The 576,716-nt window shown below is 37.0% G+C and overlaps 10 protein-coding genes across 57 annotated transcripts in view; 4 read left to right on the top strand and 6 right to left on the bottom strand.

The window, feature by feature from the left end:
- The window catches only part of LOC117418020 (protein bicaudal C homolog 1-like), a 103,824-nt gene extending 2,329 nt beyond the window's left edge, over positions 1 to 101,495 (top strand). Inside the window, exons 2-21 of one of the 2 annotated variants that reach the window (XM_034030528.3) lie at positions 40,916 to 40,962; positions 58,160 to 58,229; positions 73,017 to 73,096; positions 74,143 to 74,301; positions 75,853 to 75,906; positions 79,395 to 79,583; positions 81,332 to 81,583; positions 83,061 to 83,192; positions 84,994 to 85,168; positions 85,338 to 85,499; positions 85,970 to 86,157; positions 86,265 to 86,406; positions 87,088 to 87,244; positions 88,064 to 88,220; positions 90,883 to 90,922; positions 91,777 to 91,931; positions 92,702 to 92,858; positions 94,002 to 94,162; positions 94,596 to 94,695; positions 96,422 to 101,495. In XM_034030528.3, coding sequence (XP_033886419.1) covers positions 40,916 to 40,962; positions 58,160 to 58,229; positions 73,017 to 73,096; positions 74,143 to 74,301; positions 75,853 to 75,906; positions 79,395 to 79,583; positions 81,332 to 81,583; positions 83,061 to 83,192; positions 84,994 to 85,168; positions 85,338 to 85,499; positions 85,970 to 86,157; positions 86,265 to 86,406; positions 87,088 to 87,244; positions 88,064 to 88,220; positions 90,883 to 90,922; positions 91,777 to 91,931; positions 92,702 to 92,858; positions 94,002 to 94,162; positions 94,596 to 94,695; positions 96,422 to 96,552 — 2,708 coding nt within the window. In that variant the 3' untranslated portion in view covers positions 96,553 to 101,495. Of the gene's footprint in view, positions 1 to 40,915; positions 40,963 to 58,159; positions 58,230 to 73,016; positions 73,097 to 74,142; positions 74,302 to 75,852; positions 75,907 to 79,394; positions 79,584 to 81,331; positions 81,584 to 83,060; positions 83,193 to 84,993; positions 85,169 to 85,337; positions 85,500 to 85,969; positions 86,158 to 86,264; positions 86,407 to 87,087; positions 87,245 to 88,063; positions 88,230 to 90,882; positions 90,923 to 91,776; positions 91,932 to 92,701; positions 92,859 to 94,001; positions 94,163 to 94,595; positions 94,696 to 96,421 lie in introns of both variants that reach the window. The other variant, XM_034030527.3, reaches the window with a different exon arrangement.
- An 18,181-nt stretch (positions 101,496 to 119,676) lies between these two features.
- LOC117418393 (phytanoyl-CoA hydroxylase-interacting protein-like) lies at positions 119,677 to 140,814 on the top strand. Of its 2 annotated transcripts, none has more exons than XM_034031383.3 (5): positions 119,677 to 119,907; positions 135,758 to 135,954; positions 137,368 to 137,542; positions 138,064 to 138,181; positions 139,694 to 140,814. In XM_034031383.3, exons 1-5 carry the CDS (start codon positions 119,802 to 119,804, stop codon positions 140,226 to 140,228), a joined length of 1,131 nt encoding a protein of 376 aa, XP_033887274.3. In that variant the 5' UTR covers positions 119,677 to 119,801; the 3' UTR covers positions 140,229 to 140,814. The 2 variants fall into 2 exon arrangements, with proteins under 2 accessions (XP_033887274.3, XP_033887275.3); XM_034031384.3 differs by lacking the exon at positions 119,677 to 119,907 and adding an exon at positions 131,493 to 131,583.
- On the bottom strand, positions 140,248 to 188,226 carry LOC117417857 (protein FAM13C-like). Of its 4 annotated transcripts, none has more exons than XM_059035853.1 (23): positions 187,984 to 188,225; positions 185,710 to 185,887; positions 184,100 to 184,309; positions 183,329 to 183,509; positions 182,321 to 182,462; positions 175,347 to 175,448; positions 174,764 to 174,930; positions 167,632 to 167,664; positions 165,933 to 166,115; positions 165,479 to 165,683; positions 159,376 to 159,494; positions 158,170 to 158,221; positions 153,500 to 153,613; positions 152,876 to 152,960; positions 150,637 to 150,847; positions 149,234 to 149,375; positions 147,131 to 147,212; positions 146,625 to 146,818; positions 145,060 to 145,143; positions 144,869 to 144,964; positions 143,895 to 144,088; positions 143,420 to 143,521; positions 140,248 to 142,184 (listed from the first exon to the last, which is right to left on the bottom strand). In XM_059035853.1, exons 1-23 carry the CDS (start codon positions 188,011 to 188,013, stop codon positions 142,061 to 142,063), a joined length of 3,030 nt encoding a protein of 1,009 aa, XP_058891836.1. In that variant the 5' UTR covers positions 188,014 to 188,225; the 3' UTR covers positions 140,248 to 142,060. The 4 variants fall into 4 exon arrangements, with proteins under 4 accessions (XP_058891836.1, XP_033886138.3, XP_058891837.1 ...); XM_034030247.3 differs by having other exon boundaries at positions 152,876 to 153,023; positions 187,984 to 188,224; XM_059035854.1 differs by lacking the exon at positions 144,869 to 144,964 and having other exon boundaries at positions 152,876 to 153,023; positions 187,984 to 188,226.
- A 9,133-nt stretch (positions 188,227 to 197,359) lies between these two features.
- On the bottom strand, positions 197,360 to 206,472 carry LOC117417771 (monocarboxylate transporter 9-like). Of its 2 annotated transcripts, XM_034030066.3 has the most exons (7): positions 206,151 to 206,472; positions 205,436 to 205,576; positions 205,015 to 205,255; positions 202,614 to 202,757; positions 200,512 to 200,607; positions 199,304 to 200,164; positions 197,360 to 198,387 (listed from the first exon to the last, which is right to left on the bottom strand). In XM_034030066.3, exons 3-7 carry the CDS (start codon positions 205,217 to 205,219, stop codon positions 198,203 to 198,205), a joined length of 1,491 nt encoding a protein of 496 aa, XP_033885957.1. In that variant the 5' UTR covers positions 205,220 to 205,255; positions 205,436 to 205,576; positions 206,151 to 206,472; the 3' UTR covers positions 197,360 to 198,202. The 2 variants fall into 2 exon arrangements, with proteins under 2 accessions (XP_033885957.1, XP_033885956.1); XM_034030065.3 differs by lacking the exon at positions 205,436 to 205,576 and having other exon boundaries at positions 206,151 to 206,471.
- A 10,450-nt stretch (positions 206,473 to 216,922) lies between these two features.
- Positions 216,923 to 243,689, bottom strand: LOC117418463 (coiled-coil domain-containing protein 6-like). The gene is made up of 9 exons (XM_034031549.3): positions 243,319 to 243,689; positions 236,875 to 237,024; positions 232,252 to 232,380; positions 231,470 to 231,573; positions 230,081 to 230,241; positions 228,280 to 228,436; positions 225,821 to 225,921; positions 224,377 to 224,483; positions 216,923 to 220,041 (listed from the first exon to the last, which is right to left on the bottom strand). The coding sequence occupies exons 1-9, from the start codon at positions 243,559 to 243,561 to the stop codon at positions 219,871 to 219,873; spliced, it is 1,323 nt and encodes a 440-aa protein (XP_033887440.1). The 5' UTR covers positions 243,562 to 243,689; the 3' UTR covers positions 216,923 to 219,870.
- A 4,025-nt stretch (positions 243,690 to 247,714) lies between these two features.
- LOC117418032 (ankyrin-3-like) lies at positions 247,715 to 464,988 on the bottom strand. 37 transcript variants are annotated; one of them, XM_059035813.1, is made up of 50 exons: positions 373,257 to 373,703; positions 339,294 to 339,395; positions 338,231 to 338,329; positions 337,089 to 337,187; positions 333,652 to 333,750; positions 332,142 to 332,327; positions 330,681 to 330,704; positions 328,011 to 328,109; positions 324,079 to 324,177; positions 322,914 to 323,012; positions 321,934 to 322,131; positions 318,512 to 318,610; positions 317,998 to 318,096; positions 317,041 to 317,139; positions 316,226 to 316,423; positions 314,708 to 314,806; positions 312,803 to 312,901; positions 308,109 to 308,306; positions 307,357 to 307,455; positions 306,572 to 306,670; positions 305,843 to 305,941; positions 303,894 to 303,989; positions 302,568 to 302,640; positions 302,272 to 302,334; positions 298,545 to 298,668; positions 297,084 to 297,095; positions 295,314 to 295,401; positions 294,448 to 294,554; positions 290,908 to 290,940; positions 288,518 to 288,742; positions 282,407 to 282,561; positions 281,054 to 281,265; positions 280,389 to 280,596; positions 279,261 to 279,357; positions 278,493 to 278,721; positions 277,033 to 277,158; positions 275,103 to 275,225; positions 274,639 to 274,665; positions 273,281 to 273,362; positions 264,653 to 272,155; positions 263,708 to 263,782; positions 262,518 to 262,649; positions 259,785 to 259,928; positions 257,371 to 258,109; positions 256,623 to 257,004; positions 255,150 to 255,230; positions 252,889 to 252,972; positions 252,636 to 252,782; positions 251,513 to 251,602; positions 247,715 to 249,131 (listed from the first exon to the last, which is right to left on the bottom strand). In XM_059035813.1, the coding sequence occupies exons 1-49, from the start codon at positions 373,359 to 373,361 to the stop codon at positions 251,534 to 251,536; spliced, it is 13,833 nt and encodes a 4,610-aa protein (XP_058891796.1). In that variant the 5' UTR covers positions 373,362 to 373,703; the 3' UTR covers positions 247,715 to 249,131; positions 251,513 to 251,533. The 37 variants fall into 37 exon arrangements, with proteins under 37 accessions (XP_058891796.1, XP_058891810.1, XP_058891803.1 ...); XM_059035827.1 differs by lacking the exon at positions 297,084 to 297,095 and having other exon boundaries at positions 257,371 to 257,461; positions 257,543 to 258,109; positions 295,314 to 295,416; XM_059035820.1 differs by lacking the exons at positions 297,084 to 297,095; positions 373,257 to 373,703 and adding an exon at positions 464,665 to 464,988 and having other exon boundaries at positions 295,314 to 295,416.
- A 3,806-nt stretch (positions 464,989 to 468,794) lies between these two features.
- On the top strand, positions 468,795 to 473,830 carry LOC117418033 (cyclin-dependent kinase 1-B-like). Of its 2 annotated transcripts, none has more exons than XM_034030554.3 (8): positions 468,795 to 468,907; positions 470,113 to 470,157; positions 470,620 to 470,776; positions 471,097 to 471,220; positions 471,542 to 471,712; positions 471,885 to 472,048; positions 472,980 to 473,121; positions 473,402 to 473,830. In XM_034030554.3, exons 2-8 carry the CDS (start codon positions 470,121 to 470,123, stop codon positions 473,516 to 473,518), a joined length of 912 nt encoding a protein of 303 aa, XP_033886445.1. In that variant the 5' UTR covers positions 468,795 to 468,907; positions 470,113 to 470,120; the 3' UTR covers positions 473,519 to 473,830. The 2 variants fall into 2 exon arrangements, with proteins under 2 accessions (XP_033886445.1, XP_058891834.1); XM_059035851.1 differs by lacking the exon at positions 468,795 to 468,907 and adding an exon at positions 468,958 to 469,073.
- Positions 473,831 to 482,726: 8,896 nt separating this feature from the next.
- On the bottom strand, positions 482,727 to 520,861 carry LOC117418389 (rho-related BTB domain-containing protein 1-like). 5 transcript variants are annotated; one of them, XM_034031377.3, is made up of 10 exons: positions 520,746 to 520,861; positions 504,960 to 505,162; positions 504,010 to 504,113; positions 495,069 to 495,254; positions 493,687 to 494,651; positions 492,909 to 493,027; positions 489,429 to 489,579; positions 487,906 to 487,994; positions 487,183 to 487,288; positions 482,727 to 484,997 (listed from the first exon to the last, which is right to left on the bottom strand). In XM_034031377.3, exons 2-10 carry the CDS (start codon positions 505,149 to 505,151, stop codon positions 484,828 to 484,830), a joined length of 2,082 nt encoding a protein of 693 aa, XP_033887268.3. In that variant the 5' UTR covers positions 505,152 to 505,162; positions 520,746 to 520,861; the 3' UTR covers positions 482,727 to 484,827. The 5 variants fall into 5 exon arrangements, with proteins under 5 accessions (XP_033887268.3, XP_058891794.1, XP_033887269.3 ...); XM_059035811.1 differs by lacking the exon at positions 504,960 to 505,162 and adding an exon at positions 496,453 to 496,496 and having other exon boundaries at positions 520,746 to 520,846; XM_034031378.3 differs by lacking the exon at positions 520,746 to 520,861 and adding an exon at positions 507,914 to 508,298.
- Positions 520,862 to 542,647: 21,786 nt separating this feature from the next.
- Positions 542,648 to 554,704, bottom strand: LOC117418569 (transmembrane protein 26-like). The gene is made up of 6 exons (XM_034031744.3): positions 554,208 to 554,704; positions 548,150 to 548,258; positions 546,477 to 546,554; positions 545,277 to 545,488; positions 544,490 to 544,566; positions 542,648 to 543,390 (listed from the first exon to the last, which is right to left on the bottom strand). Exons 1-6 carry the CDS (start codon positions 554,393 to 554,395, stop codon positions 543,128 to 543,130), a joined length of 927 nt encoding a protein of 308 aa, XP_033887635.1. The 5' UTR covers positions 554,396 to 554,704; the 3' UTR covers positions 542,648 to 543,127.
- A 10,643-nt stretch (positions 554,705 to 565,347) lies between these two features.
- On the top strand, positions 565,348 to 574,481 carry LOC131740136 (ciliary-associated calcium-binding coiled-coil protein 1-like). Its single transcript, XM_059035260.1, has 5 exons — positions 565,348 to 565,367; positions 566,910 to 566,982; positions 568,431 to 568,568; positions 571,162 to 571,287; positions 574,410 to 574,481. Exons 1-5 carry the CDS (start codon positions 565,348 to 565,350, stop codon positions 574,479 to 574,481), a joined length of 429 nt encoding a protein of 142 aa, XP_058891243.1.
- Positions 574,482 to 576,716: the final 2,235 nt, after the last annotated feature.

Here is a 576,716-nt window from a genome sequence, read left to right as displayed (position 1 = left end):
AATAACGAGTCAACAATATAATAGTTTAATGATCATGTTTGTAAACAAAGACAGTATTCATGCAGGTTAAACAGATCTGTATAAATGAGAAGAACATGTGTAATGTATTTAGTGCTGTGTCTTTCCTTAGGAGGGAGCAGTCATATTAGTATTAGGTGGTCAGTTGTGAGCTTATCTTGTGAATGCCAGTCAATGATAGTCATTTGCAGCCTATAAAGTATCCTTTACGAAACTAAATATTTATACCTGTCAACACTAGCAAGTTGCTGTTTCCTGCGTCCTAAATACCTTTGTGTTCTTGAGAGAATAATGAGATTGTGGGTGGGTGGTAAGCTCGGACCGTCACCCCGTTATGCACCATAACATTAAGTCAAAATAGTCAGTAATATTTTTTTTTTAATATATAAAATTGCTACTTTGCTGCATTGAAAAATATACATCTGCTACAAATCAAGGATTACTGTATATCCCGGTAGCTCTTGCATTCTGAGTGCAGGCTGTTGTTCCATAAAAAAATTAACAAAAAAAAAAAAAAAAAAAAGCAATTCGCCACATTTTAGGCCTGCTTTTTGATCACATATGTGAACACGCAAAGGCACCTTAAACCGTAAATGTGAACAGGGTTGCAGACCAAAATCTGAGGCTGCCCCTGAGACCGCCCTGGGCCAGCACAGTAGTGTGAATGGGGTCATATTCACATTACTTTAATACATTAATGAATACCCGTTAAACACGTGGTTGTCACTTATTTCATTCACATCATGTTTTCAGTACATGATGATTGTGCATTATTAGGTAGGCTCAAAAAGGTAATGTATGTAGGCAATGTGATCTTTCTGATTTTAACCCCCATAAATACCTGAAAGGTTAAAGTGTAGTTTGTCTGTGCATTTCTCATGTGCAGTGGAGTGTAATATTGCTAATCTACATAATTTACATATTTATTGTTGGCTTCAATATAACTGAGCTTTAAAAACAAATCAGCAAAGTCAAATTTTTCGGGAATTGAATATCCTCAGTCACTGCTATGTCTGAAATACAGAGCTGACATAAGCCCCTTTCAAACTGGCATGCTCCACCCATTTCGGACTCTACTGGGGTCATGACCCGGTGTCGTGTGTTGGCTATGCGATTTCACACTGCTTTTTGAAGAAGCCGAGTCGACCTGGAGGAGACAGAAGCAAGTAAGCAGTGTGCATACGCAATGCCCCGGAAGCAGTAACATTCACATGACCACCATTTCATCTGTTCAGGCTTTCAAGATGGTATGCTTGTTACGGACGCTTCCATCCAGGCTTCTCTGGATTGAATCGTCAGCCCAAATGTTTATAAGAGCAAATGTTTTTTCATGGCGCCACACCGTCCCTGCAGCAATCTGGCTCATGGTGTGTTCCAGTCAACAAATCTGGCTAACCAGAAATAGCTCACAGGTTCCTTGCGTAAGTGAAACCTTCACGCAGGTGTGGCTGTTCGTTACTTCTGCTTACAAACACCCATCATGCATTTTCTCTCACTTGACCCAGGTCAAAGCATGTCAACCCACATCCTGAGATTTGTTACTGCTAACCTGGTTTGAGCTAGGGTCGACCTGGGTATGTGGTTTCACACTATGCAGGATTGTGACTGGTATTCAGAACCTAGGTCTGAGCGCAAAAGGGGCTATAGTTACTTTGGGTTATAATGACACAATAATAAAAAGCCCATAGGGGGTGCAGTTGAAGCCCATATAATTTGGTTAACTAAAGCCCCTTTCACACTGGAATGCTCCACCCGGGTCAGAACCCGGTGTTATGCGGGTTGGGTACACTATTCCACACTGCGTTTGATATAGCAGGGTTGACCTGGGTGACAGACGCAAGTGCACAATGCGTGTATCAGTGGCCCGGAAGCAGCTTGTTACTGACGCTTCCATCCAAGATTCTCTAGAATGAAACGTCGGCCCAAATGTTGATTAGAGCAAATGTTTCTACATCCCTGCTGCAGTCTGGCCCATGGTGTCTCCAACAAAAATATGGCTAAACAGAAATGTTCCTTGCGGAAGTGAAACCTTCACACAGGCATGGCTGTTTGCTATTGCGTCGGCTCACAAGCGGCCGTCATTGTCTTGCATTATATTGTGTTTAGGAAATGAGAAACGTTTAAATGGTATCCTTTGTTTTGTTAATCACTAACTATTCTGTTATAATGGGAAACCTTCAGGTAAATCCTGTTCAGACTACCTCCAATTATGTGTGATTATTTTGAAAAAACAACTGTGAATGAAGTAAAAAGAAATTATGCGGTTTCAACGCATGTAAATTGTGCATTATTTAGGTAGTCTTAACCCTTTTACATTGGCCTGGCTTAGACCATTGAATAACACCAGGAGACCTGTAACTATATGGTCACAATATTATTAGAGGGTCACCAGCTGTTAGTGATAATTAGTAATTTTGAAGGGTGCTAAAAAAGGGTTAATCTTGACTTTTGTAAACCATCTGCTAGTTCCCCAGACCCTGATTAGCACTTATCTTGGACTATCTAATCTTACCTTAGCTATGGTGAATCCATCTGCTTATGTTTCTGGTGAAACAAATTAAATATATTTGTCTGATGTGTAGGATTGCATACCACAGTTTCAATCATTACCATCAGGCAATGATTCACTGCAGATAAGGATTATGCAGCAACTGGTGCCTGTGTGACATGGTCCTGTTGCTTTGTTTTAAAACAAGTACATCTATTCTATTTTTGACGATAATGGACTGGATGATACCAGTCTGTCTTTCTCTATTATTATTATTATTATTATTATTATTATTATTATTATTATTTATTTCTTAGCTGACGCCCTTATCCAGTGTGACTTACAATTGTTACAAGATATCACATTATTTTTACATACAATTACCCATTTATACAGTTGGGTTTTTACTGGAGCAATCTAGGTAAAGTACCTTGCTCAAGGGTATAGCAGCAGTGTCCCCACCGGGATTTGAACCCACGACCCTCCGGTCAAGAGTCCAGAGCCCTAACCACTACTCCACACTACTGTCTCTATGCATGTGAATGGTATTGTTTTTCCATGAATCAGAATTTCAGACACCAAAGTGGAGCATCCAGTTTGACCATTTTTGTAGCTCATCAGAAATATGTTAATATTATTTTTAAATCGTAGTATGACGGCAACTTGCTTAAGCAAACACAGTTGTCAATCTGATTTATGTATCCATGTTTTTTTATTTTTTTATTAATTGTATTTCTCACAGCAGTTAATGGAAGCACCATCTTCTAACACAACATAGCAGAGTTTTTCTCAGAGACATGCAGTACTGTTGAATTGGTTGTCATTTTGGGAATTGTTTTGCTTACATATTTTACTTCATGAGATGGGGATGGGGATGGGGATGGGAAAGGGGCTTCTCCTTTGTTCTATTGAGCTTTTTGTGTTTCGTTATTCATACATTTGACATTTAAACTTTCCACTAATGAGTAGAACAGTCCAATCGCCTAGTATTGGATTCAAGGCCTAAAACCCTTAGGTCAAAGCTGAGACCTAGGCTGGGATCCTCAGACTTATTCAGAGGCCCTTTTAGATCATGGCCAGTGTCAATGTATAGGCTGAGATTGATTACTTATATAGGACAAAGTCAGTCACACATAAAGTTCTGTTTACATTTTTTTTTTTCTTAAAAAAGAAAATAAACTAAGCTTGAGTGATGCATAAGAAATCACACTCTGATTTGAAAGAACAGTCTGGCCTTGAACTTCTTAGCTTAATTGCCCTGAAATGTCACAATGCCATTGACCTCTAGAAGCCCTTCATACCTGTACTTCTCAGGTAGGAAGGTGAAAAACTAAAATGTACTGACATTGGTTTTCACTTTTGTAACCTCAAGGGATGATTATTGCTTTTCCTTGTTTCCTGGCCTCCCCGATGCCTCATTGAATATGTTGCAACTGGTTTAAAATGCAACAGCCAGTCTACCTTTCAAATTTTCCTGCTTTTAAGGTCACTACATTGGCTTCCAGTGAAGCATTGTTTTGATTAAGACATTGCTGCCTACTTAAAAGGCTAACATGCTTTTGGTCCTGCCTATTTGCATATCAGGCCTGTACTTTAAGATCTGCCAAAAATCTGTTGGTAATGCCCGAAACTCGGCTTAAAAAGCTATGGTGCGCTAAAGCTCCTTTACTTAGGAACTCGCTCGCCACATTCTATTCCAATTTCTGAGTCAGTCAATATCTTTTAAATCTAAGCTTTTGTCGATTTGGCCTTTTGCAAGCAAGCAGTTTAGAGATCTTTTTAGTTATCCCAAGTGCCCTGGGATGCTTGTACACGAAGGACTCTGTCAAAATTAAATAGGTGTGGTATTGATGTAAGCTGTAAGCATTTTTCATTTTCAGTTTTGACAAGTTCATTTTGAGTTGTTGCCACGCAAGTGAAACAATTAATGGGCCATGTTAGTCCAGCTTTAACTCGGGTAAGTAATCATGAAACTGTTCTAGACTTGGTGTCTTCTTTAAGCATTATGAATATAACCCAATGCACATCAAGGTGAAGCAGCAATGCTGTCAGTTGTTCAAGGGCAAGTCTGCAAGGTGTTTTAAGTTATTCTGGAGGAATATTTGACCATTCCTCAGTGATTTTACCTCCAGTATTCCTGCAGGGAAGTTGGGTCTGGGAATCTGCAGCTAAAGCCTGTTCTCCAGGATGTTTTGGATATAGCAGCACCTGTAAGCTGCTTTAAACTATGAGAGTAAATGTTCAAGTTCTTTGTTGTGGAGAAGCATCATTACTGGACAGTTTCCAGAAGGCATGTTTGTTTAAAGGCTACAAAGCTTGTCGTAAATTAACTAGCCAACAGCACCTTTAAAATGCCTAATTTGTTCTCCCGCTTAAATAGTTACAAAACCTGTCACTATTACATTTAGTTGATGCCTTTATCCTCTGCCAAACATGTCATATTATGTGAGGCGATACTGTCTGCTGGGCTTATGTCCATCTACTTAGTGTATTCACATCCATTGCAGCATCTGGTACACTGTGTGTGTTTGCATTAAACTATGCACACAACTTGTCAAACTAAAAGGAACACTTGACTGCATTGTGTTAACTAAGCTGTTTTGGCAAATGCCTGCCATTCTGTCATGTGGGTTATTTTGAGGGCAAATAAATCAGATATGCAATGTTAAGTGATTATTACTAATATAGCTTTTATGATCAGTATTTGCAGTGCGGTTGTTTAAGCAAAATGGACAGTAGCACAACTTGTTCTATATCATCTAAAGCCTATAACTTCAGTTGTATTACAAACTTTGTTTAGCATAGTCTATAACTGTAAATGGGCTTTTGTCGAAATTTTATTCATTCAAAAACCTTTAACAAACTAATGTGTTGAAACCTATGTGAATGGGGCCCACAATGTCACTTTTAAAAGAAGACTATTTGAATGGCAGACTACAAGTATAGTTTTTAAAGAAAAGGAATGGGGTTGAAGCCTTCGGTTGGCTATTTAGTTAAAATATCAATATACTGTTTTAAACATAATATAAAGCAATGTCCTCATACTTGTTGGGTTGTTATTGTGGTCAAAAGGTTTGGGAGGTTACGGTAGGTTTACTGCATACTGTTTGTTTTTTGACGAGTGTACCTTCAAATAAAGGAGAAAAATTTAATAATAAGGTTATCGGGACGTGGCTACTGCCAAAGTATGTCCCATAGTCTGACTCTCTCTCCTATAGTCTGGCTGGCTGCTTGAAGTGGGTTTTCTCTGCTGGGGGTAGGTTAATCTTTAACAGTCCAACATTCTCATTATAAAAACTTCTTAACACACTGGAGCTTGAGCTTGGCATTTCTCTGGGCATATATTTTGTTTAGCAGTTGTAAAATGTGAAATATCATCAAATACAAGTGGCAACAAATTATAACAAAAGCATTTGGCAGTTTTAGAAAAAAAAAATCTGTCCATTCCCCTAGTGCTGTTATAAAAAAAAAAGTCCTATATATTGGTACCCAAAAAACAAGCAGGAACACCTTGAGAATATTGACCAGTAAGCTGTGATTGGGGTTATGTACCTCCAATTACCTCAGAAAAGGCAGTTTACATGCATGAAGATCTTTCTGAAATGGTACCTGTTTGTGACGAGTCTAATTGCTTGCTCAAGGGAGAAAAAAAAAAGATTATTGCAACCTGTTAAATGTGTCAAACAGCACCGATACAGGAAGGCTCTTCAACATTTTAGTTTCGTTTGATTTATGACCTGTCTTTTCGTATAGAAGCAAATGAAACAGGTCTCTGTATCTGTCTGCTAAAAACACTTGCATTATACTGGTCAGCATGGTGCATTGTTAGGGTCTTGGGCAAGGCCCTGGCAGACTGCTAGTTCAGTAGCTGTGGCATTTGTCTTTTCAAGGTCCTTTGAGTCTTCTAACCACATGTTTTAATGCAATGCCAGTGTTCCTGTCAGGCCCTGAAAAATATCCTCTTAATCATTCTCTAGAGAATGTTTGTCTTTTATCTGCTCCACTCGTTGAGTCTCGGTGGCCCTTAAGCAAAGAAAAAAGAACTTTTTATTACTCGACAGATTCCATGAAAAATTGAACTGGTTATTTATTACCACTATAGATAGCTACAGGAACCTTAAGTGACTGAAAGCGAGATTGCTTTTGAAAAATGAACGTTTTGCTAATGGAAAATGGTTATAAGCTGGTCACTTGGTTATACACTATGCCAATGTATTTCAACTATATAATTTTACTAGTTGTATGATTACCTTACACATTTCTTTATCTGGTAAGGGTATTAAATAAATTACTTTGATAGAAAAACAGGATGTACGCCTACTTATAATGAAAGTTTAAGTTCTTTAGATTTTAGTCATTTTAATGTACTGTGTTTTCGTACATAAAATGTAACTTAAAAGTTAGAAGTGTACATTTTTAGTAAATGTTTTTAGGAACAGAAATTAACTGGAATTATCATACCAGTTTCAGTGGGTTGATGTGCACAGTTTTATAAGTTCATGTGTAGGGTGTCACTGAAAATTGTAAAGCAAAGCTGAATGGTTCTGGTTACTAAAAACTGTTAAATGGTGTATCTATAGAAGAGGTAACAACACACACATGATTCAATGTACTACAATACTAAAAAGAAATGAATGACATACTCTGATTCGTAATACAATTCAGGGGGTGGGATGGAAACTTCTTAGATTTTACAGAGGAATTCACAAAACCCTGAGCTACAATTGAGTATCACTGTTCTAAACAGCTTGTAATGGGGCATGGGTGGTACTTTTATGACTGCAGTGAATATATATATATTTTTTTCAGAAAGGATTTTAAGCCAACCATCTCCACACATTCGTAGAAGGCACTGCAGCTATGAACAAGCGGAAGTGTTTTTTTTTTTTTTATGACTTTTTTAAAGATGTTTTCAATTACTTGCATGTCATCTGGCAAAGTAATTTGTATGGTGTTCATGCATTTCACATAGCCTTGTCAGGCAGCTATGTAGTTCTTGCATCAGATTGTTTTGAGTCCCATAGTTTATTTGTCTTGGTTTTTAGTAATACCTTTATATTTTACCTCTGAGTACCAGGTTTCAGGTGTGACTCAGCTTGGGGTTCCTGCATTGGTTTTGATTGGCTTATGAATTACTTTCCTTAGGCCTTTTACAGTTTCAATAGTATTTCAACCTCTCCTGGTTTTGGCTTAAACAGTGCTGCTGTGCACATTCCTCAAAGCTACATGTCATCTCAGCCTTTCCTGGAAAATACACTTCAACTATAAGCGATGATCCATGCTACCAATCTTCTTCTATGAATCTTAAATGTAGCTATTGAGTTTTGTCAAAAATAAGATGCTTATAATTGGCAGAGAAATTGTTCACAATTGTAAGCAGATCTAGAAACATCTGGCTTAACCCTGTCAGGACACTATGTTTTTATATTGTTCTGGATGGATAAAAGACCATTCTGTAGTGTTTACATGGTTTCTGTCATGTACATTTGTGAAAGGAAATCTACAGAAGAGCTTCCAGAATGGATCTTAAGTCACCACTTTTTAGAGTTTCCCTCATGAAACATCAATCATTTGTGAGACTGTTCCTTGCACAAAAAAAAGAAACATTCATTTGTGCAGTCTTGGATTTGGAAACACCTTCCAAAGGTACAGGTGTATGTACTGTTATTGGTCTGTCAAATCTGCTCTCTTATCTATCGTCACGGAAACAGACGTATTTCTTATTACTACATTTCATTGTATATCTGCTGCAGATGTCCTGGGAGGAATTCACTGATTAGGGGAAATTCATTTTCTGTATTCTACAGCTGGGTCACTGCAATTTATATCAAGTCTCCTAAATGCAATGTGCTTAGTTGAAAATTTGATTCACACATAATTTAAACAAAATGTGATCTCAACATCTGTCTTGCCATTGATGCCAGGATGAACTTGAACTAGTGTTTGTGTAGCGAGTGTATCTCTTGACGACACATTTTTCTTCATGTCCGTTGAGCTAGCATTGGATTTAGTTTCTGTTTCAATTAATGTGATCTGCTGTTGCTGTGTTGCAAAGGCCTCCACTTTCAAATGGTTGTCATGCTGACTGCATCAGTAACTCCGCTCTCAAATTGTTAATAGTGCAATAATCCAAAATTAAGACTGTAATTAATAAGGTCTTAGTTGGGATTCTTTCTAATGTGTGTTGAGACATATTTCGTTATTCAGTTCACTTCAATCTGCCCTCTAAATAATGAGACCATTCTGCAAGTAATCACACATTTTGTATATAATGCTTATTAGATTGCATTAGTCCTATTTGGTGGAGTTTAGGGGGTGGTTCTTAGTCATTTATTCTCAGAGAGACCTTGTGTTTTGCCCTGAATAAATGGCACATTTTCACTTCACTTTATGGGAGAGGCCTCAAAATATAAGAGGTGCTTTAATAGATTTAAAAAAAAAAAAAAACCTTACAGTAATGCAACACCACTAATTCAGTCCTTAGCCAAATGTAAAAAGGGGACCCCATTGTTTTGAGTGTTCTTTCTGGCTTGGTGGTGCACATTCTAAACTGGGTAAACTACAGTAGGAACTTGGTTACTAAATGTCATAGGTGGAGAATAGATATTGGAAATGTAGTATGCACACTAGCCACATGATAAGAGTCACTTGGGGATACTTAGGGATAGCCTATGTAATTCATAGGCTATTTAATTCAGTTACTACATCCATTCCTGGCAGGGTGCTGTAAACAGTGTAGCCAGAGCATCATAACTACAAGGGTGTGGTGAAAGAAGTATGTAGGTTTTTGGGGAATAGGAGATAGATTAGATTAGATTAGATTAGATTAGATTAGATTCAGACCCACCCATTTTATAACAAGACTGGGATCCATCTGGACATTGAAGCTATTGCTGTCATAGTTTTGCTGTGTAGTTAGCAATAAAAATAAAATAATAAAAACAACTGTTTTCCCCTGTGTACTTGGGAGACACAATTTGTGTTGACCATCAGACTTTTTAGTTGTACATGAAGAGAAAGTATTTGACCCAAATGGAGGAATCCCATAAAGAATGTCGCTCCAGCTGGATGTTGAAGATGATTTTCCCACATGACCAAGTTTTCCACCACAGGCCAGGCTTGGTGTTCATTGCAATTTGGCAGTTTCACTTTGCTCAGCACAATTAGTTTCAGAGACATATGGATGTGATTTTTATCAAAAAAGTCTTCAAAATAAATTGCTTGTTTTTATGTTTTGGCTTGGACTTACTCGTATTTGACCATTGAAAAAAATAAATAAATAAATAAATATAATATTATATATGTATGTATATAATGTTACACATACATACAGTGCACCGTCGCTATAACACGGGTCTCGGGGGGGACACACATTATGTTAGCCGAAGAGCGTTATAAACGGGGGAGGGGGTGGGGTGCACCGCGAGACACATAACACACATCTAACTAAAATACAAAATAAAATAACTTCCTCTATAATGCACATATAGTGAAGCAAAAATGTAACTTTCTGTGAATTAACCATGCATAAAGCACCATGTAATCAACATTATATTTTTTACACAAAAAATAGGTAACAGCAAGTTAGCAGATTTTAAACTATAAATAGCCTGGCTAAACGGCAGTTGGGAGTTCAGTTCGAAGTGACAGACAAGCAACCCAAGTCTAGAAGGACAGCGGGTCAGGTGAGGGGAAGAGAGAATGGGCTCGCCCCAGGTTCAGCTGCCAGAGCGGGGCTGAAGTGAAGCTGAAGCGTCTCGTCTTCCGGAGAAAGCTGCAGCTCCTCTCGCAGCAAAAAACTAAAATACATTAGGAAAGATAACCACGTAATATGCCTGATATTTATTTAGTTATAAAACGAATGCTGAATAAGATGTCTGTGTTATAAAGTGCCAACGCAGCTTTTCTTCAGATACTGTATCAAAAGGGAGAGACAGAAACGGAAATTAGACTGAGAAGTTGTTAATAGTTTGAACAACACCGGTGTATGTATGTATGTATGTATGTATGTAGATATCATCATCTTTAGCCTTTTTCAATCCACTGCTGGATGAGCCTCCCCAGAAGTGTGCCAAATTTTTTGGAAATTTTTGGAGTTATATAAACCAAGAGGCATATGATAAGACATGGCTAACCTAAGAGAACATAGCATTGAAGTATCAAGCATTAAGCAATGCAAGGATTAGGGAGGATTTTAAAAAGGGTATTTGTACGGTGTTGGAAAAGAGCGATGTTTATATTTCGATAAGCATCTTTCTGTGACCTATTATGTTCTGTCCTTGTGTTCTTTTCAATAATTTCTGATGTACAATGCTTACAGACATTGTGGGCATCTCAATCTCAAAGCAGAGAATGAGCATCTGCTTGTTTTTGCTCAGAAAACGCAAGCAGTGAATTAGTAGAAGCATTGGGACCGTATTATACTGCCTGACAGTATTGTATATTGATCTCTACGGTGTATGCAATTGATCTCTACTGTACATGTTATGATAAGCTTTGTCATAAAAGGTTTTTTTTTTTTTTGGTGCTGTCTAATATGTGTTTTATAACCTTTTAATATTTTAGGATAAGAAACAAATGCATATTCATTGATGTTTTACAGACAGACGACTTGCTTCTTCCTTCTGTACCAGGTGTATAACTTCCTGATCAATACCAAAAGCTCATTTTGTGTGCAACTCTGGGTTGTTAAGTTTTGCTTGGAAATATTTATTCTGGAAGCAATTGCTGTTAGCAGTATTCCACTTGCAGTACCAGATAGACATTACAAATATAGACTGTTTAAAGCTGAGCGATATTAATGGTGTCTAGGTGAGATGTAAGATGTATGAAGGAGGCTGTGTGGTCCAGTGGTTAAAGAAAAGAGCTTGTAACCAGGAGGTCCCCGGTTCAAATCCCACCTCAGCCACTGACTCATTGTGTGACCCTGAGCAAGTCACTTAACCTCCTTGTGCTCTGTCTTTCGGGTGAGACGTAATTGTAAGTGACTCTGCAGCTGATGCATAGTTCACACACCCTAGTCTCTGTAAGTCGCCTTGGATAAAGGCGTCTGCTAAATAAACTAATAATAATAATGATGTGGAGGTCCACTGCTGTGGGTAGTCAGCACAGCAGTGATTCTACTTGATGAGTCAGCAAAGTGTTGTTCTGGAGGGTTGTGACCATTCCTCAACCATACTGTCTTACTGCTTTATGGGAAGGACTCCTCTTGAAATCAGCCATAGGCTGTTTTGGGTAACACTTCTAATCCAATTATGTGCTGCTGGTATGTTCTGTATAATGTTGAATAAAAGCTTTTGGAGGAAGTGAATGCAGTTTGGAATGTGCTTAGCGCTTGCAGTGTTCTGGAATGGGGCCTACGAAAACAGGACTCGGTTGGTTGAAGAGTTAAGCATAGCATGTCTATTGGGTTACTCAGTTAAAAGCACTCCTACAGTATACACCTTTCCATAACTAGTTACAGATATTCTTTTCAGCCATGTCTGCTTGAAGCTAACAAAACAGTTTTAGTTAACCCTGTTAAATAGTTGTAGCCCTTTTGATGAAGGCTGCAAATCCATAATATATCAGTTATTAGTCATTTAGCACCAATTTGAAATAACAATAAAAGCTACATAGAAAGGTAAAAACATCTGTCCATCCCGCAATTCTGTTCAGTTTTACTAGATCTGTTTACTACATTCTTCCATAGTTTACCCTTCTGTGCACTCCAGAAACCAGACCTTACTTAAGGCTTTGCTGTCTGTTTACATTCCCTAAATGTAGTTTCAGCTGCAGCCACACAAGCTTCATCCCTCCTTCACAATGCAGCTTTCCTGACACTTTGTCGTCTGGTATCTAAACTGGCATGCCCCCTACTACTACTTGCAGCAGCAGGAGCTCATGGATATCATGAACACATACAGGCTCTGCTGAAATCGCAAGGGGGAAACGAAACAAAAATATTAACAAATGTTGGATTGGATGTCAATCATACAGTATTTTCCCTATCTGCACAATTCTCCCATGGAGATTCCTTTTTAAAAGAAAGACATACAGGACTAGATCACAGGTCTTTATGATTCGTTATACATTTTATGTGAGCCTCTTGCTATACAATAGGTCCTTATTGGAGAAGTGTGCTTACAAGGGGAGTCGTAACATAAGATTGACATACAGCTTGCATCCTCTCCACATTGTTCTCCGCCCACTCAGTCTGGCTGTGTTGAACAGCACATCCCAAATAAAGAACACATTTAAGTGGCTCTGAAACATGGAGGCTACAGGATTTTTTCAATGAAGAACCCGAGTTTGCTCAAAACAAATACGTTTTGAGTGATTTATGACAGTATTTAGGTAAAAAATAAACATTGAAAAGTTCAAGCTCTAAATTAATTTTACATTAGCCTTTTACACTCCAGCTTGCATGCTGTAGCACTCCATCATTTCCTTGGCAGTGTAGCTGTATTGTTCTGGCCTAAGACACGTGGTCATTTCAGTTGATCTAAATACCATTTAAATGCTGCATTTTACTTATGTTAAGACAAAAGATCATAAAGATAAAATAACAATACAGTAAAGATACTTTCAGAAACGTAGTAGCGTTGTTTTCAACACTGGCAGTATTTATATCTGCTTCTGCTGTGAATAGACCTTACAGTGTAGTGACCATTCCCATGCACTAATGTAGAGTTTGGCTCTGTTCATCAGTGCAGTTTAGTAATCTGAGATGCACCATCAAATGCTATCCATCAGTGCAAACATGTGATAATACCCACTGTTTTAAATTTGAGCTTTGATTGTAAAAGGAGTTAACTACGAATTGACCAGTGCTTGGAAGTGTTTGATGGATTCACACACACGCATGAAGCTTCTCTTTATACTGTTTAGGGCACTTCTTTGCTTTGACAATCAAGCTCAGAAGATGTAATTGCATTGATGTCTTCAGTTTTTCTGTCTAAGAAAAATATTGAAGTTTGAACCCTCGTTCGATTTTTAAAGCACTTTTTTGTATAGATCTTAGCTGGACTAGCTAACCTCTGCACCTTTCCACTCAGCTGCAGTATGTTTATATATGCCTTTTCTTTTTATGTAAGTTCGATGTCATAAATCCCCCTCAAGATGATACAAACTTTCCCGCTCAGTCAGAGCAAGGAACTCCCATTCAGCACTTTGACATGCATTTTAAATTCCATTTAGTATTCTGCATACCGAGTAAAATATAAAATCCATATAAATTGAATGTTCTGAAGGTGATTGGCCATATTTAATATACAAGCATGCCTCATTTTCTAGGTGATAGATGCCAGTTATATGCAGAATACTTATAGTTCCCTTTGCAGTATGTACCTGTAGTATGTACCTGCAGTATGTACCTGCAGTATGTACCTGTGGTATACTGCTGAGATTCTTGCAAAAGTTTTAATTGTTTAATTAATTGCTGTTAAACGCATATTGTTAAGCATTGTTTGTTTTCAATACAATCTTAATCGCATAATATGTAAATATTATGTTTGATCAAGTAGTGTGGCTATTTTTTTATTTATGAAAACCAGTACAAAAGTTAAATGTAACCACAATATGCGAAATACATATTCCTCTTACTTTCTGAATGATTGGCTGAAATCTCTTGGAGGAACCAATTGGAAGGTTCCCATTGCACACAATGGTTATAATGTTTACCAGCTGTTACAAAGATTGTGTTCTTTCTTTCTTTCTGTTATTGGCTCCAAATGGCTACTTTTGTTATGACAAGAGCTGGAGTAGACTGGAACAATCTGGGGAACCAGTCTGTTGCTGTGTGATGTGTTTTCCATTGACCACTTTACAAAAATATAACTGAGTGGATTCTGAGTTTGTCAGTAATGAACTGTGAGATTCAAAAGTATTGCTTGCTCATGATTTTACAATGTGTGTGCTCCTGTGGACACATTTTAAAATCTCTCCCTTCTCTTGGGACTTACTGTAACTATGCTGTGTTCAAGGGCACACATTTGTGCAGCTTCTAAAGCTCTCTTCCTGCTGCAAAGACTTAGTGTAACTATTTCATTGGAATGCTGTGGTCATCGCCACCCCAGCACATTCAGTGGTTGATGGATTGGTACAAACCCTGAAACATGACACTACACCAGTAGTAATTGTGCATAATCTGTACATCAAATGATTTTTGTTTATATGATGATAGTGTAATCTATACTCTGAATACAAGTAATAAACCTACATAACTGTGAAAGAAGGAAAAAACTAATAAAAGCCCATATTTTACAATATTATATCTGTCACTGGTGGCCAAAACTTATGCACTGGCATAAACATCTAAAACAAATGAGTAATTTATAAGGTTTTGTTTCAATGATCTTATAAACCTGCTGTATAGGAGACTTCTTAACATTGGTTCTAGGTCTCACTTGTGCATCTAAATCATTTATAATGTAGTGTGATTGGGTGGCACCAGGCTGTGCAAACTTCTGTACTGACAATCTGAATCTAATGATGTGGGTAGAGGTTCATTTGTTGTGCTAACACCTCCACTTGTACCTAGATGAGGGTAGTAAAACAAAAATGGGGGAAAAAATTGATTTACTTCAGATGTTAGACTGGTAACATTTTACAGGAAATGGCTAAACAGTCCATATTTTGAACATGGGATTTTAAGGGAAAAACATTCCTTAACAAGTAAAACTTGTTTCTTATAACCGTAAGGTACACTCCACCTTTAAGTAGGGCTTGCTACTTAGTCAAAGTGGATTATTTCCACACAACTAGGAATTTGCTGAAATGAAGCAGCTGCATTATTTGGAGCTCTATAGTTAAATACTGTTTAATTGTGGTTCAGGTCACTCAGATGCATGAGATTAAATAGTGACGCTAGTACTGTTCTGTAGTAAAGACAGCGGGGAGTGATAGAAGGGGGGGGGGGGGGGGGCTCGACCAAATCCTGTGGCGCACATTGTGCATGTGTGTGCAACTATTCTGCAGCCCTGTATACAACTGTATGTACTGAGGCCCTGAATGCCTCACCTAGTCGTTATTGTGATCTCATTGGTTTGAATTCCAGTAGTGCAGAGTTGGGGATATTGGGACCTACAGTGTAAAATGCAATGACGTTTGTGCTCCCGCCAGGTAAGGGAGGAAAATCGGATGGGGATAGTTCATCTCAGGCATATGAATAGCCAGGCTGGGCCTCGCCTCCAAGGTTCAGCAAGACCCATCTGTGGCAAAGTGGTTTGCAGTGCACAGGTGTAGGGGCGATGCAGTGCTCATGGCAATGACAAACAACAAAGTACTGGTGAAATGGAGCTTTATTTGTAATTCCAATGCCACTTGACAACAGTAAAATAACGGAGGGCTGGCAATATACAACGATGTGTATTGCGCAGTTAAATAAACACAGGGTTCAGTCCCGAAATAATAGACACAGTATTTAAACACACACAGACCACAAACACGATCACAAGTCCAGAGTGAGTGCTGAAATACAATTTATTCAGTGAGTACGAGTGCAGTGAAGTCCGGGTTGGGTGCTGGCCTTAAGCAACAGCTCCCGTATGTGTTAGCCATCTATAAAAGACAAACAGTACAATTAAACAAAACTAAACAAAACTAACACTAAACACTCACGGTACATATACGGCCCTTCAGCGGTTCGTCCATAACCATAACAAAGGAACAGTTCACATTGTCACATCCCCTTTTGTACAGTCAGCCATGCGCGATCGCCACATCGCTTCCCATCTGGGGCGATGACTTGTTGTACTGTGACTCCACCCCTTTCTAGATGTCAGACTTCCACCTTTCCCTGGAATGAACTGCTAACCCATCCAGTCCGGGGCACACTGTTCCCTTTACACAGCGCCCTCACAGGTCGGGTGGGAGATTTGTAACTCTGTGTAAATCTGTGTCACACCATCTTAGTATAAACTTCCCTTTTTTCTCTATGAAACTCTGTTGCTGGATAGGTGCTGTGCGACACACTTTAGCAATTAAGTAATTCTAAAATCGTGCACACCAATCCTGATGAAGTCATCACTGGCAAAATGCACCATGAAGGGGCCTGATCATTGTCAATGTCTATTCTTCTATTCAGAATACCAGAAACCTAATGAAATTAGTGATGTCCATCAGTTGCACTGCATTTTGACTCCAGTGCTCTTATGTTTCTTGAAAGAGTAGCCCAATGTCATGCATTCAAACATATGTTACCACAGGCTTTGGGTATTATTTCCCAGAGTTGGTATTATTAATCCCGAGTGGAACTGTTACCACTATTAGGTGAAAACTGCAGCCAATGTTTTTATTCTGTTAATCTACCTATGATGTCAAAGGGCAATTGTGTTTTTAACTTTTGACTGCTGAGTGATGTGAGAGGGCAATAGTTATTTGACTATTGACCGCTAGAGGTGACTTGGATTTTGAAATGACAGTTTGAAAGCAACGGAATTTATGAATTCCATTAAATTCCACCCATTTTTGTATAGAAGCATTTCATTGAATTGATTGAAAAAAAAAAACATCAGTAAATCAATATCACTATTGATTGTGCTGAATTAGATAAATGTCTAATTTATTGGCTATATATTCATGTCATGACTGTTAGATTTGTAAAGCTTTGTGCATTTTGATAATAAAAAGTTTAAGAGCTATAGTATTCCTCAAGTTAACACATTTGCATGTCCATAACACAATCACCAGAAACAACAGTTGTCATGACTGATATGCAGATTTCAGCTTGAGTTGCCACTAAGAAGATGAGCTTCAGATTAATGGATCACTTATAGCCATTTCATGACATGTGAGTCAATTAGTATGACACTATATAAGTGTAAACCTTAGTCATGGCATTTTGGCCAATATCTTTATTATCTGCCAATGTGACGACTGCTTGCAAGTACATCTGAGTTAAATCATGTGGTAAAACTTGAGGCATGGTCCTGGTTCTTGACCAGTCCTATATAAAGAACAGCTCAGAGCCTCTCAGTGAAAGGGAGTAGAAGGAGTTTGGTGCTGTTGGGGGAGAGGTTTATTTAGTGCTTTTGATTATTTTGATTGCTTTATTGTGCATGACCTTTGACAGTTTTGAGAACTCTATTGCCTGCCCTGACACTGCTTTGGATGACTACCTGATTCTTGTGTATGAACTCTGGACTGACATAACCACTGATTATTGGACAGCCCCTTAAAAAAAAAAAATACAACATCAAAATAAAGGTACAGGTACAATGTCTAGGAAGACTTCAGTCCTTGATCACTTTGAGCCAAGTGCAAATGGTACAGTGGGAAACCATCGTTCTGCATATAAGCACTGCTGTATATCTGTCTCTAGTTCAACAAGAGCAACCTCCAACTTCAAAAGACACCTTCAAGTAAGTACATGATGTCATAATTCATGTCATGTTTTGTGACAAATTAATTTTACATTAATAAAGAATGTTTACTATATATAATACAGTCTTCTATTTTGCATTTTCAGAGAAAGCACCCTGAGGTCCCGAAGGAGCTTGAGGCCACCATCAGTGCTGTCCAATCTGAGGAGACCTCAGTGGGTAGCCTCATGCCTGACCCTCAAACCATGAAGTGGAAGGCCACCGACACTCACCAAGTTAAGCTGACTGACAGCATTGTTTGTTTCATAGCTAATGATCTTCTGCCCCTTCACCATGCCTAGTAGGAAACACATCAGCCAGACACTTATTCCTCAGCGCACTGCCAACATCCAAAGATCACCTGAGGAGTCAAATGCAGCAAGCCCAAGACATCTGCCTAACCATAGATCTGTGGTTGAGCAGGGACATGAGGTAATTTTTCGGGATCACAGGCCACTTCATTCAGGATTATGTATTACAAAGTGTCATGTTGGCCTGTCAGCGTTTTAAGGGCAAACACACTGCAGAAAACTTCAGAATGTATGAGGAGACAATGACATGTCACAACGTAACAAACAAGATGTCTGGCATAGTAACTGATAATGCTACCAACATGGTGAAGGCGTTCACCTTGTTCCCACCATCGGATGTCCAGGACAGTGACACAGATCAGGATGTGTCAACCGATGTTGTTGATTTGGTCGATGTAAGTGAGGAGCTGGATTACTTTCCACCTGAACGGAGCCCCAGCTTTGCACACGTTCTACAACTTGTTGTCCATGTTGCCCTGGAGCAGGCTGGCCCTATAAACGCATAGCAAAAGTTTCCAAACTCATATCATTTTGCCACAAATCCACCAAAGCCACAAGGTCCTAGAAGGACATTTCAAACTGCAGATTGCAAATGCCACTAGGTGGAATAGCCATTTGAAGATGATGAGGTCCATCCTGCGAGTCCCTGCAAAAGTTATGTCTGAGCTTCATGCCATGTGTAAGTTAACACCTTATGAACTGAAACATAGGGGAACTATGTGAAATACTATGTGAATTTGAAGAACTTATGATTATCCGGTGTAACCATGATAATGTTCATGTTTGAGTACAAATGCTGAATGAAAAAATAAGATTTGTAAGATAAACTGTTATGTTGATGCTGTATTTTGTATGGTAATGTGACGATTTGGACAGTATTATACATCTGTAGAGAACATTGTCTTTTTTCCTCATATTACTTGGATGTACACACGTACATTATAATGTATACAATAACCTGCACTACTAACACAACTTCAAAAACCAATATTTCTTTGTTATGAACAGTTGTAATAAAATAATAAAGATGTACACATCAAATGAATGTGACTTATTATGCTTAACTACACAATTCTAGTATTTCATGGACTGGAATTTGAATTGAATTGGAATTGATTAAATGTAGTTGGAATTGGAATTTGAATTGAGTATTAATGGGTGGAATTGGAATTGAAAAACGGAATTGACCCCAACGCTGATACATACATACATACATACATACATACATACAGTAATCGTCTCCAGCCCCGCACCACCCCTTGTTCGCTGTATTTTTTACATACCTCTTCATAGTCGTATATACTGATAAATCATCTCCTGATCACTCGTTTTATCACCAAACTCAATAATGCAAATGTCCGTGATATTCTTTGAGCGCTGGATGTGGAAGCAGCTATCTTGTTTGTTTATGGCCGTGTTATCTCTGTGGTGCTGGGGCTATGTGTATTGCTCAGATCTTTTTTTTTTATGGCTTCTCTCCACAATTGAATGGTTTTCTAGGGTTTTTTCTGGAGAAAAAATGACTTGAGACCTGTGTTTTATGTCTTTTTGATGGACCGCAAAGGGAAAATGGTAATGTCGGACCTGGTCCAACATAGGACCGCAAATGCTTTTGACAGGGTAGCCATCTGCCACGTTAATGCGTGCATTCGCTGCTGAGTGAAGTAAAGTTGATACACCCTGCAGGCGAACAGGATTTATTTACATATCAACACACTGAACAGCTGGCTGTCACAGCTGACCGTGACCGAGAGTTCCTAGGGGGCGGCGCACAATTGGCTGAGCGCTGCCCGGGTAGGGAGGGCTTAGGTCGGCAGGGGAATCCACGGCTCACCGCGCATCAGCGACCCCTGTGGCCGATAGGGCGCCTGTGGCTCTGCAGCGGAGCCGCCAGATCTGTGTTGTCCTCCGGCACTATAGGTCTGGTGGCATTGCTGTGGACCTGCAGTGCAAAAAATGACGGCTTGGAAGGAGCACGTTTCGGAGGACGCGTGTTCAAGCCTCCGTTTCCCTAGTCGGCGGGGGGGTTGCGAGCGGTGAGCCGGGGATACAGATAATAATTAGGCATGCTAAATTTGGGTGAAAACCGGGGTAAAAATAATTGGCGATGACTAAATTTATTAAAAGAAAAAAAAACAAAAAAAAAAAACACACTGAACAGCTCACGTGACACTACCAGCAATGGCAATGCACGGAGTACATACAACGCAGTGTACAGAAACTTTGGTTCAGTAATAAACAACGTATTACTGTGTGTGTGTGTGTGTGTGTGTGTGTGTCTATATATATATATATATATATATATATATATATATATATATATATATATATATATATATATAATAAATATATAAATATATAAATAGATAGATAGATATTATGACTGTGAAACATGTTGACCTACTTTAAGATACCGATAGCTATGACTTATATTCTTACAGCTATTCTCAACTACTAAATTGTTACGCACCCTTTCATGAAATTATTGTTGGCAAAGTTGTAAGTAAGTTGCTCCAGAAGGATTGCGGGAATGTTAGAATTTTAAAACTGATCTGTTTTAATTGTTTATTTAACAGGGTTGTGTGGGAGTATGCGAACACACTCACCAGGCCTCAATAGCTGTGGGGTAAATTCCCTCAGCACCATCAACCATATATTATAGCATGTTCCCAATGATTTCACAACATGCTACAAATTGAATAATGGGTGTTTGAGCTTTCTAAATGGGCAGCCTGCTGGACCATTGTACCGTTGAGTGCTGGAAAATGAGTGGGCTGCAGTGCAGCAGACTGCCTTTTTTTTCTTTTCTGTAATTAGAATGCTTAATGAACCATTAATTGTGACTCTAAGGAATTTTAAGATCTGTATTTCATCTTATCTAACTGGGAAAAGTACTAGAAATAAAGAATAATACATTCAGGCTATTTTGAATTGAAATTGGATTTTTATCTACTTTTAAATATTTCTTTAGCATTTATTTGTTTTAAAGAAACGCGTGTGACCTCACAGGAAGCTGAAAACATGAGCTCTATAGATGTCTGTAAAGTCTAATAACCAAAAGAGTACAGTAGACTCAATTGTAACCTTGGTATTCTAAATGTATCTATAATCTGACCCCACTGCCACTGTAAAATTTTTAAGTGTGTGTCATTCATGATAAGTATGTAAACATTTATACTTGGTATTACTGAGTTTTTTTTGATGAAAGTCAGGTATAAAATAAATTACAACAAAGACTAGGCATTGTTTTAGTATGTTACAGATTGAGATCAGTGTGAACAAATAACTAACCTCAACAGGGTTCAGTCCCAACTGTTTCAGATTAGTGAGTGTCGGAGGTATAGTCTGTTAGCGTGGGTGTGATGTGTATTCATAACTGTATGATAGAATTGGAAAAAGGCTTAAAGCAAGTTAGCGTGCATGTCTACAGAAGACATTGTATGCCAGCAAAAAAAGTGTCATGTGATGATGTAAAGTATGTAAAATAGGCGCATCTATGGAAGCATGTACGTAGTAAGCAGTTCTCCAAAAATCACATTTAAAATTAAAACATTGTTGTGGTACTGTTAGAGGTTTTGAATTAGTTATTTGTTGCTGCCCTTCAATGTACTGAATCTGTTGAATGTTACGCTCTTAAAATGATTGGCTGTTGCAAAGTACATATTTCTAAATCTATTGTGTATGTCTGTGCATACAGGTGATGCGAGACAATATTTACATTACAACTTGCGTAAAGTTTGTGACATATCTTCCAGTGAGCAAATATCATTTTGGATCTGAGCTTTGCTGTTAAATGTGGAGCAAAAGTACAGAGCTGCATATTTGTTTTAATGTTGCCTAGCGCAGTAAACTGAGCTCTCTGTGGGGACCTCTAGGTTCAGCTAAACTGCCAGCTGTTAGCAGCATCCTCCAGCACAGGGTAAACTCTTAATATCATGGGTCAAAGGTCATCACAAGTATTTAATCTACTAGGAAAAAAAAAACCATAACACAGCTATGGCCAAAAGTTTTGCATCCCCTAGAATTTTAGGATTGAGACATAATAAAAAAACAAAATTAACATAATTTAGGTCTTTTATTTAACATCATGTAATCAAGGAAACTATAATATGATATCGCAAAGTCTTCAGAAGCCATAATAGTAGTACAGTATTTCATGTTAGATTTCGAAAGGTCACAGTTTTCAATTTTTTTTCAGTACAGTAGTCTCTGGCTAAGAGAACACCCCTCGGGGAAGCAAGCAAAGTGTTCTTCTAGCCAAAGTGTTCTCTACGACGGGGTTAGCCACCAGACACAATATGAATGAATGAATGAATGAATCAATAAATAAATAAATACAGATGTATTACTTCGTGACGCACGTGCATCAACATATGAAATGAACTGTAAATAACTAAAAGTTAAACAATAAGGATGTTTGTTAATAAACTATTATAATAATAAAGTAACAGACAAACTAACATTTAATAAAACTAAAGCAAAACAGTCAAAAACCTTAAATCACTATGAAATCATTTGGCGGGTGTGTTTCGATCTATCGCAATGGCAGAGGCAAAAGTAGTGGCCATTACTGAGGGTTAACTTAACGTTCATAAACTAACTGTCAAACTAAATTAACACAGCACCCCTACACACATTACAAAATGCAGCAGTAATATACAAGACATGCACATTATTTAACAGAATGGTGAAGCAACCCACCAGAACAGAAAACTCAAAATTGCTTGGCAACTTGTGTCTGATTTCAGGTTTTTTCAAGTGCTCAAACAATTTCCAACTTTCCAACAGCAAGAGAAACAGCTGCACATTTTGTCGTTTATTTACATGCCATGAGGTGCACTCGTGGATATCGGATTACAAAATAATTCAATGATATGACGCCGGTTCTGGAAATATTTAATAAACCAATCAGTGTCCCTCAAGACACTCTCGCGATGACAAGTCGCTTTTTTACAAAACAGTACTGTATCCATTGTGAACGAATCGCTATCAGTGCCAAGAAGGTGCTCTTTTAAGTGAAGTTCCTGTTCCTTTAGCCGGAGCATTTACAATGGGAAAAATCTGTTTCACCACAAGGGTGTTCCCTTAGACAAAGTGTTCTTAGACAGAGTGTTCCCTTAGGAGGTGTTCCTATATGTGGAGACTACTGTACTGTATACGGAAAACAACTATAAAGCGGTGTGTAATTAAATACATTAGCGTAAAATTATTCAGCAGGTTTCATTCGACATTATGAAGCAAAATGAGTTAATTCAATAGGGTGATGCAAAACTTTTGGCCACAGCTGTAGGTTGGTTACTTTTCGGGTTCGAGGTCAATCTAGTCAATTGAAACAGAAGCTATTGACCTTCTATTAACTCCTTATTCAACATAGTTATAGACATTAGTGCTTGGTTACTGGTATTCCGGCTTCCTCGCCTTTTTTCCAATTTGTATTTGCAGGCTGGAATACAGAATCTCTGACTTGTCTTCCATCCACTATCATGCCACTTTCTCCCAACTTTTAATCCTTGCTTCTAACTATTTTGTCCTACTAATATACCGTTAATATTTTGTAGCTGATTATATTGCGCAGCTGAATCATTTTAAAATCTAGCTCCTTCAAGTTAAGACTTTTTTGGTCAGTGAGGGTACCGTTTTGTAACTAGTGTCATTTGGTAACTGTTCCTTTCAGTCAACAATGAAAAATGATTTTTAGGTGTAACATTTTAAAAGGTGTGCATTTTTTTTTTCTCTACCATGTAGAATTCTGACCTGTTCTGTCGTAATAAATCAGAACTACGATGGCACAATGAGGTATGCAGGTGATCTACAGTTCCTGAGATAATTGCATGAAATTTCGAGTCATTTCTCTTGTTGAATCAGCTGAAAAGCTCCTAAGGGCATTGCATGCATGAAAAGTGAAGCTGGTGGGATGTAAATGTAGAAGTATAACAGCAATTTTCTTGGAATTATAATTAAGTATGTTTAAAGAAAATAGTTGTATAATTATGCAGGCTAACGTGAAGTTCACACAAATCCCCAAAAATGAAAACCTTTCATTGCAGATAATTCTTGTGATGTGGTTAATTTTAAGTAGCCAAACCCTCCGTTCAGTCGAACCCTTATAAAATAAGAAAAATACCGAGCACATTCATCTTTTGAAGTGGATGATACCACAACCCTCCCCCATTTACATACTGTATGTACATACATGTATGCATATCTACACACACAGGCCACTTTATTAGGACCTGTCTACCCGACTGAATTTGACATTGCCCTGAATTGTTGGCAGTTTCAAAGCAAGTCCACCCAACATTATATGTCAATGACCTGCACATTCTCAACTTGGAGGGCTAGCAAACAGTCCACAATCTGTAGTAGTCCACTATCTGTTAGACTAAGTTCTTGATCACTCATAGGATCAGAGAGCTATTTCAGCATTTGATTGGTTCACTGAAATGCCACTGTGCCATCTTTACTACACCCAGATAACCACTAGGCACATGCAGAGTATGGCACAGATCCTGGCAATGACAGTTGATAGGATTGACTAGTCAATATGCAGAAAATCCCATGAGACTGCTTCACCACAGGTACAAAACCTACGCCACATAACCACATATAGGAAGCTGTGTGGTCCAGTGGTTAAAGAAATGGGTCTGTAACCAGGAGATCCCTGGTTCAAATCCAGGCTCACTCACTCACTGACCCTGAGCAAGTCTCTTAAGCTCCTTGTGCTCCGTCTTTCAGGTGAGACATTGTTGTAAGTGACTCTGCAGCGGATGCATAGTTCACACACCCTAGTCTCTGTAAGTCACCTTGGATAAAGGCATCTGCTAAATAAACAAATACTAGTAACAATAACCAACACTGAAGTGCTAAATGCAGGACAGAGAAATGGCAGTGATTTTACCTGGGTTCAGTATTAATGCATTATTAAAAGAAAAATAATCAACATAAATGTGTGTGGTGGCTCAAAAGCAAGACATTGAGGGTGTATTTAATTAATCTAAACATTGGAAGATTTTTCTACTGTTTTTAGATGTAACTTTCTTGATCTCATCTCTGTTTTTCCTTTGGCAACGAAAGATGTTATTGAAGCGCTGGTTTTCTAAGGGTTGCTGGCTTTTTGATGTTTTTGTGATCTCGTGTGCTTACCACACACATTGTCATTATTGCTTCCATGTTCCACTGTTAAAATCACTGCATAGTTTACAGAAAGTATGTCTTTTTCCAGTGTTGTTTAGGATTATGTAAGAATGTTGTGGCCCCAGAAGCTTGACATTTGGATCAATATAATATATATATATATATATATATATATATATATATATATATATATATATATATATATATATATATATATATATATATATATATATATATATATATATATATATATATATATATATATATATATACACACATTTTTTTTTTACTGAACCAGAAGGGCTTATTGCATGCCTGCTTGCCACAGGGCTCCCCTGGGTCCTAAATCCTGCTATGTACAGACGGGGATTGTAGTAACCACAGACATATATGGGGTTTAACAGTAGAGTTTTGAGCAAAATACTGGAGAAAATCTGTCCCGGGAGTTGTCTGGGAGACGTGTCCAAAACACGGGAGAGTCTCGGCAAGTAAGGGAGAGGTGACAGGTCAGTGAAGTACAGTGTGTTTATAAAATGATAATTTATGGCATTGAGATCAATGGATCTGTCAGTCATAAGTAAGAAACGTGGATGAGAAGAACTGATGCTATTCCAGATTTGAAATTGACCTGTCCTAAGTTGACTACTTGTGTGAGCTTTGTTGATAGAATTGCTTTGTTTAATGATTTCAGCATATGTTGGAGCTTAATAGTTTTGCCACAAACCCTAGTTTGTAGAACAAATACATTTAAATAAAACTGACTTAAAATATTCTTCCCTGACCTGGCTAGAGAATACAGCTTTGTAGAAGTCTTGAGTGTGACAGAACAAATAATTCATATTGGGGTTTTGCTGTAGGAAAGAATGTTTTCCAGATGTTCTTTTTATTTATTTATTTATTTTTAAAAATGTAGTCATCGCCAATTTTTTACCCCGGTTTTCTCCCCAATTTAGTATGCCCAATTATTATCTGTATCCTCGGCTCACCGCTCGCAACCCCCCCGCCGACTCGGGAAACAGCGGCTTGAACACGCGTCCTCCGAAACGTGCTCCTGCCAAGCCGTCATTTTTCGCACTGCAGATCCACAGCAATGCCACCAGACCTATAGTGCCGGAGGACAACACAGATCTGGCGGCTCCACTGCAGAACCACAGGCACCCTATCGGCCACAGGGGTCACTGATGCGCGGTGAGCCGTGGATTCCCCTGCCGACCTAAGCCCTCTCTACCCGGGCAGTGCTCGGCCAATTGTGCGCCGCCCCCTAGGAACTCCCTGGTCACGGTCGGCTGTGACAGCCTGGATTCAAACCTGCGATCTCCAGGCTAAAGAGCACATCCTGCGCGGAGCGCCTTTACTGGATGCGCCACTCAGGAGCCCTTCCAGATGTTCTTAATTTTAGCCACAATCATTTCAGTGTTTGACAAACATTTCTGACCATTTCAAACTTCAGTAAAAAGGCAGCTGTTGCAAAAATGGAACGTTGCATTACTGGAAATGTAAGCAAACGTTCAACTTCCTGTTCCAACGATTGAGTTCTCTTCTTTTTTTTTCTGTACGGTCTGTGGCAGAAAAAAAAGAAGCTGTGATGTATAAAGCCCAGAACACACTGCCCGATGCGACCATCGCATCTCCATGGAGGAGGTCACATCGCAAAAACATCTTTGCGAGCAGACATCACACACTGCCTGATTTTGAAATTGTTAGGCCATCTAGTCCAGGGCACTCTGTTCCCTTTACACTGCAACCTCAAAGGTCGGGAGGGAGATTTATCACCAAGAATCATTCTGTTTCTGTCACAATCAGCCAGTTATTTAGTTTTAGTAAACTAAACTTACTTCATGTCACAGTCTCTCCCCCCCCCCCCCCCCCACCTAGTTGACGAGCTCAGATCTTAACCATATCAGATCTCCGTACTGGTTACAGTGAGTCTATATGTAATAATTTTAACAATAGGGCTTTGCAGCACAAGGGCACATACAAGCATTGTATGTTTAAAAGTCTTGAGTACTTGAGGAAATATGTGCGGTAGCCAGAGCTATATGTAACCATGCAGTTTCTTTAAATAGAGAGCCACTTACAATGAACTTAGTTCTGTATTAACCAAGTTTACTAAATGGCACTACTGGATTGCTCTGAAACATTGGCTTAGATCCATATGTCATAGATAAATAGTTCAGTTTACCCGTACATGAAAGGAATGCTGTTTTTATCTGTCTTTATAGCCAAATTGTACATGACGTTATCTGGAAAGGTTCAATAAAATGGCATTTCCCTTAGTTATTCATTTCAGGTTGTTGAATAAACATTAATAAGATCACAAAAGTTGCAACTTTTAATAAATTCCAGTGTTATCTGCAGTTAGTTCCAGCTTCAGCAGTTCTAAGCTTCAAGGTCTAAAGCGTAACATGTCAGAGGAAGTTAAGGACTCGGGCGCGAGAGGTAATGCGTGATATATTTTAAAAGTACAGTAGTTACGTCTCTAGTTGATTTGTGTGTGTCTGTGGCTCAAATGAGCACTTGATGGAGTGACATCTCCAAGCTGATGTCTAAAGTCATTAAATGGTTACCAGTAGTAAAAATGTGGATTGCAACAAGTGTTTTGTATTGTTTAGTACCCATGTCCTGTTATCTGTACACACAGCTGTTGCAAAATCTGTATTGATAAATAGCTGCAAGTTTAAAAAAAGTTTAGAAAAATCTTTCCGGTTGGACCCCAACAAAAGACATTTTATATATGTTTTAATATACAGAATGTATTTAACTAATAATATTTTTAGACCTTGCCGTACTCTTGTTATGATAACAGCTTGTTAAGATAAGAGAATGTAAACAATACCATCTCGAGATAAAACACTTGCCCAGGCCACACCGCTCCTTATTTGTGGCACGGTGCCTTTTCATCCGCAGGCAAATACTCTGTGCACCAATGCTTCCAGCGCACAGAAGTCTCATCTTTTTAAATCCCAATTTTACCCCAGACATTAACCTAATCCTAACATTAGTCATTATTAGATTGCAAAACTGCTCTGCAGTGCTCCCGAGTGTTGTGTGTAGTAAGACAATCTGGGGAACATTATTGTTTAATCCAGTGTTCACAAGCAAAGTTGGGGTGCTGGTACATCTTTCTGTATTTCATGGATTTTGTTGTTCAAAGGAAAGCAACAGCAAGGTTTGCTTTATGGTTTTGAAGTTAGGCACCATCTGCCTATTTTTTTATATAGCATTTTTACAACCTGAAGAGAAATAGGGTTGCTTACTAGGTTGTTGATTTAGTTTAACTGTTCTTCATACACAGGCAATGAAAAGTCAGATACCTTCTAAAACAAGTGTACAGTGGGCCTTCTTGTGTGTGGTGAAAACAAGCTTGTATCTAACATATATTTCCATCTATTTTATAGATGGAAATTACATCACAGTATCTACATAATGTAGATAATGTGATGTAATTTCTATCTAATACATTTCAGATGGCTGTATTACAATAATATCATGGTCTTCTATATATACTGCAGTTACAGATGTGTAGAAGTTCCAGTACATACTGTCCTGTGTACAGCAGTTGACAAGTGCAGAGAGCATACAGCACCATGTATGTATATACACTTGTGATTTATAATTGGTTAATTATACAGTGCGTTGTGTGGGGTGTCTCTTATTAAAAGATGCATCATTTCTGCACAGTTCTTTAGGCCATACTCCATGAGAGACACCCTACATGCAATGTATTAACTTTTCTCCTTCTGAAACTTTGTCATTTCCCTTTTAACTTTTTCAAATTTAAAAGTGGACGTTCCATCTAGCGGGTTAGTTTCCCTGGTGATGTGAGTCTTGAATGCACTGGCAATATAGTCCTCCTGGGTGTTAATGCGGTGGTGTGATTACATGGTTAATCCGTTTATTTACTCATATTTTTGTTCACTGAATTAACGTGGGACACATGCAAGGGATTATATATTACATGCAATATTATATGCCCCCAAGTGGAAAGAGCTGGTGCATTTATAGCAGGGGTCTTTTGGTTCTTAGGCATGGCAGCAGTGTGCTCTCTCAGCTTTTCAACACAGTTTCACTCCCAAAGACATCCTGAGAATATTTAGTACAAGAAATGTGCTTGGGACATTTACCACACAGAGTGTGTAGTCTGTAGTGCTGGGGAGAACATGGTTATAGTAAAAAAGCCCATGCCTTTTGTATTTCCTTTGCAAGTGATGTATTAATTATTTTCTCAGAACGAAAATGCCCTCCGAATACATTTCAAGCAGCATTTATTTGAATATTAAAATATATGTCCTAGCATTAGTAGTGTGTGTTGTTTTTTTTTTGTGTGTGTGTTTGTGAGACTGAACAATGCAATGAATAGTCTTGCTCATGTAACACAATGCCACGTTTAAAACTAAATCGGTATGAATTATGCATCAGGACGCACATTTAAAAAAACAAACTATTAAGCTGTCTTCATATCTGTCTTTCTCACTAAACAGTTCTTGTGTTTTCTCCTGTCCTCAAGTTAAGCACCTGGAATATGTATTGTGTGTAATACTTACTGGTATTGAAGGTTTCCAGGGTTTCATGTTTTTATTTTTTTTTCACTTTTGGCAGGGATAACGCAGAATATTTTAACCCTCCCCGGAAATGTTTTGGCAAATGTAATCCTTTTACCTTGATCTATTGCATGAGAAGGAAACTCCTATTGTAAAAAAGGTTCTTTTCCATGCTGCGAGTTCTTTTCCAACAGCGAGTACAAATACCTGTAAATCATTGAAAATTTAGCAGTCTGATTGAGAGGCAAAATAATTTATTAACAGATGAAATGGCAACAGAAGGATAGTTCATTGTTTGTAAGGAATGCAGCTTATTTAAAGGTCAAATTTATCTACTGTACTGTTACACTTCTAAACAAAATCTTAGCAACATTTCTTTGCATATGCATGGTTTTGATAAACGACAGTTGTGTAAACTTATGTCCTCAGTCTGTGCTAACTTATTTTATATGATATAAATGTGCTATACATATGAATGCCTATTTCTACCTGTGTTGCTGCAAACTTTCAATTTAAATATAATTGTTAATACTTTCATTGGCAGCGTTGAACAAAAAATGATTGGTGTATGTGTGTGTATATACGTGTGTGTGTGTGTGTGTGTGTGTGTGTATATGTGTGTGTGTGTGTATATATATATATATATATATATATATATATATATATATATATATATATATATATATATATATATATACAGTGCTCCCCCTTTATAAGGCATCCCTTTATACTGCGGAACAGGTTATAAGGCGGAGCATCTTTCTTTCTTTCTTTCTTTCTTTCTTTCTTTCTTTCTTTCTTTCTTTCTTTCTTTCTGCTGTTTGGCAACTTTTATTAGGACCCATCTTCCGGTTTGGAATTGGCATCACCCTGAATTTGTTTAAATTAGGTTGATCATGTGATCTGACAGTATTCCCTGCAGCACTAAAAGCTAGTAATCGGTCTACCAAAAATGGGTAAAGACAAAGACCCAACAGCATTTGAAAGAGGCATGATAGTGGGTGCACATGGTAGTAAGGACAGCTATGTTGGTACTGTAAGCTGCCCAATGAGTAATCAGCAAGCGGTTAGTGACTGACAGAGGAAACAGACAATTTTTAGGTACAATCATTCTATACAGGTAAATTATGAAGGTATCTTTTCTAAGAGCAGGTGTTGCACCTTTTTCCCTCACTGATAATTACACAGTCATAATGGTTTTACCTCAGAAAATGGAAATCAAGGGAGTTTCTTGAAAACGTGCATGACCTCAACTTCCTGTCTGGGAAGCAAGTACAAAACTAAATACGCATATTTTTGAGCTTCTTCGATGCAAGTGCCAAGAACCCCCCCTTTTTATTTTTATAAATTTGTCCTCCTCTGACCAATTTAGATATGCAATGGTACAAACATTTTTTTTGTTTGTTTTATTTCTAATTTGTTAAACTAGATTTTATAAAGTTTTATAATTGAAGGAGCATTTTTTCTTTACTTTTAATTTCCTTTCATGCAGAGGCAGTAGACTAAAGATTTAAATTAATGGGGCAGATAGTAAGTGAAGATTTAGAAAGAGGGGTGTTTTTGGGAAGGCTATTTCTTTATCGCTGGTACAATTCTGTGTTCAACTCGGCCCACCACGCTAAACCTCCCACACAAGAACTTACTGTTCAAGCACCAGATAGACAAGACGGCCAGGAATTTATCTTGCATCTTTCTTTTTCAGTACATTTGTTTTTAATAGGAATTTGGCAGGAAGCAAACCTTCTTGAATTAAATATGTTTTATTTAAAATGTACTCCGGCTGTATCACTGATGAGAGTGCTGAGTATAACGTTTTTGTTTTTAAGGAGGACTTTTCTAAAGGAGGAACTCCTGAAAGGGATACATTTTGTATTGAGTGTTTTGTGTTCAGAATTGATTACTTGCCTGTTTCATATCCCACTATGGTGCTTATTCAGTTGATATAAAGAGTGGTAGACCTAAATACTGCTGCTGTTGTTGTTGTTGTTGTTGTTGTTATTATTATTATTATTATTATTATTATTATTATTATTATTATTTATTTAGCAGACACCTTTATCCAAGGTGACTTACAAAGATGGAGCAAAAGGAGGTTAAGTGACTTGCTCAGGGTCACACAATGAGTTAGTGGCTGAGGTAGGATTTGAACCGGGGACCTCCTGGTTACAAGCCCTTTTCTTTAACCACTGGACCACACATATATCATTAAAGAGGAAGTAGCTTAAAATAGATTTTTTGGTAATACCGTCCCCTTACCTTTGCAATAATTAAGGGTCTATAACTATTGGTGTAATCTGGGCTAGATACTGTAGGAGAAAGTGACTTTTATATTAGTAAGTGATTTTGTGCACAGCAGTGTATTGCCAGCAAAAAAAAAAAAAAAAAAAAAAAAAAGCAAACTTGGTCCAAAGTGACAGATCAGTAGATGGCACTGGCTCTGGCTCATATTGTGCTTCTACAAAAGAAACTAATTAGTTGTTTAAATGTGTCCAAGTTCATCCCATACATGCTTAATTGGATTGAGTTCTGCAGATTGTGGAGGCCATGAAAAATTCCTGAAGTCTCTGTCAGGCCATTAATGCACAATTGGGTGCTTTGCCATCTTGAAAGTAGCCATCACCATCAGGTACAAGTGTAGCATTGCTGGTTGGACATGATGATCCACAGCTATGCTTAATTCAATGATGGTATTCATTCGGCCCTCCAGAGTAATCAGGGGTCCCCGGGTATACCAGGAGAACATGCTCCACACCATGGCTGGATGAATAATCCAATTGAGTAGACTAGTTCTAATAAAGTAGCCAGGCAGTGTATAGCCATAGGGAATGTACAGTCTTTAAATGAAGGTTTTAAAATATTTCTTCCATCTGGGTCTTAAAAACAGCTAGTCTTTAAAAACAGTGCTTTTGATTTTTGGCTTTGCAGTGAAGAAATTTAAAATGGATCATTCCACACAATAGCACCAGTAATCTTTTCAAACTGAAGCTTGCTTGAGCTTTTTACCACAATAAGCACTGTTTTAAAAATGGGTTGTAATTTGGAGGTTATATTTTATTAGTGCTAAATTGTTTACTCAATGAATTAAAAGTAATAATACTGTAAAATTACTTTCTCTCAAATCCATGAAGAAACCAAACATGTTTGACATTGTGAAGGTTGATTTAATGTGGTGAATCTTAAGGGGGGGTACACTACCGTGCATGAAAGGTTTTCAGTGTGTGGGATGTACTCATGATAACACTGTTCCCCAAGATACCTCAAGATTTACACAAAAACACAGATCCCGTCACTGCAAGAGTAATGTCTTTTTAACTGCTTAACAGCATTCAACTGTTTTGGTACCTTGTTATAGATTCCTGGATCTGATGGATTTACTTCTAAAACTGCTTGTGTCTGCGTGCTTGACATTAAGACTAGAAATGAAATTAACACCTAGAATGTTTTCCATAGAAATTCTAGAAATGTGGTTGCCATGGTTTTGTAAAATTTATATATATATATATATATATATATATATATATATATATATATATATATATATATATATATATATATATATATATATAAATAAATATAAATAATTCTAGCTTTTCTAGCAGCTACTTGGCAGAAATAGTGTCCTTGATTTTTCTCCTTTCAAGATGTTGACCTCTCACCCGCCACCTTATATTTTGCATAATACTTTAACAGCATGTCTCTGTCTTTTAATAGATATTTAAATAATAGTAAAAAAAAAATGTACTGCATGAGAACATTCTTTCAACTGCCTTGTCTATGAGAATATGGTGCGCCAATGTTGTGACAGATACATCATTTATACTACAAACCGTTCCAGTATCGGTGCTTTAGATATTGAGAAATACATATGCTCTAAAACTTGGATAGGCTGTACCTGCAACCGGCAGATTTAATGATCTTTGAACTGATAGATAAATAGCGAAGATGTTGCAAGGAGGCAGAGATTGTGTTTGCTGATATTCTATGTTGAGTAGCAGATTGGTGGCTTGGGAGATATTTAGGGACTTGTTTTCTTTTTAATTATTTTTTCTGGTGTACAAAATAAGTATACTATTTATTTTCAACCTCAAGGATGGTCTTAGCCAATCAGTTTCTGAGTACAGCTGTCATTTATCCTATGGAAGCTGCCCTCCTAAAGTTAACAGGACATTAGCATATTGAGACTTGCTTGAAATGGGCTACATACAAGCTTGAGCGACCCAGTCCAAAATATAACAAAAACACATTTTATTAATGAGTTCACACACAAAAAAACATTTGTTAATTTCATATAATAGCATCAATATCCTCTGCAGTGATTATTACTTGTATATAATTGACCTTTGGTTAAGTGCTCTTACCGTTGGCTTGGGACAGTCTCTGCGGTCAACTATTTAAAAAGGGAACCAATCTACTTGGAAAAAGAATACTAAAGGAGGTTCAGAAGCATTTAAACTAGAAAGGAAGGGGGGAGAAATCAACAAAAAAACAGAAGGGAGTCTACATCCAAATAAGGGCAACAACTCAGGTAAGACAGCCATTAAATGTATTTATCTAAATGCTAGGTCTCAAAAACAAAATGTTAGAACTGGAAGCTACTGCACTAACAAGTAACTACGATGTGAAACTTGGTTATCGGAGAGTGATGTAGACAAATATAATATTGGTATACACTGTATAGGAAAGACAGGCAAGACAGAAGAGGTGGAGAGGTAGCGCTATACATCATAAATAGTCTTGAAGCCCAGGTGTTAAATCTGGAAGAAAAAAACAACACAGAATCAATATGGTTCAGAATAATGGACAAAAAAAACGCAAAGGGCATAATAGGGGTATGCTGTAGACCGCCAAATTCACTGAGCAAAGTAATGTGTTATACAATGACATTAGAAATGCGTACAGCAAATGAGAAGCCATACAAATGGGGAATTTCAACTTCCTCCATATAAAATGGGAAAACCCGATAGGGAGCACAACAGATGACATTGAAATGGTAGAAATGACAAGTATCTGCATCCTAACGCAATTTGTCAATGCACCGATTAGAGGGGTGGGGGGTGGAGTGGATGCCTTGATTTAGTCTTTTCAAATAACGAAGACCGAATAACTAAAACAGAGGTTAGGGAACCATTGGTAAACTCGGATCACAATATGGTCTCATTTGAAGTGCTAGTTAAAACCCCAAAAGTAACAACTAAAACTAAGGTTTACAATTTTAAAAAGGCAAACTATCAAGGAATGAAACACAGACTAACAGAAGTAGATAGGAGTAAAATAGAAAAAACATCCACAGAAAAAGGATGGCTATTTTTCAAAAATGTGGTACTACAGATGCAAAACAATTTTATCCCAAAAGTAGACAAATCAAAATCTAAAACAAAATGGTTTAATAGATCAGTAAAACATATTCAGAGCAAAAAGGCACTTTACAGAGCATTTAAAAGGGACCAAGAACAAAGTACGCAGAGAGAGTACTTGGAACTGCAAACGCAAGTCAAAAAGGAAGTTAGAAAGGCCAAGAGAGAAATCGAAATGAGCATTGCCAAGGGGGCTAAAACCAATTCCAAAAAGTTTTTCCAATATTATAACACCAAAAGAACATTCAAGGAGGAAGTAAAATGTTTAAGATACAAATGGGAAAAATCCTAGACGAAGAGAAAAAAAATAGCAAATATATTACATGATTACTTTTCACAAGTTTTTACAAAGGAGGATACGGACAACATGCTCATATGTCGACCTATTCCTATCCAGTTTTAAATAACTTTAGCATAACAGAGACAGAAGTGTTAAAGGGACTAGGAGCTTTTAAAATAAACATCCCCTGGGCTGGATGAGAGCTTCCCAATAGTACTCAAAGAAATGATAGAAGTTATTTACAAACCGCTAACCAAGATCATGCAACAGTCTCTTGACACAGGGGTTGTACAGACAGACTGGAAAATAGCAAACGTAATACCGATCCACAAAAAGGGAGACAAAACCAAAGCAGGTAACTACAGACCAATAAGCCTGACTTCTCTTATATGTAAATTTATGGAAACTATAATAAGATCCAAAATGGAAAATTACCTATATGGTAACAGTATCCTGGGAGACAGTCAGCACGGTTTTAGGAAAGGGAGATCGTGTCTAACTAACCTGCTTGATTTTTTTGAGGATGGAACATCAACAGTGGATAATTGCAAAGCATATGACATGGTTTATTTAGATTTCTAGAAAGTTTTTGACAAAGTCCTGCATAAAAGATTAATTCTCAAACTGAACACAGTAGGGATTCAAGGAAATACATGTACATGGATTAGGGGTGGTTAACATTTTAGAAAATAAAGTACTGATTAGAGGAGAAACCTCAAAATGGAGTGAGGTAACCAGTGGAGTACCACAGTATTAGTCCCTCTGCTCTTCCTAATCTTCATTAGTAACTTAGATTATGATATAGTAAGCAAACTTGTTAAATTTGCAGATGACACAAAAATAGGAGGAGTGGCAAACACCGTTGCAGCAGCAAAGGTCATTTCAAAATCATCTAGACAGCATTCAGAACTGGGCAGACACATTGCAAGTGACATTTAATATAGAAAAGTGTAAGGTACTGCATGCAAGCAATAAAAATGTGCATTATAAATACCATATGGGAGATACTGAAATTGAAGAAGGAACCTATGAAAAAGATCTAGGAGTTTATGTTGACTCAGAAATGTCTTCATCTAGACAATGTGGGGAAGCTATAAAGAAGGCCAACAAAATGCTTGGATATATAGTGAAAAGTGTTGAATTTAAATCAAGGGAAGTAATGTTAAAACTGTATAATGCATTAGTAAGACCTCATCTAGAATATTTTGTTCAGTTCTGGTCACCTCACTACACAAAGGATATTGCTCCTCTAGAAAGAGTGCAAAGAAGAGTGATCAGTCTTGAACAAAGAAGACTAGGCGGTGATCTGATTCAAGCATTCAAAATTCTAAAAGGTATTGACAATGTTGACCCAGGGGACTTTTTCGACCTGAAAAAAAGAACCAAGCACCAGGGGTCACAAATGGAGATTAGATAAAGGTGCATTCAGAACAGAAAATAGGAAGCACTTTTTCCCACAGAGAATTGTGGGAGTCTGGAACCAACTCCCCAGTAATGTTATTGAAGAAGTTGCTTGATGAGATTCTGCGATCAATAAGTTACTAACGACCAAACGAGCAAGATGGGCTGAATGGCCTCTTCTCGTTTTGTATTATTATTGCTTGATTTCATCTTTAGTACCTTCCTTCATAGAGAAGTATGGCTTGTCTATATGATCTATTAGGGATATCATATTACACATGGTCTGTCTGATATCATTTACACACATACACTCTGACATGACATATAGATGAAATGTGGTCTGTTACCATAGGCATGCTCATATGTGGAAAGTTGTTATGGTTACATTGTATTCGTATGTGGTTCTAGTTATGCCTGCATTTAAACTGAGTGTGTATTTTTGGCCTGCATTTCAGCCCTACTGCCAGAGGCTCTGTCTTCACGTAAGGATACGTTTGTTTTTGCTGTTAAGTTTCTGTTTTAAAGTAGGTTCTTCATGAATTAGTTTCAAAGCCTGTTGACATTTTGACAACTCGAGCTCCATTCCCATCATCTGTCTATTTGCAGAAGAGGTGGGAGCTGTAAACGTACTACTTTCATATCAATCAGAAAGCATGTGCTTCAGAAACACATACTTTCTAACTGTTTCGTTAGCATGTGCTTTCAGTGAAACCAGCTGCAGATATTTCTGTGGGGGAGTAATTACAAGCATATGTGTCAGGTGTAATTGATATTGTGTACAGTGCCTTGCGAAAGTATTCGGCCCCCTTGAACTTTGCGACCTTTTGCCACATTTCAGGCTTCAAACATAAAGATATGAAACTGTAATTTTTTGTGAAGAATCAACAACAAGTGGGACACAATCATGAAGTGGAACAAAATTTATTGGATATTTCAAACTTTTTTAACAAATAAAAAACTGAAAAATTGGGCGTGCAAAATTATTCAGCCCCCTTAAGTTAATACTTTGTAGCGCCACCTTTTGCTGCGATTACAGCTGTAAGTCGCTTGGGGTATGTCTCTATCAGTTTTGCACATCGAGAGACTGAAATTTTTGCCCATTCCTCCTTGCAAAACAGCTCGAGCTCAGTGAGGTTGGATGGAGAGCATTTGTGAACAGCAGTTTTCAGTTCTTTCCACAGATTCTCGATTGGATTCAGGTCTGGACTTTGACTTGGCCATTCTAACACCTGGATATGTTTATTTGTGAACCATTCCATTGTAGATTTTGCTTTATGTTTTGGATCATTGTCTTGTTGGAAGACAAATCTCCGTCCCAGTCTCAGGTCTTTTGCAGACTCCATCAGGTTTTCTTCCAGAATGGTCCTGTATTTGGCTCCATCCATCTTCCCATCAATTTTAACCATCTTCCCTGTCCCTGCTGAAGAAAAGCAGGCCCAAACCATGATGCTGCCACCACCATGTTTGACAGTGGGGATGGTGTGTTCAGGGTGATGAGCTGTGTTGCTTTTACGCCAAACATAACGTTTTGCATTGTTGCCAAAAAGTTCGATTTTGGTTTCATCTGACCAGAGCACCTTCTTCCACATGTTTGGTGTGTCTCCCAGGTGGCTTGTGGCAAACTGTAAACGACACTTTTTATGGGTATCTTTAAGAAATGGCTTTCTTCTTGCCACTCTTCCATAAAGGCCAGATTTGTGCAGTATACGACTGATTGTTGTCCTATGGACAGAGTCTCCCACCTCAGCTGTAGATCTCTGCAGTTCATCCAGAGTGATCATGGGCCTCTTGGCTGCATCTCTGATCAGTCTTCTCCTTGTATGAGCTGAAAGTTTAGAGGGACGGCCAGGTCTTGGTAGATTTGCAGTGGTCTGATACTCCTTCCATTTCAATATTATCGCTTGCACAGTGCTCCTTGGGATGTTTAAAGCTTGGGAAATCTTTTTGTATCCAAATCCGGCTTTAAACTTCTCCACAACAGTATCTCGGACCTGCCTGGTGTGTTCCTTGTTCTTCATGATGCTCTCTGCGCTTTAAACGGACCTCTGAGACTATCACAGTGCAGGTGCATTTATACGGAGACTTGATTACACACAGGTGGATTCTATTTATCATCATTAGTCATTTAGGTCAACATTGGATCATTCAGAGATCCTCACTGAACTTCTGGAGAGAGTTTGCTGCACTGAAAGTAAAGGGGCTGAATAATTTTGCACGCCCAATTTTTCAGTTTTTTATTTGTTAAAAAAGTTTGAAATATCCAATAAATTTCGTTCCACTTCATGATTGTGTCCCACTTGTTGTTGATTCTTCACAAAAAATTACAGTTTCATATCTTTATGTTTGAAGCCTGAAATGTGGCAAAAGGTCGCAAAGTTCAAGGGGGCCGAATACTTTCGCAAGGCACTGTATGTAAGCTCAATCTTCAACCAACCATCGTCTCCATTATTAGGACAAAAATAGTTCATGAACATACTGTAGATGACACTGACATTGTAACATACTTTACACTAGGCTTCAGTTCTACTGTGTTTACTCCAGTTATTAGGTAACTCATTTCTTTTCAGTGTAAACGTTACAGATTAAGGAACAGTCTTTAAGAGTGCTCGTGAGACCTTGAAATACTTTTGTTGTAGGTGTAAAGCATATGCTACTGTACATCTGACAGACATTTGTCTTTCACATGAATGGCACAAACTTCACCCTTTTGTATGGCTCTGTGTCCATCTCACAGGCCAGTGTGTGTGGGTGTATGATCTTGAGCATAGCTGCACACACACGCACACACACACACACACATATATATATCTGTGTGTGTTCTGAATATTGCAGATGAGCAGAATGAGTGACTGTCCTAGAAATTCATTCAAACATTGACATATTACATTTATAAATGCAATTACAAATGCAATGTGTATGAGCAAATAATTGTTATTGTTTGTTTGGTAACCACTGCAGTTTTGAGTTTTAAAGTCATCTCGAGTGGCTGTCGTAGTTCGGTTAACGTGTGTGCTGGAATTGTGAGTCCCGGTACATCATGCAATATATACCACAGAATATGTTCTTAACAAAGTCAACGCTCCTGTGTGTAAATGGAAGGTATTTGTTGTTTGCAATTTTACACATCATCAATTTAATACTGAGCTAGAGTATTGCTTCTTAATTTAATAAGCACATGTGCTGTTAACATTGTTGATAAGCCATTTTTCATGAAGGGGGCATTCATAATGGAACTAAGAGGAGCGCTTGACCTGCCATTAAACTGTACATCTATCAAACCAGCAGGGAGCCACATTTAATTTCTGTGTACAGTATATCATACTTACCTGAGGGGTGCCAAGCTGGCTGTGGGAACTGAATCCGCTATCTCTAGCACAAAAACAATAACTCTTACTGCTTGAGACTAATCAGCATTTAACTTTTAATTTGTATATTCTGAAATCCTAATTGAAATTTATGGGAACCCAAATACATGTAGCTAAAAGGTAATCAAGCTATTATAATATAACCAATGGAAGTACCTGCAAAATGTTGGTTACATAGTGTTATAACTTTAAAAAAAAAAAAACTTTTAAAATATTACTTGACACTTTCAACACTGCATATCTTTACACATCTTTACATGGTTTTACGTCCCGTCCTTCGGATGAGACATTCTGTTGCAAGTAACTCTGCAGCTCAGTTGTGATGCTGCATAGTTTGATCCCAAGTCTCTGTAATTCGCTTTAGATAAATGTGTCTGCTAAATGACTAAATAATTTGAATAATTCACAGGTCGAGGAAAGATCCATTCAATACTGCTGACCACTGTAGTATTATTGGGAAAAATACTGAAACTGTGTAATCAGGGCAGTCTTTTTTTAAAGTAATATAATTGCTGCAGACATAGCTGGAAAGTAATATGCCTTCTGTGGCCCATTATCAGAACATCTGAAATCGCTGCCATTTAAAGAGGCTTCACAAATATTCTAATTACATTTTTAACTGTGGACATCGGTGTAACCTAACATTGGAAAGTAAATGTATCTTTTATTTTCATCTTTACAGCTGCCACAGAGGGGAAGGTCAACGGTGGAGAGGATTTCTTTCAGAAGGTATTTGCAAAATAAATAGAATTGTGCTGTCTGGTCTGAATACACAGCTGGAAAATGTATTCAATTACAAGCTTTCCTCTGGTGTGATCTGTGTGTATTTAATCCATTGTTCCTTTGTTGTTTTTATACCACACGAATGGCGTTTTTGTTTAAAAAAAATAAATAATAATTTCATTTTTTTTGCTATGTGTGTGTGTGTTGTGCTGTAGCAATGTGATTGTCTGTGTTTCAAATCCATATTTTAATTTTTAGTAAGTACCACTCAATGTTCATTATTTGACTAGAAAAGAATACAAAATGGTACAAAATAAAATATAAAGCCTAGGTGTAGCTAGTATTATGGTGTGGTAGCTGGCCATGTTGGAATAGTAAGTCTAAAATAGAGCATTCCAAAAAGGTAACGTAGAACTGCATTAAACAATAATTTGATAGATGACCTTGTTTGTTCTGTAATCTCTTTCCAGACGTGCTGAAATTACCAACTAACTAGGTTCCAATCTATGGTCTTGTGTATACTGTAGTATGGTTAAATGATGAAGTAATACACAGTATATTGAAGATATGTAGGAAACGGACTTGGTTCTAATGGAACACTGTCAAAACATATATGTTCTTTATTAGAAACAGTTTCCTGTTTTGAGGCTGTTGTTCCAAAATTAAGAATACAAATTAAAAAAAAAAAATTTCCCCGAAAAATCTTAAAATGGCGAGTAATATTGAAACCACACGATTTGTCATTCACTCCATTCACAGGTTTGAAAATGTGATGACTGTATATTGTTTAGGTTGTGTGTAAAGGGTGATGCTGTAGCAAAGCGACATAAATTGGATGCATATCATGTGATACCAATATACCAATTTTTATTAACCTGCATTAATAGGCTCAGCACTACTAACACCACCACGACTCAAAATGATTCTAATTAAAATTAAGCATTGTTAAATTACTGGAGTTTTTTGGGGCGATTTTTTTATAATTACATTTTAGGAGAATTGATATGGTTCAGATATACAAATATGAACTGCAGCTATACGCAAATAATTCCTGCTTCCTGCGTCTCTGACTCTGACACCTAAAAGTAAAAGGAAAGTGTATCCTTGTATCTGAATAGCTCCAAATTTATTCCTGGTTGTAGATTTATTTTTCTAACCTATCAAAATAATCTGTGTGTGCCCAATCATAATGCACTTTTGACATTTGTTTTATTAAGTAATGCAGAGACTGTGCTTTTTGACTTCCGGACTACCTGTTCAAATTCTATATTGATGCATCTCTTCCTGCATTTAGCAGTTGATTATGTGTTTATTTTTACACCGTCCATTGGGTGGAGGGCCATATTTCAGGCTAAATGCTCCAGACCCAGACAAGAGAAAGACAAAGAATTTGAAACACATTCCCGTATTTTACTTTATTTATTTTGACCAGAACAGATTATATGAGACAAAAAAAAAACCCACCCTTTGCCAGAGGTCGGTTATGGTTTATATTGGCTTATAATTAGGGTTCCCCAGTTATCCATGTTTATATTTCTTTGTAATTTTGCTCATTTGGGTGGTTTTTTTTAATGTATTGTTTTTAATGTAATTATTATTATACAATAGACAAGTTTTCAACAGATGATCAGGAAATAAAAAGTACCAGCATAAGTGCCTTTTCACCTGGACAGATATCTTTGATCCACTACTTTGTTCAAGTTTTTAACCACAAAACTTTTCTTTCGTATTTGTTGACCATTTTCTAAGCGCAGTAAGACTCTTTAGGATGGGCGGTATTGGGAAAGTACGTCTGTGGGCGTTATTATTATTATTATTATTATTATTATTATTATTATTATTATTATTTATTATTATTATTATTATTTATTAGTAGACACCCTTATCCAGGGCAACTTACAATTGTTACAAAAGATCACATTACAGAATATCATATTACAAATAACAGCAGTTAAAAAGTACAATAAAATCAGTAGAAAATAAGATCAAATTCAAATAAGAGCAAAATAAAGCATACAGTAAATAATTAGATTTAAGAGCGAGTTCGACGAAGAGCAGTTAGCTTATTGTAAAAATATTTGCTTATACGAGTAAAGTCCAGTATGAGCACGTGGTAAGTATGATAAATGGATGAGAATGATTTCAAATAAGAGCAATTACAAATAAATGTGAATACGGATACCTATAAGAATAAAATCAAAATACAAGATACAGGAAGTAGTTATAGTTAAGAGTAGCAGTAGAAGGTATGGAGCAGTTCAGTGCAAGTACAAGCTGATGCAAGTACTGGTACAATTGGGTGCCATATAGTCCAGTGTAGTCGAGAGTTACATAAGAACATAAGAAAGTTTACAAACGAGAGGAGGCCATTTGGCCCATCTTGCTTGTTTGGTTGTTAGTAGCTTATTGGTCCCAGAATCTCATCAAGCAGGGTGTCAGGTTTACAGATGCTGTCTGAACAGGTGTGTCTTGAGGAGGTGCCGGAAGGTGATCAGGGACTGAGCAGTCCTGATATCTGATACATACACAAGCTTTGTTTTTCCCCATCAGCACATGCACAATGTTGCTAGTATAGTTTGTTTATTAAAATTATTTCTCAGTCTAGGGAGAAATCATTTAATTTCCAAGAGAATCTGTGGTATTAGCTGCAACAGGAACTCTTAAATGAAAAACATATGCAGTGAAAGTTCATGTGCCATTATTATTCTCTTCATACAGAACTAAAAAAAAACATTTTTAATGCAGCATGGATTTATTTCTACCAGCTTTTGGGATAGAAAGCTGTAGATGCTTTTTTGGAGAATTAATCTTTTCACTTGCTACTTTTAATAAATTCCTGTATGTAAGTTTAAATTCACTCTGTGATTAACTGCAACCAGACTACCTATCCAGTACAGATATTAATTGGATATCAGGAATCATCAGTCTAAACTTCGTATCTATAACCTGATTTATCCATTCACTGCCCCATTGGCCTCCCTCCTAAACCCTCCCCTCCCTCCTCCTCCCTCCTCTATCTCCCCTGACGACTTTGCCTCCTTCTTCTCTTCTAAAATCTCAGATATCCGCAAACTCTTTAACACCTCTCCCTCCCCCGCACCCCCTCCTGCTCCAACCCCTACACCCACTACATCCCCTACTAACTCGCCCTCCCTCTCCACCTTCTTGCCCCTCTCAGACTCTGACCTCTCCTCCCTGCTCCAGGGTCACAAACCCACCACGTGTGCCTTGGACCCCCTCCCCACTCACCTCTTTCAAGCTGCTGCTCCTGCTCTACTCCCCTTCATCTCCTCCCTCCTCAACACCTCTCTACTTTCTGGCATCTTCCCCTCTGCCTTCAAAAAAGCCTCTATCACTCCCCTCCTCAAAAAACCTACCCTCGACCCCACCTCCCTCCAGAGCTACCGTCCTGTCTCCCTCCTACCCTTCCTCTCCAAAACCCTCGAGCGGACTGTACACCGCCAGCTCTCTGCTTTCCTGTCCAACCACTCTCTGCTTGACCCTCTCCAATCTGGCTTCCGCTCTGCTCACTCCACTGAAACCGCCCTTCTCTCTGTCACCAACTCACTTAAGTGTGCCCGAGCTGCCTCTCTCTCCTCTGTCCTAATTCTCCTCGACCTCTCTGCTGCCTTTGACACTGTTGATCACTCTATTCTACTATCATCTCTTGCTGACCTGGGGATCTCTGGCACTGCTCTGGCCTGGTTCTCCTCCTACCTCTCCAACCGCACTTACCAGGTAACCTGGCGTGGAGCAACCTCCACACCTCACCCTCTCTTGACTGGAGTCCCCCAAGGGTCAGTCTTGGGTCCTCTCCTGTTCTCTCTCTACACCCGCTCCCTGGGCCCCCTCATCGCATCCTATGGTTTCTCATACCATTTCTATGCTGATGATGCTCAGATTTTCCTCTCCTTCCCCACCTCTGACTCCACCATCTCCTCCCGTATCTCTACCTGTCTGTCTGCTATTTCCTCCTGGATGCACTCGCATCACCTCACACTCAACCTCTCTAAATCTGACCTCCTTTTCTTTCCCTCCTCCTCCCCCTCCTCTGATCTCTCTATCTCTGTTCCTCTGGAATCTACCACACTCTCTCCCTCTTCCTCAGCTAAAAACCTTGGAGTCACCCTGGACCCCTGCCTCTCTTATTCCCAGCACATCTCCACTCTGGCACGCACTTGCAGATTCTTCCTGAGCAACATCCGAAGAATCCGACCCTTCCTCACCAACTATGCTACCCAGCTCCTGGTCCAGGCCCTGGTACTCTCCCGCCTAGACTACTGCAACTCCCTCCTGGCTGGCCTCCCTGCGTCCGCCACCCGTCCGCTCCAGCTCATCCAGAACTCTGCTGCTCGCCTGGTTTTCTCTCTACCTCGCTTCGCCCACGCTACTCCACTACTCCGCTCGCTCCACTGGCTCCCGATCACCGCTCGCATCCAGTTCAAGACTCTTGTACTAGCCTACAGATGCCTTGATCAGACTGCACCCAGCTACCTCCAGACCCTCATCTCTCCCTACACCCCCACTCGACCTCTCCGCTCCGCCTGCACTAGAAGACTGGCTCTACCTCCGCTACGCTCCCCTGCCTCCCGAGCCCGCTCCTTCTCCACCCTTGCTCCGCAGTGGTGGAATGACCTTCCTACAGATGTCAGGACTGCCCAGTCCCTGACCACATTCCGGCGCCTCCTTAAGACTCACCTCTTCAAACAGCACCTGTAGAACTCCTCTGTTGTATCCTGGGACACTATCACCCTTCATTTAAATATGCTTTATTTTGCTCTTATCTGCCCCCTATTTTACTGCATTTAATCCTGTACCTCAGAATATTGTAATCTCCCAAGTGTTTAATCTGTAGTATTTTGTACTTAATCATATCCTGATGTAACTATCACTACTTAATCATATCCTGATGTAACTTTCACTATTATCTGCTGTATTATTGAATTGTGGTTTGTCACACTTGAGAATTATTGTATTTCTTGTTCTTATTGTATGACTTATATTGTAACACTTGAATGTATTTGTATTTGCTTGCGATTGTAAGTCGCCCTGGATAAGGGCGTCTGCTAAGAAATAAATAATAATAATAATAATAATAATAATAGTTTTAAACAACCATTTTTAAAAGGAGATTCTGTCTAAAATAACAAAACAGTACATTTTAAGGTGACTTTACCAGGCACCCGACTTCCCTGCCAAGAAACTATTGGCTCTTGTTTGACTTCAAATACACTATAAAAAATAAATAAATAAATAAATAAAAAGTTTCTTAAATACAAGTGACATTGCCAGCATGCATCCATGACTAGGTTTAACTTTGTCATCTTCATTTAGGATTTTACATTTTTTAATTTAGTCTCCTTTAGCCCTTCTTTATTCTAGGCTAAACAGGTCCAGTTCCCTTATCTCCCCTGGCTGCAATGTCATTTTTGTAGTGCAGAGACCGCAATTGAACAGTTTATTCGAAGTGCACACCACCTCCTTTTAATTTGCACTCTACACTTTGTATAGCCAAACATTCTGTTAGTCTTTTTAATTTGCAAACCACACTGCCTTGCTGCTGGCAGTAATGAGTCTAATACAAAACCAAGGTGTTTTTTCATAATCAGCAAGTTCTAGTGCCACCCATTTATTATTTGAATCCTTACTTTTTGGGTCTGAGATGCAACACTTTACATTATTTAACATTTGTGTTTAATTTCCCATGTTTCAGCACCGTTCTGTACACAGTCTAAATCCATTTGGTTTTCCCTGGCTGCAGAATTCATGGCGTATGCACAGTTTGTCATTTACGTAAACAGGAAAGAGCAGGGGTCCTAGCTGCAATCCATGTGACACCCTACTGAACACATGACCTTAAAAAGAAGTTACGTCCCTAGCAAATACACTCTGCCTCCTTTTTAACCAGTTTAGTAACTAAAAAAGCTCTTATCAGCAGAATAGACTTCATAGACCTGTTACGAACAATCACTGTTTGGTTAATTTTTCAGTCTAGATTTGTTCCATCTAAGTAGCCTACAGCCTTGCATTAACTAGCTATTGCTAAAGGCCTGTGCATACATTTTATATGAAAGGGCCTACACACTGCACAATTTGATCGTATTCCTCATAAATCAATTTGAATAGCTTTGTCATTTATTGCTGTAATCCAGACCTTTTTAATGTGTATCAGCTATTCGGTTTTGGTGAATTTCTGACCGTTAATGCATTCGCTGTTTTAGAAATCAGTTTGTCAGAGGTCTTACTTCCATTAATTTACATTCAATTGAGAGTTACACTTATATGAAATGTGAGATTTGTGAATACTTTGGAACTAGTGTCCAGTCTATAATTTAACTCAGAGTGGTTTTCTTCCAAAAATACTGATTTAGTAATCTTACACTTTTTTTTATTTTTTTTTTATACATAATAACTCCTTGTTGGTGACAGTAAGCTTTTTATTTTCAGTTTTGCCTGCCTGGATTCAATTCTGCTGCGTAGTTCTAGATAGCAGGAGCTCCTCATGAGCTAGATCCCAGACAGAAAAAAACCCTCAGAATCTGGCTTCAGATCAATATTTTACATTAGAGTACAGGTTCAGCAAATGGAAGTGACCTGTAAAAACACAGCCCATTTTATAGGAAAAATGAAAAATGTTATGCCTCTTAGTCGGCATGACATGATTCTGCTGTTGAGGTTTTCTGTTTTTTTGAAGTTTTATAATGGCTAATAATTTGTCCCCAGAGGTAAATTATTTTCTATAATGCAAAATCGAGTATGCATTATTGTTTTTATTTAAAATATGTAACTTACTCAAAATGCAAACAGTTGAATATCTTAATACTAAAAAAAATAATAATAATAATAAGTTTATTCAGTTGCTGGCTTTAACACTGAATTTCTCATTGGAAACACTAAGGTAAAAGTGGTCCAACAAGGACACTATTAAAGCATATGGATAATGTTCTTCCTGACTGGGTGGGGGTGGTGTACAGTATATGTGTTGTGTCATTTGAGCAATAACTTTTGTTTTCAGCTGTTTTAGAAACCAATTGAATGCACACAAGTTCTGCTTTTCTTTATATTAATGTAGTTTTAAGTGGTGATGTCTCTTATGTTGTGAGTTTAGCTTGGTTAAAAAAAAAAAAAAATACATAAAAAAAAAAAGTGGATTGGACGCAGCACATACAGACACTGACTAACAAACTAATCCATTAATGGACATGAGCACTGCTAGTGGTTGTGCAGGGTTAAAGTATTTCCAATTTAACACTTGCTACCTTGATGCCAGTTCTATCATTTTATATTCCTCATTTCCAATGCCCACATTAACAGTATGTATCATTATACATTAAAATGGGATATTAAATGGGGGGCATTGCGCCAAGAAAGAAATTGACTGTAAATATTTAACAGTAGAAATAAACACTCGGAGAGCCATCGTGCGACTGTGTCATTGTTGTAGTATACTATAATGACTGCTTCAGCAAACCAGAGATCAAAATATAGGATTAGTTTTAAATAAGAAAAACAAGTCATTTTTTAGTTTGTTGTTTTTCCACTTTGACAATGACAAAGTTCATATATCCTCCCACACGTGGCAACAGTAAGACTAGATTATTTTATTTTAATTAATAGCGCTCTGTCTAGTTCTGGCGCTCCTGAATAAAGGTTGAAAAAACACAGTGGCACTCCTAGTGTGAGATATTTTAACACTGAAATATTTGGATTGATAAAGACCTGTCGGTTGTCTGTCTGTCTGTGTCTGGTAATTGTGACAAGGTTATGGTTTAGTAATTAAGAAAATGCCATGCAATTAAATTGCAATGCCTGAAACCTAAATGGTAGCCAAAATATTTGGTTATTCTCCATGTGATTATTGCATGAAAAATAGAGCTACACATGTTACAAACAAACTTGTACTGCCTTATTAATAATAATAATAATAATAATAATAATAATAATAATAATAATAACTAGAGTTGCAAGCAACTTTACGGCTTCCAAGCAGTTATCGTGAAATTTAAGCGCACTATGTACAACATATTTCAGAGCTGTGGTATTTACCGTTCATGAGAAGACTTTTGAAAATTGCTCAATTTTCATTAAATCCAAGATGGCTGCCACACCATGTGACCAACGGCCGCCATTTTGACCATGGCACAACATCCCATAGTGCTCTACATCCGTGTCAAATTTTGTGCATTTTGGTGCAACGGATAAAAAGTTATAGGCAGTTTTATAGCGAGTTGCGTATGTTGACGATGTTGTGCATCACGTTTGACCTTTGAGAGGTCAGAGGTCACGGGCGATGACATTTTTAGAGCACATATAACTTCCTATACGTGTTCCATTATAACTATGACCCTGTCGGCACACCCTAGGAGTTAAAATTTCAACGTAAATTCCAATATGGCCTCCGCGCCGTGTGAGCAATCTGTTTCAAACTTCAGCAGTTATTACTTTCCAATGGTCTGTGCAATTGTGTTGACATTGAATAGCATAAGTGCAATGGTGTTCGTGTTATGGGTTGCAAAAGTTTTTTTACAATTATCAATATGGCCGCCAAACCATGTGACCAAAATGTGTCATTTTCATATCACCAGTACTTCACGTGAGTCTCTCTGGTCAAATAAAGTTTCATGACTGTAGTGTATTGCACCTTGGATTTATGCACGAATGTATGAAAATAGAGCCACCGTGAAACGGTTATTTGCGCGCCGCGGCCATGTTTTGTAACGAAAAAGCATGGATTTTACAAACGGTAGAAAGGACCTGGTCATGAACATGCATGCCAATTTAGGTGTCGATTTCACGTTGCGGTTTAAGACAAGAAGATTGTTGAATATTTGGCGCCAATCCAGCGTAGCGGGCAAAGTAATTGTTCAATCGACCTCGATTGAACATATGTTTTTTATAGGCCATTGCTGCACTATCTGCTGCCATTGTCATAGTTCCACCTTAAGTTGTTTTTAACGGCAAGAGTTTTGAAAAATTCCCCAAATTTCCACGAGATCCAATATGGTGGTCGTACCATGTGACTTTTTCATTTGGGGACATCAGTCTGGTTGTCCAGCCATAGGCATCTACTTACATATGCGTTTTCATAACTCGGCGATGTTGTTTGTGTGGAAAAATAATAATAATAATAAACACAGCAATAACAACAGGCTTCCCCAGCCTTTGGCTTGGAAGCCTAATAGTATAAAAAAATAAAGATAATAGCAGACTGAATATTTTAGCAGTTAAGGGAGTATACCATTGGAGTTTGTTTGGATTACAATTGCTCATCTGTGCACTCTGATTGTAGGTTTTCACCACCTTTTATCTGTTCAAGAGGAAACCGCAAATATGCTTCAGTTCTTAATTTTTGAATTAAGAACTTGCAGAAAAGCAGTGAAAAAGCATTTGCTTACATGCAGACTACAATATTAGACAGTGTATTAAATGTTTTTTATTCAAATACCAGACACCAAGCAACATGCCCTAGATGTTAATATGGGATATAAGAGTCAAGTGTGTGCAATGTAGAAACTGCTTTGCAGTACCTTCTCTCTCTCACACACACACACACACACACACACACACACACACACACATGCTTCTTTTTTAAAAAGTTTTATTTATAAGGTATCCAAACTACCACTGGTATAAGAGTAGTGAATTGAAGAGAGATTGGAAAGTTTTGTTCTGATTAAAACTCTGTGCCTGGCATCTATTCTCTTTCCATTTGTTCAATATGAGTTAGTGATTGGCACCAGGCTGACCTAACTAGAATTCAGACATTCATAGATAGAAAAGCATCCATTGGAAATTCAACATTTTGAAGTTACTTGACCCCCTCAAAGCAGCAGGTAAAGAAGTGAAATTGTGCTTGTGTGCTGTGTAGGCTATAGACTGGAGGCAGTCTTTTTTTTTTTTCTTATTGGGCATGATTTTTTTTTATTATTTATTTATTTATTTATTTATTTATTTATTTATTTATTTTAAGTCTCAAGACTTCAGTCTTCAATCTCGGGAGACATTTGGCTGACGGTATCCCTTCTTGAGTCGAAAAAAATTCAAGTCTGGCAACCAGTGAGACTCTACTAGAGAGACTAGAAATTACAATTGAAGTATGAGCCAGTCTGAGTGTGGCTGGAAATCTACATTTAATAGATTAAATGTTTAAGCCTTGTGAAGATGTTCATTTACCGGTTAAACTATCATTCACATTTTCAATGAAAAATGGTTTTGTATTTATTGTCATTTTATATTTTCCTTTTGTATTTAGTTAAAATGTTACATTGATTTTCACATACCGTATTCAGTTGCAGCAGGTATCAAGACCAGACAAAATAATATATTTTCAGTTTAGTAAAATATGAGTCTGTTTAGGATTTAAAACGTAGTTTACTGTAATACTTTAAAGCCTTACTTGCCGCATGGGGTCACATTTTACATCATTATCCTATCCAGAATTTCAGCCTATAAACATTCTTCTATTTTTCAGGCCAGATTTTGTTAGGTTTACATAGCACCTTAAAGAGTAAGTAGTGGGGGTTCCGAAAAATATAGCATTATACGTCCCCACGTGTTGCTACAACCGTTTCAATTTCTTTTAATTGTTAACATCTGGGCAACGTTTTGCACTTATAACGTTAAGTCTGTTTCAAAGCTCTTTTCAAAATGGCCACCAGTGCACTAGAGCACCCATTTTGAAAAAAGCTTTGAACCAGACTAACGTTTTATAAGTGCAAAAAGTTGTCGGATGTTAACAATGAAAATAAAAATTACAGGTACGTTATTTATTATTATTATTTGTTTATTTAGCAGACGCCTTTATCCAAGGCGACTTACAGAGACTAGGGTGTGTGAACTATGCATCAGCTGCAGTGTCACTTACAACTATGTCTCACCCGAAAGACGGAGCACAAGGATGTTAAGTGACTTGCTCAGCGTCACACAATGAGTCAGTGGCTGAGGTGGGATTTGAACCAGAGACCTCCTGGTTCCAAGCCCTTTTCTTTAACCACTGGACCACACAGCCTCCTATTTAAACGGTTGTAGCAACACGTGGGGATGTGGAATGTTTTTCGGAAACCCTGCTACTTGCTCTTTCAAAGTGTGTATGTGTGTGCATAAAAACAAAGTAATTCTAACAATCGCACACACTTTCATACTTTTAAGTTGCTGTATGGATGTGTCATGGCAAGATGTACTTAGAAGTTGGCCATAAAAAAGCCTTATGTCATGTGTTTCAAGTTCACACACAAAAAAAACCTTTAGCCATTGAAGAACATATGGGATTCTGTTTCGGAGTTCCTGGATGTTGTCTCTTGAGTTTTACAGATAGTCGCTCATTCTCTTACTCACTGTCTCTGGCTCTTCCGGTTTGTGCAGTAATAAGCTGGTCTGTCTCTGCAAGCTATTTTTGACCCGTAGAAATGCATGGAGTTGTTTCCTAAGTAATTGGTAGGGTTTTTCCAGAACTGGAATTGAAGCAGCATGGTATTGGCACCTATTCTAGTTTTTTTTTTTTTTTGTAAAATTTACTGAAAAGTTTGTTTTTAAGTTAGCAACATGTAACTTTTGATGCTGTGCTATCCAGTCTGTTTTTGTGCAGAGGTTTGAAAAAATATTTAGTCTTCATACTGTAACTCCATCTTGCATCTGCACTTTGTTGTAAAATATGAGTGCAGATGTGCCCATAATGAAAGCCAGTAATTCTAATTCCAGTAAATTATCTAACCAGCCAAATAAACAATTTTTTTTTTTTTTTTTTTTTTTTTTAAAAGCTCTAATGAGGACCTCCATGTATTGTTTTGAAATGAGCATTTCTTTGTCATAACCTGGATCACTGGTCTGAAACTTGGCAGTATTTAAGTATGGCAAACACAAAACGCTTTGGACAAAAGCCTGCATTCTGGAGGTAGACCTTTTATTTTCATTAAAGATCTAAGGCTTATTGCTGACATTAAGTTGAGATAATGCTTATTTTAGAGTTTCAATATTAATTCATCAGTAAAAATAGCATCCATTTTTGACAGCAAATAGTTTTGCTGTAAAAAGGTTGACACATACGATTTATAATTATAGTAATTTAATATATTAATCCCCAAGACCCTCCTTGCTATAAAATAGTATAAGAGAACAACCCCCATCAGAAATGCTTTTTTTCTTTTGAGTAGATCCCTTCAAAATAAAACAATCATCTGGTGACTACTATAAAATGGAAACATGGGTAAGTTGGCCAGACACCAGATTCAGTTTGATTTGGAAGCAAGAATCCACAGCCGCAAATTAATCGTTTAGAGTCTTTAGATAAAGTTAATCATATTATGTTTGCTTTTTGCCATAATCCAGTTTTAAATACCAGTCCATGTATTGTAACTGATTCTCTTAATCGCAATACCATATGTCTTAAGTTTAATTTGATATTCATGAAACTGTTAAGTTAAGTCTTCATTAATGTCAAACCTTATTTTATTCATGTCAGGACTTTAAAAAAGCATTGTTTAAATAACTCGTGACTTTTAACTTTGTGAATTAGTAAGTATAGTGAATAATTAACAATATTCAAATTGAGAAATGCCTTCTTTTTGTTTTGTTTGTTTTGTTTAACTGACTCGCCCATCCTATTAAAAAAAACACTATGATTTCTTTATCTCTTAACTCAAAACATATGGTTTACATTTTGGTAGTCAACGCTGAACTATGTGGTCCCCCGGTGGACTTACAGGAAGTTAGGATGACGAGCCAACGGTTTTGACTGTTGACTCTTGAACTGTAGAATAGTCACCTAGCCACAGTAAAACACACATTTTAACATTACAAAGCAACATGCTTAAAACTCATAACTGTTGTTTTTTTTTTTGCTGAATTAATTCAGTCATATGTTCATTTATGATGTGATGTAGCATTCTCAGACCATTGAAGTCTAATTGCAGTAGACTTTTTCAGATGTTTGGAAATAAATGACGCAGATCTTAAAATATTAGATGTTTGGGCCACGAGGGAGCGTTAACTTGGAAAGCAGACTTTTCTTGTAATCAACAGGCATAGTTTTTGAGTTAACAGAGCAGATTAGACGGCCCGAAAGGAAGATATTTTCCATCCTGAATTTGGTTTTGGAGTGCTGACTAACTTAAGAAAGCTGAAATGAAACACTCTGCACATGTTGAGTTAATGTGTGCCGTGTGCTTGCTTGAGTTAACAAAGTCTTTAAAAATGTCCACAGGAAGAGAAGGTACTTTATTATGATGTAAACCATACTGTCCAAAATCAACATTAAGGACTAAAGCATTTGTGTTTTGTGTCATCAACCACACCCAATTTAATAGTCCAGATTTTTGCTGGTTTCACAATACCCTCATAAATTCCTAACGACTAGATTCACATTTTTTTTATTTTTCCCATTTTTCCTGCCTAGTATAAGTTCCAAGTAGCTAGATTCACATTTTCTGTTTTAATATATCCTGTTTTCAATGTCTAATTTACACTGGGCCTAACAGCATGGTTTTTCCAAATAAACCCCTTGTCTCTCTCTCTGACCACAGTTCACTTTTTTTATGAACATGGTCTGGATGATATGATTTATAGCAAATACACTATGGGAATTACGTTGGATGTGACTTAAAAGGGTATGGAATATATTTGGTTTGGCTATTCTGCTGTTGAATTGCTGGTGCTGTTTAATTCTAGTTCTTATTTTTTTTCTGCTCCCTTACCTTTTTATGATGATTCAGGTCATTCTGAGGGGTTCTTTTTTGCAGTAACTCGAATACTGTGTTTGTTTATTTAGTTATTTATTTATTTTCAAATAAGTCTATGATAAAATGAGCAGTTCCAGTTTATCATATGTAACACAGGCTAGATGTAGAAGTGACTTCAGATTCCACTGACTTGAGCAGAGTAATAATAAGGCCTCCCTGTGAAGGGAGCTTGTATGGGTTTGTAAAGCTGCTGCTACCACTACAAATATGAATATATCATAAGCCATTTTAGCTAGCAACATTTTTGTAATTGTTGTAGTAGTTCCATGTGACTATTCGCTTTCTGGAGGATGAAGACCTCACACTTCCAGATACACAGCTGTATTCTCGGATTTATCTCAGTCAAGGTGATTGTGGACATTTTGCAATAAAAATTAATGTGCCAGTTATTTTATAAAGCTGCTATCGCCACAGTGTCCTAAGCAGTGGAGGCTCCTTAGAGAAGGCAAGGGAGGCAAAGCCTCCTCAACTTTTCCAAGGGAAAAAAAAAAATAATAATAATATAGCTTTACAATATAATAATGTTCAATAAAATAGAATTATTGGGTAAAATGTAAGAAAATATTTTAATTCAATTCTGGCTGCTGAGAGACATGCATTTACAGTACTAGCAGTGGCAGATGGTGTTCTGTTTATTTTTTATTTTTTTGCAAAGGGAGGCTAGCCTCCCTTCTCCCATTAAAACCAGTGTTAGCAGAGGCAGATCGCATAATCTGAGCACAGGTTTTAATTGGAGGAGACCAGAGTTTTTTTTTTTTTTTCCACCAGAGGAGGCTTTGCCTCCGATGACTAACTCCTGTCTGTCTGAAACACTAGTAGTTCGAGTGATCTGACCCTTCTAAAGCGCTGCTGTATTGCAGTTGTATGTGTAGTTACTGTATAAGTGAGGATTGAAATTGCTTCGTTTTGCATCTCATCAGTGGTAAGAAACCCAATATATGTTGTTGTTTTATTTTGGTGCTTGTCTTGTGAAGGGGTCAAATGTGAAATGCAGGATAACACAGTTGATCAGCTGATTTAAGACTCCATTTAACACGATAGATTATACTGAACAACTCAAGGTAAAATCTGAAGGGAAGCCATAACCAAAAATTGAAATTGCTAATAAGAATAGGTAATTTCATTTGGAAATAGAGCATTACATTTGATATTACATATTTGAAGTGAAAATGTGAAACTTTAATTGTCAGGCATACTAGAGTACAGGGCAGGGAGTCTTAGCTTTTTTTTTACTAAGCAAAGTTACTTCACTAATGCAGTAACAGCCTTTCAGAATGTCAAAATGGACTTTTACAACTGGAAAATCCTCAGCTAAAAGGCTTAGAAAATAAAAAAACTAACTCTAAAGTTGGAAGTAAGTCAGTTAGTTCCCTGTTGTAGGTGTTTTTTTTTTTTTTACTGTAATGACTGATGACTAATACAGAGAATTACTTGTACAACCCGTTTTTAAAGTTAACAATACTAGTTTTTCAATAAAATTTAATTAAAAATGACTTACTGTACTTCAAATGCACACAAACTCAAACCGAATGGAACAAATTGAAGCCTGTAGATTTACTTTTTTGTGTTGTTTGCTGTCCTGCAGTGTACGTAAGTTCAATTAAATCAACCTAATTACATTTTTTAAAACGGTAAAAACTGAAATCACAAGATTCTGATATAGTGCCCTAACTGTTATTTAGTAACCTGTTTTTGCTTTAATTCACTGTCAGTGTTAATGTGTGATGTTAAAGCTGAGAATCGTGTTAGAAATCATGTTAAAAATCTCAATTTCTGTAATGGTAATAATACTGAAAATGTTTTTGTTTGTTTAAATGTTCAATATTATTGCAAATGTTATTCCATTACAGGAGATTACTGATCACCTTAAAATGCTATGGGTAAGGCAAAAAAAATAGATATTGCACATTCTGTGAAAAAAGGTTTTAAACAAATTAGAAATCCACCCCCCCCCCCCCCCCCCAAGTCTCATATCTCAGAATTCATTTGAGGTGGTGAATTCTTAATATTGCTGACATCGACCTCATAGCTGCCATATTGAGGCTGTGAGTGTATCACAGTTTTATTCCTACATTTGTTTAGTTTTTTTGTTTTGTTTTTTTGTATACCTTTTTAAAATATCAGGTTCATCCTTTTTCAGAAACATTCAGTTGTACCAAAAGTCTGCTCCTTGCTTGGAAAGTACTGTATAGATCCCATGCTAATGCCTTTCCAGACCTAAAACAAACAAAAATCAAGAAATATATTGCTGATTGGGTGCATTTCTAAAGAAGTTAGTGGGCTGGACTAATCTGAAACATAATCTGAACCCCCACGGTTCAGTGCCTTTAGTTTTCACCTGCAACAAACTGCACATTTTTATATGTTCATCTGACAAATTAAAATTAAGGGCAATTGGACTCCCTCAACATGCACACTTGATCAGCTAATGGCTTATTTAAATGGCAATTAATAAAACCACAAATCCTTGTACTCTGCACCAGAGTAACATGCTGTATTTGAGCTGCTATGATTATAAAGGTGTATTACTAATTGCTACGAAACAAATACCACTCAAATACACATTTACCACAAATTGGGTGTCTTATTTAGGAAATTTATTTAGGACAGAGGAATATCAATTTCTGAGTTTGCATTGGCAATAGATATTTTGTTGCTTGTAATTACACATGGTTGTTCATGTAATTTGAAGTCCATGTAATATGTATTAAGATAAATGCATAACAATGCATGTTAGGTAACCTCAAGCAAATATCTGAAAATTCTGAAGACCTGGAATATACTGTTTATCAGAGCCATAAATCATATTGCTTACACATAGCTGCCTGCCTTTTCTCACGTTCTCCTCTGGTGACTTTATGTAATGTCTTTGCCAGTTCAAGCTACTTGACATTGTCAAGAGAAAACGTGGATTTCCTGACATAACTGTGATAGTAATTTAGTCTCTTTTCAAATATTTTATAACTTTGTTGCATCAAACTGCAGAATTTCTTGTGCGGTGTCAAAAACTACAATATTCATTTTCAAAACTGTTGTTTGTTTGGAGGTCTACAAAATAAATTGAATTTGATACTGTACTTTTTGTGCTAAAACAATGTATCAAATTCTAAATGGCACATGATACTTATTAAAAGTATCATGTGAAAATTCACTAAACAGGTAATATAAGTGGCAACTCCTGTAGCTTGTTCTTAGTATGCAATGCCCCATTTATGCATGCATGTATGTCAAATATTTTGGGAGCTCTTGTAGTGCTTGTTGCTGTTAAGTGATAAAATGTATTTAGCAGATTAGGAATTGAAATGTACTGTTTCTGCATTATAGGAATTAAATACATATCTAAATATAGATAAATATTTCTAAAGTAACTGAACTTGTGTTGTAGGTCGTAATTGTATACATAAGATGTACAGTATGATAACAACAATAGTAAGTTAATTCCAAATCATTTTCGATGACTGTTTTTCCAGGTTATGGAGGAAACTAAAACCCAGATTGCGTGGCCTTCTAAACTGAAGATAGGTGCCAAGTCTAAGAAAGGTAAGCATTTTACTATACTTGGATAGTTAATAGCAAGGGGCAATCTGCAAACGGTATACTGTAATTTGGAATATGCAAGTATTTTAAAACAATGATATTGATTCTTCTTTCTGGTACCTAATCACTCTCTCTAATGGTCCAGCTGTCTGACCCACAGTATAGGTTACAGTGACAGGATGCAGTGAATCTAGAGAGTTGTATTTCAAATATTTGCAAATACTGAATTAACAAAAAAAAAAAAAAAAAAGTAAAATAAAGTGGAACCAGTAATGATCATAAATCTAATAAGCTGGAATTATTATTTTTTAGAATCTTTTTTTTTTTTTTTTTAGAATCTTTCAGTGCCAATATTCATGGAGTTATGAGTTCTAATCTGTAACTCGTTATTGTTAGAGACAAATTACTAACATTTGGTTTGTAGCCAACCACAATATTTTTTTATTTTATTTTTAATTTTTTTTTTTTATGGAAAGTAATAAGTTGATCTAGCAGACAGTGTGAATGGGAGAAACTGTGAGTCTGTGTGCAGTTGCACGTCTGAGTGGTTTTGTTGTGAGAATTCTAGACAGTTGAACCTAATTTATATAACCTATAGATAGTGAAACATGGGTTACCTGTCTGAATAATTTTGTGGTGCCACTGTTTGTTGGGCTGGTTATCCATTCATGGGGCCTTATTCCACTGAATAAGGCCCCATGAAGATCCGCAATTCTAGGAGTACACAGATACGTATCACTAAGGGGTGAAACTCCTAACTTTTAGACTGTGCGACTGTTTCATTATTGCTGCAAGCCTCTGAATGGCAGATATATAGCATCCTTGGTTGGGAATATGCCGATTAGAAGTTTGTCTAGGCTTTCACTGATTAACATGAAGCAATTGAAATGTATATATGTGTTTGGCCTTAAATCTAGAAAAGGGAAAGAGTAGTTATATTAACATTTTCATAACATTAAGATAATCTTTAAAGCAAAGCTATTCCAGGAGCATCCTGGGAAAAGAGTGAGTAGAGGCACAGTGAATGTGTTTAGCTTTTGGAGTCTTTTTCCGTGGACAAATGGGCAATTTGACAAATGTACCATAGTAGTCACAATATCTTCATTCTAATCCCATATTAAAAAGAGAAACACTCAAACATATTAATTTATGCAAGGAATATGTAATATAGGAGATGAAAAACAACAAAGACACAGGACGTTCACTTCAATAATGTTCTCAGTGTATTGCAGTTACACCATGAAAGCAACAGGTAGCTTGTAATTTAAATGTAGGCCTTTCAAAAAGGGAGTTAACTTTCTACATGTAAGCAGCCTTTCCTTTCATTTAGCTGCTTTAAGACCTAATGCTTTTTTGTTCAAGCGTAACCCAAAAACAGAGTTGTGTTGTGAATTGCTGTAAATCTGGGAAGGAATGATGATAACCTTCAGTTTTTAGATGTAACTTTTAGATGTAAATATAAAATATTGATCCGCAACAGTGGTGTCTGGCTTAATAGCAAATGTTGTTCTGGGTGAAGGAAAGAAACACACATAAATTGTGCTTTTTCATCTTGAAAGGTTTTGGTGCATTGCTGTTTTCCATATTGTTCAATAATGTTCAGGATTTCAGTGTGGCAGAGGAAACAACAACATGCTCTCGAGGTTAGATACTGTGCAGACATCTCTGAATAACACCAGCTAAAGTGTAAGTTCAATTGAGCGAATTGTTCAGAACAAATCAAAGAAAAAGGACAAAACGCATGTTGTGTCTGACCATTATTTCAGAGGAATAACATACAGGGGTTCAAGTTGATGCCTTGATGTTTGCAAAGATTACTGTTGTAGAAGATCAAAAAAGACAAAAAAAATAAAACCCTGCCCTTAATTTGCCTTGTGGGGGTGCTAGTGTACTGATACTGTAGAAACCCTTCTATCCCAGCTGAAGTGTTTTTATATTGGTAAATGCACAGGAATGTATTGCCAGCAATACAAAAGGATACTTGATCCAAAGTAGCTCCTTACTAGACTGTGCCAACACTTTTGCTGATCTAGCCTGTGTTACATCTATTATGACAGGCAAATTAAACGGAAGTGAAAGACATAACAAGGTAAGGGGCAGTGTACAAAAACTAAATTAAATCTGAAGCTACTTACTCTTCTAATGTATGTGCCACTTAGGATTATCAGGAATGACATTCAATTACAGAACTTTAACTGTATCCATGGCTATTGGTTTTACTTCCTTTGAGAATGCAGATCATTTATGTAGTTCACATGTTGTAACAGTAATTGCCGTTCAGTGTCAGGTTTTTGTTAGTGTTGGGATATTTCATGCGTCAGAGGTTATATAAATATTGGTACATTGATGCCTGGTATATTGTTTGGCAGACAGACCTTAATTCTCTTCTCAAATAGAAAATGACCCCGTGAAGAGTTTGGTCATAATAATTATAAAGCAATTGCAATAATCTTTCTACTACTTGTAATTGCAGTTAATCACTTAATGATATTAGTTTCCTCATTCTCTGGAATACAGGCTTGGGATACTTAGGGCTTGAGGTCACAAGGCTGTTCTGCTTGTTGTTTACCGTGTTCACCTATTTTAAGAAAAATTAAACTCTTCATCTTTTAAAACTAGTGACAGCAAACTCAGATACGCTTCAGAGTCATTAAATTAACTTCCTCCTTTGCATTTTACTTGTTTTGTAACATTAACAGTTGTGTTTTTATTTCACAAAAATTGTACTAATTGCATGTTGGCGTAAAGACCTTGATAAAACTGTTCCTTTGGGTCTTGCATGAAGAGCCTGCAGTATACACAAGCCCCTAAGTTGTAGTTTGATGGGAGAGAAAATGGTTCAAAGTCATTTCAGCCAATGTGGACATCTCGTCAAAGGAACTGAACAGTTAAAAGGTGTGATAAGCAAGCATCCTCTAGTTTTTCTATTTCATCTTTTACATTTCCAGACAGTTTAATAGTACTCCCCTCTGTGCCTTAAACTTGGTCAATGCTTCACATAGGAAACTGTCCTGTAATCTGTAACAGAGGAAACAGTTAGTTAGTATACTGTCTTCATGCATTCTACACAAGAGTATTATGTTTTATTATTTGTAATTTTACAAACAGTGGCCACAATACTATCAAACACTCCTATCTGATTTGATGTACTGTATGCTAGATGTTTTGATAACTGTGAGCTTTACCAAAAAGATGGCTTACACATTGATAGGGGAGCAGATATTCTGGCATGGAGCAAAGAAAGAACCCTTTGGTTTTAACTAGGCAAGGGGGTGGGTGGGAACCAAAAAACAGGTTCTAGGCTAAAGGTGCAAGTCATATACAATACAAAATGAAATGCCTGTGTCTGAATGCCAGAAGCATCAGAAAGAAATCGTTCGAGCTAGAAGCACACATGTCAGCTGAAAAGTATGACGTTGTTGGAATAACAAACTTGGTTTGGACCTGCAGATGGAGCATAATTCCACATACAGGGGTATAAACTATTCCAAAAAGATTGACCTAGATAGGAGAGGAGGAAGTGTAACTAATGTTAGGGATGGGCTAGAAGTAAAAAAACATTTATTTGCCTCTGTCTACAAACCAAAGTAACAATTGTAAGTCGCCCTAGATAAGGGCGTCTGCTAAGAAATAAATAAATAATAATAATAATAATAATATGTTACAGACCACCAGGTCAGAATAGAAATAAGTGGAAATTATTATACCAAGCAATTGAAGCATCAATGTTCCCAATATAAACAGGGAAAATCCAGTGAGATGTGGTGATGTAGAAACTGAAATGATTGATGCAGTAAATGACAGCTGTTCACAAACAACCAGAACATGTTCTGTTCTGTAGTAGTAGTAGTAGTAGTAATAGTAGTAGTAGTAGTCGTCGTAGTAGTAGTAGTAGTAACAACAACACTGGGGTCAAGTGATCATTTATAAAAATGACTTGGACCAAGATACACATTGCAAGATTGTTAAAGATGATACCAAACTTGAAGGAGTAGTGGACTCTGCAGCCCAGCTAATTCAAAGGATTTGGACCATCTCTGTAACTGGGCAAACTTGTGGCAAATTCATTTTAATGTTAAGAAATGTAAAGTATATTGGGCATAAAAACCCATGTATGAAATGAACAGGATGGAAATAGGGAACGAGGACTTCTATAAAAAGATCTCGGGTTATAGTGGAGTCATCATTAAAAGCATCTCGCCAATGTGATGAGGCCGTTAAAAAGGCAGATGTAATGTTCGGCTATAATGCAAAAAAGTGTGAAATACAAGTCTAGAGAGTTATGTTCAGATTATACAATGCCCAAGTTAGACCCCCACCTAGAAGTCTGTGTACAGTTTGGTCACCACACTACAAAAAAAGACATCATTGCACTTGAGAAGGACGACTGGTCTGATCCCAGGACTAATATCATGAGCTATGAGGACAGGTTAAAATAATTTAAAACTCTTCAGCCTGGAAAAAAGAAGGGAAAGAGGGGACTTGATTTGAAGTTTTTAAAATCATAAATGGTATAGATAAAGTTGACCCAAGACACTACTTTAAATTTAGCACAAAGAACAAGAGGACATAAGTGGAAGCTGCATAAAAGTACGTTTAGAACAGAAGGGAAGCTCTTTTTTATACAAAGTTATAAATGTATGGAATAGCCTTCCACTGGGAAGATTTAAAAAGACTAGATTCTGTGCTATTAAATTAGTTGTTGTCCCCCCCCCCCCAGAAGAAGGATAATAATGTTTGTAAATGTACATTTGTACATTTTGAAGACATGTCATCATTAGCAACTTCTGCAAAGAGCTGATAAGACGGCTCATCGTTGGCTTGGACTGAAAGAACATTAATACTCAGGGATATCTCTGAAATATGTTAAAACAGGCTGCTTCTCTTGACTCAAGGATATCTCAGAAATACAGGTTGCAGTTGGATAGTTGGATTTAAAAATATATATATACAGCACTAATAGTGACCCAACATAAACCAAACGTCGCTGTATTTTTATTGTATCTTTTATAAATACACAAAACAGTTTAATACATAACCAGACAGCATGGTGCCATAATACTGATGCCTCAGAACAAAGCATAATCTCACAAACATAGTGTTATAGGTTAGTCTATACTTTTTATACTGATATTTTGTACTTGGATGCCATCCACAGCTTTTGAATGTTTTCTACTCTGTCTTGAAGTGCAGAACCCCACATATATTCTTGCGTGTTCCAAACTTTCAGAATAGTTTATTATCCCCCACTGGGGATGCATATTGCACACTTCAGAGTCTTGCATAAATGTGGAGCAGGTAAGTCTGGATAAATAGTAGATGTTTTGCATTGAAGTTGGAGTGAAATGTGTTGTATTATTACTTGTACTTTAATTATTATTGCTTCAATATTTCTCCTACTTTACAAATCTGAAAATGCACAAGATCATTAATGTTATATTGAACATCAGTTTTAGTTGTACTTTGTATAAAGGAGATTGTCCATGCAGCAAACAGTAAGCCACTTCCGTGTCCTAATTGAGTCAATATTGAAATGGGCACTTGACAGGTGTTACTGTATTGAGACAAGTATCAGACCTGAAACTGGTACTGTAACTATGATTTACCAAGATGGAAAATGGTTGGCAAAGTGGTGTAATAAATAGTGTTACTTTTAAACATTCATTAATGGTACGGCAACATTGTAAAAAGGCGATAACAGTGCATGCTAACATTTGTTCCCCAGTTACTGTTGCCAAACCAATTTACTGTCTGCAATAAATCTACACCTATGCACCAAAATTTACAAGAAGACCAGAGTGGAAAACTGTCATTATGACTGCTTTACCCGAAGTGAAGTAAAACATGAAGGCTGCAGCAGCAGCAGCTGTGAAAACAGGCCCGTCTGTGCCGCTGTGGCCTTATCTCACTTTCTTTACTGCATGCTTAATGTGTGTGCTTTGGGTTCCATGGTTACCTGCTAGGCAGCTGAATCATGCAGCTTGGTATGCTCTTCTGTCAAAACCCACTGGTGGAGGGGGGATTTTAAGCCTCCATACTTTTTTCTTTTATTGAGGCCTGTGTTCTTTTGTCAGCAGAATTTTTGGAAAAGACTTTCAGACTTTTTGGTTCCCAAGGCTATAAATTGCAAGGACTGACTTTGTTACAGTGCAGCATAGGCCTTTAAAAAAGTTGGCAGTTTTCACATTATTTTTTCTTAGCTATCCCCATGACAACAGAACGATTGGTGCAGGTATTCTGTGCCTGCTCAGCTGTGGATACGAAATTATTTTATAGCTCCCTCTGGACCTTTGTGGATAAACCATGGAGGGAATTATTTTGTCTGTTTTTTATGACATCACCTAAAGCTGTTGGAGACTTTCACTTTAAAAAAAAAAAAAAAAAAGACAAGTCGTGCGCACAATCTGCAGTGTCCAACAGAGAGAGTTGTCCTTGCATAACAAAACTATGCATAGGTATGACATGGAAAATACATTTCAAGTGCAGTCTTGTTAGGATATGGCTTAAATAGTAAACATATAATTGTTTCATGTGTTAAGCTATTGCTATGGCACCTACTGTACACAAGGCAGACCAAGAACCAGTAGCCTTCCATTACAAACCCAACTTGTCCAAAACCCAACATGTTTTTTCTTGAGTTCAGGTATGTGTCTCATTTTATGTACAACATATAGCAAGGTACAATAAAACACTTTGATTCTCAAAGCTTTTTTTGTCTTAAAAGAAAAAACACCACATGCAATTCTAAAACAAATTGCAAACAACTTGAGACTACTCCAAAGCCCCTACATTAAATCTCCTGAGTTTTTTTTGTTTTGTTTGTTCCTGTTTTGTGTCTATATTGGGTGCATTTTTACTTAACACATTGTGATAATGATGATTTAGAGTAACTAGCTTTGAGAACCTAGGCCTAGATGGTGTAATGTGTTGTAGAATTAAAAGAAACTTAGTAAAACTGTTTTTGACAAACATTTCAAAGTCTTTCTCAATGTCTTCAATGGTGAAAGGAATTCTGGGGAACGTTCTTATACCAGAGAGCAGGGGAGGTCTGCGCTGGTCCATTAGAGCTGCAGGGTATTCAGGTTTGTGTTCCAAATTCTCCAAATTACTTCATTGAACGAGTTACTACTTAAATTGAAAGCATTACTGCTTAACTAGTCAAAATGAAATTGTTCCAAGTCTTTAGAAGTGGATGATTTAAGGGTTACATATACAACCTGCTGGACTGTGGCTCTCCAGGACCAGGGTTGGCCAGCTCTGCCATAGAGTTTGGTTGGGTCTGCACCCCCAGGTGGCAAGATGAGAAACTCTCTTATGTAATCCTTAAGAAAAATAAGTGCATGCTGCTCACTTCACTAAAAAAGAGTTTTAAGTTGGAACTTTTTTCAAAACTTAAAAAAATAAAAGTAATGACAATGTACATTTTTCATCTAATACTAATTAATGTTTTAAGTTTAAACAGTTTAGTAATTTTTATGTGTAATAAATATCTAGTTGTTTAATGACATGGCAATGAGGTCATTTATCTTTGGAAATGATTTAACAGGAGCACTGTTCTGTATGACTGGTCAGTAGGCTGGATTTAACCCATGACTTCACATTGAGGATAATATGAGTCAGAGTGCAATGCTGTTCATCAACGTTTTTTATGCTTCAGACCAGGGGTGTCAAACTCCAGTCCTTGAGGGCCGCAAAACAGGGTCTTATGGTTTTCATTCCAACTGAAGCTCTCAATTAGCTTAATTGATCTAATCGTTTGTTCAATTGGACATGTTTAACATTTTTTCTTGGTCTTCTATGGTAGATGATTTAAAAAATACACTTGATTCAAGTGTACACTACCTATAAAACATGTTGAGGCCTGGAGAGAAGTGTTAAATTTGTCCAGTTAATCAAATAATTAGATTAGAACTGAGAGCTTGGGTCGAACGAAAGCCAGAAGACACTGCGGTTTGACACCCCTGCTTTAGACATATGTCACAACTTAATTTACACTGTAGCTGTGGTGTTAAATGCCAGTTTTGCATAGCTCCTTTACAGTTCTATTTGCAGTTGTTTTAAAGTGCTTGTTTTCTTTTTTGTGTGTAATTGTTGCAGCATGATCCCTATACAATAATATGCATTTCTTGTAAATCTTCTATCTATGTATGTGTGAAGCAGAAAAGAAATAAAAGGCAAACAATTAAAAGACAAACTGCTTGTTTTACAGACCCCGATTAGCGATTAATGGATACCCAAGGAAACATTATGAATACAGCATTGAAATCTGCTACATACCGGAAATCTATAAAAATGTCTCTTTAAAAAAAAAAAAAAAAAAAAAATGTAAAACACACTTTGTGTCTCTAGTTTGTAACTGTCCTTGGCACTGGTTTAAGCCATTAACCTGAAGGGTTGGAAAATATTCCTGCCATTCTGAGTCTGTTCGCTCATCCAGATTTCCCAGACTCTGACTGTTCAGAGTCTACCTCATGGCTTTAACCAGTACAATTGATTGAACTAAACAAAACATAGGAACAACTACTGAAGGAACTGCTAATACAAAGCCATGGATAACAGGGTTATTTTCTACTGTGTACTGTTCTCTGTTCCAAAAATGATCACCTTTTTCAAACCCTTCTGAAGATGCAACGATTAAGTGTGGAAAGGTATGTGTGTGCGTGTGTGACTTAAAGGCTTTTGTTGACCAAATTTAGGGTGATGGTGATGACTAAGAAATATGTATAAAAATGCAATACATCGGATTAAAGGAACACTAACGTAACTGTTCCGAGTTTTGAACAAATAAATCCCTGAGGCCAACGCAAGAGTATATAAACCACTTTGTCAGAAATTTGATTGTCAGAAATGCTGCACAGATGATGGCACCTTAATGATATGTAGAGGAAAAGTGACTTGGTCATGTTTTTACAGCTACAGTACAGTATCTACTGTATGCTCACAATAGTTTGTATTGATGTCTTGGCTCCTGAACAAGGAAAGAAGTCTCTTGTACTGTAGATTCATTTAGTTTTAGTTTTTTTCTAGTCGGTTGTGGAACTCTATTCCGAATACAATTTGGCAGGCTGAAACACTGGATTCTTTTAAATCTAAATTGAAAACATACTTTTTTTTAATGTGTTTTTAAATAGTTGGTTATAACTGGAGTGTATTTTATATTGTATACATGAGCTATTTTATTTTGTTTTTAACTTTACGCTCGGGGATGCCTTGGCATGAAGGGCGCTATATAAAAATACCATGCCATCAGCACTGGTTCTTTTTGAGACCGCACATGGCTGTGCAACGATTTCAAGTATGTGATACAATAACAGATTAATTTCCTGCTTTGTAAAGCGTGCAGCCAGAGTGTGACCTAGTGCACCAAAGCATTTGGGTTAATTGAGGGTGAAATAAAAAAAAAATCACATTATTTTGTTTTTTTTTGTTATTTTCTACTAAATTATCACCACAAATATTTGGCCCATAGTGACTTGATTCGTAACATTCTCTGTTGATTTACCTGGGTCATTAATTGAGAGTCATTAATTGCCTCTTAAAGATTAAGTAGCAGGGTTCCGAAAAATAGTGTTACACGTCCCCACTATTTAAATAGCGTCACGCGTCCCCACTATTTAAATAGCGTCACGCGTCCCCACTATTTAAATAGCGTCACGCGTCCCCACTATTTAAATAGCGGCACGCGTCCCCACTATTTAAATAGCGGCACGCGTCCCCACTATTTAAATAGCGTCACGCGTCCCCACTATTTTAAATAGCGTCACGCGTCCCCACTATTTTAAATAGCGTCACTCGCCCCCACTATTTAAATAGCGTCACGCGTCCCCACTATTTTAAATAGCGTCACTCGTCCCCACTATTTAAATAGCGTCACTCGCCCCCACTATTTAAATAGCGTTACACGTCCCCACTATTTAAATAGCGTTACACGTCCCTACTATTTAAATAGCGTCACACGTCCCCACTATTTTAAATAGCGTCACGCGTCCCCACTATTTAAATAGCGTCACGCGTCCCCACTATTTAAATAGCGTCACGCGTCCCCACTATTTTAAATAGCGTCACACGTCCCCACTATTTAAATAGCGTCACACGTCCCCACTATTTAAATAGCGTCACGCGTCCCCACTATTTAAATAGCGTCACGCGTCCCCACTATTTAAATAGCGTCACAGGTCCCTACTATTTAAATAGCGTCACGCGTCCCCACTATTTTAAATAGCGTCACGCGTCCCCACTATTTAAATAGCGTCACGCGTCCCCACTATTTAAATAGCGGCACGCGTCCCCACTATTTAAATAGCGGCACGCGTCCCCACTATTTAAATAGCGGCACGCGTCCCCACTATTTAAATAGCACCCTCTGTTTGGCATTAAGATTCTCACTGTCCACCTACTCCCATTTCCTCCAGTGCCATCTCATGTTTATACAAACTTTGTTCATGTCCCTTTCCGGTGTAGTTTGAATATAAATTCAGCTGGTTTCATAGACGCTGATAAATTAACTACTATCCTTACGTAAGCTTAAGTGCCCACCGCCCTGTAAAACATCCTGCATGTGAATCAAGTGGTAGATTTTTGCTAATTATCTGGACTAATGGTTTCACTATTGCTAATATGTTGGCTGTAGGACTACATTACAGTTCTCTTGCAATTTCCTACAGCTTTACATACTGTATGATGTAAGGTGTCTACCATACCATGGTCCACTGTTGCTACCTGCTGAGTTTTATTGCTTAGCCTCATTTTTATGGATCAGGGAAGTCCCAATGGTGGCCATAAGGTTTCATGGCCGGGTTCATGGTTTCACAGCTGTGTCTTAATAACAGCATCTTGGACACAAGCAACTATCCAGACACCTTGCTATCCAAGAAAGTCTGGTTTGTGTTTTTAAAAGAATCAGTCAGTATGTTTTCGATGCATTTTAGAGTTTGATTAGGATCCTAGATACCGAGTCTTTGCCTTTCAGCACAGACAGGAAAGCTTTTTGCAGTATTAGAGAAATCCCCAAGATGGATTGACCGTTTTAAACAAGTTGAACAAATTCCCTTAGTTTTCTTGCCAGTTAGTGGGAGGTTTGCAAAATGTATGTTGCTTAGTAGATATAAAGCAACAGCTTAATGCTTTTGTATACCGTTTGGTAGCATATCTTGTAAACATAATTTATAGTTTTGAGGTTAAACTATAAAAGGTCAAGTAGAAAAATGTTTTAGTTAATGCTTCTGTCAGTGTTACGAGTGAAAAATTGAAGAAATGGAAGTATTATTTTTTAGTAAAGTATAGGAGCTTGGGAACCAGTTCATACCTATCGTTAAGATGGAGTGGCCAAATATACCAGTGCTTGAAACACCACCTAAACACAACTGTACACATTAATAGACCTCCGCACCCGATGCATAGCCCTGGCTAGTGGGATATAGTGAAGGTAGCCGTGATGAAACTTGCTAAGGGAAATCTTTGTCACAGATTATTTAATAGTATCATGAACTGCGGATATATGCCAACTATCAGTCTGTCTGTAAGTCAGGCTTATAATTGTATCTAGGGAACAGATTGTCCAAATGTGATGAAACCTGCTGAGGACATTCTTTAGAAAACATTATTGAGAATATGATGATCGGGGAATAAATGGAGGGGTTGTCGGTCTGTATAACGACATTTTTTGTGTGCATAGGATGTAGGTTATGATAATTTACTTTATACCATTCCATTAAAGTGACCACAGGCTTGTTAATTAGTGGTTCAAACATCAACGGGCTCTAACATATTTGAATGAAATACTTGACATTCTATTAGCATTGATATAATGGTGTGTGTGTGTGTGTGTGTGTGTCATTTTTACCAGTATTATCCTAAAGCAGTTTAAAGGTGCAATTTTAAAATATCTTTTACATAATAGATATGTAGTCCTGGCTATTGGTCCATGTTGAAAATAGCTGCTGTGTTATGTCCTGTAACAAGTTATCAGAATCCATTTTGTTTCTTTTAAATCTGGTTCCTAACTATGGACTGGGGAGACCTAGTGGGTGGTAACATAACTGTTATAAATGAAATGACTGATTAGTCAAAACTAATAGCACTATTGTGCAGTACAGTAGATTTATTTGTATAAGAATAACATTTATATAATGCAAACATTCATTATAATTCTTCTGTTTGCAGAATGCCATCCCCTCCATTAGAACAATTATAAGGTTAAACCTTTTTTTGTTTTATTTTATAGTAGTTTCTGAGTATGATCTTTGTTCTTGGGATTTGTAAGTTTAATATGTTGTGTATAAAGTGTCTCATATATAATTGCAGCCAGCAAAATTAAACATGATTGCAAGACACCCCAGGATTTAGTACAAATGCACAGTATTATCTTGACTTTCAGTCTTACCAATTCATGTTTTTTTATTATTATTATTGTGACATTGTAATTGCATAACCTGGATTCTTAAGTGGCCAGAAAAAAAAACCTCTATTTTTATACAATGTACTTGTAACACATGACATTAACTAGAAGGTCTTGCTCATGAACTGAGGAGTAACGGCAGCAGATTGAGTGTGTTTAATGTGCATCACAGTAAGTGCTCTAAAGAAAAACTCCAATAGGGTATTCCCATTTGTCTGACAGGGCATGCAGTTGTTCAATTGTATACCTACATGTGGCACATGGAGTCAGCAAGAAAGGTCGGTTGCACTAGAAAAAATGTACTGTTGCAGACTAATACATCTGTACTGTAGTTTACGCTACTGCACAGAATGTACCTGAAAACATATGCAGTAGAGATTCCTACCTAAATTCTAGTCCTTGAAGGCAAACATGTATGTGATATTGGTTGCATTTTATTATTGTTTATACCGCGAGGTGGAATAAATAAAAAAAAAAACGCTGCATGTTTTAACTTTTGTTAGAGTATTTCTTCAGTATCTTCTGCATGATAATCCTATGGGTGCTTTTATCAAGCTGGAGTAAGACATTTCGCATAGTGTTTAAATTACCGTTTTTAAAGAAATATTTGAATATTCTTTTTGGAACAAATATTGGTACTTTGATAAAAGGATTTAGGTCCACAGCCACCACAAGTAACTGGAAGGGCAATTTACACACAGGGGTTGGTATAATTCTATATGTTGGAGGAAAGGCTGTGGTAGGCCCTTGGAACATAGTGAAAGAGGGAGTTTCATCCAAATTTCAAATACAGTCAGCACTCACATATCCGACCCTATAAAATTTTGACTTAATTTATGGCTAAACGCGTGTGACGCATATCTGATTTATTTAATTTTGGCCCATTCCAACGCTTGTATCTTTTTTGCGTTCCCTGAAAAACTGACAAAATCAAAAATACATACCTGAAAGGGCTGTGTTTTAAAATAAGTAGGCTTCCATTTAGAAGTACTTTATTTAACAGAAGTAGTATTTTAATTCAGAACAATATGATTCTGAAAATATCACTTACCAAAACTAATGAGACAACACGTTAACTGTAATACAGTACTTTTAAATCCGGTACGTATTGTAGTGGAATGTAAAATTTCCCATTAACGACCTAACAGCAAAATTCAATCTAAATGTTATCTATGCACAGAACAGCGTAAAATGTAAAAGGCAATGTAATTTAGCAAAATCAAAAGATGAAGAAAAAGTTTCCATAATTAAAGCAGTATCCAAAGTCAGTATTCAAAATTGCAGAATATACTGCTCGATAAGGCCTTAATGTCACAGTTCACTTGCAAATGAAAATGCACACAAATTAAAGATCACAGATAGGTGAAACTGGAGGAAGCGCTGTGTAACTGCACAATATAAGACAGATTGATACGCGGGCTGTGACGTATATTCAGATACATTGTAACATTGAAGAGATGGGCTTTGTATCAGAACACTGGTGACGGAGTCGGAAATCGTGTGTGACGAGTAAGTGCATTAATTTGTTACATAGATATAATGGGGATTGATTTTATTATTAATACAAGGGCGGTAAAACACGACTGACGCGTATCTGGGTAACGGATATCCGAGTGCTGACTGTATTGTTTTTCTTATGTGGCACAGAGTAAGAGGAGTTATCATGACTGACCCCTGCAGCTTTAATGAGGTAATACATGCAAAAGGAAATGTACCAGGTCTGTAACACAGGAGAACCCTGGCTCCTTAGCAGAGGATAAGATCTGGCACTTGAGAGTGTGAGATATGGGGTTCATGCCCAGCCTCTACTTGTGTATTGGGTTCCTTGCCTAACTCTGTCAATTCTCTTCTGAGTCTGCAAATAAAGAACCGCCAACATCCACCAGAAACCCCTGCTACCCTTTGGTCTAGGATGTAGGATATGAATCACTGTACAATATGCATCACAATACCTGTGATGGTCCTGATCGTGCTACTTTGTATGATCTGCAATAAGATTAAATTATATTTAGTTATGGAGTTGTTCTCCCCTTAAATCAAGTTGGGGAGAATTTATTAATACTAGTTATTAACGTTTATTCAGCATTCAAGAAGTGTTTGGTGGATAGAATTGGCTATCTCTAATGCTTTTGGTCTTGTATTGCTTTAAACCACCTATATTGTGTAGGGAAGTATCACAATGACCACTTCACCCATCTGCTTTTGTTGGCTGGTTATTTTTTGTTTAACAAACACTGCAGCTGTCAGAGAGAGCTTCAGGAGGTTCTGCTGGGAGTCATTCAGGAAAGTGGGGAGGATTTCTAGGCCTGCATGATAAAATGTACTAATTTTTGGATGGTTTCTGCATTACCACATATTTATTGTGTTAATTTTGTGTTGATTTTTTTTTTCAGATCCTCATATCAAAGTCTCTGGAAAGAAGGACAATGTGAAGGAAGCAAAGGAAAAGATAATGTCTGTTCTTGACACAAAAGTGAGTTTTTGGTTGTTTTTTTTAGCCTTGCTGAAAACAAAAACGGACATTTACAGTGGTCCCCGAGGAGCTTGTACTCACTGACTTAGCAAGATGTTAAATGAGTTGCCTGAGAGAACCTACGACTCAAAATCACATGTGATGAGGGAGCTGCGCCTTGTGATTAGGTGAACGATCTTCCTCATGGGAGGGGAAGTCTGAGGAGTCCTTGGTCTAGGTCTTCTTGTACAGCATAGCTAACAGCTTGCTGCAGAAAGGAATAGGCTATAGCCAGAGATTGTACAGTAGTCTGGACCTTTTCAGACCTCGATGCTTTTAGTACAAGCTGCTATTTCTTCAGCTGAGGAATAGTTCTGCTGGACACAAGGAGCCTATTCAAAACATTCAATTATGTTAAAATGCAAGCCCCACATGTTATAAACTCCCCTTAGGGAAAAATGTAAAAATATATTACGAGAGTGTCGAAAGTGTCATTTAAATGCCAGCATGTCCAAGAAATAAGCTGTTCATTACAACTAAAGTAAATGAAGAAGGAGATTTCAGCCAGTCAGAGCGTAATTTCCCACTGTACCATGTTGAGTTTCCACTGTGCTTTATATTCGATATTGTTTTGATTTTGTTTTGTTTTGAAGACTTTCCTTCAAAACATAAACACGTGTACATATGGCACAATGATGTTTAAGCCAATTGGCTAAAGCAAAATGTCTTCTGATCTATAAACATGTTTTTGGTTTTTAGTAAATTCTGTAATAAATTTTGCTTAATTTCTTCTGCATAATAAGGCAACTTGTGGTCACAAGGGATTGTTTTTACAGTTTATTGATATGTGACATACTGAATTTGTCAGATAACAGATTGAGATTATCGGATCTAATCGTTTTAAGTGTGTTGTCATTAAAAAAATAATTATATATATCAAACCAATCAATTATTGCACACATTTAGTGCATGTTGATGCAGAGTGTCTGATCTCTAAGTTTATTTGATCGATCAGACAATACAATCCTTGGCACAAATCTCAGTTTCACTGCATTTCGTTTGAACAGAGTAACCGGGTCACGCTGAAAATGGATGTGTCGCATACAGAACATTCCCATGTGATCGGCAAAGGGGGCAACAACATCAAGAAAGTGATGGAGGAAACTGGGTGCCACATACATTTCCCAGACTCCAACAGGAATAACCAGGCAGAGAAAAGCAACCAAGTAAGTGTTTATTTTATTTATTTTATTCATTATCAAGTGATATACAGTACAGTGTCAACTTTTTCATCATACTGCCATGGCAGGGGATGTATATAGTTAACATACTTATATACCTATAGAATTATTCCTGTTGAAATTTCTTAGATATGTGTCTTCCAGGTGACTAACCTAGTAAAAGCACTGCTGAGCTTGGCTGGGGACCCATTGGGAGTGTGCATTGGTATTTGCATGCTGCAGTATTAGGGAGGTAAATTGGTATGGTTTGCCTCGTTGCACTTAACAATCACTACTGGTCAGGCACCCAACGAGTCCAGGCAGTGACTTCCCAGACATCTGTTTAGGATTGCTAGGTGAAGAGATGATGTGCTTGAAAACAGTAATGAAAGTCCACCAATGATCTTCTGTGATTTTCATCGGTAAGTGGTTTGCAATGGTGAGGTGGAAATAGAATTGGGCGTTTTCAGATATTTTGTTTAAGTGTGTTGTGGTGACACGCTGGTGTAACTTAATTTTGTCTTATTTTTTCACAAACATACATTAATTTTTTTTTAAAGGACTATAAAGATATTTATTTTTTATTTTAAAACAAGTAACCTAAGCCCTCCCCACCCGGACGGCGCTCGGCCAGTTGTGCGCCGCCCCCTGGGAACTCCCATCCACGGTCAGCAGTGGAATAGCCTGGACTCGAACCGGCGACCTCCAGGCTATAGGGCGCATCCTGCACTCCACACGGAGTAACACAAGATGTGGTTTGACTTGATTTAAAGTGAATGGAGCTTTACGCCCAACAGCCTGGTGGCATTCAATTTCAGAAGCCTGTTGTGTCAGAGGTGCAGTTAATGTAACTTTTTGAAGGAGTGTTGCTGTAACCACAAACAGCTGGGTATCACTCAGTGCTACTTAGGAAAAAAGAATTGCATCTTAATTCATGGGAGGGTGAAACAAACATACTATTCTATCCTGCTCTGTGATGTCCGAGAGTTGAGTTGACTTTATGAAGTGATGAAAGGGAACATTGATACGAAGCTGCCCGGAATGCCAAGACTGGCACGTATACTCTTTGTCTTCATCAATACAGGCTTATGTTGATGTTAAGGAGGTTTGGTGTTGAATGAAAAAGATAGAAATGCAATTTCGGTACCATTTAGTCCACAACAGATTATATTTTATCATAAAAAAGGGAACATTTATATCTAGAACATGTGTATTTGTTTTGAAAATATACTGAAGAACTCAAATGATTATAGTACAGCTGAAACAAAAAAATTAATTTCTCCTTTAGATAAAAAAATATATATTGATAACCTGAAGCGCAAGAACAAAGGAGATGGAATAATTGAGGGTTTGCTATAATGTATGTGTACAGTGTGGTACACAGTGGTCTTCTCAAGTAGAAACTCTTACACCATCTTTCATTCAAGGAGCTTTTATACAATAAAAAGTATAGATTTTTAAAAGAAAATAAGCTCATCAATTGTATGGTGTATCTGCTGTAGTGTACTAGGATTTTAATACTGTTTTTAAACACTGGATTGCTTCTACCCTTCCCAGGTATCAATTGCAGGACAGCCCGCTGGTGTGGAGGCAGCCAGAGCCAAAATCAGGGTAAATATACTCCTAAGTTGGGAGTTTACTGTACATTTAAAAATGTGTGTGTTCAGTCAGTGCTTACTGTCTTAACACTGTTCCCCTTGCTTAAATCCTACGTCTCCATAGTAACACTAACACTGCTCAGCCCTGGTGTTTATTTTCCCTGATGTAAATGATGGAGGCGTCAACGCTGGCAGTAAGTCTTGTCAGATCTGTTGCTGGCTTGACAGTTCCACAGGCAGAGCCAGACCTCTCGCTGGTTCAGTCTGATGCATCTTAGAAACTGTTTTTATGCAGCACTACGTTTTTAAAAGCAACCATCTAACAGTTTATGGAATACTGGTAGTTGATAATTTTACTGTATGTTTCTTTGAAACGTGTGATCCATCACTGACTACCCAGCATTATTTACAGATAAAAACACGATTGTGTTATTTTAACACAATCCATATACCTCTTAAGTAAAAGTAAAATAGACTAATGTTTTTGGCTAATCAGTGTTGTGATTATGTAGTGTGGTGATTTCCCCTCCCTGTGAGAGAAAATAATGAAAAAATAATAATACAAGCGGTGGTATAGTAGTGGTGGTCTTGAGTATTTCATTTTTTATAGTAAGGAGAAGGAGAAATGATGATGTAGTAGAATTGTATGTGAAGGGCATCAATTTTGTGGGTTGAAGAACTAAAATGGTTGCATGTTCCAGTGTTTTAATGTGTGGCTGGATGGCTATTGTATTGTTTTTACTGTTTAAATGATTGTAGGTTTTAGGTTTTTTTTTGTGTGCAGATGCCAACAGGATATCTGTCTCCTTGGCAATCCTGAATGCACGTTGTGAATTTCATCCTGGTGAAAAATGTTCCTAAAACAAGTTCACAAAAGCTTTACATTATTAAGGGGATGGTGGACTTTTTTTCTTTGCTCCTGTAAAACTGAATATAACGGTTAGCAGTGTCCTGGTCTTCCACAGTGTCGAATATGGTTGCTTCCGGATTGGGACTAGGCTATTTTTTGGGGGGGTTGTTATTGGAGTGGACATGAGGCGGTCATTTTGTGTAGAAGAGCTCTTTGTGCTCTCAGAGCAGGTAGTTTTAAATACTGACATGGAGCATTGCTCACTGGATGAATTGACAAAGTGCGTCCTGAATAAATCATTTTTTTAAATACATGTTGTTTGCAGCAGTGACCATATTGCCTTAAAAGATGTGAGGCTTTAGTAATCTAGAAGTAAATTGATCAATCCCTCTGAAAAGTATTACTTCTCAACAGTTGGTGATGAGAAAATCCAAACTTTTTACAACAAAAACCTTAAGCAGTTTGATTTCCAACATATGGTGCTGATTGATCAATGGAACAGTTTAAACAATGTAAGCTGCAGACCTGTGGTTTCCTTGTTTCTGTGGGTGTAGCTGTTCCACTTGTGTGATTTGGTAGTGTCCAGACTCTCTCCTTATATTTCACCATCATCAACATTCCTAACACACGCTTCCTCTCTGAGGAACCAAGAAAAATAAGTTAAAGTGCAGAAAGGTTCTGAACATGTGCAAAGCCAGCGGAATGCAATTTAAAGATTTGAACAAAAAAAGTAATCCGTTTGATTGTTTACAGAACAATTTTGAAAATCTGCTCCAAAAATCTGCTTTCTGCTCCAGAGTACATAAACCTGCCAAATATTAAAAAAGAAAAGAAACCTTGCCCTATGACATCTGGCCTACCCTGTTCATACTGAATCGCACGTAACATCTTGAGGCAGTTTACCACTCTAGTGCTTTTGCACTGGGGAGTTATTGCTGCACATTCCAAGAAATTAGAATCCTGACCGTTTTTTCCATGTCGTCCCCTTGCAACTTTGAGGTTCTTGGATCTCCTTTCACTGGCACCTGCTGGGTGAAATAGGTGGTGCAGTAATTGTTGTAAACACACCCTCACAATAAACACTAGGCAGCACCAGCCAGTTATTTAATATTTGTTTTTATTTTTTCTTCGAGTCAGTTCTTGTATTCAGGCTTAGTACTTTCTGATGCCAGAAATCAGCACACATTCCTGTAAGTTGTTGAGACCTATTTAGAATGAAACCATTTTTAATTATGTATTTAACTTGATATTTAATTGAACAGTAAAACCTCACTTGAAGTCAACCTTGGTGTAAAGATCACATCACTTGTTTTATAGTCTTGATTGGCTCACATTGACAGCAGGGTCACCCTCAATATTAAGGCCACCATCTGCAGTCCCAAACTTTATTAATTACTTAACTCTCTAATTAGATGAACATGCCATAAACCTTTATGGCCAACTTCTGTTATTAGCAAAGTTTTACAGGGGTTTTGTAATTGGTATAAATTGAAAGCCACTTTCAAAGTAAGCAAGCTAAAGAGCTAGGCATTCATTGTCTGGTTAAATAAACTGTACTGGTACATTAAAAAAAAAAAAAAGAAAATCACTTTTTATGTTATGATAGTTCATGGGATCTGCAGATGTTCAAAAAACAAATGTGGAATGGTAATCCAAAACTAAACTTGAGCTGTGTATATTAGTGGTTAGTCTGGGAATGTTTAATTGTTTTTTTTTCTATTTTCTACTGATTTGGCATTTCATGCTTTAATAACTAAAGAATTACTGAATAAACAGCTGGCATGGTGCATAAACCCAGCTACTTAACCCAAACCTGAGGAACCCACTACTGCTTCAAATGTACAATTAAGAGAAGTGTTTTATGACACCACGGTTACTCATTCTCCCATTGAAATTTATTGCAAGCCCGTCTTTACCACATTACAGTGTATGTGGGATTTGGGACATCTGGGACTGATCATAGTTACATTTTTCTGGTTAATGTTATTTGTTCCACTTGCTATATTTTTTTTTCCCTTTTGAGGCCTGTGTCACCTGATAATAAGAATCTGTGATTTGATAAAAAAAGAGCTTTCTGCTACTGAATAGAACAGTAGACTGATCAGACTTTCACTTCATTTAGAACAAAAGTCTTTCTGAACACTTATTTTTTGGCATGCATGCACCATATTTATCCCCATTATCATGACCAAGCCCATAACAAAAGATTCGTAAGAGGGTTTGGTAACGTTTTATTTTGAGTGGCATAAATAAGTATTTCATTACTATGCAATTAACCATTTGCTGAAGTTTAGTTACATGTTAATAACCAGTCAATAGATATGCCTTGCATGTGTGTATCTATCATTTAGATTAGAGCTCATATTTCATATGTATGTTGAGTGTGTATTTTTGAGACTTGGTGGTTTCCTACTCCAGTAAAAAAAGATATACAAAGACTGGTATGTAGCATTACCGATATTATTCTAGAAGCTATCCACACTATCTATACTGTTTGTTAACATGTACTAAGCTTCAGAAAATGGTTAATTGCATATTAATTACATACATACTTATTTATGCCCCTCAAAATAAAGTGTTACCAATGTTTTTTTTGTTTTTTAAATGTGCAGACACATCTGTGATTGTCATTTTATCCTGAATATTTGCAGGAACTGCTTCCCTTGGTACTGATGTTTGAACTGCCTGTGATTATTCAGCCCAACCCAGACCCCAACTCCCCAGCAGTCCAGCACATATCCCAGACCTATAACATTTCAGTGTCCTTCAAGCAGCGTTCCAGAATGTATGGTGCTACTGGCATTGTCAGAGGGTCCCAGAACAACACCACAGCTGTCAAGGTACTGACTTCATATCTGGAGGATTTTAATGTGAGTTAATGAGAACATGATCTTATACCGGGGTCAGCTATATGTGGAATAATTAAGTACAGTAGAAGCAGCTGGTTACCAAGGGGATGTGTATCATCACTTTAGTAAGGTAATCAAGATTTGCTGTGTTTGAACTGAACCATGGCGCATAAGTTGTGTGTGATTCACTGTGATGCAAGTTTCATCTGGGGCTGTAATATAACTGCATGGCTATAATTTATCAACAGAATGGCACAGTGAGAGTATATTTACATACAAACAAAAATGGCTACATCAGAACATCTCTCATTGCTAAAACGTTTGGAATTTTTAATTTAACAGTCATGCTGTTGGCAGTGATTATATTCCATTAAAATTACTGCAAAACACATATACACATACACTTTTTTATCTCCATGTTCTCCCCAATGGTGATATAAGAAGCCTGGTGTGGGGAGGGATATAACTGTCCCTAGCCCTCTCTGTGGATGTAATCGCACTAACTACGTTACAAGAGAAGTTTAATATGGATAATGAAGCAGAAAAATGTAGGATTATACATCTTTGGGTTCAATATTGTTTTTAATTAAGTAATATACTGGGCAATATATGCTTCAATGCATGTGATATCAATAAACGCATGACTTTAATAAATTAAATGCTGTAAACTTACGAATTGCAGTGTCCTGAAATGATATGAAGTGGGTTGGAAATCAGTTGAATGACTGATAAAGACAAGAGTCTATAAGATGGGAACTTCTCCAACAAGCGATGGCCAACAGTTAACTGTTTACTATGAAAGTTGTTACACCTTTAATTGGGACTACCGCAGGTGATCGTTCAAAAAATGAACTTGTGTATAGCGACATTCTTCCTTTATACTCGTGCATTGAATCCTCGTGCATCGAATCCTTTGTACGCACACTTGGGCAATTTTGCTCATCCGTTGCATCCATTTTTTTAATGTGAGCGCTATCTTCAAACAGCTTCAGTCCACAGTATGTTATTTAGCATCATGAGATGTGATAAAGATGATACTGTTTATAGATTTCTGCAAATATGCCTGTGACAAGGATGACAGAGGTTGAGGCTCAGAGACAGTTTAAAGTTCAAAATAAAGTTTTTAATTCACAAAAATAATCAAATAAACAGGCACAAGGGCCAAACAAAAAGATTTCAATCACAAAATAAACACAAAACAAAACTTACAAAATAAAGGTTTCCAGGCTGGGCGATGCCTTCACTGGATGAGAAAATCCACAAAAACCAAAACCAACAAACACCAACTTGCTTCCTCAGCTCCCTCCTCCTAATGGGAAGCTGAGGCCTCCTTTTATGTCAGGTGGCTGGGTGCTGATTGATCGTTAATTACTGTAATTAACTAATCAACCCCAGCCACCTGAACACAATAAACTCAGGCAGGTAGGGGAATTTAACCCCATAACTGCCAATTTCTAAAGGGCAGAGCTCTGCTCTGCCACAATGCCCCATGGTAGTTCCATGAAAGGTGAAACAGCTTTCCTAGCTATATTTCATTTTTTACATCTCTTTTCCTTTGATTGATGTTAACCAAGGCGATATTATCGGGAGCTTTTTTTTACTTTTGTTTACAGCATGTTTGACTCCCATTATGCCAGGACACTTCAGTTTGATGATAAGCGGAGGGTGACATCTACAAAGGTTTTTTTTGTTTGTTTTATATACTAAATCTGCGTCTCACTGTTTTGTATGTAATTTAGAGAGGGACTGCTTTGCTGTTGGATCACCTGGCTGGCAGCATGGCCAATGCAATCTCTGTGAGCACCCAGCTCGATATAGCACCACAACACCATCTCTTCATGATGGGCCGCAACGGCAGCAATATCAAACACATCATGCAGAGAACAGGGGCCCAGATCCACTTCCCCGACCCCAACAACCCACAGAAGAAATCCACCGTCTACCTCCAGGGCACCATCGACTCAGTCTGCTTGGCCAGGCATTATCTCATGGTAAGGATAAACAAGTCGACATTCCTATCAAACCCGGAACTGAGCGCAGTAATTCGGGCATGGTCTGTATGTGTTACCAGCATGCTGCATTTTAAAAATGTTACTTGTTTTTATGGAAACTGTGAACAGTAGATGTCTCAGACTTTAACCCTTTACGTGCTACATACCTCAATATGGGCAGCAGTGTTGTAGTGGTTAGGGCTCTGGACTCTTGACCGGAGGGTTGTGGGTTCAATCCCTGGTAGGGGACACTGCTGCTGTACCCTTGAGCAAGGTACTTTACCTAAATTGCTCCAGTAAAAACCCAACTGTATAAATGGGTAATTGTATATTAAAATAATGTGATATCTTGTAACAATTGTAAGTCGCCCTGGATAAGGGCGTCTGCTAAGAAATAAATAATAATAATAATAATAATATATGCTTTTATTTTATCATGAGTCATGAAATTAAACGTGTTCTGAAATTATCAAGAACTATGTATTGTTAGAAGCAGAAACACCAAATAGTAGGAATACTAGAAGAAACTAGTAATTATTTGGAAAACCTTTCAAATTCTTTACTAATATCTTGAAATACTTCTTGTCGAAACATTTCTTGAAGCAGCAGTTGCTGTTTAAGTGAACTAAATTCTTGCTCTCTTTGCAGTTTTATCTTGGCAAAATTCCTTTTGAAACATGTAACAAAGGAAGCAATATTGTAAACATCCTTTCATAATACATAGTTGAGTTCATTCCAACATACATTGTCCATTTGTGACTTGTACTTGCTATTAAGCCTTTGAATAAATGTTTTTTGTATGCATGGTTTGTTTAATCCATTATTCTTTAAAGGATTATGGTATTGCTAAACCATGTATTGATTGGTAAATGATATTTTTTGACAAATGTGTATTTTTACTACTTTATTTCCACAAAAAAATATTTTGTTGGATGTCAGGTCTAAATACTATCAAAAATGTTTGAAGTAATTTGTATTCTGCTCATTGCTACAAGAGACCTGAGAATGAGTTTGGCGCAGGTGCGTTATCAGTACCTGCAGTTAAATGGCATTTGAAAAGAAACTCTGAAATACTGTCTAGTCATAATGCAAATGCATTCTTGTGAGTCTTTAATTTTGGCAGCTGCTACAGTATTGGCTTTTTGAATCTCACTGAATACTCTAGAAAAGCTTTTAAGAACCCTTTAGAGTGTAAAAAGTGTTTTACTTTCTTGTTTTTATCTAGGAATGGATATCTTAGTGAGGAGCCTGTGCCTTTTTTATATGGTGCAATTTAGATTTGAAAAAAATATTGGCATAAAAAACCCAAAAACATTTATAATAAGAGAGCAAAGGCATACTAAAATCATATTTCAAACATATTACAGTCAACCCCCTGCCCCCTGCCCCCCAGGTAAAGAATAGTTAAAATTATCGAGAGAAAAAGCATGAATTATTCAACTGTAGTTACTGCAGTGTTTTGTGAAATGTGTTTCAGGGTTGCCTTCCTCTTGTGTTGATGTTTGATATCAAAGAAGACATTGAAGTGGAACCACCCTTTATTACCCAGCTGATGGAGCAGTTAGATGTCTTCATTAGCATCAAACCAAAGCCCAAGCAGCCAAGCAAGGTATACCACAATGTAAATATATAAACATTTTAGACTGCACAGGCACAGTATGAACTTTCTAGTTCTGGGAAAGAGACTCGTTTTCAGGATATAATTCCCTTGGCAAATTCACTACATTGCCACTGGTCCCTGAGTGGCTCACTTGATGCCCACCGTGTGGTATGCAGAGTGAATGATATGGTCAGAGGAGGTTCACGCAGCTCCTCTCCTGAGCTGTTGTGGGGAGTTGCTGTGTTAAAGAACCATACTTGTTCCCTCACCACAAAAAAATCTTATGCACACAAGGACTGAAGATACCAACCATATCCTCATATTCACAAGCTTCTGTTGTTGCTGCCTGCAGTCTTTGAGGGTTAAGTCAAGAGACATTTAAATCTCCATGTACTGTAATCTACAAAAAAATTTAAATGAATAAAGGCTTGTGAATCCACTATATATGTTTACATTGGACGTACTAGCCCAAAACTATCTGTGTGGGCTACTTTGTTGGGCTGTCCGAAGCTGTAATTGCTTTTTTGTTTTGTGTTGTCTAAACGTGTTAGTAATTGGTGGCTGGATTCCCAGTAGATCTGCAGTCAGTGCATATAAAACATTTCCTGTGTGCTATTTATTCACAAAACTAGACAAATTTGAACTGGGCTTCACTTTTACTCCTCGGATTTGAAAACCTTTTTTTTTTTCTAATTTGGAATCGGCAATTCTTTTTTCTCATTTACTCCCAAATTTGGAAAGCCCAATTATTATTATTTTTTTTCAACTTGGCTCACCACTGCCACCCCCACGCTGACTCGGGAGAGACGAAGACGGACACACATGTCCTCCAAAACGTGTGCCGTCCATGCAGCCACCTCAGAGCTACAGCATCGGAGGACCACACAGCTCTGGGCAACTTACAGCCAGGCCTGCAGGCGCTCGGCCAGTCTACAGGGGTCGCTGGTGCGCGGTGAGCCAAGGACACTCTGGCTGACCTAAGCCCTCCCCACCTGGGCGGCTCTACGCCAATTGTGCAGATTTCACTTCAGGTTGATGAACCTGTATTTTTTCATTTTTCCAACCTTAGTGGATTTGGCAAGTCTTCAATAACAAGAAGTTGCCGTTAGCTACGGTAACTTGAAATGTATACTGCATGCCCTGAAGGAATTCACACCCCTAATAAATGATGTATCAAAGATGATACCTGATCTCGGACTAACCAAGTTTCCATTTCACACTTAAAGGTCATATGCTCAATAAAAATCCCCTTTTTTTAAATATATTTGTTGCGTGGTTGAAACAAAACTTGAATTTGACTTAACATAACACAATGTATCAGGATAACACCTAATTTGCTCACAGGGTATCAGCAGGGTTTCACTGGGCTGGGTGTGACTTCAGTCATAGATTGGTAACAACATTGTTTTGGTAAACCTCTAGTATATAAATATCACTTAGCATTAGTTAACAAAGGATTCGAATAATTAATAAAAAGGGTATTTTATGGTATTTTTTTCTTCTTCTTTTTGTCTTTTCAGACTTGTTGTTTTAATAATTGAATTACTTGCACTCCTTGTATGACTTGCTTCCCTTGTTGACCTGGCACAGCAGAGTGCGCAAGGAGATATGTAAATCTAATTAGAGATCCTTTACATATTTCTCCAGTCCAGTATAATTAATATAAAATATAATCTTCATGTTCTTATTTTATATGATGTTATATGTTAATGGTGTTAATAATAATAATAATAATAATAATAATATATTTTATATATTTTATATTTTATAATGTTGGTAATAAATGTCTCAAATTTGTTGCGTCTTTCAGTCTGTGATTGTAAAGAGTGTGGAAAGGAATGCCTTAAACATGTATGAAGCGAGGAAGTGCCTCCTGGGCCTAGAAAGCAGTGGGGTAACGATACAAACAAGCAGCTCCTCCTCTGTCATCTGCCCTGTGGGCCTGGATATCCTGGCTTCAGCTGGACTCGGTCTCACCAGCCTAGGTAGGAAACTCAGTTCCTTTATGAAAGCCAAGTCTAATGGCATAAAGATTCAAGAACCTCTGAATTTTACCCAGTATAGGATATAATGTATTACAATTAATATAATGCATCTGTATATACATTATATGGTCTCTTTTGACATGCTTTTTTTTTTTTTAACATATTCTAGGCCTCTTGGGCCCCACGTCGTCATCATTAAATAGTTCTACTGCTGCCAACTCGCTCCTGAATGCTCTCAACAGTTCAGTCAGTCCCCTGCAGAACTCCAGCTCAGGCACGCCCAGCCCCACGCTTTGGGCAACCTCACTTGCTAGTCCGACAACTGCCCCAGGTATATCACAAAGCAGCTTGTATTAGCGGTGTCAGCAGTTTAAACATATATATATATATATATATATATATATATATATATATATGTGTGTGTGTCAAATATAGGCGTTCTTGTTTGGTTTTTTTTTTTAGCACAGTGTAAGGCACATTTTAGTAATGTTGTAACAAATGTTTATTTGTATTATTTATCCATAAACACATAAATGCTGTACAAGTTCAGTAATTTTATTGAAAAGGAATAGTTTTAACAGGTTTATTCTAAAAGTATGAACACTCCTATCTTTTACTGGATGGTTATTGGTGGAATTGTCCATGTAGAGTAGCCTCAGGTAGGTATGAAGGTTGTAGTGATTTACTGTGATGTGGCTCAAATTGTGTAATTTCTGTCATGGCAGGGGATATGTAATTTACAGACGTCCTTGCTGGTATTGTGAACCAATTTTATTTATATATTTTGTATTTGTATTTTAGGCTTCTCTTCACCCCTCATGATGCACCCATCAACACAGGCCACCTTGACCAATATTTTCCTGTCAGGTGTCCAGGGTTATGCACAGAACACCCCCTCTCCTCCCCCCGGTCTGGCCCCAATCGACAGCCAGGTCAACGGCTTATCAGAAACCAGCAAGAATCTGTCATCTCTCAATGGACATGTCAAGGTAACCGTCTCCTCCTAAAAATGTGATTATTCGCTGGTTGTGTTGTGTTACTATAACTTCCAGTAATAGAAACGGCAATATAGAGTATTTTTTTTTTTTTATTGCAGCATTCCAATTCAGTATACAGGAGGTTGTCCGGGCCTTGTCTAGCTGATAAAGTCCTTGGTGGGAATCACACAGACTCTTCAAATGAGAGCAGTGGCCACAGTCCCACAGAGCAACTAACTACCAAATCCAGCCCTGACGAAGGTAAAATACCAGCTCTGGTTTTAATATGGAACACGAATACTAAAATATACTACATCTTTCACAGTGAATATTGCTAAATACTGTTTTTGCAAAGACTTTACCTCCTGGAGGCCTAGGTAGCTTCACATCTGGCTCAGGTCAAATGTGAAACACAACCTGGTTCCCCTGAGCAATATTTGGGTCAGCATTTGCACCTCGACGAGTTACCTATGAACCCTGATTGTAACACAAGTGTTTCCATGTTCTGTTGCTTAGATTGGGGGAGACCAGGGAATGGTAGTTATTCTTGGTCATACTCAAAAAGTGAGTAGCATTGACAGCTCATGAGCATCCTAAGTTAAAGGCTAAAAAATATATCTGTGTTTTGTATGTGTCAAACCCCCCCAAATTTTAATTAAAGACAGAACTTTATTCCAAGCTATGTGCTTATTATATAATCACCACTGAAATTCACGCTGCTGAATTCAGGCAAGGTACTGTAAGGGTTTGGAGCCATTTGAGTCCAATACTCCTTGGAGCTTAAATCCAAATGGGGTTGAGCTCTAGTTTAGTGGAACATGGATACAAGGTAAGAGTAGCCTGATCTGCTTCACCCTGCTAGCGAGTGCTCCCTCCAGGGATAACTCAATGCATAAGCACTGGTCAATGTGTGGGAAGCTTAAGTGGCTGCTTATTTTTCAGGTTCGAATGATGCCTTTGTAGAAGTAGGCATGCCAAGAAGTCCATCGCACTCCGCAAACAGTAATGAGCTGAAACAGATGCTGGGTTCTTCAAAATCATCGGCTGGCAAGAGGCATGCAGTGGAGCTTCTACAAGGCACCAAGAATTCACACCTGCAGTATGTATTGGCAGTCCTATTATTATATACTGTTGAAAACACTGTTTATAAAATGAGTCAGGCTGATATATCTTTAGAGTGTGTATTAAAGAAGTCTAATTAGTCAATGTATTTGATAACAGCGCTGGAAAACAACCAAAGAAACGAAGCATGGAGTTGGTGTGGTTAGCTGGCACCTTTCACTTATTCTGTGAGGTCTGTGATCAATCTGTTCCTGTCACAAGTGAAAGGAGTTTCAGTGGTCTCAATCCAGTGGACAGGTCACCTCATAAAACCATGGCACAATGGTCAGGATTGAGGTTGCAGAGCTACAGTGGGAATCCTTGCCAGTTTCAAGGTTACCATTCAGCCTGGTTCTGGCGTGCATTCCTGTGTATTATAATCTGTGTAGAGGACACTAGCCACTCTTCAAAGAGCATTCAAATAAAATAGCTGAACTAGGTCACTCTTAATTAGGCTTGATTGCAACTCAGTTCCTCGGGCCAAAGTGCCTTTTGCCTTTCAATTGTTTATTGATTTGAAGATAACTAAAGGTGATTATATTGACAAAGACAAATGTAAACTTGGTTAAAGGCCCTAACCAACAACGGGAACTAGATGTTAAATCTCAACTGGGCTATCCTGAGGCTCAAAAAAAGATTTGATCTATGAGTGTTAGGTATGTTGAGCAGGGGCTACTCTCCTAAACTCGCTTATCCTCTGGAGGCCTGGGATCATATCTGGCCTTGTGCCCAATGAACAAAACCAGAACTGAATGGCAAAGCTAGTTCTAGCCTACTATTTGGTTCTCATTGTCTAATACCTGAAATGTTGTTTCAGCACATCGGACCACTTGCTTTCAGATTCGGATTCCAGTGCTTCAGAAAGCCCACTGGCTGATAAGAAGGCTCCAGGGAGCGAGAGAGCTGCAGAGAGGGCAGCCCAGCAGAATTCCGAGAGAATTCGCCTGGCGTCGCCCTCTTTTGCCAACATGCAGGTACTCACTGTAAGCGAAAACCACTCCTTATTTTACTTTTAACATTGCCTCCTTTCAGAGGACAGAGCTCTAAGCTTGGGTCATAGGGATTTGCTTAGACACTGTGAAAATGAAGTGTGTCTTCTGTAACACAACATGTTTCAATATACAGTTGTAGGCAAATGGCATACCCCAATGGAAATCTATAATTTCTAGAAATTTCTTGACAACAAAGAATTTTAAGAAAAATCTTTTGTAGCAAAAAAAGTTAAGAAATTTTTCCGAAAAACTCCAAAAATGCTAATTCAAAAGCATTCATACCCTTTGATGCTATGACAGTATTGTCTACAAGGTGCTAGAAATTTCAATATGATAATGCAGAACCGAATTCTAGAAAAGTAGGTGAACATTCTTAGAGAGTATAAAAGGGTTAGGCATCGGATGATTGCTGTCATTACCAATAAGTCAATATGGGAAAAAGTAAAGCGCTATCTGAAGACCTTAGGCAGAAAATTATTTACTTTCATAAAGCCAGAGAAGATTTCCAAGCATTTGAGTATCCCAATTTCGACTATTGTTTCTATTGTCAAGAAGTACTCACAGTACTGTCACAAAGCTCCTTCGGCCTGGGAAAAAAGGTTGTTTCACCAAGAACAAGTAGAAGAATTGTGAGATTGACTGCCAAAGATATTCAAAGTGAATTAGCTGCGAGTGGAACTGGGGTTTCCATTTCAACCATGGGTTGAGTATTGCATGGAGAATGTCTCAATGGTCGCAGGCTAAGGAAAAAGACACTCTTAGGAAAACATCACAAGGATAATCACTTTAAGTTTGCAAAACGGTATTTGAATGATGGATACGAGTTCTGGTAAAAGGTTTTGTGGAGTGATGAAAAAATCAAGCTATTTGGTCACGCTGATGGTCGTTGAGTTTGGAGAAAGTCTGGTGAGGCTTACAAAGAAAAGAACACCACACCTACTGTCAAGCATGGAGGTGGTAATATCATTCCATGGGGCTGTTTTTCCTCTAATGGCACAGGACATTTTGTTCCAATACATGGTAAAATGGATTCCACAGCATACCAAAATATACTGGCCAATCATCTGAAACCCTCCGCTACAAAACGTGTTTTAAAGCGCAACTGGACGTTCCAACACGACAATGACCCAAAGCGCAAGTCAAAATCTGCTTCAGAATGGTTAAAGAAGAATGAAATCAAGGATCTGAAATGGCCTAGTCAAAGTCCTGATCTAAATCCGATTGAGAATCTTTGGTATGAGTTAAAGAAGGCTTGTGCACAAGACAAGTTCTCAAAATATGAATGAATTGGAACAATTTTGCGTTGAAGAATAGTCAAAAATCCCTTAAAGCATCATGCCAAAAGCTCATTGACAAAAGGTGCCTCAACTAGCTATTAATTGAATTTTCCTTGTCAGGGTATGGATACTTTTTAATTAGCATTTTTGGAGTTTTGCAAAACAAATTGCTGAAATAAATAATTTTAGACATTATTTCATGTAACTTTTTTTCCTCATCCACAAAAGCAAAACATAGCTATAAAAGGTTTTTCCTGTAATTTATTTGTTTTCAAGAAATTTCTAGAAATTATAAATTTCCATTGGGGTATGTAAACTTGAACTGTATACCCCCCCCCCCCCACACACACACACACACACACAATCAAATTGCAATATACACAGGAAATGTAATGAAATCCTGCACACTCTTGTTTTTGGTTATTACGTCTCATCCAACAAAAAAACACGCACGATAGGTAACAGTGCTAAAAGAAACTAGTTCCATTCTTCAACAAACATTTTGACCTAGAAGCCTTTTTAAAAAAAAAAACATTGAGAAATCATTGTACAAGTTTTTCATTGAGTAATTGTTACATTGAACATGCCTGTTGGATGTTTAGCTGTATTGTACTACACTGTAGGCTGTTTAGATAAAGGGATGATTCATGTAGGGATTTGGGGGGCTGAATATATACACACAATATGAAACAATGTTTAGAGTTGGCAGCTGTGCTGCCCGTATCTTTTCTCAAGGACACCAACCACAATTTGAATGTCGCTATTTTTTAAGCAAATCCTGTATGGAACAACTTGATCAGGAATGTCTCCCAAAGTATATTAATTATTGAATCTATATCTATCCCGTACACACACACGTAAAACAAAATGAACAAAATTTGAGTAATAGCTCCTTTGTACAGTACTCCAAGTGTTTCAAAGTCTTGTGTTGGTTTAACCTAAATTGCTACATAAGATAGAGATAAAGGTGTGAAATTGGATGGAAAGAGATGAGTCTGAGGCGTTTATTAAACACAATGTGAAAGTGGAGTGGTATAAATAAATTGGTGAAAGGTTATTCAACCAGAATTTATTTGAATGTTTAGCTGTTGACTATACTTACTGCATGTCTGCCCATCTTTCTGTTGTTTTAACCTAATTAGGTGGTGTTGAAGACTGCTGTAATTTAAATCCGGCCCTCCATTTTGCTGTTGTCACATTATTGAACAGTGCTTAGTTTCTGCCTAGGCAGGCCCATGGACTCAGCTAAGCATATCCATTGTGCTGAGAGAAATAATAAATTATAAATAAACAGAAAGCAGCATGCTGCACTGGCATTTAGTCAGGGCCCAACTAAAGACGCCTGCCTTTATTGATTCTTTTTTCAGGCATTTGACTACGAACAGAAGAAGCTGTTAGCAACCAAAGGTATGTGGAGATATATTGCACTGCACTATTTGTCAACATCCCAAAGAGACCTTGTTCTAATTCCTTTTTTTTCTGATGGCAGCATGGTCGTGGTTTGAAAAACCCAATACAGTCATTTTGTTTCTGGAAGATATTTTAGTTCTACAGTTCTTTTTAATTTACTTGACAAGTTCACTGATATTCAGGGGTATACACCATACTGTAGATTAATATACCTCTGCATGTAGTAACGGTAGACTGTGAGGAAGAGGAGGGTATGGTTGGGACCTTTCCATATCATCTGTATAGTTGCTGTTTACGGACTGTGGCAAATGATAGTCATCTGCAGATGTTTCGTAGCATCCAGATCAATCTGCTGTTGATTTGTTTGCTATGACAGGGCCCCCATGACTCAAGCCTGGTGTCGACCATACTATTACCCCTGTGGCCAATTGTTGCTGCCTGCAAGGTTTCATGCATTGTGAGTGTAACGCTCATGCGAGGTTCTAATACTTGCAGGAAGTGAACAAGGAAAGGACATTGAGTACTACCAACAAACTTATAGTTGATTCCACAGATCATGATTATTATTAATCTTGGGCTACCTTACCTTTTATATAGATGTATTTGTTTATGTGCATGTGACAGGATTTCAAGATTTCTTTATTTAATTTGTAGAATATCAGAGATGGCTCATTCAATTTTAAAGGCTAATGTTTGGCTCTTCCGCTGTGCCATTGGGATCCATGCTAATCTAATATTTTCTAGGTTGACAGCGCACCTGAAATAACCACCTCTGTGGATAGAGTTTATTTCATGACAGGAAACCTTGTGTCTCATCCTCTGGTTGATAAGTATGGTTTGTGTTTTTTTAGCAATGCTGAAGAAGCCTGTGGTAACAGAAGTACGAACGCCCACAAACACATGGAGTGGGCTGGGATTCTCCAAGTCAATGCCGGCAGAAACCATCAAGGAACTCAGAAGAGCTAACCATGTGCCCTACAAACCCACCATGTCAACCACTTATGAGGTGAACTTCCAAAGCAACTTTCCCATTAGCAGATATTGTAGAACCCTGACTGCAAAGAAGCCTTAGATCCATAACACGTGACAAAAAAAAAAAAACTGTACAAATTTAAAGAAAGTGAAATAGATGTATTCAGTAGTATAGGGCAGCAGTGTGGAGTAGTGGTTGGGGCTCTGGACTCTTGACCGGAGTTTCGTGGGTTTAGTCCCAGGTGGGAGACACTGCTGTTGTACCCTTGAGCAAGGTACTTTACCTAGATTGCTCCAGTAAAACCCCAACTGTATAAATGGGTAATTTGTATGTAAAAAAAATAATGTGATATCTGTATAATGTGAAATAATGTATAATGTGATATCTTGTAACAGTTGTAAGTCGCCCTGGATAAGGGCGTCTGCTAAGAAATAAAATAATAATAATAATAATAAATATAATTCTCCTAGGTGGTCAATACCATAGTATATGCCTTGGCTTTCTTAAGTGGATAAACTGTTGCCATGGTTAACTAGTGTATCTACTACTGGGCTTGGCAACAGATGGTTTATGAGCCACATTGGGGGCGGGGGGGAAGCTGTGTAGTCTGTGAAAATAGTAATTTACCAAAAAAGTTGGATAGCCCTGATGCAGTAGTTAATGCCCGCTGTGGAGAATATTTATTATTGCTCAATTAGAAACATGGCATCAATCTGATTCACCGCGCTGTTCTGCACGCATATGAAAATGTATGAAAGTCTATGTTTATGAACAGACAGTTTTGTGTGTATTGGTTCCTGCAGGTTTCTCCCCTGCCTCTCTCACGGTCGGACAGTCAGGAGGGTTTGGGGAGCGGCAGTGATTCTGATAATTGGAGGGAGAGGAACATGAACGGCACCTTGGCTCACTCAGAATTCCCATCAGCCATTGGCAGCCCTAAAAGAAAACAAAACAAATCAAGTAAGCGTTCAGGCCTGCACTGAATTGAAAGTCGGGCTCTAAACCAGCACTGACCTAGTTCAATAGTGCTTATTACTAACTTTACACTGTAAGGAACTTGCAACCATTCCAGATCAGTTAACACAAGACAGACTTTAACTGCCATTGTGGGGAAAAAATATATATTACCACCAAGAGTAAGCCTTGGGCGCTTTATCTGATGCACTATCTAAAGCAGATTCCTTGATTTTTGATTCCAGGTCATTTGTTAAAGAAAACAAAAGGCTATGTTGTAGTCTGTGTTTTAACACAGCTGCAGTGTCCCAAAGTTTTGTTCAGTTTTACCTGAAGATATACCTCATTACTGATCACAATAGATACTCTTTTGGAATACAGACTTGCTGATGGTCTAGTTTGTTTATTTTCCAAAGCCGGTTGAAGCTGTGTACAGAAGCTTGCCTTGCATCACTCTTCAAGTTAAATAGGCATGCTCTTCATACTACTTAGAGCAGAACTGGAAATCAGGATAAAGATTTTATAAGGAAACTCCCATCAAAATGATATTTTCAAAAGTAATAGTTAAAACTGTATGAGGTACTACACCTCTCCCTTTTGTTTCCCAAATGGCTTAATATACTATTGCATAGACACATAATATAGAATAGACACTTTTGCTCTGACAGCTAATAGCCAAAGTGAGATTCATTTTCTCTTGTCTCCTGGATTTTAATTTGTTTAATGAATGCCTATTAATCCCACTGACATTAATCAAGCTTCTGAAATCCATTTTCTGGCCTCTTATGAGTGCTCACGATATTATTACAAGCCCCCTTCTGTTGAAGCTATTTTGGTTATGTGTTTGCATTTTATACTTCAATTTGGAATAGGCAGATATTTTCAAAATCAAGGCTTCATGTGTTATACTCTTTACGCACGCCAATGGTCTGTCTACAATCGGACCATGTGACCTACAGCAGTGGTACCAGGATTCAGTAGTTCATTTGAAATATTTGCATATCCTAAATAAAAATAAATTAAATAAATAAAGCTCATCACTATTAAATGGGGTTGAGTAATAATGATTAATAAAGATTCGAAAGTGTTGGTTAGCAATCCTTAATGTGCAGATGTAACCAAACTATTGAAAACCTATTTGCTTTGCAGCGGAACACTACCTAAGCTGCAGTAACTACATGGACTGCATCTCCTCAATGACTGGCAGCAACAGCTGCAACCTGAATGGTTCTTTCAAGGGATCGGATCTGCCTGAGCTCTTCAGCAAGCTGGGGCTGGGGAAATACACAGACGTATTTCAACAGCAAGAGGTCTGTCTGTCTGTCATGCCTTTGTTTCAAAAATTAAATCGGGGCATCATCGATTACCATGAAGGATACTACATTTAGTTTAACCAAGAATTCCACATAAGCTTATTCAGTGTTCGGGACAGGTACCCATCCCTTTTATTGTGAGCAGGTGCCCATCCATACTGAACGTATATCAGGGTTACATTTTTACAAAGAAATAGAGAACCATTTGTCTTGTTGTGAAGGAACCCCTTTCCATTCATCTGCCCATACAGTGCCTACTACACATACAGTGACTGGCGATCTACCCAGTGTTAACAGAACCATACATTTTTACCTGCATCTACAGAACATTTAAGGATAAGAAGTTGCCTGCACATTTTTGGATCACATTGTTTTATAGACAGGTGCTCTTTCCCTAACTGTAACTTCTCCTTTGTGTTTTAATGTGTAGATTGATCTCCAGACATTCCTAACGCTGACAGATCAAGATTTCAAGGAGCTTGGCATTACTACATTTGGTGCTAGAAGGAAAATGCTGCTTGCAATCTCAGGTGTGGATGGCGGTAGATGTTTTATTATATTATGATTAAATGTCGGAAATCTTGTTTAATTCAGATTAAGTATTTTTAGATTCCTTTGTCAAAACTTCTATTGGAATATGTGTAGTGATTTACTGTGCATTAACCTGTATTGTCAACAGGGGGCAGCATTGGGTATTTTGCTTGGTCTCCAGTCGCATAAACTGGTGTTTCTCAACCCTGGTTTCAACAGTCCAAGTGGTTTTAAACGTGCACAACAGACAATCTCTGAGATTTTAAACGGTGTTGATCACCAGAATGCAATACAAATAAATAAAAAAAAAGTTTAAAAAAATAAATAATAAATAAAAACTGTATCATAGAGTGTATTGAGGTATGTTAAACAAAATAAAAATAAATAAAATAAAACATAATTTTGTGAATAGCGGACTGCCCAAATGGAGATTCTCCAGTATATATCTATCTCAGTTTATTCAATCTATTTATTTTTATATAGCGCCTTTCATGGCAACCCATCCCAAAGCGCCTTACAAAACAAGCAAAACTTAAAACATTAAATTACAACAATTAAAATACTAACAATTAAAGTATAAAATGTCTATTTTCCATAAGCTTGGAAAAAAAACATACGTTTTTAATAAAGACTTAAGTTCCTCCAGAGTGTCAGTTTCTGACAACTGGAGGCAGGGAATTCCAGGGGGAAGGATCACAAGTAGAAAAACTCTGACCTCCCAGAGTGACTCGACTGAAATAAGGGAATGGTCAGCAACTTATAACTTGTAGAGCGTAGTTGACATCTAGGGATCTAGGGATGCAGCAAATCAGATCAATATGTAGGCCCTATTCCCCGAACAGCCTTATAAGCCAAGAGTAAGATCTTAAATGTAATACAAAACTTGATGGGCAGCCAGTGCAAATTTTCCAAAACAGGTGTAATATGCTCAGTCTTTTTTTGTACCAGTCAATATTCGTGCAGCTGAGATATTTAGTAAGTAAGGTAAAGAATAGTGGGCAATAAAATCCCCAGCCCCAGGCCTTCTTTAAATCTGTTGCATAGATAGATACAGCAGATAGATGATTTAAAAAAAAAAAAAATCATTAAATCCTGTCCAATAATAATATTGAAATGTTATTCAATAAATGCACGCTACTTCTTGGCAAAAAAAACAATTGCCAATAGTTTTCTGTCAGACGACATCAATTCAGGTCCTCGCTGCCAAGGAACCAGTTACAGAACAATGAGCAGAAATCTTGCCAACACCATTGTTGTGTAGGAGACAAGGAGACATATTTCATTCCGATTGCCAAAATAATCAAATTGATGTTGCACTTCCTCCACTTACAGTCCTTCGTTGTCTTTGTAATTTGGATGTCTGATGTTTGGATAATACCTACTTTAAAACGTATATATTTCTTGTTGTTGTTCAAACTAAATCTGTGTATAAACTAAATAATTTATCGGAAGTTAATGGATATTGCATGGCACAGATCTTGCTACTCTTTGGTGTGATTAATAACCATGTTGCTGTATTAAAATCTGCTATCAGTATTAAAGGATCAGGTAAAATGTACTGTACTTTTGTTTTAGGTGCTTAACTTATTACAAAAGTGTGTGCTACTTTTCACAGGTGTTTCAACAACTAGTCTCCCTATTATGTGGCTGTTTTGTCGGAGTAACATGTAAAAACAAGAAAAAGAGATCTGAATAATTCTCTTTTACTGTTTCCTTTGTATTCAGAACTGAACAAAAACAGAAGAAAACTTTTCGAGCCTCCAAGTATCCGCACCTCGTTCCTGGACGGCGGGGCCAGCGGGCGGCTGCCTCGTCAGTTTCCCTCAGACATTGCCAGCGTCAGCGGCAGATGGTAGTAAACTTTGTTTTTCCCATCGAGTAGGACAGATCTTGCAGAATTGATGTCAACTCAAGTGCATCTTAATCCTGTGGACAGCTTTCACTGCACAGATCCATCCGCACAGAGAGTTTGGGCATCGTGGACCAAAGCCTGCCTCACGTACAAGTGCTTGTGCCAAAAAACAAACAAGAAAGCACCGGCTAATCAACATTTTTGTAAATGCCAAATGTGGTACGATGTTCTTTATATGTAGATCAGAGAAGATTCTGAGTATTCAAATTTTTATGAGAGAACGCAATCCAATGCACTGTGGGATCAAAAGAGGAAATATCAGAATGGCTAGGAAAATATCTGCGGATATTATTTATAAAAAGTGCCTAGTGTATTGCTAGGTGAAGTTTTAAAGCCCCTCTGCACTTTACAAATCCTAGATTCATGGCCTGTGGAAATATATTTCTCTGATCTCCATATAATAAGTGTGTTTTGTTAGCTCTAGTGATGCTTAATCTTTCTAGATTATGTGACCAAATGTAAGCAGATGAAGTTCTTTTTTTGTTTTCTTATAAGTAGTTAATTGCTTATAACAACAGTAATCATCTATCTATGGCTGGAGTACACCTAAATGATGTTGGTACAACATAATGCAGCAGCAGCCCACTAAACATTTTTATTATTATTTATTTTATCCTGAATAATTTTACATAATTTCTTTTTTTTTTTATTTAATGTATTTTCTTTCTTGATTCTTTTCCTCCTTTAGTTTTACAATTTTTAAATGTATTTCTATAAAGATTCCTGTTTTTTTCTTTGCATTCTCATTTTTAATTTTCATTATTTTTAAATTTTATATTTTTTAACATGAGGTATTACTTGACAGTTTTGCCCCTTTTTTCCCTTAATCTTTTCAAATCAAACCTTCTAATACCAGACTGGCTGCGTTAGTTCCTGGAACAATAGCCTTTGCTGGTTTTAAGTGTATTCGCGTATCACCTCTCTCTTTCCCTAAGTCCATTCTTAAAATAGACAGCCTTGGCCCACGAATGTTTGTGGAGTACTGTAGTTATTCCACAAATGAGGATGGCTTCATGAAATAAACACAACACCCCATGAATATTTGTTCTGTTGAGTTGAATACCAGAAAAAATCATTCAAAATGGAACTCTCAACAAACACTTGTTGTATAAAGGTCTGTAAAGAATTGTATTCTCTGTATTCACATCTTATATATTTTTTTCTTTTAGTTGCTGCTAAACACATCCTGTAGGTCAGTAATGTTGACAGTACTGCAGCATGCTGGATTAATTCAGCCTCTTGCCTTATCCTGGGAATTATTTTCCCTCTCTTGTCAGAATTTGCTGCCTCTGTGCTGTTGGTCTCCCTCTGGTTTAATTTAATGGCTGTCACTTGAGCCAGTACACACTACAGGGGCAATGCAACAGCATGGATGAAAACTGTTTGGTTTGGAAGTGTCAATCACACATCTACATATAATCTACATGCTGTAGTTATCCCTAGTTATAGATTTGTATTATTATTTTCTGTCAGCAACATTATTATATAAAAAAATGAATGTTTGCTTGTTGTAATACAGGAAAGGAAGATGTATATTGTTACCGGTCAATGTAAGAAGTGTGTTTTATCTTATACTGTGAATTTCAAAGTATTGAGATGTGTTTTTTTTTTTTTTTGTGCCAGTTTTACACATGAAGGGGTTCTTTTGTAAATGAAGTATAACCATCAAGTGCTCCTTTCTTCACTCTAATCATTCGAATCCCTTGATTGTCTGTCCGAATACCTTTTCTTCAGGAAGGGCTATGAAGTATCTGTACTGTATTATTAATAAGGTACAAACATTTTGAATCGGATGTTAACCACTGAAGATTTGTTCCCGTAACTAGCTTTGTATATAAAATATGCTTAGATGTTAATGTTGAATAACAGTTTCCTTTTTTATAATAGATCGTACATTTTCAAAGGAAAGTGTTGCACACAACAGGCGAAGAAACACTTTCACACATTTAGTGGTAGGGTTATTTGCCAGAGGAAATGCATTAATGGTATTTCTTAGATCATATTGTCTTGTATAGTTAATCATTTTCTCTGTTTTACATTGCTGGTTATACAGACTACAGTATAGCTAACTGCATTACTTTTATGATTAATGGGAACTAAAACTATAATCACAGCTCTCCCCATGTTTTCACATGTTTTTTTAACTAGTTTTGTAGGCATTGGCTTTACAATGCCTAATCTTTACTAAAACGTGCACTCTTTCAATTGCCATGTTTTCTAATAGCCTGTGTGAGGTTTGAGCTTGTTGGCTGATTTTATTTTTTATAAAAGCATCTGGTTTTTTGGGGGGTTTTTTGGACATAGTAATTGGGTCTTGTATTCATTCATTTCCGTTTAAAGAGTGACTGATAACCAAAGCTATTAAACACGTTTGATTGAACTTGTATTGAGATTAACAACATCCCCACTAGTCCTTGTTTTTTCATCGCTTGTGTTTTTTTGGTTTTTTTTTAAATTGGTGGTATCTAATTAAACAAGAAATCTTACAACTTGTACATTATGTACTGTAAGTCTCAAATGTGCATTTCTGAAAGAAGCACATGTTATAACAAACTTCTATTTTCCAGGTTAAGTAAAAATAAAATCTGTTTGTAAGCTTTACGTTTCGATAGTCTTGCATTTCCTTGATCATTTCACTTGGTCAGTGAAATAGTCCTTTTACTGTCTTGTCCTGTCATTTTAATAACCAGTTGCTTTACCGATTGACTGACATGTATTGCAGCCAGTAACATGCTTTGACCCCAAAGACATTGCTGATGTGAAATGACCCAGGAAGTGAAACAGTAGCAGACTACCTGAAAGAAAGGCAAGAATATTGAGTTCATTATTTTCAATCTCATGTGCTTCTTTCAAAACTATATTACAAAGTGCACAACAGGAAAGATTTTATGAAATTGTTGTGTTGCCTAGAACCACTGTAATTAGGCATATACAGATCTAACAGCTTTAGAAAACTTGTAATTCTCTTCATGGTACTGGATAATTTCCTCTATCAGACTCAAACAATATATGGTCTCCCAGGCACTTGGAATTGACCTTTTCCACCAGAGGTGATCTGGTATGGGGAAGAAGGAAGGGTAAAGAAAAACACAACGAATTTCAGCAGAACATTAAGAATACCAGTAATGAATTGCTAAAGCTAATACAAGTTAACTGCATTCTAATGCCATGGTTATCACTCTTTTTTAAATGGTCTCGATTACAATGTGTATTGTTTTGTTTATCCTCCTTTTTGATTGCAAACGTTCACAGCGGCTCCTCGTTTTGGAGTTTGCTTGGTCTTGAGTCTCCATGGTCTGTGTTTCTTCTGTATCGAGAGGAACAAGTACAAGTCAAACAAACAAGATTTCTGAGCAGTTTTGTAGGAACGTTTATTATTATTATTATTATTATTATTATTATTATTATTATTATTATTATTATTATTATTTGTTTATTTAGCAGACGCCTTTATCCAAGGCGACTTACAGAGACTAGGGTGTGTGGACTGTGCATCAGCTGCAGAGTCACTTGCAACTGTGTCTCACCCGAAAGACGGAGCACAAGGAGGTTAAGTGACTTGCTCAGGGTCACACAATGAGTCAGTGGCTGAGGTGGGATTTGAACCAGGGACCTCCTGGTTACAAGCCCTTTTCTTTTCACTGTCACACAATATTCTGCCACTTTAAAACTGGAACTCGTTTTTTATTTAAAACAAAACATTGTACCACCAAATGCAGAGCAGTCAGTGTTGTCGGAAGCCGTAGTTAAGAGACAGTGCTATTTGTGTTCTGCCTTAAAAAGAGAATGCAAGTGTAATGGCATCACTGGTGCAATAGAAGCCACGAACACACTCATTATAACCAGTTCCACAGTATAAAGGGTATCCTTATAATGAAGGAGCACTATAGCGTTCAAGTACAAATCTAATCTAAAAAGCCACATCGGTACAGTGAAAAACCTTTGGAAAGGACATCAGAAATAATATCTGAGTTATCCTCATTTTTAGAAACTTACAAGACTACAAGTACTGAATTGGGGTGTGTGTGTATATGTGTATATATATATATATATATATATATATATATATATATATATATATATATATATTAATGTTTAATAAGATACAGTAATACAAGATCCATTTATTTTTTCGAAATAACGAATTCAATGCAAATGCATTAAAACAACATTTAAAGCTATAAATATCAAGATGAAGATAATAACATCAGTTTGGAAATCTCTGATTTGGTCTCTGATAGCAGAGACTAGTCAATTTCACAGAAATGTGTACATTTGCAAAAACAAAATAAAAATAAATAAAATAAAACCTCATTTTGTGAATGGCAGAATTGCCAAAGGAAGGTGGAAAATCACAGGCTTTAGTTCCCAAATCCTTACAAATCGGAATATGGGGTTCTCTTAGTATAATTAAGCTTTTCACTAATGGGAGAGGTCATAGGAACTAAAACTTTGACATGGCCTTATGACATGGATGAGCAATATTTGTAGTTTGAATTAAGCACCAAAGTGAAGGATCTCTAGCAAATGGAGGCTGTCATTTCAGATCAATGGGGCTGCACAAAAGGAAACACTGGAAATGACTCACTTTCTTGCACTAGATAAAGGGAATATATGACAATGTTATTGTAAAATATTGTCTAAACAGCATTTTGTATTATGCACAACGCTTTCAAATCAATAGCTTCAAATGAAGGTTAGTAATAAGTCAGTGCCTTATGAATAATCTTTTTTTTCATCTGTAAATGTAGCACAGATAAAGTTGTATTTTTGTGTGGTTTGTGTTCTTTAAATAAAAATCTTTAAGAATGTCTTGTAAATGTAATCTGTTAAAGCATTAATTAGCTGCTTCATTGCAAAAAAAATAAAAAATGTATATAAACCCTGTTTTGTTGTATATTAAGCTTGACTAATTTTACTGTGTGTGTTTTTTGTTGCTGCTGGTGCTGCCCAACTACTGTACAATGGTACCCCTGTTGGAGGTCAGTACAGGGTGATTCAAAAGTCACTTGACCAGCTGACAAACTGACTTAATTTTTTGACTTACAAATCATTCATCAAGTGGTCATTTACCATGAAGGACTTGCAATTCCTATAGATGTTGTTTTCCACTGTAGGGAGCCCATTGGGGAACCAAATGATGGTCACAAAGAGAACCGACAGACATTCTGTGCCAGCACTCACAGCACAATTGTTCCCCAGTATATCTGGTGACATCTTCCATTCTAGCTGCATTGCAAACTAATTGTTCTGACCCATATGATGATAAACATTCAGTATAATATATATTACTAGCCTAACAGAATTGTCCACATTGAAGAACGTTGCCTAGCAACCAATCCTGCTGCAGTTCAGGTAAGTTTCTTTTGCGTTTGAGTGCTCTGTATGTCTTACCTGAGCTGTGTCTGCTTTAATTCCACTATAAACTGTTGTGTAACAGCTGTATTACATTTGGACAGATACTTATAACACTTCCTTGTTTCCAATTAACTTAAAAAAGGGTTTTAGGCTTAAATAAAATAGGCTGTTGGCTGGTATTCCAGCAAACAGCTAAAAAATAAACCTGAAAGCCTTGTTTTTGCATGCTGTGTTCACCTTCCATTCATAGAATCCGTATTGCAGAAACAATACTTTATAGTCCTATGTAATACCAATTACCGTAATAAACACACCGCTTTACTAAAGCTTGATTATGTTGGCTAGCTTATTAAGAAAACCATCTTGTAGAAAATTCATTCTAATTGTTTACCTCAAACTACAGAATTGGTTTCCACTGTTTTCGCGCCGTAGTAACAAAAGTTAACAATTCCTTACTTCTGACCTATAACTTTTTAATAAATTGCACTTTAGAAAGTGGTTAGTGTAATGACTAAAGTTAATGGTAATAACTTAAGACATGAAAGCATCACATTTCTGATTACTTTATTTAACTTTTAACAGGATGGTATTTAGTCCTCCCCTAAACTCCACCCACTCAAGGTAGGTACTGTGCCTATGTTTTATTTATTTATTTAAACTGACAACAATGCAATGAAGGAATAAGCGTGTGTTTTTTAGTTTGATTATGTCCTCCCGCCCCCCCCCGCTTTTAATCCTGCTTTCCAAAAGACCTAATCCTGCTACTATGTAAAATAGTACTTGTTACTGAAAGCATTTAACAAAAAACATGTCAATATCGAGCTGATATTTAACATGGGCTTTTCAGGAAAACCTATTTAAAAAAAAAAAAAAAAAAAAAAAAAAAAAAAGTGAAAATGTTTTTCAAAACATAACAAATCCTTTTATAACATTATGACATTTATTATTTTTTTTGGTTCTGTCCTTTTATTATTCAGATATCCATATCTCAGGGTTACCCTAATAAATGTCATATTAGTCCACACGGTAATATCAGATTCAGTACAGTGTGTGCTGCCAGTCAGAAGACTTGTTAGGGTTAGCTGGTTATATATTCATTATTTATGTGGTGTCATGTTAGAATATTTTGTTTGTTTGTTTTTTTTTTAGATGAAGCTTTGTTGCTCCTTGAAAATAGATGGTGTGCCATCACCATCTATTTAAATATCTGGTATTAATCCAGTAAGTGTATGTCTTGAGGTGGCTTTTCTTTCAAGGTCAGATACTCTCTATTTCTCTAAATTGATTTTTTGGCATGCATTTTTTTCTATAATCCTCTCTGGTATCTTGCTTTCAACTTCACTGTTAAGGACAGTTTCCCTGCATTTGAGGACGGCTCTAAATGTAAAAGGCAGGATGCCAAGATTGCAATTGCCTTTTAAAACAATAACATAACAAGAACTGCTCCCAAGTAGGATTCTATTCAGGACTGGTTTATGCTAGGATTGTATAAAATGTTGTGCTAATGGATGTATCAGCACCTTGGCTAATGGCACAGTCTGTGTTAACATGAATAGAGATTGACATATAGGGGGTAAGAAGGAAATACCTGTATAGGATTCAAGAACACTTCAATGTCCTTTTTTGTTGCTGTTTTCCTGTTCGGCTTTGACTGTTGCAAACATGAATACTTTGTCACGCTTTTATTTTTGCATACATACATACATTATAGATAGATAGATAGATAGATAGATAACCACCTATCTAATTGTCATGGAATTTGGTATTCACATTATCTTGCCTAAGTTGATGAGAATTTAAGATTCTGGGGATAAAGGGGGCTGTCTGTCCCTAGATCTGTCCATATGTGTGCCCACACTTACATGTTTGCATATATTTGGAGAATTGCATATCAAACTGTGATTAAACATTACATACTGTTGTATGTCATGATCACCCATTTGTTCATCATACTGATAACATTTACAGCCGTGGCAGGGGATTTATGTAACTGACATCATTGTTACAATTATTCTAGCAAAGCCAGTTACGGTAATGACAGAATCAGTTTTGAAGCAAGATATCTGGAGGAGATGTGCTCTATGCATAGTCATTGCATTGTGTTATTTAGTAGTTACCTGAGAAGATCATTATTGTAAGGCAAGGAGGGCAGCCCCTGACACTTCTGCTTTTAAAAGAGTTTTTCCATTTCCTTACCACTGATTAGCACGAGGAATACACTTCCGCTGGTCCACTTTCATTGTGATGACAGAATGGTTCTTTGCTTGTTACTTTAATTCAGGATAATTCACGATATGCTTCTTTGTGGCTCATAATCTTGTGTGCTGTAGCCTATGTAGAGTCATTTTTTAAATATCTACTCTCTCATTTAGGGCAAGCAAATATCCACAAGCTTCAACACAAAACATTTCAGTGTTAGAAAAAAAAAATGTAAAACCTTGGGCAGCAGTAGCACTCCTTTTAAGGTATGTCTTTACTCCACACACTAAGCCCTGCTTTATACATTCTGATAGTTGTAAAAAAAAGAATAAAATAAGCTTTGAGCTTTTCGTTCTGTCCAAGTTGCATTCCTCAGAACCTATGGAGACTGAGGAGGAAGGAGGTGGGAAGAGAATCAAACGCATAGTTTTGTAAAGGGAGAGGATGTCACTGTAAAGGAAGGGTGGATTTAAGTTGTGCTATTTATTTCATTCCAATTTTAAGTCTGCTTATAGGATGACAAGCATTTCTCCTTTTCAAGCATGTGTTATACAAAGATGCACGATTGAAACCCTACTGGTAAAAAATAAAACTGTAGCGAAGAAGCAGTTCAGTGGAGTACATAATCCAGTTTAACCCATTCTTATGCAGCCTTATTTACACACCTTGGTGACTTTTTCCTACTCGCCTAACTATGTCAATATGGATGTACAACCACTGTGATCAGCCAGGATGTTGAAGTGTATTCAATGATGAGCCTGCAAAGTTTTTACATTTTTCCTTCGCTTTTCTTCAGAATGGCCAGTTGTGTTTTGGGACTGTTCCTGGCAGCCCTCCACTTACATGGTAGCTTGTGCTAGAAAAATGAATTTAATACAGTATGTAAGCCATTCACTTTACTGCACATGTCAGCTTGGAGCAAAAGCCTATACTTCCACTGATCCAGAGATGCTGGATTTCAGTAATCCATTGCCATGAATCTTCTACTAGGTCATTATTATTAGCTAATGTAATTAGCTTTCATTTGTGAGATCAGCGTCATTGAGGACAAGGTTTTCAAGTCTTTGTGCTTCACATGCCACTATTACTGGCACATTTTAAGCATCAGTACAGAATATAGAGTTCAAGGCTTTAGTCTATTTTAGTGGACACTGATGAAGGCACTAGCCAAATGGTTTGCACGTCTAAGTTTTACCTTATAATTTTGATAGTGTTTTGAAGTTGAGGATAATTTAGTCTGTGCAAGTTAATGAATGAATGAATGAATGAATGAATGAATAACTTCTATTTCTGTGGTAGCAGCCCTTTGGAATATACAGTAATATAGCCACTCAGCAGCTGCTCAAGGTCATTGCATTTACACCTACCTGTACTCAAAGAAACGAGAAACCAGAGGAATGTGAGCAGAGGCATACTGCTGGACTAATCAATAGCATTTAGCTTGTTCTAGTAGGTTTAAGGTGTGTTCACTGTGTGCAGTTTATGACTAAATAATCCAACATATGTAAAACTTTTTTGCTTGGATACGTTCCTCACATTTTCAACTTGCAGCATTTTTATTATTCAGTGTGGGAGTGGGTTGAGGATGTACTTTTCTTAAAATTCCACTAGAGGTCACTAAAGCTCAAAACTGACTTCAATGTACTGTACCTTCCGATTATTGGCCACCATGTCTTATGACTAAGTGTTTTTGGGTTTATTGAACAGCAGCATATTTTGCTGAGTTTGAGCATTGTTGTTAGTTTTTAAATACCAGTGCCCTCTTTTAAACAATTTTGTAGTATGTTCTGTATCTTCGTGATTTATGTTGTAGATTTATATATAAAGTTGCTTTAAAGGAGCCATAAAATATCTGCCAAAAATATGTATTAAACAAGTACAATGCATTTTAATTTTGCCCAGGGTCTGATTTTGAAGTGAATGCAAATACATACTAGCAAAGGTCATTGCTGGTATTTAAGCAGCTTTCTGATAATGTTCTACGTCAGTGGTCTCCAACCCTGGTCCTGGAGAGCTACAGGGTATTCTGTTTTCTGTTTCAACCGAGCTCCGTTACTTAATTGCACCAATTTTTGGCTTAATTAGTCAAGATTAACAGGTGTTCCAGATCTTTAGCCATTGATGATGTAAAGACAGTTATAAAACCTGCAGGATTGGGGCTCTCCAGGAGCAGGGTTGGAGATCCCTGTTCTACATGTTTTGGTTAGAGCCCTGTGCGGTGAGTGGTGCACCTGTATATGCCTGGTACGGTCCGTGCAGGGAGAGAACTGTGTTCCGCTGTTCCTCCTGCCATGAAAAGTAGGCTCTTTAATGACCTTGAGGGCAGGACAGAAAATACTGAAGTTAGGAAAACAAATATTATTTAGACATTTCTTTTTAAATTAAGAAAAAAATGTTCACTTTTCTTCAATAATTTTAACAGCATTTACAATATTTTTTTAATGATAATTTCCTTATTTTAGTTGAGCAAAATGTGACAATTATGACATACTAGTCTTTTAAAAAAACAAAAAACTAAAGTTGCTTAATTTGCATGCAAAAATCAGATTTGAACCCAGGCCTCCAGACATTAAAAGGCTAGTGTTAACCAATTGTGCCTCTAGGCCCACTTCCATTGTGTAACCCTGTCTCTAAAGATCTCACCTGAAATGGGTTGATGCAAGTACAACATAGAAAAACAATTATTTCCCTAACTAGGTTGAGTTTACTTAGCATGCATAATGCAATTACAGCAGTAACTATACACTTTTCTGTGCAAGAAATAAATACAAAGAGAGTTCAAGCTATGCATATTACATTTGCAGCAGCTCAGCCAAGACGTTAGGATGGGGTGAAGCGAGTCTAGTAACCTTGCGAGAGATTGTACAGTAGCATTTCACAGAACTGTCTGGAGAGTGTAATTGGGAACCACTGATGCATTCAGCCTATTAGGCCTGGCAAAGTACAGTCCGTACCATTAAACTGGTGAAGACACTAGGGAGAGTAGAGAAATGATCAAATATTTCTTAGTAAATGGCATGACATGTTTCCATCTATGTTGCAAACTATTTTACATCCGCACATACAACCATTTGTTTCTAATATAGTCTGTTTAGGTGCTTTGGGCTAACTCCTGGGGTGGGGCTGGGGGGTAAGTTATAACTGCTGTTCTCTGGTAATGTTTTTGTATAACAAGAGGAACTGGGAATTATAGAGGCTTGCACTTCTAATATTTTTGTTCAAATAAACCCTTGCCCACGCCCATTGCCAAGTAATTGGGGTGAAAAGGATATTTTACAAAAATCAAAATATTACTTTTTTTCCCACCGATCTCTTCAGGAGGTAATTTATTTCAGTAAGTAACTGTGTTAATCTCAGAACTATCTAACTCTGCAGTCTGTGAAATGCTGTTACAAATTGACTTTTGATTCTGAGTTTATTAGGGAGTGTAGCAAAACAATGATTTACTGGAGGGTTGAGAAAACAGAAATCTCATTTCCTATTTCCTTGTAACGCTGTTTAGATACAAGTCTGTTTTAGTCGCAAAGGGCAACTTTGACAGAAGGCGGATAGTAGGAGTTCTGTTGGCGGTTATTTAGATTTACAGGGTCCAGGGTTTTCAGTGATGAATCCCTCTTCTCCTCGAGATTGCCTGTGGACCATGAAAAAAGACAGCTTGTCGTTCTGTTTCTAGTCTCTGTCGATATTATTGTCAGTTGCCATTACACAATAATGTGTGCTACAGATGGTCTTTTTTAAGAAGAGAAAAGTACATGGCTTCTTGGCCTGTTTTGCTTCTGTCTGTCGAACACCTGTGCCATTCCCACAGCAGAAGTATTTTACATATAAATGGACTTTTCTCCAAAATTAGTTATTTGGAGTATGTAGGTGTCCATAAATAAAGAGCCATGTTATTGATTATATGATGGCAGTCCTGTAGCTGTTTCAAAACACTGTATTAGACTATGTGCAAGGTATTTTTTCTAATGTTAGTTCTAGAGGGGGGAAGTCACTTCAGGTAAGGGACAATGGGAGCGCTAAGATGGGTATGGTGTTGGTTTGTCAGGCACCATGAGAGCTGCTGCACCTCTCGCACCTCAAGCATGACAAGAACACACTCAGCCATTCAAGCAGAGCTATCATTTGTACTGTAGTGTGCAGTGGTTTTGTGATGTGAAAGTAAAACCAAACTTTTATTTAGTGTCAAATAGTTATTGGTAAATATATGATTTAGTCAGGACACTTGCGATTTAAGAGAAGAAACCATAAGCATGTATCACAGCATTTTGACTTGCTTGGTTTTGGTGCTCACTCACCTTTTTTAGGACACTTGGTGCTGCCTTGAAATTTTGACAGATCGGTAGGGAGGCAGTTTACCAATACACAAATGTAGAAGTTAGAAATAATAAGGTCACTAAAAGAACTTTTTTCTCTAATGTGACTATCTGGGCTTGTTCACATGGACAAGGGTTTGCTACAAAATGTGTTCCTGTTTTCATTCTGCTGTTGGCATTTAGCTAATTACATCTGCAGCACTTAGCCGGCCAAGAAGCACTCTCCAGAGCCTACTCGATGGAGATTAACATAATTCACTTTATTGATGATGCAAAGGGGAGAATCTGCTCTTGCATCAATAAACACCCGCATCAATTGGTCATTTTGCTTTTTCTCAAGACTGACAAGCTTTGTAGCCACTGAGATGTATTGATCCTGAAGACATTGGCAAGGTAAAATGACCAGGGAAGTATAAATATTACACGACCTGAAGGTTCAAGATACAAAATCTAAAAACTCATTTCAGCAACAGGGTGAAAAAATTGCATGAAAATATCTCCAATCTTCTTGGGTCTATTTTGAGTAAAAGTTGCCAGGAAGCTTTGGGGGACTTTAATTTCTGCAAACCAACATGTTATATTGTGTTACTGCAAGAGATGTTTCAAAGTTAAGGAAATTCAATGGAATGGAAATTTTGAACTCCTAATAAGTGGGGAATGGGGTAGAAATTTAATGGTGAATAACCTGGTGAAGATAAAATAGTGCTAATATGCATTATACAGCCTCTAGGAGGCAGCACAACAAATAACACAACACTCTCCTAGTTTGCTAGAGAGGCCATGGACAAACAAGCAATTATATTTTCTTGGCAATACAGATTGTGCGTCCTCGGCTTTGCAAGCCGTATTCAGTTCCATTTATACATATTTCAATGTATACTTTAATAAAATCTTGACAGGGTGTTGGAAAGTAAAACCATCAATCCCATTGGTTACTGCACAGGTGGTTCCATTTTTTTGTCTATGATAGAACAAACAATTCAAAGTGTGAACTCATGGCTGATTGCCCACCATTTCTTAAAGTAAGTCTTGTTCGCTTATATTAATTTATTTCATCTAGGAAAAGGCTGTAGATTTTTTTAAACTCTGTTTTCTTTGACAAATGTACAGTTTTCTGACTTATTGAGCAGTTTTAACATGTTTTTAAATTGTACTGTAGCACAGGGACACATACAATAGAGGGGGATACCAATGGTACCACAGCTGTAACTTTTCTTTATATTTTGACAAACGAATGGTGTCTCAACTGTATGAATAAATATACTCTGGTAATCTAATGCATTGCCTATGCTGGTAATGCTGTGGTCTATAAATGGTAGTGTCGTCGTCAATGGCATTTTATGGTGAAATCCTTTCTTCTTGCTCCTAAGTCTTTTTTTTGAGGTGTGTCACTAAAATGATCAGATGCCAATGATAAACTGATTAGACTAATTACTCAACCAGTAATACATCTCACCTGAGTCTCTAGTTTTTTGATTACCTTACTTGTTTTATGAAGCAGGGGTCAGATCTGAAGTCGAACTGTGACGCTCAAAGCTGCTAGAATCAGAAACCGTGTGTCAGTTCTTGATGATTATTTAATGTGTGGGCCAGTTCTACTGAAAATACAGAAGATTCTTTAGGATGACGCCAACTCTACAAGCCACAAACATTCAGGTGATCAAATGCAACAGACTTGTGTATCTCAGCACAGGAACAAATGATTTAAACTCAAACCAACTGTGTTACATTGAGAAATAGTTCAGATATACTCTTTTTCTGTCTACATTATTTTGCCTTTACTTACCCATAGTTGCAGAACATTGAAGTTGGTTCAGACTTGTGTTTTGTATTTTCCTTTGTGACTATATTAAGGCCATATATACATAATTTAACAAAACAACTTCACACTGTAAATGTATAATTCAGCTATATATGTTGTTTGTATTTTTATGTTGCATGTGCTGGCAAAAGTTCATCTCATTTTAACTTCTCAAGAGACACTGCGTTACTCATGCAGTATTGGCACGATGCATATTAGAAGGCTCTATTTAAAAGCAGTATAGATTCACTTTGCATGAATAAACATAACAACTATTACAGGAGTTTATTTATGATGGTGCCGGTACAGTATCACATTCTTTCAGATTTATTTATTATTATTATTTATTTCAATGTCTGCAGGAGATGGGTATTCCTCTGGCTGAGCATATAGGAGAGATGGTCCATCACCAAAGAAACGCAAAGGTATTTCAGTGTCAATATGGTCTGGTTGAATTTCATACTTTCCTACATGCTGTACGTGCAGGTTATTATTAATTAGTGTTCAGTACAATGTTCTGAATAACAAATTACAGGTGAAAAAGTAGGTCACAGAATCTCATAAATAATGCTGCAAGCTTACAAAAGCAACAGCAGTTCAGTCAAACAGACTTTAAAGTTTCTTGATGCAAACATTCATGCAAATTTCATTCAAATTCTGGAGGGTGCTCTGAAGTCCCATCCAGGTCCACCAGATTTCCTGGAACACCTGCATTTTGTAACACACACACACAAACTGTATTTTGCTCAAATGTAACCGGCAGTGTTGTGTGACACACTGTCGTTGCACATTCTGACCCCTTTCTGTGAGATATGGTTAAAAGCTCTGTAACCATACCTGCAGGCGCACCTTTTGCATAGTGGTTAAGTCTCTTGCTTGTGCTCACCAGTTCATACCCAGTTACACTTGCGTGACAGAGGAAGACTGGTGTATTCCTTGTATTCTGTAAAACTGTCAGTTTGTCACAGTGGTCGAAAAAAGTTCCTGTGTCCAAAATTGCACAAAAGAGTTTTCCTGCGAAACTGTCTCAAGTTACAACATCCATATGCCTCCACTCCATCACATTTCTGTTAATCTGAATCCCTGCAAGAATAAGAATTGTTTTTCAATCTACTGTGCGTACCCCACAGCAAGGTCATCACACTTCACAATCTCCACCGCCACGACTGTTATTTGTAATCAGTTCGAATCAGCATCCTTCCTAGAAACATCCACAGAGGCCTTCATACATAAGTGAACAAATACCACTGGAAAATGTTGCAGCTGAGTCCCAGTGTCTTTTGTTGATCTGCTCCTGTTGTTTGCTCATGCAATTTTTAGCACACCTGCCAACTAAAAGTAAAGTTCAAAAGCAGGTAAAAGCAAAACAACAACTTGGCTCTACCAATAATACAAACAGATGTATATGTGAAAAAGAGTTCAGTACTGGGAAATGTTGGTAGTGATTTTTTTTTATTTTAATATTTTGCTCTTTTGTGGCAAAACATCATTACTATAACTGGATTAAAATGAAGAAATGTATCACTTTGGTCAATACCCTTGTGTTTTACACTGAGTATTTGGAAGTCATTTTTACAATTTTAGTATTAAGTGTTGAATAAGTTTGTCTAGCACTATTGTAATCTCAATAACAATTGCTTTTCATGTTACATATTGTGTTACCAAATGATCACCTCATTCTGACTCTCATTAGACACGATTTTACTTATACAATATATACAAGGCGCATATTATTATTATTATTATTATTATTTATTTCTTAGCAGACGCCCTTATCCAGGGCGACTTACAATCGCAAGCAAATACAAATACATTCAAGTGTTACAATATAAGTCATACAATAAGAACAAGAAATACAATAATTCTCAAGTGTGACAAACCACAATTCAATAATACAGCAGATAATAGTGAAAGTTACATCAGGATATGATTAAGTAGTGATAGTTACATCAGGATATGATTAAGTACAAAATACAACAGATTAAACACTTGGGAGATTACAATATTCTGAGGTACAGGATTAAATGCAGTAAAATAGGGGGCAGATAAGAGCAAAATAAAGCATATTTAAATGAAGGGTGATAGTGTCCCAGGATACAACAGAGGAGTTCTACAGGTGCTGTTTGAAGAGGTGAGTCTTAAGGAGGCGCCGGAATGTGGTCAGGGACTGGGCAGTCCTGACATCTGCATAGTAATGGAAGGCTTTGAACAAAAATATTTTATGAATAAAATGTCAAAAAAAACAAATAGGATAAAATATTGTCTTTTTTTATTGTAAATTCAAACTTGTGTTGCCAGTATGAATTTTATTCTTGTATAAAAGATTAATAAAGTGTTTATCTACTGTATAATCTCGCTTCTTTCATGTGCTGTAAATACTGTTACAAAAAAAGAAAAATTAAATACTGTAGTAATACTTACTTCACACACAGTTATGTGATTGTAAGGATAGAACTCCATACATTAACAACTAACATTGTAAGTACAAATAATAAATAATGAAGCAAAGTGTAAGTGCCTATGTGAAAAATTACAAAGGATTTGTAACTCAAATGGTAATTTCCATATATAGCTTAACTTATATCTTCATTATACGTGCTTTACTGTATGTTGGTGGTTTGATTTGGATAATATTTTACTATACCATATATTGTAGATGAACAATCTGTCTATAGTACCGCTATTTCAATTTGTAATTTTATATCTGGGTTGCGCACACACACACACAAAAAATAACCTCTTCAGGATGGCTCAGCAGGGTCAAGGACACGGATTAGCATATCAAATCAAATCCACTCACTGGCACAAATCTGAAGAGTGCACTTTTACCCCATTAATGTAGAGATCTGTAACGCGTTACAAGCTCTGCTGCAGAACCACAGTGCACTACCCTTTAGTAAAGACATTTGATTAGTTGTTCATTTTAGGACTTTGCACAGGTAAGATGCTACAATTTAAACCTGTCTGAGAATGTAATTACAAGTCTTGAAATGTTTATCCCTCTTGCCAAAAGTAATGTAATAAATGAGACACTATACTGTCCTGAAGAAAAGTACTGTTATAAACTGCAAAAAAAAAATCATTAACTAAAATGCCTTTCCCTTTAAAGGAATGCTAACCTAGGTATTAAAATAAATGACCTTATTAGCACTAGTTACATTATCATGGATCTCCCTTTTCCTCTGTTGAATTATTTATTTATTTTTGCTTCTACTTTCATACTTCAATTTAAGATATTTCAAAGACCACGCTGTAGATTAAATTTGCTGCTACCTCATCACATCCCTAGTTCAAACTCACTCAAATGGTGTGACTGCAATTACTGTACACCCACAGCAACTGTACCAGAATGCAGTGTTTATCTATAGTGGTGCAGTTGAAATATTTGCATATTCTGATTTGGCCAAAAAACAAAGATTCTCAGCACAATATAAGGGGAACCAGTAATCATGTAACAGGCAAAAAATTGATGATTAGCTCCTATTTGATATGCTAAAGTAGGAATGAGTTAACAGGACATACTGTACACTATACAGTAAATGCTACAACAAAATTCTGCACAGATCATTGCTAATGCTATCACAGTCTACCAGGCTCCTTATTGAAAAGCAAAGTGTAGTACTGTACATAAGCTGATCGGTAAATTGTACATTTAAGAACAAAATAGTACAGAAATAGTGATTTATATGCATAGATATTGTGCCCTTGTCGTCCTAGTTTGAATCTCAACATCCAGCTGCTGTAAGTTACACCAGCAGCAGACCAACATATTTCACAGCCAGCCACTATAGTTCTTTAAAAGCATTTCAAATCATTCAAATCTGCTCTTCATGATTTCCCTCTGGAACCTGGATATTCATTTTACATATCACACTGATAAATAGCTGATTCATCATTTTCCGAATAAATTTAAAGTAATACATATATTTTAAGTTACTTAATAATTCTTTGACACACACACTTTGTACTTTTTTAAAAAGATCTTCCTCCTCTGATATGCCCCTATACATTCCTGTTTGAAGATAAGACTTTTGTCAAGTCCTGATATTTTGCTTTCACAGGCCTTTCCATCTCTAATATTTACAGTATCCCCCACAAATATTAAATAATCTCAGCTGGTCGCTAACTTTTTTTTCTCAATCTAATATTTAGTTGAGTTTTGTCCAATGTCAAATTCAATCATACTGTATACTAAGCTGTAGTCTAAATGTTTACTACATTCTTCCACAGTTTACACTTAGGAGCACTCTTTAGCAGAAATCTTTATTGATTTTCCAGTTTGTTTATACCCCACTAACAAGGGTGTCGGCTTCAAATCCATTTTTGCGTATTAAAAAAAAACAACACCTTTTTTTCATTTATGGCATGGTGAAAATAACTGCCTTCAACTCTCATTTAAGTAATATTTATCATAATAGAAATTATTGTGTTTAATTTCTTGACTGTTTCCAATAAGTTTCCCCATGAATCAGAAATTACAGTACCATAGTCAGAAACCCATATCCAGTTTTGACAGGGGTTGATAATGCCAGTAAGCGCATTTGAATTGATATAAACAGTCTACAAAACGGGAGACTGTATTAAAAAACTATACAGCTTCTGCTGATCTCTGTTAGCAAACTGTAGTATAAACTAATTCCTAAATTGAGCAATTCTTTTTTCACTGTCACTGACATTTAATCTCATGAGAATATGTTAGTGTCCTATAAACAAGCTTCCTTTCTGCCATCACTTTTGCTTTATGAAGCTATCTTCTTTTCTAATCTGCTACTCTTTTGCACCTCAGTGTCTGTCATGTTTCCTCTCCGAGTTCATTTCTTCTGCTGTGTAATCTCATCATGACCCTGAATAGCCTTGGTTCTGATCCTCTGGAATCGTATCCACTCCTGCTGTGAACTCACTGCTACTATTTTACCAAACTTTCATTTTGTATATTTGTGTGGCAACTTAAGTACTTTGGTTCATTGTTTGTTTAAAGGTAGAATTGAAAAGCTTTAAGAAATTGAAAAATTCTCTTACCCATGAGTCTTTCGTGCAATTTGGTCTCAAAAAGGTTTATGCTCCGCATGGTTCATAGCAACATGCCATGCTACTATAGACCATTTCAAAAAGCCTTTGGTTCAATATCACTCAAGGGCTTTTTGCGTCATCAACATTAAACAAAAATGAGATAATTTCATGATCATTGTGATGGAGTGAAACCAAAAGAGAAACACACTCCATCGCTACGGTTGTACATCATTGTATAATGGAAGGACATTATCCTAAACACTGTCTTTTTAAAACTGGTTGTTTGTGATTAACATTGTAAATGTAAAATAACAACAAATTGCTATGAAAAGATACAGTAGGAGTTAGCTCTGAGACCACCACATCTTTTTTGTGTTTGGTAATGAAAAGGTGCACATATGACTTACAAGGATACAATGTGTTACTATCGAGTTGCTTAAGTTTATTTTAAAGCTCAGACTTTTAGTTAAAGAAGAGAAGTGAAAGCGCTTGTTAATATTTTTAAAATGCATTTCATGTTTTGAATAAATGTGAGCATACCAGCAAGCTGCTGTAACTCTGGGTGCAGCCATCTTGGGGAGCGGGCTTTATTATAGCTGTGACTGTGCTTAATAATAGTTAATGTGTGGGGGGGGGGGGGATTTATCCTTTAGCTGGGTTTTAACTATAGTATGCTTAACTGGTGAGATGATGGGTATATAATGTTTAAACAGAGAAATTACCTTAACTGTGAATCAGTTAAATGCAGATACTGTAACATTTTTAAAACCATGAAGGTGTAGTGGATTAGTCCTGGGGAGAGGCTAGTGATAAAGGAGGGTATAAAGTACCTGTGTAGAGCTCATTTTAGGGGCACTAGATTTGAGACTCCAGTGAGGCTGGAGTGACCTGAGTAGCTGTGTACTTGGTAAATAATATCTGTGTTAAATACCTTCTTGTGGATTTGTTTTGTTAAATGTATTAGTATTTTGTACTGCCAATGTTCACCTGTGACCTCAATAAAAGCTCACTTTTGGCATCTCGACTTGTGACTCTTTCCTGCCACCTGCACTAGCCAGTTGACCATGATACTTTACAATTATCTTCAACACTTATACAAGTTTCCCTGCTGACAATTGCTTTGTCATGCACTGGTTCAATGAAACTGCTGCTGTTAACTAAATACATTGAGTATGATGCTTTGTTTTGTTTGTTTGTTTGCTTGTTTTACTCTTACAGTGGTGGGATAGTGAAGTTGCTTTGGGAGAAACCCAGGATATATGGTTACATAGATTATAATGAAGTACACTTAAAGATGTTGCCCCGGATGAGAAACTGCATACATGTTGTTTAAACAGGATTGGCAAACTATCTGAACAATTCTCTGTATGAATGGAGTCACTCGGTTGTTGTTGTAATGCTAGTGGTATTTCAAAGTGTTCTCCACAGTAAAACCCTATACCTCCCTTACAGGAGACTTTTAAACCACAGGTTACCAAACTGTCTTTGCTCAGGGCCCCCAGGCATCCTGACTGAGGACCCTCACCCAATGAATCCATAGAAATGGAGTTCTTACTTTCATTGCAAACAGCTTTTTTGAAAGGGTTTAAGAAAATACATTATAAAAAGTAATATTCTGCATCATTTTAAAAATATAGATTATGAATACATTTAGTGAGAGTTTTTCTTTTTAATTTGTACCAGTAGAAGTAATACAGCTTGCATTGTGTTCAGTGTCATTTCTCGGACATTTGAGAAACTGCTCTGGGCAGTGTAATCGGAGTACACTGCCTGATGGCTAATGTAACAGAAACCTGCTTGTAAAGGTAAGCGGGAGTGGTATGGTTTATTTTATTTATGTAGGAGGAAGAAAATATATAAAGATCTTCAACCGAAAAGACATGCATTGGCCAAAATCCTTTATTTATGTTTTTATAAAGTGCATCGTTATAGTTGCCTATTATGTTCTCCCTATAATCGCCACCTTTTGTTGTAGAACGATACATACCGTTGGCGCAAGTACAAGCTCATGTTGCATTTAAAATAACCCCAAGCGTATTAAATGAATTGATCCCCCGGTCTGGTGAACATTGCTTTGTCAGGGTAATTTAAGAGACATTTTTTGTCTGTGGTAAGGCCTGCTGAAAACATATGTGGCCCCCAGTTTGGGAACCCCTGTTTTAGACCTTTGATCGTACAGTAAATCTTGACATACTGACACTGCAGTAGGTTTGGTTTAAGTGGCTTATTGTTCCCCACAATGGGCAAATTGCCCACTCCATAATAAATGCATGAAACGGGCAATTTGCCCACAGTAGAAAAGCGTGCCTGTGTCTTTAGAAATAGTTGCTTGATAATTCATGGAAAATCTCTTTTTTTACAAATTTTCAGAATAAGAATATCTCTATTCCTCTGTGTACAGCGTAATATGCAAGCCTTCAGCAATTATTAAATAAGTTCTCAAGCAGGCCTGGCATTTGTGAATGAATGAATGATTTTAATTAACCTTGATTTTAATTAACCTTGAAATGTTAAGGTTGAATACTGTTGGATCCAGTAACGGCAGTTCTGGGCTCTGATGGGAAACCTGTGAACATCACAGCAGCAGAAACACTGAGACTAGTGGTAAATAAATTGCAGTTGCAAAGGCAAGGTATCTACGTATTGCAACATAAACTGCTGTTACTGCCTGTGTCTTTTACACAGTTGCATAACCGGGAAGGAGAACAGCATTCAGGGATATACACAAATAATCCACCATGACCCTTCCTGGGGTGCAAGGGGTTAGATTTTTGCAGAGAGAAAAGAATGGAACTAAACTGAAGGTTAAACACTGGTCACAGTGAAATTGTGAGGCCTAGAAAAAAAAAGACTGGATAGAAGGATTTCATTAAAAATAAACAAATAAATGTTTTTGAAATAATGTCTGCTATTTCCTTTGAATTCTAGTGGAATACATGTTATACCTTAGCTATACTAGAGAATAACTAGATACACACACACACACACACACACACACACATATATATATATTACACAGATAACATTTACAATAATAATACATTATTTAAGCAACCTTGCCTCAAGCCTGCCAAGGAGAAAACACCTTCTATGGGATGTGGAGACTGTCTGTGTTTGTCTGTGTTTTCTCAGAGCTAACATGAGACCGCCATACTAATGTCATTCTAACACAGATTTGAACCTGGGCCTTGATAAGTGAAAGGTTAGTGAATTGTGAAGCTGCCAGTGTTTGTTAGGGTGAGAGGTGTTTCCGACTGCATCATTTTAACACAATTAGCATTTTTTTTTCTCTCAGTATCCGTTGTGCAGCAGGCTGAGACTCCCCTTGCACTATTACAAAACAGATTCTGACAGCTGTTGCATTCTTACAGTGCTGTTTGATTGATACCCAGAGGAGGATATAAATGTCTACATAAATAAATTAATTCAAAAGAAAAGGAAACAGTTAAAGTAAAAGCAGAAAAAGCTACTGGACAAAAAATAATTAGAAATGAGACTGAAACATGGGCTGTATGTACTTAACAAGACATGGATATGTATGTAAATTGTATTCTATAAATATGTAAAAGCTGCATATCCCTGGTGCAGGTCAGTTTCAGTAAGGATGGTCAAGACAGCAGAAATGCAAATTAGGAGTGATTTGGCAGGTAATTCTGCACAGAATACTGATGTTTCAAAAAGAACAGTGTCAAAGGTGTTTTTTTTTTCTTCTGGGGATTGGCCACATTTTTCATTCAAAGTGAATAAACAAGAAACCAATAAACAATAAATCAAATATGTAAAACATGAAATTAACCGGAATTAAAACGAGAAGAAAACAATTTCTATCACATCAAGGCCTATATGAACACGCGCTGATGACTGCAAAATAAGACTGGTCACATGAAGTGGGGGTTAATTTTCTGCATTGTTTTCACCTAAATGTGTTAGCAATGTAAATGCAAAACAAGGCGGTGTATGTCATTTTTTTTTTTTTTTCACAAATGTATACCGGAAATGAATACGACAACTGAAAATAACTTTGACATAAGTCCAGTGATGGAGGGAAAAAAAAAACTGCGAGTTTTAATTAAGATTTAAATAGAAAGCGGGATACTCTCATTACATAAAACAAACAAACAAAAAAAACACTGTTCATTAGATGTTAATAATCCCCCTGCATGTAAAGTGCAGTATAAATACTTGCAGGGTAAAGTTGTAATGGTATAAATAAGAATAATAAATAACGGTATTTAAGTAACAAAATCAGAGACTAGAAATGCTAGTAAACTACAGTACTTCCAAATCAAGAGACACAGATTATTCTTTTTTGCTGTTTCTGTCTCTCATGTTGCAGTGACAAATCAGCAGCGTGTTGTTCGTGACGAGACGCTGACGCTGCTTCAACCAAACCAGTGAAAGAGAACCCGAAAAAAGCGCATAGTGGACTCTGTATTCAAGGTGAAGGCTAACCTTTCAGTGCAGCACACTGACATAGACCGGAAGAAAGCGACAAACCTATTCCTAAAGAAAATGGAGGTTCCACGTCTGGGACACAGCATAAGCAGCCCGACGAGTCCTTGTGAGAACATGATCAAGAATCTCAGCTTGGAGGCGATTCAGCTTTGTGACAGAGAAGGTAAGGTCGACCTCAGCATAGAACAGGGCTCTAAATTACGGCTTTACATTTGAATTCCGTGCATATTAATCTTTATTTTAATGCACAGACGACGATTGGAAAACAAGAATAAAAATATGACGTGTCTACTCTTTTTTTCCCCTTGATGCAATTGTTTTAAAAATATATAAAGTGTAGCAATTATATATATATATATATATATATATATATATATATATATATAATATATATACAAATCATGTAATGGCTTCAGTGCAATCAATTAATACTCGACAGTTCCATAATGTGCGGTTGATAGGGCAGTGTGGGTCCGTTTTGTTTGTACGTCGATTGTATTGTGCCGGGGTAATACTTTTTTATTTTATTTTTTCCTCATTACATTAATCTCAGTTTTTACTTGGGTGCTTTTGGTATTTTTTGTGCAAATTGTGCATTGTATATCAATGCCACTGACATACTAAATAACAGTAACTTGCTGTTGTCTGTTTATATTATAATACGTGGAGCAAAACGTATTGGCTTTCTTTATATTAACGATATTTTAAATACAAAATCAGCCACTCATTTTGTATACACAAAGGCTGTGTGTTTCAGCACCATGGACACATACCCAGACATAATTATGGGCATTCTTTTTTTTTCCTTTTTTTAAACCCTCAACATTTATTCTGTGATAAAACTGGTTTTATGAAGAGCTGTTTCAGAGCACATTTTATAATTATTTGATAGTTCTTGTGTATGCAGGTGAGGTTACAGAGGTCTAAAAAGGAATGTTCGAGAATGCCTGACAATGATTGTAATTTTTTTTTTTTTTGGTGGGGGGGATTCTGCTGGAACGATATTGTGATAAATAAGCATATCATTAAACAGTTATGTCGTGGCATACTTAATTGCTGATTCAGCGATGAGACTAGTTTGTCGTGTGAAGTGTGATACAAAAGAGAACTTTTAAATCCTAAAATAACAAAGGAATTCTGCGTTGTTTGTGTGCTTTTTTTTTTTTACATTAACTTTGTTGTGTAATTTATAATAGGTGATGCAAGGGTGGTTGCATTGTTTTGAAGGCTCTCCACTTACAAAAAAAGCAATTAGACGATATGCACGTTTATTCATCAATATGGTAGTTTTTACAGTGCTCGACACCACACCTGGATTTTCAAATATAAATATGTATATTTTCGTAAAAAAATGTAACGCGAATAAATAGAAACGAAAATGAACTAACATTGTATATTGGTTATTGGCTATTTCAAGCGCCTGAGAAGGGTACATTTTATTTAATATAAAGGCCCATACTAAAGATGGCTGCACCCATGAATGGAAAACGTGCAGGCAGGCTCCACACCCAACACAGTTCTCCATAATAAGGTATTTATTTTATTGGGGCAAAAAGAACAAAGCCGATTACTTAAACAATCTCCTTCTCTTTCATTTGCATTTATCGTTTAATTTATCAAGGAACGTACCCTTGGGACTACAAATATATTTGTCTTATTTCAGTAGGGTCCCATCCTGGCAAGGCAGAACTAGCACCATGATCAATTGCACTTCATAAAGTAATCAATAATAAGATTTATAAAATACACAAAAATAGATCAATACAAAATATATTACTGTGGTATAGCAGTATTGAATGGAGGGACAGATTTACAGATTGTATCTGGTCCTTGTATTGGTACTATATTTCAGAATATGGCATGAGCTTGGATTCCCCCCAATTATAGGTTTGTTATATATGTATGTATGACTTATAATTAGAACTACACTTGGTTTCTTTTTTTTTTTTTTTTTTGCAAGTCTCAGCTATCACAGCTTTTTGCAAAAAGCACATGACCACTGCAGTACAGTCAGGGACTGCAACAGGTTCAGGTTTTTGCCTGGTCTAATCAATTAACACATACATGGTTACAATCAGAAAGGGGTGGGGCAATTTTCTAACCAGTGCTTCAGCATCCCTACCCATTGTGAAATCCCAACTCTTTCAGATCTTAAAATAGACATATATATTTTTTAGCATAGGCAAAAGTGTAAATATAGCTACTATTCCTGTTTATATTTATATATATGGCTTGATATTATATATATATATATATATATATAAGGCTTGATATTATATATCTATATATAAGGCTTGATATTCACACTGATCTCAGACAAACTGGTCAGCCTAAAGCTATCTAACTTAAGATGCTTTTGCTCACTACCCCTATTGCTGAACTGTCTTCCAAGAATCCCTATTCATCTAAACCAATGGTCCCTGAGTAAAGGTCCCTGAAAAAAATCCTAATTGCAGCATCTACCCAATTCCACACACGCAAAGCATGAATCTGCTGCACTGCGCCCAGCACAGGATCTCACCAAACAAGTTCTGAGCTCCCTAACCTCCCCCAAAATCTATTCTGCATAATGTGCAATATTCTCATGTTAGAATAAATCTAGCAATCTAGCATAATATGTAACCATGTATTACCATTTGCAATTACTGTGGATGCATGCTTTGATTGTTGCTTTTTTATGAGTCTAATACTGTGAACAATATCTACAGTAGCAGAGCATCAGTCATTGTGTGTCATATTCGTATTTCAAGAGACGTACTGTAGGTACTCAATGCACAACGCTCAAGTTTTGTATCGCTTGCTCGATGGTGTGTTTTACTGTTTTATGCATTTTGGTGCAGATTGATGGTGCTGAAGAGCCAAGAATGGAGCTGAAGGTCGGGTACCATGTGTGGGCGGTGGCTCTGCAGAACTGCTTCAGTGTTCTGCCTTTGCATCTGTTCCAACATTTCCATTAAAAAAAAAAAAAAAAAGCCTGCGATACAGCAGTCTCTTGTGCTCTCAATACTCTTCTGCTGGGACCTCTAAAATGTACGAATCATTGCCTCTAATGGTGGTGGTTTTTGGGATACAGTTTCTAGTAACACTGGTGCTCATTTTCTGCTCTTGCTAATCGTGTGAACAATATTTGTGGGTCTGGTCACAGTTAAATCCTTGGAGATTTCACTGACTGTGGTACACACCCTTTGTACTACCCCGTGCCGGCAGACATGTCTTTCTAATGTGAAAATGCCCTTAGACTCCATTCTAGTCAAGCACTTTATTTTCAGTACAAAAAAAAAAAAAGTTCATTTGTTAAACAAGTGACTGACCCTTGATCTGGATTTGCATACTGAATTTGAATAACATTTTCCATCTGTCTGAAGTATTTCATTCCATTTGTGAATCTCATTTGTTTGTTTTAGTTTAGTTTCTTTTTACAAAGATTATTATTATCTTTTACAGTTTATAGAACTTATCTAATAAAGGGGGAACAGCTGTGCTTCAGTAATAAATTGGGTGCAAGCAGTCAGTGTTTAATAAACAGCAAACAGTTCATGGTACCAAGAGCTGTTCATAAGCCCTCACTTTCTCTTCCTCATTGTAATTGGTGACTTTCTCTTCTGTTATGTTCTTGGCTGACAACCCTTGCGTGATGAATGCTGTATAGGTCTCTGAGTCCAGCTGTGGCTGGGGTTGTGGCCGGGGTAGAGATTGCCATCTGCCATGACTGCTGCAGGGAAGCACAACGAATGAATACAAGGACGACTTAACACAAACGACTTAACACAAACCAACAACTTAGAAATTAACCTAACCCATACTAACTTTTTTTTGCCAATGGGTTCTAACATTTAAAGCTTTAGTGTCCCACAGTTTGAAAATTAGGTTTTACACATAGTTAAGATGTCATCCATAACCTCCAGCTGCTGTAGGTACAAAGAGGATGCCTGTTTAGTTCAGCGTGACATGGTGGAAGATTGTGTTAGGGATGTAAACAAACTGGAAAGCCAACATATTCTGGTTTCTGATGAAGCATAGTGCACAGAACGAAAAATTGTAGAAGAATATAATAAACATACAGCAAGGAATTATTGTGGGAGACTATCATTAATACAAACTAGAGTTGAAATAGACAATAGTTTCAACATTTTGTTTTTATTTATTTCTTATACAAAATGGACAAGTCTTTTATAAATACTTAGTGATTAAGTCTATACTGCTGAGAGGTCTAGTACATTTTGTTATAAATTGAACTATTCCAGTCAGGTAGATAAATGAAAGTTTCAGTCTCAAAATACATCATAACTTTTTTTTAATCTTTTTATTGAGCTCTTGATTCTTTAGAGAAAAGCTGGTACTCAACAAAGCTATCATTCTGCTATCAAGTTATCTCTGTTCTTGAGTAGGCTACACATCCTAAATACATTTTACATTAGCTTCTCAAAAAAAAAAAAACTAGTTTCACAGGTAATAAATTATGTAATAAACTTAAGCAAATAAGGATTTTGAAAAATGTTTTATCTGTATACCAATACTTGCAGGGGTTATGCAAACCAATAGAAATATCTGTGATATGTGGCACGCACTTCTGTATAATGAATTTAAACACTCGTCATGTTGAATCCATCTCCGCTGACTGCACATGGTGGACCCACACCCTATTGCCTGTGTTTTGGCAGGTGATTTTATTTTTATTCATTTACCTTGTCACACAATTTAAAAACATTGAATAAATCATGTATGCCCAGCTTGGCTTTAAGTTGTACGAATTCAAAACAGAAATTGTAACCTTCTTTGTATTAAAGCATTAGACTTCTTTCTTTTTTATCTAGCTTACATAACGCAGCATTTAAAATCCCATCCGGCTGCAACTGAATTAATCTGCAGCTGGCTGGAAAAACCGGCACTGAAATGGGAATACACTACTTCAATGGGGGAGCCTATTTACCTCACACCACCTGAAAACATTCAGATTAGTTAGTAACTCACAACATGTTCTAACAAGGCTTTATTCTGCTTTTGAAATCTTTTGGTAGTTTGCAGAAATTCGAAAAAAAGTAGTGTTAGATCTAGGTTGCATACTTTTGAGTACCTGTATTTTGAAGAATGATGTCATAAATAATGGTGCTGGCCTTGTGTCAGAAAGAATAGGGTGTCATTTATTTCTTGTAATTGTAGTATAATACTCAGTACATTCAGTACGCCACTAAAGGTGGATCATATTAAAACATTGCATTTTACCGTATTTGCAACTCCTAATTAGAATTTGCCTGCAATCCTCCAGCATATTGCTTTTGGGATGCTAATTCTGACAGCATCATTTTACACACAGCATGTGTTTCTCACGCCTGTCTAATCAAACAAAGCCATGCTTCTCAGAGCTCTGTAGCCCACTGGGTTAGTATTGTCTATGACGTGATTCTTTTCCTTTGGGCGTGTGGGGTTAAACATGTCTACTGTTTCAGATATTTTTGGAACACTAGTGGATTTATATCTTGTACTGTGATGTGTTAATATTAAAGAATTGCAAGCCGTTTTAAAAGAAAACCAGACTGTTAAAACCAGAATGTAACCAAACTAGTAACGAGCAACTGGTTTGTATATGTGTGCATGTAAGCAACTCTTTCTTGCTCATTAACAGGCATTGTGACGGTTTTGCCTTTTGGAAAATTTTAAAACAATGGTCACAGCTTCCCTTTAGACATGCAGGTGAGGACCGGTGCTTTTTTGAACAGTAACATATATTTGGAATCATTGGGGATTTTGAATTGGAATATTGGAATTACAAATTTGGAATATTACAGGAAAATGAGACAGTTAATATGGGAAACCAGGTGCCAGTATAGAAAATAATATTTTAATCCTTCTATTACAACCACCAAAATGTAGATTGACTCAGTACTGAAACAGACAGAGACTGTTTTCTGGAAGCATTTTTCCTAGAAAAATCTTGTGACGCTTGATACACCTCACATAATGATTGGTGTACAAAAAGCATTCCCCAAAACTGATAATAGATCTACACATGAGAGAAATGCATTGCTAGTGCACATTGTCATGTTTTCTGTGGTAGGCAAAAGCCCTTCGAGTCGATATTCCTTCCTTGACAAAGGCATTGGCAAAAACATAACTGGCTTGGAGTGGAGGTTGTAAGGACAGAGATAGGGTTCAAAAGGTTAATAAATGTACTTCTGTTGACAAAACAGAAAAAAAAGAAACTCCTTCACAAATGTATTTCATTTGATTTTCTTTTTTTGTTTTAAAATATTTGATGCAAGTTGCTGGTTTAATGGTAAATGAAAAAGCGGGGGAGTTCTGACTTCTCAGTGCAAGCTGATTTGATCTGTTGTTCTGTTAATAAGGCTGTGTGTATAATAGTTCAGTGTGTGTGTGTGTGTATAATAGTTCAGAATGCTATTGCTACTTCTAGCGTTTGGTAAGTAGTGCTGTGTGATCTGATGACCCCACACCTGAGCGGAGGCAGTGATTTGAATTAGATCAAATAAATTCCAGTGTGGGTTGTTTAGTCATTCATCACTGGGGCTGGGGTGACTAACGCACTTATAAAGGGGAATTGCTTCACTGTAGTGGCAGGGTTATTTAAAGATTCTCGATAATAGAATGCCTTCTCGTAAGACGCCTTTTGAGGGTTTAAATATGCATGATTAGGGCAAGATTAGTGCTGTTTCATGTTTTAAATATTTTATGTTTAAATAGCTGAAATAATTGTATAATATTGCATTGTATTACAGTGGATGCATTTCAGAAGTAAAAATAACTCTAAATCTAGAGAAGTACTTGAATCAGAATATTGCCCAGGGATATATAGCTTCTATATATATATATATATATATATAAAATATATATATATATATATATATATATATATATATATATATATATATATATATATACCAGTATATTATATATATATATATATATATATATATATATATATATATATATATATGTCAAGGGGTGGCCTTTTTGACAAATAGTTAGAAAAAATCATATCAATTAATGGATTTTGTTATTATTGTTAAGGATTACCTGGAATTGTATAATTATTTGCCTACACAATTTATAATAGGGGTCGTATGACAACGGTTTGTTAAAGTACAGTACCACTTAAAAAGTTCAGGAACATTCATAATTTGCAGCTCTATGATTCACTTGAATATTGCTTTGCCACTTGCTGAATATGTTTCCATAATGAACATCAGATTATGTAATTGTTTCTTCCAATTAATTACCAACAAAAACAAATTGTTCTAAATACATATTTGATGTGAAGCATTTAATATCCAGTGTAGCAATATAATTGTGTGTGGGGTTTGTTCTAACTAATGTTAATATTCGGATCAGTTAATTTAATGTTTTGCATCTTTTGTCTGACTTTGGAAAGGAGGAGGTTCTGTGTTTTGTTATTTGAGTTTTTGTTACAGTCTGAAAGATGCAGGTTGCTTCTCTGTTGGTTATCACAACATGATTCTCCAGAAAGTACAGTATAATAATAAGACTGAAGCCTCCTGCTGAAAAGACCAGTGGTAAACTCATTCACGCGGATTTTTTTTTTAATGGACAATGCAGAAACACAGACACAGTGTTAGGTGTTGTTTTCTTTTGTTTTATATGTCACATTGCTATAATAGTGTTATAAATATTAAAGAGTCTGCATATTATTATTATTATTATTATTATTATTATTATTATTATTATTATTATTATTATTATTATTATTATTATTATTATTACTGAATCTTGTCATTAATGTCAGCACTGCAATGTTATTAAGTTGGCTACAGAATAATAATAATTTGTTTATTTAGCAGACTACAGAATAATAATTATTTGTTTATTTAGTTTATTTTACACCTGCAACAAAGTAATTCTGAATTGACATTCATCCACACGCTAGACCATATCAGTGAGTATTTTAAATTGTGAATTTGGTTTAACTGGGCTTAAATAATGTCTGCTGTTAAAATAATTTAAAGCTGATTTCTGTTTGTTAGAACATTCAAATATTTGTCCCAGCTGTAGTTATCTAATGCTTGTCCAATGTAAATACATATTTGTTTATCTAGACACAAAAACTGTGACATCACGTCAGACTGATGTTGTTATTTGGACTCCACTGTAGCTTTCTATATTCTTTTTACAATCTAACCAAAATTAGTGTTCCGTATTGCATTTAAAAACAACGATCATTTTTTAGGAAACTACTGTAAATTTGTAGGAAGGTGTCACACAGTTGTAATATGCAGTTTTCAATTTTTGGGTGTGCCTAGAAAATAACTGCAAAATGTTGATCACACAAGCTTGTTTTGCACTCTTAAAGACACTAAACCAAATTCTTGGTGAAGAACTATGTTTTGGTTTTCCCTGCTGGGATTTTATTTTCATAAATTGCTCTGAACTCAGCTGACATATCATCTTTTAATAATGTGATGGGATTTTACATTTGGGATTACGGTAGCACAAGACGCATTTGAAAATGTAATCGCTTTCTCTGTAATGTTAGACTATTAATTAAAGCAGGTGGTCTTGATTACTACATTCCTCAATATTCTGGGGATGGACATGTTTTGTCCAATGTGCTTGTCATTCCAGATTGTGTATTTAAAGATGTATGCATTTCTTGATCTGACTTGATGTGCAAGTGTACATTTCACTGTACTTCAATATGCTTTCTGACATATTCATATTGCCCCCAGCAAGGAGGAACGAGAGTTCGTTCACTTACTGGCACCGTTTTGTTGGTGTTCCTAAGCCCTTTCGTTGGCCCTCCAGCCAATGGGATAATAATTAAATCGCAACAAGCACAGCTGTGCTATTTTTTTTAGTGGGTGTAGGTCAACTTAAGATAAATAGTGCTTCAGGCATCATAGAGTTCAGTGAAGCAGTAAGGATGATCCTTCCAATATCAGAGTAAAGATTGTATTGTATAGTTTAGTCAACCAATACGTTATTTGCATTGCAAGGAAAATTGTGTATTATATAAGATGTCATTACTTTTATATAAATTACCTTAAATCCTTATTGCAAAAAAATTGTAAGGAATATTATGCAATAATGCCATAACCAAACTGTTAAAAAAAAGTTATGTTCTCAAAGTTCAAATTGTTGTAGTAAAAAACACAAACAGTGATGAATCAGCCAGTTAATATGTTTTATTTATGGAATCAAAAATAATATTGGCATTGTTGAAATTCTGTGGTTTGTGGGGCTTATGAACAGTATGCAAAGTCCAGATTTCCAAAGGGTTTTGTCTGCTTTAGCCAAAGTGCAACCTTCAAACAAAACATCTGTCCATCTCCACATTTGCCTTGCAAATTATATTCAGTCTGACTAGAGGGAACACTTGGATTTGGTTGTGGTTTTGCCTCATTCAATCAAGGGCTGATGTGACACATTTGTCAAAGTTTGGTGCAACTGGCCCCTTTTCTCTCCTCTAAATCCAACATTTTAAAATACAGTACCACATACATTGCATATGGATAGAGTGTTAGACCAATAGTTCTAGCTCTTGGGGAAAGGGCAGGGCGGGTTCATACAGAAATGAATTATGACACATAAACTGCAGACATTGTGATATTATAGCAAGCAGTGACCCAGCTCACAATTTGTAAGTACGGTGATCTGATTTGATTGCTGTGACAACAGGGATATAGTTGCAAATGCCAGAGCACAGGAAGCCCAGTGTATTAGTTTGTATTGAAGCAGGACCACTAGGAAACCTGTCAAGCACAACTAATAGTGATTCTGTGCAGGAAATTTTAGTTCGAAGTTGAGTTTTTGCTCTGTACAACACTAGGAATATGAGACTTAATGTTGGATTTATATATAACATTTATCTGAGTATTAAAACAATACCTTTCCATCATCAGCAATGCAAAATAAAATGGGGGGGGTTTGTAGGACTGAAGCAAAAATCGAAATAAACAAGTACTGCAGTAGTTATTTTGTTAGAAAGACAGGGTTCCTAATACCACACTCTATTTAACATTGCACAGAATAGTTAGGTCTGTGTCAAGGTAAAATGCTTGCTGGTGAATAGTTCATTGTTCTGTCTTCAGAGCTTGATTGATGGATGGAGCTTGCAGGCTGCAGGATATTCATGCTAGCACAATACAGCTTGCAGCAGCGCTGCTGCTGTGGGAGGTGGCAGGAGCCTTACAGCTGAGGTGGTACCATTAGAGATTTGATTTACAGACAAGTGAAAACATGACCAGATTTTTAATGGAGGTCGTCCAAGCCAAGTATATAAAAAAAAAATAATAATAAAAAATTTGGTAGTCCATCTGCAGTGCCAACTTATTTCTTTTTACCTGGTGAAGTGTCAGTTAGCATGTGCATCTCCTGTAGTTTTATTTGTGTGTGTGTTTCGTCTGTAAAATGTTTATTCAAGTACAAAGAAACTCAGTTTGTTTCTGTACTGTCGAATGTTCTGTTTCAAAGTGTAATTGTACAGAAAGCACTGCATGTAGCAAATGTCCTAGTGAGCCCTTACATTTCTTTAATTATTAAGTGTTGGTTAGCCTTTCCAATGCTGCAGGATTTCATTCAAGGCTGGATTTGTCTGGCTGTGTTGTCTGGCATATAGTTCAGAGAATTAAACAGTTCTATTATGCTGGCTGGATGTTATATAATAGATTCATCTGAAACACAGTACACTAGACCTTTTTAGAGATGTTGGCTGTCACTGCAGTTTTGATTGTGCTGGTAAGAACTGCGCTTTAATATTGTACCAAAGATAATTCTCTCTTGCATAATATTAAGATCTTTAAAAGATCTTGATGTTATGCATTTTTTAGGGTAGATGTTTAGCATTCTGGAATTTTTTAAATAGGATCCTTGTTGAGTCTCTGAATGTGCTCTTCTGTGTTGCTCAGTGTTTCATTCTACAGATGTCCTTGTGTTGCATGGTATTGTAAGGATTTTGCCTTTGCATTAGGATTTTTTAAAGATGACATCATTGTTTTGTGTTTTGAAGAGACTGTTATGCTCATTGTAAGGGAGGCCCCCTTCTTTTGATGTGTTTAGATCTTGTCTGAAGACGTACTTTTATACTAAAGCTTTTTTTTTTTTTTTTAATTTCTTATTGTATTGGTGTTGATTTTATTTCTTTTGCAGGGTTTGTTGTATTGTTACTGTTGCACAGTGCCTTAAGATCTCTTGAAAGGCGCTTTATACATTCAATACATTATTATTATTATTATTATTATTATTATTATTATTATTATTATTATATTTGTATTTCTTTTGATTGTAAGAAAATTGACTTACAATTAAGTAGGGCCTACTCCTTGGTATGTTACTGAAACAGAAAGGAATGGACTCTGATCAATCAATGGGTGTGGCCTTAAAGATGAAAGTTAGATTCCCACACTATAAAAAGCATCTTTTTTGAAGATCTTAAAATGTTTTTAAAATAAATTAACATTCTGTTTCCTTTCATGTTGCAGTTAAAAGTAATTGCTAATGGTTTATAAGATTGCAGTTCTCTGGAAATGTAAACACATCTTGTTTAAGAAAGAACAAGTAACGAGGTGTATAGTAAATTAACATTGCAGTGGGTAACATGCATTTTTCTTTTAAAACTGTGTTTTTAACAATACTGACTGTTTACAGCTTTGGCTGATGAGATAAGCACAGCTGTGCATGTGAACTTCTACTGGGGTTGTCAAACAAAAGCTAAGCATGTGTTAGAATTTGAAAGTATGCAGCCAGAGAACAATGCTACAGTACTGTATACTGTTAGGCGAGGGCGGTGCGGGTTATAAATACAGAAGCAACCGGGAATACCTCTCTTCTGCATGGACCACTGCTTGGGTCTCGCTATGCTTCAAATAAGGTTGGCTTCTCTCCTCTGCTAGATCAGTCAATTTCTGAAAAGCAGATTTTCACCAAATTGGCATTCCTGCTTTTTAAATCCAATTTTTTTATCCTCAGGCTTTGGTGTGTCATCTCACTGCAGTCAATGCTGTGTTGCTTGTTTAAGACAAAGGTACATGATAAATAAATTGCAATGGTACTGTAGCAGGTTGTTGAATTAGTTAGTAATGGGACATGCTGCCTGGAGTTTAGCAGTTCACATGTGTTTATCTCACATGATTAAGGCTCCTGTTCAGCAAAAAGGCAAAGCTACAGTAATGGGGAATATATAAGCACTCAAGTGTGCTGAGACAAATGGTCAGACAATTTTATCTGTTAACTGGGCTAGGAAAAGGACATGCAAAAGTCGCATGAGCTGTTTTCTAACTTTGTCAACGTATTTAAAAATGACCCTGTGACATTTTCTTACAATTGATTTTCATCCTAGTAGTATTTCTGCAGAATTAGCTACTGCAGCTTTGAAATAATTCACAGTAGAAGAAAATAGACACTTTTAAAGTTAATGTTTTGACAGTGTATATTTGAGTCTGTTCTTTTTATATGTTGTATGTTTAGTTGGGGCAGGAAATGTAGCTTTCTAATTGGTGATGACGGTATTATTTCCTTTTATTGCTTTTTGAATGATCTTGTATTTAAAAGTATCCAGTATTGTATAAAGTACTAAACTGCTCTTTTCTTTTGAACAAAGACATTTTGTTGCATGTGCACTGCAAGGATTTGTGCAGTATTCATCGGCTGCTTGAGGTGGCCTCAGTTCTTCAGGATCCTGTAATTTATGAATGCATGTGCTGTGTCCTGCCAGTGTACCACATTCTGTTTTTACGGAACACTAATGTAGAAAAATAACATTAGAATTGTAACTGTCAATCAGTCTTAGAAAACCTTAATTTTGTCCAATGGATTAAGTTTACTGGGGTTCCAGAAATTAAAGTGACCTGAGGGTGTTTGTTTATTTACAAAGCAAATCTAGATTCAGTCCTGTTAATGTCTTTCAGATCAGGGATTTTGATTAAAAATGATAGACTTCCATGTTGTCATGTGCAACTATTGTGAATATTGAACGTCATTGCCACTAAGCAATTTAAAATAACAAACCCATGCGGGCAAAACTAAATGTGACAATCTGTGATTTGTACCTCCTTTTAATTGATGATTCACAATATAGTATAATATTTTCAAATTGACAAAAAGGATTGTAGGCTATGCCTAATGTCTACGACAAGCATTCTTTAGTTTAGATGTCTTTATGCAGCTAAACACGTTTGTGTTATGTACTGTAATGCCTCCTTTAGAGCTATGACATGTCAATTTCTTATTGGTATACTGTACTCCAGATTTTTTGATTAAGTTATGGATGATGAAAAAAAGTATAGGTATTCAGTGTGTTCTGTATTGCTGTTGCTTCTAAACACCAGTGAGCCATAAAGCTTATCCTCAGGCTGCGTGGCATTAGTGCTGGCATTAAGGAGTATTATGCAAGGCATTTCATTGTTGTTCTTGAGATACAGTACAGCATTGCCTGAGCAATTACTGGAATCTGAAAGCTTTCCACTTGGTGTAGGTATGCAGTAGTTTAACCTGGCAAACCAAACTCTGCACTTCAACTAATATATGATGAGTTATTGTTTTTTTAAAAGATAAAATGAATGAAAGAAATAAATGGACATTAAAATGGATGACTGCTAGATTTATGTCATAGGCATGTGGATATCTGAGAAATCGATCTGACCTTGGACGCAGTATAGTGCAGTAGATCCAGTGAGGTATGCCTGAAATGAGAAAGGCAGCGAGGCTAAGCTTGCACTGGCATCAGCAAAAACAATGTCTTTCAAAGATTTAATTTGTACTGCATGCCTTTATCAAATTGCACTTCTGTGCTGAAAACTGTTTTTATATTAGAAACTCAATGGGCAATGCACTGTATGTCATGCATACAGTATGTGCTTGTGCAAGAAAATGATACACTGTCTTGATTTCTGACAGATGTCATTGGCACAGTGGATAGGTAACTTACCCCTGATCCCTGAGAACACAACAATCGAATCCTGCTCTCATATTTTTTATTTTGTTTGTTTTTCTTTTTAAAAATATTACTCATGCAGTGTAGTAGTGTCAGTCTTTCTTTACAAATTGCATTTGTGTAGGGTGAAGAATCATACATCTTGTTATGGATGAATTGCTCCAAGATGTCTAAGTATAGCCTACTTTTAGATTATAGACCAGAAACCTCACGTTGGCAGATATCTTGCATCTAAAGTGCTACTTTTTATATGAGCAAAACATGTCCAGAATCTATTTGCATGTGCATGTGTTGATACATTTGGTAATATATAATTCTGACTTCTATTTCGTGTGTGACTTGCAGTGACAGTTCTGTTTAAGGTTTGTGCGAGTCCTGTTCATAACGCACTCAAATACAATTTCTTCCCTATTAATATACAGAGCCTAGCTGCATAAACTTTTACTGCAGAAATAGAGGTGGTATCAATAACATATTCCATATTCCTGCCATCTGGTTTACTTATGTAAGGTAATTGTTCAAATACTTGTGAAATGTCCTGTCCGCAACAGTTAGGCCTACATTATTGTGTTTTCACCTTGTATTGTAAAAAGTAACAAAAACACCTGCTTTTCTGTTTTGTTCATTTTGTAATGACAAACATGTTGTTTTGTAAAATGATAGTTTCCTTGTTATGCTGCATTTTTAAAAGCAAGTATTTGCCCACATTTTGTGGTGTTCATCTATTATTCAAGATGTGACTATACAAAATTGGAAAAATGAGTATTAGATGTTGTATAGATTAGATTTCACCTTTAGTACTGCTAAATATTAACCAAAATAGCCTTTTTTGTAATAGAGAATTTTAATAAATGGACAAGCACCGTTTGTTAAAACTACAATTTCTAGAGACATACAGTACAGGATGCCTCCTGTTTAGAATTAGTATCACACACACCATGCTGCCCTACAAAACAGTAGACCATATGTGTTGCCTTCTGGAACAGGGTAATATTCTGACGATACTATAATTAGCCACAATACAAATCTGTAACTGGAAAGTGCTTTTAAAATGGCAGATACAATAGACCTGTGGTTTGTTGCTATGGAGACTATTCCGTTATCATTTCCACACATTATTTTGTGCTTTGCCTTGGAGTGCAAGCTTGAGGTTTTTCCATGTATAAAAAAACAAATTGCAAGGGTTAGTTTTTTTTTATTATTATTACATTGTCTTGGATTTTACAGTATCATACAGTGCCATATGTAGAAACTGTTTTAAGGGGAATCTTCATAATCTGTTTCTGGTGCAATACCCTCTACTGTTTTTAAATTGCCAGGCTTTACATTGTTTTAATAAAGTGTAATAATAAATGTGTAGAGATTCCACCTTTTCTGACTTGCTGTACTGTAATGATTTTATTCAATAACAGTGACTTCACTTTCTACACTGGTGATGGCAATGGGGCAGCTAGTGAGAAGACAATGCTATTGTGGAGATTCTGGTTTCTACTCTATTCAGCAGTGGTATACCCAGTCTTGTGAAGCTGGAGTAATGGAATTATTTTAATTTGAACCAGGAAGAAAGTGAACCAAATCAAATAGGCTAATAAAACAGTCACTGTCTTGCTGCCTCAAGCCAAGGTTAAAACAAAAAAAGCAAGACACTAAGAAAACCCTTGACGTTTTTCGCATCTTCTGGTCACTGCTCTACTGCCTTTTGGTGGGTTTGCCTGTCAAAACTGTTTTGCATTTTTCTGTGAAAAAACACAGCCTAAAGTTAGATCCACCCATACAGTCGGTGCAGTGTTACAGGTGTCGGAGGCCTGTGGTCGTGGCCTAATTTTGAATGCTTTGGTATTCTCTGTTCTTTTTTGAAGTCAAATGCATGTGGTGCTGTAAAATATAAAACAATGAGTTTGTTTTTGTTGCTTTGTAAATTCCCCAGTGATTTGTGTTTTATATTAGTAAAATTATTCTCTATCTTTAATTTATTCAATTTAGAATAATGAAATGCATTAAATTGTTTCAGCCATAGTACTGTAGATGTTGCCATATTTACAGCATCATCCGTTCGTAAATGTAATGTTGTATTTGTCATTATAATAACCAAAAAAACGTTTGTTTTTTACAGGCCATAAATCTCAAAATAGTGGGATTGCTGAGATGGAGGAGCTTCCCGTTCCGCAAAACATCAAGATAAACAACATCACATGCGACTCCTTTAAAATCTCCTGGGACATGGACCCAAAGTCCAAGGAGCGGATCACACACTACTTCATTGACCTTAACAAGAAAGAGAACAAGAATTCAAACAAGTTTAAACATAAGGTATCTTTCATTATGTATTAAAATGTAATATAAAATGTACTCAACATGTGGCATTGATTTATATCATAATTATATGAGTATATTGCTTGGTGGACAGTTAACTTAATTGCACATAACTTGAACATAAAACTTTTTATAATTCTGGCCTGTATTATATTGCCATGTGTCACATCTGACACAAATGTTTATTTATACCCCAAAGTAAGAGGTTTCCTCCACTGCTTTGCATCCTTAAAAGCCATCCTAGGGTTAGAATAAATGGTTGCCCACAACATATACTTCTAGTCATTGTACACCCTTTTTAAAAGCAGATTCAACCTTTTTTATATATATATATATAGATAGATAGAGATATCTATATATATCTATATATATCTATATATATATATATATATATATCGAGAGAGAGAGAGAGAGAGAGAGAGAGAGAGAGAGAGAGAGAGAGAGAGAGATATTATTAAAAGAAAGACAGCTACAGGGCTTTAGTGCACAAAGCAACACTCCTATATTGCCTCACAGTTGGCCAGGAAAAGTATTTTCAGCTCTGAATAGATATTGCTGCCAGTAAAATCTCTTAAGAAATTAGATTGAACCAGGGAGGGCAATTATATTTCCTTTAATAGAAGAATGGATAGGAAGATCACAGTAAAAAACTGCAATCGAGGAATATTACACTATATATAATATAATTTCAGCAGCAATAGCCTAAAAAATGAAAGAGAAAATATTAACTGTCAGCACAAGACTACACTTTTAGAAATATATTAAGGAGAAGAATTCTGCTTTCTAAAGGAGTGGCATCTTCTAGAATTGTATGTAACAATCCAAGATGAATGCACATTTCATTCCTGGCTTTGAAGATGTATGACTGGAGTGGTAATCCCCAGAACAATGGATTAGTTTTTACACGTTAGTCGAGCAGCCACCCTTTGGGAATCGAAAGACGACATGAGCTAAAGGTTAGAAGCACCTCACATAACACTGAGTAGGTTGCAGGACCACCATGAGCAGAAAGAATGGTATTGGGTCAATCTGACTAGTCCGCAAGGTGTTTAAATTGTTTTGAAAAAATAATTACGTTTGAGACCGTTAAATCATCATCAGTTTGTGCAGTTTTGGATATGGGTCAATTTACCGTCTTGCCCTAAATACATAATGTCTATTTATTTAAATGGAGATGTGGCGTTTATATGTTACATAACAGAGTACCTGGTATGCAGTTTGCATAACACTTAATGTAAGGGACAGTCCATTTACACAGAAATATGTACTGCATGTAACACACTTTAATACAACATGGTCTTTCAGATAATACAGATATAATGTAAATAATTTCAAGCAGAAGAACAAATGGGACACCTTGCTTAAATATTGTATTGATTTTAAACTAAGACGGAGATTCTGTATTTCTAGGATGTTCCTACAAAACTGGTGGCCAAAGCAGTGCCTCTACCCATGACTGTGCGGGGCCACTGGTTCCTGAGCCCTCGAACAGAATACACAGTCGCTGTTCAGACTGCCTCGAAGCAGAGCGATGGGGATTACGCTGTGTCTGAATGGAGTGAAATTATTGAGTTTTGCACTGCTGGTGAGGTTAAAACATCTACATTAAATTACTCATTTTTACACTGTTTCAATAGAAATCAATGCAAAATAAAATGTTTTCTTTTGTGAGGAGTGAATTATATGAATTGCTATAAAAAAATCAACACCATAAAACCATTAATTCAATCATGCAAATTTCATCTGAACCAGTCATCAAATGGTTCAAGCGGATAAGTCTCCTGAATGGCAAACGGCTAACAATCAAGTTGTGAACTATAACTCGCAATACTCTCACTGCTGTGATGGAGATATATTTAACTGCCTGCTAAGTAGGTTTCACTGTGACAGAACACTGCTCCAAACAGCACATTTGCCAAATTTAAGTTTTTTTTAAGCCTACTGCTGAGGTATACCAATAGGTTTCTAATAGACTTTAGTCTATGGTGATGTTTTGCTGTGCAGCTCACAATGTCAATATTCTATTTAATCCTACATTATTTCATAATCCTTCAGTGACAAATGCTGTATTTTTTCTAAAAGCTTTACTAAAATGCTGTTTTTCAGACTACTCTCCAGTGCATCTGACACAGTTGTTAGAGAAAGCTGAAGTGATTGCAGGGCGAATGTTGAAGTTTTCACTGTTTTATCGAAACCAGCATAAAGAATATTTTGATGAAGCCAGGTAAGTACCGGTATTTATATTGGAGTGAGTGTCAAACTTATTCCATAATGTGTGGTTTTAAACTATGACATGTTATGCATTAAGGCTTTCTCAGTATTTTAGTCTTTTCTTACAAAACGAGTATTGAATTCATTTTTTAAAAAATTTTGTAAATGCACTTATACAACTTCACTTAATTGAGCAAAAAACAGAATATCTGGCTTTTAGAAAGCAATTCAAAAAATGAATGACATCACTCCACTAATATTGCCTTAGAAAATGTAGAGAAAGGTTTTGCACTGATCAGATTAAATGGATTATAAAAATGTAAAGACTGATCAAGTGCATGATTTTAAATGACAGATCCTTTTGAAACCTATATCCGCAGATGTATCTCTTCATTCAGGTCACAAAAAAAAGGCCTGCAAAAACTGCTGTGACATATCATCTAGTGAGACTAGCATCCCTATGTACTGTATTATTTACATCAATATCCTCACTGGCACTCTACTCAGTATAAAATTTAGGAAAAGTGAAAAGGCAGCAAAATAAAAATTTCAAAACAGAATTAAAGTATTATTTAGATACCAAGACATCAAAAGTTAGCAAGATGTACTTCAAGGCCCGCACAATGCTGAATGAATAATGCCGGACTAAAAATTCAGTTAATATTTATAGAATACATCTAATGGTTTAAAGCAATTGTCTCATGGCTCTGTTCTTACATTTTACAGTCTAAATATACAATAACCATTGATCGGAAGTGACACAGATAAAATAAAGTGATCAACCAATTATACATGTATTGGCACTGTGTTGTCCCGCCTTCGAGTGGCAGGAACATTTATTTGGCATTCAATACACAATAATTAGGGCTTCTGATTTTAGGTTTTAACTGATAAACTGTAACACCCCTGATACAAGCTCTATTATTGATTCATTCTGAATACTTTAAACCCACCCTAACTACTGAGTGGCAGCAAATTCCTACATTTCTATTGGAGACTTCGCTTGCGAGATTTAAAACAAGATTACAATTAGAAACTGAGGCTTGTTCACGGGATTTAAAGCTATATTACAGTTAGATAGTGAGAACTTAAAACAAAATTGCAAATTGAAGAATGTGCCTGTGATCATAGGATTTCGTTGTGGAAGACAGCAAAGGAAAGAAGGTACAACTTAAGTGTGCAAGTACTGTCGAGTTACTATACATATTGGCGACAGGCAAGAAAAACGCCCAAGCGTTTTGTAAAGTAACCGAAAACAATCATTTTATACAGTATATAAAAAGCAAAAGCCCCAAAAAAGAAAAAAAGATTTCGGGTTATCTACATAAAACTAAAAATAAATACCGAAAACCAGACGCCCTAACAATAATACACAACTCACAGATTTTATTTGGCTAAAAACAAGAATTTGATATACCTGTATTTTATTTATGTTTATATAACGGATCAAAACTAGACATTTAAAATACTGTATGTTTTAAAAATGATACTTGTACTGGAATACTGAAATGTATTTGTGTTTCAGAGTGCAACAGGGGAATAAAATGATGCCCTCAGTAAAGGATAACAGTGGGAGCCACGGCTCTCCAATCAGTGGCAAACTGGAAGGCATCTTCTTCAGCTGCAACACTGAGTTTAACACCGGGAAGGCACCGCAAGACTCGCCATACGGAAGATACCGATTTGAGGTCCAGGCTGAAGTACTTTTTAACCAAAAGACTAACCTTTACTTCGGTGACTTGTACTGTATGTACACAGCCTACCACTATGTCATCCTTGTGCTCGCCCCCTCTGGTTCGCCAGGTGATGAGTTTTGCAAACAGCGCCTCCCACAGTTAAATATTGCAGACAACAAGTTTCTGACCTGCACCGAGGAGGATGGCAGGCTGGTATTTCATCACGCCCAGGATGTCATTTTGGAGGTGATCTACACTGATCCCCTCGATCTTTCCCTTGGGACAGTGGCTGAGATTAGTGGTCACCAGCTAAGGAGCTTGTCCACAGTGAATGCAAAGAAAGACCCGAGCTGCAAGATCTGCAACATCAGTGTTGGACGTTAATTTGTACATACTGTTCATGTGAAAAAAAAAAAAAAAAAAAAAAACACTCAGATTGTCTTACCCCTTAAATGTTCCATTTCCCATTCTGCAGACTCTCTCAGAAGCATGCATATGCAGCTTTACCAAGCAGCAGAGTGTTTTTTTTCTTTTCTTAAAAAGGTTTATTTTTCTGTCCTGAAATAGATTTGTTCGTGTTCCTTGTTCTTTTCTGGGGTATTCGTGAAGTCGCTGCCAAGTCAAACAATAACAATGCTTTTTCTCCCCCCTGGCTGTGATGCTTAACACAATTTATTTTTAGAACTGCAATGTATTGATTTGCCAAAAGTAACACAAACCGATTTGAAACTGCTGTAGAAAAGCAACGGTAACAGCTTCTAAATGCATATCCATTTTATCTTGTGATAAAATAAAATGACTGGATAATTTAAAAGAGCATGATACGTTGTACTTGCAGCATGAATTTAATATTGAAAAAACTAGAAATGTCAGCACTTCCAACTTGTTGTTCAACAGTGTTACATGTTATTTATTCTAGCTAACCAAATCCATATACTGTGTTTAACATAATAAATGTGATAGAAAAATATTTATTTTCTTACTGTTGTATAAAAATCTTAGTACACAATATCAAGGATGTAAGATCATAGCACTGTATGCCATTAATGGAATCAATACTTTCTCAAGCTGATGACAAAGCATATACAAAATGTGCAGGGATCACTTCCACAAAGCTAACATTGACAAGCTAGCTTGAAATCAATTTATCAAAAATGTGAGAGACAGATTTTAAATGATAATCTAGGTAATTAAGTAAAAAACAAACAAACCAAAAAAAGCACTACATTCTACATAGCATATATCCAATCATTAAAGCACCATAGTTTAGAGTGTTGAATTTACTGACGTGCATATACTGTACTCTGAACAATATAGTAACAGATGCAACTGTGGTTTCTCAATATTTTAACAGATGATTTCATGGTGACTATTTTTTTTTTTAATTAAAGCTTGTAATTAGAGTTGCAAACGGAGAACAATTATTTAATGAAACTATCTTCAGTAGTAGACTCACTATAGTAGGCATATTGCTGTATTTAACTCAGCATACCATTGAAGATTGTCATTTAGTAATCTGAAAAAAGCTTTTTGAAAATAATTTGAAGCTCTGCATTTATGCTGTTTGCCATGCGTTTCACAAAGAGGTATATCCCGAATCTTAGGGTTTTAAGTTAACCATGGGGCTATACAGCAATTTGCCAGTGAAGACGGTTTTATGAACAAAGTATCACAAAGAGGTTTCTGATTACAGGAAGATAGCCTTTCAAATATCCATTTGCCACTGTGCACTAATCTTTTTTTTGGAGAGAGGGTTTCAAAACAGGATGCAAATCACCTGAAACCCTCCATCGCTGGACATTAAGATTACAAAACATGTTAACAGCTAAAGACACAGTAACGAGGAAACTGTATATTTCTTAAAATACTTTGTTTTTCCCCTTAAGTAAAAATAAAGTGCTGTATATATACGTATATGAATGAAGACCACTATTGTAAAAACACGTACCAGTTCTGTTTCTACCATTTTGTTTTTATATAATTGCACAACAAAGAACTAGCTACATAAATTAGTACTGCGAGTATCAGTTTGAAACAACTTAAGTGTAATCTCTGTTGCTTGGCAACCGTTGAATTTCTTGCTGTCTTTTTATTCTCAACCAGTGTTTAAAGTGCATCGCAGTGTCTGTATGGCACAATCACTTTATATATAAAACATTTGTCAATGCATCTCAACCGTTCCAAAAATGTTCAATTAACGAAGCAGGAAATTCTTCTCACGTAGTCTGTGCAGCTCCCCTTTTGCTGACGAGGACTTCCAGTAATTTAAGTTTTGCTTTAATTTGTTTGAACTCGCAGTATTCTTCAGCCATGGGAATTCGGTCCTCTTTCTGTGCAGTCCTTTGAGAGGAAGAAAAAATATATACAAGCTGTAGGGAAAATTGGTACAGCTTTTTGCTTTAAACCTATAAATCTATCCACATTTACCCCAAAGGAATACTGGTATAATGAAGAGTCTGTCGCAATGTAATTGTAAATTGCAAGGTATGAGAAAGGATTAGTTAATACAAATTGAATTTTTAAATTGAAATGGAATGTAACGTGCATAGTATTCAAAAAATGATATGTCCAATTACACTATAATATTCCACGTAAAACAAACTGGTGTCTGTGAAGCTTCAGTGCCAAATGAAGTAATATATTCTAGGACAGCCACCATTGGTTGTTGAGAGCCCTCTAGTGGGCATCATTGCATTAACTGCCTAATTTTGAGGAATGAATCCATTGTGCATATACAGTAACCTTTCAGAGGGACACGCCCTACCTCTAGATCAGTGGCAGAATTACTTTAGTGTCCTACTAGTAGGGCGTCTGATTTTCAGTTTAAACCGATAAAACACCCAATACAAAAACATCTGAAAATCGGTGGATAGCCAATAAAACACTGGAAAAACTGTGGAAATGGTTAATCAATTCACGTTGACTTTACCCTTTTCCCATTAAAAAATAAAACTTACTATAAAAATAATATTTAATACATTTCCCAGTGCTGCTGGGCAATGTCCCGCCTTCCTGACTTGTATCCATCATTGATTCGTTTCTGAATACTTTAAACCTGCCCCAACTACTGACTGACAGCACATTCCTACATTTCTATTGGAGACTCCGCTTACTCGGGAATGGAGGCTTGTTAGCTGGATTTAAAGCTGTATTACAGTTAAGATACAGAGGATTTCAAACAGAATTGTGGCAAAATATAAAAAATGCGTACACACAAAAAACCCAGAAGAATGTGCCCGTGACCATGGGGATTTCGTTGTGGAAGACAGCAAAGGAAAGAAGGTACAACTTAAGTGTGCAAGTACTGTCGAGTTACTACTATACATATTTTGACAGAAAAAAAAAAAACGCTCAAGCATTTTGGAAAGTAACCGAAAACACTATTTTTCATACAGTATATAAAAAACCGATTTACATAAAACTCAAAAATAGATCAAAATAAGCACCGAAAAATACAATTAATAAAAACCGAAAAACAGAAGCCCTACCTATAAGCCAATAATGTGGCCAAAAAACGATATTTAGATGTTACATCATCATAAGCTATTAAAAGACAATACCAGCTGCTGCCATACCTCCCCATTTGTCTTAAAAACTGGTCTTCGTAATCCCTCAAAGCTTTTCGAAGTCTCTTCTTTTCAGCTCTGGTTTCTCGAAGGTGCTCCAGCAACTCAGGCCTGAGATTAATACATCAATATGTTAACATTGTTAAGACGAGTATTTACTCAAAATAAAATTAAACATAAAACAGGAAACCTAACAGATTTGCAATCCAATAAAATAAGTGCTAAAAATGATTGACACCTATTCAGGGGATCTACTGGCATTTAAATTTAGGATGAATTATGTACAACAGTTTTGCAAATGTAAGGGGAACTTGCCTGCTTTTCACCAACCAAAACTGAATACATCCTGGGCTCTACACCACTAATATTGATGCTTCCTCCCAAGTGTTAAAACATTTCATCAAAATTACATTTTTTTGCATCCTATGCAGGTAAAGTGTATCAACACTTAAGGGCCCTACTGTGTGTGTGAAATGAAACTTACACAGAGGCCTCATGTAAATTGGGCATGGTAACTGTCTGTCTGACAGCTTTCATCTCATCTAAAGGGGATACAAAAGTGGGCTCGTTGTCTTCCTCATAGGGACACAAAGACTCGTCTGAAGAATTCTGGGATATTATTCTGGAAGGTGGTAGTGGGTTGTGCTGCATATTCTCTTCATCAGATCCCTCTTCTTCCTGTATACAGTAAAGATATCATTATCAAACAGCTCTCTTTTAAACTATTCCCTTTTAATGGTTGTAATAGTACTGTATTTCATAATTACCATCACTTTTCTTTGATTGATATGGGGAATTAAATACATGTACTGCAGTTACAAATTAGTCTAATATGATGCTAGAACCCATATGGTCACAAAGTAGGGCTTTGGTAGTTGAAGCATGTGTTTAAATCAAAAGGTATGAAACACCTTTACTTGTTTATTACTTTCTATTAATAGTCAGTAATGTGAGAAACATGGTCTTTTTACTGCAACCATTTCTTTATGGAAAAATACGGTAAGGTATGACTGCATAGTCACCACCCCTTTACTGTAAGTGTTATACAGGAGGCTTGATGGAATAGTGGAAAAAGCATTAATCTTGGACATTATCTCTATTAGGAGATCCTAATTCATCAGTGCAAGTCAGTTAGATAAAAAAAATATATATCTAAAAACATATACTGCATGTTACCAAATGTTATGCAGGATCTGAACATTGTAATTTGATTATCTCTTGTTCATACATATAATTATATCAATGGATTAAGATGCGATGAAATTACATGAGGAGAAGAAAATTTAGTTTTTATTCTTCATTGTGTAGCAACCAGGTACACACTCGTGGGGACAAGAAGCAACAATTCCTAACGCAAAAGTAAACTGAACCTTGACCTGGCAAAGCCACCTCGGAAAGTTCACTAATAGCCCCTTTCCCTATTCCCTAAATGATTAAAAAGGTTGTGGTATGACGTACAATGGTAGTAATTGAAGACGTTGCACACAGAAACTGCTTGATCATTCTGTATCGGTCATAAAGTGGTTTCATAAGATTCCGTTCCTGTTTGGTTCCCTAAAGACAGAAAATACATGCTTTTAGTACCAGCATCACCGATGTGGTAAATCATTTCAGAGATACATATATTACAAAACATAACCGGTCCATACCGGGCGTCCGTGAAGGCTCTCGAAATATAACAGGCATTTTTGCAGAGTAACTTTTTCCAAAGCCATTTGCTTTTGGGTCATTTCCTGTATTAAAAAAAAAAAAAAAAAAAAATTACAATGTAACTTACATACCAATCATAAGTTATTGGAATGTGTGGTCATATTGTAGGGTGATTTTTTATAATTGTTTTCTAAAATATTATTGTCAGAATAAATTGCCATCATGCTCTTATGAACCTGATAAATAAAAAAACATACAGTTGTAGTCAAAAGTCTACATACCCCAATGGAAATGTATAATTTCTAGAAATTTCTCAAACAAAGAATGTTAGGGAAAATCTTCTGTACCAAAAGTTGAGCAATTTTATTGCAAAACTCAAAAAATGCTAAATCAAAAGTATTTGTACCCTTTGATGCTATGAAAGTATCGTCTACAAGGTGCTAGAAATGTCAATGTGATAATGCAGAGCCTAATTCTAGAAAAGTCTAGAAAATGCTGGATTGTAGGTGAACATTCTTGAGAGTATAAAAGGGTTAGGCATAGGATGATTGCTGTCATTACCTATACGTCAATATGGGAAAGTAAAGAGCTATCTGAAGACTTTAGGTAGAAAATGATTAATTGTCAAAGCTGGAGAATGATACAAGAAGATTTCCGAGCATCTGAGTATCCCAATTTCAACTATTGTTTCTATTATAAAGAAGTACAAGACTCATGATACTGTCACAACGCTCCCTCGGTCTGGAAGAACCAAGAACAAGTAGGAGAATTGTGAGGAAGGTTAATAACAATCCGAGATTGACTGCCAAAGATATTCAAAGTGAACTGGCTGCAAGTGGGACTGGGGTTTCCATTTCAACCATAGGTTGAGTATTGTCTGGTGAAGGTCTTAATGGTCACAGCCAAAGGAAAAAGCCACTCTTAGGAAAACGTCACAAGGACAAATCACTTAAAGTTTGCAAAACGGTATTTAAATGATGGACATGAGTTCTGGTAAAAGGTTTTGTGGAGATGAAAGAAAACAAAACAAAAAAAAATAGCAATTTGGTCACGCTGATAGTCGTTACGTTTGGAGAAAGTCTGGTGAGGCGCACAAAGAAAAGAACACCATACCTACTGTCAAGCATGGGGGTGGTAATATCCTTCAATGGGGCTGTTTTTCCTCTAATGGCACAAAGTTTAGTTCCAATACATACCAAAAGATATTGGACAATCATCTGAAACCCTCCGCTACAAAACTTGGTTTAAAGCGCAACTGGATGTTCCAACACGACAACAATCCAAAGCACACATCAAAATCTACTTCAGAATGGTTAAAGAAGAATACAATCAAGGTTCTGGAATCGCCTAGTCAAAGTCCTGATCTAAATCCGGTTGAGAATCTTTGGTATGGGTTGAAAAAGGCTGTGCACAAGGGACGTCCTCGGAATTTGAATGAACTGGAACAATTTTGTGTTGAAGAATGGTCAAAAATCACTAAAGAATCATGCCAAAAGCTCATTGACAAATATCCTAATCGCTTCAAGTAGGTTATCATTGCTAATTAGTATGTAACTATAACTACCTTCATGTTCTCTGGCAGGCCAAGTGCTGTGCGTTTCTCCCTCAGTCTCATTATCAAAGACTCCACAGTTTCCTCCAGGCAAGGTTTCTGCTGTAGCTCTACTGCCCCCTGTTGGCCAGAGTTCACTCTGCACAGCTCTCGCTGTTGGCTCCCCTGTTCACGAAGTTCTTTCACAGACATTTTCAGTTTGAGGTCTGCTTGGTCAAAAAGGGGGAGGAGGAGGGGGAGGGGGGGAATTATATTTATGATACTAGTAGAATATTTTTTTTTTCTCTGAATTTACAGGTATTTGTTTAATGTTCTTAAGTATATCAGAATGTAGCATTAGATTTTTTTCAAGACAGTCAATTAAGCTCAATTTTACAGCAACGGTAAACCAAATATAATCACATTTCTACCAATCCATTTCTGAAGAGCTGACTGCCAATACGGGTACATCATGACATTTGTGGAGGTGAATCAACATGTTAGCAAACAACAAATAGATACGAATAGTGTAGATTTACCTTTGAGTTGTTTGCGAGATTTGGCCAGGTCGTTCATCAGTTTGAAGATTTCAGGGTTTGCTGTTTTATCATTATGTGAAGGCTGAAGAGGAAAGGGACATACCCATATTGTTAGCAGAATATAATGCCCTCTATTTGAGTATGCAAATAATATTTTACAGGAAACGCCTACAGGTCTCACAACAACCTTTTGAATACTGTATAAAGAATACCTCTTACTCTTCAGGGGTGTAAATCACTACATGCAACAATCAATAACCTTCTGATGTCAGACTGTGGCACTACTGTATTGACTTGTGGTTCTACATCACGAAGTACCTCAGCTGGGCTGCAAGGGGGGGCCAACACATACAATCTGAATTCGTGTCTTTGTTGCTTTCAGAAATCAAGGATGCTTAAAGGTCGGTTGATTTCTGATGGCTGAGAGGTCGGAATCAAGATACCCACTACCTTTATTCATGAGTTTACCTTTTAAAAACATTTAACACAAAAGGCGTCTAATAGTATTGCATAGAGTGGCACCAAAAGACCACACATTTAAATAAATCACACTTCTGTACAATATTGTCTTTTGTTTCAGAGATGAACTAGTAATGCAAAATAAAAAGTGATATTATAAAGCAAGAGGTAGTAACACGATGCAGAATAAAGAAAACAGTTTGAGGAGGAATGTTTAGTTTTTTTTGTTTTAAGATTGTTTTATACTGATGCACAAAAGAAAAATGCAACACTCAGGTCTAATGGATTTAATCAAATATTTTAAACATAGATATCAAACAAAAATTCACAGAAAATGTGAACAAAAATTCAGATAAGTATGAAATGTGACACACACTGTCAAAATGAAAACATTACAAAGTTAGTATCGGGTATGACCTCCCTGAGCATTAACACAATCCTGGCAGCGTTGACGCATAGACCTGATTATCTGGATAGACTGCTGTGGGATGTTCTGTCACTCTTCCTGTGCAGCTGCAGCCAGCTGGCGTAGGTTGGTTGGTCACAGTTTTCTCCTGTGGATGGCACTGGCGATTTGGTCACACAGATGTTCTATTGGAAACAGGTCAGGAGAAAAAGCTGGCCACGGCAAGACTTGAAGTCGTGCAATTGTAATCCTAGCACAGTGTGGTCTTGCATTGTCCTGCTGGAAAATCAACACTTCCGGATTGGCTTGCAGGAACGGAAAAACTGTTACCTCAAGGACTTCGTCAATGTATCGCTGAGCAGTAAGGTTTCCCTCAATCTGCACCAAAGGCGTTCTTGTGTTAAAGGAGATCCCCCCCCACATCATCACACTTTCACTGCCCCACCGGTTGGCTTGAACAATGCAGCAGTCAGCATAATGCTCGCCATGACGTGGTGGGCCGATGTTGTGACCCTCTGCCTTCCAGGACGTGGCCTGTCCCTCACAGAGCCGGTTTCCTGGTTTCTCTCGAATAGTCTGCTGATTGTTGAAGCAGAACATCTCATTCTCCGGGCAACTTCTCTCAAAGACAGGCCACCTTCAATCATGCCAATAGCAACCAGGCAATCTTCATTACTTAAGTGGGGCATGGTTGTATCTTTCGCTGTTCTGGCATTAATTAAAATCATGTATTTTTGAATGGCTATTTATACAGATTCTTAAATCAACTTATTTTGGCAATTTTAACTCAAATACCAAACACTGAGCACCTGGTGTTTTTATGAAATCACATGACTTGAGCTTAGGATTTTGTTATCCCAAGGAACAATACTTTTCAAATAATCAGCAAACCTATTCGCTCACTATTTACAATGTAAATAGCATTATGTATGTGCCCAATGAGCTACTGATGTAAGACTGTTGCGTTTTCATTGTGCATCAGTATACACTAAAGGAAAATGAGAAGCACTTAGTTTAATAGTGTTCAGGCTGCCTAAGTATATATAACTTACACAGCCTCAACACTATTAAACTAAATGCTTCTCATTTTCCTTTTGCAGTATAACACAGCTCTGCCGTACATTAACACAGCCTGTGTTATTCTCGGTCCACCCACTCGCACTGTTGGAGTTGGCTGTTGCACTGAAGAAAAATGTGGCACTGCCAAGTAACTTCATCTCTTAATGTTGAATGCATACCCTGTATTTCCTTTCTTGCTCAAACGTCTCTTCATATTTCCTGATTGTCTTCTTCACGTTCTGAATGTGTTTTGTCAGCAGTGTCACCGACACAGGCTCTTTCACAGTCTCTGGGGGATCTCCCCTGACAATGCCCCGTGACCTGTGAGAGGAAAGACAGACAAGGTCTTAAATTACTTTTAGTACTTCTATGCAAACCAGTTTATGGGAGGTTTTCATAAAACACCTATTTTTAGTGGTAATCCCCAGTGCTATAAAATGACACTGATAAAATACATCTTATCCTGCAGTACTTAATACTGTACATTAAATAGAGAGTGAAAAATCACAGGTATTGCGATTCAAATCATGTTTAAGAGAAGCCAACCTTTTATTAAAAACAATTTTAGAAATACCAATTATACTGTAGTAATTTTGTGACAGTACAATCGACCACTGTACTCAGTCAGTGTTCACAAAAATGTGTTTCTTTAAGTCGTGAATGTATCTTACAGTTTTTTTTGTTGGATTTTACATCTTCTATACAGCATACGTTTCCCCCTCCTCCCCCAGCCTTACATACTAACACCATGATGCGATACAGGAGAAACATTAATGCAGAGTTGCCTGAATACAACTGCTATGAATCTAAATCGGGGAAAAAAACAGCCAAGTGGCCATTATGAATCAAGTACAGCTGCAGCCTGCACAGTACCGCTGAACAGAAGCCACGGCAGATCTCTGCCAGAGATTTACACACACATCTGAATAGCTGTGTTAAGGCAGTTACAGTAACTATCAACTATGCGGTTAGGTGGTGCTGCAGGTTAATCCAGTTTTTCATGCTTATTTTGGCACTTTATATCTGCTAACTTGCATAAGAACAGTCACCCCATCTGATTTAATGGGGAATGTTTAAACTTTACAAAAAAATAAAAAGCTAAGGAACTCTTTTAAGCTTGGCCCATGCTTGGTATGTGAAGAGACACAAAGGGCAAGTGATTTCCAAAAGGTTGCAGGGAAACAATCTCTCAGTAGCAGCAGACACTTTGTTGGCAACATCTCAACCAACAAGCCATTCTTTGCACATAAACAAGTACATCACAGTGATTTAATAAGCAATATAATTTTTTTCCAGTATGTGAGCAATTCATTTGACATTGTCAGTGCAGTAATAACCAAGACAAGAAAATGAACTAAAGTATACTTAAAGCACAGAGGGAAAGGGGACCAGTGATAATGTTGCAATAAATGTTATCACTCCAAAATGGTTTCTGTATCCTAGCTGTGTAGTAATACTAAAAAGACTGCAAAAAAAACCAAAACAAAGTTTCTCAAAGAATTCGACGTTTCTTTTCATATTACCACATATCTTCTGTTGTATAGCTGTGGATCATAGTCTAACCCAAAAGTGTTGTCCTTACATTCTGAATTGCTGAGAGCAGGGTGGAGAGGGGGCGGACTCTGGGTCAGTGTTGAATCGCTGGCTCTGGCTGAAGCTGGGGCAGCGAGGTGAGGGCTGGGGATTGTCTCCGTCAGTGATGTGGTGGAGGAGCCGGCTGGTCCCGGGGCACTGTTGTGCTTCAGCTTGGATGTCAGCTTCATTCTGACAGTTTCTGAAGGCTGGCTGGGCCTCTGCAAAAAGATCAACTCTCCATTGTAATTAAAGTGGCCCGCAGATACAGTATGTTCAATATGACACAACAACATAGTGTATGCTTTTAACAACATTCCCAAGTTTATCTCATTCTTCATTCTCACACACTCAATCTCATCTTTGTTTCCAAGTTCTGGCTACAAAGAAATTTAATCATGTTGCTTTATAAGTCGATGCAGGTGCCAACAATAAGCCTGGATATTTTATTCAACCCATCTGACCCACTTAAATCCAGCAAAGCGCCTAGGTGGTTGTGAATATAAGCTATATACCTTTAGTATGCAGCAACTAGGAGAGATAAAAAGTGAGCCAGCAAATATATTGTATGGGATAATAAACTATTAAGAGAATACAGAATAAACTACATACTGTAAACAACACAGTTAAAAATCCAGGCTTTTTAAAATGATTTGTAATAGATGACAGTCAAATGAGATTTCGAATTGATGTACCATATTTATTTATTTTTTTAATTAGTATGGAAAGGTTATTGGTCAAAAGCAGACAGAAAATGTGTGGCTTTTCAAAACCTCAGCAATAACAGTTGCAAACTTTCGAAATGGGAGGTAAGAGAGAAAGCAATGTAACACATACTTTGAAATAGTACACATATTACAAGTAAGAGGCGTGTACTGTAGTCTGGTGTATAGCAGCTAGAGATGCAACAATGAAATTGATTATTGATCGCCATGGCATTGAACAATTAAAAATCGCCCTGGGATCCTACCAGGAGCCTCACTCGTATTACTTTCAGATTTCAGTTGTTTTTGTGAAGCATCTAGTCAACATATTTTTATGCTAATTGCTTTTGAATAATACAGTGTTATCAATGCATCATCTATCAGTACCTGTCTGGTATTTGATTAGGAAATTGGTGGTTGATTGCCCTCTGATAGTACTATTACAACAATAATAATAAGAACTTCAACAGATAAAGCAAATAAAAATAGATATCCATTTAATTTGTTTTGCAATGTCCTATTTCTAGCCTCTTTGACTGATCTAAGATCAAGTCTCTTAAAATCATAAAAAAACATGTTATAGCATCCTTTCAACTGCATTGAAGCCACAGCCCCAAGAATAAAGAAATACCTCTGCAAGCAACATAGCTGCAGTCACTAGCTTCCAGAACAAGTGCATCTATTAAGCATCCTAGAATTCATAATTTCCTTTGCTGTGCTATAAAATGAACCATTTAAAAGCATAAAACAATTAGTATTAATGATAGCCTTTCTTCATTTCTTCTGTACATCTTAAGCTAGCTAGCAAGCAAGGCTGTGCAATGTGTGCAGGTGTAAGGGCAGTTTAGACAACTCTGCCATGCATGTGCATATAATATCACATGAGAAATAGGACATGCCTTTAGGGACAGAAAAGTGTGTGGGTGGTGGAGAGTGGGGGGGGCAGCGTGGAATCCGAAAGGTCAGAGCACCGAATGTACTCAGCCTTGCTACCTTTTTGCCGATGCATTAATTTGAAATCAATAATAGGGAGAATGGACTCCTCTGAAAAAACAAATAATGATAAGAAATGAAGAAACTACTCAAAGTTCAAGCTTATGCAATGATTTGAATACATTCCTAAAAGCACACGGCTATGAAAAGGCAGCTAAATACATACTATGTATCTACTGCACACTCATTAGCAAATTCTACTTAAACTGGGAAGGACTATAAATGATATCCTTAAAATATTCTTAACATTTACCCTGCTTTTAGTACACTTCACTTTGCTATGTCTTTTCCATGGTATGCTGCAGTTAATGTTTCTACAGGTTTATTTAAAAAAAGAAATAATCAAATCATTTTTATTTTTGCAGTGCTAGTCAAAAAAATAACCTAGCAACTGAAATAAAACATAAGGATGGTTTAGGGTGTCAGTGATAGATGTTTACTATTCCTACCACAAGAATTCAACCATGTGCTCCTTCAATAGTCATTACTTCTAATTGACAGGTGCTCCTGATAAACATGCAAGGTAAAGAAAATAATCCTTGGCTCTCTTACCTCTAGTGTTAGCATCCTCTCCCTGTGCAGCATGTCCCGCTTGCAAGCTGTGCTCCTTGGGGTGCTGTAGCTGGGCATCGTCTTCCTGCGCTGGCAGAAACGAGGAGCACAGATCAACTTCCAAGGCCTGTAGTTTCAGTAAAGAGCTCTGGAGGCAAAAGCAGAACATACCGGCTAACAACAGTGAATACGTCCTCTGTGCACTTGGCTGGCTGTGTGTATGTTCTGCAATGCTCTCTGATATAGTTCAAGCGCTTCTCTCAGCCACAGTGCACTCCATTCCTGTGAGTCACCAGCTACACACGTCTTCCATTCATCATCAACGCTATGTTATTGGCTCTGCAGCTATACAACTTGTAGTTTGTATGGGTTATTCATGGCACACTTGTAGTGGTGATGGAAGGGGGGAGGGGGGGTTCAAATCAGCAAGCCTGTGATAATTTGTTCAGTTGGAAGTGGGGGGAATGGGGCACGGGGTCTGTGCTCAGTACAGATTTCCTCCGTGGGTGTATTTCATTCAGTCCATGACATCATGATCTGGTGACAATCTGGCTCCTCCCAGCTGAGTCCATTCATAAAATAGAAAAAAATATATATTGAATGTGGTTGAGCTGGAGCACTTACGTCGTCCTGAATGGTGCCCTTGCTTGAAGCATTGCTTTCTTCAGTAGCAGCGGGGGTGGTGTTGTCTGCAATTGGTTGCAGCTGGGTGCTCCCCGTAGGATCGTCTTCCACCAGCTGAGAATAAAAATGAATAAATCGTATTAACTGTTGTCTTGCTGCTGTCAAGTCTGTGCTGTAGCTGACTGAGTCACTTCCAAGTTGGTCGTTAGTGCTCACTCCGCCTCCGCTCCCCCAGGAGCTTACAGATTGCGTGGTAATACGCATGAAAATGCAGGCTGCTGCTCGTCTCCTACCTCACACAGCAGCTGACACAGGCAAAAAATAAATAAATCTACTTCATTCAAATGCAGAATCCTGCTGTTATTTTTCTAAAAATAAATGCCAGTGTACACCTGCTTGACCTAGCCAGAACAGAGAATGCTTACCTGAACAAATAACAATTATTATTTATTATTATTATTATTATAACTAGAATGTGCAGTTATTTCAAAGGCAATGTTATAGATGAAAAGCTGCATTTTCTTCCTGGCACCTAATCACTTAATGTGTTAATAAATCTAATAGCGTAATGAGGTAAGAGCATAGAGTGTAAAGCAGTACTACTTTAATAGGATGTTAAAAGGCACTGCACCATAGTCTCCAAAACAGTTTCACATACAGTAATGAATCGCCCTTTCTAGGTCCTCATTCACAAAATCAGGACCCTTATTCGGTAATCATGTCCTACTGTCATACCCAACATGGTGAACGTGATAACTGTCTTTTGCATCAGTCTTCAGCAGACTTATCATACGCTCTGAGCCTTCTATAGATGTTTCAGATTGGCTATAATCCAAATAGTTCACACGTTTCCTCTGAGCTACACTGGAGTTTCCACATGGCATTGCAGTTTGTAAAAGACAAAAAGGTAGAGATGTCAAGTAGGAAGATGCAGCATAAGGGTTTGTCCCAAGCAGTCAATCACTCAAGCAAGCAAGCAAGCAAGTAAACTCCTTGTTCTTCAAAGGCTTTTGCTACACAGTTTTTAGGATAACCAATCAATCCTGAACACATTGTACTACAGCCAACTCCAAAACATGCAATTCACTGTAAGTAAACCAAGATTGAGATAGACTTCAATATATCTATCCAATCCTGTTACGTAAAGAAGTAACATATGTTACTGTGACACACATATTGGTCACCCGGAGGGAATAATGTGTTCACAGGCTTTGTCCGGTAATGAATGTGGTCCTGACAACTGTAGTGGCAAGTGTACAATACATCAGTGCTATTATATAATTGCAGACGCCGACAAACAAGTGTGCTACAAGGACCAATATATGAAACCAAAGAAGTAACATGTTATAAGTTAATATGTCATGTATAGGGTGTCCCTTGTTATTAGGAGATGGTGCCCATGACGAGGTCTATATAATCCTAAATGGCAGAGATAGTTAACCCAAGACACTGCTACAGCAGAACAAAAGGGCATACATGGAAGAAGTTTAGAACGGAAGTAGGGTTGTGAAATTCCCAGGAATTTTAAGAGCGGTAAATTTCCACCAGCAATTTGGGGAATTTTGTGGGAATATTGGGAATTGTTGGAAATATTCTGGAACTTTAATTTTGTAATATTGAACAGTTAAGTGATCTTCAATCAGGGTACTCAGGGTAACAATTGTTTCAGAAGAAAGTAAAAACATGCTCTAAACACTTTTAAACATTAGTTTCAAATGATTTGAACACTTTCATTATCTTAATTTTAGAAAACAATCACAACTCAATTTTGTTCAACATATTGGTAGTTATTTAAAAGATACTGGATATGTCCAGCACAAAAGACTATAGGTTACCCATACGGAAAATAAATATATTAATATATGGAATTATATATTTTTTAAACCTGAAATGTATTTATAATATATTTTCTTAAACATGACATGTTGCTTAAATATATTTATAATATACTATAAATGCATTTTGTAAATCAACATATTCACATTTATACATTTTATTTTTCTAAATTATATTCAAAATACATTGTAAAATATGTTGTAAATAAATATATTTATCTTAATATATTTAAAAAGTATATGCAGTGTTTTCAAACAATATATTTATATATTGCAGATAATGGGAGACTGCGACGGTCAGGCAGCATTAAATTTAAAACAAGAAGGCTTCATAAGTTTATCCATGTACGGCAGATAAAAACACAGACACTGTGATTTTAATTTGGTAAATAAGTTTATTCTTGACGGAACAAATATGGTCGTTAATCAATCTTTCTGCAGATACCGAAGTGTTACTGATACCTCATAAAAAATAACTGGGCTAAGCCTAGTATTTAGAAGAAAAAAAAAAGAGAGGTCAATAACAATCAAGGACACAATAGGCTGTTCATATTTTAAGGCACCTTATATTTAAACTGTATGCCCACCAATATGAAAAAAAGAATGAAATTGTAAAAATGTATTTCCAGTTTATTAGTGTTTTTTTTTTTACTTTCATAGCTCTATTTTCAGCAACAATTCCATAGCTATTAATGCATTTTTAATTGGAAGCAGCAGTTTTTTGTAACGTTTCATAGTTTCAGAAGAACAATGTTAGCAGGTCTACAGAGAAGCAGCCCAAACATCCGTTGTAATGCAAACAGCCTTTTAGCATATGTTGAAAGCTTTTCATTTTTGTACTTGAGTGTTTTATATACACTGAATTCTTACAAAATGTTGATATATTCCGTTATGTTTAAAGATAGTAGTCATTTTTAAGTGAAATTGCGGAATTCCATTCCTTTCTTATTTATTTGCTTCATATCTGTTTGGTGGAACACATGCAAAATATGGTGTGTGTCCAGGCAATATACATTATGTAATATATTGTGAATACATTATATAATACATGTTTAGTAAATATATTGAATAATACATTTCTAAAAAATACATGGACAATATAATTGATATATTGTTACCTGAAATTATATTTTAAATATATTTAAAAAATGTTTAAGCAAATACATTGTAAATATATTTTCCATATGATGAAAATGGGCCAATTTTGTAATATGTTAAATATATTTTATATAACGTTATATACATAATACATATATTTTTCCATATATTTTATCATTCCCAAAGACTGAGTTTTATATGAATAATATGTTTACAAAAATATATTTAAAATATATATTTTTTTAGTATGGGTACTAATATGTTGCAAGTACTGGTCAGTAATATACCATGCTCTAAACCATAACATTTGTTACAAATGATTTGAACTCTTATCCTTTTAATTTTAGAACAGTCAACTGGGCCCAATACAATATAGCACAAGTGTATAGGGTTAATATCCAAAATAAAATGTTAAATTATGTGGGGCTTTTTTTTTTTCTAATATAGCATTACAAAACTGAACACATCTCAACTTGACAAGAGCACTTCATCACCAAAACTGTAGCACAGGTACCGTGCGGTCAGATTCCGATGCAATGTTTTATGATTAAACTATAGACCGCATTTCAGGCTGCATAGCGATACCTACCATTTTTCATGGCCGTTATATTACGTTATACCTAGAAGCTCTGGAGCCAAGTAGAAAGCAATTGTATTTTGATTATATACAGCACGGTGTTCCACTTGATTATTTGTATTTACCAGTCCGCAGTGTGTTTAGCTGTGATCTGTCTATCGTCATTCAATCAGCCTTTTGGAATGCTTTTTAAATTGGTAAAATGTTGTTGTTAACTGACGAAAATATATATTTTTAAGTTTATAATAAGGAATCAAAAGTTATTTATATGCACATCCATGAAATCGAAAAAGGTGCAGGGTACGAAGTAATCCAAACAAGAATAAAGATATAGCATACCTGCACACTAAATAAACTCCCAAATAAACAGTTTTATTTTTCAAAACACCATGCCAACAGGTCAGATCAATGTTTCTGACCTGTTGGCATGATGTTATGAAACATAAAACTATTTGGGAGTTTATTTAGTGTGCCTGACATTCTATATCTTTGTTAAAGTTTATAATAACCTAAAATTGAAAATTTCCAAAATGCCTGACCCATTCAAAATTCCCAAAACTTTCACTGGAAAGTTTCCACCCCTTTACAACCCTAAACGGAAGACAGGAAGCACTTTTTTTTGTTACACAGTGTTATAAATGCATGGAATAGTCTAGCAGTGGGATCTAAAACACTGGGAACCTTTACAAAAAACGACTGGATTCTGCTATATTAGGGGCAAATGGTGTGCTATCAAGGAACGAGCCTTGATGGGCCAAACGGCCTCTTCTCATTCTCAACTGTTCTTTTGTTTTTGTGTTGTTAGGAGGGCTTCCAAGAGAAGTGGTTCTGGCTGCTCACACTGTGTGAAATGCTGTCTCATAATAATAATAATAATAATAATAATAATAATAATAATAATAATAATAATAATAATAATAATAATAATACAAAAGATGGGGGGAATCACCGATTCAGAAATTTTCAATTTAAAATTAGTGATGGTGTTTTTGCACCACATGTGATATTCTGACCAAAGCTTTCCACTGCAGTGTGGAACCAAGAATAGTACAATATATCATAGCAGAAATCACCTAATGGATTTCAAATCATTTCTCAAGGTTTTAAATATAAAATGACATTTTCTTAGCACTAGCATTATCAATGCACAAAACACATACCTCATTGGAATCCTGAAGTTCCACTTTGTCTTCATTCAGTGAGTGCGCCGTGCTGCAGATTTAAAAATGTGTATATATTGTTTAGACTGAATACAATTTCAGCATTTAAATATTACATTCATAGCTGCATGAAGACGCTGATATATACTGCAAGGACAGGTGTTCTTGGACAAGAGCTGTGTCTTCAAGTTCCTGAAAAGGTTCTCCAACAATTCACCACAGATTCACCTTTATACAGAATAAAAGTGCATTTGTTGTAGTTCTTACCAAAAAGTACAACTAAATGACTGGGCAACAGAGCGGTTTTCAAACAATTGGTTTATTTTCAAACCAGACACTTAACAGCTGTTTTGCTCTAATCACCTGTCTAATTAGAACTTTACTTTAATTCTTCACAGCCAACTCATAGGCAAATATGGGTTACTTGTCTGTTACCTGGCAACAGATGAGCCGTACAGACAGACTTATCTCTCTGAACTGAAAGAGGTAGTTAGTTTACATGCAAGCATATGCAGTGTCGCTACTACATTTACCTGCACCTCAATTTGAAAACAAGAAAGGGGGGCTTGTTGTGTTACACCACAGTCTGTGTGTATTGAACACTGGCCAGATTTAACAAGTAGTATCAGACATACATTCTACCCAACAAGTACAGAAACAACACATTGTAGGCATTACAGTGATTGTATAGTTTTGTGAAAACTCCAGGCTACTGTAGATATAGCCTCCATTAGCTCAGTTAATGATTCTCATTGCAGGACATGCACACCATGCCCCTGCAAAGTTGCTTCAAATCTGGGTTCCCTAGTATACTGTGATAATCAATATTTCAAACCGTGAGTCACCATGACCTAGATTCTCATTCCGTGGAAACATTTATACAATGAAAAGATGCTAAAAACACCAATAAAAAGATTCTTAAAAAACATGCCATACTTATTAGCCAAACCAGTAAGAGGACAGAATTTATCCAAAAATCACTATTACCTAAACAATAGACATGTTGTACTATCAGTACCAGGAAATGTTTTTTCTTGGCTTACATTAGATAGTACTTAACATGTTGCTTAATTGTGGCTGTATCATAAACGGTCAACTATATTAGCACATTCTTGGTTAGATGGTTTTATATATGATATCAAAATATACAATTATAATACGAAAGCTTTCAAATGTGTGAGTGACAGCCTATACCAGACAGCATACCTGTTCTGAAAATCCAATATTTCTTTGGACTGGAATGAAGCATTTTGAACGTGCCTGGATTCTGACAGCCCAGCGTTCATTTGACATGCTGACAAGCTTTCCATTTTATTCTCCATGTCCTGCCGCCACAACAACAACAAAAAAGAAAGACACTTCTGTCAGTGGATCAAAATGCCTGTGTCTGGAAAACATCAAATTGATGTATTATATCTGGAACCAGACAGACAGAACTCAAAAATCAAACTATAGGTTTGTAATGAACAAACTGAATAGCTTTTCATACACTAATATAATTATCCAGGTCACTCTTTGTTCTGCAGCGACATATTATTTAGGATACCAGAAGCCCCATAGGAATGTTCTAGTTTGAAGCATTCTTCCACACAGACAAAACGTTTGCAGTAGCTTAATGTGGACTTGCACTTACTTTGAGCTTGATTTCATGGCAAAATAAACCCCAATGAAACACTTATTAACTCTTCCATTGCTGCAGAGCTGTATACAGGGCTTGGAAAGATAGATCCACTCAAAACATAGCACAGTATGGAAAGATCCCATTAAATATGACATACCTGTAAACCAGTTTTATATATTATACATAGTAAAGCTGATACTGTTTATTGTTCATCTGTTTCTTTAAATACACCTGAAGAAGAGACCTTTGAGGTCTTGAAAGCAATATTGTAGTTAATCTAATAAAAACAGTATCAAATATTCAAAGCTATTATCAGGATTACCTTGATCAACACAGCAAAACATATTCAACAATGTAACACATATGTTGTAACTGCGGTTACGATGAGATCCATTGCACCTTTTCAATAAGTTTCTATCAATTTATTGACTTTTTTTTTTTTTTATACTGAGAAAAAAAAAAAAGTCTAGACTGTTCTAACCAATTCTCTGCCTGGTCTCAAAGCATCCAAATAAACAGCAAGTAACCCAAAGGAAGACTTGTTTTTTTGATTCAATACAAGCAAATCACCTTGAACAAGCAGCCAAACACATATTCAGTCCTCTTTGCACACAGAAATTAGGCTTAAACTGCCAGGACACCAGTGTTTCTCATTTCCTAATGAGCATTTACTAATGAGCATTTTCTCATTTACTAATGAGCAACTATTTAAGATAAGAATATTAAAAATGGTGCCTTACCGGTTTTTTTTTTTATATATATATATAAATGTTGCTGCAGCCAAAGTCGCAGACAGTCACGGATGCCAGTCTCATTTTTTGGTTTTGTTTTTAGGTCTTGTTTAATAAGTCTTTACTGAAAGTAATTTCCTCCAGCTGTTCCAGTTTCCCCATCAGTAAAAATACTGGACTTTCCCTTGGGTATCAAATAGTGGCTCTGCTCCCAGGCTTTGGCAGAGTTTGAGATCTCAGATACAAACTGTCATTCTTGTAAATGTGAGAGTGCCAGAGAACAGCTGGCAATTATGTTATATAAAAATGCATGTCCAGTTGCTGTTTGTACCAGAATTTTCAGCCAGCCAGTTCTGTCAACTTTGTCAGGTTGTCCCAATGCCACCCTTTTCAGTGCAGGTTTGTGGGGTACAAACCTTCACAGTAAATGGTGTGACCTCAAAGTATTTATAAAATATAAATATGCTCTATAACACATTATTAGTGTATTCTTAAGTATATATTAAATGCTGGAAACCTACATTAATAAGCCACCTAAGGAACAAAAAATCTGCATGTATGCTCATATATGATATTGCACCACCTTCATATGAACTATATGAAAATATTTGTAGTCAAATATGTTCATATATAAATTGCCATATATATGCCAATAAAATGTTGTATACAGTAGTCTCCGCATATAGGAACACCTCCTGAGAGAACACCCTTGTGGCGAGATTTTTCCTTATTGTAAATGCTCCGCCTAAAGGAACAGGAACTTCACGTAAAAAGAACACAGAACTGATACAGTACAGTTTTCTAACCTGATAACTCATCATCATCATCAAACTTAAATTCAAATGGTTTATTCAATCTTTTCAAATGTGACTTGTCATCGGGAGAGTATCTTGGGGCACACTGATTGGTTTATTGAATCTTTCCAGAACCGAAGTCATATCATTGCCTTGTTTTGTATTCTGATTTCCACAAGTGCACCTCATCACTACAAAATGGCATGTAAACAAACAGCGAAAATGCGCCGCGGTTTCTTTTGCTACAAAAAGTTGGAAATTATTCGTGCTCCTGAAAAAAACCTGAATCAGACACAAGTCACCAAGCAATTTTGTGTTTTCCGTTCTGGTGAGTTGCTTCACCATTCTGTGAAATAATTTTGTGTATGTCTTGAATATTGCTCCTGTACAGTTATTGGTGCTGTGTTAATTTAGTTTGACAGTAAGCACTGGACACGATGCGATTTGTCCTGCGATAAAATGGTACTTTCGTTGCAACACTAACACTCACACCAGTGGCGACAGGAGCGCGCGATGTGATAGGCGACTCTTCTCCGATTGTATACCAGCTGGAAAAAAAAATCACATGTACGATAGTCTTGTTATACAGCTAATAAAAATGTAGAATACATAATAGCTTTTCAGAATACGTATTTCAGTATATCCAGTTCCCTGGAAATGGACTGCCAGATGTTCTCCCTCATTGCTGTGTTTTTATAAATTGTGTGTCCTGAATTGTACAGCTCTGGGTATTTTGATACTGCAAGAATTATCTTTTCTCTGCTGTTGTTTACTAAAAGTGCACAAGGGAAGCTGGAAATACAGGTTTTATTTTTTTTCTCGTAGTGTGCTGTGCCATACGATACATTTGCTTGTTGCATCGCGTCCGGTGTGTAGAGGCCTTTAGTTTATTGATGTTAATTTGTCTGTTACTTTATTACCTTATAGTTTATTAACATACACTTGCCTGTTCCTTTTCTCCTTCTTATTCTGTTAATTTCATATGTTGAAAAGTCATGACAAGTAAATATTTCTTTATTTATTTATCGATTGATTCATATTGTGTTTGGTGGTCAACTCCGGCTAAGAGAACACTCCGCTTGCTTCCCAAGGTATGTTCTCTTAGCCAAAGACTACTGCATATTATATATGTGTGTCATGTACTGTTGCTATTTTTAATACATGTATTTGCACAATACCAACATGCATATGATTTCTCTTATCTTATTTAAAACCCAAATATTTATTACTGTACATCCGTCAGCTCCCTTCATAACTTTTACCCCCCATAAAGGTCACCAAATCACTGCAGTGTGATTTGTGCAGGTCTGCCTGAATCTGCTGATGTGTGGCTAATATTTTTTAATTATTACTCTTTGTTATACCTGTGCACTTCATCGTATGTATTTATGTGGCACTTCATTCAGAGACCACATTACTGGTTTATATACAGACGTGCTCAAATTTGTTGGTACCCTTACAGCTCATTGAAATAATGCTTCATTCCTCCTGAAAAGTGATGAAATTAAAAGCTATTTTATCATGTATACTTGCATGCCTTTGGTATGTCATAGAATAAAGCAAAGAAGCTGTGAAAAGAGATGAATTATTGCTTATTCTACAAAGATATTCTAAAATGGCCTGGACACATTTGTTGGTACCCCTTAGAAAAGATAATAAATAATTGGATTATAGTGATATTTCAAACTAATTAGTTTCTTTAATTAGTATCACACATGTCTCCAATCTTGTAATCAGTCATTCAGCCTATTTAAATGGAGAAAAGTAGTCACTGTGCTGTTTGGTATCATTGTGTGCATCACACTGAACATGGACCAGAGAAAGCAAAGGAGAGAGTTGTCTGAGGAGATCAGAAAGAAAATAATAGACAAGCATGGTAAAGGTAAAGGCTACAAGACCATCTCCAAGCAGCTTGATGTTCCTGTGACAACAGTTGCAAATATTATTAAGAAGTTTAAGGTCCATGGAACTGTAGCCAACCTCCCTGGGCGCGGCCGCAAGAGGAAAATCGACCACAGATTGAACAGAAGGATAGTGCGAATGATAGAAAAAGAACCAAGGATAACTGACAAAGAGATACAAGCTGAACTCCAAGGTGAAGGTACATTCGTTTCTGATCGCACCATCCGTCGCTTTTTGAGTGAAAGTGGGCTCCATGGAAGAAGACCCAGGAGGACTCCACTTTTGAAAGAAAAACATAAAAAAGCCAGACTGGAATTTGCTAAAATGCATATTGACAAGCCACAATCCTTCTGGGAGAATGTCCTTTGGACAGATGAGTCAAAACTGGAGCTTTTTGGCAAGTCACATCAGCTCTACGTTCACAGATGAAAAAATGAAGCTTTCAAAGAAAAGAACACCATACCTACAGTGAAACATGGAGGAGGCTCGGTTATGTTTTGGGGCTGCTTTGCTGCGCCTGGCACAGGGTGCCTTGAATCTGTGCAGGGCATTCTGGAGCGAAACGTCCTGCCCAGTGTCAGAAAGCTCTGTCTCAGTCGCAGGTCATGGGTCCTCCAACAGGATAATGACCCAAAACACACAGCTAAAAGCACCCAAGAATGGATAAGAACAAAACATTGGACTATTCTGAAGTGGCCTTCTATGAGTCCTGATCTGAATCCTATCGAACATCTATGGAAAGAGCTGAAACTTGCAGTCTGGAGAAGGCACCCATCAAACCTGAGACAGCTGGAGCAGTTTGCTCAGGAAGAGTGGGCCAAACTACCTGTTACCAGGTGCAGAAGTCTCATTGAGAGCTACAGAAAACGTTTGATTGCAGTGATTGCCTCTAAAGGTTGTGCAACAAAATATTAGGTTAGCGGTCCCATCATTTTTGTCCATGCCATTTTCATTTGTTTATTATTTACAATATTATGTTGAATAAAAAATCAAAAGCAAAGTCTGATTTCTATTAAATATGGAATAAACAATGGTGGATGCCAATTACTTTTGTCAGTTTCAAGTTATTTCAGAGAAAATTGTGCATTTTTCGTTTTTTGTGGAGGGGTACCAACAAATTTGAGCACGTCTGTATATATAGACACACACACACACACACACGCTTGTATGTATTTTGTCTAAAACTAAATGACTCACTCAATAGATGGTTTGTTTCCAAGTAAAAATGTTTTAGTCACATCCAGGATAGCACTGACTATTTCACAACAAGTGACCTTCAGTGGCAATTGTATATCATTGGATATCTATTCTGCACTTGCTTCCAGTTAATCTTATCTGACACAGTATAACTACAGTGCAAATACTTACTGTTCACTAGAACAACAGTAATGAAATGCTGGTAATCTATCAATACTGCCTGTCAAAGCAGTTCTTACAAACTGTATTTTTTGTAGGGGTTGAATTATTCCTGTATCAAGCAACATACATACTGCTAAACTATTTATACTTATGCATGCTTAACTTTGAAAAACGAGCATTAATCCTAATTATAAATTGCAGCAAAAGCATATCAGCTCCTTAATATACAGTATAATTAGCTCTATTAAAATCCCTTGTTCATAATTGTATGACCTTATACTGTAAAATCAGTAAGGTACAATTATCCCAGTTTGAAAACTGCACATTTTAAAAATAGCAAAGTTACCAGAAAAATAAATTTAATCTGCATCTGTGTGTTTTTGGAGGGTTTCCAATATGTAACATTTCATATTCTCTTAGCCAGCAACACCTAAGTCATTATGTGCACTCATCAGAAAACATGCTTGTCCAAAACTTAGCTTTTTTTTTTTTTTTTTTAGTTAACCATGGTGTCTACATTATTTTTTTTATTTATTTATTTATTTTTTACATTTTTTGTACACACTGTAGGCAGGTGTCTACAATGAGACAATTTAGGTTAGAGAGACACAGTGACCTACAGGCATCACCATCAACGTCATGGAAAACTGACTTGTTAAAAGATGGCTGAATGTCTTTAAAATGACCAAGCTGAAACCATGACAACTCATAAAGTTCCCAAAAAGTGCTGACAGGCCCTTACAATAAAAATGTTAAGGATCCAAGTACAGTAGGTTTTGAACAATTCACAGAAACAATGTTATTTTCCCTGGGCTACTGGACATTTTGTCCTTGTAGTTACCACCCCCATCCCACATAGCTGAAAGCAATTGAAATGGGTTGTACAGATATTGACCATTTACCTTGCTGTAATCTTGGTCCTGGTCATGCTCTGTACTTGTCTCAGAGCTTGATTTGGATCTTTTAGGCTTGAAACTGTCTTCAATGATTTTCTCCAAGTCCTCCAAAGCTTTTTTCTCAGCGTGTGGCATGGTTTCTTTCAATCGTAGCTGACCCTCCTCACCAAACACTGCATGGCAAGGGAGTTTTTCCTTATTCTTGCCATCCCTAAAAACATAAAACATTAAAACTAGTGTTGTTGTTGTCATTGTTGTTATTTTAAGAGTATTTCAAATAAGTGTTTCCCAGGGCCTCATGAGGTGGTCCTACACTCATTTTTGTACATGAATAAGCTCAATGTGGTTCCTGTTTTCTGTGCCACCCAGTCTTGCTATTTCTTCAGTTGTTAGCAAAACAGCACACAAAAAGAACAGTCAGTGCAGTTTGTTTTGACAGAATTGGCACAAAGAGACTTACATTTCCTTAAGACGGCAAGCATCCTCCTGCTGTCTTAGTAGACGTCTGCGCTCCCTTGCAGATAAGGCTGTCAGACTGAGGCCCCGGTGGATGTCATGTTTTTCTATAATGTGTCGTATGAAGTGCTGCTTGGAAATGGTTAGACTATCCTCCTGCACTAACTCACCTTCTTCTGGAGAGCTTCTGTAGGTAACAGGTGAGTTAAACAAAGATATGTTTATATGTGTCTGCGGGTCTATTTACTGTACAACAAACTGGTTCAACCAGTTTCATAGGGCCTTACCCAAACCTTTACTGTACAAAACTCATTGAAACACCTGCCCATATAAATAATTGCATAATACACATGTCTATACAGCAAAGCTACAATTTAAATTGCTATAATGCCTCTTTTAAAGAAAAACAGCAAGTCAAAATGTGTCACGGTAGTTAGTTTTCAGGATCATTTTAGCTGTTGAGACACAAGCGTCTCTCCCCTTGAAGCCAGCTTGGCCCCTGTGTCACTCAATCCAAACAGAGATGCTCCTATTACTATTTCCAGCAACATGTGGTTCCAAGTATATACAGTAAATCAAGCCCTGATATAATGTAGTAAAGGAAGCAAAACAAAAATGGCAACAGAAGTAATTCATAACTTAGTCATACATACAATACCTAATCCATTATGTTATTTAATTCACAATAATTAACAGTGATTACAAATTGTTTTATAGCAAGCTATTTTTTGTATTACCAAAACACTACCTTGTACAGAGAGACAAGATAATTGTCTTATTAATTTGTTTCCTCTGTTACCCATTAACTTTGCAATTCTAATTAGTTTGTTAGGTACTGTGAAGGCAGGACTACAACATAACACTTTAAACAAGGATTTTACATAAATGTTAGACCATAGATCTGAGCGGAAAGATAAAATCAGTAGAAGAAAAATAAATGAAATGCACTCACAGCATTTCAAACACCTTGACCATCTTAAATGACCGACTTAAAAATATTGCCATCCAATTCTTGTTATGTTGTGTGTAGATACCCAGGACATTACCAGCTACTTATGCCAGTCAAACATTATTTGAAATACCCTCACTTCAGAAGGATGTGACAGCACTGTGAACATCTGATCAGTGCATGAATTTAAACACAGCTGAGCTTGTTTTTGCAGATACTTTGGCACGTGATTTTGCATTTTAAACCGTGAGCACATCTCTGCCAACATGTGCCAGAGATCAATATAGACTTCTTGACCCAATTTGTAGTTACTAAATTAATTTAGAAGTGCATGCCATAAAAACTGTACATGTTATAATCTACTGAGAGCCAGACACAATGCACCCCACACAAAAACAAATATGAAGCCTACCATTTTAAACTGTTTCTCCACTACTATAAATACGTATTTAACAAAGTCACTTTTTTTAAAGCCATATTTCTTTTCTTATTATACAATGTAATATTCTCACGTCCCACAATTATGTTCAATTTTACAACATCCTTCCAAAGAAACCAGACACTTGTAGACAGTCCAGTTAGTTTACATTTGTAACTTCAATTTACAGAGTTTAAAAATTGGCTTGAAAATACCAGTTCTGTCAGTGCATTAGCATGCTCAGATATTTTTAAAATTAACATGATGGGTTGTCAAAACTGAATGTCACTAGCACATTTCAGAATTGTATTTTATTTTTAAAAAGCTGTTACTTACTCCATTATTGCTGCACTGCCTTTGGCTTGGATGCTGAAACAAAACACACAAAAAAACATTAGATAAAGCAGCACAAACAGCATTAGTTATACTTCATAATGGTCTCACTGCAGTAGAAGCCGGAGTGTCTGCCACTCACACATACCACATGTTCATAGTGGAAGCAGCCTATAAAGCTAGTCTTGGTGCACTCCCCCAAAGCCATACGGCTGCTGAAGAGTGTTTAAAGAGAGACGATGGTTGCTCCTTTAATGTAGGTCAATAACAGTAATGTCGGTCAATAATGTGAGCTTCAATAACCACTGCTAAGTGCAGCCCCCTTTTCAAATTTTGCAGGACTTTGGTTGAACACAACTAACCACAAGCTATATTGGGGAAGGCACTGTAATTGTATATTATATATATATATATATATATATATATATATATATATATATATATATATATATATATATATATATATATATATATATATATATTCATTCACAAATGACCAAAAGAATGTGCTTTTAAATCTTTCAGCGGGTCTAGAAAAATATATCTTCACTCAAAATGAGAGATGATGGTCAAAGTTATTTTTAGAATACTTTAAAACAATACCACAGGGTTATATTTCTGTCTACTGCAGTATACTATAACATTCTGGAAATATTAAAGAATTTAGTGAGAAAAATTGATGTTGTTAAAATGTATTTCATGCAAATACATTAACCTTTAATTTTCATCGATTTCCAGCATGTCAGGGTTCAGCAGCCTAAATGGTTTCTTTCATTCAAATATACCACGACCAAAAAATTGAACTACTGTTAACATTCACTGAGAGCCTGAGAAATCAATTGATCAGTCACCATTTAAATGGAAATATTAGTTTATTTTGCATGCAACAAATGATATGTTGAACTACATGCAGAGCAACAGGAATTTGTCCTTTGGAGATCAATGCTGGCTATACTGATGGGATCAGTGGGTCAATTTCCACTCTGCAGCATGGCTTTCAATCACTGCTCTCAGTGTAAAAAGGATTCTTGGCAACACAATCAACTAATGTTATATGAGAGACAAAGAAAGAAAACCCACAATGTAGCCATTCACTGGCAACTATTTTTACAAATAGCTAACAAAAAACACCATGCACAGAATTGGTACAAAACCTACAAACACCAGCTGTCACGCGGTCACTGTCCGTGGGCAGCTAGGACATACAGTATGTGACTAGTCTGAAAGATGTTTAACATTGTCCTGTTCTCCTGAATGACCCTTTTAAAACTGTCCCACATACAGCAGCATCTGTCAACAGAACAATATGATTCAGTCATGTGAAAGACAGACCGTACATACGTTTGGCTGTTTGTCCAACCTTTTTAGTGCCACCAAGGTAAGAATAACTGTACCGACTCTTCTGGTGCGTTTCTCCAATTTCCTCTAGTGATTACAAGTCCACCTGTTCTTGTTTCCTGATGTTTCAGCTATCCCCCTTTCAGTCCCAAGTCCAAAGGAACAAAAATACAACAGAAAGATGGCATAATCCCTGGCTTTAGCAAGCACATGCTTTACCACATTAGTATGTAAGCATGCAAACAATCTTAACAAACAGGACTTCATTTATTTCAGAGCAATCAGCAAACATGGCAAATAATGATCTAATCATAAAACAGACTAATATGATATTAGACAGGTAAGAAATTAGATATCAGAAAAATTGAGATTATATCCGTTTAAATAATGTGTTTTCATGGTCTATTTTTATGAAGAAAATAAGGTTTGGTATTCATGAAACTGGAATGTCAGTAACATATTTGCTTGTGTTTTTTCTTTAAAACAAATTCTAGGGGACAAGTTTGCTTCGGCAAAGACATCAAATTGATCTGCAGATTTCCAAAAATATACATAATACTAAATTCTGAGTGGCACAAAGGCTTAAGTGAAAACCGATTCATTACACAGCGATACTGAGCAGACTTATCTGTGAGACTGAGCAAACTTATCTGTGATGTGGTTAATTAAAAAAATCATTTGTTTCCTTTTTGCTTCACCAAGATAATCTAAAATTAAATCCAATGTTGATTAAATGGTTGGGTCTGTTTTTAACATTTAACAGTTAACATTTTATCTGGATTTTAAAAATACAATTCCTATTCAATCAGGGAACATTGTCACTTTACATCAAACATCTGAATTTTGTTTTCAGTATAATAAACAAGACAATACAATCTGTTTCACACTATTTTGTTTTGTGAAACATCAGTTTATGACTCAATGACAAGCATATTGCAGTGATACGACTTAATTGGAGGAACTTGAACAGAAAACTAAAGTGAAAAGCTAAGATTAAGGTAACTGTTTAAACTGTTATGCAATATGATATTGTAAAAAAAACACTGCAATAAAACCAGACTGACAAACATTATATATATATATATATATATAACAGTAATACAGTTGATTAAATGCATTTTAGTAAGTTTTATTGACATCACTGCTGAAGAAATACATTTATTGAAAGAAACCTTATTTGTCCATTTTTTATTTCATTACATATTTATAAATGTATTGGTATACCAAAGCAGAACATCCAGTGTCAAATTTAATAAAAAGGTACTCCATTAAAAAATGAATTGCATAATAAATGCTGCTACTGTATTGTGTAAAAGGGGCTTCCATCAAGTTTTGACATAAGCTTACATAAACAAGCTTTATTTTTAAAAATCGTATTTCTAAGCAAAGAAAAAACGTAAAATGTGAAAATTTTGAATTACCTCCAAGCTGGCAGAACATGGCAATGCATTCGAGTGATGTCTCCCCCAACCGGCAGCACTTTAAACCAAGTAACTGAAGCTGGGAAGTCTAACTTCAGATCTCTCTATGGGACCTTGAGACTGGCCCCTTAAATAGCTACGGGTGTTAGTCCTGGTGCAAGCAACCATTAGCCACTCTTTCACCGTAATCCTATTATTAAGATTTTTGTTTTATACAATTTATTAAAAAAAAGTTCTGCACACCAGGAAACCCTCATTAAGCTGTCTCAGCCAGTTTTCAGGAGGGACCCAGAAAAAAAAATAAAACACCTAGACAAATACACATTTGTCAATGACTGCAGATACTGAATTATAAAATCAAATATTTAACATGTACACCTGTTATATAAAGGCTGATTTAGGTGTTCAGAGCAGCCACATGGATAAAGTTCAGTTAATTTCATCAATGCGCTTGTGAGCTATAGTGACATAAAATTGATTTTCTCCACTTGGATGTGGTAGACATAACAAAGGGTGGTACAATGCCAGCAAGGAGTCTGTATCTTAACTCAGAGCAAAGTAAATCACTGGACACTATTGATTCAATTTGAATTATGTTCCATATTCCACAAATCGAAATACATCACATTTACTGAAAAGAACACAGCACTGTTACTGGAGGTAATAAGGATAGACTTAATACTCAAATAACAGAGTCTGCTCTAGTTTAAGTAAATGTGTTACAGTTCCTGTTTATTTAGGCTTCAGAAATGCATAATGTATTGTAACTCTTTTCTACATCAAATGAGCTGTGTGAAAACGGCCTCCATGTGACAGGACCAGGAAAAATGGCAAGGTTAAATAGAAGATTGTAGCATTTGTTCTACGGAAACCACGTGGAAAAGAATCAAATGCTCAAGTCCACAGAAGCAACAACTAGGTAGCAGTTCTTAAGATATACAGACGTGCTCAAATTTGCTGGTACCCTTACAGCTCATTGAAATAATGCTTCATTCCTCCTGAAAAGTGATGAAATTAAAAGCTATTTTATCATGTATACTTGCATACCTTTGGTATGTCATAGAATAAAGCAAAGAAGCTGTGAAAAGAGATGAATTATTGCTTATTCTACAAAGATATTCTAAAATGGCCTGGACACATTTGTTGGTACCCCTTAGAAAAGATAATAAATAATTGGATTATAGTGATATTTCAAACTAATTAGTTTCTTTAATTAGTATCACACATGTCTCCAATCTTGTAATCAGTCATTCAGCCTATTTAAATGGAGAAAAGTAGTCACTGTGCTGTTTGGTATCATTGTGTGCACCACACTGAACATGGACCAGAGAAAGCAAAGGAGAGAGTTGTCTGAGGAGATCAGAAAGAAAATAATAGACAAGCATGGTAAAGGTAAAGGCTACAAGACCATCTCCAAGCAGCTTGATGTTCCTGTGACAACAGTTGTAAATATTATTAAGAAGTTTAAGGTCCATGGAACTGTAGCCAACCTCCCTGGGCGCGGCCGCAAGAGGAAAATCGACCCCAGATTGAACAGAAGGATAGTGCGAATGGTAGAAAAAGAACCAAGGATAACTGACAAAGAGATACAAGCTGAACTCCAAGGTGAAGGTACGTCAGTTTCTGATCGCACCATCCGTCGCTTTTTGAGCGAAAGTGGGCTCCATGGAAGAAGACCCAGGAGGACTCCACTTTTGAAAGAAACATAAAAAAGCCAGACTGGAATTTGCTAAAATGCATATTGACAAGCCACAATCCTTCTGGGAGAATGTCCTTTGGACAGATGAGTCAAAACTGGAGCTTTTTGGCAAGTCACATCAGCTCTATTTTCACAGACGAAAAAATGAAGCTTTCAAAGAAAAGAACACCATACCTACTGTGAAACATGGAGGAGGCTCGGTTATGTTTTGGGGCTGCTTTGCTGCGCCTGGCACAGGGTGCCTTGAATTTGTGCAGGGCACAATGAAATCTCAAGACTATCAAGGCATTCTGGAGCGAAACGTACTGCCCAGTGTCAGAAAGCTCTGTCTCAGTCGCAGGTCATGGGTCCTCCAACAGGATAATGACCCAAAACACACAGCTAAAAGCACCCAAGAATGGATAAGAACAAAACATTGGACTATTCTGAAGTGGCCTTCTATGAGTCCTGATCTGAATCCTATCGAACATCTATGGAAAGAGCTGAAACTTGCAGTCTGGAGAAGGCACCCATCAAACCTGAGACAGCTGGAGCAGTTTGCTCAGGAAGAGTGGGCCAAACTACCTGTTAACAGGTGCAGAAGTCTCATGGAGAGCTACAGAAAACGTTTGATTGCAGTGATTGCCTCTAAAGGTTGTGCAACAAAATATTAGGTTAGCGGTCCCATCATTTTTGTCCATGCCATTTTCATTTGTTTTATTATTTACAATATTATGTTGAATAAAAAATCAAAAGCAAAGTCTGATTTCTATTAAATATGGAATAAATAATGGTGGATGCCAATTACTTGTCAGTTATTTCAGAGAAAATTGTGCATTCTTCGTTTTTTGTGGAGGGGTACCAACAAATTTGAGCATGTCTAACTTATAACATTCTTCTTTGTTTGTATCAAATATTGCCCCCTGTCCAAATGGCAGTACATACACACTACTCCTTTTACAACTGAAAGCCAACTTTTATAATTTGTGAAACACAATTAATATACGAACAACGTGCTTATTATTGGGAAAAAGTACAAGCTATTTATTCTGAAAAAAAATAAATCTAATTATTTACAGTACATTCTGTTCCTGTTTGGGCTCAGTTCTAAGCCAAACATCTTTTAAATGTTTACATTTGTGAGAAGAATGAAGCAGAGGCTTTCTGCCAAGAGTAATAAACCACAATTCTACCTAGAACCATCCGAGGGTATTCTTAGTTCTGGAACTGTTCAATGACCATACAAAGTTTACCCACAACTACAGTAGATGAATGGGTCAGTTCAATAGGACGTGTTCAGATTGTGTGTAGATGCTCCTGGAGCATTTTTTACACAAGATTCACAACCACACTTCTGCTAAAATTCACATTCTTCACGATTTAAAAAATGAAGGTTCCCCTTTTCCTTTCCGTCTGTTCCTAATGAATTTACTGTTTATTTTGTACTAATTCATACCCACTTAATCGCTCACCAGGGGATTGTGAGAAGTGTTCATTCATGCATGAATGCGTGCCTTAGATACGTGATCAACATCGTGTTACAAAGGAACATGGAATAAATACAGGGAATTAAATCCACATGAATTAACAAGGCTAACTCCAAAATGAATTACTTCAGAACTCAGAGGAAAGCCATAAGATATTCAGGTGCTGTTGTATTCAGTCGGAATTCATTATGAATTTGCAGCAATTATTTTCAAGTGTTACCGAACATATTAACACTGTATATAAGGATAAATCACACTCCCAGAGCCTTATTAGTCTGCTAGAGCATGCAGTGCGAGTGGAAATATTTTCAAGGTGCAGTCTTAATCTTTTACAGGTCGGGCGGGGTGTGGGGAAATCTGGTCCGATCTGATGCACAGAATGCCTATTAATTCACTTTGCATTTGATAATCTCCTAAACTGTAAAAGTGTTTGGTTGTGATGCGGTGTCTTGTAATTTTCCATGAAAGAAAATTAAATCCTGTAACTTTGAAAGAAGCAGCTGTGGAAAATTTGAACTGGGCAACGAACCAGTTCGTCCCCACAGACATAAACATTTTAAGCGCATTTTCAAAGGGCTTAACCAATTTCTATTAATGGTACCACTTTATTAGTTCAATTAAATAAATACTTAATATCCTCTGAATTTGCATAATACTTATATATTTTTTAAATCTTCATTTAATACTGTGTTTTGTGCTCATTTAGCATGTTTAACAAAGTAATATGGTATTTTACCTTTGAGACTGTCTCTAAGCAAGCCTGACCAAGGATTGTAATGAGGCCAGAATAAAAATTACCACTAGGGATGCAGTGGGGGTTACTTAATTGATCGAAAACAGCATTGGACCGAAATACAGCCATTGTTTCAATAAATAATAAAGACCAACATTACAAAAAAATAAAATTAAAACAACCAAAAGTGCTTGTTAAACTATTTTGCTTATTAGTGACTGTAAACATGAAACAATTCAGAAAAGTTCTCTAGATACTATATGTAAAAACATACAGTAAGTGTGACAGACCACCAGACTAAATAACTTGAGCTAAAGAAAAAAGTTTAAATTGTAAATGGATAGGCGTATCTCTAGACACAGTATATGGAAATATGTACTTGTGATGTACTAATAAATCATACTAACATTTCATGTTTCTGGTGCCTGGCTTATTAAGCACAGTAATGAACTGCTACAAGGAAAATAGTTTGCTTTACTTTGTAAATCCTGTTGTGCTCATTATAGGAGGAGACATTGCCATGCTGTTTTCTGGCACCTCAGCCACATGAATTTCCCAAGATGTGGGGGAGCCTTGGTCTGCTGTTCCCAGACTGCTGACAGGAACCCTGGTACGGGGCGTTGGGACCGGCGTCCTCCGTTTTACCTGCCATAGAAAAGAGACCATCATACATTAACCTCTGCAGTCTATTCAACTAATCTAAACAGTGGCAACCACTGTGAATGGAGGAAAAGGACAAGGGTCTAAACACTACAAACGAGAACAAAAACGGTATATTTACTATGGCTGTTGTCCACTCACTGTACTGAATATAGACATATGACCACAAGCAACAACACACTTCACAGATTGCCTCCAGTTATTCTTGCCCACTACTCTTAATTTGACAAATTCAAAAAGAAAAAGAAATAGCTCCTGGCAACTGAGTATAGGTCAGGTTGACATTTTCATGAAACTATGAAAGAAGTTTGCTAAGATTATATTAATATAACCACTACTATGAAGGGCAAAAAAAAAAAAAAGAATAACAACAATGACAGAGTTGTACGTCCATTACCTACCAATTGAGCACAAGGATATGAAGCAGGAGCATTAGGGGTCACTGTATTCTCCTCTGTGGCAGACATGTCCTTATTTACATTTGACATTTCAGTGCAGCTACCCTGTTACAGAAATGAAAAGTCAAATTGAGATTTAACAGATACTTTGGATGTAGGTCATGTAGGTATTCTTTTTCATCATCATAATTAATAGTTATTATCTAATATTGTATTACCAGCCGTGGTAGGGGAGGTGCATGCTAATCAAGTAAATTCACAGAACCACCAGATGCCCCCTGGAAAAAAAAAAAGTAAAAAAAAAACCAGAATGTGAGGCTGGGGTTTACTTGATCTGTACACCATTCCATTCAAGGTTCTAATAAGTTTGAAAAGACTACAAGAGCAACCTGGAGTCTTTGGTAGAAGCAAGTACAGCCAAAGCAGGTTGCTGTGGTTAAACGTTACCTATTGTTTTTGTTTTGTTTTGTTTTTTTAAATGTCTTTTCTGTACTTTGCAGTGATTTTTGTAATCCAAAGAAATTCTTACAATACTTTAAAAAGACCCCCCCCCCAAAAAAAAAAAAGAATACAAGCCAGTATGTGTAACTATTTGTTTTATATTTAATATAATTTTGTTGGTATCTTCCTGCGCCAACCAACAGACAGTAGCTTTTTTTAATGTCATCAGTGACAAAAAAAAAGCTTTCAAATCCCACATGATCTGGAAAGCCCGTTCAAGCATAATCATAGGCAAACGAAGTTTCCATGGAAACCAAGGCAGCACTTGAGTTCTCTTTAGATTCCTTCCCAGCCAGCAGGTATCATCTTCATTTAATCAAGGAATGTGTAATCCGCAGTGAAATGTCTTGATATATTCTAATATAGTACAATACATGATCCTACTGTGTCTGGAAACGTGTTATAGAGTCATCAAGTAAAAGGAACATGGTTATCCTATGATACATCATCGTGACACAAAGTCAAATTAGGCACAGTGCTAATCTCTGTGAAACGAGCCAAATGTCAAACCCGAGATCAAAAATCCTAAAGACTTGGTCATCTTACAAATGATTTTCCAAATAGATTACACCAATAATACTGCTCTCATGTAAGAATCTATTTCTGATTCTCTGTCCCACAGGAGCCTCCCTGCTTGCATGCTCTCATTATTGTTTCTTTCTGCCAACTCAAGTAGGCACAGTTGTAGACGGCTGTAATGCAGATGGATCAGAATTTGACAGTTTTCACGTGGAGTGGTAAAGCCTCTGAAACTTCCTGCACAGGTTTAGTGCTGATTCAATTAAAAACCTTAGTTAGAGCAAACCAAATATGTGCCTCAAAGTTTTAAAAAATAAATAAATAAAGTTTATTAATGTAGACACCAAAAAAATTCAAGCCAGATGTATAGCCAATCCACAACAGTAGTGCATGACATGAAAAGTAGCGATTTTAGGTGATCCTCTTCCAGAAATATATAAATTATGAGCCTGTTTTTGATTTTATTCCTATTTACTAATGTTAACTTCAAGGGTTTCTGCCACTAATGTATAATGGATAATATATGTGCAGTAAGACTATATTATAATATGTCTGTGTGAACATTTCTAGACATGTGGGTGTCTAGTTAGGAACCAAAAATTGTTTTAGAGTATGTGTTTTTTAATTACATTTTGGAGTAGATGCTTTAGGTTGTTGTTTCAGCTTCAGAGGGCATCTACCGTACAAACCAGATTGGCTAAGACAATCCACTAAAATGTTTACTTTCAGTCCAGAAACAAAAATAGCATTAAAAGATTATTGCTTTTCCCATTACTATACATGAATGTATAGTTGGCCGATTGGTTTTACTCATCAAGATCCTTCAACCAAAACAAGGTAGCCAAACAGCTCTCAATAAGCAACTCCAGATGAAACCAGAGAAGGTGGTAGAAGAAACAAAATGAGGCGACATGAGGATTATTCACACAACCACCGATTTCTCAACAACATATGGAAATGAGATACTGAATCAACCATTACTTCAGGACTCCTGCCCAGTAAAGCATTAGAACAGAGAAAGAGCAATAATGAAAAAGCATTTCATGGCTAGAGGTTATTAATTACTTAATGTGCAGCATTGAAGAGTCATTCAGGTTTATTTGTAGACGCAGCAAATTCTATTACAGTACATTCAACAACCAATGCTTATTACATTCCAAATGTTTTAACTTTATTAATACACACCCAATCAGGACACAGCGAAAGCACATCATTGGAAAGAGCTTCTCAGTCTCAGTAAAAACAAAATTGTAATTAAATTGGCAATATCTTTATTGTTAGTGTTATAGGTTTCTGGAGCTAAATAGTTCCTTTATAAGGATATAACTATTTATTCTTAACAGTTCCTTTATAAGGAACTGTTAAGAAAGTAAAGCAGACATATAAGATCTGTAGACCTTAGCTGTTAGGTACAGCAGTTTGCAGTAAAATGGGAAGAACATGTATGCTTGTGGGTTCCGGGTTTAATGGAGGCAGATCCACAAGGTAACTGCAATGGTTTAACTGAGAATCTACTCAGGAAAAACCTCAAACAGTAAGCATAACCCTCAAATGTATAAAACACACATTATAAATCCTTCCTTGCAGTGTCATTTGTTACAGGATTTGACAGGACCCTTTCTGAAAATAACAAAACATGCAGTCATAAACTCCCCACTTGCTACAGATTATATTATAAGCTTTTTAAAAGCTTTAATAATTGTATTGAAACTATGTAAACGTGACATTTTTACAGCGGCACAGTAGGAACACAAACATTCTATTTGCCCAAGAGGACAAAAGGCTAAGGCATGCCAACTATAAATAGGGCCTACGTGCTGGAAGGGTGCAAGCTACTGATGTATTCATGTGTTCAGTCTTTTTTGTGATTTATAAGCTACAATCGTCATCGGTATGGTGTTTCTTATTATAAAAGCTTTTCTTTATGGTCTTCTCATCCAGACTGCACAAGTTATTACAAGAAGAGACACCCTTTACACCTTTCAAGTATTAACTTGTAGAACAGTCTACAGTGTTATGGTGGTTTAGATTTAATATTTCCTAAAAACTGGAACAACAAATATACTCCCCCACCCTCCGGACAATAAACCTACATTAACTAAGTAACTTTTCAAAAAGATAACCCAACTATAAGTGATTAAATAGTTATATTGTTCTACATGAAAACAAGTCAAGCAAAAACGATAAAGGAACTAAAAACAGAGTTTGAGGAATAAAATAGTTTAGTTTGACTAAACCTTGGGAAAGCTGTACCCTACACGGCACAGCATCAGTGGAAAAATGTGCACTAAGAAGATTAACCTGTTGGCAATGTGACACACAGAGGGATGCCAGCTGCAGGAATGCTGGAGGTAATAGGAGAACAGCCCTAGATATAACGAGTGAGTTTGTCTTGTAAAATCCAGGCAAAACGATGCAGGTTTACAAATATTTAAGCAACTTTTATGGCAGTAGGACAGTGGGTCTCTTTTTTTTATTTGGTTACAGACACATTTGTGTATTCTCGTAAGGTCAAAGGCAGGATCCTTTTTCTTTCTCTTGACATTTACTAAATGGCACAAAAGCTGAGTAAGTCTGATTAAACGTCACCATTGAACAAGGATGTATTATAGGTGTGATACAACTTTTACATTTTTTAACAGTTTAGGTTGCCACCATTCATGGGGCGGAGCTAGGTCACCTGCTGTAATGTTTAGGACATAAAGTTAGTAACAAATAGAACACATAAAGAGAGGCTCCGTCCTTCAAAGGCCCTATGCATATAAAGGGGGATTCCGTCATTGAGGAGACCTGACAAACAGGAGGGGCGGTCACCGTCTCTGAGATGACCCGACATACGAAGAAGCTCGCAAATCAGAAAGAAAACACATTGATTAGTAATATTAACACATAAGAGGTACCAGCTCTTCAATGGCCCAACATATGCAGTAGGGGGGTTCCGTCGCCGAGGAGGCCCGACCCGAGAAATTGCAGTGGCTAAACAGATTGTTTCCATCAATAGAAAATGGCAAACAAGGAGAGGTAGATGATGGCTCTTAAAGGCACAGGCGAAGACGAACACCTGGAATGGAGTGTAGTGGTGAAGAGCGGATATCACATAATACTGATGTTGGATTCCAGTTAAGTAGACTTTGATAGTGAAAGAGTCCTTGGCGTGAACAATAAGAAGCGAGAATCCAATCTGGATTGAAAGGGGTTGAGGAAATCCATTTTAGTTTAGAAATTGTTGAGTAAAGTACTCCAACCGGTGGTGTAGGATGATCTAGTTGAAGGGTGAGAGTAGATGCCATGTATCCTGGGCTGAATCCAGGAGATTACTAAGGAGAGATTTAGTTGAATAGATGATTTGATTGCTAAGCTTCCAGAGGCGTTGGATAAGCTGCAGACTTTATGATGTAATCTGGATATCTGTATCTGAGCTAACGCACCGGCCATGTTATTATGAGTACCGGGAGAGTGGTGTCTTGAATAAAAAGGATTGGAAACTGAAATCCATATTAGACGACAGAGAAGTTGCATGACCAGTGACAAAGAGGACCATGAAGAGGGCTGAAGAGAGATAAATTATACAAAATGTTGGGGCAGATTTAAGCAGATTGATACAAAGTGGGCGGTGGATCATATCCCTGCAGGCGTTTGCTCCGAGGTTGCTGCAAGTCTATAAATGCATTATTCATCGTGAGGCAAGAGGATGCTTTCAGTTATATTAACAGTTCTTCAATGTCTGCTGGCAGCTCCACACATTAATTATTAGCCTTTTAAAGAAAACATTTCAAACCAAGCTCCAGGTAATAATTATTTGATTAGAAAATACAGGGCTTTCTTACACAAGGATATAGATACCTTAGCTTAAACACACAATTTGTGGTATTATACTATCCTCTAGTGGTTATGATTAAACACGCATGAGTCCACTTCATGAAAGAAAGAAGGTCAACTACAAGAATATGTTGTAAAACATGAAACCAAGACAATTTAGCCACGAGTACCTTTTTTTTTTTCCCCCGAAAACAAGCTGGGGATCCTGAGTTGAATGAGAATTGAATCAAATTAATGTCCTACCCATTATGATTCTGTGTCTCAGTTACTGAAAGAAAGTAGCAATGGATCACTGCAGCTGGGAGATTGTATGGAAATAGTGCAGCGTGATGATTGAGAGATCTACTGCCGATATGGGCGTGCAGAGACGAGGCTGTACTGGCATCTGCAATGGTGAGAAAGTGAACAGAATTGGTAATCCTGATAATGAGTGATTCCAGGCGATTGTGAGCTGAATTAAAGCTTGCTGTCTTTAGATATTATAAAAGGGGAGAAAGATTATCTGCACTACTGGCTCTTGTAATGCAGACAGAGTGAAATGTCGGCAGCTTGAACCAGCTGGGGGACCGGCACTGCTGCTGCTTGAGTACTGGATTGCAACAGAAAATAAAATACCTTTACGAACAGAGCTTTCAGGATTCTGTGAACGTGTCAATCTTTACAAAGACGCGCTGGAAATGCAGACTTCCAGAAAGGAAGATTTCTCTATCAGTCAGAATACTACATACAGTTGCTGTATGATCGTTTACTGTACCGCTGCAGCTGATATGGAAGGTTGGCGTTGTGTGGAGTCGAAGAGTCGCTATGTTGGTAGGATAAAACAGGATACCAGGCAGATTTCTTTAGCCATTTCATCTGCTGGATTTGGATAGAGGGACACCATCAGAGATATGCTGATTCTAGAAAGAAAATTGCTGCTGGTTAGTTTTCTTCTTTATTCCAAATAATCGATTTAAATGTGGGTCTGTAGCGATACATCCAACGAGAAAAAGGCAGGACAACAATGTGTAGGTGGCTAAGCATTAAATAGAGTAGATTTAATTGATGGAAAAATATGATGGGGCGCAGGGGGTCTAGCTCCACCCCAGAACCAAACTTAATAGGTTAACATTTGCAGAAACGTGTTTTGGGGTCAAATCAAGAATAATTGTCTTACGCAGTCATTCTCATTGGTTGTAAATGAATAATATTCAGGAGTACCACTGCAGATGGTCTGGATTTTTAACCCAAGTAGGCCCCACCACTAATCATTCTACATTCCTAAAAATTTCCAGGAATTGGCGATGGATTGAGCATTAAATATTTTGCATTTGGCCCCTTTTTTACCTGACAAACCTAAGCAATAGATGTAACTAAGCTACTGGACCGTGACAATGAACCAGACTGGCTTTCAGGGGTTACTAAAGCGCAATGAGGAACTATCACCATCGGATTTTCCTCCCTAACCTGCAGGAGAGTAAATGTCATAACAGTGCTTCCTGTATGATCCTAGCCAAGCAACTGCATTAACAGGATTGAAACCAGCAAGCAACAAATCGCTTGACTCCCCCTCGACACTGATTTTATTAGGTGACCAAATGGGGATAGTGTATAACATTTGACTTTTTAAAAGACAATGAAACAATGCAATACATTGTTGAATGAATGAACTTGTTGTGTACTTAAGTCAATTAGTTTTGAAAGGACTAACACAGAAGGCTTGTTTGACTAACAATGCCACTAGTGTTCTTCAGTGAAAGAAACCCAAAAAGGTAACAATTCCAGACTTTTTAATGCAACCATGGACATTCTCTGGAAAATAACCTCTTATTTGGATTTTATATTAAAAACTGAGGAACAATTAAATACTGACCTGAATTAAATAGTGACTTCAATATCTTATTTCATTAATATGAATGACTTTTCCTAAAAAGGTGTAGCATATACAGGTATATAAAAAATAAATAAATAAATATAAAAAAAAAATAAAAAAAAATAAATAAATGGCATTATAAATAGATTTACAGGATTAAATGAAAATATTATGCATTTTTATTTCAAACAATTGCAACTAAACACTGTGTGCTATATAAACACCCCCCACCCCGCTCTCTGGTGCCCCTGACCCAGCTGTATTACTGATTGAATTGTAGCCCTACCTCTGTGTCAGTCGGTTCTGGTCCTTCCTCAGTTCTGTTACCAACTGCATCTTCCATGAGGACAGTAAAGTTCTTCAGTATATGCAGCAACAGGGAGTTACAGAGAGACTGCTCTTCCTGCATACTGGAGCCAAAGGGAACACTGTGGAGAGAAAGCAAACACTTTGTGTCTGAATGGGAAGTATATATCATTTTTAATGATATCTCCAATCAAAATTAAAGGTAGTTTTCATGTAATAACAGTTCTTGACTTGAAGAATATACTAGGAACAGATAACCACCAGTCCAAAGATATTTTATGTCATCTTAACCGTGCTTTATTTATTTGCCATTCCGTTATTGAGTATTAACAGAATATCTGAACTTCATAGAAACCAATGGAAGAGCAGTGTTGTATAATTAATAATAGTGGAGGCTCCATGCTAATAAGAATTGCCCCTGACTATTATGGTGTAACTCTGCTCAAAACTGCCTAATTTCGATTTACTTGTACCTGTAAACTACCTCAACAGCTCCCTCTGGTGATTCTAAACTAAAAAGCAATATAAAAACAGCTAGAAACTGAATTGGAATAAAAGACTTGATTCTGTTGTATGTTTTCTTATGTGAGGGAAGTACAGGAAAAAAACGTGATCACACAATTTGATATTCAACCATTTTGCTTGATATTACTATCAAAAACTATTTTGTGGACATTATGAAATAGATGTGGTTTAAAAAACTTTATACCAGTTTTCATAAAATTGTATTTGGATAGGAAGCAATGAACATGCAATTGTAGGTTATCACAAGTCAGCGTTTAGAAATTATTATTTTTTTGGTTAATTGTAGTTTAGAATGCTAACCTTATTTTTTAAGCATATGTAATATAATCTCCACGTTCCCTAAGTGGTATGCTAATTCAAGTGGTAATAACAGCAACATGAATGGGAGCTTTTTGCATTGAAAGGATAGATGGGTCAGTATGTCTGGGCACATTAAAATGCAAGTGTTAATGGAAACACTTACTGAAAGAAACAGGGCCCAAACACTACTGCCAAATTCTCCATGGTCATCTGATTGGACTGGCTGTGGGACGCCACCCTCTGCAGAAAGTTACAGAGGTATCGGAGCACACTGTAATGTTCCTGAGGTAGATCACCCAACAGCTTCTTCAGGTGCTGGTTTAACTCAGTCTTGTCCTTGTTACCTGCAAACAAGTGGAGGAACAAGATTATATCCATTTAAAAAATGATTTGATCTTCTTATACCCATTTTGAAAAATGTGACATATGCTCACTGGTCAAAGAAACCCATCACTTGAAACAGGAAGCAAGGTTCCTGGTTACAATAAAGACATGGAAAGTAGATGCTGGGAATTTTACCAGTAAAACACAGCTCTCATGAATACCCTCCACTCCAAATGTATTTGTAACGTTAGTTAATAAACTACTTACTATATAGAGTATATCCCATTAACAAAAACAAATACTAAGTAACACAGTAGTAAATGTCCCACCTAAGTAAAGCATGAGCAAAAATACTCACCTTTTGCAGCATCATTCTTAAAGTAATGCAGTACTTTGTGTGTAGGCTCTCACTGTATAAGATGGCATCTCGCACTGTGAAGCAACACCTTACACATGGCTTAACTTATAAGAAATCAGAAAAACTTGTGTTTATATGCATGGGATGATATGTGTACACAGAACAATATGTACTGTGATTTTGACAAATCTGTAACAGTGATTGGTTGCTTTATTACATGCGAGTGATAATGCACGGTACATGGTATTGTACCTTTGAAGGCCCCCATAAAGCAGACATGGAGTGGATCTGGGATGACAGACTTCGGCAATTCTCTTAGGAAGAGTTTCAGCACCCCGGCTGCAGACTCAATGTCTCCCTCTTCAGTGAGATTCACTTTCTCACCTCCATCATATTTCGCCTTCAGGTCCTTCAGTTTATTAACCGAGCTGCTGACCCGGAAAAGCCCTTTCTGCTCCAGACCTGCAGGAAACACGCCTCAGTAATAGCTACGACCTTTGGGCTTACATCAACTGTGCAGAATTGTTTGACAGACCATGAACTGGTTGAAGTCTTTCAGAATGGTTTTCAACAAGTTTTAGTATAAACTCTAAAGTCAAGATCATCATCATAGAGCTTATATATTAAAACAGTTTAAATGCATTGATTTTGCTATAATGATCTAAAAAAACATCTCACATTTTGTTATGTGAATTAGACACCCCATACATTGTTATATCTACAAAAAGTTGAAAAAAAAGGTGTCTGCCCTATAAATATACTGAACATCAAAAGAAACTTATCACTATTATAACACATTTATTTTCGAAAAAAATAAGGTATATAAATGATGGACATTGACGAAATGTTTTTGGTTTCTTTTTAATCACTTGATCATTCATCCTTGACCATGACATGCTTGAGTGACTATGACTGAAGCATATGCACTTAATCACCTAATTGGTGAGACAGTTGATTGGACACTTTATATGGAGTGATTTCAGCTGTTGAATTACAAGCTTGAAAAAAAGCAATAAATCACAGAAAAAAAACAATATGCCACGTCTGTCAAGAGAGCAGTGCCTTCGTGCCATCGGCATGTTGAAGGCTGGACTAGGGCAGCATACTGTGGCTCGTCATCTTGGGTGCTCACAGCCAGCAATTTCAAACCTGACGAGACGGTATAACCAGACACACTCTGTCAATGACAGGCCACGTACTGGGAGACCAAGAGTCACAACACCTGCCCAAGATCGACAGATCACTTTGCAGCATCTTCGTGATGTCAATTGTTAATCAGCACAATAAAAAAGTCACTGCACCTGTTCTAAAACAGTTTGTCATTTTTTGATCACATCAAGTGAATTTTATCCAAATATGAGTGATAAGTTTCTTTTGATGCTCAGTGTATGTGGTATATGAATTGACAAGTTAAACACAATACAACTGGGCTGACTTGGCTTCCTTTTTGGGAACTTGGGTGCAAGTACTTCACTGACATAGAATACAGGAGAACAATCTGACCCAAATGTGTCTATTTCATTTGTGCTTAATATGTCATTCCAAAGCTTTTCTTGCTATTTTTACAGTGCTTTAAATCAACCAGTCTTTCCCTGGCTTTGAGCTTGTCTGGAGAATTCTAAGTTCCGGAATAAAGTCTTCCACATTCCATTCAACGACAATAACCGAATATTTGGTGGAAAAAACAGAACCACTGCAAATGATGCCAAACACCATAAAATAGTAAGGGAAATGTAAAAGAAATGGTTCCAAAATTCTCTGCATCGACTAGATAAGCAACAGTCAAGCAACTCTGTGCCAGAACTGTACATAAAATAATGATGTATTACAATGGTTGTTACATTGTGAACGTACACACTTACCGTACTTGTCTAAGTACTCCACTATGCTGTGTACAATCCCTGGAACTCCACACACAGTCTGTCCATTCTCCCGAAGGGTCTCCAGGGAAACATTGAAGATCTTTGTATTTTTCTGAGGTAAAGACTCTGGGATGATTTTTTTATTGCACTTTTTAATCTTCACAGAAGATACCGACTGCTGAATGGAGAGAAAACCAAACGAAAACCTAGTAGCAGTCAAGGGTCAGGGTTATTACAGCACTGCACTACAGTAATTTGTTACATGTAACCATACTTTTTTGAATAATTTATTACACCAAGGTATAACTTAAAAAATAAAAAGAAAAAGAAATAACCAATGACCCTCACCTGTGGTGAGCTTATTCAAATAATCGGCTTGTACAGCTCTACCCCTTACGCAAATGTATTGCACTACATTGTCTATTGGACTCCTGACTACAGTATTTACTGCAACATTTACTATTTACTCACAAACAATATTCTCTAGGAAGCCATATAAAGAATGTGAAACCTGTTCTATGAAATCTCACAGCAATGTATTTGAACCCTTTTTCACAAAGATGAAATGTAACTGCAGTTCATTAGGGCTCTGGTGTTGTTCTTGGGGAGTCTAGGCCCAATGCTCTTCATGAATATATACAGGTTGAATTGCTATATATTACACACACACACACACAACAAGAAAATGATTTAAGAAGATATATATTGTATTGGTATGGACTGTTAATACACATTAATGCTCAGGACGAGTCTTTCAATCTGAAATTCTTGTGATAGAGCTTTTGTAAGAGAGATGCGTGTTCAGAATCAAATAAGGCCTTTTTTTTTTTTTTTTTACAGTTGGTAAGGCTTTAATCTTAATTACTGAAAGAATTTGAAAAGGCACAAAAATTGTGAAACCTTAATATTAAAAAAAAAAAAAAAACCTAATGGTGCTTTTTGACAATGTATGAGGTGACATTAACATTTAAAAGCCTTTTGTTATTATTACCATTTAAAAAACTTACACAAAGGTCAATACCAAAATATCGATGAGCTCTATGTCCCCGTTCTATAGCTTAATAACAATAAAATAGTGATGCCATTACCTAAATGCAAGCATGCTTTATGACAGGAAACAAGTGCTTTCATCTGTTACATTATTATTATTATTTTTTTTTTAAAAGCCAATAAGCCTTGATTTATTGTAAAAGTGATCGATGATTGCTAACGGTGCAAGGAGCACGGCTGCCTAGCAACCAGCTAAAGACACCATACAGTAGCTCTCCTGAATTGAGGGGTAAAAGGTGGTGGTGGGGATTTACGATGCTACTTAAAAGCATTTTTAATCTTTAAAGATATCACTTGCCAGTAACAAAACAGATACGTACACAAATACTAATGTAATTACTCTTAAAAGTATGTGTATCTTTATATGAAATCTTAATATAATTTCTTATAAATCACGTAGAAGAAATCAACCAATCACCTTTGAGGGTTTGCCACAGTTCCTGTACATTTGATCTAATCTGTAGTTGTCTTACCATGCATAGAACACACAGTAAAACAGAATAATAAAAAAACACAATACCCTTTATGTTCAACAGTAGTTCCCGAGTACAGAAATCATTTCACACACTTTGAACAAACATGGAAAAGTCCAGGAAGTCCTATTACAATATTTATCACGGGAGGGGGTGTAATGTAAAAGAATTACTGTACAAGGTTTGATTTATTAAAAAAAAAAAAAGAAGGTTTCCTTAGTAAGATTATAATTTCACTTTGAGTCACAACAAACCACTCTTCTTCGGCTCCCTCACTATTTAGCCACAGAGTAACACATCACTTAAGCTGCAATGACTTGTTGGATACTGTTGCCATAATCAACAGATAGCATTTGTTCCCTTACAGCACTTAAAATTAAAGAATATCTGAAGACCTAGCACAGTTGTATGGGTCAACAGGGCCATTTCTCCAGGCTGCGTACATTCTGTACTTCCTGTTGTTTTTTTTGTACAACCCATGCTAGTTGATCAGACACCAATAAGCACTAATCTTGGACAACAATACCCCAAGAAGCGCTAATCATGGCATGAGAAATCAGACATAACTGTTTTATTTTCCTTTAACAAAAAAAGGGGTACACAATTGCACATTCCCCTTGTTTCTTGCAGACAAGTAACCAAAGGGATGTTGCGTGTACCGACTACCCACTGTAATGATTATTGTGTTCATATGAAACATTTTAAAAGCAAACCAAATACCATATATTTGCAAAAAAAAGTATAAACTTACACATAGAGAAAAAGAAGCACTTGTTCCCATGTTAGGCCTGCGAAAAGCAGTATTCCATTTCCAAGTATGATGAGTGTGACTTCCCTTTGGCAAAATATTAAGACATAGATTTCATAATAATACTAATAATTTCTATACTTCTGTGGTAATGCATTGCATCTTGCTTCACCAGTTTTTCATTCTCCTTTTCTACTTTTGTTTTGGTAATCCTTTTTGTTGTAGTAATAAGAAAGCATGCCAGCAGAACAAGATTTTAAATAGTATCTTCTTACATATGTTGCTAGTCAGGTGACCAAAGCTCCTTATGCCAGGTAAGCTTAGTAACGGTCTCCATGGCGCTGTGTGGAGCTGGATGTAAACACACAGTGGTGTGTGACTGTCTAGTTTACTGATTGGTATCTTGGTAAGATTCACAAATATTTTTGCACATCTCCATTTGCACATGGGACTCCCAGTGTGCACTTTTGAAAGAAACATATATTATAGCACACACATACTTCCATTTTAAAACATATCTGGAACTACATTAGGATGAGGAAATGCATTACACTTGCACCTCCTAGGACATGTGAACTCAGCAGTGTCTAGGGGTCAAAGCATGGTAATGGCTGAAAGCATGTCAGTCAATAGGCAAAGCAGCAGGTTGGTTACTGACAGGAATGAATGCCCTAAGGAGTAGTGCCACTTTCACTCTCCAAGTGAATACCAGATATCATGTTTTAAAATGAAAATAAATGTTAACTCAAACATAGTCTTTCAAAAACTATACATGCCAGACCTGTATCGTGAATGGATGTGCATGACGTTGAAATGTTTGAAATGTATGGATTCATTTTGATAGCTATAATTGCTTAACGTGTAGTGCACCATAAAAATATATATAGTGTTTGTAATATTCAAATATATTTCCCCAGCATTAATGTGTATACTGTACCAATATGTGTATTAATTTCATTTACAATGCAACAGGGCTGCTTGTGTTCCTACTCCTACACACAAATAAATAAATAAATAATATTTAAAAAAAATTAAACCTACATTTGGAGTTGAAATGTCAACAAACGTTAATGTAGACCTTCCTTCTGACTGCACAGAAGACTATCCTAAATATTGTAAACAGACATAAAGGTGTTTTATTTTTGAGAGAAATTGCACATGATTTTGGGATAGCGCAGCTTCAAACAAGAGTAGTTTTAAGCATACAAATATAAAAAGGAGCTTAAGAGTGATTTTAAACTTAATAGGACTATATATAAAAAATAAAAGTAGAGAAATCCTTTTATGTTTGCATCTGGTATAATGTTTATCAACCCGGGTAGAGTTCACTATACTTACTTAAAACACATCATTTCTGTATTTTCCTCAATTTATGTCTTAAAATGACATAATGACGACCAATAATGTGGCAGATTTTCTACTTTTGCGCGTGTGAGTTAAGTGTACCGTAATCATCAAGCATACTTTTGCTTTCCCAGTCATAAAACTAAGGGTGTGCATAACAAATAGCCATTGACGGTATTTTCCGGTTGAACGGGCGTGTACATTACTTTGTTTTATATATATATATATATATATATATATATATATATATATATATATATATATATGCACATTATGTAATAATTATTGTTTAATAATTATAAATGAAATTACTTACACTACTTTAATACATTACGTACCTTGTCAAATGTTTAGAAATCCGCTCCCGTAAAATTATTAATAATCTGTCATTATTCTATACAAATATGCTTTACACTCCTTAAAAACAATGTTTTAGTAACTTAATACTTTTAAAAAACAACTGCAGAACCATGTTCTTAAGTTTCATTGTTCACAACACTATCCCCTTACGTAAACAACCAAAAAAAAAAATCTACACCTGAACATACTTCACATAACAAATTAACCAAGATAGCATGTCCTGGCGGTTAGGCACACCCAGGTCATTTGAAATGTCCCCGTGACCCTAGTCCCAAGCCTAACCTCCACACAATATCTTATCATTAAACCTTTTTCTATTGTCTTTTTTTTTTTTATCACCAGTGAATATAATTCAGAAATGTCAAGCACCTGTCACCGCTCAACTCAAACCTGTTGTACTTGTGTGCAGTTTGTAATTTAGACGGCAACGTCACGTGAATAAATAAAAAAAAAATTAACGATGATAAAGATGTCAACTAGATTGCTACTGTTATCAACACCACAACCCTAAAATATAAAACAGAATACCAAACTATGATCATTTTTATAATTTATGTAACCAATTATTTCTCAGAAGCTTTGCAAGGACAATTGGTTTGCATCATAAAAGTACAAAATGTACCTAAATAATAATAATAATAAAAATACAGTTAACATTTCCATTTGTTTTTAAATTCAATGCATTGCTTTAAGATGATAGAGTAGTAATACACATGCATATTACATTCAACTGTATTTAAAAACTGCAACATGCAGCAGATGGCAGTGTCACTTAACCATTGGCAGTGTTGTTTTTGTGCTGACAAGTGACAGCAAATGGGAGTTTGATGCTGTGGTGCAGGGGGCATCACTGATTCACATTCAAGTTAAATTCATACTCTTGATTTACTATGAGGGATGTGTGTGTCCCGACACCTACACATACCACTTCCTTTTGAGCTGTAATATAAGCAAACTGGAATGTAAATGTTTTGTATGCTGGTGCTGAGCGCACAGAAGACACTAAACTATGGAGGAATGTTGTATAAACACACACACAAAGACATTACCAGTATGTAGTGTTTAGATCTGACAGTGTTCAGATCACTTGAATAGTCCCCCAATCCAGAACAAAACTTAAAGATAACAACATTTGTATTCTGCCACACAAACAAGCATACCCAATACACAATCAGCTTCTACAAGAAAGATTTACAAAACAAAAACATTCACATTGGCTGATGTAGGCATTGTAGTCAAGAAAGAAAATCTCCTTCATACAGGACTGTAACTGAGTTTTTGATTTTCAGCATTTTCACATTCTAAATTTGACCTATTTTGACTGGGAAGATGATGCGTGCAGAGAGAGCCACTTCGAAGTGTTCCCATCACAGACAGAGACTACTTGACCTTAATAAAAATCATCAATACAATAATGAACTTCTTCTCAGTCAATAGGCTTTCACTTGAATTTAATAACACTGGTAACTTTTTTCAGTGCCCATGATGAGTCTTGTAACCATCCTGAGAAACTTTGGTATGCCCTTTATTTTAAGAAATATAGGTTGTAGCAATGCAAGTAGGCTTTTTTCTAAGCATAACAAATTATTGACAGTTTTGACAGTAACGTTTTAGTATTCAATGCTACAGAGTGAATAACTTATTTACTAGATCTCATTTTGAAATCTTGCATTCATTCAAATCCAATAATATGACTAACGTCCATTGCATTGCTAAACAAATGCAAAGCTCAATCTAAAGAAAGCAACACCCTAAATTGAAATTTTTAATTACATTTCTTACATAGGGTGTGCAGATGCGCCCTTTTCCCCCCCCCCCCCGAGTAATTACCTTTAAGAAATCTCAAGTTGTTAGGTATTCAATGTAATTATTTACTCGACACAAAACAATGTGGTCCCTCTGTTTCCCTTGTTTGCACAATTATTGAGTCTCAATTAATAACAATCTGACCGGGTTTGTCTTACCTTTTTTTTTTTAATACTTTTGATATGAAATAATTTTTATTTCACTTTTGGGGTTGTAGTCCTGGACAAGATATAATCTCTGACTGAATCTGAGAAAGAAATACAAAGCACAGTTTCCACAGCGGTCGCTCTCTCTTGAGTTAGGTTTAAGGAACGTCACATTTACGTGACAAATCAGTTGCTTTTGTTTTGCAACATTTTATTTTGAGTTTACGGCTCCAGTACAGCAGTATGGCAGTACAGCCCCGTATACAAGAGAAGAATGTGCTTCCAATGGTCTTTGAAAACACTTAATGCGGACATTGATTGTCATGGAGTGGTACCCAATTGTAAAGGTGATGGAAGGTCAGCTTTTCTTGTATTTAAATCTACACATTAATGAATGGCTTTATTTAATGCCTGTCGACATATACTTCAAGGTAATTAGTCAGAAATACAAGTATCGGCACACCCCTACTTTCTACATGGACGTATATAGAGTGCTGTGTATAATTCCTTATTAGCCTAATAACCACAACACTCCATCAGTGTCCATGTGGCAGCCTGTATTAATACTATTATGCTCAGCCACATACTTTCCTATCGTTGCATATTGAACGTTCAAGTCAGCCAGGTTATATATCAGCAGTGACTGCTTATTTCTAACATGCGAAATAATGTTCAGAACAGATGGACAAATAGCTGCAAGGGGATGTTGTCTAGAGGCACAGTGCCGGGTTACGTTTGGACTACAGTAGACAGTGCAGCAGATTACCAGGTTGGGTGTATTGAAATGGGTTCATGTTTGGGGAACTCCTATTTTACAGGATCAGTTACTGGAAGCACAAGGGTCAAAGCTGCCACCTCTGCCTTGCAGCTAAAGAGGGTGGCTTTGGGCAACGTTCTCAAACACTGTCTGGAGCTTGCTGCCTCCCATGCACACAAAGGTTCTAAGTTAGAAGAGACCAAGAAAGTGCAAGACTAACTGAATGCAAGGCTTGCAAACAGATACTATATTAGCCTAGCGTAGTACCAGATGAAAATTCATGTTTGCTGTAACATGTGTTTCTTTTGAAGCTGCACATTTGAGACCCATAAAGTGACTCTAAGTGCATGACATGTAGGATTAATGGAACTATTGTTAGTGGCAACTAACTACTAAAAGGATGTTTACAAACAACAAAAAGCAAAGGGATACAGCTGCAATTTAGTTATATTACAAAATTTCCTTATACAAAATATGTGATACACAGACTGTGAGATACTGCCCTCCTTTGAGGTAAGACCTCTCAGCTATCGGAGGTCAAAAAGAACAGATGATAGGATCCATCTAGGCTCGAAAGAGAGATGCAGCTGCATAGGAGGTAGTGGGGAGGAAAGAGGTAAAACAGCTTTTAAGCCAAATGATTAAACCACCGAGGAAGAAATAGGGGTTCTTGTCTCCCCTCCAAAATAGCCTCAAGCCTTTAAGAATGGAAATTTGTCAGTTGAACTCAAAGGTTGTAACAAAAGACAGGGGATTAAGCCGAGTGTCAAGGATGTTCCAGGATTTTTATGTATTGTTCCATCACTCAGTGGAGGGCATCGTTTTTTTATGAAAAGAGAAAAACATCCTTTTGTGTTACAAAGCTAGAAATAAGCAACCTGATACACAAGAGCCCTTCAAGGAGAGCTGATCAACGTTTTAAAATGTACTTTCTTACCTATGATTACTTTTGTTAAGTCAGTAGTATTACTGGTCCCCCATTTATTGTGCTGATAATCTGCATATAACGTTACACACAGCTGCAGCCTGAAACCTTTGTTGTACGTCTCTGTGACAGCGATGACGAGTGGTCTGACGTCAGGCAGAAGCAGGAACAAAAATACTGACACCGGGGAAGTACTGCAGTTCAAAAAGGCTTGCGCCGTTTTTATTAAGCAAACAAAAAATAAAAATAAATATTTAAACAGAAAACACTTTGCTCAAAGAGCGAAAATAAAAGGTTTCAACAAAACAAAATCACGAACACAAAAATACATAAACAAAGGTCAGGCTGGGCAGACTGCCTTCACTGTGCCTATGTTTCTTTTATTTAAAAAGTTTCGTTTTCGGTTTTTACTCGCCGTCTCTCTGCTCTCTCGTTCCTCCTCTGAACTCCCACCTCGAGCTAGAGCTCTGCAGGCTTTTTATAACAGGTGACCATCTCCCGATTAGCAACAAATTAAATCACCTAATTAATTCGGGAGATGGCCACCTTCTGCAGGAGTTCACTAAAATCCTGTGTGGATGGGGCTTCCCATCCACGCTACTAAATAATAACACATCTATACATAAAACAATAACTAAATATACGGCGCTCGCCGACATATATACAATAATAAATCATAATAATAATACAAAATAACACAGGGGCGGAGGGGGACCCCGATCTAATAGTAAACAAACAAAACAAATGTACAGGGCACCTCGCCCTGTTACAGTCACATGATCTGATTGGAGCTAGACCATTGGAGTATGAACCACAACATATAGGGGTCTATTTAACTAATAACAGACTGGGAGTTAGTTGTATATACTGGCATCATTTAAATCATTAAAATAGATGGTTAGTGACATAAATCCACTAAAGAGACTCACGCGGACTTAGTGTAGTGGAGCTGAGCTTTGTTTTATGGTGAGGCGCCACTCCGCCACTTTTTTATTACTTAAAGTCAACATTTCATTTTGGTATTGCTATTTAATTGACAGACTCTTTTCCAGGATCTTGGTCGTAACTCAGATTCGTCAAGGGTGCCTCAGTCCCACAGCACTGGTATCTCGGAGTGATTTATTAAATGAATGCCAGTCAAACAGTAACGTCAAGTGGCCCTCTCTGTTTATAATGCACCACTGTTGATTTTAGGACAGCTTGGGTACTTTTTGTTTTTGCCAGTACACCCCTGATGTTTGATGTCCCAAACACTGGTATCCAAAGAACCGTGCAGTGTAGTTCAATTACTCTTGCAGAGGATCCAGGAGCACTAATTAGGTTATTGACAACATTTCCATGTCACTACACTGTAGTGAATATTCCCTGCAGTAGTTTGTAATGAATGTAATACATTAATAAAGATTTAGCTTAAGGCTAATTAACACTGTGATTTTAGTCATTATATAGACTTACTTACCTTCACCTTGTGAACAAACCACATAGGCACACCAAGGCCCAGGGCTGTTAACCATACTATTGCTGAATAACAGAAAACAACAGTAAAGTTTTACACACCATGTGTGCTGAAATACTCACTTTGCTAAAAGAAAAACAATAATAATTGTGAAACTTGGTAGCTTGGTTGTTTATAAAGGTCATCTTGCATTGAAGTCTTTCCCAGTTAAAAAAAAAACAACTACAATGATCTGGTCCACTGGTGGTTATAATGAACTGAAATCCCAAGATTCCTTCCCTGCAGTGGGTTTAAAACACTTGCCTGAGGTATATTGATGTTGTGCCAATCCTGTGCTCCAACTTTGAGCAGGGGGTGGGGGTGGGGGTGGGGGTTACAAAAGTTAGATTTGGTTGTTTCTTCAAGAAATTAACATACCTGATCATTTGATCTTTTTAAACCAGAGAATGAAAAACACTTCAGAGCTGATTTTCAATGCCTTTTTTTCAAAAGGAGAAAAAGTTTGACTAGAAATATACACAGCAGATATTTAATTTGAAGAGTAGGAACAGTGAACACACATGTAAACAATGTTTACAATTTACTGAGATTTTAGGCTTATAATGAGTCCAACAGTTCCTAGTAATGGGTTTTCACAGTTGTATTTACAGTATTGATAAGTTGCTAAGCTTCTTACCTGCTATGCAGTTTGATGAGAAATGATGAATTAGTGTGACTGGGATGCAAAATAAAGCAATCAGCAAGTCGCTGACAGCCAAAGATTCAATGAAGATATTTATAACGGTCCTCTGACATTTTTTCCTGAGTAGGCCTACAAATTAGCACCGAATTCCCTGTCCGCGCTAACAAAAATATCAGCACGTAAATAACTGAGAAAACAGCAACCAAACTAACTGGTTAGGAGGTACATTTATCAGATTGAATGTTTCTACAAACTCCTGTTTCGTAATGTAAAACATTAAGCCAGTACTCCAGAACAATTTGTGCTATATTCATGTTTCACCAAACTGCTAAGAATGCGCAAATGTGTAATGTTTTTTTTATATTGTTATATTTTCATCCAGTTCATTCAAAAACATAAAACATTTGAGCTTTTCTCGAAAGTTTAGTACGTTTCAAAAATGTACACTGTCACTGTTACCTGTAAAGCTTTTTTATTTCGTTTTCTGGGGGAAAATGCATGTTAAACAATGAAGTCATTTACAATAAACAATTTTTTTGTCGAACAAAAGGGTGTAATTCCAAACCTGAAGACAGTTCAGCTAATAGGCTATCCTATTTATGTATTTGTTTATTTTTTTTAATTTAGTCATTGCCAATTATTTTTATTATTTTCTCCTAATTTAGAATGTCCAATTATTTTTAGGCTCAGCTCACCGATACCACACTCAGGTGCAGAATCTGAAGCTGTGCAGAAATAATTCCACTTCTAGCAGGGTTGACTTTTTCATACCTCCTACCACTGTACTACCCACCACCTTTAATGAATTATTACTGATGAAACAAAATGAGTGACAATCCTTTCTGAATTGGAAAAGTTAGCAGTGCTGTTTAGGTGTTGACATGCTTTAGCCTTACCAGCAACCACTAGGGCATTGGTGACCAAAGCAGAAAAATAACCTTGATCTGGCTTTGCGTGAGTGAAGTGAGCTCTATTAACTTTCCTTTTCTTTCTGCAGAAGTGGAGTCAAAGTGGATTGAGAAAGGGGTCTCAAGACTCAGGGAAGGAAAAGATAGATTATCATGGAAAGCTACCTCTTTAGAGGAAGGACAGCCGTTATGATCAAGGACAGGAGGAGGACCTGTAAATTTACGGGCAGTCAGTAAAAAAAATGTCACCTCTTAAAGACTGTCCGTACACCCGTAAATAACAAAAAAATGTCTGCGATTTTGATATATTTGCATTGCTTTGCAGCATTCCCAATCGCCTCAAATGGCATATGCCTACACTTTATGTAATAAATTGTTTCAGTTTCTCAGAGGTTATTCATAGTTGTTCTTTTATTTAGTAGAGGTCCAAACTTTTTATAAGAGGAGGATGTGGGAAATATGGGCCTAAATACTGTTACGTTTAAACTCTATATTAATACATCCAGTGTTTCCCCCCAGGGAATACAAATATAATAGATATGCAGTATGCATTACAACAGACATGTGGGGTTAACCCTTTACTGCCCAGGGTATGTACCCATACCTGTTTAATGCCTATTTTCTCAATGTCAAATATATTGGACACTGGTCAGCAAAGGGACAGTATTTAGGTCTGCCACTATTTATATCCATTTACTGTATTATTGGTCGCTGTTTATAAATGGTTCTAAATCTAAGTTTTTATTGTATTTGTTTAACTGTGGTAAACAAAAATACATTAAAAAAATATTCGAATACAATTTCTGCAGTGCTTACATATGCCCCCCCCAAATAGCTCTTCTGAACGTTAGAGTATCACTCCCTCCTACTCAAAAACCTGTGTCCACAGCAACCCTGCTTCCAGAGAAAAGATATAGCATTCTCTCCACCCCGGGGTTAACGGTTAATAGACTGATTGGGTGAGTTTCAGATGACATCGTGAGACAACACGCAACTGATTTAGGATTTTTACTTTTATTTGGCACATTTTGTTTTGAAAAAAAAGAAAGAAAAGATAATAGAACATGCTAAATAAAAAAAGTACAGGTTTAAACACATCTAGAATGGGCAAATACAATCTAAATGCTACACAGCTACAAAAGCAATAAACGTTTTTTTTCTGGGCTTTTTTTTGGAACATAAGCTTTTTATCAAACAAACAAAAAACATAGTCTTTCATAATGCACGCACAGCCACAAGAATTTCTGAATGTGCATAGTTACATTCCACAGTACGAGAAGACATACTCTTGTTATTCTTTAACAGTCGCATAACTGCAGCAATGGCAGTCAATAAAAATATCACCAATTAAAGGCTGTTCTGGTGTTTTGTATTATTCTGCAAAAATCACTTAAAACACTTAGTTGACAGTAAAGGATTACTTAGCCAATATTCCTGTTTTAAAAAAATGTATACAGCTTCAGTTTAATTATATATATATACATACATACTTCTCCCTCTGGGCCAGACTGACATATACATATAACAGCAAACAGTCATTGCAGTAAACAGAATCTACTACATGTTGTCATCTCTTAATAGATACATGACTACAGAAAAGCCTCTTATAACGAGACAAATAGATCATAAACATCTTCCCCTTATGGAAAAAATATTTCAAATTTAAAATCTAAAGTCCAATAGGACCATGCTTGTTTCTGTTTTAAATGACACATGTGTAGAATCTAGTGTTTTTCTATATTAAAAAAAAAAAAAATCTGAAACCAGTACTAAATTGGCTCCAATGTTCTTGGCATAAAAAAAAAATCATCTTTCCTGAAATGTATATCAAATGTTATCTAAGCTACAGACGCAACTTTGTCACAGTTGCTAGTGTATTTGATATCAGGTCTGGGATGGTCCTTCTTGGGTTTGTCCCAGCAAGGCAGTGCTGCCAGCAGCAAGCTAAATCCAGCTAGCAGCACACAGGCTCCGCTGAAGAAGAATGCCAGGTCGTACGATTCTGTACAGTCATAGATCCAGCCTGCAAACACACACACACACACACACAAAAACAAAGCATTTAGACTATATTGTTATACTGTTTAACCCCACAGCTTTACGAGCAATCACACTTCAATTCTGAACTGAGCACCCATCAAACTTGTTTCCCTGGATTTAAATGGCAAAAGGCATGAGAGATTCGGAATTGCACACCAAGGGAAAAACAATCTTGTAAATCCATTACTGTGTGCTCAATAAGTAATTATATTACAGGGTTAGGTCATTCAGGGTTACACTGGATAGTCACACAGAAAATATGACCCTTGTCCCAATGAAAAAGAATTTGGTACTGGAAAATGCCTTTAGTGGTGTCCTTGTACTGTAAATTAATGAATAAAGTAGGTTAATAGTTGTTTTATTGTTGTCTTTTAAAAGTAATTTAACAATTTTATCAAAGTGTTTTCACTTCACTTGTATTTTTTGAAATGAGAAAAACACATTTTTTTTTCTTTTAAAAAAATCTAGGTATTTAAAAAACATGAGTAAACGGTTTCAGAATGGGCAGCAGTGTGGAGTAGTGGTTAGGGCTCTGGACTCCTAACCAGAGGGTCGTGGGTTCAATCCCCGGTGAGGGACACTGCTGTTGTACCCTTGAGCAAGGTACTTTACCTAGATTGCTCCAGTAAAAACCCAACTGTTTAAATGGGTAACTGTATGTAAAAATAATGTGATATCTGTATAATGTGATATCTTGTAACAATTGTAAGTCGCCCTGGATAAGGGTGTCTGCTAAGAAATAAATAATAATAATAATGTACCCCTTTTTGCTTATGCAAGAGACCTTGAGCAATGGGGTTGGGGATATAAATTCACTTCCAGTGTTACATCTCTTGACTTATTCAAACACCAAACACTTCCTAATAAAAAATGGAGAAGTCAAAATAGGAATGCCTTACCTACGACTGGGGGCCCTAGTACAATTCCAAATCCACCGAAGAACATAAGAATTCCATAGGCATGTGTTAGTCTGTCCATCCCCACGATTTTGGTGGTCACATAAGGGAAAATTGACCAGTTGCCAGAAAAAAACCCTAACACCCCAGAAAGTACTGCAAGTGCAGCGTAGTTGTTTGCAATCGGAGTTATAAGCAGTGCAATTCCACTTCCAAGTATTGTGAAAGTGTACAGGTACAAACTGTTCACAAACTTCAAATCTGTCAGGACACCTAGCACCAGCTTGCCCACTCCTGTCATGATAGAAACGATAGAAACCAGAGGTACAAGGTAAGTTCCGTCACTGTGGCCTGAGCTCCTGGCAACATCTTCCATGAACAGCACAGGTGGGAACGCGCCAATATCAAACAGAAAAATAGCTATGCAAAGGGCCACAAACACCCTGTCCTCCAACAGCTCAGCAGTCGTGTCTATGTACTTTGAGTAAGTGTGCTTATTGTTCTTGATCATTTTTACAAGAGAAGAACGTCCCTGGAAGCTATTTTCGTAAGATAAAGGGTCTTTAGTGTCACTCATCAGCACTGTTAACCCTTTTTCCACACTCGATAAAGTATTTTTGTTGATGGATTCTTCTTTGATAGGAGGCTTCTCATGGTGTGTATCTTTTTTGAGCTCTGTCGTGCGTTCTAGTGCTGCTTTCTGCTTCAGGAAGTATTCTGGAAAATTCAAAGGCCTCATTGGACCCCCGCATGCCATAATATTGAGTGCCAGCGCTCCCATTATTAGCAAGCATCCCTCAAGTCCATACAGTTCCACAAGCACTTGCTGAAAAGTTGCACAAATAAAACCTCCGACACTTGTACCTAAGGAGGAAGGACAGCAGGGTTACACCTCATGGTCTATACAAGCAGAACAAAATTGTCAGTTCTGATCTCAGTTCCCTGTGTTTTTGAACTCCTTTGACACAACCCAGCACACATATCCTTTAAAGAGAGCCATCGCCTGAGACATTCTTAATGATAGATGTGCAGAACAGTGCTGTGCTGAAATTAAAACAGGATTAGCTGAACAAAAATGACCTCATTTGACTTACCTATGTTACACAGTTAAAGAGTAATAGCAAAATTAATTCAAACAGGTCATAAAGAAGCAGACATTTGGCACAAGGATGGTTGACACACACGTTATATAAATATTTAAAATTGGGTACCTGTTGTTATTATTCCAAGGGCAAGACCTCGGTGCTTGTCAAAATACTGGCAAGTGATGGTCACTGTAGCAGCATATACCAAACCACATCCCATACCTGTTTTTGACCAAAAAAAATTATTATACAACAAATTGACATAATACTGTTTTTGTTTTTAAAGCATATGTGACAACTTTTCCATAAACATTCATGTACTGTGTAAATATACATAGATACTTGATGTTTGAACTCATTTTTAAAGTAATTTCCTTATTATCCAAGTTGCTACTGCGTATCAGTCAATCGTGCTAAACCAGCACAGTAACCCTGTAGCTGTATTTAGAAAGCACAACCAAAGGTTATGAAAGTGCTACTTCAATACAAGGTTGTAAACACTAAAGAGTAATCGAGACATGCAGACAACTCTGCAGCAGAAGCAGCCAGCAGGAACTGGACACCAGAAAGAATTCTGGACTGGGATATTACACAAGTGGTATCTATTACTTGACGTAATATTTGGCCTCTTCGTTCCTGAGCATTGATGCAAGTTTGTTGAAAAGATGCATAACCTATTTTGCTCTGTATATCCCAATATTATGAAGGTCACAATTTTATTTTATTTTTATTTGGTTTTAAATATGGCCCAAGTCCAATTTTGCTACTGCTTTTGTAACAAAAAACATATCCTTATGTATCTCAGTATGTTCCTATACAGGATGTCTTATCAGTCAAATCTTATCAGTGTACACAAAACTAAAAACTTCAGTACAAAACAAAAAGTAGATTTTTACATCTGGTCATATTCTTTTCCAAAACACCTCTACAAATGTACATTCTGACATGTGAGCACTCCCAGTCTGTCACTAATCAAACTTGATACAGGCAATATCTCCCTAAAATAAGCAGTGCCTGTTCCCTGGCTCAATGCAGTGTCAGCACTGTTTGAAGCACTTTTATTGCCCTGTTTTGCACAGCTGTTCTAGTTAAGTGCTATAACAACCAGTACTATATTCAATATACTATATTGTTAGAGCACACAGATATCAAGATCCATAGCCTGTGACCTTATGTCAAAATTTAAAAAGAAGATTAGAGCTTATTAACACTATATAATATTGATAATATTGAGTGTGAGTGAGTGTCACCTTGAAAGGTGATGTTGCTAATCCTGAAGGATTGTGAGCTACATGAAAAATCCATAAACCATCCTAACAGTTATTCCCAAGACTCGGCTTTAATTGATTTTTAAAAAAATATTATATTGACCTTAATACTTCTCCTTGTATATTAGGGGAATTTGGGTTTTTCGGTTAAGTTTGCATTCCTGAGATAAAGTATGAACACACTGGATAGATCCTCTTTTTCTTTTTTTATCCAAACTGTTGTTAACATGTATTTTAAAACAAAATAAAACAGCAATTATACAAATGTAATTATTAGCCCTTAAAAGTATATATATCATAATTCTGTGTTCTTTTAACTAAAACAATTATGTATTTAATTACCATAAGTGTTTCGCTAAAATGGAGACGTGTGTTTTAAATACAGTTTACACCCATTTTGAAAATACTGTCTTAATATAATATTCTGTGATGTTTTCATTATAACACCATCTGAAAAAATCAATCCACATTTTAAATGGGGGTTTATTTCTTTAGCAAAGCACTTTATAATGTGGGACTACAGTAAAAAAAAAAAGATATCAGAGGAATTATAGTTATAGAGTAAAATTGCACTTTTGTCACAGTATAAATCATTTCAAAGGTATGTGTCCTTATGAACCTATACTATTGTTCTAAGAGAATGCCATAAAGAACAAGTGTTGCTCACCTAAAATGGCACTACTGACACCTTATGTTAAATAAGTGTAATTCAATTGTGTAGGTGATGCAACTCAGCTTTCATATTTCATTAGTCATTTTTATGAGGTTTTCAGCACGTTTCTGAAAAAAGTATTGGTATATACTATTGCCACTCTTTTTAAAAGTATTGGTATATACTACTGCCACTCTTTTTAAAAGTATTGGTATATACTATTGCCACTCTTTTTAAAATGTAACATAAAACAGGTACAAATTTAGAATATAAATAAATGTATAACAAAAAGAGCAATGGTCACTTACCAACAATTATTCCATAGGAGAAAATCAGAAATTGGACATTGGGAGCAAATGCACTTAGCATCAGGCCGCCAGACACCACAACCCCACTGAAAACTGTGACTGGTCTGACTCCAAAATTTGTCACGCAGGCACTGCAAATAGGACCTGGAAATGGAAAAAATTGATTAATTAATTAACAGTGATTAATTCAATTCTAAAATCAGTCTAATATTTTTTTAAATGCTTTACCATACTTATGTGTTTTTTCAACATTAGGTTTTTTCCCCCCCATGTCAATCCATTTTACTGATTTACATCAACTTATTTCAATTTGTTTTATTATCATTGTTTTCCCCTATCCAATGATTTACTGTACTTATATGGGACCATATACGTTTCTGCAAATTATTACCATCTGCAAACTGTTTCTGTTTTTAACATTAAGAATCAGAGTCTGTATTCAAAATAAGCTGCATGTAAACCCAATTATAACAAGGACAGAAATCATGTGAAACCAATTATAACAAGGAAGAAATCATGTAAAACCTATTTAAAAAAAGGATAGTAAAAAGGTTACAAACTGCTTGGTAAACAGAATCTAAAGTTCAGATGTATATGTGTCAATAGATGAATACATTTTATGTGTCTAAAAATATCTGCATGTTTCCATTAGCAAGAAGGCACAGGCTGACATTGTGCCAGACTTCAAACAAGAATAAAATAGCAACACAGATCTTATCCGGGCGTCTGAACTTTGGTCCTAATGACTTAAACAGATCATGTTGTTAAACAAAAATTTAAAACATTTAAAAATAAAGTTGACAGGGACCCAAACCAAACAGGAACATTAAATGTTTGTCTTTCCAAATGATCTGATTATCACTTTACTTCAGAGTGCCACTTCAAGGAAGAGCTATAGTTTTATTTGTGTTTGTTTTTACAAGAGAAGTTCTTTAAATATGTTAATAAAATAAAATAAAATAAAATAAAATAAAAAAGCCACTAAATCGTGGGGGAATCATAGGAGACACAGTGATTGCTTGTTGCTTGCAAAGACTGCAAAGAGACGGTTTCCAAGATATTTAAAAATACTGGGAATGCATTTCTAAGTAATTTAAAAGGGACTTTCACTAAGTCTAGAATTTTGCTCCCCTGTACCAATGCTGGAAAGGGAAGAATGGAATGCAGAATAGCAGGATAGATGGGATTGATACACTGTTTATATGGAAAATAAACACAATGCTGGGGTCAACAACTACATTACCAAAGCAACACAGCAAGTTTGGAAAAAATGTCTCATACGACATTAAAAAAGGGTTATGGAAGCAATAAAAAGTGTAAAATTACAGATGTGGAATGAGAGGCTAGAGACCATAACTGACACCAAAAAAATGTATATACCAGCAGCCGAGTCCATACCACCAAGGGCTGATGAACCATGGCAAAGGTGGCAATGTCTCAACCACATACACAACGGATATGGACGCTCGAAGGAAGCAATGAGGCTGGGGCTATACTGCCGGCGATTGCGACACTGAGCCTCAGACTACACAACATCTGCTGCAGTGACCGCTGCTCGAAGACACATGCACAATCAATGACATTGCAAATAACAACAGGCAAAAGCATGTGTAGGAAAGTGGTGTGGGGCTCCTGAGTGGCGTATCTGGTAAAAGCGCTCCGAGTGGAGCGCAGGATGCACCCTATAGCCTGGAGGTCGCCGCTCCCGAGTCAGCGCAGGGGTGGTAGCTGTGAGCTGAGCCTAAAAATAATAGATTGGCTATTTCAAAAAGGGGGAAAAATACGGTAAAAATCAATTGGCGACTACTAAATTAAAAAAAAAAAAACATGGTGTCAAGACGCGAAAAGAAGTTGCTATTTATATATGCAAATAGTAGTGTAGCATACAATTAAAAGTTCCAAGTTTACAAAGGTTTCTGGAAGCCTGGGGAGATTGGACAGAGGTTAATTCACTGGGTTAAATGGATAAAAAAAGTATATCACACAAATGGGGAACCAGCTTCAGTTTTTATAGCAAATGTTGCATAGTTTGACGTATATGATACAGTGCAACCAGTTCAAAGTGCATGATTGCTTACCATTAGCATATAAATATAAAACAATTGTGTATCTTTCAGATTAGGTGAGGCACAGTATAGATTGTTTAACAGCATACTAGTATTAAATGTCAAAAATGTCAAAAATGTATGTTTGGTAGAATGTCAAAAATGTGTGTTGAAATTCAACGCTTCATTTAAAACACATACACTACCCCTTAGTGAAGTGTGGCAGAACGTTACCATGCAACAGGCATGCAATTGAGATTGACTCCTCCGCACCAACGTTGTTAAATTATCTTTACAATAAAAGCACACCAGCCAGTGCTGTGTGTATTTCTGAGAGCCACTTGAACCAAACTTACTTGCAATCAACCCGATCCCAGATACCAGAGAACCAACCCACGCAGTCATGCCTTTGCCTTGTCTGAAAGTGTCCAGCCATTCTGGGTACAGCACGCCAACAGACATTGGGGATCCATAGGCCAGAAACTGGCAGAAGAAAGATGCCACCACGATGACCCAGCCCCAGCCACCGTCCAATGCCTTTGCGGAGCTCTGATTTGTCATCTTTGGGGTTAGGCTGTAAGGTCTCTCTTATAGTTCCTTGAAGAAAACACCATTGCACACACACACTTTAAAAACTTAAGCCTGACCACTGTGTAAAAAAACAGACAAACAAAAAAATGCATTTCCGAATGTCACACTAAAAACAGGTCACTGTATGACTTTTTCAAACATTTAATAGAAACAAAAAACGTATTGCTTCTACTGCATAATATTTACCATAAATCAGAAGCTATGCTTCTCAGTCTCCTGGGTAGAAGACCCTGATCAATCCAGGCAGGTAACCTGCCTCACTTCCTAATCTGCACCCCTAGCTGGCTCCTTCAATTTGTTCCCTTCCTGATGAAAAGGCCACTCCCACTAAGGATATAAAGCCATTTAAGTGTCAGCCTAATGCAATGTTACAACAGATTTGTACTAATGTATAAAAATAATTCACAATATCAAGTAAAAAACGAAAATGAAAAAGATCTCGACAGGGGCAAATAGTTTTTTTTCAAGTACATTACGTGCAGGCTAGGCAACTGCCTTGGTCAGTATGAGTAGGGGTTATTTTATTGGAGGATCAAAACCCACAGATGCAAACACGTTCTTACAGTTTTCTGTTACATTTAAGGATTTTGTTCTAATCTTCATTTCCGTTATTTGCCAATGCAAGTTTAGCTAGTCTGCATTTGTTGCCACCGAGTAAGGAACCGGTTCAAAGCTGTTTCCACTGGTTTGTGCTATGCTTTCTAAAAACTCGCATTTACAATAGTGCAGAAAGCAGTATTGCAAATAAACGAAACTGTATAAACATCCTGCATACCCGTGCCCCTCCTGAATAGAACTGTAATAAATGATTTCTAACCTGCATAAATAAAATAGCGTATACTTACTAACCCATATTACATGTCCCCAATAAAGATATCAATAATAAAAACAATAACTTTACCTGTTTGCTGTTAGGTCCTAGTATTTTACTTTGTACCTTAATGCCAGTTAGTCTTGATTAGCAAAGTGCACTTTAAGATGTATTGGACAGATCTTATAATATATGCCATTAAGAAGAAAATTGAACGGCATATGTGTCATAATTTTTAGATAGATATTCTTATTTTGAGCGATGTGAATCTATTGTCGCACAACCAACCTGTCTATAGCTTTGCACTGAATTTCCGCTAAAGATAAAAACAGCACGAGCGCTTTAACATTATTTATATGCTCCAGCTCCAGTCAAAACCGGTTTAATGACAACAGAAACAGATGATGTACGTCTATTCTTGCTGTGCAAGGGGCGCTCTAAGTGGCAGAAAATGATATAACTGTTCTTTTATGTCGTTTTTTTTTTAATTTCACGACATTTGCAAATCATATGCATTTAATTTACAATAATGACAACAATAACACAATTTTAGTTTCCTGCATAAGGCGTAGATCACGTTTCGCCCGTATTCTAACTGTTTTACGTTGAATTCACGAAAATGGAACTGTGGCAGAATAAGCTACCCACAACAATGTACTCACCGCGGCGTTCTGCTGCCGGAACATGTGACAAAGTATAAATGGGATTTAATGTATCGTTTTCGTTGGCTTTATAAATGCCTCCGAATACTGTATATAAAATCTAAGTGATAATTTTTGATTTCCTAATTTTAAAATAGGTAACATTGGTTTTGTTATATAAATTATTGCATAGCCTGGCTTTAACGATGAGGCACCAATTCTGTAATAGGAGTAAAGTGGGGGAGACAAGAAATCACTTCGAGTGGTAACAACTTCATACCTTCATATAATAATAATAATAATAATAATAATAATAATAATAATAATAATAATAATAATAATAATAATAATAATACATAAATAAATAAATAAAACACAGCTAAGCTACTTGAGTGAGTTTCATATAGTTAGAAGATTCGTAATATAATTGTACAACATTATATTGCAGGTGACTGAATATATTGTTCAGTATCTGTGTGGAAGTATGTTGTATGCCAATATATTACGAAATATATTAAAACATATATTATCTTTAAAAAAACCATAAATATTGGGTTATTGTTCCATATGTCTCACAAAGTACAAAACATAATAAATCTATATGTTGTAATATAATCATTATGACTTGGGAATTAGAAAAAATAAAATAACAGCAAAACTGCATTCAGTGTTTGCCTTATATAACATGAATACACTATGCAAGGTTAAAAGCACAGCCAGTGTAGTATCAATATGGAATCATTGTAAAGCACAACCAAGCATTTACATACAAGTATGGTACATCACAGGTAATTCCTATTATATTATACAGGGTAAACTGCCAGATTACCATGCAAACACAGTATACAATGCAAACCAAATTACCAAACATTCAGTCCTAGAGGTGCATGATAATGATCCACAACGTCTCTCTATTGCATGACATGCCCCTTGATTGACTACAAACGTCCCAATCCATTCTAATAAAGTGACCACATCCTTTAACTGTCCAGGAGGGTAGCAGCCATTATCTCTTTGTTGGAAAATTGTAAATTGAGAGTTAAATTCTGTTTCTTCTGTGGGCATTCCTATGTTCCCTTTTCAGTAATGGTTGGACAACATATAAGTTATACCTAGCACAACATTGCCAGTAGGGTGACGGACCACCACAGGCATCCAGGATTCAATACGCTTGTACTGTTTCAGAGGAAATGTAACCATTCCTCAATAATTATCCCTTCTAATTCCTTAGAAATAGACCAGAGAGTCGGTATTTTTAAGACATTGTAAAAAATCAACACACCTGCCAACCTAAATCTATTACATTATCAGTCTGTCAGACCCACTCACCCATATTGACTGAAACTGACCTGCAGCAGGGAAAGTAGATTTGCTATATTATACATTGCCGTTTCCATAGGTAATTTGTCAGTTATGTGAGTGACAGTGCATTTACACAAACGTATGTGCCACATGTAACAACAAGTGCCATGTGTTTTTCCATCTATTGAATGCAGTTTGAAATGATTCTTAAAGGGGATTGTTAAAGCAACCTTTGCAGTAGATAGAGGATAGACCTGGACGCAAGAGCCTTGCTAATGATCCTAAGTGTTGCCATTCGCCACTATGGGTAAGGGCGTCATTGTGGAAAACCAATGGGGGTCTTACTGAGCGCCTGTGGACAGGTTCTGAAAGGTTATGGTTACTGCTGTTAGATGCTAAGTATCATTGCTCTACAGTACTTTTCACCCAGCAAATCCATAGACTGCTCAAATGAGCACCACCATGTATTTAAACAAGGAGTGGCACAAATAGGATGGATGATGACAGGATATTCGATATAATTGGAAGATTATGATAACAATTTCAAAAGTCAGACTAAACTTATGCAACATACTTAACAGTAAACACAAGGCTATCCACCACAATGTTCTGCATGCGGGGCTCCAGAATTCAAAATATTGCCTAAGGTTTACCTATAGTTTATTTAAGAATCCTATTCAAAAGAGCTGGTATAGATAGAATTGCAATTATTACCTAAATATTGCAATTGTTACCTAATTAAGAAACTCGTTTCCACGTGGATAGAGGGCTTGGTGCTCTGCACAACTATCGATTTCAGAAGCTCAATAGATGGGTAGACAAATACAATTTCTAGCTGTAGTTGGAATGAATTGGAAGCCAAAGTGTCAAAACAATACCAAGTAACAACAAGCCTTTCAATGAATCCAGCTTTTGATAAGCATCCGCCCTTCGTATTACTGAATTTCTATTACGTAACCGAATATGTGTGCAAGCAAACAGTTTATACATAAAGAGAAAGGAAACCAGGAAATGTTTGCAGCCTTTAGTATTTCTTTGTCATCATCCCTTGTGTAAATAAGAAGCGTTGAGACTCACAAAAGGAGAGTTTATGTGCTGGTTAAATCCAGGGTGAACTTGGAGCATACTTGCAAATCACAAGATTGGGAGGGAAAGATTGTGTTTCTCTCTTTTTATCTGGTAATCATATACTGTAAGTTATGGGATTTTACAGGTCAGTAAACACCATAAACAATTTGATACCATTAAAGGCCTAAAGACCAAATCCAGCTCAAGTCACAAGTGAAATGATTTTGGTTGTTCTTCTAACCAAGTCACAGCTAAACATAACAATCTTGATACACAATGAGACAAACCCAATTCAATAAGCTTTTAACTGGGGGTAAACCAGTTTTAGAAAAGTGTGCATTTATGCAAGACAGTGGTTTCTAAGATGGGAATATTGACTACAGGTAACAGCCAAAAAAATAATATTTATTATGCAAGTTGTTTTTTCTTTAATGGGACTGACATATTTGAACCCCCTGAAGCAGCAGCAGACTCGGCTCCAAACAGCAGGAAAGCTCTGGGCTCTCACAGGCCTGCAATCCACTCCTTGCAGTAGCAGGAAACTGACAGCATCACTTTGATATACTTTTTGGGCATGGATAGGCAGTTTGAGCTATTCTGGGACAAATTGCTTGGACTATTGAGTTACAGAGTGAGTTCAAACAATCATGACTTTTGTCAATACTGCTGGGAAAGCTATGGGATGCATATCGTGTAATATGTTTATAGTTGTCAGTATTGATTATCTGAGCGATTTGATGTCTAAAATGCAAGATCAACAAAGAGTTGACAGATAAAATATATATGCTGAAAGAACAAATTTCCAACCTTAGAGACATCACTGAGTCTGAGAAATGCATTGATTGCAGATTTAATAATACTTTCTCCATCGGGCCCTTGGATACTTTATTTATTTATTTATTTAACCCTTTATTTAACCAGGTAGGTCAGTCAAGAACAAATTCTTATTTGCAATGGCGACCTGGCCAAGAGGCGAACAATGTTACAGCATGACAGAAAGTGCACAAAACATGAAAGAAAACAGACAAATAATTAAACAAATGCATGTACATCATAGATAAAATCAGTACCAGCAGACACTATGCTGAATTTGGTGGTTCCTCTCCAACCCCACGCCCACTCCCACCCCCACCCCCACCCCCACCCCCACCCCAAGTCAGAAGGGGATCAATAATACCTAGGATTAATAATACCACTTTAAATATTATTAATAGCTCACTTGCACCTGGTCCTGTTCCCAACTCCTTCAATGTTGCTGTAGTACAACCATTGCTTAAAAAAACCACTCTGGATCCCCAAATCCTTAACAACTTTAGACTTATTTCTAATCTCCCCTTTCTATCTAAAGTTTTAGAGAGAGTGGTAGCTAACCAACTTAATACCTTCCTAGCAGTACATGATATACATTAGAAATTTGTCAGGTTTGGTCAGATACTTTATCTTCAAATATTCTGACTACCTGCCTCACTGATATTAAACTATGGATGTCGGAACATCTTTTTATTGTTAAATTCAGATAAAACAGAGGTAATGCTGTTGGGATGAAAGAGTCAACTAAATGAGGAACTTGGGTGTAATTTTTGACCCGCATATTAGGAATGTAACCAAAGTGTCATTTATTCACGTTTGTACACAATGCTGCTGCCAGGTCCCACTCTTTAACCTATAATGCCCTGAATGGTCTGGCCCCATCATACTTAAGGGATCTTTTAGTCCCAAGGACTTTTAAGAAAAACACAGGTGGTAGAGTGTACAGTTGTAGGACCCCTGTACTGTGGAACACTCAATTTTTAAGTCAAGATTGAAAACCTATTTTTATAATCTATCGTTTCCATTTTAATGCGACTGTCATTTTTATTTTACTGTTTTGCTGTTTATTTCTGTTTTTATGGTTGTTGCAGTTTTATTGTTGATGTTTCGAACTGTTGTTTTCTGTTAAGTGCCTTGAGATGGCTCTGCCATGAAAGGCACTATATAAATAAAGCTTGATTTGATATTTGCATAATTTAACATGTCTTCCCCCCCCCCCCCCCCATGTGTATCAAATCCTATGTAGGCCCACTTGTGTCACTTTGTAAAAACGTCCTACTTTCGATCTACTGTTTAACGTGAGTTTGACAGGTTGAAAGATATCCTGACCTCCTGATGCAAAGCGGTGTTGAAGCTAGTTGAGGTCTTTCTCTTATCAAGATCTAGAGGACTGGGATTCTATCACCCTTTAGTGGCTGCCATCTTGGTGAGGGAGGACCTGTTCTGTGGGGCTTGGTGAGGTTGCTTTGGGTTGGTGAGCTTTGGGTACTAAAGGGATTGTGCGGTCTCATAGCTCTCAGTTAGACCAGAGGAGACTGGAGAGAAGGGATGATGCTACAAGCAAACAGCGGCTGCCATGCTGTGGTGAGGAATAACAGAGAAACATGGAAAGAGGGACCTGGAAATGGACACATGTGGACCTTTGCACAGAACTTTTAAGTAACGTTCCCCAAAGACATTGGTTGTATCAGCACCGAATGCCTACTTTGCAGTCTCCCCATTGTAAATAACTCACTGTAAATAAACAACCTCCCACAGTGAGCAGCACACAAAACTACAAATATAGCAACTTCATCATTTGTGGAATTGTTTTCCTTATAACCGGCCTCCCTGTGTCTATTTAGTGTTCACATTACTAACCATTTATCCTTTCTAAAAGTACTGCTGACCTTACTTGTACAAAGCACCGTTTGCTGTTTTTTCTTTCTTCTTGAACAGATGCCAATGTCCTTTCCAAACAGCCTTGGCTCCGTGTTGCACTTACCTTGGCCTGATATAAACCTCACAGTCCATCCCTGTTTTTATTTTTAGGCTTTGCTTTCGCAGAATTACAGCCTCTGTCTGTATTTCCAGTCAGCCATGGGTCAGGGTTTTTTTCTGTATATCTGTGTTTTTGTAATACAAGGTCATTCAAGCATATGGAAAGCCTACGTTAAACAAGGATACCCTTTTCGGTCTACAGCTTGTTAAATGTTTACCAGTAGCTATAGTCGACAAGCTGGTCCTGACCCTGATAGTCTGAACTGACCTATAATCCACACCACACTATCATGACAATATGCTTGCTGATAGCAACTGGAGAAACAACAGCTATGGCCAAAAGTGTTGCATCACTTAGAATTTTAGGATTGACAGCTGCAAAATGCATGGCTATATCTTGGAGTCATAATGGTTTTATTTATGCAATGACAGCCTCCTGTCCTAAATGCCAGTTGTTTTTTTTGGCTCAATAAATATTTCCATATTTTCACTAAACCTGCCAAATAGATTTCCTTTGTATACGATTGGGTTTATCAGATTTTTACTAATAGTACCGATTTAGTCTCTCATGTAATCGATAGAAATACAGCCCCACAGTAAATGTTGGTAAATGGGGGCACTGTGGTACGGAGTGGTAGTAGACAGAGTGTACGTGTGATCCGTTTTGATTGCTGTGACTGACAGAAAGGTTAAATGTCATTTAAGTTCACAGAAACTAGTTGCTAGTTTAATAAGTTGCTTTAGTCTATGCATATTTTCCAACAAGCACGGTATAGAATTCACACTTTTCTTTACTCCATTGTTTTAATACTTACCAGAACTGGAATACAATCAAAAAACAAAATCTTGTTATTCTTTGGTTGACTGCGTTGGTTCCATCATAATGTTTTAAGAGGCACTGACTAATTCCTAGGTTATAGAAAGTAAACACAACACAGAGGTGGTATTTTACACATCCAGAAGGCATTTGTTTCCCCACAGTTAAGATTGGAAAAACTAATTGAACTACTGTACTGGAAAGCCTTAATCAGATTTTACTTAAGGAAAGCTTACATAAGACTGTAGTTAATAAAATTCTCTCACGGTGTTTCATTAAATGTAATTTAAATCCCAAAGTCAAATCTGATAAAATGAGAACTAAATCAAAGAATGTGTTATTAAGAAAGAATATCTCTACATAAAAGGCTGAAGTCAAAAGATATTGCTGCCTTGCTAACTTCTCCACGTTTTAATATCCAAAAAAAGAAATATTCTGCAAATTCCAATTTAGGTGAAAACTGAACCAGATGACAAAAGGCCTTTAGAGGTGTCCTTAAATAACCTTACAAACTGTAAATAGCTCATCAGTTTAATTGATAAGTCACATCATGCACCTATTGTATGTCACCAGTGTTCAGTGAAATATACAAGACCTTGAGTAATTAGCTGCTAGTAAACTAGCAGTAAAAATCAGTAGAAGCAAAGCTTATTTTATATATAATACTGCAAACTTGTGCATCAAAGCGTTTTATGCTAGTCGTGTAAAACCATATTCAATTTTTATTTTGTGCCAGAATATTTTCTCCCGTATTAAAAATGTCCAATTGTGCTCTCTCACCACAGCAATTCCCTTCAACAGCTCAGAAGAATTGAAGGTCAGTGGGCATCCTCTGATCAGCTGGATACCGTCAGTGAACTACCGCCTCCTGGAGGACAAAGGCCAACCCTGCATGTGTCTGCTCAAGTTGGCCAGTAAGGTCTGCTGTAACCAATGAGGGGAAACAGCCCCTGACAATTTTGCATTAACATTGGACAGCAGTTTGTTTCTAATGCAGGTTTTACTATTAGTTTAGCCTGGGATTATATTTAACAAACTAAATTGTGTCTAATTAACAGAATTAAAAGATGGAATGAACCAAATTTGTGGCACACCAGGAGAATCTGGTAAAAATCAAGGAAAATTAACCCTTTTTTCTGTCTTGACCAACTTGCAAAGATAACAGCCTTTTCAGCAAAGACAGCTGGCCTTTCCAGCACCTTCAATTTCACTGGCCTTTAACTTGTGAAAGGGTGGTAGGTAAATGCCTGAGCTCCACCTGAATAAATAAATGATTTAAAATGACAGGTTCCTACAGTGTTGTTCTGCTGCCAGCTGGGTTACTGGAAGAATAGAAATAATAATAAAAAAGCCTGAACAGTGATTTTGTCACTCCTGAAGAGGATATGGTGAACACATGCCAAGTCTATAATGTTCTTTTTCACACATTTAAAAAAATCAACTGCAAACGGCACTATAAAGAGTCATCAGCAAGAGCTATAGAATACCCAGACAGACCATAATTCCATAAATGAAGTCGCAATGCCGAATATGCTTTCCTGCTCATATCACTTTAAGTGAACGGCCTACATTCATAACAGCCAACGTGTTTAAAAGTAGGAAGCACACCTTTTATATAGTTTACCAGGAGAATGTCTACCAGCCAAAAAACTAGGGGAAAAGTGTGTTAACAAACTACAAGCTTGACAAATGGTCTGTTTCACCATATACCGTATAGATACTCGTATTTATGTTGTTACCTGACAGCAAGTTGATTATAGTTCTATGTACTGTCGTATCAGCTCTTTTGGATAATGTGAATGTTCCAATCAATTAAAGACAAAGTCCAGAAAAACTGGATTAACAATAACCTTCTGACTTACCATGGCATGTACTTTATCTGACCTTCAACATGCTTGTCTCTGGACTAAAAGGTTTCTTGCTGGATAAATAATTAATTTTAGAAGTGGTCATTTGCAACCTTAAAAAAGGTTCTGCTTTGTTACTACTAAATATACCAGTAGCCAGAGACAAACAGTTAGTTGCCCCAAGTATATTCACCCTAACCTACTGGGGTAAAATGATCTAAATAACATCAAGAAATATACAATTTAATTTGAAAGCTACTTTCATGTCAAGTTTGGACATCAAAGGTCCTAGAACCTGCAAAGAACTTTGGCCTTCATAAATGCTAAAGAAAACAAACATTTTTAAACTCTAACATGGGTCACGACCTACTCCAGCACTTAAGGGTTGATTACTTGCGTGGAACTTGCAATTACTACACTTACTGATTGTTAAACTAACTGAAAACAAGTTCTGTAGAAAACAATTCATTAACAGTGGTTTACAGTACACCAGTGGTCATTCAGTCAAATCAAAGTAGGTTAAGTAGCACTCAGGAAGCATACACTCCACTAACACCGCTATGTTCTGCTATTAGTGTACTTCTACGATTTACTGCAATTTACATAAACCTTACAGCAAACGTGCTTACAAATGTGCACCATATATACTTATGTATAGCACATTTAATGAACATTGAAATAACTTAAAAAGTGGGAGTATTTGCAAAAGGCCAGGTTTTTACATTTAGAGCAAATGTACTTATTTTATAACACATGATACTTCTGTTCACAGAAGTGTCAAATGTACCTCACACAAGACAACAGCATCATCAAGCAGCTCAGCTTCCTCTAATGGATTTGAACTCAGTCTCTGACAAATAAATGCTAAAGAAAATAAAATGATTTTAAACTAGTGGGTTAAGTACAGAAGTACCGTGTGGTACTTTCAAGTATTACATTTACTAATTGAGGTTGTTGGAAACCTGAGGATAGCACTTTAGTAAGCTATTTGTTAACAGAACGCCAGTAGTTATTAATTAATTCAAACTAGGTTAAGCACCACCAATACTTCTGGACACTAATATATATGACTCTGCTTAATATTGCAAATAGTGTTTTTCTGGAGTGGCAGTGAAATGTATGTAGCACACACAGGGTTTACATCCAAAACTGTAAAGCCCTCAGGGGTGGTATATGTAGTAATAATAAAATAAAACATCTATAAAAGACATTGAGAAAGTAAAAACATTTGTCATTGATTTTAGTACTTTCCTTTTAGTATTATCAAAGTACATACAGATAAGTTTGCATTAATATTGAAAATAAAAATAAGCCAGGTCAAGGTTCTGCAATTGTCTTAATCAGAATCATGAGCCTAGTTGTTTGTGAATTAGGGTGTTTGGCTCTTTACCACAAAAAAAAAAAATGTGCATGATGTTTGAAAAAACAAAAAATGTGTTGATGCTGGTGTTACTAAAGTTGTTTACAAAACACAGAAAACATGGTCAGCAAAATCCAAGTAAACAAAACTGGCATATCTGTCAAGTCTACTTTTTTTCATATTGCATATAAGTATGAAATGCCTTTATAATAATCAAATGCATATTGTTCATAAAATAACAAATGTTCCTAAACTTAGGTCAAAGTGTGAAAGAACATTAAATTCACTGTACTGGACTTTTAAATATGCCCCATATTATTATTACTACTATAATGAACTTTGGGACAGTTGTCCTGTTTATAGCCACAATTTAACTGGATCCTGGCTACCTACTTGAGGAATCTATTCTCAAATCCTCTATATACTGTATTCTGAATGGAAACTAGTTTTGGTAATCAGGTTGGAGGTTTAATTGCATTTAAGTGAAGTGGTTCAGAAGAATTCCTCCCAATTAAGTTGTCTGTCATGTAAATGCTGCACATTTGTTTTTAAAAAAAAATCAATTACACAAGGATCGGTTCCTTGTGCATGTAAATGTTGTAATTGTTTCAAGCAAATCAAATTTAAAAGAAAAAAAAAATACTTGAACATGTGTGGCATCTGTGCTATATAAATAGCAGCTCTTGGCTCACAAACAGCCAAGTGTTCAGCATTGACAATTACATGTGGACTTTATTACGTCACCAAGAGCAATGCTACTAAAGCACATCATGTGGCAACAGCACCTAATAAATATCTGTGATGAATAACTCCTCATGGTTACAGAGATTAGTCCTCAAATGACTTTATAACTTGTAAAAAACTGAACAGACACAAATGTGATTGAGTCTCTTTGTTGTCTGTATAAAGGCTGAGCTGTAACTAGGCTCACTAGTCATATTGGTCTAATTTTGTACATGTAAATCCATCCTTGAAGAGTACGGACTTGCTTAGTGAAATAAAATGATTTTAGGCACATTTTAAAATGAAAAGACTGATTAGAACACATTATGGCTTTAATTGTTTGAAGTGGGAAAGCTAGACAGTGCTTACATGTTTGCCATACCACAGCAAGTTAAGGCTCAATGGTGTTCCAGAAATGATAGCAGTTAAACACAAGCAAACCTTTTACATTCATTGTCAACAGTCTATTTAGCAGTTTGCAAAAAGTAAAAAAAAAAAAATACAACAGATAACTCCCAAAGCATATTCCTGTGGTGCACGCCAATTATAAATGCATATTGTTGTCATACTAGGAATTAGGTAACAATTTTACTTTAAAAAAAAAAAAAAAAAAAGATCAATATTAAGATACCAACAGGAAGATCAAAAACTTGCGGTTTTCAGATTTTCTCTAAAACTATGAAAAGATGTAACAGTTTTCACAAAGACACCCAATCAACATGCTCAATCTTGAAAAAACAAAAGTTAAAACAAATGTACTTTTTTTTGTATAATCTTCAGACTAACATTAAAAGTATTGTTCATATCTAAACCCTGTAGTTACCTCACTTTGATAATAATAAAGCGAAACAAAAAAAGGTTCTGCTTATTTGAAGATAGCTTTAGCTTTTGATCAGCTGTCAATTTCATACCATTCTCCCATATGTCGGATGCATTGTGGAAACCATATAGAAGATATCTAAACAGTGCGATACAGGTTGTGTGCATCATGCAGAATCTAATTATTCAGAGTTTTTTTTATTGTGTTTGAACTGGCTGAATATCAATCTCAGTAAGACAAACTATCGAGCTAAGCTGTTTATTGAGTTGATGAGGCAGCCACCTCTCTTTAGCATCCACCAATGTTCTTATGACCTTTCTGGCCACAAATTTTCTATATAGCTAATCAAATCATTAAAACCACAATACTGATCTCTCCTAGTTTACCAAATATTTGGGGGGGGGGGGGGGGCATGATTTAATATATTCAATCATACAAACACAAAGGGGCTACCACACCAAATAATTAGAAGAATAACAGAAAACTAATTGTATATTAATTTTACTTTAAAGATGCCGGATGTGTACAATACCATTTCGCCACCTTGTTCTTTGTTTGGAAAAATGACTCCTAACCTAGCAGTAGGATGATGTTCAGAATGTGAAAATCCTGCTTTCTGTTGTATATAACCTCTCGTTTACAGTAGATGAATGGTGGCCATAGCAAGTATTTAATGCAATAACACAGGTTATTATTACAGAACCCTCTAACCCAATGGTTCTCAATCCTGGTCCTGGGGGACCACTGCCCTGCTGGTTTCTGAGCTCCCAATTACTTAACTGAAGTAATTAAACTGAAAATGTGCCTAATCTGAGCTCTTAGATGATTTTAAAAAGATGGAGATTTCAAGTTAAGTATAAAATGGTATAAGGAACTTGAAATCTCCAACTTTTTATAAGCTACACAATTTAAAAAGTAAAATTAAGCAAATTATTAGCTAAATTAGGATTCAATTAAGTAATTGGCAGCTCGGTTAGAACAAAAACCAGCAGAACAGTTGTCCCCCAGGACCAGGATTGAGATCCACTGCTCTAACCTGTGTTTGTAGTCCGACACTTCTTGATACTCACTGATATAGCAATGTAATGGAATATAATGTTAGATGGTATTTAACATTATATTCCATTACAAGATGGATATGAAGGGTGAAGACTCAAAAAATAGCAGCACTACAATAAGACAGACTTCCTCCAATTAAAAAGACACCTATCATCTATTCCACTGCAAAGTATAACCAAATGATTTATTGTATCAATGAAATGGAAATGATGTATTTGAACACTGTACCAGGTTGATACTGCTGCATGAGTTGCCAGGTTTTGCTTCTCTCACACAAACAATAAAACGTCTCGCTACGAAGTCACATACATCTGTAAACCATAAACATGTACATTTTCTTGTTAACGGTCTATCCAGGACACACTTTTGTTGGTTAAGTTTCAATATTGTTAACTCTTGGATGTGAAAGCATGAAACATCTTTGTAAAGATAAACACCCATTATTAAACTATCTTCATCTACTGCCTTCTGAAGCAATAATTATGGAGCACATTACAGTTATATATAGCCAACGAAAGCACTCAGAACTGTGTATTCATTGTACTTCCAAGTATTGTGAACCCCCCGCAAGAGATCGTTGCTTTCTAAATAAAAATCCGAAGGGGTTACAAGTTAATAAATTATGTTACAGAATCCCCTAAACCCTCAAAATAAATCAAATTTAAAAATAAGCTCCATGTTATACATGCTCTTTAACTATATATAACATCTCTTGTATTTATTTCTACACAGTACCTTCCATTTATGTGTGATATTTAGATATATTTTTTTTCTTGAAAAGGACAGACCATCAAGATATGTCACTGAACATCTCCAAAAGCTCGTTTTGCACATCAAACAGATTACAATTATCCGGCGCTGATTGATGTGTCAGTGACTTCTGTACCAGAAACTATTACATACTTAAAATGTAGTGCTGATTCTAAATAGCGCTTGGCAAATCCACATTAAAACACCGAGGCATTTTGCTTACCGATTATATATTTTTTTTATGCCCGTTAGTTCTGTACGGAGGAGAAAAATATCATAAAAGGGTTCCCTTTTTCTTAAACAAGCCTCAAAAGCCATTGAAGTTGAGTGACATGACATTAAACAATGCAGTACTTTCAAAAGATTTGAGTGGCAAAAGTTTCAGCCAGAGAATGGTCCAACACATTGTTCCAGTAAACACTGACAATAATATATGTTGTTAAGTTTAGTGTTGTAGGGCCACAACACCGGCTGCATTCTAAACAAAGCATTTACAACACAGTTAACAGTGAAGCCTATATAATCTCAGTGCAAGTAAGTCAAATCCAAATATGCCGGTTAAGCCTTTGGCTTTTAGTAAAGCGCTCGGTGTCACAAGTCCACTCTGGATGAAGCTGCTGCAGAGTACATGAACTACGGCTGTGAGGAGGGATGCACCGAGTGCTGGGAAGTAGCTGCCTGTGACGATGTCGACTGGACAGGAGGCAGTGGTGGTGGCTGGACTGCTGTTTGCGTGTTTGGAGAAGGTGGGGGAGTTGGACGTTTAAATTTGTCAGGGCTGTTGCTTCTTCTGGGGGAAGGCCTCTGGAAGAAAACACAATTAAAATCAATTATAAGTCATAAAATAATAAAAGAAAGAAAAGCAAGCTGTTTATTAAACTCGACAGATAGGATTACATCTGTTAGGTTTAAGGTTGGCTATATTCCATTTGGTTTCTAAGTTTTTACACAAAAAACGAGGAGTTATATTTGATACTGCGTCTCGCAATGTAAAATGCTTCGAAGTCTCCTAATTGAAAAGGTCATTGTGAAGCTGCTTTACTTATTCAACAGTGCTGATCTGTGTAGAGGTCATGGAAAGATACTCAAACCAGCTGTTCAACTGTTATAAGGAAGACAATTCCAGTAAAATCTGCAGATCGCTCGTATAGTAAAGGGAATACAACAGCACTCAAACAGCAGACGCATAAACGTAATCTCTAAACGTAAATCAAATGTTACGGAAATAGAACTATTTTATGTTATCTAAGGGTAGTCTTTCTGAAAAGTCACTTAGTGCTGAAAGAGTCAAGTAGCCTTGTACAGTGTATTTATACCTTAAAAAAATTACCATTATAGACATTATCTATATATTAACTTTTGAAAGCTGCCAAATCACTTTTGACAAAACAAGACACCCAAATTCCACTGGCAGCTTTGTCTCCACCCAGCACGCCACCTCTTCAATTTTATTTTATAATAATTTTGTTTGTGGGGAAAAAACAAAGGCCAGCACTACCTTGCACTTACAACACTAAACTCATTTAGTTTTCTGAGCATGTGTTATTTATCACAGTGCACATGGGTGGCTGGCTTAATTACATTACCAGAGACTGAATTTTGATGAATATTACATTTTTTGGGCTTAAACACAAGTTTTCATTTATTCAAATGAATACTTTAAGGGATAAAGGCACTTGCCAAAAAGAAAAACAAAGACATGCAAATCCTCTGGAACATTTCCTCGTTCCTATAGTAAAGAGTTGAAAGCACAACTCCTTTAACTGCTGTGAAAAACAAACCTAGCCAATAACCTAATAGCTTAGGTTAATCTCTTCAAATTGCAACTGTTTGTAAAATGAAGTTGGTTCCAACTATTATAAAAGCACAGCAAATCATAGAAAATATTTGCATATGCCTTTGTTCAAGCACCGTACTAATACAGCATGTGAAGTCATTATTGTAAGTCATTATTTTTTTTGTTTGTTTGTTTTATTTTTTAAATCACAATGTATGCAGTCTAGATAAGTAGAAAAAGGTGGCAGGCATTTCATTATACAGTATTCTCAATTATTTTCAATAAGTTGTACCAAAAAATGTCCTAACCAAGTTCAATCACAATAGAAGTAGTTCTGAACATAACTAAACATGCAAGAGGGGCTTGCAGATTCCTATACTATAAAGGTGTGCTAAAGAGTGAACTGTATGAGTATAACTGTATACATTACGCAGCACAAAAAACTATATCCCTGCCCATACAAACGTGTAGAAGTGACACACATGAATCCCTAATGTGCTAAATCCAATGAAAATCCAATATTAACTTCACACTGTTTGTTATTGTGCTAATACCACCTGGGATTTGACCTTAAGATATGGTGAATATATACAAGTGTATGATCTTGGGTGGCCCTGTGCTTAATCTTGCTCAATAAGGAAGATAAACCTTAAGATTAGGAACAAAACAGCTTTGTGTACGGTACAGTAAATGATTGAACAGCAGGAAAGAGACAAACGAGGGGAAACAAAGAAATACTGTACTATAAGGATAACAGACTATTATGCAACTTGAGTTCACAGGTTGAGCTTTGAAATTTAAAGATGCCCGTTTCCAGTGAAATGTGTAGGTGGAGTATCCACATCCCCAAACTACTACAGGACTGAGTGGCAGGATGTGTTCAGATCAGGAAGGTGCTTTGGTTTGTGATAAGATGGGATTTCATTATTTTTCATTTAAAGTAGAAATAAAAAACAGTGATGAATCTTGTTTAGGAATAAAAAAAATAAATACATTAAAAAAAACTGACTCTCTTAATTATGTACATAACATTTAATCATAATGTGATGTGATTTAAAAAGTGACTAATGTCTCAAATGCCGCTCATTCAGGATATTTTTACTTCTCCTGAGGTGTCCCAATAAAGAGTCTCTCTCTAGTTCAGACATACTGGAAATCTCTATTCCCATGGGTTGTCTATGATGCAGAAAATATTCTAATGAACTGTACTTATTTAAAACAAAACAAAAAAAAAAGATAATTTAACAAAGCACATCTGTGCAAAAGACCACGTTGCTGCTACTGAAGCAAGTGCAACGCAGCCATATATAGAGTGCCATCGTCAATACCTTCAGTAATGAAAAGGAAGCCATTAGGTCAGCTATGCCAACTGTAAGTTACCTTGCCTTAACAGGCCGAATTCAGACTTTGGGGATTTCATTATTTTCCTGCCAAGTCAGATAAGAAACATTCAACTGAATTACACAAAGTAGAATTTCACTTAACAGCTACACCAGTAGTTACCATGAAAATAAGAGCCAAATTATTAGCCCCAATTTGCTTTCACTGACTTCATAGAGCTCAAATAAAGTCACCATTATTTGCAGTCCCAAACAAAAACACCTGTTAATTACCACTGGTACCTCACTAGTACCACCTAAAATAACCTCCATTTGAAATTTTTGTTTTATCAATGGAAAAGTCTCATTTCTAGATTTTTTATGTTTTTATTATTATTTATTATAAATGAGTATTTTGTCAATAAGTAAGTACATGTATGACAACGTTAGAAAGGGATGGAATTCTACTCTATACCATACACTTATTTTGAATAAGATTTTAGTTAATGCCTTGTAACAGCTGTAATATATTGCACTATACCTTTTATTTAGAGAAGGAAAACCTGAAATTAATAGGATTTAGTTTTTATATGAAAAGCACTTGGTAGGACTGATATGGGAATCTTTCTGTTTAAGTGCAATGTCATGTGTTTTTATTGCCATGCTACACTGCAAAACAATTGCATTCTGTTATGATGCATGAGTAATTTATTACACAACAGGGTATATACACTATATCTGTCTATCTATCTATATTATAGTAATTTAAAATACAGGTGGAATAAAAATGGGATGCATAACACCCCTTGAGGACTGTGGAGTTTTGTACCAGTAGTGACTACTGAATTTCTCCCGTGACTAAAGTTTATTGAAAGGATTAGTCACAAATGACTACAAAAACAGAAAATTCAGGGAATACTCTGCTGGTAGCCCATGGGCTCATGTTATAGCTCTGCCTAATAACTTACACACTCTCTCCATTACCCTGCTCCCTGCCTCAGGCAGTTATATGCAGTCTCTCAAAAACAAACTTCTTCAGTTGTATATAAAACAAATATATTTTGCATACTACATATTTCTTTGATGGTAACACAGCCTAATCCGCTAATAACAATGTTGAAACACTTAAGCCAACTAACTGAACCCAGCATAATACTTTATTTTTGACAACTTGAATAACACAAGTGAAGAAATGTATTTGGGTTAGTAATCGGATATAAAAGCTGTACTATGGAATATGTCCTATAGGTCCTGCCCAGAGAATCAAGAACATTAATTTTGCTAGATGCAAAAAGAAACCTGGTGGATTTTTCAGTCAACACACAGAAATGAACAGTTGGTTTGCTGAGAAAGAGGAAGTAGCTTCACTTGACTCTTCCTTCCCTTTCTGTGATGTTTGCAATCATTATGTGTGCTTCTTATTGCAATTACTGAAATTCTGTAAACATCATAACAATGTAGAACAGGACACTGGAAAGCAACTTGCAATTCTTTATTTCAGCATAATTGAACAGAATTCAGTCAGTGCCGCCTAATCGAGATTGCTGCTAAAATGGGGATACAACTCTGGCAGACTGTTCTTCCCAATGCTATTTGTGTTGCTGAATTGGGACGTCACTTAGTTTAATTGGGATACAGTATTTTCAAATGATGAACGATGATCGCTTTTCAGAGCAAGACAGGTTGCGTAACACAGTGCAGCGAGTGCGTGATTACGCTGTGACTTGCATAAATTGCGTAAACCACGTTGAACTCTTGAAGGAGCTGGAGTCTCCTGTGGTTTCTCCAGCTGCTGTTGCAAAGGAGCGATTCATTTTGTTTAGGAATAAACAAAACATGGACTCGTATTTTAATGATGTATTTAACATTTAATCATAATGTGATGCGATTTCTTTTTTTTTTCATTAAGAATCAAAAAAGTGTGACTAAGGTCATCTCAACTGCCTCTCGTTTAATTGGGACAGCCGCTTATTCAGGATATTTTTCCTTCTCTCGAGGTGTCCCGTTAAAGCACCGCTGACTGTACAAGAAACAAATACTCACGGCAACACCATGCGCAAGAAGGCCTGGGGGGTTGTAGTAAGACATTCCGGCTCTTGTCAATGAAGTAGGTGGTGTAAAACCAACTGGGTGACTTGCATACGATAGACCTACCAAAAAAATAAATAAATAAAATTGTACACACATACAATACAGAAACTGTGAATCCTCTGTTCAAACAGGAGTAACACTGTAAGTATTTCCTTAACAGTAAGCGAAACACCTCAGGAGAAGTTAAATATCAAACTAATTCATAAAACTCTAAATTTCGCTATGGCCATAGTTTACTTAAGTCTCACTTGTAAACTGAAGTAAATACAAAACGAACTACGGCAATCCAGTAATAGAAAACTAAGGGAGTTAGTTTTCTATTACATGAGGTTGCACAAATATTCAATGTATGCAATGCCTTGGATATTAACACTTATGGTTCCTTCTAATTGTTTAGTTTTAAAGAGGTTGTACGGTCCAGCACAGGTACAGTAGCCTAGTCAATCTAAAGTAGGTGGCGCAGTGGCAGGGGTGGAATTCAGCATTTGAACTGAATCTGGGGCAGGAGTATAACTAGAATTGCTATATTTACATGGTTGGGGTTGGATTTTTGCTGTTTCTGCATACTCAATGAATAGATGAATAGTATGTTCTTTAATTGGATGAAATGACCTTGATATAGCCTACTACTATACTTACTACTACTATACTATACAAAAGGGCTCAGACAAAGACTCTGGTTAAGCCAAGTCTGACCTCAAAATATTGATCTCTGCAGTGTCTAAAGGTGGAAAAACATAATATGAAAAAAAATCATCATTGGCGATCACTACTGATGTACAGGGTGGGGCTTCAGTTCCAAGTGTAGCACAAGGCATCTAAAATATAAGGCTAAAAATGACCAGTCAGTGTGTGCATGATAACAATCTTAAAGAACTGATGTTATAAAAATGCTTCGCATAGGTGAATTAACATGAATTCTTAAAATGCACATCTGAACTGTAGTTCAAATGTTTCCCTCCTTATCACAGCTAAAATCAGCACAGGATTCTTGGCTTTACCTCTTGGTACATCATTAAATTGTGATTATCACAGCCTGTCATAATCCACATTTAACACAATCCTGTATTTTGTACACCATTATTGAATGTAGAGTGTATTCCTGTGGCTATAGCTTCTACACTAAGGCTTTGTTGTCTGTTTAGAGGCCACCATTACTAGCATATTGCTGAATTAAATAAAATTACGTATTTGAAGTACAGCCACGTGATTTGTGACAATAATTAGCAATACAATTGAGCTTGTTCTCATTATATAACTGTTGGGTGGCAAAGGTATTCTTTATGGGAGGATGTTCCAGTACATAGTATTAAACAATCCCTACTCTGAATGGATGAAAGCAGATACCTGGTTATTCACAAGTACAATCTATTGTAGTAAATATTATCGTTCATACCAGGTGATATTGGTCGACTAGAGCTTGGAGACGGTGTATAAGGTATTGGACTGGACACCGTGCGAGGACGAAGTCCTTGTGCAGACATCTCGTTAAAATACCTAATGAGACAAAATAAAAAAAATACAATTAAAAAAAAAAAGGTTATTGGGGTCCATTTTAATGCTCTAAACACTAGCAGATATAAATACCAGTATGCTAACAAAACTGCCATTGATCACAATGGAGTGGAGTAGTGGTTAGGGCTCTGGACTCTTGACCAGAGGGTCGTGGGTTCAATCCCAGGTGGGGGACACTGCTGCTGTACCCTTGAGCAAGGTACTTTACTTAGATTGCTCCAGTAAAAACCCAACTGTATAAATGGGTAATTGTATACAAAAATAATGTGATATCTTGTAACAATTGTAAGTCGCCTGGATAAGGGTGTCTGCTAAGAAATAAATAATAATAATAATTCAACAATGTTTTTATTGTATGTACCTATGTTAATAACTGGACCAATACACAAGAGCTTTTGTTGTGGGTACCATGTTCCTATGGGCCTTAATGTTTGAAAGTATTCCGTATGTACATGACCTAGTACATGCTTCTTCAAATACATTCTTGGTTGATGTATTACAGTTCAAAAGATGGCCAAGCAAGAACATGTTTCAATAGCAGAACTGTTTGATTTGCCATTGATTAGGCAAGCCAATGGAAAGCTGCCAGACTGACAATCTAAATACAATTGTTTGATCTGTATGATTTAAATGCATTGAGAAATTCTGTATAGATAACTTCTCATTAAACGTCTACCTCATTTTAGTACCGACATATCATATGATTGAGTGTTTAAAGCTACTTCCTGTACGGTACCATTGTATAAAGCACATATGTTGTATCTGTTCATACTGATATTTCATATATATTAACTATTCTTTTTAAATACTTTTTTTTGTATTACATGCAAAACAATTAAGAACCTGGATCAAAAAGGTTATCTGAAACAAACTCCTGTATGTTTCAATAGGGTAATTCCAGCTCAAGTGGACCAACAGGGGTTACCTGACATAAGGATTTTATTTTATTTTTTATTTTGCATGCTATACAAATACAATATAAACAGTGTTAGAGAAATGTTTAATGCTAATACAAATCCTACTAGCAATGTTTACCCCTTGTTAGTTCATCAGCTAAACCCCCTTGATAATTTCTGGATCACAGACTCATATTTCCTGGGTAATATTCAGGGCTGTAAATTATATGGGATCGACCACCTTTTTGAACATACTTAAATCGCAGAAAAAAACGGCCTATTATAAGAAGAGTACCAGAGCAGGGAGAGTACTAATCTTGCAGTACCTGAACAGGTTTTTTTAGGATAATTAATTGTATTAAAAGTGTAATACAGTCAGCACTCGCATATCCGACCCTATCAAATGTTGCCTTCAGTGACGGTTAAACGCGTGTGACGCATATCTGATTATTTCATTTTGGCCCATTCCAACCCTGAAAAACAGACAATATCAAAAATACATATCTGAAAGGACTGTGTTTTAAAATAAGTTCCATTTAGAATTTAGATGTACTGTGTTGGTTTTGTTGGTACAGCACTATTTTTAACAGAAGTAATATTTCAATTCAGAACGATATGATTCTGAAAATATCACTTGCAAAAACTAAAGAGACAACACATTAACTGTAATACAGTACATACTTTTAAATCCGGTACATATTGTACCGGTATGTAAAATTTTCCATTAACAACCTAACAAAGTTAAATCTAAATGTTATCCATGCACAGAACTGCATAAAACGTAAAAGGGGATGCAATTTAGCAAAGCCAAAAAATTAAAAAAAAAAAAAAAACACAGTTTCCAGAATTAAAACAGTATCCAAAGTCAGTATTCAAAATTGCAGAATACAGTGCTTGATAAGGCCCTAATGTCACAGTTCACTTGCAAATGAAAATGCACAAAACAAAATATCACAGATTTAAAAAAATAAATAAATAAATAAAAAAAACAAGGGGTGTGACGAATATTCAGATAACTAACATTGAAGAGATGGGCTTTGTATCAGAAAATTGGTGACGGAGTCGGAAATTGCGTGTGATGGTTAAGTGCATTAATTTGCTACACACACATACATACATATGTGTATATGTATATATATATATATATATATATATACATATGTGTATATGTATATATATATATATATACATATGTGTATATATATATATATATATATATATATATATATATATATATATATATATATATATATATATATATATATATATATATATATATACACACACACACACACACACACATACATAAAGCCTGAAACATTTGAAATTCAAAGTTCTCTTAATGAGAAATGTTTGGTTTAAACTGTAGGGACAGATCCTATAAAATGGTAATGTTTAGAAGAGGAAAACCATGCATGTCAAATAATGACTTATTTGTACACACCTTTCATCATCCATTTCAAGGCTGGATTCACTTTCAGACAATTGCCTGCAGAGGGCTTCTCTCCGCTCCATTTCCCTTTGCAGCTTTCTCTGGAGCCGAATGTTCTCTTCCCTCATGTGTCGTTCCTCTTCTATATACTGTGCCCTGTTCTCCGTATCTGGAACAGGATCAAAAGCTTCACTTAGAACAGTAAAAAGGAATTACAAGTACTTATAAAGCCCGACGAATCATCTCAAGACACTTATGCTAATTATCTGCCCAACTTGAAAAGCACTTGAACATTAATTTATGAAAAAGGTCCAAGCAGCTAAGGGGTTAATTACTTTGCGCAACCTTTCCCCCCCTGCAGGGATAATCCACAGCTGAATTTTATTGAAGTATTTTACAGCAGTGGAAATCACCCTGGATTGCATCAGCTACCTATCTGTGGTTATCCCTGAATTACTGCTAAAAAATACAATCCAAGGCAATTCTCCAGTGTTGTAAACGCACTGTGGAGTACAGGACCTCTTGGCGAAGTATAAAGTTTCTATAATTCTGAAATACCTAAAAGCTGCACAGCTGTTACAAGTCAGTTTCATACATTATGGGTAAGACAGAAGATGGACCGACTTGGATAAGAAGATCAAGTGCTTAGGTGACAGGTGCTTCTGTTGCCAAGACTGCATACATTTGGTCTTAAAAGTGATATGACATGGGCCATTCTACATAATACACAGTACCTACCAATTTTACACCAAGATAATAAAACTGCCTTCTGTGTAGTAGGACACAAGCTTCCTACCCCAGAACAGTCTGGGAATTCGGGGAGATTCTAAATGTAGCCTTAAATAAGGCACTTGTGTATCCGCCAATACTATACTTAACACCTTTTCATGTACTCTAAGGCTTGTTTCCAAATTGCACACATAACTAAACCAAGAACTCAGTTACTTTAATTCAACTAACAGAAACTGTAATAATAATAATAATAATAATAATAATAATAATAATAATAATAATAATAATAATAATACTTCAAGAAACTTAGTAAAATTCAATGACAGTGACTTAGTTAATTTAGTTGTGGATAAAATCCTTATGAAATCACATCACACTTCACTGCAAAAGGACCAAGTTCACTTGAATGCAAACTCAGCTTGTACGAAAATGTAGGTGTGCAAGCAGCAAATAGCTTCAAAAAGACAATTACTGATGTTAATAACCATGGACACTCTGAAGTTACTCATTTCCGTTGAGTGGTGAAAGATTTACATTTTAAAAGTAGTTAAATATTTTACAGATAAACAAATACATTATGATAGGAGGCAAAGCTGACATTCATATACATTTATAAAGCATGTGGAGCCCTCTTGGGGTTGGTATTATTATTATTATTATTTATTTCTTAGCAGACGCCCTTATCCAGGGCGACTTACAATTGTTACAAGATATCACATATAAATTATTTCACATCATACAGATATCACATTATTTTACATACAATTACCCATTTATACAGATGGGTTTTTTCTGGAGCAATCTAGGTAAAGTACCTTGCTCAAGGGTACAACAGCAGTGTCCCCCACTGGGGACTGAACCCACAACCCTCCGGTCAAGAGTCCAGAGCCCTAACCACTACTCCACACTGCTGCCCACAGGTATTCATGTAACAACATGTAAAACAAACAAAAAACACTCAATAGAAAAAGGCTCATACAGAATTTCCATGTGTACTAACCTATCTACTGCTGGAGAAAAAAAATGAGTTAGTTGAAATGAAATACATCTCCACTTAATGGATAGAAGTGCTTTCACGTACGTTGTAACTGAGCAGTTCGGAGCTGTTTCTTTAGCCTCTCCGTTTCGTTCTTTAAAAATCTGATATGCCGCATCATGTTTTCTGGGGAGTCAATTTCCATTGATATGTCTCTGGGTGACGGTGGGGCAGACACTGGCTGATCTAGTTTCTCCTGCAGAATTCTGTAAAGAAACCAAAAAGATTTCTCAAAATACACACACACTCAACAAACCATGTTTTCCATGGCCATTTTCTATGGATTTCCAGGACTGCATTTTATAAAAGTCCCTATAATGGAGTGGAGTGTCTTCAAAACTACCTCTGTTGTCAGTGTAATAGGAATGAGCTTGATTATATTGGGTATCTTTCATATTTTACCAAAAAAAATGTAAACAAAAGTATAACACTAAAATATATAAAAAGGATACTCCATCAACATACATGGAATATTACACAAACAAGGATGCCCAAATGGATTGTTTATAGCCTCAACAGTGTAACAAAACAGCATTCAATGTATCAGGTAATACTCTACAAAATAAATGAAAAAAAAAAACAGTATTGAGTGAATGCAAGCTAGATCCCCAAATAATATCTAGTAAAAAGTGTTGAATATGAAAAATGTATTCAACACAAGATGAATTGTAAACAGCCTACAATAGGACTGCTTTTAAAAACAAACTGCACACATACGACTCTGGATTTCCATTGATCAGATAACACAGGCAGAAGTTAAACCAGGTCTGTGGATGTATGAACACCCACGGGTCCATAACCCAAACAAACCAGAAATGGGAGCTTTTGTGAACACACATAGCATCCCCAGGGGGTAATGTCACATCAGATCGAATGGTTTGTAAAACAGATACGTGAAGAACATTTGAATGGCCAGAGGTTGAAACAATGTGACAGTGAAATGGTAAATATCTACTGGATACCACCTTTAATGGAAATGTATTGAGTCTATATTAGAATACAGCAGTCTATCAACTATTAAGACACTATGTCAAAGAGTGAGTTCAACATAATTGATATGGCAATGCAGCAGTGAAGGGGTTCATTTTTACTTAAACACCAAAAATGCAACTTTTGTAAGTAAAGGAAATCAGAAGTAGATACCATGGTCAGAAACACATTTAGCATGCAGGGTTAATATAACCCAGCAAATATGAAGTCACTACCGCAAATGATTTCGAATACAAGGCTCTGACACTGACAACGGCATCTTTGCAAAAAAAAAAAAAAAACAGCTGTGTACTAAGTATGAAGGCAATACCTAGAAGTATTGGGTCTTTATTATATAGAAACTAAAATGCCACAATGGCAGCTATCTTAGGTTTCAATTAAAATAATTGAAACTCATCCAAGCTCCCCCTCACAGGGATGATTAATGATCTGAAATAAACCAACCTTTTCTCTGCCTCTAGCTTGTCCATCCGTTTCCAGAGGCGATTAACTAGTGCTTCTTGTTCTTGCTCCAATGTATTTTCAAGGTCAATCTTCTCACGTCTTAGCTGCAGAAACAAATCAAGTAAGGGTTTTACTACAGCCCAAACCAGGTTTGTTTTTCAGAAAACAAATAAAAAATAGAGCACAGTAATGAACTAAATGACAATACGTTATTTATAGCTTATCAATTTTAGCCAAATCCACAAGGGGAAGACAAACAGCAATATTTTTTCACTCACTTATTGCAATACAAAAGGTTGATCTGAACGGACAGTTTGTATTTAAGGATGATCAATCTGTTGATAGGTTAAATAAAATAAATGCATGATTTAATCTGAATATGGAGAGCCTATTTCACTCAAACATCAGTTACATGGTTAACTGTCATGGTTAAATGTGATCATTTAATAATTAACACATTAGATCTGTGTAAAGTTCTGTAAAGGAAAGATAACACCACTAAAAACTGCAGACCACTGTAGTAGTAAAGGAAAGATAGCTCCACTCAGAACTGCAGACCAGTAAACTAATCTAGTATACAGAGATATTTCACTGCCAGTAAGATAATGTTTAGTAAGACACTGAAACTATTTATTTAGTTAAACATTTGAGAAACTTCTTGGTGCAACTCTGGAAGCCAAATACCAAATCAACAAACAAAAAAAGTTAATGATTAAAAAAAGAGCTGTCTGTGCTGCTGCAGCAGACAGTCTGGCTTACTATTAAACAATGTGAGGTGTTACCTGCTCCAGTGTGAGCTGCTTGGATATAGTGTCATTCTCCAGTTTCTTTATTTTCTTCATCAGTTTGTTCACTTGGAACTCTTGTTCCTGCTCTAAATGCTGTTCAAGTTCTGCCTTCTCATGTTGCAACTAAACAAAACAAAAAAAAAAACAATAATAAAAAATACATTTAAATGAAGACATTCTTTAAAAGTGTTTTGATTTTGAAACATTGCACACCGTTGAGGAAGGTCTCAGTTGAATAATGACTAACATATACAACTCAACATCAATTTAATCTGACATAATGTAAACGGTATATACAGTAGGATGCTAGGAGTGTGTGGTAAAAGTTTGGAGACAATTTAAAATAGTTAAGTAGTCACTTAGCAGATGCTTTTATCCAAAGCGACTTAGAGACCAAGTGGTGAGCTGTGGATTTGAACCGGGAACCTCCTGGTATCAAGCCCTTTCCTTTAACCACTGCACCACCAATAGCCTTCTTTGCTATTCTATTTTTGTTCCTATGTGGTCACCAGAGAGACATGTTCATATGTTCTGCACAGATAACGTGGGCAGGAAAGAAGCAGGGAAACCTGTTTTACAGTACATGACTCTTATAAACACTGTGTAACCGCTGTATAAAACCACAAGGTATTTTTTTCAAACATAGATGTGTTACTGTACACAACTTCAGTTCTTCCAAGACACACGAGACAAACAACTTATGCACCAGCACTCAAAAGACATTTCTAGGGCTGTGTTCGAAGGTTCGTTCGCTAGCCAGAAATTCGAAGGTAGTCCTGAACCTTTGAAAGTTCGTCAGGTGACATTCACACGCTGTCAGATTTATTTTTTTTTCTCTGTTAACAGAAACAGTTTGACAATGTGTGAATACTAAAATGGCACATTAAATGTCACTGCAAAATTTGATCTTTTGATTTGTATAATGCCTACTACTTAATAAACAAAAATTGCTGTATTAAAATCCACTAACAGATCGTTATACGTAGCACCTCTTTATAAATGACGACATTGCCGTGCATTGGGGCAAGCATATAATTCAAAGCACTGGGAGAGTACCTATAGCAGCAATATTGCTTCAATAAAATAAGTATTGAATACCTAGTGTACAAGGCAAAGAGAAGTGTTATGGTAGAATAAGTATGAAACATAAAAAACATGTACCTTAAAAAACGTTGCATAAGTCGATTTTCTAGGCATTTTTGTGGGGCCCTTAAAAGGGGGGAGCAACTAATATACCGGTGCGACGTATGCGCCGCTGTGTCTAATATTAAACTACTGTACCAGCGCCACAATGGGATTACTACAGCCATGGTTATGTCTCACACAAACTTAACTGTCAACCCGATTTATTTTTTCAGGATCTACGGCATTCAGGTCGTGTTGCTAGGTAGAAACACAAAACCCTGTTCTAACATTTTGAATGTTAAACGTAAGCTTTCAGACTCTTGACTGATCTCCTCTCGAGACGCATGTACATGGAGGAAAAAATAGTGATTAAAGTTACCAATCTTTGTCACAAATGTGACAGTTATACTGCTACACTGTTAACCCATTAGCTGTCAGTCTCTATGAATTTCCTTATTCCCACCCTCTCAAACCATTGATTTGTCAACATTCAGACTGAACCCACCCCTGGGATCCGTAGCAAACAGCTATTGGTTAGAAAGCTGAGTAAACTTAGTCTTCCATTCGTTGTAACTTCAATGCTATAATAATACATGTGTCTGTCTGAGACTGGATACAGAAGGACAGTCAGCCAAAAACAAAGCAGCTACGCAACAGGCTTGACATTGCGCGTTATTGAATTTGACGAAATGCACGGAAATCGCAATGCTGAAAAAACAGTATGTGAATGGAGACGAAACAAAGAAACGTAAATATGGTTTAAGAAAAACGAGCTGACAGGAGGAACGTGTTTATGGCCCTATGTAGAAACATTTGGTTTGAATGGAGTACCCTGAGTGACTAATACATACTGTAACTTGTTCAACATGTCAGTGCAACACAGTGGTACACTTATAGTATGTGTATGGTTATGGTTCTGATTAACAAAAAAAAAGAATGTATTTGTACAGCTGGAAATCTAATGCAATTGTATTGCATCGTATGCAACACTAAGATGGTGCACGGTTTATTGTTCTTTTGCTTTTTTAATTGATGCAAGAAGCACTTTAATACTTTTCTTTTAAATGTATATTAATACAACAAATTTGTCCAATGCAGCTGGAACTATTGTCTAAGTTTAGTTTAATTAAAAAAATAACACTGTAAAACTATTAATGGAATAAAATGTTGCAAAGAAGGGTTATTTTTTAAACTAAACCTGTGTATCTTTCTTTATCGGTGTTGAGCTTGTAAGAAAAAAAATCAATTGTAAAAATAGTATTTAACACAAGTGTTTCCCTAAAATTGATGTCTCAAATGGAGCGACTTTTACGCAAATGCGTCCTATAAAAGGATTTTTACTGTATACGCTAACACTAATCATTTTTATTTTGAAATCTGAGCATCGAGTAGGCAAAAGCACCGCCCCTTTATAAAAAAAAACAAAAAAAACAAAACAAAACAGAAACAAGTTTCAGAAAGAGACAAAAAAACAGACAAAAAATTCATCTACGGTTTGCAAAAAGATGTTCACCCAGTCTGAAGTACTTCGTTGAGCTATGTTACGTTTTGGAGAATATTAACATTTATTTTCAACAGACTAGGGTGGGACCAGGGGAATAAATGTTGTGCAAAAAAAGTTGCAAGTCATAAAGTATTAATTAATCATTATCTTATGAAGGTTGCAACACCACTTTTTGGGAGCTGTATATGAAGATCCCAGCTGGGGGTTACAGTACCATAAAATCTGTCTGGAATGTGAAACATTTCAACAGCTGAGAACGGGAACATTTTTTTCTAAATACTGTTTTATTTTGTAAACAAGTTAGCAATAAGACACTTTATAAGAAATGTTTTATATATTATTCAGCCGATAATCACGATTGTGATAATTTATAGCCGATAATCAATAAAAGAAAATCGTCCAAAACACTACTGTATATGTAAGAGTATCACAAGCAGCATCAATTACGTGTATATAAATGTGTATTTCTATTTGTATTTAAATGATAAAAATATGTATTACTGTTGTATATAATGTATTTTTTAAACATGTTAACCTATAATAGGATTTTCAATCAAATATAAACTAGGAGGAGGCTGTGTGGTCTGGTAGTTAAAGAAAAGGGCTTGTAACCAGGAGGTCCCTGGTTCAAATCCCGACTCAATCACTGACTCACTGTGTGACCTTGAGCAAGTTACTTAACCTCCTTGTGCTCCGTCTTTTGGGTGAGATGTTGTAAGTGACTCTGCAGCTGATGCATAGTTCACACACCCTAGTCTCTGTAAGTCGCCTTGGATAAAGGCGTCAGCTAAATAATAATAATAGTAGTAGCTATGGTGACGTCGCCAGTAAATTATGCAAATTAGTACCTTCAGTAATGTATTCCGAACCTTTAAAGGTCAAAATGTACCCTTTGTTATAGCCCTAGACATTTTCAGCAAATTTCTTTAAAATATGAATGGGTGTTTTGTACTCTATGCAGGACATATTGTACAATGAACAAAAAAGCAAGGCCGTTAAAATAATGCATTAAAGAGACATGTCTTTCTCGGCACCAGAGTTTAGAATTTGATACTGTGGAATTATACAAACAGTTAAACATACAGGCACGCACAGGCTTTTAAAGACACCATGGGTTAATTTCAGTGTACATTTGGTTTCATTCACTTCAAGCAGGCCAGCTATAGAGACTAGAAAATCCCACAGAATGGGACTAAAATAATTGAAATTGCAACTGATCTAAATAACTGAAACAAGTAAAACTGATAATGGCACCCCTAAACATATAAATCAGGATCTTGGACAATTTAGGAATCATTTATTGCATCGTCTTGTATGCTACATGCCTAGCTTAGAAAATGACACACCTTATATGGTTTTAATTACTTTAAAAATGGTTGAAAAAAAAAAACAAAACAGTTATTATAGATTGAATAAGAGATATACTACATATAAACACAATTCCTGCAGACCTTTTGTGTATAATTCAATTCAAATGTGGGATGGAGGCATTTCTCATTCTTATTGTTTTCATGTGAAAATGACTAGGTGTTTTGCACATTGGTGTTCTAACGTTTAGGCAGGTGATAAGATACTGTTGTCTACTGACAACAAGGAAAAATTAAATATTAACATACAAACACATTTTAGCGAAGAAAACTGCTTTAATTCATTTATACCTGCATGTGTATGAACTTAAAACACTCAAGTAAATAAACAGTATGATGCAAATGACTCTAGGTTTTTTCAGGTTTAATACAAATTTGGTGACTCATACTACTGTAACATGATATAACATTGGAAAGCTGTGCCGTTCATGTGTTTAACTGCTTCCAATATTTTAAAATGCGTAACTCGCTAGCTGCCACTAACTCCTATGAGCAAAAAGGCGTAGCCGTGTGAGAAGTCTGCATGCAGCTTTGGAAACAGACATGTTGCAAATCGAACATGAGTGCAGGGTAGCTCGGTGCTGGTGCTCTCCCCACTTTAATCTGAGCAGGCAATTTTACCTGCATAAGTTTGCGGGACAGTTCGTTTGTAAGGAACTCTTCTTCCTTCTCATAATTCACAGCAAGAGTTTCCTTTTCTTTCTGCAAGGCTTGGATCTTCTTAAACAGTGTGTTGCTGATGAATTCCTCTTCCTGCTCTGCTCTGGCTTGCTGGAAAATACAAAACACACAAATTAATTCAAACAAGCAGCTGTTAAAATGGAGCACGAGAGAGAGAGACGACTAGATTTCCATTCACCCTCATGGGTTCCAGCAATAGACCGACAAGCATTTTGGCAAAAAGTTATGAAGGTCTGTAACCCAGTTCTTGGAATGACAGTTTAATGATGAAAAACAACTGCCATTTTTAACAATTGTATGAAAATGCTGTACATTAAGTATATTTACTTATCAAACAGTACTTCGGTTTGAATAAAACTATTTCAAATGTATATCTATATATTTCAGCACAGTGTAGGTTTGTGAGAAATGTGTTTCGGAATAATTTAAGAATCTTGCATAGCAATTTGAAGTGATGTCCATGCACTTCAATGTAATCTTAATTCAAACCACTGGCTTCTGCATTCAGCACTGCATCTGTCGTTTGCAGATTTCAACCAAGCTCTGCAGGAGGGATAGGGATATTAGTTTACCTGAGATGAAAGAAAAGGTTGTTATTCCAGCCCCCTTTCTCCCACTGGAGCTAAACTTATTGAATAGGGACAAACGAGAACTAGACAGATATTCACATTCAGTAAAGAAATGTTTTACATTATTCTATACAATTCACACCAAAACGTACAATAGGTTACCATACACATTACTTAACTGATAAACTAAAACACTACAGTCAAAAGCAGTATGAAGAAAGGTTCTCTTGCGAAACATACATTCAATTTAGGTCATAAAATACAAAAAAGATAGATAGGCAGCAGTGTGGAGTAGTGGTTAGGGCTCTGGACTCTTGACCGGAGGGTTGTGGGTTCAATCCCAGGTGGGGGACACTGCTGCGGTACCCTTGAGCAAGGTACTTTATCTAGATTGCTCCAGTAAAAAACAAACTGTATAAATGGGTAATTGTAGGTAAAAATAAAGTGTAAAAAAATAATGTAATTGTATGTAAAAATAATATGATATCTTGTAACAATTGTAAGTCGCCCTGGATAAGGGTGTCTGCTAAGAAATAAATAATAATAATAATAAAATATTGTAACGACCCCTGGTCTTGAGTGGCAGAGCAAGGGCATCTAGATGACATGGTCCGCACCCTACAGTGGCTCACACACACACACATACACTACCGGAACTAGTGGTATGGTCCCACCCCGGAACTATACAGATAATGTGAATGCACAGGACCAGATGAAACAAAAGTATGCCAAACTGAACTGACTGGGTTGCTATAATATATTGAACTTACATTCATGAAGAGATATTATTTGAATTCAAGTACTCTAACCCATCCCTAATAAAAATACAATGCATATAAATCCCTTGCCACCGCTACAATATAGCCTGCAGAATAATAAATGGCCATGCAAAGTTTCATTAAAAAGTAGTTCGCTTTCCATACTGTAGTTCTGAACTGTGAAAATGCAGCCTACTTTACATTCACAGCATATGTAACAGCATGAATATCAGAATATATGACAATGAAAACCAGCACTTAAAACTAAATCAGGAGACAAAATGGAATGTGGTAGCGAGATAGTATATCTAGGTATCTATTTTAAGCAAGTAGCCTAAAGTATATGAACATATGTAATGCTGACAAATGAGCACCTCCACTTTCCATGTTTCCTGCAAGACAGACCTGCCCAGTGTTGTGAATTCTGGTAAGTTTTTCAGCTGCTTCACTAAAATGAGATCTCTCCAACTAATTATAAAAATAAAATAAAAACATATAGCTTCATGCAATGAGCAAAAAGAGTGAGCCCATTGTTTGACAGTTTATCTCGGTGTCACTCAAATTAACAAGCTGAAATCCTATTAACAAAAGTCTTTTTGAACTTAGAGCCAAAATGCTGAACTGAGCACCACCTATTTATACAAAACATTTTCCAAATACTGCAGCGCTTATCTTGACAAACTGGGCATGGTATAGTTACCACTGCCAAGGACTCTGACCTCAAGGCCAAGTTGGAATATGTTTTGACAGTGCCATATGCTGCTGCTTTTTGGATGAGCAGTTTCAATTCAAATACATGCTGCCCTCTACTGTAAATCAATAACCCCCTTCCTTTGAAACCAATACAGACAACACAAAAAGTTAAAAATGCTGATGAACTACTAGAAACTGCTTCTTGCTAAAATAAAGCCCTCTCCTACTCTGGATTCTGCCAGCTCCATTTACCTTTTAATCTAAAAACTGAGCACTACTTTTATTTACCCAATTAAGCATAGAGTGGAATAATTCTGCTGAGCACAGGCTGGCTCGCTTGCACTAATTCAGACATTGTAAACACTTTCAAATGTAATCTAAGTGACTAGGACATTTTTTTTCTGAACTGAGCAACTTAACATCTTTCTTATCCCGATACAACTTGAATATAAGCTATCACCCACCACAATGGGCACTGTTTATACTATATAATACAAATATCTGTATTTTTGCTGTTAAACCTTCCTCAGTTTTATGAGTGATTGAGAGTCATGGATAGGAAAGTATTTACCACAGCAGTAAATTTAAATGCTTTTTTAAAAAATATCTGTTATTTAATACTGGCATAATCATCACTTCTCACTGTCACACAAGTTTGCTGGGTTAAACAAATCCAGTTTCCTGTAACATTAGATGACAGGTGTCTGCAAAGAGGAAGGTTACCGCTGCATATGAGTTACCCAGCTGCTAGTCACAACAAGCAGATGAGGAGCTGAAACCGGAAGTGTCACTCACATATGGGGAAAAAAATATCCTGGTTTGATAGTTAGAGGCTGAAGGTTAGACCAGGTGTTGACAAACATGGAACATGGAGACTACGCATGAGATGCAGGCTGGCATTCCAGGCATTGTCATGCAGCATATAGAAAAGCCCTTAAAGTTAGGATTACCATACGTGTATTTTAGGTGAACACTCAGGGAGTAATTATCCCATTTTAACTGAATAAAGTAAACACATGCTAACATATTAATGACATGTGTTTCAATTAGGGATGTTAACAGTTTAGTGTTTAAACATTTTTCAAATGTTAAACGTTAAGAATTTTTACTTAACGATATGCATGTCAAATACAGACAGCTTTGTTTTCACAGTAGCATGTGTAAGTGTAAGCTAATTTATTCAATGCTTATTCCAAGTCTTTACACAGAAATGCTGTACACATGCAGTCTCATCAACAATAATGTTGTAGTAGATCATAAAGTAACAGCATTTGGATAGCTTCCCTGCTGATGTATTTGTATTTCTGCAATAAAAAACTGTGTGTGTTACTGCATCGACATTTTATACAGTAAAAAGGTTGTTACCAGTCATTATACAAGTAAGGATACTTTATTTTAACTCATACTTGCCATCAGGAATATAAAAAAAATAGCTTGATGGCAAAAAATGTATTGGAGAAATATAGCTGCAGATGTAGAAAGTAGGTAGCTACCTAAACAAAAATAAATACAGTGGACTCTAATTGGAAAGTAATTTAAAGTGCAACTATTTCAATAACAAGAAACAAACAGTGGTGACCAAAGCCTCACAAAAAAATGAATAAAATAAACATGTAGGCCCAATTATTTTTTAAATTTAGCACAAATTGAATGACCTACTCCTACAATCAAGAACATGCCACAGGAAATGACTATCAATGTGCATGACAGGCACATTCACAATACAAATTCCTCAAAGGGAATCCAAGAGGCAAACAACCCTCCATCTATAATACAGTACTTTATTTGTGGACCAGTGCTGAGTAACTGGTCCACAAATGTATTTCCTGTCATATTAATAAGTTAATTGGCTCATTCGAAAATGAAAAAATCTGAATGTAACAGCATATTAAGCTTTGTACTGTACTGTAGTTCTTGAATGTATACAAACAAGCAGAAATTTGTTTATTTTGCTTTCACAAAATATACCACTGACTTATTGATCAAAATACTTGGTCTTCTTCAATTACATTTGTTCAAGTTTATTGCAGGTGGCACATATAACCAGCTGCTGTAGGTAGTGGAAAGTTCACAGAGACGCAGCAGCTTCAAAGAGGAAGGCAGCGCTTGCTCCAGCAGCTGAAACTACCATTAGGGAATGTAAACAAAGGGGAAAGAGAACAAGGCATGTTCATGGAAGCATGTAGTACAGCCAGGATTCATACTGCTCTAACATTAAAGGAAACAAATATACAGCTGATATTTTCAACATGGCCATTCAAGATAACATCTATTATTAACATAGAAAAAAACCTTGGACTCTTTAAACATAATGAAGGGAAACCTGATGATGGGAGTCAGGCAGTCAGGAAATTGGACTTCTTTGTGTTCACTCCCATTATAAACTATGTGTCCTTACCATATGGTATATTGTCAAGCTGACCAGAAAACACAAAGGTGTTTGTTCCCTACTTCCCCTCCTAACACCAACATTAAATAAAAGCTAAAATAATCCACCCTGTGCTTGACCTGCTATGTACAGTAGGAGCAAAAATTGAGAATAGTAAGGTAAGAATTTATTTGGATGTCTCAAAGATATTATTTATATATATATATATATATATATATATATATATATATATATATATATATATGTGTCCAAATATATTCTTAAGAGGTAACCAATGCATTTAAAATATAAATGAATGTGATCCTATTTTACAGTAAACTCTTGACTTGGGCTATATGTGGAATTCTGTCTCCACATGCACAATTTTGGCTAATGTTGAACCCCACTATATCTGTATACAATACCATTATTCAGTTAGTGGTCTCAGTATTTTTCTATGGAACGACAGAAACATGTTAGTGCTTGCACCATTCTAACCTCTTCAAAATTCAAAATTGGGAATTCCGTGCCAGTAAGTTACATTGCAAATCCAATCATGTTTTATGTTTAATTAAATTTCTAATTGAGTTATTTGCTGTTGTATGTACACCCCAGTTAAAGCCAAAATGATTCAATTATACTAAACTATGATTCCCAAGTGGTTATTTACTTACATTCTTCCAGTTTACCCTTCTGTACATGCTACTTCATCAGATGCTAGGCCTTGTTGTTTGGCCAGTTTGTTTACATTCCCTAATGGTTGTCAGCTGCCAGCAGACAATTTTCCTCCCTCTTTGAAATAAACAGACATGATCTTTCTACTACAGGAATAGTACATATAGTATTTATGTAAATATACTAAACTATTTTCAATGCATTAAGCTGACAGTCGAAGTAATTAATCCATTCCAAAAAACAACAAAATTAACAAAAACAGTGTAACAAGTACAGACCAGTCGAAACCATAATGTTGATGTTATTTTATAGTACATAGCTGTCAAACAACCATGTTACTCCATGGTGAATCCCCCGTTTTGTTTTGTTTTTTCATGAAACTGAGCCAACATTGCAGTAAAGGCTTGGATTTGAGCCTCAACCACAACAACAGTGTTTCATGCGAGTCCAAAAAAAAAAAAAAAAATCTAAAAAACGATTAAGGTTAAAAAACGAACTCCTATGAAAACAAGTTAGCTTGGTCATAATGCCTGAAGCAAGGCACAACAACCTAGGCCAAAATCTGACAACAAAACATAACTTAATTGTAAAAAATAACTAATTAAACAAATAAAATAAACAAACATACAAACAAAAATCTAATGCAATGCTTCCACCAAAATAAACGTATCTATGCTTTCAAGCAAAAACCATGAATTATGATTTTACTAAAGCTATTCCAATGGCTATAATGGATTAACTTGTGTGTACTGGTAGTACGACTAGTCGCAGTAAACGGTAACTATATCCGTTAGCAACGTGATCAAGTACTAAAAATGGGAGCCGAGGCTATGAATGTGTGTTATTTGAATATCACATCGTAATATGTATCACATAATTGTAAATAAGCCGCAGCGTCCACCCTTTTGACATACAGTAAACCATTCAACTGAAATTAATAAACTCCAGATCATATGGAAACCGTTTTCTGAACAAGTACAAACTATAGACGTTTGATTCAAAAGAAAATATATCAAAACTGCTGTTTTACAGTTTAACAATCACTACCCACTGCTACCGAAGCTGCAGCCTGCTCATGATGTAGAACCACAGCAGCAGCAGAACACCGTACTGCACTACTGAGAATGGGCCCGAGACGAGTTGTCCCAAGAAGGAAGACATTATAAACATTGACAAAAACAAAACTACGGTTTTTTGTACATGCTTCATGCAACATTTTGATTAGCGGCTGTGCTCTATGCGCTAAAGTGACAGGGGTATTGCTGATTCGTGTTTTGATCACACACTCTGCTTTGCTGTGCTGTGACAATCGCATACTCACAATGGTGACGCTGGCTTTACGCAGTTCCCGGTTCTCCTCCTGCAGAGCTTTGCACTTCAGTTTGTACGTTTCCAGCTCGATTTTCAGCACTTTATTCTCCTGCTGCAGCGAAGCCAGTCGGTTTGTAAGCTCTTCCAGTCGGAATGGGGAGATTACAATCCCCGCTTTGCTGGAAGAGGGTGTCAGGGCGGCCGAGCCACTCCCGGCTCCATCAGTTTCGCTCTCGCTTGCACTATCCGCCATGTTTGCCGAGCGAGTCTGAGGGGCAGCAGCGTTACTAGCTGGGCTGAGTGGTATGGTGGGAGAAACAGTGGACAACTCCCGTAGCGACCTCTATTGCTGAAAACTAGAAACGGCAACAAGGAACACCAACCCCGAACGATAAAAAAATGTGATTGAAAGAGCGCACAGCCACTCATGGTAATACAGTGAAATGTGTAAACATTTGTTTCATTACATGTATTTTATTGTATTTTAGTTTATTGGGATAGCATTATAATTCCAATGTATTACATACCATTATGAAAAAAAAATATTGCACACACATATAGTACTGTTGTACTGCAATGGGTTATTATTGTATATTGGTTCATACCGTTTTGATATTGGTTACCACTGTGATACCATTCACACATGGCATATACCATTGTACCAACCTGCCCTTATGCTACAGAACCACGTTTTATTGATGTGTAAACATTTCCTGTAAAATATAATTAACATAAAAAAACACATGCATTGCATCCTGAATTGGTACTGTATATAACAAATAATGTAGATGATAACCTTCTACAGCTGCAGTACAGCAGGGTTTTAACTGCCTGTCTTCTGGAATGACAAAGTTGAAAAGAGGTTTTAAGGGACAGCTTGGGAAAGTTAACCAGAGTTGCCTTATCATGGCCATTCCTAATTGAACACTTCCTCTGATTTCATCAGGGAAGAATGGGATTGCAATCTCAGAGTCGGTTCACTTGAGACAGCAGTCATTTCTGCAGTCTTGGATAAGGAAGGACCTGCCTCCCAAGCACCTACTATCAGCCCTCCCTGAAAGTGTGTCAGAGTTGTTGTCTTGCCAATCGTGATAGAGATTAACTTGTGACAGGGAGATACAGCTTTTACATATTGCAGATGTTGCTACTTTCAAGTGCTGCTAAGAACAAGCACATATACAAGAGAGAAATGGCACAACATGGTGCAGGCAATTGCTCAAGGTCAGAACATACAGACAGACTGTCTAGCTTTAAAAAACAAACTGAAAAGGTAAATACGTTTGTCATTTAAATATTTAAAATGACTATAATAATAATATTAATAATGCCGTTTAATATATTGCTAATTACAAATCCTGGTTATTGGGTTTTACCATGGTAGTTGACACTGCTTTTTTTTCTGAAGTTCTGACCTACCATGGGGTAATCAGGGTTAACTAACGACTGTAACATAATCATTAGTCCCACTTTTCTTGTGTTGAAGATCCTTTGTTGCTTGCTGCTATTTTCTAATTCAATCTGTAATATGCAGATATTTCAAAGACAATGCTATAGAAGTTAAAGTTGTATCTGTTTCCTGGTACTCATCCTGCGTTGTGGTTCAGTTTCATGTCAATAGTCAAACTGCATAATATTAAATTAAAGCATGAAAAGAAACCCACCAAAATATCTTCAGCACGAGAAAATGAGGACATGTGATACTGCTACTAATGCTAATAAGAGGTAAGAAATAGATTGTATCACTGCTTGTCACTCCTGTTAAATTTTCTCCTGTTAAATTATGTTTTTTCTTTTTGTTGAAAAACTTGAAAAAGTAATAAACAAAGTTAAAAAAAAAATGGATGGCATGGGGAAGATATGGAGAAAGTGGAATGGGAATCTAAATTAAATAAAGTGAAGCAGCCCTCTTACTGTGCTAAAGACAGTTGTACACAAGCCAAAACGAACTGGTGGCTGCAACTGAGTAAAACTTATTATCAAATTTTTTAATATTATTACTGTTCCCCATTTTATTGTGCTGAAAATATTCAGGTGTCACTCTTTTTTTATGCTTACGCAAATATTTCAAATACAACGCTATAGATACACAGCTACATCCTGGTACGTGTGCTGCTGGTCTCATGGTCTGATTACAGCTAGATCATTGCAGTTTGAACTACATCACACATGAAGTCATTCTGTACCAGCTATTGATATTTATATACATGCAAAAAACCATAAATATATCTATGGTGCTAATATAAAGTAAGAATATGGATTATGGTCCGTGGTTACCACTCCTTCAGTGTGTCATTAATGCATTTAGCACGTTTTACATTATCTGTAGACCATGTGCTTCTGCCATACCTTGGCTTGTATTATATAACATTAATGGCGTCACCTGTGTGTCTTCTTTGTGTTGCATAATGCAACCTCATGGACAGGTAACCCTTGTGACTGATTCATTTGTCATGCAAATCTATGACATGGAAAAGCTGAATATCCCTGTTGCAAAGCCTGTTTCAGTCATCCTGGCCTAACACCAGGAACTTGGATAGCAGGTGTTTCCACATCCAAAACAACTCAGAGACACAAGGCTGATGTTTCATGTGGTACAGTCTTAACAGTTTAGAGTTCCTGCCCCCCTACGCTGAAGAAATCAGAGGCAGTAATCACTGAGGAATAGTCACAGATCCTTCCAGAACAATTGAAAATGTATTCCACCCTGGCTGATTCACCCTATTGACAGGGATTTCTAATATTCTGTCCCACCCTGTATATGTATCTGCTAATTAGATCTGACACACCCTAAGCTGTTATTTTCTAATCAGTAAGCTTCATGAATCATCAAGGTTTTCATCATACCAATAGCTCTATTTCTAAATTTACTACATGGCAGGGATGTATACTACTGACATACATTACTTGGGTTGAGTGCTTGAACCTCCTTGTACCTTCTTGTTTCAGTAATAGTCATTATCAATCTTGTTTAATTCCCAAAGATTTCAGGTTATTTAAAAAATATGAATATATATATATATATATATATATATATATATATATATATATATATATATATATATATATATATATATATATATATATATAAGTTATATATATTTGCTCAAAGAGCCAGCTGCCCATATATATATATATATATATATATATATATATATATATATATATGTATATATTACATTTTCATGTTTTTTGTATAAAATGACTGATCCTGGAGAACTTATTTTGTGTTTTATTTTTTGTAACTGGAACATTTGACTCATTACTTAACAGAGTGTGATTAAGCTCTTATGTTACTTGATGTTGATGAAAACTGATAAATGAGAATAATTATGATTGGGATGAAGTTCATTAGCAATCCTAATTGCTTTACTGCAGAAAAGGTTCCACTTTGCTATCTGTCTATCTATCTATCTATCTATATAATATATAGTGCACTTAAATTCTTCAGTAGGAGCTTTACAAACATCAAGTTAAAGCATAGTAAGTAAAGCAGGTTATAAATTTGTGTAAAATGAATTTCTTTTTAGAAATAAATTCTCTTGCCACCCCAGTGGCCTGTGAAATACATTTCATATTGTATTGTCTACTTGGGATATATTTTTAGCAGTAAATTAAACTAGCTGACCTGCAAAGTCCTGTGGTGATCTACTGTTCAATTTAATAAAGTAGTCTTGGTTCTCATGTGAATGACTATGAATAACCAAAGGAAAAATTGAAAATGTAATGGAAAAAACTCAGATGTCTCTTTATTCAAGTACTGTAGTTTTACAGCTTCAGTGCAGCAGAATATCCACATCCAGGAAAGGGGAACCAGGCTGTTAAAGAGAACATTTCCTCTGTATAGACTAGGATTGGAAAGACTGCCCTATTAAAGGCATGGAAGCCTATTTTTGGTATGTATTTTCATGTTATATATTTTTTATGTTATATTGTTATTATTTAATGTACAATTAATACTTCTGATGGATCCAAAACAGGGGTGTGTAACCTGTCTTGTGGGTTGCATGCAGCTCCCCAAGGGTCAATCTGCAATCCCTACATACATACCCGCCCTACTGGGATGCTTCATTAGGTAATGAAAGAAAGCAGGCAGACTTATTATTCAAAATTACAAATGAAATCCAAGAATTCAACTTCTTAGAACTGAGCCGTGTGGTAAGAGGATCGTGCGGCCCCAAGGGTGTGTAAAGGCCACACTCCTGGATCTTACTGTACAGTAGGTAAGCTCACTTTTCTCACCCTGATCAAACTGCGTATGCTGATCAAAGGTGTATCATGTTGTGTTTTCTTCAGGAATAAGACATGAACAATGCTTTCATGACGTTAGTAAAGTGATATACATCATAAAACAAGGCAAGATTCACATTTTGTATACAGTGTCTTACATCTAAAAGAACACACAATCCCAGAGTTTAAAGACAATTTATTTTATGCTTAAATAATCAACTAGATCATCCAGTGTTTGATGTTTTTTTTATTTTCCAATACATATGTTATTAGCGCTACTATCAACAAATGCCTTAGGTGTCCTCATATGAACAGAATCAACAAAAGGAAATATTTCACCAAAACCCAAATAAAAATGCCCCCTTTTTAACCACAGCAGCCTTTAAAACCTATTATTACACTGCTAGAATGATAACTAATGATCGGCTTATAGAAAGATTCTACACCTTATAGCCAATACACATGATACAATTATAATTTTACAGCGTGCCAGTCTACTCACATATACATTCGGATCATTTTTCTTTCATAGATTTCAAGCCTGTGCCTGCCAAAGCAGCACTTCGTTTTATTCATTTGCAAGCAGTTATCCTTTCTTTAAGCAAGTAAAATTAAGTGCCCCTAGCCACCTCCTTGTTTTGCGTGTTGGATAATCAATGTCTAGGGTATTTTTCTTAAAAAAACTGCAGACAGTGACACATGTTAGGGCTATTTGTTTACACTGATAAAATGTGTTGTTATTCCTATTTATTATTATAGAGTTTTCAAACTTAGAAAAATTGTAATTAAAATAAGGTGAATCGCATGCATCAAAATATTAGTACTCTGAAGAAAAGTTTTCACAGAACTACAGGTATTCCCATTTGGGGAATTATTGAAAGTTGCTGCAGATTGTAAAGAAAACATTTTCTTCTGTTAAAATCAAGCCTATTTTTTCATTTTTTTCATTTACAAACATTATACCTGCTAATAATTATACAAGAATCTGTAAAGTTACACTCAAACCTTTTTTTTTCTGTAAAAGTGGACCCACTACAACATTGCCATTTCATTTCAAAGCACTTGTAATGTTCTTTTAAGTCAGTGCCTTCGTAATATGTGAGCTACTTATTGTAGAATTTACACAGTGTAATTTATATACAGCAAAATCACTGATCATTTTTGTTAAAAAGAAACAAACTGAATTTTTCACCCTGACATTATGGGTCCAAGAAAGATATAAGGCGAGTGCAGTAGTTGTAGTTGGTGATTCAAAAAAGAGTCCCTCCTATATCACCCATCTGTTTTCTTTTGTGCCATCTTTTGGTCACAGTAAATGTTCTTGTTTTATTTTGTTGTTTTCATTTTTGATTGACACCATTTCAACTGAAAAGAGAGTATTTTTAACACCATGGCACATCATGTTATTAATTATAATGCTCCAGTTCATTGAAAGAAAGTGAGTTTCCATGCTCATGCTAAATCAAAATGTCCTCTTGCGAAAAACCATGCGTTAATGTGTGGAAGCAGCAGACACACTGTATTGTGGTGATTTCTTAGATCATCAGGTTTTATTTCCAGTATTCTCTGCCCAGGATTCTGATACAGTATGTGTACCTAAAATAAAAAATAAGAGAATAGAGAATATAGATGAAAATATATTGTAGTAGCATACCAACCACCCCCCCCCCCCCCCACTCCCGCTTCAATTACAAAATTAGGGGTCATTAAAAGATAGACCAACATGACCTACATCCACAGCATGCACATATAAAAATGTATGTGACATACGTTCAAGTACCATCATACACTATATATCCAGACACTTACTCACATGTACTCAGCATATGGGTGGATATGTATCCCCAGTTGGTAATGATAAACACTTTAACAAATTTTTTGATCTCCCAAACGGAAATGTATTTTGCAACATAGTGATGTGAATATTGTGGTTAATGCAGCAGTTTCTCTCCCCATTGGGAGAAGCTGAGAGATGAAGGAGAAAGCAGCAGTACGATTAACGACAGCACAAGTAAATGAGTATTGAAGGACCATACCATTAGTAACTGGGGGCGGGGGAGGTCCCTGTTTTTAACATCAACATAGTCACAATGCACCAATGTGTGCATATATTACAGATCTTAACTCCCCCCCCCCCCCAAATGACAAATGAGCCAACTGCCTAAATGTTTTCTTCATCTTGGTTATATACTGTTACTTACATACAAGCCTGTTGATTTATATGCCAGCTTTTAGCCACCAGTGTAGTTGTGTTTACTGAATTGCAAGCTGTTTACTGGATGTTGTGTTCTCATAGTAGCACAGCTGTTAAGTGGTCAGAAATCAGCTCAGCTCGGGGTCAGCCATCTATCTTTTGTATGAATCATTTATTTATCTTCTAGCCTTTTCCAAAAGGGTTTAATGCTCTGAGCTAACTAGCCAACACATTTAAAGTAATGCAAGTCCATGACAATAGCTCTGACTAAACAGGTCATTAAAAGGATTAGCAGTACAATGGGAAAGAATATCTAATCTTCTTTACGTATGTTGTTTTTAGCTGTGTTTGCATGTTGCTGCATTATGAAACAAGGCTCTGTGCTTAAAATAGTTAGCAGAATAGAAGGCAGATACTGACATTTGGTCTAGCAATGCACAACATCAATTCCTTTATTGTGCCCCATAGGGCATAGGGGATGCTGTGCAATGGGTACTTCTCACTTTAGATTTGCATTTACCTAGAGAACCACTCATCCACTTGTGATGGTACTGGCTAAGGACTTTCTTTAGCACAAGTTACTGAGTGAATCATAATATGGGGGTGTATAGAGGTGCCCTGCCTGTTTGATGTGCTTTCAGTCGTGAAGACACTTGGTTTCATTTTTACCGGTGCATACAGTGGACATGATCTACTTTTTCATGTTACGGATAAATCTAATTTTGAATTCATGCATGTTTAAAGTACATAGAGGTAAATATATATGCAGCTTTGAAATATCTGACAGGAGGAATCGGTACTTTGTTCTTTAATAGCTTAAAAAAATACCATTAAAAAATCAAATACACATTTATCATAATGTGTGTATTTTACACAGGAAAATGTGAGACCTACGAAGAGATGGCAATCCAGATTAGATCAGATTTACTGGAACTGTTTTGTTAGCTCTGTGTACTTTAACAGGTGGGAACCGTTGTGAATATAATTAATACAAATAAAAGTGACAGAATAATAAAGCCTATTGAGGGGGTTCCCCATAGCCACCTTTACATCAAGGGCGTTTAATGCATTATGAAAGAAATTCATTCAGCCGTTTTGGAGATATCTCTACCATGAGCAAAGTGTATGTTACATACGGTATGGACTGATTAGTGTTTGGCAGACAAACAGCCCCAGAGATAGTATACGCACTTCACAGGACGTCAGTGGACATATGAACAGGAGCAATCCTTGTAACTGTGGTGCTGCAGAACGTACTCAGCTCTTCATTCACTCGCACCGAGCAAGAAATGAGATCTGTTTGAATAGCTGTGACTGCAGGATGTCAGCAGTTGACAAAAAATAGGAAGCTTAATAGAAGGATTTTCTATTTGCTGATGTTTTTGAAGAAAGCTTGAACTGCCTGGTGCTCAGAATTCAAACGAATGTCCGCCTAAAGCAGGCCTTATACTAGGGAAACCAGCTGTTATTTTATAAGCAACAGATGTTACTGAGCTACAGAGCCATCCTGGGAAGTCCTAAGCTGTACAGGTCGCTTGAGCATGGTGAGGTGAACTATACCCAACCTTCACTCCTGCTTAACCCGACGGAAGTGCAAAGGCTATTGCAGCGCTTGCTGTGGGGAGGCAACTTGGCACCAACAGTATTCAAACCATGCTTGAATGACATACACTGAACTCCAATTCCTAATGCCACTTGATTTAGGCAATTTTAATGAACAGTTCGGTTTGGTGTTTCATGGAAAAGGTTATAGAACAGTTTGTAAGGTATACTGTGAACCTACCTTTAGGGAGCACAGTGAACATTATGAATGGATCTTTTTCTCTACATGTCGGACTTCTTTTTTCACTTTAATCTTGTGTCCTTCACCCTGCTGTAAAAGAGACATACAAACGTTAGATACGTCTGTCTCGTGGTTCCTCTTTTCTGTGATGTAAATTACATTGAAGGACAGGGATGCAACAGCCACCTGAGGGAAGTAGAAGAGTGTTGTAGGGTAAGTGTGCAATAATTCAACCTGCTTTTGTAAATACCAAAGCAGAACCAGAAGTTAAAATTGACATTACAAAAGAGCACCACAACAAGCACTTAAGTACAACAGAAGAAGTCCTTTAATGAGCAGTGCAAGTTAGCAATACACACGGCAGGAGATACAAGATTAGACTTCATGTGGAACTTCAGACCTTATTGGCACATCAAATAAATACTGTGCTCCAATCATATACCTGGGGAATAAAATATGGGCCTAAATGCCCAACGAACAGTCACCCCTAAAAAAGTCACCCAAAGCAGACAATATATGCTGTGCAATGGTTTCAGAATTAAATTTGCTGAATAACTTTTCAATTGGGAGTGACAACTAAAAAATAGCACCCTCAACAAATAATAGCCAGTTTTTTTTTGTTTTTTTTTATTATTCTTATTGTTTAAAATATATTTTTTGTCAATGTCAGTTTCATGACAGATGCGGGACAGTGGCTCTAACTACGAGCAGACCTGAATCCTGACCAGAACGCCCAGTGTCATTCTGGCCTGGGCCTCTCTCAAGATGCTAAACTGCAGAGAAGGTAGTGGTAACTTGTTGGCATGAGACCACAAAACTCAGGATTCAAGGCATGATAGTTTAGTGAATACGTCTCCTGTATCACTTATCCCCATCAATGTTTTATATAATATAAGTCTTATCTTCCCTAATGTTTGAAGCCTTGATGGAATTGGATTAGCAGTTGAATCTCTAAAGAGATCAGAAGGCAGTGCTTGCATCAGCATATATTTTCTTATTGTGCAAAGTGAGGATAACCACAGCAAACTCGAAATGGCACAAAGATTCTGATAAAAAGAGAACAAGTCAGAATCCTCTAGCCTAAATGCAGACACTGTTGTCTGTTTGCTGAATAGCTGCCAACCTCCGGCTGTGTAGTTTGGGTTTCTGAGTATTTAGAATAGTCCTCCTCCTCTATGTTTAGCGTTTCTTTGTAGTCTCGTTCCTTTCTCCCTTTTTCAAGTTCTCTGTCCTCTGCAGTAACCACACGTCTGATTACTTTCCTGATGATCTATTAAAAGGGATACATTCACAAGTGGACAGTGCTTTGTATTTTTACAAAAGAAGAAGTAAATAATATGAACACAAAACAGAAAACGTCTTTGGCCAAGCATTACTTTTCTCGTTATGATGTTGCCGTCTTCATCTGTGAACTGTTCTTCTGTGACTGATTCACCAGGAATGTTTTTTGCTTGCTCTCCCTAAAGAACATAGTGATGAAGATGTGTAAAGCAATACTCTTTGAGATAAAAATAGGTTTGGCTACTTCATATATGACTTGAATGTCCATCATCATGCCCAGTTATCCTTATTAGGCTCACCACCTGTCTGTTTTTGTTAAACATGCAGTTTGCACAGTTGTAATTAGAAAATGAATACCTGAAAAAACTGAATTGAAATGGAAGTTCCAAATACAACTGCTGTTACACCCCAGTAGTTTACCTTTTCTAATCGGTATCTAAACTACACAGAAAGTTAGTTCTGTATGGTTCTCTTTTCTGCCTGTTTTTTTGGTGCTGGCATCTTCTCATGAAAGTTTTTTGAGTAAAATTAGTTTTTGTTTTAAAAGTCAAATGACTTGTATTCAATGTCTTTTTTCTTTCTTTCTTTTTTCAGGTCCTGACATTGAAGGGGTACAACTTTGTTTTCAAATAAATATGGCAATACCTGAAAAATGAAAGAAAACAGACTCTTGACTGCTGCAGTCTACAACTCATGCTAATCACACGTGACACATCTTCACAATATAATACAATACCCTGACTTGGTCTTTGCAGAAGGTGGCAATCCTACATTTATTCAAGCAACATTCCTATCATTTAACATACAAGGTGGTTATAAAGACAAAACAATGGGGCAAATGAACCTGGTGGAATAATCAAATGATTCTCAGACCTCCACTGCTACTCACAGAAGGGTTCCATTGTCATTGACAATAGATGGCATCCTACAGTTTGATTAGAGATTCATTTTTCCACCAGCACACAGTTGCTAAGTGTCTTTATAATTTCCTTGTAAATTTCACAGACTTAAAAAAAAAAACAAGGGCCATGAAGAAAACATTTACGATACTTTGAGTTGTTATTTTTAAGTAATCCATGGATTAATAACCAAACCCACTTTCTTACCTCTCATCAGCATAGTAGTATTATCTCAAGTTCTCCAGTATTCCAGAGGTTATTTGAACTTTGACAGTAGCCCATTTAACTTGCCACCCCACTTTGCTTTCCCTTACTGTGCTGCTGGTATTATGATAACAGATACTCCTTTCACTGTAATATATGGGGACAGGTAGTGTGCAAATAGTTGGACAGGAAGTGGATTTTCAGTGAGGTGGCAGGATACATGCGCTAAATAAAGTCTGTAAAACTAAAAATAATATCTACAGCAAACTTGTGAACTTGCGAAATTTTCTTAGTGAGGAAAAAAAGGTTAGATTATTAAACCATTAAGTTACTGTTTACCTTTGAATTAAAGGCAATTGAAAGCATCATAAAAAGCGATGCCAACCACAGCACTTCTGCACATCCCTAGTATGAACATGACATGCAAAGCTCCTGGACACATTATATAGTCACATTTTCGAAGACTGTACAACTGACAGAAACTGTCGAAATAACCTAAAACAAAAGGGCTGAAGCATTTGTTTCCTTTTCAGTATGCAACAGAAACAAGAAAACATATATAAAAAGCATGCTTTATTAACCAAAGAGGATGATAATAGTAATAAAAACATAACAAGGGGATGCAGAAAGCTATACTTTTGTCAGATACTGAGGAACACAATTGAATGTGTGAAACTATTAAATCAATTTTCTTACCTCTTATTATTACATTAAAATGTTATACTACTGGTACCTAATAATCTCCTGTGCTGTAGGTCACAGTCTGATTGCAGCTAGACATGTAGCACAGTTATTGTGTACAAGTGAAAAGCAGCAACTTTGAATCTATAGTGTTATAGTTGTAAAATCTGCATATCCCAAATAAAATAGAAAAGCAGCTAACCAAAATCTCTTGAGCTAAAATGATAGGCGTGCTATATATTATGTTACTAATGCTAGTAAGAGGTATGAAAATGGGTAAACCAGCAAATCACTGGGTTGTATGAAATTGATTTAGCACGGCTTTGTTTTCATCATCAGAATATTGAAGAAAAAATAAATAAATCGTCCTGAAAGCAAGATGCATCATAGCTGAAAAGTACAATGGATATACATCAAACTAATTAGAATCAAAAACATGCCAGAGGTCACAACCAGCCAAAACCACAGCAATGAGAGCACTACTTGAGAGCAATAAACACAACAGCACAGCAGAACGCAAAGGAGTCCACACCAAGGCAAGGGGCACCACGCTCGCTAGAGCCACTGGATACCTTTAAAATCACCCGTCTCCGGATAACTCTGGTGGTGACAGTCTGTTCTTCATCCGAGCTCGATTCACTATCCCTATGCGCCTGATAAATGTATTGCAGCATATTTTATTACCAAATGAATATACATCTTGACAGGGGGGAGGAGATGCTCTTTGTTACATGGAATATGAATGAAGTTTGATATGTTTGTCCCAGGGTTGTATATCTCTTACCTTGTTACTGAGATAAACAAAAATAATATGAGGAAATTCATGTTGAGTTGACCTGCTTGATTATTTGTGCCTACCTTTAATATCATTATTCAGTTGAAAATAAAGAAAACAAGATTAAAATGAAATGAAAATACACATTTTAGACACAAATCCTTAGCAACCTGCACAAAATCGACAGCTGTATATTGTATACCCATATCAAACACAAGAATACAAACTTTAAACCCGGCAATAATAATGTATTAAGAAAGTAAGCTAGAGCCACTATGCAAATTTGCAGTTGATTTTAATGCAATGTATTTTTCATCCTCTGAGTCACCTCTTTCAAAGCCAGTGAGGAAATCAGTGGCTCCATGACTTTCAAACCTGACACACTATCAGAAATTGAATGAACCCATTTTAAATGTTTTATCGCAACACATGAATAAAACGTGTTTAAGGCACTCTCTGTGCTTACTGTACAATGATAGACATCAGCACTAAATGTAAGGTGGTTCACAGGGGAAAAGAACTGCATAGAAAAACTAATGACTCATTTACTCCTCTTTGAATGCTGCAATCCCATCATTACATGGTGGAAAATATCTTGCATTTCTTTGCTACCTGGTTCTAACAAATATGTATATACTGCATTTATTTCAAACACATACAAATATGAGTTAATAAAATGATCTTACTATCCACAATTCTTTATTTTTTTGTTGTTGTGTCATTTTACCTGGCCAATTTTAATAGCAAAAATGTCCCTCTTTAGCCAAGTGCTCTGCTACTAAAAGCTTCTGAGGTGAGGTGGTTTAAAAACTGATCCGTACTTTCTGTTCCCAATGACACAGTTATTTTTTATAGAGATCTTCCATTTACTAACTTGTAGAGAGGGCACACATGATAGTTGCACACCCCTAGTAATCATTTCTAAAAAAACATGTCACTTCAGCAATTCAGTAAGGAGTATTTTCAGAAGCTGAATAGGACAATAGTTAGTTAGCCTAGAAAATAGTGATCAAAGCAGAAACTGCAATAAATAATTACACAAAACACAAATAATAAGATATTAAACACAAATAATAGGATATTAAATTGGTAAGAAATGGAATGTTCCAGAAATGTAGATAGAAGTACCTGTTATGTTATACAAGAAAAAGAAAAAAGGACTGGATGCAAAACCGGTGGATTTCTAGACAGTCTAGGTAATATTTGTGATCATCTTAAGTTCAAATATATTTAAAATATCAGATTAGAATATGTTAACACAAAGCATTACCTGCACTTTGTGCTTGGATATCAGAGTGACTTCCTCCTTTGTGCTTGGTCCTGGTTTGTCATCTTCTGGTGAGTCCCAGCTTGTTCGTTTACCACTGACAGACGAGGGTGTCACTGGCTCTTCCACAATAGGCTTTGTCGTCTCTTCTTGGCATCTGGGGTAGCTCAGCCCCGTGTGCTCTTCAATTCGCACTGAACCCTTCGGCACTTTCTGCTTCTGTGCTTCTCTCTGGATCGGACCTTTCACTCCATTAGCAGGTTCCTGCACCACAGGTGTAGTCACTGACAGTGGGGAGGACAGGTCCGCACGCTCGCCATTCTGCTTGAGCTTCCCTGTGTGTCCATTAGAGGATGAGGTCATGGAGTCACTGGACTGCTCTTGGCTGTGAAATTGAATAGAAATTTATCACACAGGTTATTACTCGGGGGTGTACAAATATTGAATCTATAAAATTGACTAAAACTGTTCTACACTACAAAATGTTGGTCAAAAAAACAACACGTGTAAGAAAAGACTGGGAGGGTATTCTTATTCTATAGTGTTATGGTTGGTTGTCTAATGTTTCTGGATGAAAAAAACTTTAAATGTGTCTTTATATTTCTCGATGGCTTATCTCTGAGACCAATGAACAGTCTGCTGTTTTAAATAAGCTCACTCAACTACAACCAATAGGTTTCAACAACCAGCAAGTGTGCTTTATGAATAAAAAACAATAAAAACCCACTTAATTCAGAAAAGGAGTTTCTACCTGCTTTCCTGTCGATCTAGCAAGTCAGAGCTTAAACTGCGACCCGGAGTTGGGGGCTCCACATGTACACTTGACGACTCGTTGTTCCAACCTGGAATTGAAGACATTTCTTTTTCTGATTGTTGCACTGGTTTTAAAATAGACTGCACTTTCTCCTCTGTCATCTCCTCACCCTCTTCACCTTCCTCCAGTCTCAGGTCTTGCAGAAGAGACTTCATTTTTGTTTCTATCATCTCCATCTCCTCCTCCTCCTCCTCCTCCTCCTCCTCAGAACCAGACCCACTGCCTTCTTCCTCCGAGTAAACTAGAACGGGTCGAGCCATGTCCGATTCCACTGATTGGGGCTCGTCATCCTCTTGCTGCAGTCTCTCCAAAAATGTGCTGTGCATTTTGGCGACTCCTGGATCTTCATTGTCCTCTTCGTGATCATCTGATCTGTCTTTATGGTCCTCATCCTGATCAGTGACAGATTTGTCTCTTTCTTGACAAGGCACGTCTGAGCCATCAAACCGCCGATCTCCCAAGGAAGTATCTTCTGCAGCAACTACGGGCGGCTTACCAGCAGTAGAGCAGCTTTGTGATTCCAGAGACAATGAAAGATTGCTGGGTCTACTGGGAGTTCTAAAAGGAGAGTCTACGCTACACATATCTCTAAAAAAATCATCTTTCCGGAGAGGGGTGGGGGGCACATAATTCAGCTCAGTGGGAGTCTGAAGTTCCCTTTGGATGTCGCAGTAACCTGGGTAAGATAACATAGTTGGACTGACATGGAGCATTAAATCACAGGAACCACATGTGAAATGAATATAATCAGATGGAATGGATAATGTTAGGTTGCTTAATCTTGTACACAATATGAGCAGGACATAACTTTGGTATCTTTTAAATATTTCTTTTATATTTGACATATTAGCAATAGTAATACAATTTACTAGAATCTAGAAGTGTCCAGCATTAGAAATGTCTACTTTTTAAAATTCAAATACATTACAGTCACTAACTATTGGGCACATGATAAATTGATGATTAAATGGCCATATCTTTTTTATTTTTAAGTTCTGACATGTCTATGTACATTTTTTGGAAATGCCAAACTGCACTGCAGCAAGCAGAAACTATGGCAAAAATGTACTTGAGAGGACAGTAAAAATGGTGTTAACTGTCATCTGACATTAAATCTAGTAATGATTTTCACAAATATTCAGTTTATTTGGTGACCAGTTAATTCATGTTTCACAGTATATATCTGTTAACCCGTTGAGGTTTAGTGACAAATTCTAAAATGTAAGTAAATAAAAGTGAATGGGAAAGGAATGGAGAGACAGAAAAAAGAAGGTCTAAATGTAAACCTCACAAACAAAAGACTGATTGGAATGCTGTGACTGAGGTGAACAAGGTGGGGATTTGGGAGATCTAGGGGTAGTGGGTGAAAAGGGAACAAATAAACACACTGGAGAAAGAAAAAGGAAAAAATGCAAAAGAAAATACTTAAAATGATTGAGATGACATCCTTAACTATGGGTTTGGGTCAATTTGTGATGAGTAAGACTGCAAGTTGAGTCATACTGAAGAACAGTATGTAGCGCAGAGGAGAGAAGCTGGATCCTTAGGCAGGAAGAAGGGAGTATTGGGAAAGTTTACAGCGTGAGAGGAAGGTGGAGGTGGTCTGGTTTTGCAGAGGAAGTACTAGGAGGGTTCAGAGAAAAAGGAGAAAGGCAGTACAAGACAATACCAAAGCTACATAACTAGCAGACTTTCCCTCTTTACCAAGCTAGAGGAAAAAAAAAGCATTGAACAGGTTTCTGTGAAGTAAGGAAGGAAAAATCTGCTGAAAGCAATGAAGCAACATCATGCCAATGAAGCGTTTAGAAAGCATTTTGGTTTTCATAATCAATGTTTCTATGTATATATGCAGGGTTCAATTTATTAACTTTATCCAAAACAGATCAAAAACTACTGTTTACATTTATTTACAAAAAAAAACCCTTAAAAGGTTGTTTGCCAGGTTATAAAGATATGCATTCAGAAACAAATACATATAAACATAACTATTATGGAACCAAACCATAAAAAAGCATCATGCTCTGATGGTGTCTTATCTGCTATCAAAACAAACCTGTATTCTGAAAATAGACTTGACAGGTTTTTATTTATTTATTTTTTTTACTATAAAAAGGATCCTGTCAAAGAATGTGAATAATTGGTCCTGGAAGAATCAGGGATTTTGATTGTGTTCAAGTAAGATACTACTTCTTGTGACATTTTGAGGGGGGAGGAGAGTGCCCTTTTCACCTCGAGGTCAAAATGACAGATTAGCTGTAAAGTTGACTACATTCTACAATTCTACAAGGTAGATTAGTTTTAGAGGTTTAGAAGGATAGATAAGAGTTCAGCTAGATGGGGCTAAACTTTACCATCAGCCTGATCCAGGAAAACAGCGCTATCATCTGCAAAACTTCTTGTGCCTGAAATGTTACCATAATCAAATATTGGGCCTTCCAGCAAGGTCACAATATCCATCCGATTGATCTTTGTCAGCACAGCAGTTAAGGCATCAGCTAAAACAGAGAAAAGAGAGTTTGCATTTCAATTCTATGAAAGCTTTAAAAGGCTCTTCTACAGAAGCTCACTGGACTTCAGTTAAAAGTGAGTGTGTATTTAATATAATATCATCCCTAACACTCAATAGGAATTCTAAAGTAAAACAGTGAGAAACTAGGTTGACTTGACTTAGTTTCTTATATTTAACATGATACCTGAAGGGAAAAAAAAAACCTGTTGCTGGGTTATGTCCTCTGATATATGGAACTTTGACTGAATTGGGCCATGGGTTATACAATGGTTCCATATGTTGTGATTGAATTATTTCTTTTTCGTCAAGTAAACAAATCTTTTAACAGGTGTATTGAGCCTGTAACATAGTATAGTGCTTCAAGGGGTCTGTCAGCAGGTAGATACCAGATACAAACCTTGGCACACCTGCATAATTGTAATCATAATTATACCATATAATTGATTGATTTAAGTTAAATTACGCATGCATTATTTTTGTATTCTCAACCACTTCTGGTGACCCTATTTTTTGAAAAACTAAAAACAAAAGTAATATATTACTTGGTTATTTAGAATAAATAGAGTAAACATGTTAATGTGTGGAGTTGTTTGTTTCTTTTTAGTGCATAATTGTAACTGTAAATAAATCTGCTGTAATTGTAATTAGAATCAGAATTGACCTCGGTCTGGTAGATACCAAGTACCCCTATTACAGCCTATGCACTATAGTTTTGAAGCAAATTAGTCAATCTGGACCTATGCAATATCAATGCATTAAGCTTTTAGGGTGTAAAGTTTGAAGTAAAGTTGTTAACTTCATGTTGACCTGTGCAATTGCTTAAATTTGTGAATGCATGTGTGTCATTTTTGTCTGCCGTAATAGTGGCCAATTTAATCTCATTTGGAATTAAAGACTAAGTAGCGGGGTTCCGAAAAATATAGCATTACACGTCCCCACATGTTGTTACAACTGTTTAAATAACGTACCTGTAATTTTTTCTTTTCATTGTTAACATCCCGACAACTTTTTACACTTATAACTTTAAAGTCTGTTTCAAGCTCTTTTCAAAATGTCCGCTCTAGTGCACTGATAGTGGAAGCATTATTGCCCACATTATCAAACGGGTAACACAGCAATAACGATCCATGATGTGGTACGGAACAGAAAAGCACTTTTTTTTTTCTTTTTTTTTACTTCCTGCAGTGATTTAGAGGACAGATCTCAAACCCCAGTGCACTACAGCATACATTTTAAAAAGAGCTATGAAACATACTTTTAAGTGTAAAAAGTCAGGATGTTAACAATGAAAAGAAGTACAGGTACGTTATTTAAACAGTTGTAGCAACCAGTGGGGAAGTATAACGCCATATTTTTCAGAACCCCGCTACTTACTCTTTAATAAAGGTTAATAAATACAATTTTGAAATAACGTCTATTAATTTGATTTACATGGCAATGTATACTGCTGTATATGCATCTCACTAAAGACAGAAATAGAATCACATAGAGTACACTGTTAGATGACCGATGTTCATAACCTTTGTATACAAAGGACCCTAAAATAAATATTTAACAAAAGAGTGGCAGTATTTAGATCCACCACTGCTTAGCTCAAATGCATTGACCCTATTATGTTTAAAACAAGTTCATCTGATCCATAAGAACAGATACATACCTGAGAACATTGAACAGTTAAAATGATGCACAGGAAAGAGGACTTTGGATTACAGCCACAACACAGATGGGGAAGTCATTTTTCCTCCCATTTACCATTTTACCTTAAGGTAGGCAATTAGCTGCTTATTTTTTGTGGCTAGGCAAAGGGTACGATTCTTACATAATGTAACAAAAGTGTAATTACAGACTGTGACTCATAAAATACTCATAGTGTGTGGTAACATTTTAACAGCAGTCACTTGCATGTCTCTGCATTTATGTTTTTTCTTTTTACAGAATGCTCCCCTTCCCAATGATGATAATTTTAGCCTTTAGACATGTAAACATCTGCTAGGCATGAGTGGTCTTGTGCTCCTAAGCCTGCTTTAGAAATCCTTTAGTGTTATAGGTACTGAATCAACTTATTGACCTAAGATGGTTCCACTTTTCTCCTTGTGCAAGCGTGTTCATTAAACTGAACCATACAGCTTAACAAGAACATCATCCTCTAGCAGGCTGCGTGATTTGACCAATAAAGACATGAAGCTAATATTAAAAGCTTTATGCATGTTCTCAATACCTGTCATAACCGATTTAATTAGTTCCTGGGTCCACTGGGTATATGAAAATATTGTGTGTAATATAGAAGTGTGTAAGTTACTTTAAAATGTAAAAACAGAGTGCTAATTTTAGGTACATATCTAAAACGATCACTCTGATTGGAAAGTCAAGTTGCTAACCAAGTAAGCAGGTCACTTTGTAATGTTTAAGTAGAAAAATCCACTCACCCAAAGAAATGCAAAGCAGTGGCACCAAATTATGACTAACAAGATTCTAGCCCCACCTCCATGAGTCACAAAGGCCTTGTAGCCAAATCACCTTGAAAGAAAAATCCTTTTAGGCCTGATAATTTGTATACTTAAACAGAGGCACTTACTTGTAGCATTTTTTCCATCTCTGCTAACCCATTTTTTTAATAGCATGAAACTTTGTGCAATCAATGAGTTGGGGTTCTCCACTCGAATGTGGTTTATTTCATCGACTGAGAAATCCATTTCTCTCGCCAGCTCTGCAACACATTAAAAATAGATTAGAAATCCCTCCCTGGAAAATGTGTGTGGCACTGCAGCAGGGCTGCAGATGAAACACTCCCCGTTGTTTTAGCTTCAGCTTCAACTGTCAAGCAAATGTCTTAAGCATACACCACCAATAAAACACTACACAGCTTCCTAAAAATGCAGTGTGTGTATATTTATACAAACAATTTTTTTTTTTTTTACCTCATAAGCTTATTTTTACACTGTTAAGCTGAAAAGTCAGACACCATTTGGGAAAAGAACCTCCCCTCCCACTTTTTTTAGCTTTACATTTTCGTTTTGCTTCCCAGAACAACAGTGGAGTTGGCAAATGAAATATATAGCTACAGGTAGTAGAGGACCATGCAAGTTTAGTTCACAGGGTGACAGGGTGTCACAAAGGCTTTAAGGGGAAAGAAAGCTTGTACAGTTCATTTCAGAATTATAAACAAACTGGCAATCCAACAAGGTCTGGCAGAATGTGCAGATGGGTAAATTACGGATGGACTTAGTAAACCATCCACCAGGAATCACATTGTAACATAAAATGGAAAAAAGATTGTGGGACACTGCAGCTTTAAAAAATACATTGTTATTTGTTGCCAAAACTTCCTTTAAATATACAGTACTAGAATATCTTGGTTAGTTTGCATACACTCGCACTGTCTTTTTCAAAAATGATTTTAAGCACAGCTGACTAATGCAGTCAGCCAGTCTATAAATGTTCTTTAGATGGCAGCCTTTCACTTTTTTTTGACAAACCTTTCAGTCCACAAGAGGCTATGTGGCGATGGGGGGTAATTCAGTACCTTTATACCCTTCGACTCTCAGTTTTTATCCGACTGAGGTCAATGAGGTGAAATGAGTTTATTCTACTTGTCAAAATTACAAAACCACCACAGAATTTTGCCAAATTTGGCAGAGTGGAGTCTCAGCTTGGCAGAAGTATGGAGTGAATGGCAGGCAGGGCAGTGGGTGTTCAGGACAGAACCATGAGGGGAAGCTCTCACCGCAAACTGTGTTCAGTGACAATGAAAGAACAATGACTTACCAGTCCAGCTCAGACCCAGGTGATCGGCTACAATTGCCATTCTTAGATCAGTCCTCTCACAGGGACTCTGTGGACCTGCGATGCATAAATACTAAATTAAAAATACTTTCGGTAATTTAATGGTGCATATCTAAAACAACAGAAACCCTTTTCTGGTCAAATAATTAAACATTTCAAACTGTAATAAAATACTTATTAAAATGAACAACAGGTACTGTACATGTAATAACCTGAAATTTGGAGAACCAGTATGTACAGTATATGCCATTTTTAATATTAGATTTTAACCAAATACAATTAATTCTCAATTCTAACTGTATGACTGCTGACTTTTTCCAGGAGTATCTGTCATTTGCTTGAATTGAACAAAAACTACTTCATTAACAAGCTTATACTTAACCTTATATATACATTTTGTTTCATATGATTTTGTTAAACAATGACAAGAAAAGGGGTCACAGTTGCTAATACAAACTAATAAATTGTTAACTATTCACTGGTGCTTTGGTTAGATTAGTGATTATGTACCCTATTGATCCATACAGGCAATGCCTTTTTAAAAAAAAAATATTGAAGAGTATGTTTTCAAGTCTACGGGACTTCATTTAAAATCTAATGGTTTCACAGTGTAATGGAACTAGTCATGCTGACAACCTGTGTGCTCTGCAAATTGCTGTGTGGTTTGTGATGCAACTCTAGAGTCATAACTGCACTCTCTAAGCCGACAGACACAGACTCAGTAGCACTGCACAGGAGATTTCAATGTTGGCTTTTATTTCGGTGCACCACTCACTCCGGCATGCTGCGGTAACTGACTACTTTGTAGAACCTTATAGGACAGCACACACAAATGACAATGACAGAATGACAGCTACAGTTAAGTCACAGCACAGGCAATCACAACGGTTCATGCACTAAGATTAACAAGTTTAAAATTTTACAAACTAGGCTTGATCTCCACGATGTGAGCCACGTGAGGCCCAGAAACCTGACTGCCTTCATTTCCACCCGTCCTCCTACTTCTCCTTCTCTCACTGTCGGCCTTTTGAACCTTTGATTTTATAGGCGCTGCCTCAGTTTTCAAGTCTCTAGCAGACCTCGAGGGAATGGAGGGTTGGCATACTTGAGCAGCTTCTGACATTGTCGTGCTTCTTGACGTGCTGTCTTCATCATCAGACATTTCTGACTGCATCTTTTTCTCTTCATCAGAAAGGCGGTCCACGAGTTTTAATGTCTCGCCACTAATTTCCTTAAAATATTCAATTGAACGCTTACACACCTCACTCAGCTGATCTCTGCTTGTTTCAATAACTGTGCTGGCACTGCAGCTAGTTCTGTCTTTAACTGGTAGCCTGGAAGGTAACTGCCTAGCTTTTTCTTTCTCTGTCTTTGCTGGTCTGGATAAGATCTGCACTGTTATAGGAGTGCTCATGTTACTCCTAGTAATATCTTTGATTGGGATTCTCGATCTGGGTTCCAAACATGCACTGGTGTCTACTCTTTTTCTTGCATCGGTCTTGGCTGGCTGTTTCAACCTATTCTTCACTGTCTTCTGAGTATTTTGGGAGCGAGAGGCCTTGACTGGTAGCCTTGATTTGGGCTGTTTCACTTCTGGTTTGTGTTGCTCTCTATGTTCACATTGGTCATTGCTGTCCTTTATTTTCCCTGACTCCCTACCAAGCAAGCTTTCTCCAAGATTAATGTTTAACACTGAAGGCTCAGGTGTGGATTGCAAATTAAACACTACACTGTCAAACTGGTTGAAGTTTGCAAAAAAAATTAATGAATCAATGTTGTTGTTATTGTTACAGTTATCTTTCAGAAACTCTTTCCTTTCTGGTTGCTGTTTTATTTCCTCACTATAATCTGTTTTAGTATATGTATGTGTTTCTAAGTCTGTGCTGTCTAAAATGTGATAATCTGGTGTAACAGCCTCAGCATTATAGTCATCTGAAGAACCAGCATCTTTTTTTATAGTCATAGAAGCAGTGATTCCCATTTTAATAGGAGTACGTAATTTAGAATCAACTTTAGAGGTAGTTACAGTACAGGAGGAATTCTCCACTATGTGGCTGCCTGACGATGTGTCCAGGCACTCAGTGCTAGTCTGGATAAGCACAACCTCAGTTGTTATAATTTTTTTGGGGGCTTCTACCTTTATTTCTTTAGTTGTTTCCCATGACTGTGGTTGTGTAGTGGCTACACCTGTCGTTTTAACCCCATCCCCTTTGTCCCCCTTTGACTTCCCTTCAGAAGTATGCTCACCAATCTGAAAAAACTGAAGCCTTTCTTCAACAAAATCCCTCTTGCTCATGTCAATTGCACCACTGCGAGTCATCTCAAACATCTTCCCTTCGTGAAATGGGAAGGGATTAGGCTCGCTAGTTGGAGTACTTTCATCAGTTGGGGTTCTGGCAGGGGTTGAGTCTGGTGTTGTTACTTGAGACTTGTCCTCTACAGCTAAACCAAAAGGCTTGGAATCATCTTTAATCCTAGCATCAAAGACTTCATCCTCGCCTCCTTTGCTTGACCATGGATCAAAATCTAGGCTTTTTGTTGCAACGGTTTTAAACGGGGTTGCAAACTCTTCCTCCAACTTGTAACTAAAGTAGGTATCAGCAAAGCCATGTCTTTCAGGGGGCCTTCCTTCCAAGGTGAAATCCTGGCCATTGGTGTATGTTGCATCTTCAGATTTCTTGTCCGAAGAAATACCTTTTGTCCCTTTTTTGACATCCTCGTTTGCTACCTTACCTTCTTCTTCAATGACTTCAAGCTTACTTTGGCTAAAGGAGCGGTCACTTGACTTCAGCATCCCTTCTGAGGCCCAGACACCTATTTTACCCTCTTTTGCAGGTTTCAGGTCTTGTTCACTCAAGCCATCATCTTCATCTTGTAGGTCATAGCCATCCAGAGAGTCAATTTCTGTGGCATCTGTGTCATGTGAAAACTCTGCTGTGGTTGCGATTGAACAGTCGGTTATCGATTGGTCATTCCCATTTTGTTCACACTCAACATCATCTCCTTTCCCACCCCTGTTGGCATTAGATTCTTTATAGTTTCCATTTTGCTCTATTTTCTTAGCTTTAGCTATAGCTTGATGCTCCTCTTCGTCCTCCTTGATCTTGAAGGTGTACTTCCTAAATGGAATTGGTTGAAAGACAGATTCATCATCACTTGAGTCACTATCATCAGCTCCCGGAGGTAGAGGAGATGGCGGCTGAACTCTTATAATTGGTTCAGCTAAAAGGTGCTTGTCATGTTCTTCTTGGAGGTTGACTTCTATCATTTCTGTCTCAGTGTCAGTGGAATGGTGGGACCCCTTCTTTTCTGCATCTGATAGTTCCGAATCTAATGGAGGAGGTGGAGGAAACTCAATGTAAGCAATTCGCTTATCTTTTGTTGTTTTTCCACATTCCTTACTTCCATTTGTGGGCACTGAGGTAGAAGATTTAGTCCTTTCTGGTGGAGATTCCTTAAATGAAAAAGCCTTGCAAGGTTCTTCCTCCTCTGATTCTTCAGACACTTCTGGAATAGGACTAGGTTTACCTGGTATAAAACCTATAAGCGAATCAGGAGTTCTGGAGGTGAGATCATAGCTCACCTCCTCAGAACTAGGTGTTTCAGGTGTCAGGGGACTCTTTCCAGAACTGTCCAAAAAAGAGACTTGCTCCAAAGTATCATCTTCTGGACTACCTTGAGGAGACGGAAGCTGTTTTTGTTTTACTGTATGAAATCCCCCCCTCTCTTGCACAGTCCTGCTTTCTTGACTAACTATTTTTAGTTGCCCATTTGTAGTTTCCTTTTCATACTGTTTTCCTACTTGGACAATACTAACATAAACAGGTAAAGTCTTAATCTCTTTGAAGCTTTCAGCAGTTACTAAAGGAGCTACTTTTTCTATGCATTCTACCGAGCAGGGACAACAGTCTAAAGAATCTGGAGATCTGCTTGCAGATGATTCCATCTCATCCTTAGATGGACTCCTTTCTTTGCTAGTTTGAAACCTGTTTTTCACTAGAGCTGGTATTTGCGAACCACTTCTGTCTGAGGGCTTGATTAATGATTCTGGCTTTGGCCTTTTGGTTTGATTTCCATTGCTTTCCGACATTCTAACTGGGATCTGCGATGGACTTGATTCAGTCTTTTTCTTTAAAGTTCTGGTGTTGTCATCTTCTTCCTGAATGACAAGCTCTTTGTAGTTTATTTTTTTTGAAGGAGACGTTACTACAGCCTCCTTAATTGGAGACCCGTTTTTTGAAAATTGTCTCACTTTTTCTGTGACTGAAACCACTTGGTGTTTTTCAGGTTCCTTACTATCATTGTCACTGCTATCTTGTAATGTATCCTGTACAAGGGTATGTGTAAGTTTTTCATTCTGTGACTTACGGTTCAAATTTCCAGGGCTTTCCCAAGTCCTGAAAATCTTTTTTTCCCTATCTGCATTTGTTTGTGAATCAGAGTCTTTGCCATTAACACCTTGTGTATGTTTCACAGAAGTAGTTTCAGACATGGCTTTCTGAGGCAGGTTCTCTCTTGTTAGTTTCTGAGCAACTGGAGAAGAAATATCTAACTTAAAGCCATCACAACCTCGGGCAGGGGCAGGTGTTTCTTTTGAACTGTCTATTTCTTTATTTCGAGTAGCCTTTTCATGATACACTGGAAGTTTGCTCTCCTGCAGCTTTTTCACTGGGGGTTTTGACTGACCCAACTGTGGACCCTTTTCTTGATGTGGCTGCTGAAACTGATCTGGTTCAAATTTTAGTCTTACCGAGCTCACTTTTGATTGTTTGAGTTGAAAAGGCTGGGAAGCCTCACCTGGTTTACTTTGCGAAACACTGTCTGCCTCCTGTTTCTTTTTCTCTTCCGTAAACCGTGAAAATACTCGCCTTTCAGGACTGTTTGGCAAGCTAGTGCATTTCCTTTCATCAGAGCTGCTACCAAACAATTTCCCCACAGACTGCTCTCTTAGCCTGGCCTTACCCCACTCCTCACTGGCTCCTGCATCATTAAGCTGCATCTTTTCAGGGCTACCGCTGGTAGAGCTGGGGCCCGACCTGGTTTCTCTGGCTTCTCTTTTTTTTGACTTCTTCTCTGGAGACTGGAGCTCATCATTCAGTTTCTCTGTTTTGTCACGAAAAAACTGAGAAACCTCAGTCAGCTTCTCTTCTGCTTCTTTAACAGTCTGGTCTACTCTGTCTTCATACATGAGTTTTTCTCTACCTCTGTCAAGTCTATCTTCAGTGAAACGCATCCACAGTGCATGCTTTGGACTACCTGGCTCTGCAGTACAGTGCAAGACTGTGAGCTTGTCGTATTGGTCATCTTGGTTAGTCATTTTCCCTGCTCCATTCTCTGATGTGTCTTTTGAGGACTTTAATAGGAATTCCTTCTTGGAAGCTGAGGGCATTTTTTCACTGTATTGCCTCCCAGCCCCCTGCAACTCTGAACTACGAGCATGTGTCTGGTCAGTCATAGAGTCCTCTGTGTCGGAACGAGATATATCTAACTTTTCAGAGAGAAGCATTTTTTCGGCAAAACTGTACGACTCTCCCCTTAACTCTGACAGCTCATCGTCGTGGTATTCTACAGAGTTTTGGCTTAATAGCTTTAACGTTTTATAAGAATCGTCAGACATGAGCTGTGCTGAACTAGGTCGACTGTCTTCTTCCTGGGAGACAGGCGTGTTTACTCTAGAAGATTCTAAATAAGAAGGAATTGATTCCTCTGCTGTAAGCTCCTCCTCTTCCTGTTGAGCTTCTTCATCTGCATCTAGTTTGTCTGTCGGCTCTTTTAACCCTTGATCTCCCTGCAATGGATCTCTCTGATAAACATACCGTTCTTTCTCAGGGTGCTTTTTTGTTTCCCTTATGATGACTTCAGTTGGTTCGGCCTTGTTACCTTTTTCAATATGAACCTCGATTAGTCTTTCTATCTTGGGTTTTGCTGATGTGTCTTTTTCAGCACACCTCTGTATTGTTTCAGCACCCTTGGGGGATTCAGTACCAGCCCTGTGCTCGAATAGACCAGCTAGCTCTTTGGAGGGGTCTCTCCCTGACTGAAATGCTTTCATAATGTCCCTGACAGACATGGTTTCCTCAATCCTTTCAGAAGTATTTTCTTTGCAGGGGGGCTTATGGTAAACCATTCGGGTGGTGGTTGTAATATGAGTCTCTTCTTTAACACACATGCCCTTGCTTACAACACATTTGTGGTCATCCTCCTCAGAATTAACTTTCATCTGAAAAGCCTTAACTTTGTCTTTTATAGATCCAATTTGCTTTTGTTCAGATTCTGCAAACATAGAAGGTGTTGTCGATGGCCCCATTACCTCTGTTTGGGGTTCCTGAGTTTCATCTGAGGAGTGCTCATAACTTCTTACAACACGGACCACCTCAGTTCGTGTTTCTGTAATAACAGGGGGAATGGGCACGTCATGAAATAATGGTTTGGGTCCAGTGCTCTCGGCACTTTGTGGTGCTGATGGGGTCTTTTCACTTCTTGTTTCAAAGCCACTGTCAGACAGCGGGCTCTTATCTTGGTCGTGTTGCGAAAAGTCATCAGGAGACTCTAATATTGCATCTATTCCATAGATGGCATCTGCAAGTTTGCATAATTCTTTCTCAGAAGCAGAAGAACGCATACTTGAGGGTGGCATTTTAAGCTTGTGTTCTTGCAAAGCCATAGCAGGTTTTAGAATACGTTTCTGCTTTTCTTCCCCCTCTTTCTTTACTTCATCGTATCTGTATTTAATGTCTGATATTTTTGAGAGAGAGCTAGCACCAATGTCATTTGTCAAATAATCAACTACCTTTGATAAGTTAAAGTCTTTTTCGGAAATGGATTTGGTTTTTGCTTGAGCGCTTTCTGTCTCATAGCTTGGAAGAAACTGCCTTGCATTCTGTTGGGCTTCCTCTATTTCATCTTTAGAAAACTCAACCCAGTCTTCTTCTGGCGAGTTCTCTTTAGAGGAGTCTTTATTATCAACAAACGTCACATCCTTCTTAAGGATTTCGCTGACTTTAACAAGGTCTTCCTTGACCTTTTCAACAATTCTAAATGGCTCCTCATCTTCCATTTTAGGTTCCTTAGGCACGTCAGGGTGGATGGTTTTACTAGCCGTGGAGGAATCTGTCTGCAATATAGCAGTCATTCTTATTAGATCCTCCTTCATATCAGCGACATCCTTCAGTATTTCCTGACTTGACGATAAAGTGGATGCAGCGGTTGATTTAGGTGCTGCGGTGGAAACGAATAAGGAGGATTTAATTGGGGACAAAGTCCTTGAAAACGAAGACTGGGCCTGTGTTCGTGTCTCTGTGGGCAATGTCTTAATAGGTGACAATAGTGCAGCTGCTGATTTTGTAACAGATGTCTCTGGCAGTTTTTTGAGTTGGGGTTCCGATAGAACATTCACAACCGAATATACCGGTACAGTAATCGTTGCAGATGTCACAGATGCTGTTGAAGAAGAAGTAGATCGCAAAGAAGCATATAAGGAACTTGTTGCAGGAGCTCTGGCAGACTGGAAAGCTGAGGAAGTGGAAGAGGACATGCATTTCAGAGGAGCAGTGGCAGAAGTGAACGTTTTTTCTACTTCATCAATAGCAGCGCTGACACTTGTGGTTGCGGCTTGTGTTGTTGCGTGTATTTTTTCTTGCAAACTAGAAGTAACTCCAGAGATTAAAATAGTCGCTGAGGATGACGGGTATTTAATTGGTGAAACTGATCCGTTAAGCAGCATTGTTCCAGTAGATGCTACAGCACACTTAGCTGGAGAGGACATCGAGGAAGTCGGCGTTCCTTTAGATGCACCAGAGGTATCTGCTGTGGATTTAATTGAAGATAAGGCAGATATTGACTTTACAGCAGAAGACGTGATAGGTGCTGCAGAAGTCATAACTGATTTAAATGGCAATGTTGAAGCAAACATGTTAACTGTGGATTTAGGGGAAGCTGGTGGGGTCATAGTGATTGAGGATCTTTCTAGTAAAGACCCTGCTGTAGAGATTGGGGAAGTCCTTGAAGAAAGGGAAGCAGCAAGTCCTTTTACAGAGGCAGCTTCTGACACTAATGAGGATTTGCCAGGCGAAGACATTAAAGTTGTAGACATCTGAACAGGGTATTGGGCTTGCTGCGCTACAGTCTTTATTGGTGAGGAAATTGATCTAAATGACCTGATTGGAGATGCTATATCTGAAGATGCAGTAGAAGCTCCGAATGTGGACTTGATTGGAGATGCTGAAGAAATAGACCAGACCGACTTTAATGGCGAAGCAGATGGAGTGTTTGAAGAGGAGCTGGATAAGGATGTGAATCCAGATTTCGCTTGCCCAGGTACGGTAATTGGAGCAGTTGACCATGCCTGGTAAGATCGTGTTGAAAAGACAGGTTTGTAAGCGTAAGCAGCAGGCAGTGTTCTTGCTGTTCCTGCACTTCGGTCAACTGTTTCTTTATAATCAAATTAAAATCCAACAGAAAATCAACAGAAATGATTGAAAAACAGAGAGACCAGAGAAAAAAAAAGTTGGTCAGTGAACTTTGTATCATCAAGAGAGGAAGAACAATACATTTACATGAGATTTTTGAAATGGAAACATCATGAGATAAAATGGGAAGGAGAAACTAAAAGCGACGATCCTTGCGGTCCATGGTCCAGCGTAAAAATACAACAAACAGAAACCATAAGAACAACGAAGCGGACGCAACTGACGCAATGGGCAAGACAATGAGAGACAAAACTGAAAAATGGCAAGACACACAAAACCCAAATGCTCAGAACAACAACAACAACAACAAAACTCTACTCTATTGACTTTTGATGTGCTGTTTTACTAAATCTCATACGGCCTCATTTTATGAACGTGTCTTTTATATGCTTGGCTGTCGGTTTATCGTTGTTTTTAATTTTGTTGTTCTGACAAAAGAAAAAAAAAACTATAAAAAAACACACCTGTACCTGTATTAAAGCAAAGTATATTATGGCAAAACACAGGTTCAAATAACTAGGTTTTAAATCCATATTAGCTGTTTCATGCAAGATCGAATACCTCTTAGTGACAGGCATTTGATGTGCAAAATGTGAAGCAATAGGAAGAAAGGCAAATCTCAATCTTCCATGCACTTTTTTGTAAAAAAATAAAATAAAATAAAATAAAATAACGCTGCACAATCACAAAGCCAATAAGAGCAAGGAGTTTTGTAACATAAGGTAAAATATATAATAACAAAAAAATGAATTTTACTTTGACTTTTAGTATTTTATTATTAACGCTGTTGTTAATTCCATCAAAGTAAAATATATGCTATGGATGTTGCATTAGCACTTAGGACGATTCCTTCACAAATGGAATAACAGAAATATAAAAAAAGTGTGCAAGCACAGCAACTTGAAAAAACAACAACCCAGAAAAGCATGCAGTATCATGTCAGGCATGTGAACTTACATATTATGGATGGTAAATTTATGCATAAAACATACAGTATATAAATATTTATATATTTTTTAACAGATTTAATTTTATCAGGCATTTATTGTAAACAATTAGTGATGGTTAGTTAACATTTTACACTCACTCATTCCAGGCTCAGCCAGATAGCTGTAGCGCTTACGTAAGGCTAAAGATGCAAAGGCATGGCGTCTTTCTGGTTTTTCAGTCTGCAAAACAATAAAAATGAAAAATATGTAGGGGTTTTATTAACCATAAATGGATATAAATCCTAAATGCATGTTACAAGCTGTGATTACTGGTCGTTAAGACTGGAGACTGGAGACTGGCCACTGGAATCTGGCCACTCAACACCTGTCTTTGAGTTTTACAAAGTTTATTTTGTAATTTCTAAATTAACGTAACCTTTTTCTGCTGCTTCTAAGGAAACATAGTTAAGCTACTTAATTACCGTTTTTTGGAGTAAAGGTCTTGATAAATAATGTCCAGGGAGAAATAATAATTTTATTTGAGCATTTTACAGTAAAAGGGAATTTCCATGTGTTGCAATCCTGGGATAACCACGGATAGGTGACTGATGCAATCCTACTGTCGTTGATTCCTCAGTGTTATACAATGCTTATCCCAGTGGTGAATAGCTAGACCAAGTCAAGCCCTTGGACTTGCAGCATTAACTATTTACATTAAGACAGATGAAGAAGCATGATGCTAATTTTAAGGTGCAAGGAATGAAAATATGAAAACTAGATGGCGGGTGGCATTATCCATGTAATATTTTTCAAGCATAGAAATAATGGGCTCTTATTTACAAACCTTTAAATGTGTTTTTGTTCATATACTGGACTTTTATTGGATAAGCCGAGAACATTCAAGAGCAGTTTTTCTGACTTCTAATAACTTTATAATTTTTTATTCCCCTCAGGAAATCCTCTGTTCTGAACCTAGGAATGAATTAAATCTATTGCAAAGTAACCTGGATAAATAGCAGAATTGTTGTTAGCCAGGCAGTTGTTAGCCATGCACAAGCAGTTATAGTGCTTGAAACCTTATCTCACCTGCAGGGGGCAGGGTAATAACTAGTAATCCTTTATTTCAAATTACACAGAAGTTACAGAACTTAATGACTTTAAGAAAGTAGTAACCATAATCCCTTATGATTTTCCTAAAGGCCTTTCCCTTTGACTTGAGTAAAGATCATTTAATCTGCCTCTACACTTAAAATACCCTTTCTTCCAGTACAGCAGATATTAGGACCCCGCCTGAGCTTCTTAGCCGCAATCTAGGACTAGAAACACAGGAAGTAAATTTATGGTGTGGTCGATACCTGAATAAACCACAGCAAAATGATAAGGCACTTGAGAAGATGTTGTTGTACGAAAGAGTTCATTTTAGAAGCCATAGCTATTTCCCTAGTATGTACCACACTTTAAAAAGAAAAAAAGAAAACCCACATAGCAAACCATGAATGCAATATTTACAAATTACCTCATCGTCTTGATCTGACTCGGTTTCCTTTTGGTTCCCCAAGATGCATTGCAGAGACAGGGCATAACATAATGGACAGCAGGGAAAAGAAGTATCAGGATATGAAAAAGGCCAAGTTGAAAGCACGCAATGCATAAGCTTGTTAAACAAACCCACAGCCAGCAACGAAAGAAAAAAAAGAACCAAACATTTATCGCAAAGTAAATACAGGAATTAAAATAAAAAAATTAAAAAATCACTACGGTGCAATAAGCCTATGGACCATCAGCCAAAGCAAGAGCTACAGGACCAAAAGACCCAGTAAGAAAGAAAATGCTTTAGACGGAACAAGAAAACAGGAACCGACGCTACAAACAGATAAAAGTCACGTTCATTTAACTGACTTATTTTAAATTCCTTTTTCTGGGATGACAAGACAATGTACAGTATGAGATGAGACTTGGATAAATAACATTTCAACATACCTTCTTGTGGGTTGGCAGTGTAATGTTTAAGTTGCAGACCGCTGCCTGGGGTACTCCTTTTGTGATTTTCGTCTCTTTTAGGAACGATAATCGCCCACATGGCTCTTGACTATTGTCTCGTACCTGAGAAAGTAAAATGGAAGGGCTTAGTAGACAGGAAGCTTGGATTGTTCTGACTAGTAAATAATCAAGGTATAGTAACTTACAGAAAAGTAAAAAACATTTTTTTTTACCATTCCATTATAGTGCTGATATGATACCATGGTGATGGGCATTTTGGTTTATACCATTGTGAAATCAAATGTGACCACAGTGGTACCATTCTAACAATAGGCTAATACTACTGTAGCTGACTTTGTGCTATCATTTCTTCTTATTATAGAAATGGCACTGCCATTGAAACAAGGGGTCATGTCCACTCCACAGGAATTATGTAAAGTAGGTCTTTATCACCTTACAAACCTTTTAAAGCTGTGAGTGGAAATTTGGATTTGACAAAGACGAAGGTGCACTTTCTGAGAAGAATAAAGGCTACAATAAGCCTGAATGTGTCATTTACAACTTAGGCCCTGTCCACACTACATAACCGATCTCGAGAACCATACTGAAAAACTTTTAAATGAATCCAGCTCAAAGCGTCCACACTAAAGTTTCATGTTTAGTCGGGCTTAATGAGTACAAACCCTATTAACATAGTCCAGTTACAGTTCCTAGCAGCGCAATGGACTGTGGGTCTGCATATGATATTATCCCACCATGCACTGTATTTTATGTTTACAACCAAATATGGAGCCCGTGCCCACGGAAGACATATTACTTCTTAGCATGAACATTAAGGCTTTGTTTCTTAAAAACACAAGGTAATGTAGTTCATATTACAGTGTCCACATTTCTGACAAACAGCACTAGCTGATGTAATCTAATTTAGAACTGTATTTAGCACTTTGAAGCCGGTTTAAAGGCAACTAATACGGTTTAAAGGCAGAGTGTGGATTATATTGTTGCAGGAATGTCTAATTATATCTCAGAGTGACAAAGCTGGAAGCTGGCTTCAAGCATGTGTCCCTACAGCTAAAACACGGTCTGTTTCCTGTGCACAGAAGATAAAATTATGAAAGCATGTAGCAGACACCGAGGAGTTATGTTTCAGAGTCAAACTGAACGGAACTGTGACACAACTGTCACAAAAACAACAGTGCAATGGCAGCATGTGCCCATAGAATACAAAGGGCTGCCACAATGAAGCAACAGTATATGGAATTTCTGCATATGCCCCAAAATTTGGAAGGTATTCAGAAGATTGTCTGTTATATTTATTTATTTATTTATTTATTTTTAATTGTTATAATTTCACATATGGATAATTCATTATTATTATTATTATTATTATTATTATTAGTAGTAGTAGTAGTAGTAATAATAGGATTACTGTTTTTAAATGGCATAGGATACATGGGGATTGTAAATAATGGGGACGAGAGTCAGGGACATATCTTAGCTACTAAGTTAATCAAAATTGTAAAGCTAATTAGTTGTACAAGGGGGTTAGCAGCCCTTCTGCATCAATGTTAATATAGCATCTCTAGCAAGCTCATTAAAAGGATACAGACCATTGCTACACCTAAAACTGGCAATCTTTTCATTGACTGCCTCTATTCATATTAACAGTATTATCATGCACAAAATGTTTGATGAATGTTTTAACACAGCGATGGAAATATTAATGGTCATATCCATGACTATTTCTGGTTCTGAACCGAGCACTGGTGGATGAAGATGCTGACAAAAAGAAGTCATCAAGAAGCTGTGATAAATCCAAATGTTGTAATAAAGACGAGTATTTAAATTACCTAGTAACAATGCATTCAGACAGAGAAACGATGGATTGAACATATGAAACCACACTGTTTCAATGCACCCCCTGCTTTACCTTCACGCAGAAAGGCAGTCTGTTCTCCTTGAATGCATAAAAATTAAACACCAGCTGCTGTCCTGCTTTAGTCAAAGGAGCCAGATTGCCATAGCAATCGACGTAGATTGGTTTTCCTTCCAGAACCTGCAAATATATAATTAAACACCTATTAAAACGAATCACCTCATTCAAAATCACTTTTAATGATATGGTTAGGAATTAAACTATAGGTATGTATTAATGTACAAGACAGTAATAAAGTCATTCGGCCATTTTGCACTTACACAAACTTAGAAGGTGCACCAAAAGTTGGACAACAAGATTCTATTACTATCACAATGGACTACCTATACAGGTAAGTGGTATTTCATTAACTCAATATAGTCACCAATTGACTTAAAGAGGGCTTTCATCATGAGATAACTAAACAAAATGTTTAATAACAACAAATCAAGTGCTTTGAAAATATCTGTTATTCGAATATGTGTAGCTTGGCAAAAACCTTGCCATGTTACCAAATATTTACTATAGCAACTTATCTTGAGATGAGTCATTAGCAGATAATTACGTGTTTGTGCTTGTTAAAACCCCATTGGCGTTTTTGATTTGGACTGCGCCAAATTGCAATATGACCTTCATTATATTAATTTCATTCAAACAAAAAACATGTGTTATAAACTGCATGTTCTAGAAATACAATTTGGAAGCTATTAAAAATATCTAGTTAAATTAAAGGTTCGGAGGGTTAACTTTTGCATTCTCAGACACTTTTACAAAGACCCTACTGCCATTGGAGACAATATTGGCACAGTACATCCTACATAATCAAACTAGGAAAAAACTCTGATACACTTCCCAGGGCTTAAAGTTCATCAGGGCTGTGTTAAGGAATGTGTTTTGAAGAGCGTTCATAAACATACTCAGAGCTTAGAAAGTTCACTGAAAAATTGGCATAAACTAACAAACCCTCTCTAAAACAGTTTCATGAATAGCAAACTTCATTTAATTAATCAAAATGGGCTTTAAAAAACAGCCCTTAATACAACATTCTTTCAAACAGCCCTGAAAGTTAAGAATAGGGGCTGAATTTTTTTTGATCCTGTCTGCTTGTGTAGTTTACAGTGGTATAAGCAATGATATAATTTGTATATGCTTCTGCTGCCTATATGCACCTGGAAGCTCCTTGTATTGTGATATGGTGCAATTTATGCTTCTATAACATGGTTGAACAGAACTCAGATTTTACTGAACATGGTTCAATTATACTGAACCAACAGGTCTGTAGAGGAGTATTAAAGCACGTTGCTGACTTCTCATGTCAAATACTACAAAAGATGGCATCAGATGCCTCAGATCTCTGTTGACACTGTTATGGCGTGTTTCTAATTGTCCAGCCCTTGTGTTCAATCTTGAACAATTGTTTGGTTCAATAATGTATCATGTTAGTAATCTCTACTTCTGCTCACACCTAAACACACCTCAATGTCTTTGCTTCTGGCAACTTCTTCAAAGTTCTCCTGCTGTTCCAATGTCTTGTCCACTTTGTCATCCGTCATGCAAAAGCATCGCAGGCGGGATTCTACAGGATCATTCATTTTGGCAAATACAACAAACTTGGCCATGTAGGGAACACAGATTAACTCTCTGTAAAGTTGCGTCGCTAGCCCAACAGTTTCTGGGACTTGGTGGCAGTCTGCGAGCCAAAATCTACAAGAAACAAAACAAGAAATACTTGTTTTCCCTTCGGTTTTACACTGCATGGTTCAAACTTTATTCATATCAACAAAATGCTGTAGCCTAGCAACAGCAAGACTTACAAATTAAATCATATCAGATGTTTCTGGCATGGACACTGGCGTAAAGTCAGAAAGCATATGACAACATTTTTTTTTTTTTAATTTTTCCAGACACAAAACCTAAACCCTATATAGAGACATGCCATGGAATTAACCCTTTGAAGAAATAACCCTAAACGCTCTCCTTTCTATATAAATGTACTGTATTTAAATAGCTCAGAATTTGTATACTACATTGCTCAAAAGGTCAATTCCAGGTCTTTGCTGAATGATATTGGTCTGAAAATATGTACTAAATGCAGCTGCCTTGTGAATTAATTTCCTAATTTATTTTCTTACAATTCTCAGTTTAAAAGACAAACTGTGGGCAGTGGTGGCGACTGCCTGCATTGGGCACTATTTGAAGACCAGAAAAACACAACTACATTGTTTTTACTACAGCTTCCTTACCGGGCAGAAACATTCGTTGTAAAAGAAACGCTTTCGTTCACAAACGTCAGTGGGGTGGTTCCAGTAATATCCTCCCACTGGGCTGGTGAGGTGCCCCCTGATAACAAAAACAAACAAAAAAAGATTTACTAAACAAGTACTGACATCATCCCTTTCTTTATATCAAATGGATGATTTCTATCTGGACCAAGTTGCGCAGTATTTGAAATCATGTCTATTAGTTTCCACCCAGCAGACAAAGATCAAACTAGTGTCCCTGACTGGGTGCTGTAGAAGAATGGTGGGGAACAGATCCTTCCTAAATAAAGAAACTACCTTTACGTCACTGGCCACTCTCCAGAATTCTAGTTAATTACAAAATAGCGCTTCTGCTAAAGGTAATACAACTGCAAATGTTCTTCTTTGTCTCTGTTAACGTGCTTTGACTATAAGTTCAGGAGTTGCTCTTCAGTTCTAGTTGCCTGCCATAGAGACATATGTAATGTAGACTAGATCACATCAATTATTAAGCACCAGCACTCTCTAGTGCACAGCAAGGTATTGCTAGAAGAAAACAAAACTAAGAAACTAGCAGGTCATTTGGATGGAAATGGCTCTTACCTCTATAAAAACACTCTGGCTGATCTAGCCTATGTTACAATAATCAATGGCAGGCAAATGGAACTGGATAGCAGCTCCTGAGTTCAGGTGAATGCACCTTAACAAAATCTTTGCTTCAAAGCAGGTAAGGGATATTTAGGATGTATATCTCAAAGGCTCTATCCTGGTTACATTTTTACACAGTTTTCAACCCAAAAGGATAAACAGTGAAACTGTAGTTCTATGCAGAACATAGCACATTGCCTAATTAGCAATTATTATTATTATTATTATTATTATTATTATTATTATTATTATTATTATTATTATTATTATTATTATTATTATTATTATTTTGTTTACTGTTTTTGGGACAGTAGAGTCTAACTGACCTATTATAATACCTTTATCTACTCACAAGTCTAATTTATTATTATTATTATTATTAGTATTTATTTATTTCTTAGCAGACGCCCTTACCCAGGGCGACTTACAGTTGTATACAAAAAATACATATCAAGAATTACAGTACAATTAAACTGTCCTTACCCGTTATACTGCACAGGAGTCTCAGACAAGGAGTGGTGTCTCCTTTGTATCCATTGGTTACGCCTTCTCCAGAGGCAGGAGGCACAGGAATCGTCATGGTGATGGGTTTATGAAACTTCCTCCTCCTGGGTTCCACGGTTACAATCGGGCTGAACGTGGCTTTATTTCCAATAATCTTTTTGACAATTTCATCCGGGGCTGGCTGAGCCTGCAAAGTAATATTGAGAGTCTTCAGGAGAACTACATAAAAGTTAATAGGTTTGCATCAGTCTCATGATGTGGAACCTGGCAGCAATGCTGACTCTCTCTAATAGCCCAATCTAAAGAAATTCACCCAAGGCATCCCATCACGTCTTCTTGACTGTTCAATTTCCTCCATAATAATGAAATGGAATCCCAGATTGATTTTTAATGGGCCAAAGTCTCATTCTGGTTTATTTTACCAGAGATTGGGGTGGTTGACTAGATTAAACTTGTTAGTTTGAACTCCATTGCAGTACCCTTTCAGCTGTGGCATACAGTGTCCATGAGTGCATGGATATACACATACAAGGGGATATTAAACAGATAGAAAATCGAATATTATTGTAATTCAGAGGGTATTATTTAATGATGCTTCTACAAAGCTTTAATCGATAGAGATGCTGGTGCCAGCACCACATTACCTGAAGACCAACACGGATTTTCTTGGTCAAGGCCCCTTCTGGGAAAGACGCCCGCACCATTGGCACAGTAATGCTGTGGAGGACACCCCCCTCAGGGCCCATCTGATTGCTCTCCTGTTTAATGCGAGAGACCACGGCAAAGTACTGGGGGAAATCCTTAGTGAAGATTCGACAAATGCGTTTCTTCTCCAGGTCATCCGAGCTGTCAAGTTCTGCAAGGCAAACATTTTTTTTTTTCACAAACCTGACTAATCACAGTAGACTTGTGTACATAGTACTTCCCATCCTGGACCTCAGTGCAATGTGAAACCTTGCAAGACAGCAGAGAAGTCTTTTTTTTTGGAGGAAATCCCTGAGTCGAATTCAGTTGGTTTGTCTGAAGTATAGCTCTTGTTAACTGAGCAAAACAATTGTTTTGCATCATGTGGGAGTGTCAGAGGTTGACTTCCTAAATAAGGATGATGTATTAATAATTATATTAATTATTTAATTAGAACACCATATAAATAACTACTATTTTATTGGAATGTATGTGAATTTATTACAATTTCATTATTTTAAACGATTACCTGAATTGGTATCCCTCACAATACTAATGGGGTTTACCTGGACATGAGCTGGAAACAATTTGACATCTGCACAATGAATTCATACATCTGTTTTCACTAATACACGACTTAGACTTTTTCAACACCCTCACGTCTCTGTAAACTAAATTCAAATAAGGTATTCAAATCTGGAAATTATGGTTTGCTGTAAATATTTTATATACGCATACAAACAAACCATTGTTATCTTTCTGAGAGTGTCACATTAACTCCCTATTATAATAAGCAATTATACCCTGCTTCACATTGTTTACCAGCTGTTAAATTGTCCATTAAAATGCCCTGAAGAAACCGTATAATATCACAGCATTGCCAGCAATGGCAACACAATGGTTTTGGCAGAGATATTCCCAGAGTTCCTGTTACAATAGCACTGATAGTACCGAAAGACTTGTCTGATATTGTAACATTGTACAGCAATGGATTACCAGTGTTGTTATTTCATAAAATGTCCGCATATAAAAATGTCATTGTACCAAAGGTTTGAATCACTGCAGAATCCCTTGTGTTGCTACTGTATTGTCAAACTAATAGAAGAACATGCCTCAGGCAAAGCAATTAACCCTTATATATACTTATAAAATTAGGAAGAGCAATTTGGCTCTACTGTAACTTAACTGTTCCATGGATCTAGTGAGAAATAACCCACCGAAGCATATGTTGTGCCTATCAACTAAGGAATCTGCTATTTACAAGTCCTAATTAAAAATACCCCCATCCCATTCCTTTAATATTGGACACCTACCTTCATCCATTCCGTTCAGAACCTCATTCAAGTCTTCTGACTTGCAGTCGTACTGGTGCTCCTTCCAAGTCTCTCCGTTCTCACTCCTGAGTATAATCAGTTCTCTCTCTTTGCCTCGCATTGATCCAAAATGGGGGATTTCCACTATCACAGGGCTGGAAGAAATACACGCTTTTAACAATGCTATCTTAAACAAGAAGAAAGAAACTGAGGGGGTGGATTCAATAAAAAATACAGTGCTGCTTATTGTTTGTTTCTTTCTTGTTCTATAGCGGTATTCAATCAAACTCCCAGATGTAGGTGGACAAGGCCCGAACACAAATACAAAAAACTGGTAACTTTTTACAGCTAAAAACACTTACATAACTATATAGACAGAGTAGGAAAATCACACAGACACTGTCTTTTTGATTGAACCCACCACCCCCCAGACAAATAACGAGATGCTTATTTGCATTTTCCTCTTTCGGGGGATGGGGTCCACATCACCATTTGTTTCAGTCTCCTTAGGATACAGTTTAAATGAAGACAGAAGAATAAATAATGGTGGTGCAAACCCTGAATTTAAAAAAGCAGGTGCTATGGAGATCAGAAATTGTGGTCAACAGTTAACACAATGTTACTGTAAATAAACAAAGAGTGGTAGCATTTACATTTGATATGAGACTTAAGCACCAGTAAAGCTGCATAATCCCTTTTGTTGTTCATATAATTTGGCATAGTGACAAGGGTTTCCACACAGTATCTGTAAAAAAAAATATATAAGAAGCTGAAGGAAAGAGATTGGGGAATGTTAGGCTTATAGTACACAGTTAACCTTACCAGCACCAGGCACCCACAATGCACCTTTATATAGCGCTATATAAATATGAATAGTATCTTGTCACCATCTATAAAAGGTTTTTAAATCAATGTTCCTTTTATCAAGGGCTTTAACCTCATTTTCTTTGCTCTCATTAGTCTTTTCCAAGCCTTATTTTCACTCAAACTATATTATACATTCACTTCATGGACAGCCAGTATTCATATTCCACCTGAGCCTGACGCTCTCAAGGACTCTATATGTGGTCATGAAGTACATGTCGCACAGGAAGTGAATTAATAGTGTGGGGCAGGTTAAATTGTCTTCACCTGAGTCAATGTGAAAAAAAAGACACAATGATGAGGGATAAATATTGATGTCTTAACAAGAGATTAAAATTAAGTTATTACCCCTGCAATAAGCTTCAGAACCCCTTTAACTACCCCTATTCGCCATTGTTAAGTTCAACTTTTTCTTAAACTCGAATTCCCCATAACCTTAAACACTTCTAAGTAACTTTCTACATCAGCACCCTTAACATTATTTAGATGTAGCTACCAGGTCTCCAGGTTCATACACCAGAGTGCTGCCCACTGTGACAATAAATAGAAGCTCCTCTTTGCAAACAGATGCGACTATCCACTCAGTGATACATCTCTCAAGGTACAGTGTTGAGCTTCCAACTTCTCCATGCTCATGCAGGTATTGCAGTTCCCATGCACTCAAAGGAAATATTTAACTGTGTCCATCAAAAAATGGGTGCAGACCTAGACTTTTTGTACCTTCAGATGCAACTAAAAGTAAAGAAAACTAATGATAAATCAAACAATTAGAGGGGACAGTGAAAAGGGTTCTATGGAGTAAAATTCATTTTTAAACCTTACTTAATAGACCTTTAAGGTTACAAACGGTCATTCTCAAACTGCATAACTGCCCAAGACCAGGAAGTAGAGATAATTGTGAAGTATGTTACATACAGTGTGAATGGTTTGCGGCTCTTTGCTGTCATTTTTTGGAGACCACTCACTCACTGCGTAAACCCTTGTATCTGATGATTTTTGAAAAAAAAAATTTGTTGGAAAGAAGCTTAAGCCATTGGGATGCATTTATAAAAAAATATATATTTTTTCATTTGAAAAAAACAATTTAAGTGGACTCTGCAGCTTCTTAAGAAGAATACCAAGACAATATCCTTGTTTTCCTACACAGGCTGTAACTGGACATATTGCTCAAATTTGGACATTTCACCTAACGTCACTTACAAATGGATTTAAAGATGTATATACAATCGCTCAAAGCCCAATAAGACGACTATACATTAACAAAAGCTGTCATACAACAGAACCAGTTATAGGAGAAGGTTAATGTTCTTACAGGGTAGAATGTGCTTCATATATTTTACTCGGAATCCAATTCATTGTTAATTATGATTATATTTTTTGAAATTCTTGTTTTGTCAAATAACACATTATCCATGTTATATGGGGCTCTTAACAAAATATTGTGTGACACAATCTGTGTAGTTAAACCAGAATGATACTGTCTACACCAACATTAAATACCAAAGTGATTTCAAAATTTAGTGCAAGACATTTAATGTGAAGAAAAATAAATATATAAATAAATACAAATGATACAGAGAAGGTACCAAAGATGGAACTCAATTACAAATGCTGAAATTTCTTATTCCACAAAACTTTATGCAGCACAAATGATCAAATTGTATGGATTTATTACAAATATGTAATACAATGCAGATGTAAATGATCTATAGCTGAATAAAACAATTAATTGAAGTTACAGAGACCAAAAAGATTTAATCTGAAACAAGGTTTGCTATTTCTGAAGAACTGTTCAGTATCGCGGTATTATACTGGATCAGCCTATTCCAGTGCTTCAGTGTTTCAAATCTGCAGATACCTTCTCCATAATTGAAAAAAACCAAACTCTTCCACTTCATAGTACAATGTGTTTGATGCAGCCGTGGGAGATTAAGATATGAAAGTACAGAAAAGTAAAGCAGTCATGAAAGCAGAATGCTTGCGGTGAGACTCACATGCCCATAAAGCGAGAAAGACTTAGCAGAGTTTTGAAAAGTCAAGCCACCATGATTGTCTTTCAGTGACAGGAATCAACTGAAAGCTTCAGAGAAACAGAAAAAATATATATATGGGAGTGACCAAAAAAATAACCAATAGAAAAAAAATATAGAATTTGCTTGGACAGTTTATGTCTTTTCTAAACATGTTTATCCTACCCAATAAATTTTGTTCCTCGCGGCCCGAGCTGCAGGATTCGGTTAACCAAGCTCTCACCCTCATTTAGAGGGGGGAGATTGGTGGGAAGGTGGAGTTTACTGAATTACATCCATGCAGCGATAAGAGAAACAACAAAGGGAAAATAAGAAACAAACTGTCAGTCCCGAAGGACCCTGTCATTTCCATTAAGGAACCAGTTCAGGAAAAGTCACACCACGTCCTAGTGCAGTGATTCCCAACCTGTGCTCCGTGAGTCAACTCCAGGTCAACTCCCAAAATTCGGTTACACAGTTCTTGCAAAAACCAATTTCTACACAATCACATGTTGTGCTACTACAATATGTATTACTAAGCAACACAACAAACAGCTTTAACCAGATTATATATAATTACAAGACATGTATGTAGTCTGCATTTTCCCCCCTTTATCTGTTTTTTTATTACGGGTGTGTTTATAAATTAATATATATTATAGCTCCCTTTGATGCAATACCAAGCACCGCACTGAAAGCCACCATTAACTGAAACAGCTTCCTAATGTGAAATAAATACTTATGAAGCCACATCTTGTCAATATTACAGACTACTTTTTTAAACAGATTTATTAAAAAAAAAAAGTATATATATATATATATATATATATACACACATACAGGTAGTGGACAAAAAAATTGAAACACCTGGGTAAATGAGGGACACCAAGTATATTGAAAGCAAGGTCTTCCACACAGATGTGGCTCATGCGTTAATTAAGCAAATAACATCCCAGCATGCTTAGGGTCATGTATAAAAATGCTGGACAGGCCTGGTTGCCTATAATTATGACTAGCATGGCTGCAAGAGGAGACCTCAGTGACTTTGAAAGAGGGGTGATTTTTGGGGCGCGTTTGGCAGGAGCTTCAGTGACCAAGACAGCTCAACTTGCTGATGTTTCACGAGCAACGGTGTCTAAGGTGATGTGGGTGGAAGCGCACACTCCAGGATCGTGATATCCGTGCATTAATTTGAAGTGCAAGGCAAAACAGGTGAGCAACTGCAGCTCAATTGACTGCAAATTTCAACCTGGGGCGCGAGCAGCCAGTTTCATCAAAAACGGTCCGCCGAGAACTCCACAGAGCGGGATACCATAGTGGCCCAACGCCCTATTAAGTGACTTTACATTGGTGTTTCCATTTTTTTGTCCACTACCTGTATAAATATACACACACACACACACACACACACATACACACACACACACACACACACACTACTGTGCAAAAGTCATTTTTCTACTCTGATGCATTATGAGCATCAACAATTTACTCAAAGCCTCCACTAGTGTTTCTACTATTATAACAACCTTGACTTGCATAAAGAAGGAAAAACATTGAGTGAAATAGCTCGCATCACTTGATTTTCAAGGTGTGGTATCTGAAGCATAATCAACAAGTACAGAGAAACATCATCTGTAATTGACAAACCCAGGACTGGAAGACCCAAAAAGCTGTCTAACAAGGACGAGCAATACTTGAAGACAATATCCTTAAGAAATAGAAAGAAGACAAGCGTTGAATTGACAACAGAGCTGGCAGAAGGCACAGGTGTCGTTGTCCATCAAATCAACAGCACGAAGGTCACTCTTGAAATCAGGATTTAAAGGATGTGTTGCAGTAAGAATACCTCTGTTAAGAAAGGGGAACAAGACTAAAAGGCTAAAATTTGCACAAGAACACAGAAATTGGACTATGGAGCAATGGTCAAAGGTGCTTTGGACTGTTGATGGATGGACAATGACAATATACATACACACATACACACACACACACACACACACACACACAAGCATTCTGTGATGATTCTACTGCTTGTTTTCACTGCTCAGGAAAAAAAACAAAAACATAATCTGGCTGTCTCAGTAGCACACTGCATTGAATAGTCCTAACTCGGTTGGAATGACTAAATTAAAACAAACATAAACAAACAAACAACAAAAGGTTAGCTGCATATGGTAATAGAAGTTAATGTGAAACAAAAAGAGGCTATATTTTTTACTTGACTTTGTGAACTGTACCGTATGTGAATGATCTACTTCAGCTCCATGTTATTATATGGGTTTATTCAGCCAGGTTTAATATCTCACAAGACTATATGCCAAAAAGAAATTCTCTTAACACTACTTCTGGAAACACTCTCCAATCATTTTCTATATTTTTCAGATTGCTTCTCACCCACCTTGTCTTCGTATTCCGGTGTGTTTTTTATATATAGATTGACTGAGGCTGGTGACTCAGTGAGTGTAATAAGTTGTGTTAGAAATGTTACGGGGACTAGCACTGGTATTTACATGTACTGGATCCAAGGACGACCCAAAGCCCCAGTGCATTATTTTTCAGGAGCTTTTGTCAAACGAAACTTAAACCTGCAAAATTGAGATGCCATTCATCTACAAAGCATTCAGAATGTGAAAAAAATAACCTTTTTAAACAGAAGAAACAGGAACTTTGCCTTCAGCAACTTTCAATGCACAAAATGACAACATTCCTTGATGAACTGATACGAAGATTCAAGCCCAGGGATGTCGTTAAGTTAGGTACGTTATATAAATACTTTACCTTCTATATGTATTTATACATGTAAGCCTACACATTAGTTTCAAAATGCTGTTGTGAAAAAAAGCATGGCAAGTGGTCCGTGGGAAAAATCCAAACACCAAGGTGGTCCCTACATTGAAAAAGGTTAGGTTGGAAACCACTGTCCTAGTGGATTGTTTCTCCTTCAATCCGATACACACTTTAGGCTTTTTGATTTATTTATTTTGTTAAGCAGTCCTCTTTTTCTGTTCTTTAGACAGATGGAAGGAAAAAAAAGTACTGGCAATGAAGGAAAATGTAGTTTCGTTTAAACAACTAAATGAACTTGCAATACCTTTTCAGTGCGAGTATTTGTGCTGGTGAAAAACTGGTGTCCATCTTTATTTGTATTACCCATTGAAACTACAAAATAAAAAAGATATATGATGGGTGGCCATGGCATGGGAAACAAAAGTATGAATCGACCAACCAAACTTACCCCAAAAACTGTGCCCCTGCAGGCCCAACTTCCACAAGCCGACTGGTAAGTCCCTCTCCCTCAACCATGGGCGGGGGGCTGGCAAGCTTGTGTCTCTTAACCAGTCGGCAGGTGATGCGTGTGGGTGCCGTGCACTTCCGAGGAGGGATAATGATCCGCATGCCATTGTGGCGACTGCCCCTCATCGAACCACCACGGGCGTCAACCATGAAGCTGACCAGAAACCTGTGGAGAAACACACAGGGGGTACCCTTCAATAACGGTATGGCAAGTCTTTCATTATATTTGACATGTGTATTCATTCTATACTGCTCTTATTTAAGAAAAAATAAAAAAAGGTTCTTCTGAGTTTTCAACCCTGGCAGTTGCACCACTGATCATGTTTCAGATATACAGAGTATGTTCTATTCAAATGAAAGTCCCTTAAAGAGTAGGCCTCAATTTGTCAGTGTATGCGTTTTTCCTAAATATGCATTTATTGTCTTTTTTTAGTTTGTTGAAGGCTGCTCAAAGATGCTTTGTAGTACATTTGCTCTCTCTGGCTGGGGTGACATTTTAGTTATGCTGCTGCTTTAAAGAAGCACTAAATTAAGAATTGTGAAGATGACCATTGAAATGAAAACTACAACAATTTCCTTAAACAATTTACCGTCATTGCATGTTTTGTTTGTTTTGTTATTTGGTACTGCTTTAAGGGTATAAACACCAAAATAAAAATGTAATCCCAGCTTCTGTCACAAGCTCTGATGATGCTCAATCCCTTGAGAAACAGGAATTAAAATGTTTTGCAGGGATTTATAAGGGACCTTCACCTTAAAACTATCCAGTAAATCAAACATTTACATCAGATGTCAGTCACCATTACTTTAGCACTGTGTGAAGTAAATCTCTACTGAAAAACATGAATATACTGTATTGTCCTGGGAAACTGCCAAGGTAAAATACCCCAAAACCTTTAATTGGGTGATACAGATTGAATCACTTGTACGTACATTAGACAAACACTGTGTTGATGTTAAGGTTTAACTCTAAACTAAACAAAACCATCTAAGGAGGTGTAAAACTGCTAAAACTAGTCAAGAACACACATTACCTCACGGTGTAGTAAAACTAGTAAAACTAAATCTTATCAGCGTGCTTGATATTAAACGTCAACACGATTAAATGGTTAGCTCTCCTGGCTTCGGTCTGACAGAGATAGTTAGAAGGTGACTGAATTTGTTGCCTGAAAATGCTTTCTCCTGTTAAGATCAGTTTAGAGTGCATTACATTTCAATACTGTCCACCAAGTAAGTTACAATGTACCTCTTATCTCCCCTGAATCCCCTAACATAATTTAACCGATGCAAACATTGGACCATTTCCAGTATTTTGTTTTCAAAATAGCTAATATATTTGATAATAGCTAAGACTTAATTGTTTAACAAAAACAAACATTTTAGGTACATCTTGTTGTGAAACACTTTAATCTCAAATATTTAATATCTACGGGAAATATGGGATGTACATATCACTGAACGTTTACACTGAAACTACATGCTTTATACATGTAGAGGATAAATCTTTAACATTACACTACATGTTGAGTGCAACTGATTCAGTTCTCCACACTGTTGCCCATGAAATATAATTTGTGCAGTTTTGAATACAGAAGCGCCTGCCAACATTTTGCCCACCTGTGATTTTGCCCATTGCGACAGGAAGCCACAGTAGATGTAGCTCTTACTCATTATATAATGTGTCAGAGAAACCATTTGCTTAACAAATGAATCAGCCATGTAATGGTGACAGACCACTTAAGGTGGAAGTATCATGAAGCTAAGGAGTTGATTTGATTAACCTATACTCTGATTTGAATAACCTATACTCTGATTTTTATTTTTTTTTACATTTTACAGTAACAGGAATTGCATTAACAAGCCATTTTTAGTGGTAATCAACCAAGAACATATGGTTGATGCAATCCATGGAACAATTCTCTAAAGATTCACCATCCACTTTTCCTGTCAGGGTCTAGGTTACCCAAAAATCTAATTAATGTCTGATTTTACATGATTCAATAATGATACGTTAGGTCCCAAATCAGTGCTAATGATGTTTTTTAAATAGACTATTTTAACAAATGTGTCAATGTTCCTTATTACAATGCCATGTAAGTACCTATGAAGTTCAGCTTGAAAAAAGTGTGATTGTTTACATGTACAGTACGTCTGTACATATCACTTCTTACAAATATTCTCAGTGTGAGCATATGCTAAACAGGGAACTTACATTCATGTCTTCAACACAGCTACCATGGGTAACTAATCTACATGAAAAGACTGTACGGATGGTACAAACAACCAAGACAAGAGTAAAGCAACAGTTTGATTACAGGACAGAATTATCACCTTGAGTCATACTGGGGAAGTGGAGAGGAAAGGCTGCAAAATAAAATCAAACAATGTAGACAGCAAAGTAAAGAGAGGCATTACTGTTATTATGAAAGCAAATAAGAAGCAAGCAAAAGAAACCGTTCTCAACAGAAGGGAATGCAAAATGTAGGGTACAGAGAAAGCAAAAGAACAGTGCTGCTGTACCGCGCCTGTTATCCATGAAAACAAAACAAAAAAAGTGTTAAACAGGCATATTTTTCGAAAACACATTAAATAGTTTTGCACACATACTGTATGCAAAGCGGTAAAAACCAAAGTTGCTAATAATATTATATATGACTAAAAATAATATGTATGACACAATTTTGGGGGGATTTAAATCAACAGATACAGCAGCCACATATTACCCTGTTCATCTTTTGATTACATTGAATGCAGTTGTATGTTCCTGAAGAGTCCTCAGTGTAGACTGAATAACCCAATAGAACATGATAACATTATGGGTCATAAAATGGTACAGTATTTATGAACGGAATCCTTTCTTAAAGAGGTAAACCCTGCTGCTAAAATACATCACCCAGACACAGCCATAAAAACTACATTAGCGCTATCAGTATCATTAAAAAAACTGACAGCCTAGACCTACATCCACAGTATATACATGTTAACATTTATGGTTTGACACAGATAAGATTGGACTGACAGAAAAGTCGGTCCATATTTTCTTTTCTTGCAGTGTCTAAATGCTTTGTCAGTTTACGCATTCCACTTTATTTATTTTTTATTTTTTTATTTTTTTATAAAAATGTAGCAGTCGGCACTTATTTTTTATATTTTCTCCCAATTTAGAATATCCAATTATTTTTAGGCTCAGCTCACTGCTACCACCCTGCGCTGACTCGGGAGAGGTGAAGATGAACACACGCTGTCCTCCGAAGCATGTGCCGAGAGCCGACCACTTCTTTTCAAACTGCAGACTCACCATGCAGCCACCTCAGAGCTACAGCATCGGAGGACAACGCAGCTCTGGGCAGCTTACAGGCAAGCCCGCAGGCGTCCAGCCAGACTACTGGGGTCACTGGTGCGCTGTGAGCCAAGCACACCCTGGCCAACCGAAGCCTTCCCCCAACGGGCGGCGCTCGGACAATTGTGCGCCACCCCCTGGGAGCTCCCATCCACGGTCGGCAGTGGAATAGCCTGGACTCGAACTGGCGATATGTCTAGTTGACATATTCCATAATCTCTTACCCAACAAACATCATGGGTTCAGTCTTGCATGACTACATAGGTATGAGGAAAACTTGGGACAAGTTTGGATTTTCATTATAAAATGATTTACTAACTAAAGTAGCAGCAATGTTTTAACAGGATAGATTTAGCACTAAGGTGCATAACCTTCTTCATGATTTCTTCTGTAGCTTTTCTTTCACACTGCTTTACACACAGAACCACAGGCAAGAGAAGAAAGAAAGCAGGGATCTTAATCTAGTTCTAGCACACAATGGAAAGAGTATCTTTGCAGCAGACACTGTTTTGTTCAGGATTTCAATATAGTGCTGTGCACTAGGTGGCACTGACTCTGTAAAGACACATTGGCTGATCTAGCCTATGATACACATATACAGCTGTAGTCAAAAGTTTACATACCCCAATGGAAATGTGTAATTTCTAGAAATTTATCGAAAAAACAAATAATTGTAGGAAAAATCTTTTGTAGCAAAAGTTTTGCTTTTGTGGATGAGGAAAAAAAGTCACAAGAAATAGATACAATTATTTAGTCTACAATAATTTATTTCACCAATTTTTTTGCAAAACTCAAAAAATGCTAATTCAAAAGTATTCATACCCTGACAAGGAAAATTTAATTAATAGCTAGTTGAGGCACCTTTAGCAATAATAACCTCTTTTAAACAATTAGGATATTTGTCAATGAGCTTTTGGCATGATTCTTTAGTGATTTTTGACCATTCTTCAATACAAAATTGTTCCAGTTCATTAAAATTCTGAGGACTTCTCTTGTGCACAGCCTTCTTCAACTCATACCAAAGATTCTCAAGTGGATTTAGATCAGGACTTTGACTAGGCCATTCCAGAACCTTCTTCTTTAACCATTCTGAAGTAGATTTTGATTTGTGTTTTGGATCGTTGTTGTGTTGGAACGTCCAGTTGCACTTTAAACTAAGTTTTGTAATGGAGGGTTTCAGATGATTGGCCAGTATCTTTTGGTATGCTATGGAATCCATTTTACCATGTATTGGAACTAAATTTACTGTGCCATTGGAGTAAAAACAGTCCCATAGAAGGATATTACCACCCCTATGCTTGACAGTAGGTATGGTGTTCTTTTCTTGGCACGCCTCACCAGACTTTCTCCAAAAGTAACGACTATCAGCGTGACCAAATAGCTCAATTTTTCATTCATCACTCCATAAAACCTTTGACCAGAACTCATATCCATCATTCAAATGACGTTTTGCAAACTTTAAGCGATTATCCTTGTGGTGTTTTCCTAAGAGTGGCTTTTTCCTTGGCCTGCGACCATTGAGACCTTCACCATGCAATATTCGACCTATGGTTGAAAAAGAAACTCCAGTCCCACTTGCAGCCAATTCACTTTGAATATCTTTGGCAGTCAATCTCAGATTGTTATTAACCTTCCTCACAATTCTTCTACTTGTTCTTGGTGAAAGAACCTTCTTTCTTCCAGACCGATGGAGCGTTGTGACAGTACCATGAGTCTTGTACTTCTTGATAATAGAAACAATAGTTGAAATTGGGATACTCAGATGCTTGGAAATCTTCTTGCATCCTTCTCCAGCTTTATGACAATAAATAATTTTCTTCAGATAGCTATTTACTTTTTCCCACATTGACTTATTGGTAATGACAGCAATCATCCTATGCCTAACCCTTTTATACTCTCTAAGAATGTTCATCTACAATCCAGCATTTTCTAGACTTTTCTAGAATTAGGTTCTGCATTATCATATTGAAATTCTAGCACCTTGTAGACAATACTATCATAACATCAAAGGGTATGAATACTCTTGAATTAGCATTTTTGGAGTTTTGCAAAAAAAAATTAAAAAATAAATTGCTGAAATAAAAATAATAATCTATTTCTTGTAACTTTTTTTCCTCATCCACAAAAGCAAAACTTTTTCTACATTTTCCCTATAATTCCATGTTTTCAAGAAATTTCCATTGGTGTATGTATACTTTTGACTACAACTGTATATGCCAGGGAATTAGAACTGAATACCAGCTCCTTATCTCAGGTGTAAGCTCCTTACACAAAAACACACAAAAATAAAAAAGCACAGTATTTGAGTAATTACAATAAGAGCCAAACATCACCAAAAGGTAAGAGGCCATTAAAATGAAATCTTATGCAACTTAAAAATAAGAAGACACATTTGTCCCAAAGACTGAATGCAAGAGTAAATTGTGTATGCACTTAATTTTAAAGCTTAGTAACTTAAACAGTTAAACAGACCAATGGTGTACTGTAAACTGACACAACATTTTCCACTAACATAATAACTTGGCACTTACCCAGAATGAATAGGGCTGGAAACAAGGTTCACATTGTCAAGGGCATCTGCTGCCCAGCTATAGCGTCTCAGCGAATCTGAGTCACACCCCTTGGTCACTGTCAGGTGCTATAAAAACAGCCAAGGATTAGTGTTTTCCCAGAGAGTAAGTGTCTCTATCTGCACCACGAAACTGGGTTGTAAAAATATATGCCTTTTGATTTAATGAACAGGACCAATTTTAAATCACTTTTAACTCAGTACCAGCACTGGCAGATGAAAACAAAATATATAGGATTTTTTTATTTATTTATTTTTTTTAAAGCTGAAGAACAAATCTCATATAAATTACAGTTAACAGATTTTTGAGTAACAGTTGGCTTCAAATTTGGTTGTATAATAAAATACATTGGCCCATATTCACAAGGGATTATTATTTAGATATATTTTAAAAAGGTGTGGTTTGATGATACTCAATAAACAGTTCCAGACTGTTGCCTGCCTTCTTTAATCTAAAAAGTATGGGGAACTTGGATGTAAATATTGACAATTCTCATTTGACTTGTCAATATGGACTTTATTAGCAGACAGCACCACATGTGCTTATGACAACGTAAAAATGCCCCATCTTATTTAACCCATTATTGATTTAGGGACCATACCAGCTCATTTGTGCTTAATGTCTTGAGTACTGGAGCACCCATATATTATTTTTTTCTCCTTTCTGTGTTTAATAAAGGGGCCAATTAGATTCAACCTTTATAGGATGCATTAATATAAATGTGTAATTTACAAAAGTGAGTAATAACCTGCAGTGATCTTACCGGAACATACCACACACATTATGAATGGACCCTTAAACTCTTATGCTTTGAAATGGAGACATACCGTATCCTTCGGTGGGGCTAGGATCTCTTCAATCATGATGCTGTCCCTGGCGAATGAGCTTCTGTTCAGGGTGTTAGACCTATCCGAACTGAAGGAGCGGAGGCTGTTGTATTTACAAGTTACCATACAATAGGGGGGTGATGATGATGAGATGAACAGAAAGAAAAAAAATCGGTTAATGCATGCAACTTCCAGGGAATTGTTGCATATTTCAAAAATCAAAATCAAAACACTGTATTGGAGATATTGAAGGATGAAACAGATAATGGAAAGAGATTTTTAGAAGTTAAAGCTTGACAGTCGATTCCTACATTATTTTACCAAAACTGAAATGGAGGCTATATGGGTGCCTTTGTTGTTTTGTTTAAGACAACCTTGCTTCACAATTATTTCATATCGTTCTGATACTGTTGAGATGTAGAGCTAACTTCCTTTTCTAAATGTATTACATTATTGTCTTTAAAAGATCACCACTTATTATTGCATGATTAAAGTAACCTGTAACTTTATAATAGAATGAAAATCATATAATAACAGTAGGGTATTTTATTGAAAATGAGTTTAGCAATTGCAGTCTGAAAAATGTCTTACTAAACAACCATATATCTCAAAGCTCAGTCACAACCTAGGCCTGTTAAACCCTTTAACATGAATTGTAAGTATCTCACGGCACTGACAGACTAAGAATATCCATTCATGTCCTGTGCCAGTTTGTAACACAGATTCTAGGCCTTTTTACAAGTTGGAAAGGTTTACTCTGGTTCAAATTATGCAACAATAACAGATTGTTTAGGTTAGTAAGATGATACTATCCTCTGGTTTTACTAAACGTTTGCTGCAGTGCAAAGTAATGCACCACATTTCCTAAATGCCAGCGTTTCAAAACTAGATTTTTGTTTTTAAACTATTAAAAATAGGATATAAATGGCTACATTCTTACCAGATTTGTAACAGCAGTAGTTTTAGTATAAAATAAAAATAGTGTAATAGAAATTAATTTCAATGCTAGAAACACTAAAAAAAAAAATCTTATAATTCCGAATCCTCACAAGACTTGTTCAGCCTGATACAGGATATTTATGTCCATTGTATTGTACTTTATTTTTCGGGGGGGAGGGTGAGGGGGGGGGGGGCATTAAACTGAACTAATAGGAAATTAAGCCGATTCCAAAAGCAAACCACTCCAAATTGAAAAGAGCCACTAGTAGCCTTTACTGAATTAAATACATTTAAGGTCAAAATTAATCTACGTATTTTAAGAAAGATCTACATATTTCTCTTTAGAATGGTCTCTGAAAGTTTAATACATTTAGGGTATTAAAAATAGCACAGGTTGGGGTGGGGGTGTTGTATTTTACTTTCTGCCAATTGTTCCCTGGAAGGTGCACATAGTGAGATATGGGGCCCATGCTATGGTATGCATCACCTTTAAGGTCTAATCAAACCAGATCAAGAATAGTACTGGCTATAAGTCATGTATCCATAGGCATGGATATTTTTTATTGTGAATTTACAATTATTGTTTAAACTAAACTGTAAGTAAGGTGCACTAAAATTGAAATGATGAGCAAAAAGGTGACTCTGCAAAAACAAAAAAGCTATAAATTGATCCATGTAAAAGCAACAGCGAAAAAAAACAAACATCTACTGTAATTCCTACTTAAATGAATAGCAATGAAAGAACATCACAGGACAACGCTTAATGAAACTGTAAGGAGACAAGGATGATAGATAGCACAGCACTAAGGGGAATGTGTCATGCCCTCTTACCTGATCTTAGGGCTATGTTTAGAAATTTAGAGGGGGGAAAAAGAAAACACAAGAAATTGAAAGCAAAGCATCAGAAGACGGAAAAAGCAGAAATGTTGAGGTTTAATGACTTGTACTTGTTTTGCATTTCCACATGTTATACTCAGGGTCCTTGATATGCTCTGATCCACCACATGATGCCTATACATATCTGACTTTAGAAAGTATACCATTTTATATGAGAACATATTTCTGTCCGAGAGTATAACATACAAGAAGACTTGGCTGATGCAAAAAATGAGTTGCTTAGCAACGCAGAATTCATGAACCCTAACTCTGCTAACCCACAAGAGAAAAAGTTTGGGCTAAAACTGCTTGGTGTTTTAAAAATACATGAACACTAAGCACATTGTATCAATAGGAATGATCTGGTTTGTGCCTATGGCTTAGAGCACAGCTGACTGTACAGTTATTAGTGACATCAATACTAATGTGCCAGTGGTTGCCTAAGGCATGCACTACAGTATTGAGCACTGCAGAGACCCCATCTGAATGATAAATGTATATGGTATGGCTGGAGATGGCGAAACTTTCAGAATAAATCGTTAAATTAAAGGAAAATGCCCTTAGGGTGTCAGACATGTTGGTTAAATATTAGCCTAAGTTAACTTTTTTTTCTTTTTCTAAAGTCGCAAGCTAGCAAACCAAAGTCAGGGCTGACATGTGACAAACACATAGACAACACCTTTACAACAAATATATAGATTAGTTTAGCCTGTAGCACAGCAGCGCTAGTTTTATATTGACTTATAAGCAACCAGCTCTTGTTCTGTTTATCTTTTCAAATCAACTTTGTTTTTGCTGTATTGACAGTATTCAATAGCCGATACGAATTGGACACAACAGTAAACAAAATGGTACATCTCTCTGGATTTCACAGGTTAACATAATGTAATTAATGTAAACATGTAGTTTAGTGGGACAGATTTACTAACGTTTGCACCAGGTACAACGTTTTCTCTCCTTTTTAAAGGGATTTAAAACATGTTTATGTTTCAGAACTAGGTATACACAATTTATACAGATCTACAGTAATACAAAATGTGCAGTAGCTAGTTTTGAAACACAAGCAAAAATCCACCAAACAGTGAAACTTTGCACTTGTTGCTTTTTTTTATTGAATTGTCTTGCTTTGTACTAACACGATACATAGTGGCAAGCCATGATTTGAAAACTCTAAAAAAAATAATAAAAAAAATAATACAAATTAAATACTGCTATCTGGCAGACACGTATAAATCCCTATAACCAAAAGGGTGTTTATTTCACTAGAATCAACATTTTCCGTTATCCAAATGGTTAAAATAAACAATAAAATAAAACAATACCCAGTACAAAGAATCAAATTACAAGACCATAAACTCATCTGAAAAAGTACAAGTACTGCTTTGAACCATAACGAAAGTGTTCAGACTACGTTACCTGGCAGAGCGACCTCCAATGCTGAAGCCCATATACCCTTCCTGAGGAAGAGAGTCGTCGCCCAGCTCTCTCAGGTCTTGGGGTCCCAGGTATTTGTCAGTATCTCCAGTTATTGCATCCTCACCTGTCAAAAAAACGCAATATTACAACTCTAGCACAATAACAAAAACCAGTTACTGAGACCAAGCATGGCTTTTTATGCTTTCCATACAACTCCCTACATCTGTATGCAGCAGATAACTAATCAATGTGGTCAGAACACAGACACAAACACACCCCATGTGCCTGTGTCAAACACCAACAAAACAGCATTAAACACTACACTACAACAAGAAATATCCCAACATATTAATCAATCAATTAAATTCTCAAAGAAAACACACAGTCACAATTACAAATGAAGAGCTATATAATAGGTTGTAATTCAAATTTATTTGCAATTCTGTTTCAAGGTCCTGTGTAAAAAAACAAACAAAATCAGATCGGATTGGTTTAAAAAGAAAAAAGCCAGTACCCACTGCAAGTGCACATCAGCGCTCTGCAAACCCAGCATTCCAGCAGCGACAAAGCCGGCACTCACTCCCCGTCCCCCTGCTGTTACAATTTGCTCTAACCCATCCCCCCAAAACAAGCTTCACTGACCTAAAACAGAATGAGAAAACTTTCTCTCTTCTTGTTTTAAATTAGAAGACGTTGTTTCACCCAACAAACAACTGGCAATTCATCTTACCTAATGTCCCAAAACTTCTTCAGCATTTGTAAAAACGTGCTTCAAATATTAACAAGTTATGCAACCTTTTAAAAGCTCAAGCACAAGCTGATTATTTTAGGCAGCTATTCCGCAGCTGCACTACTCAGAACACCCAGCAATAATTTATGACAAGATTGCAGCTTCCTGAAATGTTCCAGTTATGCTAAGAAACCTTACACAGTTGGGAAGCCATTTCCATCCACCAGCTTTAGCTAGGTTTTTCTTCTTCTTCTTCTTCTTCTTCTTCTGAGAACTCTGATTAGTCCAAAGGCAGGTTTTTTTTCAGTTAATCCAATCAAGCACGGGCATATTAATCCCAGAGGTCACGTTCATGCTTTCAAGATGCTCAGCTCTCCTTTCCACCTGCACCTGAATGCCTGCTGCAGATTCTACTGCCACTGTCGTGCTCACAAAGTTCAAACTCTGTAGGGTGCTTTCAGGCAAAAAATGAAATAAAAAATACAATTCTGAAGAACAACCGCAGCAGGCGTTTGAGGTCAGGATTGGCCGAGGTAATACTTTAGGCAGGCCCTCTAAATCTGCTCCTGATTGGATTTCAGACTGCCTCAGCACTGCAGCCTGTGTAGCAGTGCTGAATGGCAACTACAAATGCAAACCCTGGGGTTATTTGTATGCAAAGTTAGGTTCTTTTTACTAGGTGTAGTAGCTACACTGTAATTTGACACTTAACTCTAAGTTGTTGGCAAGAAGGTGCTCTGAAGTAACTGAAAGAAAACCTTTTTATATTTCAAATAAAAGGGACAACTTATAATTTGAACAAGTGAAGCAAAATAAGACGTGCATGTTTGGAATTGCCTGCAATGTTGTCATACATCTGAACAAATTGGTGTGATAAGGTAATATTACACGATTTTAGGCTAGTGTGCTGTGTCAATGCCAAATGTATTGAACTGCTTACCAAAAAGCACTTAATTACAGCCTCAAGATATATTTCTACTGTTAATACATCACTGTTCCCTCAGTAGATATCTGAATGATTACTCTTTACAAATAACCAACTTTTGTGCACCTGCAAGCAGTTTAACATTCCTCATTGTAAACTTTGCACATTGAATGACACAGCTAGTAAACCACTTTTCCAACAGGATTTTAGTTCAGTCAGGATGTGATGTCAGGAATGAAAGTCGGTCTTTGCACTGCACTGTAATTGGCTTTTGTGATGAGCAATTGAAATGGAAATGACATGTATATTTAGGTGACGCTTAACCTATAATGTGGTACCACAAAATATATATAAAACCAAACATTTTTTATATTATTTTCTGCAAATGTATTATATGCAACTCCATACAGGTTGCATTCTGTAAAAAAGGGTCACTCCCTATCTTTAAAAGGGCATAGGCATCAAAGAATATATTCATTATATGTTGAAAAAACATTTAAATCTAGAGAGGAAATGAAAAGCTCCTTTGAAATTAGTATAATCCTGTTTCCAAAATCTTCTGTGTACTCCAAAGCAGTAACTAATGCTGAAAGGGCAACTCTCCCTTATAATGTTAGGAACATCTCAGGCCTCATATTTGAAAACTGTATACTATCTACCTAATGATCTCAGTGATGCTCTACATAAAAGTATATGCTTAGAGGTGTTGCTTGCAAGCAACAACAGTCCAAGAGTTAGGGATTTGAATTAGAACACAAATATTAGACCCTAGTTTTTATTTTACTTGCAAGCTTCAGTATAAAGCGTACAAGTTTTAATGTAAAGCTTACAAGTACCAATGTAAAGCTTACAAGCTGCAGTGTAAAGCTGTTTACACAACAGTATTTGATACACGTTAACTAATCTATTATTCAGGAATGTTATCTGCCATAAATACTTAAATACAGTAATCCTGAACTTCTGTAGTGTTGGCTACACAAGGAAAGAGAGAATATCTAGTATACACTACCCTGGTATTTGGAGATAAATATTTGTCTAACCAGATATCTATGTTACAAGTGCATTGCTTTCCTAAAATGTTATACATTTTCTGGGAATGCAAAATGACTGGGGAGGACTGCAAAGACTGTTAAAATATTTAAAGAGGGATCCGTTTTGGAAGTCATGTCCCACCATATAGTTCTGCATTGGTAGTTAATGAATAATAATGGGGGTATAACAGACTACTACTGCTGACTATTTCTGCCCCCAGAAAATCATTATTTTAAATAGTGCTAGGACAAATATTTGAACAAACACTGCTAGTCTATACAAAAAGTTGTCATTTCCAAAACCTCAGCTTTAAGGATTATTTTCTGAAGCAGACCCCTGTGGTTGAACATAACAATCTAACCAGAATAATAGGACATCAAGCAGGTTAGAAATGAAATATTCTGCAAACGCTGGAAAGTGTAAAGTGTCTCTTCAAAATCTGTTGAATATCACAGTTGCATACTTTCATAGAAATGAACGCTTTCAGATTTGTTTAATTTGATTTTAGATTAACTATTTATCATGTTCCATTTCCGATACTGTCATCAAAAATGGTAGGTTTCAATATACCGTAGCAGCAAATTATGGCACTAGATTTTGTGGTTTATGGTCTGTTATTAAGCTGTTTAACAGCCATAGTCATTACCGTACTGCTAGAATATGGATGAGCTCTTAAGCAAAATTATGCATTCTAAAAAAGTAAAAGCAAAGCTGTTAAGATTCTGTGCAGGTTTTCAGATACTTGCCAAAAGGCTTTCTGTAGGTGGCATGGGAAAGAGAAATAACATTTGACTGTACCGGTAAGCGTGTAAAATTACAATAATTGTTTTACATTATTTTAAAGGTTATTTGGTTATTTGGATATTTATCAGCCAAGGAGAAAGCATATTACTAAGATACCAAGGCAGGAAATAAAAGCTCCATGGCACCAAAGCAAGTGACAAACAGAAAGGAAGGTTAGTTACATCTGCGCTAAGGAGAAACAGGTTATTATGTCTCCACAAAGGGGCACCAAACAAAAACAAATTGAAAAAAAATACCTTCTTCAACATCTGAAATATATTCAGCTTCATTGAGAATTTCAGGAACATTGGCTTTACGAACTGTATAATTTAAATAAATGAAATGATAAGTTGTTAACAGAAATACAGTTAAAATATAATGACTAAAAAAACTATATAAAGATAAATTAACACTTAAATTAAGCAAATTATATTAAAAAAGCTAGTTAAAAGCAATATATATATATATATATATATATATATATATATATATATATATATATATATATATATAATGTGTAGGAGTGAAATTTGAAAAAAAGTGTTTTTCATACCTTCATCATCTGACATATCAAGGACCTCGTTCATTGTTTCAGGAACATTCATTTTATGCTTTTCTGTCACAGTCTGTTAAAACAAAACAAATGTAAAACAGAAATGATGAATGGTTTTCTCCTTAAGCATCTTTCATATGCCCACCAGCTACATGGGTTGGACAAAAAAAACAACACGGTGTGCCACCATGGCCAGACATTCTGCAAGGTTTTTGAAATAGTTCTGGAGAAATATGTGACTATTCCTCGATGATTACAGCCTTTAGAGAATTTAGGGGCTGAAGTCTGTTTTCTAAGTAGTGCACAGTAGAGTCATACCTTCTGAGACCACGCCAATCACTTGTACAGTATTTGATGAAAAAGCACTGCACACAATGTGCTATCTTGCCCATTGTGACTGAAAATGATGAAACTATATTTTGCAGAATATGTCAGGGATTCCATTTACATACAAAGAATGAATCAAAATGAATACAAAAACTTTGTACTATAGTCCACCAAGGACACACTTTTGCTCCCACTTTGTACATTATGGTGTTAGAGGCGTCTTGTCTATCAGGAGGTCGGTATATAGCCTAGAGACAGGACTATAGAAAGACAATTACGCCCCTAGGTGGGTGGACATCCTCTTGACAGTGGAAGACAATAGGACTATGAAGAGAGTTCATAGGTCACAATATATGGGTGTGGGCTTATATTGCAAAGGTGTTGATCGAGGGAGGAGGGGAGATGGGTCCCACAATTGCCTAAGCTTCCTTAACAAAACTACTGGTGAGGTTTTGGTTGGTACTATATACTATTGGTATAGTATGTTTACTGTTTTTAGATAATCCATTAAAATGAAGTTTTTTTTTTGTTTATTAGCCACAGTACCTCACAATGCACAGATATTCATTCTGTTTAATAATACATCTCAGAGTGCACCATGCATGCCATCTCTGCTTATGACTGTTTTTCATTGTATCTGCTCAGTCAAACAGCAAACTCTCAAACATGCCTGTGCGGTCAAGTAGCCCAATCAAAACATTTCTGCTCAATCACATGGGTCAATAATTGCTGCTTGATTATTGGGAGACTCCGACACCAATGTAAAGGCTACAGTACACATGCACTACTGTAGGGAGATCAAAGCTGTCTTATTACAGTCTGTCATATTAAGAATAACACAACTGTTTGTTTTTTCATGTCTGTGTCTTTGTTAAAAAAACAAAAATGACATCAGATGAATTTCTATACTGTATTAGTAAACGCTTTTTTTTGCACAGTAATGGTCAAGCACACCCACCACCCCCTCACTATTGAAGGAATAGTGAAAGTGCTTCTTACCGTAGTGGTCAGTGTTTCTTCTGTTACCACCTTCAGTGTGTCCACCACAGAGATGTAGCCAAGTCTCCTGGCGATGGACAGTGCAGTGTTGCCATTCTGGAAACAATACAAAGAAGTTACCAGATCTGCAATTTTTCCAAAACCAGATTCAGCACCTTGAGATGACCCACATGGAACAGAGATGTACCTCATACTGTATACAAAATCTAGGGCCTTATTCTATCTACCTAATTAAGATTGCTTTGATATCTTTTATTCAGTAAAGTTTATAAGAAACTGTTGATATATTTGAAATTATATATATATATATATATATATATATATATATATATATATATATATATATATATACAGCTCTGGAAAAAATGGCTTGATTCATGCCAAAGCTGCCCGATTCCAGCCTTGCTGAAGCACCCCCAGATCATCACCGATCCTCCACCACATGTCACAGTGGGTGCGAGACACTGTGGCTTGTAGGCCTCTCCAGGTCTCCGTCTAACCATTAGACAATCAGGTGTTGGGCAAAGCTGAAAACTGGACTCATCTGGGGGTGCTTCAGCAAGGCTGGAATCGGGCAGATTTGTCTTTGTGAAGGACGCATGAATCAAGCCAAGTACAAGGTTGTCCTGGAAGAAAACTTGCTTCCTTCTGCTCTGACAATGTTCCCTAACTCTGAGGATTGGTTTTTCCAGCAGGACAATGCTCCATGCCACACAGCCAGGTCAATCAAGGTGTGGATGGAGGACCACCAGATCAAGACCCTGTCATGGCCAGCCCAATCTCCAGACCTGAACCCCTTTGAAAACCTCTGGAATGTGATCAAGAGGAAGATGGGTGGTCACAAGCCATCATACAAAGCCGAGCTGCTTGAATTTTTGCGCCAGGAGTGGCGTAAAGTCACCCAACATCAATGTGAAAGACTGGTGGAGAGCATGCCAAGACGCATGAAAGCTGTGCTTGAAAATCAGGGTTATTCCACCAAATATTGATTTCTGAACTCTTCCTAAGTTAAAACATTAGTATTGTGTTGTTTAAAAATGAATATGAACTTATTTTCTTTGCATTATTCAAGGTCTGACAACACTGCATCTTTTTTGTTATTTTGACCAGTTGTCATTTTCTGCAAATAAATGCTCTAAATGACAATATTTTTATTTGGAATTTGGGAGAAATGTTGTCAGTAGTTTATAGAATAAAACAAAAATGTTCATTTTACCCAAACACCTACCTATAAATAGTAAAACCAGAGAAACTCAAAATTTGGAATGGTCTCTTAATTTTTTCCAGAGCTGTATATATATATATATATATATATATATATATATATATATATATATATATATATAATCATTAGATCCCCATTAATCCACTGGTTACCTTATTAACTTAAATAAAACACAGTGATTATTTCCTGTGTTTAGAGCATTAAAATATTCCCAAATGTGTTATACCATTATTGTGTCTGTTCAAAGATCATATGAAATTGTTTTACTGAAAGGAAAGTCATTATTCAAAAAATATTAATAAGACACATTAATAAGAAAATGTAAATGTCAGGTTTTCTATTTTTTTATTTCAGTGGTTTGGTAACTTTATGGCATGTGTTGACTATTCAAGGTAAAGAGCTTAGAGAATCCAACCCATTCAGTATATACTCATCATGCAGCACAATAATCATAATAAAAACAGCAAGAGATACAAAACTAAACAAGCCAAGCAGAATAGGTCCTGCTGGTTATTTATCTCTTTAATCCTTTATATTTGGTTATTGAATGTCCTGGAATTAAACACAGCCTCTACTCAACCAGCAGTAAACTGTAACTGTAAACAGTAGACAGTCCTGCGTTTTTACGCTTCGTTGACTGAACTGTTTTAACCAGAATGTAGTAGCTCAGCAGATTTCTGGACAAAAAAAAAATGGCATGAATTCATCTCCTCCAGTTACTCACCACAGTCAGCTCATTAGGGGAAGCGCCATGTTGCAGCAGGACATTAATGATATGGGTGTGTCCTTGCTGGGCAGCTTGATGGAGGGGAGTGTACCCATTCTGCAGAAGAAATAAAACAAGTGAAAAATGTATTGGTTTTATTTTCTTTGCGTGTGAAATAAGTGCTTGTGAAAGATGAAGCCCCAGGCACGGTGCCAGCAGCTTCCCCCACACAGCTCTGCAAGCGAGAAAAACACACTTCAATCCTGGCCTGTACACCCACTTGACATTAAATCCTGGGGCTCTCTCTCTCTCAAACCTGACAATTTTGTACAGAATCGTGCAGAATTTTGTGGCATGTTGCATTTGTCATAAATTCTCTCCTTTGACATTTAACTAATCACCAATTCCAAAATGTAAAATACAAAGAAAATGAAAATACCAATTTTGAGAACTACTAAAAGAAAATGAATGAATTCCATGACAAATGTTTATAGTGCCTTCAAAAGCAAAGAGCACAGAGGAGTAATAGATGGTATTGGCTTTGGTTTCCCTACTCGTACAGTACTGCAGTATTTCAGATTATGTCAGCTATTGTCACAGACACAACACTCAGTCTTGAAGGCAGAGATTTGCCTCGGATACAGCTTAGCACTAAGCACTAAGACCAACCCAGACCCAGCTACTGAATTAGCCTGCTGTACCGCTTAGCCCCCCAAAAACTTTATTGAAACAAGAAATGAAGAGTACCTTGGTTTTGGCGTTGACTTTAGAGCGCTGTTGCAAAAGGAAGTTTACCATCTTCACATTCCCATAGTGACATGCGACATGTAATGGAGTGTAACACATCTAGATGTAGAGAATTGCAAATGCAGTTATTTTTATGTTATACATCTATTATATTAGGAATCTACAGTACAGGGGGAAAAAAACTACTATAATTCTAACTTTATTTTCTTGTTAAAAATGAACTGGAATCTCATTGCGCTTCACTAAATGTCTTTTCACTTGCCTTGCCAACAAAAATACCTGAATGGATCATGTTTGGAAGGAGAGGTTGATTTGCTGTATAATGACGGTATTATTAACTTTGAACTTGCTATAATACATGGTATAATACATCTAGATTTCTTGTGGAGCATGTTACAGCACTGGGGAATCACCCTAGATTTAACCCAAGGATTACCTACAATAATAGGAAGTCAATGAAATTCAGGGGGATTCTCCAGTGCTGTAAAATACTCTATTATAATGAAGGGTTGTCTTACAGGGTATAATTGATCAAATCAACCCCTTAACTGTTTCAATGTCAAAATGTCAAATGTAACAACTGTAAAGCCAAAGGTCTGTTTTTTTTTTATTTTTATGCAAAGGTAAACAAAAAAATAACTTTTGTGAATACTAAAATTAAGTAAAAACAGGAATCACATTTTAGTGCAAAACAGAACAGGAATGTGGCACAAAACTTCATCATATGCTATTTTAAAGTACAGACGGTCACCTAGGCATTGCAAAAAGCCAGTTAAAGCTTGTACCTTTGTCTGCGGATCAACTGTCGCCCCTTGGTTGACAAGAACCTCTGCAACATTTACTCTGTCTTCTTGAGCAGCTAAATGGAGAGGCGTCAAACCACTCTGAAAGGAGCAAAATACACAAGTTTGGTTATTCGGTGTAATGTTAAACAACTCACATACACACACACACACACACACAAGCACATCCTTGATCACTGAGCTACCAAAATTATACAATACTTTAACATGAAGGCTTCATATATAATGTTGTACCAGAATATGTATATTTTATTAACTTAAAAATAAATATATATATAGTCTTGGGTATGTAACCACCTGCCAGCTGAGAATCTGCCATCACTACCTTCTGATGTCTTACCCATCTGTACTAGTCCAATTACATAACAAAGGAGAATGTGTCACACAAGTGACATTCACAAAAAAGTGTGTGCTACATAATGAATGTGTTTCTTTTTAAATTATTTGTATTATCATTTTGTAAACAATTCAATTCATAGATAATATTCATAAGCACATAACAATTAGGAATGGCATATCACTTTCTAAACAGAATTTAAGGGAATTTACCTTTATATACAAATCATTAAAATAAAAAAAGGAGAAGAAAAAATGTAGGTGTTTCTAGTGTTGACGCACTGTACATACAGTATTTTATATTAAATCCCAAATACTGCTAGGGACCTACATTGATAGACTGATAAAACTCCTGAGTTTATAGATACATATGTTTTGTTTCATAATAACGTACGCACCTTGTTGCCAAGATTGACGTTGGCATTCCTGGCAAGCAGCAAAGAGACCATGTCCACATTCCCTTCCTGTGCTGCCAGGTGTACAGGGCTGATGCCTTGCCGGGTAACTGCATTTGTATCAGCCCCATATTCCAGCAGGGTTGTGGCAATATCCATTTGATTCTTTTTTGCAGCAATATGCAATGGAGTGTAGCCATTCTGAGGGTGCACACACAATAACAACAACGTTAGCATCATAGATTTTTACTAACTGCCTTAGAAATAGTTATTCCTAGCTAACATATTTCATAATCTCTCTAAACCGATCAATAACATCAGTTCAGTTGTTATGAGGATTTGGAACAAATGTACAGAATTTACAGGCCTTGCAAAACACTGTAGCAAAGATTCTTGAGCCTTGGTTTGTACCTATCCACCAGCGATTACATAAGCAGCTTCATTTTTTTTCCCTCCTAGCTTTTATGATTGCCATCATTTTGAACAGTTCTTATTTCAATTTCTTAAATACTGTGTTTTTTCTGTTTAGTTTTTAAAGTCTGTTTTGACTATGAGACCAGCAGCTCCTCTTCAGTTCTAGTTGCTTGCCACAGGCACATGTTATGCCGAATGGATCAGCCAAAGTGTCTTTGTAGCATATTAGTATACGTCATCACCATCTGGTGTACTGCAGTGTATTGCCAGACAAGCAAAGGGAAACTTGATCATTAGATGGCACAGGCTACTACTTGATGTTTGGCTGATGGTACATACGGTATCTATGGCTGGCAAGTGAAACTGAAACAAAACAATGCTCCTGGTGAAAGCACCTTCACACAGACCTGAAGGCACTTACTTTTAAACAAGAGCATGGGTGTTTCCTATATCGCAGTCCACTTTGAAGGATAATAGAAGAAACCAGGAACCTGTTCTAGATAACATGGAAGAAGCCTAGCCTCAGGAAGCTTTGCTGCCACTTTAGTTCTTTAGTACCACTTGCTCTTATTGTATTACTCTTGCTCTTATTGTATTACTTGTATTGTAACACTTGAAATGTATTTGCTTACGATTGTAAGTCGCCCTGGATAAGGGCGTCTGCTAAGAAATAAATAATAATAATAGTTCGTACATAATTGTATAATCAAAATAAACATCCCTTTTTCATATATGGAAATGTAAGACCGGGCCCACGTCTTTGATCAGGTTTGAGAATATAAAACAAGCGTAACAGAATAAATACCTGAATGCACTGCTTTGTGGATTTCATTCAAGCATTTGAATGAGATGCTGGGTGGTATTATGAAACACATACATGTATGTCTTTATCCTTTACCATGGACTGATACATTTGTTAAATGAAAGATGCAAAGGCCTAGTCTTTGAGCAGTCCTGCCATGTTGATTAATATATTTGAATAATTAACTAAACTGCTCATCTCATTGATTTCCTGCTTCTAAAAATCTGATTTATTTTCTGTTTTACTGGAAATGCATTAAAGTACATTATGGCTTTTATTTTTTTTGCTTACCAAAATAAATTACACATTTTGCCATCAAGGCTGTGTTTCTTTTAATAGACAGATTTTACTTTGCTTTTAAAGTCATCCATCTCAGATATCGGAAATCTTTTCTAGCAGCAAAGCGGCTGTACTTCATCAGTGTAGTACGTTTTTGAAGATGGATGTTTTGTTGTGAGACAACAGTCAGAATTATTATGTTTTGTTCTACTAACAACTGAGTTTTTGTACCATATTTATTCACTCATTCATATGAATAAAAATTTAGAAATATTCAGTTCATTGCAAAATGACATAATATAGCCATGCTACAGTAGAGTAAAACACCACCATGTAAAATATTTCTCCAAGCAGTTTTTTTTTTCATACTCTGTACAAATATGCACTATTTAGATTAATATGCATTAAAAAAATAGAAATCCAAACTGAAAATGCATTCACCAGCAGAATGACTCATGACCATAGCTTGATATCTAGCAGCAATGCCATACTCTCAAGATTTATTTGTTTTCCAAAACACTAACATGAACACATTGGCTGAGAAAGATAACATTTTGAAATGGAGCAACAAAAAAAAAAAAAAAAAAGAAAAACATTTGATTTGGAAATGTCTTAAAGGACCAGTTTCCAACTTCAGTTGCCCGAGGGACCAGCTAAATAATGATTTCACAGCCTGGAACGAGTCCTGTGCTAACAGCACGTGACCAGCCCGGTTCATATTAGCTCAGTAATTGCTTGACATGGGGAAACAAAGACAGTAACTAGGTCACCGTGATCACTTTAGGATAACACAGAGCCCCTAAGCACAAGAATGTGAAACAGCTCTGTACAACTGTCAATAGCTGCACAAAACCTAAAATAATCTGAGCTGCAGAGAATTTCAGAATTTGCATGTAGTACTGTTACTGTACTGTGGCCTCATCAGTTTCTCCCTACAAGCCGTGCATAAGATCAACATACAGTAATGTACAGTAGTTATATCAACTTCTGTTCTAATTCATGTTTGGAAATATATATAATTGTGCTGTTTTATAGAGAATATTGAAGTTCAAATTGGTTAAGACTCTTTCAAGTCTTTTAATTTTTAATTCACCGTGTGGCAGTGTGGCACACGTGTATGTGTTGGTGTGGGGAATATTGGGTTGGCTGGGAGGGGGTTACATTTCTTTGTCAAAATAATTAAGGCTCCAGCCACAGGTGTATACATAGGGTGATCACAGGTGTTAGAGAGAATGGTTAAGGTAAATGTTGGTGAAGGAGAAGGTCTGTGCTGTATTAACGTCCGTGTCCGTGTTTATTGATGTGTCTTGAGTTTTTGTAGAACCTTTTGTTTTGGCCCTTGTGTCTTTTTATTTTGTTAATGTGTTCTGTCTAGTGTTTGTCCGTGCTATTTTTTTATTAAGAGCGTATTAGCGTTTAAACCTACAGCTTCCTTGTGTCTGAGTCTCCATCCTGGTGGAAACAGTTTGCCAGGGACGCTGTCCTGTCACACAGCCCTTACATCTTCATAAATATATTTTATTTAACTAGCCCCGTATGTTTGCACAATGTATTCTGTAACACCTGTCACAATCTACTTTTTTTCCCCAGTTAAAGTTATGTAATAGGATATAAAAAAAATAATAATAAAAAATACATATATAGAATTGAGGATATGAAACACAGGATCTGAATAACTGATATGTTGATAATGTTTTTGCTGTACTAATGTATGTTCACTTCCTGGCGAACACGGATACTATTGTCTGTACCAATTTTACTATTCAAATATGTATGCCATATCTCATAAAAACTAATGTTTAATACCACAATGTGCAGACATTCACTGACACCTGTTTCATGTATTTGCATGTGTTTCTATGGGCAGTAGTAACTGGAAATTTTAATTAAATTGAAACACCTGCTACAATGCTGTCAATAGAGTGTGTAGGGCCTCCACCATGGGCAGCCATTGTGACCCTGATCTAGGGGTACCGTATATAAGCATTCCTCAATAATTAGAACCTGGAATTCCTTCAGTGGCGGACATTTTAATTTACACTTTGTGTTTTGTAATAATGCAGGTGTTTCTACATTTTTGTCAATTTCGCAATTTCAGTACACTGAATTACTTAATCACTCAAAAAACAACAGACATGCCTAAGAACTGTTTTAAAAAAAAAAAAGCCAAACATTTCTATATAAAAATTTAAAAAAGAAAACACAACAAATCGAAAAGAGAAATCACTCCAATTCTGGTTGCCTGGATACGGCAAAATCAGTCAAAAGCAACATGAGCAAATGTTGATGCGTCCTATAAAGAACCCCATGCACTATGAATGTGAATTGGAACAGCAGCTGCAGAATTAAGCCTTGCTGCCACAGACTAGCAAACAAACAACAAAATCACTTACTGTACAGTGGCACCGAACATCACTCAGTCAGTCTCCATAACCAGTTCTCAATAACTGTTCAATCGTGCAATACAAGTTTCAGGGCTATATTAGTAATGGAAAATACTGTATACTGCCACAAGAAGGCAAAAAGCATTAAAGTGATTATAGCTAACAGGATAATTGCACTTCCATTAGCTTTATAGGTAGCATTATTGCTACATTAAAGTAAACATCTTTTTTTTATTTAAAAACTACAATAGATTAAAGAAAGGTCTCCATTTCGATGACTTTCTCTAAGGAAATCTGTAACGCTTGATAGTCCTAGATCATTTCACAGTGTTTTCTGGGTCAAATAATGCTACTGGCTGAAAGCATGTCAGTCAATAGATCAAAGTAATGACAAGAATGAAGTCGATAAAGATGAAATGAGCAAGGCAATGCAACACTATCTAAAAGCACAGCTTACAAATTCAGATGTATTTACAATGTTTACTATAACATGTGTTTCTTTCAAAACTCCACATTTGGGACCTACATAACAAATGGAAGTGCACAATAGGGAAGATGTATGGAATCACTTTGTTAGCAACAATCACTTAACAATGCAGAAAGCTGCTGCTTTTTTATAGTTGAACTATAATAGTCTGTAGAAATCTATAGCTATTAAAAACACATCAGTTGGATTCATTTGTATTGCCCCATATGTTCCACAAACATGAATGTGTTATAGCAGATGGCACCATGCCAAAACACCAAATCAATGCAGGCACAATGGGGACACAATGCTGATTCTAGTTTAGCACATTGTTCTACTCAGTATGTAGTACCTTTGCTGCTGCGTGTGGGGAGGCTCCCTGGTCCAGGAGAAGAAGTGCCACTTTCTGGTTATCGTAGTGTGCTGCTACATGCAGTGGAGTTAAACCACTCTAAAATACATGCATACAGACCTCGTTAGTAGATAGAAAACATGAGACAAATACAAAAGGAGTGACAGTGTGTTACATCACCTTCTTTAGCATTTATCTTGTAACAAAGTGGCTGAATAAAATAGAATACCTTAGAATACCTTAGACAAGTCTAAAATCTAAAATCTTTAAAACGTTATTTCATCCAATCCATAACCTGTGGTTTCACAGACTAATCTTGGAATATCTTTGTAATTTATATTTTTATATTTTTGTGCTTACTGTTCAACTTTGAACTGTATGGTTTGCAGTTTGCATCCAGTCCTTTGAATTTAATGGAGAGGCAAGGACTGGACGCAAACTGCAAACCATACGGTTCAAAGACGAACGACTTACTATTCAACCAAAGAGCAAGCTCTGTAGTCGAGAGGTAAGCACAGGTCTTATGCTGTATTATGATGTATTATTATTAATATGTCAGTATTATTAACTCATCAGCTGCTAGGAGGAGATCTAGTACACCTTGCTAAAGGTAATATTAATTTGTTTAAGATTAGTGCTAAATCAGGGTCTGTTGATCCAGCTGTACCTATTACAGGTGAATACCAACAAATCAAACAAAACCAAATCATTTTCATGTCAAAAATAGCTAGATATGTTGTTTCAGGTTGTCCGTGTGTGATGGCTGAACAATACATGTAAAAAAGATGCTCATCTCGCACAAAGCTTCCACTTTTGAAATTGGGATATATTCCTTTAAGAGGGGGCGTGGGGGCAGACTCAACCGCTTGGAAGCACTGTAGCTACATCCTAACTGGATGAGGGGGAGGGGAGCCAGTGAGTAACAGCTGACACAGTTGTAGGTCAGACTCTTGTCTTATAAGATGGGAGAAGCCTTCTCAATGCATTTAAAGCAAGCCCCAATATTTTTCCGTAAGTGGAATGCTGGGTGCAAAAACCCCACAGTAAATATAAAACCCCACAAAAATATCGCTATAGTATTTATGAAGCCTTTTTAAAGGCCTTACTGTGTATAGTTAGCTCTGTAGTGTCTACTTGCAGTGATGGGATTATTGTTTAGAGCTGCACAGTCTGTTTCCCTGGAAATTAAAGGGATGCTGCTCTGATCAGGCACCAGACTTTCCAGGATAACTCGTTTTGGTTTTAAACTGGAGTATGAGTTAATTAGAAGCTTGGGGACCAATTAAAACCCTTTTTTACAATTAGGCCGTTAACATGATACCTGAAGAATCAAAACCAATTCAACACCGGTACTATGAAAGCAACATAATTCTGGGAAATGGGAGACGTCTCAAGTGATTGTTATTCTCAAAACTCAACTAGGTTTTAAACTGTCCTGTCATTTTAGCAGACTGTAAAAAAGAGTCAGTTAGCTTTTTAAGAAAAACAGGGAGCCACGGTTCCATTACACAGAGGTGTTTGATGACAACTTATGACATATTCTTTCAGCAATTCATTACATCGCTCCCATATGTCTGCTATATGGACCTCCCTGTAGTTTGAAAATACCCCTAGGATACTACCACTATAATATCAGTATATTACCCTATCAGAATTGACAAGACACAAATGTCAGTACTCCTGACACAATAGCACACTGTACTATTGTTGTATTGGATTTATACAACTGTGACATCATTGGTATATCAAAATATGAAAATGTTACCACTGTGGTACCGTTGTACTAATATCATTGTAGAGGCCATAGTTTGGGGTTTTCTATTCTCTTCAGTTTTTTTAAACTTCTGTTTCAGGATCATGCAGACAACATTGTGTTATTAACACTTCCATCCTCAGGGCACCTACCTTCCCTGCTGCATCAGGAGACGCGGATTTTTGAAGTAGAAGGTTGGCAACTTCAATTTTCCCGTATTTTGCTGCCACGTGTAAAGGAGTAAATCCTTTCTGTTGACAGAGGGAAAATAAAAACATTCATTGCTCCTGTTCATTGCTGAAGGGAACTGCTGTCATGGGTAGCTATTTGATTCAGGTCCCCAAAAGCCTTTTGAATGACAGGACTTTAATTTAAAAAAACAAAGCCCAGCAGTAATATATCACTGCTGTTGCTACAGACCTAGAGATTGCTCTGTTTTTAAAGAAATACTAAAATAAACTTCAAATAGCAAAGTTTCAACACAAGGTATTTTTCATTTGAAGTCAAAACCCTTGTCATTGAATTCCTTAGATTTATTCTAGTATTCCTAAATTGAGTGTTTTATGGTTATGGGTGAAACATCCAGGCATAGCTCAGCTGGCTAATTTGTGGCTAACCTACTTGTTCTTGTGTTTATATACCCAGCTACTGATTTGACATACCAGTTGCTCAAACTGACTAACAGACTTGATTCCTGGCTATAAGCGCTTACAGCTCCTGCAGGACTGCTCTTGTTGGCACAATATGATGTGCAAGGCTTATTCACTATTCCAGGGTTTTTATACAGAGCAGATACCAGGACATGTATGGAAATAGGGACCCAAAGCCCACACTACAGTTGTGCCAGCGGAACAAAGTGGATCTCTGTACCAGGATATGGTACAGTACTGGGAACTTCTATATTTATACAGGGGTCATTCCATATGAAATCAATCATCAAAAACATCAACCTCCTTTGATTTGGATAAAAATGTCCATGCATGTTTGTCTTTGGGAGAAGTGGTTACAATGTAAATTTGAGTGACCTCCCATTCATGAGATACAGGTCATCAAAGCTTGACTTGATTTGGACCCACCCTACCTTTACATGGTCATAACTTCGTCCATAATTGACATACGATTGACATACTATATACATCATATCAAAATTGATGTGAAATACAAGATAAAAAAGTTGTGTGAATCTGTGACCTTTGACATCATCCAGGTCAAATCGTGTAATCTTTTTCTTTGTCAGTTTTTGATAGATTGTAACCTAGACCCTGCATTTCCTGCAAGTTTCATTTTGTGCCTGCCATAGAGGCACATCACAGAGTTGATTGCAGAGTGTCAGGTGAATCTTCTAAGTGAAACCATTACACACCTAATACAATTAAACAAACATATTTAGTTGTAATCGAGTATACTCACCTGTTAAATTGAAGCTGCAATGAACTGGTGCAGCTGTAACACAATTTCTGTGTGTTTTACACCAAGACATTACATTTATGAATTTGTCAAAGGTCCATCTTATCAATGTCAACCGGTGTCTTCTTTTTCACGTTGCGATGGGTGTAGAGTCTTTTATTACATGTTCAAGCTGTCAGAACCACACTTCTCTCGCCCAAACCACTAATGACTATAAGAGGCACCCTACACCCAACATATTAAAGTACATGAATGCCACTCACCTTTGTGTTGATGGCCAGGGAGGCTCCCTGCTCCAGCAGGACCGAGGCCACGTCTTCATGCCCCTCACGGACGGCCAGGTGTAGTGGAGTGTAACCCGAAGTCGTGGAAGCGTTGGGAGATGCTCCGTGGTGTAACAACTGCTGAACAATATCAGCCTTTCCCAGGCGAGCAGAGATGTGCAGTGGAGTCTGGTCATCCTGTTACATTAGAAATTCACAAGAAAGACAGAAAGCAAATGTGCAGTCAGAGTAAAACTAAAATGAAAACCAAATAATTCATTAGTATCTTATTGGTTACCCTGCTAGTTTACACAAAACAGTATAGGGTTATACAGCTAGTTAACTTTCTACTTCTTTATTATTATCAGCAAACTTTATTTGTATGTATATCTAGACAATCACTAATCCAATTGTGATGAAACCTGCTTAGGGCATGGTTATAAAACTATTTATTGAGAGTATGTCAGACTCTGTCTTTACGTTTATTTTTTTGTTAAATCCCATTAACTTTAAAAAGGAAACACATTAAGCTAAATGTGAAGGAGCTTTCTGCTAGTTTATTCTTTCAGCTGGAGATCTCGAAGGAGAGCAGACAAGAATGTCTAACCTGATATAATTTCTTAAAAAAAAAAAAAAAGACATATCTTGATTATACTACTTTTAACTCTGCTATTCTCCTTGCTATGTTATAAGCAGTACAGAGTACATGACACTATTGGTAGAAGCGTACTTGGTAGTAAGCTTATGGTTCTTTCCTAAGTTCTAATTCTTAGAAAAAAAAACTAAAAACTACAAAGCAATGAAAGTAAACTCACCTTAGCCTTCGCCTCAACCTGAGCTCCGTTCTTCACAAGGTATTTAACAACCTCAGCTTGTCCTGCCCTGGCAGCCATGTGGAGTGCTGTTTCTCCTCTCTACAACACAAAATACAAAGTTTAGGGAAAGATATGTGCTATAAGACAGTGCTCCAAGGCATAACGTGTTTTTCCATTGCTCATTCACATATATGCCAAGCAGTAGCTGCTGAACTGAATAGGCAGACGTAAACATTCACTGCAGGCCAGTTAACAACATGTTACTACGGTAACAAAGATATAGAATAAGCTGGGAAATGTTTTGAGTATTACTTTGAACCCTTTACAAGCTCTTGTATAAAATACTTTTATAGTTCTGGTTTTCTATGTAGCCTGTCATGAAAACAGTTTATGTAGTTAAATGGGTGGATTTAAAACCTTAAGCTTAAAATGAGAAAAGCAGGTGGGTTTGAGTATAGGTTCAAGTGGTTTTGTGGAAAGTGGCCTCCAGACAGTAATTTGAGCTGTACCTATCAATTACTGAATATGGTTTTACAGTCACAAAATTAAATTCTATTTTGATGTTTGCCAAGACAACAATTAAACAATGTAAACACGTGTCCTTTAAAAACATTTCATTACCGTAGCAACATGCAAGTGTTGTATTATTTATCGATTAGAATTTCCATTGTGAAGCGGGTGAAGTCATGCACTAAGTTTGATGGAAGTACTGTACTAGGTCTCTCCATTCACTTCCTGTGTTACAAGTAATAAGACCCCACCTGACGCCACATGGAACATGAGTGTAAGGCTAAGGTGTGGTCCTGTAACAAAGGAAGTAAACTTACAGGGTTGTGGGTCTGAGTGAAAATAAAGTCAGACAAAACATCAACAACAAACTGTGGGAATTGTTTTGCTGACAAGACAAAATATTTAAATCTTCACACTACACACAGAAGCTGCAGGCACACCACTCACCACGTTGGTTGCATTTGGAGATGCTCCGTGGTGTGTTAACTGTGCCACAATATTTTCATGTCCCATAAAGGCAGCAACATGAATTGGTGTTAGCCCTGACTGCAAAAGTACAAAACACAGCACAGATTATATTTCTGCATTTGACAGCATGAAGTTATTATGTTTACATTAAATATTAAACAATACATCAGGGTATTATTATTATAAAGAATGAAATCTAACGAAAAAGTCACTGATAATTGATTTACTGTGAGTCCTTTTATGAGCCTTGTGTATTGCAGATTTTTATTGCACAACTGTATGACAAAAAATAGAAACAGGCTTGCGAATGACATGTAATAAATCACAAGAGTAGCCTTGACTGTGACATTTTAGCAACTCACTGGATTTCCAATTACATTAAATTCCTATCAATAACAGATTCACACTGTGTTTAGTCACATTTTAAATATGTGAGATTTAAAATCATAATATCAACAGTAAAAAGGGGTATTCAGTTATTGTTTCCACCTACCTCAGTAACAGCTTGGATCGATGCTCCAAGCTTCAGCAAAAGTTCCATCACTTTAACACGGTTCTTCTTGCAGGCGATATGGAGTGGTGTGAAACCATTCTAAAAATAAGACAAGCAATAATCTTTAGCCCTTTTGGCACAGCAAACACTGCAGTGTTCCAGTTGTGTGTTTACCAGTTAAGATAAGTACATTACCATGTGTGTAATTAATACCTTTTGCTTATTAGAAGTTTATTTTTATCTGAAGCTTTAGGCAATCCGCTGTTATTCTATTTCCGTTTTTTTTATATATTCTTTTTATTAAAATCCAATGACACACCCACTTGTTACTAAAGTGCATGACTGCATACTCACTGTCTCGTGCCAATTCAGAAATTGTGATTAACTCTTCAGGTACTACAATGCTTTAAAGCTGCATGTGCGGAATTTGTACTCATTATTATTTGTTTATTTAGCAGACGCCTTTATCCAAGGCGACTTACAGACTCGGGTGTGTGAACTATGCATCAGCTGCAGAGTCACTTACAACTACGTCTCACCCGAAAGACGGAGCACAAGGAGGTTAAGTGACTTGCTCAGGGTCACACAATGAGTCAGTGGCAGAGGTGGGATTTGAACCGGGGACCTTCTGGTTACAAGCCCCTTTCTTTAACCACTGGACCACACAGAATTGTAATTCCCTGGTTTACTGCCGTACTTTACATTATCATATATTGTTGACAGCCCCGTTTGTTTACATTCCAGAAAGAAGTTAAGGCTGTAGCAACACAAGCGTCCTCCTTCCTTGAAACATCACACTGTGGACCATATTCAAAAGCATCTACCACCAACTTTTCAGCTTTTGTTTTTGTTTGCTTTTTTTTGTTTGTCAACAGACAACCAACTAGCAAGAAACAATTAGTGTGTGTGTGTGTGTGTGTGTGTGTGTGTGTGTAGGAGCTTGTAATTGAGTTATTTATTTGAAACAAGTTGTTTGAGCCATTCCTGGTTTTAGTATGAACTTGTTACACTGTCGCTAATCACGGTATATTAAAATGTGGAATGGGGGAAACTGAACTGCAATTGTCTTATTTCCATCCCTGCTATTTAACATCAACTTTTTTTTTTTTTTAAATAATTGCTAACTTCATAATGGGCACTAGGGCAAATGTTTTGTGAATATGGACCTTTGTCTCTCAAGATTGCCAATTTGCTTCAATTTGCAGCAGCAGCAAGCTCTGTTACAAGAACACTGGCAGTAGCTGAAATGGTTGTCTACTTGATTCTTAGTGGTTACAGATCATGCTTTGTAATACCTTTGAAAGCAAAATGTAAAAGAAATGCAAAAGGGGAATATATATTTTTAAATGAACTGTTATATTGAAAACATTTACCAGAAAACGGTGGTATTAGTGTTGTCTTATAATGTAATAACTTTCCTAGCTATATATATATATACAGTGCCTTGCATAAGTATCCCCCCCTACCCCCCCCCCCCCCCCCCCCCCCCCTTGGACTTTTCCACATTTTGTAGTGTTACAACCTGAAATTAAAATGGATTTAATTGGGATTTTTACCATTTGAGTTACACAACATACTTAACACTTTGAAGGTGCAAAATATTTTTTATTGTGACACAAAACTTAATTAAACAAAAAAAAAGACATTTGTTGGTTGCATAAGTATTCACCCCCCTGAGTCAATACGTAGAAGCACCTTTGGCAGCAATTACAGCTGTGAGTCTTTTTGGGTAAGTCTCTACCAGCTTTGCACATCTGGATCCTGCAATTTTTGCCCATTCTTCTTGGCAAAATTGTTCAAGCTCTGTCAAGTTGGATGGGGACCGTTGGTGAACAGCAATTTTCAAGTCTTGCCACAGATTCTCAATCGGATTGAGGTCTGGGCTTTGACTGGGCCATTCTAAGACATTCAGGTTCTTGTTTTTAAACCACTCCAGTGTAGCTTTGGTTGTGTGTTTAGGGTCATTGTCCTGCTGGAAGGTGAACCTCCGTCCCAGTCCCAGGTCTCTTGCAGACTGAAACAGGTTTTCCTCTAGAATTTCCCTGTATTTGGCTCCATACATCTTGCCCTCAGTCCTGACCAGTTTCCCAGTCCCTGCCGATGAAAAGCATCCCTATAACATGATGCTGCCACCACCATGCTTCACCGTGGGGATGGTGTTCTCAGGGTGATGAGCAGTGTTGGCTTTGCGCCACACATAGCGTTTTGCGCTAAGGCCAAAAGGTTCAATTTTGGTCTCATCAGACCAGAGAACCTTTTTTCCACATGTTTGCTGTGTCTCCCACATGCCTTTTGGGAAAATCCAAACAGGATTTGATATGGGTTTTTTTCAGCAATGGCTTTCTTCTCGCCACTCTTCCATAATGCCCAGCTTTGTGGAGCGTTCGGGTTATAGTTGTCCCATGGATGGTTTCTCCCATCTCAGCTGTGGATCTCTCCAGCTCCTTCAGAGTTACCATTGGCCTCTTGGTTGCTTCTCTGACTAATGCCCTCCTTACCTGGTCACTGAGTTTTGGTGGACGGCCTTCTCTAGGCAGAGTCGCGGTTGTGCCATATTCATTCCATTTTTTAATAATGGATTTAACGGTGCTCCGGGGGATGTTCAAAGTTTGGGATATTTTTTTATAACCCAACCCTGATTGGTGCTTCTCCAGAACTTTATCCCAGACTTGTTTTGATAGCTCCTTGGTCTTCATGATGCTGTTTGTTTAGATATGCTCTCTAACAAATTCGGGGGCCTTCCGGAAACAGGTGTATTTAATCTGAGATCATGTGACACTTTAATTGCACACAGGTGGACTCCATTCAACTAATTATGTGACTTCTGAAGGCAATTGGTTGCACCAGAGCTTATTTAGGGGTGTCACAGCAAAGGGAATGAATACTTATGCAATCACGACTTTTCAGTTTTTTATTTGTAAATAATTTTGAAAAATATGTAGATTTTTTTTCCCACTTCGACATTATGGACTATTTTGTGTAGATCAGTGACAAAAAATCCTAATTAAATCCATTTTAATTCCAGGTTGTAACACTACAAAATGTGGAAAAGTCCAAGGGGGGTGAATACTTATGCAAGGCACTGTGTATATATATATATATATATATATATATATATATATACACACCTAAAACATATGGACAAAGAGTAGACCTTGAAATAATATCTAAATCAGTTATTATTTTGTTTAAAAGAGACAATGTTTGAAGCAGCCAGTTTAAAAAAATGAGAACAGTGTGCAGCCTGTGTAAGTCACCTTATACATTAAGTTAGACTTTAACCGTTCTTAGCAGTTAGATTTTCTAAGGAAAAAGGGCTATTTTTAGTAAGTGAGTAATGAAAAGAACTGAAGCGATCCACTCTCAATACCCGTAGAAACTGGCTCAGACTAAGATGGTAACTGCCTTCACACTCTACTCACCAGTGCTTTGGCATTCGGGTTGGCCTTTTTGTCTAAGAGGACCTTGGCAACCTTATAGTGACCACAGTGTGCGGCAACATGCAGTGCTGTCAAGTAGTCGTTTGTGACATCATCAACAGGCACGTCATGCTGAAGCAGAAGCTGAACGCAGTTGAGATGATCCCCTTGTGTCGCCATGTGTAGTGGAGACAGTCCATTCTGTGAACAGTGATTACACATTTACACAGCTACATACTACTAGCATTCACTAGTCTAAAGCAGGTTTCTTGCAAGGTTTTCCTGGAAACAGTACATTTGTATTATACATTACCCTTTGGAAAACCCGGACAGCAGCAATGGCAACACAATGTAACACATATTGCACAGTGGTCCTAATACGGTAGCACACTGACAACAATAACAAATGTATTGGTTCATATCGTCGTCATAAAATGGAAATTTGATCACTGTGCTAGAAAATTTGATCACATTGTACTGATTGCTCGTACCATGGTAGCTGCCCTAGTGCAACCATTGACAATGCACTGCCACTGTATTGCCAGAGGGATGATAAAAAAAATAAATAATAATAATTATGTATATCCTGTAATGTGATGCAATTGAGCTTGGTTATGGAAGCGACATCCCTAAATGAAGAGGGTTGAGAAGTATTTAAAGGCTATGGAACTGCTTTAAAGGGGTTTGCCAATCTACATCTATATCATGTGATGTTACTTATCAATATCATGTTGAAGTGTTGCTACTACTACAAACACCCCTTCTATTGTAAGACAATACTGAAATAGCACTGAAAAGGGAGGTTGAAGATAGGTCTCCTGTATTAAATGACAACAGTATTGAGTAATTTTATTAGTCCAATGTCACAGAAAGGAATAATTGCTCAATGCAGAAAGGAATTTCTGGTAACCACTGATGTGCCATTGCACTATCAATGAGGGTATATTCACCCACACCCACTCTCTGTGTACTTGCTGGTATACCTTTGTTTTGGATAGAATGGGGGCCCCACGATCAAGCAGCATTTCTACAACTTGTTCATGGCCACTTCGTGCTCCACAGTGTAAGGGGGTCAGTCCGTCCTGTTGGAGAATATAAACAGTTGAAGTGCTGGCTTTCCAAAAAAAAAACAATGTTTAGAATTAAAACTGGGGACAGAACAACGCTCTTTTTTCCTATTTATATTCTCTTCAAAACTGAAAAGCGGAGCAGTGTTCGAATAAATCGCTCCCCCTTTTAGGTGTTATTGTTTACCTTCCATCCTGATGGTGCTGTTTATTTCCCTTATTGTAATGCATCTTTTTTTATAATGAGAATTTGATTATCTTAAAGCCCCATCTGAACTAATGAGTGTCTATGTGAGATTTACTTTACCAGAAAACAACCTATTTCTGTTAATAATTACTTGAGTGCTTAGCAGTGCCAGACAAAGTACAGAAATGAAGATGAAGGGAATCAGTGAAAGCATGCCCTGTAGGAATGTGCATTCCCTATCTGTTTTATTTTAGCTCAGTAAACCATCAGAAGTGTCAATTTTTTTTAACATATCTGCTTGCTGTTGCTTAACAACTAAAAACAAAAACTAAACAGATCCGCCTGGTGTATAATTTAACATGGCAATTTGTTGCTGGTTAAGAATATATTTTTGATCAGGCTGTTGCGCAGTGTAAGGCATTAAGCTGCTTAAAATAAGCACTGTCATGCAATTATGTCTTAATTTTCTCTGACACTGCCCTAGTAAGCACTCCTAGTGTGAGATAAACTGTAGGAGAGATGCCCCAGTGAGGTCACACCAGCCTGTACCTGTCAATGTCTGTCTGAGCTTTCCACACAAAGCCTTTAAATCTGAAATCTGTCTGGATTACAGTGTTACCCCTCATCCAGGCTACAGGCAAAAAACACCATCCATTTGATGAGAGACAACTGTGAAACGTCAAATTTAAAAGAAAAAATGAAAAGTGAAATATACGACATGTGAAGGTGAAGTTCAGAACGAACCACAGTTATATCTTATTTTGCTGATTCTATAAACAATGCTTAAAGCAACTCTTTTAATCGGAAATGGAAATGGACATTGCAAATACTAAATGTCTACACCATCTAACTATCCACACAAAACAGCAAACTTTAAACTGTTTGCAGTTTTACCTTTGTTTTGGCATCAATTTTGGATCCTCGCTCCAACAACAGCTTGAGCATGTTGCCATTGCCTCTCTTTGAAGCAACATGCAGAGGTGTGATGTCATTCTGTGAGTTCAAATAGCAACAATGTCATATTAGAACAGTGTTTATTTCCCAGCATGCATCTTTGCATCATACTATTACCTTTTCTAAAACAAAAGTAAAAAGTAAATGGGCTATATTTTTAAGTGATAATATATATGGGGCAGCAGTGTGGAGTAGTGGTTAGGGCTTTGGACTCTTGACTGGAGGGTCGTGGGTTCAATCCCTGGTAGGGGACACTGCTGCTGTACCCTTGAGCAAGGTACTTTACCTAGATTGCTCCAGTAAAAACCCAACTGTATAAATGGGTAATTGTATGTAAAATAATGTGATATCTTGTAAAAATTGTAAGTCGCCCTGGATAAGGGCGTCTGCTAAGAAATAAATAATAATAATAATATATATTTTTTTTCTGACAGGAATATAACTATTTTAATTAAGCCTAGAAATATCTTGCCTCTACTGACTTATCAAGAAGCAGCACATTTCTGTACAATGAAAATTACATTCCTTTACACAGAACTTTGTGTTTTAAAAAGCACCACATTATTTTGGTAACTAGAGGCACTTCAGTCCAGCTTTTGCATAACCCAGTGTTAGCAATGAAAATAAATAACATTAATACAATTGTTATGGTATGCTAGTCAGTGTTTATGATGTGGTTTTCATTCTCTTTTACTATATATGATTTTTAGATAATAAGTTATCAAGTGGTATAAGGAACACACATTGCTTATTGGTTATGGTAGCTGGAGTTTCCACCTGTCCCTGTTTTCCCTGGATCGTCCTGATTTTGAGGAACGTATCCCGAGATTTCAATATGCCTTCCCTGGATATTGGTTTTTAATATTATCCCTTTTTAATCTTATGATTACACATCCATGAAGATTACTACAACCAACACCGCAATGCCATTATCATAAGTGGAGCACAAGTTAGATAAACCAAGATCTGATATTACTGCAATAGACTCACAATATTAATCGGTTGTCATACTATAATAGTGATATTATCAATGTTACCTATTGGATGACAATACGATTTCTAGAGAGCTTAAACGCTTAACTAAAAACGTTTTTGAACCTCAGAGGTAAACAACCCTAATGTAGCACACTGATACAGTAGAACCCCAAATGTATTGAATGAACACAGGGAATGAAGGATGTGTCTGTAACTGGAACTAATGATTTAATGTATGTGTACTGTTTTAATAAAAGGTGTACATCTTTAACAAAGTGAACAATAAATTAGAAAATAAAATAAAATTCACAGCATCTGGTTTTAATATTCGTAAATGTGGTGTTCAGAACTTTGTAGTTCAACTGCATTAAAATGCTACCATGATACTTAGATGGAATACTGACTTGTATTGGTTTTTACATTCTACTGGTATGCCAATAAATTAAAATGTTACAACTGAGGTACTTTTCTATAAATGACACATCTCACTGAATTGGATTTGTATTACCTTTGCCTCTCAGAACCATTGCACAAACATTGACAATCATCTGGGTTGCTTGTTACCTCAACAGCTTTATAAAACATGGTGTGAGTCGTACTCTGAAATAAAGAGCTTGCTGAATCTCACTATTTCTGCTATACCCTTTAATGGCAGTATGTTCAAGTAAGTACTCAATTTTGGACAGAGCAAAGGTGGTCTTATGCAACGCCGCCCTCTAGTGTTAATTCTCCATATTCTTCTGCCCTCTACATCCAGTTCAGATAATTGCATATAGTAATTAAAAGCTTTTCCATTTGGAAAGCTTTTAGCGGCGGCTGCCTGTAGTTTTCTTTGGCAAAAATGAAGCACCCCAATACAAATCTAAAATGCAAAAATAAAACTGTTACGTGATTAGGGTTCTTATGTACTGGGAGAGGCTGACCTCTGTGTACATTTGTTCTATAATGCAGATAACCGACTGTCTGGCTGGCAGGATAGGAACATAATTAATTGGCCAAGATTGGATCAATGGCCATGGAATCAGTTAGCTACGCATTGTTACAGATCCCTGTCAGTTCTCACTCACTCAATCAAACCTAGTAGTGACACATAAGACGCTTTTGTCCTGGGCTCTTCTTGCTGCAGTACCCCGGGTTAAACCTGTGAATTTCAGCTCTTTCTTGATTGTTCTTCACCACATTGTTTTGATTTTCCTCTTCTACTATGTTCTTCTAGGGTTCATTTCAGAGCTGTTGAAGCTGGGATGTAGTCTTCCATGTGCATCGAGAGGATGGTGATGTCTTCTTGCTTTGTGGTTTGGTGGAGTCTGGAATTGGAAATGCAGTTTGGCCAGAATATTATTCTTAGGCAGGTGTTAGGGAAACTAGAAAGTTTATTCAGATCATACCGAGTTGTGTGTCAGCACTCTGATCCAAATAGAAGAAAAGAGGGTACATTGCTTTGATAAATCTTCACTTTCGCTTCCCTGCTGTACTTCAGTGATTCAATGACCGGTCTCAATTTTGCAAAGACATCTCTGGCCTTGATGTCACCTTCAGTTCCATTTTGTTGGCTGATGATGCTTCCAAGGTAAGTGAATTTGAATAGGAGCGTCGACATGACACAGCCCTGTCCGACACCAGACTTCTCTGGGAAATCAGAGTTGAGGTGCCTACTGTGCAGGAGAAATCCTTACAGAACAGCTTAATAAGTGCTACTACTTTTGCCAGGATTCCATAATGTCTGATGATTTTCTAGAGGCTGCCCCTGTGCACACTGTCAAAGGCTATTTCAAAATCCACAAAATGAATGTTTGTCATTCATTGCACTGCTCTAGGATGTTTGGCAGTGTGAAGATGTGTTCTCTTGTTCTTCTGCCTCTTCAGAAGCCAGCTTGTTCTTGTCTTAACTGTTTATAAATAGCTGAATATATCCAGGCCATAATAATCGTACTAAACATTTTACTTGGATAGCAGAGTATTGTCACCAATTGTTGCAATTGGTGAGATTGCCTTTCTTGGGTATTTTGATAATCTTTCCTTGGATCCAATCTTCCGAGAGCTCTTCTTTTTCCCATACTTCTATGAAAAGAGGCCCCAGGACCTCTTTTCCAGGTGCTTTACTGTTTTTCAAACTTGCAGTAGCTGATTTCTTGCTTTGTTGGTAGTGAGATATCAGCCGTAATGTCTCTTTCTGCCAGTTGCATGTCAGCTGTTCTATCTGGGTCAGGTCGTCTTAACATTTCCTGAAAATGTTCTATCCATCTCCTGCCCTCGAGTTCCCTGTTCTTGTCACGGGTTGGGCTGTTGGGGTGGTTCTTACTTCCACAAATCTGATTCTATAAACAGTGTGCATCTCATACTTTGCAGCAGCTGTTTCTGCTTCATTTGCAAGATTTTCTTTTGTCATTTCTCACAGATTTCTTCACCAGCGTATTGGCTTCAACACACTGAATACATAGTTGATCTTTTTAACATTCTGTTTGCTTTATCTGGGTTTTTTTTAGAAGCTTTCTCTGATTTATGTAGGTCCATATGTTTGTGCTAAACCACTCCTTATGTTGTTTTGTTTTGAAGCCTAGGATTATTTCATTCTTGCTGTAGGCATTTGTTATGTTGTTCCATTTTGAATGCATGAGTGGATCTTGTACAGTATGTTGTTTTCTTCTTCTTGGAGGTTCAGTACAACCTGTATGTAAACTACATTTTAAATACACCACACTTGTTATATAATTACAGAAGCACCTGTCATTTGTGCCAGGCAGTCATAAATGGGGTAGCACATTTACACAATGGTAGCATTGCATGTGTCTGTAGTTTTTTTTTGGTTAGCAACACTAGATGGATACTGTACTTGAAGATAGTCAATACATTCCCCCATCCTTAAAACATCATAGAGGATTTGGTACATATCTTACCCTCGCTGTGAAATCTACAGCAGCACCTCGGTTGAGCAACAGTGTGGCAACATTGATATTTCCATAGTGAGCAGCTATATGAAGCGGGGTAAAGCCACTCTGGGAGAAAAATGAAATACAGTGGTTATGAATTGTGGCTGACAATCACAGCTGCCTCTTCATTAACTGAGTCTAGCCTTTTTGTGAAAGTCAAACTGGTTGCTTAGGTTATGCTGACTTTCTGTTTACAATTTAACATATTAACTATTCGCCACAAACCAGTTATATTCTGAAGAATAAGCCAGTTTGACACTCAATTTCACTGGTTAGATATATTTTGTATCCCTTAAAGAAAGTGTGGCTTACTTGAGCTTGAGGATTAGATAAAACCTCCTGAGGTATAATTTAAAGTTATTTATAGTGTCTGGTGAAATCACAAATGACACACAAATTACATTTCATTTAAATATATGTCGTTGTATGTGTGGAAAATTAACCTAGCAACGTAAATTAACGTGTCAAGGCTTAACAATTAAACCACGAATAAGCTTTTTTTGTTTCTTATAAACTACAGCACTATCGTTTAAGTCATAGGAAAGCTCAGCCTCAATATGTATTACACTGAGGGCTGTCTTTATGCAAGGTGAATTAAAATTAAGTGTCAGTACAAAACAAGACAGTTCGGGTGTGAGCTGTTTAATTATAAAGATTTTAGTATCACTTGTCCAATAATCCACAACAAAGCAGGTGGTTACCAGAGGTTAATGTCAGTCTTGTTAGATATTTTCACCTCATGCTGTTAAAGCTCTGACAGGAAGTGCATTAAATGTAGTAAACACCGGCTCTGGGGGAGATTATCATTATTATAAACCATAGGAACATTTTATAAAATAAAGAAACTGTTTGTTTATAAAAAAGAAAAATAACATCAGAAATGCGGGACTTTCTTGTGAGGTTACATTTGTCCACATTTACTGTGGCATTAACCAAAGCTTTATTCTCACAAGTTTTTGTTATACTTTGACTGAGTCTTTTTATCCTGACTAAACGCTACACATTTGGTAGAATTGCTCTCTCCATTCGCTCCATTTCTTAGTTAAAGGTAATAAGACCCCACCTAGAGTATAACAACTAACACAAGTGTAAGTGGCAGGTCCTATTACCCGAGTACAGGGAGTTAATTTACTGTATAGCATTGTGGCAGGATACACTGGCTACACAAGTCAAATAAAGAAAAACAACAAAACAGCAAAATGTATTTGTAAGAATTGTGTTTGGATAATTATTTTTTTAATCCTTGTTTAGTGTACATTAAAAGGCCAATTAACAAAAATGGGGAAAGAAATACTGCTCTAAACGTTTTGCAGATTTTCAGACAATATAATTTTTTTTAAAAATTCTTTTTAAACTATTATTTAAAATATATATCCACTGTAAAGGTATATTACAACCTTTGTCCTGGATGTCAATGGCAGAGGACATTCTTTGGCTGCATTCACCAGTATAAGTAGAATTCAGCTAGGAGTTCCATTAGGTTTATAATATTTTATAATCTTATATTTGCTCTTCACAACTTTCTTTTTTTCAATCCATGAGACTGATTTTGAACATGCAGTAAAATTAGTTCCCCAACTACCAGACTCTAGTAGGAAGTGCATTTGTAAATGTTGTAGCGAGCCTTGTAGCCATGCTGACTGTAGGAAAAACCATGTTAGGAAGTTTGCAAACTCTGGAGTCATTGGGACCTGTTCATTCGCTGGCACCTGCAAGGGTAAGTGTCATGCAGAAGCCTGTGGATTAAATCTGAGATGCACAGTTGAGACAGGGTTATCTGCAGCTGCACCACTGAGTGGTTCACAATATGAACCCTGCCCCCCCACCCCCAAAACAGCTATTTCACTGCTTTGGTTATTTCAGTTTCTTTTCTTTTTTTGCTAAAAGTGAAACTTCCTTTTACATCTCAGCCTGGCACCAGTTAAAAGTTGTACAGGTAATAATCAACACTTTAAAAACATATTTACATACCTCTCATTAGCATGGTGAAGTACGTGTATCCTGTCACAACACTATAGATTCACTTCCTGTGCAACAGATATTAGGAGTCTCATTTTATGTTCACAAAAAATTAACGAGTAAGTCTTAAAACCCACTGCACAGGTAGTTCATCTTTTATGTGCTGGCAAGTGGACTTCACTAGAAAAAAAGTACAAATAAAGTCTGGGGAATGTTATTAAGCTAATGAAAGGAGAAAATATTCTTGAAGCCTTGATAATTACCCCTCTAACAGGTACCTGACTACCCCTGAAAACTCCACACAGAAGAGCCTTCTCATTTTTTTATTTATAAATATTAATATAAGATGAGTGTTAAGGTAAACACCACAGGGGAGGATCGTCAAGATTCTCACAGTATAGATTGCAAAACGAAATCGAAATTTTGGCAGAAATTAAATATGTTTTATTTTGAGAATAATACATTTGTAAGGCAGTTTCACTTTAATAAAAAACACTTCAGCTGCATACATCCCTGCTGTTTGTCCCAGTTACCATGACATGCTACTTTTTATATCTAAAGCAAAAATCTACTGAAAAAAAACAATACAGAGAGAAGGAAAGAGATGATGCAGCAGCAGCACTAAGGAATGGGATGTGGTGCAGTCAGTGGATACAGTATATATATATATATGTATACCTCCGTCGTTCTATTCACCACCATCTACGATACCAGCAGTCAAGAAAAGACAAAATGAACTGTTAGTGTACAGTCGGGTGACAATGGGTACACAAAGCTACATGATGACTACGTGACAAAAAAGTCATGATAACAAGCACAGAAGGAACGGTACATATACTAAATGGAAAGGATCCCTGGTGTAACTGCCTTGAGACATGCAGATTTCTAAACAGGGCAGTCTAGCTCAAGTAGACCAAGGACGGTGGTTTGATCTCCTCAGAAAATGATGAGATATATTTCCGATTTCAGGAGTGTAGCCCTGACTGTTACCTCAGGTCACACTTGTGAGCCTGTGAGCCGAGGTTGAGACAAACATGGCTAACTTCGATATACGTGTTTGTAGTGGAAAGCCTGTGAAATTTGTTGTGGAACCCCAACATGGAGAAAACAATGTCCTGAAAATGTGAATTTTCACTAAATGTTGGGCATGTGTTGTGTGTTTGATTTGCTGCTGTACGCACACATCACTGACACTGTGACGTATGAAATGCCATATACATATATTTTTTAAATTTCAGTAACAGACCTTACTGTAAATTTAAAATGTATAAGTTTTACAGTGGAGTAATTATCAATGAACTTTATCTGAAATTACTGATTGGGTCGAGCAACCACCTACCCATAAGTGGGTCTACTTGGAGCTGGAATGACCAGCATGATACAGTACCGTTTTAATGTATGGGTTTCAATTACTTAAAAGTTATTTTTCATCAATTTAAACACATAGGCATAATGAATGTATTAATATGTAAATGCTATGTATACTTACATAGTACTTCATGTCTAATATACTGTATATTACATATTACACTTCAATCTGGCCCAATAAAATTTACCAAAAGTACAAATTTGGTCAATTTTAGACGGCAAACCAGACAGAAACTGATACATCCAGAAGTACTTACATGTCATTAGCACAATAATAATGCCTGTACACTTATACTGGTACTTTACTCAAAGGTACACTTTATTCAAAGATACATTTTATCCAAATTTCACATCGGCTTAACCATGATGGAATAACTTCTTATTCTAAACTCATGTAATGTATAAAAATATTGTTTATTGGACTAACAAAACTAAAACACAAGATGACACTGGGCCCTATTCACAATTTTTAAGTTTTTTTTTTAGTCTGTATTTATGAATGAAATACAGTGAGATATCCAGAAAACTGGTTTGGACTGTTTCTTCTTTAACAGCAACAGCAATTGTTATATTAAACCGTATTTTCTTCATAAAAACAGACTTTATAAAAACATTACCTTGACCACTTAAAGCGACTGAAAATGTTTTGCTAGTCCATTTGAAATATCTATTTATTTATAAGGAACATCATGTCTAACAAATACTTGAAGTGCAATATTTCCTATTCTAGAATTCCACAGGAAACTGCATGACACAGAAACTCAAACCGACCTTGGACTCCACGTCTGCGTTGTGATCGCTCTGTAAAAGCAGTGCGGCCGCCTTGGTGTCGTCTTTGCGGGCTGCGATGTGAAGAGCGGGGAGCCGGACCTTCCCTTTGGTGTCATTCTCCAGCAAGAGAGACACCACCTGGTCATGGCCTTGCTGCAGAGCAACTGCCAGAGGTGTAAAACCATCCTGAAAGGGAGACAATAAACGCCAACATTATTCTAACTGGGAAGACGTAATCTAAACAATAACTCTGATTATCACTTTTTTAAAAGTTGTTCATGTCACACAATTGCATACAATTTATATGGTATGGGGAATACAATAATTAATTTAAATACACAACAGAACCATTACTTACTGTACATAATCTATCATATCGTATGTTTAATCCCTTTGGCTGCTTATTAGGAAAGTTTCTGCATGTGGCATTTCCATGCCGACATTATCTTTTGATCTTTCCAATGTCACAAGATCACATTTTTCTTAAAAGCATTGCTGATGAATATGAATTATTAACCACAGCCATACATAATTCAGGAATTCTAGCTGTGGCAGTGCTACAGTCATGTATTTTAAAGGATGGTACTTGTGCTTTTTTTCTCACTTCACTTCAAATAATTTGCGGGCTGGGCAGGGGTCCTCGAGATTAAGCCAAAAGTAAGCCTCAGAGCTTTGTTTAAGCTTATGTTTCTGCATCTTACAATTACAACATAGAAGACACAGTGGTTGCTTGTTGCTTGCAAAGGCTACTGGGAGACACAGTTGCCAAGTTTGGAACTTGGCAACTGTGTCCTATGAGTGTGTCCTATGAGTGATGTGATTAACTTCATGTTCCTATGGGTTCAAGGTAAAAACAGTTCCACATTGAAAGCAACACATTTTTTAAAACATTTTTTATATTAAAAAAACAAATATACGTTCACAAAAACTAAACCAGCTTTACTGCTGGTGAATGCAACTAAATATCTGGTTTATATTTTTGGGTTTGTTGTTAGTTGAGGCTAAATAGCATCATTGGACAAAACAGTACAGCTTTCTAAACAAATACACAATCCTGTAAGATCACCAACAATGATTCTATGTTACCATAGAATGGCACTTTACCGTGCAATTATACTGTACATGCTTAACAAGCACTGCACCCATGCCAGCTGGCTGGGCTACAGGTATGTGCTTCCAGTTACACCAGCAACAGATATTAACATCACTTGGGTTCCTACTGTCCTCTGTTCTTAAATTAGCATGGATCTCCAGAACAGTTTTGTGTTGCAAAACTGTATCATGGTGCTATTCATTTAATTTCTTCATATTTTACATATTTCATTTTGTATCTGTTCATTGTGTCCTGATAGGGGTTTTTAAATCACCACTTATTAAACTTTCTGCACTCATGGATATTTGTGTCACTTTTAGCTCTTGGAACTGTCTCTGAAACAGGCCTGTGGACGGTGGATTTTCTATAATGAGGTAAGTATAAAAATTATTTGCTCCTGGGGTAGATGCAACTCACCTCTGTTGCAATGCTTTGAGTGGCGCCATTGTCAAGGAGATACTTGACGACTTCAAGGTGGTTTTCCTGTGCTGCCATATACAACGGTGTGAAGCCATTCTGTAAAGCAAAAACAACAACCATACATTACAATTCATCCATTTCTGGCAAGCACATTGAGTTATCAAGTAATACATTAGATCTTTAATTATGTGTGTATATGTTTAACTTGCCTGATTACAAACAGACAGTATTGTGCTACGCAATCGGTTCTGTTACATTTAAGTACCTATACACACTTTAAGCTGACTTTTCAGACTATCTGAGCAAGGTGGCTGTTGCCATGTACTCATAATTATAAATGAACCTTAGACAGTACATGGAGTCTGACTGACATAATGTTACATAGTTCACAAGACAACTGAAATGTACTTCCTAATTGGTTTTACAACAAAGGTCAGCAATTTAAATCTGTGTTAATTTATTGACTCAAAGGCCTAAGAAAGTAACAAGAACTAAACTGGTACGAGGGGTGCTGGGATTTGAATCAGGTTATCATGCAGGATTATATAGCTTGATATTTCTATCTTGTTATCGAAATAAACTACTGAACACCAGTAATGTACTATAAGGAGAAATACTGTACGTGAAGAAATATGCTCCACTTAAATCTGGGTTCACATCCAATCATTTTAAAGTGATAAATTAAATACAAAAGACAGGGAGGGAGTAGTCAACATAACTGCTAATCTATTTCACATTCTTGGTGAGGCTTAGTAACAGTCAATGCTGAAATGTAACAGAACCCCTTCCAGTGTTTACAAGAAACACATCAACGTTGCTATATCCCTTGTAGTTCCAGTGCCAGCAATATATCTTTTTCAACACAGTCCCAATTGCTTTTTTTATATTTGTATTCACACATCACAGGTAAATCAACCAGGGAATTGCTTTTTTCAATTTTTACCCTAGATTTTTTCTTCTAAACGTTGCACAATGCTGGTGCACTGATTGAAATGAATGGCATATTGTGGGATCAGAAAACCAGCACTACTGTAGAGGGAGCATGATCTGGATTCACTGGAATCCTTGTAAGAGAAATTCTCCTTCTCCTGGCGAATGCTCCCGATGTTGAGAAATGTAGTCCCCAGTTAATTTATGATGTCTTATAAAAATGTAACGTAAAGTGTTTCTTGTGAACGTTGCAGAGTATTCTGTAAAACATAAGGTCATGTTTTTCAGTTCAGATGTTTAATCATTTAAGAAGCTAGAAGAGAAAAAAACTTCCCTTATTTAAGAATACAGAGCTCACAAAGAAGTCTGCCCTTCTTTTCACGACAGTCTTTACATTTTTTGCTTTTTTTCCCCTTAATTTGGGATATACTGATTTAAATCTGCAGGTAACAGCAGTATGTTACATTGTATGGTTGCAGTTAAATTGAGCTGTTGCACAGGAAGAGAATATGTATATGAATAAGGAAGCAGTGTAATGTTTTAATCAATATTTGATATATCTGCACATCCCAAATTAAAACATAGAACAATCCAAAAGACCACAAGAAAAGGAAGAATTCATCATAATGATTTGTAAGAAATCAAAGCAACTCAAAAGAGATTAGCGTTGTACTAAAGGGCTCTCTGTTATTCCTGTCATTAAAACAGATAATAAAATCAAATAAAAGATGGTGATTGAGAATAATATTCCCTGACCCTTTCTAACATTTAAGTGTGTCTTTACAGTATTGTCATGGCAGCTCAGTGCTGCAGTCTTGGTTCACCCTGAAACGAGCAAATCACACAACCACTGCCTTCGTGCATCAGTCAGGGAATGGTGACAACCTGTAACAACACAGCAGCCTACACAATACACATAGGTTCAACTATACTCCAGCAATCCTTCCTAGGGCTTATTTAAAACCCACACACATTTCCACGGTTCTTGTCTCTCATTATCTATTCTGATCATGTAACAATGCAGTTAGTGAAATAGCAGAAACCTAATCCAAAAGACAAAGGGGGTGCCTCACACTACAGGACTTTGTGAGGTGCACAGATGCATGCACGAGTGAATTTCGCTGGCGTCATTCAACTTCAAGTCACTGGCCCAAGATCAAAGAAGCCGCAGCACATAATAGCCGGAAGAAAAAATCCTGAATTCTTTCTCAAATTTAGTTTTGTGACATGTACTGTACATGTTAAACGTGTGTAGTGCAATACCCACTGCGCTGCCCAGAAGGATGGTCTGTTCAGTGTAAATACTGTGACTTTAAATAACACCACAAAAATAGCATCCTCCCTAGCTTTTTATACATTTTATAGAAATAAATACACTAAAGGAGATATTTACTGTTAGTCCTATATAAGAATCCTATTTCTATTACATAAACAGTAGTGGTATTTAGATCTGATACTTTTTATATCTATTGAATAGACACCAGTGAATATAAACTGAATAATAACCACTGTTTTAGTTTTGTGTACAGTCATCCTTCATCATTTCACTAATCTGGCTCCACATAAACATAATGTATTGAGAGCAGTGAATTAGTAAAGGGTCTTTACGCAGTAAAAGCAGAGAGCATTTATATTTTACGGTTTTACAAAGGTGGGAGCACTGTATACTGTACAATATTTTAGTACAGCGACCTACATTCAAACTACTGTATGTAGAGGAACTTCGTGTACTAAATTTCATGAAGTCTGGGCAAGCCTGTTCTCAAAATACATCTCATGAAAAAGAAGGTTACACTGACCTAAATTCACAATAAGTAGAACAAGGGGAATCGTAGAATATACATTGAAGACATTGAAAAATACTTCCACTCAAAACTTTTGTCAATGAATTGATTTATTTTACCGTAAAAATCTGTGTATAAGTCACACTGGTGTATAAGTCGCTCCCCCCTTTTTAGGACCCCCTAAAAATACCTAGAAAATAGACTTTATACAGTAATATTTTGGTTTTTACAGTAATAGTTCTATAAAATTGTGGAATAGACCAGTATTTGAAAGTATTAGGTGTCTTATTATCCAGAACCCCCCCCCCCCCCCCCCCAAAAAACAATCACACGGCCACATAATGGCAGCCATATTAGGGTGGAAGACTGTGATCTTCCCTCAAGCCCCTGTCAATCAGTGCTATCTCCGTGGGGGGAGATCAGTACTGTACAATGTGAAGCTTGTGTATTCAACTACTGTCTCCTGACCAGTTACAGGCTATTTTATAAAAATGCATTATAGCGCACTATATGTGGCTCACATTATTGCATTGTTAGCACCCAGGCTCTGTCACTACTGCCAGTGCATAGCAGGGTGTTTTCTAATGTGGAGCGGTAAGTGCACTGAAGTTGTATGTGTTTCAAGAAATTCAAGAAACAAGACAAGAAGAATGATCTGGTGTACACACAGCTGCGTTGTATATTTCAAAACAGAGCTGTGTTGAGAGAAACAATTCTTACCTGTGATTGGGCATTCACATTCGCTCCGTTCGTGACCAGCTCTTTCACCACCTCGTTCTGTCCAGCTAATGAGGCTATATGTAGCGCAGTGTTTCCTTTCTGAAAAGAGATGTAAACAAGTGAGCTAACATATCAAACACCTGTGCTCACACATGCCTGCAGTGCTGATACAGTATGCAGCCCCTTGTTGACATTAAAAAAAATTCAACCAGTTGCCAAGAATGTGGTAAAGCTAATATACTAGCAACAACCTTCTATTTTTAGAAGCGCCCCACCAAGAAAGTACTTTTTTTTACCCCTTTACATTTTCTTTTAAATTTATAATCTGTGTGGTTATTTATTCATTGTTATATACCTATTTGTTTCTCATATTGCAAGCCAAAACACATAACTTGTAAATAAGAGCACTTGTGATTGTCGTCAATTGTATTAAAAGAGATTCCCTGAAAAGGGGTATTCATTTTCTCCCATCAGTGTATACCTCAATAAGGTTTGAAATTCTAAAATAAACAACTATAAAAGTAATCTTCATACTAGTAAATTCATACATTTATTGATACACTAAACTGCCTATATGTTAGCCCTTAGAAGATAACATAAAGTGCGCATATATATATATATATATATATATATATATATATATATATATATATATATATATATATATATATATATATATATACATATATCAATAATTTCAACCAAGTTTTTTCAGCTCATTTACAAAAATGTAAAATGCTTTTTTTATGTATTTCAAGAGGCTAATATAGTCACACTGCATCAAAACTTATTTGATTCTAGTTCTGAAAAGGGTTAAACAAACACATATTTTTTCATAAAAGGTCTGTCCTGTGTTGTTCATTTTCCAATAGCGAGTAAAAACTGCAGCAGCAGCAGCAGTATTCAGGCCCTCCCTGACAAGGCATAGCGTAGTGCCTTGATGGATTGCACAGTGCTGAGTCCAGCCACACCCCACTCAACAGGGTTACACCACTATGACAGCATGGCTAATACACTTTAGTGCCTCTCTATGACATTAAAGACGATTGGTTTCCCCAGAAGTCTGTGTTTCAGATTGGGTGGAGCATCTCTCTCAGCATATTGCGGCTCACCAAGTAGGGCTATAAGAGCAGATAGCTGACCTTTGTTGATGCATCCACATTAGCTCCCTGCTTTATCAGCTCGACAACAACCTCTACGTGGCCTTCTTTGGAAGCAAGGTGAAGAGCATTCAACCCATTCTGAAAATTGAAAAAGGAGATATCAAACATGTGGAGAACACAACTGCAAAACACAGCAGTGGATAGTCAGTTTAAACTGTGAAATGCAATCATTTTGGACATAGAGAACAGTTAGGAATATGTCTAGAACAAAGCAATAAAATGGCATTTCTGCAAAAATGCACCTTTTCTTGTTTGTTTATGGTTTGATATTGTTATTGGTTGTGTTTGTGTCTAAATAATGTTTTATTTAGACTAAGGGGCTTTAAGAATTTAGCCCCATGTTTTGTACATATAGTGGGGATTACCATTGTGGCACAGATGCCATGTCTCATATGGGTTGCCTCTGAGACACAGTTTTAGACACAACCTCATGGTCACATGACGACCTAGGAATGTAACATTATACAGAATGAATGAAATATTGTATTAACACTGTATACTGTAATAACATTCATATTATTTGTATAATAATATTATGAAAGTATGTGTGTAGGAATTCAGTTGCAGACCAGAAACAAGTATGTCAGTAACATACACCCCATGCCACAGCTGTCAGTCATGAAAAAGTCAATCAGTACATCACACTGTTACAAATTACTGTACACAAGCTGCTAAGCAGATTCGTAGCTTGACATAATAAAAGTAGTTATCCAAATTCAGCTGTTTAATTTAGGTTTAAAACATACTGTATAACATAAATCATATCTGATGAGAACCTTCCGGATGTTGTTTTAGATTTTTACGATGTTGTTTTAGATTTTTACAGATCAAAATAAACTGACGAGACTAACATGCACTGTTGGATGTTTGATTTTCAGGAGATCTTTATTAATTATGGTATTTAGATCTACCTCTGTTTGGATCATTACTGACCTCACTCTCTTTTCCATGCATGGTACTTGCTATATAAATATACAGTGCTTGTGGAGTACCCTCTATGTATTCTTATTTTTTAAATAGTACTTTTATTGAACTCTCTGACCTGGTTACAGATGTTGATGTCGACCCCAGTCTTCAGATAGTCAAGGGCCTTTTCTAAGTTTCCAGCCCGTGCGGCTCTCAGGTAACTGGCATTGCTGTCAGACTGTGAACAAAGAAAAAAAGGTACATTTAAACATGGGATATTGACAAGGAAACTTGCAAAGAGAACATAGTACTTCAATTCTGGCTTAATTCCACTGGCTCCCAGTTTGGTTTAGTTGATATGAATTAATTTAAGTTTATAAGGCTGTAATGGCCTATGGTTCTGAATTTCATCCCTAGTCCTCACTCTGCACTCCCATGGATGCAAGCGTGCTGAGACGTCCTTGACTTATCCTGGGTAAACAGTGAAGGCCTTGTTAAGCCCAAGGCTATTCAAACAGGCACATAGAGGACAGGCATGTGTTTGGTTTGAAAACATATTCACTTGAACATGTTTTTTTTATTTAATTAGCTATCTTTCCAGTTAGGTCCACTCAATTAAATATTTTTTGTCAGTTTCTCAGAGAAGACTTAGATAAGCAAAGGATGGACATGGAGATGCAGGGTTGGAAATAAGGATCCCATTGCATAGCAGTTCAATCCAATCTGGATTCTGACATCAGTTTCCAGGTTGCTATGCAGTCATTACATACAAGAACTGCATGTTGTTATTAACTGAAGTACCAAATTTACCATTTAATTATATTCAGTGATGCAGTGACACTACAAAAGGCAATACAATGGTCCTGTACTCATGGCTTATGGTAGCACTGAGGCAGTTACAATAGTGTGTGCTATTAGCATAGTACCAAATTTGAAAAATGTTAATATATTGACAAACCACTGGTGTCACAATGGTATGACACACTGCTGGTAATCCATTGCACATAGCAAGATATCGATACCAGTATGTAACTGTATCAGGCCCAATGTGTGATGTGTTTCAAGTCCATGGTGTTCTCATTGCTGATAATGCTGTGGTCTGCTCACGGTTCTGTTAAGGGTTTTTCAGGGGTGTTCAATAACACTCATTATTTATTTTTAAAATCGCTCAAATCAGAAAAGAATATGAAATATATGATGATATACAGTATAGCTATTAAAAGAAGACAGGAAACAAACAATGTTTTATCAAAGCAGTCTAAAGGGATAATTAACAGTGCATTACCAGACTTCTGCAGACCCTATATTTAGCCACAAGCACAACAGCATTACTTTAAACTGACAGGCTCCTGTTGACAGACTGCTTTTCCAGGAAACGGGCAAGTGTTTATAATTTCAATAAAGCTTAAACTGAGAAGCACTCTGGCAGTAAAATCTGTTTCCTTAACAAACACATGCTACTAAGCCTTCAGAAGAATGCCCATACACCTCCCTAATTGCTTTTACAGAGAGAAGTTTTAAAAGAAAAAATACCATTAGAAAACCACTGGCATTACCCTAAAGAAACAAACCCCTAGCACAACCTTGCAGAAAAAAAAACATTACCGGCAATGGAAATGCAATGAATACTATAATAAGTGTTTACACAAGGCCAATAGGTGCATTGGGTAATGCCATTGTGTACTATATTGATATATAGGAAAATGTCACTACTGTGATACCATCCTAATGGCTTATACGATTTTAGCTTCCCACGTATTGGTCCATTGTTCCTAGACTACTTCATAGCCACTGTTAGTAACCACTATTATGTTGCCATTGGAGAGCCTTTGGTAATGGTGGTCACAACAAAAAACAATCCATTTCATTTAAACTGAAATTGACATTCCAGCTGTGCAATGCTTTCACCCCATTATCTAATACTCTGGGGAGAGAACCAGAATGTGTTGGAGGTATTGGGTTTAAAATGAGATTCAACAGTCCCTGTTAAACCACTAATCTGAAAAGCACATCAGAATGGTTCCTCTGCCAAAACTGTTTTCTAATAGTGTGGTTGAAACAACCTGATACAACTGTTATATATCAGCGGTAATTAACTTTATTACAAATATTTAAAGTGATACAGTACTTAGTGATTTTTGAGGTTACATGAAACCGTTATTTGGATTCTAATCTGTTACAAATGTATACGAAGAAATTATCTCATTGCCATGACAAGCTTTCTAAGAATGAACCTTATAAAGTGGTTAAATTGCAAAGAACCGCAGTGTATAAGCACCTGTCACCATTTATCCCATTGTCATCACCAGTGCAATTAGAGTAAATTAGTGGTGTAGCAGCCATGTGAGAGCTAGTGAAATCAGATCATACCGTCTCTACCGCAGACACATATTTACACTTGAACCCTGGTGACAAGAAATATACGTTAAAAAATAAAAAATATACATACTCTACTGTATGTACCACAAACAACAAATAAAAGAATGGTGATCAATCTGAGGCCTTTAGGTCAACGACTGGCCCCTAAAGAAAGCACATTTCTGTTTTTGTTTTTTTTAGAAAAAGTAGGCCAATCAGGCTAGAATAACAAAGAAAAGAAACCCCAAATAAAACCCAGCACTGAGATAATGAGCTATTTGGCCTCAATACCATAAAATAAAACAGAAATTATGTTTTACAGCAACTATGTTTTACAAATGGAAGAATTCAACTTCTTATAACTGTGTCATAACGGGGTCATCTGGCCTTCAAGGGTGTTTGAGGGAAGCACATGTGCCCCTTAGGTAAGCTATTATCAAGTAATTGCCATTTAATATATGTTCACTATGTGTGGTTTTGTCATTACTAACCATGTACACAACTGTAATGACAGGGGATGCCCCTGTATCCCTAAAAAATGCATGACCTTAAAAAAGGATTCTCCCCACACACACAACACATATGCATACACAAGCACACACACACACGCACAGACTGTGATTCTTGCAATGTATTTTTGTTTACGACTGTAAGTTGCCCTGGGTAAGGGCGTCTGCTAAGAAATAAATAATAATAACAATAACATAGACAAACTAGAAACAACAGCTGCTATCAGTTGCATAGCAGGCAAGAATCCACAGGGACTTTTCTCTGTGGGCTTTTATGGAGTACTGTGCGCAGCAACAATCACGGTATTTCGTCTTCAAAATTCATCACAAACTGGCAAATGGAAACACATTATAGTGTTCTTGATATGGATCTGAACCAGAAACACAAACAGCACACCAAAGTGGCAAGGAACAGTATGTTTAAAATGCTGTTTAACTGACTGTGCATAAATCAGAAATATCCAACTGGGCTACTTAAAAATACAAGGCTGTTGGGCTTATTAAGGCTTGTCATTTGCTGGCATACCATTTACCCCAGGGAAGAAGCACATAATATAATGTACCCTGGACAATTCTTTATGTTCCTAGTGTTTTAGGTTTTACAACTTCACCTCTCCCATGAATGTATTACTTTGTGATATATCATCGTTCTGAACCTTAACTCAGCTTACACTTTGTGCCCAGTGGTGCCTCTCTCCGGGAATAATTGTGACAAAAACTTTAAATATAGCCACTATCTATTATGAGAAATTCAGTACTGAATGACATTTTTGTGTCTGAAGTGATGTCTACTTGCCATGGAAAATAATGTGTACCATATGAAAACCTAATGTGTTCAGTACCTAGTACGTTATGTTCAGGCTGTGTTCCAACTACCCAGAATTACTAGTTCTAGCAGTAAAGGCCATGTCACACTTGTAAGAACTGAAGACAAAAACAATCTCAGAAACCCAGGGGCTGTTCTCAAGTAACTGCAAAATTAACTGAAAACCAGTCAAACATAAAGTATAAATTGCAGAATAAATATGGTATTGGAATGAAAAAGCTAAGACAGATGGTTAATAGAATGTATAAAAGCCATGTCTGCAGGGGTTGTAACATCAAAGTTATATTTAAATTGAACCAGGGGAATTAAATGTCATAATCCTAGACCTACACTAATTAAGGACAATGACCCTGATTCATACATGTATGCTGCCCACCGTCAGTGTTTCTGTATTTAATTGGAAGAACTTAACAAAACCAGACTTCTCAAGCACATATTTTCCAAACTTTAATACTAGTTCCCAGCAAATTGCTTTTTAGCTCTTTGATAGATTGTAAGCATATTCATTTTAATGAGCAGAAATGAGTAACATTGCAATGCTGTGGCAGAGCTCAGTTCAAAGAGTTTGAGGTGTTTTAATTAATTAGATGATTTAGTAAGTTAATACAAATAGAAACTTGTCAGGTAGAGGGGGTACAGCTTCTCACATCTTTAACCTCTGGACGACTAGGCTTGAATCCAGCTCTAGTCACAAAATAAATATGTTCATTGGTGTTAACTTAGTCCACATCACAAAACCATGAAGCAGCCATTCTCAAAGACAGAACAGCATAATAAAAAATAAGTAAATATAAGGGTTTTCCCCAGTCTTTAAGGGGCGGTAGTTTGGAAGTTTTCGTAGGTTAAGCAGTGTTTGGAACATGAGAATAAACTAATAAATTTTGCAGAGGAAAAATCGCTTTGCCCTTAGACTCCGTAACATTAATTTGTATTGTGCACAGAAACAGAACAGGAAGATGCAGTTACAGGTTGTGCCTCTATAACTCAAACACTAAAATCAGTGAAGCCACTGAAACATACCTTTTGTCAAAATTTTTGACGAAAGCACTAACCCTGGGAGCATCTGCCCCTGCACAAAACCAAAACACAGTGTATAGAGAGGGTTTGCAAAAGAGTAGTAGGTTCCTGGAGCAGGACATTCCTTTTAGTAGGTCTAGCGCCCACCATTTGTGTGGCAAACTTTTATTTTTAGCTTTGTTTTGTTTTCTTTATTAAATGTGACACCAGGGCTACCATTGCTGTTATCCTAGTGTCAGCACTTGTGTTGAATTAAATCTGCGCGCCTGTGTAGCGTGTCTGCCTCAGTATTGTTCAGCTATGACCCACACAATTAACAAATCGCCCTGTTACAGCCATTAAACCAATGAATAGGTTTAACCTGTTAAACCAATGAATAGGTTTCATAAAAGAGACTAGAAAATACAGCCATTTTGCACTTCGATAATTCTGCAAGTTCAGAATTCAATCAGACGGAAACTGTATTGTGTATAAGCCTTACTATTAACTATATATGACTTTGATATTGCAAAGATTGAAAGCAAGCACCAATTCGAGGTCTTAGCCTCTTCTTGTATTTAGGTTTGGTTACACACAACAAGCATTCTAGAGTCAGCTCTTTACTGGAATGTTAACCTTCTCCTAAAACACAGAGCTGATTTGATGGGAGGAAGACATTCACTTTCAGTTGATCTGTTAGTCCAGGTCAGCTACACTGGTATTTTAATTCCCTGCTGTGAAATATTTACTTCACTTGCATTGTACTTCACAATACACTGCATTGCACCTACAATTAGGTATTTTGTATACATCCCCTGTCCGGGAATTGCCTGATTATAGTAATATTTCTGACTGCAATTCTTTTCATAATAGGGTAATGTGTTGTAGATGCGAGACACAGTATTGATGTTAGATGAACAGTGCTATAGATAAAAAAAATTAAGAAAATCCTTTATCTTTATAAATTAGATTTGAACAGAATTTAAAACAGGAACAGCCTTTTTTTAACTTACAAACCAGTATGCATACAGTGCAGCCAGCTATACACCTTTATTTTAATTCAAACCCCACTTCACAGAAACCTACACTAATTCCACAACGTGTGCACTACTTTTACATGTCACTGTTCATAACTCATAGCCAGTTAGTGACAATTCCTAGAGTAGAAATAAATAACTGAATGCAATGACTGATAATACCTTCATAGACTCTATTTCAAGTTGTACAGTACATGACCTGGACATGAGCCAAGGTCAGGTAAATTTGCCATGTTTGTGAAATAACCCATTAAATATTATCCAAAATGGGTGTTCAGAAGAAAAGCTACACTGCAAAAGATTACGGACAGGACTACAGGTACAGAAGCATTCCTATAGCACTATATAGATAAACAGAAAGAATGTGACCTTGGCTGGAGATTTTAAAAACAAAATGCTTACTTGTGCTGGAAAATCGTCTTCCACCTCCACTGCCATGTTTTTTCCCTGCAGCTCTGAATGAAACCCGATGATTCAATTAGTTACCACCAGGGATTAGGAAATGAAGAGTGACATTGTGTCACATCCAAAAATACCTGCTTAGAAGAAATGTAAATACATGGGCCCTGTGCTAATCTTTCCTTTAAAAGAATTGCACCAAGGAGACTCCCGAAACAATGCAATAATCTAGTGCAGTATAAATGTCAACAAGAACAGGTACTGCGTTTATCTACATACCCTCTCAGGCCACTCTGCTCTCTTAGCAGAATCTGGCCCAGGATTCCTAGCTCAACTTACCATATTTGTAGGCTCTAGTCAGTCAGTGTGTATGTAAGCATGATATGTAGGTTACAAAAATAGCAGCAGAATCAGATGCTTTGCAAGGGCTCTGCTGTCTGCCTGCCTGCCTGCCTGGAACAGTCCCTGCGCAGACCTTTTTGTTATCCTGCTTATCAGCTCTTTTCCCCACAACGCAGACCACCGCTGGCTGTTTCATTCTGGACAGGCACCATTAAGAGTAATCCACCCGTGCCACCCAAGAGCAGCACAAAATCAACTGTCCCAGCTTAGGAGGATTTGAGAGCATTTACCCTGGTATTAAAACCCTAAGGTTTGGCTGTAGCTGGAGACAATATAGTTTGGATAGACAGAAAGACACATGACCCTGATGGCTGAGATCACAAAGCTTATTATCTGGTGTAACAAGTTTGATCATCAAAAGCTGTGAACGGCATGTTTTTATTGTGTGCTTTGTTTAACTACAAGATGGTATTTAAAATGAAAGTTCCTTTAAAAAACGGTTTTAAAACGCATTCCCTTTTTTATTCATGTTGACTTTCTAAAGATTTTTTCTTAAATATATTTTATCAGTCTGTGCACCCCCCATACCTTCTTATAATGTTTGCAAGCATTCGGAGTGGTTCTTAAGCTATCACAAGTGCACACATCTCCACATTGGTTAGATCAGCCAAAGTATCCAGCCCTACTTAGCGCTATGCAGTATATTGCCAACAAAACAAAAAAAACTTGGTTTAAAGTGAGAGCATCTCCTGAGGTGCAAATGTCATTAAAATGTAAGGGAACAGTAATAATAAAGGAAAAAATGAAAATGTGGTAGATTCAGTCGGAAGTACCTGAACCAATGATAGACTTATTCTGCTGTTTGACCTTACTATGGCAGCCGATTATTTTATGACGAAGGTACAGTGGTTCTATAACATTTTTTATTTTTTTTAAAGCCTGTTTAAATAAGAGATTAAATAAACTTTGATATTCATGTGACTGTTGATGATTGCTGCTGGCTTCCTTAACAGCAGTCTAGAATAGTTTCCACCAAACGTTATTTAATCTTGAAAAAACATTCTTTCAGTATCTCATGAGTTAAATCTTTGTGAATAGGGCCCAGTAGGTTAATAACAGAGGAAACCAGCGACTTACTGTAGTAGAGGTGTGTGTTAATGATAAGAGGCCAGCTGTGTAAGACGCTCTCTCACTTGGAATAGTTTTGTCAAAATATCTACGCAACCCTTGTACCCTGACTGCTGACCAAACTACCTGTTATTTCTGATTGGGATGGTGGCTTTTGAGACAAGGACACCTGACAACTAGAAAACTAGACAAAAACTACTTTTCCTGCTGAAATGATCTGGAATTAAATTGGGGACCATCAAGTGAAAAGGTGTTACTTCACAGAAAAATACGGAAGCATCTAACATGCACTACAACTCTTTATTTTAGCTTAAAGAAAAGCTGAACCTTTAATGTATGACTGCTCCCAAATATTTATTTCACAAAATATGATCATATGATCAGTGGCATATTTTGAAAGGTACAATGCCTTATACGGTTAAAAAGCCCCTTACAGGTGAGTTTTTTTTTTTGTTGACAGGGAACCTCTGAAATACACACACACACACATACACACATTATATATATATATATATATATATATATATATATATATATATATATATATATATATATATATATATAGTAAATATGGACTGGAGAGGAGGTCTATGTAGAAAATTATTGACCCGAGGGAAGACTACTGTTACTGACAAGGGGCTATAATGCCCAAGCCGCACCCTGGAGGTAACAATAGTCTTCCAGAGGAGCATTTTATTTTCCACTATGGCTGAGTCTGCAGTACATATTTAATATGAGTCTGTCAAGAAAATAAGCGAGGCAAGGCTGGATAGTAAATACGACTTTATATATTTTGTTTAACTATAGCTGATACAGTAAATAAATATTTACGTATATATTTTGTTTAAATATAGCTAAGTAAATAAATAAAAAACATGTTTTTGAAGTTCATACCACATAGTTGGCAAAGTTATCCTTTGAAAGGGGCGGGACTGAGTGATGTGAACCAGTCACATGACAGATGGAGACTATTGCCCGGTGTAAGGATGTTAGGGCAATAGTTGAATCTATTTTTCCTCCTATGATGAGGTTTTAACCAAATCACAGGCAAGGATTTCCAATCGCTGATTCATAAGGCTATATATATATATATATATATATATATATATATATATATATATATATATATATATATATATATATTTAGTAGGCCACAGCACTGTCATCATTGACAACTGATTTTGATGGTGACCTGAGCAGCTGCTATTTTACAGAGTGAGTGAGGGCTTGTTTTCTTATATGCCAACCAACACTGTGTGCGGTTCTTATCATATGAAACACAATATGCTTGAATTGAGGATTATTAATCTTGAGATCAATCATTTATGATTGCAGAAAGCTGACAGGAAAAATGACTTTCACGTCTGTAAGGTTTGAAACCAGAAGAATAACGGCATAATAAAAAAGACAGCATGGTGCTATAAAATATACTGTGACCGCCTGTACCAGAAAAGTTAACTGTTAGTTCTGTTTTCTACTCACTCTCATTGTCATGAAGGCTTTTCATTGGCCAGGGCTTTTGATGTCCACCCACATTATTCAGAACCAACTGCAAAATGCATGGAGAGACCAATTAAATGCTTAATTTCTTAGTACACTTAACTTGTGTTCTTTATTCTGTTTGTATTGTCACACTCGACACAAATATATGCCAAAAACCCCAAATTTGACATGTCCTACTTAAAACAATCAACAGGGATGTTTTACTTGTAATTTGTTTGGACGGGGCAGGTGAACAGGTACAGTTATAAAACTGGAAATAAACACATAAGTTATAAAGTGGTCATATGAATCCACACCGACAGTAAGTCCAGAAATCATACACTACACAAACTATACATTGCAAATGGATTGGTTTATTACTGTTCTCATAGTAGCTACAAAATAAAGTGAATGCTATTTAACAAAACGCCATTATGTCTTTGTGTAATAAAAGTCAAATTCCAGTACTGTATTTAAGGTAGCTCCGCTTTCATTTTTAAATGTTCTGTTGTAAAACAGTGATTTTGATAATACACGTTCATTTAGTCAAATCAGTTTAAAACACCAAAACAAACCCAGAATCAGATGTGATACAGATTTCTTTACACCACACAATACTATGGATAAATATTGAATTTAAATGCAAACAAGACAAACCCTGTTCACTTTCTCTAATCCATACTGTACGCACACACACACACACACAAAACAAATCGCTATGGTATTATCATGTATCATTATTCTAAATATAACATACTCTTCAATTTTCAAAGATACAATTTGACTTCAACTTAAAACTTAAGGTTTAAAAATGAGACTTTTGTTTAGAACAAACACACAGAGCAGGGAAGAACTAAATAACTTAAATTTAAAATAAATTCAAGAAATTAAATACAATGTCCATTGGTTAACTCTATATTGCCAAATGTTACCATTGTTTTTATTATTTTCCTGAAACACTTATACATGAATACAGGGTGTCATAAGTATAATTGTTGACATTGCTGGTCTCTCGTTTCCTTCAGATGTGAAATCATTTCAAAGGATCATTTCGACGTGTGGTCCAGAGAGTCAGTGGTGTGTGGCAGCCAGATTTAACAGAGAACACCCGAATCTACAGAATATATGATATTGCCTGTGATTTCTGACTCATGGGACACTATATATACACATACACAGTCCAGTGGTTAAAGTCCAGGGCTTGTAACCAGAAGGTCACCGGTTCAAATCCCACCTCTGCCACTGACTGACTCACTGTGTGACCCTGAGCAAGTCACTTAACCTCCTTGTCCAATGTCCAATGTCCTATTGTAAGTGACTGCACATTATGCACAGTTCGCAGCCTACCTCTATAAAGCGCTTTGCGATGGTGGCCCACTATGAAAGGCGCTATATAAAATAAAGATATTATTATTATTATTTTTAAAAGAAGTGTGTAAATCACAATTTGTCAATGTAGGTTTAAGAAAAAACATAATATACTGTAACATTGAAGGGATCTGACAGATTAATTTTTTTAACCATAATGTTAACCCTACTGCAGTTCAATTTGAGGGTAAAAATAATCAGGTAAAACCTTAAATTGAGATACCACCAAGGAATCTTTTTCTGTTCAAATATTTTAGCTATTTAATGAGGCTGTCTAATTAAAAACAGCCTGTATTTATAGCTTTTTAAAATTTAGACTGGTCTACTTACATTTTTGCAGTGCTCCACATTTAAAACCTGACAAGAGAATTCTTATAAAAGATATTTACTTATGATCCAAAGTTAAAGCAGCTCCTGACAGTTGCTAATAATATAAAGATCAAAGATGACAGGACAATAATGTGTTATTCATACATTTTAATTTGAATATTGTAAAGGGGTAGGACAACACTGCCTGTTTCACAATGACCCATATTGTCATCGCTTTTGAGATTTTTACTGAAGTTTTTCAAGCTGTCTTGGATACAAAATCAACAGCTAACAGAGCACCTACAGTGTAGTAGCTCTCCGTCAAAGACTGACATCTGCTGTCTAGTCTACCATGACTAAAACAGACAACAGGGAGATGCAATAATGTGTTTTGTTATTATTAATAGGTTAACCCTATCTTGCATTTCTGAATGTAGTTTTTAAAAATCGAGATATTCACAGTTCTCTATGCAGTGGTACAGTAGCTGCCCAAAGGGAAGTTAAAATGAAGTAACTTTGCATTAGGTTATTCAGCTGCTTGTCCAGTACTTGCATGGCTTACTACTGATAGCACTTTGACATTATCTGGCACCGGCTACAGCTGGCAATGCTGTAGCCGAATAGTGCTATATTTTTAAGGGAGTTGTTATCTTGAATGTTGAATAAGGAGAAAACAAACTATAGTCTTGATAAGAAAGAGCATCACTTCCAAGGCTACTGAAAAAATAGATTCAGCTAAATTTACACTCCAGGTAGTAAATAGCTTCTTAAAACAGGCAACAATATGCATTTAAAATAGTAAATCTATACTTCTTAAAATGATTATAATTATTATTAGTGTATGTGTTACTGCAAAATAATAACATCTTTGATGAGGGTGGTCCTAAAGTAACTTAAGTAAGTATTCTCCAATAACAGTCTAAACTGTGGACCCTAGGAAATCTGTATAAAAATATCAAAACATTGTGTTAAACAGTTATTTGCAACAGTAGGTATTGCAGTACCCAGCAAACTAACAGTAAGAAGTGTAACAACATGTTTAAATCAGTACCACAAATATTTCCACTTAATTTAAAGAAATGATAAACCACTGGTTCAAGGGTAACTCAATTATCATACATTTAATGTAACTGTTGAAATCCATTGCATAGACCATCTCACATATGGCACTTGTTATCTTAATACATGTGAAAGGGGCTTAATAAAGACAAAGCAATCATATGTACGTACGGCATTGAGCAGATGTGTAGTAGTCATTGCCCTCTGAAGAGCTTAGTGTCGCATTCAGCTGAAAGGAGGGCAGCTGCAGTTACTGATTTCATTTATTCTTTAAAGCCAAGTAGATAAATAGATTAGCTGACTGATGTAATGAATTGACACCTCTCTCTATGCCTATTCAGACATGACAAGCTATGTGACAATCAGAAACCTATGTGTTGCATAAACACACAAATGTTCCATTTTATTCCATTAAAAAAAAAAGACGACATCCTTAAATGCATGATGGTTCACAGAATGATTTTCAGAGGGCAAAACAAGCCAAATGAGGTTTTGAAGCCTGATTGACTGAAGTAGAACTATAAGACATTACACTGTATAGCCAGAAGATTTATCTTTCAGCGTGTATAAATGTATAGTGTTTCTTTATTAAAGTTAGGGAAGATCTGTTTTTTGAAAAAAAAAAAACTGGTTATTAAGTGACTGAAACCAAGTTCATTTTGTTTCCTGAATTCCCATTCCAAAACCATGCTTTAAATGAACTTCTTAACAATTATACAGACAAATATGCTAGCAGACATGTCTGTCTAATTTAGCTTGGGGTGTGTCCATTTCAAAGCAGTCAAAGAGGAGAACGACATTTAAGATAGATGGTTAATGTATATTTAGATTTTACAAGTTGAGACCCACAAGTACCGGTAAGTAAGTTTGAAGGTTAAAGTTATGTTTAAGTTATAATAGTGTTTTTTACATAGAATTTAGCTTTCACGTGATGCTGTGTACATTGGTCCTGTCTTAGAATAACAGAACCTAGCAACGATTCTGTGAATCAGACAATAACAACCATTGAATGTAGAACAAATATCAGTGCTTCTGATATGGCACTGCAATGGATTTCCACAGTGTACTGTTTTGTTAATATCATTGCAATATCCAATTGGTACAGTATGTTAAAATATGAAAATGTTACAACTGTCTGTGGTACCATTCTACCAATGGTTCATGTCAATGAAGCTGTTATCATTGTGTCACGCCAGCTCAAGTGGATCAGAAAAGGGTTTCCTCTATTTATGGTTGATGACACATAAACCACCAGTGATGGAAAAACTAGTGAAGGTTTTGAGGGCATACAAAAGAAACCTTTGACATCATTTTTCACCACGTGGGGGATGATCTAGACAAATAGCATTAGTATCATTTTAAAGTGTCATTGCATTGTCAAGAAGATAATTTGGTAATGGGAGGGAAAGGAATAGATAGTAACATAAAAAGAGAAAAGTCCTGGAAAGCACACATTTGTCTACAATATGACCAATCTAGCAGATCTCTCCACGGCTACCGCATGTCAACTCTAATACATGTAGAAGCTAGCCTCCTTTTCTACAGTGATAATTCCATTTCTGCATTACGAAACGTTTAGATCATCAGTGTAATAGGAACACAGACAACAATTTGTGATCATGCTATTAAGTACTGTATACATGTAACTTCAATGACAGCATGCAATGCAAAAAATGTACTGTAATAACTGCACGTTTTTACCCATTTCAGAGATAGAGTCATAGTCTTTTGTTTTCTTCTTCTTTCGATCTAACAATGAGCTCTAAATACCCCTTTTATACTTACCTGTTCTCCAGTACAGTTCTCTGTTTTCCCTGGGATCCTTCAAGAAGCTGCTTGATGAGATTCTGGGATCAATAAGCTACTAACAACCAAACGAGCAAGATGGGCCGAATGGCCTCCTCTCGTTTGTAAACTTTCTTATGTTCTTATAAGTGATGCACATTTTCATGTCATTAAATTATGAAAATCTTAATAGCAAACAGCAATCCATATAAAGCCATGATAGGGTTGTGTTCTGACTTGATTGGGGCAGATACATCATGACAGCCTCCCTGCCTACCGAGCTGTCCCTGAATTAGAACAACTTTTGTTCTAAAATAGCAGTAAGGCTCCTAACATCTGTAAGCACCTACCAATTACACGTTCACTTAAAGAGCTTAACGAAATTTAACCCTAATTGATTGTTTACCCATTTTATAACATATATATAGTTCTGCTGTGCAAAATAAATTTAAAAAAAAAACTACTGACATGCAAATTAGTACTGTACAGTTCCAGCTCCTTTTAAACCTCATTTACAATGTTACGTAACCCAATTATAACGGCAACCTGCATATTTAAGACAATTCGTTTCGAGAGTATTTTCTATATGCCGTGCTTCGAGAAAGCTGCGTGCACATGTGTATGCACTTGTGTGACCCATGAATAATAGCCCGGGGTCAACTGCTGTCCTGCTCCATCTGCCGTCTTCAAAGCACCGGTTGAAGAAATCATTAAAATGATGTCCTCTTAAAGAGCTAGCCACAAGAATGACTACTTTACTACAAAAACACCCAATTTCACTTCTCCCCTGTGTAAAGTTAGAATATATATGTAATTATACACCAACACAGGTGCCAATACATACTGAAGCACACACTTTTGTGTACAGGAAATGGGATGTCCCTCATCATCAATACTTTTTTTTTATGTGAATGGCATCCCTGACTATACACTGTAAAAGCTGCATCTTTTTTGTTGCATGATGGGCAGTACAGACGATCTGACTTTAATTGAAGTCTATTGTTATTAGGTGCGTCCATACCAAAGGCAATGCAAATTACTGAGGTATAGTATTGTCCTGTTGGCCCATGGTAGCCTTTAACCCTATCAGTGTTACAGAACATGTTTCTAATTTCTGTCCAACCTCTGCATTTACACAAAGAGCTGGTTGGCAAACACCACATTCACAGTAAGCTGCACTGATGCACCAATACTAATGCACTGATGCACCAATACTAAAGACTTCTGCAGGTAACTGGAATGGTTTAATATAATTACATTGAGCGATATACCAGCTATAGCTAAGCTCCATGGGTTAATGTTCAAGTTATTGATTGTTCACCTATAAAGGCTTATTATCTGCAGGACCAGCTGCCGGTCTACATTTCCCTGTGGTTTTCCAATTGTTAACTTGCTCAGACAATATGGCATTGATTTAAGTACTATGTCCCAAGACTCTAGAACACAAACACAGTACAATGCGGTATACATGTTTTACTACTTTGTGTGCTATAAGGTGTTTTAACACCACAATTACAAATGCTACAGCAAGTGGTACCTGGTGTATAAAGCAGGCAGAGGAGAGAGCTCTGAGATGTACTTCTTAATCCAACTAGATGTTTAATTGCATTGGTCTCTATTATAGTTCTGTACTATACCTTGATATACATTTGTATTACATGTGCTGTGGTCAGATTTATCTTTAACCAAAAAAGGAATTTGCTCCGTTTTTTATTTAAGTAAAAAAACAGACACAATCTTCAAAATAAGTAACAAACAACTCATAATACCAAAAGTGTGTCTACATTGTCCGTTTCTAGTTATGAAACATAAACAGGTTTTCTTTCACAAGAAAATGGTGCAAATAACGTAAGTATAGAGGCTGTTATGTGTTGGATAATATTCGAGTTGTTTTCAGACTAGACCCGATATTTAGAAATGTCCTTTGGGAGCAGCTTTTTTACAAATTTCTGGGTGGTCTGATATTTAGGGCATCTGGTTAGCTGTCAATTAATGCAACAAATCAATATCTGTGTTTAATGTCTGTGGAAATTTCTGTGACACATGAACTCACTTGTCACCCAATCTCCATGGACATTTACTTTCATGTAGCAGTTTACCTCAGCAGTGTCTTTTGCTGTCAGTGAATTGTCAGTCAATTGGGGATGCAGCTCATTGGTTAATGACAAGAACGATTCCGTGGTGGGGACAATTTCACCCTCCAGGTGAAATGACCAAGGAAGTCCAACACTATCTGAAAGTTTGGTTTGCAAACAGAGATATTTATCCTAGTGTAGTACCAGATATCATGTTTTTAAATACAAATACATGTTTACAATAACATGTGTTTCTTTCAAAATTACATTTGAGACCTATATCACAAATAGAAGTACATGATAGGCAAGAAGAAACAATGTTGTTAGACAGAATCACTTTAAGAAAAAAAAAAACAACACAGTACTTATAATTGAGCTGTACCTGTTTATATACAGTATGTTGGAGAGCAACAAAAGAGAGAAGCCCAAATACTAAGATAGCAGAAATTAACAGAATACAGATTAAAAGTTTGCATAAAGAACTGATAAATATAACTAGATATTTATTGCAACTAGAAGATGCCTTCTGGTAGAGGTAACATAATATGAAAAATGAGAACTAAATGCCCACAGTGTCAGCTCTGGATGGGATAAATGTAAACTGAACTTGGATCAATGGTCTAATATCAATCCAGAGTGGAGAGTGATTACCATATCAATGCCACCAATATATCTATCAAACCAGCCAGCCAACAGTAGTGGTACCAAAACATATTGAAGCAGCCACTGTAAATTGCATTATATATTCAGTATGTAATCGTTAGGACTATTTTTTTTTTTCAATAAAAAAGGCAAAGAAAACATGTTTTTTCATCAATAGTGTCCTGTATCTGGCCATGATTAATATTTTTTTTACTACCATTCTGATAAAAATAATAATAATAATAATAATTTAAAACAAACCAATGACGTAGAGAGCTACAAATATCAATGGAAAAGTGTCTTTCAGAAATCCCCTGATGTAAACTACAGTAGAAGTAAAAACTCAATACAAAAGTCTCGGCTTGAAATTTTATCGAATTACTGTGAACCACTTTACTGCAGACCTGTAACTGTTTGGAGCTTCATTTTGAAATGTGCTTTCAAAGTACAGATTACAGGCTTAAGATGGACCTCAAATGGACTTTAAAGTGATTTGGAGGAAGTTTAATGAGCTACATATTGCTGGAGACCCTTTCTACAGTACTTTCACCAATTTCCACGAGGAACACATTTTGGCATAAATCCCTCAAAGGAGATTTGGCAGTTTCCAGTGTGCATCGTTGTGGAACCCATATGCATACAGTATGTGTGCAACAGCTGATGCCTGCTGCACATTTACAGTGAAAGTGCACCTGAATAAATCTGCTTACATTTTGGGAAACAAAGAAAGGATGTTTCTAGGTTTTAAAGCGTTGTAAAGTTGTTGTTACATAGAATGTGGTTGTACAAAAAAAAAAAAAACATGAGCTATGTAGCACACACTTCTGTGTAAATGGGTTGCCCCCATACAATTGATTGCAATGGGCAAAGACAGCAGGACTGATATATGCCAAATAATACAGTCTCAAAATAAATAACTATGGCAGATATGACATGGTCAGAACATCCAAATGAGTGAGATTTGGGAATACCCCTTTAAAAGCCATTGTCATTTTGTTTGTTCTAGGGGTGAGACTGCTAAAATTGACACCAAAAATGTATGGGCTGGCATCCCCACTTTACGTGGAGAAATATGAGGAAGTAATCATTGAAAAACAGTTATGTACCACAGACAGTGTAACAACCTGCAAACTGTTCCTGTCGAATCAGTGCAGCTCTAGCTGCTCATTGAGGCCCTACACCCTATTGACAGTGTAAGAAAGATTGTTCTCATTTGTTTCCTAACCCCTGTAAATCTTTAGTCTTGTACACATTTCCTTTTTATCGACTACATAAATAATTGATTTCCATGAATTGTCAGCCTAGCTCTGGATTCCAAATGTTTCTGGTTTATCAGTGTCCAGGTGCATACGTGGCAAACCTCCAGAAACTACATCTGCTACATACAGAGCTTCTTGCTGCCAATAGCTACAGGCATTGCAGCATAATCCTTTCTGAGAGGAGAAAAAGCCATGAATATCTCATTGCTTTGTTTTACAGATACCTTTCACCGTTTGAACAATTATAAAGTACAGTCTCCCCTTTATAACACTACTGCTACAACACTAATACTAGTGTTAGTGTAATGGCATTACATGGGGCAAATGGGAGCCATGACCATACTGCCGTATAACCTCTTCCGCAGTGTAAAGGATCGCCTGTTAAAGGGGGAGCACTGTAGCTGTGAAAAACTGCTCAGAATTTTCAGAATGAATGCATACTTTAACAACAATGTGTTGTGATTGGGAGCCCATTCCCTTATAAAAGTTTCCCATTGTAAAAACAAGTGTAATAAGCATTGCAAAAACCTGCGGGTATGGTGGAGCATATTAATTAACATGTCAAACCAGGTTCAACTGTGGTAAATGCATGGTAAAAACATGGGAAAACTGCAAAAATATTGTATAATGGGTTGTAGAAGGGGCTTTCACTTTATTAAGTGCTAAGGCTTCTTACTCTCACTTTACAGACTGGCATGTCTCTAATCAGGTCTACTGAGTTCTTCAGCTTCTTGTGACTTAGGGGGGTCCTGCCATAATTCCAGTAACACTGGTGCTACTAGCCCATTGTACTAATGAGTGTGTGTGGGGCTGCCATGGTAAAACAAAAACAGAGCCCTGACCCTCAGCCACTATTACAGTCTATGAAAAAAAAAAACTCAATGTTCTTATCACAGTCAGCTGTCAGCAGTAAGCCTTTGTTAAACACTATTTCCCAAGACATGTGCATTGCTTTTTTTGTTAAACACCTTAAACAAATGTTAATATTCTTCAATCCAACACAAATATCATCAGTGTAGTATTATTATTATTATTATTATGATGCATATTGAAATGTACTACGGTAAATGTGTTGGATACACAAGCCCCTGCAAGCTCACAGATGGACTTTTTATGGTTCGTCTAATTCCTGTCTTCTCGCCCGATGACTCAGATTTCACAGTACACTAGTCACAAGCTAGGGGATGTTGTGCCTTACACCACTCCTTACCGTTTCAAAATACATTTTCACTCACAATACTAAACAATAACAGATGGCAAAAATTAAATCAATCACTGGAACACAAAACAACATGTATAGTTCAGAGGGAAAAAATAGCCTTAAAATTCCTAAATAAAACAAAGACATTTCAATGCAGTATCAGATGAAACCCACAAATCCGTAGAAATAAAAAATAATGATGCCTGCCAGTCGTATTGATGCTCATAACAAGAAGATGGAATTACCATATGTTCTGCAAAAGCCACCATCTTGGAAACCTGAATTTAATCCTGTAATGAATTTAGGCGCAGTGCCACGTGCAGTTTTGAAATGATATAGAAGATGGTTGCCTATGAGCCCATCTGAGCTCTATGCTGTAGGTGTTTACTGTTCATTTTGAAAAAAGGCGATTCCCTTTTATAATTTGTATTTTTCTGTAACAGAGTGCAGGCCTAATTTAAAATGTCCCTACTGTCTGTAGTAGCAGGAGCAAGCCTCGTTTCACTCACAATTGACAGGCACACTGAGTAGGAAACTCACTTTACAGCCAAAACAACCTTTTTGGGAATAAACACAAACCACAAGATAAACAAGGCTTCCATTTCAGATATAGTTCTGTACAGTGCACAGAAAGCTAAACAATGGTAGAAGGTAGAATATTTTAGTGCAGATGTTTAAAATGGTTGAATATAAACTATACAATTTAAAATTGTCAAATACAAACTATGCCATGGTCTGTTAAAAGAAAATCTAATTTGTATGAAATGCATGATGTTACTAAAAATATTGAAATACTAATATTCTAGGTGATGCAAAACTTTTGACCATATATGTAAATTATATTCGAGCACATAGCCTACGGTGTGGTACTGTGTGCCCGGATTCAGACTAGCGGAACCGCACCGTGAAAATGCCCAGCGGTATCACGCCGCACCTGTCTGTCTCGGGCTTTAGACTGACAGTTATAAGATTCAAACAGTAATATACAGCAGCCATGTATTGTACATGCTTTAGATTGTTTTGCATGTATGTAATTAAAACATGCATTAAAAAACCCATAAAAAATTGACCCCAGTTTAAAGCATGGCATTGTTTTCTTTAAGAATGCTTTGCAGAAAGATTCAATTGGAATGGAAGGCCTGTCTGCATTAGCCGTTCCTTTCAAATGACCTTGAGAGGACTCCAAGCAGCCCAGCCCTTCCATTATTCATCTTCAGGCGTGCCGACACAAAGCACTAAATTCGAGAAGAAAAGCATTACAGAACAGTGGACCAACCACGTTTAAAAAGAAAAAAAAAACGATGACTAAACAAATCATGTTGTGCCTTCAGTATAACTGTTAAGGGGAATTCAATTACCCTTACTTAAAGGTTTAAAAATCGCCTTGAGATAACATTGTTTTATAACACCAGTGTATTGCCCTGAAGAAACCTTATTATTAGACTGCAGAGCACAGAAATACCAGCAATGGATTTTGGAACAAATAACTTCCTAGCCTTTGAATGTCAAAATATGCAAATGAGACACTACTACTAGAAAGATAATAAAAAGCTTTATTTTTATTAGAAAATGAGTCAGTTATGCGGCATCTTTAAGGCTAGGCTCCCTCCTGTGCAATGTGGTATTTTCTATATTACCAAACATCAAATGATGTTATTGCTCTTTGTGACACACAACATGTATTGCTCTTTGTGACTTACTACTGTCACTGGCACTGAAAGGGACCAGGGGCTCCACATCCTCATTAAGAAGGTCTGGGTCTCAACACTAGCAGGCAGTTCATAATAAGGTGGATCCTGGCCACCGATGCCTCAATCGTCGCAAAGTCCTTAACAGAATAGACCTACATTGATCTTCCTTTAACGGCAGAACTCCACTGTGGTTTCAGAAACAGTGTTTCCATTTCCAGTTACTGTGTATCAGATACTTTATGAAGAGATGTTAGTAACATACATGTCACAGCTATAAATATCCAATTACTGTAGGGTTGTCGGTGAAGTGAAATAGCAGACCACATACTGTAGATACAGTGTGCCTGTGTAGTTTCATCAAACTCAGACCAGTGGTTTTTAAAGAACAACTTGATACAGGTATAAAATATCACAGTTATCTAATATCCTTGTTTCAACACACTTTGTATATAATTTTCTGTCTTTACATCTTTACAGTTTTAAAAAAGTCATGACTAAAAATAATACAAGTGATTCAAAGATGCTCTTTAAAATATAGCCTCGAGTGGTGTATCCGGTAAAAGGCACTCCACATGGAGCCTATAGCCTGGAGGTTGCCGGTTCGAGTCCAGGCTATTCCACTGCTGACCGTGGACGGGAGCTCCCAGGTGGCAGCGCACAATTGGCTGAGTGCCGGCCAGGTGGGGGAGGGCTTGGGTCGGCCAGGGTGTGCTCGGCTCACCGCACACCAGCAACCCCTGTGGACTGGCTGAGCATATGTGGGCCTGCTTGTAAGTTTCCCAGAGCTGCGTGGTCCTCTGACGCTGTAGTTATTATTATTATTATTATTATTATTTATTTCTTAGCAGACGCCCTTATCCAGGGCGACTTACAATCGTAAGCAAAAACATTTCAAGCGTTACAATACAAGTAATACAATAAGAGCAAGAAATACAATAACTTTTGTTCAAGCAAAGTACAAGTTTGACAAACCACAATTCAATAATACAGCAGGTAATAGTGATAGTTACATCAGGATATGATTAAATAGTGATAGTTACATCAGGATGTGATTAAGTACAAAGTACTACAGGTTAAAAACTTGGCAGATTACAGTATTCTGAAGTACAGGATTAAATGCAGTAAAATAGGGGGCTGATAAGAGCAAAATAAAGCACATTTACATGAAGGGTGATAGTGTCCCAGGATACAAACAGAGGAGTTCTACAGGTGCTCTACAGTAGTTCTGAGGTTGCTGCATGGCAGGCCTGCAGAGTGAAAAGAAGCGAACGGCTGATGGCGCATGTTTCGGAAGACGTGTGTGTCTGTCTTCGTCTCTCCCGAGTCAGCGCAGGGGTGGTAGCAGTGGGTCGGGTTGAAATAAAAATAATCGGGCATTTCATTTGGGGAGAAAATCAGAAAAATAATTGGTGATTCCAAATTTAAAAAAAAAAGATATAGCCTCAAATATCTCATATACCATACATTCTGGAATATAATGTACACCCTTTTTGTAACGTGACTGAGCTACGTTCGGTAACTTTGCACACCTCTTGTATCACGCATGCTTACCACTCTTTCCCCAAAACACACAGTTGTATACTAATTACAGCATACCTTATTACATAATTTGTAAAAGAGCGAAATAACTCATGTAGTTCGCCCTTGTGTAAAACAATGTCCTTATCAGGTTTCATCACAGAAGCATGAGCAGCTTTCAATAGATAGGCCTATTTACAAACATAAGTTTGGCACATGTCCAGGATAGCGTCTCCACTATATCCCTGTCACCGGGGACATCCCATGCAGAGGAAAATAATGCAAAATGTGCCCTTAATGGATCTAAAATATAGCAACAGCAACTACTTGAATCACATCTGTGTGAATCACATTTTCACTGCTAAAATTGCTAGAATATTTGCTTCTTGTGAAAAAAATAGTTAATACTTAAACTGAACCGCTCCTCTCATCGATGAAATCACTTAATAAAATTAAGTGTGGGAGATATTAAAACATTTTTAAAAGCCTAAACAATGTATTTAGTCTGAATAAAGCCAATGCTTTGGTATGTGCAGTATAGGCACAAAACTAATCGCTCAACTAATCCTTGACGTTTATAGAAAATCTGAAATGACAGGAAAATTTGGGCTCTTCCCAAGGGGTGCAACTCGTATTACATTTTTTTTTTTTTTTCAATAGCATAAGTATAACATAAGTGACTATTTGGAATTCAAATTTTGGAAAAAAATATTACATTTTACACATTTGTATCAGATCATATACACATTTTCTCATGGTAGCATATTTTCACAAAAAAGCATTTCTTCTGGTAAGCTGTCAGAAGCAATCTCACCGACACTTTGGACATAGTCGTGACATCCCCTGTGGAAAGCCCAGAGGAGAATTGATGGCTTTGTGGTAGACGGTACAAATTAGGTAGAGTATAATCTCCTTTGTAACAACTCAGCAAAACTCAAAGAGCAGCTGCGCCATGAATCTCTGATAGTACCAATTGCCTGGTATTCTGAACTGCTGGACACACAGGCTTTCTATACATTGTAAGTGTCCTATGAAATATTTTGTCTGCTGTCCTCCCTTTTATCTTCACGACAGGAGAGAGAGAAGTCAGCAAACCGCTGACCCTTGACAGCTGTAAAGCACTGATGACTTCAACAAGTAATGTACTAAACAGTGTCTGGCTAAATTCATTATTTCTTCCTGGTTCACCTTCAAATATCTCCTATAGCAATTCCATTTCCAGTGATATTACAAGAAGCCTGATCATTCACCCCTAATCTGTATATCCTGCATGTGCAGTGAAACATATAAGTTGCCATGCTTAAAGGAGCAATAACCAAGCCATGGAAATAACCTTCCTCTCAAATAAGATGACAACTGTCCATGTGACTCTAGTGATGTTCATTTATCCTCCTACTGAATCATCTACTTCCTGTGTAGCTGGTACAGTACAAGGACCCTACTTACAGTTCCACACGCAGCACGTTAGTGTGAAGCTCAGATGAGAGTCCTAAAAGTGAACAGAAAATGGAAATCTGGAAAACTAAAACACAGAAAAAATATGAGCTACAACAACCTCAGAGAAATTTCATTTGATACCTGGTTTGCACCCTCTCAGTAAAGCACCACCATTTACCTGTGTCTATTTATCACTGTAACTGTATTGGGAATTAATTTTCTCATTCTACATTTCTAGTGCTCAAAATACCATAATAAACCACACACTCGGATACTGCCTTAGAAAAAGCCATGGCTGTCCCCACTGGATAACCAGCAATAACATAAAACAGATGTACAGGTTTAGGAGTGTGGGTAACAGGTTTTTTTTTTTGTTTTTGTTTTTTTGGGTGGGGGGGTAGGGGTTGTCGTCAATGGACTTTAAATGGACTTTTACAGCAATGTATTCAAAAAACATCATGAAACCTGTAAATGGGCAATAAGTTTCAGGGGACTATTTATTGGAAGAACTTATAAGGTCTTTTTTTATTTCATAAGAAAAACTAAACAGATAGAGTTGTACTTCCACAGTTCCCTTTATGGAAAATATAGCCCAGCTATGTACCATGCCCCTAAGGCCTGAGTTGTATCAGTACAACCCACGCGTTCTTGTGTGTTACTGCTTACATAACAACCAGGGGGTCGATATAGATGCATCTTGTTTCAAGGAGGTCCCACGGTAACACACTGCAAACACGTTACACCAAACATAATTTACATCTTCACTGCTAGGCCAAGGACCAGTGGGGCAGCAAACTACTCTCAAAGGAAAGGGGTGCTAGACTATTCTCCCTCGTCAGAGTAACATGTCTCTGGTTACCAGTGATGGAGTGACATTGACAGCTGGCCTCGAGTTAGCTGGAGGCATCCTGTCAACTGTGTGGAAGACTGCAAACTGTACATTTTTAAATAAGTACCCCCCCCCCCTTAAAATAAATAGTGCATCCCAAGCTATATTTATTCCTGGTTTTCCAAATAAATCAGTCAAACAATCTGAATTTGATTGTTTTAGACAAAAATGTTTTGAATAATGAAGTTGCATAGTGTCAAATACAGCCTCTCTTTATTCTTAATAACCCATTTCTTTAAAAATTGTTACACACATAATTGCAGAATATGTCAAGGTTGTGATCAGGGCACAACTCCTAATAAAGTGGCCAGGCATTTCATGCTGTGGACAAAGATACTCTTATTAAACAGTGCAATCCTTGTTCTGCTGCTTTCTATACACTAAGATGATACAGTATTTACCTAAGTGGCCGTGAATCATACTTCACTGATGGCAGGTTTGCCTTCACCCACTCATCCACCAACAACTGTAGTCTGAAGAAACCAGTACTAACATTTGTGCTGGAGAAGAAAAGGAATCGATGCTGTCTTTCTAAGAAAGGTTAGTCCTTAAACATGGCTTATTGTTATTGTTTTAAATTGTTTTTTTTTAAATAATTCATCAAAAAGCAGCAGTTATCTTAAGTGCACTGTTCCATTCACTGCAATCCGGTACCAGCGGATAGGTTATAGATTCATTGGCCCTCTACTGTACCACTGCAAGCTATTGTTCATTGAGCTGGTCATACATCTTAGTGATACAACATGACAGAAATGTTTAAGTCAAGGCCACTAGTAGCATGGATTACAGCATTTACTAATAATAATCCATTCATTTCAAATACAAAAGCAACCATGGAATCACTATATCAGTGTTGACATTAAGGCAAATAGTTCATATAAACAGCTAACAAAGATAATGATGGATGACGTAGTTTTACACCCTCCTTGTACACCCAACAACAATGGTGACGAGTAGTCACAGTCTACAGGTCTGTGTATGTGCTTTATAAAAACCAGCTCTTAGTGCACTACCAGTTTCGTCGTGTCTGTCACAGACGTTATGCTGACCTTGGAGTGAGTAAGCCTTGCAGGCCTGTATTATGCCAACATGAGCAATTCTGCTGCAGCTTTATGATCTTTGAAGGGAATCGAGAATTCCACAAGACTCTTGCCAAGAATGGATGCTGTAATTGAAGCAAATGGAAAACTAATTGACAAGCAAATGGACTGAAGCCTCTCGATGATGAAAAACAGCACAGGAAGTTGTAACAATGTGGAGCACATCATAGGGGATGAGAGTTTAAACGTTTAGCATCACATCCCGGTTACTTTTTCAAACTTCGCGCACTCCTGTGGCCTCAAAAGGGCTCTCAAATATTAGTTAAGAGAACTGTGATATTTCAGACCTACAGCAACTTACTCTTTAAAGCCAGTCTGTAACCAGCTATATTCAGCAATCCTTCTGCTACTATCTGTTTACATGTTTTGTGTTTTTGTATACAGATAACATTTTACAAGAAACACCTACAAGCTATATTTTTATATAATTTCAACATGGCCTTATAGATCACAGAACTTTTAATTCAGACCCCGCTGTAGAAAAACTAAAAAAATAGTCCCAATAAAAGGCCATCTGTGACAGGGTACCCGCCGCCCCTGTGTGTATTATGTAGTATTTTCTATTTGTGTTATTATTATTTAAAACGTATTGTTTAATTTGTATAAAATACAATGTTTTGTTATTGTTAAACTTCCCCATCCATGCTAAACCCGTGCAGAATGTGACCGTCTCCAGATGGATTGATTGATTAATTTATTATTCATTTGGAGATGGTCATATGTATATAAACCCGCAGCTTTGGCTGATCAGGGTGGTTTGTCCAGAGGAGGAAAAAGACAAGTAAGAACAGATACTGAAAGTAAACAATTGCCAGCATGATACTTATTTGTGTTCACTTTGTTTTGTCTGTTTGGTTTGGCCAGCGAGCCGTTTTCTTTTATAAAGTGTTTTGTTTTTGTTTAAATATTTTATTTAATAAAGAAACGAGCGAATTTACGTCTCGCCCCATGGTAGTTATATGTGAGTGTGTGTGTTTAATTCTATTTTTGATTATATATATATATATATATATATATATTGTAAGACAGCAGGGAGGGGGTTAAAGCCTCCCTGAGGAAAACATGTGAATATGCACGTTTGTTTATTGTTTAATTGTTTTGCTTTGCTATTAATCAGTTTTTGTTAATTGTTTTATTGTTTAATTTAACTGTTTTATTGTTTAATTATTCCCTGCACCTGGGCGGTAATTGGGAATTGGGACCAGGTGCAGGGTATTTAAGAGAGGCAGCTAGTATGCTCGGGGCTGCTGAGTAGAAGGAAGCAGAAGAGAGGTGCTCCGTTTCTGAGCAGTCCAGAGGAAAAAGTAGTAAGTGCTGTGTTAAGCCTGTGTTATTTTTGTTTGTGTTGTGGTGCTAGGTAAACGGCTTAGCCATCCTGCAAGTTAGTCAGGGAATAACCTGTTTAGTTAGCGCTCCAAAACGGAGTTAGGTTTTTGTTTCTGTTGTGTTCGTTTATTTTGTGTTTATTAAAAAAATAACACGTCAAGCGCGAGAATACATTTCTTGAGTACTGGGTCTATTTTTAAAGGGGCAACGAACCCGTGAGTGGTGCGAGTCTTCCACTATATATATATATATATATATATATATATATATATATATATATGTATATGTGAGTGTGTGTGTTTTAATTCTATATGTATATATATATATATGTGTGTGTGTGTGTGGCAATTGAAGTGAGGCCTGCTCCTGATTTCAAAGAGTATGCGTAGTACTCAAACTAAAACACAATATTTGAGATTGCAATAACCACCCGGAACGATTGAAAACATGATAAAGAGGAACTAAAAGCTCGAAGTTAAGCAACAATTAATACATAGCCTTCCTTAATCTCCCTCGGGAGAGCATTAACATGAAAAGGGACAGTCTAATCAGTCCAGGGATGAAAGACCAGTTAAACACCCGCCAGTGTTAAAGTATTGTATCTAAATAAATAATTGAATACATCTTACCTTATTTGAACTTCCTTCAAAGGTCTCAAATTTAGTTTTATTTTTTTATTTATTATTTTTTTAAAGACATGCATGCTATAGCAAACATTGTATTACTTTAGGTTAGTTCTAAGTTTATATGCCTTAGTCTTAGGATATCCTAATCATTTCACCTCAGCAGTGTCTTCTGGGTCAAACCATGTTACTTGGCTAAAAAGCATGTCCGTCAATAGGGGTATCAGTTCATTGGTTAAAGATATGAAAGAAGCAATTGAAGAGGTGGGGACAATTTCATTCTTCAGGTGAAATAACCAAACAAGTCTAAAACTAGCTAAAAAGCATAGCTTGTAATCAGATATTTCTGTACCAAATATCATGTTTTAAAACAAAAATACATGTTTACTATACCATTTGCTATATTTATAACTGGACATTTGAGACTTGTATAACAATTTAATTTAAAATGCATCAAATACAGTCCATTCCTAATTACGCAGAAGACTGCCGGTTACAGCCAATGAAAATAACCACGCATTATACCATGGAAGTTCACAACAAGTACAGTTTATGGAATTGTTTTAATAGATATAACTTCAAACTAAAAGCTGAAATGTCTATGCAATGTGACTATTACATTATTTGCTGCCTATCACAGTATTTATACTGTAGCAGAACAATTAAGAATATTCTGATATGGCATTATCAAAAGTGTCTGAACTTGGACTTTACTAATAGCTCTGTTATTCCAACAACACTCTAGTAACCTGTCGTGTTGTGAGCAATGCTCTTCTGACCTGTTGCCATGGAGAAAACAAAAACAACCACTAGAAAAGCTTACCCCCCTTTGACTGCTTACTTCACCTTAAGCTCAATGCATAGTATGAAGAACAGACCATACCTAAATAAGGGTGGACCAGGTTAGACTGACTGGGAACTTGAGGTCTGCACACTTGTAAAATTGTAGAGAATAAATAATAATATCACAGATAATGAAGTCAAGTGTAGCCTTACCATTCACTTTAGATTCCTATTCTGCAATTATGTGTGTAACAATTTTTAAAGAAATGGGTTATTAAGAATAAAGAGAAGCTGTATTTGACACTATGCAAACATTTTTGTCTAAAACATAGCCCGCAGTTTTCTCTCAGCCTCCTCACTGCAGTCTGTGCAGCTTATTGAGACAGGGATCCAGCCAGTGTGTTCCATTTTTGTTTAAAAGCTTAGAAATATAGGAAAGTATAGAGCAGTCAGTCTCGTTATTACCCAGGGGATGATCTGAGAATCTCAAAATCAGTTCCTGATGGATGTAAACAGTTCACACTTTTGTTTATACTATAGACTCATATATTTCTAGCTCTTCTTCAGCAGTGTATCAGGTTGAGGAATTGAGTGCTGCACACAGTCAAACTGATAACAACTCAAAACACAAATTGCTTCGAAAATAAAAGACTAGGATCATATTCCTTTTTCACAGAAAGAAGAGTTTTTAACTGTTTCAATTTTCCACACGGTACAATACTCACTTATTCTTAACAGTGATCATCAAAAATCCTTTCAAAATATGGATCTGCCCCATTGTATCTCTCGACTCAAGGGAGGCTTTGCTGGTTTTCAATAAAAAAAACCAATGTCAATACACAAGTGTATCATGCAAGCCCAAACACCACATACTGTGGTAAAAGATAAACTAATATTCCACCAGTTTAAAATGACAGCATTCTGAAATCCTGAATGCTTAAGGGGCTACTGCAACATTCATTAAAGTGCAAGACCTCATTTATTGTAATGCCTCCAGTATACAAATACTGTAATACAGCCCTCCCTTTGCGTAACTTTGAACCTTGGTCTACACAAGGGACACATTAGTCTGACACCAAGACAAACAGGTTCCTAATTTACAAAATGACGACTCTTCTATGACACTGGGGTGTTGTTTGGATGTACAAATAAAACATGCTGTATTCGCCTGTTACCCAACACCTTTGTTAGCTGTTGTTCTGATCGAGAGAGAACTACATTATTCCACTCCACGCTTACATGCAGTCGTCCAGTACTTGAACAACAGGTTATTATATTTGGAACAAAAAAATAATTGAATCACTGTCCACAGCACTGTCAATATGGGCACTGATTCAACTTGACAAGTTTGCAAGGTTTTTTAAATTGTTCTGGAGGGATACATGACCATTCTTGTTTCCAGTCTTGGATATGGAAGCCTCTACTAACCGAGCAACACGCATCAACCATCTGTCTGAGTCAGCCGTCTTACCCATTGTGACTGAAACAGACTTACAACAGGGACATGCAGCTTTTATATATTACATAACATCAGGGATGCCTTTGAAATAACAAAGCATATCAGTCATGTGAGGGTCATTCCTTTCTTTCACAAAAGTACATATTTTTGGACCCTTTAAAATAAATGATTATTTGCCATGCTTACTAACTATTCCAGCAAAAAGGTTTCTGAAAATACTCAAGGCAGGGGGAAGTGAGGAGGGAGAGCTTATCAGTTGTTGTGCAGGCTTCACTGTTCATTGCTTCAGTTCACAGTGCTAATATGTTTCCCCTCCTCGCTTTCACACAATCAGCCTTGAGGAGTCTTTTCAGACTAAACAGATAAGAAATTCACTTGAATTATTTAGATAACATTAATAACCGTATTCTGTTTTTTTACACACCATTGTTGGAGTGATTCAGTGGAAATTACTATATTCAACAAAAAAGTGGCAGATTCTGTGTTTAAATAGACATAAAACAGGTAAAAAAGTAGAAGATATCCCCTTAATAAACCATTATGATTTGAATTTGGGATTAGTTAGATGCGCTGTAGTCTGTACCCTCATTCTTGTCCCTTGGTCTAAAGTTGTTTTGCAGCAAGTCAGTTGCACTCTCAATTTATCAGCAAGGAATTGGTTCAAGGACGCCGGAGCTCAAGGGAGAACCTTATTTTTGGAAAGCCTGCCTACAGATTCACGGGAACATGTTCAATATTATCTGGATTATTATATGTATTTATTTAACAGACACCTTTATCCAAATCTAATGGCTTTACCCGACATACATCCTTAAACTTCTTTCTTTAGCCTACACATTTATTTTTGCTATTTAAATATGAAGAAATATGTACATCATCTGTAACTACCAGTACAGGAAAATAGTGACTGATAGAAAGCACTTACTCCTGTCTTTAATTAAAAAACAGAGAAAAAAAACCTGAGCATCTGAATATGGTGTACGACCAAATTATCCTGTAAACAAATGAACACTCATCACTAAACAATCCTTAAAATAAACATTTCTATAAACAGTGTTTAAAGTTTTGTGAATAGGGTTTTAGATTTCTAAAACAAACACATGCTTTTCTCCTTCCTAAAAAACAACAGCGATTAAGAATAGAAACTGCTATAGTTGCTTAATAAAGCCTGCGCAAAACAGAGACGAAATGAAAGTGTGGAGCTAAGTTTATAGTATCATGTTATCGGCAGACACAACTGCAAGTGCCTTTAGTGGGTCCATTACAGTCAGCCCTTGTTTTGTGGCTCAGAGTGACAACTGAAACCCCTGGACTCAAATAAAGATAAAAAGAACAAAAAAAAACAACTTGGATTTCTGTCTCTAAGTGCGTGGGATAAAAAGCAATAAGGGAGAAAGCCGAATGACTTGGCGAAAACTGTTTTTCAAAGATGGCACTGTCCCAGACTGCAATATGGATTTTGAATGGCTTGTCTCGAGCGGGAAACTCGATACACACATTTTACTACATCTGAAGCAACAGATGGATTCCGGTTCTCCTGCCTCACAAGGCTTTATGAGCTCATCTCGGCACTAAAACAACTTTCTTCTGATGAGCCAAGAATGTACAGGACACCCCTTTTACTGGTGGATTAGCTACAGTATGTGACATGTTAAGGGCTCTATTTTGAGGAATAAAACAACATGGTAAAACTCACAAGAAACAACCTAAACTACTGCAGGAAGGAGAAGTTGAATATGTCGTTTCCTGCTGGTTTTACCCCCTATTTATTCTGTTGCCTTTTACGTCTAGGTCACTGGTAAGGTTGGTAGTATTAGCAATTTATTTTGACTTGGTTGGTAGCTGTATGAAATTAGTTCTGGCAGTCTCACCAAACTCCTAGTAAAAAGCTACAGTATATCAGTATCAAACGTAGATCACGATTACCTACATCCACCAAAGGTAATGTACCCAACATACAGACAGATGGTAAGCTTCCTCCATATCGAACCACAGAATTGTAGGTAAAAACAGATAAGCATCTCCTTGTATTCACAGATTCAACTCTCAATAACATGTGCTAGAGCAAGTTTCATCACCACTGGACAAGCAGATCTTTGGGTATATGTAAGGAGTGACATACAGACATGAGTGTGCCACGACAGTATCCCTGACGATAGATCATAATATGTATTTATTTGGCCTGAGTCTGAAAACACTGTGCAATTGATTATAATTTAGATAAAGTGACACTGCAGTGGAGTAGGCTAGAGATTGTAAATGCAAGGGGGCAGAACAGCTTTCTCCCTACAGGTCAAGACTGCCACTTGGGACTATCTCCTGAACAAAGTAAAGCTAAATGCATAGAGATACCATCAATAAACTAAGATTTGGGCTTCCCAACAGTCAATTTGTCATTAGCTGCAACTCGGGAGTTAAAATCCCAAACCTTTTTATTTTTTTTTGTTGTTGTTATTACAGCTTTTTCTTTTCAAGAGTGCTGGAAATGGCGACACAGTAATACAGTATTTGCACAGCCTGCCATTAAGAACATAAGGCAGAATATATATATTCTTTTTTTTCAATAAAATAAAAAACGGATAAAGACAATACACATTGCATTGGAGGTCTTGTTTGCTTTATTATGAACTATAAAAATGCCCAGGCAAGGGTTTAAAAAAAAAAAAAAAAAAGGTAATTTTTTTGTTTTGGTACATTTTCATTTTACAAAAGGTTTTAAAAAAGATAACTACAGTCACAAAACTGGGGAAAAAAATATATAACAACCCATTGTTAAGCACAGACACCAAACCAAACAATCTACAATGGAGCTCAAAAAACCCTGGGACTGTCTAAAGTCAATTGTGAATCTTAATGGTGATTATCCTTTTCTATAAAGGGATATAAAGATGCAATTATCTAAAGCCTGCCCTACATTAGTGCAGAATACAGTCTCCCCCATCTGCATTAGGGAGAGGTGGAGCCCTGACAGCAAATCCCATATGCACCCAGATTTAAAACATGAAAGCTTTGGGAGCCCTATATATGTCATATCTGTAAGCAACTGACCCTTGCGCTGTATGCATGTTCAGAACGTAGCCTCCACGACTGATGGAGAAGACCTTGGACTCTGCAGTGAATTAATTTCAGCTGTATGGATGCTGTCAAATGACATTCAATGTAAATTGTGAAGAAAAAAATAAAAATCATACTACAGCCAAGATATTAAGTCAAGTGGAAATCCCTAGACACAATCACCAAGATTTGGCTTTTGTTTTGCCAAATGACTGTGGATAATGTAGGTTCTCAGTGTTTAAGTTTAATATTAAACTTGGACCCCAAGCATGACAAACAGCAAGGGCGCATGGAGGTAAAGCAGAGCCCTGTCTGTCGTACCAACAAAAAAAAATGCAGTACCTTCAGTGCAAATCTACATGTCAGTTGATGAGAACATGCCTCACTGCTTGGAGTAAATTATGGTTATCTGCCCTAAGGGGATTTTAAGAGTGGGGGTAAAGAAATTGAAAGCCGCAGTGACATTGGAGGAACAGATTATTACATAATTCAATAACCGATCAAAGAAAACCACTAATAGGTCACAGCAGTCTTGATTTTTATTTGTAACACGATCAAATGTACAAAACAATCAAGATACTTTAAAATAAATAAATAAATAAATAAAAAATTCCAGGTCCAATCTGTGCTTTACATCAATTCTCATTTACCTCCCCCTCCCTAAAGCATAAATCCCTTTTAAATAGAAAACCTGCAGAAAGAACATTAATGTTCTATTGTCCTCATTTTCAAATTCTAAAACATGGAAGAACCACATAATTGAACATTTTAAATACACACACACACACACACATATATATATATATATATATATATATATATATATATATATCTATATATATATATATGTTATTATTATTAGTTTTTTTTACAGAGCTAAAGCTAGAAAACAACATGAAAACAAAAAGTGTCACGTAAAATTACAAGAGGTGCAGCTGATTTGAATTCCTCATTGTTGTCAAATCGGCACGAAACAATGCAAATGCGGTTCTCTAACATTCCCCCAGTTTCTGTTACGGCTTTTTACCTAGTGGGTAGAATTTAGTAGATGCTCTCCTTCTGTTAAATAGAGGGACTCCACATTATCATAGAATTCAAAACCTAAAAGTGTTGTACTAGAGGGCAGCGTCTCAGTAAACACTATATAATAAACACGTTTAGTACTACATATACTGTCATGGCTGGGAGGCTGATGTGGATGTTAAGTCTAACCTTTCTAGCAAAACACCTCCCTTTGTTATTACTGCAGTCCACATTTGTGCTATCTATATACAATTCTATATAAAAACACAATTCATTTAAGGGCAAACACACGATTCCCCAGCCTAGTAACACAACTACAGTCCTGTATACCCCCAATTGTGCAACCTCTATGTGCATGCTGGAATCCAAATTAAAACAAAGGAATGCATTGGTACAGTACAGCACTGTATCTAAAAGGTACCTTTTTCTTTCGTTCCCGGGACCGTTTCTTGTTCTTCTTTTTTTCATCTTCTGCATTAACGTCAAAATCCCTGTTTTTCTTCAGCTGGGAAGCTGCATGAGCCATAATGAAAAGCTTTAGATATCCGATGAAATTAGGTGACTATGAGGAGGGGGGGATGCACAAAGGTAAGGGTCCTTCTTTTAAGGGAGAGAAGAAGAAGAAGGCGGCTTTGCGTTTCTATATGTCACCCACTGCAAGCTAGCCAGAAGAATGGAGCTAGAGGCAAACATCACCTTCATAGGAACTACCCGTTTCTAAGGAGACCACATTTTCCTCTTTGCTGATTTCTTCATAGTCATCCAGTCTTTACCTGCTACCAACCAAACAATACTGCCATCCTAATGCATTTAATGTAATGAAAAAGCTGCTGGGACAGAGGAGGCTGTATTATTGCTATAGCCCCAGCCACCAGCTGGAAGTGCCCAAGTGAGCCCAAGGATGGGGGGGATGCTCCTAATGGTAATGCTGTGCAGATTAGCATTTATGGGGGGAGGGAGGATGTGTTCCAGTAATAAACCAATACTGTCATATTTCTGAGGCAGTTTGATTCCAATCCATTCCAGTTAAATGCAACCTGCTCTGTCAAGGAGCAGCGCTTCAGCAGAATAAGACCTATGTGGGAATGGAACATGGAAAATGGTTCTGCTATGCTTCACTGCTGATGCTGACAGAAATACACAGTAAAATAACACATTCTTCCTATTTTCTCCCACAGATGCCATACACCGCATTGTGTACATGCAATCTCCACATTGCCTGGGATCAGTGTATTTTTTTTTTTATTAGAGAAATTGAATCAATGTTACAGCCTATTTGTTCGCTCCCCTGCACATTAGCTTCAGCGTAGCCTTTGTGCCTCAGATCATTTCAATCACCTTACTATATTTTGCCACCTGAGTCCTTGGTGACTGACTGCAGCTTTTGAATATTCATGATGGGTGGTGAAGAAGCCTCAACAGCAGGCCTGCTTCAGCTTCACTGTGTGTGCGTGTGGGTGCGTGTGGGTGTGTGTGCGTGTGCATGTGTACAGGCTATTTTAACATGCTGAGCACAAAGCATCAGATTTACTGAGCATTAGCGATACTGGATTCTAAATATTTACACTCCTCAATATTCTGACACAATCCAATCTGTACAGAGATTATCTAAAATAAACATCAAAGCCCTTTTTCAGTGCCCATGAAATGAGGGGTGCCCTGGATCAACTTAATTTGCCCACAATTTCATTTCCTTTCATTGCTTATTAAAAAAACTGAAAACTGAAATGTCATGAATTATCCAGTTTTCTACTATATCTTTTAAAAAATCTCCAGAAAATTGTTTTTGGTGGTAATATTAAGCAAATGAGTTGAATCTAAAATAGTGTTATATATGTTTTTTTCTAGGGCACCCCTCAGATGTGAGGGACTGGCTACAGTCTGCAGGCTCCATGATAATTTTTCCTCACAGCACAGCAAGCAAGAGCAACTCATTCAATCTCTTTCAATTGTGTGACGTCTACGGCTGAGACCACCGAACTTATTTCACTTGTGACCTGTGACCTATTTAAATTGAAGCCAGAGGTGAAAGACCCACTCCTAAATCAGGGATTCATAACCATACATCATTTAGTGACAGTTAAAATACAAATTGAAATACTGTTGCTAGGCACCAGCTCATGGCACTGTTGTGGGAGTGATTTTATGGAAACCGTGTGAAACACTGGATGCTGTACTGAAAGGATATTAGATGCTTGATTCTGACTCACAGTTTGTTACATAACTTATTGTAACACATACAGATGTTTATAACATAATATAATCTTTATTTTTATATAGCGCCTTTCATAGTGGACCACCATCACAAAGCGCTTTACAAGATACGAGACTAGGGTGTGTGAACTGTGCTGCAGAGTCACTTACAACAACATCTCACCTGAAAGGCAGAGCACAAGGAGGTTACGTGACTTGCTCAGGGTCACACAATGAGTCAGTGGCTGAGCTGGGATTTGAACCGGGGACCTCCTGGTTACAAGCCTGTTTCTTTAACCACTGGACCACACAGCCTTCATAAACCAATCCCAGATTAGTCCTACATTGAGACCTCTGCTTATTCGATATGTCCTTACCAAGTTTCATTACAACTGTGAACATTTCTGCACACCTCTAACAATGTGTACCTGTTAAACAGTAATGTGTTTCTGGTGCAGTCAGTCAGGTGGTTAAGCAGAACAAATAAAACAGAATCTTTTTTCCAGACAAAATTAAGGAGTAAAGAATGGGTAAGATAACACTGTGAAGAGTTCATTGGTAATCCTCTAAGCGTCTTAACTAATGTTTCTATTGCATATACTCATTCTCATATTGAACCCTTAATGCTCTAATAAATGGAATACAATCAAAGTTATGTGATATTTAAGAGGCTTGCACAGTGCTTCTTAAAATAGATCCCTTTGTTGGGTCAGATCAGAAATGTCTTCTGTGTTCAGGTACATTTCCTGCATGCCTACAGTTAGATTTCAGGTTCAGGTCTTTTTCTGTAGCTGGCTGTCAGTTAACCTTCAGAGTCTCCTGTTATAACATCCTGCAGCTGACGTACTTCTACAGTGTACTCGCCAGATGAAACAATAACGTCAGCCTGGCCTCAAACACCGCTTTAGAATGAAAGGAAACCTGCTTCTTTTATTTTCAAATGTCACGTTGAAGTGTACACCAGAACAACAGTACTCAGTGTCCCCTCTGGGTTGCTGCAAGGTTAAGTCCAGGAGATATACAGTACACAAGCACAATGCTTTTGGCCAGTATGTGTAAAAGTAAAACAATGTAAGTTTGACCTAAATATATACATACACATGGACAGACACCGCCGTGTATGTCCCCAGGTTATAATAATCTCAGTAACTGCAGTGAAGAATTAGCAAATTTCACAACTGGATGAGCGGTTCTCCAGCGATATCTATATAAATGTCGGATACAGACAACTCCACTATATCCCACTATGTGCAGTGCTGTATTTCACACATACATCTAGAGAACGTACCCAATACAGACGGATAAAACTTGGCCAATTCCTAAAATACAATTCTCCATTTCCTCCATTTAATTTAAACAAGAATAATTTCTCAGCTGGCACTAGCCCTTTTAAACAGGTATGTCAGAAGTAAGTGAGGGATTTCACAATTACAAAGAAGCATGTGTAATCTATAGGTGTATTTTTTTTTTGTCTAAGCCCTATACAGCCAATGCTCACCTAACCTTTCTACATTTTTCACCACTCAATACACTGTCTCCTACCGGTCTGCAACAAATCTTTAGCCACAGCTTTTAGATTGAAGTAAAAGTGTGAAAAGCACTCTTGTTGATCCATTTATGACTAAAAGCCTCTTCAGAGATATGTAATTAATGTAACATGGACCAAGTCTTTTTTTTATTTTATTTTTTTAACTCTAGCTTTAACGGATGGCTTACTGAGGTTGGACGGATTTTAACAAGCAAATGGAATTTTTGTCCTTCTATTATATGAGCTGCATCTCTGTTGCGAGTCAGTTTCAGGGAAAGGCTGACAGACTTTGATAGAGGAATGACACAATGTGTTCCAGTGGCAGGTGTATCCTATCAAATACAGCACAAATTACAGATGTTTCATGAGTAACTGTCTCAGTGACTATGTACCATACTAGATAACAAATGTTACAGCAGATTTACACCCTCTAAATATTGAGGAATGGACACATACCAACTTGACCTGTAAACGCTGAATTGATATACAGCTGTGTAATATGGTTTTCTCTTTTGTTTTTATGTTGCTGATGTACTGAACTGTATCCCCCTCCCCCCTCAACACACCAGAGTGCAATGAAACTCAAAGTTACCTAGATAAGCAATTTGCACTGACTACAGTAAGTAGTACTGAGTCTTAAAGAGTTAAAGCTTCCAATGGGGAGCAGCCAGTCAGCTGACAATGCAGGCAGGAAGGATTGCTGGCACTCACTTGATGACACAGGCATAAGCTACAAAACAGCGTGACATGAATCCTTTGTGCTACGAAAGCCGGGATCCTCCTGAGAACAATATGGCATTAAACATCCTCTATAATACTCTGATTTATGTCCCTATCACCAAGGTCTGATCATATTTGTACTGTGTATTTAAATTAAAAAACACAACACGTTGTATTCTACCAGAAAAAAAATAAAAAAATAAAATATATATATATATATATATATATATATATATATATATATATATATATATATATTAGCAAGGTACCACAGTAGTAACATATTTATATTTTGACATGCTGCTTGTTTCACTGTGATATGAGCAAATACACACACATTTGGAAATAGTACCATATGAGTACCAGTGTTGCTACTGTGTCAGGACCTGGGCAAATATTTGTCCCAAACCCAATGTCTTGCACTTGCTGGTAATGCAGTAGTCGGCTAATGGTTCTGCTAGAGTCTACAATGGCATCCCAACTGGATTTCTATTTAGGTTACTGACACATTCAATAATGTTGGTTACAACCTGTAAATGTTGCATTGACTTTAATGTTCAGAGACCTGAAATATTTAAAAGAATAAATGTAATAGCTACCATCCCCGGTTTTAAAGCACACTATATGAGGCTGAGACTACACTTTAATTAATATTACAATACATGAAGGACTTTAATACTTTGACAATCATTTATCCTGCCACAACACTGTATGTTCACTTCCTTAAACAGTCAACAGGAATATGATAAGGTACTTGTGATACACAACAAAGTATAAGTGGGGAAACTACATAATATCAGAAAGTCTCTGACAGTTGTTGTGCCTCATACAATTCTGACAGACAAGAGAAAGGTAATACTGCAGTTGGACTGAGTACAAACAGTTTACTCGCTCCTCTTCACGTGTAAAATGAGACACATTAGCAAACTTTGAATACAATGCAGTCTGTGGCAGGCTTCCCAGGGCCTACAAAGAGAATTTCCCACCATTCCAGGGTGTCGTGTGCATTACCGGAGCCCAAGTGTTCCCCATTTCAAACCTGCTGGCCACACGCCAACGGGCCACTCCAGGAATTGATTTTGAATGGTTCTATTTCACCTCTGCGTGAGGCTACATCCTAGCTGTATACATCTGTAATTGATTATTGTTTTAAGTTTGAAGTTACTTGATTAAAACATGTGTTGGATGCGTGATATACTGTACACAGAACTGTTTCTACTACTGCTTTTTAAAAGCCTAAGACTGCACTCCTCGTTTCCTAATGAGAAAAACACAAATCTGGAGCACATCGATCTTATGTGTGAAACTGTAAGACTGGAAGGTAACAGAAGCAAAAAAGCCCAAACAATGTACTGACTGTCTGGTTGTAACGGGGCAAAAGCACTCCACTCAGTAATTAAAGACCATGTTAAAATGGGCTATTTAAAGATAAGACGTTATATAGATAGGCGGCTGTTTTGTAATGCAGAATTAAAGAGATACTTTATATCTTTGTAAAATTTAATGTCTTTGTTTAACATCCAATTCAAACATGTGTGTTCTCTATCATTCTCTATTTCTGCTTTGATCATTGCTTAATATTCCAGCAGAAAAATATCCTTTTTCAACCGTTGGGTCTGCTTCTGACTAATAAAAGCTGGATTTCTGGTTGATGTGGTTTGAAAAATGACCACTAGCAGTGTGCAGCTGGGATTTCATTTACAGACGCACAGTTGCAGAGGGGGCAAAAAATACAGACTGTAAAATAATTTTACAAAAATGTAGATGGTGAATATTCCTTTAACATGGAAATTTGGCCCCTGTGTTATTCATGAAATAATACTGATGTTAGAGAAAAAAAAAATCTCAATTATTCAAGTGCATTTTCTGGTCTCTCTCAGGCAAGTGAAGAGATTTTTTTTTGTTTTGGACAGATCACACCAGACAGGCTGATGCAGGCTCATCTAAGTTTACCAAGCCTATGAAGGAACACAATTTGCTTAGTTGTTGAATGAGCTGCTGAATAGCAGTAAACCCTCATGCCTAGAAAGGATGCATTAGTCCTAATTGAAAGAGCATATGCAGATTAACACTCAGTTTGAGCATGGACATTCAAGTAGCGTTGTTCAAAGTAACATGAAGGTTACGCTATCCATCCTTCAGTGTTAAAGGAGAGATCTTTATTGGCTTTTCTTTTGTTCAATTTACAACAAGACCCTTGTTTCAGGGCTTGTCAAGCTGATGCCATACGAGTTTAAACAATGTTCAACACAAATTTGTTTATGCAAATGCTTTGCCATATGTGGCATCAAATAACTATTTTTATATTTTATGGTCTTGAGTCAATTTGAATTTTTCTTTTTTTTTATTATTGTTTCTAATTTTGCATTCATTCAAATCCAATGACAGAATGACCGGGTGAATTGCACTGTTCCAAATTGCATTGCGTTGCTAAGCAAATAAAGCTGTTTAATGTAGGTTTAAACAAACATTATTTTCCAAACATTGTGCTTGTTACATAAACAGAACGAACATGAAGTGCCGTGGTTATTTCACTCGTGAGGATACCCAAAAAAAATCCACGCAACCCTTTCGGGGTACTCAGTGTTCACAGTGCATCCTCTCTCTCTCTCTCTCTAATATCATACACCCTGATATTGATGTGATATAACCACCTTGTACTTATGTGGACACAGTTGACATATGATTTTGTGTATATAGTGTATCGTTCTGTTTAGTGATTAGTGACCCAATGATCTCCCCAGGCTGTAAACTGAACCGACCAGTATACTGTTGCATAAGAGCTCTGTGACAGGATTGACCGAGGTTTGAGACTCAGAGACAGTATAAAGTTCAAAATATAGCTTTTTAATAAACAAAAATAATCAAATAAATAGGCACAAGGGCCAAACAAAAAGGTTTTAAACATAAAATAAACACAAAGCAAAACTTACAAAATAAGCTTTCCAGGCTGGGCGTTGCCTTCACTGGATTCAAAAACAGAAAACACAGCACAAACAAAACACTCCTTCTCTTCTAGAACTCTCCTCCCTAGCCAGGGCCTCTCCCCTGGCTTTTATCCCCTGTGGCTGGAGCCCAATTAATCAATAATTGCGGATTATTCAATTAGGGCTCCAGCCACATTCTCACATGTTTTCCGGGCAGGGAGGAATTTTAACCCCCTCCCTGCCAGTCCCAACCATGTTCATAAAGACGGGGCAGTCCCCCGTCACAAGCTCTTAAACTGATTACACTGTGCAGAGTCCATGCTGAATCCATGCGCAGAAGTAGGTTAAAATCAGAAAAGACAAGCCCAAAATAGAAAATGGAGCTGGCACTGTTCAAACGTGTGAATTCAACTGCGTAGGCAATTATGTAAATTGCAACCAACACCTGTAATTTTAAAAAGCACACTTTGGAATTAAAGCAAACAATTTTGGAAACAAATACTGTAATAAACTAAATTTATCTCAACGTTTGAATCATTTAGCATTTGGAAATTCCACACAATTTAATTGGCTGTGTTCAACTGTGTTCACACAATTTAACATGCTTCAACCGCATGTTTATAGTGCAGATTTTATGAACAGTGGTAGACCATGTTAATACACAAAAACACCGCTAGTAAAAAGAAAAACATTAATGTATTCAAAAATAAGGCACATAAACACTTCTAAATGTCCGTGTGACAGACCACATTCAAACAATAACAATAAAAAGGAATGTTTTTAATACAAAATACATTTCCTTTTTAAATTATAAACATTGTTTTCTTAAAACACAAAATACATTTAAACCATACGTTCTAAAATAAACATAAACAATACGTTTCTCTTTTAAATAATACGATGCATTTACCTGTGCTTAAAAAAAGCACCACATGTATTTATATGTAGGGCTTTGCCCTGCCCCCTCTAAATTATGTGCAGGGCTTTCTGCCCTGCCACAGCTCACAGGAACAATTAATTAAATAAAGCAGCACTTTGCAAGTGTATATGTTGACATTTTTATTTAAAAAATTCCAAGCACTGAAAATGTCTCCCCGTTTTGAATTCCCACACTAAAAGCCAGAGAATCACTCCACAAAGACCAAGAAAACAAAAAGACAACAAAGAAAACTGCTTATGATATGAAAACATTACTTTGTGATGTTTTACTGTGTTTTAAAATTAAAAATGTATTCTTCATTTTAACAAAAGTGGTAGAATCCATATATTATAAAAACAATAAAAAAATAACAAATGGGGCTGAATGAATGTCTTTAGGTTCTAATTCCATCACAAGAGTATAATTCACTCTCGTGGTTTACGATGTCAACAGACCCCCTTGATACAATTATAACCTTGTAATTCACTGCAGGACCATTTGTTCTTTTTTCTATATGTTAACAAATGTTGTAGATTTTTTTGTGAATAATTCATTAATATACATTGACCTATTTAAGAACTAATAAGAGAAAGTCATCTTAAACTCCAAATATATCATATCCTTACTTTGGGATTATCAACTCCAAGTCAATCGTATCATTGAAAAGGGTCTATCTGTTAATAAAGAAAATACCTAAAAATGATAAACCACATACAGTACTGTAAACGACCCCCAATGATTTTCTCTTGTGGTGATACTATACAGTAATAGACCTGTTCAATAACTTATTGTAAGAAATGTCTATTTAAATATGATTAAACAGCTTCCAGGATGTAACCCTGAATTAGCCCAAAATTGTAAAGTGGTACTTGAGCTGAAACCTCCAGACAGAAGGGGTACAGTTTCAAAAGAAGGTTGAAAACCCCTGACCTATGTGAATGTTTACAAAGCCCTTTTAAAAACATTCATTAAAACAGTTTTGTGAATAGGACCCAATCATTTTAGATTTTTCTCTATTTTGAAAAATATATATTAAACTTCAAGCATATGTCATGTAGGACAGATAATTGTCTTGTTTTTAATATATATATATACAGATACACATCCTAACCATCAGCAGACTGATGCAACACGACTGAGGCAACACGATGGATTTGGAACATACTGCACAGTAGTACAACTACAACAGCACACTGTTTCCAACATGCTCCCATATGAGTGTGTAAATACTGTATTATTGTAGCTGCCCTTCTGCTATAATTTCCTTTCAGTACAAACCACTGCATTGCCACTGATGAAGATCAGTTGGTAAAGGTTTTCCTCTTTAGGGTAGCAGTGTGGAGTAGTGGTTAGGGCTCTGGACTCTTGACCGGAGGGTTGTGGGTTCAATCCCCAGTGGGGGACACTGCTGTTGTACCCTTGAGCAAGGTACTTTACCTAGATTGCTCCAGTAAAAACCCAACTGTATAAATGGGTAATCGTATGTAAAATAATGTGATATCTGTATAATGTGAAATAATGTATAATGTGATATCTTGTAACAATTGTAAGTCGCCCTGGATAAGGGCGTCTGCTAAGAAATAAATAATAATAATAGCTAAGAGCCAGTGGCCTAAATATATATATATTCAAAATCCTCTTTCTCTCACTCGATAAAATATTCAAACCTAGTGGCTGTGATTCTAATCTGAAGATTTATTTTGTTACAATGCTTCCACTCATTTCATTGAAAATGTGACTGCTGGTGATGTCTGCGTCGATGACAATACAGTCTTGCAATAGTTTGTTGCCCTCCACTGGCCATTTAATAGAAAACCAGGCTCAGAAGTATTTTTAAATACTGTTGTGTGTAGAGGATATAGGCAGTGGAACTGATTATGGCATTACAACCTTACTAAATTGAATTCAGACTTGATTGTTTGTTTATAGTCTTGGGGTTAGGTTGAAATTTTCGATTTGCATTAGGTAAGTGTCGCATCTTGTGCCAAACCTATTTAGTGAAGCTGGGGACAATTTATAAGGAACTACATGGGAGGAAAAACAGAATTCAGGAAACAATGTTATGCAAAGCCAAAACCAGTGCATTATGGGTTTTTAGGCGCTGTGAGTGTGGTCACTTATTTTATAGGGCTCCTTTTTAAAATATGTTTTGCTTTCGCCCATGCAGACTACCTCAAAATTATCAAAAGCTAAAAATCATGTGCTCTGACTTTTCTGTTACTGGTTCCTGAAATATTACTAAACTACCATCTATTTGTTTAGTAGAAAACATTTAAATTCAACCACAGTACAAAAGTATTTTCCACATTCTGTAATATCCAGCCACACTGAAAGTAGACCAAACAGAAGTTTCTCTACTGTCCCACTAGAGGGCACTCATACAAACATACATAAAAACTTCTACAGGTTTTCTACAGGTTTACTAGGTACATCTGAACTTAACTGATCTGCTGTATTCACAAATCAAAGGTGTTATGAAGAATGACTAGGAGTAGACCATGTATTGTGCATTTTACACCTCCTTGCTCACTAAATATCTTAGTATCTTGGTAAAGGTGTCCTAACCAGTTCTTTAAAAAAAATAACTCTGATCTCTCATTTGTATAAGTTTTTTTTTGCGTTCCTTATTTTCACTTTGACTAGGACAAGGCCTATTTATCCAGCCACAATACTGTAGTTTCACTTCCTGTGCAGTGGCTTTCAGGGTTCCACTTGACAAAACATATGTCCACGTGCAGCAAAGGAAGTTTCATGTTTCAGGTGTGGTGAATCTCCAGTGTGGTAGCAGGTTAAATGGACTTTACCATTATGCCTTAAAACTTTTCAATTGTCAAATTTCAAAATTATGTATTGGGTTCATCAGTTCTGGTATGTTGTGTAAATACAGATACGTTGAATTATTGTTTTATATTAAATGTATGTTCCAATATAAATAAAAATGTATTTGTTTATACTACCACCTGTTGGCGTAGAACTATTTTGAAAAGGCATGAGAGAGCAGCTTTTTATTATTGATTTTTGTTTTTTAAATCAATGGCGTATCATTCTTTTGTTAAAAGGTTATTCTAGGGTCAAATAATGACATCATTATGACAGACAAGAGCTTTTCCATTGTTCTGTATGTGAGGAGCTAGGTCTTCAGTATGCTGTGATATTTATGCTTAAAATCAGGGTACCAGGAAGGGGGAAGAAAGTACTGTTACAAACAAGTCAATAAGAATCACCCCTGGTCACAGCTGGAAATTATCCATGAAAAATATCATGATCTACAGCATATCCACTGCATGCACATGTGGACGCTTGAACACAGGCAGATGCACCAATCCCTTTATATAGAGTAATCCCGGTTTGTGGAACTCACTAAAGTATGTTCAGACCGAGTTTCATTACTGAATGAGCGATTCTCTATATGTACCAAGTTTCATTATTGAATGTGCAATTCTCTAGATGTATGTAAAGACTGCACATTGTCGGTGAGACAATCAACTTGCCTCTATATCACCCCGCATTACGATATTCCTCATAACTTGTGCTATAGTTTAATCACAGTTGAATAAACAGGGCTCCAGATTGATGTAACCAAGTAAGTGTGACAGACATCCTACACATAGCCCCAGAATAATTCAATTACACATCATGATAAATCATAACTTTCACTGGAAGAGCATATATCCTTTGGGTTGTGTGCTAATCTATCACAAATACTGAGGCACACTGTATTTTTGTATTGGTATTATTTCATGTAATATTGCTTAGAAGGGCCTGCCTCAGTTCTTCAGTTGTTGTCTAGTCTTTATTTCTTTATTTCAGAATTGCAGAATATCAGAATATAGCCGAATCTCTGTTTCTATATCTATAGTGTACATGCAGTTCAATGAGATATGTCACATTCCCATATTGAGTGATGTACTTTACAAATTCAAAAACTTCACAGACGTGCTAATATTTGCAAGATGGTAAGGAATTCTGAAATATCACAAGCCTATTTTTGGAAGACAGCTCGCTGAAGAGAAGGGTGGCGTTTCACACTACAAACACACTTTTGCCAATGTAATTCAAGATTATTTTTTTTGGATGCAGTTCTTTACATACACTGCCGACTGGTCGCTCTGATCTTATGAAAATCATCATGTATATAAACAAGGATTTATCTGGGAATTTTGCCTCTAAGTGACAGTTAAAAATGTTCATCTGTAATGGAACTACCATAGGGTTTATTTGTAGAATTCAATTAGCCTATTCTTATTTTTCCATGTGTATTACATCCTATGTAGGCCCACTATGTAGAACCCGGGACCTCTCGCACTAATGCACAGCGCCAATACCGCTGTACAAAAGGGCTGGCTCCTTTGCAAGAAGCGTATATCGGACTTATGTCTACGTGTGTGATTACGTCACCTACCAGCCCTGCTGCTGCCTTCCCTCTTGCACGCTACACTATATATATATATATATATATATATATATATATATATATACACACACACACACACACACACATTGTCATTGTTTATTATGCAGCTTTTTAATTTTTGTTAAAGTTCTAATGCCACCTTTGAGTGTAAACATCAATCTGTCTTTCCTACTTTCACCTAAAGAAGAGACCTTTGAGGTCTTGAAAGCTTGTGATTAATGATTTAGTTAGTCCAATAAAAGGTATGACATCTCCTTCTCTTTGTCTATTTTTATGGAGAAATACATTAGTATTTGTGGCAAAGTGGGTAACACATGTAACTCAAAACACATACACAGGTACTTTAGTGAGTGAATTGGTGCTTGTGGTGCAAATACAGTTCTCAGTGAAACAAGGGAAGTGTTGGTGTCCAGTTTTGGTGCTGGCCTTCGGCTACAGCTCCGGATCGTGTTAGTAGTCTAAATAACAAACAAACAGTTTTTACGTAAGACAATACAAACAAACACAACTCTCATGTTTTTCACAGGCTCTCCTTTTAGGTTGTCTCTAACAATTTACAAAGGAACAGATCACTTGACTATGTCCCCTTTTATACCCTCACTCATTACCCCTTGGTTAACAAGCGCATCCGCTCCTCCAATACGCGGATGCCACGCCGTTTCCCGTCCGGGTCATTGAGTTTGTGTACCGTAGCTCCGCCCCCTTTCTAGATGGCCGACTTCCACCTGGCCCTGGGAATAAACTGTTATGCCATTTAGTCCAGGGTACTCTGTTCCGTTTACACAGCGCCCTCGCAGGTCAGGAGGGAGTTCTAACACCAGGAATCATTCAATCTCTGTCACAGTATTGAACAAATCATTTGTATAGAACGTTCCTGATCCACGCTTCCATAAGAGTTTTGTTTGATACAAACATATAGAATTGTTCACAGGATTACACAGTAAGTAAACTCAACTAATAGAGACAGATATGGTTCTATTATTTAGCAAGGGGTCATTTGAGGGCCTGTGGGAGCTGAACAGAAGAACATGACAGTTCAGGACAACTATACATCTCAAGGGCAAAACTAGCAAAAAACATTTGCCATTTTTTAATAATGTAACATTTGGATTTTAACTTGGTGTCTGTTTCAGAATCCTTCAACAAATTAACTTGATTTCTTATTTAAAAAGAAAACAAAAGAAAAAAAAACATCACAGTTAATACAAATCAACTTGTAAAGTCTCAAGGGGCCATGGTGGTGCATTTCATAGCTGGTGACATCTCAACACAAATGACAGACTGGCTTGAGAGAGCCAGGTCTGAATGACTGAGTGTTCAGGTGCATACTGAAGCACAGCCAGTGCCATTGTCTCCTTTCATAAGCACTACACATTGACCAAGTACCATTTAAGAACAAGCAGACTTACGGTTATACAGAAACCCTGTCAACATCTGTCAACGTCAATATCTTTACTAATGTAAAGAAAAATAGTGGAAAAATGAATCTATGTTAAACTCCTTGTGGTGCTACATGATGACATTTTATCTGATTAAAAAGTAGTTTAGTAGCATGTATCAAAAGCCACCATCTTAAGATTTGAGCTACCTCAGCAGTGGGACACTGTTATAAGCAGAATGTCAGCAACATAGTGTACATCCCACACCAATTCAAAATTAGAGCCATCAACAGCATGTACAGAATAGCATAGCATATGAAAGGATTAATAGTTAAAGGGAAAGTGGATCTGATTTCATAAGATAAGCAAATAAGGAGTTAGTATCACAGTAAAGTATATTAAAACGACTGATTTACAGTGTGTGGAATAACTTCTTACGTTCAAGTGAGACATACAGACTGAAGGATAGACAGAGACACCGCCATATATCCAAATAAAATGATACTCCCAATAACTCATGCTAAATAATGTTAATACCAAGTGGAAATATCATAAAATAGTAAGGTCAATGTAAAACGGCTATTAAACAACATTGGAAGCTTTAAAAAAACTTGACAAAAATATCATTAAGAAAGGCACATTTGATTACACAATATCACTTTCTGAATCACGCGTTGTAGTAGTTTCGCTACATTAATTCGCTTCACAAGAAATGTGCAAATTGAAGTAGACATTAATTAGTCTTGCCATTTAACACTATAACCACTTTTCTGCACCTGTTTTGAATTGTTTCATCTAAAAATCAACAACCCAATGTCAGAAAGGCAAGTGGCTGAGAAAGTTCTATTGTGGAGTCAGAGAAAGTAATTGTAAATTACAAACTAAAAAAAGGCAACAATCCGATTCACTTTAACAGGACTTGCATTCAGGAATGTGTTCTGCTGTAGATGTAGGAATGTTGATAGGACTGTACTCTATAAAGGATGTTACATGTGTCAAACCTTAATCTCAGAGGATGCAGTACTTTGACTCTGCTGTCTTAATTGAAATAAGAGGCATCAACAAGACAGGAGCTCTAATGCCCATCAGTGTCACTGCTTCATTGAATATGGAACCTAACAGTCTGGCCTGCACCACTGCTTATGTCCACAAGGTAGAGTCTGTGTTCCATGTAACACAGGTACATTTCACCACTGTTACAGTGTCCTGTTTGTTGGTTTTAACTAATGAGCAACTCATTAGTACTGTCAGGTCCAGACTCATGTTGTCGGATGCAAGATTAATTCCTCAGTCCAATACACTTAGCAAGGCACACTCAGCATACTTACCTTGACTCTGATGCAATTCTACAATGCTAATCAATTACAGAGCAAGTCAGTCTGCAGAGGTTTTGTTAATCAGGGCCAAAATGTTTTCTATCATCATTTATTACAATGTTGTATATCATGTTGGGCTCTGAATGCAAATGTTTGTCTGCAAATATGTAATAAGGCCTACTACAAGACAAACAATCTGCATTGTTGCATTGGTGTTTGTTTAATTATTTAGTTAGTTATGTAATTTAACATAAAGAATAGAAAAGACAAAGGCATAGTGGGAACAAAAATATATACAAAACCAAGATGCATAATATAAGAATAAATTGGTGAAACGAAAACTGTTAACAACCTGTGTTCGCAGGTAAACAAAATTCAGTAAAATGATTCAAGTAAGCTTTGAATATAACCTTTATGAAATTTGTGTTGCTACACTAAATGTAAACAAACCCTCTCCCTCACAGAGACCTGCGGCTTCACCTCCTTGAATCATTCATTTTTAATAATCTTTAAAGAGCAAGTAGCCTCAAGGTGCATTTTTTTTTTTTTTTTTTTTAAAGTTCATGTCAAAGTGCTTTTACCTTCAGAAGCTGCTCTTTAGTTCCAGTTGCTTGCAATAGACAAATCTGACAAAGTGTCTTTATAGAGGTAAGAGGTAAGAGCCAACTTCCAATTGTACTGCTGGCAGATGGTGCTGGCGCTTACTAATATAGGCACTTTGGCTGATTACAGATGTCTATGGCAGGCAACTAAAACTGAAGAGCATCTCCTGAACACCCAAATACCTTAACACAAAAAAGAGAGAAACTGTAATAAGAAACATCACAAAAGAACATGTCATTTGCAGCTACTTATCCTTGAACAGGATATAAAAGAAATTAATCATAAAATAACCCATAATGTTACCGCTATAGTACAATTATTCTAATATAACTAATTCATACAAATGTAGATTTCTTTGTTACCAATTCCCATCATCAGACAACCATTGCATTGCAATGGTGGTGCCTCTGCAATGGCACTGATAAATATTGATATGCAAGTGTAGGGAATTGTTTGTATGTACACAGATGCTAATCATGGGCTAATTGGGGGGTAAGACCTTTACTGAATATCAGCCTCTGCTTCCCATGTTGTTTTAACGTTGAAAACCCCACTCTGTGGGGTGCTTTGTGGAGCTGTCCCAGTCTAAATGCATGTTGATCCACAAGCTGTCAGTAGTGGTTATATTTAAATCTGTTGTGAAGGGGGAAAGGGTTAATGTATTGTTTTGTCTTGCCAGTCAGCAACCCAGCTGTGGGTGCCTGATAAAGAGATTCGAAATGTATGCAAATCGTACCCCGCAGTATACTGTAGATTTTATCATAAAAAGAAAATCTAATAATTTTCTTTTGATTCTGTTTGTCCAGCTTGGCATTAGTAACATGCTATATAAAAGAAAAAAAAAAGGTTTTACAAACAGTTTGAAAAACATGAAACAAAAAAAAAAAAACTCAATATTTTCGTGGGAAAAATGCTCCGTTTTTTATTTTGTTGTTGTTGTTGTCTGGTAACCTTTGATTTAAGAAAGCAGGCATATCAGGCTACTCAATTTTCATCAGCATAAAAATTATTGTTTCAGGCTTGAGGGTAGCAAAGAGCGTCTCTGTAGACGAACTGAAGCAAAATTTGTGTGACAGCTGCACTGTTGCTATACCCCCTAGACTCCAGCAGCATTGTGTTCTGCTGTACAAAACACCCTCCGACAGTGACTGAAAAAGTCTGTCTTGGACAATTACTGGCTTAAACAGGTCATATCTAAAGTTCTAAAGCAGCGGTATGGCTCGGCAGGGTAAGGTGGCAGCCACACATCCTGGGGTTATATTTTCACATCCTGGTGTTATCTAGTGTTTACCCTGATAAATGGACACTCTGGAAGCTGTGTTATTAGAAAGGTCACCCTGCCTTGCATAAGAGGTGGGCTGGGGGGACTGGACTCATCAGAAAGTGTCGCAGGCATTGATGTCTGGGGGGAAACAAACAACCGTGTCCTCATTAGAGATGTGTTTGGAAGATTTAAGGACTCTTGAAAGTGAAATAGTGGGAAAATATATTGTAAATATATTCTACGTATTGAACAAGTATGTCAGTAACATACATCCCTTCAGCGGGGTGCCCCCGCCCCTGTGTGTATTTTGTGTTTTATGTTGTATGTGATGTGTTTCATGTTGACTGTATGTGGATATAGTGGCGCACGGAATATAAATTGTAGCACGAGTGTTAGTAACTGAACATTGGGAGTGCACAAATTAGTTCACGTGCTGGGATTCAAATGAATAATTAATTAGTAATTGAATCCCGGCACAACCGTATGTATATATATATATATATATATATATATATATCACATACTCAGGTTGGTGTGTTCGCAGTGGAGAACGGGAGACAGAGGAGAGAAATAATTTATAAAATCAAATGTTACTTGTGCGGGAGGACTCGTACGATACTTGTTTTGGGGTTCGTCCACCGTTTGTTTGTCTGTCTATTTGTTTTGGACACCGCGCCGTTTGTTTTATTCAGTGTTTTGTTAAATCTTTTTATTTATTAAAACGCTTAAGCAAGCGCATTCACATTTCATTTCACTCGGAGTGCTGTGTGTTTCTTCCGGGTCTGACGTCACCGCTCAGCTTGTCACACGTGGTGTTAGAGGTAGGAATTTAACCCACGCCTCCATTCGGAGACCAGAAGGAGGGAGCACGAGCTTCCAGCACCCAGCATGGGAGAGCACGAGCGTCCAACCCCCCTAAGGGGGAAGCACGAGCATCCAGCACCCAGAAGGGGGGAGCGCGTGCATCCAGCGCCCAGAAGGGGTGAGCACGTGCATCCAGCGCCCAGAAGAGGGGAGTACGAGCATCCACAGCCCCAGTGCAGGCTGTTTTTGTATCCTCCGCAAGGTGGAGACAGCCTGCTGTGCCCATTGTCGTCATCCGGGAGAGACGTCCTGATGTTCCCGTCGTTGTCTCCAGCGCCCAAGAGGGTGGCGCCCGACAAAGAGAAACCCAAGAGAGGCCACTGGGACAAATACTTCCGCCTGGTCGAGGCCTGGAGTTGGTGACACCGCTCAGCCCAGCTTGCCACAATCCCCCAGTTAGAAGTACAGGGTGATTAGAAAGTAAATTTACCACACCATGTCATCTAGTGACAAAAATGGCATTTGCATCCCCATGATTCCTTTAACAAGCGTATGGAATTTCACCTTCCTATGCCTTGCGGTTTGTGAGATATGGTGTGTTGATGTTGTAAACTTACTTTCTATTCTGATACCCTCATTAACTTGCTAATGAATGTTCACACCAAGTTTCACCGCAATTGAATAAGCACTTCTCTAGATTTAAAAAAAAAAACCGCGGAACACTGCTGCAGCACAACCTTTTGAAAATAAATACATTAGCAGCAAAATCTGAAATCTGTCAAATAACATTTTCTTTCTTCAACAAATCATATTTTAACAAGACAGTAATCAATCAAGTAACATTACAGCCAAACATTTTAATAAATCAATTATGTAGCAAGATTAATCAATTTGATTAATAACTCAATTTAGTTAATATTGAAACATAGTAATATCTTCAAATTAGTCACAAAACATATTAATCATATGCATCTATTGGATTTTTAAATTAATGTTATCAAGTACAAAAGTTAGTATGAAAGCGTTTATATAAAAAAAAACACACACATGTGCATCTCAAAACCTAGCACACAGTAGAAATGCATTTGTTACAACTCATAAGCAAAAACATCATTCTAGGAACACACTTAACAAATTAGTATCCCCAAAGCATGTTAATTTAAGAATATCACAGAAAACTTTAATTTGAGTCTATGTATATTTTATTTGTGTAAAGGAAAAAAGTACAGTACATACAGTAGGTTATGCAAGTTAAATACTTTTCGGGGTATTTCAGTTGTCTATGCACTACATCATTAAATACTGGTAAGAAAATATTTCAGCTTGTGTTTAATTAAAGAACTCTGCAATGATTTGTTTCCGTGCTTCGCTTCATTAATAAAGCACCTAACAAATACCAAAACACCAAATGTATTTATTGCCATTGTTATTTAATATAGACTATTAATAACTTTTTTTTGTTTTGTTTCTTTTATATTTTAAGGTGCTTTATTTTAAAGTAACTAAAAGTCTAGAAACGTTTCAACAGGAAGTTTCACATACAAACAGCTAGTTGAATCTACCCAAGTGAGAAGCATGCGTAAAATAACAGGAACAAACCGAAGTCGCAAATCAGGAAGAAATGACAATACAACAAGGGTAAGCGTGAAACTTCGATATTATAATGATATTCGTACATTGCATGTGAAAGTAGTTTGAAACGAACAGTCGTAACTAAACTACCGCAGCAGGGATGAAACTATGTTACGGGAGTGAAAATGTCTTTAATACATCGCGGGTAGGTCTACGAAGTCACAAAAATCTACAATAAGTCAACATACAAAAGAAAAATCAATGACTCATAGAGCCCAAGGTCTTAGTACCATACAGCAGCTTTCTAGTACTCCATTCACAGTTCGAAGAGACGTGATGGCTAATGTCTTCATCGCAACATTGATACAGGCATAACCTAAACATAATGCATTCCAGGGTTTATCCCCTTGTGTTGTAAAATGCTCTAAAAATCTAGCTGTGGCTTTTTCCCAACAGGGTATGGGTTGATCAAATCAGCCTGTACCGAGATCTGGGGATTGTGGCAGCCATGGAAGATGACTGACGTCTCTGTTGTGCTCCTCAAACCATTTTCCTATTATCATCTTGAAAGAAGTCATTGTCATTAGTGTACAAGTGCAGTATTGTTGGGTAGACCTGATTCGTAACAATGCTTACAAGTACACTAATTCAGCCCTCAGGAGTAATCTATGGACCGAGGATATACCAGGAGAACATTCCCAGAGACAGGGGAATGCAATCCAACTATTTGAACACGTGCTTTCTGTCTGATGCGTATACAGGAGGAAAAAACTATGGAAGATTGTGTTGAATAACCCCTGAATTCTATTTTACTGCAAAATTATACTACATTGTGGTGCCAAGTTTGCATACGCTGCACACTGCCAAATGAATAACGCTGATAATGACAGATGTCCTTTTCATGTGATTAACTTGGATGAGAGGAGTGGACTTCTGTGTTTATTTTGGTCTGTTTTTAATGAGGATATTGAATAAACTACTTAAAAAGGAGCTACAAATAAATGTTGGCCTCTTTGAACACATATTTAATATGCTTCACCCTACAGTCTCTGACCTACTGCAGACGGCGGCCTTAAAATGAGTGCAGCTAACAGAATTATTTCATAAATGTTCCCTATTGGGCACTTTCAATCACTACATAAGTCTCAAATGTGCAGGTCTGAAAGAAACACGTTACAGCAAACATGTATTTTCATTTTAAAAAGACGGCATCTGGTACTACTCTAGGTTAACACTAAAACGACCAAGGCGGTCATTTTGACCGTTTTTGGAATTTAAATTAAAATTGCGGTGTGTGTGTTTCAGATACGGAGCTGTGCTTTCCTGACTTTTCCTAAATATATGTACTAATTAATTACCCTGACAAATATAGAATCGTGTAGCTTCAAAAATTTGCGAGATAAAATACTGTCATACCTATTCCGACCAGGAGTGGTCAAATTGACCAATACATATAAAACATATTATAAAAATTAAATGTTGCGGTATTATTTGTACTTATCAGTCGGGACTTGCAGCCTTGTACTGAAGTTTGATTATATAAAAGTCTGCATTCCTCAAGTGAAAGGTCTGTTGACATTTATATTGTTTCAATGAGCCTCCTGATAGCCCATCAATCAGCCTTGACAGCTCACGGAGCGAGGCTGTCTGTCTGCACTCTGGTTAGTCACTCGTTTTTCTAAGAAATTCATTGTTACCCCAATACACATTGAAAATGGATCGCTAAAGATGCAGGACAGCAAAGCAGTGTTTGGAATTACTGCAAATTTTACCAAACAACGATTCTGATGCAACAGAGACGGACAATGACGAATCTGGCTCGGAAGCAGACTGGGTTTGCGAAGATGAATCTTTCAGCAGCAGTGATCACAACACCGAGCAACACCGAGGGCGCAGGAGATCCAGTGGGAGCCCCTTCATTGCACTAGTATATGCCCGTGAAGTGCGCAAAGTCTGCGGTAAGTGCACTGCATATTTTGAAAAGCGCAGGATCTGTGTGATTTGTGTCAACACTTAGAGACTTTGTAAATGATTGTAAATGAAGCCCATTCTGTTCAAATGTTTATTTATTCATATAATTTTGATTATAGTATGTCTGTGTATAAACGCATAGCTTCGGCTGCGTATATGCGCTTTGTTATGTAGGCAATATAAACCCATTTATAAAAAAAATTGTTTCAGTTGTACAGTTTTGTACGTACATGATATACCTGTACATACACACATTTATTTTTAAATATTTGTTTATTTCGTTTTTTTACCATTTTTTGAAGTTGAGCTTTATGTAATATGTCTGTATATAAACACATTTCTGTTCAAATGTCTGTTTATTTACAATGTTTCGGTTGTGTAGATGCTTTATATGATGTTCCTAAATAAAACTGTTTGTCCTTTCATTATAATATTTATGTTGTTTTTAATACGCCGGTCAAATTGACCGGTCATGGTTGTTCTAGGTATGCTTGAAAACGCGGTCGTTCTAGTGTTAAAGAATATTCTCACTTAGCCTCAGTTTCCCTCAAAGAAGTCTGTAACTGCTTTACTTCCTAGGTCATTTCACACCAGCAGCGTCTTGGGGGTCAAAGCAGCTTACTAGCTACAAAGCATGTCAGTCTTTAGGGGCAGCTGGTTGGTACTGACAGGAAGGAAGGCCCTGAAGGGACAATTTTACACGACAGGATGTGTAAGACAAACTGGAAGCTGGGCTTGTACTGTAGTACCATATATCATGTTTTAAAATTAAAATATATGTTTGTTAAAACATGTGTTTCTTCCAAAAACGGCCCTTTTGAGACCTATTTAATACATATATAGGCATGGCCAGGGAAATTCATGGAATTATTTTGTTAGCTACAATCACTTTAATACCGCATATATAAGGGTGGCATTAATATTGATGGTGACTTAACATTGCTGTCAATAAAAACAAATCGTGACTGTAAAAAAGTGGCCTTGATTGTGAGATGGTCTTTATACTGCGGTGGCCTTAAAGCAGGGTTTACTGTACTGTTTCTACAGTTTATAACATACTTTATAATTGTGGCTTTAATACATGTATTCTTAAACATCTATAAGATATTATTAACCTATTAATGAATAACAACTTGCAGTCTGTGACCGCACTGTATGAATATCCTAGCGACGGCACTGGTTTTGTTGAAAAGGAGCATTTGGACCCTATTTTAAAACCATATTTGCCGTACATTTTAACAAACTATTATACAGACCCATGTTGTGGCCACACTTTAGTATATAAGACCCAGAGCTGTTACCAGTTAGTTAGCTGGATACCTGGCAAGAAGTTTAATTTAGAAATGCTTTAAGTGCTGTTTAGTGGGTGCTGACTAATTATAGCATCTGCATTCCAGACTGCAAGAGACAAATCAAGGACCAACATACCACATGACTAAGTAATGATAAACTTTCCAGAACAACTCGGTCTATATGCTGACTGACAGGGGAAGGCAACGGCTGCAGAGCATTGTGGCAAAGACCTCAATGTGCATGAAAATCCAAACTGCATCAACCAGAACAGGGCCAAGGCACTTCCAAAGGTTGGATTCTCACCCAATTATAAGGGTTTTGCCTCTTTCTCGGGAACCCCCTTGTATTATGCTGGTCTGCTTCCCGCTGTAGCATGTATATATTGGTTCATATTGGTGTGTTAAAAGAAAGAGAACTGTTTCATCCCATGGTTCATCCCATTGTGGCTTCTGCTGTGCTATTGTTGTCTCCCATAGGACACAACAAATGCATTACAAATGAATATCTTGGTAAGGTTTAGAAATAAAAAGAAGAAACCTAAAATAAACTCAATCCAACCCCTGGGTATGGACCATCCAGAATGCATTATTATTAGTCAATAACTGTTTTTCAAGTGCCCCCATATTATATTAAAATTGATTTTGTATATTAAAAAGTGCATGTGCAAATCTTTCTAAGCAATTCCAGTAAGATGTTATGTGGGGATCTTACTGTAATTCATTCATAACAAAAAAAAAAGTCAATTTCATTGCTGTATACCCGCCTACTGCTGTAAGGTGCATGCAGATTTTAAAGAAGCTGTACGCTAAATATACCTTCGGAAATGTAAGCAAACTGGACTGCCAACAAAATGGTAAGTGGAAAAATGTATTAAATGGACACCAACAGATTATATTTGTGTGCAAAACTGAACATTGAAATGTGGCTTTGAAAATAGCCTATTATGCATATAGGACATTTATGAAAACCTTCATTTTTCAGATAAATAAATTTCAAAGATCACGTGAATATGTATTTGTTGTATATACTGTAGTTGTTTGCAGTGTTTTAAACATTTGTTTTGGTTTTTAATATGCATGTATTTATGATCTAATTTATATTCTTAACAGCTCTCTTTTCTCCACTGAAAACAAGTTGCCTGCAAGCAGGATTTCTTGGCATGTAAATGGTTGTAACTAACTTCATACAGTATTCTTGAATAATTACAAACAATAATGTTAGTGATGATTCCTTCCTACACTAGGCAGCACCAACATGTAATACACAATGTGTGCATCTCCCTGTTGTAAAACAAGTAATTTACCTTGCAGTCTGGCTTACTATTACTTCTATCCATCTCAGCCTCTAGTGCTAATTTGCTTGGTAATTGTGTAGCCTTCCTTCGTGTTTGGTAAAGAGATACACTAAGCACTGCCTTCCTTCGATACAGATATATAAATGTCAATTACTCAAACAATTGATGAAAGAGCTTATCAACATTTAACATTAAACCTTCCTTGGAGAAAATCTGTACAAACAGACAAGCGTTCCCACCCTTTGATGCCCTGAATTCAATGCTATCACAAAACATTTCTTCAAATGTCACAGCATATATAAAAAGCTCTGTTTCAAGGTGGGCAAAAGCCGACGACAAGGTAATTTCTCATTGATTGGCTGATCGTATGCAAGGACTAAAACTTTAAATAAGCCACTCTCATGTATCCTTGGTTGATATTTTCAAAGACCATTGCTTGAAAAATAAGTACCACTACTGCCTAATTACACGATGCATACTTCATCAAAATCAACATGTATTGAAGGCTGTAAATAACATAGCCTATATTTAACCTTAAAACTGTATTGTGCACAAAATATCAAAATAAAGTTTTAGTTAGTCCAAAACAGCTGTTGAAGCCAATTCAAACTGAATCTGACAGCATTTGGATGCACAAGTTTCGGATTCGGGCTCACCCCTAGTTTAGTAATAATGAACCGATAGTTGACCGAGTCATTTCAGAACTGTCTAGTTGTGAAATAACCAATGCAATGTGGTACTTTGTTTTTTCACTGTTGGAAAAGTAATCACTTAAAACAGTGTTGTGTTAGTTATTTTATTTTAGACCAGTCATTGAGTCTTTTGGTTTTTCTCTTCTGGCACAATGTGTATCCAAGTGCTTTACCTTAGACACCCCCCTATGCCTTCAGCCCTTAATGTCAGGATTCTCACCCCTTAATTTAAACCAGGAGATGAACAATCCAAATCCCAAGTAATCCAAGCACCATGAACTAAATACTAAAATAAAGGTTTTGTTTTAAACTACAGGGCATTGTTCAGGTTTTGCCTTGTTGTTTTTAGTTCCCGTCTTAATGGCAGCCATTTCACTGCAATACTATTCTTAGTTTTTGTTGGTAACTCTCATTACAGGGTGTAAATCATATATCTAATAGCATGTTCTGCTTTATTCCTTAAGGCTACTTAAAAAAAGAAATGTCAGGAAAATATGGCATTCATTATATGTGACACGGAAACAAAGTGATAGCACTGATAAAGCCAGGCTGTTATGCCAAGTACAGCACTAAAGAAAAAAAAAAACAGCATCACATGACTTGTATAGGAAGGTCATATTGCAACAAACCAAAAAAAAACAAAAAAAATACATTTAGTATTTTCCAAAATTATTACGATCATATAAAAACCCCTTGCTTCTAAGCAAAGAGAGTAATTAAGCAGGTTTCATTGCCACCCTAACAAGAAAGTTTTTCAGAGGAATATGACCCACACATTTTAAACTAATTTGATGTGAAATCAATACACTCCTTTTATTACACTACAAATATACAATATATCTCTGAATAATAGCATGCCTTTGTTATGAAGCCAAAAAACAAAACCCAGTGGAAGGGCCTGGTGTAGAATAATATCATATAAATATATTAAGATATTGTATTCCCAAATTGCTACTCTCATATTCAACAGCACACCTGGCTACTGTGTATAATTGTTTATATCAAACATAGCAGGCGCTGTTTGCTTACTGTGCCCTTTCTTTCGAAGCACTGCAATAAATATTGAAAGCTGTAGCTTCACCTATCTCATAATATGTATTGTTTTTGTCAGTATTTTCAAATGGTTAGCTGTTCAGAATTAATGAGGCTGGTGGCAAGACTGTCTATAGTGTATCAGTATTTAACAGAGATGTAATCAGTAACTCGTTTCCTAACTGAATTTCGGACAGAAAATACAATCAACAATAATCCTTGTATAAAGACTTCATTATTCAAAAGCCTCCAAATAACACTGAAATCACGCATCTGCATATTATTACGCATAATAACATATGCGTTGAGCAATCTTTATTACTAAAAAGCATGAAGCAACAAAAAGGTAGGCTCTTCACGAAAGCCTTCAAATATAACTGAAAACATGCATGTGATAGTAATATAATATGCATAAGGTGCGAGAATCCAAATAGGACTATTAAATCGATCACTGAATGTCTAATTGAGGCAAAAATAAAAGCCACAGCGATCAATAATTGATTAATCGATGAATCGTTGTATCTCTACATTTCTAAAACCTTAGTTAAGTACTAATGTTAGCCTCCCTGTAGGATTAATTGGTTTATGGCATTATAAACATTGCTCTGCCTTAATCCTGAGCAATTAAGAAATTCAATAGCTGTTTAACTTCTGTGATGAATTATCCAAATGATTAGTAAAAAAAAAAAAAAATCTGGCATAGTAACGGCAACCTTACACAAAATCAATACACCAACAATTTCACAAAGACTATCAAACAGTGTAGCTGTATGGGGATATTTGACACACTAATGTTGCTGGCATTAATGTTTCATCCCGTATGGTTATAGAGTTGGAAATGTATCACTTATAACCAACAGAGAAAATGCCTACATAAACTCAAGTAAAGGTTTACTTACCATTGTCCTGGAATGTTATATCACCCTCCAGACAAATTTGTCAGTAAAACTGTACATCCTGTACCTTTTCTAACTTGATGTGTTTGGGACAAGATGGGAACAGCCAGGGAAAGTGATAATATGGTTATGCTGACACGTGCATGGTTCACTTACCTATAGAGGGGAAAAAAAGGACAGGAGGGGTTGAGTGAGTAAATTGGCAACAACAGTAATCTGTTTAGGAGATCAAATTAGCAATGACTTAAGAAAGCATTAGCATGTGAAGATGGAGACGCACACAGCCTTATCAATGTGAGTGGATTGCTTTTAAAACAAAACCGCAGGCCCCGTCTGCCCTACAGTCAAGCAACGTCTTCCATGACTAAAAAGCTGGGACACCAGCTAAACAGGTGGAAAAATAGAAACCTCAGGGACTCTCAGGAAATGCCTAACGGATGTCACTTGTTCTGATGCTGTTATCCCTTTAGAGGCTAACATGGTGCTAGTAGCTACTGGGATTCTGCCAAGGATCTCCTAGGCAACTGATATTAGCTCAGAGAAGCCATAAATAGAACCTTCTCAACTCTGGTGCGCCTTCTCATCTGCTTCAAATGCACCAAATATTTCACACTCCTTCTGTATCAATTCATGTTACAGGATTAATAGAGACAATCACAAAACAGCAGACATCAGAGGAAACGTTTTCTATTGCATTATTAAAACCGAGGAATCCCAGACGTCTTTTGAACGAGAGAGAGGGTATTTGCCTTTTTTTATGTGCATGGCAGACAAAGGAAGGGAATATCAATTAATTTTCTTAACGCAGCATGTTCATTTATGTTGGTTTATTTCCATAAATCCACAGTGCAATTTCACTTATATATATATATATATATATATATATATATATATATATATATAAACAACATTTGAATAATAAGAAATAAAAATCCACACTTTAAACACAGAATTGCTACTGTTCTAAGTGTATTAGGGGTTTAGAAATTAAAAGGTGTCCAAGCAGATACTGTAGGAAAGGGGCTTTGCTGATACTGGGAGGTCAGTAACAGTGTATTTTAATGCTACTGGCTGAAACAGCTACAAGATGAGCATATTACTTTATTAGTTCATACAGCCAAATGTTCCAGATGTTATATTGTTTAATTGATGTCAAACCCGTCTAACTGTTAAAGATGCATACTGTGTGGTTTTATTTGACTTTATATGGAAATGTTTTTTTTTCTATTTTTGTATCACTTTAGTGCTGAAGAAAGATGAAGGGCATTGACGCTTGCTGCTGGCAGGCATCAAACAGGCCACTCAGCCCTGGGTCTCTCTTTTTGTAATGGGGACAAATGTCCATTCGGAGGTAGGTTGAGATGGCTCAATTGATTTTAGATTCAAAACCTAGCCTTTAGTGTTAAAAAAAGCATTCAAGTGAGGTTTTCCTTTCTAAAAAACACATGCTGATGACAATTTGGCATAAACAGCTTTACCCGTAACGGGCAGTGTTCAATGCTGCACTGCCATTATGAATTATTTTCCCTGCTGGCGAGACGAGAGGAGGTTAAGAGCTATAAAACCACAAAGTCTTTTGCACAGTGGTTAAGATGCTTGCTTGCACTGTGTGGTCACCCGTTCTCACCCAGCTTCCGCCCTGTTACACCAGCACATACTGTTTTTTATTAGTTTTCTTGTGTATGATGGGCGTTTGTTTGGATGTGTGATTCTATGAAATGTATTGATTGGAACATTTGTATAAGGCATGGGTGTCCAATAGGATTTCGATGCTCGCCAAACTTGTGGCAATCAGGTCACCAGGACACATGATACAAAATATATGCAATATTAATAAATAGGATGTGCAATCTTTTGAAAGTAGTTTTGAGGCTGTAAACCGTCATCAATCAAGACTGATACACAGTAAAATACAGCAACTTTGGGAGTTTAAAATATGGTACCCATTATTTATCCAGAAAAAGCATCAGCAGTAGTATGTATGTACCGACAAAATAAACATAGCATAATAGTCAGATACTGTATTTATTATTTCAAATTTAAACGTTCAGTCTGACACTTGGCAATCATTTTCTTTCGTCAACGTCCTGAAATTCGGCAGAAACTTTTCGCAGACTGAGCATCTCAATTCCGCCTCTAGATTTATATCCAGTATCTGCAGTATTGATACTTCGACTTCATGAAAGTCAGTGCAGAAAAAGTGGATTCACAGAGCCACGTTGACCTGAACATCGAAAACAGGTTTGCGATGCCACAGTTGAAAACCATGAACTCATTTTCCTTCAAAAGCCGACTTCACAGCATCAAGACAGATTCATCGTTCGGATGATGATTGATCTGGCTTTGAAGTGAAAGCAAATAAGCTTCGAAACCGTGCCTGTCCCGGAAGAGCAGACTGACAAGCTCTTGAGATAGTCGAGAATTATAGATGTCAAAGTGAACTGGATCTTGCATGAACTGAAAGGCGAGCCCGAAACTTTCATAATCAAAGAAGCGCTTGTCAAATTTGCTGAGCAGATTCTCCAACCAATTCACATAGCGCTGCCGGTCAAAATCAGCAACTTCCACATACCGCTGCTGATTTGGAAAGTGCGTGAAATCCTGACTCTTCATGCGTGCCACCAAAAGTTTCAGTTTTGACAGAAACTCTCGCACATACTGTTGCCAACTTTCCTTTCTCGGCAAGAAAGTCTCAGATTGGAGTGAGCAAGGCAGCAAAATCGTTGCAAGACCTTTCCACCATACATGTAGACGATTTCGGTGAAATCAGACTCCGCTTCTTTCAACAACTCCACAAATTGTCGATGGTTCAGAGCGCTACTGCGAATAAAACTGACGATTTTGATAACCGTGTCCATCAAATCTTTCAGCGTGTCTTCCCCTGCCATTTGAGCACAAACATTTTCTTGGTGCAAAATGCAGTGAAACGAGGCCAAATCATTGCCATTAAGGCCATTTGGTGTCAGATGCTGCTTCAGGAGACTTACAAATCCAGATTTTTGTCCAATCATCGCAGGTGCACCATCCGTCGTGAATGAAGCTAACTGCTTCAAATCCAATTCAAACTTTTCCATAACATCTTTGAAAGTGGCAAGAATGTCAACGCCACGAGTGCGGTCTTTCAGCCCACAAATTGCCAGCATTTCTTCGTGAATCTAGAAAAGGAGCTGTGCAGTGTCTCAGATGTCACATGACTCGTCCAATGCCACTGAAAAACACACACAGTTCTTCAACTGAGCATGCAGTTGGGCTTCAAGATTTTACGACAAATCTTGCAACTGATGGGCAACCGTCTGGTGACTCAGAAGCCGATTTCGAACCGTCTGCATGATGTCGCTTTTTGTCTTCAGTTCATAATTTTTGAGCAAAATTTCCTTAATTTTACAGATGATTTCTTTCACCAATTCTCCATCTGAAAACGTTTCTTTTTTTTTTTGAGCCAGAATCCACCCCGCTTTGTAGCTAGCCAAAGTCAACAGCTCAAACGATGAAATAAAATCTGCTGCTGCTGATTCAAATTTGACTTCAGACGAGCGATTTCGGTTGCCAAGAGGAAACTTCCTATCAAACTCATTTTGTGCACTTTGGAAATGCTTTTTCAAACTGTCCACCTTGTTCTTTCTTCCAATCTCTCTTTCTTTGCTCCAGTTTCTGCTGAAGTGCAGGCGTTTTCATCGTCAGTTGAGTCAGCACTTCTCTCGGGTTCGCGTTGCTGTTTTCTGATAACAAACCTATCCATCTCTGCAATACGGGAAAAAATATTTAGGCAAATTAATTACCTTCAAAATCCAAAGTAATCATAATAAAATAATAGCTGAATAGTAGATAAATAATTAGATAAAAACTTGTAGTAAATAAAAATAATTAAATTAAGTGGATCAAACAATCTAGCAATGTTATTTGTACTCAAACTTACCAGTATATAGATGTGGACAAATACGATGTTTGTCACAGGACAGCTCATCGGGAACTGCGCAGTGCAGTCATTTACGCCTGGCTACGGGTGCCAACGCTATATATCTTCGCTCTCAGTCTCTTGTCTTATGGAAAACATTTTCCACACACGCACAAAAATGTAAATTTCGAATATTGTTTCGAAATTTAAAAAAATATATAACTGATGAAGAGCATCAATTCGCCACATGTCTGTGGCCGATTCGCCACATGTGGCAAGTGGCGAACGGATTGGACACCACGGGTATAGGGGTTCATAATGGTGGTGGAATGAAATGTTCTAGCAAACCGTTCCCTGAAAACCCTCAAAGCACCCTCACTGGCTATGACTGGATCTACTACTGGAGGCTGTAAACGTATTATCCCAGATCACATTGAAAATACCAGATCTGTAATGTCTGAATATCAATAAACTAAAGTAATGAAGTAATGTTCTGTATTAATAACAGTTAATGTACTGCATAAACACAAGGATCATTTCCATACTGCAAAACATTACATACATTACCCCTAATGGCATTACACAGATAATTATTACACTTGAAGACTTGCAGTGTGCTCACATGAAGATTGAGCTGGCATTCTTAATAATTTAGTTGGCTATTTTTATACGCATGCTCTCAGTTCTTTCATTTTTCAAACTTCTTGTGTTTTTAAGAAAAGAGTCTTTTTGTAAAAGCCTTTCTTTATGACAAGGTTAACGGTGCATCGCTAAATGCTTCAGAATGTATGAGGGGACAAGGACATGCTACAACATAGCAAACAAGATATCTGGCATAGTAACTGATAATGCTACCAACATGGTGAAGGCGTTCACCTTGTTCCCACCATCGGATGTCCAGGACAGTGACACAGATCAGGATGTGTCAACTGACTTTGTTGATTTGGTCGATGTAAGTGAGGAGCTGGAATATTTGCCACCTGTGTCCCTGCAAAAGTTCTGTCTGAGCTTCATGCCACGTATATGTTAACGCCTTATGAACTGAAACTCATAGGGGTACTATGTGAAACACTGGGGCCCTTTGAGGAAGCCGCTGACAAGTGCCAGGGAGATCAAGTAGTCACTACCAGTTATGTCATTGCATGTGTTTGTGGTCTACGTCATGCTGTGGCACATATGAGGGAAACCTACAACAGCAAGTTTGTGGTAACCATGCAGTCTTCCCTTCAGAAACACATTGCCATGTTTGAGGACATGGAGTGTTTTCAGATGGCTGTCACTCTGGACCCACGCTTCAAACTGGATTGGTGCATGGGTGAAGAGGTGAACAGTATTAGGGAACTTTTGACCAACAAGGTCATCTCTCTGTCTCCAAAAGTAGATGCCATGACAAGGGATTCAACATCACCCCCACCAAAAAACGCATCAAACTTTTTTCATACATGACCACCTACTCCACACCAACCCCACCAAGCACAACTGCTTCTGACGAGCTCACGAATTACTTGAGCCAACCATGCCTGTCAGAAGATGCTAATCCTCTAGCCTACTGGAAAGAAAACCAGAACAAGTTTCCTATCTTAGCCCGACTTGCCTGCAAATATCTCACCATGCCTGCCTCTTCAGCACCTGTAGAGAGACTTTTTAGTGTGGCAGACAACGTATTCAGGCCAGAACGGTGTAATCTAAGTGATCTGAAATTTGAAGAACTTATGATTATCCGGTCTAATCATGATAATGTTCATGTTTGAGTACAAATGCTGAATTAAAAAATAAGATTCATAAGATTCATATTACTTGTGAGATAAAAAGAAAACACAACATTCTGCTTGTGTAACTTACAAATATATGTGACTTCATCCCTCTGTGTCTATGCCTTCCTTCATGATTATTTATGCATTAGGGTAGCGTCATGACACAGATGGTATTTGGCAGGGAGAGAGACTCCGAAACAGAAAGCTGCTAGTTAGCGTAAATGCACACTTATATTGAACAAAATAAGACGGTCAAAAACACTAAACAAAACTCACTGACAAAACAAAAGGGTCTAAAACTCACAAACACAGAACGGAACAGCATAGCACGGTAACACACAACATGGACCTCCACCTCTATTACCAACACTAATTCTACTAATTCTCTACTAACACCCATGGTCACCTATTTATACCCCTGTGGCTGTAGCCTAATTATTCATGTAATCATTTATTCAATTTTCGGCTCCAGCCACATTCCCATGTGTTTTTAAAGGGAGAAATGTAACCCAATATTTTCCACACAAACACACAGGTCAATACGGCAGGGCTTTCTCCTTGTCATAATTACCCATCTAGAACCCTCATGTATCCTCTCTGTATTCTTTTAGAATTATAATAATGATTTGGAGTAAAACGCTTTGAGAATCTGGCTCTGAGTTTATTAAACTTACAGATAAAAGACGTTAACTCGGGGAAACCTCCACTCAGTAATGCTTGGTGTAGCCACTTTAAAAGTAACTACTAGAAACCTTGTGTATCCCAGTGTAAACAAATGCTGAACACATGATGGGTTCATTTGAAAAATGCAGAATGAAACATCCAGTCGATACAAACAGAGTATTAACATATCATACTCTATCTTTTTCAGTTAATTAAGAATCCTTCACTGTCTAGAATATCTCTCCCACACACTTTTAGTTCAATATAAAAAGTCTCCCTACTACAAATGCCTGAACAAGTGTTTGCACATCACAGTCAAAGAGGAAATAGCTTCTGAGTTGGTAGTTATGACAATAATGTAATGTTGTTTGTTGTTGTTTTTTTTTAAACACTGTCACACTTTGCATGGATAAATCAATGTACTAGTGTTATTCCACCTCATAAAGTGGATTAACGATGCCTCAGAAGGGAATAGGATCGTGTTACTTTGGGGAAGAATGTCCTGCCTGCCCTTTTTACTACATCCTTAGTTTTCGTTATGCAGATACACCTGTCGGATCTGGAATAGACGCTCAACTTCCCAAAAGGATTATGTGTTGCAGTCAGTAGGTCAGGGGAAATACTTTGTGAAAGAATATAGGCCTTGGAAAGTTCAAACCAGGTTATCTTTGACCTGCATGACAGACACTGCTTTCGGTACACCAGAGCATTACACTTTTAAAATTCAGTCAAAGGGTGTTCACAGTAGCATGCAGGTGCATAACAGCTGATGAAATAATTCCACACTTTGCTGTCATTTACTTTTAAGCTTGTCAAAACTTTTCCATTTTCAATGACTGAATATTAACTGGCTCTAAATGCACTGTAATTGCATGTGTGATTACATAGTACTTACACAACCACATGCATAAACAATGATGCCTTCTTTCAATTGATAATAAAATATGAAAAAGAAGGCAGATCCTGTGGTATATGTGACTGGCCTGCGTGCCTGCTTCTAAAAAGTATTTCGAAGACTGGCTTGGAGTTTGGCCAATTCAGGGGCAGCATGAGCTGAGACACAGTTTGAGCGCACCATGCCTGCAAGACTGCATTCATAGGATACTTTTTAGCCTATTTATCATTTTATTCTCTTGTTTTAGCTGTCAGTAACCATTAGAAAGAGGCTTTTATTACTAGACTTCCTGTAACTGTGAAGAGAGTTCAATATTGCATGTACAAGTGACAGGAGAACTACATTTTGGTTACTTTTAAGTTAACTGAAATTTTTGTTGGCTTAATTTATTAGGGTGGTGATTTCTTTCGAGATATAAAGATTTTTTGTGAGTGTTCATGAAACATGAGGCACATGGCACTGGCTACAGTTAGTCAAGTGTCAGGTTTTTGTTTTTGTCCTGTAAGGAATGTTCCAGGAAACTCCAAATATCCTGGGGGATCTACATACAAACTGAACACATTATTCAGTAAACTTAAAGGTATGATCGTAATGATTGTGATGTAAAGTGTATGTATGGATACTCCTAGAGTCACGCACTGTACTTCTTAAGCTTTTCACTGGATGGATTGACATCCCCTGCCTTTTCACAGTAAGTGAAGACAGATGATGAAAAACATTTCTACACCCTTTAATGATGTAAGCGACATGCATGTATGCTAGGCTGCAGTGCAGAGGTTTAGGGAGATATAACGAGAAGCAGAGAGGATTCTCTTCTAGTTGCGCCGCTCTTTGTTGACACTGATAGAGATTTCAGGTGCTGAGAGTGAAATTGATGTAGAAATCTAAGTACAGTAAATGCAATTCTTACAAACATTCGTGGTTGCATGCTCTTGGTTGTTCAAAAAGTTGTTTTAATCAAACGACAATGCAAATTAAAATAGAAGCAGTAATACTTTACTCTTTCTTTATAATTAGTACATTTTTCCAGACATATTACAGATTTGTATCACAAAGTACTACGTCATATTTTATACAACTACAGCTACATTGTTTCCATCATATGTTAACCCTTAATTTTCCAGATAGAACTTCATAACCGTATAATAAAACTGATATTGTAAGCTAAATGGGTTGGGAATTGTATGTAGATGATACATATAACAAGGGATTGCTTACAGTGTCAAACATTTGTTTGTACAATACTGCGTGCTGCAATATGACAGTTTTGCAGCTCCACTCAGAAACAAGGGGTTACATTTTGATGCAATGGGGGCAATGTCGTAGCTGATGGGGCTACCAACAATTTTTATATGAATTACTTATGAGAACTACAGTGTTTCTGTTCACAGTACAAAATGTTACATGGGATTAACAGTAGTAAGGCTGAACTATGCAAACTATGGGCTAGGCTGAAACTCACTTGTCTTTTGACCTGTGCCAGAGTTGAACGCAGGCATTAGAAGTCAAATGCACTGCTCCATCACCTAGCCCTCTATTCTTCTTTTAACTGCACAGCAATCTTAACAACGCTAGTTGTCTGGAATAACCCACTCAAGCAAAGGAAATGCATTCATCTGGTAATAACGGGGAGCGATCGACCTCAATGCAGGGCTGGAAGAGTGAATGATTTTCTTACCAGCCACATCCTGACTGGTGTGTTCTCTGCAGCATCATCTGAAGAGGTTACAGAACTCTGTGGATTCCAGTGTTTTATGTGGTCACATTAGTCTTTTCAGATCATCATGTGTCACTTGCACTTAACTTTTACGTTACCATTAAACACTGTTACAATACACTTCTGAATCTGCAGAAATAATTTAAAAGGCATAGTGCACTATGGAGTTTTTTTTTTTTTTCAGGTTTACTACCCGATTACGCCTGCAAATATCAGCTTTGAAAAAAAAACAATACCAGGCTATACCCTTTTCAATTTCAGTTTTGCTTAATGATGCATAATGTTCTTCTCTGTGATACAAATACTGCATTCCTATTTGGATCACAGAGTGACGTAGTGGCAAGCAGATTTCAAGAGGGAGGAGGCTAGAGCTATTGTACCCTTGGTGTAATAACACACTAGGAACCAAAAGTTCTGTTTCAACGTATGTTATGTTATTTAGGCTGCTTCTGAGAAAGGAGCTCTTTAGGACTCTTCTGAGGGATTCCCCCATGTCATGGTCCTGATGAACACAAATAACAAAACCCCACCTACCTTTTATATATTACATGTCTGCATGCTACTGTACATATTGCAACAATTCCTTTGGTCTTTTTGATTCAGTGGTGTCTATTATGTTTATTGGCAAACTGAAATCAATAAAAAAATACAGCTTGACATAATTTTCAACCTCAAATACCAGTCTCGGAATTCTACTGAAACAAGGACACATGCTTGCAGTATTCCGTACCCCTGCCTTCCTTTTCAGTGGAGTTTCCTGTGTTCGCTGACATCCCTCAGCCTACTGGCCAGAATGAACTGTGCTGCTGTATCTCTAATATTAAGTGTGCTGGGTTTAACCTGCAGGTTGCTAGGTTACAGTTAATCAGACTGGCTTTCTACAAAAGATACCAAATTAAATCAATTTAAATACTTGTGGTATAAATAGGATAGCTGATTGCAGGCTATAAGGTACAATTCTGATTAAATTCGTTCCATCATTGCCGGCATACTCCTAGCTGGCATTTACGCCGACGTCACTTAGATAAATAACGTACCTAAATAGCCTGAAATGTTCTTAGGCCATTGGCAGCAATCCATGGCCGCCACCATATGTGTATCCTGTCGACCTGTATTTTTTTGCATTTTCTATGATTGACATATAATATACCCACCTAAATCTGAAATTGGTTTCATAGCCAGTTTGTAACAAAACTGGTCCATAATCCCACTGTCCCATATTCTTTATTAAAGAAACAGGAGAAACAGAAGTGCAGGCATATTCAGGACAAGTGGCTTGATTTGTACTTTAAAAAATACATAAAAACACATTTAATTTATATAAAAAAATAAAAAAATAGATTTGCTGGCAATAGTTGGGAGCTGGTAGTTAGCCTTCATTATTCATGATATACCCAGTAGGGCTTTAGTTAAACCCTTTCAATGGACTGTCAAAGTGAAAGAAAAAATATATTTATACTATGTGTGAAAGTATACATTTTACTAGGTAAACCATGCTATTTTTTATTGAAGGTCAGAGACATATTATTTAAGAGGTCAGGGTCAAGAGAAATACATTATTTGTCAAAATAGGATAAGCGTGGGCCTTACAAAATTTAAGCAGAGTATTTGACAGTTGTTGTCAAGTTACTGTTTTCTCATCTTGTTAACGATGGATGCTCACTTTGATTCATAGAGACTTTTAAAACTACATTTTCACTAAACTATTTTTTCCCCCTCTCGTTTAATTACTAGTAGCATTGTATAACTAACAAGCCATGACCCAACTGGAAATACTGAATTTATTAACTCCCATAACCTCTGTGACATGACTTGTGACTCATGAAGGTCATGTTTTCCTCATAAAACAAATCCATTTTTAGTTAAGCCAAATCATATTTCCTACAGTGTAAATAGTTAGTGTGCTCGGAGGTGGCAAGGATACAGTTAAACCCCTTTCCCTAAATGAAAATAGCTTCCCAAGTTCCGGCCGTGTGAGAACCGGTGGCCTATCAGTTAATTACTCAATTAATCCTGCTAGCAGGCTAAGGAAAGCTCAGTGAGGAAGATATGGCTGTATACTGTGGTTACTCTGCAGCTGTCCTGTCACAGAGCACAACCCTGCTCCCACTGTAAGTGTGCTGAAGGGTATTGCGTGACATCCTCTTTTTGGAGCAAATACAACCAGTACAGTTTGTCAGCAAAGCAACACATCTCCTGCCACAATTAGAAATACAAAATTAGAGATTGAAGTTGAATGCCCTACACCCGCAGTGCATAGTCAGCATTTTTATCATGCTGGCATATCCCATCCAAAACCAAAAATAAATAAAAAATGGTATAGACTGGGATTTCATTTTCCTTTAGGTGACTCAGCAGTGTATGTCAGCACATCAGTATTTAAATAAGTCAACAGCTTTAGGAAACTGATGAACTTGAAAATACTGTTTGGAAAGACTTTAGCAGTACAGCTGGTACACCAAATTTTAACCATTAACCTGGCCCCCCACAGCACTCTGTCCCCAGCAGATGTATTTGTTAATAAACTTTAAAGTGTAACCAATTTATTCAATAAAGCTCCCCAGTATGTCAGATATCCACTCTCAGCTTTCAACTGCTGCCCAGCCTGTCACAATAACAGCAAAGAGAATGACCTGTACGAGACAGAAGAAATCCCACTTGTCTTGTACTTCACATACAGTACATTTCATGTCTAGATAATATAGAACAGCCACTGCAGGGCATGCACTCCTCATGATTGTATAGCAGCAATGATGTCCCAAACAGCCAGTGGGGTCTTCTGTGGGTCGTTCCCACAAACTGACATCCAAACCAATAGTGCCAGCCTCGCAGCCCGCAGCGGAAAGGAAATGTCAAAATGCAAAATAATCACTCAGAACAAGTTGAAGCTATAGAACAAGTTCACAGAAGTAAAAAAAAAACAAAAAAACACACCAAACAGATGCTGAAAGGAGAAAAAAAGAAGCAGCAAACATAGTGGATACTTTATAACATTAACATTGCCATTGTGTGTGTTGTGGATGATTCTCTGTTGCACTGTCTGCTTTGGTCATTTCTTTCCCCACGCTTACTAACTATTGGGGCTAACACAAATGCTTCTGAAAAGACTCTCCAGTCCACTAAGACTGTTAGCTCAAATATTAAATTAAGTGAAGAAGTGGAGTATTAAAAAAAGAGATTTATTCTCAACTGTGGAGCAGTACTTTACATAAACCAGGCCAGAGAATTAGAACAAGCTCATTTGTACAGTTCCCATGAATAAGTGCCAGCTCGAGCATTAGGCTCAATGGCTGCATCAGCAAAACCCAATATGACTGTAGAAAATGGCAATGCTGGCAACCACCAAGGCCATACATTATAACTGATGACACTACAGTTGCTATAATATTCAATTCATAAGCAGTTTTATATATTTCTACAAGAAATCCAGATCCCCAGCTCTGTGAAACAATAATAATATATTTGTGAGAAAAAGTATTGGTGACTTTTTTCTAATACGTGTGAGTAATTCAAATGTGGGCATGTACCATACATACTCATTTTAACATAAGTTTCCATTTAAACTGGGCACCTCAGAACCTTGTTGGAATGAATATTCTGCCCTGGTTCTTGATTCATGGTAGCTGCACTGCCATATGTGGAATTTCAGCTGGGGAAGCACTTATCTGAAACATCCTGATTACATTATAATGTATTTGCGCACATTCCCCAGTTCCCTTGTTTTATTTTTAATCTATATCCTTAAAGAAAATGTGCACTAAAAGATCTTGAGCACAAGAGAAATGGAGACAACGGAAATTTTACAAATTCTAATAAGATATACACAAATGTAAGGACATCGAAGAAAAAAACAAATTCCAGTAAACCTTACTAAAAGACACAACCACTAGAGTAAACCTATATATTTTTTATTGATATCAGATAGCATCATTAGACAGATGGAAATGTTTTTCCTTTTACAAGAACACTAACTCCCAGGAAACTCTACGCTTTGGCTCTCATGAGAATCGCTGATGATCGTTCTGAGAAGAGCAAAACAGAAACACCTGAAACGGCAATCAGTTTTCTTCACTAATATTGAAAAATACTATGTTTATCATAATGTGTTCATTTTACACATATGAAAATGTGAGACCTACAAAACAATGGTATTGTAATTGGTAATAAAACTTGTTTTAAATTGTGAAGGAAGTTTTCCTATCCATTTAGTATTTCCAATTATCCGCCTGGCTAGTCCTTTTGAATAATGTTAATTATCTACCTACCAAAAGCAGAGCACTTGCAGTCCCACAACAGCTGGTGTTACCAATAGCATCACTTTACACTTCTGTCAAATCAATCTAGGGACCGAAGAGCCACTGGAGTTGAGTAAACATTTAAACACTTTTCCAGACCGGTTCTCTGCCATTAACTATACTATCTGATCATGTTCCAAAGACACTCGAGAGCCTGGGAAAATGTTAATAAATGATAATGTTCCGGTGAGCTTATGGACTCAGCGGACTAAGACTACAGGATCAAATCTGGGCTTCTTTAGAAGTCAATTGTGGAAAAAAAAGTTTGAACAACCGCTTATACCCACGTATCCTGGTCACCAGCCTATGTCTTCATTAATTTTGTATTAGTCTTTTAAATTACTGTCTTCCTAAATTAATTATCATACACTGTATTGGTGTGTTAGCTGCCTTTTTTTAGACAAAGATAGTAACCTGTCAATGCAACAAGGTTTATTGTAATGACCTAAACAAATGTCAGTGGAGGGGCTCAGCTGGATTATTATAAAGTTAAAGGGTGGTGCCTCTGTTTATTTCATTAAAATACAACCTAATGAATTCTAAAGAAATGTTACATTTTGTACCTTCCCAGTTTTCTTGTAAACAACCGCAATAAACCCCCTGCTTGTCTCTTTATTAATATATCAATAAAACCAAAAACTACTGACCTGTATTTGTCATCTTTTGCAGAGATACATGGTGCATGCCACCATTATGATTGGTTACCATCATTATAATACCATTGGTATTGTATGTCAAATATGAAAACTGTTACCAATGGCATGTTCCTTTGTAATTGATCTTGGACTACCACTGAACATTTTATGACAGAAACACTTAATCACATAAGGATTTCTCTAGCATCACTCTACAGATTCATTGTTCTATGTGGTATTTCTTACATCCACTAGGGGCAGCGTGTTGCAGGGGAACAGGTTAATGGTTACATTGGTGTACCAAATGTACTTGGGGTGTAGAAACATTCCATAGAGCTCTACTGAAGCCATAGGGGTGCTATAATCCCACTAGAACTGGTGGTGTTCGCCTTGCGTTTCATCACGGGAATAAGGGAAATCTCTGGATAATTGTGTGTCCCCGTTATGAAATCATTCATGAACTGAAGCGTTAAGAAAGCTTCCTGTCGCTGCTGCGCTCAAATAATTATTCTACAGGTACCTGAAACAGTTCTCTTCAATTCCCTTAGGAAAAGGAACTCCCTTGCTTATTTTTTAAGGAGTTGTAACCAAACAATATTACTATCTCGTGTATCACCCTTTTAAAACAATCTTCTGTTATTTTTCACTTTACAACATCCAAATATTTCATATAAAAAACGATAAATTGTGATTGCAGCTAGAACCTGGGAGTCAATTTAACAGCGCATTAAGTGATTAGACAACAGGAACGTTTTATATATATAGTGTAATTTTTTTCATATTCTTTCTTCATATTCCAATTGACATATAAAATACATGCAAAGAATAAAAAGATTGTCAACAGAAGAATAGGAGGACCAGTGCTAATATTGTTAGTACTAATAAGAAGTAAATAAATGTATTAAGCACAAGGTTAGTGTGAGATAGTAGTCAGTAGTCCCAGATTTTAAAATTGCGGTTTGACATACTAGCAGTCCTCAAAATCAATAGCCTAAATATCTGTCAACATTTGAGTCGTTAATTGGCTGGTCTTGAGGCAAAGATATTTGCTGCATGGAATAACAAGCATTCATAAATATCAAGTAGAATCTCTCATGGTTTAATGATTTTGCAGCAGAATTATTTGTCTGTGCTTCCCGATTCCAGAATAATCACCAGACTTTGACCTTTTAACTGAGTCTGCTCTGGGCTGAGTTTTCTTAAAACAGGTTGGCGATTGTCAGAATGTCATTCTTAAGTACGTGCGTTGTCTAAACCAGCCTCTATAAATGGGTTAACACAAGACAGTGATTAATGATAGTGTGTGACCCTAGAACCAGGGTTACTGTAAGCCAATCCTATTGGTATGTACAGTAGGTATGGAGTATTACAACCTTTTATAATCTTCCTACTCTGCAATAAAGTACATAGCCTCAACTTTACTCTCAACATTACAGTAACACCACAGTTTTAAGTGTATGGCATGGTACTGTAAATAGGCTTCTATATATATATAGATAGATAGATAGATAGATAGATAGATAAATAGATAGATAGATAGATACATAGTACTTCTCTAGTCTGTGCATCTAGTTTCCCACAGAAGCACTTGTAAAAGAAGCACAGAAGAACTTGTAAAAGACCGTGGGTATCATTCACAGCTCCGCAAACTCCACGCTGCACTCCCAGTGAAACTAACGGAGATCACTTCTCTTCTCCGCATACCGAACATATTGTGTGAACCTGTATTGGTTTTCTTTCACATTGTACATTTTTACAGCGACTCAGCTCATGATATAGTCAACTGGATGTTTTTTTTTTGGTTTGTTTTGCATGCCAATCTCAAAGAAAGACAGACATGCTGTCTTTATAGTTGGAGACATTTTTCATACATTTGGATGACTCACCAATTAAGGGAAAAAGCTTGTGGAATTTTTTTTTTTTTGCTGTCTAAAGGGGGACCATGACACCAATGCTGACCAAGCATGAAAACTTCATATGACTGTAACTACTGTATGCATATCGTAGTTGTTGTCACTCTGGGGGAAAAAAAAATAGAAACATCCAGCATTAAGAACACAGATTGCAGTATACTGACACAGTACTTGCACGTCAGGAAAGTGTAGAATACGATTAGGATGGTACGATAGTAAACTGTTATACAGCATAGCCCATAGATATATGGAAACATTGAACTGTTTTAAATCAATTTTGTAATGCTAAGTTTACATCTCAATGAACATGAGTGGACTCCCATATAGAGGTCTAAGCTATTCCAAGTTTAATTAGACACTCCTGTGCTCATTACCTAAACACGGTGGCAAATATCCCTCTCCCTGAAGAATAATTGAAATCCACTTCACAATGCAAGCTTCATTGCAGTTCCCAGTTTTCTAAAGCTGTGCAAGTGAACAGTTGTTAGTAAATACCCAGCCTCAGCAGTTTAGCCGGTACTGCGTCTATCTTATTGATCGCAGCTCTCAACTTTTGTAGTGGGCATTCTTTTTCAGTTGATTAATATCTTGGTAAATACTGACTGACATCGAATGCAGATTACAGTAATATACTTTTTTGTCATTTAAATAAATTGAATTATAAGTTTAATTATAAAGATATAGGACTCTTAATCCACAAAGCTTTAATTCCATTTTTTTTTAACAAGTAACTTGTCTCAATCCTAAAAATGTAGATCTTAATCCTTGAATTAAAAGGCACAAATTACATTTTTTTTAAACTATTGGCAACTTATAGTAAATCACATTCTGCGCCAATCCCTTTACTTCCATAAAGAAATGAGCATTGACAAGTGGTCTAAAAACAATTCCAAAACATTTTTCCAATATTATAACAGCAAAAGAACGTTGACTCAGGAATGTCTTTATCTAGACAATGTGGGAAAGCTATAAAAAAAGGCTAACAAAATGTTCAGATATATATATATATATTATATATATATATATATAGTGAAAAGTGTTGAATTTAAATCAAGGGAAGTAAGACCTCATCTAGAATACTGTGTTCAGTTCTGGTCACTTCGCTACAAAAAGAATATTGCTGCTCAGAAAGCGTGCAAAGAAGAGCGACCAGAATTATTCAGAGGTTAAAAGGCATGTTATATGCCGACAGGCTAACAGAATTGAATCTATTCAGTCTTGAACGAAGATTCAAGCATTCAAAATTCTAAAAGGTACTGACAATGTCAACCCAAGGGACTTTTTCAACCTGAAAATAGAAACAAGGACCAGGGGTCACAAATGGAGATTAGAAAAAGGGGCATTCAGAACAGAAAATAGGAGGCACTTTTTTACACAGAGAATTGTGGGAGTCTGGAACCAACTCCACCGGTAATGTTGCTTAAGCTGACACTCTGGGATCCTTCAAGAAGCTGCTTACTGAGATTCTGGGATCAATAAGCTACTAACAACCAAATGAGCAAGATGGGCTGAATGACCTCCTCTCTTTTGTAAATGTTCTTACTAATATTCTCCCATTACATTATTGCCCGGGGTTTGATATTATTATTATTATTAGAAGTAGCGCTGGGGCGAAGGTTTTTCATAAATTAATATTCTTTCAAAATGAAAAAGGTTTTTTTTAAAATATGCACTCATTTTGAATTAGCTCCTTTATCCATGCTAATTGGAACCAGGGGGTGTTTGTCTAATCGATTTATTACTGCTAAAGGTTCAAATGAAAATTCCCAATCCCCTGTTGTATATACCATATTGCCTTATAAACTCAGAAGGGAAACACTATTCTGAACAGTAGCATGTGTGTAATTTACTTCAGACATAATTTATGCATTGGTGTCCTTTGTTTATCTTTATAATAGAATTATAAATTATGTTCTAGGAACGAGTACGAACATGGTCATTTTTGCCTCCTAATACATGCGAGTATGTGCGGTTTAAAATTGAAATATATTTAAGCAGGATACTTATTTACACCCTGAGGTTACAATACCCTTCCACAACATTATTGCCCAGGGCTCCATGCAATAAATTCCAAAATGAAAATTTATTACAATCAAAACACGCGAAACCTCCTTTCTTGAAATAAGAAAATATGTCATCATTTTACTCAAGGGGGAACTGAATTTATTTTTATTTCATCCGACGTAATTAGCCTGAAACTGCTCCTTGACGTACAGAAAATCCTTGACCACTGGACAATCGCCTCAGTAAGAGGCTGTGAAGGACCTGACATCTGCCTGAACCAGCACAGGATCAGCATTTGTAATGATGATTGTCACCAATTGGAATAGCTAATGGCATCTTTATGCTGGGCCAAAGCATGACATGTCAAGTAGTGGGACAGATCTTCAAAACAGTATTGGTCTGCTACAGTGTTTACAACACACTGCCTTAGCACACTGTAACAGTTAAAGGTCAATCTGGTATAATGAATGTGTACAGATTTGGAGCAACAAAAAATAAAAAAAAGTAAATGGAAAAGCAAAACTGACACCTCCTTTACACTATTCTTTTAAATAGGAGTTTTTCACAATATTTTCAAATATTATTTAAAAGGATAAGCGTAAAAAAAAAAAATTACATTTCTGGAAAACTCTTTTGTATAGTTAACAGTATGTCCTTCATAGAAATGTTTTATTAGTAGTTCTCTACAATTCTTTTACGCAGCATTACTTTGAGATTTGAAGATGTGCAAGAATATCTTCAAAACAAGACTTGAAGGACAAATCCTGACATTTGATTTGATTGCCTATTCCACAGCTCTTCATTTATCCTAGCACTATACAGTATTGTCCACTTTATAGCTGTCCCCTTGTTTTTTTATTACCATAGACCTCATCACGTGACAGACTTGCCATTGTATCATCACACGACTGCTTTCGCTATTGACACGGCTGGGATAGTTATGGGGCCCATGTGGAAACTAGGTCCTTAACTCATTAGCAAATGAACCACTGGAAAAACGTATTGATTTGATATATTTTAACACCCAGTTAAGTATGTCCGTAACATTGCTTTAAAAAAACAACCAAGCTGTACATGGAAAAATGTCTGTTTGACATGCATACGCACACAGGCGCCTCCTTGTATCCCCACATTCCAATATTCAACAATTTGTTCTAAAGAATGACCTTACCATATAAGTGTGACAGATATGTCTAAAACTAAAGAGAGGACAGCTCTCTCATGCTCAATGATCATGTTAGAGATCACTTTAGCCTATAATCTAGAACTGAAAATGGAATTAACATCCAAAACAAATAATGTTTTACCCAATTATTGGCCAAATAAAACCATATTTATAAAAGTATTGAACAACTGTTGTTTTTCACAAACAGATTATCTTTATGGCAAGTGTGAGGAAAGGTGATTAATGAATACAACATAGTAACATTGTAAATTCAAAATCACATGAGTATATAAAGTGTAATTACAAAAGACACTAGCAGTTGCCTACATTTACAACCCCATTACAACCCCAGTCCCACTTGCAGCCAATTCACTTTGAATATCTTTGGCAGTCAATCTCAGATTGTTATTAACCTTCCTCACAATTCTTCTAGTTGTTCTTGGTGAAAGAAACTTCTTTCTTCCAGACCATGGGAGTTTTGTGACAGTACCATGAGTCTTGTACTTCTTAATAATAGAAACAATAGTTGAAATTTGGATACTCAAATGCTTTTAAATCTTCTTGTATCCTTCTCCAGCTTCATGACAATAAATAATTTTCTGCCTAAGGTCTTCAGATAACTCTTTACTTTTTCCCAATATTGACTTGCTGGTAATGACAGCAATGCCTAACCCTTTTATACTCTCTAAGAATGTTCACCTACAATCCAGCATTTTCTAGACTTTTCTAGAATTATGTTCTGCATTATCATATTGAAATTTCTAGCACCTTGCAGTCAATACTATCATAGCATCAAAGGGTATGAATACTTTGAATTAGAATTTTTGGAGTTTAAAAAAAAAAATGCAGAAATAAATAATTCTAGTCATCTTTTTTCTGTAACTTTTGTTCCTCATCCACAAAAGCAAAACTTCTGCTACAAAAGATTTTTCCTAAGAATCCCTGTTTTCGAGAAATTTCTAGAAATCATAAATTTCCATTGGGGTATGTAAACTTTTGACTACAACTGTGTGATTATATATATATATATATATATATATATATATATATATATATATATATATATATACACACACACACACACACAGTGTACATTCGGTAGTTTTCTATGTTACAAATCACTTATCTTTTTTTTTTTGGCTTGCAATTTTCTCACTGCCTATAACTGTAATTAACAGGCACATATGCTCCTGTACTGGGTAACAATGCAGAATAACTGTGATTCTGTAACTCCTGAAAGATGCTGTTACGCACTTGTCTAGAGGAGGTTTTGTTTACATCACAAAATTAAAACTTCTCAGTTGAAACAGAGCACATTTATGAAAAAGATCCACCGGCTGATAACAATACTCTAGATATTTAACTGTTTTATGACATATCATGCACCTCTTTATGATAAACACACACATACATAAAAGAATCAAGACATCTCACAACAAACACACCCATTTGATGAGCCAGCACTAAAAGCAAGCTTATGTTTCTAGCAAGTTCTAGCTGTTGGCCGGGACTAAACTGTTGCTAGTAAAAGTCTGTAATAATTAATGAACACGGACAGTTATCCAAAGCACTGCCACATTATGAAGCAAATTGTATTACCTTTTTGCCTTTCTTTTTCCTGTGAGCAAGCTTGGCGGCACCCTTTTCTTTGGCTTCCTCACTCATTTTTATATCTTCCCTTTTATTCCAACATTAAGAACTGCAGCAAAATCAGTGCCTCAGTGAAAAAAAAAACAAAGTTCATCCGAGAAGGTTTCCCAGTGAAATGGATTGCTGCTGTATCAAAACACAGCATCAGTAGTCCAGCTAGGTATTACTAGTGGCTCTTACCTTTCACATCAAGCCAGTTTGAAAGAAAATGAAGAGCAATAATAATTCCTGAGAATCAATATTCTGTTGAATTTGTTAAACTAGGTATGACCTCCCTCCTGTTGGTTGATACCAAGACTTTTTTTTTTAGTCTACCCCTCTTGTGTTTTCCAGAATCTAAAACGGTACTGATGTGCAACCTCTCATACCACATACAGAGAGAGAGAGAGAGAGAGATAGAGGGTGAATTAACGGGAGACTACTGACAAGTCTCAGAAGCTCCCCCCACCCCTCTCCACCCCTTAGTCAATGATTTTCTCTTCCTTTGCTAGATGAGATATCTGATGTGATTCCCTGGGATTTGCAGCTTGCTTAACACACCAAACAAGCTAGATGCATCAGGTCCTACCAGAAAAGGAAATCTCTCCCAAGTAAAAGTAGTGCCACTAGATCAGGTTACAGCATCTTAAAGAAAACCCCTCCCTTCAGCTGGCAACAGGCGAAAACAATAACACAGAGAGAGAGAGAGAGAGAGAGAGAGAGAGAGAGAAAACTGTCAGTTGCTGATGCTGTGTGGATTCTCTCTCGTATCATCTCACTGCTCAATAAAAACACAGTTCACTTTATTTAAATGCCTGCTACCAAACTTCTCACTCCCCCTTACCATAGTACACCTAGACAAGAAACAGTCTCCTTATACATCATCCAATTGGCTTGAATCAAAAAAGAAGAAGAAATAAAAACATGCAGCCTCTTATCCTGTTGAACAGAGCGATGGCAGTGTCGTCAAGAAAGATTAGAACACTGCAAGGAAAGAATTGGCTTCATTTTCACATTCTGCTCTGTATAAATTATTAACAAAGCAGGTCGTTCTTCAGCACTTCCCTGGGTCTAGCAAATATTACGAGCCTGTGGATAGCAAAATCCTCCTAGTACAAGTTGTGTTTTGCAGAAAAAGCATGCAACAAAAAAATAAACATGCAGCCCTAAACTGCATGAGACCAGTTATCAGTTTGGGCTAGCCGGCAACTAAACAGAGAGTAATAAAAACATATTAAAAAATACTAGTTCATTACAAATACAGTAGATACATTACAGACACATATTTTCTCAGGATATAGTAACTGAATTGCAACATCTCGTTTGCACGAATGTCCTTACGTATCCGTGGTGTACATTGTTAAGCACTTGTTTGCTGGTAACACAGTACTGTCATTTTAGCTAGCTATTCTGCCACCTGCTGGTAAGTCTCTAGCCATGAGATAAACAACTAATGAAAGCTAACCTACCATTGCTCTAGCATTATCAGTCTGTAGGTAAACGGATATTGTTTGAAAGCTGTCTGCATGTGAAAGGATTTGTATACATTCTGATTTGATAACTTTCTGGGTATTAAAATGTATCCATCTGTACATTACATTTTTAATAATTCTAACAAATATAGATTGCTCTGTTGCAGTGAAGCCTCGTCATTTGATTAAAAAATGCTCATCTGCATGCACAATTGGATACAAATTAGCATTTGAATAACATTTTGTAAACACGATAAACATTAAACCTTGAATTTAAACCAATAATATTTACGCTGAGTGCTGGAACAAGAGCAGTGACAGGTTCAGGAACGCCCAGAAAAAGACTACAAATGGATTTTAAAATCTGACTTTTTTAACCTGCGCGAGCTGGTGTGCAGAAACAGGAAATTAAAACATAACTTATCTGAGTTGTACTGAGCCATTCATCTGAGTCATGCTTAACCAACAAAAGTAAGCAGCGTTCAGTAAGGTGCACCTGCAGCAAGGCTTGTAAAAAGTCTGCTGATAACATACATCCCCTGCTGTAAATGCAGTTAGAGCTGCCAGTAAAATGAAAAAGTAGATCAAATCTGACCTACTGGACAACCAGCGCACATGTTGTAAGTGTGATCGTGGGCACTGTTTAAGAACTGTACCTCACATTGGTTGACACAAAGTGGACACCACAAGGTGCTTTGAGGTGGCTTGAGGGATGTTAATCTATTCAGTCATTAATATTCCCCGGAATTGGTGGCCATGGAAGTAGGTGATCCTCAAACCATTTGCGCACAATTCTGGCACAGTGAATAGGTGCATTACCATCTGTAAAGCAGCCATGGCCATCAGGGTACAAGTGCAGCACCCATAGCAATGCCCAAGTAAACCATTCCATTTGTTCGACCTTCCACAGTGAAACTAGCCGAAGATGTACCTATACCACAGGAGTCACTTTTGGATAATTGGTTGTGTTTGCAGTGTTTAACTCTTGTGATATTTCAAATGGAATGGAACAGAGCCAAGATGAACATATGCAGTATACTGTATGTTAGCTGCACAACCAGATAAAAATGTTTTAACAGCAAACTACAGATCAATGTGTGTGTGTGTGTGTGTGTGTGTTTTTCCCTACTGAATGACAATTGCAGCAATGGGAAATTAAAGTAAAAAATGAGCTGCTAAAGTACTTCAGAGCATACAGGATGAAAAAGCCTTTATATTCAGTGTTTGGTTTGGTTTCCTCATAACAATGGCTTGTAAGCATTGCTCTAGATCAGGGGTCTCCAACCCTGGTTCTGGTGATCTTCAGGTTTTATTTTAAAATTCAACTGCTTTTGGTCGACATGTGTGTGTTTTTTTTTCATTGCAATTAATGAAAAAATCTCCCTTATGCTTATAACAATGTGGTTTTATAAAAGTCTGATTGCAAGTGACATCTCTTCTTTCCTTTAGTCCCAGATGGGCTATAACTCACTGCTCATGCAGTTCATGGTTAGCCTTTGACCTGCACTGCAAACGTACAATATGTCGAATACATATTCCGTGCACACAGTAGAATACACACATCTCTTCTATCTCTCCATTGTTCAACCGCTATAAATGTATGTTAGCTTATTATTATTATTATTATTATTATTACTTATGTAGTTATAAACCCTCTTTTAACCCGTAAGTGTGATAAAGACAGATAGAGATCTGTGGCTGAGAGTATAGGAGGTATTAGTTTAACTTTAATCTTAAACACTTGGGACCCTTTTCACAAAACTGAAATCTTTTTTGAAAGGACTCTTTAAAACTGTCCTTAAAAGTAAAGAATCAGACTAAGATGCACAACTCCTGATGTAGCGATTTACTGTAAACAAAGTTTAAATATGCATCAATAATGTCAACTGTACTTCAGCTAAAACTGCATTTACTGTACGGCTAAGGAGTTTACCTTAAAAGATTAAGTATAACTCAGAATATCTTCCAACATGATCGGACATTTTAACTCTAAACCTGCTGGCAGTTCTTTTAATATTTAGACCCTAGTTAGAACTATTTAATGCAGTTTAATGAATTACCCCAGGGGGCACAAGTAGTGACAGGGTTATCAATAGGTACTGTAGCAATTAAAAGGTCTGAAATAGCTGTCTTCATGCTGCTATGAAATACTATGCTCAAAAATGAAATAAAAAAAAGAAATCAACCTGTTTTTCAGTGTTGAACAACCTGGTTATATTGATTAGCCAGAAAAAGGCCTCTCTTCACATTCCCAAAACGTATTACATTTATTCATTTAACAGGATCTCGATCTAAAAAGGTATTAAATAAAAATAAATACATCATAACTCAAAGCATATCAAAATAAATAAGCCATATGTAACACGTACCCTACTCTATTCTTGTTAATAGTTCTCGTTGCAGTAAGAAACAGGGGAGGGGTTAGTGAATTTGTTTGGGCTAAAACTGGATGAGTGCTTTTTCACAATACTAATACTAATACTAATACTAATACTAATACTAATACTATCTGCCCGTACCTGGCTTTGAGCTTGTCTGGAGAATACAGCCTAAGTGGCATAACTGAGCAACCTTCCTCATTCCATTCAAATCATGGGACAATGTAACTTTTCAGCTCTGCTAGACCCAAATACTTTTTCAGTAACCGTGATGGTTGTTTAAAATGCGATTTATATTCAATTATAAGGGGTGATGCTAATCTTGGACCAATGCTGGTCTTAAGATGGTGGTTTTACATTTCCCAAGCAAGCATTTTAAACATTGTACAAAACAATCAAACCCCAAATAAGTCTTGTTCATATACCTTATTCTTATAGTATTTGTAGTTAACAAAACAATTCCATAAATCATACCCATTTTGCACTATCATTAGCTACACAGGTCTAAAATGTGCAGCTTTTAAAGAAACATCCTTTTAAAAATACAACGATGCTACGAGCTCAATTATAAATCAGTAATACACCTATTACATTTACCAGGGTCGGATATGTGAGTGCTGACAGTAGACATCTGGCACGACACCAACTTAAAGAAAGCTCTCAGTTTGCTTCCCTGCCTTTCAGAAAGTCAGTTACTGCTTTAAATTTGTTAATTTCACCCAGTGTCTTCTGGGTCTAAGCATGTTACCAGCTGAAAGCATGTCAGTCAATAGCGGAAGCAGCCAATTGATTATTGATAGGAAAGAAGCCAGTGAAGGGGTGGGGACAATTTCACCCTCTGCGTGAAATGATCCAGGAAGTGCAAGACAGTCTAAAAGCATGGGCTGAAAATTGAGATTTCTTTAGCCTATGTAGTATCATATGACATGTTTTAAAATGAAAAAAACATGTTTTCTAAAACACATTTCTTCCAATGACTGGATAATGAATGGATGTGCATAGCAGAGTGCATTTTGAAACTATCTTGTTAACTGCAATTACTTTAAAGACAGTACATCACATGGCACTATCCATTCTACCGATATATAATACAACAACAATCTAATCAAGTTGTTTTTGTGTGGCAAATATCTCATCCGCTCTACTTTCCTCTAACTCTTGCTGTGTGATGGAACTGCAGCCACTGTACCAGGAAAGAGGGCAATGTAAGCTAAAACGTAGCCAAGTGGAATTCATTATAAAACGTGTTACAGCGATAAAAGCTGAATTCCAGAAAACCCTCCCTTCTTCTCACTATCCCTACTTCCCTTATTCAGCAGCATGCTAGAATTCGATACATGCAATGCAAACTGTGGTCATATCCAAAGCTCCAATCTTTAATAGCTACAGTACTAACAGTTTATGTAAATGTTGGTTTCAATATGTTTTATGGTTTTTTGGGGGGTTTTTTAACCAGTAAAATGTCACTGAAATCAAGTTGTTTGAAGATGGGACTGCCTGGGGATACCCAGTAAACTGTATTACTGATTGCCAGTAAAAGAGTACATGAAAAAAAGTCCAATTTACTCACTAGCAATAAACCTAAATGACATCATCATTAAACTATATATTCCAATTATTCATGCTTTTCCACAGGAGTTTATTAAACCCTTTATTAACATCAATAAAAACAATAAAATACTGAAGAAATATGTTTGCATACTTGCTGTTTAGATCATTAAAATAGAGCCTGTAGTCTCTTTAAACATAATTGAGGCATGAATAAACTGCATGTTCATTTTTCACCTTCATTTTGTTGATTGCACAAGGTTTAGTGACCCCCGCATGATTAAGTAAGCAGTGCACTTAAAACACTTTTGTTCTTATCTGTGACCCAGGGACTTGTGTTTTGAACCCTCAGGGGTCCAATTAAGATCTGACCTTCAGAACTCTCCTGACTTGCAGAAAGGCTGGGGCTGTATCGCATCCCTCCCAATCCCTGCAGTGCAAATACATAGACCAGGGGAGTTTCAATACTGTACTGATTAATGTGGGCAAACAGTTCATTAAGGTGCTGATGCTGTGCAGAGGTTGTGTGAGAGACATTGACGGAAGAGAGATTAGGAACATTTAAATTTAAATTTCCTTCCAAGATAAAGTAGGCAGAGTAACCTCTGGTGACCTGGGTTAGAATCTGAACATTGATGTGGTTTGTAATAATAGGAAAATGCCCTATTAGTTTGCTGTTGGTTCGTTTCTCTGTCATTATTTCACTTTCTCCTGTGTGTTAATTACAAGGGGGGTTCAACTGTCGACACACTATAACATTTAGCACAACTGGGTACAAACAGATTGGTTAGGCATGAAGGCCAAACTCCTCCCTCACCCCCTAAAACTAGAGATGGGCCCTCCAGGGAGGGCTTGAGGCCTACTCACAGCTCACATTGCCACTGCTTGCACTATCTGCGATCTCCAGTCTCTTGATATATCTTAATTTACTGAACAGTACAGAACAAACCTTTCCCTGCCACTCCACATCATATTAAACCTCACCTCCATGTTACCTTTTCCCAACTCCCCAGCTATACAACCCTATCTTGTGTTGAACACAAGCCTCACACATCTGAAGAGAAAAAGAGAAAGCACACTGGAAAGGTCTGAGAGGCTGAAGAGATTAAAATGCTTCTCTTAGCAGAACATAAATGCAGTTTGAGCTGCAAAGACACTGAGTAATGAATGAGCAAGCACATACGAAGTAGTATTGGTACCAAAATCGAAGCCTACATACTGGATTATATAGAATCTAAATCACTTAAATTAGGAAGAACACCAGCAGTGAGGTTATTTATTGGTTATAGTTGAAACCTGGATATTAACTGATACAACTTTTAAAAGGGAGACCACAGTGTTACTGGTTGCAAATAGAAGAACAGAAAGCAAATTACTAGACGTGTCATGTCCCCACTAAATCCTATCAGAAGCAATACACTTGAAATCTGTTACGGGTGTAGTCTTGCCAATGGGAAAATGTAAACCACCAAAACAAAAAACTTTAGTCCTGAATAACTATCCAGTATCCGAAACAGATGAAACGAATGAAAGGCAAGTTGTAGATATTTCACAGTTTGAAAAAGTTTTCCCATAGAATTTCAGTTTTATTGTCTTTTTAAAAGGCACGGGATGGCAGTGCTGCACCAACATAGGGAGCCAAAACGGTACTGATCCAACATGCCATGTCTGCATGAAGTGCAAAGGAAAAGTCTCAGTGGGGGGGGGGGGGTTAAGACTAATTGTAAGTGTACAATACATTCTTTTTGCAATCAAAATATCTGAAATGCATGCTTGCCTTTGCTTGTTATAGCTATCTGCATGACTGCTGTATTGCAGGACCTCGGCATATTGTGCCACTGAGCTCACATGTTGACGTTGCAGTGTAATTGAAACCCATAAAGCTTGTGACCAAACCAGCTTGCTTCATCTAATTTGAGTTCCCTTCCGGTGACTTCAGTTCCCAATGTTTAGTGATCTAATGCTAGTCAATTGGCTATACCCTATTGGGCAAGTCACTAGTTCACGTTTAAAACTGGCTTCCACACTACATTTTCAAGTAGGATTCTGCGAAGGAGAAGCAACCTACTCCTCATCATTGTTTAGCCATTCCCTGTGCTTCTACAAGGAGCTATATTGTACTCGGATCACTCAGAGTGGTATTAATTCATAGCTACAGATAACCTTTAATTGTACGGTATTACCCAAGGCTGTATTCCTACCCATTCATCTGACAACCCCCTTCAGATACAGCAGCACATAGACTTCCTGATTGCACAGCTGGGAGAGGGATGCGATGGGATCCAACACCCACAGACCACTGTACTACAATTAGCCTTGTATATGTACATAGAAGCCATCAGAACAGGCTGTACTGCACAAAACTGTCTAAGCATTAGGTGTCTCTTTAGAATTCTGTTAACCTGGAATGAAAGATTGAGGTCAGGGTTAAAAATGTAATACATACTGGTATCTACACAAAGTACAGTACTAACTGTTTCACAGCCCTATTTTAAGTGGTTAATGACAGGATGTCTCTCAAAGTAAGTACTACTACTGTTTTCTCATGCAAGTTTTTACAATTACGGTATATTTCTTTTAATAATTAGCTTTTGTGAATATTAGTGTAGGTAAATAAGATGCAGTGATGTACTCCCTGTAATAATTTATATTTCAGGGATTCCCGAGTCAGTGAATGCCAAGTTTCAATAAGGACTTTGAACCACTTCTTCATAGATGATATCCTTCAATTATGAGGTGGATATTCTGTATATGTTTTCACACCACCGCAGAACCAAAAGTGTGAAATGGCTAAGTGACAGAAAAAATTATTATATATATATATATATAAAATGCATGTCAAGCTAAGTTTAAACGCACAACCTTTCCTTCTTAATAACAATTAACTGAAACAAAATGTGTGTTTCCATTAGATCAATTATGCAATTATGCAGACAGAAAATAAAATAAACATGCCATGATTCAATACGACATTACAGCAACTGAAGTATGAACTCACATTGCAAGACAATTTGATTTTCACTCCTCTCCCATTTTACAAATTACAGTCTTGGGATTTACAATACAGTAAAAGCAAAATGCTGCTCAGTTGCAAAATAAATGGAGCCAAAAATGCTTTTAATCTATCAGGAGTTTAGCAGCCTCCTAGCGAACGCTCTGTTTACTGTCTGACACTGCAGCAGTGTCCGACATAAAAAGGATTGAGGTCTTTCATCCATAATCTCTTTCATGTGTGATTTTTTTTTTCTCATCACACTCAAAAAAGACGTATGTCTGACACCATTCACTTCTAAAAGTTTTGATTTTCAAGAACGGTACATGTGAGTACAAACAGTACAGCAAGAAACCCATTTACATTGTTGTTATAAATAACTACTGCACAACAGTTCACATTTCAAACCCAAATATGATGAAATAGAAATTATCTTAAATAATGTAAGGTCCACCATGGGCAGGATGGCACAAGTATTCAAGGTTAAATTATTCTCAATGGTTACATGACACTTCCACAATGTTAAGTGACTTGCTCAGGGTCACACAATGAGTCAGTGGCTGAGGTGGGATTTGAACTGGGGACCTCCTGGTTACAAGCCCATTTCTTTAACCACTGGACCACACAGCCTCCTATTATCCAAATAGGCATGGTCCTCTTACTGCATAGCAGTATTCTGTTTATCATCTTCAGGCTTTGCTAGTGTATTGATTGCTTTTTGCATGGAATACTTGCTCTTCTACTATTGTGAGCTACAACAGTTACAGTGTTACTTCATTTGTATACTGTTTTATAAAAATGTACGTGACACCTTTACTAGGGAAATAACATGCCATATACTTTGAACATTGCTTGACAGGCTTGAACGCTCAGGAATTCTAAATAAAAAAAATATTTAAAATAGAATGTTTTTTAAAAGGAATGCTTTTCCTAGATTCCTAACTTTGATGCTCCATTGATGCACTATTGACAGTGGCATTTCCTTTCAAATCCATTTATTTCAGATCACAGGGACATGTTTAACTTTACAGTGTGTGTGTGTGTTATTATATATATATATATATATATATATATATATATATATATATATATACACACACACACACACATAAACAGCATCTCTCACTGTTCTGTCCACCTCTGTTCAGCAGCGAAGGAGTTAGTACGTCTTTGCAGTTATTCAAGCTGACCTGAACCCCCTCCTGCTGTCTGCTGTAACAAGCACTGTCTAGCGTTCATTAACACGCCGCTGTGTGCTAGCAGCCAGGGTAAAATCATTATCTGTGCTTTCCTCATGAAAGGCTATACGCTGTATGATTTCCAAGTAAAAGGCCCATTTATAGTCGGTTCCTGAAAAAGGCCTTCATAAAGGTAGTCTTATGTCATTGCTGGTGATTCTTAAGTGAGTAATTACTCATGCCGATTCATTTAAGCTACTCCCACCCCCATTAGATACATTTTAGAACAGCTGCCCCGCTGTTACACTATTATTATGTTGTGATAAGGACGTAACAATTATCAGTTGGCAATTCAAGAGCCTGAAAACCACAAAAATATAACATTTGAATTTCAACCCTGTCCAAAACTTTTAAATAAAAGTAAACAACAATATTACATACCAGTACTCTTGCCAATGCAAACCTATAACCATTTATATATATATATATATATATATATATATATATATATATATATATATATATATTTTTTTTTTTTTTCTTATCAACCTTCATTTTTCTACACTGCAGTTCAACCTTCTCTGAAACCTGTTCCTATTTGTTTACTGCAAACTGACCATCATGACTACTGTAAAGAAAATAACATCTCAGTGTTTCAAAAACATAACCCATTTTGCTAATCATCTGGATCCTGGAGCAGCCATTTTCGTCATCAAGCTGGCAAAATCCACCTGGAACAAGATTAACCAACCACAGCATTTTCATTAGAAAATGTTTGAAAGAAAACATAATTCCAAGAAGCTTCAAAATAAATTTCAACCCAAACCGAGACAACATAAGATACTACAGGTCAGTACAATCTACAGTTTTAAAATGTAGTAAGAAAATAATGAAATAAACAATAACAATGTATCAAGAAAAAATTGAAAGACTTACTAAACAAGTGGAAACTTTTAAAACAGACTTAAAAAATGCTTTTGGCAACAATGTCAACATGTATTACAATGCACGTCGTCTTATCCATGAACTAAATGCTGATATCTACGACTACATGAGCAAAACTAAAATTATGAAATGGACTGCACTTACCAACTACCAAGCAGGAAATAACTTGATCAAAAAATAATATCTCAGCAAATACATCTCAAAAAAGTTGTCACAATTCCTGAAAACTTGCCACTTATCAGTACCGAACAATCAGTTTTATCTAAAGGCCTAAAATTTGTACCTACAAAAAAAATAGCTGATGAATTCACTACACTCAAATGACACTCAACAGTTTTTCCGACGATTCCGTCTGCACGCTCACTCAGTCAGCATCAAATTCCCACTCAGCTTTAGAATACACATGGGACATCTCAGGGACCTGCACCGGTATATCGTTTTTAGATATTTCCATCACAGCTGAGAATTCCACTATCAACACCACTATTCCCTACAAACCTACCGACTCTCATTTATATCTACAATATGACTCCTCACACCCAAAGGCTTGTCGTGACTCAATTCCCTGTTCCCAACTTTTAAGACTCAGACGTATTTGCAGTGATGATCAAGACTTTTCGTTAAAAGTGAGGAAATGTGTGGATTTTTTGCAAATTGCGGTTTTCCAGACGAGATCATCAACAGTGTACCAGCGGGGATGCTTAATGAGAATTGGTTGCTTAGAGGCCAGCTATCAACATACAGTACAGATGGACATTTGGGGATAATTTTCCCCACCACAAATAGTCATTCTACCTGGTTGCTCGGATAATCTATTATTGTTGTCCTCTTACAGTACAGTAGCACACCATTTTAAACTGATAATTGAGCAAATATCAGCATTAATATGCAAGAGTGAAGAGAAATAACTTGAAAAAACAACCAAGAAATTAGTACTGTAAAGATGTGTGCTGGATTTTGAAAACATGACTTACTACTGTATAACTAATGCTTCCATTGTTTTCCATGAGCACTGGAACACAAGGACAGTTTTCAAACAAACAAACTGAAATGATTCATGAGCGATGGGAATGGCTGTGTTTGAATGTACAGAGCAGACATGACCAAACATGCTAGCTCCTATGTGTAATGCTCTTTTATAGTCCCTCTATCTTGCAATGGTAGATAGTGTACATATTCACCATTGGTAAGACAGATTATTTTGGGTTCCTTGGCTTATGTTTTCATGAGCTGTATTAATTGAAAGTCCAATTTGAACACAGATATCCACTTGAATCAATATAGCCTGAGAGAAGTTTGCTTCCATGGCTCATTATATCTTTTTATACTGACCATTCTTTGTTCCCTATTCACTGACGCACATAATGTTGACGATAAGCTCCATGCCATTCATCAACCTACATTTAAGGAGTTGTATTTGCACATCCAGTTTGCTGCACATTACATTTGACCCCCAGTTTTGTTCATTCACCAGCATTTTTTTGTGCTCATTGAATTCCAGTATACATGGTACAGTATACATTTTTGTGTATACAGTATACAAAATTGTGTTTTACAAGCCTAGACTCCCCCGAAAATCTATTGACCAATATAGAAATAACACTACAAGGTTGGGTCCCCAGTGGATCCCCTAAAAGCAGGACACAGCGAGTCATGTGATCAGGATGTCTCTTAGTCGAATCCTGGGTATGCCAATTTGCATATCTATAGCGAATACTGCATTGACTTTTGTGATCCCGCAGACTTGGTAGGAAAATCTGCCCGGGTTGGTTTGTCTCACCATGCCACCAGTGACTACTGGCCACGTGCCAGATGAGGCCAGAAAGACCATTCAGGCTAAACCTGCTTCTCCAGGTTTCTAAAGCCGTATCACCTATATGAAGTTCCATATTGTACTGTTGCAGTAACAACAATCTTGGGGTTTTCTTCATATCATATAAAAGGTGTCCTGAATCATCTGGCTTCACAGTTATGTACACATGTATTATGCCTCCAGTGCTGATGACACTACTTGGAAATTCATGAATTCTGGAGATTTGGGTGCTTTGTGTCACTGTCACTCACGATCAAACATAATAAAAACAAACAAAAAAAGAAACAAATGTTTATCCATAAACACTAGAAAAACACTATTTTCACCTTCACCAACCCCCCATTGACAGTGCAGTTTATCTTGATGCAATAGCGCTTGTATAAGTATAGACTTTTCCAGACTGTGTATTTGACCGGTGGTAACTGGGAAATGATCTTGGATCTCTAAACTGGTTAGCACTTGGAAAGGGGATCTCTATGGAAAAGCAGGTGCTGCAGCTGGGTTAGTACAGGGGCAGTCTTCACTGATCCACTCCATTGGTTTCCACAGTTGAATGAGGGAATTTTCAAGACAAATATGCTTTTTGAATCTTTTTAAGCTTTGTAAAAAAGCGGAAACTGATGTTTTTGGAAAGGTTCTGGATCACTGGCTTATGAAAAATCTTTCCCCTGGGAACCAGAATCAGTCCTAGCGCTTTTCTTTTGGCTTGTCTGTGATGCTTCATTAGCTAGAGCACAGGGGTTCCCCGGCCTAGCCCACAAGTAAATTGAAGTGAGAGAGAAGCAGCAGATTATTTAATGATAGCTTTGGGTGTATTAAATGAAAATAACGTAAGTCTGGATCGACTGATGAGTTCAGAGATAAGAAAATATGAAACACAGGTATTTTCTAGGAATAAATACTTAAAAGTCATGTCTATGTGGAACACCATGAAGCCAAAGCAGTTCTAAAAGCAAACAAACATTATTGCCTACAGTAGGGCTTGTGCATACTGAAGTATAATTTGGTATTCTATGATTACTGGAAAGGATATTCCCCGTTTATAAGCTTCTTTTTATAGAAAACATGACTTGATGCACATCGTCAAGTGATAATCAGAACTGCTGCTGACACTTTGCCAAAGTACGGTCAATTACCTCTTATGAACAAAAGCAATCACACAACGTGCTGCATATTCAGAATGTACCGCGTCAGACCGCATCGTTCCCAGCACTATCTCCATGGATACTATTATTCCCCTGCCTGTTAAATTTCAGATAAGTATAAATTGCTTGTAATTTACAGCTCCAAACAAATCATCAGACATAAGAGCTATTTCTTAAAAGGATCACAGATCACATCTTAATTGCAAGCGTAAACTGCACTGTAGCCACCTGTAAATAAAACATGCAATATGCAACAATCCCAGTACTGAGGAACAATGCTCTCAATGTAGTTTTCAATCCGTACACGACTCTTGCATGTGTTTGAATTCACTGCCGCTAAAGCCATGGTGTTGGCTCTCGACGCAAGTGCAATAGAGGCATTAAACAGCAGATTTTCTGCACAATCTTCCATAAATTCATCCAAAAACAACACTAGTGCTGTGTTTTCCGCCATCTTGAAAGTTCTCTCTTTGTAACACACTGTTTAATAAGAGCTAACTTGTGTTATGTAGTGTCACGGCAGAGCATTCTGCCTATTGAACAAAGCCCAGGTCTTTATTCCAAGCAGGTCCTGAATCAACTAATTAACCCTTAACAGGTTAAATTAACCTGCTTGGAATAAACAGGCCTGGACTGAAATGGATTTTGAGGGACAGAGTTGTTCAATGCTGGTCTAGGGTAAAAAAAAAATAGTTCTAAGTTTTAATACCCATAGTCGTATACAGTACATACAAACCTTTTAAGCTGGAGTCTTCCAGTATTATTATTATTATTATTATTATTATTATTATTATTATTATTATTATTATTATCCAGGGCGACTTACAATTGTTACAAGATATCACATTATTTTTTACACATTATTTTTACATACAATTACCCATTTATACAGTTGGGTTTTTACTGGAGCAATCTAGGTAAAAGTACCTTGCTCAAGGGTACAGCAGCAGTGTCCTCCACCTGGGATTGAACCCACGACCCTCCGGTCAAGAGTCCACAGCCCTAACCACTACTCCACACTGCTGCCCTATTACTATTACTACCCACTGCCTGTTGTGCATTCAATTGACATTAATAACTCAAAGTGTCTTTTAACACTGGTTTAGGTAAGCCCCTATTATTAAGTACAGTACAAACATCAAGTAACCAGCCTGTTTTTTTTCGTTTTTTTTCTGGATAATTGACCCACACCCTGAAAAGTAAATAAAACAAGACTGAAAACCATCGCAAGCGCCTAGATTTACCTGCTTCAACAGCACAACACTGTCAGTTGTGAACCTTTTAGCCTGCAAATCCCAAACTATTTAATAAAAAATAAAATGGTTAATAGCAACAAGACTTCTAGATACTCAACTCTGTACTGCATCCACTACAATACAAAGAACAAATGTGTGTGTGTGTGTGTGTGTGTGTGTGTGTGTGTGTGTGTGTGTGTGTGTGTGCATAGGCCTATACAACAAACTCTGGAATCAGCTGACGTCAACAGAATTGAAAAAAGTAAAAATATCATATTATTTCTGAAGCCCAGGAAGCAAAAAAAATGTAAAGAAAATGGAAAAACCACACAGGGCCTGTAATTAAGAGCAATAGGTACACATCTGGATCTTTGACTAATAGAACCCTTCATAACGATTGCAAACATCATACTTGTATGTCAACACAGACTTTTCAGATTTAAAAAAGATCCTCATCATGACCCTGTTTCTGCATCCTGTCTCTATCACAGAGAGGAATGTATGCATTTCAGATGCGATAACATTGTTGAAAGCAGAAGTTGGAATTCAAAGTAGCTTACAACAGCAGCCGTACATGCTAAAGCAGATCAAAACCTGAGGTAATCAAATGTAGTTTGACACTTCTGGCAAGCTCATAAACTCAATCCTTTCAGAGCACGCTGGGCCAGAAATAAACTAAAGGCGCGTGATCAAGAGAAGCGGACCACAGTCACACAGATCATTGAAAATCTTCATGTTCTCCTCTGTCCAGCCTGCTGTATATATGTGATAAACCTTCAAAAAGATATCTGATTGAAAAGGCTGTAATGCTAGTCATTTTATAATATTCCTCTATGTAAGAGTATCAAACCAACCTGTCTGTTTGAAGAGTATCTATCGAAACCCAAAGGAATGTACACATATTAGCTTGAAATTGTTACATTTTGTATCTAGTTAAATGGTAGTGTCACACATTTGTGGGAACATGTCAAATTTTATTATATCAATAATCATTTTTGTTTTGCATTCATTGCTTTAACAGAGTTTGAATATGTAACACGTAAACTTATCCTGCTGCAAGTTGTAGCAGAATGCAGGGGCATTCTGAAAAAAGCAGAATTACAAACAAAGTTATACAACTGAAGAATGCAACAGACACCAGTATTTTAGTAATGCATTATTGTGGGGCAGCATCATGCAGATCCCAACATATTCTAAGCAATCTTTTTTAATGTGGTTTTAAGCTTTGATACAATATTCTAGAAATTGATTTACATGAAAATATAACATTTCAATGAAGGGACATTCCCACTTCATTGAAAGCCTTCATGCATTACTGACACAACTGTAATATCTTAAACAAATTTGAATTAATGTGATATCTTGTAACAATTGTAAGTCGCCCTGGATAAGGGCGTCTGCTAAGAAATAAATTTTAAACTTCTCCTAAACCATTTTTAGGAGATGGTAAGCAGATGGCCACTTTAGTATTTAATTATGATATTGGTTAGTTCAAGTGATCGCCAATATACCCAGTTACCTGCTTGCTGTACAGTTTAAAATGTGGAGTTACAAAGTATCCCTTTGTAAAACAATATCATATTTAGACAAATTAAAATAACATGGTAGTCTTGAGTTCAAAAAGCTTTGAGGCACACTTGAGACACTCCAGGCAGTCATTTCTAAATGTGCAGTTGTATACACTTTACCAACAAAAAAACATTGCATGTAACCAGTACCAGAATATCACTTGAGCACAAAACCCCAAATGCTATAACTGCTGTTTAATAAACAAAACAAATTCCCTCAATTCTGATCAACACAGGGGGAAACTGGTTTAATAAACCTGTTGTTTCCTGCCTCGAGGTGAAACAGGTTCTAACCAATGGCTCATCTGGTGCTCTCTCCCTTCCCTCTCTCTGTTCCTTCACAGAACCTCAGGGGCGATAAATCCGCCCACACACACACACACACAGGGTGTTACAATAGATTATGGAGTCCATCGACAAAACTCTCTTATCATCCAGAACAAGGGACACTGTCTCTTCCAAGCAGCAGCGGTTGCAAATGTAAACACTATACGATTCTTTTGTATTATCATTATATTACAATTTGATTGGTATTATGGGATTGAGGAATTGCTCCAAAGATCAAAAATGTTATTACTGTGCAATATTTAATTTAGCATTGTACAAGGGTGGCTAAAGGCTGAAGCACTCACAGAAATTGTATGTGTTTTTGAGGGATCCGAGGACGACATTAGGCAATGGTTCACTAAGCAAATGGTCTTTGATTAAAAATGGATTGACGGATGGCATCCATTTACATAAACTAAGCAAACACAGTGTGAGTAGCAGCATAAGTGTCCCCTCCTGCCCTAGACTTCCTACTCTAATCAGTCACTGAGCTTGTTTGAACAGTTTTGTGTGCCAGATGAAAAACGGTACAGGGAGGAGAGTGACTGGCTGCACAGAAGAATGCATCATGGGTATCAATGATGCACTTTACATTATGTTTTGTTCATTTTGGAATCCATCTTGCATTCCTTTGAATCCGACGACAGAAATCACCAGACCAATTACATGTACCCTGTTTCAAATTACACCACATTTCCATGCAGATGCAGAAAGTAAGTCTCCGAATTCAGTTGTTTAATTTAGGTTTAAACATACTTTCTTTTCCAAACATTGCACTTGTTATATAAACAGAACGAACATGGAGTGCTGTGGTTTTTTCCACTTATGGCCATCCTTCTCTTGTCCAAGGCTGCAGTGGTACTCACTTGTCAACCAGATCAGCAAATAAAAGAACAGGCTCAATCCTGCTCTATTAGAATATTCACTCAAGGAAAGGTCAAGGAAAATACCTCACTTCAATACGTTCAGGAGATAGTTGGAACAAAGTCCGGGACTGATTGAAATAGCCATAGCTGACAGTAATAGGGCGCCTTTAAAATCATGTCTCTGGCCACATTTGTCTGCTGTAACACCAGCATATTACAAGCTTATCTGTATCCTCTCAGTTAGACCTGCTTGGACCAACTGGTTACTACTTTAAAAATCAGCTGTTGCACATCAAACATGTTTTTGTGATTTAATCTGCAAAGTATTTATATATAAACATGAACAGCAACACATAATTTTCTGAGGCTTGTAGATATTTACCGGGCAGACAACATTATAGTTTTTGGAAGTCACTGTCACCCATGTAACATTCTCTCAGACATCATCTACCGTATTGAGAATAAGGGACGAGTCCATCCTGTGCTAGTAAATTGCAATGGTGACTTCCAAATGAAGCTGTATTCTGTAATTGTAGTTAAATAAAAACAGTACATTTGAAAAACAGACTGACATAGATTCTCTGTGTCTACTGCTTCCGTCAGCATGAATGTCATTATATGGTATGGTATTATAGGGCAGTTCAGACCAGGGATTCAGATACAGAATTCCTTGTCCAGTCACAATGAACTAAATTAGAGATCTTACTTCAAACCCATAACAATTGGGGGAGATGATGAAAACTGTACTTAAAGCTCACTGAAGCTATGACTTTTAAAATGGTAGAATATAATCATGCTGGGCGACCTCTTTCAACAGTAAACACAAATCTGAATGATGCTGAATTCGCCTTGTCTCATTTTGATTCAGTACAATCATGGTACATATTTGTTTTATTTTTTAAATGCTCCACAAGGATGTCCCTGACTAGCTGACATTCAAAGCTATAGGTGGTATGAAGCATAAAAAAAATGCTCAAGTCAGATTGCTGGAGGTACATAGTGGCAGAAAGTCCCCATGGTAACACAACACAACTGCATGGTTTCTCCATGGCAACCGGGCTTCCTTGGGAATACTAATGTGAGCTCTTGGCATTATGAAACAAACGCAGGAAACAACAAAGGCAGACCAAAAAAGGTTCAATTTAGCAAACACGGATTTCAGACTTTGATGACATCACTGAGAAATGCATATATTGAGCATAGCGGCATAGGATGCAGATACACAAAAAACTGCACAATCAGCCTTAATACACAATTAATGGTATGGCATTTTGTATTTAGCATCTGTCTTATCCATCCACTATTTAGCACAGTAGTCTTTTCATACTATACTTTTTTTTTATGTATTTTAACATTTAGAGTTACATTCAGTCTAGGTATACGTACGTTTAGGTTAGCACACAGTTATATCAAAATGAGAATCATAGAATTCAGCTGTGTACCAACTGTAAAGACACTATGTGGTCTGTATCATTTATATGTAGTTTAAAACTGACATGGTTAATTTTCACTGGACACTACCTGTAAGTGAAAGTGACAGAACAAGTCATATTACTGAGTCTACAAACAGTAAAGACACTGGGGTCTATTTTAATTACCTAAACAGTGGCAGATCTAAATACTGCTTTTCATGGTGTATCCCCTACTTATCAATATTTTCAATTTTTAATGTATTTTACTTGTCCTAGGTTTCCTAAAGCATTCAACTGGGTTTGATGAAACCATCCAAAGTGATGCAATAATTAAATGGACTGCAAAACAGTTGTCAGGGGTAGTATGGTCAATTGGTCAAGCATTAAGCAATAAGGCCATGACATTTGACCTAATATGTTTCTATCCACAAAGCTATGAAACTGTGTAAAACTAAAATAAATTTGGTGGCTGTAGTGCTGTCTGTTACTGGTCCCAATGTGAAATATCTCTTTCATGTTCACCTTTTTGCTTTATATGCGCTTCTAAAGTTACACATGTTTAAAGAAAATATGCTTGATTTAAAGCTACACAACATTAATGAAGGGATTTTTTAAAAATTCTAAAAAGATAAAGCACAGAAAGAGGGAATACATAAACTGAAAAAAACAGTACCCACTAGCTGTGCCAGCAATACTTCAAAAATCTTACATTTCATTCTTGGATATTCTCCATGTTTTTTTGGATGTACACAAAAGGTTTAAATGATTAAAACAAAATATATATATATATATATATATATATAGTTTTGGACAAAAGCTGAAGGGATTTTGTTCGAAACATCCTAAAATACAGTAAATGGTTAACATTTAACAGAAATGTTCGACAATTTACATATGGAACACCATATATGTAAAATGTTTTAAAAATGACTTTTTTTTTTTTCAAAACATACGTGTTTACAACACAAGCAGTGATCCTTTGATGTATCAACTCCTGATTTGTTTTGAGAAAACCACAAATAAGACCTTCGCAAACCATAATTGACATAATTTAATTCAAGATCTCTTGCTAATAAAAAGCTATCTGATTTTTGCTAATTTCAATATTAAAAAAAAAAAATCCCAGAAATGAAAATCCCTTCACATAAGCTTGTACTTTCTCCCTTCAAAGGGTACATGAATATAGCTGTGCAACTGTAGATAGAAGCGAGTACAGAGCCACCTACAGCTTTGTTGAGGCAATGCTTTACATAATATTTTTAGAATTGAATGATTTACATGAATTGAAATATAGCCCAATGCCAAATATATATTTGAAATATGGTTTTAAAACAGATTCATTCAACTCCATATTTTAGCTTAAGATTTTTTTTTTTTTTTTTTTGTGGTCGGCAATTATTTTTATTATTTTCTCCCCAATTTAGTAATGTGCAATTATTTTTAGGCTCAGCCCACCGCTACCACCCCCGCGCTGACTCGGGTGCGGCGAAGACGAACACACGCTGTCCTTTGAAGCGTGTGCTGTCAGCCGACCGTTTTTTTACACACTGACTCACCATGCAGCCATCCAGAGCTACAGCGTCAGAGGACAACGCAGCCCTGGGCAGCTTACAGGCAAGCCCGCAGGGGCCCGGCCAGACCACAGGGGTCGCTGGTGCACAGTGAACCGAGGACACCATGGCCAACCTAGCCCTCCGCACTCGGCCAACTGAGCGCCACCGCCTGGGAGCTCCTGTCCTCAGTCGGCAAAGGAATAGCCTGGACTCGAACCGGTGACGTTCAGACTATAGGGCGCATCCTGCACTTCACGAGGAGCGACTTTACTAGATGTGCCACTCGGGAGCCCTAGCTTAGGCTATGTTCTTAATGGATCAGGTAACAACAAAAGTAAATATGCAGAAATTTCTCCATGAGAAAAAAACAATTCTAGAAGAACTAAAGAAATAGATAAATGCTTGGACTAAGGCCTTTATCAGTTTTGCACAAATGATCACAATCAGATCTTATCTGATCAAATATTATTTCCTTGTACCAAGAATTATTTCCTAATGTTGACACCACATGGAATGCAGTACACGACCCATGTGAGAGTGACCAACATATTCTCATCATGTAAAGTAATTACCACATATTTGTGTCTGTGTGTAACTGACCCATGTGAAAAACATGTAATCTCTGGTTAAGCACAGATGGATGCAAAAGTACACTACTAGGCTGGATGTCTTACAAAGAATTAATAAAAAAAAAGATTAGGGGGTGAACTCAACGTAGCCTCTTTGAACTGAATTACCATATACTTTAAAGCTATAGAAGCCTTTCCAAAAAAGTGTATTAAATTAAAGATTATATTATACATGGCAGAAAAACACAATTGCTCATTTAGTTTAAAACAAATCAAAAACAGTGGAAGCATCTCTACCATTTTCACCCAGCGAAAATAAACAGAATGCTGTTGCAATACTTTTTTGTGACTGTGACAGGGTACTCCCCACACCTGTGATTATTTCATGTTTTGTGTTATTTTGTATGGATTGTATTATTATTATTATTATTATTTAAATGTGCTGTTTAGTGTTTATTCAAAAACACGCTGTTTTATTGTTTGACAGCCTGGATGGGGTTAAAATAAGCGAGTGCTTATTGATAAACTGGCTGTTGACCACGCAAGTGATAAAACCTGTGCCGAATGTGGTCGAGGGATAAGCTAGGTCATTGAAAGCCAGTTAATCCCTCGGATATAAAAATATAAAACCCTGCAACTTTGGCTGATCGAGGTTGGTGTGTTCAGGGAGTCGTGAGTAGGAGAGAAAACTGAAGTGAAACCTAAAGTAAACCATTACTGGGTATAAACCAGCACCATACTTGTTTGTTGTGTTCCGTGTCTGTGTTGTCCGTTTATTTTGGCCACTGTGCGGTTTTGTTTTGTAAAGTGTTTCTGTTTTGTATCAACCTTTAATTTATTATAAAAATGGTGCATCAGCGCATTCATACCCCAGTGCTGTCTGTGTCTCTTCCGGGTCTGACGTCACCACCAGCCATCCTGGTCACAGTGACATATGGTGTTTAACTTTATAAACATTGTACACAAGGCTTCCATAACATTACCACCAGACTGGTTGCTGTGCCCCTGGCTCGAAACAGTAAGGTCTATACTGTAGTTTTAACTAGTTGGTTCTTAAAGAGTTTGCATATGGTAACTACAATAAAGGCAAACTGATTTTTTTAACCTGTAAATCTCTACTTGGAGCCAGATTACAATGATAAATACAGTTGAAGGTGGCGAGTGTTGTGGGTGGTTGTCTGACAGCCACCAATGACGAGAGATAAGATGTGTGGTGATGAACTGTTCTACATTCATTATTTACACATCTCAATTACTTGGTGGCAGTGGTCAATACCACCATCAAAAACAGTGGAAAACCACTGATGTTCTAGGGATTATCTTGTATAATCAGCCTGCCTATTACACACTTGTACATGTTGTGTATTGGTTAACCAATATAACTTGTCTGAGACCTCATCTGTCTCAGGCAGCATTGTCATATCTCTACACATAGCAAGGAGAACAAACAATAACTACTTTTCACCCAGAAAAAGTACAATACAACCAAAACAATTAATATTGATTCCCCAGTTCCAGCAGTGGCAGAGTATGGGTTGATTTAACTAACCCATTATTCTTAATTGTATTAGAGTTTGGGTATCTTTTGACATTCATTTTATCTCATATTTCCCACATTACTTTCTTTCAAGCAGGCCTTAAAAAGATAAGAGTAACATTCAAAACACAAACGGTCTAAAATCCCCAAGGTCATTAATGTTACTGGAAGTCTTCAGTATTTGAAAAGCAGTGCATTTATAAATGTATTTGAAAAGCAGTGCATTTATAAACGACAAACTGTATGTTGGTGCCAAAAACTGCTTTTAAAGCTTGTATGCAGACCGTGCATTAGTGGGAGTTCCTTCATTGCTGATTTGGTTCCATTAAAAAAAGTCCTTAAGTGCAGTACAACACAATGCATAATGCTCAGAGCATTCCAAAAAGTAATTTTTCTGCAACCATGGAAATTAATGGAATAAGTAATTTATCAACTATTTCTAGATTTGTTGTATTCCTTTGTCCTAATTCTAAAACATTTTGCCTTAATGTGTCAAATACATTTCAATGGGTATATGTATGTCTTAACCACTATGCAGAAGACCCAGGCTCATCTGCATTTGTGGTTCTAGAGCTTTGAACATCATCTCATCTCCCCATTGCACTCTTCACTCTTCACCTGCGATCGACTGCAGCCAGTCTATGAGATCCTAGTCATGGCACCAATGTAAGAGGGCCAAGGCTGGACAAGAACCAGCAACCAAAAGAGCATCTTAACCACACTGCAAAAGAGCAAGGCTTGTCTGCATTCATCGTTACTGAATCATCTAACAGGGACCAGATTGATTTTCATTTTGGAGGTAGGCAATGAATATTAAAAATGAAAATACAGTAATCCGTCACATATCCGAATAAGGGTGGGTATGTAAAGTCGGATAAATTAATCCTCTTTTAAATTTCAGCTTGTATTAGGGAGCTCCCCTAAATCCCTTGTTTAGAAAGATGCAGGGTATTAATGCTTCTGACAGGGTAGCCATCTGCCGTGTGGGTGTGTGCATTCGCTGTTGAGTGAGAGGAAGGAGATCAAGACGGAGGTTGAAGTTGATACACCCCGCAGGCAAACAGAATTTATTGACATATCAACACACTGAACAGCTCACGTGACACTACCAGCAATGATAGCGTACAGAGTACATACAACACAATCTCTGAACTAATCTTCTCTGTTCAATAATAAACAAACTCTGGCTACCTACCCGGCTGTCGGCGGTCTCACTCTTCGGTATCCAACCCTGGTTCTGGTTCTCTCTCACTCATTCACACTTACACTCTCTCACACAAGTCCGCGAATTACAGCTTCTTTAGCCCAGGTGAGGTGAATAAATGGAACCTTTTTATACCTGACGCCCACTGGAACACACCTACCTGCTGATTAGATCCCACACCTGGTAATCACACACAGCAGGCAGGCTCTCCCAGGACGGTTAAGTACTTAACTAATTTATTTCAATAAATACACACTATTTACAACATACATTTACACAAAAACCCCTCTTCATGCACTGGGCTCCTGCCCTGCCACAGTGATGTATACACTTACATTATTGTGGGGTCATTTACAGTCGCAAAATGCATAGTTTTACAAAAAAAACAACTTCCAACTGTAAGCACAACTCTACTTTGCTTTCCTGTAGCCATTTTGCATTAGCGCTGTACACATTGGTGATGTTGGTGAAGAGCTTGATCATGGCGGATAAACAGGGCGGATATGGGACAGGCGGATAACTGTACATAACTTAACCCAGTTATTTAGAAAATAATTAATACTAAATACCATGTGACAAACAAAATAGCGATTTCTGAAAAGAAAATAATTGATTAATTCACCATATAAATACTACAACAGAATTTTGATTTGATATTGTTTCTTTTGGTATAAACTACGGTTCTAAATGATCAATAATGCTAGATTTCTTTGGCTTTAAACAAACCAGTTATTCCAGTTTATTTGCCATGTACACAAATCATGTTTTTGTACAGAATTTGAAATAACTGTTGGATTCTGCATCTTATGACATGCTTATCCTGTAAATTCAACACGGTTACGGCCGTGATTCCTGTGTATTCACTGGTAGTCCCAAATTTGTCCTTTCAAGTCACAACAGAGCCTTTCTGTTGTAATGTCACCTCCTCGTAAAACCACAAAGTGAGTTACCATAATTTCACTAAAGGAATAGAGGGAGAGGAGAAAACAAAGTTCTTTCTTAACTTGTACTGTCAGAAAAGGAAGATGTATTGTCGAAATGTTCCCACATATGTGCCTGATGCAAATACCATGGGCTTTACAAAAGACAGACCTTCACGCTGGTTAAGAGTCATCTGAGAAACTACAGATGTAAATAGAGAGCTGAAAGCAGGCTCTCACACCCAGATGTCAGATTTATACCCCAGCATTGGTAGCAAATCAGCACAGTACAGCAAAGACATTTTCCTAAACATAAAAATGTTGTTTAGAGAAGGTAAATGGAGTGCACAAATCTGTTTAGTTTGCATAACATCATTTGAAATGTAATCTGAAATCGGTATACATATAATTTTTTCAGACATATTTTTTAATGAAAAAAAATCACTAGCAATTTACTGTATGGAATGGTGTTGTCTATTGTGTCTATTCAATTAACGGCAGATCTAAATACTGCTTATTAAAATCAATCAAAATAGGATCTTCCTTAGCATTTTAAAATATTTGTACAAGCACAAATACACATGCAAGGCTAGATATTCAATTTGCATAACCTTGGCATTATTTGAATTCTCTAAAACTGGCAGTATCATTAAGAACAGTGGCTCTCAAACTGGGCTTTGCAAAGGTTGCCAAGGAGCCCCGTTTGAGAACCAATATTTAATGTACACTGAAATGTTTAATACCCACTGAAATGTTCTTTCACTGCTGTGACGGGAGACAGGCTTGGCGACACTTACAGACGATCTACATTAAAACATCTACTTTCACTGCACTACGGTTTTTATTTCAGATTTTGCGCTTTGTCTTTTTCAGTTTTCAGTTGGGCGTCCCTATTCAAAATAACCTCTTGTCGTAGATAAATTGAACTGACCCCAATGCCTGCACAGTTGGAGGGTGTCATAGAAAGGTGAGGGTTGTGGGTCGTGCAATGACCACATGACAGCCAGACCTGCTGTATGTAATGGCTACAGGAGCAATGCAGCAGACATTTACATAAAGCTGACACTGCATTGTTAAACAAATTACAACTCCTATAATATGTCTTTGTGGTTTATTTTTTCCTATTTATACTTTTAAAATTCAAGATTTAGATATTTCTATCATTTGTTAGTCATTTTTCTTTCTTCAATAGTGGGGCATGCAAAAGACCCAAATCACTTTAAAGGATCTCCAACTAGAAAAAAAGGCGTAAAACTGTATTGTGTGGAAGGAATGTTGTGGGGGTTTCAAAGAAGATGTACCAAAACACAATTCCCCTTTTTTAGTTTCTGTTTTGCTCTCTAAACTATAATAGAGCTTAAAATTCCTTCTGTAGTAGCAGGAGCATACCTACATACATTACAGTGACAGTCTTGACAAGCTGATTAAGAAAACTCCTCCAGTTAAAACTACATTTGGGAAATGCAAACAATGTCTGCTTTGAGATAATGCAGATTACACCAGAGACTATGTGTGAATGTTGTAAAACAGGCAGCAAGGACAGTAGATTTCAACATGACTGTGGGACACTGTTGCTTTAAAGAGCCCAAATACACTGCTTGGCATTTATTCACAAAGGAATTTGATTTAAATGTTTTCTCAAATCATTAGACTATGACTAATAGTCAAATAAATTTTCCAAATCATTCTTTTCCCTCCGTGCTGGAGAGCAAACTTGTGTCAACACATATCCAGAGAGTGAAATGTATTCTGTTACGATTATACAGGGAAATTTATAAACAATCTACCAAAAAGCATACAGTGTTGGTGAACTTGTGGACATGCAAGTCATGAGTAAAATGCTTTCAATGCAGCTGAGGCCTTCCATGAAAAAGTACCCAGACAGGCATAAGCCAAGTCATAAGATTGTGTCGAGTGTAGCTGTATCATGCGACTGTGTCCACTGCAGTTGTGTCATGTGACTTTGTCCAGTGTAGTTGTGTAGTTTAAGAAGGGTGCATTGTTTATAAATCACCCTGTATATCCATACCAAGCTCTTTACCTGAAGATAGCGGTAGGCAACATGTTTGAGCTTTTTAAATATATTTTTAAAAATTACTCCTAATGTGAAATTGATAAACAGAAAATGTCTATGTGTCTATATATATATATATATATATATATATATATATATATATATATATATATATATATATATATATATATATATATTATATATATACACAGTGCCGTGAAAAAGTATTTTTGTTGACACTGAATGTTATCAGATCTTCAACCAAAACCTAATATTAGATAAAAGGGACCCTGAGTGAACAAATAAGACAAAAATGTGACACATATTTCATTTATTTATTAAAGAAAGTTATGCAACGCCCAATGCCCCTGTGTGAAAAAGTAATCGCCCCCTTAGACTGAATATGTGGTTATGCCACCTTTACCAGCAATAACTGCAACCAAACGCTTCCTGTAGTTATTGATTAGTCTCTCACAGTGCCGTGGAGGAATTTTGGTCCACTCCATGCAGAACTGCTTCAACGCAGTGACATTTGTGGGTTTTCGAGAATGAACTGCTCGTTTCAGGTCCTGCCACAACATCTCAATGGGGTTTAGGTCTGGACTTTCACTAGGCCATTCCAAAACTTTAAATTTCTTGTTCTTCAACTATTCCAATGTAGACTTGCTTGTGTGTTTCGGATCATTGTCTTGCTGCATGACCCAGCTGCGCTTCAGCTTCAGCTCACGGACGGATGGCCTGACATTCTCCTGTAGAATTCTCTGATACAGAGCAGAATTCATGGTTCCTTCAATGATGGCAAGGCGTCCAGGTCCTGATGCAGCAAACCATGACACTACCACCACCATGCTTGACCGTTGGTATGAGGTTCTTACTGTGGAATGCAGTGTTTGGTTTTCCACTTTTGACTCATCTGTCCATAGAACATTGTTCCAGAACTCTTGAGGGTCATCCAGGTGCTTTTTGGCAAACTTGAGAAGAGCATTCATGTTCTTCTTAAGCAACGGTTTCCACCTTGCTACTCTGCCATGAATCCCATTTTCCTGGGAAGATTCACTACTGTCCCAAACCTTCTCCATTTGGACAATATGGCTCTGACTGTGGTTCGGTGGAGCCCCAGAGCCTTAGAAATGGCTTTGTAACCCTTTCCATACTGATGGGCATCAACAACTTTTTTTCCAGAGGGCTTCAGGAATTTCTTTTGTTCGTGGCATGATGTGCCTCTAGAACCTGTGTGCTGACAACTTCATTCTGATGGTAAGGGCCAAAGTTAGTCAGATTTATATTGGGCAGGGCTGGCCCAAATCAGGCCTGGTTGTTAACCAAAGCATTTTGGCCGCAAATATTTATGGCTTTACAGTATATAGGGTGACCAGACGTCCCGGTTTTCCAAAGGTCCCAGTGTTCTGACATTTTGCTCAAAATCTTTAATAAGTCCCAGTGTGACAGAGATCGAATGAGTCTTAGTGTTAGATCTCCCTCTCGACCTGTGAGGGCACGGTGCACGAGGAACAGAGTACCCTTAATGAAGTGGCACGACAATTTATTCCGTAGGGTAGATGGAAGTCGGTCAGTTCGGAAAGGGGCGGAGCTATGGCACCCGAGCTCAGTGACCCAGACGGTAAGCGGCGTGGCATCCGAGGACTGGAGGAGCGGATGCGCTCGTTAACCTCGGGGTCATGGGCGAGGGTATAAATAGGGGGCATGGCTTGAGTGATCTGTTCCTTTGCAGATGGTTAAACCAAATAACCTAGAAGGAGCCCGTCTTGTTTGTGCTAAAAACCGTGAGTGATTGCTTGTCTGTGTATTTACACTGTTTGTCTTGTGTGTCGTTTCTCACAAAGATTACTGAGCACGATCCGGAGCTGCAGCCGCCGGCCAGCGAGAAACCCGGACTTCACCACGCACCTTTGCACTACAGGACCTGTCTTTTGTTTGCACCTTTAGCACTTTAATCACGCACTGTCTTTGTGTTTGTGTTTAGTGTGGGTGTCTGGACGGGGCTTTGGGGTTGCGGGTCAAACCCGTAGGATTTACAAATAGAAGTGATACACGCCGCTGTATCAATTCCAGCACTATTATTATTTGCAGGTTTTGCCTTAAGGCTCTGGACATTTATTAAATTAAATAAACACCCTTGCACCTGTACCAACGTTGTCTGTGTGATTCTTCTGCACTGCACTCACCTGCACGTCATTACCACTTTGCCACACCCAGTTTTCAGCAACTTCCTGTCATGCGACACAATCTAAATACCTTTTGTCAAAATAACGTAAACAACCGTTTTAGTTTATGGCACCTGCAGTGAAAACAACATAAAATAAAATAAAATGCAAGGTACTGGGGTAATCAATAATATAATTTTAATAATTACAAAGTGATTAACAAAGACATACATGTTTATTCCTCAGTGTGCCAAGTGCTTTCATTTAGTTTATTTATTCAATATGAAATCTACAACTGTGTGTAATACGGTAATTTCGTAGCTGTTCAGTTCTGGCGGGATTTAGCCCAGAGAGTTTGTGTCTGGCACCCTGTGTTAAAGTGTCCCAGTTATCCCTCTGTAACCCCCAGCAGGATGAAGAACATACATAAGTGGATCAAGACCAGCAGCACCTGGAAGACGTAGTTCCCAGCAGTATCTTGAGCAGGTACGGGCCCAGTCCCTATGCCAATTGGTTATCTCCGCCAACAAGTGCTCCAGTGCCGGGTCGGTGGTAGCTTCCAGCAAAGCTTGGCTGCCTCCTGCTCTTGGGTTAGCTCTCCCAACGGCACCGCCTTCCAGTTCCCAGCTAAGACGGTGAAGCTCTGCCGGCAGGTCCCGGATCACTGCTTCACCGCCTTCCTTTCCCTCTCTGCCTTTCCTGCATACGGGGTACACCATGTCCTTTGCTTCTTGCAATCCATATGTGACACCAGCGTAGCAAACTTTACAAAGACATCACCTCTGAGTCAATGAAGAGGCAAGGGCAAAAAGTGCTCTTTCAATCCTTTTTATTGAGTCCCAAAGTGGGCAGAGACTCTCACCCTCACAGCCACAAGGGAAGGACAGCAGTAGGTTGAGCAGCGAGAGGTTGCAAGCACATCAACAACGTCAATAAATAGAGCTGACGCAGTGAGTAAAAAAAATAAAGAAATGCCAAAACTTAATGGATTTTTAATGATTGAGGTGAATTATTATTATTATTATTATTATTATTATTATTATTATTATTATTATTATTAGTAGTAGTAGTAGTAGTAGTAGTAGTAGTAGTATTAATAAACTCAATATAAAAGTAGCAATACATATATAACACAATATGGCAAGTTAAACTAATTAACCACAAATTATACACCCGGGAATGTACTGAATTTGAAGGTCTGGTTACCTCAACAAGGAGCTGGGAAGTTCCAAACACTTTTCCCAGATCATGCGCAAACAAACTCAATAAAAACAAGCTAAGTCATCCAGAACAACGGAGAACGATTATCTTGTAGGCTATCACATTACAATCCAAGTTAAAGAAAATAACTTGCATTGTAATTTGGATCTGTTTGTTGTTTAACAAACTGATCACCTGGTACAGTATATCAACTCAAAAAGGTATCTGAAACTGCAGAGAAAAATTACTTGAAAAACAACAGATCTAAATATAGATAGAAGGGTGAAGCATGTGGGAGTAGGAGTTTAAACACATGCCACCCCTTTGTTAAAAACAGAAAGCTCAGCAGACATAAGTATTTGCTCATGATGTTTATTTGGATTTAATTCGGAAAAAACACTTAACCAAAAGGTCATAACATCAACAACAACAACAGATTTGTGTAGCTATGTGGCGCAGACAGTTTTTGAGCTGTGCGCAGGCTCCTCAGGTATGCCCCCCAGCCAATCAAGCCCTCCCAATCAACTCAGCACTGGGCGAGCTTATCAGCTCAATTAGTTGCCTAGCAACAAATCCCAGCTGCTTCCATAAAGGCACACATGCACTTAAGAACCAGCGACAGGGTTATTCCCTGTCACAACATGCAAAAGGAATATGTATAAAATTAAAAAGCCATTCCACAGAACCTCTACATTTTAGGTCAGAGTTCAAAGTAACCATCATATTTCAGTGGAGGTCTTGATAAGTCTGTATCTCAAATTATAAACTGCAGCCACCGATTTGAAGTCATGATCATTTCAGACTGAGATTAAACCAGATTGAACTACTGTAGCTCCAGCTAGGATTGTGGAATGGTAGAATTTTCCAACTCGCTCGGATGTACAAAGTTACATGAGTGAATGAAGACAAAGGCAAGTTCAAGCTTAAAGTGCAGAAAATAAAAAACAGAGGGCTGTCAATCAGTCAGAGTAATAGCGGGTGTACTGCTGGTGAAGAAATGTATAAATAGGAATTATACAAAATAAAAAAAGTGAAACAGGCCATCTTTGACCATCAGGTTTCTGATTGGATTTTAAGCTGTAAATGGAACAGGAGGCAGACCCAGTTTGATATTGCAAAAAAGATGAGTATTATAAGTTGGAAATGTGGCATACAAATATGTATGTCACATCTGAAGGCAATTTCTCAAAGCAATTTCAACACAGTATGAAAAATCTAATTTATAAAAATGTATCTTTCTGAAACTACAGTATACTGCTGACCACATCTATATCGTTTCACTGTACCAAAATATTTTCTTTTAAATTATATCAATTTTAATGTTAAGGTTAAGTCCTTCATGTGGACAATGAGGAGTGTGTTTTGTTTTTGTTTAGCTGTAGCAGTCATGGACTGAGAAAAGCATCTCCATTTGTTTGGCATCCAACACTCTCTGGCAGCAAAACTGAACAATTATGGTTTCAGGAAGGAGAATCCATGATATGACTGAATGCAATTGAATAGTGATTCATGCAATATAACATATGATTTAATGATAATAATAAATTTGAATGCAAGCCACACATAGTTTTTATGCCTGCGCTTGGAAATGATGCATTGATTAGTGAGCGGATTCTCCTTCTGGAAATATAACCAAGTTTACAAGTCTTGTGGCTAAACTCAAACAAGAATTTGATAACAAGTATATCATACCTAATGTTAATCGCTATCATTTCCCAGGTCTCACAAGTTCCTGTGTGAGGAAAGATGCACATATGGTAAACGTGGATTTGCTTTTCTAATTGGTACCGCTTGTTTTTCAGTTCTTCTTAAGTAAATTTAGTGATAGCTCCTTCCATACACATTTCAGTTTTGCACTTCCATTCATCTACTGCAGTCTACTTCAAGACGTTAAATGAAGAAACGTAGGCACATCAAAGTCATTAGAAAATAAGCGATTGCTTACTGGACATTTTCCAAGAACTAAAACTCCCAGAAGCCTCATGCTTTGGCTCTCTTGGTAGGAGCGAGTAGTAATTTTAGTTCATTTTAAAAAAGTAACACTAAATGGTAATACATACAAGATGTCCTGTAATTATATTGTACTTTGCTTATGTCACTAAATCCACAAATACCCCCCAAAAGTGAGTGCTCATGAACACAACAGGGAGACTGAGTGCTGCTCAAAGGTAATGAAAGTGTACTCTCAGATACTAAAAACACCAGTGTGCTTACTGCCTTTGAAGTTCATGCTGCCAACAAACTGTCTTTATTGTTTAATAATTCTTGGGAATTATACTCATTTGTATTTCCTTATCGGTCCCCTTCACAGGCATAGATTGCGTAATGATGCACTCAGTGATCTTGTGTTTTATTACTAAGGTCATTTACCATGACGGTTATCCCAACCTCACAAATTGACAATCGTCTGACTGTTTTGATCTGTACATTTGAGGAATATATATCTTGGCAGGTGATTGTTGTTGGAATTCAGTCTTGTGAAAACAAGCCCAATAACTAGTCAGAGACGAGCCTTAACATACAGCCAAGACTCAGGAAAACCAAACTGAAGGGAAACTGTTTCTGAAATGAATGAGACAAACCATACTGTGTGGTGTGGCATATAATAGCGTTCCTTTATTTAGTGCTTGTCATTACTGAAAGACTGTAAGTGCTTTTCATTGCATGTGATGAGAGATCTCGTAAAACAAAGATTAGGGAACCTTCACCCATATCATCATCATCATCATCATCATCATGTTCTGCACTCCCCCACGTTACTACATCATAGTTCCGGTTATCAATCATTCATTTGAGAATTTCCAGAAAACGTAGAAAATATGTACAGTTAATCCCACAGCATGGAGCACATTAACTGTATTCAATCTGGGACTTTAAGTAATCTCAAGAGTTGTCAACACTAAAAGAGGCTACAAGTCCATATATCTGTAGCTGAAAGGTATGTGTACTCTACACAGCATTTAACTATGCTTTATGCATATAAAAGAACAGTATTTGTGATTAATTTAACTTTTATTATTTCTAATTGTATGTTTGAAGTAGAGTAGGCTGAAAAAATGAACCATGAAATGTTTTCCATTTTCTTTCACAGAAACACATACAGCTTTTGAATGTAACTGGTTGACAATCTTCTCCCTAGACCTTGTAGTAATAGGCTACATACTCTGCATAGGATTCTATGCACGGTGAATGTGAAACCTATACAGCAAATCTAGGCTTCATCTTAATGGCAATAAAAAAGCGGTTTAATATACAGACTGAGATATCTATACAGCAAACTAACCAATAAAACCACTCCAAAGCTATATAAAAAATTGTAATTGCCTACCTTTGACCCGAGAAAAGTACAGACTTCAGATAACAGTTTTAATATGGGCAACTTTCACTGTACAAATAGTTTAGTAGCCTTTGTTCAGAAACTCGTCGGAAGTTTTACCTTAAAGTCAATGCCAGTCTTACCTTAAGCATGGTTCCAGCAAAATAAAATAGAGATCAACCTGTGAATCTTCTGCACATTATCAACCAAAACGTATAAGGGATTACATGAGAATTCATTGGATTGGAAGCCTGCTGAACTGTAGTTAAATGCAAAATGCCAACGACAACCCAGCAGGAAGTCACAGACCCACAAAAAAGGTGCTAGCTAAGAAATAAATAATAGTGCTGATTATGCACTAGCTCTACTCGCCACACATGAGCGATGCTAAAACATTCCACACATTCATTTTTGTACTTACAATGATGAATAATGTCCAACATTTGAATGTACTAAAAACACTATTTTTTTATTTAAGAGAACTGGACTTTGTGTCTACAGTTATGTAGCTTTAATCTGAGCTGGCCTTTTATCCGTTACCAGGGTTGAGTTTAATGCCAGTGCTTGTTAAGTGCAATAGTTTGACGCATTTGGACATATTGTCTGCAGCAATTTTTCTTTAAAAAGGCCTTTTTCTTAATAACCCTACAGGCTGTATTATTACAGGCTTCTCAACAAACTCATAAGATTAAAAGTTACTGATTCATCAGAATTGCCAGGCAGCACAGCCTTTGCCAAACTATATAAAAAAGTCCAAAGGCTCATTATGTCCTGACCGAAATCTCTGATTCATGTCTGGGGTTGTCTCCTATGATACTTTTTGAAAAGGAAGAGTTACAGCACCTTTGTCTCAAGGGTTTTGTTGGGTTAAATAGTTAGGTTAAATAGGAAAGGCATCATCATATTATGAATGAGTCATACAAGCCTTAAATATGTGGGGGGGTTTTTCGCTTAGCAAAATAGAATTCACCTTGATCAACCAGACAGATCTGGCGCAAACTTGCTTCATTGCAAGCTACCAGTAATTAGCTATTTAAACTTCAAAACAAATAAAGATTGCAACAAAGGTGAACCTACTTTAATGGACCCTGCCACAGGCCAAACTCTACTAGTTATGTTACACATGGTTAGTTGATTGTGCAGAACAAAATGTTTGCTGCATTATACATTGTTTAAAATGTGTCAGTAAAAGTGTGAAAGTACAACAACTAATACAAACATTAACCAGGTACAAGGTCAGATCTATAAAGTATTTTTCTCCAAGGTGAAATAGTGTTACAATACTTTCAACACAGGAGTAAACGACGAAATAAGCTAGAAAAGGATCATCATCACCACTTGAAATATGTGTAATGGGCAGTCTCATCTGTCACTGAGATGAGGTTAAAAGCTCTATGACCACAAATGCAGTCGAGCTTGGTGGGGGGGGTGGTGTGGCAGGGGGGTGTAACAGCTAGTGTTGTAAGATGAACTGCATGGATTTAGATCACTGTAGTTGAAGTTAAAACCAGGGCTCCTGAGTGGCACATCCAGTAAAAGCACTCACGTAGAGTGCAGGATGCGCCCTATAGTCTGGACGTCGTTGGTTTGAGTCCAGGCTATTCACTCCCGAGTCAGCGCAGGGGTGGTAGCGGTGAGCTGAGCTAAACAAAAATAATTGGACACTATTAAATTGGGGAGAAAACTATTTTAAAAAACAAATAACTGGCGACTACTAAATAAAAATAAATAAAAAAAAGATTTATAATCACACAGCCACCCTGTTACACATTAAGACACCATCGGATTTAAACCCAAATTTCCCACCCTCAATTTAAGGAAAAAATAAAACATCAAATAAATATGCATTTACAAAGATACAACCTCAAATTATGCATATGGAGGCAGTTTGCGACTGTCTGCTATTACACAGAGCATTATTATTATTATTTATTTCTTAGCAGACACCCTTATCCAGGGTGACATACAATTGTTACCTAATATCACATTATTTTTACATACAATTACATTATTTTTTACACATTACTTTTACATACAATTACCCATTTATACAGTTGGGTTTTTACTGGAGCAATCTAGGTAAAGTACCTTGCTCAAGGGTACAGCAGTAGTGTCCCCCACCTGGGATTGAACCCACGACCTTCTGGTCAAGAGTCCAGAGCCCTAACCACTACTCCACACTGCTGCCCTAGAGTTATGTGCATTAGAGTTATGTGCTGCTTCTCATTTCCAGTCGCGATTACTCACACCTGTTTTTCTCCAAATTTGTGAACTGTGGTATTGCTTGGCAAAAAATACAGGGGTCTGATCAGCATTTCTGATCTGTCCAAGCTGGTACTGTTTTTTAGAAATGCTGAAATTGTAAAAGCTTCTCTTCATATTCCTCAGGAAGCTAATGACGCTTCTTTGAAAATGGCTGTGTGTATGTCATGGCTGATTTGATATCGTGGAGTAACGTTTTGGTTTGTCTTTTCTCGTCAGTAACTCACGTTGCTGTATTCGGTCAGTGGCGCCTTTGTTCATCTTTTCTTGACAGTCAGTCAAGTTGCTGTGTACTCGGGTAGTCACGTCTTTTGTTGGTGATTTTAATTCAAGCATCACTATACTGTACTCGAATTTAAGACACAGGCTATTTTTGAGAAGCACAAAAATGGTTAACTAAGTGTGTCAAATTCGAAGGAATACAGTAATTTCCTCAGTATAATTAAAGTAATTTATTTTGTGTCTGCTGCTGTTTTTAATCCTCCATTAAAAAGTATGGTCTTTTTTGCCATGTATTGTAATTCAGTATGGGACAAGATAAGATTTTCTGTTTAAAACTAGTGGTGCAAGGCGTGTTTTAAGCAATCACCAACCTAACTTTTAATGCTTGGGCTAAAATATATTGACGGTGTGTATTTCATCCAGAAATTATTCCTAACTTAACTGTAATGACACTGGGATCCTGAACATTGGGAACTGTCCAAATGGCTTGTTTTGTTTTTTTTTGCTGTGGATGAGTGAAAACAAACAGGTTTTGTTTCATTGTTTGCCTGAAAAATGCTAACAAAAGACTTTGCTGATTCGTGAGGTTTCCTTTACACTGGTAGCTGAATAGAATGTATTACACACTGTAGTTCCTGATAAAGTCGGGCTAGCTAAAGTCCAGAGGTTCACTATAAAATTATAGAATTAATCAGAAATGTACTCTGCAGAATAACAAATATATTTTGTCTAAAGGTAAACCTGATTGCAAAAACATAACCAAATCAATTACAGTACACTGCCAATAAACGTGTCTGTTTATGTTATTTATGGGTTCCAATGCAATATAATGTGCACCCTTTAAAATTCTAGTTATGAGCCATAGTTATGATTTGTGTTCTGCCATAGAAAGAGAATGAAAGTGCTGGTGCAATGGCATTATGGGAGTGGCAAACATGCTGCCTTAGAACAGCAATTTTTGACCAGGCACCTGATGCACCAGGTTGTACGTATTCTAGCAGTTTACAGGGTTATAAATTAAGCCTGTTTAAATTCTGACCAAACTAGACAACTCAATTGGGAAGTGGTGATTTTGCAGTGAACTAAAGCCCAACGAGGTGAACCTCCAGGACACGGTGGTGAGAATCCCCATTCTTTTTTTTTTTTACTTGCGGCAATCAGTTGTTTGCATCATGACAGAATCTTTGTTGCAAGTGCCCCTTCATAGGAACTGTTGAATGCAGCTGCTCTTCTATCACTATCATTACATCAGCAGCAGCTGCATACAAATTCAAAGGAACAATGTACTGTTATGATGTCAGTGCAATTACAAACCAACAGAATAAAAAAATAAAAAAAACACATGACAAATAAGATCATACAAGGGGTAGCTGATTGCATTGTTAGGATTGCTCCACAGTGAATTCTTGTAGCAAGTCAAAATTAAAAATGCCCCATTTTCTCTGTACAATGCTCTTTTATGACTCAGTTCAATACATTATATTGGATTGTCTTTTTATATAAATCCTACTGTGGGTACCAAGCACTTATTGGGACACCAATCTCCAGTTCATTGTCAGTGCGGTCTACATTTCTGTAAGGGCTTCATGACAACTTCATCTTTGAGGCCTACAAGCCCCAATATACAAAGCTGTATAAAAGAAGCAATGTACCAGAAATCATTCCACAGAATATGATTGTTTTCAGCTGTTTGCAACAGTCTGATGTTATACCATTTAAAAGTAACATTTTAGTGTGCTGAAAGCTCACAGTGCCTCTACTGGTCACTTGTTCACACAGAATATAATCTTTTGGAAGTGAATGGCTGATTTTTCAAAGCTTGTCCAAGTCCAAGTCGAATCTCAACCTTAACGAGAGGTCCTGTCTTTTTACTCTCTCCCAAATTACCAAACAAAGGTTGTGACAGTGTACAAATGAGTGTGGTCTCTTTCAAAAGACACCCCTCATCTTGTCTGGACAGTGAAATCTCAAAAGATGTCCTGGCCAACTGGGTTCAATGGAGGCATGTTTCAAGTACAGGGCTCGGTTGTACCAGCTAAGCCAAAGTTACCTGCTTTACCTACTTTGCTTTTTTACACATTACCTTAGTAGAGGCTTTACATTTTAACTTTACATTTTTAAACTGGTGCAACCCAGTGCAGATGTGCAAGAGTAACTGCATTCTCATCTGAGCATTATTTTACAGCGATCTAGCCTTGAAATAAAATAAAAAAGAGTTTTTCATGCATTACTAAGATCTTACAATTACATCACTGAGAAGTCAACCTAGGACCACTAGGATGAGTTTTCTGTACCATGGTTAAACCTCCAATAGACAGTTTGAGAGAGAGATAAAGAAAGATTGCCTGTCTAGTAAGCGTTTAATGTGCATCATGTGACAACTGTCTCAGGAATTATGGCTAATCTATTTGCTGTATCTTGGGTTTATTACAGTATATTACATAGAATACATTTCTAAACATCACAATAAATGCAGTACAGGCAGTAGAAGTCAATATGTTTATACAGGGAGATCACAATTGAAGTTAGGTTGATTGATGTAGATTGTTTATCTATTAATTCACATTTGTATGGTTATAGACTGGTCTGGCACTTTACTGCAGTTTTGTTACACCACAAATCAGTAAAGAGAGATCTTACACAGATACCATATACAAGTATGGATCTCCCATAGCTGCTTACTGATAACTCCCCAAGTACATGCACATCTTTGTAAAGTCTGTACCCTTTTAAAGAAATGCTATTGGGATACCACTATAATACCAGTGTATTAACCTGAAGAAACTCTAGCAGTCCACTGCATTGCCAATGCATGGGGAGACAATAAGGCTGGCTTTACATTATAGTTGAAGGTTGTTTCCATCACCAGTTTCCAACAGTTACTGTCAATTTATAAGACAAATGATACTGATAAGACGCTGATTATAGCTGTTACAAATGTCAGATGCAGTTCTGTCAACCACTTTGTTAGAACAAACACACACAAGTCGCAGGAATTTGAAAGCCTTTGTGCTGTGCTGTGGTGCTGTTCATTCAATGGACATGAACCAAGGCTAGGCTTTTTGCCCCCCCGTCCCTTACCTCCTTCCCCCTGCAGCATATTCTAAATTCCCTTCAATACATTTCTAACTTAAGATGCCTCTCCAGATTAGTTTATAAAATACATACCCTCAAGTACTGTGTATAGTGCTGTCAAGAGGCATGTGTGTTGTGTTTTACAAGACAAATGACCCGTGGTCTCAGATCTTCTGTTGAGTATTAAAACCTCTCTCAGGATAACGAATATCTGTACAGAAACCCTTTTATTTTATTTTCATATTCAGTTTGAAATGTCTACGATTTGTATGCTTATGAAAGACAAGCGCACAGCCAAGGACATTGAAAGACCACCCCAATATTAAGTTTTCAAAATCAATTTGTGTTTATTAGTATTAGTTCCTGAAACCTCAGTATAAGGGCTATACTGTATATTAGACAAAGCAGTTTAATATACAAGTTTTACATTGTACATCACAATAATGTTTATGTGGCCTGTTTTGCCTTACCTGTCATTCCTATTCATTCTCTCATTCTGGCTCCTTGTGAAGCTATGCATATCATTAAGCTGAGGCAAGCTAATCAATTTGTGTTTTAAAATGTAGAATAAACAGAGAATAATGCATGGGGTAGTGTGTGATATGAGAATTTAATTCCCACTGCGGGATGTGATGCTACCTATCCAAGCATTCCACCCTGAGGGCAGGCATTACATTCTCATTTATCCCACACTACCCCATGCAGTGTTTTTTTATAATCTCTGGTGAACATTTTTTTCCTGCCTAAAGTTCTGTGTTGCTTGTTGTCGAATTCCTTTCAGTTTGACAGCTCACGCTGGGGTTGTGCTCTGTTGCTGGTGCTAATGAGCGTGTGTTTCCCGTAACAATATGCCACAAATATCAACTGGATGGGCCCCTTGAAAAAACTGCTAACCAGTTATTATATAGGGTGTACAAATTTAAATAATTTTCTAACCAACGTATCATTCATGTTATTTGGCTTCAAATTATTTTATTACTTCTGTGATAGTTGTGTTTAAAAAGTTTGCCCGCAACATGGTTCATACCAATGAAAGACCAATGATGGGTTTTGTTCACCATATTTATTCTACCATTAACTGTTTCCTTTATTTTGGCCAGAAGAAAATGCTCCACCTTTATGTTTTAGAAAAATATCCCGTCATGCTGGCTATGACCCAAAAGCTAAAGTTGCTCCAGTAATACAAAACAACTTTTTCTCCTCCTTTAGGAGAATAAAGTTGTTTAAAAAATAGATTTTTGTAAAAATATTTTTGTAAAACTATTTTTTGGTTTACTCAAACACTGATCCCACTCCAGTATTTCAATTTAGACTGAAGCCACATTCATGCACTCTCCAAGTGTTTAAACTGATGAAGGCATTAGCCAAAAAGTTTATCTACTTGACTTTGTTAGTTTTACCTCTGATTTATCTTCACACTTTGAACTTTTTTTTACTACCACTGACACACAAAACCATGTTAAATATTGTTTGTTTCAAGAGTTCACACATTTATTAGGTCTATAAAAAACATCACTGCTAGAAACCTGTGTTTCAGTCACACAAAAGGTGGCGGACTATCATTGCATTTTATACAAGAATTACAGTACTTTTCCAAAAGAATAATTCTGATTATTTCAAAAGTAATGTTACATAGTTTTCAGAGAGTTTATCAAAATATTGCTGTTGGATTAACACAGAAAAAGTGAAGTTTTTTATATTTTGGTTTAATTTTCTGAAACCACTCATGTTCCCAAATGCCTAAATATAGAGTAGCTTTAAATGAAATGTTCTTATTTTATATTATGTTATTTGTACTGATTCCTTGTCTTTTTATGACATTTGCGTACATTCTAAATGCAATTAAGTCTGTTTTTACTTTGACTATAGGCTGGTGTCACAGACCCTGACCTAGGATTACCTAAGGTAAGAGAAGGTAAGAGTAGGTAGGTAGTAAGGTTAGTGCTAATCAGGGTTGGTGACCAGCCACATGAGTTCAATAGATGCTTTTCAGTCCTGTTTGTCTGACATATTTTTGTGGTTGGTTAATGAAATGAAAGAAGCTATTGAAGAGAAAGTGCAACACTATCTCAAAACATGGTTTGAGAGCAGGTTTCTTTAACCTGTGCAGCACCAGATATATGTTTTAATACAGAAATAGATGTTTACTATAGCTTTTCACAACTACACATTTCAGACATCTATAACACATAGAAGTGCACAACAGGCAAGTTTATGGATTTTTTTAAAAAAAATTTTATGGCAAACACTTCACATTTTTAAAGCAGGGATGTGGGGCCATTCCTCGCAGATTACCTTTTGAGAGGCATTGAATGGTTTAACTAATAAGTGTAATTATAGTTAATCTCCTGCACCTCAAGAGCTTTTCATGTTGAAACTCATGTGATTGTACCAAGTCAACCACTAGCCTTGGGTCCTTTTTACTGTCAGAAATGTGATTGCATATGTTAGTGTTGCAGGGCGCAGAATAACCGACGGCACCAGCGGCAATTGCCACAGTGCCCAAGCTGCTTGCTGCAATGCCTCCCAAATTTTAAAAAACTTACGGCAAAAGTTGCCTGTAAGCCTGCCCGTCATTGCCGCCAGTGTCCCTCAGCACCAGCGCATCTGATCTGCTACCCATTCACAAACCTGCTCAGCGTCAGCTGGCCCTTTTTGTCACAATTGAATTTAATTCTGTCTAATCTTATCCTGCGAGAAAATGACTCATCATAATGTATTAGTGTCGTCACTCTTTTTACTGTGCACCTCCCAGCACTAAGCCATGAGAAAGGCTTACTGTAGCATTGGTTAATGACGGGCAAACACAGGGAGATACGCTATTAGACTGAGCTCAATATGACCGCGCTTCTGTCTTTTTTTAACATTCCCTTCACTGACATGGCTTATTTGTGCTAAAGCTGTATCTAAGCCTCTAGTCTAATCTATGTATTAGTCAGTGGTGTGTGACAAGTTTAGTAGAAATATCCTGAATATTCCCCAAATTACCCTTTGTATTTTTTCATTATTAAAGTTGATGTTGTTTTTGTAAATTGGATTTTTATTTTTACAATGGAAAAGTGTCCTAGATTTTATTTTTTGTAACAATTAGGGTATGAATCACTCAGAAAACATTGATTTGAATTACAATTTCATCAACATAAATCGCCTTGGTGCCTTTAGGTTGGATTTATGTTTTGCTCCCTGGAACTGCCTTGGTGCCCCTGAATCTTCACGCCTAACAAAGGCAACATTGCCTTGCCCTTCATGACCTTAACTTCATGCCCTGGTGTTGTATCAACAGATATTGGAATGTCACGTGAACCACAAGTTGCATAATACCTGCATCACTGTCAGTATTCTATGGTATTAGGGTATTCCTATCTCACTGTAAAAAATCTGAATTTGGAATTCGGAAGCAAGATATGTATATGAAGACTAGAATTAAAGCAGGAAACTATAGACAAAAGTTTAAAAAGTTGTTGAAATATTTTTACATGCACATTTTCAGTAATAATGTCAATTTTGAGGTTGTACCCAACAGCTTTTAGCATAATTGAAAAGAACTTTTGATATTCTATATGGTATTATTATCAACATGAATTAGAGCATTTTGCATTGAAAAGAGATGTGGGCGTTCACAATTCAGGGCACCATTACACCATAGAGCAAAAAGTAGATTTCATATGGTTGGAAGCAAAGCAAAAATAGCAGGGATGACATACTGTAAGAGTGTGTTATTCCAGTGACTTAAAATGTAAAACAGCCACTTGTTACTTTATCTATATTGTTGTTTCAGTACTGTTTCACTACTGTCTTTGAAATTGCCCATCAGTTCCAGTCTTCTGTTGCCTAGGAAGTGAGTGTCTTAACAGAATGGCATTTTGATTGTGTTTGACTTTCAGAACAGTGAACTTAATATGACCTGCTGGAACTGACTACATGCATATTTATTGGTTAACCCTTACATAGTGACCATAGGAACCAACAGGCATATACACATACACACAGATGAACCCGCTCTATATCATGATTGCTGTGCAGGCATCATTTGTGATGTAAAGCGGGTTTTATTTTATTTAACGTGACCCAAACTTTGTGACAAATTTGAATTTAAAAAATGTTAAATAATCTGGCATGTCACAATACAAAATAAATTAAATAAATACAAAAAAAAAATCTATTTAGGGTTAAATTGCTTTTTTTTAATACGAAAAAAAAGACCAATAAATTATTGTATTTGCTAGAATTTATACCGATTCATACATACAAGTTTAACATGGGCAAGTGCTGAAAAGCTATGCATGTCATTTTTAATGCGCATGGAGGCTTTCTTACAAAAAGAGGAGCTCCGTCTCAGATTTCAAATTAACAAGAAAGAATGCCTATCTAATGCATACTTTAAAACAAGGATTCCCCTATAGTAGCTTGATTAACTTAGTGGGGGTGCTGAAAGCCATTGAGCAAAACTGTAACCCCTGCATATGATGGAAGCCATGCAAAGCCAGAGCTGCTGCTGCACCCCTGATTCATTGGATGGGTTTACAACATTGTTCTTTATTTCAGCCTTCTGAACTATACTCTGTCTGCAGACCTGGTTGGCGGTTATGTTTGTTTATATTCCCCAATTGTAGTTTTAATCAAAGTATTTCCCTTCTTGAAACCTGCTCATCAGTAGGTCACCCATTGGTTAGTTATGCTGCTACTACCTACAACAGTAATGAAATGTTAATGAAATAACATCCAGCTGTGAATAGCTAAGAAAGCTAAGGGGTGGTTTTTTTTTTTTTTTTTTTTTTTGACATTATATTACAAATTCTAATAGTGCGAACAATTATGGTAAAAAGAAAAAATGGATGCGCTTTGAATAGGACAACTTTAAATAGAAATCAAGCTATCCTGAAACCACTTGCCTTGGTTTACATTCCTGTTAATAGGACATTTTCATCAGGGGAAAACAAAGTCCTAGCACACACACACACACCCACCCACATCCTGTTAAATTCTTGGTTTAATAATTTATTTCAAAAAAGCCTTATTCAAATATTAAGCTTCCGCGGTCCAATAAGGAAGTAATAATATACATTGTTGCATAATACTTTTTTTATATTTCTGTCGTATTGCATACAGTACAATTTTAAGTCATTTTACCGAAAATCCGTGTGATTAAGCTTACTTTTTAAAAAAAAAAAATGCCCACAAATTAACTATAAAGTTATTGCATTTTAAATCTGGTGGCAAACTTTGCTTCGAGTAAAGTGAGCGGCTATTGACAGCAAACCCTCTTTTGGATCCTGTTCCACTGTCTGCAAAGGGCACGCTGCGTCCTTTTAGTTTACCAGACTTTGCAATTAACCAGCATTGCAAGTACAGTGGTCAACAAAAACACCAAACATAAAACCGAATGAACTTTTTTATATTTACTTGACTAAGTATACTTTTTCCAACTTCATACCTGTAGCTTCTAATGGTGCATGTGAATTCATACATTAAAAATAAAACAAAAATGTAACAACCGTGAATCTCAACCACATTAAAAAGTGATATCTCACCTGTATAGCGTCGTTTTCATCGTCTCCCGAGAGGTTGGAGGAGGCCATGTTGCAGACTTGTCAAACTCCCGTTTGGTTTCTTTTTTGGTTTAGTATAACTACTGCAAAATCCATAAACACCAAAACAAAATGTCTTGTACTTTTCAATGTCTTTATCCTTGGTTTTGGTAAAGGGTTTTTGATATTTCGATGAGAATACAGCAGCTGTGAAAGTTTCCAGTCGTACAGGTAGAGCCCGCTACTAGTAACAGATCAGAACGAAACTGCGGTCGAAGTTGAAGTGATGAGAATACCTAGTACAACATGCTTGCTGTACTAAAATCCACGGCAGGCGAGGTTGGGGTGCGGTAAGGTTGTATGGTATGTATGAATGGAAAGGTACAACTTATGTATGGACAATTTTAACTGTTTAAAATACTACCATGCATAAATCATTTGGACATCAGTTTTATAATCACCAAAAGTCATTATTTTGTTTTCAGCTATGAACTTGTTTTGGTAATTAATCTATAAAGTTGGAAATAACTACAGTATGATTGTTTATTCTGCATGTTATTTGGTGCCTTCAAACTGGTGTTTTTATTGAAGGAAAAAAATTGACTTGTTTCATTTTATATTGCTCATTAACTAGCAGTTAAATAGTAATATTTCTCTTTTCATGTTGTTTTTGTGTCGTTTACCTTCACCCAAACACATTTTACATTTGCATTTTTTTGTTTCACATACTTTTAACAGTTAAATAAATATCTCAACAAATTTTACTGTCAACAGTCACAATAATATTCTTACATTACCGCATAAAATGTTGAATGTACAGAGCAGTTAATATAAAAGCACCCATGTTGACTACTCATTTCCCTTTCTCTAAACTTAAGACCAATAAAACACAAATATTTAACTTTCTTCAACCCTATAGTTTTTTTGAGGTTACTTACTGGCAGTATAGATTTGTACTGGAAAAAAGAAAACCAAAAAAAGCTGCTGAGCAGAGATTTTCCTTGGGATTAGTCACTTCAAATTTTGATTGTTGGTCTCTTATTATTTTCCCCCATTGCTGGGTAATTTCTCCATTGTATCCTCCCTTGTCCTTTGAGCAGTAAAACATTAACCTACATTTTCTCCACCATAAAAAGAATATTTACTTTATTTTTCTTATTTGTACACATTCAATTCAATATGATGTTATTATAAAACAGAAATGCTTTTGTCATGCTATTAAACATAACCTTCATAAAACACATATTGCAATTTAAAAAAAATATATCATTTTTTCACCATCCTCTCGTAATGTTTGAATTACTGTGCTGGTCAGTGATTGTTTTGAAAGAGTGACCTCTAGCTGTGTAACAAAATATAGCAGGGACTTTAACTGTTCAGTAACACGTATTTAAATTCAAAATGACCTATCAGTATGATGAAGAAATTGCTGATCATGACGTATGTACAGAATAGTATATAATAAGAAAAGGCAAGGAGTAGTTTAATGAACATTGGATAGGTGGTATGTAGGTGTTTAGGACCTAGATGAGTTGTCACAATAAAAAAATACCTTCTTGTGTTTGACATATGTAAAAATGTAATGTAACATACTGATGGTTAGATGTGCAGATAAAGAAACATACCCCACAATGTGATACTCCCAGTAACTAATGCTAAATAATATTAATACCAAGTTTCATCACATTTAATAAGTGGCTTTCCAGATATATACATACGTATGGATATTCAGTTGAGAGGGTGCAAAGATGAAAGTGTTCAAAGGCCACAGCAAGATAAGTCTTCTGAAAAAAAGCATTTTAACCACCGTCTTTCCTATATGGAGCTTATGTACTGTGGAGATCAGAAATATATTCCACCCGTAAGTGTTTTTTCAACTCCTAAATACCTATAGTTCACAGTGAAGAATTTTAATGTTGCATCCAAGTGAGAACATTGCCTTAACAAAACCTTAAAAAAACAACTCAATTACAGTGAAACTATAATTCTTTGGTCACCATAAGCAACTGAAGGTTACAGGGTGGTTACTTAAGACAGACAGCTGCTTATTCTATGTGACTGTCATTCACCTATATTGACAAATACAATGATTGTTGGATTTACTGTACGATAGACTATAAATACAGTGCATTCAGGTTTCACTGGATCCGAGCCAGGAAATGTCACCAAGTACAAGATTCCTAGGGATTGTGTACTACATGTGTCCACTGAACCTAATCCAAGAGGGCCATCCTGCACCAGATTTGCAAAGTGTCTGACATACTGTACTAAGGAATGCATTATTAGGTCAATGCTGAAAATATCAGCTCTGTAGTAATATTTCTAGACAGTTAAAGACTTCATGAATGTATTACTGATCATACTTGCTCTCAGCCTCTGATATATTCTAACACACCAAGCATCCCTTTATTATGAATGTGACATGCTTTTGTCTGATAGTGAACTAACCTTCTGCTACAATACTGCAGCCTTTCACATGGGACCCCGGACATCTGAAGCAAGGAACACAAGAAAGAATAAAGATATTGTTGCAAAATTTACTGTTATGTTTCAAAAGTTAATGCACTTTCATTCTAAATTACACCCGATTTGAAAATGCTTAAATAGTAAAGAAGAATTGATTGAATCAGTACTGAGGAATGCCTGTGTTTCTTTCTGGGTTACTTACAGGACAGCATTTTATGGACCCATACCATGGCTGTAGGATTAAAGAAGAAAGAAGTGTACCAGTAACTTGCTGTATCATGTTATAGGTGAAACCCCATATCACAAAGTGTCAGTTCTGTTTAGGTACCCACAGTGCTTTATTTAAGTTGAGCAACATACAAAGCCACCTGAAACTTGCTCAATACACAGGTACTACAGGGACATGCTCCCACAGCAAGAGTCTGCTTGCAGATCACGGTTACAAGCATTAAAACAACAATGCTTGTAACCCTGCTCCTTTATTAGCATACAAGAACTCTCCCAATTCCCCGCTGACAATAATGGTGTTATTTACACACCACGTCGCACCCCCTGTTCATCATCGGAAATAATGAGCCATCAGCTTCATCATCACCTCCCGGCCTCCACTCTATGTACAGTAAAATTGTAAGCGTGACATGCATGCATATAAACAACCATGTCTACATAGATTCTGATTCTCTCAATAACTTGTGGGAAAGAATATATGAATATGTTTTATCACAATTTGATCAATGCATGCGACATACTGTACAGATATATCCATCTGCATATCGGATTTTCATATTCCCAACTTGTGCTAATCAATGTCCTTCTTTAAGTTTAATGTAAACCCAAAGTCTATTGTATTTATGGGCGCTTATGTCCCCATATTGCACAGTAAGCTTTTCAAGTAGCAACCACAACTAAATAGGCCACAGCAAATTCAATTCAGTCCTAGCTTTCAGAACAACAACAACAACAATAAATGCCAATTACTGCAGCTTCAGTAGCTTGTTTCCCCTCCTGTGATGTCCCAGAAGTCTCATGTTCAAACGTCCTGTTTCTCCATATTAAGCATAGCATGTAATCAGCAGTAGCACAAGACTAATCTTTAACTGTTGAGGACAGATGAGGAACTAGCACAAAATACTCACACTTAAACCTGGTTTATAAAACAAAAATTTACTTGTGGGGTTGTCTTGCCTTTTTTCAGTAACTATTGTTCATTACCTGCATAAAGAAGACAGATTTTTAAATCACCATCAAAAATTGCTGCACCATTGCTTAATGTATTCCAGAGGACATGTTTAGAACTGAATGAATTAATAAACGCACACACACATAAACAAATAAAACATTTGCTTTGAACTTTGCTGATGTATAGGCTACACCATGTAAACAATAAATGTTTGTTCTAGTTGTATATAAAAAAATCTACAGGAGCTATATTTCAGATAAGTATTCTTTCCTATTTGGGACATTGAAAGGAAAATACAGTACTCAATTAGAAATAGTCAAATTATGGAACCGACCGCACAATATCCTTCTACGGAGAGATCCTAAAACTGTACTGCAAGTTTTGTTTTGTTTTGTTTTTTCGGCGCCGCACGCGTCTATTTTTCTCGGCGCGTTTTAAAGCCTCACTCCCGCTCCTGGGCTGCTACGTTCTGATTGGTCCCTTTGAAAGTAATCGAGGTCCATGATTGCTTGGATTTAAACTGCAGCAGCGCCGCGGTCAGTTTGAAAGGCATTCATTCAGTGGAGAGACGAGAAGATTAGAAGCAGCCGTGGGATAAGTGTATGTTTTTATGTAGATATTCCTTTTACGGTTTATAATTTCAAATATTTAAATCTTTTGACTATGATTTCGGCATATCTATATAGTCATCTGTCTTACAAAAGTATATGTACTGGTAATAATACTTGTTACGATTACTTCTGGGTCTGAAGTCTATACTGTCTGGGTACGCAGGCTTCCGTTTCCTCAACATGGGATTGTACTGTAAATGTTTAGTTCTTATTAAATATGGAGTTTTTTGTACATGCACATTTAATCAGCTGTAGCTATACATTTTGCACGTTATATCGTTACATTGTTGTATTTAGATGTGTACAGTTTTTGTTTACACGTTAATAAAATGTGAAACGAGGTAGGCCACATAGGGTAAAATATATACAGGCAGTATCTTAAAAGGCCGATATCGTTTTAAAGCAAATTGAAATAGTCTGATGCCTTATATAATCATGACACGGTTAACTCGTGCACTAGTAGTATGCCAGGCCTAGTCATGTCTCGATGGGCCGACAAATACCTTACGAAATTAAAATACAATTATTTATTATTATTATTATTATTTTTGCTCTTATGTCTTGTCATTATGTTTTGGCTGTCAGCTGGAAGTAATTGAGTTTAAAGTCGTCCTGTAGCTATTGCTAATAGGTACAGTTTGTCAATTGTAAAATGTAAGATTTTAATAAGGACAAAATAACCTGGGCTTTGACGTGATTTAGCTACTTTAACTTCGCTTTTGAAAACTAAGTTCTGATTTAATTTATTAAAATGTAAAATTGTTTGTAACAGGTTTACATTTCCTCAAACAAAGGGTTCTTCTAAAAATATGCAGGCGGTATTGTGGACAAGGTATTTCATTGGGAATCAGATGACTGTTTTTAAATGTCAAGTCACATGGGGTGGTACCCTGCTGCTGAAGACGTTTCGTCCCGGGAATGTAGACAAACTGGGCTGTGTAATGAAAAGATGGCTAGACCTGCTTTTTGTTGTAATTACTTTTATGGACCGTTCAGACTTTGTCTGAATTCCATTCATATTGTATTTATTTTTTTGTGCTGTTATATTTATAGGGCTGAAAGAAGTAAACTGAATTTTACAAAAAGTTTTAAGCTCAAGGCAACAAAACATTTCGTGATGCATGTGTTCTGTGACGTGATTTATTATTTATTTATTATTATTATTATTATTATTATTATTATTATTATTTGTAGGTTTAATTATGGACGATTATGTGAAGATAGAGAAAATTGGAGAGGGTGAGTATCTACAATGATTGTTCAAGTTACTGTTTCCAAAAATAAGTTTTATATCTTGAATGACAATTCCATATTTTATATGGACCAATAGTTCAGCGCATCCAATAATGTTTAAACTGACTTGCTTTGGTCTGCTAAACTGCGTTTGACAAGCTATCGCTAGCAGTGGAGTCTTTAACAAGTTGGGGTCACTAAACTGCAGACTACCCAAATAGTTAAACGTTATACTGACGTGTTTTACATAAAAGGCTAAGGGTATACATTATGAAATATTGTTATCGTAGCACTGCTCTTGTTTTACAAATAGCACTGTAATTGTGCTTGTTTGATATGTACATCCAAGCATTTGAATGTTGAATAGTGATTACGATTTTGGAGTTTAATCTTGGCAAGACCTGTACAAATGATTTAGGTAATGGTGAATATATCCATGCTGAGAATGCTAATGTTCTCTTTGGATAGGTACCTACGGAGTTGTATACAAAGGCCGGCATAAGGCTACCGGCCAGGTGGTGGCCATGAAAAAAATTCGACTTGAAAGTGAGGAGGAAGGCGTTCCCAGCACAGCCATCAGAGAAATATCTCTGCTTAAAGAACTACAACATCCCAACATAGTTTGGTGAGTTATAATTGAATAACTACAGCATGTTAATGGACAAGGGGTTGCATGTGGTGGTGGGATGATCACATGTGCTTAATTTATGTATGGAATGTATTTAAATTTGTCAGTTTGTTAAAACAAAGTAGCCTGTAGTATTGCAGCCTAACACTAGATTTAGCAGTGTACTCATTAAATGCACATTTCCTATGGGATAAGTAAGAAAATATTCTTTGAAAAGTCGCTGGAAGTTTAACACTAGAGCAGCCATATTGCAACGTAGCCATGCTGTCCCTAATGCCATCTAACAATAGGTAAATCCTAAATTCATTTTTGTTCAGTCTTCAGGATGTGCTCATGCAGGAATCCAGACTCTACCTTGTCTTTGAATTTCTTTCTATGGACCTAAAGAAATATTTGGATTCTATACCTTCTGGACAGTACATGGATCCGATGCTTGTAAAGGTGTGAGAAGTGCTTTGCTTCATGGCCCTTTTACCCACCCATGCATACCATAAGACACTGGGTCAGCTGTACATATTAACTTATACGGTTGCGTACATGCCATCGATTTGCAGTAAAATTCAAATTGGTTATTTGTAAAATGGCCCAACAAAGGATAACCTATGTGTTATCTAAACCTGCATACCTAACCTTTTACCTGTGTGTTTAATTTTTCCTTCCCTACCCCACTATTCACTGTATGTATACTTCTTGTTTTGTTTTAACAGTAACACAGTTTAAAGACAAAGCAATCTGGCTAATTGTCTTTCTCTATTCCTACAGAGCTATCTTTACCAGATTATGCAAGGAATAGTGTTTTGCCATTCTCGAAGGGTTCTTCACAGAGACTTGAAGCCACAGAACTTGTTGATAGACAATAAAGGAGTAATTAAGCTGGCAGATTTTGGACTGGCCAGAGCCTTTGGAATTCCAGTACGAGTTTATACTCACGAGGCAAGTGATTTTATACATCTATGCTACTTACTATCTATGCTACTTACTATCTTGACTGTCGTACGTTACATTTCAGTACTCTGATGACATGTGCATATTGCAGTGACTGGTGCTGAGATCTGGTCTTGGCTCAGAATGCTCACAGTAAAGATTCTTTTCTTCCCCCTCCCAGGTGGTGACGCTGTGGTACAGAGCCCCTGAAGTATTGCTTGGTTCTGCTCGTTACTCTACACCAGTAGATGTATGGAGCGTTGGAACGATATTCGCAGAGCTAGCCACTAAGAAACCCCTCTTCCATGGAGACTCGGAAATAGACCAGCTGTTCAGAATATTCAGGTATGATTTATTTAACCACAAAAAATCAGGTTCTGATATTTTGGTCTGAATTGTGGCTATTACAAAATGGATTGTGGCTGTTTTATATGCACACCCATTCATCTGTTTAAATAATTACTCTTTGGGCTACAGTTATGAAATCAGAGGGGTGTTCATTTTACATATGAAATCCCATTTACACCACTAAGTCACATCAGTCCCGGTAATCAGACTGATTTGTACAAGCTATACGCTTTATTATTAGCGAAGGAGACTTCATGTGTCACTGTGTGCTGCTTCTGCTTTGAGATTGATTTCAACAGAACCAGTAATTCAGTGGAAGACTGCTATGCTGTGAATGGGGGTCTTTGTGGCATTTGGTTACCCAAACTCTCCTGTGTGCTGTTGTCACAGGATAACATGACTTTGAATCCCAATTAAAGTGAATGGTGGGGATTCCACTTATCACCCAACATAAGAATAAGGATCAATATTGTGCACTGCATCCATGAGAGAATTGACCAAATGAACTGACATTTCATTGAGCAGTATATGCTGCCTGGGGTAAATTAAGCTATGAATCAGCAATCAATGATTAAGGTATTTTTTCAGGCCTTGTCTTTTTGTAGTTCATAAGGCAACTCGCTTTACTGTGTTTTCAGGTCCATTATCAGCCATTAATGGGCATGGAGTTGGTTACTTCATCAACAGAGTACAAAGTTCATAGGTATATCCTTTTTAGCTGGGTTATTGAGAGGCGGTTGCATTGTTAATGGGTGACATTGTATGTCGATGTAGTGGAATCCTAACTGATAGACCTGTAACCTTTTTTCCCCTATATTATTTTTCCCGTCTTGGGTACTGTTAGCCCTGTTTTAATGAAATAGTTGGATTTGTGCAGGTAAACTCTCTTTTGAATACTGGCTCCTAAGTTCTTCCTTCACTTTGACAGGTCTCTGGGAACTCCAAACAATGATGTCTGGCCGGACGTGGAGTCCTTGCCAGATTACAAAAACTCGTTCCCCAAGTGGAAATCAGGAAGTCTGTCATCCCTTGTGAAAAATCTAGATGAAAACGGCTTGGACTTGTTAGCGGTAAGGTCCTTTTCCATTTTACAATTGTTTGTTTTATTTAATTGTTTATTTACTTTTAAGTAGTCAACTTTTTCTGGTTTTATTTTTCTGGGGTTAAAACATTTTGATCTAGAATAAAAACATGTTTATTTGGGCTTTAAATCTGGTCAGGCAAGCCGTGCATAAAGAGAGATACCAGTAGATTAATTTGCCACAAACATTTGCCCAAATACTTCAAACTGTCTTGTGAAGTTTGTGAAATAGTGCACGGTGCTTTAGAATTTCTCCTGTTTTTTTGCAGAAAACACTCATTTACGATCCTGCAAAGAGAATATCAGCAAAGCAATCCCTTAACCACCCTTACTTTGAGGACCTGGATAAAACCAACCTGCCTGCAAACACAATCAAGAAAGTCTAACTGCCTTGGATTAATTTCCATTTCCTTTTTGTGAAATCTAACAATGGATTTATGTTTAACTTTAGATACTTTTCTTTTCAGTCTATATATAAATGTCTTATTTTTCCTTTCTCTGCACGTCAGCCTTTTGTGTTGTGGAGTTAGTTTTGTATGTGAATTTTTATAATTCAGCACTCTGTAAATAGGATTTTTTTTATTTGTGTTCAGATTAAATTGTGATGTGTACTACTGCTGGAAAGCAGTGTATATAATTTCAATAATAAAGCGCACCTTTGAATTACCAAAATACTAAAATGCAATTAAAATGACAAACTTGTTTGTATTTTATTTATTCATGTATTTAATACTTTAACATACAAATATTACATAATAGTTTAATAAAATACTGTTACCAAACCCAGATATGTGGCCATTTCAGCTTTTGACATAGGTGCTTACGAGATGATGAGATATAGCAATCCATCCTTATCTTCCATCAGCGCACATGCTTCTCTTCAGTATTCATGATAATAACAGTAGCATGCATTCCCTCCTGCATTCTTTAGAATGTGCTATAGGATGTTCTAAGTTTCATCTCAAGTGGATAAGTATATACACCAACTGGCCACTTTATTAAGACCTGTCCACCTGATTGGGTTTGGCATTGCCGTTGTGTGGGGCTTGTTCTGGTTTACCCTGGGTCCATGCATTACTCTGAAAGCCACAAACGAGTGTCGTAGTTAACCTAAACGAAATTGCAGATCAAGTCCCCCCAACAATGCTGCACTTGTACCCTGATGGCAACAGTTACCTTCAAGACAATAATGCACCATCTTCTGTGCAGTGGTTAAAGCATCATGATAGAGACTTCAGCTATCTTTCATGGCCACCATAATCCCCTGATCTCAATCCACTGGAACACATTTAGAAGGAACCGGAATGACACTTTGGTCACCACAATCTGTCTCACCAATTGCACAAAATATGAATGACATGGTTGCATATTTATTACATAACTTAATGTTTGGGCACATTAAAAACAAAGCACAGTTCAGTGAAACTCCTTGTTTTTTATTATTGCGGAATGTCGTGTTTGTATTAATGTAAAGATGTATACACACAGCATATGCACGGATCAACATTTTGGAATTACCCTACACTGCAGTTCTTTTGCTTGACTACTAGATGGCGCTGAGATATCATAATCCTAGGTACTCACATAACAGGAATTTATGATGAAAATTATGATGTGGGTTGAAATATGTAATAATATCAAATATACAAAAAACACCAAACACGTCATCAAAGAAAAAAAGGAGATATATTGTTGCTCCTTTGTTTACATTTCTCTGAGTTTTTATACATCATTCACACCCCTCCTGCTGCCGGTAGCAGAAGGAACGCGGTCACAGAGTGGTCAAGAGGCTGAAAGAAGGCAGGAACCTTGTGTCTGCTGCTAACATGAATTTTGGCAATGTAAACAAACTGGCAAGCCAACAAAGCTGGTGAAGCAGAGTGCACTGAAGGATAAACTATGGAAGAATAAAGCAGACAGTCACACAGCTATCACATTTTAGTATAACATTGAACATGATTGTCGGGAACTGAAACCTTACATAAACCTGCAAGTGTACATTTTAGAAAGGGTAGTATCTTAGATTGATCCCAACATGTGTTTATTTTTCAAGAATTGGGGAAAAAGCTATAGAAACACCTGCCATAGCACTGTCAATAGATTAATATAGCACCACCATAGAGCAGCAGAACACCTCTGATCTGCTCTTGACAATCTGTATGCTGTTCAAACTATTCTGTAGGAAAACTCACCTGTTCCTCAATGTTTACTGCCTCTAATTCCCAGCTGAAACCTCTCTGTTCTATAGAATGGAAAGAGTTGTTCGTTTTAAAGCAAACACTGTCAAATTTGTACATTACAAGAAAGGAAATTTGCATAACAAATTATTCAGTTATGCCACCCATGTAACTGTATTACATTATTTCATTTTTAATTCTCACACCTCAGACAGTAGTTCTGCCGCAACAAGTTAAATGGTTTCTTCCTTTTAAAACACAACATGATAACCTGCATACAGTTACTTTACTCGTACATGGAAATGTGTTAAACATGGGTAATCATATTGTATTTTGGGAATAAAAACATTACAAAAAATTATAAAAGTCTCAGTAATATAAAACATATTTATTAAGTAAGGGAAGCTGTGGAAATTATTTACCTAGAAACAAATATACAGTATATATATATATATATATATATATATATATATATATATATATATATATATATATATATATATATATATATATATTCTTTTTGGTATTTATTTTATGATATGTGATTCTGGAAAATTTGAAATTTCAGGAAGTACTAGCCTTAGTGTAGCACAACCATATTGTCCCTGAATATGTATGTACATGCAGCCCCAGGCCGATTTAAAATTAGGAATAAGCAAGTGCCTTTTTCATATTGGAGATTGTAATAAATGTTATAGAGTTTTTGAATAAAAACAATTAGGGCTGTTTTAGCTCTTCATAAACCACGTCTGCACTAGTTCTTAACCTTGTAGAAATTGTTTTATATATCATCATATCAGCTAAAACATAAAAGTTTGCTCCCCTCCTTGAAAAGACTATAGATAGAGACATCTGCAATGCACTTTTCAACTTGATAGAAACTACACCACAGAGTTATTTACGGCAACATAAAGAGACAGAGAGTCTGTTAGAGAAAACGGTAACCTTCAAGAAAGAAAAAGGATGGACTGCAGAACTTTTAAAATAGAGCATTGATTTTGTGGCGTATCAATACCAGCACAGGAGCCCTGTTATTCAAATGACATGATAAAGGACAAAACTTTTTTTAATATTGTGTACTCAGTAACTCTGTGTTTCTGGAACTGTGTTGGCAAGAGCTGCTGTGTAGTTGACAATAGTGCATCGATTGGATTGGTGCTTGCCATTATTCAAACAGTCAAACTGTGTACGATGAATAAACTTCAATTCTATTATATTCTATTATAGATATTTTTCACAAATCTGGAGGTCTGGGATTGTGTTTAAAATACAATCATGACTTTTGCATTAATCAGTGAATACTCTCATAACTGTTTAATTGCATTGAAAAAAACAGTTTTCGATTTGTAGTATAACACTGGGAAGAATTGTCTGGGTCTAGTCTGGTATGTTCTACTGCTTTAAGAGTAAGTACTTCAGATGTCATTTATTTTTTACGTTTCCCCTATTGTTTGCCATCATTCTGAATCTTTCCATGCTTTGTTGCTCCAATATAGAGTTACCTTTGTTCTCAAAATCTACCTTTACCTGGCTTTGAACTTGCTTTGACTTTGTCTGGGGAATCCTAAGTGCCAGGGTTGAACAGCCTTCCTCATTCCATTCAAATCATATGACACTGTGACCACCCTGCCCCACTTATGCTCTGTTCAGAGTTGAAAGGTCACAGTGTCATGTCATTTGAATGGAATAATGAAGGCTAACACTTCTCCAGACTCAGAGCCAGGTAAAGGTAAACTGATAATAACTTTTTTTTTTTTCGCCAATTATTTTTTTAATTATTTTCTCCCACCCCTGCGCTGACTCAGGAGCAGCAAAGACAAACACATGCTGTCCTCCGAAGCGTGTGCCATCAGTTGACCGTTTCTTTTCACACTGCAGACACACCATGTAGACACCTCAGAGCTGCAGAGTCAGAGGACAACGCAGCTCCGGGCAACTTACAGGCGCCCGGCCAAACTACAGGGGTCGCTGGTGCGCAGTGAGCCAAGGACACCTTCGCCGACCTAAACCCTCCCCCACCACGGGCGGCGCTTGGCCAATTGTGCACCGCCCCCTGGGAACTCCTGTCCACGGTCGGCAATGGAATAGCCTGGACTCGAACCGGCGACGTCCAGGCTATAGGGCGCATCATGCACTCCACGCAGAGTGCCTTTACCGGATGCACCACTCGGGAGCCCCTAAACTGATAATAACTTGATGTTGGAGCAACAAAACCTAGAACCACTAAGATAGATTGCAAACACCAAACAATAATAAGGGAAATGTAAGAATGAGGACATTTGAACCTGCTTACACTGTAAAATATTGTAGATTAAGGGAAAAGAGCCATTTTTATCAGTACACTGACATAAATCATCAGGGAGTTAGAATTTGTAATTTCTGTATAGTTTGGGATAAAATGCAGATGTATATTTTGAGATGCTGATTATTGGTGTTCTGAATCCCAAGCTTTAATAAACAGATTAGATTTAATACAAATCAAATAAACTAATATGAAATGGAAGGAAGAGCCAATGCAGGAAGATAAAGATGAAAAACAAGCTAAGCACTTTAATCAATTTGCATAACAGGGCTTTATGCAAAAAGTACAAATGCGGTTCATTATATAATTTATACAGCAGCAGACAGCATCATAGGGACAGGTGATAGCAAACGCTATTGCCTGTGTAGTGTTGCTGACAAGAACATATTGAAGCACAACAGTACAATTATAACAAAGCATGCTGTAAAATAAAAGAACGCTTTCATTTGCACACACAATGAAAATGTCATCGCTCAGGTAACTGGCCTTAACCTCTGGGAATTTATTCAGATAAAACCATTCAGATAAGTTTCCATCTGCATTATGCAGAGTGGTCCACAAAACTGCACCTCATCTCAATATAAAACCTGAATGTATGATGTATTTTAATTGACAGTTAATAGACAGCCTTCAGTTGTGTTGCCATCAAAGCAACTTGGAAAGCAGGATTTCTGCCAGTTCATAATCATAACTGGAATCCAGTTGAAACTAGTTTGATCTCAGCCTGCTGAAATGAACAGGACAGATTTCAAATCTCTTTAAACTCAGTCCCTGAAGCATTAAAAAAGGTTTTATGCCTTGTTATTTTCCTTCAGCAGCAGATCTATATCAACACGATTTGAATCTGACACCTAACCTATTGAGCTTATATTGCCAATACAGGCTTATAATACAACTAATGTTTTAAACTATGGGGTGCTTATGAAGAATTGTCACATTTTCACAGTATTGTTATGTTATTTCCATAGTTACACAATGCATTTACCATAATTGACTATGCTTTGCTGTGTTTGTACCATATGTACCATACCTCTCTGGGCTTTAGAATGCTCACCTATGCTTTACCAGACTTTCACTATGCTTTATTACACGTTGCTATGCTTTTACAATCGACAACTTTTGTTAGGGCTATACCTTTAAATTGCATAATCTAACTATAATGTAATTGTTTGAGGGGAACATAGTACTTTTCGGCACTCTGTCATTACTGTCTGGAAGCAGAGAGACACAGCAGTGTTCACCCCTGGAATGATAGGGATTGCAATTCAAACAAAAAAAATCAAACAGTGAAGCTATTAGTATTGTAACCAATACAAACAATCATGCAATTAGTATTATGATCAATGCATTTCTGATTTTTAATATTGTGGATTTTGTAACACCCTACTAAATCTTTTTACAATATATACCTAGTTATCAAATAAACTGGGTGGAATATTTGTTCGTCACGGTGACTGCCAGCACTAGTGTCACATTGAATGTCATACCAGCATTGACATTCACCAGTCACCACTGAAGAAATCCATTTTGGGAAGGAAAATGTGTAAAGACAGGAAATGAACGATGTGACATTACAATGCTAGCACAGCAGGAGAAGTAGTGTGCAATCACGCGGCTACGGAAAAGTTAAATGGATGGGTGAACCAACCCTTTCCCACCTGCTCATTCAGCAAATTATTTGATGGTACAGTGATTCACAAGAATGTTTTTGATGCCCTGTGGGTCTTATCTACCTTTTCGCTTGCTATTTGATTCTAATTTGTTTATATTATAATCTCTGTAATTTCTACAAAACCTTTATGGTTTGCTTGACAATTGAGTTTTGTCTCACACAGGGGGTTCCTTCGAAGATCATTCAATAAGCGAGGCAAGAGCATCATTTAAGTAAATACACCAGACAGTGGGAATAACCAGAGATTAAGAACTGTCTTGGTTACTCATACATCTGAGCCAGAAGGACGTGACTGAAATAAACAACAGTGAATATATAATGGGGTATATTCAATTGATCTCAATAGTGGCCACAGTCACCATTTAAATATGAAATAAGGACCAAAAATGTCATTTTACTTACTTTTAAAAGACAGAGATACACTTCAGATTCAAACACACTGCTAGAGATGCTGGTTTTCTCAAGTCCCCCATATTTTATTTATTTAAACGATTTAGATCCATGCTTGAGATCAATTGAACAGACCTCAATGTCTTTACATGTTGGAGAAAATTACTTCACAATAACAATAAAAGGTGAAGCAAGCATGTTTTATTTTTAATGTGGCCTCAATTAGGGTACTAAAGGTACCAAACTTTTCCAGGGCAGCAGTGTGGAGTAGTGGTTAGGGCTCTGGACTTCTGACCAGAGGGTCGTGGGTTCAATCCCTTGTGGGGGACACTGCTGCTGTATCCTTGAGCAAGGTACTTTACCTAGATTGCTCCAGTAAAAACCCAACTGTATAAATGGGTAATTGTATGTAAAAATAATGTGATATCTTGTAACAATTGTAAGTTGCCCTGGATAAGGGCGTCTGCTAAGAAATAAATAATAATAATAATAAAGGTCTGTTTTTTACGAAAATCATGTACACTGCTGGTCCCAAGTAACTCACCTGGTAATGAAATGATCAGGTGGGATATGCAGGGTGAGTCATACAGTCTAGCTGTGGCAAGTTATCCATCTTGGCTGGGGAACTAAAATCATCGGGGACTTCTTTGAGCTTACAAGGCATCCGCTAAACTCAAGCGGACACCTGCAGGGCTGTCCTCCAGGGGGCGGTAGATCACTGACATCCTACGGTTAGGGAACGTAATTGGGAAAAATAATCTGACACTAAAAAAAAGATTAAATACAGTACAATTAATAGAATTAGTCTGGCCTACGATCTTGTCCTATTTCTGAAGTGAGAACCCTGACAATGGGGAGAGGTCAACCACATGATGAGACCCATTGACCCCATTGATAGAGGCACAAAGAACAAGTGATGTTCTGTATTTCATGACCACAAATATCTGAATAGGATACTTATTAATGCTGATATAGCATATCAGTCAAAAGGTATTCATCTACAACAGAACACCTTATTTATATTCATGGGTCCTGTTTCTCTAACACAAACCAGGCTACTTATGACATAAGGTTTCTAGGGATCTTTTTGAACCTGAGGCCTTGACCTGTATTCATGAACTACTCACTTTAAGGCAACTTAAACGGTTAGCAATAACCTAATACCCCATTCACATTAATGTAATGTAAATCTACTGAAGTTTCAGCTAGGAAACTCTAAATACAACTGTAAAAATATCATTTGATTGACTGATTGTTTTCAAGCCAGGCCAATTTAAACCCATCTCTCTTTGCAGCCTGTGCCAAGCCCCAACCTCCTACTTAAAACTAAATGTAACTATCAGGGATGTTGCCTTATTATTTGAATTAATAATTCTAAAGATTTATTTCAAAAAGTGAAATTTCCTCAATAGTGTTGAATTTATTTTAAACAAATCTCTTGCCCAGGTACATAACCTGTTTAATACTTTAATGCAAAAGATATAATTTTACAGATACAGCTGAAATCCCAGCAGAATTCCCAGAAAGCCACTTAATCATCTATTAAGAATTAAGAAGCTGTAGTGGTCAAGAGCTTAATTGCTTAGCAGTAAACCTATTAGTTTTCGACAGTACTTGTGTCTAGAAATAGATGGGATGTGAGACTGTTCTGTATTGAGTTCCAGACAGGGGATTTGAGACACAGAAATAATGGAGTTGGGACACTAGGATGAGCAGTGGACTAATTCACTAGCTTTTCATCTTTCACGCCTAGAGACATCACATGACCAATTCAATGCCAGGGGGGTATTGCTTTTGTTCATAAGCACGACATTTACAAGTACCACGTTTTAAAGAGCAAGTCCTGAACATTCAAATTACTTTTTCATAATTTCTGAGATTATTCTACATTTTATTGGTGTTACTCAAATACTGTGCTTTTTGAGAAGTCTGTTAAGGTGCTGTGACCCGAGTTTAGAAGCTGCTCTTCAGTTCTGACTGCCAGACATAGTGTCTTTATCATAGTAAACTGCAGCGCCATCTAGTTAACAAGATGGCAGCAGCGTGGAGTAGTGGTTAGGGCTCTGGACTCTTGACCGGAGGGTCATGGGTTCAATCCCCCGTCGGGGACACTGCTGTTGTACCCTTGAGCAAGGTACTTTACCTAGATTGCTCCAGTAAAAAACCCAACTGTATAAATGGGTAATTGTATGTAAAAATAATGTGTTATCTTGTAACAATTGTAAGTCGCCCTGGATAAGGGTGTCTGCTAAGAAATAAATAATAATAATAATAATAATAATAATAATAATAATAACAACTACCAACATTGATAGAGATACAAAAGGAAGCTCAATCTCGCCTATGTAATATGCATCTGTGGCTGGCAACTAGAATTGAAGAACAGCTTCCAACCAAGCCAAAGCCCCTTAAACACAGGCTTACCAAACAGTAAAATAACAAATATTGTAATTGCAATAGAACCACCCAGAATGAATGAAAACATAACAAACAAACCAAACAAACAAACAAAAAAATTAATAAGAGGTCAGTAAAAAAATAATTCAATTTGGAGCTACTAAGTCTTTAATTTAGAAAAAAAAAAAACACAATGTAAATGTATTGGATTTTGGGGTGTCTCAGTTGCTTCTAAATGATGCATCGTTTATTTCCTGCATTGTGGTTGTTCAGCATTCAAGCACCCCAGTATGAATAGAACGGCCCAGAAATAGGCCACTCTGCTACTTTTGATGTTGAAATGAATGTGAAAGGGATTATTGAAGGCAGTTGATATGCAGCAATTACAGGCTCCTATTTGACTCATATTTCATTTAGTATTCTGGCACCTCTATCTACCAACTTAGAAGTTTTTTTTTTTTAGAATAGTTTTTGTTTTTCTGCTAGTGGCCTACTGACATCATATGTCACATGAACCAGTTTTTCTCGTCTGTTGCTATGGCAACCAGACTTAACTTGATAGTTTGCCTGGAAAATGCAATGCGTCAAAAACACAAGTAAAACAGATAAAAGGCCCACCTTGTGCAAATAAATAAATAAGACACCGCACATTCAAGTTAAATGAATAAATTTATTAAACATCATTTTCTTCAAAAAATAAAAAAACAAAAACAGCATTTAAGTATAATGACCAGCAAGATCAAAAGGCCTTTGACAGCAGTAACCAAATGAACCAGCCACTTGGTTTTAGCAGCTAATGACAATACTTTTTCATTATTACTCTGTATACCAATTAGTAACAATAACATGGTATCTAGTAAATCTAAGCACAGCTTTGGTTCACTAACAAAATCAACCTACCCTACAAATGAAACCATACTTAAGAATTAAGTTCCCTTTAGGGTTTTAAAGCCATATGCTTTCCTCAGCAATGGAAATGACTACATTTTGGAAGTGGACACTGCAGAACGACTGACACAAACATCTACTGCTTGTTTTATATGTTGACCTACAATTAAATAGCCAGAAATGCACTTCATGGAAAGCTTATATTTCTTGAAAGCACACATCTGTAAATTCAGTTTATAATTTCTACATATATACTGCATATGTTTACATGAAAGTACTAGTAAAAGAGTACTTTAAGCTTATGCCATAAGCTAAATCTAAATGCAGCACACTGCAACATGACATGAGCAAAGGTTATCAAGGAAAAGCTAGCCTGACCCAAGTGATAGCTAAAATTAGTTGCAAAAAGTAGGTTTAAAGTTATATTCTTCTGTTTAGGTGCATATTAAGTTAACCCTGAACAAATATATACAAAGTTCTTCTAATTATTAGATGTGTCTCTTAAAAGCTGGACAACAGAGGTTACTAATGTGCTACGAAAAAGAATATCGTAACACGTGTACAAAAATAAATTTCAAGTTTTGCATTAAAACTACTTTTATCTCCAGTTCAAATGTACATGTATTAATATTTGGCTAATATGATGGTATCAGACACAACGGGCCCTATTTTCAAACAGATTAATCTTCTTGTTATTGCGGTAAGTTTTTTGTAATTGGCGCCACATTTGTTTTTAAATTCGCCACTGCTATAAACTACATCACTGTTACTGCATTTCCACATATACAGCAGACACACACGCCATTATTTCCACATTTTGCATTTAGTTTTAATTATTTTCAAAACTTTACGCCTAAAAAAAACACACAACATTTAAATGTGGTGTCACTTTATGAAAACAAGGCCCAGCGACGCTATATATGAAATAAATGTTTCAACCTAGCAAGTTTATTTTGTTTGGCAGAACCTATGCCAATTACAGTTATAAATTGGGATTAGTCCCATCATATGATGTAACTCGGTAAGATACTTTCCAACTTCAGAATTACACCTGGCATAACATTTTACCAGGTCTGCTTTTAAAATACATTATTAATGGATAGAAGGTCCGATATTTGGGTTGGATATTTATTGACCAAACAGAGCTAAACTCACTTTAAAACACCCAAGAGCAGCAGCATTCAAAAAACAAAACTTATAAAATTGTTGAAGACCAATGACTCATAATAATGGTAATAACTCACAAGATGTGCCATATGTCAAACACATACAGGGGTTAGATAAACACCTGCCATAACACTGTCAATAAAGTGTAGGGCTAATAAAGGGCAGCCAGGTCAGCGCTGAATGAACATAACAGAAGATGATGATTGTTTTTGACAATGTCCTTTCTGAATACAGATGTAGTAATCTTACTAGAAGGGAGATGCAGATTTTCATTATTACATAATGGGATTCCATTGCAGTGATGAAGGCATGACTGGAGCACCACAAAGCTACAAGTATCGGATGCCATCTGCAAACCAGGAAACTCATTCATGCAAGGAATAGTCTGTTCAGAGCTCACCAAAGTGTATGCTACAAACTGCAGATATTTCTTACTTTTTTTTTTTTTAATCCAACCCCATGTACAATCCTCCTCCAACAAGTATTGGGAATCCAAATACTTTCTGGAGGGTAGTCTATATTTATTTTCTAGCTTGCGTTGTATTTACTCAGATTTGTGCTTTGAACCCCAACCAGGTCAATAATCAATGTGTTTAAAAAAAAAAAAGTTCAGTGCCTTTACATATGTTTCTCTTTTTGCTTCTTAAATATTAAGACATGTCATTAATGCACACAATATTGAGGTTGAACATCAGTTGCTGCTCAGGCAACTGCAGAGGAAGTGCTCCAGAAGCACCACTTGCGTCGGGAATGATGTTTGTTCAGCACAACATCTTCCTTCTCTCTCTCCTTCTTCACTCGCTGATAGTGGTCTTCCTCCTTGAGGTACCAAACAGGAGGCCAGCGGTGCTTCTCAAAATACTCTTGATTTTCTATGTGGTGGAGGAGAAAAAAAAAACGAGTAAAAAAGTGACCAAAATTCAATACGCTCCTGTTGTGCACAACACCCGGAGCCCACCCATTTTTTTAAATGTACTGTGCCCAATTATTTTACCTGTATTTCTACCCAATTTAGAATGTCCAATTATGTTCTCTCACCACAGCAGCTTGGGAAAACTGAAGGTCAGTGGGTCCTTTGATTCCCACAACTAAACCAATTGCCTGTTTACACTCAGGAGCGGATGTATAGAGCTACTTGCCCCTAGAAGCCAGCCAGCCCAACAGATGTCTGCTTTATGGCTGGGCAGTAGGGTCTGCTGTGGAATCTCCAACAAAGATCAGCAACTTCACACAACCAGGAAGTGAACTTCCCATTCTGACTGTATGACTCAACCTGCATACCGCAAACTCTTCAATACCTCTGCTCGCCCCCCTCCAATCAGGTTTCGCCCAGCACACTCCACTGAAACTGCTCTTCTCTGCATCACCAACTCTCTCCCTGCCCGTGCCGCCTCCCTCTCCTCTGTCCTAATTCTCCTCGACCCCTCTGCTGCCTTTGACACAGTCGACCACTCTATTCTCCTGTCCTCCCTCGCTGACCTGGGACTCTCCGGCACTGTTCTTGCCTGGTTCTCCACCTACCTCTCCGATCGCATGTACCGGGTGTCCTGGCATGGCTCACCCTCTACCTCTTGCTCTCTTTTGACAGGTGTCCCCCAAGGCTCAGTTCTGGGACCCCTCCTGTTTTATCTCTACACCCGCCTCCTGGGTCCCCTCATGTCCTCCTATGACTTCTCATATATTTCTATGCTGATGATGCCCAGAACTTCCTCTCCTTTCCCCCCTATCTCTACCTGTCTCTCGGCCATCTCCTCCTGGATGTACATCAACTTAAACTCAACCTCTTCAAATCAGACCTTTTCTCCCCCCTCTTCCTCCCCCACTGCTTATCTCTCTATTTCTATTCCTCTTTAATCCAACACCCCCTTTCCCTCCTCATCCACCAAGAACCAATGCGCCACCCTTGACCCCTCCCTCTCCTACTCTCAGCACATCTCTACTCTGGCAAGCTCCTGCCGCTTCTTCCTCAGCAACATATGCAGAATTTGCCCCTTTCCTCACCAACTACTCCATGCAGATCCTAGTTCAGGCCCTGGTACTGTCCCGCCTTGACTACTGCAACTCCCTCCTGGCCGGCCTCCCTGCCTCTGTTATCCATCCGCTCCAGCTCATCCAAAACTCTGCTGCCCACCTTGATATTGTCTTTTCCCTTCCTCATTTCTCCCACCACTGCTCTGCTCCCTCAACTGGCTCCCTTTCGCCGCTTGCATCCAATTAAACTGTTGTACTCGCCTATTGCTGCCTCGACCTTTCTGCTCCCTCCTATCCAGACTATTATTTCTCTCAACACCCCTTCTCGTCCCCTCCCGATCCTTCTCCACCCTTGCCCCTCAGTGGTGGAATGACCTACCTACAGATATCAGGACTGCTCAGTCCCTGACCACCTTCTGGTGCCTCCTCAAGACACACCTGTTCAGACAGCATCTGTAAACCTCACAACTCTCGACTATACTGGACTGGATGGCACCCTATTGTACCAGTACTTGCACTGAACTGCTCCATACCTTGCCTTATTCTACTACTGCTCTTAACTATAACTACTTCCTGTATTTTGTATTTAATTGTATTCTTATGGGTATCCGTATTCACATTTTTTTGTAATTGCTCTTATTTGAAATCATTCTCATCCATTTATTGTACTTACTACATCCTCTTAATGGAATTTACTCTCATAAGCAAATATTTTTACTATAAGTTTAATTGCTCTTAGTGAAATTCACTCTTAATGTAATTATTTAATGTATTCTTTATTTTGCTTATTTGAATCTGATCTTATTTTCTACTGATTTTACTGTACATTATAACTGCTGTTATCTGTAATGTGATATTGTGTAATGTGATATTTTGCAATGTGATACTTTGTAACAACTGTAAGTTGCTCTGGATAAGGTAGTTTGCTAATAAATAAATAAATACATAAATAAATAAATAAATAAATAAATAAATAAATAGATAAATAAATAAATAAATAAATAATAATAATGCACCATATTTGCTCAATCTGAATTTGTGAAATGAATTGATTAAGATTAAATAAGTGTAACAGTACATGCTTACCTGTCAATTTTGACTTGATTTCTTTACGGAACTTGGCACAAACACCGTTGTAGTGGGTACAGATGTGATGCAAGCACCAAGCTCCCAACTGATTGGCATTATGAAACTAAGTGAAAAAAAGAGGAGACTTAAGACTTAAAATAACAATTGCTTAGTTGTTTTTTTTTTTCTGTTAGCAGCAATATAACATATATAATGTATTTCAAGCTCTTGTCACTTTTAATAACTACATTCCCATTCTAAAATGGTAAGACCTAGAAAAATAAGTTTAAAAAAATATATATATATTTATTTCAGAAACTTGACTTTTGGGCAACAATTTAAATTTCAGGTCACAAAACTGCTATTTACAGAACAGTGACAGTTTTCCAAGACTCATTTTCCTGACAGTAAATTCTTTCAAGCACATAATGTACAGGGGATGATCAGACAGCACTTGGTCATACAGTCATCAGTACCTGCCTAATCTGAGACTGATTAATAAAAACTGTAGACAATGAGGATAAAATAACTAACAGGATTCAGAAACTCAAAGCATGTGTCAAAGCAAAGAAAATGTAGTAGAAATTAAAAAAGGGTATTTGTGAATTACAACCATGTGTGCTCACAAAGAATCTATAAATAGTTTTGGAGATCTGTCAAAACTCAAGACTACCAATAAAATAATGGATTGAAGCTGTTGGGTATTAATGTTCAGTGATTAATAGTCCAATTGTTACACACCTGGGCCAGTTCCAAGTAAGTGAGAACTTCTCCATCTATATCTATTCCATCTCTTTGAGCTTTCACCAGGTCGTTCACAGTATATTGTTCTGTAGGAATAAAAATAAGTCAAATGTTAAAGCACTTGCACAATAGCAAGTATAGAACCAGCTATATCTCCATCCTTATTCATAAATACAGCCATTAAATCAAAGGGGTATCTGTGACAGAGAGCGAATGAATCCTAGTCAACAATCTCCCTCCCGACCTGTGAGGGCGCGGTTTAACAGGAACAGTGTGCCTCGTACTGGATGGTTCGGCAGTTCATTCCACGGCCAGTCGGAAGCCGGCCATCCAGGAAGGGGGCAGAGTCACAATACCAGAAGTCATCACCCTAGTACGGTAAGCGATGTGTCAGTCATGGATTGGAGGAGATGTGATTGAACTAGCTATCGGATGGGGCGTGACTAAGGGTATTTTAGGGGATGTGATGATGCAATCTGTTCCTTTTGTTATGGTTTTACGAAAGGACCAGGAAGGAGTAAAAACAAAACTGTGAGTGTTTTGTTTTGTTAACCACTGTTTATTTGTACATAGTAGACGGATAACAACCGGGAGCTGTTGCTGTTCCAGCCAACATTAAAACCGGATTCCAAATACTGCACTAGTCACCAATAATTGTGTATTTACCACCAGCACTGGAGCACCATGGGAAGGGACACGGAGCGGTGTTTGTATTGTTTCGAGACTGAAACCCTGTTTTGCTTAGCTGTGCAATTACACATTGCTGTGTAGTTGCCAGCATTAATGACAATTAAAAGAACTGTTTGGACCGTGAACACTGTGTTATTGTCATTGTTTGAGCACTGCATCACGTCTACACCTGTGCACTACTAACCACTTTGCCACAGTATCATATACATTTTTACATTTACTTTATAACATAAAGAAAACATTCTGATACAAGTGTTTTTACATGTACATTTTTTTTTTTAACTTTGTATATAAAAAAAGCCCAAACTAACCCCTTTCAAATGCAACGGCAAATGTTAATAATATTATTGTTTAGCGAGTTACATATTTAATAAGGGAAGATGTATTAAATTGCCTAGGCCTAGAGTTTATTATCCCTGCTTGAGGGTCAAGGCAGGCGTAGATTTAGAAACCTGTTCTATTGTAATGAAACTTTCTAAGGACCTTCTTTCGCACAAGTAAATGAGTGTAAAATAATCTCAGAGTACATGGAGGCTGTCTGGAAATTGCAAAAGACATTCTTTGAAGTTTTGACTATATCAGCATCTAGAAGTGTATAAAGGCTGTCTGTCTATGTATAAGTCAACCTTACATTTTTCCATGTGCAGACAGTGGATCTCGATCATAACATTTTTCACATTACTGACAGCTTTCATTCTGAATTCACAGCCATGGCGCGGGATGAATACCACAGACAAGTCTGTGTAGATGCTGAACACGTACTACCGTCAAGCTGCACTTAAAACCTCAGGTGCTCTGATGTAGGTCGCTGACAAGCTGCTGCTACTGACCTGTCAGAGCTACCAAACGTGGAAGACACAATCTGTTTGCAAGTGCAATTAACTCTATTGGATCCAGGTCCATGATGGGCGACAGCTGATTCATGTATAAATACTCCAGGACTGCCTGCATGCATGCCTTGCTTGTGTTGGGAAAGTAAACCTGTAATGAAAGCATTGGGATATGATTAGGATAACCATTCCATACAAATGTAGGGAATACTGTACAACAGCACTGTAAATTCTGACCAACACAGGCAGGCAATGCACAAAAGTTATGTATATATACTGTAGGGTCTTTTGTTGTGTTGTCCTGTTTGCACAGTAGATGGAATCTGTATTTAAGCCGTTTAAAAAATAATATTGTAATATCGTGACAAGAAAAATGAGGGTAGGTATTTATGTTGTATTTTCTTAGCAAACAATACATATCAGACTCTGTTGTTGATTTCTGCATGAAAGTTTATCTCATTATCCTGCAGCTTCATAAGTCACTCTGGGCGCCAAGAATAAAATAATATATTTCTTGAAACTACCATTCCTATGTGTTTATTTATTATCCCCTTCTAGTGATGCATATTAGGGATGAATTGGGTTATACTGGAGGCATCTGTCTTTACAGTGTATGTATGTATATATGTATTTGGGCACAGAGGTACAGTATATTTACAAAGGGGGTAGGTGAACACAAAATAAGTTATGATCTTTCTAATCTTTCTGTTTCTGGTTGTTTTTTTGTTATGGGTGATGATCAGTTAAAATCTAAAATCAGAAACACAATGTATCTGCATCTATGCAGTTCTGCAGGCTGCTTATAAAAGAGTGTGATGAGAATCTCATTAACAGTTTTATAAGTGTCGAGATGAGAGGTGTTAATGAAAACGCATTGCTAAAGGGTATTCAGCTTGTTTTCAGATCTATTTCTGGATTATTCTCAACACATGATTCTGTAGAGAGAAATGCATTTACATGTAGATCACTGAAATTAAGTTATTGTCTTTGAACTTTTATTATTATTATTATTATTATTATTATTATTATTATTATTATTATTATTATTATTAGATACGGTTATATCCAAGGATATCCTGCCCTCTTTATAACGATTAGATCATTAAAGGAAGGCACATTAAACCAACACTTCTGCTCTTCAAAACATGCCAAAGAGATGCCAGCACTGAGCAGGTCCAAGCTTGATCAGAAGAGATGCCAGCACTGAGCAGGTCCAAGCTTGATCAGAAGAGATGCCAGCACTGAGCAGGTCCAAGCTTGATCAGAAGAGATGCCAGCACTGAGCAGGTCCAAGCTTGATCAGGCTTCAAGGTGGTATAGGTTAAAGTCACTGTTATGTTGTGAACAGACAACAATTTTCTTGTAGGTCACATGTGGGGATTGTATATTGTGACATTTGCAGAAAACAATCATAATTACAATTATGGAAGAACAAAGTGGAAAGTCATAGTTTCCTTCTGCAGGATGCAGGAAGCACAGCACTTGTACTGGCTTCAACAGAATGTTACATGGAAATGAAATCTAATTCACAAGCTCTAATCTTGCTTCCTTTTGAGATCTACCAGGTTTTTTAGGACTTTAAGTTAATTCACGCTGGTGCACATGCTTAGTAGGCACAGTAAATCAACATGGTATGCACTGTATTCTATGGATTAGCTGGAAAACATTTGATTTGTACAACATTACGGTAACAATCTCCCGGTAACCCTGGTACCCAATCAAATGATCTATTAAAGAAATGTGAGAAACGCTCGTCTGCACAGTAGAACATGCATTATTTATTTAAGGCATCATTTTTGTATTGGTTTCCACTGCATAAATACCTTTTAGATAGTCATTTTTTAATTATCTTATATTAATGAATACAAACATGGTCATTTTATGATTTGTCCCAGCACTTGGCTTAGAGTGTACAAAATCTGAAAGGTCAGCGAGGTCAGTAGAGACTGCAACAGGGACCAATGAATTATATAGTGTAGCACTGCAAGGCTCTGTGAGACACTGCAGCATTAGGCTGACTAACAGAATAATGCACAGGTTCCTGCCTTTGAATGTACCTGGTCTCAAATAAATAATACACCTAGCAGCCGCAATCATTTAAATAATGGTTAAAGAAAATTTTGCATTGACCATCAATGTATAAATAAACATCAGCATGTTCCTGATATTTCAGCGTGTATCTATAATTGGCCTCTGTTTAGCAATTGCTTAGTTACAATTTCAATAGCGATATCCATTTTCCATCATGTGATCCTTTTCAAGGACACAGACTTGCAGCTTGCACAACACACAGAGGTCACGAGAAGACTACATTCAGAACCATTATTCTGGATTTCTTACTAGCATTGCACTACATTCTGCAGATTTAAGTAGGACGCATCCATGCTAAAATAAAACTGTCCTGCTTTGTATATATATATATATATATAAAACATCTGGCACACAATATCTCAACATCTAAAACAGACGCAACTCACTCAAGATGTGAATGTGAAAAATGTGACCTATTACTAAATAATGTGGTCTTTTCTTTGTAAAATAAAGTCAAAGACATTTGCTATTTTATTGATATAGATGATGTCCTGATTAGATAATATCTCATTATTAAAATATACTCTCAATCCAGGCACCATCTGTTTCAAGTCTGCAGTAGTTTGGAATTTGTGCTTCAAAAGGCAATCTGGAGATTCAACTGATTTTTAGGATTATGCTATATCCAAGTCTATTTAACTAGCACATCCCCCCCGTCTTAAAAAGCTGACTGCGCTACAGCTTAAAAGCAAAGAAATCAAGCTCTGAGCTCTGCTGATATTTATGGGATCCATCCATAACTATTAAACATTCAATGCTTGTATATCAATACTAAAATCGTCTTTCCTCTTCAATGTCTTTGAAGAATAACTGAAGAGGTTGAGAAAGACTTCTAGTCGAAACGTCAGCAAGGAAGTTTTATGTTGATGTGATAGCCATCTGGAATGCATTTGCATCTGATAGGCTGTATCTGATACAACTTACAACACATTAAGATAATCTATGCTGTTTAATGTTTGTTATTTATCTATATATCATAACAAATATAGTATAGGGTGCTGTAAAATACAAGCTGATTTTTCGACCCACTAAATTCAGAGCATCCAGAAAGAAAACTAGTGGGCAGCCTCTCTCTGACCTCTCATGTGGTGGGTATTAGCTTGTGTTGTAAAGCACCCTATATCATATTCTTAATATAACTGTGGGCCCAATAAAATTGATTTAGCATGAATCTAAAAAGAAAAAAAAAACGCTACTACCCTACTCAAAGTAATATTACAACAGATGGATAAACCTTTGTTCTTCATAAATTCAACCCCACAAAATTGGTTTCTCCCGTGACTGGTACCACATTGACATGTTTTTTTCTGTCTTCAGCCATTAGAGAGCTGAGCATGGCTCTTTATTTCAATTAAACTAGACCTCGAATTCAGGCAGATGGTCACTTACCTCATTGTTTGAACTCTCAAGAAATGAGCCACCAAACAGAGCAGCCATCCAATCACAGCTGGAGATCAGCAAAGGCTTATGGGCGTTGATACTTCCATCATCCAACTTAAATGTCACATCTGCCAGAGAAAGATTGAAAAGTGAGGGAATGATTACCTCAGGCTCGGCCATTCATTTGAAGGCTAACCAACAAGATCAGATCTGCTTCGCAATCAGCAGCAATGTAAACAGGCTGTGACACATTAGCATAGAAATACAGGTGCTTTGTACATGATCTTTTGTTTATCTCAGTAACTCTGGATGCTAGCCAGCAGCGGAATTATAAAGTGCTCTTTCATAATGACAAGTACACAGCTAATGAATGGTTTTCTCAAGTAACCAAACCTAGCAGGTCAGACTTTACATGTTGAAGGTGTAGAGGTCCACGGGTGTCTTGAAAAATGTATTTTTTTGAAAACTCTAAATATGTGTGTGAAATGATAGTTGACACAAGGGCCTTTTTTGTTTGATGTCTGTTTCGATACAGTGACAAGACCTCAGAATGGAAACAATGGATCTGGGACAAAAAAAACCCCAAAATATTTAAGTAATTGAAACTAACCATTAATTGATGAATCTTTAAGTACTTTATAATAATAATAATAATAATAATAATAATAATAATAATAATAATAATAATAATAATAATAATAATATGAGCTTTGACAAGATTTACTATCGAGTTCAATCATATGGTTTTGTGGTTTTATTGGGATTGCAATGAGCTCAGTGTTCTTACCTGAAAATGTCTCCTTAGCCAAACACTCTTTAATCCGGTTAGCTTTCCTAACGTGAAATGCTTTGGTGATCTCCTGATTCATGAACCCTTCTTTGTTTGTGATGTTCTCCACCATCATTCTCAAGTCAAACACTTCAAGAATTTCAGCGATTTGTGCAATTTTCATCAAATCTTTCTCGTTTTCATCCAGCTCCCCTGTGTAGAGAAAGCGTAGCACAGCTCTAAAGGATCCCACTTGAATGGAACTGTCCATGTGGACCACAGTGATTGGAAATGCAGCTTGTGTGGGGAGGCTGCTCACTGTCTCTCTGTGCATGCTAACAAAGGCCTTACTCCAAGAGGACAGGGACAGCTTAGCTCCCCTGCCCTTCCCACTGTTGAAGTTCATCATCTTTAAAGTGCCGTCACTTTTGGAGGCTCTCAGAGAGCAGGGTGACAGAGTGGCTAAAATGCTGACGTCCTCCTCGGTGTTAAGGCTTAGAGTTCTCATGAGGTGATCCCTGCTAGGCTTCTTCCTCGCACCCTCCGAGTGCCAGGATTCTTCACTCAGGTCCATCATAAACAGGTCGTAAAACTTGGAAGAAGAGGTAGAAAGGTAAATCTTGTGAGCAAATATATGAACGTGGTCCTGAAGAACAAACATGACGTCCGCGCAGAGGGGATTGTCCAACAGGTGGCTCTGGCCTCTTGTGTTAGTGGGAGGGTTTTCGGGTATCTTTATGAGTGGAGGGGGAGCTTTGGGTGGCAGGAAGGGAGCCTGAAGAAGAGGCTTTTGCACTTTCTTCAAATGGGATTTCCAGAACTGGAGGGGTCTCCTGGAAATGAGCGCAGCTCTGATGGCGTTGTCGAATACGTCCTTAATGCCGAACTGGTCGAACACGCTGGTTTCGTAGTAAGGGATGCCAAGTTCTTTAGCGACTTCCCGGCCCCTTTCTGGAGGCAATATGTCACCAGGTTTTATTGGTCTGTTTGGGTTATGAGAAAGTTTATTGTGTTAGTAATGATAAATAAGACTAATCTGTGACCTTCATTAGAACAAACCCAACTTAGAAATACTGCAACTTAAACTATAAAACACCAAAAGTCTGATTTTCAAAACTAGATGAGAGGAGATGAGGTTAAAAGCACTATACCCACAAATGCTGTCAGGCCTGGCTCTGTTATACAATGGTTAGTGAGAGAAAAGAGATCTTTCAAGAGGATAGGGTGATTTTTTTACTTGAAAATGTTTTTCAAAGTAAATCTAACCCAGAAGTTGCTCTTTAACCTCTAAACATTTTGCTGACCACAGACAGTATGCATTACATTGGTTTTATAGTGACCAATCTACAGTGTAGGAGACATGTGATGTAGGAGAATCATAACCTTCTGCTGTACTCTACCTTGCTAACGGACGTCGGGCCCGATTGACAGCTTCCAAATCAGCATAACGCAGGTCCAGCTGGCATCCAACCAGAATAACAGGTGTCCGCGGGCAGAAGTGCTTGATTTCTAGGTGCCACATGGTCTTCACATGATTCAAGGAATTAGGATTAGCAATGGAAAAGCACAGCACCACTACATCAGACCTGCAAGAGGGTGAAGCAACAAACATCTTAACGAGGTCCTCTGCTTACAGAGCTGTCTGTGGTGATGGTGCACGTTCCACCCATGGGAAACGTCTTTCTGAATTGCATAGCTTTATTATGTGGAAAATGATGTTGGTGTGTTGCATCATACCCAGCATATGATATTCAGTCCTCTTTTAATAGGGATGCCTACAATGTATTAATACTGAATTTCTTGCCTGTTTAATATAATATTATATGTGTTTTGTAGAATTATCTATTGCTGTTTCTACTTAGATCACTATTTACCTTTTTGGATATTAAATTCAACATTAGGAACATGTAGGTGATATAAAGTATCCCTGTACATGTTATCTTTCCTATTTGATTTCAGAAATATTAAAACATATATTCCTGCATTGCAGCAACAATAAAACTAAACAGGTGCTGTTTCTTTAAAAATCTAAAAATGACCTCCAGTAATTCCCCTTAGAAATCTAGGATGCAGCAAATCCTGCAAACCCTGAAAAAACAAGAAAAGTTAATTATCGTTCCCCTTGTTTTTCAATAGCATAGATGCCAGCATGCTTTTTTTTAAATTATTTTAAAAGGAAAACTGCACAAAATTGGTGCACCTTTATCACAGACATGCTCTACACAAAAAATAAATATAACAAACACACACCACTTACACAGCATGCTAAATATTTCAGAAAAATGTTGTACATCACAGATGCCAATCTGTCTGTGCTACAGCACCACATTAAATAGATAACCTTTGTTCATGCACATGTTGCACCACATTTAGAGCTCAGGAGTGACTATACATGTTGATCACTGAGGAATTGTGAAAAGATTGCCTTCTTCACTTCCATCTCTCATATCACCTGGTAACCTTCCCTTGGACAATGCATTTTCAGACCTCTGTAGTACATTGCATGCAGACGTAATGGCATACCGTCGAAACCTCTCAGAGCAAGGTGAGTACTGTACACCAATTATGCTGAGACATGTTTCCACCACAACAAAATACTAAAAGCAATGTATGGTCACTTGGTTATCTTTGTAACAAAGGGATTCGTGCACCATCAGCTCTGCAAGCAACAGCATAGGCTACTACCACGTCACACAAATATGAATTAATTTGCAATCAGACTAAAAATAAGAAGAATGCATAAAGCACATAAGTCATGAATAGGACCGTAACTACTGAACTTACAGTTTCTTTCATTTGCCATGTCTTGTATTTAGATCATTGGAACCCTACAAACAAAAACAGGTACAGTACAATACTATGTATTTTTTTTTTTCTTTAAAAGAACCTGCGTTACACAATTTACCATACATATGATAATAATACAGTGCAAATTGAGACTTAAATGTCGGTGACTGGGAATTGATCCTGAACCAGTAGGTTCAGTGGCACCGAAACATATTTAGGGAGAGTTTAAGTTTTATTATCCACAGTTTTATATGATATACTATAGTTTAGTTAGGTTCAATTGTGTAAAAAATAAAGCTTACTTTCTTCAGCTGCAGTATACTTGCTGCTGTCAGCATGCACCTCATTATGATAGTATAGTTATCGACCAGTTCGGACTACTGCAATAAATGTTTTCGCAAGAAGACTTTATCCATGTTAAAAGATAGTTATTTTTATACCATTAATATATTTAATTGGCCATTATTAACAAAATCCTTCAAATTAATTTGACATATTACTAATTAAGTTTCATAACATAACTGTGTCCTTTAACACATTTGTAGGTTTACCACCTCTATAATAATTGATATTGCATTTTTATAGACATTTTTTTCTTTGTTTTATTGTGTGAATTTAAGTTATGTACTTAACTTTTCTGGGAACCTTTTTTTTTTTTTTTAACACAATTGAACGTATCTGGAACTTTGGATACTTTGACGCTTACAGTAAATCATTTTTTGGTGCCACTCTGTTTTTAATGTATGAAGCAACAGTATTGCTTTGGGACTGAAACTTGTATTAGAAACTATAACTATAGCCGTTTACAGTACAACAGCAACATCTAACACAATAGATTTAGACTTGGTGACACTGTTTCTCTAAATTAAGTTACTAAGCTCCTGTTAGTGTGCTGTTAATTAGAACAATCAAGAATTCAAGGACTGCAGGGCATCATGTGATACATCTGAGTTGGTGTAGGGTTACCATATATGACTCCTTGTAGACTATGGCAGTTAGGGACAGTTCAGGCTTTTCAACTCACACCTCAATATGTTGTATGTGAAAGGTCAATGTAAAACAGATTGCTCCCAATACTTGTTGGAGGGTAGAGTGTATAGAAAAAGCATTTATAACAAAAGACTACAGCGCTTCAGTTTTGTATTTGCTCTGTGATGAGAAACGTCAGCACCTAATGAACATGTCTAATTGCTTTTTTAAGAATAGAATGAATAGTTGCAGTAGTTCTCAATGCACATATGATATTACAATGTATAACTAAATGCACGTGCATGCTTTCTGTTGTAATTGAAGGCTTTTGTTTTGTGCTTTTGAATAAGAATGTGTTGGTCCTTTATTACCTCCCTGATAACTGCTTGGGAAAGGTTACTGATGAAATATTCTGAATAAGCCATAGACAGCTTGCTGGTGTGTGTATCAAGGGCACAGTCATGTACAAGCCACAGCTGCCCTGTTTAGTGGGATGAACCCTGATCCGCACTTAACAAAGCCGTTCCTTCAGGGCAGCTTATTTCCTTCAGATTTTTTTACACACATTTCTCTCGCTGCAGTCTGGGCATAGGTTCGACAGCTGGGATATTAATATCTGTGCCTCTCAGGCAAGCTTCCAATAAACCTTTAAACCAGAGTCACATGCCAAAATCCTCTTATTGCCAGTGCAGAGATGGAACACTTTATTTTTAGCAAGCGATGAAGAAAATCTAAAACAATAATTTCACTGAATGACAAATTAAGAAGACTGGTCCAAGGACACAGCCAAAACAGCTTCAGGACATTTGAATTGGAGTGAAGCTTTTCTTTTAAAAAAAAAAAAAAAAAAAGCATAACTGGTACACAACAGAAAAATAGTGAACTACTGAGTCCAGTTAATTATTGAATGGTCCTTATACAGTATAGTACGCATACAAATTACTGTTAACAGTGAATTAAGCAAAATTGAAAATGCTTAAACAAATAAAGAAATAGATAATTGGCTGCGGTGGACAACTTTGCAGGGTCTTCTTGTACTTCCTGTACTGCGAGGAATGTTTTGGTATGATATTGAGTTGCTGTTAGGAAGTTCCAAAGGCTGCTGCGAAATCTTGGGGCCTATCTCCCAGCAGCCTTTGCAAGCAACAAGCAACCTTGGCATCTCCTTGAGAAAGAACAAGAAAGAGAGGTTCCATTCTGAGGGAAACATTTGGACAGGCTGTGTATCATGTCGACTTTGTTCGTCTTTTGGCATCTTGTGTAGGAATATCATAATTCCTTTCACACTTTTGTGTGGCTCTTACTAACAGTCACCTTATCTGCTTTACAGGGGCCTACATGTAGGGTTGCCACCTGCCCCTGTTTTCCCTGGATCGTCTCGGTTTTGAGGAAGGTGTCCAGGGAATTCAATACGCCTTCCCAGGACACTAAATGCCAGTACCACAAATTGAGCACAAGTTAGATAAATCAGGATACAGTATTACTGCAATAGACACACAATACAATTGCAGCAATGTTATCAAATGTTTCCAATTGGATGAATATAGGATTTCTAAAGAATGTTTACATTTTTAACAAGCACCCTTCTGTTTGGAGATCCTTTTTTTTGTACCTCAGAGGTGGCAACCTTACCTACGTTAAAAAAAAAGATACATCATTTGAATCACTGGCGGCGAACCCGCGGGGGCGGGGGTCGGGGCGGGGGGGGGGGTGTTCACCCCCAAATGAAAAGGTGGTGGGTGGGGGGGATATGTTTTTGCTTGTCCAACTCTGAGTCGCTTTATGGCATGCAAGAGGTATATCTGTATATTTCAAAAATGGATCTGAGATTTTCTTTCACCTAAAAAATATGTAAACAGTATTCTTTTACGTACTTGACCTTTTTCTGCTTGATGAAAGAAAATCTAGTACACACTCTCTGAATTGAGGTTTTCAATAGTATGTCATTCATAGTAGTACCGTATTTAAATAAATTATTAAAAATGTATATTTTCGTAATTGATAATGTGTAAGAAAAGTTTTCTTAAAAGGAAAAAATAGAAACTAGTTTATCGTTGTCTTTCAGGGTAGTAAAACGCACCAGGGTGCACAGTAGGGTCAGAAATTCCAAGTATCAGGCACTTATTAGATCTTTCCAATTCCTGTGACTGTGTGAAGTGTGAGAAGTGTGCTCTGTGTTTGCAAATATATTATGTTTTGCTGTGGAAGATACAATTTTTGCATTATCCGCCATGGTTGTTTTGACCACCAGTATTGAGGCCTAGTCTGCTGAGGTCACGTGACAACAAAACCTCAGTTGTCTGTCAATGTCAGGCAATACAGTAAGCCCAACAGGAATAGCAACTTGTCTCCAGTTTGAATGACCGGTTTGAAAGTTGGAGAAATCAAACAACTGGATACAGACTGATTACTTTCAATAAACTTTATGAACACACAGTTACTGAACAAATAGACTACATGTGTTAGTGCTGAACGTGCTGCTAGATATTTGTAATTACTTTTTTTACTTTCGCATATACATTTTAGCACCTAATTGGAACTTAAATACTTAAATACACCAATGTGCTTCCCACTACTGCAGTCACATAAACATCTCACATCTCATGATGCTAGGGAACACTCACATGTGTTCACTACAGTACAGCAGGAATTCAAAGCAAAAACAAAGTGTGCACAGTTTTAAAAAAAGGTATGTTTGTCAGTGCTGTATAGGCCAGGCTTTGCAGTATCTGAAATGTAGCGAGTGCATTTTTGTTTGAAATGTGAACTGTAAATATACAGGTTTAGGCTCGCTTTTGTGTTCCAACTTTATTTAAATACTCCAAAGACTGGATTTTTTTTGTAAGCAATATATTGAAAATATGTGTACTTATACATGTATATAAAATTGCCATCAATTAAATGATGCTACTTATTTCACATTTCTGCCATTTCACATCGGTATTTGTGACGCTGCATGACTTTTTAATTACCTTAATAATTAAGACACTAGAACAGGGGTCTCCAACCCTGGTCCTGGAGAGCTACTGTGGCTGCTGGTTTTCGTTTCAACCAAGCACTCAGTTACTTAATTGAACCAATGTATTGGCTTAATTAGTCAAGATTAACAGGTGTTCCAGATCTTTAGCCACTGATGATGTAAAGGACACCTATAAAACCTGCTGGATAGGGGCTCTCCAGGACCAGGGTTGGAGACCCCTGCATTAGAACTACGTGTCTGCAATTTTGTATATTTTGGCCACAATTGAGCTGCATTTTGCTACAATGTATAGGGTTTAGGTGTGAACACTAACAATAGTACGGATGAAGCTTCACCCCCCAATCATAAAAACCTTCCGCCGCCACGGATTCGAATAATTTCAATAAGAACACTATGAATGACTGGAAACACCATAAAACGGTAAGGAAACAGTAAAACAATCAATAAATAAATAAATAAATACAGAAATAAATAAATAAAGCTAATGTAATGCAGCTACTTTCTCTTACAACATTTCCATATAAATCAAATTACGTTCAAAAATCAAATGCTGGTTTCCCATAAACTGTGCTCTTTACGAGAAATCTGAGAAGCACAGTGCATAGCCCTGCATTTCAATCAAGGTACAATTTACAAAAAGACTGCATTAGCTTTTAGTCCTTTAAGCAGTGAGCTTGATAATGGAAATCTCTTCGGACTCGAGAGCAAAGTGCATCCCCCAGTCAGTTATAAACTGCTTAATTGTCCTGTAGACTTGCCTCTTCAGTAGATTGAATGGACAAAGAAGAGTAGTTTATTTTAAAACTTGAACATGAAGCTACAAAAATCAACTCAAAATCACATTTATATTTTGATTTACTGCATTAAGGTATGAATTCTGAGCTAACACATGTTATAATCTCTTACCTCTGGCATGTGTTTAGTCTTGCATTTCTACATACGAAAGAAAGAAGCTTTGGAACAAATGTGGGATTGGATTTTTTATAAACCGTACAAACAACACAAACTGCAAAAGATTATCTTTCGGATTTCTTTCATCTCCCGTTTGTGATGCTGCGTTACATTTTTTATTTTTATTTTGTTTTTTTAATTTCGAATCGCCAATTATTTTCCCCCCATTTTGAAAGCCCAATTATTTTTCATTACAACCCGGCTTACTGCTGCCACCCCTGTGGAACGTGTTCTGTCAGCTGTCTGCATCTTTTCACTCTGTAGGCCCGCCATGCAGCCACCTCAGAGCTACAGCGTCGGAGGACCACACAGCTCCGGGCAACTTACAGGCAGGCCCGCAGGTGCCCAGCCAGTCTACAGGGGTCACTGGTGAGTGGTGAGCCAAGACCACCCTGGCCAACCTAATCCCTCCCCACCTGGTCAGCGCTCGGCCAATTGTACACCGCCCCCTGGGAGCTCCCATCCACGGTAGGCAGTGGAGCGGCCTGGACTCGAACCGACGACCTCCAGGTTATGCGCCGCATCCTGCACTCCACGTGGAGTGCCTTTACTAGATGCGCCACTCGAGAGCCACCCCACTTGTTTTTTTTTCTCAATTATTTTACACATTTTTCTTCTCAAATTAGAATGTCAGTTATGTACCCTCACTGCAGCACAACAGTTTAAGAGAACTGAAGGTCAGTGGGCGTTTTCCGACCCCACAGCCAGACCAATAGTGCTTCTCAATCCTGGTCCTCCGGGACCCCTGTGTCTTCTGGTTTTCATTCCAACTGAGCTCTCAATTACTTAACTAAACCCTTAACTGAACTAATAATGTGCTTAATTAGGTATTTTAAATTGTTATCTGCTCTTAAACAGTTGAAGATTTCATCTTAACTATAAAATGTTTTAAGTAACTTGAAATCTGCAACTTTTTAGGAGCTGCGAACAATTAAAAAGGTATAATTAAGCTACTTGTTAGTTCAATTAAGGGTTTAGTTAAGTAATTGAGAGCTCAGTTGGAATGAAACCCAAAAGACACAGGGGTCCCCCGAGGATCAGGATTGAGAACCACTGCCCAGGGGCCGGTTTTTCAAAACTTTGGTAATCGGATTTCTGCGTTTGATCTGGATTGTATTGCGCAACTGGGTTTTTCAAAACATCAAAATGTGATCGGGATTACTGTTATCCGGATTTTGTTTTCGTAATCCGATCGCACTTTTAATCACAATTAAATGTTGCAATTGGGTTTTTCATTAAAACAGGAGATCAGGATTACTTTGATCCAAAACACCAGGATTATTGTGATCCTACTGCGGAGGTGGATTTAGCGTTTATATGATCATAGAACATTAAGATTGTGTTTGAATTGTCATAGCAAACACACACTATATGTCCAAATAGAGTTAAAATAGAATATTTACAGATTTAAGTTTTGTATCCATGCAAGCAAAAAGGAAAACACGTATTTAGTGGTATAGCTTTAATAAAAACGCCTTCACATAATTAAAGCTCATCGATGAACAAAGAAGATGATGAAGATATCTAAACACACATTTCCTTTTTTCAAAAGTTTTATTTTTATTAAATTTAGGATTTAGTTATTTAATTTCTGCTAAGTAGACATAAATAAAATAACCATTATTTGCATGCGTTATATGTGCACTAACATTAAAAGTGATTTAGATTTTGTTAAAAAAAATACATATAAAACAAAATAAATAAAGTTGTGTATTCAATAATCATTATTACCTTTTGTTTTGTTAAATTAGGTTATATCATAAATAAGGCCTCAAAAAAAATAACAACAATATTAAGAGCTAGCCTACTTCAAAAAACTGGATTTTGTAATCGTGATTATTTGTTACTGGATAAACGTAATCCAGCAGTGACATTTTCTGAAAAAACAGTTCAGAATGATCCAGATAAAAGTAATCTCGATCACAAAATATAGGACTACAAAATCCGGATCACTTTGATCCAGATTAAGTTTTGAAAAAACAGCCTCTGGAGGACCAGAGTCATCCCTACACATGTCTGCTTGAGCTCACTGGCCAGTAGGGGCCGCTATAGCGCAGCAAGGAGAACCAGTCCCTTCCAAATGTCCTTCCCGAACACTCTGGAGCATCAGAGCCAACTGTTTGTGTTTCATTCCCTCATCAAAATGAATGTGCATCCAAGTTTGGTGCATGAAATAAAGTCGTTCAACTGCTTTATGTAACCTCTTTCAACAGTTAATGGGCATCTTACTGGACCAATGCAGTGTGAAACAAGACCCCTTATTCATTAAAACCTACTTGTTCTTGCTATTACTGAATGCAGGTCATTTCCACTAGAAATCTAACCACATTTAACAATTGGCACCATGAGACAGAGAGCTATTCCATCCTCAAGATAGTGTACACTTGCTAATACACAGGTTAGTTTTCATTACAGGGTAGTTTTAAAGAGGGCCACGTTGTAAAAACATTCACAGCACAGCATTGCCACTTAGCAGGTAGAGGCCCCAAAACAAGACCTGTAGCTGACACGTACAATTGTAATTGCACTAAACAGAGTAATATGCCTTTGATATCATTTACCTCAGGAAGGGGCTCCATCATTAAGATGACATAAGCAGAATGCAGTACATGCTTCAAAGAGTATTGCTGTTGCATAAACAGAATGCATTTTACCTTCCATATGCAAAGCGTCTATCCTTATGGTGATCACCAAAGGTATCCCAGAGCCTTAGTGAGACACTCACTTCATCAACTACATCACGAGAACGTTCTAGAACCTAAAATAGGAAAACAAGGGAAAAAAATGTATTACATTTTTAAAATCTATAAATCAACCAAAATGAAAATTAAGAGGTTAAACAAGATGTCCCTTCACAAGTATTACACATTATCTTGGTTGTAAAAAATGATTTAGCTTTCTGTGCGACGTGCCTTGTTGGCTTTCCGGTTTGTCTGGATTCCCTAATGTTAGTTTCAGCTGCAGGCACACAAGCTGCATCTTTCACTGAAGGCTTGAAGTCATTGCATTAACAAAACACACTTGCCCATATACTGGCAGCTGTCATATAATTTATATATATATACACACACACATATATAATTTATATATAAATTATAGTGCTTTCACCCGATTTTCAGGGCTACTCTTTAGTTCAACAGTAGTCGCCTACCACAGATGTAATGTAAGCAAGATAAACTGAAAGTGTCTTTATCTTGGCAAGTGCCTGCATCATATAGTTTATGGCAGTGTATTCCCTGTAAAACAAAAGGAAACTTGTTCCCAAGTGGCGCTGGCTCTAACTTCTACAAGGACAATTTGGCTGTTTATATTTATTTATATCTATAGCAGACAAATAGAACTGAAGAGCAGTTTATGTACTCGGGGTCCGGTGAATGCACATTTTACAAGGACTTAGAAAAAAAAAAGTGCTTTTTTACTTTTAAATGCTATTGTCAGAATTGCAAGAGGCAATGAACCACTCCCTTTTTAATTAAGAGCAGAAATGGATTTTGAACACACCTGAACTCAAGGAAAGGTAGGCTATATGTATAGGTAAGGAGACGGAGTGCTTTGTGCTGAGGGGATGTCCCGCACCTGTAAACTCCAGTTCATTAATCTTTACCTCTTGGCAAACCCGGTACTGATCAATCGCCCACACTGTAGGCACGTGTGTTGCCAGCAGTTGGTACTGCGTTAGGGTAGTGTTGCACGCCCGTGCACAGATGAGACGAGTCTTCCCCACGGCATTGTCTCCCACTACCACACACTTGATGGTTTCTACGTTTGGCCTTTCGTAGTCCATGTTATTGTCCATTGACGTGTTCCCTTTTAAAAAAGGAGAAGATTCAGTGCACAGCTGGATTTATACTGCATACCCATGCTGTTGTTGTAACGTACATTTGTTTTAAGTGATTTATTCCTGTTGACATATTTTATGGCCTCTGTTCTGTAAATATTTCAGTGCAGGGTGACTGAACCCAGGATTAAACCTGATGTTAATTCTTTCTAGAAACAGGATGGGAAACAAACACTACTGTAAGAAATGCTTTTTTGATGAAATGGAAACAGATACAGTACAATACATTTGAAAAGCAGGATATTTACTGTAACTAATAATACAATTGTAAGGTTCTGGAAGAAGAACCAAAGCTTTTCAATGTGCATCTCATTCGCTTTTATTTTAGTTACAAACTGAAGTATAAAATACAATCACAAGATCTTAAACTGAAGAAAAGGGGGACCAGAAGCCTTGCATTCTGGGATCTGCAGTAATGGACTGGACAGATAACCAGGAAACATGCTCTTTATCCACGTGTTTCAAAGGGTGGCAGGGGATGTCAGGCTGCTCAATACCCGTGCCTTTTTACTTCTCTGGCACCTTATTGAAGCAGATTGGCAACGGTGTCTAATTGCCTAATCAGTCGGTTGGATTATATAATGGGGACAACAGCCAAAGAAAGTCTTTATAAATGAAGGAAAATGCATTAGGTCAGTGGTTTCCTGGTGGCGACTGTGGCATTATTACAATTTCTGCACTGTTGAGTCACAGAACTCCAACACAACAATGTGTTAGATGCTAGATATGTGCTATAAAATACATGTAGCTCTAAATATTTCTGAAAATGTAGTGCAGGGTTCCAAATTGAACCCAGTATTCTTAAGCAGTCCAGGTTTTTGTTTAACATTGGAGACTTCAAAATATGTTATTGGAACTAGTGCTGGGACACATATTTGAATATTTGAGCAAAGACTGCGTGAGCTGTGTTTGGTGGCAAAAATGACCATGTTCGTATTATCATATAACAGAATGAAATGACTATTTCCTTTACACAAAGGGAAACCAAAAGCAGAAATGTCTCCTGGAATAAAAACTACAGCTTCAACATTAAGTGTTACTCTCCTTTCAATATGTCATTTGATGGGGTTCTGGGTATATTTGACCCCAGAGATTGTTCTTACAGTAATATGGTACTCCTTTTACTTTTGTTTTCCAGCTAATATTCAAATATCTGTTTACATTTTGAAAGAATAAGCAGGTATCCCATGTTCGCCAAAGTACCAAATTTTAACCTGATTTAGGCTAAATAACAACCACAGGCATTCAAAGTCTCTGTTCTCTTCTTGTTGTAAAGTAGAGACTGCAGACACTTAACTTATAAAATAAAGCAGGGAAGGAGACAGTCCAGCCTGGATGCCATCTAACGAATGCACCTGGAAACTCAAGGTGTCTGTACAGGTTCGGATCAATCTCCACAGCCAGTTGAAACAAATACACATTTAATGTGAATATTTACATTTTAGTCAAACAAAACACACACAATTTTAAGTAAACATTACAAAAATTTAATATAATGAAAACCAGCATGGTTTACTTCACTGCTGTGCTCTATAGAATATATCTACTGTTTAGAAAACATGACAACTGGATCTGTATGTCAGAGCTATTCACATCTCAGGTGAACTTCCCATTTAAAGCAATAAAACAAGGAACCTGCCTTATATATTTACAGAAAGGACTTCTCAACTTCACACAATACTTCTGTTTGACGTCTGCGCAGCATGTCTCCTAATTAGTTTTATCACAATTCATAAGAAGCCATTAAACACACACACACACAAGTAAAGCCTTGAGTCAATTTCACTCTGATAATGAACAATAATATTGTAATGTGAGATTATCTAACCGGATCTGAAATCAATGTGGGATATCAATATCCTCAAAACCATTGTTACCCATTCACAGACGTGCAGCACAAGGAATAAGCCAATGTCAAAACTAGCACACTATGTAATTTAAACCGCGTGCTTTCGCATGCATTGCAATGCGTAAACAAACAATCTATATAAACGCCTTTCTATAACAACGGAATCGTTTTTCTGCTACATCGTAGTTATTGATGGTTGTTTAAAGACATTAAAAAACGTCATAAATAAACTTTACAATCATCTATTGTCTATTTAAACCGGCGTGCTTATAGTATATTAATGCATTTACAATCCTTTTTTTTTTTTTAACATTTACACTGCAAGTAACGTAAGTGTAACCTTGTCATAGTATTGGGGTTACTGTTTTTAAAAAGTAGCACACATTACAGCAAATTTCACACACACACACACACACAGTGAATTATAAAATAAAAAAGTAAAAACACACATTAATAAATCCCTACATTGTTGTGCACAACATCATTTCTGTGTTAACATACAAATAATAATAATAATACTACTACTAATAATAATAATAATAATAATAATAATAATAATAATAATAAATAGTCTACCGTTTTGGTTTTGCGTACCGGTATACCTACATTTTTTTATGACTGTTTTTGTATAACCGAAACCAAAATTCATTCATAATTTATGCAAACGAGAAAGCACTTTGGTGACACCAACGTCTTTAGAAAACACTAACTACATACACAACAACAATTACAACAAGGAACAGCGCAATCAATGACAATTAATAAAACTATAGCAAAAATAAAAATAAAAGGTTAAAATTAACCCCACTAAACACACTCTTCTAACAAAGACAAAGTACGGCATATTCGTTATTAGGACAAATGCACCTACCGTCTTTTTGGGGGGAGGTTTTTTTTGTTTGTTTGTTTGTTTGTTTTTTGTTTAATCTCTCGAAACTACCAGTGAAACCAAAATCAGACTTCAGAGAAGTGTACTCAATGAAAATGTATTGCCGTTCAGGTACTGTACAACAACAGCCCCGCGCTAACTAGGCAAATGCTGCAAGATCATTTCGTAATTGTTTTTGTCCCCCAGCTTGTTAAAAAGTTAAATCCCTTTTTTTCTATTTCCCAGTGATAATATAGTGTCTGTCTAATGCTATTCCAATCCTTTCCTAAATTCAGTCTGCCCCTTTTCCTCCAAATGATGTACGAGATGATCAACTGCAAGCACAGAAACAAAGCGGATGGAACCGCGGTTGCAGCTTGCATTGTGACGTCAACGACCCCTGTTCTATTTATAGCGGGGCGATTAGATTTCATTGAGAAAACAAGGTGGTCCAGACTATGTTGCATCGTGGCTGTCTGATACTGCGCTGCTCTGGCAACATAAAGCAACGCTCACACTTTCAGCGCTGTGGCAAAAAACAATGTCCGTTTTTTTTTTAAAACAACATTTTAAAGGGTCATGTTTTGTATTGTTTACAGCTAGACGCCAAGATAGCATACACAGTACGGGAAAATTTCTTATCGTGCCAATTCAACCTTCCTTCCCTCCCTCCCCCTTTGCTGAGGCAAGGATGTGCATACGTGAACACGGTAAGGATATGCACAATAACAACTCCGGCATGGTGTGCCCAGTAGGGATGGACATAAGCAGTCAGGTCTTGTAACGTTCAATGCTATAACAATGCAACACACGCCCCTGGAAAATATCAGTTTCTTTTACATGTGGGGGAAAAGAGCGTGCTACATAGTCAAAAGGGTACATAATTGCACTAAATCAAACAGACAAAGCCACTCTCTGACTTTCAGCTGGTAAACTACATCATTCTGTGCAACGTGTTTTCGTTTTGTTTATTTAAGTTATCCAGGTTGTTCCATATACATTGGATTCAGTCATTAACGGAATTTCATTTACTAAACAAACATTTTAAAGAATGTTTTCTAAGGACTGTGCTTAGAAACATTCTCTTAGGGATTAATATATATATATATATATATATATATATATATATATATATATATATATATATATATATATATATATATATATATATATATATAATTCTAAACCTCTGTTGTATTTATATAACATATTCATACAACTAAGCTATCCTTGTCATACCAAACTGGACTTTATTTACATATACTCTTGTCAGTGGTTAAACAAAAGGACTTGTAACTAGGAGGTCCCCGGTTCAAATCCCACCTCAGCCACTGACTCGTTGTGTGACCCTGAGCAAGTCACTTAACCTCCTTGTGCTCCGTCTTTCGGGTGAGACGTAATTGTAAGTGACTCTGCAGCTGATACATAGTTCACACACCCTAGTCTCTGTAAGTCGCCTTGGATAAAGTCGTCTGCTAAATAAACAAATAATAAAAAAATTCCATCCCAGTTATAGGCAATACAGTATATACAAGCTCAAATCAGTTTCAAATCAGTTGCACTCATGATGGGCAAAACAGCAGATCTGACTTATGGCAAAAAGTGATGCCTATGGACTATTCTGGAGGTGAGACTTTGCTGCATATTGGCTTGAAGGATTTGGCGTCAAAAATCACTGAGACATGGTCACGTAGCCCTCCAGAACAATTTATACATTTTGCAGACTGGTCATGTCAAATCAGTGCAACCAACCATGCAAATTACAAACAAGTGAACTAATTTTAATTTGGATCTCACAACAGATGAGCAGTCGACCCACTGTGCTTCCCATTTGATTTGAACTGCTATGTCGGATGCACTGTCAGCATAAAATCCCAAAAGAGGTCCTTGTAAACGTGCCAGGACCTTGCATTCTGGTTTGTTACATTTTGCTCCTTGGAATGAGGTTCAAAGACACTCCAGGCCAGAGGATGTAACTATTTGTCAGAACTCAACATTGTTATTTAAACTACAGCTGGTCATTTAACAGTAGATGCTTCTAAAGGGGTGTGGTTAATGTGTGTCATTAAAAGGGGCCGTGGTTGATGTGCATTCACATGGTGTGTTTAATCTGGCTTGGGTCACAAGTGAAACTCATTTCACAAAACCTGCACACACCACCATGTCTGTTTATGAAAGGCCTTGGTGTGTTCGCTTGCAGAGCTGTGAGGGATCCCCTTATAAAAGTTTCCCATAGTAAAAGCACAGCAAAGTGTAAGGAAGCATAGCGAAAGCATGGTGAGCGTTGTAAAACACAGTGGTATGGTAGCGCATATTAAAAATATCATCAACCATGGTAAACTATGGTAAATGCACAATATAAATCAAAATTACAATGTCAAATTTCTGTGTCAAATTTTTATAAGGGGAAGCTCCCTTTTGGGCCTGTTGGCATCATTCCTATCCCTCACCTTTTATTAGAATTATATTCTAAATTTACACAAGCAACAAATGCATGTTGTTTTACATATCTATCTATATATAGAATACCATATGGGGTGATGTGCAAGCTGATATCAACCCCATCTGAGTTCAGAGTGGCTTTCTGGATGCTGTGGCCTTGAGTATGTATCTCACACATCACCCTATACTATAGAAGTCTATGAAAGCATGATCATAACAGCAATTGGCACACCTGCAGTTTGGATTGGATAAAGAGGAGTTAAGATAATGCAACCTGTACTGTATGTAGTAATAATATCTTGCTGTGGACATTACATTGTCCCTTTTATATATTTATGTATGTATTTATTTTGTGTATTTATTTGCATTATGTATTATTATTTAGAATTAGGTATTGTGGCAAGGATGGGGTCAATTCCCCATCCATAAAAACCTTGGGAAGAATGTGGCTGGAGCCTTAATGAGGTAACTGCTTAATTGATGGGTAGTTAAGTCTCCAGCCACAGTATAAAAGCACCCACTCTGGGCTCATTAAGGGGTTGGCTGGAGAAGGAGAGAGACTCACTGAGACAGAGTGCCAAACAGATGATTGGTCCTATTTGTGTGAAGTTGTTACAAAGGTAATCATTTGATCTTTTTGTATTTGGTTTTGTGAACCTTTTGTTTTGGCCTGTGTGTCCTTTTGTTTTGTAAAGTATTTTATTTATTTAATAAATATACCGCTACAGCCATTTCATCACTGTATCCCTGGCTGTTTGTGTGCTGCTTCCTGGATGCTGATGTTACCACCCACACCACTCAAGCTACCCTGTGATGGGCACTCAGCGACACAATTAGTAGAACAATGTAAAGGTAAATAAATATATTTCTGTCGGGACTATACTGAATCAAGACCGTCTGGTCTTGCTGTTGTAAATGCTTTAGTTCTATAAAAAAATAATAATTGGGCAGCATAAAAGAAACCAAATCCAAACAACGGCCTTGGCAACATTTAAAAATCTATTTTTAGGAAAATCCAAAAAGCAACTCAATGCAGTGATGTCAAAGAATACAGCTAACACACAGCTTAATTCAGTGTGACAGGCTGTCCCCCCATTTCATCTGTAAACAAGCACACTCAAGGATTTTCTTTTTCATATCACTGGTGTGTACAGGATGTCAAAAGCTAGACACCCTACTTATCTCAAGGCAGCAATGCCAAGAATCATCAAGCCTGCTGTAGGCCAGTGGATATCTTAAATGTGTGTCTGTCACTTAAAGGCATGAGAAGATTATAATGTGTCCTCACATCTGAGTTTCTCTATCGCGACTGACCTGAGGATCAAGACTTCAGGACCTTGCGTACCTTTTGAAATTAAATGACAGAAAAAAGTGTTATTTAACTAAAATACCTCCATATTAAAATATAGTACAGTGTAACAAACATTTACAATTAAATGTACTGAGCAGCATAGGCACCATTTGGTCATGGTACTATAGTTCTGGCAAATGCTGCTAAAAAAATATCCAGTTCATGGCTTCCAATGTAATTAATTGCTTTTCTATAGGTTCTGGGGTATGTTGCTCCAATATTGAGTATCATATTTTTCATTGCCTTTACCTGGCTTTGAACATAAATACTGACATTGAACAGCCTTCCTCATTCAAATCACATGGCAATAAAACCTTTGAACTCTGCTTGACTTACCTACTCTACATTTTTATAGACAGAGAGCAAGTCACATGATTTGGATGGAATGAAGGTTGGACAGCAGTGCCAGCACTTGGATTCTCCAGACAAACTCAATGCAATATAATAGTATATTAAACATATTATTAAAATGTAGATGATATCAAGTAATACCACAGTGCTAATCACACAATACAGCCACGCACACATTCAAAACCAAGGTCTTAAATCTCAGGTCAAAGGTCAAACGATGACAAGGTATTTATATAACCCTGAAAAGTCCTATCTCAAAAGACCTTTGGGTTTCTTTAAAATCATCTATTTAATCTTAGTTATTCGTATTTCTCTGAAACTGCTCAATATAGTTGTGGCAGGGAAGGCTCCTCTTTATTCAATGGAGAGAGACGTGTAGCTAAATTGTTTTTCTTTATTCCACAAGCCGGTAGGGTGAAACACATCAGATTACCTTGTTGGAAGCTGCTTCTTTAATCTTTTCAGCAAGCAGGTTAATACAGACAGACCAATGTGTTGTTACAGTGGTGCTACAAATGACAAAACAAGTGCGCTCTGTGGCTGCTCTCCATGGTGCTGAACCAGCCAAGTGAAGCGTACAGGACCTCATTTGGGTTTTCTCAGTACTTGAGCTGAAAGGGCAACTCTCTGGAGTACAGAAGCAGTCATTTATTTTCATATCTATAGAGTACTCCAGGGCATTTTATTGTTTGTTTTTGGTTACAGAGAAACTGTTATTCATGTGCCTTCTTGCTGAACAAACTCCACCGACAGTTGTTTTAATCTATGCTGCTATTGTGGACCGTACCCTTTTTTGGTGATTCACAATAGTAATATGAGATTCTTTAAAGAAACTTTACATGAGCAAAAACAAAGAACATACCATGACCCTTTAATTATCTAATAAAGAGGAGGTAGCTTCCAATTTTATTTTAGTCAATTTACAGTCATTCTGAGTGATACTTATAGCAATTAATTTAATTCAATTATTATTATTATGTCTCAATCCTAAAATTCTAGGTGATGCAAAACTTTTTTGCCCACAGCTGTAGCCTGTGAAAGGCTTGCCTGGAGAGCTGCTCTTAAATGCGGGTCAAAGTTAACACAGAGTACATCAAAAAGTGAATAAAGCATTTAGGTAATAGGAAAAGGAAACTCTCAGGATGTCTGGAAACATTATAAAAGGAGGTAAGAGAACAGTAAAAGCAATATATTTGAAATCGGAAGCTACATATCATTATTTCATCTCCACCAGCAATGAGCTTGAAACACAGTGACTTTTTAACCTTGCTGCTGAGTCAGATATGTGAAGTACTTCCAGGATATGATCAAATTGCTGGCTGATTCTAATAATGTGCCATATAGTGCCAGCCTTCCTGAACCTCAGCACTGGGATCCAATCTGCCCTTTCTGTGACCACAACTGCATGCTCATTCATTTGGCGATGTAATCATTTAATAAAGCCTGAAGCACTCCTGTCCTGTGTTATCAGTTTCGATTCGGTTATTACCCATCATGCATTAAGAAATCTCTATTAAATATGTACTAGGGGAGCTTCAGAAGTGTACTAGTAATGGCCAATAAAATGTAAATCTAGCTAGAGAAAGGAAACGTTATTTACTATCTTTAATATGCTATAATATACTGTATTTAAATATGACTATTAATACTTAGGGTAACAGTATCTTGTTGGTGTCACCGTCTTTATCATTAATATAGTGGTAATTGATATTAATTCAATACAACCATAATAGCATTATCAGAGGAGGGACAGAATTCAAAGTATTTTCTGATGCCCTGTTTAATTACATGGCACCCCAAGCCACCAATACATTTATTGCGTGTGAATCCGACATTGATAAAACTACAGAACCTTCAATTAAAATGAACCAAAGCCTGTGTAAATAAGTATGTCAGAGGGAAAAAACAAACACTGATAATCTTTCATCAACAGTCATTGTGTGCTGAATGCCGCCTGTAAGCAGTTTGTCATTTCTCTTTTGTTGGGATCATAAGGACACACAGCTCAGCAGTTGGTCTAGGCTCTAGGGACTGTTTTTTTTTTTTTTTTTTTTCCTGTGCCATGACGTCAATAGCTATTCTCCACTGGTTACAAAACTAATTTGTGATTGGTGTAGCTGGTCTCTCACCTCCCCCCCCTGACAATTTTAATCTGTCTACTAAAAATGACACAGGCACATCTAACATTCAAACAATCTGTTTGAAAAGATAACAACACAGTGTGTAGTACCCTGTAATAGGTAGGTAAGGTTAATATAAATCATTGCTGGAAACCACGTGGTAGACCACATTAAAAAAAGAAGAAAAAAATACACAGGAGGTGAATATCAAAGTGTTTTTTTTCCCCCTCACTCCTATAATTTCATTCAGAATTCTTCACAGCTCCCTGTTTAGCAAATAGAATACTGGGAGCACAACATTACTTGCCCTTGAGAAAACAAAAACACAGTGATCTTTGCACCACTGCAGGCAGCAATACAAATCCTGTTACAACCAAGCAGAATTACTTTATCTATTAAGTAGCCAGTAGGTAAGAACCAGAATTAATTTTGATCATTGATGTTAACGTGGTAACTAGATAACTACATTTGCCAGGAAATAATTCACTTTAAATAGGCATGCTGTGCAATACCTGCAAAGTGTAGCACATACTTTTGCCAAACTGAATATTGAAAGAGTGCAGTGCTGACTTTCCAAGGTGAACATACGCCACAGTGACAGTGTTAAGGCAAGTGTACCATTGTAGTAGAGTGTTTGTTAGTGTATTAGAATAGTCTGACCCCTTTAAGAATAGGTCATATGTATGAAATTTGGCTCAAAAATCCATCTCTATTGTATATCAAGTAGCCCTTTAAAGACAGATGTACATGATAAAAACAAACTCAAGGGCAGTTTATTCCAAACACTTTAAATATCAAAAGTTATGGACCTGTGGAGTGTGACTTACTGATGCAGGTTGCCACGGTATGAAGACTTTTTATTTCATGTTTAGAGGAATTTGTTATGCTTATCCATCAATGTTAAACCTGACGTTACTAAAGATGCATAACAGGGATTTCAGTTAATCTTTTATGACTTTCAACGTGTTTGTTGGGTGAAAGAAATGTGTGGTTCGGTGGTTAAAGGAAAGGGTTTGTAACCAGGAAGTCCCCGGTTCAAATCCCGGCTCACTCACTGTGTAACCCTGAGCAAGTCACTTAACCTCCTTGTGCTCCGTCTTTCAGGTGAGACGTTGTTGTAAGTGACTCTGCAGCTGATGCACAGTTCACACACCCTAGTCTCTGTAAGTCGCCTTGGATAAAGGCGTCTGCTAAATAATAACAAATAATACTGTAATGATCCGTAATTTGCATATTTAACAACTGTCTACAGCCATCGTCAGGAGTGAAATAAACCCAGTATTCCATGAATGAATATATTCTGCTTAAATAACAATTAAAATGTAAGGAAAAGAAAGCAGGTTTAACCCTAAATTATATGCTACATTTGGAACATTCCTTAGATCAAGCTCTGAAGCAAAATTGGCAACAGTGGGATTCTCCCAGTCATGATATTGTTTGAATGAATGCGAAAGAGCTTCATTTATAATGCATGCTATCATTTATAGCATGTCTGTTGTTCTGAATGAGTGATGTTGTGTCAAGCAGTTTTCAAAAGGGGAGGAAGCTTGTGTACCTAACAGCTGAAATAACCTTGAAGTTCTGCTTTCTGATAAAGAAGAGTGAACTGAAGGTTAAAACTAGAATGTGGTGAGAATATGTTTTAGAGGAAATTGTTTTATATTGCAGTGCAATTGGAGTGTACAACTGAACATGGCTGCAGGACAGCTAGTCTAGTCAGCATGTATTTAAACATATTTGCTGTACAGGATTTTATCTGTATCTACAGGATTTTAGCTTTTACCTTATCACTAATATACATACCTTAGTTTGGCTTTCATCTAATCAGTGAGCATTAAAATCCCAATTTTCCCTTAGGTTAACAAATGACGTCACACTTAAAAGTCAACTAAAAATATGCCACCTAAGTAAGAGAATGTGTTCCAAGACTACATGCTTGAATGCTACACAATTAAAACTCTTTAGGTTAGTAGGCCACACTAGTTACAGTACATTTTACTTTCGGTTTGGCCAGTAAACAAATTTTATATGTGGAGACTGATTATCATAATCAGTTGTAGTCTAGTGATGCACATTTTCTTTGAAAACTCCAGGGTCCAGGTGGACCAAATCCAAGATAATGTAAAAGGAATTTGAGGGTACGTACAATATTTTTCTTTGAAAAATGAATTAATGTAATAGTCTAAACCAACATCAATAACAGAGTTTAATATTTACAGATGAACTACTCACCAAACAAATACAATAAATGACTCCTCAATTTTAACCATTGATGAAATGCCTTCTGGTTCATAATGACATACTCATACATTCTTCCTCATGACTAGCTTGTAAAGAAAATGAACAGAGCCGGTGTAACTCACACCACCGTTCTATAAGGGGATGACGTAAACCTCAGGGACAATGTTGTGCCTTTACTATTTAATAATAGTTTCCAGCAAGCGGAACTGAAATGGCTTGGGTTTCTTTTCTACACATCAATGAGATGCACAAGCCTGCAAGTCCTGGCAAGATCAATTCATTCTTTAGAATGCATTTGTAATGCAAAACAGTTCATAAATAAATAAATACAACTTTAATCAAAGTTATCAAGGTATCAGTATTGTATTGTGTTTAATAATTTAATTATGTTATTCAATATTGGGAAAAAAAAAATGTTTAGGAATTTAAGTACTTAGCTCATTGTGGCAGGGCAGGACCCTGCCTGTAAATAGTGTTTTGTGGTGTTTTGGTGGTGGTTGGCACGGATGGGGTTAAGTTCATATCCCTGCCAAAATACACGTCAGAATGTGACTGGAGCTAAATTGAATGATTATGGATAATTAGGCTCCAGCCACATGGTATTTAAGAAGGGGAAAATCCTTTGTTTGGAGAGAAGGGAGTTTGGGGCGAGTTTACACTGCAAGTGTTTGGTTTATTTGTATACTGCTAGTTGAAGGCGAATGCCCAGCCTGACAGTAATGGTTTTGTTTAACTGTTTGTTTTGGCCCTTGTGCCTGTTTATTTGTTACTTTGTTCCTGTGCCCTTTTGCTTGTGTTATTTTTGTTTATTAAACGTGCACGTGAGCGCTTAAACTGCAGCCTTCCTTGTCTCTGAGTCTCTGTCCCTGCCAATAACACCTGGGCTATCCTGTCACACTCACAATAAGAATTGTTGGTGCCACTGTATGTGTGTGTATTATATATATATATATATATATATATATATATATATATATATATATATATATATATATATATATATAAACAAATAAACAGTGTTACATACTTGGGACATATTTACAGCATGCTATTCAATCCCAACAATTTTGAAATGAGAAACCTGCATGTCCTAAATGGAGCAAACACATCAACTCGAAGTAGATTATGCAGCTTGTATTCTTTGCATGTTTGTGATAGACACCTATAAAGCCATTGGTTTCTACAGCTGCACAGCAATACATCATGATAATTTGACAACCAGCAAGTACAACATCAGAAGACGATAAATCAGTCTGAAAAATAGACTTCTACTCCCTGTGCTTTAACTGTAAAATGACATCTTGTGAATAGTACTTGGCAAACAATTTCATATTTAACAACTTATATTTACTTTATATAAGTAATTTGCAAGCCATTGTCTGAGGCATCAGCGTTATACTATTTGTGTGAAGGTAGGAGCTTTAAATACCCTGCAACTGTGGGAGTTTGCATTTGAGAACGCAGCAAACAGGATAGCAGATATACCAGAATGCTCTTATAAGTAGCAGTGTGGAGTAGTGGTTAGGGCTCTGGACTCTTGACCAGAGGGTTGTGTGTTCAATCCCTGGTGGGTGACACTGCTGCTGTACCCTTGAGCAAGGTACTTTACCTAGATTGCTCCAATAAAAACCCAACTGTATAAATGGGTAATTGTATGTAAAAATAATGTGTAAAAAAGAATGTAATTGTATGTAAAAATAATGTGATATCTTGTAACAATTGTAAGTCGCCCTGGATAAGGGTCTGCTAAGAAATAAATAATAATAATAATAATAAAGTAAATTGTAAAGTGAGCTATTGCTAGTTTGATGCTGTAACATGAACGATATTAGCCACCTGTGTTGAATTAACAATTTGCCTAGTAACAGCAGGGAGTGGCTGACTTGATTAGAGTCATTTTCAAGCCATTGTCTGAGGCACACACAGCTCTTGACCTCCAGGACATTATATATGCACGGACGCTGACCTAATGTTCCAGCACTCAGCGCCACCCCACCTAAGGGCCTCATCACCAAAGGGCTGGTAGTCTAAACTGTGGTAGTCCTCAAGGGCCTTATCGCCAAAGGGCCGTTAGTCTAAACTGTGGTAGTCCTCAAGGGCCTTATCGCCAAAGGGCCGGTAGCCTAAACTTTGGTAGTCCAAACGAGGACAAGAGGCAACATTTTCTATCCAATCAACGAACGTGAAGGCTCCAGCTCCAGACTAGGTTTGCATACATTTCTTTCTTTTCTTTTTATTAATTAATGCTATTGATCCTCCTGTACCCAAGGCCCACGTAACCATATAGGCAGAACAGGCGGCCACCTAGGGCGGCAAATTGAAGGGGGCGGCAAAAACGGTACATAATTACATTTTATACTTTACATTTCTTTAGTAGTAAAATGTTCAACATCTTAGATCACTGTTTCTTGTTCTGAAAAACTTATTGCTGATGTTACGGAACCATATCATGAGCAGAGGTGTAGTCCTAATCCTAAATCACGCAAAATCTGGTCTGCCCTGGGAAAAGGCTTGTGGTTGTTGAGCCCATTGCTAAGCAAAGGAGGCATTCAAGTTCCTTGGTTTGTTTTGACATCTAGACGCAGGATAAGATGTACTGAATTTTTTGACAAATCTTAAATGGTTCATTCTTTCCACCGTTTCTGTTTTTTTTTCATTCCGTAAAGTTAACAGGTATTTGTTGGAATGACAGTCTCAACAAATCTCGCCAAGTCAGCCCTTAAAGTCACTAGATTTGGCAAGAAATTCGCTAAATTGGCAACACTGCTTGAAGGAGCAGAAAAAAATATATATTTGATTTCCGCATAGCTTATTATTGCCTTGACACAACAAGGAAAAGATATTGTCCGATCCACAGAGAAACTCATGCAGAAGGTGACCATCTCCCGAATAAATTAATTGGTTAATTTGTTGCTAATTGGGAGATGGTCACCAATATAAAAACCCTTCAGTTTTCCCTGTTCAGGGTGGAGCATTGTGGGTGTTCGAGAGGAGGACTGGAAGCGAGATAACGGAGAAAAAAAACGAAACGAAACAAAACAAAACAAAAAATACAGATGCTATGTAGGATCAGTGAAGCGAGGTATTGTTTAGTATTCGTGATTTGTTTTTGTCTTTTTGTTTTGCTCTGTGAGCATTGTTTTTGTAAATCATTTTTATTTTATTTTCTTGTTAAAATAAACTGAGCCGCAACGCCTTTTTTGCATCGCAGTACCTTGCCTGTGTTCGTTCCTGCTTCTGGCCTGACATCACCACCACAGCCATCCCTGTCACAGGCATGTATTTGAAAAGGAGACCAATATTCATTGAGGGAAATTGTGACAAAAAGGGTCAAATGGCCTTTGACCACTATGCCCTATATCGACTATATGAACTTGTAAGTTTGACAAGCAGACAGACAAACACGGTGCCTCCATATACCCCTAGATTCTGATACTTCTGGTAAAAGAATGACATCACAATTGAACAGGTGACTGACAGTCGGAGGGACAAGCAACCTCCATATCACCTGACATTATGATACACTTAAAAACTTGTGCTAAAGAAGGTCTTCAGCAAGGTTCTTCACAACTAAGCAGGTGGATCTCTAAAATTACAGGCAGAAACACAGTTGGACATACGAGCTAACAGCCTCCACATCCCTGGAGATTATTATACATTATATAGCTTGTGTTATACAAAGTCCTCAGCAAGTTTTGTGACAATTGGAATACGATTCTCTAGATAGATGGAAATGACATTCAGAAAGACAGTTGACCTGACAGACAAAACAGCCTCTCTATACTCTGAATACTGTACAGTGTGCATCCCTTTAGGCACATTGCTTGTGGCTTTTGTAAATATTAATTTCTTCAATGATGTGGCAGATGCTGCTTTTACAGCAGATCCCAGAAGTATAAACCAGTAGTTTTGTCCAGGATGAATTCAACTAAAACAGACCCTCAGGTTCTAACACAGCCAATTCTGGGTTCAGCACAATTCTGTTTTTACTTCATCCTTAATTCACATGTAGACAAAAAACAAACAAACAAACAAACAAACAAACAAAAAACAGTAATGCTAACATTACACAGAATACCAGAAGACCTTGATACATGTACAGCAGAGCAGTTTGAAATTAAACACTATGGAATTCATGTGCAGCCCTCGCTTGATCGCCTTATCGTTGGATAACAGCATTGTAAACCATTGTTTGTCTCTTAAAAAGTAAAACCAACCAGTTGTACTGAACAGCATCCTAGTTATGCTTTCCTTTTGTGCATACCACCTGAAGCTTTTTTTATACACTTGAATTGTTTCATGTTTTGTTTCATATAAGAGAAGTTCCTACCTGGATCAAACACTGCTTGTAAGTAGTTTAAATTGAATGTTGCTCAGACCTGAAGCAGTAGCTGCTATCTCAGTTTCAGTGTAGGCAGTAACACTAAGCTGTTCCTCCCAGCAGGACTCTTTTTGTAAGGCTGCAGTAGAGGTGTGCCTGCACTCATGTGACTTCAAACAGACTGGGCAGGTTAGCCCTGAAAGGCCTCCAGAGGGCTGTTCCTGCAGCTCAGCACTCCTTATTTTATGGCATGCTTAGTATTTGACAGACTGTGGAAAGAAATGCTGTACCAGCTTAAGTGTTAAAACAAAGCACTTTTCAAGGATTGCATCACACCCTGACCTTTTTGTTGAAGTATAATACTTTTATAACTTAGCAAAAGCACATGGCATGTATTATTTTTTTTTTGTTAAAATAGTTTGCCTATAGAAAAGGTCAGAACAGCCAAATGAAAAAAAAAAATAGATTTGGGAAGACTCCATTTCCTTTATTTTAGGAGTCAGTGCTACAACTTAAATAAAAAATAATGTACTAAAAAATAAGCGAGTCTCACTCCAAACGAGTGAGACCTGACTTGTCTGCTATGTATTAAAACATTGTTATATATAGCCCAGTGAAAAATATATAAATGAATACGTGGAATCTGAATCATAAAGCAGAGGTTGAATTGGTCAACCTACATATATTTTACAGCACTGCTGAATCATCTGTCAACCACTCAATTGAGGTGGTAATCCTAGGATAACCACAGATAAATGGCTGATGCAATCCACGTACTCTTTTCCTTTCCTTTGTACTGACTTCAAAAGAACGGGTCGGTTGTCCCATGCTTTTTTCCATGTGTCATTTTCAATGAAAACAGGAAAGAAGTTGATAAAGAGAATACAGTTAAGTGGCTAAGCTACGCAGTCAATTTTCACCAGTTTGTATTGCCCAGTGAAGGGAACTCAAATTAGTTTTTTTTTTATAGCAGGTGACGTTAACTGTACCAGTATTGTGAATAAAGCACAGTAGATGAATAATTGGGCAGCAGTATGGAGTAGTGGTTAGGGCTCTGGACTGTTGACCGGAGGGTCGTGGGTTCAATCCCAGGTGGGTGACACTGCTGCTGTACCCCTGAGCAAGGTACTTTACCTAGATTGCTCCAGTAAAAACCCAACTGTATAAATGGGTAATTGTATGTAAAAAATAATGTGATATCTTGTAACAATTGTAAGTCGCCCTGGATAAGGGCGTCGGCTAAGAAATAAATAATAATTGGCTGAACGATCAGTCTATAATCATAATTACTAAATCCTTTTTTTCTCTGTCTGCATTCCAAGTGCTCACTAAAGTTTGGTCACAGTGGTCACTGACAAGAATGGATAATTATTATTAAACAAAAAAATTATCAAGTCAAATGTGTTTAGATCAAGCGGTAAGACAGTTTGGCTTCTTTAATGGCAATCTGGGAACGTTTCAAGAAAATCAAACTACATTTTCTGCTTAAAAATTCACCTTCAATTATTTATTTGTTTTGATAACTAAATGACTTCTAGCTTTAGCATAGGAGCCTATTGATTCAATTCTGTTCAGGCATTTATATACTGTTGGCATAAATGATGGCACATAATACAACAGAAGGCAATGCTGGTTAAATAAATAGGATTGAATTGGCAACATTATTACATATTTGTTCTAAAGGTGAATAGTTCACCAAAACAGAGAAACACTGGTACAGTTTAGTCATAAGCTTTGCATTTGCTTTAGCAGGTGATGCAATATTTCAATTTTTTATTTTCAGTTGTAAAAGAATCACACCCACGCGGTTCGTTCCCCCTTTAAAAACACTGACCCAACACACACAAATGGATTTTTGAAAGCGCGGTTGCGCCATTAATGAAAACACAAAAGCAAAATAAACAAAACAAACACCTAGCTCTTCTTTGAGCAATAACTAAAACACAAATCAGGAACCTAAACTAAAGACAGGACAGCTAAGCTGTTTACCTGTAACAAAAATAAACAAAACAGCACACACCAAAAAATAGGCTTCTCTACCTTTTTTTCTGTGTTCTACGGCTGTACCCACACCAGCACAGTCAGGCTTCCACACACACATCAGCAGCAGCAAGGAGCAGACTGACTGCTCTCCTTATAAACCCTGCACCTGGCTCTAATTTTCAATAATAGCCAGGTGCAGGTGATGATTAAACAATAAAACAATTAACAAAACAATTAACCAATTAACAAGACAAACCAAAAATGTGCCTAAGCACATGTTTTTCTACAGGGAGGATTTAACCCCCTCCCTGCTGTCTTACACAGTATATAAAAAACCCAGTGAAAAGATTACAAAATAATTATCTTTTGAAACATTTTTTAAAGTAAACATGCATTTATATTATGTGTTTCCAAAGTAATTAAGAGACATTCTGAATTTTGAAGAGCAGCTGTTTAAAAAAATAAATAAATAATAATTATTTGAAATTATGATCCTTAGTATGCTTAACATATTATTACTGTATAAGAATAATGTATAACATGAAATGTAATAATATTGTGTATTTCTTATGAACAGTATAAGTAAGCATGTTGTTCTATATCATATTTTAAATAATTAAAATAAGTAAAGAAAAACTAGGCTGTCTCAATTAGTGTGACAGTGTATGATTTTAAACTTAAATGGGTTCTTGTCCTTTTCTGGTTTGACAGAATTGTCTGGAACTGCTATTATTGGGATGTTATACAAATAATAGGGGCAGCAGTGTGGAGTAGTGGTTAGGGCTCTGGACTCTTGACCAGAAGGTTGTGGGTTCAGTCCCAGGTGGGGGACACTGCTGCTGTACTCTTAAGCAAGGTACTTTACCTAGATTGCTCCAGTAAAAACCCAACTGTATAAATGGGGAATTGTATGTAAAAAAAATAATGTGATATCTGTATAATGTGATATCTTGAAACAATTGTAAGTCGCCCTGGATAAGGGCGTTTGCTAAGAAATAAATAATAGGCACAACCATGTCTTTAATAATTGCAACAGATGAATTGGTACATAATGTATCACAATTCATTTAATTGGATTTGCATAGAACAACATTTGAAGCTGGCTAACTTGTTTTGGGACAATAGGCATCACATTCACACAATGAAGGTTCACACAATGTCTCCACATTCACACGATGAAGGTTCACACAACGTTTCCCTATTGCAGTCCTCTTACAACACACATGCATTTGTTATTAAAAGCGGAATTTCAGGTTTACTGTACAGAAGAGTCCCTGTTTAAAACAAATGCTAATTCATCTTTGCAGAGGGTGTCACAAAATACTTCAAATGTGAAAAAAAGAAGTGGGTGACCAACCATATACAGAACCTCACCATACCATAGGCAAAAAGGAGGACACATACAAGTGGTTTATAACACCATGAAGGTGTAGTTCCAAACTAAAATGGTGACCATGACATTTTGGTTTTGTAATTTTTAATTTACAAGATATACAGCTATGGCCAAAAGTTTTGCATCACCCTATAGAATTAACTCATTTTGCTTCATAATGTTGAATGAAATCTGATGAATAATGTTACGTTAACATATTGAATTACATACTGCTTTGTAGTTTTCCATATACTTAACAAAAAACTGACAGAAATTGAAATTATGTTCATGTAGTTTATTTTTTTATTATTTTTTTTAATTATGTCTCAATCCTAAAATTCTAGGTAATGCAAAATGTTGACAATTGACTGATGTAAATATTATGGTTCACCTAAACTGTCCTTAAAATATATTAGACTGTTCTAGTAGTATAGAATGCAATCAAATATCACACACTTAGGTCATTGTGACAATGGGGCATTTACGTATTAAACCATTTTAGGTCCTAGTTAGCCATAAAGTGAATTGTGCCAGTTTGCTACTTGATAAAGCTCAAGTCATTCTACTGCTAGCATACATGACCAAGTAATAATACTTATTCCACTTTGCATTTACAGTCTTTTTCAAATTGCCTTTATTTGATTTTAATCTAAGTATTTGATCCCAGGAGATAAAATGCACAGAAAGGAATTCCCAAAGGACCCTAACCTGAAAACAATTACCAACAGGGAACTGGCATGGATTGATGCAGTAATGAAATATTTAAGGCTGCCATACCAAATGCATAGAAACAGCAAATGGAAGCAAAGAAAAAGCATAAAGACAAGTATGAGAAACAGCAGAGTAGTATGGTAAAGGAAGGCAAAGCAAAAACATGGACTTTATGATATAAGGAGGTGAATTTTTAAGCATGGAACAAAATGCAGGTAGCATTCCTACTCGTAACAGTAACACCATTCATACCACCAGTAAATACAATAAAGAAAAAAAAATACACATTAACCTTTTGGCTTTCTTTCATCATTATATTAACATTTGTCAACCCACTGCGTGCAAAGAATGCACTTTGTAAAATATTCTGTTGTGGATACACAATAGTGAGTATTGTTCCTAACTGCTTAACAACAACCACAGCCTTTTTTTAAAGGCGTATCATTTGCTTAGAACTTCATCAAAACTCACAAAGAGATGTGCTTTTTTTATGATTCATAAACCTTTCCCCTCACTTTTGTTTTAATTATTTTTATAGGCAGCCATGCCTCACCCCTCTGCACGTTCTGTACTTGCAAATAAGCAAATAAACCGACACACCTGCATCATTGGCAATTACAGCATTATACAGTAGGAAGAAGCATTTGAGTTACTCTGCGCTACTCAAACAATTCAAATCGGATTAGGCGTCATTAAGGTTTGCCACTTTCCACTAAATATACAGGTCAGTTTGACTCTGAGTGCAAATGTCGTGTCCCTGTCGACCAGACTCAGCAATCAGATCAAGTCTTAAGATTAAGCAGGTGTTAACCGTAGTCTGCAATTGATTGCAGTTGACAGCATGCATGTTGATTATCCCTTTATTTAACAGGCTGCTGGGGTCATGTATGTGACATATTACGAGATGACCTGACCTCCAGCCAGGTGTAAGATACGACAGCCTGGCTCTCCTCACGTATATCATATCAGACATAACAGAGTTGGCCCTTTTAATATCTATTTAGTTAAATAACTGGGGGTGCTGGTTACAGACAAGCTCCTTATTAGATGGGTTGATTATCTGGGCAGTAAGCAGCAACTAAAAGTAAATGTCAATTGTCAGTGTACTGTAAAACGAACTACATTTTTTCACTGTCTTTACTTAAAAAGTCACAATTGATACATTTTTGCTTGTACAAATGACCAGTCTTGAAACATCTAGTTCATTGTTCTTCAAGAAATATGTGTTTCATATATAGTGCAGACCTGTCTATAATCATCCCAGTCATTTCCAAGGTAATGATAGCCAGTAGCAAGTATGCTGGCAGTATCATCTTCTGTTCTGATCTCTGTCTTAGCATAGCCCTGAGAGCATGGCAACTGAATAGAGAGCTTTGTACAACTGAAGTCAGTCTTAACACTTTCAGCACTGCAGACTTGCATACATGTCTAGGAATGCAAATTGTGAAACGAGGAACAATTTGGAAAGATTAATTTAGTCACATTTTTTTGTCAATTAACTGTATGTAAAATACAATACCTTGTTATGAAACTGCTCAGCTGTCCTGACCTTCCAGTGAAACTAAGCATTTTAATATTAACTCTCCAATCAGTAGAATGTGATTCAAAATTATCTTTTAATAGCCCAATATGTTGCTAATGAGGGGCTGCTAATGGTTTTCTTACTGCCCTGGGATTTGTCCTTTCCTGTTTAACATCCTTACTGTTGTCATTCGCAATCAAATGCATACAACTTGGATCCAAATCCTCTTCAGATCTATTTTTGTAATTAGAGTGCAGATGCAAACAGTCGGTTTAATTTCACACCTGCAAGATAACAAGCACTGTGCAGATTCCTGCAGCAGAGCCATGACAGCTATGCTGTGTTTATGTGGAAGAATGATTTCATTATTGTCTCTGTGATGCATGCAAGGTCTTGTGATGGGGATAGAGAGGAGGCGTTGTGTCCCAGCATTGTGTTATTGAGCACTGTCCAGTAGAAAGTACTGTGGGAAAATATATTAAAAAGAGCTACATAGAGCTAACAAGGTGAATCTTACCTAACATATATTATCACCACTTCATAGATCTTGCATGTTCTGAAAGATGCACGCTTTATGTTCATTGTGTATTTTATTTTGTATGTTTTTTTGTATTGGTATTAGTGAACAGAATTATTGCATGTTTCTTAATGCTGCACTTCCCATCATGAAGGAGCCTAGTCTACGATGCGTGAGTCTGCTTTCTTGCAAAAGGAAACCCAATTCAGAATATTTAGTTATTATTATTTATTTAAAATATATATTTATTCTGAGAAATAAATCTTAAAAAAATAAAGAGAAATTTCCTAAATGTCTGCCATCTATTTCCTTTACAAGAATACAAACTCTCAGAAGCTTTCCAGTACTAATCACTGTTTATTCTATGACTGACATGTTTTCAATGTCTTCTATGATCTTTTACATTAAACCAACCCCCATCCCCTGGCAAATCCACGAAACAAGATTCCCCAGGTACATACTTCAAAACAAGATGCATCCCAGTCTATCTATCAATGTCATCTTCTAACTATAACACTGTACATTATTTACAGGGGCATGCACAGGTATTTAGTTTGAGTCCTTTTCTGCAGGGGAGGGAATTACCTGAGCTATAAAAACAGCTTTTTCTTGAGGGTGTGGTGCTGGCTTGTTGCCTGTACATTTCATCAAGCGCCCCAGTAATTAATTCTCAAAGGTGTCAGCCCAGTTGTCTCAACATGTCTTATTTTGGAATGATACATTCTGTGTATATTGTCCTAAGAGTCTGTGTGTTGTAAATTGCAATGCAAACCCTATTGTAAACAAAGAACCCATTATGAAAAAATTACTATTTAAATGTATGTCCACTATTTATATACACTGTTCTATAATAAAATCTTTTGAATCTGGCACAGGTCACGTGTGAAATGGATATAGCCCCAAATAAACATTTCAGAAAACTTTACAAAATCCCCACACAATTCGGGACAATTGTCAGTCTTGTTTGTGAGAACTCCAGGACTGAATGGCAGGGGGTGTTCAGGTCAGGGCTGAGATGTGCTCACAGAGCTGTGAGGGGAAGCTTTTGGTGGCATTCCCATGACAACTGAAATGTTTAACTGTGGCTAACAAGAGTAAGAAGTTATCTACAAATGACCAAGTTAGGAAAAAACTTAAAGAATGTGAAACAATATATTACTGACTGAATGCAAGAACATTGTAACTACAAAATTGTCTTCTGAATATTAAAATTGTAAAAATACTGAGCATCAGAAGAAACTTATCACTTACATTTGAGCATCAAAAGAAGCTTATCACTTGTATTTGGATGAAATTCACTAAATGTGATTGAAAAATCAGGTGCAGTGACTTTTTATTGTGCTGTTTAACAATTGACATCACAAAGATGCTGCAAAATGATCTGTCGATCTTGGGCAGGTGTTGTGACTCTTGGTCTCGCAGTTTTTGGCCTGTCATTGACAGAGTGTGTCTGTATCTGGTTATACCATTGAAATTCTGGCTGTGAGCACCCAAGACGGCGAGCCACAGTACGCTGCCCTAGTCCAGCCTCCAACGTGCCGATTGCACGAAGGCGCTGCTCTCTTGACAGACGTGGCATTTTGTTTTTTTTTCTGTAATTTTCTTTATTGCTTTTATTCAAGCTTGCAATTCAACAGCTGAAATCACTCCATATCCAGTGTCCAATCAACTGTCTCACTAATTAGGTGATTAAGTGCATATGCTTCAGTCATAGTCACTCAAGCATGTCATGGTCAAGGATGAATGCTCAAGTGATTAAAAAGAAACCAAAAACATTTTGTCAATGTTCATCATTTATATACCTTATTTTTTTCAAAAAATAAATGTGTTATAATAGTGATAAGTCTCTTTTGATGCTCGGTATACTTAACTAACAAATTATGATTTTGTTGCCTGTAGTTTATATTCCTCGTTCTCAGCCTGCAAAGTTTACAATAAGTTTTACTCTTTTGTTTCACTGTAACCACCTTACTCAAGGGAGTATGTTGGAAAACAGACAGTGGACAGTAGTTTTATTGATAACACTATGTAACACAATTTTTGTTCCTGGGTAGTAAGTGTTATTTCCTAATTGCTTATGGCTCAAAAGTACAGAAAATGGCTATTATTCCCCACAAACTTTGCTTTTGTGACCAGACAGTGATATTTTGAAATTTACCTATTTCCAATGAGAAAATGGGTGAATTTGTGTCTTTTCGTTCACATAAAGTCAGAAAAAAACAACATATGAATCCAAATTAACATGTATTTATACTAAAGTAATACAAAAATGACTACAAAAGATTTAGAAGTGAGTAGTTTTTCGAGATTTACGATTATACTGTAAATCACTTTCACGAATCAGACCCCAAATGTAGTCTCCCATCATGTTCTCGTTATACTGTCCTTCATTGACAGCTCATCCAGGAGCCTCAAAGCCGTGCTGCTCCATAATGGTAACAAGTACCCGTCTCTTCCCCTGGCTCACTCGGTGCACCTCAAAGAGGATTACAACAGCATCAAGACCTTGCTGGACGCCTTGAAGTATGATGAGTACGGCTGGGACCCCCGGAAGGTGCTGATGCCACCACTGCACATCAAATTGGGCCTTATGAAACAATTTGTCAGAGCTCTAGATAAGGAGTCGGCAGCCTTCAAGTACCTTCAAGACTTCTTCCCTAAGCTGTCTGAGGCAAAGGTCAAAGCCGGTGTCTTCGTCGGACCACAGATAAAGAAGATCCTGGAGTGCAATGAATTCCCCAAGAAGCTCACTAGTAAGGAGAAAGCGGCTTGGAACAGCTTTGTCGCAGTGGTTTGGGGCTTCCTGGGCAATCACAAGGCCGAAAACTATGTGGAGCTGGTTGAGACTCTGGTGAAGAACTACGGCACAATGGGCTGTAGGATGTCCCTCAAAGTCCATATCCTTGATGCTCATCTTGATAAATTCAAGGAGAACACGGGAGCGTACTCGGAGGAGCAAGGCGAGCGCTTCCACCAGGATATACTGGACTTTGAACGCCGCTACCAAGGACAGTATAACGAGAACATGATGGGAGACTACATTTGGGGGCTGATTCGTGAAAGTGATTTACAGTATAATCGTAAATCTCGAAAAACTACTCACTTCTAAATCTTTTGTAGTCATTTTTGTATTACTTTAGTATAAATACATGTTAATTTGGATTCATATGTTGTTTTTTTCTGACTTTATGTGAACGAAAAGACACAAATTCACCCGTTTTCTCATTGGAAATAGGTAAATTTCAAAATATCACTGTCCTGGTCACAAAAGCAAAGTTTGTGGGGAATAATAGCCATTTTCTATACTTTTGAGGCATAAGCAATTAGGAAATAACACTTACTACCCAGGAACCAAAAAAAAAACAAATTTGTTACACGGTGTTATATATATTCATGTTTTTACAACTCATTTTAATTCAAATAGATGTAGTATGCATTTCATTGTTTTAGTTTCCCTGAAAAGAAGAAACTTCAGGCCCTTGTAACAATGGAGGACATGAAGGTCGTTGTCACACAGGTAAACTAGGGGGCTGATTTTTTTTTAAAGCTTGGTAACTTACATTGAGTAAATCTCTATTAATAAAGCTCTGAAACTTCAAAAGCAAGTCACATGTGTGCATATTTCATTTGACAGAGCAAAAAATGACATGCATGTTGAAATGTAGTTAACATCTGGAACTTGAAAGACACAGTTTTCTTGATGGCTCCTGTCATCTCTTCTGCTCGGTGTCGAATGACAGGAATGTTATCAGTCTGCAGTCTCAGGTCTGTCTGAGACCACAGCCATGCAGATGCTTATGATATGAAAAACAAAGAAGTCTCTACATTCCTGACCTCTTTACTTTTCAGAAATGCAGCATTAGAAACTAAGAAGAAACTAAAATGACTAAGGCTTCAGCTTCCTGAGTCAGCGCAGAGGTGGTAGCGGTGAGCTGAGCCTAAGATAATACAATTGGCTATTTCAAAAATGGGGTAAAAATCAATTGCCGACTACTAAATAAAATAAAATTTAAAAAAAAAAAAAAAAAAAAAAAAAAAACAGAACTGTGACTAAACCAACTCGTTTTATTTAATTAGTTTCCTTCTCATGAATTCATCTGGTGGCAAGCCGCAATTCTTGTTTTTTTGTTTTTTTTTAACTGTGTGACAATGTGGGGATCTAGTGATTTCCAATGGTCATTATACTCTATGGGGCAAGACTATATTTTCACATCTCTGAGAGGCCAAACTGCCTTGCAAATTCATACTTGTGAAATTGGTGTGGTCCAGTGGTTAAAGAAACGGGCTTGTAACCAAGAGGTCCCCGGTTCAAATCCTGGCTCAGCCACGGACTCATTGTGTGACCCTGAGCAAGTCACTTAACCTCCTTGTGCTCTGTCTTTCAGGTGAGACGTAGTTGTAAGTGACTCTGCAGCTGATGCACAGTTCACACACCCTAGTCTCTGTAAGTCGCCTTGGATAAAGGTGTCTGCTAAATAAACAAATAATAATTATCCCATTTTTAAAATCATATATATATATATATATATATATATATATATATATATATATATATATATATATATATATATATATATACACATATATGACTGTAGGGAAACCTGTAATCTTTATCTTCCAATTCAAGGTCACAGAATTCAGATTAATATAGATTCTACTGTACAATAATGTTGTTTGTGGATGGCTGCAGATACCTAAACATATTTCTCTTAAGTAAGTAGATTCAAAAGTAATTATTTATTTATTTTTTGCTTTCATTTGTGTTTGCTATCATTTTTGGTATCAAAAGTTGGCACGGTAACACATTATGAGATTGTCTCATCAGCTACAGTATAACCCTTTGAACTAAAAGTTGAATAATATATTATTAGCCTCTTAAATGATGAATCAATCATAGTATAAAAAATGAATAGTATACAAAACACTTTTTTGAAATATTGAAAGATAAAATGATAAAATACCCCTTTAAATTACATACAATAAATTATAAAAATGTGTTTTTAATCTTACTTTTAAAATACAGTAACAAAAGGTACATAATTTATATATATAAAAAAAATAGTATAAAATAGGATGATATATTTTGCTTTTTAAAATACATATGGTAAATTATAACAATGTGTTACTTTATAAGCAGCAAGAGATGCCTCCCTTACAAATCATGGCAGATTATTCCACAATTTAGAGGCTCTAACACTGACCGCTCTGTCACCTGCCTTCTTTCTCTGTATCTAAGGAATACTGAGCCAACCTTATCCAGTGATCTAAGAGAGCGATGAGGGACACATGGCAGAAAATCTTTTAGATGCAGGGGAGCAAGGCCTTTTATAGCTTTTTAAGTTAGAAATAGGACCTTAAAATCAATCCTGAACCGTACAGAATGCCAATGCAAGGCTGCTAACACAGGGGTAATGTGTTCATGTTTCTTTGTTAAAACTGGAAGCAGCATGTTGTGTTTGTTTTATCATGGTACACCTATCTACATTGTTAGAGGCTAAATCATTATTTGTTTATTTAGCAGGCACCTTTATCCAAGGTGACTTACAGAGACTAGGGTGTGTGAACTATGCATCAGCTGCAGAGTCACTTACAACAACATCTCACTCAAAAGACAGAGCACAAGGAGTCACACAATGAGTCAGTGGCTGAGCCAGGATTTGAACCAGGAACCTCCTGATTACAAGCCCTTTTCTTCCACTGGACCACACAGCTACATTCCTATTGTATTAAATTTTCTGTCTGTGTATCAGGCAGTATCATAAGACAGCCCTAATTAAACTTGTGGGAACACTGAATGCAAAAAACTGAATGGGTGGTAGCAAGACACTGTTATTGATTGGGCAGCCAAACTTCCTCATGAATGAAAACACATTGTAGTTAAACTGTTTTTAGCTAACAAAATATCTTTCATGTCATGCACTTCTACTACAATGGACTCAAATGTGCAGTTTTTAAAGAAACAAATATAGCATACATGTATTTTCATTTTAAATTGTGATATAGGGTAATACACAAGATCAAAAGAAGTTCTCTGGAAGTCTGTTACAGCTTTGCTTCCTAAGTTCTCTGATTGTACTTGGTTCATACTTTGAACCGTCTTTATTTTGCAGATAAAATCAGCAAGCTACAGGTCAAGCTTCTTTAGTCAAATTTTGTTACAGTCTGCAGACCTCTTCTACTTGATTTTTAAAGCCTGTTGTGTTTTTCTGTATAATCCCCTTCTCTGGTTGTTCAGAGATGAACTTTTGTCGGAGCTCATTTTTTAAAACACTGCTGCAGCCCTGGTTTACAGCAATGCTGTTGAGGTATGTGAAAGAGGACATTTTCAAATTTGAACAAGCAACATAGGTTATAGCACAGAATTCTGGCATCAGAGAGGTCCTAAATTTAAACAAACCCACATCTCCACCCTAAACGTGAACCATCCTGTCTTCAGGTCTTTGTTACTAATGCTCATTATATTATAATCCAACAACAGAGCAAACCACAGTGTACTACATGACAATGCGTTCCTAAGCAGATGTGGAGTTTGATGTAAGTAACTCATTCTGCTGTTTTCATTTAGGTTTACTTTATCATAAATTTTAGTTGCCTTGTGTTAATCTAACTCAGGACAATGGCTGTAAATATCCCTTAGCCCATTATTTGGAGATTCATGCAGCATCCTTGATATATCACATCTGATAAAATAAAGAAAGCAAAGCTATTGGAGTAACCTTGGAGTTGATTAAAATTGAATTGGCTTTGTAGTCAGTTATGAGGGTGTGAGCACCAGTAATGGGTTCATAGAGTCCTTTCTTCCTTTTAGTAGCTGAGTCATCTATTTTTGTGAACCTAATAACAGAACAGTGTTTTGCAACATTCCAACATACTTATTTATGCACCTACACCTTTTTGCCCTAAGTGGTCATGTGTTTTCACTTAGTTTTCAAAAGTACATGTAAGTACAGGCTCAATGTTTTTCAACATGTTTAAATGTATTTTTGACAGAATTGTTTCAATCATCTCAGGTAAGTATCCTGGCTCTTCCAGCCCTAAAGCAATGTGTTGGCTTGTATTTCACTGAACCTCTTGAGCCTGTACTTCGGAAATAGTTCTAAAGAAGCCAGAATCTTTACAAACAACAGCCCTTGACAAGCTTACAGAACATCTATTCTTGTTTTCAACTGCTTGCTGGTCCCTATTCAGAAACAAGTGGCAAGGCACATTTTCAAAGAGGAATAATACAATACTTTACAAAACTACCAATAAACTACTTCTAAAGCAGTTTTTAGTGTTGCTCTGAGTAGATGTTTTATACCATTAAACATGTTTTGCTCCTTCCTGTTTACTACATAATCAAATGCAACCTCCATTTCCTTGGCAACCTCCATTGAATATGAAACTTTATTTAATTTATCAAAACAGGCTCTAAAAAAGTATTGAAATATGAGTTAAAGCTTTTGGAATGGGGCCCGTCTTCCGCTTTTTATACCTCATGCGGGAAGTAAATAATTATGACCTCATGTTTCCACAAAAGAAGGAAGTTGCTGTTCAACATGTCTTGATCTCAGATCTGGAGCTCAAGTTCTTGTTTTCTAAAAACACACTTTTCTTTGAGTTGTTAGAATCCTCTTGAGTCCTGTGCTTCATTTTTTTGGTTGTTTTGTGGGCAATGCTTTTTTAAGAAGCATTACAAATGCAGGCTTGCATATCACTTCAAAGGTTACAATTAAGTACATTCCATAAAGACAACAAAGCAAATGTAAGGAAATATCGTCCTTAGAAATTGCTCTGCCTTGACAAAATAAAGCTGAGTAATAGCTGTGAAGTTCTTAGATTTCTGCCTTTCCCTTCACTCTACAAACACTGATCTCTATTAGTTATGTAAATAAAGTTTTGTAATTTGTGAACAAAATCTTCCTGTTTCACATCAGCCACTGTAAACCTTATCTGGAAATGCTATGGTGCCCAGGAAGAGTTAATACATATTTTTTGCAATTCCCAACTCTTAGCTGGTCCCCAGCTCACCAGCACTGGAACTGTCAGAAGAAGGATCTAAAAGCCAATGTGTCTTGACAGGCTATTCGCATTGATATAGCCAACACACAGACTGATTTTGATGTAACTGTTTTGGATTGACTTTACAGTTGGTTTTCCAAGGAGGTGTTGCCAGTTATTATAAGAGACATCATTATTATGAGAGGTATTATTTCTCACAGTTTGAGCAGTCTACACAAGATCTCTTATACAATTAGAAACCCCCTCCACACCAAACTTAATATTAAAAGTATGCTCTGTGGCATACAGCAGCCAAAACTAGCGCTCTTGTTTTCTGAAAGCTCCATAGCCGTCTACAGTAAGAGACAGCAAACTTTTCTTTTATGAATAATGTGATTGTAATGGCAAATGGCAGGGTGTGCTCATACATTAGAAATTAAAAATGTGTTGAGTAGAAGAGTGCATGGTTTGGGAGTTGTATTATTATGGGGATATTTCAGGAACCACTTTGAACCAGAGTTTGGGTACCTCTGATCATTGAGCAACAACCCTCTATAAACATGAAAAAGCACATTCAATTACTACAGCTCACAGACAGAGAGGAAGAAGACTGAACAAAAACCATCCTCTAGTTGACAAGGTAGTCTATGAATACTTGTTAAATAAAATATGCTATCATTTTAATATATGGAAATTCAAATGTAGATATACATGACCACAGTTATTTCATTTTTTAAAATTAAATTGAAATGTAATTAAAGTAAGCATCAGTTTAATCATAAAATCCACCCACAAAACCCTTTTATTCATCATCAATAGAGCCTTCACTATATTTAAAAATGTTATTACATTGTACATGTTTACCACAGAAGACAAAGAGAATTAATAGAAAAACATCTTTCATCATAATGGGCCGCTGAATCTCATAGTTTAAAAAAAAAAAAGTTATTTGAAGCTAATTGAATTCAGAATGAGTTTGAGGCACATTGGACAAGAGACCTAGTTTTTACTTCCTGTGGACTAAACAATCAATTGGCACTAATCTCTCACAATGAAACAATTTAAAATTGAACTATAAATGGGACAAAAGGTCAATGTGAAATGGGCTTTGGCTACAGACGGGTGAACCGTAAAATCAAACATGACCCAGGGAATGTGTATGTAGTATGAAGCCAACATCTCAAAGAGTTAGATCTCTATCATCCGGAATAAAAACATGTCACAATATGGCAGCCATCTTAGGTCACAAGTCAAAGTTAAGGATGCTGTTACATTATCCCACAAAAAGCTTCCATAACATTGAAAACGTTGGAATCTCAAATGTTTTTAGTAGAAGTAGCTGTAGTTGTGGTGGAATGACGGTTAAATCTATGCTCCCCGCATTGGGATGCTTAAAAATTATACATTTTCAACTTGAATATTTGTAAAAATAGGGTTGATCAGCGCCCTCTAAAGGCTTGAATGGAAGTTGTAACAATGTGGCAGCTCAGCCAAATTTCAGTGCTGTCTCTGTGACCTTTTCACCAATATTGCTGTTTAGTTCACCACGTGACTTTGTAACCACCCTGCATATAGTTTTATCAAGGGAGGGATGTTTGCTTATATGGAATTTCCTTTAGGAAACTGCCAGTATTAAATGCAATCATCTGTGTTGTAATGATTATGAAACACATTTATAACTGGGACTTTTTGGTTTGTATTTTTGAGGAGTGCTTAACATACTGTAAAAGAATGAGCTGAATCCAGTTGTTCATTGAAACATCATGAGAATCATACAGACAAAAGCTACATTTCCACTGCCATGCAGCAAAAGTATTCATAAGCACTCTGTTCTTGCCTTCTCCTCCCTCTGCAAGCAGATTCAGAGTCAGTATGGATACTCACGGAGCAGGTTGAGTAAGCACACAGGGTACAAAGCAGGGAATGACATCATAAGTGCTGAGCTCAATTATATATTATACAAATATAAACTGGAGTTGAGGCGTATAGTGCAAAACTATAGTGAGGGGGCATGTGTCTTTATATTAGTAAGCTCCAGCACCACCTAGTGCACAGCCATGATGTTACATTTATCTATTTAACTACAACTAAAGAGCAGCCCCTGAACTCACACAGAAAAACAATTAAAAACATATTTTAGTAATTGTAGTAAGATCCACTCAAAATGATTGCAAATATCATAAAAAAACGGTATCGGGATACTAAAAAAAAAAAAAAAAAAAGTATTATAATAATGATTTGAAACTGTGCACTCATTTAATTAAACCAATTCAACCTCTGTCCAGGCCCTTAACCAATTGATTGGTTCATTATACCTGTGGAGTCTGGTGTAGAATGACCATTCAGGGCCGGAGTTGCCCATCCCTGCCTTCATGGTCAAAAGCTTCCAAAAGTTTAAACATCCATGTGCCAGAGTAGATGAATTCCCTGCACCTCCCACCAGCAGGGGGAACACGGGGGACCTGTCCATCCAGCAGGCGTTGGCGACTATGGGATTAACATTCAGTAGGAGTCGGCCTGCTAGGAGGCTGATGGAGGGGAATGAGGTGTACCATATACAAAAGGGGCTGCCTCTCCACCAGTCGGGACAGTGTTCCTGGGACAGAGGAGAGAGCGTGAAGGTGTTGGAGAAAAGCCTTAACCTTTCTGTGTGTTTCTTCGTCAGATTAAGCAGAGCTGTTTCCTGTCTTTCGGCTGCCGAGGACGGGTCAAGCACGGACTGTGGTATTTAAAGGACCAGGACTTATAACTATGCGCTCCTCTCAGGACCTGTCAAGTGTAAATAGTGTGTTTTAAAGTGATAATACGTCTTTTTCTTTTGTGAGTCTGTCTGTCTGTCTGAAAATCTGTTGGTAAAGGATACAGAAGTATAATATATAGATGGCAGATGTTCAACCATGTGATTTCTCTAATGAGCACAACCTGGTGGCCAAAAGTTGTAATGGCAGCCAGCCCTCCCTCTCTAGCCCTATAATGATATATTATTAAAAGTGCCAAATAGCAAAAACAACAACTGTGATAAAGATAACTGCTGTGTTTTAGCATTATATACAGTGTTAGCACTTAATAATTGCACACGGTTATCCTAGTTTTTATTACTGGTCTATTTCTAAAAGCCATAATTAAAGTTTGATCCTTGGGTAGGATGTTGTTTTTTAAACGAAATATTTGTAAACAGGTAAACATGTTGCAGTCCTCTTGCCCACCCAAAGTATTCAGAATAAGACACACATACCTTAAGAGACTGGGTTAAGTATACAGAGGATATTAAATGATTGTTCGGGGTATACAGTTTTTCGTGATTGGGACAACCTCCTACGGCAAATAAAAAATGTATACCTTGAAGGATTATCCTCTATTTCTACTACAACACCTTTAAATTAAATCTTTATAACATTTCAACTGGAATGGAGGCAGTAGAACTTTAAATTAGAATGACAATCTTAGGCATTCAAAAATGTGTTCTGGAACATATTGTTCAATGCACTTTAATTCCTGTCATTGAGAGAATTGTATTACACCAATGGCTTTTATTTTTCAAATTTACATATATCTTTTAACTGTTTGTTATCAGCAATTCCCTCCCTTTTGTTAATGAATGTATTAGTGCATCCACTGGCAGCATAATGTTGCAGGGATGGCCTATGGAGGCCACAGGAGTGCTTCAAAAGTCACCAGGAAATGATGACGTAAGCAGAAAATGATATACAAGATTATAATTAATGTTTGGCTTCCTAGGCTCTTACAGAGCTTGAAGAGAAATTGATGACAGCTAAAAGTTCCACTGGGGATTGTAAACAAAACTGGGCCATCAACTTTCTGACAAGTTAGAGTGTACAGATGGCTAAACTGTGGGAAAATGTGGTAAATAGACCCAAAGCTATTATAAGTAAGTGCCGAACTGCAGATTTAAAATGTCACTGACTAGAACAGAGGTTCTCAAAACTATACTGTAGTGATCTTTGTATGCATATTGTACTGTAAGAATCACAAGGCTTGTATCTTAACACAACAGTGAAATAAAAACAACATTATGTACATTAAATATCTATGCTTTACAAAAGACAACTCTCTGGGATTTCCAGGGGACCCCTGTGCAACCTTTCCTTGGACACCAGTTTGAGAACCACTGAAAATATTTTAGTCAATAAAAGCTCACAAATAAGCCTCTATTTGCATTCTCTGTTTTCTGTCAGACACTGGGATTTTGGTAGTCACGGCAACCAAAACTGCTAATCTGTCTTGGCACGATGTGAGTGAGTTGGTCACTGCTTGTTGCAGAACCCCTGTACAGCTGGTGCTGTGTTTGTAATATGTATTAATTAATAAAATCAGACCACTTACGTAACTGTCAAGAGATCATTCGGATTTGTCTAGTCCCCCTAATAAAGGAAGCTCGCTGTGTCATATGACTTTTCTCTTATTGGATGTACGCCTCAAATTCAATACAAAATAAATATTTCCTCTTTCTTTAGCCCTGATGTAGGTGGAAATTGCCTGTGGATTAGGCCAGATGAAGAGGAAAATGTTAGCTGCACAAAAAAAGTCCTCCCCATAAAGAGTAATTTGCTTCAAGTGTAATTTTCTTTTGTTTAATGGCTCGTATTGCAATAGAAGCAGTTTCAGATTTGTTTTTTTTTCTTACTGTCCCTTACCTAGTTATGATGTTTGCAGTCATTCTGAGTGGCTCTCATTGCAATGACTCAAATACCATTGTGTTTAATTAACTTTTTAGGTGCTTTCATCTGATCTCATAGGCTAGATCACCCAGTGTCTTTATTAAAAGAGCCAGCACCATCTAGTGATCTATCACTACAATGCTTAGCACTAGATGGAGCCTGCGCTTACAAATATATAGATAGATACGAATAAAAAACAAAGAGCATGTAATAATGCCTTTGTAGCCAGGCAGCAGTGTTTCTGTCAGCACTAACACAGCAGTCTTATTAATGTGTCGAAAGTCACACTCAGTAATGATGACTTGGCTAATACAGATGTGTCTTCCGATTTTAATCTCTTTCATCTGGCTCCCCTCTCTCCCTTTCTTGCTGGTTGTCTGATATCTCATTTAAATGTGTGACCATCCCAAGAGAGCAAAACATGCGTGCCTACTGTAGCTCAGTAGGGCCTTTATAGAATAGCCATGAAGTGGATCCAGTGGAGGTGTGGAGATTCCACAGAGAAACACTTCAGAGGAAACAAGCTCTGATCTTTGTGTATGTACAGCCCACCCTAGAACCTAACTGGGACAAATCCTCCGCTCTCGCCGTGACACAGTTGACCCGGGCAATGAGAGAGACAAATGAATTGCAACTGCTGGGGAGTGAAGTGATTGGTGCTGGAGGGTACTTTGGACTGGTTCTATTCAGCTTTTTTTTTTTTTTCCGATGTGGGATTTCATTTGCTTCAGTTCATTATGAAAAAAACAAGCAGAATTCATAATAGATTCCATTATTTTGTTTTTGAAATATGAATTTATAATGTCATTAGGAAATGTTATTCATATCCAGAACAATTGGAATTATTTATTATGTGCTGTACAGCAATTGCTTGAATATTTTTACATGATTTAACTATTGTGGTCCAGATTGACGTACTACGTTATATTTTTTTGCAGTCTTCTTTATAGACTTGGATTTGGATTGGCCACATTAATTAGACATACCTTTATCAAAGTGTTATCTAGGGAAATGTCATAGCAGTACAGTTCCTACATGATTTTATTTGTATGTCAAAATATGGATGTTACCAGTGCCATTGTACCATTGACTTATACCACTTTAGATGCCATTGTGCAACCGTTGCCCTGCTGTACAGATCCATTGCCATTGAAGATCATTTGGTAAGGATGCCTTTCTTCTGTGTAGATCTCTTTGTGGTTGATTTGATTAACTTATACCCCTTGTGATAAACCACACTATTTAGACAATTTTGAGTCACTTACTCACTCATTTTAAATAACAAAAAGAAAATATATTTATAGACATGCTGTATGGATAAAAGACAAAAACCAATCTGGACCTGTATCCACAACTGTAATTGTAAAGAGTTGTAATATCTCCTGTAATATTGCAAGCTGCAGATCAGTTATCCAATTACCTTTTTATCTTTTCTTCACGAAAGTGTGAAGGTCCAGATCGTCTCATATCTCATGTACTGTGCTGAGACATCATTCTTTCAAGTTGAACGAGATTAGCAACAGTTCTTTGGCCGATTGTTCAGTTCAAAATATCCTATTCCCTGAGACCAGGAAATACTAACCTTTAGCATTGTTGAACTATTTCACTGATGACAGAAAATGCAATTAAAGATGATAGCTTCATCTGATTTGTTTTGTGGCACCTGGCCTGAAAAGGCATACATGCTTGCTCTTTATATTAATAGGCACAAACTACTTGTAATTACAGTATTTTCCATGTTACAATTTTTTTAATTAAGATTTGAAACTAAAGACCCTTTGACACTGGCATGCTCTACCCAGGTCGGAACCTACCCGGGTCAGGACCTGGTGTCATGAGAGTCGGCTACGTGATTTCACACTGCTTTTGATAAACCTGGGTGATAATAGACGCAAGTGCACTATGCACGTATCAATGACCCGGAAGCAGCTTGTTACAGACGCTTCCATCCAAGCTTCTCTGAATTGAACTGTCAGACCAAATGTTGATTAGAGCAAATGTTTCTTCATCCCCGTCCAATCTGGCTCATGGTGAATCTCAAGCAACAAAAATATGGCTAAACAGAATAAACAAAAACATTCCTTGCAGAAGTGAAACCTTCATGCAGGTGTAGCTGTCATGCATATTGTCTCGCTCAACCTGGGTCAAAGCGTGTCAACCCACATCCCGAGGGGGATTGCTGGGACCCAGGTAAACCTGGATGCAACCCAGGTACGTGGTTTCACACTACCCGGGATTGTCCAGACCCGGGTAGCAATGCCAGTGTGAAAAGGGCTTTAGATTCAGGAGGAAGGACTGCCCCCTATAAACATTACATCATATAAATTGCACTAATCAGTGAATAAAAATAAACAAGTAACTTAGCTCTCTTTGTGCTTGATTCCATCTCCTCTCTCTGCCTCCCTCTTAGTTAAAATACCCCTTTGTCTCTCTAATTTGTTATGGGTGGACCCGCAAACCAAGTAGCAATTCATGTTCATGTTGCTATGTTGCATAATCACTTGTCAGCTAGTTCCAGCTACTTTACAAATACATACCTAGACAGATAGAGTATGTAGGTCTGACAGAGCTGAAAGGCTACATTGTCACATGATTTGAATGAACTGAGGAAGGGTCTTGCCACTTAGGATTCTCCAATTAAGAGCAAAGCCAGGGAAAGATTTATAGAAAAAGATAATAGCTCAATATTGGAGAAACAGAATGAATGCAAACCCCATAAAATAGGGAGGGAAAGATATTTGAAACGAGCTACTCTTAAGTTACTAGGGTTAATAACCAAGTGCTTTAATATAAAGCGCTACCCAAGAGATTGCTACTTACAATGGTGCCCGGAAGTATTGATATCATGTGGTTTCACAAATTCAATCAACAGTGATACATTTATAACTGAAAGTAGTGCAGACACCCATTGAGTGTATCTTTATTACAACTGGGTATGACCTACATTGGATTCATCACAGATTTTACATGACCTGTCATAGCACGGACTGTACAATCTCAATAGTACACTCGTGCTCAGTGAGTGAAGATGTCTTCTTTTCCCCTTAACCTTGATCCAGGAGCGCCTGACTGGATTCAGAACTGGAGATATGAACCAAGAACCTTGATGTCTGCACCCCAGTGAGAAATCAGCATTCCATGCATGCCAAATGTTAATACATTTAATAATAATCAGCCTTTATTGAAATTAGAATCAAAATATTGAAATGGGTAGATGGCACCAATACATCAGGAACACCTCCAGCTTTACTATGTTTGTGTTTAATTGTTATGCATCATCATTTAGTTCTGCCATGCTTTTTCCATGCATTTACTATTACCATGTTTTTTCTATACATCTGTTTGCATTCCCATACCTTTCTGCTTTACCATGTTTCCACTCTGTTTTACTATGCTTTTACAATGGTAAACTTTCATTAGGGTGAAACGGGTTCAACAACCAACTTTCATATAGGAGTAAAATAGTCAAATTTGTCATGCAAACTTACTACACTAGTGCACAAATTCAAGTTTACAACACTGTAAAAATTGCATTATACAATTAAAAGTGTACTTCCCTACGGTTTTTTAAATACATATTAGAAATTAACAATAAGTAAGCTACGTTCCTCTGCTACTCATGCTGCTCTAGTGAGAAGTCCGGTACTCTTCAATAATCACGTATAGGCGATACAGCTGTAGTGTGACCACCAAGCAGTTTTTAATGGTGAAGAACACCAGCATCTGGTGTATGACTCCATATGAGCACATCACCACCATGCGCACTACAAAGAATGGACCATCGTGTATAAAGAGGCTTATTATAATGTTCCATATGTCTGCCTTGTGGGTGGACAGCAGCGATGAAGATGGTGGGTTTTGGCAGGCATCTGAAGACTCCGTGTTTATTACTATTTACAAAACAACACAACATGTTCATTAAAACTGTGTAACTGACTTGTTCAATGCATTCAACATAAAATGTTACAGAACCCCATGCAGTTTTTACAAGAAACACATTACTTCACCTTTGCCATATCCTGCGTTGTCTGTATTGAAGCAATATCTTTTGGAGGATTACATTTCTCAGCTTGTACCTGGGGAAGTTTTTGTCAGGAGAAAGAGAATGTCTCTTATAAAAATTGTAGTGTATCCGAATTCAGCTCCATCCTGCAGTAGCGTTGGTTCTCTGATTGAAATGAGTGGGGTTTTGTAGTTACAGAAAACAATCTTTATTGCAGAAAGGAGCATGATCTGGATAGATGTACTGCTTATAAGCTGTGTTCAAACGAGAAATCCTCTCCAGAGTAAAAATTGAGAAATGTACAGTACTGCCCAGGTGATGACCCATGATGTAGAAATGATAATATCAACAGTGTCAGGATTATGTTTCAAAATATATCACTGCTATATGGACAACAAGGGAGACAGCAGAGGTTATGTAATACATTCTTCTTGTAAATAGTGCAAGGTGATAATCAAGGCCTTATAAATAATTCTCAAAAGTACACTCTTATTTATTGGTCATGGATTATTATTATAAAGCAGATGACATAGGCGCCAATAAAGACTAATATATGCATAGTTTTTAAATGGTAGGGAAAAGGCCTATTTTTACATCACTAATATGTTGAGCAAAGAAAATTATTTGAATATACATGTGCATGTATATATTGTGTTTGCAAAGACACATAATAACTGAATTTTGAGGACAGAGGAAATGACAGCTATCACATTTTTTTTTCTTGGTGTGCTTTACTTGATTATAAATTGTTAGATTAACATTACTTTAGCAGCATGTAAAATGTTAGCTTTTTGGACATCTACAGTCATGCCCAGATAAAGTGTCCCAATCCAGCTCCAATTTCTGAGTTTGTTTAATACGTTAGAACGTACAAACGCTTCTAAACTTCATAACTTCATTTGATTGTTTGATCCATAATTGTCCCTATTAGTGTGACCAAGCCTATATATATATTATTTTTTAAATCAAATACAAGTCTAACTTACCTGCAACATGAAGAGGAAACTGTAACATACTCCATGTCCATACAGCAAGAATCGTATACACCAGAACTGTGTTTGTCCTAAGTTGGAAGGAGTGAAGACAGTACTCAGCTATGGACACACTGACAATGTATATTTTTCATTAACATGTGGATTTTTTTTTTTTTTTTTTTTTTAATTTAGTCGTTGCCAATTAGTTTTTATTATTTTCTCCCCAATTTGAAATGCCCAATTATTTTTTAGGCTCAGCTCACCGCTACCACCCCTGCGCTGATTCGGGAGGGGCGAAGATGAACACACACTGTCCTCCGAAGTGTGTGCCGTCAGCCGCCCGCTTCTTTACACACTGCGAACTCGCCGTGCAGCCGCCTCAGAGCTACAGCGACGGAGGACAACGCAGCTCTGGGCAGCTTACAGGCAAGCCCGCAGGCGCCCGGCCAGACTACAGGGGTCGCTGGTGCGCGGTGAGCCGAGGACACCCTGGCCGACATAACCCATCCTCCCTCCCCCGGGCGACGCTCGGCCAATTGAGCGCCGCCCCCTGGAAGCTCCCGTCCACGGTCGGCTGTGGAATAGCCTGGACTCGAACTCGCGACGTCCAGGCTATAGAGCGCATCCTGCACTCTAGCGAGTGCTTTTACTGGATGCGCCACTCGGGAGCCCACATGTGGGATTTTTAAATAGACACAAAGTTGATTCACACTGTATACAACAGTGATGCTAAATCACATTCAAGCAGAAACAGACATTACTCTTGCATTAGACCACAAACTCATATTAAGTAACTCACTTGACTTTGTCCTCAGAAAGTGTCTCACTTGTGAATTCAAGTATATCTGCTGCAATTCCAACAAAGATAAGCAGGAGCTGTGACAACTGGTCTTTGGAGATGCCAATTCCAATTGGAAGAAGCCACTTTCCAATGATCAGCATCAACAATAAAGTCTGGTGAAGTCCTAACTTCCAAGCATCAGAGCACGTAGAGTTCAGCAGACGAAGACCCTTCACATGAAAAGAAAAAGGACTATGAGCATTGTAGTATAAACCAACCTGGGGCTACACAAATCAACATTACAAACACAACCCGCTGAAGCAGACAGTATGCAAACAAACAATGGTGTGAAAAATCAATAAAGCCAGCTTTCACAGTCAACGTGAGAGCCAGCCAGCAGTGGTACAGACTCAAACAAGTTTCCTCTTTGACTGCTGCACCCCAGTGGTAAGCATTCTGGTTTATTCATCAGTCACTTATTCATGAGAAGTTTAAAACATACAATTATTGGACTTCACTTGAGGTAAATTATTTTTAGGAGTACTTCATCTACCCACTATGTACCAAACATTAATTCCTGAACATAAAAAAAAACAAAAAAAAACATTTGGCCAATATGTAGAATGTATGAAAAATTGATATGGGTTGAGTATGCTTTAATAATTCTATTAAATTGCTATCATAAATCAAGCCAAAAATGTAACCTTTGCATTTTTTAAATCAAATTTAATTTTATTTTATTTGAAAGTTAATTTTGTAGAACACAATTAAATACAATTTACAGAGAAACTATTCTTATGTGTTAGCGGTATACCTAAACCTGTGATGGACACATTGGGCCAATTAAAGTAATAAGTGTCTATTAAATATTTTTGTTTCATGGGTGTATTAGACAATGCATATTATACATAGATTGATTGATTTCAATTTGTTCTGGCTTTAATAAACAATACACACAACAAGATATTTTAAATTCAAATCAAGAAATATTATCTGCCAATGCCAATAGCAATTATTTTGTGCTGGATTAAGTCAAAACTATGGTACCGCTATAGCCATCATAAAGTATAGCAACGGCTGCGGCTAATCTTGATTATATAACAATCCTTGCAGCGTAGCATATTGACATAAAGTATATGTGTGTGTGTAATATATATATATATATATATATATATATATATATATATATATATATATATATATATATATATATATTACCTTGTCAAGGTGTGGAATTCCTCTGGTCTGACTTCCTGGATTTGTAGATATGTTGGATTCATCCAGTTGTTGACATTTCTAAAACAGGTCGAAAAGGAAATTCAGAAACAAACTTAAGTATATAAAACTGTGCACAAAACTTGTGTTTTCAGTTTCCATCAGACCTTCTCTAACATACATTGCAGGATTGTATGTGGATATGTTCATCACACCATGTTATAAAATGTCAAGATGACATTTTAATTGTGAAACTGTAATTAGGAACTTTGGTCAAGTACATTGACCCCAAAAGAAAATATTCACTATATATTTGAGCATCAAAAGAAACATATCACTTATATTTGAGCATCAAAAGAAACATATCACTTATATTTGAGATTCAAAAGAAACATATCACTTATATTTGAGCATCAAAAGAAATGTGTTATTTATACTTGGATAAAATACACTAGATGTGATCGAAAAATGACAAACTCTGTTTTAGAGCAGGTGCAGTGACTCTTTTGCATCACAAAGATGCAAAAAATGATCTGTCGATCTTGGGCAGGTGTTGTGACTCTTGGTCTCCCAGTTTTTGGCCTGTGTGGCAATGTGGCCACGCCCTTGTGCGTAGTTTGTTTATATGTTACGTGTTGTGTGTAAATGTTGGTGTATAGAGATGGCTGCACGGGATATAAATGGGTGTGTGCAGCACGAGTTATTTAAGATGTAATTGTATTTAAGCACGAGGTTGCACGTAATGAATTCACGTGCTGGGATTCAAGTGAATAATTAATTAGTAATTGAATCCCAGCACAACAATATATATAGATGCACATTTCACTCACTCGGGGTTGGGTGTTCGGTGAGTGGAGAACAGGATTGGAGACGGAGGTAATTGTGAATTATAAAAAGAATAGTTAAAGTATCTGCTCATCGTGTTTGTCTGTCTAGTCCGTTTTTGTTCGTCTATTTATTTTGGCCTCAAGTGCCATGACCTGTGTTTTCTGTTTGTTCAACCTTTTTATTTATTTGTTATTAAACGCTGAGTGCAGCCATTGCACTCAGTTTCACTCATCACCACCGTCTGTCTGTGTGTTTCTTCCGGGTCTGACGTGTCACCACTCAGCCAGCCTTGTGACACTTGTCATTGACAGAGTGTGTCTGATTATACCGTCTCACCAGGTTTGAAATTGCTGGATGTGAGCACCCAAGACGGCGTGCCACAGTACACTGCCCTAGTCCAGCCTCCAACAAGCCGACTGCACGAAGGCGCTGCTCTCTTAATAGATGTGGCATTTTGTTTTTTTTTCTGTAATTTTCTTTATTGCTTTTATTCAAGCTTGCAATTCAACAGCTGAAATCACTCCATATCCAGTGTCCAATCAACTGCGTCACTAATTAGGTGATTAAGTGCATATGCTTCGGTCATAGTCACTGAAGTGTGTCATGGTCAAGGATGAATGATCAAGTGATTAAAAAGAAACCAAAAACATTTCGTCAATGTCCATCATTTCTATACCTTATTTTTCTTTTCAAAAATAAATGTTATAATAGCGTTTCTTTTGATGCTCGGTATATTTGTATCCATAACAAAAGGTTCAAAGGTAAAACCAAGTCAAGCAGACACATGTTTTTGCCAGTGTCTTCATGAGTGTAAATTGTGCCCTCAGTATATTTCTGAAAACACTTACCCGGGTTAGATTCGTAGTGTCTTCTATATCATAGCGGTAATAGTGATCCTCCAAAATCCAAATGGATGGGATTACACTGATCAGATAAAGTAGGATTGCTGGAGAAAACCTTTTAAGAGGAAAGTCTTTTTAATCATTCAACAATTGTTGGTATCAATAAATCAGGTAAAAAAAAACATGCCTTTATTTAACCCTTAGAAATTGTATTTGAACTGTTGAAATGTGTTCTAATGAAAAAAGGAAGCCTATACAAAAATTATCTGCTAAAATCATAATGCAATCAATATTCAACTTCCATCAATATCATACACTGATACAGGCAAAATATAGAGAAATATAAACCTTAGTAGTTAAGCATTGGACTTATATATAACAAACAAATTCCATTGTGCTGGAAAATGCTAATTGATGTAATACAGCATAATATAATATAATGTAATATTTGGGTCGCAGGATAGTCATAAAGTTACTGCTTGCAGTGAGAGTACAAGTCCCTCCAGATTTCTAATGGGTGACTAATGCTAATGGCCATCCTGAGTGTATTAATGAAGTATACACAAATGTGAGTTACATTAGACTAATTGCTTCAAAAATACAATGCTGTGAAACAATTAAGGGATAGTGGCATTGGTGTTGCGGGTTATGAGGTAATGATGGAACTCCCCATTCAAAAAAACCGCAGACCAGAGACATGAACCTGCAATGCAGACCTGTCAACTCTCCCTTATTTGCCAGGAATACATGTCTGTACCTAACAGGGTTTAGGACCTATGGGAGCCCTCTGTGGCAGGCATGCATTCAGTGCACAGCTTTGCGTACCAGAGGCCCTACCGTTAAAGAATATATATATATATATATATATATATATATATATATATGAATGCAAATTGGCAACAACATATTCTCACATAATCCTAAGCAATGCTGGAAAAATGTATACTTTCTGTAAACTATGCAGGACTGATTTTAACAGTGGGACATGGGAGCAAGAATGAGGTTTGTGGTAGGCACGGCATGAGATCACAAAAAACACCAAAAAGCCAGTGACGCTCAGAAAACTAGAGCTTCAATTTATAACATCTTCCGTTGCCAAAGGAAAAACAGAGATCAAGAAACTGACGTATGCAGAGACCATTACATGTGTCTCGTTCAGGAAATCTGCAGTAGACATGTTCCCAGACTCACAAATTGCAAGCAGTCGGCTGGAAAGTTTAAATTCACACAAATACTGCATGTTTCTATTACAAATTCAGCATCAACATTGCTTTAGAAATTCAAACTAATTGATAACACGTGTTTATATACAGCAGTAGTGTATAGAAGATAGAAGATTAAAATAGAAGATAGTTGACAATGAAATATTACTGACAGTGGTATTATTGATCCGCCACATATGTGTGTTATGTACATAAGCACGCACAGACGATGCTTCTTTCAACAACACCACATTTATTACACTCGCTTTGACTCTTGTACATCCACTCATCTTATGGCAGTTAGACTCAGTGTTAAAACATACAGTGCAGTATGACAGCCATAAAGCAGTAGCTCAACAGCAACTGCTGTAAAACCAAAACAGATTAAACAGTGGCTAGCTAGAATGCAGTCAGCACTAAACATCAAAACACAGACATAATATTCTCCCCAACCCTTCCCCAGTTCAAGTGTGAAAGGAAGTGTCAATGTCCTGATAACGGGTAGGTCTGTGGCGCAGCCTACTCGGACGCTGTATGTGGAGCCTGGCTGGAGGGGAAACGCCGCCTCATGTGGTTCTTCTCTGTTATTGTCACTGGTAGGAAAACTACTGGGAGCTAGAGCTGGTTCCTCCTCAGAAGCAGGAGGGCTGACCTTGCTCAGCCTGTTAGCATGCCAACGAGACCCATCATGGAGTTGAAAAGTGACTGCACCCAAGCGTCTGGTAATGCACATTGGTTGAAGACCACTGGGGTTGCAGTTTGTTGGTGTGGCAAGGCTTCCTTATTCTAACCCAATCCAGTTCCTGTAGCAGTGGAGGTTTCACTCTGTGCGCTTTGTCAACCTTTCTTTCATTGCTAGTTGACATTTTGTCACTGTAGTTCTGGTCAGAGGAGGTGCAGGAGGTAAACTGGGAGAGCAAAGTCAATCTAGTGGCAACTGTAGCTCACAGCCCAACATAGATAAAACAGGAGATGCCCCAGTGATGGTATGTTTAGTGGCTCTGTAGTGTAGGAGTGTCTTCAGCAGACCTGTCTCGAACTTACAGCCTTGTGCTAGGTGGGAGCGGATGCCATTTTTCAAGGACTGGTTAAATCTCTCAACTCCTCCGTTCGATTGAGGATTGTAAACTGCAGTCTGGATGTGTTTGATGTCCTTGTTCTTCAGATAGGAGTTAAAGCCTGCCGAAATAAACTGGGGCCCATTGTCAGTAGTGATAACACGGGGCAAACCCCAGCAAGCAAATGAAGAGTCCAGGATTTGCAGTATCACTTGTGAGGCAACTGGATATAGTTCTGGCCATTTTGAGTGTAGGCCATATATGACCACCAGGAACTGCTGATGAGAGGGCATGCCTTGAAGTTCTCCACAAACATCTAGCTGTAAGTGTTTCCAAACTGACTGCGGCAAGAGCACTGGCTGTAACGGGGCTGTAGGTGGCTGTCCGGACTTCCCACTGATAAGGCATGCTGTGCAGTCCTTGATGAGGAACTCTATCTCTTTTTCAATGGCAGGCCACCATAACAGATCTCTGCATCGCTGCTTCAGCTTTACGACTCCCAAGTGGCCCTCATGTGCAATCTGTAGCATCTGAGCTCATAACTCAGTAGATAATACAGTTCTGTGGCCCCTTGCCATGCCAGCCATCACCCCAGCAGAACAGCTCATTCTGCACCCAATGGTTTGGTGCCAGGACTTCATCCACTTTACGCGACCATCCATTCGTTATATATTCTTGAAGGGTGCTGAAGAGAGGGTCAACTGTGGAAGCCTGAAGAGTTCTTGTATTGGCACTACTTCTGTGAGGGGCCCCTGGAGCATATTTACTATTGCTTGCTCGGTGTCATTGGGCTTAGATTCCTGCTCCAAAGGTAGGACAGACTGTGACAAGTGATCTGCTACTGAATTGTTGCGCCCTGGTGTGAATTCTAGTTGGAAGTGATATTGCTGTAGCCGGTCTGCCCACCTGTATAGTCTGAGGGGCTTGTGTCCGGTTCCTGATGTTGCCAGCAGAGCAGTTAGGGCTTGGTGATCTGTTTTTAATGTGAACTTTTGACCACATAAATACATGTGCTATCTCTCGCAGGCCCAGACACATGCCAGTGCTTCCCTCTCCCCAACAGAGTACTTTTGTTCAGTTGGGCTCAGTGCTTGAGACGAAAAATCAACAGGGCGTTCAATGCCATACTGCACCTGTGAATGGACAGCCACCAGAGCCGTCGCAGACACATCACACGTAACAAGAGTTGGGGCAGCCATGCTGAAGTGGGCGAAAGTAGGTGCAGAAGTAAGTTGAGTCTTTAGCACATACACGGCAGACTGACAAGCAGGTGTCCATACCCAGTGTGCATCCTTTCTTAGTAGCTGGCATAGCGGTGAGGTAAGAAGGAACTGGAGGTAGTATGTAGTCATGCCTAGGAATGAGGCCAGTTGTGAGACTGTTTGGGGGTCTGGCAGGCGGTGTATGGCATCCACATTAGATTGTAAAGGAGAGATACCATTGGCTGAGAGCTGGTAGCCCACAAAGTCGATCTTGGAAGCTCCAAAGATGCATTTATCTTCATTCAAGGTGAGATGGTGATGTGAAAGACGCTGAAAAACTTGTAGCAGATGGGCATTGTGAATCGTCTGGAAGGGGCCATGAACTACAATGTCATCGAGGTAAATAGAAACCCCAGGGATGCCAGCAAAGATGGAAGACATTATTTTTTGAAAGCTGGGCCCAAATGGCTTCCGACTATATCGAAACACTCCTGCATGTGTCACAAAGGCTGTCAAATCTCTGTTGACTGGGGTGAGGGGGACTTCAAGAGATCCTTGCCGCAGGTCTAGCTTACTGAAGATGGTGGAACCATAAAAATGTGCCTTTATTTTTTCTGCTGTTGGCAAGGGATATCTGTCGGGAATGACGGCCTTGTTTACAGCTCTAAGGTCGACACAGAGGCGCAGGCCACTTGTTTTCTTGTGGGCAATAACCAGGTTTGATATGCAGGGTGAGGCATTGATAGGCTCTCTGTAGGAGCTGTAACTCAGCAGAGACATCATCCTGGAGGGAGAGAGGGATATGGCACAGAGGCTGACAATGGGCATCACAGTGGGGTCCACTTTTGGCTGGTGAATTAAGTCAGTGAGGAGGCCCACTCCATCAAAAATGGCAGGCCAGCACGGCTGCCACGATGTGAGGACCTGAAGGACTTCCGCTGAGCACTGAAGGTCTTTTCAATCAGTTGGTCAGGGATCATTTCTTCAAACAAAGTACCGAATTTGCATGGGGATGCGAGTTCACATAGCAAGAAAATATACTGTGAAACAGACTCGCCCGGCTGTTGCGAACGCTGTCTAAACTGGAACCGCTTAAGGAGGATGCTTGGACTAGATCCAAAGTGAGCCATGAGTGCATTGTTAGCTTCAGCATAAGTGGCTACCGTGCTGAGAGTTGCAAAGATCCTTTGACCCTCCATTCCTAGGCAGGGTGTGAGGCTCGACCGCTTCCAAGCGTCTTCCACCACGTCAAGACCAATGGCAGTTAGGTAAGTCTAAAGATTTAATCCAGTGATTCCATGGAACCGGTGTGTCTCCAGGCAGTGCTAGAAACAGAGGTGGTGGGGTAAGCGAAAAATCTGCCATCCTTGTCGCCAAATGTTATGTATATAAACACGCACAGACGATGCTTCTTTCAACAACCACGTATTTATTACACTCGCCAGACTCGAGTGTCCCTGTAAAGGGTTTCATCAGTAAGCAATGGTGTTTTAGACCACGTGTTATTAATGTGAACAGAACGGCTGACCTGCATAGGAGAGCAGTATAATCGTACAACAGTAGGGAATAACACCTTTAAAAAAGCACTGTAGTACTTTCTAATACAACTGCAGAAAACTGTAGGTGTAATGCATTTAACTATAGTTACTGTGTCAAAATTACTACATATTTGTGGGTATATAAGTGACGAAAGCTGTACTTTTTAAACACAATCATTTTTTTATAGTACTGTAAAATAATGATTTTGTCTCCCACAATTGTGTTCAGTTTTATAAAAAATATTAAAAAAACAACAACAAAAAAGTAATTTCTAGTGTCTGTTAACTACTTTAATCCACAAGTAAATTCATCCTTAATATTAAAAAACCAATAACACTATGCGGTCACTAAAAAAAAAAAGTGGTCTATATATTTATAACAAATTATGCTGCAGAATACGTTTTATAGCATCGGAAGAAGCTGACAATTTATTAGGAAATACACTTTTAAAACTGTATGGGGTGCAACATATCTAACAAACTGCTGAGTGATGATATTTCTGTATCATAAACAAAATGTATCCAGATTACTGACCCTGGTTCTTGGAAATGGTTGTACATGTATTTGCAAAATGTTTATGTCGGAGGTTATGCTTTATTTGAATTAGACACGATATAGCATTTATACAGACTGCTAATTTATACGATATAGCATTGTACAGACTGCTAATATAACACTTTACAACTAAGTGCATAATTCATCATAATCACGTTGACATGTTACAAACCAAATGTACTGAAAAATGAAAATTCAGCATTTTAAGCGCATATGTGACTGGAGCCAAATGACATTGCAATTACTGAGATTGATTAAATAAAATGTTTTTGCGTTAATAGGTGTTATGAATGCTACATTGATGTTATGATATGCTACATTGTGTCCAAATCAAATAGATCACTATCACAAAGTTTTTAGGCTGATTTTAAACCTTTCACAACTTAAAATAATAATAATAATAATAATAATAATAATAATAATAATAATAATAATAATAATAATAATAATAATAATAAACAACCTAATACTACGATGATTAATCAAATTCTATTTCACATTAACTTACCATTTGTAATCTTTGCCTCTCCTTCTTTTCAGCGTTATGACCATTTCAATTACAAGCGGCAGGTTTAGAAGTGTAAGAAATGAATACCAAGAATGTTTAACAAAAATAACTCGGCCAACTGCTATCAAAGAGTGAAGAATGAAGAGCAGTCTAGCACTAAGAGCGCACACAATCTGGACAAACGACATGGTTCAGAATTGTGCAAAGAAGTCAAGTTTCTGATAAGAAAAAGTGAATCAGTAACAGTCTTCGGAATGTTTTGCAGCAGGGGATTCAAAGATTCGTGTGGAATATCAACAGGACATCTTAAACTTCCTTTCTCGAGAACACAATAGACCATCACCCAGACTTCCCAAGTAATAATATCGCTAACCAAAGCGCCGCCTTTTAAAGTTCCTAAGAAATAGGGTGGGTTTGTCGTTTACAGTCCCAGTACTGTACGACTGCAGCAACGCAGTTTGCCTAATGCTGTTTTGATGAATATGAATGGTGTGATGTCATGGCTGAAAAAAGTTGTTACACAGTTGGAAAAGTTGGGGCCAACCCCCAGGACGACGCCTCTAATTTCTAGGTCACCAGTGTTGGGGTCCCGTTTAGTCTGCTAGTCTCTGGCTTCACGTTATCTCTTGAGACACAAACTGTATCCCTTCAGTTTACCCTGATAACAGTATCTGGATTTTTCACAGATATTTGGGTACTGTACATAAAAGAAGCACCTAGACCAACAATACTACAATTTGTCAGTTTAATTCTTTAGAGTGTTTTCATTGTCCAGACTAAATTTGTACTTGTTTTAAATGATTCAGAAACAGTGGATAGGCTACATTTAACACTTACAATTTTACACAAATACATCTGTTTATACTACATTCTTCCAGAAAATTTAAAGTCAAATTAATGTATATATTCCAAGTACAAGGGTGGTTTTAGCTTTAAGGTAGGACTTGCAGCAGTAGAAGGTTATATAGCTTAATTGCAGCACTACAAGTGTCTTTAAAAACAAAATGAGGAAGGGAAAACTTCCCTTTGTCATAATTCCCAGTTCAAACTATTGAAAAATGCAAACTATTGAAAAATGCACTACTTGTATTATTCTGCTTTATAGTGTAAAACAACAAACGGACAGCGCCTACTGTGTTATTTATAAGACATAAACGTCACTAAAGAAACATTTCAGTCAAGCCAGAAAACCTATGAAAAATAGCATTATGATACATTATGTAATGCCTTGATTCCCATGAACTATTAGTAGATCACAGTATTACAGGCATATTGCACAGTGATCCCGATATGATGCTGTAATGAAATGCATTACTAGTTTGTACTGACATACAATTGTGATGCCATTTGTATGTCAAAATATGGATGTTACCAGTGCCATTGTTCCATTGACTAAAACCACTTTAGATGCCATTGTGCAACCATTTCCCTGCTGTACAGATCCATTGCCAATGAAGATCATTTGGTAAGGATGCCTTTCTTCTGTGTAGATCTCTTTGTGGTTGATTTGATTAACTTATACCCCTTGGGACAAACCACACTATTTAGACAATTTTACAGTACCAGGGGATTTTGAGTCTACTTAATCATTAGTTTTAAATAACAATAAGTAAATATATTTATAGACATACTGTATGGATAAAAGACCAATCTGGACTTATCTGGAAATGTTGGAGGTTGGTGAGTTCATTTATAAATAGCAATTATAACAAAACAGGACCCATAGGCCATTGAGTTCTACAGTCTGGTTTCAGGGCGCAGATGGACATCATGCACACCCCACATTTTGGAACATTTTCAATTTAAATCTACAATGGCCGTCTGATGTTCCCTACTAAAAAACAGAGGCAACATAAACTCCAATTCAACTTTATTATTATTATTATAATTTATTTAGCAGATGCCTTTATCCAAGGCGACTTACAGACACTAAGGTGTGTGAACTATGCATTAGCTGCAGAGTCACTTACAATTATGTCTCACCCAAAAGACGGAGCACAAGGAGGTTAAGTGACTTGCTCCGGATCACACAAGTCACCTGAGTCAGTGGCTGAGGTGGGATTTGAACCGGGGACCTCCTCGTTACAAACCTGTTTCTTTAACCACTGGACCACACAGCCTCCTCTGTCAAAGCATTACCTAACCTGATGACCTAATATAACTTTGTATTTGCTGGCAATGAAAAAAATATTTGTGTATTTATGTACTGGGTAAATTTGTGTATGTATGTATTTATATACCAGGTGATAAATTAAGCGCTGTAGTCAATTCACACAATATCTCTGTTAGGATGTGACTTCAAAGACACACCAGTCTTGATGTGTCAGTTTTCGTTACACCCTCTCTGATATAAACAGGCTTGGACTACTTAGAAATGCGTGTAGCAAAGGAGAAGCCATGCTAATGGGGGTTTTTAACTTCCCCCATATAAAATAGGAAAACCTGGTGGGGAGCACGACCGCCGAAATTGAAATGGTAGAAATGACAAATGACTGCTTCCTAACATAATTTGTCAAGGCACCAACTAGAGGGGGGCATGCCTTGATTTAGTCTCTTCAAATAACAAAGACAGAATAACTAAAACAGAGATCAGAGAACTATTGGCAAACTCAGATTACAACATGGTCTCATTTGAAGTGCTTTTTAAAACACCAAAAGTAACGACTAATGCTAAGGTTTACAATATCAAAAAGGCAAAATATGAAGGAATGAAACAGAGACTAACAGAAGTAGATTGGAGTAAAATAGAGAAAACATTCACAGAGAAAGGATGGCTGTTTTTTTTTAATGTAGTACTAGAGGTGCAAAACAAATACATCCCAAAAGTAGACAAATCAAAATCTAAAACAAAATGCCATAACTATGACAATACAATACCGCCTACAGTAATTACTCTATGAAAAGTGCATTATTTTGTCTTTATTTTGTCATGCGACGTTGACGCTGTCATGGCTGTTTTAATTAGGCTGATGATATTCGCGTACACTAGGCCCATTAAAAAAATGGCTTAAGGTGGACAGCAGATAGACATACTTTAAGCATAACTAATATTTAAGCATAAATACAGTTGACTACTACTATGTTTGGTATATTATATTAGGGCCTACTGCTGTATTATAGTTTCCTTAACTTACCCTCCAGGCTTGGGTTGCCTGTGGAATGCATTTGTGCAGTACAGACTGCAGACTGGATAGTGTAAATAATAAGTGTATTTTGATGATTCTTATGTTCCAGTAGATAGTGTACACTATATAGATAATATTATGATTAAACCAAAGAAACATACATAATACTTTACCACAGTAAAAGCATATTGTTTTTCCACATCAATTCCACATTGCAAAGTGGCATACTGACTTCATAATCACAATTTTTTAAAAATCAGTTAAAATCCATTTCATTTTTTTTTTTTTGTCACAGAGAAGATATACAACTACCACTCAAAACCAACAAATTGAGCCATAAGCATTAAACGAAAAGGATCACCGGGTCTGTGTGCTTTTAAAGTTAGCTGTTAAATGGACATAGCAAAAGTGACTGCAATGAATAGCATTTCAATAGGGTTTTCACTACATAAGTGCTTTTTTGTTGTCATAAAATATTTATGTTCTGTGTGTGCCATTAATAACATTATTTTCATTGTATTGTAAACAAATACATCTGTTGCAACAGAAGCATGTTGCAATGCAGACATGAGCATTGCATTATTACAGCACTTGTACAGTAACTAGAAGCTGATATTCACTTATAGTTTAAAAATGTCTTAGTCTTGACAGCTGATGGGTGTATTTTATGATTCACACATTTTCAAGCATAAACGTATTAATAATTAAACTGCTGTATTGTAGTGTGCACGGGGCTATGGGTCAGGGCTGTTAGGTGACACAATCAAATATGAAGACATAGGCCTGCTAATAGCTCCTGCTAGGGAGCCGGCTCTTTTGTACAGCGGTATCGGCGCTATGCTTCAGAGCGGAATGTCCCTGGTTTGCAGTCTCTGCTGTCAGTGGAATGAATGAGTACAGACTACAGTGTTGTAATATGCTTTTTTACAGTATAAACAAAATGTGAAGCATCTACACTTTTAGATTGTATACAACACAAGTTGTTACAGTAGTGCTACTATTAACTTTTAATACACTTTGGAACCTTAATTTCCAACAAACGAAATGCAAAATTTAGTGTGCTGCTTTAACTTGCTTTCTGTTGATGTTATTATCATTGTAGTCTTCAACAACTTACCATGACTTTATAAGGGAAACTATATTTGGGGGACACACATGTAAATAACCTTTCTCATAATTTGGGTGCACAGAAGGTTAAATGAACTTTTTTTTTTAAAAAAAAATTGATTTAACATGCATGCATTTTTTGTATTTTGTGTATTTGTTTCTTTTTTATGTACGGATCAGGATAATGAAGCCAGTGTGAAAAGGAACACACATTTGCCTGGAAATTTCTCTGGCATTCACAACTTAGCATGTTGTCAGAAGTGCAAAGGTAAGTATTTAAAAGTATAGCAGTATTTCTATATTTCTATAGGTGGTGAATGCTTCTTAAAAGCAGTGTCAGTCTGGGTGTGGGGCAGGTTAAGTGTTACAATTTATTGTCTATTAAATATGGGTTAAGATAACTGCGTTATTTCAGACCTGTACAAAGCTGCTCTTTAAGAGGGCAGAATCCACTTCCAACATTTTTTGTTTTGTTTTGCTTAAATGTTTTAAAATAACACATATACTACTTTAATAGGAAAATGGAAGACATCCTCCAGTTTAAAATCCATCAGACGTGCTTAAAGGAGGCAGCTTTATTGGATTACTATGTCTCTGGGTTTTGGTGGGCCAAAGAAATTAACTTTACAAGCCAGCAGATATCAGGTTTCATGCCCCTCTTACACATGCTGTTGGAGAATGCCAGAGTTTCCATTGAACTTTTTACACATTCGCCAACATTCCATCTTATCCTGTGTAAAGACGTCATCCCATGCATAGAAAATACATCGCAATTCTTAATGTAAAATATATTTAAAAAAAAACAACTTATTAATAGTAATTTCTGAGTACAATTTAGTAATAGTAATTTCTGAGTACAATACAGTGTGGTTTGAAGTTAATACTGCACATAGTGTGTATGATGTATCCAGAGGCCTCATCTCGCACAGTTTGAGCTGATTGAGCTGCCAGAATGCTCAGCTTTGCTTTGTGCTTCTCTCCACAAACTGCATAAGATGATATTAGGTGTTAGATTGCCATAATGTCTGCAGTATTTGAATGATCTAAGCAGTGGCATTATTTAGATCAATTGAATAGACCCAGTTTTCTGAAAGGAATAAAACAATGATAACGGTAAAACAAACAAGTCAAACAAGCAGAAGAATAAATGAACTTCTCCTACCTGCTGTTTCTAGAGTTATACCATTACTTATTCCCTTCAAAAACTTCCAAAATCAATATAACACTCCCTTAAATAGTACACAGCGGGGTTCCTAAAAATATAGCGTTACACGTCCCCAGGTGTTGCTACAACTGTTGAAATAACGTACTTGTAATTTTTCTTTTCATTGTTAACATCCTGACAACTTTTTACACTTATAACTTTAAAGTCTGTTTCAAAGCTCTTTTCAAAATGTCCGCACTAGTGCTCTGGGGTTTGAGATCTGTCCTCTAAATCACAACAGGAAGAGCGATTTTAAAAAAAAACAACCCAAAAACCAAAAAAAAACCCAACATAACAAGAAGTGTTCTGGCTTTTCTGTTGACTTACTTCTTTATCCTTTTCTATATTGATTATGCATTCCTGTATTTAGTAACATTTTATAAAGTACATAGTATTTATGTATTTATTTATTTCTGAATTTATTTTATAAATAAATACTTATTTAATGTAATGCATACTATACATGAATACTTAATTAATAAATAATGCTATGGTTCCTGTCTCTGAAAATGTCTGATAAAATCACAAGGCTAGATTAAGTGAATTAGAAAGTAACAACATCCTTTTTACAAGATCAATTGACTTACTGGTAGAACCTCCTAATTTCAATGGTTTAGGACAAGTACAGTGGTCTGGAATTTCCTGTTTGCACTTTTTAACTTTTGTGGTAAACACACAAATTACAGTGAAATCTTTCCCTTTGGTGGTGTAATATTTCTGCATGCAGTCATACTGTATGTGTAACCCCACACTGGTAAAGTTCATGCCCCTTGTAAAAGGTGTATGGATGTAAAGGAGGCATATATAAACAATAAATTGGTGTAAAATAACATATATTACGTGTTTAATCCCATCTGTCAGAAATAGAGCTAAAAATGTATCTACTGTTCCTGTAGCTTGAGGCCTTAATTGGAATATTAGTCCAATTTGCTGAAACAATAGGCTTCACATGTCATTCAAAACTACAGTACAGCAGGCATGCCACAAGTAACGTTTTAACTGCAAAGAGATCAGGAAAAATGCACTCACTCCCTTTGCTTGTTGCAAAACATTAGCTAAAAATCTACAATATTGCCTGTGTACAACCCTACCCTATCTCACTAAATATATTGGCACCTAGAGCATCAGTTATTGTGTGGAATATAATTATTATAATAAACCTATTCAACCATTAACATTAACCTACTATGTCAATAAATACTATCGAGATGATTGCTTACTTTTTAATTTTAATACAGAAAAACACATGTCACTTGTGGAAAACAGGAAAGAACTTGCAAAGACAATGGCTGGAATTGGGCAGTCCAGCAGGAAAAGGTGGAATTGAATTATTCAGTGTGGACCAGGCCATCTCCATCATTGACTATTTCAAGTCCAGGTACAGTGACTTTCAAGATTCAGTATCTTCTGAGATGTAGCTGTTCTGCCACAGTGAGGGGAATGGTATCTGGTTGTTTTGAATCTCTTATTCGTTGATAGGAAAGCCCTTGAAATTGTCTTCTGAAGTAGGATACTAAAAGTGTCAGTGGCTGCAGTTTATTTCTTCGGCACCTGGTATATCTAACTGGGCAGAAGCCCAGTGTGAAGCAGCTTGTCATACTGCTGTGCTGAAACCCACAAGAGTATTATAGTCAGAGGTACACTATAAGAGTGAGTGGATGGGTCTCTTTGTGATGTCATCTTCTAACAAAACACACAATGCAATTGTAACCACAGAGATGAAAGACCTGTAGTACAAACTTGGTGTATGATGAGTCAAGTAGTGATTAAAAGTCAGGCACTGATGTGACAGGCAGGGCCCTGCCCTGCCACACAGATCTATAAAACGCTGCAGTTGATTCAACATATCTAAAAAATGTCAAGAAGTTGCTTTCTCTATGTAAGATTTATACAAGAGTTACACTTAATTCATCCAAATACCATTGTATCATTTTGTGTGTCAAATGTACTGGCTTCCTGTAAATACAACATGATGTCAAACTTTGATTTTGATGTCAGGTTCTTTTTTACCTAACTTGGCAATTCACAACCATCATCTTATACAGTTTTAATATTTTGTTGAAAGTCAGGTGACTAAAGTCAAGCAGCGATTCACGAGCAACTGAATATACAGTACAATGTCACTGAAATAAATGTTGTCTTCCTATATTTTTTGTGATTGAATATTTAAAATTATAGCAGAAATTTTAATTTAAACAAATGAGACTGAATGTGGTATCCTGGAGTATCTTGTGCAAATCCGCCATGAATTTATATATTTTTGGCACATACAGCAAAACTATTAAAAAATGTATTTTAACACTAAGATATATGTTATTAGATGTATGTCTACAGTTCACATAACATAGTAAGCCTCCAAAGTTGTATCAATGGTTATTACACATCTAGAGTTTTTACAAAAAAAAGATTTCTTCACTTACCAAAAGCATTTTGAGACAAAAACACTTTAAGAGTAAGTCGTCTACCCTACTGCAGTTGCTTGTCTATTGTAAAAAATGGAGGCATCAATTTACACAACACTTTAATAAACTGGCTGTAATACATTTAGCAGAGCTATAATAACAACAACATATTTTACTGCTCTTTCCAGTCCTTTTTCTAATTTTCTATTTTATGTTTTTGCTGCGAAAATACACATGCGTAAAAAAAAGACAGTTCATGCGAAAACAGTATTAGGCTTTCGGGACAGCGGGACATGGGTGGTAATTACCATAAAATGGGCTGCAGTTTCAATGTGCCTATTTTATATATATATATATATATATATATATATATATATATATACAGTGCCTTGCGAAAGTATTCGGCCCCCTTGAACTTTGCGACCTTTTGCCACATTCCAGGCTTCAAACATAAAGATATGAAACTGTAATTTTTTGTGAAGAATCAACAACAAGTGGGACACAATCATGAAGTGGAACGAAATTTATTGGATATTTCAAACTTTTTTAACAAATAAAAAACTGAAAAATTGGGCGTGCAAAATTATTCAGCCCCCTTAAGTTAATACTTTGTAGTGCCACCTTTTGCTGCGATTACAGCTGTAAGTCGCTTGGGGTATGTCTCTATCAGTTTTGCACATCGAGAGACTGAAATTTTTGCCCATTCCTCCTTGCAAAACAGCTCGAGCTCAGTGAGGTTGGATGGAGAGCATTTGTGAACAGCAGTTTTCAGTTCTTTCCACAGATTCTCGATTGGATTCAGGTCTGGACTTTGACTTGGCCATTCTAACACCTGGATATGTTTATTTGTGAACCATTCCATTGTAGATTTTGCTTTATGTTTTGGATCATTGTCTTGTTGGAAGACAAACCTCCGTCCCAGTCTCAGGTCTTTTGCAGACTCCATCAGGTTTTCTTCCAGAATGGTCCTGTATTTGGCTCCATCCATCTTCCCATCAATTTTAACCATCTTCCCTGTCCCTGCTGAAGAAAAGTAGGCCCAAACCATGATACTGCCACCACCATGTTTGACAGTGGGGATGGTGTGTTCAGGGTGATGAGCTGTGTTGCTTTTACGCCAAACATAACGTTTTGCATTGTTGCCAAAAAGTTTGATTTTGGTTTCATCTGACCAGAGCACCTTCTTCCACATGTTTGGTGTGTCTCCCAGGTGGCTTGTGGCAAACTGTAAATGACACTTTTTATGGATATCTTTAAGAAATGGCTTTCTTCTTGCCACTCTTCCATAAAGGCCAGATTTGTGCAGTATACGACTGATTGTTGTCCTATGGACAGAGTCTCCCACCTCAGCTGTAGATCTCTGCAGTTCATCCAGAGTGATCATGGGCCTCTTGGCTGCATCTCTGATCAATCTTCTCCTTGTATGAGCTGAAAGTTTAGAGGGACGGCCAGGTCTTGGTAGATTTGCAGTGGTCTGATACTCCTTCCATTTCAATATTATCGCTTGCACAGTGCTCCTTGGGATGTTTAAAGCTTGGGAAATCTTTTTGTATCCAAATCCGGCTTTAAACTTCTCCACAACAGTATCTCGGACCTGCCTGGTGTGTTCCTTGTTCTTCATGATGCTCTCTGCGCTTTAAACGGACCTCTGAGACTATCACAGTGCAGGTGCATTTATACGGAGACTTGATTACACACAGGTGGATTCTATTTATCATCATTAGTCATTTAGGTCAACATTGGATCATTCAGAGATCCTCACTGAACTTCTGGAGAGAGTTTGCTGCACTGAAAGTAAAGGGGCTGAATAATTTTGCACGCCCAATTTTTCAGTATTTTATTTGTTAAAAAAGTTTGAAATATCCAATAAATTTCTTTCCACTTCATGATTGTGTCCCACTTCTTGTTGATTCTTCACAAAAAATTACAGTTTCATATCTTTATGTTTGAAGCCTGAAATGTGGCAAAAGGTCGCAAAGTTCAAGGGGGCCAAATACTTTCGCAAGGCACTGTATATATATATATATATATATATATATATATATATATATATATATATAAATGATTCAATTAGCTCCAGCCACATTCTCACATGTATTTTGGCAGGGATAGGAAATTAACCCCATCCCTGCCAACCACCACCAAACCACCACAAAACTAAATATTATTTACAGGCAGGGCCCTGCCCTGCCACACAGATCTATATAACGCTGCAGTTGATTCAACATATCTAAAAAATGTCAAGAAGTTGCTTTCTCTATGTAAGATTAATATAAGAGTTACACTTAATTCATCCAAATACCATTGTATCATTTTGTGTGTCAAATGTACTGCCTTCCTGTAAATACAACATGATGTCAAACTTTGATTTTGATGCAGATTTGCACTCCCACCAATATCCCTCAAGGGATTAGAGGCAGTAATTATCTGGGAATGGCCTTGTATCCATCCAGATAAACACTTTTGCAGACTTGTCATGTTGAATCTGCTATCCTGGCTGGCTTTATAAGATGTAGAGGAGTTTGGTCATCTGATGGCCAAGTTGCATCTATCCCAGCAAATAAAATACAAGTTTAAAATGATTGGTTTAAATGAATAGGAGGATGTATAAAATGGAGGGAAATTGTTAATAAATGGGTCTGACAGTGTGGTGTTCAGCTGTTACAGTTAATGGTGTCTGTTTACATAGCAAGGATCTGGGCTTTTCAATTTCCTTTAGATGAAGGTTCATTCAACACCCACTCAGCTACAAGAAAAACAAGAATAATTTGTCATAGATCAAAGGTTTTTTTGTAGGATATGACTAAAAGAACACAAAATGAATTATAAACAAATTGTGGTAGAAATAACAGTACAACTGTTTTAGTATTAATATAAGATATCACTTAGCAATAAAATGGTAAGTTGCATGCAATACAACGAGGACTCTTCCTCAGTTCCCCATTAAAGAAACAAACATTAAGTTTTGGAAATGCTTCATTCCTGGAATATCTGATTCTGTATCGAAGATGTCTTTGTAATAAGTACCCTAAGTTTACAGCAATTACAATGGGAACTCTTTTGTAATTTCTCACGGACCAATCAAATTGTACTGAATGCAATCAGATTAATAAAAGAAGTACCTTGATTATTTCTAGAACAGCTTTTTAAACAAACATTTATACCGTAAGATATTTGGTAGCCTATCTAATCACATGCACACGCATAGATTTTAGATATCTTGGCTCACCTCTCCTTTTACTTAGGTAACCTTAATAAGTTTCCGTTGTGTAATTAGCATCTTCTTAACTAAAGCAGTAAGAATGTCTTCAAAGCAACAAGAGTGAGTTCCTCCTGTTCGAAGCAGCTTGAAGACTGTGTTGCAAAAATAACGTGCTTGACAGCTGTTTCTGAAGACATGGATCAGTAGTACAGCTAAACTACTTGGAAGCACATTTAGTGGGCTAAGGCGCTTGATTTTATGTGGTCTTGAACAAAGGGGGCTAGGCAAAGTCTGTGATTGTCTAGTTCATATCAGAGTTGGCATGTCCTAGAGTAAAAATGTTAAGCACCAGTGTTTAGTACTGGTAAGCTAATTATTGCACATACAGTATTTACTACATACATGTATACATTTTAAGATATACAGGTAGCAGAATAATTAGTAATATGGACATTCATTAGCATATTCTTGAGAATATTGGAATCTTTGACACAAACCTCTTTGTCATTATGCTTTTAAAACAGGGTTAAACAGGGATACTTCAAGGGGTATTAATACAAAATGCAAAGCTTTGAACTATTCCATTCAAATAATCCACAATCCTCCCTGAGAGATTACTATTTATGCTACAGATGTGGTTAAGAAAATGCTGAGCATGGCTAATTTGGTATTGGAATATGATTACTAAATTCTGCTCAGATGTTTTATTTCACATTAACCAAATATTTATATTTAGTATTAAGATTCTTCCAACTTGGCAATACTAGGAAATACGTGTGATACATGTGACCTTTTACTTTCACTCTCATATATATATATATATATATATATATATATATATATATATATATATATATATATATATATATATAAGCTTAAAGAGCCAGCTGCCCTTATATATACTGTATACACACACACACACACACACACACACACACAATTCAGAATGGAATCAGTCCCCACTACCTCTTAACATCTGGTAAACGAATACAGAATCCCAATCAAGCTAAATATATTATAAATGCTGGACCAAAGTTGATGCTTACATATGAACAAAAATATGCTCCCTAACAGAGACCGCAGTGTACTGGAAATACCAAACAGTGATGCATTCTGTTAGGCTATAAAGCAGAAGTAAATGCAAATAAGTTTAAAGAGTGCCAGTGAATACATTATTCATTTTTCTTCCAGCTTCATAGTCTAAGTCAGTGGTTCACACTTACGACTTTTCCAATGCATTCAGCCAACATTTTGTTCAAACTATGTCATTTATTATGAACTGTCCTGCTTTGTTCCAGTGATTTTAATTGTATAAATTGAGCCTGGTTAGTGAAGTAATTAAGGACCTGGTTGGAACACAGTCCTAGAATGGTCTGGAAGAGACACAAGTCTAAACAGAGTCTATGCAGACGCCTATTAGATTTGGTTAGTTGTGCATGGACACGTGGGAATAATTTTAATGCAGGCTAATTCATGTCCTGGACAGCAGTTCTGAACACAGTGCAATCAAATTCTTTGGGCCATTACTTATGATATGATATGACTTTGATTATGATATACTTCCATATATCATAATCAAAGTTGTGTGTTAAATGTATTGATCAAATGCAACTACATTAAAGACTGTAGTCCTGTATATTTTTTAAACCTTAATGTTTTCAGTTTAGTTCAGCATTATAAACTATACGAATTTCTCTTCAGTCAACCAAAAGATGAGCTTGTTCTGGGCCTGGAAGTGAGTGTTGTTTTCCTTTTATTTTATAACAATACAGGAGTAAAACCCACAATCTAACAACTGCAATATTGTAATAGGCAGCAATAACTTTCTGTGTAAACGGCCTGTTCATCGTGGCTGATATACAGACATGAATTCTAGACTGAAAGATGACTGATAGTAGGTGCTCTGTTAGATTTATTTTTCCAATTGCTATAGTTGGTAGGGCACTAGAAATGGTGAGCAGCTCCTGAAATGAAAATAACTGTAATACAGGCTTATCAAAAAAGTACAGTACCTGCAACTACAAACCACAGACATTTAAAACATTATTAAAAGACCAGAGAACAAAAAAGAAACAAGGTTCATTTTCAAGATACTTAGTTATAGATTCAATAGTTTAGTTATGCTTTGGGCAGTTTGTCGCTTTAAATAGAGGAATGGGCACACTGTCTTTTTTTTAAAGGAAACTGTCTTTAATCATAGGAAGGGCAGTGATATTTGAAAAAGGACTGACTTTTCCTGCATTTGTTACAATGTATCATGTCTGTTGTTGCTCTTAATCAGGGCAAAATTATAAAAAGCAAAACGCATGTGACCAGAACAAAGTTAGACTAGAGTTGATATTTTATAAATCTCATATATCTTTTGAAAAATACATTTTTCAAAAGAAAGTATTCTTATACAATATCTAACAATATGAATGTAACTGTCTTTACAAAAATGTAAATAATTACATTGAGAAAAAAAGTTTGCATTATAGAGTATTCAATTTTTTTTTAAAAAAAAGGCCACAGCAGAGGAATCTGGGCTTAATGATCTGTAAAAGGAAGAGATAACATGTTGTATGAGTCATGTATCCAAACAACAAAAAAAAATAAGGAAAGAGAATAGACATAAACACAGAGTCTATCCTGTGTTGTCCCAATTAGTTATGAGACAAAAAATGTTGAAAACAGTGAAACAGGGAAGGCCCCTTCTACAGTAAAATGTAGTACTAAATTAGTATTAAAGGCTAAATCATGCAATCTCTCCTGTGTTGGTTTCCAAGACAACAAACCTCCCAGGAGAATTGATACAGAAACACTCTGCCATGGCAATCAGCTTCGTCTTTTCAGACTTAAAAGCATACTCTATATCATCTACATTTTCCTAATATTTCTTTCCCGTTTAACATCTTATTATTTTTGATTAGATCATTATTTACCATGCATACTAACTATTCCTGTGTGGGAAGCATATCAGTGTTGCGCTGTGGACTGACGCCTGTTAGTAAGCTTGGTAAATAATGAACTTAGCAAACACAACAATAGAGATTCATACAGAAATAAGAGGATAACGTTGGGAATTGTAGGAACATGTACCGTAGGTGTTATAAAGTGTCCCTTTAAAGGAACGATAACCAGTGTTTTACAATTCATTTTCTTATGACTTACTGAATCTTGTCTTTTTATTTTTGTTTTTGTAAGGAAAACATTGCGGTTATTAAGCCAACAGAGTTCCCATTCCCAGCTCCGCTTGAGGAAGGCCTGTCCTCTGACATCTACTCTCAGCTTATAGCACCGGCCCCAGCAGAACAAAATAAAGACGAGCTATTACTAGAAATAGTGGGAATGGATGTTCTTTCAGATCAGTTCTTTATCTTCCAGTCAGTTCTCGTTGAGATGAATTTCAAGTGACCAGAAAAAAAATAGTCATCAGAAATTCTTATTATCTGTGCCAACTAGTCCTGCGGACTACTGTACATTGAAAACATATATTAGTGCAGATCCAGCATCCAGCATGAATGAAAACAAACCGGTATAAATTCATTCTGAATACAGCAAGAGGTTGTAGCTAACAAAATTCTTATATAAATCTTACATGTTTATTTTTATTGGTTAAATTGGTCTTTTAAAACCCGATATCTGGTACTAGTTTAAAGCAATCTCTGTTTGCAAGCCATGCTTCAGGTTGTGTTGCACTTTGCCATTTCAACGGGAGAGTCAAATTGTCTCTACCCCTCCAACAGCTTCTTGCCTTTTACCAACCAGGTGCTTTCCTTGTGTACTGACATGCTTTAAGCCAGTAACATGCTTTGACCCAGAAGACACTACTGATGTAAAATGACTAGTGAAACAAAGTGAAGCAGTAACAGGTACAGTATCCTGAGAATGAGGTGTGGAAATTTATAACTCTCTCGAACTTCGGATTGTACTAGATAGCATGATTTTAAATGGAAATATGTGTTTGCAGGAACATGTGTTTCTTTCAGCCCTGCACATTTGAGACCTAATGTATGCAGCAAATGGCAGCGCATGACATATAAGATTTATGAAATTAATTTATTAACTACAGCCACTTTAATTGTTTGTTACTCATTTTGTAAAACAACATAAGCTACCAATTACATTGGTGTAAAGACTTTGCTTATCAACTATACCACCATCCCCCATAGTCTGCCTGTGGTAGAGTGGCCAGATGTCTATGGTGGTCAGGAGGCAGAAAGGAGACTCAGGAATGAAGAACTGCAAGTTTATTTTTGTTAAATCAAATTATAAACAAATACAGCTCACAGAGCCAAAGTAAAAAGGTTAAATAAAAACAAGTCATGAACACAAAATGAAACAGAAAATCTCTCACCCACGTCTTGCAGTATCACAGTGGGTTTTAAAAATGAAAATACAGGAGCATTTGTTTCTCTTCTTGTAGCAGCAAACGTCCCTGCTCCCTGCTCCCTGCTCCCTGCTCCCTGCTCCCTGCTCCCTGCTCCCTGCTCCCTGCTCCCTGCTCCCTGCTCCCTGCTCCCTGCTCCCTGCTCCCTGCTCCCTGCTCCCTGCTCGTCTCTCTAATGGAGGTTTGAGCTCTCTTTTTATAGGACATGGCTGTTCCTAATTAACACCAATTATTCCATTAGGAACAGCCACATTCTCACATTTTTTTGGTAGGGACAGGAATTGACCTCATCCCTGCCAACCACAACTAAAACACATACAAACACCAACACTATTTACAGGCAGAGCCACACTGCCCCTGTTACATGTCCAGATTCATTGCTGTACAGCACTTGCTTTTTTTTAGACATATCCAGAAACTGGTCAAGTGGCATAGGAACTACCGTATTTATTTAACCTGGAAAATATTCATGCTGGCTTAGAAGAATTCAGCATGGAACAGAGCAGATTAATGGTGGTGAACGGAGAAGGGGCTTCTATGTCATTTCTTATTATTTAAAATTATAGTGTGCTTTATTTTTGACTGATATCCTCATAGTTTGTAAAAATGCAAAAAAGTGTGTATGTGCATCACGCTGGTATTCATGAAAGTTGTTTCTAAGAGAGATTTGGGGATATTTTCTAAAGTTAATTCAATTTACTAGTTGGTCTACTTAAAATGTGATAATATTTTACCAACCTCCATATGGAAGGAATACATAATTGGCTTCTGTGTTTTGAGAGTGTGAAAGTATGGATGTACATCATGGTAGCACAGTAAGTGCATTGTAAAGCATAGTGAAAGCATGGAAAATCTTAGTAAAGAAAAACACAGATGTGATGGGATGTTGAATCACATGGTAAGAGAGTGGAACAAATTGACCACAGTATTAAAAAAACATGATTTAAAATACATACTGTTAAACTGCATAGTTCAGTGAAGCCAGAGTATTGCACACACAAAAAAATACATTCCTTATTTTCTTTCTTGCAAAACACATATCTTGAAGTAATTATAATCATAATGTTTTGCAAGTAATCATTTAATTTGATCACAAAACTGATGTGCCAGTAAAATTCAATATAAACAAATAAAAGGTGCTCTTTATTGGTTAATTTTACCAATATAGTTATTAAGCTATGAGTCTACAGTGGATACAAATGAATAACAATGAATAAATCCCATCTAAAAGTATAAAAGTCACATTAGAAATCTTACAATGCAACTTGTTATATACAGATGTGTACATTAAGTGATCAGGATTTAACAGCGCTGTTTTTGAAACAAACAAGACACCCAGTTGCTACCCATTTCTGAATTCCTACTCACATTGTATTTGTGTGGCGGTCAAAAAATTAAATAGAAACTGTAATCAAAATATCTGCCCTGGTGTTAATAAAAAAAAAGGGTTTACTAATAAAATGTTATTTTAATACAATTTTTATAGATCTTCACAGTACAAAAAAAAAAATCATTCTCTGGGTGATGTATTGTTTCTTTTCACAGGTGGGTAATGATGAGAGATCTCCTGTAACTGAAGCAGAAGTCAAAGATCCTTTGGAAGCCTACACCATGGAAGATGTAAAATTTGTGTTGGGGCTTGTCACACGAGACGTTATTGGAAACCTGCAGGTATGTTAACAATATCTACCCCCCTTCCCTCCATTGTACTTCAGAGGTGTGATTTCATTCAACCTTTTCTGAACAAGAAGTACATCTATTTGCTTAAATAAATATCCAAAGCATAGCTTCATCAGTAAAAAAATGTTTGTCACCTTGCTCTAAAGAAAAAAAAATGGACTCATTACATACTAGGGCAAACGCTTTAGAGAGTTGCATATATCGTTAGCACAAATTATTGAGTGTATCATAATCTCGGGGTGTATGGAGGCTTGCCTGACTGTCTTATGTGTGTGTCACACGTTAGCATTTGTATATACATTAAGAGCTTATTGAATTGTGATTTTAAAAAATGGTCTGTACACACTTCAGCACAAGTTACTGAGAGTGTCAGAGTATGGGTTTCTATGAAGGTATCTCTCCATCTCTGTATATCAAACTTACATTTCCACATATAGCTAGAGAGTTGCTTATTGAATTGTGATTGGTCTGTACATACTTTAGCTATTTATAGCATCAGAATCTGGGGTTATATTAAGGTATGTGTCAATGTGTCTGTAAGTCAATCTTACATATTGAGTGCATGCAGTGGGTATGGGTCACAGTAACATTTTCACCTTGTGCAGTTTGGGCAAGAAAGTGAAGCTGTTCTGGCTGTGCAAAATGAGATATCTAATTATAGACAATTTACACACAAGGAATTGCTATATAGCATTACAAATATGCAAGAAAACAAAAAAACCAAGTGATCCCTAAAAACCCATATAGATTGTAATTCACTACCTAAAATGGAGTACAATTGAAGTCCCAAATCAGTTCAAGCAGAAACACAATACAGTTGACTTTACTTGGCTAAAATATATATATATATATATCCTGCTTTCCATTGACCATAAGCAGGATATGTGAAGCTATTTTTATTTATTTATTTCTTAGCAGACGCCCTTATCCAGGGAGACTTACAATTGTTACAAGATATCACATTATTTTTACATACAATTACCCATTTATACAGTTGGGTTTTTACTGGAGCAATCTAGGTAAAGTACCTTGATCAAGGGTACAGCAGCAGTGTCCCGACCTGGGATTGAACCCACAGCCCTCCGGTCAAGAGTCCAGAGTCCTAACCACTACTCCACACTGCTGCCCTATTTTCAGCAATTCACAGAGAGCGCACCCTTATCTTGACAGGCAGACCTTATTTAATGTTCCTGAATTTGGGGTTAAAGTTAAGAGTTAAGAAAAATAAATAAAAAAACAGACCTCTGAGATTTAAAAAAAAAAAAAAAAAAAAAAATGGGGTTCATATTATAGGATTTGGATTTTGGTCAAACAAATTTGATTGACCAAAACAGGGGAAGGTGCTATGACAAGAATTAGTGTTAATGCACTGTAATAAATACTTTTGAAATGAGTCACATTGTATGTTGGCTACAACAAGTACAGTAGGCTTTACAGATATCTATCAAATGCATCACAATTAATATTTTTCTTTGTTCGTACTCTTATGTACATTACATTTTACCTTACCATAGGTATATCCTGATTCACAAATAACACTATTTTTCTTTGAAAAAAATAAAAATGAAATACTGCAAAAAATGTGCACTACCACTGAAATGAGCCTTTTTGCAGTAAGATATGCTTGTAATACTAACATCTGGTTTCCCATAGCATATCCTGGATGTGAACATTGCCTGGGGAGCAGCAACTCATGTGGGTTTGATCATTATAGGCCAGTATGGATAGGAATGCTGTACTTTTTTTGTTACTGTATTGTTTAAGTCAAAAGTGGTTTGGTATGTGTATTTAATAAAAAAAAACAAAAAAAACAAAACATGTAAAACAAATGTACACAGCCGTTTGGCAATTGCATGGATAAGTGTAATTTTGCATTAACTCCTGGTGTACTGCCTGCAGTCAAATCTCCAGCATAACAACTAATTATTCTCAGCACTTTTTGTGTTTGGCTTTGTCTTAAAATGCAGTGTGTTTTCAAATATACACTGCAAACTATTTCAAATTAAGATTAGTTTAAAATAGCTGTGTTTTGGTTACTTGGTTTCAGAAGAAGGATGTTGTAAATGAGCAGAGGCTTGTATAAAACTCCAGTGTTCAAATGTAGTGGGTTAAAAATGAATTGGCATTGATCTAACAGCCACTTTAGGGGACATGCTTGAACTGTGAGACACATGTGTTATACATTTGTGGTGACGAATCGCTGGGAAAAAAGGCCTGATACAATGCAACAGCTGCTAAAATTCGACAATATCTAATAATGAAACTCCATAATCCAATTTAGGGCCCCAGGGGTATTGACTAGAATGGGTCCGGTATAATAAAAAGTAGAAAATGTCATCTTCAAACCAGCTTGATACTAAAGGTTAAACCGTGTAAATTAATTAATAAAGTCAAATCTCCAATCAGCAAACTGATAATGTGGCCGAATACAAAACCATATCTGGGATGAGTGTACAATTTTGCATTAATATACAGTACATCACTAATGTTTATTTTATATTCTCGTTTAGAGAGGTTAATAGTTTAACCATGTCATGTCAAAAAGGTCAGCTGCAGTGTGTACACAGTAGTATGTGTACAATGTATGTTTATTTATTAAATATTTATTCCCTGTACACATGAATTCTAATCCACATTAATGTTGTTGTAGCCTACAGTATATCTTAAAAAACAGCTCTCCAATGGAAGGCTTCAGGTGATTTTTAAACAATTATTAAAAAATCCTAATATGTTCAAATTTAAACTTTTAAACATGTTTAATCCTAAAGTTTAGGAAATTAAACAGATTCCAGCAACCCTGATTGCATTGTCAGAAACAAATGAACAATCACTGAATCCCATGTATGTTAAATAAATAAAACAATATCTAAACAATGTCCTAAGGAAACATTGCTGTTCATAAATGATACCCTATGAATGTGTCTGTTCTGCCACTGTAACGTGATAAGAGGTTATCAAGAGTGGAGAGGGCAGGCCACCAAATCTCTGCAAAAAGGATATGATTGTGCTGTAGGATACTGACCAGATTCTAAGGACTATCAGGCGCGGTAGACAGAGACTGTGCAGCCTGATGTAATCTCATTGTGTTAACCCTTCCTCTGTTTTCTTGACAGATGGAGATCAGTGAGAAGCGCAAAGCACAGGAGGAGACCTACATTGTGAGAATGAACAGACTTAAGACTTAACTGTGAGGAAATTGAAAGGAGGCATAATGCCATTTGTTAAACACAGTCAAACTGGGAAAATGTGATTAAATGCCACCAATGTTAGCCTTCATCCAGAACTTCAAACACTCAGTCATATTTTATGAGTTCACTGGAAACAACAAACCTTTTGCTTAATCCCCTTGATTATTCTTAGTGGCTTTTATTCAATAAGTCATATATATATATATATATATATATATATATATATATATATATATATATATATAATTCAGAAAAATTGAAAAAAGTATTTCTTAAGGCCCCAGTTGTAGCATTCAAAAGAGAAGCTAATTTAGGCGATATTTTAGTTCACAGTAAACATAAAAGAATAATTGACAGAGTAGGTTCTACAAATACTTGCACTAGTACATGTAAAGTGTGTAAATACATGGACAAAAGTAAAAATATAATTAAACATAAGAACAACACATATCCAATAAAAACGAATACCTTCTGTAAAAATAGCAATGTTGTTTATGGACTAGCCTGTGAAAAATGTGAAGAGAGACTGGAACTACTTTATATAAAATAATTCAGAACCACCTTTCATTAATTAGAAATAAAAAAATGAATGAACCAATAGTACAGCACTTCACCAGTCAAGGACATGACATAAATGATGTAATGTTTGTAGTATTAGAACAGCTCAAATTAGACAATGAGACATATAGAAGAATAAAAGAAAGTAAATGGATAAATAGACTGAACACGATTATGCCAGCGGGACTCAACAGAAAAGAATAAACTAATTAACTCCAATAAATATATAACATTTAAATAAATAAATAAACAATATCATTCAAAAGTTGTGCATGCTGATGTGCTGCGGAAGCCAAATTAAGGCTGATCCTCAGAGCCGGCATTGCATGATAATATAAATATAAGTTTCTATAAAATAATGTTAATTAGAATGAATACAGATTTAAAGATATAAGTAGAAATGATGTCACAATATATAGAACACCATTACTATATGTAAGAATAAATCATGGATTTGAATATAAAGAATAACAAGTAGTTGTCATGCTGTCAAACACCTATAAATACCTCCGATGTTTTGATTCAAACACATGCTCCCTTGAGAAAGATATGTTGGGCAGCTGGCTCTGAGCTAATATATATATATATATATATATATATATATATATATATATATATATATATATATATGTAACCAGGGCTAGATCGGCCAAGTCTTTATAGATGTAAAAGCCAGCACTATCTGGTGCACAGCTCAGTATTTCCAGCAACACAAAACAATCTTGATCCTTAATACCTGTTCACTAGATGGCGCTGGCTCTTACCTCTAATAAGACACTGGGCTGATCTAGCCTGGGTTACATATGTTTATGGCAATCAACTGGAATGGAAGATCTGCCACAGAACAGTTATCTTAACTATTATACTTGCATTCATTCTTATTTTCTGTTTATTACTGTTCTTTTATGCTTTTTTTTTTTACTTTGAAAAACGTTATTACTGGATATAAAAACAACCTGTATAGTGATATTGATTCTACCTGAATAATTTAAACTAAACTACACCATTTTTAAATGTGACAAGAATGCTGTGAGCTGTGTGGGCTCAGTGAAGTTGTGTTTATATTTTTAGTACAGTCTAACCCTTTGAACTGGAGCCATCTAGTGTTCTCAGCAAAAACATTTTCAGCGTGGTCACAGGGGATATATTCACAAAGGGCAAGCAGCCAGACTACATTGAAATCTGAAAAGTGCTTGGGCTCTGTCATAATTAAAGCTATCTGGTATTCTGACTGCTTTCATATGTTGTTTTTAATATACAGTTAACCTATTTATTACCTTAACTGGTTTAAAGTACAGTAATTCAGAGATATTTATATAACTCAATGTTTTTGAGAACATTGCCAGTGGAGGTATTTTATGTTTTGTGCATTAAATCCATTAACATGAACAATAGGCTGTATTCCCATGTGTAAGAAGTTTGACCAAAATATGCTTTTTGATCAGTTAGTCATCTGTAAACTGCAGTAAATTTAGATTGTGTTTACAGTAAGCAGTGCTCCAATGAAACAGGCTTGTGTCCCAATCCACGTCAGAGGAGTTGAAACCAGCATTGAACAACCTCAAACTAAAGATGAATAAGTTCTCTTTTTGAATATTAGCAGATTTGATATTTATAGCAGCCTTTAACAACCTCTCTAGAAGGTGACTGTTGACTATACAAGCTTAGATAGTT

Source organism: Acipenser ruthenus, chromosome 13, assembly GCF_902713425.1.
Source record: "Acipenser ruthenus chromosome 13, fAciRut3.2 maternal haplotype, whole genome shotgun sequence".
Classification (NCBI taxonomy): Eukaryota; Metazoa; Chordata; class Actinopteri; order Acipenseriformes; family Acipenseridae; genus Acipenser; species Acipenser ruthenus.
The sequence above is the reverse complement of the archived record's forward strand: the minus strand, read 5'-3'. Positions and strand labels throughout refer to the sequence as shown.

Bases quoted from the DNA above. Each gene is read 5' to 3' on its own strand.
- LOC117417771 (XM_034030066.3), bottom strand. From the start codon at position 205,219: ATGACAAATCAGAGCTCCGCAAAGGCATTGGACGGTGGCTGGGGCTGG. The intron at 202,758-205,014 runs GTAAGTTTGGTT...TTCCATTTCCAG, and splicing joins TGGGATCGGGTTGATTGCAA to GTCCTATTTGCAGTGCCTGC. The intron at 198,388-199,303 runs GTAAGGCATTCC...GTGTGTTTGCAG, and splicing joins ACTAGGGCCCCCAGTCGTAG to GCTGGATCTATGACTGTACA.
- LOC117417857 (XM_034030247.3), bottom strand. From the start codon at position 188,013: ATGGGAACAAGTGCTTCTTTTTCTCTATGT. The intron at 165,684-165,932 runs GTAAGTCTCTTT...TTATGTTTTTAG, and splicing joins GCTTGCCGTCTTAAGGAAAT to GGATGGCAAGAATAAGGAAA. The intron at 153,024-153,499 runs GTAAGTGCTCCA...TTTTGCCTCCAG, and splicing joins AGGGCACCATTCAGGACGAC to AGCTCTTTACTGAAACTACA.
- LOC117418033 (XM_034030554.3), top strand. From the start codon at position 470,121: ATGGACGATTATGTGAAGATAGAGAAAATTGGAGAGG. The intron at 470,158-470,619 runs GTGAGTATCTAC...CTCTTTGGATAG, and splicing joins GATAGAGAAAATTGGAGAGG to GTACCTACGGAGTTGTATAC. The intron at 471,221-471,541 runs GTGTGAGAAGTG...CTATTCCTACAG, and splicing joins TGGATCCGATGCTTGTAAAG to AGCTATCTTTACCAGATTAT.
- LOC117418032 (XM_059035812.1), bottom strand. From the start codon at position 373,361: ATGGCTCATGCAGCTTCCCAGCTGAAGAAAAACAGGGATTTTGACGTT. The intron at 322,132-322,913 runs GTATACCAGCAA...CACTGTTCACAG, and splicing joins CCATTCTATCCAAAACAAAG to AATGGACTGTCTCCACTACA. The intron at 278,722-279,260 runs GTAAGGAAGCTG...TGTTTCTTGTAG, and splicing joins ACAACGAATGTTTCTGCCCG to ATTTTGGCTCGCAGACTGCC.
- LOC117418389 (XM_034031377.3), bottom strand. From the start codon at position 505,151: ATGGACAATAACATGGACTACGAAAGGCCAAACGTAGAAACCATCAAG. The intron at 493,028-493,686 runs GTAAGAACACTG...TTTCTCTGGCAG, and splicing joins GGCTAAGGAGACATTTTCAG to ATGTGACATTTAAGTTGGAT. The intron at 487,289-487,905 runs GTGTGTAACAAT...TTTTTCACTTAG, and splicing joins CTTACTTGGAACTGGCCCAG to TTTCATAATGCCAATCAGTT.
- LOC117418393 (XM_034031383.3), top strand. From the start codon at position 119,802: ATGGAGGTTCCACGTCTGGGACACAGCATAAGCAGCCCGACGAGTCCT. The intron at 119,908-135,757 runs GTAAGGTCGACC...TGTTTTTTACAG, and splicing joins TCAGCTTTGTGACAGAGAAG to GCCATAAATCTCAAAATAGT. The intron at 135,955-137,367 runs GTATCTTTCATT...CTGTATTTCTAG, and splicing joins CAAACAAGTTTAAACATAAG to GATGTTCCTACAAAACTGGT.
- LOC117418569 (XM_034031744.3), bottom strand. From the start codon at position 554,395: ATGTCGTTTGTCCAGATTGTGTGCGCTCTTAGTGCTAGACTGCTCTTC. The intron at 546,555-548,149 runs GTAAGTGTTTTC...GACCTGTTTTAG, and splicing joins ACACTACGAATCTAACCCGG to AAATGTCAACAACTGGATGA. The intron at 543,391-544,489 runs GTAAGTTAGACT...TTTTGTAAATAG, and splicing joins GTTTCCTCTTCATGTTGCAG to TAATAAACACGGAGTCTTCA.
- LOC131740136 (XM_059035260.1), top strand. From the start codon at position 565,348: ATGTCTTCAAAGCAACAAGA. The intron at 565,368-566,909 runs GTGAGTTCCTCC...TAATGTTTTCAG, and splicing joins ATGTCTTCAAAGCAACAAGA to TTTAGTTCAGCATTATAAAC. The intron at 568,569-571,161 runs GTGGGAATGGAT...TTCTTTTCACAG, and splicing joins ACGAGCTATTACTAGAAATA to GTGGGTAATGATGAGAGATC.
- LOC117418463 (XM_034031549.3), bottom strand. From the start codon at position 243,561: ATGGCGGATAGTGCAAGCGAGAGCGAAACTGATGGAGCCGGGAGTGGC. The intron at 237,025-243,318 runs GTGAGTATGCGA...TGTATTTTCCAG, and splicing joins GTAAAGCCAGCGTCACCATT to CAAGCCAGAGCAGAGCAGGA. The intron at 224,484-225,820 runs GTATGAACGATA...TTTTTTTGGTAG, and splicing joins TAGTCGACCAATATCACCTG to GTCTATCGTATGCAAGTCAC.